This window comes from Amphiura filiformis, chromosome 5 (assembly GCF_039555335.1).
Source record: "Amphiura filiformis chromosome 5, Afil_fr2py, whole genome shotgun sequence".
NCBI lineage: Eukaryota > Metazoa > Echinodermata > Ophiuroidea > Amphilepidida > Amphiuridae > Amphiura > Amphiura filiformis.
This window is the reverse complement of record NC_092632.1, coordinates 18881853-19458568: the sequence shown is the minus strand read 5'-3', so window position 1 is coordinate 19458568 and position 576716 is coordinate 18881853. Positions and strand designations below refer to the sequence as shown.

General features: G+C 36.8%; 19 protein-coding genes, 1 long non-coding RNA gene and 1 other non-coding gene across 28 annotated transcripts in view; 10 read left to right on the top strand and 11 right to left on the bottom strand.

Moving 5' to 3' along the window:
• LOC140152769 (ribokinase-like) overlaps positions 1-41360 on the bottom strand; it is a 45998-nt gene extending 4638 nt beyond the window's left edge. The window contains exons 1-4 of the mRNA XM_072175261.1: positions 41126-41360; positions 39728-39860; positions 1592-1655; positions 845-907 (exon numbers count right to left, since the gene is read on the bottom strand). Of these exons, the coding sequence (XP_072031362.1) occupies positions 845-907; positions 1592-1655; positions 39728-39860; positions 41126-41250 (385 nt within the window). The 5' untranslated portion in view covers positions 41251-41360. The remainder of the gene's footprint in view (positions 1-844; positions 908-1591; positions 1656-39727; positions 39861-41125) is intronic.
• LOC140152770 (cyclin-dependent kinase 2-interacting protein-like) overlaps positions 1-47289 on the top strand; it is a 50685-nt gene extending 3396 nt beyond the window's left edge. The window contains exons 2-6 of the mRNA XM_072175262.1: positions 41689-41816; positions 43207-43414; positions 44358-44496; positions 45110-45239; positions 46075-47289. Coding sequence (XP_072031363.1) covers positions 41693-41816; positions 43207-43414; positions 44358-44496; positions 45110-45239; positions 46075-46271 — 798 coding nt within the window. The 5' untranslated portion in view covers positions 41689-41692 and the 3' untranslated portion in view covers positions 46272-47289. The remainder of the gene's footprint in view (positions 1-41688; positions 41817-43206; positions 43415-44357; positions 44497-45109; positions 45240-46074) is intronic.
• On the bottom strand, positions 13740-14928 carry LOC140152771 (uncharacterized). The gene is made up of 4 exons (XR_011859045.1): positions 14905-14928; positions 14342-14380; positions 14039-14131; positions 13740-13818 (listed from the first exon to the last, which is right to left on the bottom strand). It is a non-coding gene; the product is annotated as an uncharacterized lncRNA (long non-coding RNA).
• LOC140151665 (uncharacterized) lies at positions 29316-31311 on the top strand. Its single transcript, XM_072174000.1, is given in 3 exon segments — positions 29316-29826; positions 29829-30006; positions 30078-31311. Coding segments are annotated over 3 exon segments (1923 nt in total).
• Positions 47290-51930: 4641 nt separating the features above from the next.
• On the bottom strand, positions 51931-61763 carry LOC140152768 (uncharacterized). Its single transcript, XM_072175259.1, has 5 exons — positions 60083-61763; positions 59032-59224; positions 54983-56293; positions 53950-54228; positions 51931-53507 (listed from the first exon to the last, which is right to left on the bottom strand). The coding sequence occupies exons 1-5, from the start codon at positions 61750-61752 to the stop codon at positions 53268-53270; spliced, it is 3693 nt and encodes a 1230-aa protein (XP_072031360.1). The 5' UTR covers positions 61753-61763; the 3' UTR covers positions 51931-53267.
• A 531-nt stretch (positions 61764-62294) lies between these two features.
• Trnay-gua (transfer RNA tyrosine (anticodon GUA)) lies at positions 62295-62383 on the top strand. The gene is given in 2 exon segments: positions 62295-62331; positions 62348-62383. It is a non-coding gene; the product is annotated as a tRNA-Tyr (tRNA).
• A 6040-nt stretch (positions 62384-68423) lies between these two features.
• Positions 68424-138240, top strand: LOC140152765 (protein Smaug homolog 1-like). 4 transcript variants are annotated; one of them, XM_072175257.1, is made up of 11 exons: positions 68424-68535; positions 77252-77607; positions 107088-107453; positions 110511-110828; positions 112284-112393; positions 113439-113525; positions 119757-119994; positions 120484-120688; positions 121861-122083; positions 122902-123097; positions 124007-138240. In XM_072175257.1, the coding sequence occupies exons 2-11, from the start codon at positions 77397-77399 to the stop codon at positions 124039-124041; spliced, it is 1989 nt and encodes a 662-aa protein (XP_072031358.1). In that variant the 5' UTR covers positions 68424-68535; positions 77252-77396; the 3' UTR covers positions 124042-138240. The 4 variants fall into 4 exon arrangements, with proteins under 4 accessions (XP_072031358.1, XP_072031355.1, XP_072031356.1 ...); XM_072175254.1 differs by having other exon boundaries at positions 107088-107630; XM_072175255.1 differs by having other exon boundaries at positions 68442-68548; positions 107088-107630.
• A 2248-nt stretch (positions 138241-140488) lies between these two features.
• On the bottom strand, positions 140489-153914 carry LOC140152767 (cell growth regulator with RING finger domain protein 1-like). The gene is made up of 6 exons (XM_072175258.1): positions 153572-153914; positions 145734-145855; positions 144638-144806; positions 142922-143072; positions 142566-142673; positions 140489-141891 (listed from the first exon to the last, which is right to left on the bottom strand). The coding sequence occupies exons 1-6, from the start codon at positions 153661-153663 to the stop codon at positions 141520-141522; spliced, it is 1014 nt and encodes a 337-aa protein (XP_072031359.1). The 5' UTR covers positions 153664-153914; the 3' UTR covers positions 140489-141519.
• A 1775-nt stretch (positions 153915-155689) lies between these two features.
• LOC140152764 (uncharacterized) lies at positions 155690-178648 on the top strand. Of its 2 annotated transcripts, none has more exons than XM_072175252.1 (9): positions 155690-156139; positions 157048-157323; positions 164084-164162; positions 164798-164962; positions 165768-165882; positions 167319-167500; positions 168787-168969; positions 170885-170958; positions 172392-178648. In XM_072175252.1, the coding sequence occupies exons 1-9, from the start codon at positions 155774-155776 to the stop codon at positions 172461-172463; spliced, it is 1512 nt and encodes a 503-aa protein (XP_072031353.1). In that variant the 5' UTR covers positions 155690-155773; the 3' UTR covers positions 172464-178648. The 2 variants fall into 2 exon arrangements, with proteins under 2 accessions (XP_072031353.1, XP_072031354.1); XM_072175253.1 differs by having other exon boundaries at positions 155691-156139; positions 168787-168885; positions 172392-178647.
• A 3701-nt stretch (positions 178649-182349) lies between these two features.
• LOC140152046 (glutaminyl-peptide cyclotransferase-like) lies at positions 182350-194166 on the bottom strand. Its single transcript, XM_072174346.1, is given in 8 exon segments — positions 182350-183304; positions 186411-186524; positions 187083-187182; positions 189597-189764; positions 191316-191510; positions 191512-191607; positions 192596-192742; positions 193634-194166. Coding segments are annotated over 8 exon segments (1209 nt in total). The 5' UTR covers positions 193859-194166; the 3' UTR covers positions 182350-183140.
• A 7254-nt stretch (positions 194167-201420) lies between these two features.
• Positions 201421-237136, bottom strand: LOC140152763 (glutaminyl-peptide cyclotransferase-like). Its single transcript, XM_072175251.1, is given in 7 exon segments — positions 201421-205285; positions 215530-215643; positions 216163-216265; positions 218508-218672; positions 219287-219571; positions 223445-223591; positions 236540-237136. Coding segments are annotated over 7 exon segments (1317 nt in total). The 5' UTR covers positions 236870-237136; the 3' UTR covers positions 201421-205112.
• Positions 237137-273010: 35874 nt separating this feature from the next.
• Positions 273011-546607, bottom strand: LOC140152762 (cartilage intermediate layer protein 2-like). 2 transcript variants are annotated; one of them, XR_011859044.1, is made up of 7 exons: positions 546235-546607; positions 545845-545949; positions 545203-545493; positions 542871-542979; positions 542112-542266; positions 538592-541935; positions 273011-273028 (listed from the first exon to the last, which is right to left on the bottom strand). XR_011859044.1 is itself a non-coding variant. In XM_072175250.1 (6 exons), the coding sequence occupies exons 1-6, from the start codon at positions 546503-546505 to the stop codon at positions 539738-539740; spliced, it is 3129 nt and encodes a 1042-aa protein (XP_072031351.1). In that variant the 5' UTR covers positions 546506-546607; the 3' UTR covers positions 537137-539737. The 2 variants fall into 2 exon arrangements, 1 of the variants encoding a protein (XP_072031351.1); XM_072175250.1 differs by lacking the exon at positions 273011-273028 and having other exon boundaries at positions 537137-541935.
• Positions 281806-282918, top strand: LOC140152045 (uncharacterized). Its single transcript, XM_072174345.1, has one exon. The coding sequence runs from the start codon at positions 281806-281808 to the stop codon at positions 282916-282918; it is 1113 nt and encodes a 370-aa protein (XP_072030446.1).
• On the top strand, positions 314650-325673 carry LOC140152044 (uncharacterized). Its single transcript, XM_072174344.1, is given in 8 exon segments — positions 314650-314757; positions 315486-315557; positions 316576-316627; positions 322269-322322; positions 322833-323006; positions 323078-325137; positions 325140-325307; positions 325310-325673. Coding segments are annotated over 8 exon segments (2823 nt in total). The 3' UTR covers positions 325445-325673.
• On the bottom strand, positions 331129-343615 carry LOC140152761 (nuclear exosome regulator NRDE2-like). The gene is made up of 10 exons (XM_072175249.1): positions 343314-343615; positions 341403-341841; positions 339525-340537; positions 338658-338794; positions 338048-338177; positions 336542-336747; positions 334400-335726; positions 333599-333732; positions 333047-333118; positions 331129-332559 (listed from the first exon to the last, which is right to left on the bottom strand). The coding sequence occupies exons 1-10, from the start codon at positions 343459-343461 to the stop codon at positions 332434-332436; spliced, it is 3732 nt and encodes a 1243-aa protein (XP_072031350.1). The 5' UTR covers positions 343462-343615; the 3' UTR covers positions 331129-332433.
• LOC140152760 (uncharacterized) lies at positions 344021-360698 on the top strand. Of its 3 annotated transcripts, none has more exons than XM_072175246.1 (11): positions 344021-344223; positions 348276-348379; positions 348844-348940; positions 349732-350332; positions 350757-350876; positions 351807-351888; positions 352716-352763; positions 353286-353419; positions 354373-354559; positions 355293-355398; positions 355712-360698. In XM_072175246.1, the coding sequence occupies exons 1-11, from the start codon at positions 344104-344106 to the stop codon at positions 357995-357997; spliced, it is 3885 nt and encodes a 1294-aa protein (XP_072031347.1). In that variant the 5' UTR covers positions 344021-344103; the 3' UTR covers positions 357998-360698. The 3 variants fall into 3 exon arrangements, with proteins under 3 accessions (XP_072031347.1, XP_072031346.1, XP_072031348.1); XM_072175245.1 differs by having other exon boundaries at positions 354367-354559; XM_072175247.1 differs by lacking the exon at positions 352716-352763 and having other exon boundaries at positions 354367-354559.
• LOC140152759 (AP-2 complex subunit sigma-like) lies at positions 367662-373486 on the bottom strand. The gene is given in 5 exon segments (XM_072175244.1): positions 367662-369167; positions 369169-369266; positions 369487-369600; positions 370573-370722; positions 373388-373486. Coding segments are annotated over 5 exon segments (426 nt in total). The 5' UTR covers positions 373391-373486; the 3' UTR covers positions 367662-369106.
• Positions 373689-394742, top strand: LOC140152758 (DNA-directed RNA polymerases I and III subunit RPAC1-like). Its single transcript, XM_072175243.1, has 11 exons — positions 373689-373806; positions 380739-380810; positions 382269-382376; positions 383196-383328; positions 384199-384318; positions 385543-385592; positions 386746-386878; positions 387829-387948; positions 388443-388510; positions 388987-389035; positions 393404-394742. Exons 1-11 carry the CDS (start codon positions 373690-373692, stop codon positions 393526-393528), a joined length of 1095 nt encoding a protein of 364 aa, XP_072031344.1. The 5' UTR covers position 373689; the 3' UTR covers positions 393529-394742.
• On the bottom strand, positions 407574-509295 carry LOC140152757 (inactive tyrosine-protein kinase 7-like). The gene is made up of 13 exons (XM_072175242.1): positions 509088-509295; positions 495458-495751; positions 446018-446305; positions 434609-434777; positions 432324-432460; positions 423183-423473; positions 420871-421001; positions 416053-416188; positions 415295-415570; positions 412554-412820; positions 412015-412365; positions 411074-411306; positions 407574-410920 (listed from the first exon to the last, which is right to left on the bottom strand). Exons 1-13 carry the CDS (start codon positions 509152-509154, stop codon positions 410345-410347), a joined length of 3216 nt encoding a protein of 1071 aa, XP_072031343.1. The 5' UTR covers positions 509155-509295; the 3' UTR covers positions 407574-410344.
• Positions 517228-532675, top strand: LOC140152042 (monocarboxylate transporter 12-like). The gene is made up of 4 exons (XM_072174343.1): positions 517228-517420; positions 527453-528355; positions 529652-529767; positions 532518-532675. Exons 1-4 carry the CDS (start codon positions 517228-517230, stop codon positions 532644-532646), a joined length of 1341 nt encoding a protein of 446 aa, XP_072030444.1. The 3' UTR covers positions 532647-532675.
• A 2518-nt stretch (positions 546608-549125) lies between the features above and the next one.
• Positions 549126-560208, bottom strand: LOC140152756 (cartilage intermediate layer protein 1-like). Its single transcript, XM_072175241.1, has 8 exons — positions 560001-560208; positions 559213-559371; positions 557494-557553; positions 557074-557247; positions 556344-556655; positions 555397-555505; positions 554995-555149; positions 549126-554598 (listed from the first exon to the last, which is right to left on the bottom strand). Exons 1-8 carry the CDS (start codon positions 560116-560118, stop codon positions 552413-552415), a joined length of 3273 nt encoding a protein of 1090 aa, XP_072031342.1. The 5' UTR covers positions 560119-560208; the 3' UTR covers positions 549126-552412.
• Positions 560209-576716: the final 16508 nt, after the last annotated feature.

Genomic DNA, 576716 nt, shown 5'->3' with positions numbered 1-576716 from the left:
ATTTTTCATACACTTGTTCGCAAAATTGAAAAAAAGGGTGCTCTTTATTCACCAATCACATGTATAAATCATCGTAGTTTCATTATTCAATTCATTTACGAATTTCAGTTTCATTATTCCGTTTGGTACACATTACATTAGGTCACATAAATTATACGATGCATAGGCATATACAACCGCGGGTGCCGTACATTAATTAATGCGTTTCCATCAAAAAGGGGGTAGAGCCTATATTAGAAATATTATTCGCGTTTTACCAAAAAAAGTGGCATTGTAGTTAAGGGCAAAAAATTTGTGAAATTGCTAGAAAAAGGGGTGTTTTTATCCTGAAAAGTTCGCGAAATGAGATTCAAAAGGGGGTGTCAAAGTTCGCCTACGAGCATGAGTGATCCGCGGTATGCACGGAGTGCTGGAACCGGGACCCGCCTTCAAGCAATGCCTAAAATAATTGCAGGCCTATATATCATAAGACCTACTTAGGCATGTGCCTACTATCACGACTATACGCGCAATTTAACTTATTTCTCTCCTCCTTTTCTCTCTTTTTCTTCTCCTTTTCCCCTTTCTTTTTCTCTTCTCTTCTTTTCTTTGCAAATGGGCGCCCGCTTGCGACGCGCCTGGTTTTGAGAAGAGTAGGGTATTAACCCCTGACTGTTCCCAATGCCTCCCAGTGTTCAAAAGGACCCAAATGGATATAAGATTCATAAGAGCCTTCCTTGGTTTAACCAGGGTTGTCAAACCTGAACAAATCAAATCAAGTTCTATGTCCCAACTATACATGTATGTTCTGTATCTTATCAAAATGTGACTTACAAAAACCCATCATATAAGCTGTCTTTCTCACCTTGCTCATTAACAGCAATAGGAGCAACACCTGTAGAAGCACCTTTACTTATACTTACAAATTCTGTAAAGAAAACCAAGCAAAAAATATGTTAGCCACTGAGTACTGACCGTACATGTATTACACGGTTGCAAGGTGTGATATGATGCTTGTTGTGCAGTTGAAATCCACACACCGCCTGTGGAAGACATTCATGAGCTAAATCTTTCACAGAGGGGTGTAGATTTCAAATGGTATCACCCATTCAGGTAACCCCATTTGAAATTCAACTGGCATATAGCCCAAATTCATAGGTACCTCACCATATTACACAGTTGCAATGTGTGATGTGATGCTTATTAGTTATTACATTTAAATTAATCACCTTTTGCATATAATTAATGTCTTATTGTCTTATTTGAACAGAACTGAACAATGAGGAAAAAAAATATTTATTTATTTATTTTATTCATATTTATCCAGGGTAGCCCAATCCAGCTAATAGCTGGTCTAACATGGGGCCCTGCAATACATTTACATAACATTAAAAGGCAACAATTATCAACATGCAATTTACATAAAATATACACCTATTAGATACAAAAACCTAGTTATGGTCATTCCATGCAGGTATGCCAAAGAGAGGGAGAGAGAGAGAGAGAGGGGAGGGGGGAGCAGGGCAAGATAATTAAAATTATACACTTTTCCTAAGGTAGGCCCCTACACGTATCATATTTCAATAACCCATATTTTAGACTTGATCCATACCTGTTATTACACCATTCTCTTTAAAGTTTTTGATAGTTTCATTTCCAAATGCATCATCTCCAACCTAGGAAAAAAGAACACAAACTATAATGTATCTTGTTTTGGGTGGTGTTTGATATAATACATGAAATGAATACAAACACAAGGAAACTGGTTCAAAGATCTGTCTTTGCTTCAATCAGGTTTTAAACTTATTCTTTTGCATTAAACACCGAGATTTATACATTTAACATCTCAAGCATACAAAAGTTTGCTTTACATCTCACATTTGGGTTTTTGTCATTTTAAATCTTTCTTGATTTTTTTCAGAGATGTTTCATCAACTCCATAATATCTCATTCTGCGTGTTTCTACTGGGGAACGGTTGGCGGGTAATGTGGTTTAGTTTAGAGTGTTACCGGTTAATGTGCCCAGTGGAAACAGATCGGTTCAGAGAGATGCGGTGTGGACACCCGGCAACCGTGATCCACCTCATGAGGTAGACCATGTGGTGTGACACCCGGTATTTCTGTCAGTGGAAACACACTGGTTAACGGTTGCTGGGTGTTGAACATCTTTTATGTACATTTTATGTATCACATCGTGACTTTAAAAGCAGCTTGAGGGTCAGGAAAATATTTTCAGTACTTCCGGTACACACCACAACCCTTATTTTAAGCATCAGTAGAAACGTGGTGGTTGTTGCCTGAATCGGATTGTGGGTTACCAGGTAATACCGGGTAAAAATACAGAGTGCTCAGTGTAAACACGCAGATTGAGTCAATTCACCACACCTTGTTATGGGTTATAACTTATAATTTTGCTTTCTTTCACACCTTGGTAGTTTGGGTTCCCACTTCCCCAAAGATACTAAGTTTGGTGTTCCGACTTGGACGGCTTTTGTCTAACACACGCGTCGCGTCACGTCGCGTCGCGTCACGTCACGTCACGTTGATATCTTCTTAAAAGTTACAAACAAGTCATACGGATTCAGTTCACGATTTCGTTTAGTTTTTCCCCGGGTGTTTCCGCATCGAACCCGTCATTATCCCAGGCCCACAGTGAAATGGTTATCGGCGTGGCGATTGCTGACGGCCGCACACCACCAAATAAGCCCCATCGAAATGCACGTAAAAGGGCAAACAGATTCGCGATTTTACCTTCCATGAATTTCCAGACACGATCATTTATTTAAAAATGACTTTTTTCTATGGCAAAATATTTACTTGTATTTGTATGAAAAAATATTCACTGTAAAACGGGGTGAATCGGGACAGTTTGGGCATGGCTTTAATTGTATTTTTTTCTATGTAACTTCAATTGCCACAGTCATTGGTGCATTTTATGTCCACACATGAGATCTACATACTGGTAATGTTAGATTGAGTGGATTTCAAGTGCTTTACCTCTTTTTTTTTTAAAAGAGTGACTGTCCCGATTCACCCCGAGTTTGGGGTGAATCGGGACAGCAGAGTAAATAGTATTTGATGAAGGTTTGAATTAGTTTTTGTACCCTTTATCCCCACAAATGAGGTGAATTGGGACATTAAACAAGTATTTAAATACTTCTCTAATAATTTAGAACAATTTAACAACAATTGATGTCATGTTTACTGCCATAACTTGGATGTTCTTTGGTACCCTCAACTGGACTGTACTTGTTACGGTAAAAAGTAATAAAACTTTTGACCTTCACATTTCATGTTAAAACTTAAGTTTTCATTGTTCTTTTCTTATCACTACTTACATAAGGTAATACTACAGTGTTTCTTACCAAATAAATACTGCATTTCTCCTAAACATTTTAAAAAATACCGATAATCATGTGTCATTTTTAAAGGAAAAAATAACTAGCTTGAGCTAGTGACTTTCAGTCAAAATGGACAACTCGCACATATTGCAGACAACTGTTAAATGTTCTTGCTACTTGCATGTGATTTTCCATCAATAACAATTATCATGTACATACAGCCTAAAGCAAAACAACCTTTGGCTAAACACATTATGGGCAATTTAGCAATACCATGATACTGGTACCAACTTGCAACCAGTGCCATTAAAAACAACTCACAAATGATTTCTATCAGTCCAACAAATTGAACATTGGCAAACATTTTCCAACTCTAACAGCAATATTCAAAGCATAATTAACTCAATAATTACTGGAACTTCAGGATAAGACTAACAACATTATAGTTCAAATGGTTGTCCTCCAAAACTTTTTTGGGTTAAGGGTGGGTGGCTTTCAAATTTGTTTTTCTAATTTTCTAATTCTAAGTCAAATTATAGAGCTACCCAATGACCTGTGCCCAATGAAGGTGCAAATAGGTCTGTTTTACCAATACATATCTTAATACAAGTTATACCATTAAAGATACAAACAAATTAATAACAATATTTTAAAAACAAAGTAAGTATTTATTTAAAACCTGAAAATCCTTTCAAAAAATTATTTCTGGAATTCTGAAAATTAGGTGTGGTAAAATTTTGTACCGGGACAGTAAAAACTCACTTCCTGTTTTTAAAATTAGTGGTGGGTGGTACCGGGTAGAGGACAACTAACTATTACAGGCTTAAGGTGATGCCACATAGAGAATAATCCAAACTTAATACCATTAAAGCTACAGTACATTGTGTCCCAATTCACCCCATTCTCAAAAGTTCAAATCTGAAAAGTACAAAAATCAACAAAATTAAAAATTTCTTTGGACTAACCAAATTTTCACTTTTACAGCACATGTATGACACTTTTGTGAGGTCCCTGTGCATTTCCAGCTCATTTCCTCCAATGGTTCCACTGGGAGGGATAAAGTTCTGACCACATCATTTTTTGGAGCAATTGGAGGAAATTTTCATTTTAGTGTCCTGGGCTCCATATTTCCTGTATCACATGTGCAAAGCCACCATTCTGATACTGACAGTCCATTTTTTAACATGGGAAGAGAAACACACAAAACAATCAATTAGGTTTGAAAAATTTGGTGTCAAAAAACTTTTTTGTGTTTTGTCCCGATTCACCCCGGTGTCCCGATTCACCCCGTTTTACGGTATTAATTTTACTTGGCCTATACAAATGTAGGTCCTACCAGCTTTAAACCACGATGACGATTCGCACCACAATAGCCACGACAAACGCGGAGTGATTTTATTGTTGTGCGGTCGTAAATGGGCGACAAGCTGTCATTTACGCAATGAAGTTCAACATTTCGCGCCAACTTCACACCGCCGTCCACACCACTTAACACACGAGGAGATGTCTGAAAGCCGAGAGAACTTAGAAAAGCAGTTCAAGAAGATGTTGACGAGATGGATGTTTATGAAACAAGCTCATAGTAAGTTTTTTCCCCGGGTTTGTAAATTAAATTTCCGTCCGCGTTAAGGTCAAATGCCCATAAGCTTATCTGATGTCACGATGTGTGGACAACTTGACATAGGCCCATGTGTCATGTCATTGTCAACACAGTCTGGGCTCGCAGTGAGGTGCATAGTTTTCAAAGCTGTGTAAAGATCGTCATAGTAAGCACCATTTTGCTCTCAAATTTACACCGTCATGGTACAGACTATGGGCATTCAGCTTTCCAAATAGTCCCAAACAAAAATGTTTGGTAGACTCATAACCGTGCGATCTTACCTTTCCGATGTTGATTAAGATACTTCTTGCATCGATCCCGAGATGCGGAAAACCAATAGTCATTTTGTCCCACATAAATGAATAAATAACAAAACCCCCGATCCCCGGTGGACTCACCCAAAAGGTGACGCCACACCATATGATAAATCCCTTATCCGACTTGGGATCCCCTACCGGACCAAACTTGTAGGGGTGGCGGGTCGGGATAATCAACATCGGAAAGGTAAGATCGACCGGTTATGAGTCTACCAAACATTTTGTTTGGGACTAGACTCAGTACACCGGTCGATCTTACCGCTTCCGATGTTGATTAAGATACTTCTTGCATCAACATCTGAAAGATCGATCTAGCAAGTAACCGACGGATGGAGGTACAAGATTGGTCAGCATCTGATCAGGGATCGGGAGCGGTAACGATGGTTTTCGCGAGGTCAGAAATATTTTCCCCAACGGTCGGGAAAACAAAAAGACCACGCGATCACAGACATAAACCTCCTTACTTAATAAGTTTGGTGGTTAAGAATAGCGACACTGGTTCTTACCATGCTGAGTATTCTGTATAGTCTGAAAACCTGGTACCCGTACACCACCGTATTATGATCGCCCGAACAATGTCCCGGTAAACCTCCCGCCCCGTCTCTGATTACTAACGTAAACGGAAGTATCGTAGAGAAGGGCGAAGGTGGCTTCCGCCTTCCGGGACACCGCCTGCTAGATCTCCTCAAGGGACAACCGAACGGTATACCCAAGATGATGAGATAGCTCGTGTCGAGTGGGTCGTGGGACGCGAAACCTTCGCGATCCCCCGGACCCCACTAACACCTGGACCAGCCATTGCGACAGCGGCTGGACCGAAAGGCTCTGTAAGGGTGATGAATGCGGTCGTGAGTCCCTCGCAAGGCTTGTGTTCGGAAGAAATAGTGCTGCAGCGCCTTATCGGACACCCCAGCCTATCTTTGGCTTCAGTCGAACCTTGCCCAACCCTGGGGATTGGAGAGGGACGAATGTCGGTATGCACCGCGCCCGTTCGTAGTCACGAGAACAGAGCGCCGAAACAGTGTCGCTCCAATGTTTGTGAACACGGAAGCTAACCTCGAGACCGTGTGCAACTCAGCACCGCCGTCCCGAAGCCAACGCCAAACCGGAAAGCCATCTTGAGAGTTACGTATTTAAGCGTCGCTTTTGTCGGAAGGTCAAAAGGGTGACCCTTAAAGTAATCTAAGACTGTGTTGGGATCCCTTAGGAGGATCACTTTCCTTTTGGTAGACACTCGTTGAACATACCGCCGAGGCGAGACTAATAAGGTAACCATCGGTTATGATAGTCGACCCGCCTCGAAACCTCGGTGAATGGAGAGGACAGCTGACTTATAGCTGGCCCCAGTGGCCCGCTGAAGTCTTGCTTGGAACTTTTCTGTCAGAAACTCCGGAACTAGCAGCACAGAGGCTCTAGCGGGAGAGCTATTTGTCTCATTGCACCAAGCGTAGTATGGAGCCAGACTCTGGCTATATGTACGGAGGGTAGACTTCCGTCTAGCCCCGGCGATGAGAAAAACAGCTTCTGATGAAAAGTATCCCTCCGCTGCGCGTTCCCTGGTAAGGGCCATGCAGCTAACTGCAGGTGCTCTAGTGATAGACTGGTACCTCCGCTCCGGGCATCCGGAGTAGATCTGGTACTGGGAGTGCCAGCGGCCTTGCCGCTAGCAGAATGACAATGCAGTCTTCCCACCCGATCTTGGTCACCACCCTCATGAGTAGTGAGATCGGAGGGACTGCATAAGCTGTCATCCCTCCCCAGTCTATGGACAGAGCGTCCACGGTGAATCGTCGCCCAGTATTCCATAGTGGCGTATGGTGATACTGAAAGAGAAAGAGACGTTTTGAGAAAAACAGCTTTGAGTGATACACCGACTTTGAATGGACAGTACCGAAAAAAACTTAAGATTCTTTTTTATAATTAATTGAAGGAAAATCATTACAACACATTAAAATTATCTCCCAATAATATTTTACTTCAAAATTTGAGCCACATGATGTGTAAAATGACTCTAAAGTTATACGTCACTATGGAAAGCGTGAAATTCCTGTTATGAGACATTTATAACCATACGCCACCCGACACGCCACTATGACATACGAGTACTTGCACATCAGCGTGTACTGGCTGACCGTACGCCACCCTATACGCCACTATGACATACGAATACTTGCACATCAGCGTGTGTTGACTGACCTTACGCCACCCGATACGTCACTAATGACATGCACATGGGCGTGTGCTTTGAGTATTTCATTAACGTGCTGATAATTATGCGCTATGAAAAACAATAATATTTATTGCATTTTATTATCAGTGTATGTTTAATATTTTGATATATTGGAAAGAGAGCAAACATTATATTTCCGGGGCTTGGGATTCCCGGAGATCTAATATAATTAGAGGTTAATAACTGCCCGGGATAACTCAAGATCGGTTATTTTGAGAGCATTGCAGAAAAACATTCATTAATTTGCCCCCATTAATTTGCCCTCATTAATTTAACCTCATTTATTTAACCTCATTTATTTAACCTCATTCATAACTGCTACCACTACCAGTTTAATCTTTGGCTATTTTGGTCATGTAACAATCCGTATAAACACACATACAATGCACTTTAAATAAATTCAGTCTCAACTTGTGTTTTATTTTAAAATCCAATACTCATATAATTATTATAAGCTAGTCTACAGATAAAAGTGTCATTATATAAATCTTATATTAACAATTTAAAATATGATCATAAATAATTATATATATACCAATCTGCTAAATCATACAAATTAAGCCTAATTTCAGGTAAAATCAGGCACTTCAAGTTAATTTTGATCTCCTGTGTATTGCACTTTAATGTTTATTTTTTCTTTCTGTTTTGATTAAGGAACATGCAGAAACTCCTGTTTACACCCCTATCAGATATTCTGCATTCTTATTAAATTTGATTGGTAGTCATCTATCAGGCTATTTCGTTTTAGTGAACACCGGCTACACCGGAATACATAATCTCAAAATAATAGAACTGTCTGCCCATCTTCTATCACGCCATAGATGACCACCAAAATTCCTACGTTTTATTTCATTAATATTTAGCAGATATTGATGAAAGCATCATATTTTAATGGATCTTTAAATGATCAAAAAGTTAACACTATTATAATAATACCAACAAAAGAGTATAAAGTGGTCACTGATTAATCTTAATTTAACAACATCAAGGAATCGCCATATAATTCAAACGATTGTGTTTGTCTCTTAATATTTTTCTTTAAATTATCAATCTAACATTTCAGCTAACTTTAAGTAAGAAAAAGCAGCATCCAATACATTCATCCATATTTTAGAACACATTAATCAAAACACAGTGGCTGACTTTTTAATGAGTTTATAGAATAATGGGGCCTGCATATATGTCTGTGTCACAAAATTATACTCTAGAATTTGCTTACAGTATAGAAAGATTTAATTCAGTTTCCCACCTACTGCAAATTTGCAATCACTACAGGGATTTTGTAGTAAGAGGTATACCCACTTACACCAGTTTTGGAACATTTTAATTGCTGGGTCGAAAGTAAGTACTTTCAAAAGTAGACTACCGTCCGTCTAAACACACCTACTATAACACCTTTGTAAATATATTGTATCATATTTTTTGGTAAGACATGTTAGATGTGGCAGACTGGTCGCCTGTGATCTGTGCACATGAGTCATGTTGAAAACGGGTTAATCCTGTGTAATCTGATCTGACAGGATACAGACTTGCCATGTTGATTTCATCAGTAGAATTTTATTTATGAAGGCGGCGCCCATTATGATCCAACCGACTGTGCGTTCACAAAATAACAACAGAAAATACATAAACAAGTTAAAATGAACATATTTACAAGAAATAACAAAACATTATCTTTTAGATACATGCACGAAAGTTATATACAATTTACAATGATATAAGCAAGTGAAAATAAGAATAACAAACACATCTTTTACGTATACATGGTATACCTGCATGCATGAGTTATAACTATATTACATCTGATATTACAATATCAATATAAATGATTATGCAGTACCACTAGTAGGCCTATACTATAGGCCTACCGATTCGCATTTTATTGAACTTAATAGTAACTGTCCAAGGTTTTGGCAAATATTTGCCGTGCACAAACTGGAAGCATATTCGTGATCCACGTTGTGCCAGTAAGCCCGGCCTGTAAGCTAACTGTCTTCAGTTGCTTATATAGCAATCACAAGACTTGTACATATACAAGTAAAACGTTCAATAAAACGTTAACAACCGCCACTGAATAAAAACATATTTTAAACAACAATCCATATTGGTTGCTATTATACGGCTATCTATCTGTATCCGAATATAAAATGCAATATTTAATACTTCTTTCTTTTAATTTGCATATCAAATACATTTTTACATAGCACGGAAGTGCAATTTCACCACACATAGCGTACGCTTTCCAGTGCCTGCACTACCAATCTCTTTACTTTACTCAGTAAGTTAATTTATGATTTCTACAACACTTTTTCAGGATAAAAACGAATCGCCACCACATTTATCAAATTATCTACCGTATATACTCAAAATCTGGATATTTCTCACTTTTGTCATCAGCTAGCTCTGTCTTTTCGACAATACTTCTTTTGACAAAATGACTTCTTTTAATATACTACTCTGCACTGTATCTCAACTTGGAACCACCTCAATACATCTTTTAATCATTTGCAATTCATCCTACTCAATATATGGATCAATTCTCCATTTGTAATTTTTTTACTGTCACTTTTATATTGGAATGTTTCTACATTCATGTTTCTAGGTAACCATTTTAACTTTGTAAGCAACATTGGCCAACTACTGAATAGACACGTGACTTGTGACTTAACTTGTGACTTAACCTATGATTTTAAAGATTGGAAGGATCTCTCGTCCAACTTATGATTTCATGACTAAAATGTCTTGTGTGTGACTTGATTAGACTTGTCTTGCAACTTTTACAATAAGACCTGACTTATATGGGACTTGGACAAGAGCGACGACTGACTGGGACTGGACTTGACTTGATGACTTGCACAAAATGACTTGGTTACCATCTCTATTAATTATGTGCTAACAGTGTAGTTGTTTATTCATGTGGTAAATTCATGTAGTACATAATGTGCTCATCACGCCCGATGACAGGGTGATCGCCCTGGGTGAGCCCGACAATGTCATCCCATTTTCCTTTGGATAGCTTCGGCTTGACTCTCGATGGTCCATAAGCAGGCTTTGGTAGTTCATGACCTTCCTTGTCATTGGTACGTCGACCAGCTCCCACAGTAATAGGGGCAAAACGCTCTTGCAAGTGAGACATCTTAATGTACACTTTACTAGGCTCTTCCTTCCTTAGTTGCACCGCCATATACTCCTTCCAATTTACTTTCATCCCGTCGTCTGCTTCCCTAACTCTGTACACCCCAGCTCGAATATCTTTGACGATAGGTCCTTCCAATCTTTGATATCGTGTTGTTGCACTTCGTTGACGACATACGGGAAGGGGTTGCGACGCACGCTAAAGTAATGGTTGTTGCCAGCTGTGCAGGCAAGAAAATTTCTTCCTGACAGTTAAGACTTCTTTGGATAGTGCTGTGCATGCTGTCGCCCTCTGACTGCCCATGTGCCGTTACAAAGAAGTACAGTGTGATTCTTTTATTTTCTTGGAGTTTTGTAGAAAATACTTCAACATTGCTGGTACAATGGTGTTCTTGTTTTGCCCAGTGCATCCATCTGCAAACATTACCACTTCCACCGCTCCTTCTGACTCTTTTTCTTGTAGGAATGTGTATAGGTAACTGGCTATCTCGTTAGCCCCTCTTCCCACTATTCCCTCATGTGACAAGAAGCAAACCCCTTTCCTGGATGATAATTCGTATATGGTGAAGTTGTAGTTTGATAACCTCCGTTTGTAAAATATCTCAGATCTGTTCGATTTAGGCAAAAAAATAACTTGCTGGAGGTCAAAGACAGCGGCCACTACTTTCTTTTTTTATTCGGCACGTGCCTTTTCCTCATCTTTTATTTCATGAACTCTCTCCTTTTCTTCAATATGTCTCTTATAAGAATGCTCCAACCTTCTCTTCTGTTCTTCCGATGATTTGAGATATGCGTCGATAGCCCGCACTTGTCTTTTTTTTTGGTTTATGGAATTTCAGCCTTTTAGTTTGGAAGATTTTCATGTACAAACTTTCAGATGCTCTCATGCCAGGATTTTCCTCCTTGAAGAGGCGATGCATCTTAGCCACATTCAGCTCTGGGGCTAGATACATATAAGTGGAACTTGCTCGGCAGTAATGAGATTCAACTCGCGGAAACCGGTCGATGTGGTCAAGAATAGCTTGCCTTACAGGTTTCCTTTCATCTTCCATCTTGTCATTCCTTCCCCCGCGTCCTTCATTCTGTAGTATACCAGTTTTGGGGTTGGTTTTTTTAAGCGTAGTTCTAACCTGTCTCTCCGAGATACCGACGGTTGTCAGGAACATCTTTTTGCATACAAGAATGACCTCCTTGTCTTTACCATCACTAGTTGGATTTGGTAAGTAATAATTCATCATCCGACCTTTTGGTTTACGTTTTCCTGTTTTCTTACTTGGAGAAGTGACCTGCACGTGTCTCTTTATCCATGCTCTCTGAAGATGAAGATCAGCAAGTCCAAAATATGAATCTTGGATATTCTTTCTTTGTACTTGTGTGTAGTTGGTACACTCAAAAGCCTTTGTATTAGAAGCGTCGTGACCCTTACATCCCACTTTAAGGTCCCTTCTGGCTGGCAAAGACTTACCGTTGTAGTTACTCACATATGGCATGCCGCTATTCCTTCGTTTTTTGTTATCAAGGCGTCTGTTGACCCTTATTTTTTTAATATAGGGGCTAACCCGCTCTTCACTTTGACCATCTACTTTGAAATCTTCTGGTTTGTGGTGTGCAGATTGGGAACTAACTGGTGTTTCCTGATGATTCTCTTCCAGTTCACCGACCTCTGCATTTTCCGAGATAGTTGATAAGGTTTCTTGTTGTCTGTTGACCCTTATTTTTTGAACATAGGGGCTAACCCGCTCTTCACTTTGACCATCTACTTTGAAATCTTCTGGTTTGTGGTTTGCAGATTGGGAACTATCTGGTGTTTCCTGATGATTCTCTTCCAGTTCACCGACCTCTGCATTTTCCGAGATAGTTGTTAAGGTTTCTTGTTTTATGCCCGAGTGGAGTTGAATACTTTTATTCTGAATGGGTATGTTTTGCACGTTATTCATGATATCACTTGTTGCATCATTACCACTAGTATAGACAGTAAACTGAATAATTTGTGTACCACTATCATTACTACTACTAGTACTACAGTCATTAAAAGTTATACCTTGTATATTACTTCCAGTAGTAACTTCATCCGCAATATCAACTTGGAAAAAAAGTTGTGCTCAGAGCAATCACCTTTCTCACAATGTTGGCTGCAAACCAGCGACAAACACCTGTTACATGCTGTCGCGTTGCTTCGTCTCTGCACTCTATGTTTGTACATATTATCGGTGTATCGTCCTGACTGTCTGTGTTGTCCTGGCTGTCTGTTTCTTTGCTTTCCTCTTCTGTAAAATTAGAAAGATAATACCTTCATTTTGTATAGGCATATTCTTAGTTATTCTGTCGTTTTAGCAATACTATGATATATGAAAAAAAAATGTTTGCGTGCACTCCAGTGCCGGGATTTTTGGGGTGGGTGGGTCGGTCAGAAAAATATAGGTAACTATATAGTCTTGTCCCCTCGGTTGACACACTATTTTGATAGTGGTGGCGGTGCTTATCCGTGTATACGTCTAGCTATTTTGAAAAAAAAAATATCTTGGCATACTCAGAGATAACAAAACAAACTACAAATGTAGATAGGATTTAACAGCACCACAACCAAGTAAACATTTACTATTTTAATACAGAGCAATATTGTACTGAGTGACTGAAGAAAATGTAAACATTTACCCGCTTGCGTGGCATCGAAAGTGGCAAAAGTATTATGTAGGACAACCCCATCTATATACCAAAATAGTGATACGACTTAACTTTGCTACAAAGTAAATCTTACCAGTAGACAAACTCATGTTCCATAAGTCTTCATCTGTGTCCATATCCGTCACCTCATCGCCATCCTTGCTATCAGTATTGTCCATGTGACCTTAAATTTAAAATCAAAAGTACAGCATTGACCTTTATTGAGTGGCAAGCAAAGACAAAAAGAAAAAAAAACTGTATGGAGCGGCTCTGTCATAAACATATCTTGACTCACCTATTGTTCCTTCCCTGTCTTTCTTCCTTTATTATTATTTAAAGCATTGGTTCCTTCATTCTTTTACTTAAAATTATGTTTTCATAATACATCTCCCACTTCTTCATCATAAACATCTCCACGTAGCATATTCTTTTCCAATATATTACATCGTAAGTAGCTTACCTTCATTTTCTTGCCCTTTTGGTTTTGGTTTGAGGATGTCGCTGAATCTGTAGTCTCCTCATAGTGTGGACGACCTGCAGCTGCTTCAAAGTCTAAAACAAAGAATCATGTACAAACTTTAAAACAAAAACAAAAATATGTCAACAAATAATTAGTTGCAAATTTGATATACATAAATTGTATCGACCATGCTGTTCTAAAATAAGTATTATTGTGCTAGTTTTCAGCATTAACTTTCTTTCTCTTGCCCTTCATTTTTCATCATTATTATTTTGTTTTTGAATATAGGCCTATCAAATTTTAGTAGCTTACCTTCATTTTCTTGCCGCTTTTGGTTTTGGTTTGAGGATGTCGCTGAATCTGTAGTCTCCTCATAGTGTGGACGACCTGCAGCTGCTTCAAAGTCTAAAACAAAGAACCATGTAGACAATAAATTTTTTTTTTAAAAACTCCATTTCAACAAATCTAGTTGCACATTTAGTATGCTGTTATAATATTATTATACATGGTGCTACTTTTCAGCATTAACTTCTTCCTCTTGCGCTTCGGTATTCGTCATTTTACTCTGCTTCTTATATTTTGTTTTTGAATATATTAATTTTTTTAATAGCTTACCTTCATTTTCCTGTGACTCTTGAGCTTGGGTACATTCTCCTAATTAAAGATAGAATTATATATTACTTTTAGTCTCTGTAATCATGGTAGTTGCTGTCATTATAATTGTACTAATTTTCAGACTTAATCTTCTGATTTGATTACGTATTAGTATATAGTAGATTGTTGAGTCATTTTTAAAATCTTCTTTTCATGGTTTTACTGTTATCAAAAAAGAAAGTTAACTGTTATTATTTCTTGTTTGTTTTGTTTTGCTTTGTTTATACAATCACCGACTCACAAGCTTCATAAGCGACACTTGCTTATTTTATCTTATCTAAGTGATCTTCAGCAACAGCAATCTCAGTCTGCTTCACAACTCATCACTGTAAATCCCTAGCTGTAACACTTTTTAAACACTTTAGGCGTTTATACAAATTGTTATTATACATGTACCTTTTTCAGAAAAAGGTTTCATATTTTGAAAATTATTCTCTTATACGTACATCACAAATCCAAAATAAAATCAACACCGTCCCTTAGATCAAGAGTATCATCTTTGGATCGAAGGCAATAATGCATACCTTTATTGTCTGTATAACACAGCTAGAGGGATTTCGTCTTCATCACTCCACTCTAGGCCTGCTATCTGTTTAAGTGGCACGTTATCTTCCTCACTCCACTCAAGGCTTGCCACCTGTTTAAGCGGCTTGGTATCGTCCTCACTCCACTCCTCCTCATCACTGTCACGCTGTATTTCCATGTCTACAGTGTTCTAGGTAAAGCGTAAATCTACATGAAGCAGCTGAAATCAAATAAATCCACACATTGTACTAATGGGAAACTTTATAACAGTAGCTACTTGTAAATTGAAGTAGTGTTATGTAACATGTGCAATGCTTTTAACGTAAAGTCTGCAATCCATTAAACGTTTACAAACAAACACATTGCAACATTCACCTAGCTTTCAGTATTCTTCAAACGGAAAAGGCATACGTACATGACATTTTGAGCATAGTATTTCTTGTACCATATAGGCCTATGTCACTGAAACCAACATGCTTATTTTAAGTTTTTACACAAATGTACCGCATAATTCTGATTAAAATTACATACATTTAAAAAATAAAAAAACGTAAATATTCATGTATTTCGTCTGGTTCTGTAGGCCTACTCACTTTATACTCTGCGTTACAAACCTAATGCAGCAGTACACATATTAAACTAGTAGGTATTATGTGTTTACAGGGTCAGTGGTAGGCCTACACATAGTATTTGCGTCAATATAATTTTACTTCATAAAAGTATGATAATAACCCAGCAAACACAAAACGTTTTCGACATCATTCGCAAAAGGTTATAAAAGGTTGTAAAAAAATGTTTAAATGTCGGGTTGTATAAAGGGTATATTAAGAGTATAAAACGTTTTCATAACCTTAAAAAACATTTTTGATAATCTACTGCTCAGCAAACAAAAATGTTTTACAGAAAACGTTTAAATGTCGGGTTATATAAAGGGTATAAAAACGCTTTTAATAACATTCCAAAAAACATTCTTGAAAACTTGGTACAAAACATTCTAAACAGAATGTTATTTTAGTTAAAAAAATATTTTGCGAAAAATGTTTGCCCAAAATATTTTCAATAACGTTTTAAAACGTTTTCATGACCTTTTATAACCCGACATTTAAATGTTATTAAAAGGTTTTGAAAAAAACATTTTAAGAACATTTCTGTGTTTGCTGGGTTCAAACATTTTAACATAATGTTATTTAAGTATTGACACAATATTTGGCAAAAATGTTTGTAAAAATAGTTTACAATAACATTTTTGAAAACATTTAAAAATATTGTTGTAGTGTGTTTTCATACAAAACGTTTTAAAATGTTATCATGACCTTTATATAACCCGACATTTTAATGTTATTAAAACGTTTTTACCTACACCAAAACCCAAAAGATAACTTATTTAAAACGTTTTAAAACGCTTTTGTGTTTGCTGGGAACATAGACCATCAGACTACATGCTTTTTATTGAAGCTTAACAACTGTAAGAACATGTCTAGCTATCAGTAACATTTATAGTGGCGTAACTATTAACTCAGATACATACATGTACCAAATCTATAACTAATCATGTATTTCGCCGTCTATATGGGCATACTGTAGGCCTACTCGCTTTATACTAAATTGCACACCTAATGCAGCGAGTGCACACGTATTAAGCTAGTAGGCCTATATGTTTTAGAGGGTTGGTGGTACACTTAATTTTATCCGTCAATATTGCCTAAGAATAATAATAAGTTTGCGTCAATATCACTTAGGCCCTAATATAAGGGACCGTTCACAAACACTTATAAAGGGGGCCTGATGCAAAAAAGGGGCCCTGAAATTTTTTCACCCTCCTAAGGGGGGTCCCTGAAAAAAATGACCACAATTTTTCCTGGGAAAATGGGAGTTTATATGCTTTTCTATGGGGTTGACCGATAATTTTTATGTCGAAAAAGGGGGGCCCTGAAATTTTCATGGTCTGTAAAGGGGGGCCCCGAAAAATTTTCGCGATAATTTTTTTTTGCATCAGCCCCCCCCCCCCCTTACAAGTGTTTATGAACGGTCCCTTAGTATAATAATAACATAGACCATCAGACTAATTGCTTTTCATTAAAGCTTTACAACTGTAATAACATGTCTATAGCTATCAGTAACATTTGAGTGCATGACATACATGAACCAAGTCTTTAAATAATCATGTATTTCGCCTAGGGGCATACTGTAAGCCAACTGGCTTTTATACTAAATTGTACGCCTATTATGCAGCGTAGTACACGCTAATTAAACTAGTACTTATTATGTCTTTACAGGGTCAGTGGTACACATATTGTTTGCGTCAATATGATTAAGTATGATAATAACATAGACCATCAGACTACTTGCTTTTCATTTAAAGCTTAACAACTGTAAGAACATATCTAGCTATCAGTAACATTTAGTGGCGTAAATTAACTGAGTGACATAAATGTACCAAGTCTTTAAATAATCATGTATTTAGCCCGATAGGGGCATACTGTAAGCCAACTGGCTTTATACTAAATTGCACACCTAATGCAGCAAGTACACGCAGTATTAAACTAGTAGGTATTATGTGTTTACAGGGTCAGTGGTACACATAGTGTTTGCGTCAATATTTCTTAATAAGTATATAGTAATCACGTAGACCATCAGATTACATGCCTTTCATTAACTATTAGTCTATATCATATCAGTAACATCAGTGACGTTACGATGTTATTATCATACTTATATTAGGGCCTAGGTGATATTGACTAACGGTATGATGTAAGTAAGCTTAAGATTTTTATACAAACATGTCAGTCTGGAGAACGACCATAATGTAAAAATAATGCTACACTACGGCTCCTGCTTCATGATTGTGCTTTAATATTATTATTATTATTATTATTATTTTCTAAATTCATGAAAATGCTATTTATTTAACTTTACTTACCATCAGAATAGGGGTTGTACAGCCAGTGGCGTCTAGTTACTATGCAATCTGCTATGCATAGCTTGTAGGCCCAGTAACAAAATCAAAATAATTATTATTAATGTATCTGTACTAGAATAGTGTTGATAAAGGCGTTACTACTTATTTCTGACGTTTCTATTGAATAATAATTTTGATTTAAAAAAAAACTTTGAACTGACATCACAATAAAATTAAAATCATGATATAGATAACCTGTATGCCAGTTGCTTTTATCTCATTGTTGGGCACGGTATTGAAATAATCATGAAAGATGAAAAATCGTTTTCCATACTGACGTACAGTGCGCACGCCACATGAAAATAACAGAAGGTGAAAAAGACGTTTTCCATACTGTCGCACGGTTGCTTTTACCTCATTGTTGGCGTCACGGTCGGTGCGACGGTGTTGAAATAATCATGAAAAATGAAAAGATAGGTTTTCCATACTGACGTACAGTGCGTACGCCACTTGAACATAACGAAATGTGAAAAAAAATGTTTTCCATACTGTCGTACGGTCCATACGTCACTATGACATACACGAAATACCATTTTCCTTACTATACACCAAATTAATTAATTAATTATTAATTAATTAGCTAATTTTGACTGCTGAGATTTAGCAGAATTAAAGAGAACGTCATTAAAAACATATGTGCCAATTTTCGCAAAAATGACCAAAAATCACCATACGCCACTATGGAATACGGGCGACGGAATGCTTGGGGGTCCGCGACCCTTGAGCAGTACACGGCAGTGGATGATTGCGATGAGATGCGAACAGATCTTTCGAGGGGTGGTACATCCCTTGAAGATCGTCTGAGCGACTCTGCGAGCAAGGGACCATTCTGCTGGTCCCGACACCCTTCCTCGTGACAGATTGTGCGCGAGGATGCTGGTGACGCCCGCGATGTGTATCGCTCTCATCGTAATCTGCCTGAACTTGCACCACCCTATCAGGTGTCGTGCATGCAGGCTCAATCGTGGTGGCCCGGAGTCCCCTTGTCTGTTGGGGTAGGCTACCACGGTTGTGTTATCCGTCAGGACAACGGTATGTGATTCCACGATCACCTCCTCGTGAGCGAGGGAGGTTGATGTGAAACTCTGTCTCTATGGCCCCCAGAGGCCCGAGACGGAGTCTCCGTGGATGTGGACCCCCAGCCCCGCTTTTGACGCTATGGTCGCGTCACTACGTGACATACCGGGGTGCAGGAAACCTGACACCCTGGGTCAAATTGGGCTGATGGGTCCACCACCAGAGTTCCTCTCGCGCGATCTCCGACAACGGAACCGCGAGGGATATTGGTGACGACTGGGCCTGCAAGCAGGCTAGAAGGTGTAGTTGGGTAAGCCTAACGTAGAAAGCGGCAGTACAGTACGAGGTCTACCATACTGGCCATTAGGCCTACCACCTTCATCCATGCCACAGCGGTTTTGCCGAGACTCGGCCAAGAGTCAGGCACACCGCACCATGTTAAATCACCCGCTCGGGTGAGAGCACATGAACCCCTCCGTGAGGGTGATCTGGGCCCCTACAAATAGTGGTGTCTGCGTCGGGACCACGCTGGACTTTTTGAGCTGATCAAAAATCCAGGGTCCCGCACCCTACGGACTATCAACCCCATGAGACCCGTAGTCTTCAGTGGAGTGCGTCCGTATATGAGCCAAGCGTCCAGGTAGCAACTGATGTTGACACCCCTGTGCTTCAGGTACGCTGCGACCGCTCTGACCAAGAGTGTTAAACACCCTGGGAGAGATGGACAGGCCGGATGGCCGGTATCAAAACTGGTAATTTTGATCCTGTACCTAGAAGCGCAGATGCCTCCGATCTTGAGAGGCGATTGGCATATGCAGATAGGCGTCCGAGAGATCTAGCGATGCTGTTCCCATGCCCCTGATGGGGCAGGCTAGCACCGAGGCGAGAGTCCCCATTCTGGACCTCTTGGGCCTGAAGAACGTGTTCAACAGCCTGCGGTTCCGGATGGGGCTCCCGTCGCCGGTCTTCCTTGGAGCCAATGGCTCCAAGATCACCGTAGAACGGGGGTAGACCGGGACAATCGCCCGCCGTGAGAAGCTGTGTGATCCCTGTCAGTAGTGCCCGACGCTGGGGGCCGTCTGACGGCACGACTGTGGACCTATGAAATGTGCAGACGAACGTGGGGAGACTGGGTTGACAGTCTGTAACCCCCACTCACCACTGACCATACCCAGGCGCTCAAAGAGATGGTTTCCCACCTCTGGGTGAAAGCCATAAGCGGTCGAATCCACTGGGAGCTCCCCTGTGGAAAAACCGCTGAGCCCCCAGGAATGCTCTGCCTAGCTTCCCTTGGAAGAGCGCTTGCTCTTCTTCGGGCTTGCCAGCTGTTCCTGTGCTACCCTTGCGCCTCCCAGAAATGGGTGCTACAGAGGTAGTGGGCTCGGGTACTGTTGGTGGTGCACGGCCTGCTGAAGTCGGCGCTCCTGCCCATGGCAAGGGCAGCTTCCGACCGCTGCAGAGTGCTGCCGTTGGTAGCTTCTTTGCACGGTCCTCCACCGTAGCGCAGAAGCATCCAAAGAGAAAAAGGACCCTGCCTTTCCATCGCGTTGAGCGATTGGAGTGGCAGGCCCCACCCCCCGGCGCTGAGTGGACACCCTATGGGCTAGGCCAATGGAGCTCTCGTTGAGGCTAGCTGTTAGCACCGCTAATAGGCTCACCTCGCGGAAGAGCTCAGATGTTGTCTGAGCGTGCTACGCTTGAGGACATCTGGGCCCCTCTCGGATCCCCTCAGGTAGGTCCCGTGGTCCTCCCGCCTTACACGCAGAGGAAGCGTGCAAGCACGCGGCGCCATAGCTCTACTGAGCTCGACAGCCCCACGATATCTACCCGTGAGGTTTGCGGGAATGAGAGTGCAGGCGTCCCCTGTGAGGAAGCAGCAGCTGAGCATCCTACTGAAAGGATCCCTGGTCCTCCTCCATGGACTCCCCTCACGGGGTGTCCGGAGGAAGATCAGTGTGCTGTTGCTCCCCTCGCGGGCAGCGGGGAAGGAGATTGTAGTGATGTCACTACGGACTCAGCTTCCGACTCCTTTCCCTCGCCCACAGTATCCGTATCATGCTCCGATGATGACGGTAACTGAGGACGGGCATCTGAAAGCGGGTAAGAAGGCATAACCACTGTGTGGCTCGCCGACTACCTGCCAGCAGAAGAGGGAGTACTCCCGCAAGACCCTGAGGTATCCGCCATGGCACCACTGGGTCCGCATGCTCTCGCAGCCGTCGTCCTAGCGCTTAGCAGCACGGGCCTACCCTGATCAAGATCTGGGTTAGCCCCATGCCGGCTGGCCTGGTCAACAGCTGATGTTGGTACTGCGTGGCCATCGCTGGCGACACTTGCCACGGTGCTAGGTCGTGGAAGAAACACCCTGCGGCGGGTACCACGGGGCATACCCAGCCGGCAGCTGACCCTGAAAGGATCCGCCGCCAGGGTAACCCCATGGTACTGCAGTACCAGCACCGCCTCCCCCCCTTGTTGCCACAGAGACTGTGGCGACTAAGGCGGGTGCTGCGGTACCGGTGCGGTATCAGCGTGGGTACCCTTGAGGGTTCCCAACTGTGGACCGCTGTACCCTCGCCACACTGCGTTCCCTGTTTGGGGATCAAGCTGTGTGCTGGCGTGGTACCGGCGCCGTTACCCGTGAGGGTTCCCGGCTGTATGCCGCTGTATGCGTGGTTCCAGCGTAGGTGCCCGTGAGGGCTCCCGGCTGTGGACCACTGTACCCATGCCTCACTGCGTTCCCCGCAAGGGATCAAGCGTGTGTATGGGTACCCGCTATACCGGCTGTCCCTTGGCTAGAGGGAGCTTGCCTAGTACCACGGGTAGCTGAGCGTGCATACCCCCGATCAATCACCCGCCACCTGAATAGGCAGCGTCAATCAATGGAGCTATGCCCTGTTGATTTGACAGTGATCGATCAAGAGAGGGTAATTGACCCATTGACGATAATGGATCACCCATGCTCCGCTGGCTCTCGAGGACATAAGTGGGTTGTTGATCAGCTAGGCTGTTCAAGCTACTTACTGTACCCTCTAGAGCTTCGCCCAAGGTCGCTGTGTGTGGCGGACCACTCACGGCAGCTATGGGCGGGTGCATAGCGGCTACCACTGAAGTCAAGCCGTAGCTCGCCTTTGTAGCTGCCACCGAATGCACCTGGGTCGCTGTCGCGCGAGAGACTGCGAGCCCAACCCTGAATAATCGCCAGCCAGTCCCTGTGGACAGCCAGCAGCTATTCTAGGGCCCAGGGTATCACTCGGCGGTCCCGCCATGGAACGCTGCCGTGTGACAACCCCAGTTGGTTCTGCTAAGACTACACCCACAGCGTTAGCCGCGGTATCGTCTCTGCTGAACCCATGCATGCTAGGGTTCAACCCAGGCAAGCCCGGGTACCCTTGCATGCTGCCCGTCGCTGGCTACTACTGTGGCTGTTTGAGCCCGTAGATATGCCTGCAACAGGCGGGTGTCCTCCTGCTAAAAACCCGTGAGGATTTTTGGCTAGAGGACTGGTATCCTCCTGCTACAAAACCCGCTAGGGTTTTCGCTGGTGGTTACCGCTCTGCTGCCTGCTACTTTGCTCCGACGTATAGTCAGTGCTTTCGCTGGCTGCTGAGCCTTTGGGACGCGCTTAGCAGTCCCGAAGGAACCGCCTGCTTGTCCGGGGACGGAGCCCCTTAAGCAGACCTGCCATGACCCATAGGGGCTGTCACAGCAGAATCTACCGTGATCGACTGGTATCCTCCTGCTGCAAAACCCGCTAGGGTTTTCGCTGGTGGTTACCGCTCTGCTGCCTGCTACTTTGCTCCGACGTATAGTCAGTGCTTTCGCTGGCTGCTGAGCCTTTGGACGCGCTTAGCAGTCCCGAAGGAACCGCCTGCTTGTCCGGGGACGGAGCCCCCTTAAGCAGACCTGCCATGACCCATAGGGGCTGTCACAGCAGAATCCACCGTGTCGACCTTACCAGTGCCCTTGGTAGATTTCTTCTTCGTCTTATGGCGATGGACGGAGCCTATCCCAATCGTCAAGCTGGAACTCGGAGAGTCCTAAGCAAAAGAAAGACATCTAGAAGATCGTGAGCACTCCTGTGGGTGAAACAGAGCGGTGTGGGTCCCGCTCCGTCACCAGGGAAGGGCAAGCCCGACAGGGCCGAGGCGAAGCGAGGAGAAAGGGAGGGGCACTACCCCCCCAACACGCGACTCAAGCCCAGTAAGCAAACCTGAGCACGGAGGCTGGTCGCTAACGTTAGTGGTAAAGTAAGGACTGGCTAACTTTATTACTAAAATGTCAGACGGGTCCCTACCAATCCCCACCGTATGAATATCTGATTAACTCGTCTTATCGGACGGTAATGAAGACATAACGATAGAGTAATCACCCTAACATAGCAACAATAACCTACCGTACATGAAATACAATGTGTATGTACAAACATCTATTGTAACTTACAGGCTGCAATGGTTGTTTTACGTGGGAAACAAAATGAATGGCGCCAACGAAGCGGCCATTTTGAATTGCTCGTGTGTCCCGTATACAAACGGAGGCACGATATGTAGCTAAGTTTTGGATCGTTTTTGTCACTTTTTTCGCCAGAAAATGCCGTCAAAACTATCCTCAGCCGAACAATACCGGTTTGGTTTTACCTAAGGTGTGAAACTACAACCGTATATCTCGCATTGGTCGAGAAATTGATACACAGTGCTATGAACAATCGATAGGCACGTCTGTGTCAGTCGGAGACCAAGGAGGATAAGGGGCGATCATATGGTGTGACGTCACCTTTTGGGTGAGTCCACCGGGGGATCGGGGTTTTTTTGTTATTTATTCATTTATGTGGGACAAAATGACTATTGGTTTTTTCCGCATCTCGGGATCGATGCAAGAAGTATCTTAATCAACATCGGAAGCGGTAAGATCGACCGGTGTACTGAGTCTGTTCATTTTACTATTTGTTATAACATTTCAATAATCATGTCATGATAATATGACATATCAATTTTGTACAGAAATCAACACACTACTATCCTTTGAAAAGTTAAAGATTGATCACAGAATATTGTCGGGAAAATGTGGCGAATTTTTTTCATAAACATTCTTAGTCTTGTACCAAGTCTCAGATCTCGACACTTTCGACAGATATTACATTGCAACAACACAGAAGCAGTGTTCGAAATACCACATGCACATATGCATGTAACTTTGGCTCTGTGCATGTAAAAATTGGCCTGTGCATACAGTGCATGTAAAATTTTGGGTAAATCAGCCAATTTTTGGCTAAAATTCAGAGTTGTGCATGTAAGTTATATTTTGTATTTCGACCCCTGCACAGAAGGTACTCACAGATCTGCGAGCCCAGTTATGTGTGATACACAGTACTGGGCTCGCAGCAAGCTGAATAGTTTTCAAAGCTGTTTAAGATTCGACACGGTAAGCACCATATATGTGATGTGATCAAGCTGCATCAGTCGTTTGTCGGCAATATTGATTTTGAGATATAGGCCGTAAACGTTAATAACTCCTTTTGTTTCCTATTGTTTTTCAAAACCTTCATTTACTCATATCTTTGGAACTAAATGTCCGATTTTGATGAGGTTTTCAGCAAAATGTAAATTATTTGATGCTTGTTAATATTACGTAGGAAACTAGAAATTGAGTGTCACCGACTTTAGACTGATTTTGCTTGATCATATCACATTTTGCTCTCTAATTTACAATGTCATGGAATAGACTATGGGCATTCAGCTTTCCAAATGTTCATAACAAAGATTTCAATAATGCTATGACATATTTTGTAAAGAAATCAAGATATTATCCTTCGAAATATCACACATTGATCACAAAATATCGTCGGAAAAAGGTGGCGATTTTTTCGTAAACATTCGTAGTCTTGTACCAAGTCTCAGATCTCGGGAGATATTACATTGCAACAAACATGCAAGTCTTGGAAAAGACTATTTTCTTAGACACGCATCGAAATTTATCGGAGGAGGTTCGTGTACACAGAAGGTCACTCAAGGTGACAAACGGCAAGAAAGGTGAATGGTCTCGAAATTTATCCCCAGATAAGGATCATTATCCATAGATAAGGTGGAAAAACACCAATATTTAAGGATGCACGGTTAGGTACCTTATCCCTAGATAAGGATCGTCATCCTTATCCTGGGTGTCTGACCTTATCCTAAGATAAGGAGCGTAAACCCAGGATAATGGTCCTTATCTTGTGTTTACAAATCAAAGCCCAGATAAGGGACGTAAACCTATGATAACATGGCCCTTATTCCCAGTTAACAATCCTTATCTAGGGTTAAGGCGAAAATGACACACTTACACTTGCAAAACCCAGTTTAAAGGATGTAAACCTATGTGGCCCTTATCCCCAGATAAGATCCTTATCCATAGATAAGGTAGAAAAAACTCCATAAAGGCATCTTGTACCTAAATAATGGAACGTTATCCTAGGTTTACGGCCTTATGCACAGATAAGGAACGTAAACCCATAATAATGTCCTTAAAACTCCAATAAGGCGCCTTATCAATAGATAAGGGTCTTATCAATAGATAAGGATCGTAAACCTAGGATAATGTGCCCTTATCCTGAATTTACAGCTTTATCCCCTGATAATGGACGTAAACCTAGGATAAGAAGCCTTAGCCCCTTGTAAGTGACGTAAACCTAGGATAACGCGGTCCTTATCCCCAGTTAAAGATCCTTATCCATAGATAAGGCAGAAAAACTCCAATAAGGTACCTTATCCCTATAAGGATTGTTATCCAGGGTTTACGGCTTTATCATAAGATAAGGAAGGTAAACCCAGGATAACGGTCCTTCATATCTTGGGTTTACAAACCAAAACCCAGATATGGCCTATGGGACGTACACCTACATGATAACGCGGCCCATATCCCCAGTTAACGATCCTTATCCATATAGGGCAGAAAAACTCCAATAAGTCGCTTTATCCATAGATAAGGATCGTAAACCTAGGGTAATGTGTGTGTATCTTGGGTTTTACCACCTCATCCCTAGATAATGGATGTAAACCTAGGATAAGGAGGAGCCTTATCCCCATATATATTAAGGGACGTCAACGTAGAATAATGTTGTCCTTATCCCCAGTTAACAATCCTCATCCATAAATAAGGCATGATAACTTGGATAAGGCGACATAACCTAAGATAAGGCCCTTATCCTGGGTTTACGGTTTTATCCCTAGATAAGGGATCTAAACCTAACTCCATTATGGGGATTTAACTGTAGGGTGGGCTATAAAATGGTGATGTTTCTTTTTTTTTGTCCTGCATCTTGATTCTTTTTGCAGGATTGTGACTATTTTGCAACCAATTTCATAAAAACTGCCCCCCCCCCCCAAAAATGGTGCTGCCCCCAAACCAAATTTAGGCAGGGTAGAATAAGATGCAAGAAAAAAATGAAATATGTGTTCAAAACACCCATTTCAGGTACTGGAAGACTAACTGTCATATGTACAATGTCTAACTAAATGTAAAATAATCAGTTTCGCAAGTTAAAATACAATCAGACAAAGTGTTTATCCACAAATGGTCTTTTTTGGTCAAAATTCAGCATGAGTTTTAGGGTGCTTTTTAAGGATTGTCACAAATTGTTCGAGTGTCATTATTTTCACGTGTGTAGGTGTAGAGATAATCACAATACAAACCTGCTCAAGAAATCTGATCATTCTATGAGTTGTAGTTTATCCACAGTGCCAATTACAAAGTTCATTTGGATACTCCTATTCAAATGTACATGAAAAAAGTTTTTACTCTTTGGCCGATTTTCCTAAAACTGGTGTCAAAATGATCAGGAGACCAACCTGCATAAAATCAAATGCAGGACAAAATTATTTGAAACATCACCATTTTATAAGCCCACCCCACAATTTAATAATTCAAAACTAATTTCTCTAGAAGTCAACATAGTAAATTGTTTTCTCTAGTATATTGTGTAATAATTTTTGATCAAAGGTCATTAAAGGATGAAACAGACAAATTTGTTTTTTAGCTCTCCAACTCTGTCTGTAGTTGCTCATTTTTTCTTGATTTAATTGGGTGGGGGTATGAGAGGGGGGCAGAGCTACTGTCAGTGGGACAGTTGCCCCTCCCTCTCTCGCTATGCCACTGATGACTGAAATGAATAACTTTGATAGGATTTGTTAACTTGAATACTTTCCTTTCTTTCATATCCATTAGTGAAACAGGAAGTGAGAAGGATGAAGGCAGTGATGGCAATTTGTCAGATGGTGATAGCGTAAGACGTGCCGAGAATGTGGTATGTGCAACTCTTGGTCTACTGACTCTATACGCTTTTATGCTAACCCAACTAGGGTTCACTATCTCACCATATCTCACTATAGGCGATGTCAAAATCAGACTAAATCCATTCCAAACATTAATGGGAGGACAGGGAGGTCATACATAAATGACCCTATTGCGCACCATAACCCTCTAGATCTTAAGTCAAACCTTAGTGCCATAATGTAAATGTGGCAGCGTCATTTACCGCTGGTGGATGAGTAATTCCGGTGAGTTGAGACCAGCAGCTTTGATTTCACGTAGAATGAACATCCCATTTAATTACCTTCTTCAGAATGTTATCAACTATTTAACAACCCCATTTGAAGTAATTTTGGATGGTAACTCCGAGAAGTCCAACCTTGTTGACAGCATACAAGTGCAAGGTAATGATCGCAATATGCAAATCAGCGGTTCGGGATCTTTCCTACCTAGATTACATGACACTTGGTGGTACGTTATACATTTTTTTCACCAAAGGGAGGTTATCAACATAATTCCAGATCTTTGTTTGACTATCCTGACACTTAGAGACTGCACACATAGTTTATTGGTAGCGGGAGTCTGCTTAAAAACTGGTATCTTTCCATTGAGCTGGTCCTTTACCTTCTAGTAATGATGCATTAATTATGTCAATAACAGTCTGCGTAAACTTTATGCAAATTCCCTCAATAATTTGGGAGAGGGTGATACATTTACAGGTACCATTCCACAAGTCAAGAAATTAAGGCTTGTGTATACTATGCTATTTGTTTTGTTTATTATTGTCATCTTCTTTCCTTTTTATTTACCGTACACAGGTTGCTGGTGATGCCAAATCCAATGACAATGAGTGTGAATCTGATGTTCTAACATCGCAGTATCAGCAAAGTCGGTCATCATCCACTTCCAAGCATGTGGTTAATGCTGGTGTTGATATTCAATCACCTGGTAAAAGTTCAGATAATGATGATGTGGATGATGTTGCTTCTTCTATTGGAAGTTTAAGGTATGATATTGTCACAATCCCCACCATGTAACTCGGGCCCCTACTCAATACAACCGCATTCATTTAATGGGATGCAAGAATTGTCAATAAAATTAAAAATGAGATGCTCATGTGTGAACTACTTATCTCTGTCAAGCGGAAGGGGGCATCAGCATTCCAATTCTTTGTGTCGTCTGTGAAGCAATATGGCCCATAGGGACTAGGCTGTGAGTGATGTGAGTGTATGTGGGTGGCTGGCAGAAAATGTTAACCATAGTCATTGGCCTGCATCTTTGTACACACTGCAAAATTGGGTAACAGACAATTATGAGAGCACTCGCATGAAAAAGTAAGTACTGAGGAACAAAACAAACTCAAACATCAAAAACTAATTGCGAATCATCTATGCAGAAATTCCAACTAAGAGGGCTAGATGTAAGTAATTCCGGACCAGGAGCAATTTTGTGTTTTTCCTCTGCAAATGCGCCTGGCAGTTTTGTGACTGAACCAGGTGCTTTGGCCACGCGTACTTGATGGTTTATTTGAGGATTGCCAACAGACTCATGTACTTTTTAAGTTGAATGATGTACATGTGTATTATTATATTTTTTCATTGTTTTTCTTATTTTGCAGATCTGTACACCTGATGTCAGAAGATGAACAAGTGGATACTGCTATGAGACTATCCTTGGGTGAAGATATTCCCATTACAAGGAAATTGTCCACCAGCAGTAGCAATGATGAAGGGAGCGATGGAAGTATCAAAGTTGTAAGGGAAAGTTTCTGGTGCCAGCATTGTGATGCTTCTTTCAGTTCCAAAATGGTACTGCAAAAGCACATGGAAGCAGTCATGTTAGCCAAAAAAGGTACAGGCCAAAATCAGTAGGCACAGATGTTACAGGTGCTTGGTTATCAAAGATTCATGGATAACACCCATTTATAATAGTCCCAAGAAGAGGAGAGGAAAGTTCCCCAGCCCGTGCCAAAGTATCGAGAAAGAAAAGAAAAGTACAAAAGCAAACCAAACGAGATAGCCGAGATAGCCCCTCTGATTGGGACTGTCTGAATAGTGTCCAAATGTACAGTAATACGGACAGTGATAGCACATGTAGTGAAACTGACGCTAGTGACAGCAAACCAGTTTACTTCAAAAATGGAAAGTAATGATGAACAGCAAGGCAACATTCTTTAAGGACTCGAATGAAGTCGCAATGTCCTTACTTAACGCTAAAGATGCGGTCAATACAACAGTCCCGCTTCGATGTGATCAAAATTATGCATTCTTAGTGGACACACGTTCACTTCGACATGGTGGTGATCTTACTTGCGATGAGACTGGAAAGTACAAGAAACCGTCATATACCAAAACAAACGTTTTGGTGGGGAATGAAGAGTACACCCTGGTACGCAAGTATATGAGACACAAGGACTCGCCAGGGTTCACGAGAGGATTCTTTGAACTACACAAAGATGGCAAAAGAGCGCACCACATGGTGATTGTTCGCTACGAGTGGAAAGGGAGAAAAGGGAAGCTGGTTATAACACCACATGGTAGGAGCAAAGACCAGAAGAATGCTGAACCCTTTATCAGATCCAAAAAATTGCTTATAGCAGAGCTTAAAACAACACAGAAAAAAGGATCAGCACAAGCAGTAGTCAACAGCATGTTTGACAAGGAAGGGGATCAGAAAATATACAATCCTTTTCTTCTGTTCCTCGGGACAGTTGGCAAATATATAGGCATAGCTCTAGTGAGCATAGAGTTTCCAACTTTCAGAGGGTCCTTGAGCTTAACATGAAGGGTGACTTTGTAAAGGGGTTGAATTCCTTCACGATGGAGGAGGCCCGAAGCCAAGGGTATTCCTTTGCACAGACATGCAGGCCAATGATGTGAAGATGTTTTGCTGCACTGATAAAACAATACTAAGTATTGACCCTACATATGACTTGGGTGATTTTCTCCTCACTGCTTCTTCATTTCGGCACCCAATGTATGTAAACAAAGAAAATGGGAAGCAGGTATTAATGCCAGGGCCCATGATGATCCATGTGAAGAGGGATGCTGAGACATATGGATATTTTTCCCAACGGCTCTCCACATTCATAGAAGACAAAACAATACATTTTTATGGGACAGATGGAGAGAAGGCGCTAGTGAAGGGTCTTGAAAGTGGTAAGAGTTTCGCAAACTCTACCCACTTGATGTGCATGCTGCACCATAAACAGAATTGCGCAAAGAAGCTGCAGACACTAGGGGTGAGGAAGAATAAGCGCCGTATTTTACGATCAATCTACGGTGAACAAGTTCTAGATGTCCATCACCAAGGACTCGTAGACAGTCAGTCTGCAGAAGACTTTGATTCCAATTTGTCCAACTTGCAGAAGACTATCTGGGACCAGTTGGAGACAGAGGAGACCGACAAACCCCCTCAATTTTCTGAGTGGTTTCTTAAGTACAAGGCAAGTGAGGTGAGAGAAACAATGCTAAAAGCCCTTCGCCTTGAAGCAGGTATGGGTGATGCTACAAAGTACACAACCAATGACTGTGAGTCTTTGAATGCCATGATCAAGCGCTGGACAGATAAGAAGAAGATGACCTGGGAAAACATCTGCACTTCACTACAAGACTTTGTAGATTCCAAGTACAAGGAACTTGAATTGGCTCTCCATGGAAGTGGTGATCGCAGACTTGCCAAGCAATATGCTCACCTGCAACTCAATAAAGTGGAGTGGGCCGCCATGAGCAAGGAGGAAAGGCAACAGCATGCAAAGAAAGCCAAAGTGTCGCCACCTTCTGTAGAAGATGATGTAGAAGTGCTGTCGATAGGCCCAGATGAGAGTGGGATAGGGGGATTCACAATACATGAACTCAATGAAGTGTGGTATCAGGCTGGTGTCTTACTTGGAACCAAGGGTTCCATCATCCCTATCCCACTCAAGAAGGACTCATACATGTGCTTTGGTGGGAAAGTGCCAATAGGGGTGACAGAGCGAAAGAAAAATGAGTTTGCATGTGAAATATTAAAGTGCAATTCATTTGTCTTTCACGACAAGCTATTCTGCCACCATACAATTGCGGTGGCAGAAAAATGTGGAAGACTAGCGGATTTCATCGCTTCCATCAATGCAAAAAAAAAAGATCGTCCACTGTCAATCTTGTAAACAACCTCCTCCACCAGCAATGTACAGGAGCAGGTAAAAAGGGCAATGCATCAAAAAGAAAAGGACCCAACAATGTTCTTAGTAAAAAGGTTCAACGCACCGTTCCACCCCTTCAGGTGTCTGATACTCAAAGTAGTAGCAGCAGCCAGCCAGTGGCATCACCCCAGCCTTTTTCAGTATGCTTCAAGGCTGGGGTTATCAGGATGTGTTACGGGTGCGGAAATCGTTTTGCAGACAGACTGAACACACCACCAAATGATCTTATACTTCGGAGATTCGACCACCGTGAATGGTACGACAAGGACAGAGGTGAGAAGAGGAGGAGCAACCAACTAAACCACACATACTACCATCTGGGCATGGATTGCGTTCGACGCAGGTATCCCTACACCCAAATTAAAGATATAATAGTCTATGACGAGGTTAAGAAATCACTCACAGAAGATCATGTGAAGAAACTTAGACAATTTGGCATTGAGGTTTAAAGTACCTAATGTATGATAAAACAGGTGGATAAATCAACTTCTTCATTTTTGTAAGAGGGTCAGAAAGTTGCAGGTCCCGGTGCCAATTGAATTGGAAAAAAAAAATGCAATTATTTTTGTCTCGATTTGAACTTACAGAAGCAATATCTCCACTATGGTATGAGTTATCAGGATGATTCAAGTGTCATTATGTTCAGAATATCAATAGCTAAATAGTGATAAAGACATGAAGTAAATTTGGTTTAAAGAATAAATAATAACCTCCAATTAGTTACCCTCCCCTAAGCAGGGCTGGAAAAATGCACATTTCCACTAATCTCTCTTCAGTTTTGAGAAATTTCCCACCGTTTTTAATGCATTTCTTTATTATTAAGGCAGATTTTTCCCTCCAAATAGCAAAGTTTCCCACGAATCTGATTTCCAAATTACCCATTTTTTCTACCCATGCCCCTAAGAATTTTGAGGGCGTGCAAAAATTCATGGATTTCGCACAAAAATAAGTCTGTCAAAACTGTGAGCTTTAAGGCCCAACAAACATAAACTTGTTCTAGCCAATACCTCCTTCAAGAGCAAGTTTAGGTTTGTTGGGCCATAAACCTCCAAGTTTTGACAGACCTTTTTTTTTTGACAAATTTTTGGGCAAAAATGAGCCTGTACATAGCTATTGGGGGAAAATTTCAAGTTGGTAATCATGCACTTTTTATTTTAGATTCAGATTCTACACAAAATTTCACTCAAGAAAAAGTGTTTGAATGATCTAAAATGGTTTGTCATTTAAGAGTTGGGGTACTGATAACATGTAGAGGTGGTATAGGAATGGGCAGCAAGTAGACCATCCTTTTCAAGCTCTGCAGCTGTCCTTAAGCACCACGTTGTCAGCTTTTCCAGTTTCAAGCCCCACATTTTCAGCATTTTCCATTTTTCAACACCCAAATTTCACAAATTCAGTTAGATTCAGTTTACAATATGCTGTTCTACGTAGTCTCTAATTTTGCTCAACCAGTTCAAAGTGCAATTTTTAGATTTCATTGTCTTTTGCTCCCAATGTGTTGAATAAGATAAGACACAAAAGTTAGTTTCTTTTTTGTAATGGTAATGGAAGTGTGGTCCATATTTGGAGTAGTAGATGGAGGACTTGACTTTTCCACCATGTATTTCCAAGTATGGTGATAGGCTGAAAGCCAAAGTGGACAACACTAGCAGTTTGTGAACCACCACCTTGTTCATGAATATTATATGTTACTAAAATCACATAATTTGTAACAAACGTTCAATAAGTATCCCAAGATCATGATTGAAGTATTGAACTAGATGTCAAATTAGCACAGCAATTCAAGTTTGATAGACAAAAATTGCACCAAGTGATTTTGCATTTTTTGATGTCAAAATCAAGCATGAAGGCGCTTTTCTAGATTCGTCGCAAATCATGCAAGTGCCCTGTTTTCTAGCTTACAGATATTGAAAAGGATAAGACACAGACAGGCACAATAAATTATAACCTTTCAACATACTTACTTTTCCTGCAGCACGCAGCATCTGACATGATTGAAGCATAACCAACTGTCAGTGCCTCTATTCAGATGTACAGGGTCCACTCCTACAATCTTTTTTCGTGTACTTTGAAATGGGAGTACCCGCATGAATCTTGTAACAAGTGCTGCAGACAGAATTCTCACATTTTTGGAGCAGGTCTAGATTGTGATTATCTCTTATTATACTATTTAACATTTGTGATATATCTTGTAGAAAGGCCTTACATATAATTTTGACCAACAAAAACTTTTTTATGGATTTGGTGTTGAATTGCTGCAGTCATTTTGCAATGTACAACCAGTTAGACATTTTGATAATAAAGTAGTTCCCCAAGTGTAGTTTTGTCCAATGATTGTATTTTATACACGCCCTGCCTAATCAATGGTGTGGTTTTTTTTTTGGTTGGGACACCTCTTTTTTTTTCTCAAACTTAAATTTGTGTCAAACTGGTAAAATAAAATTTAACCCATAAATTGCTTTGAAACATTGCCATTTTATAGCCTAACCCTACTACAGATATCAATGCTGCATAATTAGTACACGGATGTGTAATATTTTGTACAGTTAAGGTTTGGTTTTTATTTGTATTACCGGTATTTCACTTAAAGTATTTAGTTTGTTTTAATTATCAAGTATTAATAAAGTTGAGCAATGTATCCGTATCATACACAGACCTGCCAACCGGCCTGCTTTTGGCAGGACAGTCCTGCATTTGAGACCTAGAAAAACCAAAATGCAGGACATGTCCTGCTTTTTGGGTTTCTGGAGGACAGTTTTTCAGCCTGTTTCAGGGCATTTTGAGGGAAGTGTCCTGCATTTTGGACTTTTGTCCTGCTTTTTTGACTTTGTGTCCTGCTTTCTGACTCTGAGGGGTTGGCAGGTCTGCATACATAGAAATAGATATAGAAATAGATGTAGTATTGGAAGTTTTAAACAAGTATTCTTGTTATTATTATTGTATCCGTAATGAGTGTACAATGTATTTTAAGACAACAATATTAACTTTTTAACTCAAAATGTTTATACTAACTTTGTGGTGTGTAAATTGTTCTAATTTCTTCACTTTTCCAATTATCTCAAATTAAACATTGGCTTTAAAGTTGTTAATGATCATTGTATTCCACTCAGTAAAACTAATACTCTTAATTCTGAAAGGAAATTTGAAGACGCAGTGACATTACCGGAGAGTTGGCTGAGGACGGCTGTGCTCACTTTTTTATACAGCAAGAATATATGATATGATCAAATCAACATATAGCTTATGCTTAGAACATATTTTACACTAGTTTTGTTTTCTTGCTTAAGGTTTTACATTTGTGCCACTATCTACTTAACTTGCCAAAATTATTTCTGGTAGGCCTAGTATATGCTAACAAATGGATGCACCTACACCTACTGTTTTTCACTACCCGCAGGTTGGAAACACTGCAATTGCATTCATACCTTAATTCCCTGTTAAAATGTGTTGATATTATACTGATAATGTTGTCAGACTTGCAGTGCATCCTTATTTGGCGTCAAAATAAGAGCTAGGGGCTAAAATGTTAACGAATAGGGGATAACTCTGGCTCATTATGCACACAACCCCAATCAAAGGTACCATGATCCCAATCCAGATGTTTTTCAGGTTGTGGGTTAATTTGAAAAGAAGTATACATGTACATGGAAGTAGAAGTGATATACACATTTAATGGGTATCTTCAAATACTAGTAGTTCACTAAATCATTTTGTAAGCAAATAGCATTTTTTTAATTTAACACATTGGACATTCATGAATTGTTTAGTCTTGTTGTTGAACGTCTGATATGTAAAATGTAAGAAAATTCTAATGTTGTATTTTGTGCATTTCCGGAAACAATTCAAATGAGTCTGGATGGCAGAGTCAATATGTCATACTGATTCAACTCTTAAAACGTAGATGATGCAGTATTAACACCAGTGTGCTAAAACTGGCTTTCCTTCATGGGTGAGGATGCCAATCATTTTCAATGCAATATTTAATCATGTAATTACATAACATGTTGGTAATTTACTTTTATATCACTATTTTACTCTAATCTACACATTTTTAATTTTATTTTTGTACGTCTTTGAGAAGTAAATAGTTTTCTATACATACTACGTAACAACGCCACTTGTACATATATAAGGAGCATAGAGCTATTCATATATGGTATGTGCAGGTAATACCAGACTACAGATACTTTTGGACCCTTATCTAAAACCACGTGTACACCTCACCCTTTCTAAGAACGGTCCGAGTGTGGTGACTGTCTTGTGTAAAATGTACTAAATTTCTTGTACTATCTACCCTACATATGGTAATGGGGGCTCCAGACTCCTATCAGCAGATCACATCTAAAATGTACATAGTCAGTGGAGCGGATTTGTGCATCACACACAGCGCCAAAATACTTCCATTTGGTATACACTCTTCAAATTTTGCATATAGGTCACTAATTTGATGTAGAACCAAAATGGATAAGGGTCCATTTTCAAGAACCAATCGATATTGCATAATGGGCTTCCTAAAATCAATGAAAATGAGCCCATTGGGATCTACAGTGGCCACCAAAAATTCAAAATAGCCAAAAATTCACTTTCTAACATCTCAAATTACTTGTCTTTACTCACAGGTTTCAAAAATATAGTTGATTTAACAGTTTTACCCATAGTTCTCAAGCTACCGTCCCTTTAACTTCAGGTCAAGTTACATTTGACCGTTCAATGGCCCATTTTTATTTTTGTATATCCGATCCCCCCTCCCCCTTTCAGGATTTGCCCTTGACCGTCAAATGTTAGGAACTTCAGAACTACATGTCATATTAATAACTTAACTATATTTTATATTTTTGTAATTCTTGAGTAAAGACGAGAACTTGTCCCTGTGTCAATTTGGGGGCTCATTATGTCAAATCTATTGATGTGCGAAATTGCCTCATCTATTTTTTTTTTCTACATTGTTTCAGTACATGTGAAAAATTTAAAGAATGTATACCAAATGGAAGTATTTTTCACAAATCTCTCTAGGTAATGTAGATTTGATTATTTATCTTTGCTAACCTACTTAAAGTGTATGTTAATAACTTGTTACTTTACATAATTATGTTAATAACTACCATATATTTTGTTACTTTACATATGTTAATAACTACCATATATTTTGTTACTTTACATTATGTTAACAACTACGATATAATTTTGTCACTGTGCTTAAAGAAAAAAAGAAAGAAAACAACTCCATGTGTTCATTGTGTCTTGTTACAGAGTGCATAATAGTGTTCGCTCCTGTTTGTGCGTAATGTATCCACTCCTCATCGGAAACCCCTGTCTTGGATGGTGTGCATTAGTATTAAGAAAACCCTCAAACAAGGAAACAATTGAAAATCACTTTCCCAAAATGCTTTCCATAAGACCCACTCATTGAATAGGGGCCTACTGAAGTAAACTTAACCAATGTAAAAACTAGCCACTACTTTGGTCCACCCGCAATTAAAAGTTCATCACCATTATTGATTTTTGTCAGTACAATATGTTTAATCGCGGCTCGATCAAAATAGTAGCTAGTTTCTTTAATCGGTTTATTTTGGCACCTCAAAAATGAGCTTAGGCCTACTTCAGTGAAAGCCTGAAAATCTTAAATGTTGTATTAGACCATGGATACTTTATGATTAGACATATTCAGTGGTGGCGCTACAGGCGGCATTTGCCACCGCCCCTCTAGGCCTACCCCAAATTTTTCTTCCCTCCGCCCCCAGAAGAAAATAACAAACTCCAAAAAATCCAAAAATGAGAAAAAAATTACGATTTTTTTTTCAATTTGCTAGACAAATAGGTCAAATCCGAGGATTTTTTGAGAGGGTCACCTCCCTGAACCCCAAAATTTCCCCCCTTAAAACTTTGCTCCCCTCCCCCCCCCACTTCCCCCTAAAATTTTGGTGCTGGGCGCCGCCACTGGACATAGGCCTATTGGCTACCCTAAGTTTATGAATGGGTGAGTTCTTGGTGACAGCTCCATACAGTTCGCTAGTCAGAACACGTAGGGCCTATTCCATTCGCTAGTCCGATAGCTATAAAAGTTTGCTAATCCAAATCTGAAATAGGCTAATCTGTCATCTCGCTCTAAACACTATGACTAAGCTATAGAGCCTAATCACTAGTCTGATATTTAAAAAAAATATTAAATAAGCTTCGCTAGTTTGAATCTGTATTGTAGCCGTAAACACTTAGCTCTAACCTAACATAAGTCACCCTTTGGCGTAACACTAAAATTCTAACCAGGAAGAGCATCCCAAACCATAACCAAAGGGCCTACTATCCTAAACCTAAGAACCACGGACCCGCCTCCTTTTTTCCAACTTCAAGTAGCAAACCTTATTTATTATTCGGACTAGCAAGCTTTGATATTTAAATTCGGACTTGCGAAACGGAATAGAAAGAAGAAAAGAACTAGGGTTCATTGTGCTCACAAGTGAGCACAAGTGCATTTGGCAACGAATTGGCCTTGACCTTTATTTGACCTTTGGCCCCTCAACGGTAGATTGCACATCGGGTCACTGTGGAAACGTTTTTGGTAACATTTATTGTTGACCTCTGTTTTCAGGTCAAAAGTCATACGTGGGTCAAGGTCATTCAACATGTCAGGTCAAGGTCAAGGTTAATTAATTCGGACTAGGTTTGGATCAAATCCATTGAGTCTGGAGTGAGATCAAACTTTTAACACAAATGACCCCTCAATGACCTTTGACCTTGAAGCCATATAGGAAACTTAGTAGCCACTTACCCACTTGTGCTTCCCACAAGGTTTGTGGCATGTGAAAAAAATGTCGTGAAATCACATTTTGGCCATATCAAGTAGGTCAAAGGTCAAATTAGGGTCATGGTCACACAACATTAATGGGGGTGGTCAGTGATTATTGTGACCAAGCCTGGTCAAAATCCGATGTAGTATATGGGTGCTAGACTCATTTTGAAATGTTGCCAGAAAGAAGAAAAATGACCTTTGACCCCTTATTTGTGTACATCCTATATGAAGCATGGGTAGGGGATTCTTCTAAAATATTTTGGTGGAAATCGGCTTAATCGTCTAGAAGCCTTAGTATTTTTGTGTGAAAAAAATCACATTTTCAACTATATAATCAAGGTCAAAGGTCAAATTGGGGTACAAACCATCAATGGGAGTGGTCAGTGGTCATTCTGACCAAGTTTGGTTAAAATCCAACTTAGTATGTGGATGTTATAGCGATTTGAAATGTTGCCAGAAGAAAGAAATGCGGTGAAAGAAAGCATTTGCAAAAGGAGCAAAAGACAACCGAGACGAGAGCAAATATCCCCTACTGCGAATTATATGACCAGCTATTTACACCGCCATCAAAGAAGACCAAATAATACCGCATCATATACCTCACAGATTCTGCAAAATGGCTAACGTGTTTTATAAGTCTGAAACACGCGAATGAGGTAGCTTATTTTGTTTTGATAGGCCATTTTCGCGTGTGTTTCAGTGGGAGCATTATTTAGTGGTGTGCGCACTGTACGTAGCCTCCGTCGCAGGCTACTCGTGTTTTTATCACACTCATAGTTTGAGAAAAGCGAAAACGCACCGCCTGCAAAAAGAGGCTACACTAAACTAGGATACGGGCTGTGGTTTAAAAGTAGTTCCAGCAATCCCGATTATTTTATTCATTGAAGCTTTGCTGTGCTTTGCGGCATTGATGAAAAGCTGGAATTCCATGGACTATTTCACGGACTATTTAGGGGTGGTGCAATAATTATGTGTACCCGGGGTGAATTATAGGGGGCAAAGATTTTTGGCACGTCAAAGGGGGGCAAAGGTTTTTGGCACGTCGAAAAGGGGGGCAAAGGTTTTTTGGCACGCCAAAGGGGGGCAAAGGTTTTTGGCACGTCGAAAGGGGGGCAAAGGTTTTTGGCACGGCCAAAGGGGGGACAAGCGATTTTTGGCAGACCATTTTGAGAATTCACCCCGGGTACACATAATTATTGCACCACCCCTTATCACGTAGGGAGATAAGGGTAATTGTGGAGTTAATAATTTATTATGAACTTTTGATAACATTTCAACGTGTGCGACGTGACGTGACGTGGACGTGACGTGACGTGGACGTGTGCTTGACGCGTGTGTTAGATAAAAGCCACTTGGACATCCCCAATTAATGTCGGACCCAAAGCAAATTTCTCTCAAAGCCCTAAAAAAATAATTTTTTTTTATCAGATTAAATATTGGTGCAAAACTTTCCACATAAATAATGGTGGTTTTTGGTTTTCAGTTTTGGAAACTTCTGCCCCCGGATATTGTTCTTAGCTAATTTTAGTTTTATTTTATGTTTCATGAAATATACTGTAGTGTGGTTGTGTGAATCTTGGATAAGACAATTACCTTTGATACCATTGCAGTCTTGGCTTCAAGTCTTGCTGCCATAACACACTGGTTGGCACCTTTACCACCAAACCCTATGCTGAACTTTGTCCCATGAATGGTTTCTCCTGGTTTGGGCAAACGAGGAGCATAGCTGAAATCAGAAAAGAAAAGTGTAATAAGTCAATTAACAAGCCTTTGGGTTGGTTTTACACTGATCTTATTTGCTATCTATACACATCACACATCCGTAGACTTTGGCAGTTCATGGTCGGCTTCATGGTGTTCTATTTGAGCACATAATTTTATGCCTATATCAAAATGTATATTTTCATTTTGTACAATTGAATACCTGAGTGGAAGAAGGGCCCAACTCCATCAAAACTGTTTTTGAGATATTAAGAAAAAACTTAATATTTGGAAAAGTTTTATAGACATAATGTTTTCATCTTCAGGGGACCTTTAATACATGAACATACACTACTACATACATTCGAAATTACATATGATGTTTCCATGGCAACGGTACAGGTCTTAATACGAGCTGGAGTTGGGCCCTTCTTCCACTAATATACTGCAAGTTCCAGTTCCGTGAGCAGATGTGTCACAGAAATTTGATAATTATCCATTAATTGCACAAGTAGAAGCATGTAATATGTTAGCAAGAAAGTTTATTGTAGTGAAAAGCAGATTTCATGGGTGAACAAAATTTCTCTTATATTCCAATATTTGTGGAAGAAGGGCCCATCTCCATGGAGTTGGGCCTTTCTTCCATAAAAACCATGATTAAGTGTACATGGAAGACTATTTGGAGAGTGGATTTTGACTCATCTTTCACACACAAGGAAGAACAGTCTGTTGGCAATAAAATGCTGGGTCAAACTCATTTTTGTAAAAAATTGGAGTTGTGCCCTTCTTCCACTCAGGTATTCAATTGTATTCTACCCTATGACGTTCAGACATACCTGTAAATCAAAAACTGGTCATCGCTAGTGTCTGTTACATGTTTAATGAAGAAAAATTACAATATTCATGCTGGAACATGTTGAAAACAGGACCTCACAAGTCACATGTACAATCCACCCAATGCTTGCCACTCCGAAAACAGAAGTAAATACTGAGCATTGTGTGAGAATTGATTTTCTGCAAAATCGATTGAGTAAACAATTATTCAGCTTGTTGAGCAATGCACTCATCGCCCCACGGGCATTGCCCACCTGTGTGACGTGAACTCATGAACTGTATCTGAAAGATGTTTGTGATATTTTCCATTCTCAGCAGCATTCTCAGTTGTTCGGCTCAAAATTATGGGACATTCCTGACAGTAAAAGCTGAAATTTTATGGAAAAGAAATACTAATCTTATTTTATGGAAATGTTACAATATGGCTTTAGACTTGATTCTAAATTTTAAGCTTACCTAATTAGGTCTGTGTTGCATGATCCAACAACCACCACCTCTGCTTCTTCCGTTTTGAATTTGTTACCAGCAATTTGCCGGCGTCTTTCGGAGTTCAGTTTATATACAAGGCTATGATCACCCATTTTGAGAATTCTCCACGATACAGAGCTTGAGACTTTTCCAAGACAACAAAACCAAAATTCCAAAAAGTTTATGTACCATACCAGAACTTGCCCCAGCAGAGGTCCCAGGGGCCAGGTGGTTGTTTCCATATATTCCCATAGCCTTTTCGAGATTAAAATAGCTTATTTCTCCATATATACACAAATTTTTTGTTTAAAGTACGTAGAAATGGTATTTAAATTAGCACTGAATTTAAAATAAAATGTGCAACTTTTATATAAATACATAAATATTAATTAAATTTAGGATTTTTTACAATAAATAAGCCCAAGTCACATGTTTAGTCACATGACTTGGAAGTCCAAAACAACACAGTCGGTGCGATCATCATGTGTTTTCTGTGTTGCTTGTACTTGTAGCTAAGCTGCTATTCATTCCATTCTTTCATTATTTTTTAGAAACATGGAAAACAAAAACCAAAGAAAGGGAAGGTCCTCGAAAAAGAAAAGTGGCAAACAGAACCCTGCTAGAGATAAAGGGGACCCAACTGCTGAGCCATGCACTGAACGGGCAACTGAATTAGAAGGTAAGCTTAATATTTTGTTAACTATAAAATGATATGCTCATGGCTAGTAAGTTTGTTTAGCTTATTTTTATAATAAAGGTGAAAATTATTCTGTTTTTGTTACTGTGCGCATCAATAAAGTCCCAACTCACGCTCGCGTAAATTCACATTTAAGCGTGCGCCAGTCACGTATTATGCTACACACAACTTGATCAAGAAATCTATCTACTATCCACGATGACACAATAGTTATTGTGTGTATTTTGAGATAGAGCCTGGAACTTTAACTACTTCAATCACTCAATCGTCACCAATTAGCAAATGTATTAAAACAATTCTTGGAGTGATTGCCGAATAGGGTGCAACTCTACTAGTCTTATTACAAGACTGCCCTATCCAACCATAAACCCTATTTAAAAACCCTAAAGTTGCACCCTATTCGGTAATTGTACCCAATTCTTGGTTGTTGCTTCATATAGAAGTTCCGAATATGCTAATGAGGATTATGAATACAATGTCACGCTCTAACACACATATAACACTGGTACTCAACAACGGAATGAATCTATATTCCTCATTAGCATATTTGGGACTTCTATTATGAAGCACCTACCCAATTCTTTGTGAAGTTTTAATAATGTTACCAAAATTTATTTTGCTAATTCTATAGAGATTAACCATGCTAACTATTCGCCGATGTGTCATTTGAACTTTTTCGGGCGCTATATACCCATCGTGATCGGCGTTGTTTACTTCCGAATTTCCATTGCTTTACATGGTGTCATGGTTCACTGATTCTGACATGTTTTTAGATAGATCCAAGTTCTATCCTCACATCCATCGTCGCTTATCAGTGGCCTTGATTGAGTATAGGGCACTTGCATGTGGTGGAGGACAAACAAACTATTATCATCCTCTGTGAATCTTTGGCACATTATTCAAACCCATGCTTTGTAAGGAATATTAGCACTCTGTAGGTGATATTTCATTTTCACGTGCTCCAATATCGTTGTGCTTCCAGGGCTAGTGACCTGTGGCATACATGAAACCTCACTAGACTTTAATTTCTAAAGCAACAAGTCATACACATTTATTGACCTACTGCATACACAAGAAAAAAAAATCCCATGATTTTTGCATTTTTGTATATAAATGCATCCACCCACAAGTAAAATAAACCTCCTTGTGTTTGTCCGGCGAACAGGTATTTTCAAGAGAACTAATTTTGTTTACTTGAATGCACCTCAAATGGTTGATAATACAGCTAGAAAGTAAAGGTAACTCCAAAATCACTGTATAATAATAATGATGTACATCTATGTATTGAAACACAAATTGGGCACTGAAAGTAAAGCCCTGGGAGTAAAGCATTTGATTTTGTTTTAAAATGGGATATTTGTTTAATTCACAGGTGATGATGACTTGCCATCAAGGACTCCAGTGCACATCCCACCAAGCCCAGGCAGTAGTACTCATGTAACTGGTCCATTGCAAGGGAGTGCCAGAGTAGTGAAAGATCACTGTGCAGATTGGCATAATTACATGCAGAAATGGGATACACTAAATGACAAAGGATTTGTTGTTGCTAACAAAATCAGTAACCTTATTTTACAGTCAAGGTGAGATATGATGGATAGGTATAATATCCTTGGGTAATTAGTGTTTTTTAGCGGGTTTGCCGTTGGACAAGTTTATAACTGTCAAGCTTTTGTCAGGAGTAGCTCTGACTTCTTCAGGACAAAGTACCTAAGCATGAGACATGTAGGCCGCCCCTTGCCTACTGATGGCTCTGAAAAGAGCCGTTCACTGAAGACTGTCCCTTGTCAACAGAACAAGCAGATCTTGCCTATCTGCTAAATTTGAGTAGTTATATGGGGTGCATATAGTGATATTTTTGATATTGATATTATTGATAATGATATGTATATTTCCATTTTACTTTTTCTTCTCAGTTGGAAGAACTAAATAGTATTCTATTACCTCCATGACCCATTCTTCAAAATCGCGCAGTGTGATTTGTTGAAAAGTATCACATGAAAGACTTTTAATTAACAATAAAGTGGCCAGGGCAACAAACTTTATGTTCTTCTTGCATAACAGTGCACAGCGAAACGCGATGCAGTACATTAGCACCGTTACACATTCTACGCAAAGCATTACGCTTGGTTACGCGTTCAATAATTTCGCAATACTGACTTTCACTTCCACTTTGGCTACGCATACGCACTCCACCTTGAAGTAAACAACTTCAAATATTTGGGCAAAAAAGCGATATTTTCTCTTTAAATTGTAGTAATTTGTGGTAATACATGTAGAATAGAAATAAATGGTGCAGCATTATCCTTTAATGGTTAAGTTTACTAATCAAAGATCATTGAGAACTTTATACTTGATGCCAAGACAAGAGCAGTGCCAGTTTATTTATTACCCACAAAAGGGCTGTAATTAATAAAATATAAAATTTTGGAATACTGGATTCAAGTCTGATACAGATGGTACAATGTAATAACTTTGTTTAATTGCAATTGATTTTCTATGCATTGTCTCATTGCATTTATTCAGGGAGACGGAAGAAGCTGAGAAGGCAACCATGAAAACCACAGGATTAGATGGGTCATCAGAGGGAGGAGGAACGATGGGAGGAATGCCTGATGGTCTTGAACAACTTTGTAATGAATTCACCGAGATTCATAATGGAATGGTAAGTACACTGGCAACCACAACTTATAAAACCTTTTTAGAGATTTACAAAAATTTCATTTAAATTTGTAGAATGTAAATAGGGATCAGAATGCGTTCAACAAAAAACTAACTCAGATAACTTGTAAATGTTGATAATAACGAGCAGGCACATAACCAGCTGGGTAATTCAAAGGGACAAAAACCCATCCTTTTTGAAAATATTGTCCCAATTGGAAGGGAAATGGGGATTCAATTTTAAATACAAGCACCTCTTCACATTTTAATTAGACTATTGCATGCAACGATACCAATCTTATTTATAACAATCTTTTTGTTGAATTTTGATAACTTTTTCAAACTCATAACAAATTGTATATTCTAAAATTCTTTTCATACAGAAAATTATGTTATTACTGTAAAAGATCCTCCCGGGCTTCATTCTGTAAATAATGAATAAGTGTCCACACTTGCATGTTTGTAAAGGACCGCCACTTCTCAAAAAGTTTTTACACTTTGCAATGTAAATGTATGAATATCAAAATGATAAATGATTGGAGTGCCTATTCACTGCACATATTGCATTTCAATTGTATGATTTTAAAATGTGACATCATTTTGTTTTATTCTTCCAGGTTAAACTTGTGGCCAAAATGTCCAATATAACTGAACACTTCAAAGGCATTTGTAATTTAGAAATGCAGACGTCATCTAGTACTGAGAACAACACACCACTATTTAAAACTTGGCCTGTGGAGTACTTCTGTAAGTCATTTTGAATAATATAAACATCAATCGATAAGTTTCTTTTGAAGACAAAAATAAGACTTTGGTGTTTACTGGTCTAAAATTGTTACAAAAATGGATGGATATAGATGAGTTGACTTCTGACGCCCGGTTCCCATTGTTTTTTGCCTGGCAGTATGCGCGCGCATCATATTTTGTTCAGGGCTCTTGTTTTTAAAACTCCCGCCACATCACAATAAGGCTGTTGAACAGTGGTTGAATGGGGTTCAATCAAGTATATCGATATACCAGTCCCTTGCCTTTGTTGATAAACATTGAGGTCAACTCATCTATATTTTGTCCTTTTTTATACTCCATGAATTAAACACATCAGATAATGTGACTTTTAACTTGAGAATTTTTTCCCCCAAGGATATTTATAAAATAAAAATAAGGAAAGTGGTTCCATGTGGGTGATCTGATCTTGGAAGGTAGTCTTACAGGAGTCGGGGTTGTCACCTCACCGGCCAGTGCCGGTCCAACACACAAGGGAATACAACAACTTGCCAAATAGCATTTAAATAGAGAAATGTGTGTACATTTTGCCCTTTAAAACAGCTGGAAAATGATCAATGAGAGTATTTTAGACATGTATGCAAATAAAATAAATATGAAAATTTAGCCAGCAAACCTGGTTGGAGTAAGCTAAATCAACTGGGACTGAAAATGACATTACACTTGCATCAGATGGAGATGTTTGGTGCTTGCCATGTATTTTTGTTTTCTTGTTAACTGTCTTCGAAAATCAGCAGCTACGATATTGCACTCCCATGTTTTTCACTTACACATTTGATATTTTTTGTTGTCAAAACAGATGAAAATTCCATGGAGCTGGAGGACATGTATTGCAAAGAACTAAAAGTGAAAAGGACAGTTGTACAGGACATAGCACACCAAACAAACAGGGATGTATTAATGACTTATATGTCAACATGGCAACACCAACCCTACATAGAGGACAAGGCAACAACTTTATTAGAAAGCATGCTGCATGAATCAGGGCATAGGTAGCATCAGAAGTGTGGGGTTGCACTTGCTAATCGATCATTATTCTGCATTGTCTGTACATAAGTTGCCAACCTTATGCATTTTGAAATAAATGGAAGTCCAAAGGAGTCAACTTTCCTAAACAAACACATGAATAGACCTGACCTACTGGATTGTTTGAGAGTAGTCTCCTACGGACACAGATGCAACTTTTAAATCTTGCACATAATTATAATTTAATTTAATTAAGTGGGTGGCTTGCAATCAACAGGATTTTACTATTTCAAAATTGTTGACATTACAGTAGACAGGATAGATTATATATACCAGGTAAATATTAGTAAAAATATGAAGAAATGCAATTGAAAACAAAACTTAGTTTGACAACCTTGTGTCTTCATGTTTATTTTTGACTAGAAATCAAATGACATGCAATTCTACAAGAGAATAAAAAATATCTTGCTACTGCTGCCAGTTCTATGCTTGTTATTATTATACAATATCTCGAAATCAAACTCTAGATATTTTATTTTAATATAGAGTCTCATTCTTACAAAGTTGGAAATTAATCATACTTGAGACCAGTGAAGGACATTTGTCAGTCCAATATTTTGCATGTTTTGCCATTGCAACAGTGTTTCCACAGGGAGTAGATCAAAAGCAGAACAAGCTACACTATTTTTGCAAGGGTCCTTCTCACTGCCCTGATTTGGTGCTGTTTACAGTGCAAACAGGAAGTGCGGTTCTGATTGGCTCATTAAATCATGTCATCATCACCTCATCGGCGTAACACAGATGTAATCTATTTCTTTTTAAACAATGATCAGGACAAGTGGTCAGCCAGTACAAAAGGTCTTTGCAAAATACTGTAATCACTTGAGTAGAAAATGGCTGGGGAGAATTGAAAATCCAGTCACAATATACAGGCAAGAAAATTGGACTATAATATTATAACTGGCAGTAAGATGACCAGTGAACTAAGAACATGTATAATCATTATTGCTTAGCAGGCATAAGATTAAAGCACACTGCAATATTACAACTCTCCTGTGTAATGAATCAATGAAATGGGCAAATGGCTCCCTAGCAAACACAAAATGTTTTATAGAACATGTTTAAATTAAATGTTGGGTTATATAAAGGGTATCATTATTGCTTAAGATGAATGGTGTCCTCAAACTACACCAGCATGCAATATGCTTCTGGCCATTCACAAATCCATAACATCCAGTCCACTGCAATGTCCTGTTTCAATACATCCATGTATGTTACAGGGGTCTACCAGGTTTTGAGGGTATAATGGTATAAAATGTTTTTTAATAACATTCAAAAGCATTTTCGAAAACTTGTTGCAAAACATTCTAATGTGTTATTTTTGCTAAAGTGTTTTCCACAAAATATTTTACATTCATGACCTTAAATATAACCCGACAATTAAATGTTATTAAAATGTTTTGACCAAAACCAAAACACCTTTATTACATTAAAAAAACCATTTTTGTGTTTGTTGGGTCACTTGTCTGATAATTTAAATACCAATATATCTGGTAACAATATTATTGTAATTTATCATCCATTGCACAAAATATGAGGAACTTAATTTTCCTAAGTTTGCTCTTTTGTACATGTAGCTACATAATATTGACCAATATCAACGACTAACATATAACATCATTGCAGGTTGCGTTATCAGTAGTCCTTATTGTTGTTGAATAAATATACTGTTAAAGTGGAAATTTTGAACAATTGTTCATGCTTTGCCAATTTTGATGTTTTATTTGTTTTTAAATTTGTGATTATACACTTCCTAACATTGACCTACACACAAAAGGAATATAATTGTGTGTTGTTAACTTTGTGTTAGCTACTTGGAATGCGAAAAGTGTAGAACCTAAATGTAGCAAAATATTCCACTCTTACAGTAGCCAATGTGTTTTCTCAAAGTGCTCCAATTGAACAATCTAACAAGTCATCCGTCCCATTGTGTATTGTCACCATACCAATTTTACAGCAGACAGTGGCTCACTTTAAATGAGCAAATACAACTCTACAATAGAAAGCTCTCAATGAAATTCAACAAGACATAATATATTCAGTTTTTAGCAGTCGAAGTGTTTCATACACATCTGAGCAGTTCCATACTCCCTATCCAGCAAGTCTGCAACCTCCCAATCGGTTACAAATAACTGCTACATTCCAGTGGAAATCCACACACCCCTATGGAAGACATAACCTTAATCTTCAACACAGGGAGTGTGAATTTCAAATGGGGTTACCCGATTGTGCGACTCCATTTAAAATCTACCCATGTGGGACATGAAGGTCATGTCTTCTTGGGGTGTATGGATTTCAACTGAAATAGCCCAATACAATAAGATTTGAACTGATGAGGCAGTGTCTCATTATAAAATGGCCTTGATTGACAACTTATACATCAAGGGCTCAGTGCAACAGGCTTTACCATTTGAAATTTGCAGCCCTGGGAGCTTTTAATCGCTCTCCTTGAGGGCTACAGGAGATCATTTTTACTGTACATTCTGTATATATGTGGTTATTATTACTACATCTAAGGTAGGCGAGCAATAAAAAGCTCTCCATCTTTATTTGAGGGGAGTGATGGGGAGCAATCACTCTAGCTCTCCTCAAACGGGAATGCCTGATGCAACAAAACTTCACTTTCATCAGCTCCCTGTGCAATGTTATTCATAAGAAAGATTGCATTTATACACAACATTACCCAGGGGAGCACATTGACCTTTTTGGTAATCCCCATAATTCACTGATATCTTCATTTGACATCGTTACTGCGCATTGCGGGCTTTGCGGCGCGACGTCAAATGACGACATCTCGGGTCTAACTGCAATGAATTATGGGATATCTAAACAGGTCAATGGAGATGAGGCTTTGTTGCACTGAGCTCTTAATAATGTACAATGTAGGTTCTAGTGTTTGAAAAAAAAAAAAAGGCAAACTCTTGTTCCAATAAAAATGCAATCCTTTGTTGTTCAATAAGTTTGAGTGAAATATTTCTGCCCTCATTCTTTGTTTGTAATGCACACAGTACTCGACTCCATAAAATTTATTCTATGATAGGTGCTTTATAAATGTTGTATATACATTGTATGTGTCCACCTGAGAAAAGTTCTTTCAACTATGTGTAATAACAAACCTTTGGTATATACATGTATACAAATTCTCTTTCAGGGCATAATTTAGCTGACATAACCAGGGCTGGAGCTTAACACTTGCCAACCCAGTGAACCCACCCCTATTTATATCCACCAACAAATGAGGATATAATACACACAATTACTATCCAACCGTGGACACACATTTTTTTGTGTCTTACCAGAGACGTGGTTAAGTTTTTACTATCCAACGGGGGACCTTGCACAGACAACTGGGGTCCTTAGCTACAATGCTTTCTTATGGCATTTTACAGAACAATGTCTATAGTCTTTATCTAATTCCAGTCAGCGGCACTAGCTTTGAAGTTCAGTGTCGTTAGCTTAGCATTACTTGCACATGATGTACATTTATGCACACGATCAAAGTGACGCATATGTACATGCAAGAAGCAACGCTAAGACAATGCAGCACACGCGGAACTTCAAAGTTAGTGCCACTGACTGGAGGTAGTGATATAGACTATAGGGGTCCTGCACATCCACAGTCCCTGTGCATCCACTATTGTACAGAGATTTCTCATGTGTATGCAGGTGTATATATAAGCACACAGTGACAGTTATGTATTATCTTTGTTGGCGGGTGGTAAAATCTCAAAAAGAACCGCCACAATTTTGACATCAGTATTTGTAGTAATCCAAACATCTGGGGTAATTTTATAGTAGAGGCAGTTCTTAGAATTACTGACTCACTGAGCCAATGACTGATGTAAGAAAATGTTAATATACAGATCTGACAGACACGTAGCTTAGCATAACAAAAGTGATACACTTTTGAAGCAAAATGCTGCACACATTTGATGTTGCATAGCAACTAAGTTTGCTATTTAACATTTCCTGGATAACTTTAATCATCACTGCCATCAACCCGAGAGATTAGGATTAGGGTAATGGGTCAATCCGTCATGTAATTATTTTGTGCAAGCTAATCCTAATCATGTGTATAATTACATGAAGTAATGACCGGATAATGGTTGCAGCAGTGATAATAAAGTTGTCTCACTTTCCTAGCACTACATGTACACATTTGTTTTGCAGTATGTACTTTAAACTTCATTATGCCCTGTTCTCTCTTTACACTGCTCAAAGAAAACTTTGAATAATTTCTTTATACATTATATGTAAATGCCACACAAAATTCATCAAATATGTAAAAAAGTTCAATCAGGAAAGAAAGGATAATCTGTTTGTGTTATGATACATCAATACATGAGTAAATATATACAGTCACTGGAAAATGTCTCAAAAAATATATAATACAAACTTTGCTTCAAATCACCGGTTCATTCCATTCATCTGAAACTAGATTATATTATAACTACATCCGGGTATTTAATTACCCAAATCTAAGTATTACAAATTAATTTGATTTGCAAATCTACATGCAAATAATCATACATGTAATATGTCTGATGTACATATATACACACACAAGTGGTTCATATTTCCCAAGTAAGCTTATCAGTATAAGAAGTATCTCTGTGTTGGGGTTAGAATTCTTGTCAATTGTGGCAAGCATGGCTTACATGTATCTCTAGTTTTCATGTAATTCAGTAAACTGTAAAGTGATGCCACTATTTTGAGACATTTGCAGTCTATGCGTATGGAAGATTTGGATGTGCAAAAGAGCTTACATCTAAATAGGATACCTACAAGTTTCTTGCACTTACAATCAGGCATTGAGTTTTTAAGGCGTGCGAGTGCGATTCGCACGCGCCGCACGCCTGAAAATGCGCCGAGGAGTGCGATTTTTCGCACGCCTAAAAAAAAAAAAAAAAAAAAAATTTTTTTTTTTTTTTTTTTTTTTTTTTTTAAGTTTTCTTTTTGGATTTAGAATGTCCCTGGAACTTAAGAATGTCTCTGAAAACATTTTTAGAAATAAAAAAAAAATTTACAAAAAGATTAAAAAAAATTATTAATTCATGTTCAAAATAGGCAAATTTATAATTGATGTTCACATTGCAACCTATTTATGATGTAAAGAAGCATACAAAACAAATGCATTTGAAAATCATTCATAGATTATTATGTGAACATAAGTTACTTAATTTGCCTATTTTAAACAAGAATTTATAATTTTTTAAATCTTTTGTAATTTTTTGTATTTTTATTAAATTAATTACAAATGACACTAGCAATTAGTCCAAGGTCCAGGGACATTCTAAATCCAGGGGGAATATAAAAATGTAAAAAAACAAAATTAAAAAAATTACGGTAGATTGTGATATGAATACAATATACAACTTTGCCCTTTGTGCATACCAACTTGTAAAATAATTTTTTCTTGTTATTGTATTTTTTCAATTAACCACAAATGATACAAGCAAAGTTATCACCAAAGCAAATTTACAGCTAAAAGACATCTTTGCAGAATGTACCGTTCATTACCCCAGAGCTTAACCGTGGCCAATTAAAAAAAGTACATGTAGTCACAATATTGCTAAGTTTTAACTGAAAATGAAATCATAGTCATACACCAGTTTTGAAAAAGCACACCTTGATTTATTTAGGTGTGCGATTTGCAGCACACCTAAGAGCACACCTCGGGTTATCCAGGCGTGCGATTTACAGCACACCTGTCACTTTGCAAAACTCAATGCCTGTACAATAGTCCTATTTTGAAATAGAGAATATGTAAGTGTGTTGTCAGCTCAGTCCAGTCCATTCAATAACATAGATCTGCTCTTTAACATACCTGTGACAAACATGTAATAAATATCGCCCTTTGCGGGCAAGCATAAATAAGTTGACACATATCATTCATTACATTGACTGTAAGAAAACATGCTTTCAATACTGGATCCAAAAAGCACAGACTTGTATTGGCCTGAATATATTTTCATGGTTTGCGTACATGTTTTTTTTCTGAAATAGCTGCCACACGTACAATATATATTTGATTTCACTTTAAGTTTGGTAGTGACATAGGTAGGTATTCCACTGGTTGCAGTATCAAATTGTGCATTACTAACCTAATCCTGCAGAGTTTATACATATGCATACAAGGACAGATAGTCGGCATGCTTGCAGCATAAAGAGCACTGATGTTACCATCAAATCAAAGTGAAATAAAAATTGTAAATGTCTATAGTAGGGCAGCTATTCCAGATAGGGCCTTTTGCATGTACCCATAGTTGAAATAAAGACTGCACAAAAAGTAATGCAGCTGTTATAAATACGCATATATAGCTTCGGAACTAATAATTGTTTTCGCAATATTTCAACATATAAAGAAGGACGATTTATTTACGCGCATTTTGATACCCCATCCGTCCATTTGCATTCAATATTAACACCACAGCAGCGTTTTTAAAGACAAATACTCAAATTTAAAAGTTGCAGCTATTTGTATTGATTTGAAGTAAGCGTGGAAGATAATGGTGGGTTTTACATGCCACAATGCTTGCGTAATAACCATTGATTGCTGTAAATTGCAACTTTTAAATTCGGACATTTTTCTTTAAAAGCACTGCTGTGTTGTTAATATTGAATGACAATGGACAAATGGGGTATCAAAATGTGTAAATAAAGCATCCTTCTTTTTATGTTGAAATACTGTGAAAACAGTTACTAGTTCTGAAACCGTATTTGTAACAGATGTGTTACTTTTTGTGCAGACTTTACATCAATTTCCATTCTCTGCTGCAAAGAATACCTTTGATCTTCTATCAAGCATCTATTACAATGTATGTCAGGTGGGAGAAATGGCAAAGCTATGGTAAAGCTAATGGCAAATTGCAACAGGGAACAGAAACTCTGTGTTTGTGATAACGGAAAAAGGGCACACAAAACCTTGGAATATATAAATTCCACTTAACCATAACCTGTCAAGATCTACTCAGCTGCTTGCAGTATATTGCCAGCATCCATTGATAACAAAGCTTGGATAGTTTCAATAGTCATCCCATCAGGGCAATGGATCTGCATGGCTGTACCGTCTGGTTTCTGTACCAGGAATGTACCATCTTCCATCTGCATAATGGTGCTCCCTTCTGGCACGATAGAATGGCCTTGTTCATCAGTTTGGTATGTCACTTCTTCAGTCTCTTCTACTGTTTGTTCTGATTCAGTAACCTGATGATTTAATGGAAACAATTACAATTTTGTTAATTATGTGGTGTATAAAATTTTTGACAAAACTAAAATTAAATGTCATACTTTCATGTTCCAACTTTGTGGAATGACCCACATGCAACTTCCTCCTGTACATGTATATCAATTAGAAATCTTCTTTCTGAAATGGACCTGTCCCATCATAACTTTAATTGCACTGTAGCCTTTGGCAAGTCCTGCAGTTGTAACTCCACTCTAACTGTGCATCATCTATTTTGAGGTCATTGTGTGAAATTGTCGGGTTTTGCTATCACCGTGTTCCAGGAGTTCCATTGTAAGTTATTAATTAATGACTGCGCAATAAGTGCGCGGTCAGGCAATCAATTTGTTTTGATTGGATCACACTTGCTGCGTATATTAATGAGGTTATGAATATATAATAATACATGTATGATGCAAATACCTCATTGACTTCCTCTGTTACTTCCATTGGTTGTGGCTCTTGCTCCACCTCTTGTTGTACAGGTTGAGGACTGGTCACCACTTGCTGCTGTTGCTGTTTAGCTGCTGTTGATGTAGCATCTCCATTGCCACCTGGTGACACAGACTTCAAGGATATTGGAACAGTTGCAGGTTTGTAATAATGGCTACTAGTTTGCTGTTGAACAACCATTTGAGGAGCAGGTGCAAGAGGTGGAGTGGGTTTGATGGCATCCTCTCTTGGCAGTTGGATCTGTGTAACCTGTATTGCAAGGAAAAACTTATATAAGCACTGATATATTTGTTGCTTGCTGTACACTTGCATTATTTCATTACTTATACCGTACGGTACCGTAAAAGTGGAAATTTTTGAAATTTTTCCTCTTTTTTCATGCTCAACACATCTGAGAAAATGGCATGTTATGTTTATGTACAAAAATGCAAATTTAAGAACATGCAAAGTAGTTCAAAATTAGTAAATCACAAACAATTGCAAGCGCAAAAATTGACAGTAGAGGAACCTGATGTAGAGGAACCATTATTGTTAGGATTGTATGTTCCATGTGTAATATGCTGTAAACAATTAGCACACACATGCAATACTTCATCTGACATGTGATGCAACTCCAGTTGCGATGCACCAATTGATGGCATTAGCTTGACCACATAGAGCTACATGTACAAACACACTACAGTGCTGTATGTACAGGGTTCGATTTAACTGGTGTCGTGGAGCAAAATGCTCCTCATTTTGGACAATCTGTTACACAAATTTCAGCTTGTACATGTATAGCAATTTTTTACAATGTAAACAGATGCTAATATCATAAGAACATCGCCTAAATAAGGTTTTCGCTAAAAATTGCTACACAGATTTTTCAAAGTAAATCGAACCCTGTGTATGTACATGTACAGCACTGGGTAGTGGGTACATGCATGTAACAGTTACACTGACATACATGTATAATACATTTTTTTGTAAACCAAATTTTCTTGAATAGAGGATACAAGCTTACCTGTTTTGCTATCCGAGGTGCTGTAGAACTGGAATCTGCTTGTGTTGTTGCTGATGCTTCGTCATCATCGTCAACTCTCTGTCTCTTAGCAGATGGCCCATCATCTTCTTCATTGATTTCCTCCTCCGAAAGGCTATCGTCCCCAGTAACATTTTTTGAAAACCTATAGAAAGCTGGCAACTTATTAGTGGCTGTCCATTCCCTGACACTGTACTTTCCAGCTTCCATGCCCAAAGCTTTGGCCATTTCTTCATCTAACTCTAACAAATCTTGACAGATTTCTTTATCTGACATTGCAGCAGTGTCTTTTGCATCAGCTGGCGGCGATTCACTACTTGAATTTTCAGAAGCTTTTTGAGTAATGTCTTTGACATCAGCTGGCGGCGATTCACTACTCGAGTTTTCAGATGCTTTTTGAGTAGTGTCTTTGGCATCAGCTGGCGGCGATTCACTACTCGAGTTTTCAGATGCTTTTTGAGTAGTGTCTTTGGCATCAGCTGGCGGCGATTCACTACTGGAGTTTTCAGATGCTTTTTGAGCAGTATCTTTTGCATCAGCTGACAGCGATTCACTACTTGAATTTTCAGATGGTTTTTGAGCAGTGTCTTTGACATCAGCAGGTGGTGATTCACTTCTTGTGATTTCGGATGATTTGTCAGTTTGCTTGTCATTTTCTTCAACATTTGATACATCATTTGTATCTTTATCAGTTGCACAGGTAGATTCTTCAACTTTACTATCTGAGGATTGTTGTGAATCAGAAACTGTTTCACTGATTTCACCATTTTCTGTTGTTCTTAACTTTGATTCAGAAGTTGAAGGTGTTGTATCTACAGCACTTGCATCTGAAGATGTCCTCTTTATTTCAGACGATATCCCATCTTCAGATGGTGGCAGTACACCCTCTTTCTTGTTTTGTTCATCAGCTGTTTGAGTCTCCTGAGTATTATCTTGTGTCAGTTTCTGTTGTTTATCATCACACTTGTCATTATCAGTTTGAACCTCATCAGAATTGCTTGGTTCACTATTGTTTCTTTCAGTGCTTTGGTTTTCCTGTGTATTATTATCAGATTCAACACTGGCATCTCCTTGTTTATCGGATTTGGCGGATACCCTCTCAAGGCACTCATCAGCAAACAGTCTTACATGTTTCCTAACACTTTCAAAGTGTTGTAAGATTTCTTGGAATGGCAGTTTCTGTGAATGGGCTTCTTCCACCTTCATGAGTAGGAACTCCCATACAGTGATAGCTTTGGAGAGTCGTGGCAGAGCAAGTTCCATAAGGTCTTCATCTCCAATGGTCTTGATCAGCTGAAACAAAAGTAAATAAGGGAGATACAGGTAAATATCTTCATTTATGAATTGCCACGATGCCAAATCATAAATCCTCACACTACTTTTTAAGCAAAAGATCATTGCTATCTAAGCATAACATCCACGCAAATAACTACCTTCAAATGTAAACAAGTATGGTGGTTATGGACAACAAAATCTAATATAAAAGTGTGGTGGTACAAATCTGCTCAGTCCATGGAAACAACTTGTCATGACACTCTTGATGCTGAAGTTTGTTCGACTTAAGGCGGAAGACTCATAACACTGTATTGATATATAGAATGACATGCAGGCAGTTGGGCATAATGCTTACGCTAGTTGTGCAATGAGTTGTGTAATGTGTGACTGGCGCACGCTTAAATGTAAATTTACGCGAGCGTTAGTTGGGACTTACATAAGCCAAGTTTAACCCATTCTGGGATGTGTAGGTGATTGGGACATTAGCCGTTGGGTTTGTTTGGGCCTGGGAATTAAAACAGTACTCCCGCTCACAATTTTTTATACTGGTTGCAACTTTTTGGGAGCTTTCAGGCATTTTCAATTCATGACTCTAAAAATCCCTAAAAGTTAAGAAATAAATTATGGTAACAACGTTAACAAACCATAGACAAACTGAGTCTGTATATTCCAAGTACGGTACTTGATTACATAATTTAAATTATTTGTAATTTTAGGCTGCGGGCACTGCATCTCACGCTCAGCATGTAGCAAGTGCCCTCACCTCATCCATCATCTCTTCATAAACAATCATACATATTTTCCTCAATATTATTGAATGATTGTATACTCTTGAACAATGTACCTTCCATTATTGTATTATGATGAATTGATGATTGTTTATTTTAATGATTTTTTGATGATTGGACAAAATAAACTGAACTGAACACAATGTGTAACAAGGTCAAATTTCAAGTGTAAGACTAATTAGTTTGATCATACTCAGAGTGATAAAGGTTGTGAGGCCTTCAAATTTCCATTGATTTCTTTAAACCAACTGAGGATGGCCCAAACCTAATTTGATCTTGTATTTGATGTTGTTAGAAAAAATGATTTTTCAACCATTTACTGTGATAGGAATGATGTACGATGTTGAACTTGGTTTCACAAATGTTCAGCTCAACTTTGATACTTCCCTGTCTCTCAATGTGCCTCATTTACTATTCACATAACCATGATTACATAAGCTGAGAGCAGACCCATCTATAGACCAAATCAATGTAGGTAAAAACACTTGAGAATGAGACCTGGATCAAATTAAGTAAAACCATTGCATTCTTCACATAAGAATCATGTTATTAACTAAATCCAATTTTCAAGTGTAAGTCGATATTTGAGTGCAGTAGTGCTTATTGTTAGTCAAGGTTAATGAATTAGTAATTCTAAGTTCAACTTCTTGGAAGTCAGTGTTGCAAAAAAATCATGAAATGGATGAAAATGTCTTGAAAAATGCTGTGGCAAATTTTTTTTTCCCCTCAAATATCTTAATTTTTCTGAAGCCTTGCATCTGTTGGGATTGTGCAGGCATGCATATTGTTTACTTGCACAGTTGCACACAAGGTCCAAGGCAGGATATGAAGGTTTGGGTGTGTAAATTCAAAAACCTGTGTGTGTAAATTTAATGATTTGTGTACCGGTACAAAGTATAGGTCATGTTGGTAAAAAGTGGGTGTGTAACTTACACATTTGGGTGTAACTTACACATTTGGGTGTGAAAAACACTCCCTACACGGCTGGCTGCCTAAGCCCTTGCTTGCACAATATTTATAGTTTGAAAAGCGGGAAGCCCTCTGCTTGAGAAGAGATATAAATGTACTTGCAAATTCTTACACATGCCATACTCGGCAGTGGGGTTTGACTCCCACCCTTTTTATTTTACCCCCACCCTTTTTATTGAGGCACCCTTTATACTGAAAATTCCTGACCCCCACGCTTTTTACTGAGGCACCCTTTATACTGAAAATTCTTGACCCCCACCACTTTTTGATTTTTCCGCTATTTGTAAACATTGACGAAGTCACACGCAATTTGGTTTGAAGTAAATCAAGTACGCTGAATTCTGCACCTATTTCGCACGTGCGAGTCCAATGTTTTCTCTCCATTAAGTTGATACATTACGTGAACAATGCAAATTATATGGGAAAAACTACTACTGTACTGTAAAATAAGCATTTTAATGAATAACTGTACTTTTATGGCGTTCAAATGTTGTTCTTGTCATGAAACTTGACGACGCTATGTTCAGCGACTATATCCTACTTCTTCCGTGTTGCTTCGCTCAATCAATTATGCATGATAATGACGTCACTCATATACGATCAATGTAAAGAAAAATAACACGTCATGGAAAATCGGACATTTGCATATGACGTAGGTGTTTTGGCAGGGCTTCCGGGGGAGGATATTGTGTACATTGAACTGGATTCACGTAAACAAGCGCGCCTGCATCAAATGGAATTTTATCTTGCGACATAGTGTGCAAGTTTTGGTGATTTTTCTTGGAACTATGATTATTTTATCATTCAATAAAAAATATACTGTAAGTTCGGAGAAGCGCCACGCTTTTTATTTCAATCCCACGCTTTATATCAGTCCACGCTTTTTACCCAAAAAGTTTAAACCCCCACGCTTTCACCAATTTTCAGAATTTCGAACCGGCACGCATTATAAAGCGTGGACTGCCGAGTGTGCATGCACACACAAACAAATGTGCTTACTTCCTGAATTCTCTGCTTGCGTCTGTATAAAGCTTGAGTCCCTAGGTTTCCTGCTGTGGTTGTCTTTGATGGTGTACGCTTATTAGGGATGAAGTCTGGATCACCATTTGGTGGCCGTGGTGCAGGTGGACGTCCTCTACGTTTCTTTCTGAAGGATGGTGTTTGAACAGTATGTACTGGTGTTACTTGTTCACTGAAAGACAAAATTTATAATGAACAATAGATAGATAGTTAAAAATCAAATTACAATTTACATGTGAAGTTGTTACATTGTAGCTCTCACTGCCTATGCTAACATTTAAGGGGGTACTACACCCCTGCCCAATTTTGTGCCTATTTTTGCATTTTTCTCAAAAATTATAGCGCATTGGTGACAGGTAAGATACATTGTATACGTATATTATAGGCAAGGACTACAAATACTGCACTGGAAATTTTATTTCAGCACAGACAACAGTTATGGAGTTAGTCAAAAATGAGGGAAAACCAATATTTGATCAATAAATCAATAACTACTTGCCTTGAGTTGCTGAATTTTTAGTGCAGTAGTTGTAGTCCTTGCCCCTATAATATATACATATCTTACTTTTCACCAATGCGCTATAATAACTATGTAGTACCCCCTTAAGGCCATGTGCCATGAAGTACATACATTGTAGAGTTTACATTTCATCAGTAAATTGAATTTACTAACTAGACTACATGTACCGGTACCGGTATTTCATTATTTTCAAGGTTTCATTATTTATATTGATAAATAAGCGATATTTTAATGTTACCAACACTTATTCCATTTGGACATCTTCAGTAGTTTAATAACCCAATACCGTATTGTCTATAATAAACACTCCAGGGCGTTGCATTTTTCCAAAAGGGGGCGTTTATTGCATGTGAATTGTCAGTGAAAAAAAATTTAAAATCGGGTTCAATTTCATGATGGTACTTACTCCTGGAGCATTTATTACAGACAATACGGTACCAGTATATTAAAATATGCAAAATAATGAATTACTTCCAAATTTTTAGCTCATATGCATCACAGTACATGTACCTTAGAGGACTTGTTTGAGTTGATTCCTCCTCCTCATCATATGTTACACCAAGTTCAGCTGGATCACCATGATCTGGATTGTTTTTGAAATGTCTTGCAAGTCCAGCCTTGCCAATATACGCTTTATCACATTTGTCACACTTAAAAGCACGAGGCCTTCCTCCATAGGTTGAAAACTCAGGCGGTGTATTTTTCAGTAGTTCCCCATCATAATCTGTAAAGTCATCTTTTTCATAATCAGGCTCTCCCATTTCTTGAATATGAATTGTCTTATAGTCTCTGACACGATGTATAGGTGGTCTTGACACACGTCCTGATCGAGTTTTCTTTGATTTGACAACAACAGGTTCTGGAGGGGGTTCTCTCACTTTAGGTGGTCTCCCTGGACGTCGTTTTGGATTACTGTTATTGGGAGCAGTAGGTTGGAACTTGACTGTTGTTGGGCTAGGTTTATTTGCTGGTGTAGTTATTCTCATGTATGTTTTTGCTGCTTGAGAAGGTTGAAACACTGGCTTCTTTGCTGCAGGTGCACCTGTGGTAACTGTAATTTTATTAACATTTTTTCCACCAGGAGAGTCTTCGGGAACACGCACAATGGTAATGGGTTGCCCTGGATTTCTTTTCAGAAGTGATTGTACATCAGAATTGTTCAATATACTATTGAGAAGTGATTGACTAACTGAATTTGAACCTGGGGGTGTTTTGATTGTGATGGTAGATGGCAGCGATGATGATTGTGTTGGACCAGTAAGAATACTGTTCAAGCCAATTGAGGTTGCACCTGTTGTTACCACCGAATCATTGACGTTTGCAACAGAGATGGCATTATTAGTAATAGCTACTGGGGTCGCCGTCATGGGGGTAGCAGCTACTTCAACCGATGCATTAACAAAATTAACATTATTAGCTGGTACCGTTCTAGTAACTATGTTACTGACTGTTGGTGCATTTGTGGTTGTGTTTATATTCATACCAGCTAGTGTCAATGATGGAGCTGCACTTGCATGTATTGAGGATTCTGTTGAATCAATCATTGTGGCTATTGACCCCAAAAGAGAACTGGCTGAAATATCTTGAGTGCCACCACCGAAATGGACTATTCCTTGATTGGAAGCTTCAACAACAGGAACAGATGATGTTGTTAGAGTCATTGGAACAGCTGAAACAACTGTTGATCCTTCAACCTGGACAGTTTGAGTTTCTGTTGACTGTTCAATTTGATCATGTTCAAGATGTTGATGGATAACTGGTTGTGAAAGAACAGTTTGTTGAAGGGCTCCACCCACTAGAGTTTCCACAGCACTTAATTCAGCCGGTGTGGAATTAGCCGGTAATATGATCTGCCCTTCTGATGTAGTGATTACCATACCTTCACTGCCAATAGGAATTTCTTGAACGACTTGCTGTTCGACAACTTCAACCTGCTCAAACTGTTGCACCTCTTCTTCAGTCACAACATTCATTGCATTCGAGTCACAGTCTACAACCATCAAATCGGCAGTTTCCGTCACATTTGAGAGAGCCATGGACACAATGTCCATTGTGTTGTTCTCATTACCCTGCGATATTTCAGAAACTGGCAAACTTTCCATTATTTCTGTTGTTTCGACAACAGTATTTGTTTCTGAATTTGGCGGTACAGCCGTCGCATTTTCTCCATTCTCCGCCATGTTTCGTTTATTACAACAAACTGAAATTAAAATAGATCCATGTAAATGATTAGGTCCTGTGCGTGTGCAGAATTTCCTTTGCGAAAATGATCTCCGTAATGTGTGTACTTTTTAATTTTATGTAGTTTCTAGTAATAATACTACGAATATTTCCCTACAAGAAATTTACATTCTTTAATATTATTTTTTGTCAAGTATAAGCTACAAAAATGCTATATAAATAAATATATATGTTCATTGAAACTATTATGACAGCACAGATATGGTTTTATGGACGCCAAATTATGATGTTTTTATTTCCTCTGTGTTTTCCTAAAAATAAAAAGCTTCAAAGGTCAACTTGCGTTTGATTGATTTTTAAAAGGGTTTTTCCAACATTTTGGTCAAAATACTGTGTTTTACAGAAACGTTTTAAAGTTACTAGTTATTTATACTTGTTCTCATATCATTTTAATAATTGATTTCTATTTCTATTTATTTTTCTGTTATACGAGCCAAATTCTTGATATATAGTTTATATTTTGTTCCCGGTATCTCAGCGCCCTTCGATAGCTCAGTTGGTAGAGCGGTGGACTGTAGTGGAAAACTCATTGTCATCCATAGGTCACTGGTTCGAATCCGGTTCGAAGGAGAGGCTTCATCTTTTTGTTTTGTTTTTCTTCTTCTTCAAAAGAACAGAGACACAGCACTTCTATTTGAAAATCTTTCAGGAACATTTTTATTTACATCGGCATATTTTTATTTTTTTTTCCACCGGGAATGATAACATGTCATTGGCTGACGTGGGGAATCGACTCTACACTCAAGAACTGCTCAAATTGTTGGTCTAAATGAGTAGGCCCCCTATGTAGACCTATATTCATGTATATAAGGAAAGACTTGATAAATTCATCTGTGATGTCAATTTGGGCAAAAACTCTCATCATTGAGAAAATTCCCCCGGGGGTTTTGGCCCAATTTTTTTTTGACCACGAAAAAAATTCTTGAGTCAATTTTTTTAATTCTAGATATCTTGGGACCCGTTTAAAAAAATATTTTTATGAATTTTGATCAACTTCACCAAAGATATTTTAAATTTGGGCGAAAATCTGACTTTTTATGTTGTAGGCCTAATAATATTATTATTGTAAGTCTATTTGATGTATTTTTTTTATAACTATGATAGGCCTAAATAATTGTTGCAGGGCCATCATGGAAGAACAGGGGTTCTAAAATTTCCCTTAAAGGCTTAATGTACGATTTCCTTCCAATTTTAAATTTGTCATTATATACTCAAAATGCTGAAATAATACTAGTAATAATTATCGGGAATGGTTTCTGTTAATTTTGAGCTGAAATAACGAGGTAAAGTGAAAGAAACACTGCTTGTTATTTTGGCCGTTTATCACGCAGTTCTATGGGAGGACATAAAGTCATAATTCTTTGAATTATGACTTTATGTCGAACTTTGCTCTGTTTACCTACAAACACAAGAAATTTGGCTGATTCCATTTAGGCGCAAGTTGTGACATGTGTAAACACTACAAATATGCCAAAAAATCAGGTTTGAAAAAAATTAACCAAATTCATATTATAAGATCGTACATTATGACTTTAAGGGAGGATTTCGTGATCATAGCATCCTGAAATGGTATCAGCCTATAAGAGTGTATGTTACTAGCTTACTTACTAGCTTACTTACTAGCTTACTTACTAGCTTACTAGCTTACTGACTAACCATTTGGTCTGAAATGGACATATCTCTAAATGCCACGAAGGTATGACCCCATGAGTGGTGTCATATGAAAGAGGAAAACATAAAGAATGTGATAAAAATATTTCCAAACGTCGGAGGTCATCCAGGGGTCACAGGGGTCAAAAAAGGTCATTTTAACTGAAAATGCTCCGATTGAGCTTAAATTTAAATGCAATGATCCTTGTGACATTCTAAACATGTTTAAAACATTAAAAAATTTATTAAAGGTCATTAAGGGGGTCATAAAGGGGTCAAAGGTCAAGGTTTTCAAAATGCTCCAATTGAGCTGCAATTTTAATGCAATGATCCTTATGACATTCTAAACAAAAAAAAATATTTTAAGATTCATTTAAGGTCCTTAAGAGGTCATAAAGGGGTCAAAGGTCACGTTTTTCAAAATACTCCGATTGAGCTGAAATTTAAACGCAATGATCCGTATGACATTCTAAACATGTTGAAAATATTTTAAAATTCATTTAAGGTCATTAAGGGGCAATAAAGGGGTCAAAGGTCATGTTTTCAAAATGCTTCAATTGAGCTGGAATTTAAATGCAATGATCCTTATGACATTCTTAACATGTTTTAAATATTTTAAAATTCATTAAGTCATACAGGGTCAAAAGTCAAGTTTTCAAAATGCCAGCTTCTCACGATCAAGGTAGGCCTATATTAAAACGGCAATTAATGAAACAGTCTGATTAAAATTAATACTAGGCCTATCCTGCACAGTATTGCTGCTTGATCAGATCGTCACAGTCATCCGCCTAACTTACGGTACCTCGTGCCCTTGCAAAGGCACAGTTCCTCTAGTTCATTTTATATTCTTTACTTCTCCTCTTTCATTAACACCACTCGGGCGGTCATACCTCCGGGTGACAGTGGTATAGGCCTACCACAATATACTGCCGAAGCCACATGGTTCAGCTATGGTGCGGTTATCGCTCTAGTTCAGTAGATATCCACGAAAAAAGCTTAGGGCCTATTCCCAAAATTTGAGTTGATTCCGATTTTGCGTTTGTGAGTTAGGGCCTATGCATGATTAGGCATATGTGTAACTAAATACTAAATAGGCCTACCCTGCTCCATAGACAAATTTTTTCTCTTTTCCACTGAGCACATACTTTGTGCCAGTGCTTTTATTTTTGCTGAACCATGAAATGGTATCAGCCTATATGAGTGAATGTTACTAGCTTACTTACTTACTAGCTTACTTACTTACTAGCTTACTAACTGACTAACCATTTGGTCTGAAATGGACATATCTCTAAATGCCACGAAGGTATGACCCCATGAGTGGTGTCATATGAAAGAGGAAAACATAAAGAATATAATAAAAATATTTCCAAACGTCAGAGGTCATCCTGGGGTCACAGGGGTCAAAAAGGTCAGTTTAACCGAAAATGCTCCGATTGAGCTCAAATTTAAATGCAATGATCCTTATGACATTCTAAGCATGTTTAAAACATTTAAACATTTATTTAAGGTCATTAAGGGGTCATAAAGGGGTCAAAGGTCAAGGTTTTCAAAATGCTCCAATTGAGCTGAAATTTAAATGCAATGATCCTTATGACATTGTAAACATTTAAAAATATTCAAAGCTTCATTTAAGGTCAGTAAGGGGTCATAAAGGGGTCAAAGGTCAAGTTTTCAAAATGCTTCAATTGAGCTGAAATTTAAATGCAATGATCCTTATGACATTCTTAACATGTTTTAAATATTTTAAAATTCATTTAAGGTCATTAAGGGGTCATACAGAGGTCAAAATTCAAGTTTTCAAAATGCCAGCTTTCCACGACCAAGGTATATTAAAACGGCGGCAATGAATCGGCCAGTCATACCTTCGTAGCATTTCGAGATTATGTCCATTACAGACTCCGGGTGACAGTGGTATAGGCCTACCACAATATACTGCCGAAGCCACATGGTTCAGCTATGGGGCGGTTATCGCTCTAGTTTGTTTTTATATACAAAAGAACAATTAAGAAAAATCACAAAAAATCATTAAAAATCACAAAGAATATTTCGTTCTGGTATACGAAATTCAAATTTCACGATAGGCCTATATTTGCTAAACGAATTAATCTGCAAGATTTTTTTTTACATAAACATATAGCCAGAGGTTTTCAGTGATATAACTAGAGCGATAACCGCACCATAGCTGAACCATGTGGCTTCGGCAGTATTGTGGTAGGCCTATAATACCACTGTCACCCGGAGTCTGTAATGGACATAATCTCGAAATGCTACGAAGGTATGACTGGCCGATGCATTGCCGTTTTAATATAGGCCTAGGCCCTACCTTGGTCGTGGAAAGCTGGCATTTTGAAAACTTAAATTTTGACCTCTGTATGACCCCCTTAATGACCTTAAATGAATTTTAAAATATTTAAAACATGCTAAGAATGTCATAAGGATCATTGCATTTAAATTTCAGCTCAATTGAAGCATTTTGAAAACTTGACCTTTGACCCCTTTATTGCCCCTTAATGACCTTAAATGAATTTAAAAATATTTTCAACATGTTTAGAATGTTATAAGGATCATTGCGTTTAAATATCGGCTCAATCGGAGCATTTTGGAAAACTTGACCTTTGACCCCTTTATGACCCCTTAATGACCTTAAATGAATCTTTAAATGTTTTTAAAATGTTTAGAATGTCATTAAGGATCATTGCATATAAATTGCAGCTCAATTGGAGCATTTTCGGTTAAAATGACCTTTTTTGACCCCTGTGACCCTGGATGACCTCTGACGTTTGGAAATATTTTTATTATATTCTTTATGTTTTCCTCTTTCATATGACACCACTCATGGGGTCATACCTTCGTGGCATTTAGAGATATGTCCATTTCAGACCAAAAGGTTGGCGAGTAAGGGAGTAAGGAAGGAAGTAACAAAGACTTCTATAGGCTGACCATTTCATGGTTCAGCAAAAATCTCAACTTTTTTTGAGAAAAGTGAGGAGGTGATGCTGTGGATCACGAAATTCCCAGTTTTAATCCAGGGTTTCAGTGATTTGCAGGAAAATGAGTCGTTTTTGTTAAGGAATGCATGGGGTATGAGCGTTTGGAGAGTATTTTTTGTGGGACATGAGAGCACACCAGAGTGATCAGACCCCGGGGATCAGACATATCGAATTGCATTCTGAATACGAAGAATGTCCTTCTGATATCAAATTCCAATTTTTTTTTAAATTCGCAATACCGTATACGGTAATACACATTTTTATGGTTAAAAATTTATATTCGAAGTAAACTTTATAAACTGATCTGATAGGCCTACTTAAAGTGTATACATGTAGCTGGGATGAAAAGCCGACGATCGTTTGCATTTTCCTTTCTTTGAAGGAAACGGACTGTAAGCAAATCTAGCTAGCCCACGACAACATTCAACTGATGTCTTGAATCGTGTAAACATTTTCTTATATTCCAAGCATGTAAAGCGCTTTGGTACATGTTCACATGTGAAAGGCGCTGTAAATACCAACATTTTTTTTAATTGAAAAATTACCTTAGTTAGATGTATTCTGGGGAATTCCCAAGAATAATTATAACATCAACCTTTCACATTACATCACTTCATGAGGGGATTCCAATATAAAGTCATATCCATTTCACAATCTATAGGGAATTCCCCCAATGATGCAATTAGGCCCTATATATATTCTAGAGAGGGGATTCCCAAACAATCCAAAATTAGATACGATTCAATAATTTGTTTTGGTCAACTTGTGTATCAGGTGATTCCCCAAAATGATCATTATTAAACAATTATAACTCTAAATTGTAAACAAAATATTATAATTAAATTAAATTACACAAGGCACATCGCATAATCATCTATTGAAAGTTATATAAGCAACCTGATCTTTGTTGTTGATTGGCTCAATTAGTGATTAATATTGTGTGACAAATTGACAATCAATAATTTAATCAATCAATCAATCAAGCAAGCAAGCAAGCAAGCAAGCAAGCAAACAAGCAAGCAAGCAAGCAAGCAAGCAAGCAAGCAATCAAACAAGCAAGCAAGCAAGCAAGCAAGCAAGCAAGCAAAAGGCGGGGCAAAAGTTTAACTTTTTGCACTATCATTTAGAGCACATCAAAGTCTACACATGACCCTAAAGTAGGCCCTAGTCGTTTTTGACCCCATGGCAGGGTCAACTATGCACCGAACTCATTGAAGTCATTTGTGACCCGGAGATGAAGTCAAATGATTTGACCCAAATTGTAGTTAAAATGGCTACATTTAGGGTCAAAAAATTATTTGATCCCTAACAGAGTCAGTTGAAAAATAACCCTATGTGTCAAGTGAAAAATGACTATATATTCTTTCTAAAGTTCTTTCTAAAGTTCTTTCTAAAGTTCTTTCTAAAGTTCTTTCTTTCTAAAGTTCTTTCTTTCTAAAGTTCTTTCTTTCTAAAGTTCTTTCTTTCTAAAGTTCTTTCTTTCTAAAGTTCTTTCTTTCTTACTTTCTAAAGTTCTTTCTTTCTCTCTTTCTAAAGTTCTTTCTTTCTTTCTTTCTAAAGTTCTTTCTTTCTCTCTAAAGTTCTTTCTTTCTTTCTAAAGTTCTTTCTAAAAGTTCTTTCTTTCTAAAGTTCTTTCTTAAAAAGCTTTAAAAGTAGGCGTAGGCCTAATGCTGGTTTTTTTTTACCCCGGCTTTTCTTGTGTTTTGCTCTTGCTTTCAAGTTGGTTTCTTTCTTTGGAGTTGATTTCTTTCTTTTTTTAAATTAAATTTAATTTTTTCTATCTTTTTTTTTCTCATTAAAAAATCTTTCTTTTCTCTCAGCTTTCTATGATTCTATCATATATTCACAGTTTATATGCTGCATGATTACACTACAGGTACAGGTTGATTCAGGTTGATTTCCCTGGATTTATTTCCACAAAATTGAAAGTACCCCATCAACGATCAAATTGGGTTCAGGCCAATATCGAGAAATTATTTATCAACGTGGTGATTTATAAACACGGAGAAATGGTCATGGCTTGAAGCGAAATTTCCCGTTTTACTGACAGTGTCTGGTGTGAAATAACTTCTAAACATTATGGTATGATAATAATGTAAGCCTAAGCTCTGTTTAAAGTATTGCACGTCGTTTATTTCAGGTGTTAAAGAGGTGAAATGTTACACTATTTTGACGAGTGCACGAACATGACCGTCGATATTTTTTTTATTGCTACGAACATGTCTGTCCTTGCTGCGCTGTGCTTGTTGTTGTGAAGCTTGAAGTGTCATTTTGTCAATTTACGCTGCAATGCAAATTATTATACTCTGCTGGATGAAAACGGATACATTTAACTTATAGTACTTCTTCTAAGACACAGTACTAGAGAATAAGAAATTTGACTGAAAATCTACATGTAATTGTAAAAACAACAGTACACTTTATTACTTCATACTTGACTCGCACAGAAGTCAAGTCTTGGACTGGTCAGTCAGCTGACACTCAGTCACTGAGCTGAATGACCTCAGTTAATAATTTTCTATTTCATGATGATTGTAAAAGCAGGAAGTATATGATACATGATGACATGTTTACACCATGGACTATCCATGATGTAGCTAGCAGTTCTTCTTCTACATTTAAAATAACAGTAAGCTTAATAAAAATAATAATAACATTTTTCTAACATTGACTTGTCAATGTTTTCAATCTTGAGTTTGCTCGAGAAGTCTAGCCAAGAATTTGCTCACCGATAGCTTCACAGTCTAGGCTAGAGACCATTGCATTCAAAATCTAGTCGGATTGGCTGAAGCATGAAACCGTGTAAAGCAATAAGCCCTTTCGCAATTTCAGAACAGAGTGCATTGTGCTTGTGGGTAATATCCATGAAAAGAATTGGGAGATAAACACGGTGACTCATGCAGTATATTTCAATGGGAGTGAACTTCGCACTTTAAAAAAAATGCTACCTACTTGTGTTTTGCACATTCTCTGGTCCAGATGTCTTCTCAATACTTGCATACTAACAAAGTACCTATTGATTGTGATTGTTTCAAATGGCAAATCTTGTAAAAGACAAGAAAAATCACAGGGGATTCCTTTGAGTCGCAGTTCATTCACACGGCCGTCAATGGGGGAGATTGGTTCTGTTTATCTCTTGTCGAAGAACTGTGTGACAATGTCTGAGCATGCGCAGTTGCAATTTTCTGAAATTGCGAAAGGGCTTATGGAACAAGGGAAAACAGTAGCATGATCGACGGCGACGGGAATTATATAAATAAACATTATTTTATATTATATTTATATAATTCCCGTCGATCATGCTACTGTTTTTCCGTGTTATATTTCCTCACAGGGAGGATGGCAATTTATTTCTCGCATTTTACGGACCTAGCTACTATGCTATGGTCTATTTGCGGGAGGAGATAAGTTTAAGTGACCGCGTATGGGTTCGAATTTCAACCAGCCTAATCATTACATGGATCGAATCCATGGGTTCCTACAGTCACCTGAGGGCCGATCTGAGGGCTGATGACACACATTCGATGGGTGTACCTAATCATGAAGCTCCCGTGGTTAAGGCATAGGTCTCGTAAACCTGAGGTCCTGGGTTCGATTCCCAGGCGGGATCACTTTTTCTACTTGTCTCCTTTATTATTTGCGACGGCAAACTTGGGCTGGGCAATTCCATGTTAAAATGACATTTTTTCAAAAATATGAACTTTGCAATTGGCAATTATTGATGATATATTTTGATTATACACCCTTTAAAGTTAACAAAAAAGAAATTTTCAAATGAATATCAGCTGCAGTATTTTTTTTTTCATTGATTTGAAGGATTTAATGTATTTTCCTACATTTTGTTAATAGCAGATAGTCAAAAGTAATTAATTTTTTTTCTCATTAATATATGGAACAAAAACAATTCTTTTTTTGTGATAGTGTTGTTTGATACATAATTTGTCAAAATAAAAAATAAAAAATTAGGAAGCTGTGTTGGTAATGGTCAGAATGGCACGGCAAGTTGTATAATATTAAGCATGTAACGCGAGTCACAAAAAGAACAACTTTTGAATGCAGTAAAAAATCTAAAGGGTTATAAATGTTCCCTTTCATTTTCCTCCTGGTTTGGGTCATAACTTATAATTATTTCATAAGGTTTTTGGTTTGCTACAATTGTACCACCAGAGACAGACTATTCAAAATGGTAACGCGAGTCACAATGTAACGCGAGTCACGATATTGTAACGCGAGTCACACATATTATACAGCCCTCTATACAGTAGGACTAGAAAATAATCCATAAATAATCACTAAAACTTCTCCCTCCCAATTTTACCCTCCCCAGGACTCATAATTATTGTAAATCACTTAATAAATTGCAGGACTGGAAACCGTTTTTGTCCCTATCTGTGAATTCAAATTCACAATTTGACTTTCCATTATAAACACCCATTATAAACACCCACTACCACCATTCCACCCCAGTTTCTCCACCTAACCCCAGAACAGAAGGTCATGTTTAAAGTTGAATTCCACAATATAAATTAAATAGAGCATGTTTAGAACTTTCAAATTGGGCTGTGTTATCAAATAGTGAGTGTAACAGTCACGTAACGCGAGTCACGCACTAAGTTGGCCATTTTAAAAATACCAAACTCAAATGTACTTAATGTTTGCTTCTGTAGTATAGCTGCAGTAAAAGGTAATTACTTAGTGGTATCAACTGTTGTGTGCAGCTTCTTGTTTGAGGAGAAATATTGAAAAAGTAAAAGCTCAATTTGGAAGGGGTAATTTTAGTAACAAAAGTCACAACCACATTTTTGCCAATAAATGTTACATCGTTACATAGAGTTATTCACAAATTACAAGTTTACGTGATTTGATACATGTAAAGAGAAGATGAATAAATGAAGTCTGAGGAATGTGTTCCACATAGATCAGCGGCAGCCTTTTATATTTTGCTACTAGGGGCTCTGCAATAAGCAGACCTCCCCTCTCAGCCTGCCATAAATTGCTTGATCCTCTTCTCGGCCTGCCAAAAAATCCTTACCCCTCTTTGCACATATGGAAAATGTTTAGGAACCCATTTTGCAAAGCTTAAATGGTCTATATCAGTTTTGCATACACCAGGCACAAAAAGAAACTCATCAGTTATAGTCACCCTTGCTGTTCAACAACATGATAATTTTGCATTATTCTGAAATATACATTTTTTTAGTTGGATTTTGCTTTCTCGTTTGACATCCTGTTCATGAAAATCGAGCAAGAATTGACCAAGATATGTGCCTCAAACCCCAAAATCGAAAGTTGCAATTTTAACGATTCAATTGTGCCTGTTACACTGTGTGCTTTATTGATCGGCCCGTGGTGCTTGTGTACAACACAACGATGCATCCCATTGAAAATCGTTGAAATTGCAACTTTTAATTTTGGGGTTTGAGAGTTTGGAGGCGCATGTCGTGGTAAATTCTTGTTCATTTTTTTATGAACAGGGTGTCAAGTGAGAAAGCAAAGTCCAATTAACAAAATGTATATTTCAGAATAATCAAAAATTATTAGGTTGTTGAACAGCAAGGATGACTATAACTGACAAGTTTTTTTGTGCCTGGTGTATATGAATGTTTCCATACAGTTTTTCAATGCATTTTATGTAATAAATATATATGAAAATTGTATTCTTATTCAAATTGCCAGTTTTTTTTAAATTTCCATCATTAGCCCCCATTACCACCCCACCCCACCACCACCCCACCCCAGAGGAGAGGGTCCTTTTTAATGCTGAATTACAGTATTTTTATAGTGCTAAAGTAAAACTGACCACAATGGAAATGAAATTGAGCGTGTTTAAAGCTTTCAAAGTGGGACCATGTAATCAAAATAGTGAGCGAACGCGAGTCACGTAACGCGATGCACCACAAATTAGCTAAAGTTGGCCATTTTAAAAATACCAATCTCAAATATACTTGGTGTTTGTTTCTGTAATACAGCTGAGATATAAGGTAATTACTTAGTGGTATAAACTTTTGTCTGCAGCTGTTTGTTTGAGGAGAAATATTGAACAAGTAAAAGCCTAATTTTGAAGGTGTAATTTTTCGTAACGCGAGTCACGATCACAATTTTTGCTATAAATGTTTCACCAAGTTATTCACAAATTACAAATGTATGTGATTTGAAGCATTGGGTCTGTAAGTACATGTGAAGGGAAGATGAATAAATGATCTCCTCGTTCAATTGTATTTATATGACATTGAATGTGCTGATTTTATCAAAAATGTAACGCGAGTAACATGGAATTGCCCGGCTTATAAATGGAAGTTCAGAAGTAAACAGCCGATCACGACTGACAACTACATCCGGCTTCCTGTTTTAAGCTTGGAGTGCCGTGTGTTCAAGTGGTGGCATGGTGCTTCACAACTTACAGGTACGCAGTATGCACAAAATTATGCGTCCGGGTAACAATTCATGCGTTTATTAACGGCAGTTGACTCGTAGTTGACGCATGGTGGAGTACCAATGTAGGTTCTCGGCTACTCGTGTATCTACAGTATGGAGGCCGACGCTGGTACTTTATGTAGTACCAACATCAGCCACCACTGGCTAGGCCCTAGGGTTGGTATTATCATTCAGTAGACATGACATTTCATTGGTTACCGTACTAGTAAATAGCCAAATAATATAATTTCGTATTGTTCAGCGTTCATAAATTACCGTACAATATAGCTGTTATTATTCAGCTCTTCATCAGTACCGGCAATGCATACCCGTGTTGTATTGTAAGCTGGGGTGATCGCGTATACATGCGGTAGAGTCTGCAATTACGCGCTACCTCGCGTCGCGCGCTAAGTGTGTGTCTCGCATTGGCGCGCTGTATTACATGGCTTGGTGGACAGTGGTATTGCATGATGGAAAACTGTAAAGCATGCATGGAGCTTTGGAGTAGGCCTATAATAGCTTGATCATTTTAGGATTGCGGTGTTATTTGTTTGTTTGTTTGTTTGTTTGTTTGTTTGTTTGTTTGTTTATTTATTTATTTATTTATTTATTTATTTATTTATTTATTTATTTATTTATTTATTTATTTATTTATTTATTTATGTTAAATTCATGTCTACTGAATGATAAATTCTTTACCCCCTGTCTGTTCATGCAATTGGAAAAATATCACTGGTTTGGTGTGATACGACCTCAAAACCAGTGATATTTTTCGTATTGCATGAACGAAAACTCAGAAAGTTTTCTGTAAGATAGCTCTTCTAAGGCGTCTTAGCACATTTCTTGATGCCAAGTGCTGTTTGGTTTGGTAGATACAACGAGGATGTCCATAAACTCAAAAACGTTGTGCCAGAATTATATTAAGTGTTAATTATCTAACTTCATCTAATATTATGTTTCCAATGGTAGGATGGAAGTCACTTCAAGACCGTTGTAACTATTTTAAGGCTTTATTGATGTATAAATCTCTAAATGGTTTGGCTCCATCATATCTCTCTTCAAAATTCAATTATATTTCAGATAGACATTGTGTTAATCTGAGACAAGCCGCAGCTGATCTGCTGGCGCTACCACCATGTTCAAATGGCAATGATACTAAATATTTCAAGTCTTCATTTTCCTATAGTGGTGTTCAAGTATGGAACAAAATTAATCTTGACATCAGAAAGTCACCAAGTATTCAATGTTTTAAGCGCATGTACAATTTATGATGAACATAACGTTTGTTGCTTTAGGACCAATATTGGTCTATTTTGCATTAAGAGTGTTAATGTTGATGAATTTGGTTGTTATTTGTATCTTATTTTATGTTATTGTTAATTATTTCATCATGGTTGATGCGCACAAAACATCATGATAAACAGTTTCTTCATTTTATGTTTGTATATTAATTATGTGGGGGTGCGTATGTGGGGGGTGAGTGTATAAGGTGTGAGTTTTTTTTTACGTGAGGGGCGAAGTAGTGTATGTTTGTGCGGTAGTGGAGATATGAGGATGATAATGTTGTGTGGGGAGTAGTGCAGTGGTGGATATTTGAGGGTGATAGGAGAATATGAGTTCAATATGAGTTTGATTTTGATTCGGATCTGTGCAATATATTTGATTATAATTTTGTGCCATGTTGAGTTACCAATATTAGTAGTACCGTACTTTGTAATGATTTGTTCTTAACATTGTATTAGTTTAAGTACTTGTAAATTGGTATACTCTATTTAAATTGTGATTTATATGTTTATGCTTTATTATAATACTCATGTGTATGTTTTTTAATGTTATGCAGGGCCCCGTGTAAGAACAGCATTTTAGCATTTTAGCTGATCGGGCCACCCTGGGTAAATATGATGCAATAAATAAATAAATAAAACAAACAGGGGATAACTAATAGTATCAGCAGTAGTAGGTGCAAAATACCAGTGAAAATTTAATTTTTTTTTTCAATTTGGTACCCGGTTACCCGCCGAAAAATGCGCTGGGTACCCGGGCACAAAATTACCCGAAAATCACACCCCTAGCCCCTATATACATAACTTTTGTTAGCAGTGTGTGTGTGTAGTTTGTGAGAAAAATGTAAAATTAGTCACAAAATTTATCAGGGGTTGTAGTACCACTTTAAATGCATGAATGTGTTAATAGTGTTTTAATTACTTTATTTTGCCTCATTTCATCAAAATTGTTGTTTTATTGCTAGCAAAATAAAAGAGAAACCTTTTGCATAATTTTGAAAAATATAAAGGGTGGGACAAACTTAAAAGGGCATTTCGTGATCCACAGCCTCATCTAAGGCTGGCATTTTCGATCAGATAAACGGGTACCCGCCGAGATTACATTACCCGGTAGGAAATACCTCCCGGGTACCGAAATTCAAATTCAACCAATTTTTTTTTTTTAAGTTTGTTATTTTTTCGGTTTTGTAGTGTCCCTGGACCTAGACCTAAATGCTAGGATCATTCATGGTTGACCTAAAAAATAAAAAAAAATTCAAGATATTTTGTTATTTTTAATATGAAAATTGATAATTTGTATTCATGTCATAGTCTATTAATGATTTCAAAATGCATTCAAATTCAATACATTTTGAAATCATTAATTTAATAGACTATAACATGAATACAAATTATCAATTTTCATATAAAAAATAACAAAATATCTTGAAATTTATTTATTTATTTTTTTTTTTAGGTCAACCATGAATGATCCTGGCATTTAGGTCTAGGTCCAGAGACACTACAAAACCGAAAAAATAAAAAACTTCAAAAAAAGTTGAGATTTTTATATCACTGGAATACTCTGGCTACATAATGTACAAAATATTTCTTGCAGATTAATTCGTTTAGCAAAGATATCGCTGAAATTTGAATTTCGTTCTGGTGCACCAGAACGAAATTGCAACGTATTGTCTATGGAGCAGTGTAATACACATAATCATGCATAATTATAACTCGCAAACGCAAAATCGGAATCAACTGAAATTTTGGGAATGTGCTTTTTTCGTGGATATGTACTGAAAAATGTCATAAAAAGAGGATGCTAGGATCACGAAATACTCCTTTAGAGGGGGCATTAGAGTAAATTGGTGTATGTGTCTTATCAATGGGAAACTCCCTTTTTTTTGGCATTTCACTGCATGAGCATTTTAGTACATTTTAGTTGTCCCAACTTCATGATTTTAGGGTGTGGTCTGTTACACAAAAGTGGTCAGCTGGTGAACCACATAATGTCCATTTGTGACATTTATGGTTACATTCTACATATTATCCAATACATTTTTAAGCATTTGTATTCATTACATTGTAGACACTGTATTTTATGTGAGAGTGCCTTACTGTCAGTTATGTGTATTTCTGTCATGTCTGGTGATATTGAGAGCCAGACTGTCAGCCCAACTTCCTGATGAGCTAGTTCCTGTAACTAACTCACAGCGCTCTTTGTTGCCGTCACGTGCACACCAGTTCTTGCACACTATTCAGAAGTCATCCTATAGTCTGTTCAAGATTGAACTTATGTATGTAAATGTAAGGTGACAGAAAAAAACACACACCTTGTTTTAGGGAGGACGAACCTTTCAAGTAAGACCAGTTGGTTAGTCGGGTATTTTTTGTGGGCAAATGATATGAACAGTTCAAATGCTATTGCAACCAAACTTGGGTGCTAACAGCACTATGGGATCCTCCATGTATATGCAGTGTTCAAGGTCATATACAGAGGTCAAAGGTCAATATATGTGATGTGTTAGCTAATTGCAGTAATGATTTTTTAAATTTCAAGCATAAATACTGATGTGATGTTGCATGAAAATAATTAATCTGTTCATTACATGTACATCGATAAATGAAGAGATTTCCTGATTCAATCAGATTAAGGCCCAAATGAGCTAAATTATGAAATGGCTGATTTGAGCATCCCTTTTCTACACGTAGTCATGTTTTTTGTGTGACTTGTGTTGGCCAACTACATATTCACCGAATGTAACATACATGTACTACGAACTGTCGCCTACAAAAATAGTGTGAATGCACTATGTAGGAAGTTATTGCATGCACACACTGGCAGGTTGTCAAGTGATATGACTGTGTACATATATAGGCCTAGAACTGAAATATGTTCCAAACCACTTGTTAAAAACAGGAGATTACACAAGGATTCACTCTTTTTTCCTATTGCAAAATTGCCATGTTTATTGAGATTGCCAGGTGAGTAAATAGTATTTGCTTTGCCCAAACCTCAATAACATTGGATTTGATATACTCCCACAAGGATGTCATTGTGTGCCTATTTCTTCTGATTCTCGATTCACTGTGACATATTAATTTTGATTGTATTACAGGAAGTTTTCCAAACCACACCATAGACACTTGACTTATTCTGGGATAACTACTCACGGACATAGCAGTATGGATGACTGTGGTTAAACTGTTACTCTAGTCTTAGGGAATATAAACCTACCTGTACATAGCGTGACTGGACAAATCATGATGAAGCCTACATACCGATTCCGGGATCAAGTGAATTACCTATCTGCTTGGTTCAAAGAGTGGAATGACTGCGAGCAAACGGTTGCGTTATATTCACTCTTAAAGCGAGTGTCTGGTCCGCAGGCGAAATTTCTTACTTTGGTGCTTGAGCAGACTCTGAGTGACTCTGAGGAGTGGAGTAGACTGGAGCTTGAAGCAAATGATCCAGGTATGTTATTCAGTAATTTAAGGTAAAGCCACGATTTCTCTGTGATACGGAAAAACGGAAAAATTCACAGAATTCGGGGTTTGCTCACGGAAATTTGAAAATGCCACAAAATGGTGAAAAAATGTGTAAAATGTCTAACTTTTGTGAAATTTGAAAATGCCACAAAATAGTGAAAAAAATGTGTAAAATGTCTAACTTTTGTGTGATCTACAAAATAAAACAAAGAAAAGTGATTATTTAGCAGTAATCAACCATTAGACAATCCATTATTTAGTTCTAGGTTTATGATGCAAGATTCTGGCCATATACTACAGTAAAAGGTAGGACAAAATGCACTTTTAAAACATGTTTGTTTTAACTTTTCAGTGCTTTATAGTGTAAAATGGAAAATCACGGAATCGTCCAATTTGTAACACGGATTTTAAATTTTGTAACACGGAGAAATCGTGGCTTTAATTTAAGGCAAATTTTGATATACATGTAACCTTTGTTTTTATTTCAGCAGGTAGATGATCACGTTGAAGTGTGTGCAAAAATTGGGATTCATGAGGTATCAATTGCAATGTCTAAGTTATTTATAAGAGGTATGATTGCACACCAATTCATCCTCTTTTAGTCCTTGATAAACTGGGCCTTACATGTAGGTGATGCAAAAAATATGTTCTATTCTGTTTTGGGGATTTTTTGGGGCTGGAATTAAAAATTGCAATTTTTTGGCTGAAGGGAATTTATTTTGACAGAAATTAAACAATTTTCAAAATATGTTAACCAGATATTTTTCAGATATATTTAAAGCTTTCTGTGACTTTTTTAGGCTCAATAGTCGTTAAGCCTCTTCCAGAAAAAAAAATCCCAACCAACCGATCCTAATTGGCAAGTTCATCCACCCGTTGAACAGATTTTTTGTCTCTTTATTTTTGCTCATGAAAATTAGTGTTCTTGTTTCGCTTTGTTTATTTGGATAATTCAGTTCAGATTGTTTTTATGTGTTAACTATGATTGTAATTATGGACAGGTTTTTTCCCTTTTTCACCCTGAATCCAATTCGAAAGGTTATTTCTTTCTGTGGGGTCTTTATTCTACATATATAAAAGGTAAATAATTCCTACATGGTGCATTGTTACTTCTAGATGAAGATCATTTAATTTGAAAGGTCATTTGTCCAAAAAGATCATTACTCCAAAAAATGCCATTTCTTTGCCGGGAAAAATAAGGTCCTTTATCCTGAATTCTTGATGTGTTGGCTGTTCATGCATCACATTCATATTCTTTTATGTCGCATAAATTGACAAGTATGTGCCTGTACCGTACATTGCATATAGTGGTATACTTTCACTATATACAATGTACTTCATGTATATATGGTACCTTGGACAGGAAGTTGAAACTGAACTTGATTTCACCATATGGTACACCAATATGTCATGGTAGAGTTACAGTTACAGATCAGATGTGTGTACTGTGCAAATGTTGTGCCTTTTCATACAAAGCTGTATATAAGACAACAGAAGCATAAATTGTGATCTTGAAAGTGTTTCTTTTTTAGTGTAAACTTTAATGACATTTTGAAGTTAAAATTTATCAGCAAATTTTTGATTGGAAATGTCTTGTAAAAAGGAATTTAAGGATGCATGTATACATGTGTGTGGGTACATTCACCCCTACATAGACTGACACAAACGTGGGATGTGTTGATCTGTACAATCATGCAAATCTGCAGAGCCAAGGTTCAGCATTGGTACAATCATGGTACAATGTACATTAACTAGCTAGTAGAGGGTGATACAAATATTGTGCTTCAAATGCTTTACATGTATTATTACCACTGATATCAATTTCATGAAAATTTGCCAATGATCAAGTCTTGCTTGCTTTCAAAACAACATACATTGTAGTGTGCATAAATATTTTGATCTCAAATAATAGGTGTGGGTGATGTGTGAATGACTATGTTGGACAAAGGAGAAAGAATTTTTTTTAAAGAGGCTCAGAGTCCATGTTTATGATATGAATGTTAATGGTTGTATAGGGATGGATGGAACTTTGATCAAAAGCAATACTTGGATTAGTCAGTGGATATTGCACAGTTTTCATAATACTCACTTGTAATGGCCCAGTACATGACTGTGATTATAGGGGTCAATGGAAGTGGATTGTAAAGATATATTTAGTTTTAAGGTGTAAAGATAGATTGTGACATGACATTGACTGACTGGCTAGTGGCTAGTTGGCTGTCACTAATGGGTTCTGATATATACCTACATGTATAGACACCCATGCACAAGTACCTGTCACCCCCCCACACACACACACACCCTCCCCACCCCTCCCACCATGTATGGTATAGAGTCACTGGATATCACTCATGACAGTCTCATTGAGTCTCATTCCAGGTGAATCAACATTCTTGCCTAAATATTATGACAGTGTCATCAATATAAATTCCATCAAAATTAGAATACTGTAAGCCTATAGCAGACATTTTCTCAAGGTTTTATTTCTGCGACATTTTCGCAAGATTTTATTTTCACTGACATTATTTTCAATTTGCTGAATAACAAAATAGTAAAGAATTTGACTACTTGTTACATTGTTCATGATATCTGATCTAAATGTGGGTGCAAAACATACATGACTAACTAGTGGGTTTTGAACATGAAAAAACAACAACAAGTAGGCCCTATTTTATTACCTTAGTGATGAATCAGGGCATTAGCAAGGTTGAAAAACGTGGGACGGCCAAAATACAAATATTTGCCAAAATTGAAATATTAAAACTTTAAAAGAAAAACATAACAAATTTCTCAATAAGTGGGGTGGCCATGGCCTCTCTGGCTGCCCCGCTTGCTACAACCAATGTTAATTTAAGTATAATTATAAAAGTGACATAAAGTTGAGTGGTCTATAGAGTCAATGCAATTTTAAACATTTGAAAAGATTTACCCAGAGATTGTCAAATCGGGCAAAGATTGATCATTGTGTTCCCAGTTACTGTGGTATCACAATTGTTGTAAATTGTGTATTTTTAAAGTCTCCAGGATTTGACCTATGTAGCTGTCAAATTCCTGGGAATTTAACTATAACATAGCTGGAATATTTGGCACTGCAGTTCACACTCCCTATGTTACATGTGGGTACTGTACAGGTGTATTTTTAATTTATTCATTGTTGTGTGTATGTCCTTTCAAGTACTAGTTCTTAGGGACGCACCATTAGATATTATCGGGGGGGCTAGGGAGTTTGGGTCAGGCAGAATTTTTTTTTTTTGCCGCCGAAGGTGGCGAAATTTATTTTTTTTCGATGATTTTGGAAGCAAAATTTTTTTTTTTTGCCGCCTTCGGCGGCGAAGTTGTCTTTTTTCAATTTCAATGTATACCTTAATACAGAGCTGGGTAGGGGAAAATTTTTTTTTTTTGCTCATCAGTGAGGCAAAATTTTTTTTTTACTCATCAGTGAGGCAAATTTTTTTTTTACTCATCAGTGAGGCAAAACTTTTTTTTTCAAAAAACTCCCTAGCCCCCCCGATGATATCTAATGGTGCGTCCCTTAAATTTCCTCAGGTTCAACTACTTGGATTAGGTGAAGCATAAACAAGTATCCAAAGTAACTGACCTTTATGTCTGTCCTGCACCATTGTTATCTTGTGCAATACAGTGCCTCCTGTATAATACAAAAGATTTTATTCTGAGCTAGAAAAAATTGACCCAATAATGTAAAGGTAGCAGCAGTGCTGTACTCTAGTATCTAGCATGATCCAACATATGGAATGGATTGTGTTGGCGTATGTGCATGTATGTACAAAGCTTGAGCATTGACCTGAATAAGAAAAGCTCACAGCTGCTAGCAGCTAGTCTTGACAAATTATTCAAGAATAAATACTTATATTATTTTCCCCACCAAATATGCTGCTCATAAACCATTGTGATTCATCCCATCCTTCTAAATGTACTTCATGAAAACAACTGGATCTTTATTAGATTTGTAATTTCCTAATTTTATGAGTTGCCTCCATTTGTAAAATTGAATTTATATTTTGCTCTTTCTCACCATGTAGATGAACTTTATCTTGTTGAACAGGGATCCATGTATACACAATGTATTGGCCCATTTTAATATATGGTTCTGCCATTATAGTGCCAATGAGATTCAAACTGGCATAAGAGGGTATGCAACACCACCTTAACTCATTAAATTAAATACAATTCTGGCCTCCGTAAGGTCACAGGGCAATTTGCATGATAATACAATAAAACAGGTGATAGGTATGACTGGTTGTGGAATCGAACTAGAGACCAGTCCTGTCCCTCTGGCTGCAATTTTAATTTTAAGAGACAATAGTTATGCCACTGGTTCAACCCCATTCATTCCTGCTGCCAGATCAAGGTTGATGATGGACCTGTGCAATGGGCAAATTGCAGATGTAATTTTAGTTGTTCACATGTATTACTGATTGGGCTAACATAGCCTAACAGTGTACATGTACATATGAACAAGAATGTTGAACATTATTTAAAAAAAACTTCTTGAAACAATAACACACATATTACATAGCATTACCTGTATTATTGTGTATTTTTTAGACAAGTCAGTCATACAGTGCTCAGTATGTAAATACGGTACATGATTTCATGCATGTGGCGTCATTTCTGTGGGCCTGGTAATAAGCCCGGTAATAAGCTGTCTCCAGCATATTGTTGGGCGGCGAATGACGTAACTTTGCTTTTATAGTAGTCATTATTATGATTAGCAGCATGGATACTGATATTGGACTCGGTCACTTTTGACATTGGCTTAAAATGTTATGGCTTAAAAAGTTACCTTTTTTAGAGTCTTGATTAGCAGCGACATACTGTAAAACCTCGCTCGTCTACAAGCATATAGAGTGTTTTTGATGAAAGTTAATTTAAATACAAAGCAGCCCTAAATATGCCAATACATAAGATCGGTCTTTCAATAGTATTTGTTTGCATACGGTTGTATCGGTAATTTATTTGCTCAAGTTCCATAATGGTATAATTCTGTGGATGGAGGGTGTCTGGATTAATTTAGCTTTCATCCAAATCACTCTATATGTTTGTAGACGAGGTTTTACGGTAGCTTGCGACACCATCACAGCAACTTCATTCAGCGTAGTGATGTTTACAATCATCCGGTCACAACAGGGACGCCGCATGACCTGCCCGCCATCTGCAATGATCATGTGACCGGAGGACGCTGTGAAATCATTCATTGTAAAAATTACAACAAAGATTTTTGATAACAATATTTTGATAGGGAAAGGCTGATTCATATTTTGTTTGGAAAATTGAAGTACACTTGTAATTTGTATTCATTGAACAAATTAAAAATCTTGCAATTTTTCCAGATAGATTTTCACTCTTGTAAGTGATAAGTGATAGTCATAGTGATAAGTGTTTTTTTTAAAACTGATACTTCTTGTTTTAAAACATGACAAATAGTATTAGTCATTTCAGAAAAGTCCAGTAAGTTTTTCCCTAGGCACAAGTGTTTCGCTTCCGTTTATTAAATTGGGATTAAATTGAGTGCATTAATTAGTTCCTAATCTGTGGTCTGCTACCTGCTAATGTTGTAATCAGGAAAAACATAAGCCACAATTTGTCTGTGATAAAACAGAAATGAGGAGCTCATCCAAAGGGTGCTACTTTAACAACAATTATTAGTGTCCAGACTTCAGAGAGAGCCGAAGGTAAAAATTTGCATAAGAATCTATTTTAGCACATTGAGCTCCCGATTTAGCATTGCTTTTTAAAAAATAAAAAAAAAAAGCGCAGTGATTTATAGTGCGCTACGCACAGGCACAACGCCTAGACGTTGATCCACAAGCCTCAGCACACTTGACAGGTTGTCGCTGACCACTACGGCCCCACCAGCTGCCCCACATCATTCCATAAACCATTAAACAACAAATCAGGGATTTTGCTGCTTCAAGAGCGCACACCCTAGACTCTTTTAAAGAGTTGATGCAATGTCAGGCATTTTCCGGCTACATTTATGACCAAATAAGATTAGGTTTTAATTGATAGACCCACGTCGGCGACTCATGGTCCTTAATTCATAAGCCAGAATAGAGTTAGAAATAAGTGGATTGCATAACAGTAAGTTACTGTTATCTGTATTGCCCGATGACAATTGCTGACATTTTAGATTATCAGTCTAGATACAGCTGCCTGTACAGTAGGCCTATAGGCCTACATATTAAGGCTATTTTATGACTAAACACTGTGGAAAAGTGATTAGTGACAGGTCTTTTACAATTTCGAGGAGTGAGCTACAAATCACACTTCTAAGGGCATTTTAGAGTGCAGTAAGGGTGTGATTTGAATCGCACTCCTGTAGATGTTAGAAGTGCTAAATAGGCATTTATAACCGCTTTATTTTAAAAACTATAAAGCAATAAACTGGGTGAAATGCATATTATTATTATTATTATTATTATTAATTACGATACTCAAAAAAATGCTACAATTCTTAAAATTAAGAAAAAAATCCTTGAGTGCGCAAGTTTTTTTCTGCCAGGTTCAAATTTGCCCTTTACAAGTATTGCTTGTATTATTATTATTAATTACGATACTCAAAAAAATGTAAAAAAATAATGTATTCCTAGCAGCCCTAGCCTAAAGCCATCTTACCCATGTTTATCTTATGTTTGTCACAGTCAATACATAAAATTTTACATTACAATTCACTTATCCGGACAATGTTTGGTCCCATCATGGCTGGATAAAAGAGATTGGACTGTATTTTAAAAATCTACAAAAGTTATTTTACCACTGGGGATATTTTGTTGAGAATCTGTGCTTTATTAATGCTAAGTAGACATGGTCTAGTGTGGAAAATAACCAGGCATTACAAAACCGCATTTAAATGATTTCTCAAGAAGAATGACCTGGGAGTTGTGTAAGAAATAGAGCTACATTTATGAGTACATGTATTTACGGGGCTAGGGTGAATTTGAGGAGGGGAAGGATTCTTTGGCAAAGTCCAGGTGGGTGGGAGAAGGTGGAAGAGGGGGAAATTAAGCATTGAGCAATTTGATAAAACACACAATAGTTTTACTCTGATCTCAGTGATCTGAGAAGGCACTTCTAGAAAAACTGTGCATTTTATGATTTCAAGTTCATGCACAGTTTCATGCCCCCAGATGTGCAAAGCCAAGATTGGGTCCACAAAATTGTGCAGGCCTGACTGTGTGAAAAATCGAGGGTGAAAGGGGTGGGGTCAAAGATGTTTGATTTTTGGCGTACCATTTTTGGAATTCACATTAAGATACATGTACATGTATGCAATTGCATGCAAGATTCAATGAGACCAAATCAAGACACTACCAAAGAAAGCCATTTGATGATATAAATGTCATTGCACATGGTTGGATCAAAGCATGGATTGTGATATGGCCAAAATAGAAACACAGATAGAAGATACAGCTGTAAGACTAATCAATCAAAGGTCAGAGTTAAAGGAATACTTTAAGCTACAAAATGGTACATTTTTGTGTTTCCATGCAGGGACTGTGGAACATTTTGTAGTTTGTAGTGTGGTTGCTGATGTTTATTGACAAATCAAGCATATGGGCAGCATAGTATATGAGGAGGGTGGGTATTAAAGCACTGTAGAGGGATGTTGGAAGATTCTCTTAAAATGAATTTAATAACATTTTACTGACTCTGCAACATGTAATACCTGCAATATCCTTCTTTTGAATTTATGCATTTTTGATGTATAATATTATTATGACTGTTTAAATTTGATAATTTGTACAAAGACATGCCGGGAGGACCCTTTCCAGGGCCTTCTAGAAAGCTAGCAACCAAGAGCATCCAGGGGATCTGCCCAGGACCCCACCGGGGGATTATACATGTACCCAGCGTTCGAAATAAGCCCTATCGCAGTGCAATTTGCACCCCAAAATTTGCCTGTTGCATTACAACATCGCATTATTTGAGGATACAGGAATGTTGAGGAAACAGGAATTTTGATATTATTTTATGCCTTAGTGCATTGTGCATAGCAAAATATGCTGTAGAATCTTTACTAATAAAATAATAAGCGGGCTGTATCTGTCTATCTATCTATCTGTCTATCTGTCTGTCCGGCTATGCGTTTCGCCGTGCTTCGACGCATCGCGCTGAAATTTCGCATATAGGTAGGTATCGGGAAAAGCATGTTGGCCATGTGGTTTTGAGGGTCATCGGAGGTCAAGGTCAAAGGTCAAAATTTCAAACTTTGTCCGATCGGGCCCAAATTTGGTGGGTGGAATCCTTGATAGGAGGGGAATATAATGCGCGAAATAAAATCGAGGTCGACCGAGGTCAAAGGTCATTACGGAGGGGTCAAATTTCAAACGTTGTCCGATCGGGTTCAAACTTGGTGGGTGAAACCTTCGTATGAGGGGAGCATGAAAAACATTATATGGAGGTCATCCGAGGTCAAAGGTCAAAGGTCATGGATTTCAAACTTTGTCCTATCGGGTTCAAACTTGGTGGGTGCAATCCTTCATGCGAGGGGAATATATGCGCAAAACAAAATTGAGGTCAACCGAGGTCAAAGGTCATGTAGGGGCTAAATTTAAACTTTGCCATATTGGGCTTAAACTTGATAGGTGGAATCCTTCATTATGACTGAGGGAGCATGAAAAAATTGCACCAAGGTCATCCAAGTTCAAAGGTCATCTGGGGTCAAATAGTATCGCTATCATGGCAGTGCTCTCACAGCATCTGGGCTCTCATAGCCGCAGGTGCACTAGTTAATATAAAAACCTCCACTAAGGGACCGTTCATAAATACTTTGGTGGGGGGGCTGGGCACTTGAAATTTTGGAGTCAAACTTTTTGACCCCCTTCCAGAGAACCTAAAACTTTTTGACCCCCTCTTTAGACATACAAAACCTTTTTGACCCCCCCCCCTTTCCAAGAGGTTAAAAAACAGTCTGGGGAGGGGGCCTACTCCGTTTGTGCAAACTCAGTCACAAATTACATGTTTGTTCATATTTATTCATAATAGGCCTGTTTCCTAAAAACATGAAAGTTGAAGGTGTTTTTCACATGCTGTGACTTGTATGAAGTTTAATTTCAATTTATGCATTCTAATTTTTTGAAAATACGTATATGTTTTATTCTCTTTAATATAACCAATAATTAAATAAATAAGGCCAAATAAAAAATAAAACATGTTTCACGTCCCCTCCCGCTTCCTTTTTTGAGGTTTCTTCAATTTTATTTTTATTTTTTGAAATTCAGTTAAATAACTTTTCAAAAAATATGTCTAGGAAGTAGAGATGCTTTCTATAGCCTTGCTAATATACAAGAAACACTTTTATAAGGTTTTGTGATAGTTAGAGGGGCCTATCTCTCAGAACAACAAATAAAAAAGAGGCCTCCTCCTTTTTCCAGGCATTATTGTATGTACGCTAAAACAGCTCTAATTATGGGTATTTACACCGATTTTGCGATAAAAAATAAAAATAAAAAGCCCCTCTTCCTCCTTTTTTTCAAAAACCGGACGTGAAACATGTTTTTTATTTTACTTGGCCTAAAAGTAAAGTAACACAAAAAAGGGAAATTGACAGTGGCGTAGCTAGGGCTTGTGGCTAAGGAAAGGTGTCGCTCCTGATTCTTGAAAGAATTCAAATGACTGCCCTGAAATGCGCGCGAAGCGCGCGAAAATTATAACTTTCATCGCTTAGATGGGTGAAGAATCGATGCTGAATTGGTCAATTCGGCGCCCCCTGAGAGTGGCGCCCAGGGCACATGCCCCCACCTGCTCCCCGACGCTATGCCACTGCTAATTGAGAGCAACATCTTGGCACATACTAAAGATTTTTAATACTTAAGACTTGTTTATTAGGGGTGTATATACAGTCCCAGCTCTGCCCCTTCATTTATAAAATCATCTATCTATGTTTGTGTGTGTTTTCTTCACTTTTGAGAAATTGCCTTGGTGCCCTTCTCAAATTTTCAACAGTTGCCATGATGCCCTCTTGAAATATTACAAACTGCCGTGCCCCTTCAGATCCTTAATTCGAGGGCTGCGTATATAGCCAGCTTTCTTGGTCAGGGGAAAAATATAAATTTCGGGGCAAAGACAAAAAAAAATTGCTGGTTGCATCATTTTGACCCGGTATTATCAGTGGGCTACATACATACATACCCAGCGCGCGTAGCACACCAAAAAATGTATTTTACACTATTTTTGGCCATAAGCGGGGTAAAAAAAAGGGCTGTATTGGTACATATACGCGCGTAGCGCGCAAAAAAATTTGTATGCTCTTGTTCTTTTGGTATTTTCTTGTTTAAAACTTTTTGCCCCCCCTCCTTTTAGTAACCAAAACTTTTTTGTCCCCCCCTTTGTGCAACTCAAAACTTTTTGTGTCCCCCCCACACTTTGCCCAGTCCCCCCCACCAAAGTATTTATGAACGGTCCCTAAAATGTTTTACATTTTACAAACGACTGGAATTTCATGAAACAGTCTGCATGTATGTTACTTTTGTTTTTAAAGCATCTCAAGTAATATAATGTGGAAAACATGTTTTGCAGTAAATTTACAAGACTTGCAATAGAAACTGTGTACATAGGTGACATACGAGTATGTGCAAGTACATGTATTTATCCAGGGTATTTATTTATATGGCAACTAAGCATAGTTGTCAGGGTGGTCAAATCATCATGGCATGCATGATTTCTGTAATTTGTACAAGGTGAAGTGCTTGATTGTGATGGAATCTTGCAAGATCATCTGTGTCATTGTTTGTTTTGGTACTCCATTAATTATGGATACACAGATATACACAAAGTATGGTTAATTGAGTATGCCTAGATAAGCAGGATACTGCTTGCCATGTAAATCTTGCTTACTGGCTGTCATTATGTAATTTTCATCTTCAAGTTCTACTACCGTAAAACCTCGTCTACAAGCATATAGTGTGTTTTTGATGAAATGAGACAGCCGTAAATATGCCAATACAATAGATTGGTCTTACAATAGTACTTGTTTGTATATGTTTGTATCAGTTATTAATTTGCTCAAACTCCATAATATTACATGTATAATTTAGTTGATGGATGGCGTGTGAATTAATTTAGCTTTCATCAAAAGCACTCTATATGCTTATAGACGAGGTTTTACGGTACTTCATGTACATTATTATAAATGATTTGAATTCACATTGTAAGGCCAAGTTAAAAAAAATCTTTCGCATCCCTGCCCGCTTCCTTTTTGAAGCCCGTCTGGATTTTTTTCAACAATCTTTTGTAACAAAGGCAAGACCCTTTTTGAAATTGTTAGAAATTATTATTATTATTTAGAAAAGTGGACATAAAATTTGAAAAGTGGCCATCGCATTATCACTGGACTGTCCTTACTTGATGTAAAATGTTAGTGAATGGAGATGCTCAATATGCATTTAATTTACCTTTGTCCTTAGGATATGAACGTCACCATTCATTAAAATTAAAAACAAAAACTTTTCAAGTAGGCCTACAGACAGTTGGGTGAAAATATGGTGTCTACTTTTCAAAATGTGTCCACTTTTCTTTAATAATTTCAAATTGTTTTAAAGGGGTCCAGGATTTGTTATCAATCACTGTAGACTTGTTTTTGAACTCTAATAGTTTGTTGTTTTTGCCACCAAGTGATTTTTTAAAAACTTAATTTTGTTTAATGTTTAGCTACAATTTCTAAACGTGTAAACTGCTCCGGAACAGCCTTACTGCTTAGATTGATCGAAGCCACCGTGCATACAAACATTTTAATTTTCTATTAATAATAGGTGGTAACATGGTGTTACATGTACAAATATGTACATTATATTAAAATGCTGTATGGTATTGGTAAATATCTTCAGTTCTCTTGCCCAGCATTATCTCTTGCATGTTATTGTCTTTGAACAGTGGAAACACCTTGATGGTTGTTAGCATAGATGAATAATTAAACAGATAGGAACTTTCCATGCCTGTGCCCACTAAGCGTACTTGAATTCAGCTGACGCCAGTACAGCGTTCAGACCTGGTGACATCGCTCATCTTACGCACAAAGTTTCTTTTGTGTACGCTCATAGCGCTACCTGACTTAGCATCGATCCCCATGGCATGGACAACATGCCATGTTTCCGCGGTATGGTTGTCAGAATTTTTTTTTTTAATGGTGGCCATCTTTTTTTTTTTGAAAACGCGGACGTGAAACTTTTTTTTTTACTTGGCCTGAAATATTTCACAAAATTTTCAGATTCATTCATTGACAGTTACAGTGTACGTAGTTTTGTCCCACAGATATGGTGTCAATATCAAATAAAGATAATGTCACAGGTTTTACTTATTGATATGCAATATGTGCATCTGATCATTCTACCATATGGATGATCTGAAGATTACATTGATCAGCATCACCTGTTTGTTAGCCTTGGCCACACACTTGCTATTAATAGTACATACTTGATATCTCTGACCTTGGCCTTATAAGAGATAAACCCTTCATTATACATGTATCTTTGTAGTACGGTATTCAAGTATCTCACACTTCAAAGGTACATTTTGTGTGTGAATATTTCCTATCTTTTGTAAATTTTGTTGTAGCGCAGTCTTTTGACATTGTCAGTGGTGGCTGTTAAAGGAAGTCTCCGGCAATCACAACATTTTGATCTCTACAGTGTATGTTAGAAAAATAATTATCAGGCACGATTAACATGATTTTTTTTTTTTAAACAAACTCATATTGGCCATAAAAATGAATAAAAACATTGGTCTCTCAACGCGCGATATTTCAAATACCCGGCACTGAAATTGTCTAGTGCATTATTTTAAAAATAAATGTCTCAGTAATATTTATTTAAATAACCTCTAAATAGGCCTAATGATTACGCTAGTTGTGCGTTGCCTAATGCGTGACTTGCATACGCTTGTGTAACTTTACGCGAGCATGAGCACTGAGTTGGGACTTTATTGACGCGCGCAGTAACAAAAGCCGAATAATTTCCGCCTTATAAGCCGAACAAACTTTAGAATAGTACATGTAGAAATAGAATATTCCCATATGGTCATTTTCACGGTAAAGGGTGTAACTTTGGATTTTTAACATTTTGATCCGTAGTTTTCTAATAAAGCCACAGAATTCCTTGATTTTTGGCCACATAAGTCATCTAGTTAGCAGCTAACTTGGGTAGCATAATCATCTTCGGAGTTACTATGCTCAGTTTTAGCAGGCTTAAATGTACCTAATATTGCCATTTTGAAAAACTGTAAAAAACAGTAACATTTTGTAAAACCCTGTGTTTTCTTCAGTTAGTTCATGGATAATTTTTCTTATCCTGAAAGTACGGTCATATGTTCAGTAAACACTGCCACATTAGATTTAATTGTGAACAGCCCTGTATTTTTGAGAACCGGACTTCGATATTTGTCGCTTCGAGGCTTCATTTTCCGTTAACAATTGTTAACAAACTTTGTGGGTATAGCTTTGGTTCATAATTCTTGGTTATTTCTTCACTTCTTCTTGATTCATAACAGTTGATATCTTAACTTGAAATGGGTAACAAAAATTAGTTGATTTGCAAGCTTTTAAAATTTTTATAAAATCTTGACTTCAAAGAGCCGATTTTCCGTTAACTTTTTGAAGCCTCCAAACAAACTGTTCAGCAAGCTTGGGCAAATATAAATAAAAGAGCTCATCCAATCTATTTATCAAAATGTAGCAAAGTAGATCCTCAAGTCACTTGTTTTTAAATCATGGAGATATATATCACCGCTTGAAAATGGGACCCAATACAAACTTTCCGTTAACAATTGAAGCCTCCGAAACAAATGAAGCCTCCAAACAACAGTAAACTTAATTATCATCTATGCATATCTAAATTGGTATGTTCCATATTGATATCTGCATTGTAATTGTTGCATGATATGTGCAGAATGTCATAAATTTAAAAAAAAATTGATATTATGGTTAATGCTTGAAAAATATACTGATATCCAAGAAAGCCCGTTTCGGAGGCTTCACATGCAAATAACACCATACTTGACAAATGGGTGAAAAAATTATCATGTTATAAATCTGCAATATCTGCCGCATAGAATCATTGATTCAATACACACAAGAAAATAACAGCTTAGATGATCCCAACAGTGTTGTTTTCAAAAAACTACTTCTGCCATGTTTAACCATTGTAAACATGAAGCCTCCAAACAAAAAAAATGACTTGCTGTGATAATTTAATTTTTGTCACAACTGAAATTCAATACTTAGAAGCAAAGCATGAAAATTGGTAATTGTGATATTTTTTACCTATTTTTCATGTCAACTTGTAGTAGTTAGCCAAATATTTTACTTTTATGATCACCTGTGTTGTTAACTGAAGCCTCCGAAACACAAATCGCTTGAATTGCCAATTCTAAAAATAACTCCAATTTCTGTGAAACTTGGCTGGGAGGTTCCTTTCATCAAGTAGTATTTGTACATGAAGTTAGACATTTAAATTATTTTAGGAACCCAATTAAAACTTAAAAAATATGTTTAAGGTTGGGAAATTTCCATTGCAAATGACCCTTGATGTTAAAAATTTTCAAAATTGCAATTACAAACATAGCAAAACATGGTATAAAATTTAACTTATATCTGTTGACTTACTTTGGAATGGGATTTCACATGTATTCCAGCTTTCATGTCATAATTTTCTGAGCTTATGTAAAATACATTTTTCTTAGATTTTAACCAAAATGTTATGGAAATGTCAAATTTTTATCAGAAATCAAAAGGTTTAAGCCTTGAAACACTATTTTACTGGAATTTAAGTTGCTTCTATGCATGATTACAGTAAACAGAAACATATTTAAGTGGTTTGAAATTTTGACCCTAAAAATCAAAAGTTACACCCTTTACCGTGAAAATGACCATATACGATGAACTTGTGAAAACATGATGGACAAAATTTAAATGTAATTGTCATCCTCACAAGCTATGTGATAATCATCTAAGTGAACAGCCAACAGCTCTTGAACAATGAAGCATAAAAATCAGGTGCTTTTAAAGTGGTTATATTTTCATTGGTTGATTTTTCATGCTTGAATCATTTGGTTTGTATCTAATGTGACATTATTTTTTTCTAATACAGACTTGGGCATAATATTTTCAGAAATAAGTTTTGCAACATTTTTAATTTCACACTTAAGCTTAGCAGAAAGGTCTAAAAATGTATGTACATGTAGCTTGAAAAATATCCATTTATTTTGTTGAAAAATATAAAGTATACATCTAGATAGGTCCTACATGTGTATGCACAAGTTATCTCTATCTTCAAATGGAGCTTGAGGCAAACAAGTTTCCTGGAAATGTTGGCTGTATTTCAAGCTTGAAGGATGAAAGGCTTGACTGATATAAGTAAGGACATTTAATAAAAGAATTGTACCTAGGACATTAAAGGGAATTTTCCCAGTTTAAAAAAGTAATAAAAAAATCTTTTAATTGGTGGGCAAAGCACCCTTCGCCAACTTGTGCTGGTCAGGTTTTGTTGAAACCTATAGGCCTAGTGTTTGAATATTGCAATGTTATTGTTTACACATGGTCGGTCCAACTTGACAACCAGGACAACCCCAACTCATCATATTGTAGAACAGGATAATATTTCTTCACGGAGCCCTTCGCCCTGGTTTTAATATCATAGACTTGGTTTCCACACGAGTGTGTTTTTCCCTGTCGATTACGATCATGTCATCGTATTATGATATTAGTACAGTGTGTCCGCTCAATGTCGTCAGCATAATACAATCGATCGTGTCATCATTTGCAAATGATGAAAATTTCCATCATTGGGTCGATTTCTAGCATGATTGTGTCGTAATTGTGGATGAAAATTACTTGTGTGTATGCATTTTGTCATTGTATTTATGTTTACTCAATGGACTTTAATCTTTAAAACCTTAATTTATTATGACCCGACGACGAGGTGCTGACTTGTGTGGACCCTCTCATCATTCATTTATCATAATCATGTCATAATCGGGTAATTACGACACGATGTCGAAAATATTCTACATTCACATGATGAGTTGAAATGATACAGTAGGTACCTGTAGGATGAGAGAGTCAGTGTGGCATACATGTATTCATTGACACACTGTTGAGCAACATCAAGTTCTGTGCAAAACAAATTAAATCCTAATTATTCTGTACTTATATTTTAAAGTACATTTTGAATAGGTCTAATTACACACACATTGTACATCAGCATAATTAAGTGTATGTGATTCAAGCATATGTTTGTAAGTATATGTGATTTAATATGGATATTAAATCTAAGTATCGTCCACGTCAGTACTTTATGCAGTGATGTTGATTCCTCTAGACTTTATTGTGTGACCCTTAAGGGTATCCGTAGGGAGAACACTTTGTTTTACGGCCAGGTCTGGCCAGGTGCATGTTTGTTCGCAGTCTACAGGTGTAACTAGGTTGTTGTATATTCTATAATTTTCCTGGTGTGTTAACTGTGATTACATCTAGACACCAGTTTATTTTTTATTTGAACGGGACCCTAATTTAATGAGAAAAACGCCGAAAAAAGAGAGGCCCGGCAAAAGCCGATTTGCAGACAATTTTGTAGCTACAGACAGCTCAGTATTCCATATAACAACCACGGAAACCAATCAGTGCCAGAAGTGTTGATTTATATTTCATCCACTTAGGTTTGGCTTAACCCACTAAAAGGTAAAACTTTAAGGCTGATCATTTTAATTATAAATGTAGTGTGTGTGTAAAAGTATATTTCTCAAAATGGAGGAGAGCGCCTATGACTATTGTCCGTTCTGTCTACATGGTCTATGATAATTATTTTCTTACCGAAATATATTCACTTAACACAGACCACGGTTGCCAAACAAATGAGGGCAAACCGCTGGTCAAATCATTGAAAAGTCGCCCAATATTTTTTTTATCAACCGTTGGTTTCTATGAGATAAAAACTACCAGAAGTCGCAGTAAGCCAATGTTGAGAAGTCATGCAATATTTTTCTTAACCATCAACTGGTGTCTATAGGACAGGAAATTGTCGCGAGGAAAATCTTCAAAACTCATCCTATTGACCTAGGCCTATTACATCGCGGGTTTGGCAACCCTGCAATATATACAGTTATATAACATCGCCGCATTGTGAGGTGAACGAACTGAATGTTGACAATGTATTCAGGATTTAAAACAAGAACTGTCTTTAACCAGACAATGCGGTTGGTATAAAACATAGCGTGTGATATCATGATATCAACTTCAAAATCTAAAAACAAAAGTAAAGAAATAATTTAGGGCTAAATAAATAAACAGCGACAGCAGGTGCTATCTTGTCAATAATGATAAGAGGAACATGAAAAAAACCAGCAGAGAGCATGCACCCCAGTAAAGAGTTAAATAAAAAAAAAAAAAATCATAATGTGCAGAAGGCCTACTTTTCGGATGATATTCACAGAAACAAAAATAAAGAACTAAAGATCTAAAAACAAAATGAAAAAAAATGAGTGCGAAATAAATAAACAGCGTACAGCATGTGATGATAATTATACACTTCGACCAAAAATTAAAAAAATACTTAACACGCGACATATATAAACAGCCATCTATCAAGAATGACAAGAGGAACATGAAAAAAAAACCACCTAATATATGAGAGCATGCACCCCAATAAAGAATTGCTTTAAAATAAAACAATGAAAAATCATGACATGTGAAATGTATGTTGATACACTTATAAATAATACTCAAGGGTGAAATAAAAACACCTTATCTACCGATAATTCCACAGTTAAACATACTCAGTGATCACTTGTACTAAAACAAAAATAAAGAAATACTTCACAAATGATAAGAGGAACACATAAAAAATAAATAAGCTTAGCATGTCCCAAAAAAATTAGTAAAAGATAAAATAATGATAAAACGTACAAGAAGGGGCAAAATATTTGTCGTAAAAACTTATTAAATGCTCATTTGCTCTAAGATATTTAATGTTTGCAATTTACTCCTAGTTTATCATTTATTTATTATTTATCTAGGCTTATATATCTTTTATTTATTTATCTATTAATTTATCTATTTATCAATTTATTTCAATATCATTATTATTAAGTGCCTATTTATAATGATATTTAAATCTATCAACATTATGCTTACGTCATCCAGGAGTTATTATCCCACTTGAAATCGCCATATAAACACAAATTAATAAAGAAATACCCAATGGGTGAAATAAAAGCATGATCTATCTTTTCAAGAATGAAAAGAGGATATAAAAATATAACAGAGCATGTCCTATAAACATGATAAAGAATTATTTAAAATCGCATAAATGTGAAACATGTAATATGACATATACTTAAGGGATCTGAATGAGCGTTTTGAAGCGTTTCGACAGTATTTTTGTGGGAAATGAGAGCACATCAGACATATCGAATTGCATTCTGAATACTGAAGAATGTCTTTTCATATCAAATAATTTTCATTTTTGAAATTCACGATATAATGCAAATTTTATGACAAATTATTAAAATTTGATATTTTTCAAATTTTGATATATAACAGTCCTCGAAGTAAATTTTATAAATCTAATGACATATTCTTAAAGTATGTAGCTTGAGGAAAAGCCGACGATCAATTGAAAATTTTGACCTTTCATATTGAAGATATGGATTTATTTCCCAAAAAGACCTATTTTTTGGGGGGAATCCATATCTTCAATAACGAAAAGGTCAAAATTTTCAATTGATCGTCGGCCTTTCCTCCCAGCTACATATACTTAGGCCTAAAGAATGTATCATTAAATTTATAAAATTTACTTCGAGGACTGTTATATATCAAAATATCAATTTTAATGATTTGTCATAAAATGTGTATTACATTGCTAATTTCAAAAATCAAAATTATTTGATATCAGGACATTCTTAGTATTCAGAATGCAATTCGATATGTCTGATGTGCTCTAATGTCCCACAATAAATACTGTCCAAACGTTCATACCCCAGCCCTTAACATAAAACAAAATAAAACGGTCATGATAATATGACATTAAGGGCTTAACACCACTAATGAAGCGCCTTGGTTGAAATGCACGTGAAAATTAATGTCTTTCTTTGCTCAATTTGAGGCCTTTTTGGCTCTCATAGTTGCCTGATGTACCCGTTACATTTTATTAAGAAACAAGGTAGTATAGTTTCTCTCCATTGATTTTGCAATAGCGCTCCAGGAGGGGGGGCTCAGAGGGCTTTCAGATTTATGCGGTGGGGGGGGCTTAATGGCTAAAATCGCCAAAAACCGCCTGATTTTACATATCCTCTAGCGTTGGTTGTCAGTAGATTGCAGTCACTCCTCATCAAGTGTTGACAAAGACAACAGTGGTTGTTGAAACGCATACACAGTAAGTGCATTTTCTTGGATCAGATACTACGAACTCTGGTTTACTAGTTTACTCTACCGATCCTGATGAATTTGTTCAATCAATAACGATATCTGGGGACCAATCACAAGCCAGATTCATTTAAAGATGCATTACATCATGACCAATTTTAGTTAGGCCAGAAATTGGCCTAACTCTCCATAGAATCCCGTGTTAAAAAGTTATCCGCAATCCAAAGTCAGTAGTCCACTTGGGAAGCTAACAAACAGAGGGCGTACGGTGACTGAAAAGATTAGATGTGAAAATCTATCAATTGTGCACAAATAGTAATCAGAGTTTTAAGCTTAAATGCAATAGCCAGAAGCACAATTGGCAAGTGGAGTACGGAGAAGTCTAGCTACACCCTGGAAGGGAAAAAACAGTATTTGAAACGAGGAAATGTGCAATATGACTTAATGTAATACATTAGAAAAGGCTTAAAAGGCAACTATTAGGCCCTGATTCATATTTAATCATCATTTAGGCCTGTAAATTAGATTGTCTGTGTAAATTTAGCAGGATCCGACTTTTTATGACGACTTTCAAAATGTGTTACATTTCAGAAACACCAAGCTGTTTGTGAGGTGGCGTTAGCTGTATGGGTTATAGGTTGAACTTTTTACAATATTTCTGGAAAAAAATCCTGAAATCCATATATTAATTTTTACAATGGATGTAGTCATCTGACCTTCTGCTTGCAGAAAGGGAAGTTTTGAAGAACTGAGTTGTTTTCCGGCCCCTGTCTGTACAGAAAGTCAGTGGGGTTATTTACTGGTGTGCACCCTAAAAGGCCCTTGTCATAACCAATGGTGGTATGCATGATTTTTCCGTGCATGAGGGTTTAGGGAAAATTAAATTATATGTCTAAACTTGAGCTTGCATGTGTAAAACATGGTCTTTTTTTAACGCATGTTTGGGGTATTGAAATGATATTTTTTTGGCTTGCACAATCATGGTAAAGATCCATGTCATACATAAGAGATTATAGGACATACAATACTTGGTAGGCCTAATGATAATGCGTAAACTTTGTACCTGTTAGGGAACTGAAATCAGACTGAAAACACAAACGTCATTCGAGGCTCTGTCTCACCAGTTGCATTTACAAGGCCCTTGTTATAACCAGTGGTGGCGGATGATTTTTTTCTGGGGGAAGGGTCACACAAGGTTCTGAACAGAAACGTCACATACGGACCAACCCACACTACCGAGAACCGCGAATGCCGAGAACCGCGAAAGCCGAGAACCGCTCTAGTTTATTAATTGAATTAGTTTTGTATTTTCTTATATTTTTTTTCATTTCTTCTGGAATTTGTAATCTATATAATTTATTATTAATTTTATTGTTATTACCGAAACCATGTGGGTATAAGCCCACCTTCGTCTATAAGCCCAACCTCTATTTTTCAAAACATTCTGGGAACAAGGGTGTACTCGGGTATAAGCCCAGTTGTAATTTTGATTAAGTTATTAAAATGAAATCAATGCTTTTCTCTCACACAAAGAATAAATAGAAGAATGTACTTATAATTAAAAAACATTGACAAATATGATAGAAATGACTGGTATATCAGGCATACAAATGAGGATGATTGTTCTTATTTTAAAATTCCAAGTACTAACTAGCCCCTCTCCGGTTACAAGCACACCCCCATTTTTGAAGTGAAATCTGCCATCTAGGGGGGTGGGTTTCTACCAGAGCGGTTACGGTATTATTATTCTGTGTTTGTTATGCACTATTCTGATCTGAAATAACTGAACCAAAAAAGTGAAAGCCCTTTCAAGGCTGAACATAAAAGACAATACCTTGTCAAACAATAGCTTTTGGGTGTGAGTAGTGAACAATCATGTCAAGTTCACCTGGCAGGCTATACCAAATAGACCAGACAGACCTGAATCCGGGTTCACTCATTTGGTGTAAACACAGGCATTTTAAAAACAAGCTTACAACTGTCATGCCAAGGAAGACAAAGTGTGTATGACAGCGTTCAAGCTTTGACTTACGTTTGGCGGACAAAATGGAGGAAACTTAAAGTGAAAGATATCCTACTTTAAAGAACTTTTTCTAGGGTGAAATTTTGTGTAGAAACTGAATCTGACATAAAAAATGCATAATTATCAACTTGAAAATGTTCTCCATAGCACTGTACAGGCATATTTCTGCCCAAAATCGTCAAATTTGAGCAAAAATTTATATTAAAAAAATAAGTCCTTCAAAATGGAGATGCTTAGGGCTAAAAAAAACATGTTGCTCTAGAGAAAGGTATTGGTAAGAGCAACATGTTCTTTGTTTAGCCTTACACCTCCCAGTTTTGAAGGACTTATTTTTTAACAAAATCCATTACTTTTTCACGCCTCAAAATTTTAGGGGTGGGGGTAGCATATTGCAAGTTATTTTCATTTCTGAAAATCTAGCTTACTTATTTGTTATATCACCATTTAGCTATTGAAATACTGAGCAAAAAGACACTTAAAACATCCCTATAGCTCATACCATTGTGGAGATATGGCATTTTCAAATCGAAAAATAGGCAAATAGTATACTTTTTTCCAAATCAATTGTCACCCGAACCTTTGAGTTTCTACCCCTGCTACGAAAATAAAGAAATATATGGATCCCATTCAATGCTTTTAATATCACAATTGTACCCTTGTTACACAATTAGCATAGAAAATTAGGCACTATTTGATAGATTTCATGTTCATACAATCACAGGAAATTAGCAAGTCAAAATTTTTGTCACCCCAAAACGACCATTTTCGGCCAAAATTGGTCCAAAAAATAATTTTTCTCAAAATCAGTGAAAAATAAGGGGTTTTAAGTGCCAAAATCTGAAAATATGTGACATTTTACCCCTAATAACATTTAAGTAATCAAGAATTTTGACTGTTTTCACGCCTAAATACTTTTTTCACGGTTTGTCCGCCAAACGTAAGTCAAAGCTTGAACGCTGTCGTATGAATGTACCCCAGGCTTCCCGTTAGTGTGCGTCATTGCGTCCAGACGCGTATTTTACAAATTTGGACGCAAGTTCACATGGCTAATCAAGTATTTTGCGTCCATGTCACATGCATGTGGACGCAGGCAAAACTTCGAAATTTTATCATTAATTGATGATAAAAATAAGAAATTTTTATTCTTTTATATTTTTATGATAATAAAAGCCCCAAAATTTTGACCCACCTGCTAAGAATTGAAGTAAATTCTGCAATATTTGTAAATGCAACGTCAGGAAATCGTGCACTTTTTGAACGCTTTCCGAACGATCGCCGTTTGATGGCCTGGGGAAGTCCCGATTGATTTGTTTACAACTGAACACGTGCCGCTAACGTGCGGTTAATGTTTATTTAATTATTTATCACAACCTGACAATATTCAATTTGTAATATTTTAAGTTTATTTTCTCATAAATAATCTAGGTTTCCTTTAGTATTATTGTTACGATGAATAAAAATGAAAAGACAAAATTCAAATGATAACCCTTTTTCGTATTATTTGTGACAGCGCGCTAGTTTTAGGTTTGTAGCATCAACAGCACGTTAATTTAAAAAAAAGAAATGCGGAAGTAAAATTTGAACGAAAATTTGTTCCAGATTGACAGACTTTGCTCATGTTTTTGCACCTGTTTTTGACCACGTTTCGGACCAAAACTGACACAGAAATGAGAAAAATTACCATAGCGATGGAGATGGAATATCACGGCGAAAATGCACTTTCATTTTTTTTTAACAATCAACATTTGATGAGGTGTAGACCCGGGTTACGTGTGTATCATCATAATCGTGAATTTCAGATGGACGCACAAAAATCTGTCTGGACGCAAGTTTTTGCAACCTCGTCAGCAAACTTGCGTCATTACGGACGCACATTTTTAAAACCTTAACGGGAACCCTGATGTACCCTCAATGTCAGAAAAATAAAGCATTATTTAAATATTATTTTAATGACAATTTTTCTGTTATGCCAGCTGAATAACAGCTTATTTATTCCTTATGAATATGACATAACTGGGAATTAAAGTTCTAATTTGGGCAAAGGGAATTGATGATCTATAGTATGTCTTTTTGCACCATTACAATTTAGACAAGACTAGAACTAGCTCTAGTTCCTCGGCTGGGATCGAGGCGCGTAGCGCCGAGACGTGCAGCGACGCGCCAAGAAGCGAGGCGCGTCAGATAGGGGTTGTCATGGTCCCATACAGGCACTGAACAAGTGCTAGACAAGACCAGTCTATGAGTTTTGGTAAACATGTTACCCTAATAATTATATTGAATTCTTCAACTTCTACCAAATCTTTGCTGTTAGTGTTATTGTCATGCAAATTAAGGGGTTTTCCCTTTTTATCCCAAACATTGGACAAGTATTGAAATAATCTTGTGGAGATTGGTGTGGAAATTGCCAGTGATGTACATGTATTTTGACTCACCCTCCCTATACCATGTATACTATCTATATCTTGGAGGCTGTTCTACATTATAAAATGGATTCATTTTGATCATTGCAAATTCACAATTGAACATGTTGCTAAATTTTAGTATTGTTTTGTTTTTGAGCTAGTGCATGTTTATATCAGCATCAGCAAGTTTGATATGCATGGGTATATGATACATATCCGCATGCTGGGGACTGAACTTGGGATGAGGGTGACTCATCCTATGTGTGTGTGTCTGTCTGTCAGTTGGCTAAAATGTGTGTAAGTAAGGATCCTGTTTCATGCGTAATTTCTCATTTGGTAGTACAAGAGATAACAATTATGTTACTTCATTTATAATAAGGTATCTATTGGTCAACAAGGGTGCTATCTTTATATTGCCTATAGTTCAGGTGCACATCTATTTTGATAAGAATGTTATCTTTCATGCAGTTTTACCCTTTTAGGCCTATGGGAGGATCTGCCACACAGTGTTCAAATTCCAGATAAAAAGGTTAATTTCTTCAGGATCAGTCAATATGTGATGTCATCTCAGGAGATCAAGAAATGAGAAAGAAGGGTTGTGTCATTCATCAGAAAATATATATGGTTATTGAAAAAGAATTAATTCTAACAGTTTTATATAGTACCTTTCCTGGAACATGATGCCCACATATAAGTTGGGTGTCAATTTCCCCTTGATATGGATGCACATGATTAGGATCATTTCCATGTTTCCAAGCTTGCCAAGGACCACTAGGCATATAGTGCCAAACTGTGACAGCATTTCCACCTAACCTATTCATCATTCCAAACCATCAACGTGAGCATCCGCTATATACTGTATCGTATCAATTTTATCTGGCTTGGTCTGACATGGTTGGGAGAGTAACAAAGTATAAGTGATAGTCTAGAAGAACCAAAGAATTTAGCATAAGTCATATGGTTTAGGATTAGCATTAATAAGAAGATTAGGGGTTAGGATTGAGGTTAGGATGAGGGGTTAGGATTGAGGTTAGGATGAGAAACTTGTGATTTTGGTGTTCCGCGGTTTGAATGTAAAGTGTGAGTGTGTGTCCTTGTTTGCTGGAAAACACCTACATGTATAATGCACACTCACTCAAAAGACATTTGATTTGTTTAAATTTGTTTGAGCATATTAGCATATAGTTCTTGTTATTTTGTAATTGTTAGTCACTACTTTCAGGAAGAGTGACTTCTACAATTAGAAAAGGAACTTAGGGAAGTTAAAAAGGACATTATTGACTGAATCTAGGTCCACAGAATTATCACAGCTCAAAATTGGCGGATTCTGTGCCTAAAAACGATTTCTTTGTACATCTGTTGCAGGAATATGGTATTTATAAAGTAGAGATGTAAATTGCTATCTGCAGGCATCTACTGCGAGCGCTGTACTATGCCAAATTCGACAGCCTTGTCATACAATAAAAAAATGGGGACTAATTATGATAATTATATGAAGTAGATATTATAGATTCAAGTAAATTGTCTTATTTTGTCTTAAAAACACTGCATAAACAGCTTCACCACTATAATCAAATAAAGTAATTCTTGGCCAAACTGGAACATGCGCGTTGCGTCCATGTAGTGTACTAAGCGTGTACGCAGTGTAAGGCGTGTGAATACTTTCTTCTGTACCGCGCTATATTTGTGTGTGTTTATCGCGGAGCCACTAGCGTTCACAGTGTTCCAGTTTGGCCAAGAATTACTTAATTTGATTATAGCAGGCCATATCAGCACTTCTGTGATACTAACAAAGGTGCAAAAATATGAATTTTGATATTTACGATCCTTCGAAGGATGGGTCTTAAACCTAAGCTGTTAAGTATGATTGATGTTTGTTGGTAGAAGATTAGATGAAGTATCTTCATATTGTAACCATCTGAAGTAAAATAAAGAAAACATGTTTTGCCCAATTTGAAAAAGCACTAAATTGGGTGAAAAATTCCCAAACTTGGTTATCATCTGGTGGAAGGTCTTCTACAAGCTTTCATTTGATGTAAGTCTCTTTCTCATATTGTATTTTATGTGTATTTTGTGCTATTGCTATAATGCTATTCATTGTCATTTAATGTAAAATACTTTGACAATGATTTTGATGATGATGACAATGATGATGGAGGAGAAAACATTTATCAAAAATACTTACTAGGACATTGTTGAAGAATCATAATCTCAGCTTTGACTTTGCATAATATTCCCCTGACTGCAAATAAGCATGTGTAGAAATAACTCTCACTAGGTTGCATACACATGTATGGGAAACTAAATAGCATAGTATCACACATATTTATCTCCGTCTGATTGCAGCCAGGTTGACACTACCCTAGTAGCTAATAAGAACTAATTATTTTCATTTGCATGCAGGTCACTCGTAGCTTCAAGTGAATAAGTCCATGATCTGCATACTTACCCCCAAATGCAAATGTGTCCACAGTTAATCAAGCATATTTTTAGAGTGGTGCCAATATATGAAATTCAGTACAGTATTATTGTTATCTACACTTGGGTTATTCATATGGTAATTTAACACCATTGGGAAGGGGGGAAAGGCTGCCATGAAAAAAGTTATTTTTAAAAATTATGTGGTATGGCTGGCCATGGAAAATGTTTTAAAATAGCCATCATAGATTGTGGGCATTGGATGATAATTATCGCTAGTTGGTTGAGAAAGATACATGTGTATCACAGCATCTCGTAATCTAAAGTATATTAATATGAATAAATTGAACACAGTTATAATAAAGCTGTAACATCCTCGCTAGTATTACTGTACTAATATTCACTACATGCGCAACTTGGTGCCAGGGTGTGATCAGGGCTGCTGATGCATATACGCAGGCAGGCTATATTTAGAATGACATTGAACACAATACATCTTCCTATGGTGCTATTTATAGAACTAGTCCATGATGAGGATGAGCTTGTGCTAACTGCAAGGCATGGTGTAAAGGTTGAAATTTTCATAAATATGAACATACTGGAGTGAAGAAGGTATTTGGGAAGGAAATGGTTCTGTATTTACAAACAGGTGCGTGATGGTGGTATTTTTTTGAAAAAAATATACCGGAACTCTTTAGGTTTACGATTTATGCGCATTTATTATTATTGTGATCAATGTGATGTCATCAAGTCTTTTACTAGGGGAAAAATTGAATGAAATGAATAAATAAATAAACATATAGTCCAAATACATATTAAAATTTATTCAAAAATACTATGCTTTTGTCTTCTGTCTTTTTTATGCCTCCACCTGAGATATTATGTTTCCTGATTTTTTGTCCATCCGCCATTCCGAGGTTGCAAGTTTAATTTCTCGAAACTGGTAAGGGGTATAGTGATGTAACTTGGTGCGGGGGGCAATTGGTGGTCTTCAAATTCCACGATGTTTTTGTTGCAATTTATGCCAATTTGGTAGCTCATTTGCAGAGAACCGCAAAAATTCTAGTTTTCTTCTTTGATTACATATTGAATACAGATCAGGCTTGATAATGTAAAATGAATAAAAGTTGAAAATGTAATTACAAAGAAACACATTATGGTGATAGAAAGTCAACAAAATAATTATAAACATAAAACTCAAAATTATTGTTTGTAATTAATTAACAGCTGACTTCACAAAGGAAACATTGTGCTACTTGAAATGATCTTTTTAAAGCTTTTCAAATTATTCCGTTTACCATTGTTGACCTGCAGTATGACAGCATAATAATAGGATGTAAGGGCATGTATGTACGTAGTCATGGCAATCATACAAATGTTATTATTCAGATCTGAATAGTCAAAATACTTCCCTGGTCAAAGTGTGTTGACCTATCATGGATGTAAACAAAAATATATGGCAGCCTGGCTGCCCTTCCCATTACACTCAAAATGCTGTGTTTTTTTCTAGCCTGGGGATTGTAGATTCTGTTCAGTCTTGTGTTCATAAGATTTTGTAACTGCTGGATTTATATAGTTCCGGCAAGTTTCAATTCAATTTAGTATGTGTTTGTGTCAGGAATGTTGCCATGGCATAAGTGTTGATAACCTGAGAGAGAGAGAGAGGAAAACAACCTTTAGGTGCAGTTTCTGTTGGGTGTTATGTTTCCTGGGTTATGTTTGTATTATGGGATAGAGAATTGAGTACTCATTTTCAGGAATCATTCTGGAAAAGATACTTATAAATGATTTGTGAGAATTACTGATTCAGATTTTAAAAGCTCTGGCACCTTGTGAAGAGGCTAGCCCTGAATAATATATAGGCCCTATATGGCTATATAGTTTTATTTTAGTGATTTTATTAAATAGCAATGCCTGATAAATAATTAAGAAATTTTATCTGCATACAATGTTAGACAAACTAAGAAGAAAGTTGACCATTTTGGATCTTAAAAATAAAATGAAAAATAAAACTGAAATTTATCAAACCTGTTCATTCTGTGATAGTTTGATGATTTAGGTACCGTACTATGACTCTGCAATTTCAAGAGGTGACAGGGAGTGCAAATATGATTTCTGAGGGACTGACATTGGGATTTTCTCCACAGTTTACAAACTGTCAATTCAATTATGGAGATAGAGTAGCTTGTGAAGCAAACAGAGGTCTCATTCCTTCCCCCTTATAGTTGTGCCACTGTTATGATGATGGTGAAGATGATGATGACAAATGTGTGATGGATACTAGAATATTTTCCAGATGTTAAATTTCCCTCCCCAACAGCATCATCAAGACATCCCTGTGAGGAATTTTGGGAAGAGGATATATTTCAAATGTTATTTCCCCATCAGGCCGACAAACATTTAATTACAGAGAATCAGGGGTGTGATTTTTTTTTTTTTTTTTTTTTTTTAATTTTAATTTAATTTAGATTTTTTTCCCCCCGCTTTTGGAGTGGCCCTGGACCAAGAGCTAAATGCTTAAAAGAGATGTCACATTTCCGGAATTTTCAGTTCCGGATATGAGAAAATCTCCAATTTTAAAATGAAAATTCCTTAGAACCCTGACTGGATGATTTATAGACACACTGTACTGTGCAAAAATGGTGATGCAATTTCTCATGTGTATGTGAATGATATGATACTGGAAGTATCTATTCACAGATAATAAATGTTTTGATACTATAAAGTGAAGTATTTTAACAGTTTCTCATTTTTGCATTTTACCCCATGAAATTGCATCTCCAGTGGTGCTCAAGTGTGTAAAACCCCTCTGGCTTTGGGGGCTTCGCCCCCTCAACCCCCACCGGGGCGTTGACCCTGGACCCCACCAGGGGCCCTTATTAAGGGCCCTGGACCCCCCGCCGGAACAGGCGAGAGCTATGCTCGCTCCGCTTCGCAATTTCATTGCTTTGGGTTTTTTTTCAGAAAGCACCAATCACACCCCTGAGAGAATGCAAACAAAATTTCCCACAAATATAGCAAGCAATGTTAATATTTTTACAGTTGGAAAAACTCAATTTCCATCTATATGCTAAAATGTCATCCTGGGGAGGAGATGCCTGGGTTCCCTACCTTCTCCAGCCATGCCCAAATCCATGTACATACATTGTATGTCTTGATTTTAGGATAGAGTTAAAAGAAATTATTACCATAAAGTTATAGTAATTAATTTAAATTTCTAACAATGTTATTTCTTGTCTGTTTTGTTACAGCGTACCTGAGCAGTCTGTGCAATGAGAGTATTGAGTCTGCCGTATCACAACTCCTGAATCACCTGCCATTCTTAACACCTGGTAGCAATGATGCCAAGGCAGAATACCTCAGTCTAATTCCAAAAATTCTAACCCACTCTGTGGAGAAAGGACTACATCTAGAGGACAGTAGACAATTATTGTCATATCTGCTCATTCATCCTGCCTTGACCAATGAGGAACGCTCCTCCCTTGCCTGGTGGCTGGGACGTTTAGAAGAGCAGACCAATGCAATTGGGCCTTATGGGACAAAACCATTATTGGATCCATCTCCGATGCCCTCACCGTTTCCAGGTGATGGGTTGCCATCTCGAAATGGACTTGGGAGTAAGCCGAATGGATGGCGAAATGCTCATCATAAGTCGAGGGATTCATATAATGAATCGACCAGTAGCATGTTAAACCAGCTGAGCACAGGTCCACCTTTGCCCCATCAGCCCTTAACCTACACCCTCTCTGCTCCCCCTGCTGTCAATGTTACTGGTCCCTCTAATGACCCAATAGGTAAAGTAGTTTGTGTGTGCAGCCTTGCTATGATTAAAGTGTGTATCATGCATAATTGTATTATCCTCATCGTGTACATACTTGGACATTAAAGAACATACTATTCCAGAATTGAGAGAGAGAGAGAGAGATGCTGGTTTATCCATACTCAAATTCAAGTTTGTACATGCTGGATATAGGGTATCCCAAAGAGATGATATGGAAGCTTTGGCACTATGGCCTATCATAATAGCGCCATTCCCATTATATCTTGCACATTGATCAATTCAAATTCAGTTTAATTTCATTTGTTGTATTGCTGAGTCAATTTTGGAGTATTTATTCATAATTTTTTATTCTTATGTAAACTTCAGCAGATTGAGTCAATAAATAATGTGTGTAAAAATGTATGCATTATTTGCTATCACACATTGTGGTATTTCATAATTTTACACAAAAATGGAACAGGATTGGAAAACAAAACTATTTCCTGTTTAGTTTCTTTCATTTGTGAAATTGTTTCAAAATTTGGCCAGTATTGTACTGAACACTTACTTTACTTTGTGAAAAAATGGTATACAATATATCACCCGCAAAGCTAAAATGTAGTGCAAGATACACATTTGATCATATTTGGGCTCTGTAGTTGTTCTTTTAATAATAGCATGTATATTTTCATTTTCAATTCATTATTTTGATAATTTCTACCTTTCCCATGTTTCCATGTTATCTATACCTCTGTTTCCAATACGAGCCTGTCGTATGTGCCTGTCAAGTGTGCACTGTGTTTTGGTTGAATTGGTGTTTAATACAACTTGCACCCGATGTCAGAAAAATACAGTCAGGACTAAATGTTTTTTTGCCCACAGCATTATGATAGGAATTTACACTTAATTTTGGTGTACTGTATCTTACTTGTAAGGTCACATTTCTATTTGCCCACATTTTTTTATAAATATGAGGATTGTCTTTAATACTAGAATTGTGTTTTTTATGTCCCATATTTGTTTGGATTAAAAAACCAAACAAATTTACCTGTTTTGCCAGAAGAAACATTGCTAAAAAGCAGGCAAAAAAGAAGAAGGAAAAAAACAAACAAACAATATAAACAGGTTTATTAAATCAATAAAATGAAATTGGGAATTTACTATACCAGTATCTAAAGTCAAGTTCACCCTAATCCTATGCCGGAAGGTTAAAATAATTTAATTAGATATTTGATAGAATGTAGTTTTAAAGGTTCATTAAAATAGGGTACTTAGACATTTGTCACCTTACAAAGTTTTTTTATGGAATTTTGATTTTCATTCCCCGGTAGGTAAAATTATTTACATTATGATTGAGCTGTTTCATCTGACAAAACTCAAATTAGATGTTTATAAATGCACATCGGTTATTTGGAGGGCATTGTGAAAAGTCTCAACATTTTGCTATTGGAACCGAGGAATATCCCTTTCCGAGGTCCAAAGCAAAATGTTTACCTTTTTCACACTGCCCAACATATTACTGATGCAAAGTTATTAACCTCATTCTTAACCGTCATTTTCATCTCTTCACTTTATAAAATAACACTAAATTGTCCTTAAAAGTTTGTAAAAATAAACAATTTATACATTTTGCCTTTCCAAAATCGAACAGACTAAAACAGGACGACCAATATCAAAAGTGTGAATCACAATCTGTCCAAATACGGTAGCGCGCAATCCAAAAGACGGCGGCCAGCGCTCGCGCAGTTTGCTTGACACACGATACAACATGCACGGATGTTACTAATGTTTACAATTTGAACAATTTCGCACTTTGCGGTCAATTGGGAAATATTAATGACCTCTATTTGCGTTCACGTTTTTACAAATAATGAAATATGATTGGATCGCATGAGGTTATGAAAAATTATTAAAACAATTGCTGTTTTTTCTGACATCAGGAGAAGATACTACTGCAGTTTTGTACTCAAATAAGTTATTTATTTTCAAAAGGCATTTCTGTAACTTTAACTTGCATGCTCAGAAAAGTCTACCCTAAAAGAACTTAGGTGTAATAATATTTGAAATATGCATGCCTGTATTTGTTCCTTTTGTTTCAAGCATTAAGTATTGCTTTGTTTTGAAAAATCGTGGTTAGCATTTTCATAATGCATACTTGCCGGAGTGAAGAAATAAAAATCCCTTTTTTTTTTACTTCAGGAAGTATGATACCAAAAGTGAAATCCATAAGTATTGCTATATTTCTACTTTGTCAAAGTTCATCATTTATGTACAGATGACCTCATGTTCTTTTAAGGATGTCCTTTGGAAACTTTCACATACATGCTTGTTTTATTTTGGCTGTTTTTGTAGAAAGAACTTTTTTAAAATCTTAAAAGGCACTAGCAGTGATTCATTAAATCAGAAAATCGAAAATATTCGTAAAAAAAGCAACAGATTTTTACATCTTTGTAAAGAGAATGGACTTGCTAAAATATTGTGCAAGTGGTAAGACCGAAAACGATTTCATAAGGGTAAATTGGCAAATTTGGGTTATTCTTGGGCGGGGGAGGGGTGGAGGGGTTGTTTGTCCATAGGGACACTTATAGCCACACGTATTTGAATGGAGCTTCTTATTTACCAGCACCAGTTTTCCTCCCTTTTACAACATTTTTTATACTTATCCTCGGCTTTTATAGCGATTCCTACAAATTAAAAAATTTTATACGCTATTTCTGAGATCACTGATAGTGAGTGCCTTTGAAGAAAAATGCAAATTTTGCCTGTTTTCTCAAAACAGCACTTTTCACTGTATTTTAGAAGCTTTTCATTCACCCACATCTAAAGATATATATCGATATTAAATATAAGAGCACCTTTTTAACATACACATCTGAAGGAGCGCCTTTCTAAAGATCATTGTTGTATTTCTCAGGCAGTACAGCTGGACTGAATCTGCCGCCACACCACCGAAGCCGCCGTAGCAACTCACTCACCCCGCCTGACAGCAGCAGCGCCCTCTCATTCTCACCACAGCCATATGGATTAGATTGGCCGTCATCACCGGAAGACCTAGAGATCCGCGGAAATCGGTCATTATCGTTACCCAATGAACATGCCCCTTTATCACCCCAGAGCAGTACAGCATCTTCTAATAGTAGCACAGAAACACATCCAGAAGATGGAATGCCATATGGTCATCCTCCTTTACAAAAGAGAAATAGTTTCTTAGAGGAAAATAGTGGAATGAGAGGTAAGGTTATGTAAACAGGTTGTTTTTTCCTCATTTGAACTCAAAATAATTTAAGTGTTAGTTTAGATACTTGTGAGAAGTAGGATTGTTGTTGAAACTTAATTCTTATGTTACAATTAATGAAGATATGGGATATTTGTGGTTTGATATTCTCTTAGACTAGTGCACTCAATCAAAGCCGGGGTAAAATCTCAAATGGTGTAAATAAGTAGTTCATAATCTTGCATGATATTGACTATGGTTAGATTAGAATTCAGAATTAGGGTTAGGATTATGATTTAGGTTAGGGTTAGATTAGGGTGAATCTAAAGATGGCTAGAAATGTTGTGAGTGTAAAAGACTGATTTTGGTCTCTTACATTATACTATTGCTACTATTTCGCTAGTGCACTGCTATACTTACGTATTGGAAGAACTTTGGTTCTTACCTGAACAGGTAAACGGGAGCTCATGTTTGAGCACAAGTTGTTGGTTTGTATTTACTAAATAGATTAAGTTACTTGCATATACATTACTGAATAAATTCATCAGGTTTGTAGATCAACAGATTGAATAAATTTCTTAGCAAAAAAAACCCCAGAATTAAACTCGCGATTGACAGTTTCGTCTACCATGGTCGATAGACATCTTCAACAGAGTGATGATGGTAGATCCTCACCACTTCCAGTTTGCCGGATCCCAACTGTATATGGTGTATCAGTCAGGAGAGGATCGTATGTGACTTAAGTAGTGGGCCCTCTCATCCCTATTCATGACATTGGGTCCTCTTTTCCTGATCCAGATGGATTCTCTGATGTGTCAAGAGTTTGAATCACACTCCTTACAAAGGATTTTTCATTGTCCCAGTTAATGATGTGATTTTGTTGAACAGCAATTCCTATGTGGGTGAAACTGGTCGCAAATTCGAGACTTGACTTAATGAACACCAGAAAGAAACAAGTGAACGGTCAAAATCGGCCATAGCAGATCATGCTGTTCAACAAAATCACATAACTAACTGGGACAATGTGAAAATCTAGACACATCAGATCAGGAAAAGAGGACCCAATGTCATGAATAGGGATGAGGGGGCCCACTACATGTACTTAAGTCACATATATACGATCCTCTCCTGACTGATACACCTTCTACAGTCAGGATCCGGCAAATCGGAAGTGGTGAGGATCTACCATCATCATTCTGAAGATGTCTATCGATCATGATAGACGAAACCGTCAAATGTGAGAAAAATTCTGGTTTTGTGCAAAGAAATTTATTCAATTTACATATACATAGCTATTTCAAACTCAATCATGTTGATGATGATAATTTTGTTGCTGCTGTTTAATAATTAGCAAACATAAATGCAAATTATTCCTAAATCTGTTTGTAGGGATCTGTATTATTGTTGTAAGAATAAAATCTTTGAATTTGTTTGATAGATTGCCAAATGAATTTGTTGCTGATTCTTTTACAGATGTGCCAACATGGTTAAAAAGTTTAAGACTTCACAAATACCAAGGGTTGTTCCAGCAGATGTCCTATGATGAAATGATGACCCTCACTGAGCAAGATCTGGAACGAATGGTAAGTCCTTTGTATTAATTAGTCTTTGTTGAGAAATCATTTCATGGGCTCTATTTTGTCTTTGATCCATCTTTAGGTGCAAGTTATTTTTTCTGTGATGAGAAATACATTATATGGTCATAATATGAAATTTCTGTGACTAACATGCACTTTTGTGAATTTACATATGTGTAAGTTGGGACTTAATTAATAATTATGTGCAGAATAATTTTTGTCTATTAAGAGCTGATCATATATTGCTTTCCTCGGGAAAACAAGTCATGGGTACCAGTGTTCACTCTGAGGCTGTCAGTATGTCACAATTTTGGTGCAGTAGAAAATTAAATGGTGCAAAAATGTTAATTTTTGCCAAATAGTTGGACCTTTTGTAAGAAAGAGTAGTTCATTTGCCACATAAAATTCTAGGTGATTGGTGGGAAATAAATAGACCGGTGCAAAAGGTCATCTTTTAGCATTTTTTATGCACAAAAATGCCAGAATTACTTAGTATAATCTTTCTAACACATTTTGTTTCTATAAATCAAATTTACAGTTACCAATGTCAACTTGATTTATGAATGTTAAGCCAAATATATAAGAGCAGGCTATAACAAACATGAAATTCTATACTACAATATAAAAATGTTTGCCCTGACTTGTTCATACAAAATTGGGTGAAATATTGGTAGATATGTGAGATGACATATGGACTTCATGGAATATGCTGCAGGCTAGAATTCATCCCATTTTGTGAACAAGCATGAGGCACTAGTACTATTTATATGCAGTTGCTGTGTAAATAAAATTCACTCATTTTCCTGTTTTCCACGAAGCATACACTCAATGTCCATTACTGCATACAAACATGCATTGTTTTGTGCAGCAATAGCAAGTATATTATACAGCTTTGCTCTTGTGAACAGTATAGCAATTAAAAATTAAAGAAATCCATATGGAACTGCATGCAAATGGCTATAAATAAAAAGGCAAGTGCACTGGCCTGGCAATAGCACTCTTCATTTGTTATTTAACCAAATTATTTTTCTTATATTCTTTAATTAAATAGAATGTAACAAAGGGAGCCAGACACAAGATTGTGCTTAGTGTGCAGAAATTGAGGGAAAGACAGATACTCCTTCAGAATTTAGAAAAGGTAAGGTTTAATAGATTGATTGTTGAAACCTAATGAGTCCCTTGTAAGACAAAATTGCATTTAGTTTTCTTTAAGTTGAGATGCAAACAAGCCTAATGAGTTCTTTGTGGCTAAAATTCTTTTAGAGTTAACAGCCTACAGATATGGTCCATTTCTTACATATTCTTTTATATTGCGATGGATTGTTTATCATATTGTTGCCTATTCACAGATTTTGGATGGGTTTCCCTAAGGGAAGTTAATTTGTGCCAAATTTCCTTCCCATGATGCAACATGCATATTGTAATAACAAAGAAGATGGATTAACACATAAGCTGTATCTATTGTTATGCAGTATGTCTTGTCGTAAGGAATTTTGGTACAAATTGACTTCCGGTAGAGAAACACAAAATGCATGTATTGGGCAATAACATTAAATGAATAAGCATTGATTCTGGATCCTTATAACACGAGGAATAATTTGGTGACATTTTCAACAATACCTGAGCAGATTTGAATTTTGACCTCTGTGTGAACTTTGCCACTCTGTATCTCAAAATACCCAATGCTGACAGGGTGCCAGTAAAATTATCTTTCAAATATGGCTTTGAGAAGCATTATTCATCAAGAACACAACTTAAGATGTCAAAACAAAGTACATTATGTCTGACAGCCGGACTATTAAATGTTCTTCTATACAAAACTAGCAAACATATTGACAAATAAAGCTAAAAATAACAATAGTGTTACCAGACAAAGTGTGAAGCATCTTTACTGGATGCCAGCCTTTCCCAATTATTTTGAAAACATGTTGACAAGTAAAGCTAAAAATAACACTGGTTACACAAGACAAGTGTGTTGCATCTTTCTTGGATGCTAATTCTCCCACAATGTTAATCGATTATGATGCAAGTGTGGGGGAAGAAATGAGGACTATTTTTAGTCATCCGTCTTGTACTAGAGAGGAATATGTTATGAGTGTACCAAATATTAGAACGCCTACATTATCTTTTATTTACAGCATGGTAGCTTTACCTGTCAAGTCTATTTTGGATTTTCAGTTGTAGTTTTTTTTTAATGGGAGCTGATTATGAGAATATCAAAATCAACTCCAGGGAGGTGGGAGGATAGATAGTTGAATGAAATTAGATTAATGCTCTGCCTGCAGGCCATAGGCTTCAACATAAAAAGTCCTACGTTTTGAGATGGTTTTTCAAAAGATCACAAGCTATCTAAGAACCACTGACCCAACACTAGGCTTGTTTGTACTCATTTTAATGGATTTTTCATGCTGATTTCAATTATGGTCATGCAAATTTCCAATTCTGAAATTTTGAATTAAAAAATAATTTTGTCTTTTGCAATCGACAACGCTTGGAGAGAGTTAATTAACCTGCTTCAGAAACTAATTTCTAAAGTAGCTGACACTTTATGTATGCAACACAAATGTTGTGACATATATTTATAGGTTGCAGTACATTTCCTGACACTGGATAATTTAATTGTGGGGGGGGGGGAGGATCATGGAAACAAGTTGTGGTCCCCATATCGGGACACTGTCAGTTGTGGAGAAGGCACAAACAAATTGCCTGTTGAGGTTAAAATGGACCTGAATTGAAAATGTTTACTCATTTACAGTGCTCCATGCATGCAATTTAGGTTACACTATGCAGCAACAACAAAACACAATTTAGGGGACAAATTACGGATGGAGGGACATATTTTGTGAGTCACAAAACTGTCACATATTCTGAGAGTTAAATCAATAATAAATGTGTACATCCATATCAAAATGATGCACTTGTCGGCTGCTACATGTGTCTCTTTTTACATAATAGCTAAGAATAAATACCTGACTCATCTCAAGTGTAGGTCACTCCAAGTCATTTCAAGTCACATGGTTTAGGAATGTTAAAAGAGACACATGTAGCAGTTGACAAGTGCATCATTTTGATATGGATGTACATCAATGGGATGTCAAGAGTTAGTGGTAAGATCAAAATAGTCGGTCAAATCCACTATCAGTAGCATGTTGTAATGGGTTATTGCATTTGATATCTATACACCCCATATCGTCAGCCTGCTACGCTAAATGCCTAAGTCATTCTTACATGTTTCTCATTTGGAATTTGGATTTTCTGAGTAATAATTTTCATTAACTTGTGGAATACATCTCTTTTGATGTATTCCACAAGTTAATGAAGAATGCAGCTGGAAATTTGATGAATTACGGGTTTATTACTCAGAAAATCAAAATTCCAAATGAGAAACATGTAAAAATGACTTAGGCATTTAGCGTAGCAGGCTGACGATATGGAAGATGTAACCTTAATCTTCCACACAGGGAGTGTAGACTCCAAATGGTATCACCCATTCAGGTAATTCAATTTGAAATACATCTCCATGTGTGACAGATTAAGGTCAAGTCTTCCATAGGTGTATGGATTTCAATTGCCCAATGACATGCCTTATTATAATAATATATGCTGAAACTGTTTTATCAAGTTTGCCATAGATTCTAGCTTCTCATCATTAGCCAGTGATCATTTATTTTGTGTCAACATCTCTAACTTTAATACGCTGATGTGCTTAAATTGTATGCCTGGCAGAAATAACCTTCATTACTGTGACATTTCCAAGTATCATTATTTCAAGCCTGCTGCCCTGGCTTGTCTGCATACAGGTGTTGTTCTGATCGTTTATTTTCTTGTAGTTACGAAACGGCCATGGTTTATGATAAGCTAAAAAAAACATGACCATAAAATTAGTGGCTGCATAGGCAGCAAAAAGCTTTGAGCAATTACCGATATTCACAGCGACATAAATTCTGCTTTATGTTAGCAGCATTTATGGTACCCAGAAAAGGTGTTGATGAATATGGATGATGATACATTCAAAAATGGACAGCTTTTCAATTATTTACCGTCTTGACAAAGCCGATGTTAAAGTGAAGTTCTTGCATATGAAGAATTTTTGGTCATCATAGTCAGTGTTCGAAATAAGCACTTATCCTCTTGTCCTCTTGTCCAAAAATCACTGGGGACAACCAAATTGAGCTATGTACTTATCCCCTGGACAATCACTATATTTTACCTCCAAAAATATGACACATTTTGGGGACAACCAAAATGCTTTGAGGACAAGCAGAATTTATGCTTTAGTTGTCCTCAGGACAACCTCCATATTTTCCTTATTTCGGACACTGATCATAGTCAACTTGATGCATCTGATAGAAAATGCAGTTGCTATGAAGAGTAAAATGTGTCTATAATTCCTATGGCAACGGTTCTATATAATTAAGGCTGAAAGTGACCAAATTAATATGTATTCATCAGTTGGATTAGAAGAAAATGTCAATGAAATATAATGTGCATCTTAAAAGCCTCCCATAAAATTATTAATACCATTGAACCTCTTTCAGGCTGCGGGAAGCCTCAATATTTTCAAGTAAAATAAGGAATCAACATGATCAAATTATGCATTATTCATATGTGCTAATTGATCAGTAACATGCAGGAAAACTGTAGCGCAGCTGTAACATTATACAAGTAACGGAACAATGCAAAGCTAATAATGCATAAAGGATATCATGCAAAGTTGCTATATTATGTTGCCAATGACACACGTGATAGGCACAGGAAAAGCCAATTTCTTCTGAGTTTGACAATTTACATCTTAGGGGCTGTCCTTGTGTGGAGGGATAAAATTCCATAAATTGCTTGCCGTACCTAAATGCTTGCTCTACCTAAATGCTTGCCCTCTCTCATAATCCAGGAATTTTAGATTTAGAGGGAAAATTGCATTATGTTACTTCCCTGTGTAAGAAATTATGGGAAATGTTGCTATTTTGGAGTGAAATTAGACTTATCTTCCTTGGAAACAAACTTTTTTCCAGCCCTGCCTATGCATACAAGTCCACAACCAGGGGTTACTTTATGAAATACAGTCACCCAAACCCAATTTAGACTAAAGTTAGGAATGTCAGGCTGAGGTGTGTAAATTTAGGTAGTTTCCAGTAAGTTTTGTGCACTTTGTGTAACCCTTCAAATCCAAAGTCTAAAGTCCAATGCATACAAAATCTTGAAAACGTACACATTTAAATATAGCATGATATTTATAGAAATTAAGACATACATTGTTAATAAATCCTTCCAAAATACAAATACCCCTTGGGCAATGTTTGTTATCCCTTCAGAGGAAAAATTCACAATTAAAAGGGTACAAAAAATTGAATATACCCCTTCAAGAGAACCCTGAAGAGGCTTGCAAGAAAAGTTAAAATCATGGCTATGCATGTCTATGTAGCTGATGCTGGATATCTTTCCAAGTATCAAAGGATCACTTGAAGTCTTTCTTCTTCGTGTGTGTGTAGTAAACCAACAATTCTCATTTTCAGTTTCATGTACACTTGAAAAAAAACCCCAAAACTACAATATACATAGTATTTTAAAATGGTTTTCCCATTGGTTCATGTTGTAAACACAAGTTTGCAGCAATTTGATGTACCCAAGGTACCATATGGTACAGTTTCTACCCAATATGAAACTATCTTGCATTATTTCCTCCCACATGCATACAAAACAGAAATAAGTAGTCAAACATATTTCTATCGTCATCTTACAAAATATAAACAGAAATTGAAACGTTTTAGTTGCAATTCATACAAAACCATTGGATATTCCCTTATATGAAACAAGTAAATATTGTATACAGAAGATATGTTGTTAAGTAATGAATGTGAAGAAGTAGTGATTGAGTAACTTCCGTTATTTGAGAGAAGTAAAGCCATATTTATCCCTGCCTAGTGTATTTATAGATGGTGATCCATTCTAACCTGAAATCACCTCTTCTACTAGCTCATTTTTGAATTGTCACAAATTGACACTTGAATCAAACGTAAATATCTCATTTTCTCCTACATTTCTGTCTCTGTCTTGAGAGATGTGACTTTTACGGGAACTCTGGAATTGACAGATATAAATGATTTGCTACATTTTGCTTTCAATATAATTTGGAAATGTCAAGTTGCCAAAACATAAATAATGATACTAATTTATAGAAATAATTAATAAGAAAGTAGAATAGTGAGAATAATTAATAATTACTGTATAAAGATAATAAGCTCAATGTGGGAAACTTGTCGATATTATTTCTCAGGAATTCTTTCTTAAGAATCAATGTTTATTTTAAAAACCCTCTGTACTTTTGCAATATCGTGCATATTTTATAAAAGCTTGAAACCAGTCGTCCTTTACACATCAAAATGGCTATAAATAGATTAAAATTCCAAACATTATGTAAGTACTCATTATTATTCACAATATATTTCCTATTTGAGTTGCCTGATGAAGACATAGTCGAAAGCTAGCAATTATCAATATCAATAAAGTTACTGCTATGTCCGTCATATCACATTTCTCCCGTGCATTTATTATTTCCGGTATGACAACCTCAGCATGTATACACATCATCAATTTTCTCACAATACACAATATTTTTGTAAAATTTAAAACTAATATATGCCCTAATCATAATGCCAGTGTAACAAAATGGCAGCTAATTTGTTGTAATACTATATTGTTGTATCAGCAATGATGATCTATTTTGATAAACTGTCATTTCCCTGTAAACAGGTGCACCATTCCAAAGTTGACACCTAATGACAAGTGTGTCCCTTCTGTTATTGACAATAAAGAGGCACTGGATTGGGGGACTATTGGTAATACAGGGTATTTAGTAAGGGACACTGTAGTATAAACTCTTGGGAAAGAAGTATCATAGGGATTAGAATTTGACTTGAGGATGATATGTTAAATTAATGAATGGTAATAAGTTTTGATCTAATGTGATTGAGTCATTATTACAATCATGATTGATGGGGTTGATGACAGTCGCATCGTGATCAAATTCTGTGGCCAAATAATAATTTTTTTTACGTAATCTCTTCCTTTCTGATTATTTAGTTCACATTCTTTATGCATGCAACTTAAATATCGTTTACATCTTTACAATTAATAGCTTGCAATTTTCCCTGAGAACTGATTGTTCTATTTGTTAGAGTTACGGTGTGACTTGTTGAAATTGGGGTGTGAAGCAATTATAGAGAGCATGTCAAGGGATGCTCTTTGGATCAGTGTAATGAATCTTGTTGACCACAGGTAGTGACAACGCTATAGATAAGAGATATTCCCTCTGTGTTGTTTCATGTAAATAATTGATCATATTCGCTGTTATCTTTTGTCATCCCTGCAGGATATAATGTCCGACGGCAGCCCAGGAGTCCTACGTAATGCCTTGAATCATATTAAGAACATTATAATAACTCCCATTAAACCATATGGGTCAACCGGGATTCCAGACAGCTCTTCAATGGCGACAGCAGGGTTTGGACAAGGATTACCTCCAGAGTCCACAACAGAATCTGATCAGGGTAGTGGAGCTATCCAGGAGGGGGATCTGCCTGCACAGATTACAAGATTTATGGGAAAGAGTAAGTATAGTGACAGGTTAGAAGCTAATATTTGATGTTGTATGGCTTGAGCTATTTTCAGGTAATATCAGGAACCACCTAGTAAATAATACAAAGTTAAAAAATCAGAAATGAAATAACATGACTTACTTTATTTATTTATTTATTTATTTATTTATTTATTTATTTATTTATTTATTTATTTATTTATTTATTTATTTATTTATTTATTTATTTATTTATTTATTTATTTATTTATTTATTTATTTATTTAATATGGCTAAATGAAGTTTTAATTAGTTTGAAATAAATTCAAAACTTATTTATATTTTTTTTTTCACATTGAACTTGAAAAACACAAAATACTCACTTAAAAGGTTCACATTTTCTGATTCAACAAATTCCTAACGATTGTGATGAATCTTTTCAACCACAAAAGAGAAAATTTTGTAATTCTGGCACTAACACAGACAATTGTACAACCTTTTATATTTGTCCTGTGTTTTTCAGTGTGTACACAATTGTTGGTTTCAAGACGACCAGATGAGGACAACATTAGTCTGTATCTCCAACTCCTAGACAAGAGTCTCAATCATGAGTCTTTCACCGCTACTCAAAAGAAAAGATTGTATTCGTGGCGGCAGAGTTGTCAAAAGTTTAGTCGAAATCCGTTCCCGAGAAAGTTATCATTGCAGGAGACCAAGCAAACTAGACCGTAAGTACATGGATGATAACAAAGATTGAAATTGTGTCAAGCTGTTGGAACAAAAATTACAATGCCTGTTTTGGGATGCAAATTTAAATTTTTGTGTGACGTTTTTTAACAGAAATGATCAAATTTATACATAAACCACTTCTGGAGTTGCATGACATTTGAAATTGACTTTCAGCAAGAGTACGATAAAAGTATCAATGAAGGCTCGCTTGCTGAATAATATGTTTGGTATTCTCCTAAATTATGTTGCTATAAATGGTGCTCAGGAAGAAAAATCAAGACATGATTTTGCTCTTTAAAATTGAGATTTGTCCCAGTTTAAATGGTAAGGCTTACTTTGTGACTAAAGCTTTTGATCATAGGAGAAGTTTTATGAGCAAAATTAGCTATTGAAAAAAACTTGTTCACAAGAAAGCCTGCTCATAAACCATTGGCCTATACTGCTTATTCACAACAAAAGCCTACAAGTTTGAAGAAGGTATTTGAGCTTTTGATCCAGTAGATTGACAACTCAGACTACTAATCAAACTGCTATTTTCTGATAAGACAGGCTAGTCTACCTGTCTGATGGAAAAATGTTTTATGCAAACTATTTAATGTAGACTTAGCCAGGCTCAGTGGTCTTTCAAGTGCTTGACACGTGTGAAACCAAACCAAACAAAGATTTATGTTGATTAGAAATGGGAAAATAGTCACAATAAATGTGAAACGTCTATTGCTTTTCCTGTGCATGCAGACTTGAAATTTATTCATGTGATACTATCTCTTTTGTCCTTCAACTTCCACTTTTATTTTAGAATAGGGATATCTTTATTACCTCTGGTATGTGGATTCAGATTTGGGGTATTGCAGTGAGTAACTCATAAAGAAGGACTATAGATGATGGAAGCGATTTGTTTGTAGTTCATGCTACCCGATCATGCCTCATTTCTGAATCTCCATAATTGTCATTATCTGTAATTTTGCCAATTAATCAAGACATTTTGAAGGAGTTCAAAAATGTTCAAGATGTATAAATGACTAAGTGATATTGCCACCCTATAAAGCAAAGTATAGCAGGATTCTTGAGGCAATTGTGTAATCTTGTTCAATTTCATGGGAAGACTTGATTGGAGTTAATTATTTCATTGCACAAACCCAAGTATACATTCTTACTACTTGTTATTCTGTAGATGGGGTCATTATGGCACCAACTTTCCACCAGAGTATGCTATGTTTCCTGCCAGTAGTGTAGCAGCAGTAGCAGCAGCAGGTGGAGCCAGAAGGCTAGCCAGACCAAGCTTTAGCACATTAACTCAATCACGTATTAATCCATTGCTTGTCGGGGCAACTACCAACCAACCAGGTGTATTCAGACCCACACAATCCAGCAGCATGTATGTCAAACCAAGACCGGTACGTTCATTTTCCTTTGGAATTGTTTGTGTGTCAATGTTTGTGTCATTTTGTTATTTTTGGTGTTTTTTTTTTCAATCAGCTATTATGAGCTGTTGAAGCCTTTCCAAAGTTATTACAAATTGCTTGCATTTTTGCACCAGGCTTATAAAAACTTTCACAAACAAAAGACTTTAATAAAACAAAAATATATATTTGAAGTTGATCAAATAATATTTTGATCATATGGCAAGTACTAATCAAAACATTTCAAACCCTGAAAGGTAGAAAGCTGGATTGGATACAATCCTAGGCGATGTCTCCCAAAAAAAATTCTAAGAAGAAAAAAATAAAGCAATAATTGACCTCTCCATCTTCCTTTTTAGCCGGAAAAATACAGCTGTTTGGGCCAAAATAGTTCAAAATTGCAAACTTTTGCGTGCTTCGAAAAAAAATCCAAGAAGAAAAAAACAAAGCAATAGCTGACCTCTACATTTTCCTTTTTAGCCGGAAAACAAAGTGTTTTGGATCAAAATAGGAAAATATTGCGAACTTTTGCGTGCTTCGAACAAAATTCTAAGAAGAATCCAATGGATCCAATACCGAGAGAAAAGATGGCAACGCTCGCCTAGCATACTGGAGAGGGATTCGACCACTCACGTAGCATCATGCCAGCGAGTGATTAACCACTTGCCCTTAAAATCTAGACGGGTGATGGGCCTCCATGTAAGCTCAAAAGTGTTGTGTGAGAAAATCAAACGACTCACTCTTCAATACAAATTGTTATGTTTGAAATGATGTTGTTATTTGACTTTCTTTGTATGTTATTTTTTCCACAGCTTCAAGGCAATGCTCACGCGACAGTGACTCGGACCAAGTCTGCCCCTATTCGGAGGACCAGTCATCCAGCTGGCAATCCTTCACCATTTGGTGTACAGCCGCCTAGCCAATTGGATTCACAGTTTGTAGGAGAGCCAGAGATCATGAACAGAACAGAATCACTCTGTCTCAGTGTCACAGAACTTGCACTTGGAGGTAGGTTGTCAGAATGAGCTGTTTCATTTGACCCACCCCCACCCCACGCCTGGAAGATTTTGGAATTCCAACCAAATTTCATCTTCATCAGTTTTGGACATTAGAAATCAAACAGTTGCCATCCATAAAAATTATAATAGATGCAGAAGATTTTGGATGACTAAACAAAATTTTCTCATTGGAAGTCAAATTGTAACTGGATTTGATAAATTTCAATCATTTTAAAACTGGAATTTAACATAAGTATCATACTTTGGTACCATGCAATAAAATATTATTATGAAGGTCATTGATGAATACCAATAAACTTACCTTGCCATAAAATAATCAAAGAAGCCACCTGATTGGCTTATGTAACACAGGATAAAAATATTATTATTAATAATTAAGGTTCAGAATAAGTGTAAATATACCATATTTAAATTATCATCTGATAGGCAAAATTGATGTTTTCCTACACAAAAGAAGGCTGTACAGTAGAAATAGGAACTGTAACTGACTAAATGTGAACAACATTGCCACTCAATGCCCAGATGGTTTTCCTATGGGTGCTGAAAGGTGCTAATATGGCACTGTAATTGGGTCACATAAGGCCGACTCTAGATACTGCTGATACTAATACACTTGCTTACTGAGACATACAACACTTGCTTGCCTTTGTAGCACATACCCAGCGTAAATACACAAGTGGGTTACAAATTGGCTGTTGTAATCACCCCACAATCATGGCAGACCAGTAATCTGATTGGCTGATTATATATTGAAGCAGATCAAAGCTTTTCACAAATGGAACACAGACTATGTCGCTCGTCAGGGTGCATGACTGACACTGTCGATCAGAGCATGCGAGGGCTGTTCTTCTCTGGAAGCAACTGTAATACTAAATCTTTGTTTTCTTACCACTTACAGATATGGATCAGATGACTGAAACACAGAGACACTGATGATAAATGAGCCATGACCAATGGTTGGTTCAATTGAAATTATTGGTCAGCAACACATCTTGGTAGCATTTACACTACAATTTGTTTCACTTCAAGTTTGGTAGTGATGTTGGAGCTTTCACATGGTTGCACTGCATGTATGCCGACAAACCGCCCTTGTATGCATGTGAATATGCTTTGCGGGAGTAGGTTTAGCATGCATGATTTGATACTTTGACCAGCGAAATATGTTCCTACTTCACTACCAAACTTGAGGTGAAAGTATATTAGCATTATGATATTTAACTTATGGTAGCACAAAGCTTACTTGAGTACAAATCAACATTGTGCAGTAGTATAGCAGTTACCACTTGGTGATCAGCTCGGGTCTGAAAACCTGAAGATCATCGGTGCAAGAGCAGTGGATTAAAGAAACCACAAAGATGTATGTCACCAGGAAATGGAACTAAATTTGACCAGATCATCAATTAGGAATGGAGAGGATCATGTGGGCAAGTAGGCTGGTGCCCTGCAGACAATGGATAATCATCTGGTGCTGTCAAACAACATGGACAAGTGTGCAAGTAATAACAGAACATGAAAGCAATGCATTGTGGGTATACTCATCAGTTCTTACAGACACAGTAATGCCTGCATTGTCGATACAGCTTAGTTTGCATTGGTTTCCCATAGTTCATTGGGGTGTAGTTAATTCTTGCCATGTAATCAGGTGCTGGTGTTTTTTTGCATTCACCCACATGTCCCTAATTCAGGGGTGTTCTGTGGTTTGCTGTCGAAAATGATATTTATACAATTCAAAAATTTAAAATTGACATGTAGATTATTAACCAAAAGATTGCACTTGCCGTTGTACAAATCACTTCTTTGTGAAATTCTATTGAAATGTTGTCAAATCCAGTATCATTGTAGTCAAATGCTGATAGGGGTTATTTCATGTGGATAACACACAATATGGCTGCATACAATACAAGTTGGCTGCTAGTCGGCCAATTTAAACATTATGCCTAAATCATCCTGAATTGTTTCTATTTCGCATCTTTCGAATGCTTTCACCATTACAAATGAACACCTTTAGTCTTCAGTTTATAGTTTTTGATGAGCTTATTATACTACATGTAAATCAGTATATTGCTGTAGTCAGAGTATTTGTTGTACATCCAATTGTATTTGCAATATATTGCTATGGTCTTACATGCACCCTAAAGCAAAGCTTGACTTATGTAACATACTTTATATACTTCTTCTTTGTGTGTGTCATTTGTGATACCCAGCAGGTCAAGGGTCACTACACATGATTACACTTCTACAAAGGAAAGAGAACTTCCTCATTAGAGATGAGGCTGTAGCAAATGATTTGAATCAAACTCGTTATTTTCTTATTTAGTGACAAATTTTGTGTCGGAGAAGAAAGATAGTATAAGAATTACCACTGGCGTGTAAATTGATAGAAAATCACCGGTCTCAGGAAAATAACCTTATTACAGTAATACGAAGTAGAATAAGCTTAACTACGACACATATCCCTGGGTTAAGTGAGTATATATATAATGCATGATCCTTACAATTGTATTATAAACACTGTCCTTCCTATCCAATCAAGTGCCATTGCAATTAGATGTTAAAAACTAATCAATTGAGAAACGAATCAAAGACAGAAAATTATCAGCAGGTCCTGAAGTTGTCGTAAGAGATTTTTTCTCTCTGCATTTTGACGTTCTCGTCGCTCAACTATTTTTTATGAATTGCATATGAAATGGTTTCCTTGATGTCAGGGCACACGGGATGTGATCCTGCAGGAATTTTTTTACACAAGGATATTAAGAGTCAAACAAATTCTTCCGCGTAAAATGTTTTGAAAAAGAAAACTTGAAATTTGAACATTTTGTTACTGATTTTGACACAAAGATTATATGTGTTGTAACTTCTTGTGTGCGGACAAGTAAATATGGAGTTAAGTGTATGTAATTATTAAACATCTTAATGAAGTGAATGAACAAAACAAGTGTTGGATATATTGTATAGTATGTCAATATGTCGTGTAATTATTACTCTGTAACAGGTGTACCCAATTTAGGGCATATCTTATTCACACCTACAACATTTTTGATAACATTTTATGTTCATCTTGTTCATCATTATATTATATTCTTGTAAAAGTAGAAAGCGTGCTATACAGTCGGTTACAAAACTGGAAGCAAACATAAGACAACTTTGAAATTCGTTTTAGAAATTGCGGAAACTGTAATGAAATGCTGTATCATGGGATTGCTTATTGCTTATGTGAGTGACAGAGTTGGTAATTCTCCCTTTTTAGACTTGGCAATAAATTATTTGAACAATTATGGAAAATGTTCTGAAGTCTGTGACTTGATCTCACAAACAGTTTAATTAAATGATTTAATTGATAGTTTATTTTTTAGAAAAAGAAATTACATGGTATTTTGTGATTTACTGACTGAACATCAGCAAGAGATACAATGCCTCCAACTGATGCATTGTAATTGAGTGATTTTAGTTATTTTATCAACAAAATGTTATTATTAATCTATAAATCATTTGTAACATGTCTGAAATTGGCCAAAGTTGATTGAAGCTATCATTATGTTTATGAGTACATAAGAGGACTGTATTTGCTTTATTTCATTTCAAAAGTAATGTTAACAAACCGTAAATATAAATTTACAAGTATACTATTATAAGAAAAATCAAAGGAATCATTATTTTCATTAATTTATTTGGGTGTCTAATAAAATTTCTTTAAGATTTGAGTTACCAATATAAATTCCAAAAAGCTCTGTTGAAGCATGTAAGCGATAACACTCAAATATGGCATTTTTACCATAAGTAGTATATAGTGTAAGTGATAGATTTTGTTTTCAAAAAGAGTTGGTCTTAAACCTTGACAAATGTCTCTGTTTTTTGTGTTGGTATAGTTGGTTATGGATGCTAAGTTAATCTCTTCTCTGACAAAAAAAAGACATGTATATGAAGTCAACAAATTTGTATGCAAGTTTGAATATTCTGACTTCGGTCTTTAGAAGTTTATTGGCTGTCGTAGTGCGGCACGTTAGTAACCATTGGTTGCTGCTCCAAGCCTGGGCTCATACACCTGTTCCAAATTTTGATATGCCTTAGGCTTTGTTTTGTGATCATTTCGATCAGTGGTTCGTAACAAAGAAAGCGTGATCCAGTTGACCTAGCAACGGCCATATTCTAACGTGGACTATGACAGCGAATACCCCACATGAAACATTGTACTGAACAATATACCTAGCTTTGAATGCAAGCATGGTGATGTTTAAGTAAACTCCCATATGTATCCAAAGAGGTACAGGTACATGTCCTGACAAATTTTTGTTTGTATCCTATTTGAACAGGAAAGACTAGAGGCTGCTGGATTTGTATCATCATTAATTAGTTGGCATGGCAATTAGTTTCTATGCCTACGGTAGACCCATGTCTAGTTAGGTTTACTACCAGCAATGTTGATTGATGACACAGTATATCAGTTGTCAGATAAAAATTTGTTGGTTACATAACAGAGTTGATGTTGTAGTATGGTGTGGTGCAGTGAGGGGCACAAGTCTTCCATTATAACATGTAGAGGAAATCAATGGATTTTATCTTGAGATACAGACAGTCTAGTATTATATAGATCCGTGCACAGGTGGCTATTTGATGGCAAAAGGTTACATGCAATGTTGTATCAACTACAATTATACTCTCTCTTACTAAGATTACTTTCATTGGATGTAGTTCAATTGGTCTGAGTTTCTGTAATTCATGAATTGATATATGAGGGTGGGTTTAGGATGCCAAACTATAAGTAATGTTGCTATCGGTTTGTGCACTCTATCAATCATATATAGTATGGTAAGAGAGAGTATTTTGAAAGGGATATAGGACTTGTAAACATTATCCATTCAACTTCTGTGAAGAGATATTTTAACATAGGCAGATGTGGCAGGGACCACAATGAAAGAAAGTATAATGTTTGGATTCTACATATGACATGCATCCTTTTGACATAAAATGGTCATATTTTACATAAACCACCTTCAGCACAAGTTGTGCTCTTATGTTTGTATAAAATGTGATCAACCATGAGAAAGTCCAGTGAAATTGAAATATTATATTTTGCAGATGTAGCTACCAGTGAGGGATTGGCCAATGAGAATAGTAAAGTAAACCCTCAAATATGTATATGCTTAGATAGCAGGACCACAGGAGCAGGACTTCCTATGGTCAAATGCATTTATGTAAAATATAAACTATATATATATATTCTTTCCTTATGTATTGTATTATTGTTGATACACAGCGCTAGTGATGCTATTCAAATTTGAAGGAATTTTGTTGTTTTGATACGTTCTGAGTTGTACCATATTGCAACACCTGAATTCTAAGATATATGCAGGGCATAATAAATGGTGGTATACTTCTATTATTATATAGAAATCATATGTTAATGTTTTAGTAGCAGTAACACACAATTAGAGTTATTATGACTTCAATGCTGCATTGATAGGTGGTATACATTGTTGTTGACAAATTTATGTTAGGATTAGCTTTTTGTTTTTTTTGTTAAAATAGTTGTACATGTATATTTTGAGGTAATATCTTCAAATAGATCAGTGAGCAAAATTACAATGGTGTATTGTTTGCCTACAGGTGATTACTGTGTAGATGGTTGTGACGGCTCAATGGTTTTATCTCCTGATCACAAGAGGTGGTGGGCTTGAACCTATGGGGTACCATCTTGTTGTACACTTCAGCAAGACTGCATCTTTTTGCCTCGGGGTACTGGCTTATGCAGGGAAGGTAACCAGACACCCTCTGCAGAAGGTGTAGTGACCTCACAATGAGAAGGAGTCTGATCCGAGTATTTCAAAATAGAAATGGGCGCTCTAATTTCAATTTTTCCATTTTCATGAGACATCTGCTTGGAAATTTTGTTCTTGGTCTTCATGATAAAAAGAGCAAACATTTTTTGTGTAATTTGAATCTCCTTTTGGCAGTATTTAGTGGGTGAGAAGTAATCTGTTTTGACTGACCAATTTGAGGATCTTCCTGTTTGTTATGTTGCTTTATCTTGCCACCTATACCATAAAGAGGAGAATGGATCCATGAGACTTCTCAGGCTTGAGTTTTGTGCTTATGTCCTCATGCTGACCTGTTCTCTTTGTACATGTATGTATACAGAACTACATTAATAGTTTGGTGTACAGTTGAGTACTGCAATAATTTACACATCTATAATAAGTTAACAGTATTTCAATGAGTATGCCGTCGGTTATCACACTACTGGGGCAGCCGGTCCCTGTGTGAGTGGTCGTGCTTACATCAGATGTGTCTTTGACTTCATCAGGACAGCCTGATGAAGTCAAAGACACATCTGACAAATGAAGTTGAAGACACATTTCATGAAAGTACTACTACTCAGTACTCACCCAGACTGGCTTCACTGACTGTGATAATCGACAGGACAGTCATAGAAATGGTACAACTTATTATGATCTCCCATCGAGAAAGCCTATCTACTTGAACAGCTATACTTTGATCGGCTTATAATTGGCAAAAAAAACAATGTGCAACTAGTGTTGGTGCTGTGCGTAACTGCTTGCATGCCATTCCAATAATTCTATATCAGTCTACAGTGGTATGAGTCTTGGCCAATTATAAGCCAAACAAAGTTTTATAATGTGTCCCAGATTAATGTTACCAATGCATTTTGTTTCTGACCAGTGGTCATGACTTTGACAAGAATATTTCATTTGTATTTACTTCTGTAATATCTCCTCTATTTTGCAAGAGCTATAGATACATGTAAGTCTTTATGCAGTTGATGATATGACTGTATTGTATCCAGTGTCTGTAATATATTGCATCCAACTAGCTTTTATCCTCGGCTGACTCACTGTATTGTACATATGGTTAGTCTTATCCTAGCAGATAATCTACTGATTTATTTGATATATAATAATAAGAGTTTGTGTATTACTAAGAGGGTGCTGTTATCTGTGTTATGAAGTGGAGCCATGTTTAAGTAATGAGGTTGAGGGCGAGTATGTCTAGAGTTACTCCTAGAATTCATAACAAGTCTCTTCATTTATTGACACATTGGTAATAAGACCCCTTGATAGCAGACGTTAATGCACATCTTTGATTGTAACTTTTGTAATTGTTGACAAAATGTCCAATAATTTTACTGCTTACGTATTGATGCACCCCTGGTGGGTCCAGGCCTAGAAATTCCATCCATGATTAGAATGTTTACATCCATGCCAGACAGTTGTTTAATACCAAAAAATGAATTGATTCTACATGTATTGCTCATAATTCATGCATTATATGTATAATACTTTGTACACAACTTATCATTCAGCTGGTCTTGAAATCCTACCTGTACAGTTGCTGGCAGCACAGTTAGTATGTACACCTTGTATATGTTTGTAATGTGCTGTGCACTTACATCAACTAATACCATGTTGCTGGTGTACATTTATACATTGTTAACTTCTGTATAATGCACAATTGTATACTCACTAGGTTTGTTAGGTGCAAGTAGTGATCACTATGTTTTGTTTCACAAAGGTCATTATCATGTGCTGTGCACAATATCAAAACAATGCACTTCTGCCCCAAATACAAATTAGGCCAATCAATGTAATTGTATAGACATTTTTGTTAGAGCTATAAGGCAAGTAGGATGTTAATCAGTAGTATTATAACGAAAGCATACAATGTAACAGTATAAGCATGTAAGTGACTAATGCTCCGCTCTTTTGATATGTTTAAGTTCACTGGCAAAATCATAAAACAATACATGCACATATGTGTTGGGCAGTTGTTTTATTGCAATTCATACCGGCAACAAAAAAGAATTTGTCCTCATCTTTACAATATTCAAATACATATTAATGCTCTATAGGTGACAATTGGATTGCCCAATTTTGAGAGCAGCATTATAACTTCCTGAGGTTTAGCATGCTATTGCTATGTCAAAGAAGCTAAATTATGTGATAAGGCATTTGTGTCAATGTGGTCAACAGCTAAAAATATAACTGTTTTGAGCTCTAAAACAGTTCCAACTTGTGATGTATTAGTGTATTTTTAGTTTACAAACATATTATTACAATGAAATAATATTGGTGTTAGATACCGTTTGTGGATGTATATAAACACACCAGTGCTTCTCTTATTTTTTGTTTTCAAGCTAGGGGTAGGGAGGGGCATAGCTTATAAGCTGTGATTCCTGTGTATTTTTTGCAAATCGTAAGAGCACTTTGTGACTGATCATCTTGTAACTTTTACGACACCCTTGATAGGCATTGGTCAAGTATGGCAAACATTACCTGTATATGTGCATGCCTGCTGGTTTTAGGGCAGTTCACTCAATTTTGCTGGCTTGACTTAAACAAAAAAAACAAGTGATACATTTTTATAATCCTCTGAGAGGAGCTAGTTAATTCATGGCATTAAAAAAAAGAACACCCTGGAGGTTATCTGAGTTATCTTTTACTGTTTGAATTATATTTTGATGACATCATATTGTAGTATTGTAAAACATGTTTTTTGATTAAGTCAAATATGTGTATATCAATGGTATTACAACAAAATTTTTACCCATATTTGACATTTTTCTTTGTGTCGCAGTCAAGAGTAACCTGACAATACATAATATATCCAAGTAGGGCATGTATTATGTAAAGCTTTACATAGCTACTGCCATTGGAAATGATACTTTATTTTGATCCTGACATGGGTTGCCAGTTAGTATACTTGTAGCGTTTGTGATTTTTTTTTCTCCTTCAAATTGAACACTTTCATTGATTGAAAGTTATTTCTGACATTTTCATTGTTATTTTATTTTAAAATGAACAGTGCAACCATGTTTAGGACAAATTTGAGTAAAGGCATGCATTCTTGTGCTTATGTTTGATGCAGTTTTGTACCAAACTATATGTATTGGCAAGAAAAAAAAAGAAGAAAAAGATATATGTTTAGATTTTATTCCTCACTGTTTTAAATTGCTGCCTGTATTATTTTTTCATCAGTGTTGAATTAGGATAGTTATTTTTGGAAAGAGCCATAATTGGCTAATCTGGTTTTAAAAGTAATTTATGTTGCATCATTGAAGGAGAAAATGCTGTGCATATTTTCTGCAGTGATCATCATTTCCTTTTGGTTTTTGTGTGTTTTTATGACAATTATATTTTGATTTTTGCTAGCAGTAGCAATACTTGTCAAATAATTTGTTTTAATCAACACAAGTAGTTGTTAGAGAATAAAAAGTCGTTTAAATTACAAAAATAAGATAAAGCACAAATAAGGTGCTGTGAATTACTTAGTGGCATCACAGGAATGCTGATGAGCCAGAGCAGACTTTTACAGAACATTTGTTATTTTAAGGGGTACCATATTCAACCTAATTAGCGCCCAGATGGACATTTTACTCATTTCAGAGGGAAACCTTATTTTGTTCTTCAGTATTTAAAGGAGTATTTTGTGATCCTTATATCCTCTTCTTATGACATTTTTTAGTAGCTATCCAAAAATAAGCTTATTCCTAAAATTTCAATTGATTTTGATTTTATGAGTTATGCATGATTATGGGTATTACACTGCTCCATAGGCCACTGTTGTAATATCGTTCAAATTTGATGATAATGTCAAATGAATTAATCTGCAAGTAATTTTTTGTTCATAAACATCATGTAACCAGAGGTTTCCAGCGGTATAAAAATTTAACTTTTTCTGAAAAAAGTGGGGGATGAGGCTGTGGATCACGAAACGCCCTTTTAAGTTGAAGGTAGTTGAGTTTAAGCTAAAAGTTTAGTTTAGAAGTTGAAAGTAGGAACTACAGAACAAATATATTACATCCAGTGCAACTCAATGCCAGATTTTTATTTGTCTGTGATTGAACTATTTATCTGTTAAAAGTGCATTTTAAGGGCCACTTAAGCAGGTGCACTGAAAGGGGCACTTGATCAAGTTGCATAATCCATAGACACTAATAGGAAAGGGGCATTAATTAGGTTGAATATGTGATTTTATCTTACAAACATTGAGATATATTCTTAAGGCGATGAAAAAAAATCTGTATTACGGGCAGACAGACTTTTCAAGTAGGGTCGGTCAGACTGGATTTTTTTTCATTCTTTTATAAGATTCTTTTCTGGGGGCTAAAATAGCACCGAAAGCTTGAAAACTATGACAAATATTGAATAATTTTTTGCAAACCTATTTGATTTTAGCAAAATTAAACAAAATAATAAATTCTCCCCAAATGCAGAATATGGGACGGGCAGGCCTGTAAAAGTGTTCATTTTTTCCTTCACCTAATCTGATAGTTTTACTAAAAGACATAAAACATTGGCTGATCATAAGACAAGTAGACTGTGTCTTGCAAAATAGATATTCATTCATAGCCGACCCCATAATAACAAGTGTAAGGCAGAAGAACTGTCTTTTTGAATCTCATTTTTGGTTTGCATATATCTGTGACTGCTGTAATATGAAAAAAGCTGGGATCATGATCACTATATTAAATGTTCATTGATGCATGGTCATCAAAGTTTTAAGATTTTTAGTTTACTAGAGACCATACATGTGTAACAAAGTCTATAAATTATTAAGTGCCCAGCAGGTACTGGTGTTTCGTTATATTTTAGTTAAATCCATAATATAAAGGCAAGTTCTGTTGTTAAGATTTAGGCCAGTTCAATTAAGTAAGATTTAATTAATTGACACAAGTTGGCATGTTTTTGTTTTCTAGAATCTTAAAAAAGAATAATTTCATAATTTTATGACTGGTGCCATTGTGGTTTGTGGAAATTATGATCATTTTTCTTGTTTTTATATTGAGTTATTGACAAATGCAAGAATTCATGTATCAAAGATGGGGTGATGTATTTTGTCTTCACCCAGTCCTTGGTAAGAAAAATCAGCAAAACCATTTTAAAACTACAATCCAGAGGGGAAAATGTTGGCACACTTTTGATTGTTTTGAATCATTTCTGATGACAGAGCCTTTTCATCACTTGGAAACCTGGTTCATGTTAACTTCATCTGGGAACAACAATCAAAATGATCACAACACACATGTAATGGCCTGCACACTGGTGTGCAGGTCCATGCATGAACCAGTAACTAAATCATTGCATAATCATGACGACATCAAATTCGATGTTGGACAATATTATATTATCAGCAGGTTTGTGATTCCTTCAACATTGAAAGATGGGGACAGGGAAGAGTTGTGTATAGGACAAAATCTGTACTTTAAATACATGGCAGGCTTCACTTGCCACCATACTTCTGATACAGCACATCATATTGTTTAATTGTTTTGAGCAAGTGTGCAAACTATATTTTTTTCCTGGATTGAAGAAATACAAGGTAACACTTATTTGATGAAAGTGTTTTGTATTAGTTACTGAGTGTACACCCAGATCATGGTCATACCTGCATTTGCCCTGTTTGGCTTGTATCCAGGACTCCTAAAAACACAGCACTATTTGTTTCTATAATTGGCATAAATTTTGGTATAGACGAATCCAAGTAGCCAAGTCATGGTCAGGATTTGGTCGGACATCTTTGGGTAGCCGCTAGCACCAACCTGGTGCTTTGAGCGTCAATTGTGCAAATAAAAGCCGCCTAACACCTAGAGAAGATGCAAGGACGAGGAGGGTTAATAGAATAATAGCTAATAATATATATAATGGAGATAATTCCGCAGGTAATCCCGTCGCATCTATTCATGCATATAGTCCTTTTGTTCGCAAGTACATCAATGCATAGATACCGCGTGTAGTTAATCCGATTATTATGTCACTTCAACAGCGAATAGACCATGCTGTGTGTTTGTTATTCTTTTGTCTGCCTGTGTTTTCATGGAAGGTGTAAAGCGGGTGATGGAATGCAGTTTAAAATTTCCGCCAAGGCGAATCATTTCACATTTTGAGTGCATTGTAGCCGACGGCTACCCAACTAAAGGCTGCTAGTCAGGTGTAGGAATGCGTGTATTTGGATTCGTCTATAGTCCAAGCAATGAAGTTTTATTTTGCAATATGGGCAAAAGTTTGCAATATTGGTTGTTTTGACATGGTGACATGGATGGTTACAAACTGTAGGAGTGTCATAATTCAATTGTTGAATCCAATCCAAAAGTGTTTCCATATCGTACTACAAAACTATTCTTTTACACAGACTGATTGCCTTTGTGGGGAAAATACACATGAAAACAAGATTTTGGTTATTTTTTAATATTTTTTACAGGCTTTAATTTCAGGGGGGTGGGCACTCAAATATGAAAGTGACATATATGTACAACTGGGGACTTTTTTGTGGGGGATGCCAAAAAAAGTTGACAATTGGCTAATTACAAGATTTCTTTGGCAAAATCCACAGTATAATCTTATAGTAACAAGAATATTGAACAGGGCAGTCTTTCAGCAAAGACTTTGCACAAAAAGGATCTTGGGGCAAACAAGGAAAAATGGGGTCTTTGGAACTGTACATAATGCACATTATAATATTGAGTGAAGCTCTGGGCTTAAAATCAGAAGTTGACTTCAAGGATGTTGATATGAAACCATTTCCAATACATATCGATTATATTTGCTTTAAAGAAAAGAATATTGCTGTTTGAAATGAGGAGTAACCATGATAACTTGTGGGAATGCAGGTCATGTAGGCTACAGGATAAAATACTCAAATACATTGCATTGTATCATCTTATCGTATCATAATCAAGACTTATCTTTTGTTATGCTTGTTGTATATTTTAATTCTCTCATCTTTGCAACTTTAAAGATACTTCTGTGAAGATTAAGTTGCAAACATGTATTTTGTGTATTATGAAGAGATGTCAGTTACCATGTATAGACAATATGGTAACAATTTTCTATGCGTATTTTGAACAATGTTCATTTTCCTTTTCAGCCATGGTGCTGGTTATTCATAAGAAATGGGCTATTCCAGTTGAAATCCATCCACTCCATATGGAAGACATAACCTTAATCTTCCACTCAGTGAGTGTGAATTTCAAATGGGGTTATCTGAATGGGTGACTCCATTTGATACACCCTTTTTTAAGGTCATGTCTTCCATTGGGGGTGTAAGGGTTTCAACTTGAACAGCCAGTGTATATAAATGTTTTGTCAAGGATCTCATTGAATCATCAGTAGGATTTCAGTTCCTATATTGATAGAGAATTCAAATTTCCTACTTGCATTCTTTAACTTGCCCCTCCAATCCTGGGAATGATGGTTTTGTTGTAGTGGTTTCAAATGTACCGGTACAACAAGATGTTCATTTGTGATGAACATCTCATGTACATTACCACTCCTTAGCCACTGCCCTATTAGCAGTTACCAAACACACTTGTAAAGAAAACTATATGCAGGGGCATAGCAAGCGGGTGGACAAAGTCCATGGCCCGAGCAAAAGCGAAAAGGAAGTGGTTAGGCATAGGGCTGATAAACCAGATATTAGAAGGGCCCCACACTGCTCTTGCTACGCCACTGACCATATGGCAGGGTTCTCAACCTTGTATGTGAATGACTCCATTTTAAGTCAGACTCCTTGCATTGCAATCCCGTATCAAAATTGTTTCACATGTCCCACCTATTCCTAGGTTGTCTAACGACTTGTGCTCATAACCCAAAATGAGGTCAATGTCCATCAGTTGTGAACTTGTTGCATGGTGAAGGAATGCAAGTAGATAAATGGAATTTATTGTGAAATTTCAATTCTCCAATCAATATTGATAATATGTTTTACTACTTGAGGCATGAAGCAAAATATCATTGCTTTGGAATTTTTGTAAAAACTTCCATGTCATTTTGTTTGAATGTAAAACTGCATTTTGACTTGAACTTGAGTTTTATGTTTATAGTTTGAATAATGCATGGGTAAAATGAAAATGGGTCAAGTGATTCCTTTGGTGATGAAAAGAGTGGATGCTAGTATGATTTCAAACATTTTGTTAAAATGAATATTGTATTTTGTGATGTACAGGAGTATTACAGCTTCAAAGTTGGTTTTAATTTGTATGTTGTATTCTCCTGACATGAAAATTATAGTCATGGTGCCCTCTTCAAAACTGTCAATTTCAAAGCATTGTTCTGTGGCACTTGTTGTAATCTTTTGTTGTAAACCTTTGATGAGTGCGTACTACCATGATGTTGCAAAGTCGGAGTTAACAATGTGTATGAAGTTCATTTATAAATTTCCACTCGGCAACAGCAGATCGGAGGCAAGTGTGTTTTAACGCAATGAATACCTGATGTACGCTTTAAATATGCTCTCGTCAAAAGTTTTACAGGGAAAGATTATAGCCTTGGTGTTCTGTTGTTGAATGAAATGTTTTGCCCAATGGCCTTAAGAAGTTCCCCTAAAAATTATGTATTATACTTGTATGGATGGGCCAATGTCATAAGACTTCCAGACATAGGCTACAGGAATATAGATCTACCCTGATACAGGCTTCAAATTGTTGTTTTTTTCCTGCAAATAGCTGAACTTACAAAAACAAAATCATACATGTTCATATTGGGCTAGTTTCCAACATGAATATCCTGGATGAAAATTAACCTGGGCTAGTTCCCAATATGAAAATTACAACTTGTATAGAAGAAAAGTCTAGAAGGCAGTGCATTTGCAGAGTGGTGTGTTGTAAAGGCTCACTGCTATCAACCTCACTTGGAATTGTTTATTTCATCAGCCGTGTGGCTGTGTAATGTAGAAGGCATGGCAATTGTTGTTGTACAACAATTGCATGACCTTAAAGTTTTAAGATGTAGATGAGATATTTATGGATATAGTGGAGGTTTATCTGTTGGAGAATAATGCATAAGGGTTGCCCTTTGGGTAGGATCAAATTCAAAGTCCTTTACATCATATAATACAAATGTACACAAAAGAAACTTACAAACATATTGTGGTTTTCTGTTCATTTATATAATCAGGGTTTTCCCAACAGTTTGATAAATAACCAGTCATTTTGGTTTCATTAATGTTCATCCCATTTCTGTTATTATTAGCATTGGACATTTACTATGATTACGATGATTATGTTTCTCACAAAACATGGTGTATACATTGTATTATTATTATGTACATGTATAGCAATTTAAAATCCAATCAACTGTGTTGAGTTCAGTGTTGCTATTAAAACACAAATATTGCACAAGATTACTATGTGTGTCTGTTTCCGTTATTCTTAAGTGTGAATTACAGAAGATATCGCCACAATAAGTTTTATTTTCGTAAAAAAAATATATTCCCATATTGGAAAAGTTTTGTTATAAATGTGATAAAAACTTCATCATAGATGTAGCCGCAAATGAAAACTAAAGCTTATCATAGATGTAGTCGCAAATGAAAGTTAAAGATTAGAGGTTTATGTACCACACTCTTACTTTTAAGGGGGTACCACACCCTTGCCCAATTTTGTGCCTATTTTTGCATTTTTCTCCAAAATTGAAGCGCATTGGGGACAAGTAAGATATGTATATTATAGGGGCAAGGACTACAACTACTGCACTGGACATTTTATTTCAGCACAGACAAAAGTTGTGGAGTTACAGTCAAAAATGAGGGAAAACCAATATCAATAAATCAATAACTACTTGCTTTGAGTTGCTGAATTTTCAGTACAGTAGTTGTAGTCCTTGCCCTGTAATATACATATCTTACTTGTCACCAATGTGCTATATTTTTGAGAAAAATGCAAAAATAGGCAAAAAATTGGCCAGGGGTGTAGTACCCCCTTAAAGTAACAAGTTTCTTCGAAAGAGTGAAAATTCATGATTACATTGTTTCATCATGCTGAAGTGGTCTGATCAGGTGATCTGAAATGGTTCGCTCTTTTTTAATTTGATGATTTACCTGTCAAGACCAGAGACGAAAATACTTACAGGGATTGGCAGCGCCGCCCGAATTATGCGTTGGCAATGTGCCAGGTCTGTTACAGCTTAATGCGCACACTCGGATTAACCAATTTGTTTAATTTCTAGTAGAATTTAAGCCAACAAAATTAGACCAGTTCTATTTTTGGGAAAAGTCGTGTTCCAACCGGTAAGTTTGCTGAACTTGAATTTGTTGTCTGCTAAGAAATATTTTGAGGCTGTGACCCTCAAAGAGACGTCCAAATGAACCCATAGGATCGTATAGAGGTTAAAAATGTATTTGTTTCCAATAACACTTTCAAACATCAAATTATTTGTCTGGCCCCCTCGGATCCCAGAAAATTTGTGCGCATATGACCTATAGTTAAGACGTTATGGGGTGCAAAAGGTCCAAGGTCGATAAGCTTGTTGTGCATTGATCAAAAGTCAGTTGCTCCAATTTTTGTAAAAATTGAGGCAAATTTTTAGCCTAACTTAGAGGTTTCAGATAAAGAATAGTTTGCACTATCTGCAGTGTCTAGTTAGTATGTTACACAGCAAAGATATATAGGATTCAATGGTATTTGTATTTCTTTATCACCTACCTTCTCAACTTCACATCACAGATAGTAAAAACCATTCTTTTCCTGAATCCCTTGTTAGGAACAGTTTGACTCCATTTTTACTTAAAATTGGAGCAACTTTAATTTTCAACCCCTGTACAACATGCAAATTGACCTTGTAGCTGTTGAGCCTCATAACTTGGGCACTATTATGTCCTATGCGCATTATATGTTACATTTTTGTGATCATTAGTCCCAGACAAATAATTTGATGTTTTTAGTGAATTTGGAGCATGTTTAATTTTTGCCCCTTTATGATCCTGTATGGGGGTTTGGGTGTCTTTTTTTAAAGTTATAGGATTCAAATACAGCTTGGCAGACAGATTATTTGAATTCAGCATACACAGATTAACAAAAATAATTTGGTTTTCAGCTTTTACACTAACTTGCTGCTTGATAGATAGATTTGTTATTATCTTTTCACTCATTACATGATACAAGAATAATACATAAGAATAATACATAATAAAGATATAAAGAATAATACATATATAATAAACTATGAAAATGCATAATACAATGATGAGTGAAGGCCTGAGCTCTGTAACCCCTTGATACAGGTATAGAGGCCGTCAGCGTGACGTCATATGCCGCCATCTTGTGGGTACATGCTGTGATGGTCGTTCGATCTCCATGCGTGAGCAGCAAAATCACCGCGTTGATGCGCGATAACAGCTGCGTGGCAAGCTGCGCCCTGCGCGTGGTGTCCGACGCGTGAACACACAGATCATTTGTACCCACAAGATGGCGAAAGACTGACGGCCTCATATATTTGACATGGCAACTTTATGCCTAAATAAGCATATATTTCCAAGAGTCTATACTGACATAACCTAAAATTAGTTCAAAAGAAAGAAAAGTTATATAACAAGTCACTTGTGAATTGAAACACAAATTTGTCTTACTCATAGATTCCTTAGATTTTTCCCCCAAAAAAATAATATTTAGAGGTTTATCAGTTGTTTTGAAGGTATTGTGAAATACCTAAACATTGTACTTTGGACCTCGGAATATCCCTTGGGGCACACCCAAAAAACAACTGATGCAAAGTCATTAACCTCATTCATAACCGTCACTTACACTTATTCTATGTTCGTCACATTTACTTCTTTTAAATTTGAAAACAACACAACAACTGCATCTTTAGTTTAAAAAATAGCCTATTATGGAAAAACTGCTAGCACCCAACCACACTAGCGAGCAATCATGTGATGTCCAAATACGGCGACCAGCATCTGCATAAATTTGAATGCATTACATGTCACGCGGCACGATCATTATAAAGTGTACTTTTATCTACATCACGAGATGCTGTTATTCTTTTTCAATAACCTGCATTTGCGTCCGTGTATGTAAAAGTTATTATCTGATTGGATTAAACATGTCACATTTATTCATGAGGTTATGAATTAGGTTTAATTTAGCTTATTTATATTCTATGAATTTGAATGTGTCTTATGCTTGATATTACAATACAATTATTCACAGTCTAGAAAGAAACGTTTCTAAAATAAGCACTATTTCAGAGTCACAATTATAACCAAATTGGTGTGAATTGATGCAAATTAACTGCATCCATAACAGACCTGGAATGATACCCATTGGTAAATAACACGGGAAAGAGGTATTTTCATCTCAGGTCAAGACAAAGTCTTACTTGATAACAAAGGTCAAATTCTTGCTGGACTTAGCTGCTGAATGTCCAAACTACTTCTACATGTTGAAAAGGTGCAAGCATGATGAAAACACTCCGTAACCAAAAACAAAATATTAAAATTGAACTTTCATTTCCATCCTAATAAAATTAAATTAAAGTCATATATTGCAAAGTCATATCTTCATTTGTATTTTTACCCTATTGTGGACTACGGAATAAGTTTACCATTCATAACTGTACCACTGACAGTTGGTCACACAGTAAAACAGATAATGTGAAATGCAATTTGCTCCCAACCTATTGATTATATCCCCAACCACTGATTTAATCTCTCACAGCTATCTTCAATCTTGCCCATCCAGCCTTTTTCTTCATCATCAGTTCTATTTAACGAGCCATGTTGATATAATGAATCGGTGCTCAAAGAAAAGAAGGAATGTATCACTCCACGACACATTGGGCATCTAGTGACAAGTGGGAAACAAGAAGTACATATACAAGCGTGTCTGCATGGTAATATCACTCTAGATATAGGAGCATTTTGACAAACAGTACAATCTCTAGGCACTTCTTCAGCATCTGATGAAAACCTATTGGTCAGGTTAGCTGGTGTAGATTCTTCAGCAGATGGTGTTTCTGGGGATGGATCATTTGAATCAGCTGCCATGTACATAGTCTGTAAACAAATAAAATATATGATACGAATACATAAAAGAGGAAGCATATGCTATATCAGAGTACTTGGTCACTTCTTTGTTAGCGTAGTGTGGGCACTACAAATATTTTAAAGTGGAGTGGGCTTGATTGAGTTGTGTCATGAAATATTGAAATTTATTTGCTGACAAATAAAAAGGATGAGTGTATGGCAAGTGCTGAACTTCTCATGCAGACAAAATAATACTGACAAATTCCAGTTTTGCATATCAAACATAAATATCGGAACTTAATTACAATCGTTTACATTCTTGTAGCATGATGTGGACTTCATGGGCCTCTCAATTGACAATATCTCTAAAAATAAAGGTGAATCCAAAATTGAGTGAAATTAATTTACAGCTTTTTCAGTAATTGGATTCACTCAATTTCAAATTTAAAAACACATACAGACCATGTTTGTTTGTATATATTATATAAGCGCTCAATACCAACTGGAAACTTGGCTTTTTTTGTCTTTTCAAAGTAGGGAATGTATGGATGGAAAGTATGGATTACAGCCAGAGCAATAGAGCATACTTCAAAGAAAAGTTATAAATCTTTTTGGATACTTGTGTTAAATTACAAACAACTTGCAAAACAAAAATGGAATTGCATTGCTCTCTATTGTTCAAAACGATTCCTTATGTAACCTACCTGTAAGTCATGTGCATGTCCTTTGTTTGTAACAAGAATGTGTGAAATAATGTGACATTTTTCTCTTAAAATTGTATCTGGAATGTGGATTATCATGATGCTACCAATCTGAAAGAGAAAATTGGCATTGGAATGAAAAAAGAAGAATCTTTTAACAAATCAATATATATGAAGAGCTTTGTTGTAAAACCCCTTACATCCACTTGGGCAATTTTGAGCACACATGAAAAAATCATCACCGATATATTAGGGGTTTTCAAAAGCAGTTTTTGGCAAGATGCTCATCCTATCCAAGCATCCCGTACATGATGTAAAATGTTTTTACATTTCAATTTCACATTATGTTAGCAACTTACCACAGCAGGTTGATTCTGTGTCAGTAGTGATTCTCTAGATTTGATGATAAGACACAATGGGTATTGTGTGCGTGGAGGTGGACCAAGATTTAACTGATCAGCATCCACTGGTGGTCTAACAAGTAACTCCTCATCACTGCCTTCCTCAAACCTGAAATAGCATAATGTGACACAATCTGAACCAACCAAGTCAATTGATAGGACATTTTGAAATTATCATCATTATCAACTTGCACAGTAACCAAATCTGTTGGATACTCAAATTTGGTTTGGGTAGGGGTATGCCACTGTGAATTTGAACATGGACCCATCAATATACCAATTTTTCAAATATTTGGACCCATTCATATACCAAAAGTTAAATTTTTGGCCAAATTCAATAATTTTCCCCAAATTTTTGGAAATTTTTCATAATTTTTGGCTACAGTGAAATACAAAATTTTGAAAAAATAACCCATTCATAAAAAATGGTTATTGATATACCAAAAGGCTGAAAATGTGACCCATTCACTCGGTCGGACATCCAGGAACATTGTCCCCTTCGTCCCCTTTGCCCAAGAGCGCGCATAGCAACCAGCTCGAGAAAGGGGAACTGCACATGCGCTACACATGCGCACACTAGTTTTACTAGGCTATTTCCCCTTTGTGACGTCACCCGACCAAGAGAATGTCTGTGGCACATCCCCCAGGGCACATCCCCATATGATATTGCTGAAATTTGTACATCCCTATAATACTAATTGTGATCCAATTGGAGCACATTGTGTTTTCTACTTCACATTGATTACCATCACCCAAACATTCTTACTCCAGGTTTTGCATCAAATTGCTACAACAAATTGGATTATAGAAGTACAAAATGTGTATCCTCATGCTCCATATAGAACAGTACATAACTACCAGGGGTGGGGGAGGGGGCTGGGGGGGGGGGTAACCACCAAATACCATGTTTTTGTTCATACAATTGACCTTTTCGGTAAATCCCATAAGCCTTTGCGAGTACACCTAAGAACTCGTCATTCTGCGTCACGCCGCTCTGCGCCGATGCGTACATTGTTTATTGAACATCGTTACTGCGCATTGCAAGTCGGCGTGACGTAAAATGACGAGTTCTCAGGTGTACTCGCAAAGGGTTATGGGATTTACCGAAAAGGTGAATTGAACAAAACAGATTCCAGGCCTAAAATTATGTGGGCACGAGGCTGACAATCTGGTCAAGCAGTGACAAGCACCTTCAATTGTTTTTTATCCATATTTTTGGCTGTTTCTCAATTTAACAATTGCCACCAGAGCGCATCACATATCAAGGGCTAACAGAACTAAAACTGACATTGATGTTTGGGAAAAACGATGACCTTCCAATTATGAATTATAAAACTGAAGACATACATGTACCAGACTTGTAGTATTGGGACCCGCCATGAGTATGGGTACGGGTACTACAAGTCTGACCTGTACCAATGCCCCTATTCTCCCTGATATCATTTTCAAACATAAGAAATAGAAAGCTCTGGCAGACACCATAACAAAGTTCAGGTAACATCATGCACATTTGTAGGGAGGGGGGTTTGGGTTTTACTACAGTACAATTTTGAACTGTAGAAACATAAACATGAAGATATTTTTCGTAAACAGTGTCCTCCTTGACTAATTGAATAGACATTAAATACCTCTAATAGTTCCAAAAAGTAAGTTTTAAATAAGTTTGTAAATTACCACAAACTATCATTTTCAGCTATGCATTTCCCCTGTAGCAGCACATTGGCCTGCTGGACCAGTTGTAATGGGTTTCCTTGTAGAGCCTGTTGTAACGTAGCACAATGCACTCCCCAAAAGACTTGCAGCATGCATGTGTGTTCTGTCTTCAGTTGTATTCTCATTCCACCTGTAAAAGTATGGGATAAAAGTAAATATGTGTAGTCAATTGAATAGAGATGAAATATTACCAGCTGAAGGGACATAGATTGGACTTTAATTGATAAGGTTCTATTTTAGAGCCTATTAATGCTTGTCGTTAACTCAAGTTCAATTTAACTTTATTTCATTCAATTAAAAAACATGCAAAGATCAACAGCAGCGAACAACTGAATGAGAAGGTACCCAAAAGGTTGAGAGACTTGAATGTAGGCACCCCAGGCCTAAGGAAAATGTTTCAAACAAACAGTAAAACAAAAATATAAAGACATTAATACACAACAAGCCATGTCAAACCAGAAATAAAAGTAAGAAGGATATGCTTTAATGAGATCTATGAGATCATAAACAACTAGCAATTTATAACGTCGCATAAACTGTAAGTAACGCTGGACATTTTGCTAGAATCCCATTTCTACCTCTTCAAATGCAGATCATTTAATTCAAAGTAACGTTATCTTTCATTTTAACTATAAAACTTTGAGTTTTTGAGGAAAATTCCACTAATAATCAAACCCAGGGTTGTAGCTACAGTGGGTGTTGGTGGGCGGCAGAGCCCACCACTCAGTTTTGGAGCCCACCACTCAGCTGCAATTTTGGCATTTGGAGCCCACCACTCCGAGTCCAAAATTGCACAATTTTGTTGAATTAGTCAAGAATTTGATCAATTTTGACAACAAATGGCCAAATATGCATGATTTTCATGGAATGCCACCCAGCACTAAAAATGTCCTAGCTACCACCCTGATCAAACCCATTGTTTTTGATAGTCCTACAGCAATGTTTGGTCACAATCCGACTATTAACCACAAATTTAACCCTCATTTAATTTGTGTATTCATTTCTCTTGTATTTGACAAACCTTTCCACCTACTCCTGATTTGTTGTTCAAACTTACTTGTAAATGATGCATTTTCAGCTTCTTTGATTTGTAAGGTAAAAGGGAGTTGTATTCCCATCATTGGGACTTCTGGAACATCATCTACAGATGTCTTGTAGGGAGAGAACACTGGTTCCCATCTGAAAAGGAGGTAAACAATGGCATAGTTAAGAACTCTTTTTACGCTGCACACAGAATGCAAGTTGCAATCATACTATTGAATACATCTTAAAGCTTACAATTTATGTAATACATGTACAAGATGACATTTCCAGAGCGTATGTTAACTGAGCTGGTAAACTCATAGCAATGATGTCAGACATTTTGATTGATGCATAAATGATGATTTAAAAAAAAAGATTTACATAACTTAATAGTTGATTCTTGTATACTTTCCAAATATAAAAGTAGAGGTGATTTACTTCTAACCCTAAAGCTGAGTTAAGTAAAGCCCTACGTCTGGATTAACATTAGATGATACCCCACACTGAAATCATCAACAGCTTTTAAAATAAACCATTTTCATACCATTTCTGAATGGGATCAAAATAAGGAATTTCTTGTCAGGCACAGGGAATTGACTTTTATCTGAAATCCTTCCTAGTATTGCATATCTTTTTCAAATATTTGAAACAAGTTGAAAAGACATAACAATGTTCAGTCAGCTTTGTTTGTTTGAATGATCGCTCCCTGTGGAGACACGCTTGGGTCTCAATGGGTTCAAGCTCAAACAAAATGCTCAAACCAGGCTAAAAAGCCTCAATATTACAGACAAGACACTTGCTAAAGATAGATCTGTCATCAATATTTTGCTAGAGTGAACTTTTAGCAGCCTATACTAATTGGAGCATACATAGTGTACATACTGTGGACCAATGAACTCTTTCATTGAGTATAACAGCCAGATGCTCAGTTCATCATACAAGGCATGGTACATTGTATACCTGGTACTAATGGCAGTCTACTCTATTATGCCTTCCAAACAAAGTTGATGAGAGGTAATAAGAAATCCCACTTTGCATGCCTTTTTTTAATGTGACATTTATGTTTGCCCCGACACAAAATGTCATGCAAAATCAAAGGCAAAATAGGACGTCGACACGTAGTCACCCATAATAAGACTAGCCATGCCATTATTGCTTTATATCAAAATGGCACAAGGACACAGTCAGGGACTGTCTTTTGAAAATATAAGCAGAGGGAGCACTAGAATACATATTTTGTTGTTGTTGTTTGTTTTTGTGTGGGTGGGTGCGTATGGGGGGTATTTTAGCTCTCAAAGAGATGTTAAAAAGATAGTAAACAATTTAACAAACTCCTCTGGAGGGGAGTGGTTCTTCATTCATGGTATAAGGAATACAAGAAAATGTAAATTTCAATCTAAGTTAAATAGCTATTTTAAAGTGTAAAATGGTACAGTGTACATTGTATGACTGCACTTTACCATTTTTATGGGGTAAGACAGAATGCTGCAGCTTTCTTCTTGCACACCTCAGATTAGTAATAGTATTGTCACACTGGCACATGCGCATAACATTTTAGTTAACTATGCATGATCCTGGAACCTAAGATTGGGGGAAAGGGAGGGTTGTGCTGATAACAAACTCAGGATGCTCCCATACACCCATACTCTGTTTAAAAAAGTCTGTGACCTGTATTGCTCTTCTGCTGCATGTATCTATAAAATCAGATGGAATTACATGTATGCAGGAAATAGTTCTGGAGTTCCCTTAATGCTCTGTGTGCTAGTCATGCACTTTAACTGAAAAAGTTCAAGTGTTGAAATATTTTCTCAAAATATCAAGAGCTATCTTAAGAACTACTGAACCAATACTAAGCTTGTTTGTACTCATTTTAATGCATTTTTCACGCTGATTCCAAATATGGTCATGAAAATTTACATTTCTGAAATTTGTGAATTAAATTTTTTTTTTTAACTTGTCGTCTGCAGTCGACACCCGCATGAAGAGAGTTAAAAATGTCCCTATAAGTTGGGAAACTGAAATATATGTGTTTGACCATGCTGATTGAAGTAGGTTATGGTTTGATTCAGCCCACTCTCCTTTACACTGGGATTATTATGAAGGGTGTGATTTCTCCTACTAAAGTGACAACAGAAATGTCATCGCTTACTTTCTCTAAGTCAAGTACTTATACAGATCAAATCAAGTGTGGAATGATGGTGATGAGAGAGACTTGTAGGCCAAGGCAAGCCCACATACAATGTACATGTAAAAGCTATTTTATGAATCACAGTGTAAAAATTACACCCCCCCAAAAAAAACACCCTGTATCTTTATTTGGAAATTTGGCTAATGAGCAAAAAAGTTGTAAACTCAAGAACTCTAGCTTCAAATTTACACACAATTGAATAGTTAGACATTTTTTATATTCGAGGCTTGAGTCCTTTTTGGTTAATCAGCGATCTTTGCGATCCTGTACATCATCAGTTGAAACAAACATCTAAGTTTCCAAAAACAACTTTGTCATTCCTCAACACTACATGTAACTTCATTAATAAAAAATTGAAATTCTTCTATTACCTGTTATTGAAAATTTTGTTTGATTTATGTCAACCAAAAGAACGCACAAGTCGAGTTCGGTTGACCAAAATGGTAGCTCCTGCTCACCTTAGATTCATATCACGCATGGCGTAATGACTTCAGTATCAAGCTGCTCATTAAATATTCATGAAACCGACCACATGGTCACAATCGGTGGACCGGAGTGGTTTGAATTAACGTGACGTGCTTGACCTTACAGGGGGTCAGAGATATGCATATTCATGTAAGAATGGCTGCTGGCTAAACAGCGATGCGGATATAGTATTCATCACCGTGACTGAGAAATGCGACATTTTCAATGTTTGTACCGGGGAATTTCAGACACGGAGACTTCTACAAATTCGTCCAAAGGTAACCATGCCAAAGGGTTGGGGATCGCATTTTTAACTATTACTATATGTTTTGGAATTGAGGTCGACTAAAAAGTAGACCATTTCGGGGACTGTGTAATTGGTGTAGATGTCACATTTTGAACAGTGATAAGTGACCAACTTCGCTTTCAGCACAAGTATTGGGCCTTGCTCAGAGTGACACATTCATGACATTCGAAGGGTGTACACTGCATGTAAAGTCTTATTCAGATTTCATTTGACAGCTTAACCATCGCATATACGCGCGACGTCAAGCGTGTGCATTGGACCTTGTGCAAATAATATGTGCTGGACGCGTGGACGGTTAGCAGTACGCTTAATTTGTAAAAGGGAATCTGAATAAGACTTTACATGATGTACATACATATACATTACATACATTACAGGCATTTATATAGCGAATCTACATCAAGAACGATGCGCTAATTGGAAACACAATAAACAACAGGAACATCAACAATGAAATAAAAAGACAATTAATGCATAAATAACTGAGTTTTGAGAGACCTCTTAAAAGATGATATGGAATCAGAGTTTCTGACGGACTTGGTAGAGCATTCCATGATTTGGGAGGAGAAAGTGCGATTTGAAGCAAAATGAAGATGGCGTCTGGTATTTGGTACACTTAGCCGAGTGGCATCAGATGCTGAACGGAGACTTGGTCGTGCTGGATGGTACAAATGCAAGCAAGATGACAAAAAGCCTGGAGCGAGTCCGTGTAAACACTTAAAGATGTAAACCATGATCTTGAAGGTGATGCGTTCACGAATTGGTAGCCAGTGAAGTTCTTGAAGGTAAGGTGTGGCATGATCTCGCTTCTGTGCACGGTGGATAAGCTTGGCCGCCCAGTTCTGTATGCGTTGTAGACGTTGTAAATCTGAGCTGGTAGAACCAAATAAAAGTGCATTGCCATAATCCAATCTAGAAAGCACAAGTGCACATACAACAAGATGGCATGTGTTGTGATCGAGGTATTTGCGGATGCGAATAATGTTGCGCAGTTGCAGATTGAGACCAGAACATAGAGAAGTAATATGAGGTTTCATACACATGGCCGAGTCAAAAACAACACAGAGGTTGCGAACCTTGTCTGCAGGAGGGATAAACTTATCACCAACACGAAGCCTCACTGGTGGCAGGTGGCATTTGAGATGCTCAGCAATGGCAATGAAAAATTCTGTCTTGTCTTCATTGAACTTAAGAAAGTTTGTTGTCATCCAGAACCTAATTTCATCTATACACAGCGACATGAGTGAGAGAGCAGATGTGATGGAAGCTTGGTCTCGTGGGTCAAACGCCGTGTACAGCTGTATGTCATCAGCATAGAAATGAAACAATATGTCATACTTTCTCAAGATCTTACCAATTGGTGTTGTGTAGAGGAGGAACTGCTGTGGTCCCATTATGGAACCTTGTGGAAGGCCGTATCTAAGTTCAAACTTTTCAGAACTGACACCATCAACACAAACACTGGTAGTTCTTCCTGACAGGTAAGAGCGAATCCATTTCAGAACACTTCCGTGTATGCCAAAGTCAGAGAGTAATCTGGAGAGCAGGAGTTCATGGTTCACGGTATCAAAAGCGGCGCTCAGATCCAATAAGGCCAGAAAAACACCTTTCCGCTCTGAGACGCATTCCATAATATCGTTCTTAACCTTCAATAAGGCTGTTTCGGTAGTATGGGCATGTTTATACGCCGATTGTAGTGTCTCATCAAGTTCATTTTGAGCGATATATCTGGAGATGTTGTCCACAGCATGTCTCTCAATGACCTTCGACAGATAGGGAATGTTGGATACTGGCCTGTAGTTCTTCAAATCACAGGCATCAAGATTCTGCTTCTTTATGACAGGTGTGATGACGGCATGTTTTAGCTGAGAAGGAAAAACACCTGTACTGAAGGAAAGGTTAACAATGTCAGATATCATGGGAACAAACATATGGGGATTCTGTTTTATGAACCAAGTTGGGACTTGATCCAAAGAGCAAGTCTTAGCAGGGCTTTTCATAATATACTTCATTATGTCATCATTACTGACAACATCAAATTCAACAAGATTACATTGAGTATCATGAACAATTTCAGACATATCATTATTAGCAGCAGGTAAGCAACTAAGTTCAGATTCAATACTCTGATATATCTTGGACACCTTGGTGGAAAAGAATTCACCAAATTCATTGGCCAGTTTACCAGCATCATTATGAATAGGTAGCTCCTTGTTTGTCCTATTTAACAGTGTGTTTACGGTCTTAAATACAGTCTTTGTATCAGCACCTTCAAGCTGTTCCTTGTAGTACCTTTGCTTGGCTTGGTCAAGCAGGTTATTAACCAGAATTCTTTGAACATACAACTCCCTATGAGCATCTGACTTTGACTTTCTCCAGGCACGCTCATATTTACGACGCAACCGTCGTGCCTCGTGAATCTGGTCATTGTACCACGGCTGCCGGAGCCTACACATGCACTCGACAGTCTTAACAGGTGCGTGCTCTTCAAGAACACCGGTGATTGTGTGTTGAGACGCAACTTATCGAGGCAGTTCATGACTGGGCAGAATGCTTGAATAGAAGTGGGCAAATAGATGTTCTGTTGCTGGACTTTAGTAAGGCCTTTGATAAGGTCCCTCATCATAGATTGGCCACAAAGTTAGACCATTATGGCATCAGGGGAAGAACACTCAGATGGATACAAGGCTTCTTGTCAGATCGCAAACAGTCTGTTAACATCAATGGTCAGTGCTCAGCTTGGGCCCCAGTACAATCAGGGGTCCCACAAGGATCTGTCCTTGGTCCTACACTCTTCTTGATATATATTAATGATATTGCAAGTGGGATAAAGTCCAACATCAGATTATTCGCCGATGATAGCATCCTATACCGAGAAATCCGGGGACCTGAAGATCATCAGATATTACAGCAAGATCTGCAAGCTGTCTTTGCATGGGCTGACAGTTGGCAAATGGCCTTCAATGCATCAAAATGTCAACATCTCACCATCACCCGTAAAAAGCAGCAGTCTGTCTTCAATTACTCTGTAGCTGAACAAGTCATCCAAAAAGTTGCTAGTCACAAATATCTCGGAGTCACCATTTCCAGTGATTTGACTTTCAAAGAGCACATTGCTAACATTCGATCTAAGGCAGTGAGTACCCTTGGCATCATCCGAAGAAATCTTGGACCATGCTCACAGAAGGTGAAACTAAAGGCTTACCAAAGTTTAGTAAGACCTCAGCTTGAATATGCTGCATCAGCATGGAGCCCATATATACATCTAGGGACATCAAGTCATTGGAAACAGTCCAGCGCCAAGCAGCCCGATTTATTTGTGGAAACTTTGATAGGCGGGCTAGCGTCACACCACTACTTCACCAGTTAGATCTGGACCTTCTTAAAACAAGGAGACTGTTCATTCAGTGTTCAATGTTCCACAAAATACATCATGGACTCATAAATGTCAACTTTCCACCCATCATCAAACTGCATCCAACCGTTGGGAGATTAACCCACCATCTCCGGTATCAGCCCATCCGAGCATCTCGGGACACTTACAAGTATTCTTTCTTCATTCGCACGATAACAATTTGGAACTGCCTGCCTGTGGAAGCTGTAACATCAACATCAGTCCAAGCCTTCCAGTCAGCAGCACTCCCTGCAGTTAGAGCTTTACAGCCTTCTGCAGTCCACCAGGTTCTCTAAGCATCTAGAGTTCATTTTACTCGCACATCTTGTACATATCCTGCACTATTGGCACATCTGCACCTGTGTTTTGAGCAGCACATTTCTCCTTGGACAAGCTATCTGCTTTATTTAGGAGCATAAAGACTGAAGACTGATACAAATCAACAAGCTGATCGGCAGTAGTACAGCAACGAGATTCAAACTGAGAAGATAAGTCAGACTCAAAAGATTCTAAGTCAATGTTTCTTAATTTACGAAAGGTGATAAGAGTTTTCTTTGGATCTGGTTTGATAATTTCAATACTGCAATGAATGACATGGTGATCTGAAAGCCTAGGACCAGTGATACAGTTAGTGATAAGATGTTCAGTTTCACGAGATATCACCAAGTCTAGGGTATGGCCATCTCTATCGTAGGGACCAACAACATGTTGGACAAAACCAGATCCTGCCAGGGTGGTAAGGACATGAGATGAATCGTACTTGGTGGGGATGTCAGCATGTACATTGAAATGCTACACCCATCGAATGTGTGTCATCAGCCCTCAGACACACACATACAGGCATAGAGTTCTGCAGTAGCATAGCATGTTTTGTTGACATTTTGTGTAATGTTTACATCCACCATGACAGTTCTAATACCATCATCAGACAACTCAAATACAAAGGACATCAGTTGGCAATCTTAATGTTATGCAATCAAGTTTACAACACTATCACTCTTACAATGAGCAGAAGTCACTGAGTCATGCAATTCAAGTACCAATATTGATTACCTGAAGTGGCCTACTGCAAATGACCAGGTATAACCTTTCTGATTTCCATGATATTTTGCAATAACAAAACCATGTTTTCCTTGATTTTGGTATGAAATTGAGCAAATAGAATTAATTGTCATGTCAATTTGGAGTTATTAGGGGCAACTAAAACTGATGATATGAGGTATTAGTTTTATATGTTTGGAATCTGACTGTATTGCCTATTCTGAAGGAATTATTGCCATGTAAACAAACCATCCCTTGGCCCATATGGACATGGTGTACTGCTTTTCAGTACCCTGTTTTCCATGGGTGACTGTAGGAACCCATGGATTCGATCCATGTAATGTAATGCATGCAGCATGATCATGATGATGTAATTTGTAAATTGTGTAAAAAATTGTAAGCTTACTTTAAAATTCAGTTCTCAAACTTCAGTTCAACAAAGACATCATACGTTTTCCATATTTTTAGGTAACTTACTGTGTAACAAAAATCACCAATGCAAGGATTAAAAGTAGCGCGATTACCAGTCCTATTCCGATGTCAAACTCTGGTGCTGCATCTGCAGTCATCTTGATTTAGGAGTCCAACAAGCTGCAGAATTTTGATCAACCCCTATAGCGAAATTGGTAACCTCGACATTTTTACGGACTTTATAAACAACATCCATTGTTAGTGCAGCTTTAGAACCGCGCCTTTGTGCATGATGGTGTACCGTCTGTTGACTTGTGTAGGGAATTCCCTATTTACTCCAGTAATGGAATTCAGCTGGCCTGGGAGGTTTTGCGTCATCTCACTGATCAGTTGCGAGCCAGAGCGAGTGAATCATCCTCTACTTCGCGAAATTTCTTTAACATCTCAAACCAGTAATGTAATTTACTTCCAGAAATTGCTTTTTCTAAAGTAGTCCTGTCAAAACGATATTTCCTAAATGGGAGTCATTCTATAAGCATGAGAAGATGCATTCTTACAACTCAGGTCAATTAGTGATAACTTTTAACTTTTAAAGGACTGTAATAAAGCTCCTATATAAACTAACTTGAACAAAGAACATGTCACTCACTGATGTCAGTAAAATTAAAGGAGTATTTCATAATCCTAGCATCCTCTTTTTTATGACAATAAGTTCAGTAGATATCCACGAAAACTTGAGCCTCCTAACTTCAGTTGATTCCGATTTTGCGTTTGCTAGTTATGTATGATATAAATGTGTACACTGCTCCATAGACAATGTGTTGAATTTCGTTCTGGTAGTAGACTGGTAGTATACCAGAACGAAATTCAAATTATGTAGCCAGAGGTATCCAGTAATATAAGAATCTCAACTTTTTTTGAGAAATCACGAAATGCCCTTTTTAGGCTTTTAATCTTATTAATATATAAATAATAATTAATGGTGCATTGCATGTTAGCTCATGTTTACTCAAAGCCTCTTCCTTTTTGTTTTGTTTTCCTTTCTTGTGCACACATGAGATTTGCATTATTCTGTTTTGAAGGTTATGACAATAATGCCTTTGTTTAAAGTTTCCGTTTAAAGCCATGATAATTAAAATGAATTTGGTTAATGCTTGTTTCAAACCTAATGTTATATGGCATATCATGTCTCCAACGAACACTATATGCCTAATTGTAGGGCAACATAGCCATTTTAAATTAATATCTTAATTATCATGATTATAAGTTTAAGCTGAGCGGCCACTGGAGATGGGTTTCCTTTCATTTTGCTCATTCATTTTCAGCTTTTATAAATGAACAGAATTGAACCCTTCCTCTGACCGCGAGTTGTTGCCAATAATTTTTGGCAAAGAATAACAAATTAAAAATTCAGTTCATTTATTTATTTATTTATTTATTTATTTATTTATTTATTTATTTATTTATTTATTTATTTATTTATTTATTTATTTATTTATTTATTTATTTATTTATTTATTTATTTATTTATTTATTTATTTATTTATTTATTTATTTATTTTTATTTATTTTTTATTTTTTTTTTTAATTTTTAATTTTTTTTTTTTTTCATTTATTCATTCATTTATTCATTCATTCCCGTTTTTTGTTGGTTTACACTTCGCATTATGTAACATACCGGTAAATCCGGAATAAATCCAATGTAGGCCTATCATAAATCAAATGTAACATAATAATTTATAAATCCAATGTAATCTTCAGAATACAAAAAGTGTATCATTAAAATTCGTAAACAAGGTATTGTGCTGTACATAACATGTACCATGTGCACAGAAAACTAAACAGTGGATTTTTCACCTGATCAGGTGCACATCATAACAAAAGCTCTTCCACCCTACGTAGAAAATGAAATACCCAAATGTGTGGCAACCATTTTTGGTCATGTCACTTCCTTTTACCTCTCTATGGAGCCGTATTACAATGTATAGCTATAATTATTATTACACGCCAATTAACCAAACAGCTAGAAGTAAAAACAAATAGAATAATTCCTTTTAGTTATCTTTAAATTTTACGAAATTAGCGTTATGTTAATTTCATTGCATATATTTGATGAAATACGGAGTATTTGCAACGACGATATTGGAACTATATACGTGCATGAGGAAGGATTTACACAATAGTGATTCGGTCATTCCTTATAGAGAAACAGGAAATCTGCATTTGGCAAAGTTGAATCATCCCGGGAAAATAAAAACATTTTAGGGCATGCTAGACGAAACTTCAAAAGTTTCTCAAGAGCAAACAATGAATACAGTAAGTTACGTTCAACAGACTGGGATAGGAAATAATGGCGGAGATATACGTTTGACAAGAGGGGACGACAACAACGGGAAGGATGTGAGGTCAGGTCTACCTATTTCATTGGAGCAAGTAGTTGACAACGATGATGACGATCATGATGATGAGGACGAGGAAGTGGAACTTACAGATCCTGACACACCAGCAGGGCCACCCTCTGCAAAGAAGACCAAAAAGACCAAAGGAAGGGTCAAGATTAAAATGGAATTTATTGACAACAAACTGAGGAGGTATACTACATTCAGCAAACGAAAGACAGGCATTATGAAAAAGGTAACATAAACATGATAAAATGGAACTCCTACCTAAATAAATAATAAAATATGCATGCATGCATGAATCATGAATGATTGATGAACAACATGAATTTTTGACATCATATTGTCATTTATAGTCACCAATCAAAGGCAGCTTTAGGCCTCTGATTTGGGTCCATCATACATGCCCATTGCATTTTCACTGACACAGGGTAATAGTCAAAGCAAAGGACACAAAAGTCAAGATCAAGTTCAAAAAAACATGAAAGAGAAGTGTCGGAATCCACAATGTTGACCGAATGTAGTATTTTCCAACATTTTTTACTCTTTCTCGTAAAATTCTCGAAATGGGGCCAGTGTCAAATAAAAATGCATCAAAGGTAATTGGGTGACCCAGGTTGGTGGCCCATGCCTAGTTCCAGTAACTGTAACCATACTCTCTAGGTCCGTATCATCGTATATGTCATTATGTTTATGATAAAGACTGAAGTCTGGCAAGACTAGGCCCATGCCATGATATGATGCCTTTGCCTTTTATACCTTTAGTGCTTCCCCCCCCCCAAAAAAAAAATCCCATACTTTTGGACACTTTGCCCAAAACAAAAATCAAAATGGACACTACATTTCCTTGTCTAATTACGGTAATTGACTTGATGAAGTCGGTGAAATTGCTGATATATTTGATGTTTTACACTTACGGTACCGGTATTTAGAAAACGTAAGTGTTTGTTATGAAATGATTGACAATTGTACTGTTGTAGATTATCAACAAATTATATTAATTTGGCAACATTGTGAGCTTTTTTTGCACAAAATCTTGGTTTGAATTGGCACAAACCAATTAAGGATAAGGTCTAGTATAGTATTAAGAGTATTAAGACTATAATTTATAAACTAAAAATGATTTTGAATATATATCCTCAGGCTTACGAATTGTCTACACTAACCGGCACCCAGGTGATGTTACTTGTAGCCAGTGAAACTGGACATGTTTACACTTTTGCAACAAGAAAACTTCAGCCAATGATCACCAGTGAAAGTGGTAAAGCATTAATACAGACATGCTTGAATTCACCTGATCCACCTGCTGAACACCAGAACCATCATCGTCACCCAACGGACCAAAGAATGAGTGCTACCGGTTTTGAGGAGACAGAATTAAGTTATGCCATTGGGGATGAAGATGGAAAAATTACTATGGTGAGTTAAGAAATTACATACACATGTAGACCTACCAGTTTTGTTGGTGAGAAAAAAAAAAATTATGTCTCTTATGTGAATTAGTAGGTTTTTTTATTTGATTTTATGTTTTGCGTTTAGTTTTGTTTTTATTTCTTTGTTTGGTTGATTGGTTTTGACACACATGTGCTGCGGAAACATCCACACACATTGCTTTCTGCCCTACATTTGCAGGACACATACATACATACATATGTACATTGTATGCAGCTATAATCTATTGAACCATCTCATATTTTATTGGATTGAAAAATAATTTTCCTGTATCTGCTTTAATATTTGATAAGTGCCAAAAAAGTTAGAACCATTTTGTGAAAAGCCAAGTGTGCTGTAACAAGTAATAATGTCAAACAACAAGCAGTATTATATTATGAGTTTGTGGAACAATTAAATTTGTTGATATGCATGGAAAGTAATTGTCATTGTCGGAGCAGAGAAGATGAGATTCTCTTCTCTGGTTGGAGTGAACTCACACTTGGCGGATGTTATGTTACATTAATTTGACATTCTGGGGAACCTGCATGTATTAGAAATAAAATGGTGTTTTTAAATTCACTGGGCACATTTTCAGGTCTTTGTTCACTTTCTGATAATCTGAAACTGAGGGAAAATGAATTTGTGGGACCGGACTGTAGAAGTTGTATTAGAACCCAAAAACGTGCACCTGTTTATAAGTAAGCCTATATGCAAAAAACATCCAATGTCAGCTTCCTATCCAGGCACCCAAACTAGAACTCTTCAATCACTATTTAAAGTTGGAAGCTCTTTGACCTGGTTACCTTAGAACCAGTAAATCATCTGGTGAGGGATTCCCCCATAGAAAACCATACCAGCATTGAGATACTATTGGCTGCAGAGCACTGTGTTATGATTCTGGCATACATGCATCCACACAATAATACTACACCAGTTTCATTGAGAAAGTTAGCAGCCAAGCCCCCTGGCCATATCAGGGCCATGTCAACTCAGTTGACCTGCCATGTTTAGAACTAGGCATTCCTTATAGGCAAGCCTGCCACAGGCCTGGCACGCGAGACAATTTCCATTCGGTAAAGGCATTTCCTTATATGGAAAGCCTGATCATGCTCTGTGTCTAGAAGCTTCTGTGAGTGGCTGGTTCTGATAAATGGCTGGATGATGTTGGCATCCCATTTAATACATGAGGTTGGTTTATCAATCAATCAGTGTCCCACCAGGGGATTCCTGCCCTTGATGTAAACTTGGAGGTGTTGTTGCTGGAGCACTTTATAATTTATTGATTGATATGCAAAGGGTCATCTGAGGTGATGTAAAAGAATATTTCCAAACAAATGATATGTGGGGGGGGGGGGGGCTGTGTATAAACTCCAGAATTTTGTATCCCAATAAAATACAATTATAGAGGAAAAATACTTTAGATTAGAACCTGATTCCTGACTGGTGAAATGTTTTCATTTTTTTAAATTATTACAAATCTAATAAACATATGACTGAATGTCTGTGTACTGTCATCCTCGATTAGCAATCAATTGACAAAATAAAAATGTGCCTGTACCTACATGTACTAGGATCATCTAAATTCAAGCCAGGGGATGTGCCCAGGGATGTGTTAAGTCTCAAAAAAGGGGGTCATGAATGTACTGAAAATAAATAAATTGGGGTCAAAATGTCATTTTTGTGGGTCATACTCTTGGGCCCCATGTTTGCATCTCAGAAGAGGTGTCTAGATAGATGGCGCATTGTAATGCATCATCATCATCATCATCATCATCATCATTAGGCAAAAAAAAAAGGTTTGTCTCAAAGCTCACGAGAAATTTAAAACGGATTTTTTTTTTAAATTTTTTTTTATTCTATTCCTGACTTTTTTTCATGGTATTTTGAGAAAAAAGTCTGATTTTTTTCTGGAAAAACTAAAAAATTAATTTTTTGAAATAAAAAATTTTCTGCATTTGTTTTTGTCAAATCGTGGGATTTTTAAACGCAGCATAAGCTTTGAGACGAACCTTTTTTTTTTGGCCTTATTATTATTATTTTTTTTTATTTATTTTTTTTTTCATTTTTTTTCATTATTTTTTTAATTATTATAATAATAATAATAATAATAATACAATTTTCCCCTGATTCAGGCCCTATGTTGTATCAGAAATTCAGAATCATGATTTTAATTATTCCTTATGACCAATTTCCATACAATGTGGGCTCAAGGAAAATGCTAGAATTGACTGCTTGCCCATGGGAGAATTGTAAACACATCAGGTGTAATAACTAATTAATAAGTATGGTAATAATATGGCTGATTACCTGTAGTTTATTTGATTAGGTGCCCAGTTGTAAATTCAAGGGTTATTAACTTGTAAAGTAGATATAATATTTTGCAGATTTACTACAAATTAATTAAGCATAGCGTACCGGTACTGCTAAAACAGTCCAGCACACATCATTTTGCACAAAGCAAGATGTAAACCATAGCAACTGGTCCAATCTGAGAACAGCTTGCAAATTGATCAAAAAAGTTTAGCATGTTCCCTGCTCAAGAATTGCCATATTTTTTTTCACAAATTCAGCTAAAATGCATCAAAAAGCAAAGTAAAATTACACAATATATACTAAAGGAAACAAAGAAAATAGACCCAATGGGTTATCTGCAAGGGCTTAGGCAGCCAGCTGTGTAGGGAGTGTTTTACACACCCAAATTTGTAAATACACACCCAGTTTTTGCCCACATGGCCTATACTTTGTACACAAATCTTAAATTTAAAAACTTTTTTGAATTTACACACCCAAACCTTCAAATCCTGCCGAAGACCCTGGTTATCTGGTAGAGTCGGAAGCATCAAGACACTGTCACCAAGAGGTGTGACTCCTGCAACCCATTAATGGTCATGAATGTATTACCAATTTATAATATTGTAAATTTGATGCAACGTTCAGTCCATGCACATTTTACATAATATAGGTCAATAATAATGAGATTTCAACTGCTTTTGAGAACCAATGTGTACTCTTTGTTTGAAGGAACAAAAGTTTTAAGGAATGAGAATTTTTTTATTGAAAGAGCATAACTTTGACATTTGAAAAACAAAACCTCCTTAGTGAATCAAATCATCACTGACATCATAGATTTAGTCAAGATTTGACAAACTTGACATACATGCAGGAAACAGTCAAAGATCAAAAGGAAATGACTGTCAATATATGTGGTAGAACTACTATATTGTCTGCCCATTTCTGACTGAGTCAGCTTTAGGATACAAATTACATTACAAATTTGAGCAAGCAAAGTTAAACAAACTTTTCCTTATTTTATTCTATTTTATTTTATTTTATTTTATTCTTATCTTATTACAAGTTTAACTATTGATTCGTTAGATTTGGATTTGAATTGCTCAGGTTAAATTGCTATTTATAATTGCTAATAACTGCTCCAAACAAACTATTGTTACACACTGTTACTAAATTTCCCAAAATGTATACAAAGGTTGCTATAAGGCCAAAAAAAAAAGGTTTGTCTCAAAGCTCACGAGAAATTTAAAAACAAATGCGAAATGCGATTTTTTTATAAATTTTTATTCGATTTTTTCATGGTATTTTGAGAAAAAGTCTGATTTTCGCCGATTTTTATGGAAAAACTATATAAAAAAAAAAGCACAATAAGATGAGGAAATGTTAATGTGGAATTGCTCAGTTTTAGTTTGTTAAATTCTCAAGCCTCTGTAAAGCAATAAAATATGAGAACAGAATATGTTGTTTTATAATCTTTTCTCTTCAAATGAATATGCTCTCTCTTGTGGAGTACATGAAGGACTGAATGTCACCTAAAGACCCTATGCTTTACCTCTTGCTATAATTCTAATCTGCTTTTCTGTTTAAAATGTTATAACACCCAGTCGTTGACCGGGGACAATTAGTGAACCAGGGACAAAAACACAATTCAAGTTTTGCACTGCCTAAACAGGGACTTTTTGCCAATTTTTCGGTATGAAAAAAATTAAAGTCTTCAATATACCTGAAAAATGCACCCCAACACATTGGGGTTTTTCTCACTCTCTTTCCTCATTCTCTATCTAGGCCTTCTTGTAGGTGTATTAGTAAAAGAAATTTTACAAACAAACATCAAATTTTCAAACAAAAAGATGTTTGGTACAGTGAACTTTCCTCTGAACTTAGATGTGTACTTGAATTCGTTTATTGTCGCTACTGGCAAGGTTATGTAGTTTATGAAATCAAATCAGGTGTGAAATCAAATCAGGTGTTATTTATCTATCCCAAGTCTCGAAAACGAACCAAGTGCCAAGTACTAAGTATAGCGTCCTTTGTAAGATGCTAAAAATACATCACTATGTAATGATGGGGTTGATGGCAGGATTTAGCGGGCGGCACGTGCGGGCTGTGTTGGAGTTTGCTCTACCAGCATGTTGTCCTGGTGTCATCTTGACGTCAAACCGATCCAAGCTGTCAGCCAATGGTGTGGATGAGCATTGTCTACATTACTTGCATGATATGCCCTCTCTCCACATAAGAATATGAAGCTTCCAAATATGCAATGACCATTCCAAATATGCAATGTACTCCCAGGGTTCCCACATGCCCATATATGGTAAGGCTTTGCTTGTAAATGGCCTGGTGTCATATTCTCTTTCATCACTGTTCAACTTGATCTTGAAGAAGTGTGGCAGTCTTTTGCTGATGCCCTGGGGATGATTACTTGCCCATTCAATAACATTGAGACATATGGAGCTTTGTGTACCAAGTGGTACCACATGGGTTATTTGCAGTTGGCAGTCAATTCTCAATCAGCTGTTTATCTGAATCTGTGAATTGAAGCTTGTTGTAAACTGTATACTACCAGTGCCCTGATGATCATTTATGCAGATTTGCCCATGTATGAAGAAATGAAGAAATTGTACTTCTGCCAATCAGGGGATTTTGTTTTAAAATCATGAGGTGCTGAACTACATGTAGAATTTTTTTTACAGATTTAAAGGCATGGGCCTACATGTAAGGCCAAACACAAACACAAAAACAAGTTTGTTTCTCATTTCATTTTTTGGAGCAATTGTACTGCATGCTTTTTTAATTTGAAAAATCCAATTGTTAAAATGCAAAAAGAAAAAAACAAACAAAAAAAAACACCAAAAAACAAAAAAAAAAACCTACAATATTGAACTATATTATTTAAAAATAAATATGAAGTCAATAAAAAATAACCATCAATGCTGCACAAACTTATAATTTTTGCATTAAACCAATTTTTTTATTTGACTTGACCATCAAAATGGGGAATTTAAGGTGGTACTACACCCCTTGATCAAAAAATAATAACACACTGGGACAGGGTTTGAAGGCAGGATTTGAAGGTTTGGGTGTGTAAATTCAAAAAACTGGGTGTGTAAGATTTGTGTACAAACAAAGTATAGACCATGTGGGCAAAAACTGGGTGTGTATATATTTACAAATTTGGTTGTGTAAAACCAGGGATATGGTAAAACACTCCCTTACACGGCTGGCTGGCTGCCTAAGCCCTTGCAGTGCACTGGTAACAAAAGATATTATAGGGGCAAGGAATCCAGTTTACTACACTGGAATTTCAGTGACTCAAGACAAGCGGTATGTTATTTATGACAAGAAAAGAGGTACCGCTAGAATGTTCTCATTTCTCAACATATGTACACGTCTACATGTACAATGAACCACTTGTTCCCTGCCCCCATAATATACAATATAACTTTTGTTACCAGTGTGTGGTTATTTTTTGCGAAAAAGGTAAAATTAGTCACAAAATTTATCAATACATGATACAATGAGTTTCTTTGTTTCTTGGGTATGATTCAGCCAATGTTCACTGGAAGGACGCCAACCACTACAAACTAGCACTACAGCCCTGTTGTATCGATCTTTATGCTTCCACAGGAGCAGGCCCGTATGCAGGATTATTTTGCGAGTGCTGATTTTGAAAAAAGTGGACTTTTTTCAAGAAAGGACAATTTTGTGAAAAGTGGACTTTCTCCCCAAAATTTGGACCCAAAAAGCGTACAAAACTGATTTTTTTTTTGCTTGCTACGCTCGCAGATTGTTATATTTTGGGACTTTTTATATACTCTTGCAAATTGGGGGGGGGGGGAAGGGGTGCAGGAGCCCCCCTTGCACCGGAGGTATCATGTTTCCTGGTTGTCCGTCTGTCACTGAGTCATTCCGTCTGTCGGAACTGGTAAGGCGTACATGTAGAATGATGTGATTTGGTGGAGGCGTGGCAATTAGCAGTCTTCTCATTATAGTCTAATTATAGTAGGATTTTGTCGCAAAATATGCTAATTTGGTAGCTTATTTCCTTGTCAAAAGGATGCACTTGTCGATTGCTACATGTGTCTCATTTCACATAATAGCTAGGAATACATACCAGACTCATCTGAAGTGGAGGTCACTTCAAATCATCCCCAAGTCATATGGTTCAGGAAAACAGAGAACTATCCTGAAACCATATGATTTTTTGATGATTTGAAGTGACCTCCACTTCAGATGAGTCTGGTATGTATTCCTAGCTATTATGTAAAATGAGACACATGTAGCAGCCGACAAGTGCATCGTTTTGATATGGATGTACACATATGGAGTCTCACAAAATAGAAATAGAAAATCAGGAAGTTGTATGATATTTGACATTATCAAGCAACAGGCACTATAACAATGCCACATTATACCATGATTGATGTTCTTATTTCCTTGTTCTCATATCCTTTAGGATGGCAAGCCTATGTTCACAGTTACCAATGTTCCCGGAGCAGGAGCTGATGTTAGTAGTGCAGGTGCTGCACAAGCTGGTAAGAACATGTTTGCAGGTGGATAAATATTTATTTTACTTGAAATAACCTACTATAACTAGGCTTTTTCCAACTAGATTGGAAACAAAATTTGAACCTTCCCAGTTTTACATATGTATTTATACAATTTGAAACGGGGGAAAATTGAGAAAAATGTCCCATGCATAAGTTTATTTTTCTAAAAGCTGGAGCTGGTCGGCTGACCCTCACTGTGTTTCAAACTTCATATTCTGTTCAGGCAATAGGAATGATAAGAAAGCAATTGCATCAATTGTAGACCAGGAAACCAGTATGTTGCAAAAATCAATCTTGCAATGAATAAGTAACAGGTTTCAGATCATAAGTCCATACAAAATGGTCTTGTATAAATGTATGCACCATTCAAAATGTTGTATAACCATTTATAACTAAGTTGTATGTTTAGATGTAGAGAGACTTGTTCATAAGAAATTTTTTATTAACAGTTTATTAACATACACAATCAATGCATGGTTCGCATTATTCTCTGATTGATTTCTCCCGTTTTACTCTGATTGGTTCTCTCTATCTAAGAGAATATGAAAGGTAAATATTTCAACAGCACTTAGTATTACTATTATGATACATAAAATTTGAATGCATTTTGTTCATTTTAGGTCTAGCTGGAACAGGTCACACATTTCCAATGACTACCTACTTGCCTACTACATCAGGTACTGGTGGTAATGGGAATGCCAGTAATGGGAACAAAGCTAGTGGTGCTTCAAGTAATTTCACAATGGCACTTCAACAAGGGGGATTCACAACAATACTGCCACCAGGTAAAATTCATTACAAAAACATTTCCCTTTTATTTAAATTTGTTGATGTTGTGATTGATTGAATAAAGTTTGCCCATCATAAGCCCCGTCATAAGCAAGCTGAGGTTACTTTGCATGTAGCGTTTCAAATTTTTATCTGATGTCTTGATCAATCCTCATACTAATACTTTTGTGTAACTGTGTCCTTTACTGAATTGATTGGAGACCCCATATTTAATAAACCAAGCTTTGTCACCCAAAGACCCCTTAGTTTACCTTTCTCCAAGATACTTGATAGTTTCGAATAGCAAAGCCATTTGAAGTCAGTTAGAACTAGCTATTGACAATTCAACACTTTTATGGGACTTTTTGACTGTTAAACCAGGGACTTGCTCAAATTCTTGTTTCATGTTTTCACCATTGCCCCCCCACATCAAGCCAAAAATTGGGAACATCAATGCTACATAACAGAGCTGCACATTTCTGTTCCAGATTTGTCATCTGCACTCAATTAATACACTGTACACAGCATTAAAGTATTTTATTTTGAAACATTTCAAGGAATAGTGTTTAAGTTGACCTCTGCATGAACTTTGAAAACCTGTCTCTGTTCTCAACTTGTCCAATGCTGGCTGAAATACATTTTGAAATATCTTGAGAAGCAAAATCTATCAAAATCAAAACTCGAGATGACAAAATGGCGTAAATTGGCTGTTGGGTTGGAATATATTGCCCCCCTTGCATCCTACTTGGATCCTAAACTTGTATTGTTGAGATTCACCTGATTTTGTATAGTTTATTATCATTGCTTTGCTTATTGTTGCAGGCACTGCCATCCCTGCTGGAGCCACAGCATTTCCTACAGGTCTAGTGCAATTACAAGGTGGTCAACTGCAACCTGTCACACAGAGTCAGACACCAACCACACCGACAATATACAGGTTAGTTAACCACAATTATATGATAGTCAATTGCAAGCTGTCACACAGAGTCAAACCCCAACAACACTCACAATATAGGTATAGTCCGTATACCTTCCTCGAGTTGGTAAAATAAAATCAGCTTTCAAGATCTTGTCCAAAACTTTTAATTTTTGCAGGAATCTGTTATGCTAGTTAGATTCCCTGCATCATTTCCTTTCTTAAAATGTATACTTTTGTATACTTATCATTACATTTAGATATACAATAAAAACAGTAATCTAAATTACTCACTCAAATATATACAGACTATAGGTGGTCTGTCACACAGTGTCAGACACCAACCTGTCACACAGAGTCAGACACCAACCACACCAACAATATACAGGTTAGTTACCTCACAATTATATGATATAGTCAGTTGCAAGCTGTCACACAGAGTCAGACCCCAACGACACCCACAATATATAGGTAGGTGGTCAACTACAACCTGTCACACAGAGTTATAATTTGGTAGGGACGTATGTGCGTATTTCCCGTGCTGCAGTATCAAATTGCGCGCGTAAAGTTAAACGCCCTAAGTTTCCACGCATACGCAGTACATTTGTGTTTTGTTGTTGCACGCTTGCAGCGCAACCCAAGAAGCATTGACGTCACTACCAAACTTGAGGTGAACCAAATTATAGACACCAACCACACCCACAATATACAGGTTAGTTACCTCACAATTATATGATAGTCAATTGTAAGCTCTCACACAGAGTCAGACCCCAACAACACCCATAATAATAGGTAGGTGGTCAACCGCAAAGCTGTCACACAGAGTCGGACCCCAATGACACAGATGATAATGTAAAGATTTGCCAACTCCCTTGGTATAACTGGAATTTTAAGCACAAACTAAAAGTACCCTTTTGTAAAAAATCCTACCAGCAAATAAGGACACAGACCTTTAATTCTTTTTGGGATAATTCCTCTTCAAGCAGAGGTTACTTTTGGATATCATAACCCATGTATGTTTGTGCGCATATCAATTAACATGTGCAACACATGTCGCACATAAAAGATTATAAATCTAGAATCAGAACCTGCTTTCAATTTGTAACTTTATCATTGATAACTACATGCATTTTTGTGGAAGTGAAAATACTTTTGGATAGCTGTAGCTTGAAATTGAATGTTGGCATGACCTAGTTTCCTTTCAGATTTGTCTTAGCACTGTTAATAAAGTTTTTTTTATTACGGAGAACCTTGAAATCATCTCTCAGGGTATGAAGTGTTTCAGCAATTGACTTTCTACATTGTAATTTGGAGAAAAGACACATTTTCTTTTCCAAACTCTGTACCTATGAACCTGATTTTACTTCAGCTGAATTTGCTACATAATAGCCATGTGAATGTTTTTCTTCACCTCTCAATAAAAGTCAGTTTGTTATTTTTTCATTCTACTTTTACAGATTAGCACAACCCCCTGCAGCAGCAGCAGGAAACAGTACTGGCAATCAAATCCTGACGGCAGCATTATACCCCTCATCTATATCAAGCCCTGTCTCAGTAGCCTCTACAACAAGTCAATCTACATCTGGGTCATCGTTAACTATGCTCAGTAATGTCAGCACACAACCTCCAAATGCCATCTGTAAGTTTAAAGTCCATGTAAAATCAACACTACCTATGAGGAAAATTTTGCAAATATCGTGGGGATTTCAAATGGAATAAACACATTAAGCAACTCTGAATTTCACCCTGAATCTTTAACTGAGGGAGGCCAAGGGTGAGTTTCAAATGGAGCTGCTAATGTGTTCATTACATTTGAAATTCATACTATGGAAGATATTTCCAAAATCTTCCATAGAGTAGAATACATTTCAAGAAAACTGTTTTTTGGTAGTATCTTTGAAGTAATTGAAACAATAATTGAAGGACTGTCAGGAGCAAGAATGATTGCTCCTCTACAGCTCCTCTTATGTTGCATTTGCAAGAGTAATTTATAGCTCATCTTAATGACTCATAAACTCTGTACACTTAAAAGTCCATTGGTGGAAACAGCTCTTCCTAAGCTCTTCTTGGGGAGACCAGAAGAGCTGTAGTGTTTCTAGACCACTTTTTTTTTTTTATTGTTCAAGGATAAAAAAGTACTATGTGAAACTTCTCACTATAGAAATCATTTCTCATAGTCAATTCATTGTAAGAAATTAGCCTTGCAGTGAGAATACTTTGAGAGACTAGCATTTGGGCATCAAGGAGATGTTTGTACAACAAAAACATGTTGTCCAGTTCCCAAGCTCATACTTATTAATATTTTTAATACACTAATGTTGTGATTTACTTATCTGAAAAAGTACCGTTGGGAGTGCCAAAATATGTGCATTGCTTTTATACAGAGGTGTAAGTCTTCCGGAAAATTCCGGAAATGTGGCCAAATAAAGAAATTTCCGGAAATGTAAAAAAAAAAAAAAAAAAAAAAATGAACAATTTTTTGTCATAAAAAGACAAAAATTTTTTTTTTTAGGGGTGATACCCTGCAGCCTATTCCCGGACAAGCCCCCTTGCACTTCCGGAAATTTGGCGAGGTGCTCGCCTTTGGCTTGCATGTTTTTCAGGGAGTGGATCGTTACCTCACTTACACCTCTGTTTATATGCTGGAAAAACTTGCTCTTAGAAAACATACTGTAAGAATCTAATGTGATGCACAAAACTTGGCATGTCCCAATCATTGCCTCTGCCACTGTATTTAAGTTTACACAAAGATCAAGATTTTGAAGGTTCACATATTGTTGGAAATATTTCACTCTATTTCAGGATGGAAAACAAGCAGTTTTCCACTTTTAAGCCTTGCAGGTAGTTCACTAATATAAGCAAACATTATGGATTGTCAAGCTTACAACGTCTTTACTGTTACTTTCAACCATTGTATCTTTGCAGCAACTCCTAGTACTAGCACACCACCACCATCAGCCGCAACCCCAGCCACACCTGTCATGTACCAGACACCCCAGGGTGTAGTCTACGCCACATCTCCCGGTACGGTTAGTGCCTTATCAGAAGGCATCTTCCTAAATTATCATCCCTCATCGTCCAACTCACTCTCATTCCCTGCTGAACAGGGTATGTTCCGTAAGATTTCTTGGTACTCTTGCATGAGTGTGATTTGGATGGACCCTTACATCATAAACATCTCAAAATATCAGCGGTTTTCATAGCACCTACACGAAATGATTTATTCAATTAACCGGGTTGCTGCTTTGTCGTTGAGAACACAAGGTGTTGATTCATTTGTTTTGGTGTTAATTGCAAAATGTTGATACTTTGAGATGTATCTTGTATGGTATGTACAACAGATTGCTGTGGAATTTATTTTAACTGCACATTCGGTGATATCTTAACATCGTTATAACAGGTTACAGGGATGGGGTCTACAATATGATTGGCCGAAACATTTGATCAGGAAAAACATTTAAAATTGGCTACACCTATGAGACCACATATTTGACCTGCTCTGACAAAACCAGGAACAAGTTGCATTTTCGACATTTCATGATTTGAATAAAAAAGCACTAGAAAATAAGCTTTAAAATTATACCAAAATTATATAAATAGCATCAATACTTTTCAAGATAGGGATAATTTTGTAAATGATACCTTGATATTTTTGCCAAATTGCTATTCTGAGTAATGGGCCAATTAGTTTCCTGCCTTACTCAGGATTGAATAGGGATTATCATAGTTCAAATGTTATTGATTGAATAAATCTCTTTTTAATAAGTACTTTCAAGAATTTAAAAGTCCACTCAGTCCAACAGTCAAATACCATGAAATTGAGAATTCCAAAATTCAATTATTTTCATGGGAATGTCAACTTTAAAGGCCTATAATGCAAAAACATGTCTGGTGACTTGTTGCGGGTTTTGTTGGAGCTGGTCACATATGTGGGGATTGACAAGTCTCCAAGCCCTACTTACAGTTATTTCACTACTAACAAACAAATGTATTTAATGGCGTTAGGTTTCATAAGTACTGTAAAAAGTTGTAATTGAAGGTAGTGGAAGGATTGTTTCAGTTGAATGGCCTGATCTTATGGCCAAATATAATAAATTAATATCAAGAGTCTTATCAAAAGAAACCTAGGGATTTAGAGAATTTTGTGGCTTGACTTGCCTTCATTGTCAACAAGCTTTGAAAACCTAGAATGAATTACTGTTTTGATTAACAACAATTAAATTAGATAAACAATGCAATTTTACTGTGTTGCTATTGCCAAATTGGTTCTATGTTGTAATTGTATTTGCCAGAAGGTGTTTTCAAAACTTGACAGCAACTTTGACAAAGATTTTTGAAATTTTACTAATTACCAAGTATTTTAAGATTATAGCGACTCTTCGCTCACCAAATTTCCATTAACCCAACGACACATATCCGGTGGTTTCTGTTGATTGATTTTTTAGCATTACAAATGACAATTTAAGCATGTAATGAGTGACACAGTGTGATGCATGGAATAATGTTTTGTTCATTATTCATCATGATTCAAAAGTACATGGAATAGCAACATGAGCAAGGTTTGAGGTAGCAATATTATAGTGTAACACTAAATATTTTGATGTGATCGTGTTTTTTAAAGAACTGCAGTTTGCTAACAGAAAATCCTGCCATATGAAGCAATTCAAGCAAAAGCACCTACATTTTGTAAGCAATTAAGGGATTTGGGGCAGACCATAGACAAATTGCTAAAACATCATTGTTTATTTAGAAAGATGGATTATAGTGGTATAATTGGTTAGGGTAGGGGTGCAAAATGTTGGTGCAATATGTTGATATCTCAACACGGGCAGATCCAGGATTAGAAAAATGCTAAAATTGACTGTTTTTACCTAGACATTTGTTGATTTTGTATGATTTGATGGGCTGGTGGAGGGTTTTCAACCTACCTGGATCTGCCCCTGCTCAACACTGCAGATTAAGACAAGCAATAATGCATTGAATTTGATGTGAATATTGTTGCACCTGTTCATTGATTTCACAGGTAGCTTCACTGCAGCTCAGCCAGGTAATCAACCCATACATATAACAGTGCCAATGATATCAAGATTTGCATCCGTAAGTAATTCACATCCACTCTTTTTAAATGAAGTGCAAACCTGTTTGACAATAAGGTATAGACCCTGTACAATACACCACCCAGGCCAGAACAGTATAACAATTCAGTTCTAAGATGACAGAGGGACAGGTCTCTAGATTGATTCCACAACCATTCATAACTACCTACAGATTCATTGTATTATCATAGGAAATTTCCAGTGAAGGCCTCTTGGAGGACATAATTTTATTTAAATGAAGATGAATATCCTCTATAGTTAAAACTTCTAAGGGCACATCTTTAAGGTAGAAACATCGGCTACGGTGTCATGCACAGATTTAGTTTAAAATGATACAGGATGTGTAGTTGGGTGAGAAAAACTTGCCTGCCAAATTTTAATTTTCGCCAACAAAGAGTTTTTGAGTTATGCCATTTTTTATCATTAGGAAACCCCATTGACTTTGCACATAAAGTGGTTTTGACACTAAGCCTCGTTCACTAAAATTGGTAAAAGTTTGAAAATAGATACTATGTTTAAATATTATTTTTTCTCCTTTCTATCCCCTTTATAGAACTGCCTTTTGGATCTTTTTATTACAAAAATGTTACCAAATAATATTAGTGACTTTTTTCCTATATATTGGCCAGTAATAAAGGGGATATTTGAAGGTAATGTTAGTACTTGCTCAAATTTTCTTGATTTGATCTAGAAACACTGAATGACCCAATTTCATAATTATTGTCTGAGGTAACCATAGGGCCAATTTTAACAAATAAGGTGTCATATGAAAGGTTATTAAATTTAGAAACTTTTCTCGCCAGCTTTTTTTAATCAAGTGTTTCTATTTTAAGTTATGGATGTTTCTAGATTTCCCTAATTTAAAAATAGAAAAAATGATTTTTCTCAAAAAATAAACACTTTATCAAAAAAATCTGGCGAGAGAATTTAGATATTAGGCTTATTAACCACCCCACGAACTTTGGAAACCATATCATATTCCCTCTAGGCTAGCAATAATTATTTGTAGAAAAAAATAGGGAATTTTCAAAAATAAAGAAAAACATAAGAAATGTTTAAATTTCCATGAAACATTAAAAATAAGTGGAGTAAAGACTTATCTTAAATTGGTTATATATTTGATATGGATACAGAATTCTGATTTGATATAGTGGCTATTTTCCTGCATGTGCCTCTTATCCGATGATCCTACCTTAACAATATATAGACAACCCTGATTGGGTAGTGGCTACCAGCTGAGATAGATGAGGAAAACTGGAGTACATGAAGCAAGACTTGCGATTACGGTCATGAAGTTACTTGAAGCTCACTTACGGCACTTGGTAAGAGTGGTGGCCGTGGTGGTAAGAGGATAGTGCTTTGACTACAGCACCAACCCGTCATCCTCAAATTACTCAATGGTTATAAATATTGTCTTTTTGTTTTATTTTGCAGGGACTTGGTCAAGGAAGTCCATCTAAAGAGGGCAACAACAATACAGACCACCACCTGTCAGGCAAAACTTGATATTTACCAGGGAAATGAAGAAAACCTGATATCATGATGTGAAATGAACAAAACCTAACTTGTGAACCTACCACAACATTCCTTTTGTCTGTATGTGCTCATAGCAAGAGGTAACTCTCAGATACATGTATGAGAGAAGATGATACAGTTGCTATAATAGTTGCAATCATTGGACAGATGGATACCAAGGAGCACCGGATGAAGGCCAACACTCTTTGCCAGCCTCAAGAAATATTTTGTTTTTGTCAAACCAGAAAGAACCAGCATACTGCAACATATTTTTCATATGCATTATTAATTTTGTGAATTTCATGAGGCCGCAAGAATGATGTTTTCCCCTAAGGCCTGTGATAAATATGTGCAAACATGGTGTGCCACTATTAGAGGTTCTACAAAGTTGCAAAAATATGCTTTGAAAATAGTGTTTTGCAGTATGGGCACATGTGGGTCAGGTTTGTGCATTTGTTCTGCAGCTTTTGTGTAGCAGTGCCTTTTCTTAAGATAAAACAATGAATTTTTATATTTGCAAAGCTCAGTTCAATGTCAATTTAGTACTAATTTGAGTCTTTTTGGTAACTTTTGACTAGGACATCTATTCTGTGCATGTGGAAAAAAATGAACATAATTATGTGATAGCTTCTATCATCACTTGACTTACTGGAGGATGAAAAGCTGGAGAAAAATTAATGAACTGAGCCTAGTGAATGTAGAAATTTACTTGTCTTTTTAAAAATTTACTTGTATAAAGTGAACGTAAATTATATTGTATGTATTAATATATGAGGAGGGGATTTTCAGCATGTAAGTGTTGCTTCATTGTGTGCAATCAATACTGAACCATAATTATTACTTTCAATTTTGAAACTTGATTGGGCAATCTGGACCTGTTTGGTCTCAATATTGAAATGGCTACATAGTGTACCCAGTACAATGTAGGTGTTGGGAAGTGCTTTTAAAATTCATCCTTAGCTCCATGGGTATCTGATGGAAGGCTATGGGTAGAATTAGAAAAAAAAATCTACATGTATCAAGATTCTTCCTATAGACAAACGGCTGAAAATACATGTACAAATGAAATACACACCAATAAAATGTGTGATGCTCATTTGTTCTAGTGTACAGCAAGGTCTGCTATATTCCTAATATGTGGAACAGATTGGAATCAAATTAAAAACAAAACATTGATGATGTCACATGAGCGCTGTTCGCCAGCTAATTCATTAGCATAATTTGTAGCAAATAGGTGTCTTAAGATGACACTGACCCTTGCACCCATTTTGGGTCAAAGCAGACATGCATAGTGTGCTCAACTTTTTAATATTGCAATATCAGCACTGATACCCTTTCAATATGTTGAATATCTAATTTTCCATTCATTATTGCATTATTTTGTTTAAGGCCAATTACATTGGACATGGTGCCACATGAAAAGTTACTTGAAGTACCACTTAAATACAAATGTCAAATGTTTTGACACTTAACACTATTTTGTATGTGTTTCAATTAGAATTAGTAAACAAAATTGAATTGATTAGAACAATTTTGTTGTATTTACAATTAACTTGATAAATTTGAACAATAAATGATAGAAATTTAAGATAACTATGCAATGTTTTTGTAAGGAATTTTGAAGAGAATTACCTCAGAAGTATTTTTGTTAACTAGACAGGTTATAAAATATGTCAAGGAGTTAAGATCATGTACAAGTTGTGTGTTGTCAGTGCATGTGACAAGCATGGGATGTCTTAAGATGTAAATAAATGTACATTATAGAGATGTGTAATATTTTGATATAAAGAAGGGTAAAGTTTCAAGATGAATTGTGCAAATTGATTTCAAAGTATAGAATCTTTTTTCACGAGTTGGGTTAAAGCAGTTTGTACCATCGAAAATGTCATTTTTGGTCACAGGATTAAGTTAAATTAAACAGTCTTTGAATGTTTAGGATGGTTTAAACTTAAGGGCTTGGATAGCGACATTTTCACATATTTTTTGTGGGACCTGAGAGCACATCAGACATATCGAATTGCATTTTGAATACGAGGAATGTCCTTCTGATATCAAATAATTTTGATTTTTTTTAAATTTGCGATATAATACACATTTTATGGCAAATGATTGTAAATTGATATTTTTGAAATTTAACAGTCCTCGAAGTAAATTGTATAAATCTAATGATATGTACTTAAAGTGTATGTAGCTGGGATGAAAAGCTGTTCATCATATAAAAATTTTGACATTTCGTATTAAAGATATAGATTTTTTTCCCAAAAGACACCCAAAAAAAATGTAGGTCTTTTGGGGAAAAAATGTATATCTTTAATATGAAAGGTCAGAATTTTCAATTAGTGGTCAGCTTTTCATCCCAGCTACATACACTTTAAAGTTGGTCTGAACCCTGGAATTATGGAAACTTTCGGGCCTCATAACTGCTTAATTGTTGGTATATAAAAGTATACATATTTAGAATGGCAAAGACTTGATAAGTTCATCTGTGAGGTCCAATTTGGGCCAAAATATTCATTTTTGGCCCAAAATCCCAAAAAACGTTTTTTTGGCCCACTTTTTTTTCGTGCAACGTAAAACAAATTCTTGGGCCAAAAATGTTTTTAAATTAATTTTTAAAAACTAGATACAAATATATAGGAGCCGTTTTTTCATTTTTTTGAATTTTGACCAACTTCACCAAAAATATTTGGGCGAAAATCTGGCTTTTTTATGATTTGTTTGAAAATTCAGCATTTTTGACCATTTTTGGTGCAAATTTCTCGAAGTTGGTCGAAATTCAAAAAAATTAAAAAACGGCTCCTAAATATTTTTATCTAGTTTTCAAAAATTAATAAAAAAAAAACGTTTTTGGGGATTTTGGGCCAAAAATGAGCATTTTGGCCTAAATTGGACCTCACAGATGAACTTATCAAGTCTTTGCCATTATGTATACTTTTATATACTTTAGACCAACAATTGAGCAGTTATGAGGCCCGAAAGTTTCCATAATTCCAGGGTTCAGACCAACCTTAAGTGAATATCATTAGATTTTTAAAGTTTAAAAATTATTTGATATCAGAAGGACATACCTCGTATTCAGAATGCAATTTGATGTCTGATGTGCTCTCAGGTCCCAATACTGTGCAAACGTTGCTATCCCAATCCTTAACCAGTAGACTGTAAAACAAAATTATAATACGATCTGATCCAATTGGACCAAAGGTAGCCAAAATGTGGTGAAAATTAAGACAGGTGAAAATGTTGATAACTTTACAACCAAGCATGAAAGATGCAAAGGATTTCAACAACAAAAATTATAGCAATAATGAAACTGAAATATAGGCAAAAAGTGAGGAGGGGAAAAAACCAAAAAAACATAAGAAAATGGACACATAAAATTTTCATAACTTTGCAACTAGGGATTAACATCAGTAAATGTAGGTACTGAGCAAGTTTGTAATGGTAGCAACTCAATTTTCAAAATTTCCAACTTTGTGGTCACATTTTCTCCTTGGCCTGATTGGATTAGATCGTAACAATTTCAAGGCATTTGAAGGACAACACTTGCCCAGACATAATAGGGACAGAATCTTGTATTTCTACCAATTGTACATATTTGTATATATATAATTTTTGTATATATTTTGTACATACCATAGTGAGAGGGTATAAAATATTGGAGTATTATTAAAATGGCTGAAGTTCACCCTTAGTAATAAATAAAGACACCTTCAGAACATTTATATGTATGTAGTCCAGCAACCTGAGATACCAGTAGTTTTTTGCTGGATACAAATCACTCCTAAGCAAGTTTCTAATGTAAATTTTGCATGTTTTTTTTTTGTGATAGATAAATCCATCCATTCCATTTATGTTAAATTATTATTTGTTATTAGTAATAAATATTCTGTTTTTACATCTTTAAGTTATACTTATAAGTAACAGTCATCATTAAAATTAAGACTTACAGTATTTGAAGACCAGTTGTGTTTGAGTAACTGTAATTATTATTTATATTAGGCTTCTACATGTTACAAATGAAACTATACTGCACTCAAAAAGTATTTTTATTCTTCAAACAAAAATGATCTCTTAAAAAATACACTTAAATAGATATCAATAGATGGAGAATTTTGTTCTGCATATGTGACCCGTTACAGCGAAAGGTACCTTATGTCGGCTGCTACAAGTGTCTCTTTTTCCCCAATGTTGGCAGAAAATATCAAACAATAATGACAATCTGAAGTGGCGATCATTTCAAATCATCTACAAGTCAACGAGGTTCAGGAATGTCCTCTCATTGTTAGTGGGTGGCTAATACATACCTATACAAATACAATACAATGCTTTTGTAACCCACCACTCATGCCACTTGAACAGGGATTAGCCATATCAAATAAAGACTAGAGCTGTATAACAAACAGTTCTATAGACAGGTACAAGCTTATTATCCTCTACAACAATAGGATTAATGATTGGTTTAGAATGCATTTGTTACTAGCAAAATAAGGCATATGTAGCTCCCGACTTAAGGTACCTTTTGCTGTAACGGGTCACATATTTGCAACACCGGTACTTTATTCCTCCAAGCTATATGTATTTGAATGACAAAAGCTGTAAAAGTGACATGTAATATTTCCTCCCTCATTACAGCATGACAGACTAATGTGTAATTGCCCTGTGAATATCATTATCTGTGTGCTTCAAGGAAAAATCTATGCAAGTTTTGTCACCTTTGAAATTCTCTCTTTTTTCATTTAAAGTTGTAAGTTGGGGGATGCTTCATGCTGAATGAAGTATCAAAATATGCAGAACACATTTGTGACATGATCAAGGGGAATGAGTCACATGTCGACCCTGGTCAAAAATGAGTTTTTACATATATTTGTAAAGAGGACATTTAGCAGAGATGCCAGTTTTCCTAATTTATAAGGAATGAATGAGTGTCTACACTTTGCAACTTGCTGATTATTTTCAACAAGCAAGTGGCATCTCTGATTTAGAGCTTTCAGAAACTGAAAACCACACGTTGATACGACTTTTCTTTGTGAACTTACATCAATTTATCAATTGCTGAAAACAACATTGAACAAAAGAATTTTCTCTACCGATATCTCAAAATCATTATTAGCGACATCCGACTCATTTCCCTTGATCATGTCACATTTCTCCATCTTTTGACTACTCTTGTTGGTAATTTAGTTTTAGTGTCTTAAAAAAATTGCTTGTATTTTAAGTATAAAGATATTTTTTGTGTGTAGTTAATATTGATACTTATCCTTAATGTTTGTATTTTGTTGCATAGAGAAAGACTGATATAATAATATTTAATTATTATTTATTGTTATGTACCTCATTTGATAAATGCTTTTAATGTTACAAACAACTCAATGAGCCACTGCTTATAGCAGAAATCAGGATGGTTTTCATGTGATGCAAGAATATATTGCACATATCAAATCATTGAAGTTGTATATTATTTAAGTTCTTGTGATATATTCTTGTATCACCCTCAAAGCTGTTTAATTTGATTTAAATAGTTTCACTCCTCATAGTTATCTATGTAGTCATGAAATTTTAAAATGAAAAGGATTTCATAAAACTGTCTGCATATCATGAATTACACAGGGATAAAAAACCCAAATGTCACACCAGAAAGAGATTGGTCATCAAAATTTTAAACTTTGTGGAAAAAATTTAAAAAAGGGGAAAGTAAAGTGGTAAAACAAATATGGTCGGTGTGGACATGAAACTTTTGGTTGTAACCTTATCAAGCATTGTGTGAAACAATCCTGAGGTATGCCCTATTTTCCACCATATATCATGTTTGTCTAAATGTGCCATTTAAATGCTTACAAAGTTTGATGATCATTTCTATTAGAAACTATGTTAAAATCTATTTTCATTTAGTGGCTGTGGACATCCACCCATTGCATGCATTTAGTTGTTAGGTTTGTTTGGGTGAAACTATGTTTGGTTGAAGTCCAAATACAGTAATTCCCTAAGCCAGAGGAGTTATTAATCCCAAATTAAAGTTACTGCACTTGGATTATCAAAGTAACAAACCTTTGTTCACAATTTGAAAGTAACTAATGTTGTAATGTATCTTACGATATACATTAACTTTTGTTTCTGCACAGAGCCAGCAAAATAAACATAATATATCTATTGAAGAAAAAAACCCACTGTTTTGTGTGTATACTTCATGAAATTGTTCTTTCGTGTTTACAATGTGTTGATCTAGGGCAGAGTTCTTAACAATATTTGCTTGTGGGCCAAGGAAGCCCAAAATCATTTCAAAGATTTGTGTTTGACGGCTAAATACACCTTGGTTTGCTATGGTTACTGTACATTTCACTGGTCGGCAGGGTAGATCTGGCCCACAGGTCACCATTTGAGAACCCCTGGTCTAGCAGTTTAGAAGTACTGGTCGGCAAGGTAGATCTGGCCCACAGGTCGCCATTTGAGAACCCCTGGTCTAGCAGTTTAGAAGTACTGGTCGGCAGGGTAGATCTGGCCCACAGGTCGCCATTTGAGAACCCCTGGTCTAGCAGTTCAGAAGTAGAGTAATTCGATAGTCTAACACAGATGGTTTAAGAATGAACTGTCACAAAAATTGTCAGAAACAGTAGCTTATGGGGCTCATACAAGTTCAATTTTATCAATGGAAATAGTAGATTTTATTGATCAATATTGTGATGCAGGAGTGGATACAAAACCTACCATTGTGCACTGTTAATGTTCGTGTGTACAGTGCACAATGGTAGATTCAGTATCCAGTCTTGTATCTAGGTCTTTGATATTGAGCAATAAAATTGAATGTGTACATGTATGAGGCGCAAGAGTGGAGTAAGGACATTAAAAAATAAACATTTTGACCACGTTTGAGTCTTTTTAACATGCTAAACTGAAGTTAATGGTCAGGTAAATTAATTCTGTATCAAGATGAATGAAGCTGAATTGGCTGCTTAGAGAAATTGGTCATAGCATTTTTGGCAATATATGAATATTCATTTACTTGTTTCAATTGAAACCCCTTTCGATGTAGAAGTGATGGGCGCTCTACAAGCAGGTTGCACTCATCACCTGTGTATGTCTGCAATCATAGATTGAATACAACACTGCTCTTTTCAGAAATACTAATCTTACAGGTGCGAGTGATCAGCATGATATGAATATTTTTAACATTACAATTCAGGTCTTTATCCCTGTTCTTTGACATCTATGATTCAATGCATTGGTACAGCGTGAATGTTGTTGTGCAGGGCGATATAATCAATAATTGTATTCATCTAATTGCTATGGTAGTTATTCTGTTACATCATCACTTCTAAGCAAATTCACATGCTGATGAAAATTTTTGATGGCAAGGAGGATTAGGAATCATTGCCATTATTGTAATCACGATATACATTTTCATTTCATTAAGCCAAAAAAGGGGGACAACTTGTTTTTGCTGTATTAAGGTTACACAAAGAAACGTATAAAAAACGTACAAAAAATGTATAAAGTTGTTCTCTAAAACCGCGTTTTCTCAGCAATCAAATATCGCAGTGAGTCAAATGTTGGTGAATGGATGTATCTTTACATTATTTTTGTGTGTTTATACAAATTTTTAGAATCCGTTTGAAAATCCTTTGTTTAAATCATTTTTACGCACCGTGTTCACAAGATCAAAAACGCGTTCCATGCAGTTTTTTTCAAATGTTCGCTCCGTATAAAACCACGCCAAGTGATTGTTTTCTCCTTTTTTGTATTGTACTACAAATCGACCAAAGAAATAATGTTGCCATGGGGAAGAACCAAATACAGTACCGATTAAATTTTATTAGCCCGTTTTTGGGAAAATTTTTCGAGAATCTTGTACCACAAAACACTGTTATGTTACATTATCAATATCTGGATTGTGGAACGTTAATTTTGATTTCTAACTGCCTACATTATTTCTCAAATGTCTGTCGCTTACTTTACCATTTGAATTTCACTCCAAATTTAAGCTACTTTTGCAAAAAACAAGGTTTTTCGCCATCAATACCTCCGACATTTACAGCGGTGATGAGCTTGTTTATCATAAGAGCCTGTTATTCACTATTCCATAATAGTCAGTTTGAGATTAATCAATTTTATACGTCCCTCAGTGGCTCAATCGGTTAGCGCGTCGGATTCACGTTTGACTTCACAATACAATAGTTTTGACCTGGAAAACTTTGGTACGTGTTCTAGTCCCTATGTGGTCCATTCCATTTATTTTATTTTATTTTTCTCTCACTTTTTTTTTCTTCTTTCTAGTTCGTTTTTTTTTTCTGACTGCAGCGATTGATTGTTTTTGCCCGTTTTTATTTTTCATTATATAATTCAGGAATTTTTAGGCTATAGGCCTACTAGTCTAATAGGCGCGGCCTATGAATATATTTTTACAAATTAGATTAACAAAATATTGTTTGTTGGTTTTGTTATTGTTGTTGTAGTTATTGTTGTAGGCCTATATATTGCATGATCAGGGTATAAATAGGCCTACTAGGCATATTACAGCCTATCGAAGCATTGATTTATTTCACAACATATATCATCCAGGATAATTTTAAAAATTGAAAATTTAGAAAATCGAAAGGAAAATTGCCGAAAACGGCTGCCCACAATCAACCCCCATCAGCCCATATGGTCGTGTCACCCCCTCCCTATCCCTGCCAGGGATCCCTGCAACATATAGGATGACTCACGAGCAGCGGTTTGTCCGTGGCCCTAGTTCAGATTGATACACTATTGTACGTGTGAGTTCATTCTTTTCTGCATGGCTGTTTCCATTATTAACTTGCGCCCCTCTGGAATCAAGCCTTGAAAATCAATTGTATTTAACCTTAAGTGTACCAAATCCAATGTGCAAAGGGATGATTTTTTTAAAATTTTGTTATTATTTTTGTGTCAGGAATTATAAATGTTTCAAATCTCAAATATACATGGTCAAATCTATTGCTAATTGCTAAAAACTTTTTTGAAAACTAGAGATAGGTTTTTCATACGTATTTCAACAACTCTGCCTATTCACCCATTGCACGGTTCGGCCATATGCGAGTAGAGTCTGAATATGGCAGTATGCATGAATAGGAATTGAACCAGTCATATAACATTTGTGTAAAGTTACGTAATACGTCCTTTCATGTCTATTACCAGTTCGAGGCTCTCCCTGCATATGGCGAAACCGTGCAATACGCGAATACCTTTGTATAGGAGCCAAGCATTGTTAATCGGTGATGAATCCACAGTCCAGTAGCATATACACGACGCAAGGTTACGCATGAGCACGTAAAATTCGACATGCCTGGAACTTATGCGTAAATACCACAGAATTCTATGGTAAACACTGTCTTATGTGGGAAGTAGCAGCTAATAAACATAACAGCTTTATTCTTTAGTTCTTAAAAGTGCTGATATCAACAGAGAAATCACTGATCTTCTTGTAAGGTTGAGTGGCAATGACGAATGGACATTCCGAATGAAAGAATCATGTGAATTGGAGGATCTTTAGCTTGTTTTCGTTGTTGAAAAGGATTCAATCATGTTTCACTCTGCGTTCATCTGCCTGGTTTACTTCGCTCGCTGCCCTCGCGAAGTAAACTACACAGAACTGGCAGCATACATGAATGGAAATTGAACCAGTCATAACATTCTGGGTTACGTAATTCTTCCTTTCATGTATGCTGCCAGTTCGAGGCTCTCCCCACACATAGTGCATTTATGGCGCGATGGCGAAACCATGCAAGTAGTGAATAGAGGAGCAAATCAGGAGCAGTTTGAGTTGTCACCATGACAGTGGTGGACTGAATGAGTTTTGCAATGGAGCTCTTTAACTAGGGATGCTTGCACTCATTGAAATAACTATACGACACACAACAATATATTTAAGCTCACAAAAAATTTATTTCTCTTGGGTAAACTAGGCAATAACACAGGTCACATGCATATTCTCCTATAACAATTAATTTAGTTTACTCCATACAGTCTGTATTGTCTTGTGGTCATTGACAGACATGGCATAACTTTTGGGAACAAAATAGCTGGTTCTAGTAACCATAGGCATATAGTTTAAACAACCCCATTTGAGGCCACAAGGTGGACCCCTAGACCCCATGGCATATTGCTCATTGGAACATTAATTTTGTCTTTAATAAATGTATCGTGTTTCTCCAATGCCTCCCACCTAAGCTATGCCTTGCATTGGGATCTGTTCAAATCTTTGGTAATTTGTCTCATTAAATAACAAAGATTTCCATAATATATTCAGTATTTCACAAAATGGCTATCAAGCAATCAAAATCTACAATCAAATTTGGAAATTATCAAAATGAGTAACAAAAATACAAATATGTTACTCCTATGAATTTTCTGTTTTTAATAATTGAGATGTTTCACATATCCGAAGCACTTCAATGGGTAGTGTCTAGTAAGCCTGGATACTAACTGTATTGGCTACCCTTCATAACTGCCTTTTAAGCTTTTAAGACAAAGAAATTTATTATTTACATATGCTACAGGTAAATTAAGTATTTCTTGGCCAAACTGGAACACTGTGAACGCTAGTGGCTCCGCGAATGCATACACACGCCTTACATTGCGTACATGCTTAGTACGCTACATGGACGCAACGCGAATGTTACAGTTTGGCCAAGAAACACTTAATTTTCCTGTAGATCATTCTATTGCTGGTATCTTCAGATGTAAGTACTCTGCAGTAAAAACTTGGAACACTTTGTTGAGGTTATCAATGGTTTCCATGTCCAGAGCTTCTTTGGTGTCTTCCACCATGTGCCAAGTGGCTGGGAATGGATACGCAATGACGTGTAAACATGCAACACCTGTAATTGAACATGCAAGAACAAAAACATGGTCAGTAGTTGTTAGTAATATATATGTGCATTCTTTGCAGAGCTGACTGATACTATAATTTATTTTTTGAGCAGCTTGCCTGCTTGTTGAGATTGGATCAGTTGTGAGTGTGGCTCACAACTGGCTTCCCAGCATTCAAGAACATACTTTAATGTTTGAGTGTCTTTAAGTTAGCTTTTTACAAGCTACAAATTTACAACTGGACACCAGAATAGCCATTTTAACTTGCCCATCCAGTGTTGCCAAAACTTTTCAGTGCCAAAGCCCCTGTCCTGGCCAAGGTATACTTTAACGCACAAATCATGCATATTTAAGCGTTTACCTATACTTTGGGGACCCCTTCAAATCCAAAGTCAAAAGTTCAACGCGTGCAAAATCTTGAAAACGTACGCGTTCAAATATTGCATGATTTGAATATAGAAACACCTGATATTGTGCATTTATTTTCTTAAGGGCTGGGGTATGAACGTTTGGACAGTATTTATTTTGGGACATTAGAGCACATCAGACATATCGAATTGCATTCTGAATATGAAGAATGTCATTCTGATATCAAATAATTTTGATTTTTGAAATTCGCAATTTAATACACATTTTATGGCAAATCATTAAAATTGATATTTTTGATATTTAACAGTACTTGAAGTAAACTTTATAAATCTGATGATTAAGTGTATGTAGGTGGGATGAAAAGCCGACGATCAATTGAAAATTTTGACCTTTCGTATTGAAGATATGGATTTTTTTTTCCCAAAACACCAAAAAAAATTAGGTCTTTTGGGGAAAAAATCCATATCTTCAATATGAAAGGTCAAAATTTTCAAATGACCGTCGGCTTTTCCTCCCTGCTACATACACTTTAAGAATATATCATTAGATTTATATAATTTACTTCGAGGACTGTTATATATCAAAATTTGAAAAAATATCAAATTTTTATAATTTGTCATAAAATCTGTATTATATTGTGATTTTAAAAATGAAAATTATTTGATATCAGAAAGACATGCTTCAGTATTCAGAATGCAATTCGATAGGTCTGAGGTGCTCTCATGTCCCACAAAAATACTGTCGAAAGCATAAGAAACGCTCATTTTGGATCCCTTAATTTTTTTGGAAAATAGCCCAATTTTGCCTCACTGTAGTCAATGTTTATGAAATTTCCCCAAAATGTGTAAAAATTAAGACTGTTTGTCAGTGTTAAATTTTGCTGAAAAGTTTGAATTTTGGTATATCGATGGGTACAAATTTCTTGAAAAAATATTGATGGTCCACTTTCGATTTCACAGTGGCAAACTCCTACCAACCAAACTTGAGAGCCCCTGGCCAAATTACTCATCAACTTGTAAGTGCATGGTTCCATTTTCATTTGAGGTGATGGCATGGGGTCTACATCTATAAGCATTGAATCATTTGAATATTGTCAAAAAGATGAAGAAAATTACCCTTAGTTTTATTATGATAATAGTATCATTATATGCACCTTATTCAGTGAAATTACTTACATAAACTGTAAAAAATACCCCTTAATTGGGCAATGTTTTGGACCCCTTCAGAGGAAAAATTTACAATTGAAAGGGTGAAAAAAAATTGAAAATACCCCTTCAGCAAAATGCTTAAAGAAAACCCTGGTTCCGGCACTCCGTGTATCCACGGGTACTCATGCTCATCGAAAATATCACAAAATTAGGGGTCTTTTGACTCTTTTCAGATAAAGAAACATGCTTCCCGAAACAAATAAAAAGGGGGAAAGGGGTAATTTGTCATACCACATGCGTATCACATGTAAATCATTGTAGTTTCATTATTCTTCATTTACGAATCCTACGCACAATTTATCTCAGTTTCATTGTTCCATGTGGCGCATATTACATCACATCAATATATGATGCATACAACAGCGGGTGCACAATGCACGTCGTTTGCATTTTAGCAAAAAAAGGGGCATTATTGAAGGGCAAAATTTTTTGGAAATCGCGGAACTGAATAGGTATGTTTTTATCCTGAAAACTTCATGAAATTAGATGCAAAAGGGGGTGTTTTCAAAGTTCACCGCCAAGCATAAGTACCTGCGGATATACGGAGTGCCGGAACCAGGGACAATTAAAGCTTGCGAAATTGGCTTGCCAGGTCACAGTGAATGACTCTCGACGCAATTGTTCATACCATATACCATATTTACTCTATTAAACACCCCAGGGTGTTGCATTTTGTAAAAGGGGGTGTTTATTAGAGGTAATTTTTACAATGATAAATCATGAAAAAATTGTTAGGTAAGCTTAAAAATCACAGCGAAATGTCTAACCATGACCTTAGGATTAATGACTTCTGATTGAACCGGTTCACTTCCAGGTTTATCATTTTTGACCACTGATCGGTGTGGACCATGGTAAGCTTACTTACACAAGTATGTATATACTTTTCACAAAAAGTATTTTTACACTTTTCTTCAAGCGATTTCTTAAAAGACACTTTAACTAAATTATATATCCAATTACCATAATTAGTGGTCAATAGATTGAGAATTGTGTACTCTGTACTGTGCACATTCAGCATGATGCTACTTTGTTTCTTATTTAATATATCAATGTGAATGAAAAAGAGAGCATTTCAAAAATGACAAAATGACATGGACATTTCCATAGAAACATACAGATTATGAACGCAGCTCAGTGATTATTAAAATATAATATCAGATATAAAAGGCAGCGGGAATTATACTCTGGATGAAATATCCAAATTTGTCATTTATACTCTACCTTATGTGAATCATGCTGATTGCAGAATATGAGTTATCAAACAAAATACAATTTCTCCATCTATAGACCACTTTATTTTGCAATTTAGTTTATTGTCTCTAAGTGTGAAGGTAGTTTATTTATGTGCATAGTATATACTTAAGTATTAGATACTGTGTTTAGTTATCAATTCCAATATGATACACACACACAAAAAGTCATTTAATCGAACAAACTAAGATCCATCTTTCAAAAAGTTTTAACTTTGAGAGGCTATTATGGCTAAATAATTTGATGGTAGCTCCAACAATATTTTTAAACACATCAGTCTTCTTACCTTGGTCTAAAAATGGAGTGTGATCATCCTCAATGCCTCCGGATCCTGATAAACTATTACCTGTGAAATAGTTTCTATGACTTTCTAATAAATTATTTGTGTTCAGGCGCCTCTCTGAAAGATCAAATGAAAAATTAATTTGTAACAGATTTTTTAATGTTCAGATATTTATCTGAAAATATTGAAATGTCATTCAAATCTTGATGCATGATACTCTATCAATGCCATTGAAAGATTTGACTCGAATAGAAATCAGAATCATAATTTGATATTTGTTTATATCCCATCCAACAACAAACAACTAGAAAGTAGGTAAATAAAACAAGATGGAGGAAGTGCAACTAAAAAGTTATAAAAAAGCTATTGGACTCCCTACATAAAATTCAATATAATAGTAAAAGATGATACAATGTAATGCATTGAAGTGCAAGGCAATGCAGTACAATGCACTGCAGTGCATTGTAAAAAAAGTGCAGTGAAAAATTAATTTGTAACAAGTTGAATTTGAAATTCAATGCGGCACAGTGGCAGTGCAGTGCAATGCAATGATATTATTAAAACATACGGCTTGGCATTTTTCACTGTAAACCACATCAATAACTTTCTATGAATTTTAATCAAGATGAATTTTTCATTGTTCAGAAAACATTTCACCTCATCATTTTTACTTACCAACATTTTGCATATGTTGAAACCATTTTCCAGTCTTTGGGAAAAAATCACGAAATTGTGGACTTTTCTCACCAATTAGACTCAATAACACCAACATATCCTGTTACAAAGAATGAGAGAAAATGTTTGTATATGATATTTTGCACATTTCTTTTTATAAAATGCTAGAGTGAACAATATAGCCAATGAGGACTGACACAGGTCATGAACTTACATTATGTACCACATGGGTCAAGTAGTGGTTCACAGCAGCTTAAGGACAACAAGAGTGATGGGGTATAAAGCATCAGACTCAAGAAATAAGATGCTTTATGCACTCTGCTCTTGAAGGATGGTGTGCCGTTGTCAAACGTCAACTTATTTTATGAACTTTACATACACCCAGTATGGATCATATGATACCAACTTGTTTAAATACATTGCCTGCAGGGAAAGCCTAGCTTGCAATATCAATGCACTATCTTGTAACATTAAGGTATGGCACAAAGATAAACAAATCATGTTAAAATGTTGTTCAACTTGACAGAAATGTTTGTATGGCCACAAGAAACCTTTTCCCCAGGGGTGGGTGGGGTTGGAGGAGGTACGATGCATCTTCCCATGACAAAATGTCCACTTTTCAAAAATATTTTTTAAATGTACCAAAGTATTTTGGTATTTTTGGAATAAATTAGTGCCAATGGGCAGTCTTATTTGTTTGTATCAGCATGCACGTATACGGCGTCCTGGTATGGACACACTAAATGTTGACTTACCGCACATACCCGCATACATCTGTGTACGTAATTCTCTGAGATCATGATGAATGCAGCTCCAAAATTGGAAAACTAAGGCCTACTCATCTTGATATGAACGCAGCAAAATAATGTGAAAATGTTTTTAAAAATATCTAATTATTTTTTAAGTCATGAAAAAGTTTTGTATGAAAAACAAGAACAACGTTTTCTAAATGTTATTGTTTTACAAATGTTTGAATATACATTTTGTCAAAACAACAACAGTATTTTTCAAAATACTACATTACTCAAAATACTATATTGTAAACTATGAAAATTAATTTAAATGTTTGCATGCTTGCTTAGGTCTATAATCCTTGGACCAAATCTATGCTTATGAATTTTGAAACTTTGGTGACTGTGGAGGAAGTAATTCCATATTTTTTTATCATCATCACTATATCTAATAGTCCTATATACCTGTAATGAACTTAATGTTACCTATGCAGAATTCACAGGTCATTGCAAAAATATAAAGGAAATTATTCAAGTTTCTTCTCATGAATCAAGTACCATGGAAACCTTTGAAAAATTAAGGTATACATAAATCCCGGGGATATGGAATCATTCCCTGTCAACAATTGACATATCAATAATTATTGCAGTGAAATTCAGATGTTTGCCTGTTCTGGGCCATTAATTTTCTATAGAAGTCAATTGTGGAATGTCAAGAGTGTGTGCTTCCTAGTTGCAAGTCCCTGTGATGCTGTTTAATGGTTTGTGGAATGATATGGGGCCGTAGTAGTCAGCAACAATCGGTACAAACGTTGTGCCTGTGCGTAGCGCACTATAAATCACTGCACATTTTCCGACATACTAGTGGCCCCATGCTTCTGATACAAATACCACAAAGAAGAACATGTTATATTTGAAGACTATCATTTTGGCGTATAATTTTTCTTTCTTTCGTTCTTCCTTTCCTTCCTTCCTGCTCTTTCTTTCTCTCCTTCTTTCCTCCTTCCTTCCTTCCTGCTCAGGGCCCCTGAACCCTCAGGTCAGACCCATGGACTTCGTCCACCCTGTCCACCCACTTGCTACACCCCTGTATGCAGGGTACAATAAGTATGAAAACAAATATGTGACACGATCAATGGAAATGAGTCGGATGTCGCTAATATTGATTTTGAGATATTGGCAAAGAAAGTGTTAAAATTCTTTTGTTTTTTATTGTTTCATCAGCGACCGATCAATTGATGTAACCCAAAGAAAAGTCATTATAAAGACAGGGTTTTCAGTTTCTGAAAGCTCTGAATGTCCTCTTTAGAAAAATATGTAAAACTCATTTTCGTCCAGGGTCGACATGTGACTCATTCACCTTGATCATGTCACATATATTCTGATTTGGTCATCATATCTGTATTTTCTTGTTTTGTATATAGTTTGCTTGTTTTGTTTTCAAATACAACAATCCAGATCTAGCTATCTATTTGCATTGCGTTGTCGGTGACATCATCACACCAAGGTACCTGTTTTGCACACACATCTTTCATATTGGACTACCCCAGTTGCAATCCATACATCCCTATGGAAGTCATGACCTTAGTAACAGGAAAAAGGGAAGGAATAAAGAAAAAAGATGAAAATATAGTACTTTGTTTTGGTGGGGATTCTGGCCCAACCCATCATGTGCCAAGCCATGGTAGTCACAGGTGTTTCAATGATGTTTGCACTTCAAATTTAATGACATTTGAAAAGTATACTCATGGAGTTTGGAGACTATCATTGGGGTAAAACTTACGATTCTGTCCAGTTCTGTTTTCTCTTCTGTGGTAGTTCCTCTGATGAGGTAATACTTGGAGTTTGCCCAAAGGTTTGCTAGATGGCGTGACCCATACAAAGAATCTGTGCCCATCCATCTTATTTAAAGCTTCTTCACCATCAAAAATACCAGCTGAAGAGTGACCATCTGGATCAAAAGAAAACATGAAAATTGAAATTGTATTTTTCTTTCCATCTCTTGGATCACCATCTTGTACTACTTCCTTCTAGGGGTTTGCAGATCAGTGCACAGCTTTGAGTCTGTCAGTTTTGACTTTTATTCTTAATCACAAACTCACTCACTGACTCATCTCATTGACTCATCTCACTTACCGACTCATCTTACCCGCTGACTCATCTCACTGACTCATCACACTTGCTGACTCAACACACTTGCTGACTATCTCACTGACTCACTGACTTACTCACCTCACGACTCATCTCACCCGCAGACTCATCTCACTGACTCATCACACTTGCTGACTCGATGCCAGGGGTAGCGCTAGGTTGCTTTTTGGGGTCCCGGACCCACCAAAATAGAGTTCGGACCCCCTGTTTTTAAATATTCTGCAAGTTCAGGGGTCCCTGCAGACCACCAGTTTTTCAATCTAGCGCTATATTGCAGACATACTATTTATGCTGCATTTTGCAACTCGGACTCACCAAACGCTACTCCGGACCCCCTACTTTTTAATTTTCTGCAAGTTCGGGGGTCCCTGCGGACACTGGAGTGTTTAGTTCTAGCGCTACCCCTGCTCGATGCACTTGTTGACTATCTCACTGACTCACTGACTTACTCACCTCACGACTCATCTCACCCGCTGACGCATCTCACTGACTCATCACACTTGCTGATTCAATGCACTTGCTGACTCATCTCACTGACTCACCTCACTCACTCATCTTTCCCTGACTCATCTCACTCACTCACTCACTCACTCACTCACTCACTCACTCACTCACTCACTCACTCACTCACTCACTCACTCACTCACTCACTCACTCACTCACTCTCCCACTCACTCACTCACTCACTCACTCACTCACTCACTCACTCACTCAACACCCCCACTCACTCACTCACTCACTCACTCACTCACCTACCTCACTAACTCATCTCACTCACTGACTCATCTCACTCACCGACTCATCTCATTCACTCACTGATCTCATCTCTGTTACTCATCTTACTCACTCACTCACCAACTCATCTCACTCGCTAGCTTGCCCACCTAACCACCAAAACACCCACTCACCCACTCAACTCACTAACTTATATATATCATCAGAGTCAACCACAGAAACAACACCCTGTTGATTATGGCCATTACGTTGCACTTTAATCAAAAGAACATTTTTATCTTGATAGTTTTGCAAATTAGTACAATCTTGCTAAATTTGAGTTCTCTGTTATCCCCCAACAAAAATTTGTCACAGTTTGACTGTTTGAAAATAAAAGAGGAGGAAGTCCCCTCAATGTATCAATGATGTCCCTAATCTATCCTCCAATCAATTAGGCCAAAGTTGTTTCTTCACAGTCCATACTCAAGCTGGTTCTATCTTGAAAATCAAATCTTTTCTGTACAAAAGAATACCAACCCTAATTTTGAAAATTACAGGTTTTTTTCTTTCAGAATTTTGACATCTTGAACCAATCGACCCTGACAAACAAACAACTTTTTGGCCATATTAGGCTTACCTCAAGAGGAGATGCTTTCAATATATCATTTAAAGAATACGCCAAATCCAGCAGCATTGCACAGGGTACAGCCGAATCAGTAGCACCAATGAATTGCCTTTGATCTCTTCTGGGAGCAAAGTACTTAGAGTCATAATGGCAGGCTAGTACAAGACGCCTTTCTGCAGAGGTGTTTAATGTGGCTATGATGTTGGCCGAAGTCTATGTTTCCAAATGGGGCTGGGGCTGGGGCCGAGAAGGCATCTTTAACTATTGTCCATCCACCAAGTGATTCCAATCTCTGAATTATATGCTGCAAGAATAAAAATCAAAAAGTATAATGAACAAAAAAGTCACATATACATAAAAGTAACAAAATGTTTGGAGTGATCAGTGGCGTAGTGCCCCGGGCGACACCCTTAGGGGGGAATGTGTCCCGGGCACCACCCTAAGGGAGGCGCCAAATTGACCAATTCAGCATCGATTCTGCGCCCCTCCAAGCGATGAAAATCAAAATTTAGCACATTCAGCACAAAATCAATTGAAGGAACATTTTAAGACCGATATCAGGTGGAGGGATAGGGGCGAAAATTTTATTTTATTTCTTGCCTCGGGCGCTACCAACGCTAGCTACGCCACTGGGAGTGATATATCATTATAACCAGCCTCCTCTTATATTACAAATATACCAAAAAAATCAGGTTTCATATCAAGCTTTAAAATAGGCGATGACCCTCATTTCTAATTGTTTTCAAGCAAAAATAGAGTGCAATTTAAAGGAGTATTTTGTGATCCTAGCATCCTCTTTTTATGACATTTTTCAGTAGATATCCACAAAAAAAGCTTATTCCCAAAATTTCAGTTGATTCCGATTTTTGCGTTTGCGAGTTATGCATGATTATGTGTATTACACTGCTCCATAGACAATGTGTTGTAATTTCGTTCTGGTATACCAGAGCGAAATTCAAATTTCACGATATCTTTGCTAAACGAATTAATCTGCAAGAATTTTTTGTACATAAACATAATGTAGCCTGAGGTTTCCAGTGATATCAAAAATCTCAACTTTTTTTGAGAAAAGTGGGGGGATGATGCTGTGGATCACGAAATGCCCTTATACAATGAAATTTAAACAAAAATTGTTGTTACTGTAGAAATTGTGAAAATATTTTAGGTCCTCTAGGATGTGTAACAATTTGCTTTCATGACAGATATTTTCTTAACAGCAATTCAGTTTTCAATGTTTTTGTTGAATGCATAATAAATCACTAAATCATTCCTATTGGTAGTGTTGTACTCACCCTCCTTGCTTGTACACTACCAGGTGTTCCTGATACTCTGGGTATAAGAAGTGGATCCAATTCAACACTAAACATGCGTTCTATGTTGGTTAAGCCGGCAACTTGCAATAATTCCCATGTTGATAACAGCTTAGGTTTGTGAGTAGCCTGCAAAATGACAAAAAAAACCAAGAAGCATAATAGTATTAACAATTTCTAGAATCATCTCAAACTGGAGAATGTTTATATGGGAACAAGGGTGCTTGTTTGGTTTTAATAAAAACAAATGCATGCATCAAATCATATAGTGTCAATAACTTCTGGAAGAGGACATTGTTATATGGGATCATTAGAGTTGTTTAAATTGTTTATTCACTTGTTTCACTGTATGTTGGTAATTTGTTTGTACTTTTGTAAAACATGTCAAATTTCACACATGCACTTTAAGCCATTAATACCGCAAAAACTTGATAGTTAGCATATATATGTGCTTTATACTATTGAGCGCTTTCAAAACATGCAAACATGAAGAGCCCCATCGGCCCATCCACAAAAGTGTATGTCCCAAATACAACATGTACCTCAGTGCATTTGCACTGTTTTGAACATTTTTGCAGCTTCATGCAATTTTGGGCGCACCACTTTTTGTCACTTTGCTACACGCCTGATGTACCTATGGGTTTGATACGTTATCTGATTGAAGTTTAAAGCCATAATGTATGATCTTATAATATGAAATTGATTAATATTTTTGAAACCTGCTTTTTTGGCATATTTGCAATGTTTACACATGTCCCAACTTGCACCAAGATGAAAATGAGGGGTCAAAATGTGTAGAAACAAATTCTGCTTCCAACGCATTTGACAGATTTGTAATACCATCACACGTTTTTGAATAATGGTCATTATTTAAGGGGGGTTAGTTACTTTTTTTGAGATGTTTACAATAAGCTATGGGACTCGTACTAAACAAATAATACACAAAATTTAATATATCAGGAAATATAATTATTTCATTGATTTATCTTAATTATATTCATTTTCTTCAAATCATCATACCTTAGGTGGCCTCTGATGTTGGTAGTCCACTGGTCCAAAATCAACACCAAGTGCACACGTAAAGTTACCATCCCACCATTCAGCTATACACTTTGGTGTGCATGACAATGGGGTACAAGTATCATCAACTCCAGCATTAGTAACAAGTCCTGTCACTATAGCCAGCAATACCAAACAAACGGTGAAGATCCACACATAATGTTTTTGACCCGATGATTTTGACATGGTGGTTATATGTATAGCACCAATGAAATAGGAAGACAAAGTTGATATATCACAAGTATGGCAGCATGTAGAAGACAGCTATAGAGTTCTTGACAAAGTCAAGAATGCACCACAAAATATGATTATTTCAGTACTTTGGTAGGTACAATATTGTGATGTACGTAGGCCTATAAATTATAGTAAATTCAGGCACTAGCAGATGGCTGATGATATCATATCCCGCAATACTCATACACATAACATAGTGTGGTATAGCTACAGCACAGTCACGTGTCAACATACAGTGCAAGGCTTACTTTCAATGGCACTGTATTTTGTGAACTCTCTGTCATGCTTCACAGAACTCACTCCCACAATCCATGGGTGATTAAAGCCATACTGTAACATTTACTAAGGAGGATGCCCTCAATATTTTTCAAATTTCTGTTTTTTACACAATTGTAATGTACTTTATTAAACTAACATATGGCGTCTGGAGCCAAGTATAAGGATATGGAATTTGCATGACGAGTTCCTGACAACACCTTTCCAGAAACCTTATGGACACTGAGGCCTTACTAGGGAAGAGCGCATATCAACTATAGACTGTCCCAAGCCAAAAGGATCTTAGAAAATGCCTTTGGCATTCTGGCCAATAGATTCCAGGTAAATATTTAAAAAAATCATTTCATATTTTTATCATAACAAGTCCTCTGAAATATCATATTCAATGGCTATATTGCAATATAACATTTGATTAACTTCTTATTAATGATTATGTACATTTTCTGTCTTTGCAGATTTTTCTCTCAACCATGGGGCATTCCCCATCTACTGTCCGGTTGATAGTGAAGACATGCTGCGTCCTCCACAACCTGATGAGGATCAGATACCCCACCATGCAGAACACCCTGGTCGATAAGGAGGAACGCCATGGAAACTTGTTAGAAGGAGAATGGAGGCTTGACAGAAACATGGAAGACACACAGAATGTGCAGGCCCACAACATTGCCAACCGAGAGGGAAAGAAGGTTCGGAACACAATCAAGTACTGGTGCAGCAGTCATGCTGGCAGTGTCCCCTGGCAAGACTGGATGGTCTGTAAAATTCTGTACTGAAGTGATCAAATGTTATTTGGAGGACTTTTGGACTCCCCATTTTAAACTAGCCACAATAAAGACAAAGTATAAAGTATGGGGTGCATCTTTATTATTACAACACAACAAAAATATACAGTTGTCAGGTGGCAGGAGTCACCTTTACCTGCCTCCATATGCTTACATGTACCAATGTGAAAAGTCATGTCATTTCGGGTCAAATTCTGCGTTTGTTTCACATGCTCGTCAGTAATTAATAATAAAGCTAAAACAATGTTGTTCTATAATATCATTATGGTGAACACTAGAGCATATTGTACCAATAGGCCTATATGAAATGATAAATTGTTCTTCCTACTTTATAATGTGTTTGCGTATCACTGAAAAGTTGCAAGTTGTAAGTAAGTGTAACCTCCGTAATGATGGAATTGACCTTATATAAATACTAGAGTCCAGAAGTTTTCATGCCCATTCAAGCTTAAAGTTATATATTAAAATATAATAATATATAATATAAGTTCCTGATGTTAATCTCTGGTCTGTGAAGACAGACAGAGAAACAACTCAAGTCCTTTTAACCAGATATGCAGGTAGCCAAATTGAGTGCATCAAAGCAACCATCAAAATCAGACTGCATTACTGGGTGGGTGGTAGGTGTATCATTTTTCTCATGAACGAAGGATGATAGGGTGAAATCTGAAGCAGATAATTGGGGTAAAGTTACAGCTGGAAATTGACCAGTGTTGTGTGTGATGTTGGCAGCTGCAGCAGCCTCACAGATATAATAAATGCCAATGTTGACATATATAATACATTTTTGTAACATTTTTTAACACATTTTTACTCACATACTTACAAGGTTGATTGTGTCTGCTTAGATACCATCTCATGTACTCCGGATTGGCGCTGTTGTATACTGAGGCCTGTGGAGGATTTTGAAACCAGCAGTTTGGGTCTGGCTGCCAGAAGCCACCATAAGAAGAGGTCTGTTTAGATGCTGTGTCCATCTGGTTGAAATGGGGCATGTTCACACCAGAGTGTGAAAAAGTAGAAGCCATGGAAGAAGAAGACATGCACATACCCACCTGAGACCCGCTGCAAAGACAAAAAAGATACAAAAGAATCAGAATTGAATAATCTCAAAGCATTATTAAATTCTCAAATTCAATAATAAATACATTTAAAACATAACAATAAATAACAAAAATATTATACTTACTAGGACAGGGGGCAGCAGTGTTTGATGACAGAGTCTTCCTCGGAGAAGAAATAGTATCATCCTCGGAGGTGGTGGGGCTGTATTTATGGAGACGATCATTCATATCCTTCCGGAAAGCCCTCTCCCTCTTCTTCGACATAATCCACATCTAAGCCACCACAGTTCTTCCTCAGAAGTGGATGATGACTTCATCATGCCCGTGATGGTTCCTCGGCTCTCGACAAGGTTCCTAAGAAGTGCTTCCTGGAAGTCAGCCTCCTCCGATCTGGACTTGGCTTTACACCTGTATGATGAGGCTGTCTGAGATTTGCCCTCCTCAGCAGCGGTCATTTCAACGGCTTCAAGATCACCAGGGTATTGCTGTATAAGGGCAGCAATCTGAAAAATGTAGAAACATAAATTAAAATGCTGACCATTAATAAAAAGGAGCATGCTGCATATCAGAAAATAATCACAATTGAAATTTTATTTTATTGTAAAGTTTGTCCGCATATAAAAAGGCATGCAATGCAAACACAGATAATAAACATTATTTTAAATGTTAATTAGTTTCAAAACAATTTTAAAACCCTGGTAGAAAATGAAAGTTAAAAACTTACCAGTGACCCCCAACTCCTTGCCCTTGTCCTCAAGGGCATTGTTCTTCTTGGTGTGGTTCATATAATCCTTGTCTGTGATGAGCTAGAGGTATTTGTTGTTTTTGTACCACTCTATCAGGTGTAGTTCAGCCTTGGGATCTTTGATAGACCAATCATTCTTCACAGAGGACTTCTTGGCCTTCTTCAGTAGCGTATTTAGCCCTTTTTGAGCAGTAGCGCCCCGGTACCAAAAAAAAAAAAAAAAGCAGAGAGAGAGAGAGGAGAGAGAGAGAGAAAGAGGAGAGATCGAACTAGGGGAACGGGACATTATTTTGCAGGCTTCAAAATAGAAGTCAATTTGGGCCTTACAAGCTTATATTTTGTGATAGGGGGTTTTACTTTCCGAGCACGCTGGCAATTTGAGAGCTTGTAGGCCTATGCAAATGGCATAAATTGTTTGGGCCAGGGGGGCGGGCAAGTATAATATTTTGAGCATTTTTGAGCAGTTACTAGTTGTAACTAATGATACCGTTCAGGCGCGGATTCAGGGGGGCCGGCGGGCCCAGCCCCGGCCCCTCCTCCCAAAAAAGCGGAAAGGAGAAAAATTGCACGTATGCCTAAACCGCAATCGGGTCAATCTATATATAATATAGGCTTATACCCCGGCTTAGGCCTATACATAAAGTTGTGTTTCTTCTTTCATTAAAAACAGTGCTCGATCCTGTGAAGGAGAGCGTGTAGGCCTACATAACATTAAAAGAAACAAATTTATTCCATGTTCACTACGGTCCGTTTCGCCCGAAGGCTATATAGGCTTATATAGGTCTGTGATTATTTTAGGCATTGCTTGAAGGCGGGTCCTCTGCCCAAAAGCATGTGAAAATTACGGCGGGCCCGCCGATAGGGCCCGTCACATTTTGACGGTCACCAAAGTCAGTAAGCCTAAGGCGGACTCCACGATGACTTCAATTCAACATCGATCCATGCATGCTTTAATTGCGAATCTCAAGTCTTAGGCCTAAAATGTAACATTTAAAATTTTACAATTTGAGTTCGGGCCCTTTTTTGTTTTTGATAAAAGTGTAAAAATGATGGACCAAATGGTTTCAATTGGACCTTCATTTTCCAAATTTCAAAACTTCTCAGGGGGAACATCCCCTCAAGACACTCCTGCGTAGGCTATATAAACAACTGCCCGTTTTCGCTTCTGTATTTAAAAGGGCACTTCGTGATCCACAGCCTCATCCCCCCACTTTTCTCAAAAAAAAGTTGAGATTTTTATATCACTGGATACCTCTGGCTCCATAATGTTTATGTACAAAATATTTCTTGCAGATTAATTCGTTTAGCAAAGATATCGTGAAATTTGAATTTCGTTTTGGTGCACCAGAACGAAATTACACCGCATTGTCTATGGAGCAGTGTAATACACATAATCATGCATAACTCGCGAACGCAAAATCGGAATCAACTGAAATTTTGGGAATAGGTTTTTTTCGTGGATATCTAATGAAAAATGACATAAATAGAGGATGCTAGAATCACGAAATACTCCTTTAATACCCAGCACATGTTTAAACCAAATACAATAACATAAAAAAAAGTGACTTCAATTGGCCTGTCATTTCGCAAATTTGATATTTTCGGCTTTATCAAACTAAAATTTCTCACTTCTCAGGGGGCACATCCTCCTCAGACACCCCCTGCGTCGCGCAAGAAGCTCCGGGATAAGCGCTTGGCGCCATATGATATTTTAAAAGATCTATTTTGCGCCCCGGTCTCACGAATTCCTGGATACGCGCCTGTTCTTGGTGGGCACAAGTGGCATGTCATCTTCATGGTCAGTTGAGAAATGCATTTTTTGTACTTGTTGAGATCCTTGTTGAGTGGGCTCCTCATCTGATACAGCATTATTGTGATGAGGGGGACTTGGAATTCTGGGCCTGAGAATAGGAAGAATAAATTTTCCATTTTCAATCATACGTGACATGAGGCAAAGTTTGCAGGAAATATTGAAGACAGTTTTTGTCTACACACAACATTTAAATCAGGTCATTTTTACAGGAAACCAGCAAAACTTTCTCAGGACATTTGACCTTTCTCAGGACTGACTGACTGGCAGCACAACTTATCATAAAATACAGGGCAGCAGGCAATATTTTACAAGCAAGAACAACACCAAACTTACCAAGCATCTCTGTCTGAGTTCAGGCTAGAAACAGGGCTGGGTAGCTGTCTGTCAGGGCTGGTACTGGCTGGCCTGGATCCCTTAAAACTGGCTCTGGAACTGGCCTTGGAACCTCTCCTCTACAGGAGTCTACAGTAGTTTCCTTGGCTTTTCTTGTGGATATGTTTGCCTTGTGTTTGTGTTGCCACCTCTCTTCCCTCTGCTTCCCCTTCCCCTTCCAGGCATAGTAAAGCTCGATGAGATGGTAAATTGCAAAGTAAATATGTAAAAGTTAGCAGATTCTTCTCAAGCACAGCATAGTTTATGTTTGAGTGGATGACCAGAATGTTGTGAAGAGTGGGAACGCCAAAGTGGACTATACAACCTGCACACACACACAGGCTTTGATGTTGGCCGTGAGTCACGTCATCGTCACCGCAATCCACCGTCAGCCGGCGTTCCTTGCCGCCAGCCAATCCGCTGCCAGCTGTCTGACCTCCTTGCTTGTTGTCGGGCTCTGTCGAGACATCGTCACTCGCCGCCCAGACGTCCGATTTTGGTCGCTACATTCCGTTTCCTGCCGCAGCCATTCGATGTGTTGTCACTGAAGGTCCTTCTCACAGTCAACGAATCTTGCTTTTCCCTTCATGCCGTCGCTTTGCCGCCAACAAATTTGTGATTTTCATGTCCATCGCCTTTCGCAGGTTATCTGCCGCTACTATGTGAGCCAGCCTTTAGCAGTTTTATTTTAACCATGTTCAAGAGCACAAGTACATTTAAGCCTTTTTACCTGTCCAACAACGCCAGATTTATTGTTTGTGATTTTAAAACTAGAACCAATCACACTTGGACTTGTGATGTGGTGGACTGAATGAGTTTTGCAATGGAGCTCTTTAACTAGGGATGCTTGCACTCATTGAAATAACTACACAACACACAAACAATATATTTAGCTCACAAAAAATATATTTCTCTTGGGTAAACTAGGCAATAACACAAGTCACATGCATATTCTCCTATAACAATTAATTAAGTTTACTCCATACAGTCTGTATACTATATACAACTTAAAATAGTAATTAACAATGGAGACAATGGCATGTTGCACTTATAAAATGAATACATTCAAGAGTTTTTTTCTGTAAAATCTTGGAATGTTTAGTGAGCCTTGTTTATCCCCCTTGCAATTTATAAAATGTCACCCAAATAGGAAGACATCTATTCTCAATAAGGCCAGTATAGAGTCCAATGGGCTGTTCCCGTTCAAATCCATACACCCTATATGGAAGACATGACCTCCCAACAGAGGGGGTTCAAATGGGAGTCACCCATTCCAGGTAATCCCATTTGAAATTCACACCCCCTGTGTGGGTGATTTAAGGTCATATCTTCCACAGGGGTGTATGGATTTCAACTGGAACAGCCCAATAGTTGTGTGCAGCAATGTCTGGTTCTCTGCTACCAAGTTCAGTTGTCATCTGTGATTTTCCACTAAAATGAAAAGTATTGTTTGGCATTTGCTCTCCTTATCAATATTGAAATATACTGGCCTTATTTTATATACTGCTTTTATACTCAAACTCTGCTGTTGTATTAGTCAAGCTGTTTTTTCCTAGCTGTGATAGGCAAAGGTCTTCTAAATTTGAAGACAGATTTTGGAGTCAAATTATTACTTTAGATACATTCAATGTAGTCTACAAATCATCTTAGATCAACTTGAAATGTGCATATCCTCATAATGGGTTGCACTTTTATATTTGAGTGACCCCACCAAGCATATATGTATCTGTTGCAATGGCATTGTGTAAATTGGCCACAAGACAACCCAGTAGGTATTCAGCAAAGTATAATTATTATTTGTACATCCCATCCCCCATAATGGGATATATTTTCTCATGTCTTATGCATTGGCCTTATATTCACAGCATTTCTGTAAAAGTAACTTATTTTATGAAACAAAATAAACAATATTTTATGTTATAAATTTAAGCATGGACATCTTGTCCATAACTGAACAATAAAGCCATTTGTACTTATATTTAAAAACAAGTCTTACATACAGATATGAATAAATAATGAATACTTCTCTGTTCGTTATCATATCCAAGCAAATGAAAGCCAGAAGCAAATAATAAATAACAGATATACATTTTAAATTCATAGTGGCAACAAGAAAGCACAAAAATATGCACTTTTTTGATAAACTGCTGTTCACTCATTCCTTCTTTATCACTGTCTAAGGCCTCGTATCCATAGGCTGTTCCCTTGTGGCGTGTGCCCATGTTCCGTGTTTACTTTTTCCCATGTGACCTGCCACACAGACAACCTATGGATCGGCCACTAAGCAAAACAAAGGTTCGTTGTCTGTGTGGCAGGTCACATGGGAAAAAAGTAAACACGGAACAAGGGCACACGCCACAAGGGAACAGCCTATGGATACGAGGCCTTAGTGAATGCACAAATGCACAACTTTGCAAATGTTGTGTGACATTTCAAATAACAACATTTGGTAGAATTTTTTTCTTTTTCATTATAATAGTCTTTGATATAGCAAAATTCATATGGACATTTGACAGTTGCAATGTAAACATTAACCATCTTTAGTGGCTTGACATTTTCACTTACTAAAAGAAAGATAATAATTTCTTAATTTGGTGCTATGGAAATCCACAAAACAGGTTTTCTTACATTTCTTCTGCCTCTTCTGGTAAGAGATATCTTCAAAATGCCTTTGGAGGTCAGAAAATTCCAGCTCAAAATCATAATCAAAATTTAATTGTGGCCGAGTATGAAGCTGCTATCACATACATCTTCTCTGCTAAATCACATTACAGTTTTTCATTGTTAATGTTAAAATGTATGGTTTATTCTACAACTTGACAACTCGCTTTGATAATCTCATAACCTCATTTATTAGATATCGATGACAAAAAATAGCAGTATAATTATGTAAATTATGAATTCTTTATTTAACCTTGCTATTTAATGGCATATTTTGTGTGTAAACTCAACAATACATCATTTTCAATAGAATTGCTTGGAATTCCGCATAAAATATGGGCAAAATAATAAATTCATAGGTCAAGTTTCCTCTTGGCTCACTAGATTTGTTTTTATAGTATAATGAGAATCAGCACTTACTAAAAACCATTTCAAGCTCATAATAATACATTAAGTCAGCTCTAGCTTATGATGACTCATCCATATTTACTTGTCAGTGCTATAATACCAAAACACATTAAAATATTTGAGACAAATGTGGGATCAAGATGAACATTAGAAATTAATCGGCCTAATTTGTACACAAAATTAATCACCCATTCTTTTAAAAAGCATATTCCACTCCCCCACAAGGTGGCGAGAACAGCTTACATTTTCAGATTCTACTGTTGAATACTATAATATGGAAACCCTTGGACCTAAATTGGAAACCTTAGGACCTTGTTTACACAGAGCCTGAAGTTGGCGAACATGCGCGAAACACTGCACATAGTACGCGGAGTGCACAATATACACAATCAATGCATGTTTTGGATTTTTCTAATGCTTGCTCTGATTGGTTCTTGCTATCAAAGAGTGTATGAATAATTATTAAAGCATAAGCAAGTGAGGCTGTAAAAGTCAAATTCATTTCGGCAACCATTCTCAGCTTGGTGCACATGGTGTAAACACACCGTCAATAAAATGTCAAACATTAGTCGCAATTTGAATTTGAAGTCCCAATTGAAGTTGACTTCTATCTGTGGAAACAGGTTCTAGGACTATGATTATCGTGCTCACTCATACATGGAATGTTTTCAACAAGAAATCTTACTTATGCAAACATTGTGTACAATTGATACTTTACAAATATTGAAATTTCAACTCACTGTAATTTAAATTACCTTAACATATTTTGAGACCATAAATAGAACAATACAGTGTACAATCAATCTAATTTCTCCCATACATTTACTTTTAGAGAGTTGAAACTTCAAAAACAAGGATTTCTATTTAGGACTGTTGGAGAATAATGGAACATTTGGCAGAGGTGCTCCCTATTTAATGCTAGCTTTGGATAGTTTATTTATTTCTTTTAATTGCTCAGGTGAAACTAAAAATTAATTTAACTTGCTGTGCATGCAATGCAAGGACGGTCATGTGCATACCAGGATCTTTGATAATTATACTATAACCAAAACATGTAATTATAGGCATGCCTTCCCATTAAAGGTACTTAGAAGAACACAAGCCAAAACTATCACTAAATAGGATGCTTTCGCCCAATGAGGAGGTATATTTTCCTGTGTGCATAGAGAGGTTTACCTCTTCCCACATTAAAAAGATAATACTAGTATAGATAGATGTAGCAAGATGTAGCAAGATCTTAGAAGTTTTACAGGTCGGCCTATGAACAGCACCATCCTTTATATTTAAACCTGCACAAATGCTTCCTTACCATTGCTGATCACAGATTAGTTTTGTGGCCCAACTTTTGATGACTAGAATAAGATTCACAAGTGATATTCTGAACACTGATCAATTGCAGATGTTTTAATTTAATTAAAACAAATGCATCAAAACAACTTGTCCCCAAATGACACAAACTTGTTTACAGTATGGACCCATGATTTATTACCGGAACTATTGCGGGTTACACCAAAATGCTGTCATTCTTTGACCACAATTTGAACTGGATTCTTCCCAACATTTATCAATACCCATTTTTGTTTTTTTTCATACTCCTGCTCTAATACAGGATCAACCCTGCAATAAAACACATTGACTTGGACATACAACAATACCTTATACAAACCTCAAGAATTTTGTATCACCAATTTACATTATTTATCCCACACAGATATAGTCCCACAAAGAAACAGCAATAATTGCACAAAATAATCTATATACTTTACTGTTGTAAATAATTAGTGACATTTAATGTAATAAATGAAATTAAAGGGGCATTTCATGATCCATAGCCTCATCCCCAACTTTTCTTTTAAAAAAGTTGACATTTGTATACCACTGGAAACCTTTGGCTACATAATGTTTTGTTTGCAAAACAATTCTTGCAGATTCATTTCCTCAGCAAAAATATTGTCTTATTTGTATTGTGTTCTGTTAACAGAACAGCACAGTGGCCTACAGAACAATACAATATACATAATCATGCATAACTTGCAAATATAAAATCAGAATCAACATGGAATTTTGGGAATGAACTTTTTTTCATGGACATCTACTCAAACATACCATAAAAAGAGGATGCTAGAATCACAAAATACTCCTTTAATTCTCTAGGATGGATTCCTGGTCATATTTTCACACAATATGTAACTCATAACAACAAATTGTACTCTGCAATCTTAAAAGGAGGACATTATGTGATCCAATCAGGCTAAAAAAGGCAGTTTTGAAAATAGTTGAGTTATTACCTTCATCATCATCTTTCACAACAACAAGGTGTGTTTCTACTGAAATCCAAGCATCCTTATAGCGTGTCTCGTCATAGGGAAACCATATTACATTTTGCAGTGGCAGATTCAAATTGTGCATCCCGTGGAGCATATAATATAAACATGTGTATAAGATGTGTGTGACAGATTCAAATCTGCCACTGCAAATTCCAACATGACGTTACTCTCAACTTGAGACAAGACACAATATAGCACTAAGATACAAGGTTTTACCAAGCTAATTTGCCTATAGCCTGTATCTCTATATCACAATTACCACCTTTAGCCTGATTGGTTCACATTGTGTCACATATAACTGTGATGCAATCAAGCAAAATGAGTCTGAATTTTAGGAAAATGAATTTCTAGATGTTTGATTTCTACCATTATACCTCGGAAACAAACAATTCAATTTTGATGGCAGTTACTCCAATACTGTGAACTGTGCAAAACTACTTTATTTGCAAGGTATTTAAATTGTGAATTTTGCTAGAAGCCAAGATTGGCAAATCTAAACACCAGCAAATTAATCCCTTTGAGTTTTGACCATCTATTAGTATGTGAATTCTGGATATGCAAAATTAAATCCCTTCAAAAATGCTAGTCACTAGATAAGCATGATTGACAACAGACTCATTTGGCTTTGATTTCATCACATCTTGAAAGCATAAAAAGAACTAATCGTAAATCCTTTAAAAGAGAAGAAAAAAACTTAAAATGCACCATGACAAAACTGTCTGAAGATTATATGTTGTGTTGTTGTCTGCGTTTACGCTTTAGATGCGTTTACGCTTTAGATTCTTTCGTAGATGGAGATATTCAATGACAAATGTCTGGAACACCTTGTTGAGATTGTTGATAGTTGGTTTGCTTAATGATTGTCTGTTGTCTGACATCCGATGCCATACAGTCGGGAATGGGACATCAATGATATGGAGGCAAGGAACACCTGAAATATCAACAAAATGATAAAATAAGTTACTCACACTAATTTTAGTACATAAAGGCAGTCTTATTGCTTCATCTTAGCAGGGTATAAATAGAGTGATGCAAGACACAAATAAAATCAGCAAAGGTCAGCTCAAATACTAGCTCTTTAAATTTCCAGCCGCATTTTAAATTAACTTGTGGAATTCATCTCTTTTGATGCATTCCACACGTTAATGAAGTTAATGAAGAATGGGTTTATTACTCAGAAAATCAAAATTGCAAATGAGAAACATGTAAGAATGACTTAGGCATTTAGCGTAGCAGGCTGACGATATATGTTATCAAAATGGCATTGCAAGCTACTTTTTTTGGCAAACATTTTGTAACAATGTTTTACAGCAATTTTCAAACATGTTTTGAATACTACCGGTATTATAAAAAACAGTTTATACAACCCATTCAACATTTTCTGAAAGGATTGTTTTTGCTGGAAAAGGCATAGTATTGACGTATTTAGAATTTAAGTTTTCAGAAAAACAATAATCTTTCAGTTCTTTTTGAGTCTATTTGTAGATACTAATACAGACACTTCTGGCAAAGAAACATATCCAATAGTTGACTCAACTCACAAATACCATTAAGCCATGTGTAATGACATAGCTAGTGCTGGCTCTAAGCCCTAGATACCTTCCTTTTGATCCTTGCATATATTATGTGTGTCTCGCTAGGGTGCAATGTTTAGATTGCCCACATTGGAAATAGCTGGCTATTACATGTATCACTTGAGAGGGCAGGACTAAACAAACTAACAACAGACTAGTATAAAACAGTGAAATACCAAAAATCAAGAGAGTGCTGGCTCAATCCCACCAAATCCTATTTTATCACTCAAATTTATCTTTCATTTCAATTCACTTAAAAGTATGAAAGGACATTGTAAACTGCTGATTTTAAAAACTAATTGGCTGGCATTATTTAAGTTCAGGGGTGATATTTTATGTTTGTCCAATGAACTATGAGTGTCATCATATGATCTCTAAAGTCTAGAATTTTTTTTAAGGAAGCTAGAAATATCTTAAAGCTGACTGTATATTTTTTGAAAAGCAATGGGCAATAAAGCAATACAATAAGCCAAAAAATTAAGGTACCAGAATTTAACTAGTGGCAAATGGTGGTCATAGACCACAAACCTAGCTGGGGCATGTTGGTGTTGTGGAGGTACATGTATCTGACCCCTACAAAATGTTCCAAAAATGCTCCCCTGGTCATGGGGTTTGTTTTCACCGAGTTTGAGTCCTGTACTCCTAACAGATGTCCAAAAAATTCAATTCTAAGATTTGACCCCAGATGACCTTTGACCTGACTTATGCATGATGTTCCATAATGTTCCCCTGGTCTTGAGGTTTGTTGTCACCATGTTTGAGCCCCGTACCTCTTACAGATATCCAGAAAATGAAATTCTACGATTTGACCCCAGATGACCTTTGACATGACCCTTGCACAGTGTTCCAAAATGTTCCCCAGGTCAGTAAGTTTGTTGTTGTGGAGTTTGAGCCCCGTACCCATAACAGATGTCCAGAAAATGCATTTAGAAAATTTGACCTCTACATGACCTTTGATCTGACCCCTGCAAAATGTTCCCCTGGTCATGAGATTTGTTGTCACTGAGTTTGAGCCCCATACCCCTTGCAGATATCCAGAAAATGAAGTTATAAAGATTTGACCCCAGATAACCTTTGACCTGACCCCTGCAAAGTGTTCAAACATGTTCCCCTGATCATTAAGTTTGTTGTCACCAAGTTTGAGCCCGTACCCCTTACAGATGTCCAGGAAATGCGTTTCTAAAATTTGACCTCTGCATGACCTTTGACCTGACCCCATAAAATGTTCCCCTGGTCATGAGATTTATTGTATCGAGTTTGAGCCCCATACTCCTTACAGGTGTCCAGATAATGCAATTGTAAGATTTTACCCCCTTAATGACCTTTGACCCCAATTCTGTGTGCAAGGTATGGGCACTGGGTAAAGCCGATGCACATTTGTAAGTGACGTCATTGTGCTATGTAATATGTGGCAGAAGAAGCATTTTGAAGATATTTGGTTATATACCGAAAATGCCCCTTTAATGACCTTTGATCCCAATTCTCTTTGCACCATATGGGCACTGGATATAGGCGGTACATATGTGCAAGTTACGTAATTGTAGGGTGTAACATGTAGGAGGAGAAGCAATTTGAAGTTATTGCCAGAAAGAAGAAGAAGAAGAACTAGTGGCAAATGGTGGTCATAGACCACAAACCTAGCTGGGGCATGTTGGTGTTGTGGAAGTACATGTATCTGACCCCTACAAAATGTTCCAAAAATGCTCCCCTGGTCATGGGGTTTGTTTTCACCGAGTTTGAGTCCCGTACTCTAACAGATGTCCAAAAATTCAATTCTAAGATTTGACCCCAGATGACCTTTGACCTGACCTATGCATGATGTCTATAATGTTCCCCTGGTCTTCAGGTTTGTTGTCACCATGTTTGAGCCCTGTACCTCTTACAGATATCCAGAAAATGAAATTCTCTGATTTGACCTTTGACATGACCCTTGCACAGTGTTCCAAAATGTTCCCCAGGTCAGTAAGTTTGTTGTTGTGGAGTTTGAGCCCCGTACCCCTAACAGATGTCCAGAAAATGCATTTAGAAAAATTGACCTCTACATGTCCTTTGACCTGACCCCTGCAAAATGTTCCCCTGGTCATGAGATTTGTTGTCACTGAGTTTGAGCCCCATACCCCTTGCAGATATCCAGAAAATGAAGTTATAAAGATTTGACCCCAGATAACCTTTGACCTGACCCCTGCAAAGTGTTCCAACATGTTCCCCTGATCATTAAGTTTGTTGTCACCAAGTTTGAGCCCGTACCCTTACAGATGTCCAGGAAATGCGTTTCTAAAATTTGACCTCTGCATGACCTTTGACCTGACCCCATAAAATGTTCCCCTGGTCATGAGATTTATTGTATCGAGTTTGAGCCCCATACTCCTTACAGATGTCCAGATAATGCAATTGTAAGATTTTACCCCTTAATGACCTTTGACCCCAATTCTGTGTGCAAGGTATGGGCACTGGGTAAAGCCGATGCACATGTGTAAGTGGCGTCATTGTGCTATGTAATATGTGGCAGAAGAAGCATTTTGAAGATATTTGGTTATATACCGAAAATGCCCCTTTAATGACCTTTGATCCCAATTCTGTTTGCACCATATGGGCACTGGATATAGGCGGTATATATGTGCAAGTTACGTAATTGTAGGGTGTAACATGTAGGAGGAGAAGCAATTTGAAGTTATTGCCAGAAAGAAGCAGAAAGATCCGATAGCAAAACAGTACCTAGCTCGGGGGGTTGAAAACCCCCCAGCTAGGTAATGAAACGGTGGTCTAAAACCTAATAAAGAAACGAAATCAAAAATTGCACTTTTTGTGTTCTAATCAATGAAAGCACAATGCTAATTTTAATGTGTTAATCAATGGAAGCACGGTGCTGGTTCTCTTGTTTGTCAACGCATTGTGTGCAAATCAATAGGCCACGCAATGGAGCAAACTGCAACTTTTACATTGGCATCTTCCTTGGGTTTTTGGATCGTCATATCTTTAATCTCTTGAACAATTTCAACAAATGAGGTCTTAAATTTGAGCTAAAAGATGCAGCTATTGGCTGCTGGTTCCAATTATGACATATCTTTCTTTGTTTAGGATATACAAGGGGTGGACATAACTGGTACCTTAATTTTTTGGCTTACTGTATATCACTTGTGACTTTTGCATTTACACTAATTAGGCCAACACTAATTGTGGCAATGACAAATTTCATTACACAAGGTACATTTTTAGGACATCCATTTGACATTGTTTTTGCAAAAGCAATGATTACTAGTATCTATCAATCAACTTGACACTTTGAAAAAGACAGTAAATAAAGAGCATGTGTGCCATTTGTTTTCCAAGTATAAATTCAGCTTTATAGATACCATTGGTTGCTTTCTGTGGAGACAACTTCTCATTTTTCATGACAATAAATTATATACCATGCTATAGATTAAACTGGAAAGCATCACCTGCTGATCAATGATCTCTAACTTAAGTCTATATTATGGTGTTTTTCGTAATCGTATATCATTGCCCACCATGAGTTTTATTTCAATTCAAGGCTTACATTACTGTACAAAATTAACTTCAGATTGGTTTGCTTTGGCCATGTTTACAGCCTAAGCCTATGTTCCTTGATTTGTTGAATTTCATTGTTTATTAAGCATAATATTAATAATAATTTTCTGTATATGATATATATTTTGTTTTTTATCAGGGTCTCATGGGAGACCAGTATGTACTGAATTCAGTCAATATCTGTGATTCAGTTATCTCTGAATAAATTAAGTACTACTAGTGCATATGACGTCATTGGTTTATTGATGATCTTATCAATTGACATTGAGATACAAGATCCACATCAATATCAGTAAATGCATTTAGTAATCTACAATGTTATTAATCACTTAGAAAACATCTGCACCTTAAAATTTGTTTTGAGGGAGTCTGCTGGTTACGTCAATGTCATATGTCTGTCTGTACCACTACCTGTGATAGGAAGTATCCATCTCACTAAATCTATGAAATTTCATGTTTGGAAATGCCGACCAGTATATCAGGAAGCTACGACTCGAGTTATGCAAATGCATCCCATCACTTGAGGTCTCCCCAACTCAAGAATACATAACATAACAATATAAGAAGATCTAACTATTAGAATTCACTCCACATAATTTGCAACTGCTAATTTTGTTTTCCTTAGCCATTTTCACACCTGTGTCCTAATACGTAGGCATCTCCAGCAAAGTTATATGACAAGTTGAAATATTTGTTGACCAAATTTTCACTAAAAGTTTGACCAAAAAATTAAAATCTGGGCATAAGGCCAATCAAAGTCGATTTTGAGTTTCCTGTCACCCGCCCTCACTTCATTTTCCGACCCTCACTTGAATTCATTATTGTGATTTCCCAAAAAAACCCGATAAAAACTGGTTATATTTGCAAAAAAATTATGAATATCCTTTATTTTTTGTGGAAAAATCTAAATCAAAACATACATTTTGCTGTCAACCTTGCAGACTCTTTTTAATATACTTTTGAATCTCATTTGGGCTAAACATCCATCTTCAAGTGAGTGAGCTGCAAATAACAACACATTTTACATGCGTGCTGGTCATATAATGAAAGGCAGAAAAATAATGAATAATGAATAATGAAAATGTTACCTCACTTGTTTTCAGAAATTATGTGATGGAAAACTTAAAATTGACTGTTAGTGGCCTAAAATTGAATTGAAATGAATACTGCAAAACATAAAATACTTGTGTGCATCTCACAAATATTGCGAGTGACATGGATTAGCGAAATTTTCATGTTGGCAAATATTTCTTTTTCTTATAGGTATTTAAAAAAATGTACCAATTGGGCAAAAATTACATGCGGCAAAATGATGGTTCTTTCCAATACAGTAAACAGATATGTCAGAGAATATATCTTACATTTCCCACAATGCATTTAATCCCTGTACTGATTTGACCCAGAGGATGATTTAAGGAAGCCCCATCATGCACTGCAAAAGTGTTATCACTAGCGTTTCAACTGCCACATTACTTTTCAAATCCCATTGAATTTTGTGCAAAAGTTGTTGTTTTAGAATTGTGTTTGTGGCATTATTACTTGGCCGACTTCAGAATAAAAGTAATGTGTGTTTAAAAGATAATTCACACCTTCTGTAGATAACATAAAATGTGAAATCGACCAGCATGTTCACAGCGTTTTTAATGCAAATATAACTGTACAAATTCAAATTTAACCATGCACTTCTATGCAGCATAGCAGAGTAGTGGTGTCATGTTACTCACACTGCTCACCTACTGCACAGTTAACCCAGTGGGGTGTTGGGTAGTACTTAAATCATCCTCTGGATTTGACCCATGTTGCACTGAATAGCAAATCAGTACAAGGAAGAAATGCATTGTGGGAAGTATAAGATATATACTTTGGGCTCTTATAAGTCTAATGATTGTGAGGTAGTTTATTGTCAGAAGTGTTTTAAAATCATTAATCTTTTGAAAGATGATGCCCATGTGCCAAGTAAAAAAGTGAGGGGGAGGGATGACATTGTTGTGATGAATGGAGGGCATCAATTGTTGGCAAGGGAAACACCTGGACAGTGAATTCCACATAAAACATCATTCTTCTCTAATAACATTCTACTCTAAATTATTGTCTTGTGGTCACTGACAGACATGGCATAACTTTTGGGTATGAAACATCTGGTTCTAGTAACCATTGGGCCATTAATTTTGTTTTTAATAAATGTATCTTGTACCTCCATTGCCTCCCACCTAAGCTATGCCTTGCCTTGGGATCTGTTCAAATCTTTGGTAACTTGTCTCATTAATTAACAACACTTTTCATAATATATTTAGTAGTTCACAAAAGGGCTATTGAGCAATCAAAATCCACAATCAAATTTGGAAATTAACAAAATGAGTAACAAAAATACAAATAATGTTACTCCTATGAATTTTCTGTTGTAGCAATTGAGATGTTTCACACATCTTCAATGGTCAGTGTCTAGTAAGCCTGGATACTAACTGTATGGGCTATACCCTTCATCATTGCCCTTTAAGCTTTTAAAGACAAAGAAATTTATTATTTACATGCATACATGCTAGATCATTCTATTGCTGGTATCTTCAGATGTAAGTACTCTGTAGTAAAAACTTGGAACATTTTGTTGAGGTTATCAATGGTTTCCATGTCCAGGGCTTCTTTGGTGTCTTCCATCTTGTGCCAAGTGGCTGGGAACGGAGTCGCAATGACGTGGAAACATGCAACATCTGTTATTGAACATGCAAGAACAAAAACATGGTTAGTAGTTGTTAGTAATTAGGCCTATATAATGTGCATTCTTTGCAGAGCTGATACTATAATTTATTTTCTAGCAGCTTGCCTGCTTGTTGAGATTGGACCAGTTGCTGTGAATGTGGCTCACAACTGGCTTGCCAGCATTCAAGTACATAATGTTTATTAAGTGCCTTTAGGTTAACTTTTATTTACAACTGGACACCAGAATAGCCATGTTACAACTTGCCCAACCAGTGAAGTGGGAGTTAGAATTCAAAGTGGGTAATCAATGCTCACAATAATTCCTATAGATTTGTGGGAAATATCATACTTGTAAAATATTGAGAAATCTCTCTAAATTTGCTCTAGAGAATCAATTAACCTATGAAAAACAACCTACCCGGGCAACATACATAGATTATGTGCTTTGCTGATCATATGTAATTATACATGATATGATTACATATGATTATAGTACAGTAATCAAGCTTAAAATAGGAAGTTGATGATGAATGGCTTAATCAGCTTGCTCAATTAGTTGAAATTTGATGAAAGATGGAAAATAATTGTTTTAAAAATTAGGTTTGCAAGAATCTACATAGCTATATCTTTGCCTACATAAATTTATTAATTTTTCACATACTTCTCACTTGTCTGACTACACTTCTATTTGGTGATTTTATTATTGGAAGGGAATTCTGATTTTAGAGATCATCATATCTAGTTGAAAATAGGTATGTTTAATTGTTCTTACATCAAGCCAAGTAAAAAACTTCAGGGTTACATGTACATAATATTCATTTACAAGCCATATACTTAGAAGTGACTGACCCAGAAGTTGCAGTCTACAGAGACCTTCTTCAGAAGTATTTTTGCCCCTTAAATCTAAATTACTTCCTCACTTCACTAATCAAAAATTGTACCAACCCCAACATGAAGCAAAAGCCCCTGAACTAGCTCAGACCTGCAAATTTACCCACACAATGTTCAAGTATGAGCTAGTCAAGGAAAAGCAGGCAAATTAAATTGATCTGCATATATTCCAATATTCCATATCACATTCACACATTTCCATGGTTGTGACATTGCACATGAAAAGTTCATATGTGATGCACACCAACTTTTTGAGGCCAACAACACCTGCCCTATATAATACCGGCTTTAAATTGACAACCACTTAAAAAAAACAAGCTAACTTGTGAAAATATCAAAAGTAGCACATATTTTCTTATAATATTATTTGTAATTGACCAGTTATATTTGCCTATATCTCAAATTAATAAAAATGCATATTCACAATTTTCATCTTAACTTTTCAGTCTTCATATGTAAATATTTGATTCAGATTCATATACAGTGTGAAACTAATCAGCAGTCACCTTGTCAAAATGATCTAAACATGCTTACTATGCATTGTAATTAGGACTTATTATTAGGAAGCTGTCTTAATTAGTGCATTAGTGACAGGCTAGTATTGGTGATGATGTCACTATTGCCATGGCAATCTATATTATTAAATTAATCTGGAACAGCATCAAAGTTTGTATTATTGTTGAACTTATAAACACAACAACAGCAAACATCTAGTAAACAACTGGACACATCAAAGCTTTTTATTATTTACCTAGAAAACCAAAAAATTGGTATTTGTAAATAATGAAATGTATTCTTTCTTTTAATTTGTGGGCTTTTAAAAAATCTATGAATTTTCGAAGATTGAAATTGAAAAATAATTTTTTCAGTTGTTTTGCTATAAGTTTAGGTTTGGGAATTTGAATTTGAATTTGGGGTATAGGTGTCTAAAACATACAGTTATTATTATGCTGGTAAATATAAATATTTTAGATTTTTTAAATGTAAAAAGGAGACCAAGGTCTAAGGACTTTTTTACTAAGGATTTCTTAGAAAAAAGAAAAAATGACAAAAATTCATTGGAGCAGCACATCCCATACACTCATAAATGTGACTGTTAGGGCAGAATAATGTCTTCAATTTGAAGGCAAATAAACCCATGATGGTGGTAGGGTGGAGGTTTGACTATGATGTAAAATGCAGTATTTTAAATCAATTCAGTCCGCAAATTTTCAATAAAGCAGTACACTACTTAAAGCCATCTTTTAATGGTACACCCTATATTAGTTTGCAGCCTCAGGCATATCTAGGAGTACATTATCTAAAGTAAGACACAGTTAGTTAATTATTCTCTTGACAAAATATATTTCCTTTCCAACATTATCTTGTCATCCATTTTTGACATCTTGTTTGTATAAGTCCATCATTTCATGCCTGTAGGGATGTGTAAATGTTACATGACACGTATAGGAACATGGCTTTTTAATATCTAATGGAAAAAGCAAATCTAAATGTCATTCAAAGGAACTGAATTTGGATATAAAACAAAAAACACCACTTTAGAGTGACACTATCATGATTTATAAAAAATGTGTATTTTTCTTAATGATTTTATGGTTTTTTGTTTATGAGAAACCATAACTGTAATAAGATACTGCTACATTTCATCCTCAAGACTTACATAAAAATAGAAATGTATATACTGTGCACAAAAAGATCTTTACACTTTTCCTTAAAGTGATTTCTTAAAAGACACTTTAACTAAATTACCAAATTAAGTGGTCTATAGATTGAGAATTTTGTACTGCATATATATATACCACATTCAGTATGATATGACTTTATTTCTTATTATATCAATGTGAATGAAAAAAGAGAGCATTTCAAAAATGACAAAATGACATGGGCATTTTCCTAGAAACATACAGATCATGAACACAGCACAGTGATCATTAAACTGTAATGAGCCAGTTACAAAAGGCAGCGGGAATTATACTCTGGATGAAATATCCAAATTTGTCATTTTTGATACTCTACCTTTTGTGAATCATGCCAATTGCCGAATGAGTTATCAAACAAAATATGCAGAGCAAAATTCTCCATCTATAGACCACTTTTATATTTGTACATAGTATAATATTCAGCGGTGGAATTAGTGGCTTGGTGTAGCAAAATGTTACACAATTTTGGAATTAAATAGCATTTTTATGTCATAGACTAACACACTGAAATGTGTGAAATATACCAATTAGATATTTTGACAGCAGATTTGGCTACGCATATAAAAATTCTTAAATCCAACACTGTATATATTAGATGTATTTAGTAATCAATTCCATTATGATACACAGAAAAAAACCCAGTCATTTAACTGCACAAACTAAGATCCATCTTTCAAAAATTTTAAACTTTAAGAGGCTATATTATGGCAAAATAATTTTATGGTAGCTACAAGAAGCATTTTTAAACACATCAGTTTTCTTACCTCTTCTTATAAATGGAATGTGATCATCTTCAATGCCTCCGTATCGTGATCCACTACGTGTGAAATAGTTTCTACTGTGACTTTCTAATAAATTATTTGTGTGCAGACGTTGCTCTGAAAGATTAAATGAAAAATTAATTTGTAACAGGTTTTTGAACAGATCTTTATCTGAAAATATTGAAATGTCATTCAAATCTTGAATTCTTGATGCAAGATATTACACTCTATCAATGCCATTGAAAGATTTGATTCTATCTTTATTTGAGAAAATTACTCTGGGCATAACATTTTGGGCTTCAAATTAATACTACATTATGGAAACATTAAATCATAAACAATTTTGGATAAGTTGAATTTGCACAAACAACTAGAAAATATGTGAATAAAACAAGATGGAGGACATAGTGCAACTAAAAGTTTAAGGCCTGATAACTGTTGGACTTCCTACACAAAATACAATATAATAGTAAATATGATGCAATACAATGAAATGCAGTGCATTGCAGTGCAACGCAATGATATTATTAAAACAGAGCATGGCATTTTACACTGTAATAACCTCAATAACTTTCTATGAATTTTAATCAAGATGAAGTAATTTCAGGAAACATTTCGGCTCATCTTTTTACTTACCAACTTTTTGCATATGTTGAAACCATTTTCCAGTTTGTGATGGGAAATGATCATGAAATTGTGGATTTCTCTCACCAATTAAATCCAATAACACCAACATGTCCTGTTTCAAAGAATGAGAGAAATGTTTGTATAATTATGATATTGTGCACATGCATGACCAATTCACTTTTTGACACCAACTTTTATCTCAAATCATATTTTTGGATTCAATTGATCAACTTTTGAAAAAAAAATAACCTAAATAAGTTATGCAATACCAGAAAAACTACCTTTTTTAAAAATCAGTGTTTTTAACCTCTGAACTCAAAACACATGTCACTTGCTTTGTTGCAAAAAACATCAATTTTACCCTGATTTAAGCCATGCATATGTGTACAGTGTATCGGGCTATTCATGACGTTAATCTGGAATAAACTTAGATTAGATGTAAACCAGTTTAAAATAACCATGAAGTGACTTTCTAGCAACATGTATCTACCAGGGTCGATATTCTAATTTCATTTCCATATTCATTAACAATTTAATGAATTTCACATACACCCAGTACATATCAAGGTGGAATAATAGCAACTTGACTAAACCATAACATTGCTTCCAGGAAAAGCCTTAGAATATGAATACACTTGTCTTCTTGTATGCATTAAACATAAGCTCTGGCAATTATGGGGAAAGTATGGCACAAAAATACAGAAATCATGTTAAAATGTTTGCATCGCCACAAGAAATTGAACTCTTTCCCCAGGGTGAGGTGGGGTTGGCTGCAGGAGGTATGATGCATCCTCCATTGACATAATGTGTACTTTTCAAGAATTTTTTTTTTTAAGTCTTAAAGTAGGTCAAAATTATAAAGAAAAATTTACCAATTAAACAATTCAATTTTGCCTGGAAGGGTAGTTAAGTTACATGTAAACATTTATTTTGGAAAAGGTCCACATTTTGGAAATTCTGCACTCCACTCCCATCTTGGCTATGGGCCTACTCCTACCTGTTCAGAATTGAAAATGAATGCAAGCTGAGAGCAGTACAAGCATTTCGTTTGCATGCATTAAGACACAAGCTTACATGATTCAGGGACTAGAGGAAGCCAAGGCGACACACCCCTTAGTCGTCAAGGGTCCTCTTGGAGATATACAATAACATCTTGATTTGAAGGTGGGAGCGCTATAAGTGACTTGCAATTTCAATCATACTTAGCCTTGAAATACAGCCTGATGTTCACAAATTAAATCATGTGACGCCATCATTAAACAAGTCACTTGTCGCTAATATTGATTTTTACGTACGACCAAACAAAGTGTAAAATCTCTTTTGTATTGTATTGGATTCTGCAACATGAAAAGTATTTCATGTCTCAGACATTTTGAGTCCAATTGTAATAAAATTTTCAATATATTGTAAACTGTTGAAAGGACACAAATATTAAATAAAAACTTTAATATTGCTTTTGTTGACAAGGACTGCTTTCCTTGCTGACATCACCTATTTGCTATTATGCATATATTTAATGGGATTTAGACAGGGGCTGGTAACATCTTCTTTCATACCTTCCTCAAGAATTGAAAGGTTTCATGAAAATTTACGTAAACAACTGATAGAAAATAGATAAATGAGCCGCATGAAAAAGCAAGTAGAGTAAAATTAATTATTTTATTAAAATATTAATGCAGGGTAAAATACGTATAAAAACAAATATAAAATATAATTTGGTCATCTTATTTGTTGTGTTGTATTGTTTGTTTGTTTTGTTTTTAAATACAACAATCCAGACCTGGAAAGTTGGTGCCTAATCCTACAGATATCGATTTGCTTTTTGCATTGTGTTGTCAGTAAAATCATCACATCAAGGTACCCATTTTGCACACACATCTTTGATATAAAATTGGATCGATTGAGCCCATATTTATTGGCCGAGCTATGAGTTTATTGGACGAGACGTAGTCGAGTCCAATATTTTAAAACTCATAGCAAGACCAATAAATATTGGGCGTAAAGCATCCAATTTGATCATTATTATGTTTTGGATCCAATATTTTTACACACTTGGATTCATCAGAACATAATAATGAATAATATATCGGACTACTCCAGTTGAAATCCATACGTCCCTGTGGAAGCCATGACCTTAACCCTAACTTGCTGTGCTTTGGGGGAAAATGGAAGGGAAAGGGGAAGGAATAAAGAGAAAAGATGAAAATATAAGTGCTTTGTTTTGGTGGGGATCCTGGCCCAAGACCGCTCAAATCGAGCACTAGGTCAGCAACTGATGTTACATGTAGCACTGACTCAATGACATTTTTAAAGTACTAATGGAGTTTGGAGACTATTATTGGGGTAAAACTTACGATTCTGTCCAATTCTGTAGTACCAGCCTTGGTGGTTCCTCTGGGGTTATGGTTGGGGTCTGCCCAAAGAGCTGCTAGATGACGTGACCCATACAAAGAATCTGTGTCCGTCCATGTTCGGAAAGCTTAATCACCAAAAAAAAATACAAGCTGAAGAGTGACCATCTGGATCAAAAGAATAAAAATTGAAATTGTATTTTTCTTTCCATTTAATGGACCACCATCTTGTACTTCTTCCTTCTAGGGGTTTGCAGATTCAGTGCACAGCTTTGAGTCCCTGCCAATTTTGACTTTTATTCTCAATCACAAACTCACTCACTGGCTCATCTGACTGACTCATCTTACCCGCTGACTCATCTCACTAACTGACTCATCACACTTGCTGACTCAATGCACTTGCTGGCTCATCTCACTGAATCACTGACTCATCGACTCTTCTCTCTGCAACTCATCTCACTCACTCACTGACTCATTATGCCGAGTGATGTCAATCACTCACTCATCTCATCTCTACTACTCATCTTACTCACTCACCAACTCATCTCACTCACTTGTCTCACTTGCTCACCCACCCAACCACCAAAACACCCACCCACCCACTCACTCACTCACTAACCTACTCACTTACTGTAACTATCAACATCACATACTCTTTCTCTCAACATAGAGATATCATCATCTCATCTATCTCATTTTTTTTTCTTTTAGAATTTTCACATCCTGAACCATCTGATCCTATGTCTTAAAACAAACAACTTTTTTGGCCATATTTGACTTACCTCAAGAGGAGATGCTTTCAAAATATCATTTAAAGAATATGCCAAATCCAGCAGCATTGCACAGGGTACAGCAGAATCAGTAGCACCAATGAATTGCCTATTATCTTGCCTGGGAGCAAAGTACTTAGAGTCATAATGGCAGGCTAGTACAAGACGCCTTTCTGCAGAGGGATTTAATGTGGCGACGATGTTGACAAAGTCCTTGTCCCCAAATGGGGTTGGGGCTGAGAAGGCATCTTGATCTATTGCCCACCCACCAAGTGTTTCCAATCTCTGAATTATATGCTGCAAGGAAAAAATCAAAAGTATAATGAACAAGAAAGTCACATATATACATAAAACAAAAGGTTTGGAGTGATATATTATTATTATAAGCTTTCTCTTAATTGTGTCATCTTTTGTATGGCAAAACTTGGAAAGGCAGTCAAGATGAGCAAATGAAACATAAGGAATTGCAATTCAAGGCTTGTTATATGTACACCTGTATTTTAGGCACCCTTAAAGGCAACTACTATTGTATACAATAGAGTAGTAAAGTGTAGTAAATGCTGTCGACTCAAAGTGTCCATTTCAATTGATCAATAATGCACTGGGATGCGATGCTCTTTGAAACCTAAGCTCACTCACCAAGTCAAATAGGTTGGAAAGATTACTGGCCAAGTCTGTCAGGAATACTCTCACTCAGTTTCTTTTCATTTGCTCACAGTTATTTATCTACTTTTGTTTGTGATATAGGGGGTCTCAATAAAAACATTTCCCAACATTGACTCCCCTTTTTATCAGGTTGATTAATATTCCATGGTTAGGGTGTACATGTAGGCCTATATATGCTTATTCATAATGTGTATTGCCTTAGAAAGTTTTTGTTGCATTTTTGAGATATATGGTATGGCAAAATATGAGACAAAATCAATCTTGTTCATTTGAAAATGTTGACAATTGAATAAAAGTAAATTTTTTGTAATATTGCTTCTGAATAAAAGTAATTTTTTTGTAATATTGCTTCTGAATAAAAGTAATTTTTTGTAATATTGCTTCTGAATAAAAGTAAATTTTTTGTAATATTGCTTCTGAATAAAAGTAATTTTTTGTAATATTGCTTCTGAATAAAAGTAAATTTTTTGTAATATTGCTTCTGAATAAAAGTAAATTTTTTGTAATATTGCTTCTGAATAAAAGTAAATTTTTTGTAATATTGCTTCTGAATAAAAGTAAATTTTTTGTAATATTGCTTCTGAATAAAAGTAAATTTTTTGTAATATTGCTTCTGAATAAAAGTAAATTTTTTGTAATATTGCTTCTGAATAAAAGTAAATTTTGTGTAATATTGCTTCTGAATAAAAGTAAATTTTTTGTAATATTGCTTACTGAATAAAAGTAAATTTTTTGTAATATTGCTTCTGAATAAAAGTAATTTTTTGTAATATTGCTTCTGAATAAAAGTAAATTTTTTGTAATATTGCTTCTGAATAAAAGTAATTTTTTGTAATATTGCTTCTGAATAAAAGTAATTTTTTGTAATATTGCTTCTGATAAAGAAGTTTCTGTAGCATATCAATGATGATAATGGTAATTTTAAATGCTCTCCTTCATATGTTTTACTGTTTATTGTTTGATGTTTGTTTCTCCTTTACTGTCAATTTTAACAGTTAACTTTTACTTTTTCTCAATTTTTACTGTTAATTTTAATTTTAATATTATTACTTTAAAGTGATTAATTTAAATTGTTTTAATTGTTTTGTGTATCTTCTCTCCAATACACCTATACACAAATGGAATATTTGCATGTTGTTAGAATGGTGATAGCTAGCAATTTATAGGGGTACTACACCCTGCCAAAATTGGCCAGGGGTGTAGTACCCCTTTAAAAGCATGATACAAATGTAGCGCAAAAAATGTCCATTTTGTACAGTAGCTCTTTGACATTTCCAACTGCAATCCACTAGTTTTAATTACCCCTACATCAACAGGTGTTATTTGTACATTCTAAAAAAAGTAAACAAGACTGTTTACATGTATAGCAGCCGATACCAGCAGTTTCAAATGTGATGTGATGCAATGAAGCAAACTGAACCATTTGTTATGACAATAATACCAACAGTGGTCATTTTTGCAATTGCCATTTATTCGTGATTTGTCATTTTAAACTATTTCGCTTGTGTTTAAATTTTGTGTTTTTGCACATATACCTGTGTGCATAAAATAAAATATTTGCATATTTTTATTTTTGCAGTAGCTGTGTTGAGTTTGAAAAGCGTGAAAAGTAATGTGTTACAAAATGCCCATCTTTATAGTATTGATTTTCATATAAAGCTTAAAAGGCAAAAAGAAGAGTGTGACCCCACCTGGCTAAATGAGGACAGTGTCCACAATGTTGTTTATATATTACTTAATGTTCTTTATTGTTTATGTGCTGCAATGTCTCCAAAATAAGGCAGCCAGGCTGGTGTTTGCATGTGGATGGGAGATATACTCTTCCAGCATGCTAAAATCTCCACCATGTCCACATGGGCTTCCAGTAAAACAAAGAATCGTTTTACAAAATCCCTCTTCATGTTTATTGCTTTTCTGGTAGAGCTCCATATTTGAGCAATCTTTATTATTTAGTCTGAAAGCAGACACACACCCTATTCCTCATCTGACAAGACGAGGCTCACTGCTGTTCATTCATACATAACAAGCTGGGGATTGTTCTCTCATCGCTGTAGGCCCAGCCCCAAAATGAGCTCCAGGGCTATTAAGTCTTTATTAACATGATGCAAAACTCTTTAGTTGACTTTTCACAACATCGTCCTCATTTTGCTTGGATGCATCACATATTCAAGACTTTCAATTGTATTTTTGATGGGAATTCATCAGCATATTGAACAGTGCTTGATTGATTGTTCAAAGGGCAAAAATTGGAAAAAAAACCAAAATTCATTGTACAGGTATAAATTAAAATATTACTTTTTATGCTTGATTGTGTTACAAATATGGTGTGGGATTAAGTGGGATCATCACTTAGCAAACCAGCTGAATATTAAATATTAATTGCGATACCATAATCAAAGGCAAATTGCATTTATTGAAATTGTATCTGTATGATGTCAACCACAAGCACGTAAGCTGTAAAGTGACACTTGTTACTTCCCCAATAGTTTTCGTGCCTATGCATCTATCTGGCTTATCTACAAAAATCTTTGCAAAGAATATTTTGAGTATACATTTTTTTCCTAAAATGTAACACGAGAAAGCATATAAATACAATGTCAGCTTAATTTTAGTAGACTGTTGGATTTGAGAACTAGTTCATGTGTGATGATTTATCTAAATTTTGCTATAAATGTAGATCTGTGACGCAGGTATGATTCTCATTAGTTATTTAGGATGGTTATCATGTCTGGAAAATAAGTTCATTTCTACCTTCCTTGAAATGTAGTTTGTGGGCTGCCTACTTTTTCCAAGCATGATGGTTATTGATACAGTTCTTGTATTCTATGGGAAATACAAATGGGGTTACTTCCTTTTATGATAAATCAAAATGTCCTTTAATCTCCAGCAAATGATGAAAATATCTGCAAATAATGGGTCCTCTGTCAAATTTCACTTCATAATACTTAATGGTCTGAATCTCTGAAACATAGCTAAGGTCCTCTGCACAAACAGATCAAAGCTTTATTTTTTTTGGGTTGGAAGTTTTCCATGATTCTGTGCTTTCCGTACTATGAGGAAATCATATCCCACAATTCTCTCTATACATTTTATGTAAGTTGTTTACTCTGGACAAGTATTAATGAATTTGTATAATGCATTTATGTTGGTTATCCCTTAAGTTACATTGCAGCATGTGGGCAAGACAGAAATTCAAATTTTTCTTCCTATTCAAAAAATAGGATTAACTTTTTAATTTTTAAATATTTTTTAATTCTTTATTTTCAAAAAATCTCAGACTTGGGGCCATACACTGTTCAATGGGAAAAATGGGATTGCTATAAATACTAATGTGTTTGATGTAGGATCCTGCGTGGGCAACTTTGAATTGAAGGTTTGCAATAATTCCATTTATAAATGTAGTAAGTAGCACTGGTGCTCAGCATGCTAAGACATATGAATTGTCATAGCTGGCATTAAATTATTTGAAACCATCATCTATTCTATTGGTAGTGTTGTACTCACCCTCCTTGCTTGTTCACTGCCAGGTGTTCCTGATACTCTGGGTATAAGAAGTGGATCCAATTCAACACTAAACATGCGTTCTATGTTGGTTAAGCCAGCAACTTTCAATAATTTCCTTGATGATAACAGCTTTGGTTTATGATTACCCTGCAAAATGACAAAATACAAACAAAAGCATAAGTATTACTAATTTCTAGAATCATCTGAAACTGAAAAATGTTTATATATAGCAAAAGTAGTGCTTGTTTGGTTAAAAAAAAACAAACACATATGCATCAAATTATTTTTAGTGTCAACTGTCAATAACTTCTAGAATTTGTTTATTCATTTGTTTCACTGTATGTTGGTAGTTTTTTTGTACATCAAACAAGTCTTCATTTCATTCATGTATCATTGATAAATAAATCCTTTTAAGTGTAAATAATATGTTGTTATTCCATCTAATTGTCTGTCCTCACCGACGTGTCCAGGATCTGTTCCTGGGGGGGGGGGGGCTCAGAGGGGCTTTCAGAGTTATGCAGGGGGCTTAATGGCTTAGGTCGATATAATGCCCCGATTTTCATCAGTACCCCTCTTCTTTTTTTTTCTTGCAAATTTATTAAGTACATATATATGTTTATCACCTCATGTCCTGAACTTATAAAATATATCTACATATAAAGTGAATTTCAACAATTTTAGTAAGTCATTTTAGCCCTATATATTTTTTGTTTACTGTAACCTAGTAACTCAGATCTGTGTTTCATAACAAACCATAATTTATTCTTTTGAAAATGTTCAAGTAGGGTACATGAATAGAATACATTAAATCCTTTGTTATACTCTCTATAGAAAATCTATAGTGGTGCATGCAAAATACCTACCATGATATAACACTGAATAAATTAAATAAACACTTATACAATGGATGCATAGTCATTAGTTGTTAGGAGAAGAAAAGGCTATTAGGTCACCGTATGTCAGGTTATAGGTCAATTGGTTCAGGTCAAATTTAAGCATCAATTTTGAATACACATGTGAGAGTCTGTGATATCATATGAGGCATAATTTTGATATTCTGTCTTTAACTGGATATATATCGAGAAGTGCATGGTGGATATACTAATATACCTTGGGATGTAAATGGTGAGTACAATTTAGAATGCCTAGTTGAGACGGATTTCACAAATAAATATAAAATAGTTACCAAAATCACAAAACTTAAGCTTACGGAAAACTACCCAATATGGTTGTATAGGTGACAAGAAATACAATTTTTTCATCATTGCTGTAGTATGGTTGTTGTAACCTGTTACCTATGGCTTAATTAAGTTTCAGTGCAATAATGTCGCAAGTTAAAAATGCAAAATATAGCTCAACATTGAAAATAGAAGCATTTTAACCAGTTCCTTTTTGATAGTTGTGGAGCACCAAGTTCATGAAGTCATAAAAGAAATCAGGAACCACTTATTCCCATTTTACATATCAACTTTATTTCCCTAATGTGTTAGCAACACATATCCAAAATTTTAACGAAATCCGTTGATAGTAAGCTTTCCAAAATGAAGTGAATTTAAATCATCAGTGATGTACCTCCTTTTGGCTTCTATCTGTAAAAGCATGTAAGCTACATTGATACCGATACCACCAATAAAGCGAGAAGATTTGCCCTTCATTTTGCATACCACTTTGTCCAATTTTTTTTTGTAATTTCTTCACAAAATGCAAAAAATGCAAAAAAAAAAATCAATGGGTGTAGTACCCCTTAATGGCTGGTATTGATGTATATTTATCTATCATTTAATTCATTTCAATTTATTGTTATCTTTTGCAAGTAAAAGCGGGCAACAGAGTACCACAATATGGCATACAATCAGGTGTTCAAGTTTAATTAGTTTAATATGCATCACTTCTGCAGAAATAAAGAATGTGAAGGAACCTAGTTTACACTGAAAAAAATAATTTGTCACAAAATGTGGTCGAATTTTACAAAATTAAAATGAGTAATTGTAAAAAAAAATAATGTAAATGACAAAAGACAAAAAATAAACGCTGAAATGCTCTTGGGATGTTGAGGAAACATTTGATAGCATTTCAAATTGTCATCATTACAATTTTTCACGACTTGATTTGTTATGTACTAAAAAAATATCCCAATGAATAGGGTTTGGCTATGATCTTTAAAAAAATCTCACTGACTGAACTGTTTCTTAACCCTATCTTACAAAGTAAACCTCTGTGGCTGTGCATGCATGCATGCCACATCATTTGCATAATGCCATTGCGCAATCACCCCAAGTCATATACCGTATTTAGTCAAATAGTCGCCCCCCCCCTCAAATAAACGCCCCACCACTTTTTTCATTCTTGATGTTTCAAAAATTCCGATATTTCCATGCTATCTTGTGTAGTAAGCTTTCCAAGTTCCCCACATGGTCAATAATAGCGTCAATAATTGGCGAAAATCTGCATCGGAACACCGGAAGTGAACCAAAAGTCAGTGTCAAAAGTTCATAGTTCGTCATTTTAGCGTGACTTTTAAGCTTACCTAATGATTTTAACGGGAATTGTCGTGCTACAAATGACCTCTAATAAACGCCCCCCCCCCTTGGGAAAATGTAACGCCCCCGGGGGCGGTTATTCGACGAAATACGGTAGATGAATCTAACGAGCCAAGTCATGGTCAGAATTTGGTAGGCCATCTTTGGGTCCCCGCAACACCAAAAAGCCGCTTAAAAATCGATGTTAGATCCTTTTGTGTTGTAAACTGTCATCAATCTTTTGTTTACGTGTAACACGGGTGATAGAATGCAGTTTAAAATACCCTCCAAGGCCGCATTATTTCACATTTTAGGTGAGATTGAGCCGACGGGGACCCAACTTTGGCAGCCATTGAGAAAAAGGAAATTGGATTCGTCTATACGCACTGAATCGCTGGCCAGGCCAAGGGAAACAACTGTGGCATATAAAGTTGGTGATTGTGTGAGTGGGATTCCCCGAGTCCATTCGCGGGGAAAATCTTTGTTCATTTTCTCTCCTTTTTTGTTCCTTCATTGCCTAACGATAGCAAAAACCATGGTCCACGTTAGGGTTAAGAGGGGTGGAGGACAACAAAATGGGGGTTGTTGGCCTAAGGCCAGAAAACGTGAAGTGCAGTGAAGGAATGAGATGTGGATCACAAAACTATATTAGTTTCAAAGCCCTTCCCAAGTTCAAAACCTAATGTGGAATGTGGCTTTTTAGGGTTTTTTTTTTTATTAATTTTTTTTAAATCTGTGGGATGAGCTTTTTTACAAGAATAGACTGTCACCTTTTCATCTCTCAAGGTTTCACTGTGGTCATGATGAAGAATTTTATTAGGATTTACAATTTAGGCTATTTTGACATCCGACGATGTCAAATGTGAGTTTTTTGTGTGGTGGATTTGGAAAAAAACCTGAAATTTACTCGACCCAGCGTGTTAACGCACAAAATGCATGCGGTGGCTTTGAGACGAACTATTAAATCAAGATGGCCTTATTTATCAAGCTTACAATAATTAACAGGTAAAATTAATATACCGAATGTTTAGATTGTAACGCCGATAGCAGCTTTAATTCAATTCTATTTTATCTTTAATACAGCTTTATCATATTTTATTACACAGATATGAGATATCACTATAAACTGACTCGCTCACTAAAATGCCTACAGGAGAGCAGTAATACTTGGTCTGCATGTACACCAATATTAAGCATCAGCAAAACATCACTTTTTTATTACGACATTATGAAATGCACAGCTGCAAGCTAACTAGGCTGTACATTTGAAATTAGCAACTATTACTACATATAATATTAATATAGAAAACTATATTTGTTCATTAATTTCTTTATTGATTTTTGTCTATGTACATGCATATGAGGGGGGGTGCAGGGGTGTGTGTGTGGTTGGTGAACATGTGATATAGGATTAAGTGTACATGTACATGTATATAGTACATCTACATCATAATTTTATTTTATTCATGATTGACACCTAATTGCCCTAAAAGTTTTTTATATTAATTAACAAAAAAACAAACTTGTGATTTCAAAAGCAAAATTACACAAGATCAGACGTGCTTCACAGAAAGTCATTGATCACCAAGTCTCTTAAAATAAATGTAGCTCTAGTATACAGGGCCAATACCCCAAATCAGTGAAATTATGATGAGTGAAATAATGATAATATTCTTCCAGTTGAAATGAGATCACTAATGGTTGGCTCAATGTACTATGAACATCAAATATGTTCACGCTCGCATCAAGACATTTTAGCTGTATGCAAGTTGGTTAAATATTTTGATCTCGGAATCCAAAGATTTTAATTCAGAATTTGTCCCAAATACAACACCTATGGTTTGATATGTTACATGTATCTGCTCGAAGTACTAGTATCTTTAACAATCACGTACAAATCAAAATGTTTAAGAAAAAAATGAGGGTATCATACATATACATGTATAGTGTAAACAAGCTACAATAGCTACATTGTGTTCACACGGCTGGACATAAGGCCCCCAAAAAATAATTGTTTGTTTGTCCTCCACAGCTTTGAATGAGGAGGTGCGGGCGGGCGGATTTTTGTTTTGTTTTGATTTAGCGTATTCCTGGACCTACATTGTAGCTAGAGCTAAAAAGCTACAATCATTCATGGTGACTTAAAAAAACAACATTTTGTTTCTTTATGCAAAGTTATAATTTGTGTTAATGTCATAGTCTTTTAAATTAAAATGATTTAAAAATGGATATAAATCCAATGTATTTTGAAGTCATTAATAATAGATTATGACTTTTTTTTTTTGGGGGGGGGGGTTATTTTCAACCATGAATGATCCTACCATTTAGCTCTAACTATGTCCAGAAATACTCCAAATCTGAAAAAGAAAATTGAATTTTTTATTTATTCAAAAAAAAAATTGAAAAAAAAAATATTGGTCAGGCCTTAAACTGAGGAGCGGGCGGTGGAGGACAAACAAACAACTTTGTTTTTGGCCTAAGTGAGTTATTACCTGTAATAAGTGACTTATAACTGGAGTAGGGACTTATTACCGGTAATAAGTCTGACAGTGTGAACACGGCTATTGTATGGGACTCCTACATGTACTATACGCAATGTACACAATTATTATCATAAAATACAATTATTATTTCATTGATTTATATTATTCATTTATTCAAACCATCACACCTTAGTTGGGCTCTGATGTCGGTAGTCCACCGGTCCAATATTAACACCAAGTTCACACGTAAAGTTGCCATCCCACCATTCAGTTATACACTCTGGCTTGCATGACAATGGGGTACAATGGATAGCATCATCAACTCCAGCATCAGTAACAAGTTCCTCATCCTCTACGTAATCATTTATATCTTGAGTATCGGTACCTGAGAGTGCATTGAGTAAGGACTTGTCTATGAGGTAAACCATTAAGCAACTGATGGCTGTCACTATGGCCAGCAATGCAAAACAAACGGTGAAGATCCACACATAACGTTTTTGACCCGACGATTTTGACATGGTAGTTATATAGCACCAATAAAATAGGAAGACAAAGTTGATATATCACAAGTAAGGCAGCGTGTAGAAGTTCCTGACAAAGTTAATTCAAGAAGATCTGAATGCACCACAAAATATGATTTTCTTCAGCACTTTGGTATGTACAATTGTGTGATGTACGTAGGCCTATAAATTATATACTCGAGTCCTGTGGCCACACTATGGTATATTGCTTTCAGAAACTGCTAGCAACAAGGCCCAAGGGCAGCAACCCGGGGGCAGCAATAGCCATATACCGCATTAATTCTGGTATGACATAGATGTATATTAAAACATGAGGCAACTACAATATACAAACAACTCTATGCCAACTAATAACACCGTTTCCGCTCTTTCATAGTTCTACTAAAAATATATGAATTCTGGCACAAGCGGATGGCTGATGATATCATATCCTGTCATACACATACACATACACATAGCACAGTGTACAGCTATAGCACAGTGTGGTATACAACTATAGCACAGTCATGACAGTGCAAGGCAAAGTTTCAATGGCATGGTATTTTGTGAACTCTCTGTCATGCTTCACAGAACTCGCTCCCACAATCCATGGGTCATTAACTGTGGTAGTATTTTGTTTATGGTAATCCATGTCTGTATAGTATAAATGGGTACCAGGTCATAATCATGATAATGCAGCCGGTGTTGCTGTGTTTACATACGTGGTACTAATAGGAGTAGGCTTGGGCTAACAGATGTAACAAAAGTTGCAATCACATGTGGGTTAGGGATGGGCACAATCAGATGATGTATCCCCAAAGGGCTGAAGTAAATGCACTGTCATGGCAAAGTGGTTGCCAGTGCTGGAGCCATGGTGGTAGGCCTACTGCATATTAAAGCTGTACATCTGAAGTCTTGGGTACATGCAACATGAAAAAGTCTGAGGTACGGTATTCATGGTTTGCTGATGCTATGATTAAATTAGAAAAACAATAATTCTAGGCCTGTAAAACCTATCCCCGGAGGGGGCACTCAACTGAAATGTTGGTAGGGGTGTGCGGCACGGAGTACCGAACTTTAGGAGCTAAGAACTGATTTTGGGCAAAATAGGGGCTTGATTAACTAAAATTTCAACATTTTTGATGGGTTGTGTGAACTAAAATTGGGCCCAATTTCCAAATTCCAAAATTTTCCAAATTTGAGCTAAAGAACTACAATTGTCAGAGTGTGTGGCTCAAATAACTGGAGTATGATCCAAGTGTGGGTCTCAAGGAACTGCTGGAGAGCCTGAAAAAGGGACCCTTGACCACCGCACATACCCATACCACCTTTACATGTGAGTACCCCCTCCGGGGGCCTTATCATCTGCATCAAAACTACTAGTACCACAACCTAAAAGCTTGTGCCTTGTGAGACAGATTATTTAGGTCTTCTGAATACAATTTATATCTTATCTCAAGGTGTGGTGTACTTGTCGGGCCAAATTTTGCCCCGTTTCAACCAAAAATCAATCCAAGTTTCGCTTAGCATTAAAATTTGCTAATTTCTGTGTACCTTGGACACATGTTTCAATATGATAACTTTGCATTAATTGTTGCCATCTTCGAAATTTACAATGGTATGCCACTGAACTCCAGGGTAGTATAATAAAATTATAATATCTACTAGTAGTTATTTTGTACATAAGTTCTTAAATTCTACCTTGCTTCATTCATCATCATTTATTCCTTTGTTCATTTTGTTTGTTTGTACGTTTGTTCGTTCATTCATTCTTTTATTCATTCACTTGTTCATTCATTCATTCATTCATTCATTCATTCATTTACTGAACACCTCAACCAACCAATTAAGGGAAGGGTATTTACAATAAGATCTGTTGATTAGATTTTGTTCAGATTTAAAAGGGCATTTCGTGATCAGCACCATCCCCCACTTTTCTGAGATTGAGTTGAGATTTTTATATCACCGGAAACCTCTGGCTAGTACATAATGTTTATGTACAAAAAATTTCTTGCAGATTGATTCGTTTAGCAAAGATATTGTGAAATTTGAATTTCGTTCTGGTATACCAGGACGAAATTACAACACATTGTCTATGGAGCAGTGTAATACACATAATCATGCACAACTCGCAAACGCAAAATCGGAATCCACTGAAATTTTGGGAAAAACCTTTTTTGTGGATATCTACTGAAAAATGTCATAAAAAGAGGATGCTAGGATCACAAAATCCTCCTTTAAGTTGGAATGTTTTTTTTACTTACGTATGCAATTATCATGATTATACAAAAGTACAGATTGTTTAAATATCATTTGATACTGCTCCAGGCCAAGTAGAAAACTGTTCAAACATAAAATAGCATGCTCATTTCCATGCCAATGAAAATTTGATAATTACCTGTACTTAGTAGTCTCCCATTACATGCCTATGTTTATAATCAATTGATGTTGTGTTATATATTTATGATAAAAGCTTTTAAGTATTCATTGCCTAATGTACCATGCTTGCAACATCCATTACATCATTTAGATCTTTGTTACAAACTTGCATCTATTACACTGTATGTAAGAAGCACTATGTGCCGGATCAGGAGTAGCTCCATTCGAGGACAGCAATGCTCAATTCACGAGCAGACCGAGGTGCTAGCTGTAGCCTTGCAGTTTTGTGCCATGCAAGTTTTTGTGTACAGGTAGAGGGTATTTGACGGCAGACATGTTTGGGGACTGAGGTTGCTATCAAGTTAAAATATTCAATAAATAATTAAGTTTTATTTTGCTTATTTGTGGAATTTTGGCTAAAGGAAAGATTTTAAAAAGTAAAACATTCTGCTATTTTCAAAACATGTTGGTTTACTCATCTTTTACCATTGTCAATTCCAGAGAATTTAATTAAAATTGCTTCAAATTGCTTTGTTAAGACACCCAAAGACACATTTCCTCCAAAAACACACTTGCCTGAATTTTCAACAAAGTCAATATTTTGAGCAAAGAAAATTGTCACCAAGAAAATAATTTGAAAATATTACTTCACAGAATTATTACATGTTGCTATTAAAAATAAAAGACATAATTTTTCATCCAAAGACACTTTTTTTCCAAAAAATTTGGTTGTGCAATTAATATAGCACGCATATAGGTGGAAAAGCTTTTATTAATGACTAAATTGATTAATTATCAATACCTTGAGGGTATGATTGATTGTATCTATTTAATAACTCAGTTATCATTTGAAAACCAACATGAAAACTAAATGAAGTGTAAAAAGGACAGCCTGCAGAGGAAGCAATTATGCACCATCCGCTGTTGATCTCGTTCATCAATTCTGTATGATTTATAATCAGATTTTGTTATGTGGCTGTGTCTACTTTTAAAATTGCAGTCTCAATCATGGGAAACAAAAATAACATCCAATAAAAGGGACCAAACAAAAACATCAATGACATCAAATAATTGAAGCTAGTCTCATTAGAAGGCTGACCCCTACCTCTCTGCCTAAATGTATTCATGAAATGACAAAAATTCACAATTTTCTGCACCGATATTTTCCCCTTCTTTTTACAAACATAAATCTAACTTAAGGGATCTAAAATGAGCGTTTATTGCGTTTCGATAGTATTTTTGTGGCACATGGGAGCACCTCAGACCTATCGAATTGTATTCTGAATCTGAAGCATGTCTTTCTGATATCAAATAATTTTCATTTTTGAAAATCACAATATAATACAAATTTTATGACAAATTATAAAAATTTGATATTTTTGAATTTTTGATATATAACAGTCCTCGAAGTAAATTATATAAATCTAATTATATATTCTTAAAGTGTATGTAGCAGGAGGAAAAGCCGACGGTCAATTGAAAATTTTGACCTTTCATATTGAAGATATGGATTTTTTCCCAAAAAGACCTAATTTTTTTGGTGTTTTGGGAAAAAAAATCCATATCTTCAATACTGAAAAGGTCAAAATTTTCAATTGATCGTCGGGTTTTCAACCCACCTACATACACTTTAAGTATAAATCATCAGATTTATAAAGTTTACTTCAAGTACTGTTAAATATCAAAAATATCAATTTTAATGATTTGCCATAAAATGTGTATTAAATTGCGAATTTCAAAATTCAAAATTATTTGATATCAGAATGACATTCTTCGTATTCAGAATGCAATCGATATGTCTGATGTGCTCTAATGTCCCAAAATAAATACTGTCCAAACGTTCATACCCCAGCCCTTAATAAATCTAAAATTTTTCTAAACTTTCTAAATCTAATGATGTGTACTTAAAGTGTATGTAGGTGGGATGAAAAGCCGACGATCAATTGAAAATTTGGACCTTTCGTATTGAAGATATGGATTTTCCCCAAAACACAAAAAATAGATATTTTTGGGAAAAAATGTATATCTTCAATATGAAAGGTCAAAATTTTCAATTGAGCATCGGCTTTTCATCCTAGCTACATACACTTTAAGTACATATCATTAGATTTAGAAAGTTTACTTTAAGGACTGTTAAATATCAAAAAAATTTTAAATATCAAATTTTAATAATTTGTCATAAAATTTGTATTATGTCGTGAAAAAAATCAAAATTATTTGATATCAGAAGGCCATTCCTCGTATTCAGAATTCAATTCGATATATCTGATGTGCTCTCATGTCCCACAAAAATACTGTCGAAATGTTCATACCAGAGCCCTTAAACACTTTCTTTTCCCAACTCTGTATTTAGCTTGCAAATCCCTTAAGACCCTTGTGTACTAACTAGCCACTCTAGCTATTATACTTCTTTCAAGGAGTTCTGTAATGGAAAACAAATACACTTCGGCCACTTAAAACTTGCATCTGAAGAGAAGTGTCACAACATCACAATATGTTTGTTTTATATATAAATATAACCCTTTTTGTTCTTTTTTAACATAATTTACAGTTTTTATTATCATATCATTAGCATTAGCAAATGAGAAATATTTCATCACATCCGTGTGAAAATTGTCAATCTGCCTTGCCTTTTCAAGATCCCCATGTTCATACATTTAATTTGATAGCAAAAATGATGTTGAAAGTTATCAATAAATCAACCCATTTCACACTCTGACAATCAGTTACACTGCCATTTACTTCTTTAACTGTTTACATCCTTCTTCTATTCAAGATTTTATAGAACATAAACAGATGAATATTACCAGAGCAAAGGAAATCAAGAACTTAAACATTACATATCACATACATCCAAATGCTATAAAAAGACCTTTGTGTTTAATTTAATTAGCGTAAAGGTGAGGAGCTACTGGTGAGAGCATGCACAACTGCATACAAATGAAGTGAGACCAACTATCTATATTGCATATTGCAGTCCTTGGAGACAGACAATGCAAGGTGCGTATCAAACACTTTATCACAAACTTCAAGTACATCAACTATCACGGCTGACATGACAAGTAGATTGCTATCTATCAATAAAACGCCTGAATTTGGGAAAGAGTCTCTCTTCTGAAATGAGGAGTAGGGCAGGAATTCTGCTTTACAAATCATGATAGATATTGTCCACCAAAAACCAACAAAACTAAAAAACAACAAATTAAAAGCAATTTATCCTACCATATGGAACAAGCAACATATTTTAACTTAACTATAAAGTAACAATACACAATGGAAGTAGTAAACTACAATTCAGCATGTAAATCGATTCCATAAAACGATTCTTAACCCACGTGCCTCTCACTTCCTTCTGACGTGTAAACCAAGATGCTGATGCATAAATTTTTCACCCGACTTGATTTCCTTTCATCATTAAATCAATAATTATCCTCCCGAAAGAGATACTCCTCCTCTCCACCAGAAACAAAAAACTCTTCATTTTGAAGCCCTAACAATATCAATTCCCCCTATTCTCTTGAGAAGATATGAAAGAAATTTACAGTAACAAGAGAATTCGTCAGCGTATGATGTAAGTGAAATTGGGAGCAATTTAATCGGTTGGCGGCTTTGCCATGCTTCTTTGGTTGGCCTGTGAAAGATTGAGGTGATATTCTCAAGAAGTTGTGTGTCCCATGGTAATATCATGTCCGCTGGTCAATTACTTGCTCAGTCCTAGCACGAAGCAATGTTTGCGCTACTGGACCCAGGTGGTATGAAACTATCACTATTTCAACTTGAACGTGTTTAAACACTTACGGCTGCTATGTGCAATATGAACCCTGCACACACATTATTGATTGTTGTTACACAATTTGAGAGAACTTGCTGGTTTTGTATAGGCTATGTAGTCAAATGTGTGCTTGCCTAATTATTTTGAGGGCACAGTATGCATCCAATTAAGGGAGCTTTTACACTCATGATTGAAATAAAGTTTGGGTTAGGGACAGGGAAGGCAACCCCGGAGGGCAACTAACTCCTCATATCAGGACAATACGGGAGGAAGAGCCATACTTTATTAGCATGGGTTCCTATTCATATTGAAGTGGTTCTGAACTTCTGGGAGAAAGTAAAGGGACCCTTTATGAGACCAAAACAATTAAATGACCCTTTGCTTAACTAGTGGGCACTTCAATATTGGAGGTGATGTGCAGGGGCATAACCCGACCTGACCTTCGGGGGGGGGGGGGGGGGAAGATTGAAAAATTTCCCAATTTTTGACCAAAAGTTGTATTATTTATGTGCGCATCTCGAGCGGCTTGCCGCGAAGTGATAAACGGGTGGGGTCCAGGGGCCCGTCTTCCCCTGTTGGGGTCCAGGGGCAAAGCCCGGCGGGGGTCAAGGGGGCATAGCCCCCTGAAGCTCATGGTTTTTGGCATATTAGAAGCTAAAAATCCAGTGTTCAGAGTACAAAATTTCACAATGAAAGTAGTATAGATCTTCTTCCCTCTTTCTTTCCCTTTTCTCTTCTCCCTTCCCCTTTTCTCTTCTCCCTTCCCTTTTTTCTTCCCTCTTTTTTCTTTTCTTCTTTCCCCTTTCTTTTCTTCCCTCTTTTTCCCTTTTTTTTTTTCTCTTTCCCCTTTTTTCTTCCCTCTTTTCTCTCCTTCCCCCTTTTCCCTTCCCAATTTTTTGCTCTTCTTCCCAGTTTTTTGTGTCCGGGGCAGCTTGCCCCCCCACTGGTTATGTGTCTTGATGTATATAAGACAAGCAGGTATTGGAGGTGATGCATATGTTGGGCTGTTAAGAGCCCCTTAGTTCAGCATTTTTGTGTTACCCAAAGCTCCCATATTTTTTGATAAACCCAATCTCTGTCACCTAAAGACCTCTTATTTTTTGCTTGGATCTGTAACCCAAAAGCCCCTTAATTTGTCTGACTCCTGGAGTTTCATTTTCAGAAGAAAACCAGGACAATCCCATAAAATCCTTTGCCTCTAGGCTGACATTTTTTCCTTTCTTACAGCTAAATCTTAAATAATTAAGAGTTTTGCTAAATGTTATCTATAATGTAAGCAAGCTTAGGCAAAAAAAATATTAGTAATGTGAAATGCGCTATTTCAAATCTAAACTTGCAATTTTTTGGTCCACTTTTTCTGGTTACAATATCAACAAATATACTAACATCATTAGTTGATTTATTTTAAATAATAATAATTAATATTAATCAAACCATCACACCTCAGTTGGTCCCTTTTGCTGTTTAAAGACTGGTCCAAAAGTATCACCAAATTCACATATGAGGTTCCCTTCATACCATTCAGCTAAACACTCTGGTTCACATGACAATGGGGTACAATGCAGAGTCCCATCAGCAATGTCATCAACAAGTTCCTCTTCTATTTGTTTATCATTAGAAGGCTTATTCAAACCTTTTTGAGTACCCGGAAGTGCATTGAGTACAGACTTGTCTGTGTCCATAAGGCAACTGATGACTGTCACTTTGACCAGCAAAGCAAAACTAATGGTGAAGATCCACACATAATATTTATTACCGGAAGATTTTGACATGGTGGTTAAATGTATAGCACCAACAGAATATGAAGACAAAGTTGAGATATATTCATAAGTAAGGCAGCATCATGCAGAAGATTGCTAGCGATGGCAAAGTTATATGGGTGAAATCAAGACCAGAATACACCACAAAAAATGATTTCTTTTCAGTACATTATGTTGGTACAACTGTGTAGAATACAGGAGGCCTTCACCATGTACGTTGTCACTGCAATACAACTCTATGCCAAATATTTCAGTTTCCTCCTTTCATACAATGTAATTCTACCAAAAATATAAATGTGTACACGAATTCTGGTGCATGAATGGCCAGGCTTTCAACAACAAGGTGCATTGTGAACTGTTTTGTATGGTAAGTGCCATGCTTCACAGAACTTCCATGATTAATAATAGGTCACATAGGGTGAGAGTTCATAACTTGAAAACAATGAAACAATAAGAGACTTACAGCATTAATACAGATTTTGGTCAAATTCTAATTTGGGCATTCTTTGCCAAATATTATAAAATATTATTAGTAACAACAGTCAGCAAACTTTTATCATTTAAGCCAAATTATAAATGAGATAAAATGAAAGAAAACACACTTACTACTTAATTCAAACTTGCTCTGATGTCCTAAAAACACAATGAATTTGGCTGAATCCAATAAATTGGGACATGTGTAAACATTACAAATATGCCCCAAAAAATCAAGTTTGAAAAAAAAAGACCAATTTCATAATTATAAAATTGTACATTAAGTCTTTAAACAAAAAGGTTTCAACTGGTGCACTATATGGAATGAAAATGTTGTCAAGCTTTTGCCAGGTGCAGCTCTTGACTTCTTCAAGACTGAAGTAGGAATATGAAGCAGCAATATATACTCTATGGCCCTGATATGGCAAAACAGTGTACGGTAACTTTTTCAGTTAAGGTCCTGACTTATTTATATCTCAGCCTTTCTTTGCAACTTCTTACCAATATTTAAATGGAAAAACAATGAATCTCAAGTTGCGTGGTGCAAGGCCTAAAAAAAATTGTTTGATTGGCGTAACCCGACCTATCCTAAAATTAGGCTCGACCCTAACTTTTTTTTTTTTTTTTTGCAAAAAAATAAAAATTAAATTAAAAAAAATAAAGTAAAATAAATAAATTTTAAAAAAAAGAAGAAAAAAAGTTTCAAAGCCTTTATCAAACGAAATTTACAGCTTAAAAAGTAAAAAAAAAAAGAATCCCGACCTACCTACCCTAAAAATTTTTATGTTACGCCAATCAAACAAATTTTTTTAGGTATTAGCATTGAGTTGAGCTCTGATTGTCTGTTTCTGAGTGGCTCTTTTCATAACCATCAAGATGTCTAGACTGGCTGTCTAAATAGCTCTTTTCAGAGTAACTTTTAAATTAAAATATTTTAAACTATTTTAGGTGGTAGATACTTTCTTCTTCTGGATACATAATTTTCTAAATCTGGAAGCTCCACATCTTTTGTATGAATATTTATGACAATCATGCTTTTGAACAAGTGCAGTCAGTGACATCATTGTAAATATGATTAGGCACAGCTTCAAATTGGAAGTATTCACTCACACACATTGTAACATTTTTAAGACACTCCAAAGATGCCAGCGTGAAGCTGATGCCTCAATGGCACCACTGCATGTACCAGGCCAATTATGTGATAGAACTAAAGGGAGCTATTGCATTAATTAGTTACTGTATTGAAGGCAATTAAAGTATCAGGATTCACACATCCAGTATGGAGGTAAACATATGTTACCTAGCCAGTTTCTAAAATGATGAATTTACCATCATCACATTACACATACGTTATTATATGGGGCTAATCTGTTTGGTAGAATCTCAAACATGGCTCTTGTATATTAGTATAATATGAGAGACTTCTAAAAATCATTCCTGATGATGAAATCATATAGGCCATTGCTTGCTTTCCTTTGCATTTCAAAAGAAAATCAAATTTGATCTTTGCAGGCTAGTCAATTTTACTACAACAAACACTGGAGCTTTGATGAGACAAGTAAATTAATTAATGTGGCCTGACACATCATAAAAAACACTTTTTTTTCTTGATTTTTGGCCTGACTTATCATTATTTAGTTACTCATTTACAAAGCACTAAAGATGCTAAAGAGTAAATTCCAGGAGCTAAGTTTTAATCAGATAACTAAATTTTACATTTTATGCTAAACTTTGAATTGTGGAATTGCCTCTTAAAATATCATGATGTATGCTACTTTCCCCCAAATTGAGCAGCATACTTGACTCTGATACTACAGCATGTGTGTGGGAGGTAAATGAATATAAAGTATACTTGTAGGCCTATCAATCATTATCTTTTTCTTTGTCTTCAACTTCTGTTTTAAGTGGAAAATTTCATACTACATTTATTTTTGTGATCTTTGTTCTCTAAAAAGTTACAGAAAACAACAATGTGGGGTGTGCATGAATATTCCTTTTTGAGGTTAGGTCTATGCAAGGAAGCTTAAAAATGCAAATTTATATTAACGATTGATGAAGTTCAAAATCAACAAGGCACAAACAATTCAAACATTCCCGCTTATGTAGTTGCATCAAGTGTGGAATATGTATAAGAACATGCCAGGAAGGTGCTCACAAACTAAAGTGGCTATCGTTTTCTTTAGCATACAGACCAGTCTCCTTGTAGAGATTCAAGTGTTCATGTAAGCCAAATATACTTCCTCAAACATCTAAATTTAAGGTGATACTGATTGCTTCTACCATTTATTTAAAGGATTTACATTTGAAAAGAAATGATTCTTAAACCTGACTTTGTTAGTCCATGAGACCACTTCTGGTAACCTATGGTAAATTTCATTCATTTGCTTTTATGTTTTCTACTCATATAGCCCACTGTGGCTAAGGCCCATGATTAGCTACATGTACTAGAGGCTACATAGAAGGACACTTCTCAGAATATTTGCAAAGAATGGTCATGGGCCTGCCTTCATCCCATAAGCACACCATGTACTGTACAGCTTCAGGGGTGTGAGTAACCACAGACCAAACAAGAGGAAGATTACTAAAAAAGCTGAAAAACAGCGTAAAATCAGGGTAAAAATGCCAAATATGAGCGGAAAATATAAGAAAACACATAAATTTTGGCAACAACAAAAAAAGAGGAAATCAGCTGAAAAGAGGAACTCTCACACCCCTGCAGCTTACATGTCACAAGCGATAGGGTATTCTCATAATGCCAAGATTAGGGCCAGCTATGATCAACTGGCTTTGGTTTCTTGCAGTGATACATACTGTACATTGTTGAAAGCATAGAACTGATGTATACCGGGACTGTATATGCAATTTCACGATGTAAAATGAATTGGCCTGTTATGGACTTACAAGAATATGATTTCTGATGAATTGGAAATACAAATTATATGGGTTAAAGGACATGCCTGAGGAGTTGAAGTAAGTCTATAACTTTTAAAAACCTTTTATTATACCAGACTCACAAGGTAATCAGGAGAGTATACAAGACTGAGCCCCTCTGTCAGCAATGGTCAGGATGTAAGGCTACCCCAACTTGGGCCACCAATAAACTGGTACTTTTAGGTGTTTCTGAGAAGGGGACAAATTTAATCCTTATAAAACTATCATTTCCCCTTACAGCTTCCTCATTTATGGATGTCTAGTTATGATACTGGACACAGTTACAAGAAAGTATATACAATGTGATTTTATACTACAGTCCAACCTCTCTTATCCGGACCTCTTTTATATGGATATCTCTGTTATCCGGCTGTGAAATCTTCACAGGAAAACATGTTTTTGATGATTTAACACCTTAATTCTATGCTCCGAATGCTTAGAATGACATATCTATGTTGCATAAAGCACTTTAAAGCAATCTTATAGTGTTATTACCCCATGTTAAAACAATCTTTTGTTGTCCCAGTACTTGGGACAGTTAATACAGAATTACATGTAATTCACTTATCCGAATTTTTCACTTATCCGGACAATGCTTGGTCCCATCATGACCGGATAAAAGAGGTTGGACGGTATGTGTAAAAAAATGATTCTAACTTGCTTTTTATTCCAAATAAAGGTTGATGAATATCGTAAGGAATTACCAATTTGTCGTTTAATTGAAGGAAATTTATAAGGACAGATAAAGCAAAGAGCTTGTGTAGGCTGGTAAGACAAGAGTAAACATTAATCTATGTTAACAGCCTGAAAAACAGGAAACCACAATGAATACCAACTACAGTCTTTAAAGGGAAAATATGCAATCAGGGAAAATGTTTAAAATGTATTTATTCTGAAGCTTGATTTTGATTAACCACAACACAAACATAAAGCATAAGGCACCATGCATTTCTTATAATAAAGGGTTCAAAAGAAATAACTCCCCCCTAAAATTACAAAACATTTCTTTGCATAACTTGACATACATTTAGTTGATTTGAAAAATTTAAAAACCTGTAAATAGAGGAATCTTTTTGCTACCCTCCCAATTTACAATCTATCACATTTTCCAAAAATGATGCTTTCAGAAAAAGTTGCACTTTTCAACATCCTATACATGTAATGTACAAAAATGTTCTCGATATCAACGTGATCAATGTTTTGATTGATTTAATTGTTAGTTAATTTTCTTAAATTTTGTGTATCCGATTACTCAGTCACCCATGCAATCATCTTTCAGTATAAAACAATGATTCATTGACATGGATTTTGACATGAATGGGGTTTTCAGTCGGTGCTTCAAAAATGGTAAAATCACTATAGGAGTATTTAATAAGGTTTGTAGTGTGATGCTTATGTCTTTCGATGGTTAGCAGAGATGAAAAATTTACTTGCAAATGGTCGGTTGCAAAGACCTATAGCAACGGCTCTTTTGAATAAAGGCGTACATGACAATGAAGAAATGGCCAACAAAGATTGGAGGTTGGAAGTCAGCATCCAGCCAATTAACTGCATGCAGCCAATCGCTTGTGGCCACATCATGAGTGATACACCTTATCCAAGAAAGCCATCATTTTAAATCAAAATGCAAGATGCTTCAACTGACCCAATACAGGTAAATGTTCACCCTTTTGGTCAAATTTATGCGTGGAGAGCTCATTTCTCCTTCCTAGTGATTTTATCATTTTGAAACAACTGCTGAATAAAAACATCAAAGAAAATCTCATTTTACGCCAAAGTTAAATTCAACAAATCTTTGTTTTGCACTGAATGGTGGTTGCATGGGTGCCTGAAGGATCAGAGACAGAAAAGTGAAGGACAAAAACAAGAATTAAATCAACCTTAACATTAATATCGAGAACGATTTGTACAAAATGTGGTAAAGTGCAACTTTTTCTGAAAGCATCATTTTTGGGAAATGTGATTACTTTTGACCAAAATATTGCTTTTTTTGCAAATGAAACAACTTTGTGAGGGTTGAAAACGATTCCTCTATTTACACCTTTTTAAATTTTTCAAATCAACAAAATAAATGTCAAGTTATGCAAAGAAATGTTTTGTAATTTTAGGGGGGGGAGTTATTTCTTTTGAACCCTGTATAAGCAACAAAGAAAGCACACAAGACTTGTTATCTACAGAAGATAGCATTTTCACAAGTTGTAGTGAAGCAAAACTATTAGCATGTCCATTTATACCATCTTTTCGTTTTCTTATTAAAGTGAATTTAAGTGAATCATTAACATTGTTTTAAATGATATGATTCATTTATAAACATTTTCTAGAATTTGTCCATATTGAAAGATTGAATATTTGTATGATCCTGTCAATCTGAAAAGGTTTTTGAAGACACATTCTTAAACTTGACACACAATTGCACATGTTCCTGGCTGTGTCGTCTGAGGGGATATTGAAAAGTGCTGCTGTAAAAAAACTTGGCCTTGTTGTTCTTCTGAAAGAAAAAAACTTGATTTGACTCCCTGTGTTAAATGAGAGGATCCACTGCAAAAATGTTGCATAATTTCTATGACTTTTACCCAACATTGAGTAACTATGCAACAGTAAGTTTTTCTTACATTGTAAGTAAATGTTTCCTACCAAAGTTGACCAAAGTTGGTCCAAATGTAGCCTAATAGTATTGCTCAATGTTGGTTAAACTGTCAATAAAGTTAACTGTTGCACAGTTACTGAACATGTTACTCATATTTTTGGATGTGTAGAAGGATGCAAGAGGTTAAAAACAGTACATCTATCCTTTTCAACCTTATCAACTGACACTAGGTCATAAATCCCTCATTACTGGTTCAAATATTTCTTATAAAAACAATGACAAAATGGTCCACTTTTAATGACACTTTGCTCTATGGTGACAAGATAGAAACTTTTTAATCAAAAATGAAAGCAAAGCATATCTATATCAGATAGGATTATTTCATTTCCCTATCCTATCATGTCTTTTTCAAATTTTTATTATGCATCTCTAATTTTAGTTGTACTTTCAGCCTAGTCTGTATAATATTATACCAGTAGTCATGAAACTTTAGTATGCTCAATGAATTATTTATCACATCATACATCTTACTTACAAAAAGTATATGCAATGTCAAAAGAAAAAATAGAGTCAATCTATCATTTTTGACAACAGATAAAATATAAATGAAAAATACACTATAGTAGTAGATAATATCATGATAGAAAACATACAAGATATACCTTATAAATTTTTTTTTAAATGATGAAGGGTTTAAATCCGAAAAGCCAGGGCAGTAGAGAGTATCATGATATAAAGCCCTAAGACAAGATATAACCTTTTGACATAAAAGTACAGAAAGCTCCTCAAGAAGTTATTAGTCCATCAAGTGACACCCGTGATTACATCAAGCAAACACAGCGAGTCACAAAGGCGTGAATTTATCACTATACCTAGCCTCTCCAGCCGGCCAGCCAATGTAGGGGAGATATTTTATCAGGGCATCTTTAATCAATATTAGGTACGGTAAAAGTCATCATTTTTGCATGCATTATTTTTCGCGATTTGTACATTTTGGGAAATTACAGGAGTTGCTTTTGTTGGGAAATCTTGATAAGTACCTCTGCAGCATTAATACATATTTGAGTGTCTTTTCTATGTCGACATGTGAAATTGTGCAAAATTGTACAAGATCAGTGAAAATAAAAACACCATGAAAATGACAGCTTATAAACTCTGCTGTAGCATACTTCATGATTGACTGACTTGTCAGTTTAATTTCTTTTGCTTTAAAAAAAGTATCAAATCAAAACAGCAGAATCTTTATTGCAATAGTGCTGATATTAATCACAATTATCAAAGCTTCTGATATACAGATGTAAAATGTCAAAAAGAATGGAAGCAGAATTTACAGTTAAATAAGGAGTACATGTGATGCGATCAAGTGATCAGTCTGAACTCGTAAATATTAAATTGTCAGTTTTTTATAGGATAGTAAAAACATTTACAAATCTGGATTTTACAGAAAACACCATTGAAATTGAACAACCAGTTCCAAAGATATGTGACCGTATACGCGAATGAGCGTAAATGTCCTCAATTGTATTCGAGTTACAGTGTAAAATAGGCATGAAGGTCGTATTCATTGGTACCTCAATTTGGTGCTACGTGTACCTCATTTAATGAGATACACGTAGCACCAAATTGAAATACCTATGAATATGACCTTCATACCCATTTTACACTGTAACTCGGAATACAATTGAGGACATTTACGGCTCATTCGTGCTGTACGGTCACATATGAGCAATCAAAGAGTTTCCAAAACAATAGGAATTAACAAAAAAAATACTCCCTATGTTTGGTTATATCTCAAAATCAATATTTCCGAGTTCAGACTGATTTTGCTTGATCGCATCACATCTACGGTTTTGAAAAAGACAGGCAAATATTGTATTTTTTTAAAGTTTCTATTAAAGCCATAATGTATGATCTTTTAAATCAATTTAGTTATTTTTTTTTTAAAGCTGATTTTTTTTGGCACTTGTATTTTGTTTACACATGTCTACACTTAAATGTGTTGTGTTTGTAGGACAATAGAACAATTTCGACATAATGTCTTAAAAATCCAAAATAGAATTCCATATTAAACAGCCAAAATAGCCAGTGGGGTTTCTTTCCCTTTGTTATTTCGGCTGAAAATGGACAGAAACCATTCCTGACAGTTATTAATAATATTATTTCAGCATTTTGGGTGAAGAATAACGAAATTAAAATTTGATGGAAACTTTACATTACTTATTCACAAAAACTTCATAAAAACCAATGTGACCAATATTTAATGATATAAATGTTTTCAATAATTATGTTTAGTATGCTTTTCTAAAAATATGAGTTAAGTATTTTTGTTAAAACACAAGTACACAAATAGAATTGTATTTAAATTGACTTACCAATCTCAAAGCAATTCACAAATTTTATATCTAACCCAACATTTAAATGTAATTAAAACATTTTGACCAAAACCAAAAATATGTTTACACCATTTAAAAAAATATGTTTGTGTTTGCTAGGAATTCATATACATTTGAGATGAAAATACTCATCCATTTCTTCATGTTCTTGGACTCTTCTCTTTAAATATTTTTCAATAAATATTTTAATATCACACTAAATATGCACTCTTGTTTGCACAGAATAGATGCAATTGTTTACACACAGATAATGAATATCTAAATAAATAATCGGCTTTTACTTTCCCATGTTGCCATGTGCCTTGCCTAAACCACACAAATGGGTGAAATTTGAATAGTCTGCTACTGTGTTACACACTCGAAAAATTACATGAGGGAGGGAGACATTTTATCAATCTCACTTTTCTTCATTACATCATAATTAGAACTTTATTCCTGTTTTAAATTGGTATACCTATTTTTTTTAATAGTGATGTTAGTAAGAATAAAGTCAGCTGCATATCAGATTATGCTATTTTCAGTAGATAGCATTTAATTCAGTGGATGTTATATTCAGTAATGGAATTAAAATTAGTGACTGCTATCTAAACAACATTAAAAACAGTGAATTCTTTTACAATCAGTTGGGACCAAACTTGATGCAGCATAGCCGCTGGCTAAAGCATTAAAGTGCCATGGAACATTGAAACATTCAGCGTTCATGCTACATGCAGATAATTGTTCACATGTGCATAGTACGTTTTGGTGTTGATCAATTTTATAAATCTATCGCTATACCATTTGTCACCCTGATGTGACTGGCAGTGATGTCAGAGTGTATTTCATTGGGCCCAGCTTCCAATCCCTAGCATTCGCTCAAAGGGCTGGCGTACACATGCTGTATAGATCTATGCGCACATGAAACTACTGTCTCAATGTGTTGATGTCACTCCCACATCAGGCCGAAAATGGTATATATTCAGTCTTTCACAAAGACAGAAGTCTCAGAAAAAGTTTGATGGATTACAAAAGCTTGGAAGAAACTGCCCCTTCACCTTAGAATCATGCATGGATGAATATTGCAGAACCACTGGGCAGTCTGTCTAAGCAACATCACATCACTAGGGTGTTGTTATGTTTTCCCAACATGGTGCTCTACACAAATAATGTTATCGGAAAATAATACCATGACTTTGTTGGTCAATTTATGTATGTCCAAGTGTGACTTTTCAAAACCCATAAATATATGGAAAAAAACATTGAAATATGAACCATATCCTACAGTTTAAAGAAACTTGATGGGGTAATTTTATGCTGAAATCAAGTTCAATCAATCCAGCATGCATACTGCATTTAGCGTGGGCCCAGGTATGCTGCATCAAACATTTGGTCTCGACTGGCAGCATTTAATCAGTGAATGCCACTGTCAGTAGGCAGCATTTAAATGAGTAAATGCTAATAATTCAGTAGACATCATTTAAATCAGTGAATGCTATCTTCAGTAGACATCATTTAATAATCAGTGAATGCTATCTTCAGTAGACAGCATTTAATAATCAGTGAATGCTATCTTCAGTAGATAGCATTTTTAATCAGTGAATGCTATCTTCAGTAGATAGCATTTAATAATCAGTGAATGCTATCTTCAGTAAACAGCATTTAATAATAAGTGAATGCTATCTTCAGTAGACAGCATTTAATAATCAGTGAATGCTATCTTCAGTAGACAGCATTTAATAATCAATGAATGCTATCTTCAGTAGACAGCATTTAATAATCAGTGAATGCTATCTTCAGTAGACAGCATTTAATAATCAGTGAATGCTATCTTCAGTAGACAGCATTTAATAATCAGTGAATGCTATCTTCAGTAGACAGCATTTAATAATCAGTGAATGCTATCTTCAGTAGACAGCATTTAATAATCAGTGAATGCTATCTTCAGTAGACAGCATTTAATAATCAGTGAATGCTATCTTCAGTAAACAGCATTTAATAATAAGTGAATGCTATCTTCAGTAGACAGCATTTAATAATCAGTGAATGCTATCTTCAGTAGATAGCATTTAATAATCAGTGAATGCTATCTTCAGTAAACAGAATTTAATAATAAGTGAATGCTATCTTCAGTAGACAGCATTTAATAATCAGTGAATGCTATCTTCAGTAGACAGCATTTAATAATCAATGAATACTATCTTCAGTAGACAGCATTTAATAATCAGTGAATGCTATCTTCAGTAGACAGCATTTAATAATCAGTGAATGTTATCTTCAGTAGACAGCATTTAATAATCAGTGAATGCTATCTTCAGTAGACAGCATTTAATAATCAGTGAATGCTATCTTCAGTAGACAGCATTTAATAATCAGTGAATGCTATCTTCAGTAGACAGCATTTAATAATAAGTGAATGCTATCTTCAGTAGACAGCATTTAATAATAAGTGAATGCTATCTTCAGTAGACAGCATTTAATAATAAGTGAATGCTATCTTCAGTAGACAGCATTTAATAATCAGTGAATGCTATCTTCAGTAGATAGCATTTTTAATCAGTGAATGCTATCTTCAGTAGACAGCATTTAATAATAAGTGAATGCTATCTTCAGTAGACAGCATTTAATAATCAGTGAATGCTATCTTCAGTAGACAGCATTTTAATAATCAGTGAATGCTATCTTCAGTAGACAGCATTTAATAATAAGTGAATGCTATCTTCAGTAGATAGCATGTTTAATCAGTGAATTGTTTTTTCAGTGGGCAGCATTTCAATCAGTGAATGATATCTTCAGTAGATAGCATTTAAAGCAGTACATAGAACAAATACTATCATTTAAAGCAGTGGATGCTATCTACAGTAGACGGCATTTAAATCAATGAATATTATCTTCAGTAGAAAGCATTTAAAGCAGTGAATGCTATCTTCAGTAGCCAACATTTAGATCAGTGAATGCTATCTTCAGTAGAATTCATCTAAATCAGTGACTGCTAATTTCAGTAAACATCTGAATCAGAGACTGCTATCTTCGGTAGACATTTTAAGTCAGTGAATGCTATATTCAGTAGACAGCATCCAAATCAGTGACTGCAATCTCCAGTAGCCAGCATTTATATCAGTGAATGCCATCTTCAGTAGACAACATTTATCAGTGAATGCTATCTTCAGTAGCCAGCATTTATATCAGTGAATGCTATCTTTAGTAGACAGCATTTAAAGCAGTGGATGCTATCTTCAGTAGACCACATTTACATCAGTGAATACTATCTTCAGTAGATAGCATTTAAAGCAGTGAATGCTATCTTCAGTAGACCGCATTTAAATCAACATATACTATCTTCAGTAGACAGTATTTAAAGCATTTAAAGTATTTTCTGTGAAAGTAACCATTGAACTTATCAAATGCTATCTGCTATCACCATGGTGAGGTGTTTGCTAAGCCCTTGAAAAATGTGAAAAGCCTATTCACTCAGGCCATGTGAGAATAGTACAATATGTCACACATCAGATAATATTATGAAACCTTAGATGAATGCACCATATGGAACAAGACTACAAGAACATTATTTTACACCAGAGCAGTTAGCATAGAGTACAGGGTGTATCAAAATGATTGGTACCCATCAATGTTAATATTTTTGAAAAGCCTGTATCTTCCTAATACAATATTGGATACGCTTGAAATGTCCAGAATGTATAGTTTATGACTTGTTTTACAATTAATCTACAAATTATCTGGATCTTGTGTTGAATTTTGATGTGTCAGGCCCATCCATTATTGATGAAAACTGGTGGGTACCAATCATTTTGATACAGCTTAGCTGGGTGTGCTTAGTTGGCATTTAAGAAATTACCACTTGAACCTGAATCACCTTCAGAAATTGGTATTTGCTTTAAGTAATGAGAAATTACTCTATGGCAGCGTGGCTCATCATACCATTCAATGCAAATAGTTTTCCATTTCATTGCTGGCAATAATGTATATTTTTAATATCTGGCTTTACTTGAAATTAATTGTTTTCAAAGTCCATTTTATGCTTGATAATAAACACACAATACACAACTGCTATGGTAGGTATCATGAGCTGTACAAACACACAGCTGGTACATCAAATGCAATGTTTAATCATCTGTTGTATATCAACTTATTAGTTATCAGTATCATTACAATTACTGACTAAAACAATATTGAACTCCTTTCTTTTTCAGAAAATTGCATGATTTTTTTCTGAAAAGCATACGGTGACAGACAAAACTCTGTTCTGTGGACCCGATCAACCTAAATTTTGCATTTGGAAGATTTTGTTTGCAGTGTAGTGTGTATGCATATAAAATTAGCCATTTTGTTGGCAAAAAAGGGATTGAAATAAAAAAACGAAAAAAAGAATCGGGTCATTTTGCAATAAAAAACCACATCTGATCGTGCAACTCAAAACGTCTGTCCACCCATAGCAGGGGGTTTCTTGATGCCTAATCTACAATTTTAGTTACAAAAGAATGAAGCCCTATCAGTATCATGTTTATTCTCTAGAATTTCCCTATGCTGAACAGAGTGATGAATCACACATACCAAAGAGGTTTTGTCTACATTAGCATACCAATCAGAGGTCAGACAAGACAAATTATATAAAAGATAGAGCCAGCATAATGTGATATAGAAAAACAGCCTAAATCATCCTTTAAAATGGGGTCACATCTTGACAAATCTATTTCAATTACCATAATGCATTGGTAAGTGGACTTTCCAAATGTAGTTGTCTTTAACACTTGCTGACGTATTTCATTCAGCCATTTACATCATAAGTAACTTAAGTAACTTGCCCACTGAAAGTACAGCCTAAGTGATGGGGAAAAACATAGCACTACTTAGTGCTCTCTTGCTTTTTTAAGTATCTACCCAAAGAAGTTGTACCAGTAACTGACCTCTAGATCTAGCAGCCAGACCCTTGGAGTAGAGTCAGTCAGTTGGATGTAGTTGTTGTTTTGTTTTTTGTTTTTGTTTTTTTGTTTTTTCTATTCATATTTTTCTGAATGAACCTAAATAATCACAAAAATCTTTTTGAAAATACACATTTTGCTCGCTTTGCTCATTATTTTTTCAGTCAAAATCAATCCACTTTTGTAAAAAAAAACATGTCAGTGCAGCGGAAGATTTTATATACAAAAAAAATCCCCCCAGGCCCGTAGATCAGTGTGTTTTTTTCACCCAATTAAAGACTTGTGAAACAATATTTCATTTTATAGAACACATATGGTGATCATACAGATGAGGTAAATATTTTGCTTCTAACAAATTACCATATTATAAGGTAAATGATAAGCATCTATATCCAATAAAAACAAACAAACGGAAGTAGAAGAAGCTTTAATACAAGGATACTATTTACATAAAAAAGTAATATACATGGTAATAAGGTTTAGTGTAAACATCAGCAGCTGAAAATATGTTTTTATGAGAAGAACTATTGATGCAAAATAACAAAGATATTGAAGTTAGAGATTCAGGAACAAATATCTTGATTTGTACTTTTATCATACAAACACAATGATGTATTTAGCCAATTACATGCACACAGGAGACTGTATAGCAACAATCAGACAGACATACACACTGACAGACACCCCCCCCCCCACACACACACATGCAATTATATAAACTGTTCAATTATGGATTCCTGTTTTGGTATCTTTAATAAAATCTCCAAATGTACATGAATAAAGGAAAGATACCAAAGGTAGATAAAAATTGCAATTTATAACCACAGAGAATATATGCAATCACATACACAAAATTAAAAACGTGTCACAAATCAGATACTGCATACACTGTTAAAGTTTTTCTGCTAATCTTTTCAGAACTCATGTTTTTCAAGACAATTAAAGGTAAAACAAATGCAATCCTTTGCTATACATCATCAATAGAAATGTTTCAAATCAGCTTTCGGCAGATTAGTCACATGTTTTATCTCATTTGTATATCAATTGTGTCCCAATATGTAAATCAAACAGCAAAAGCAACAACTTGGGAGCAAGCAACCACCTCAACTCTGAATAGTTGACATTTTGCTGACAAAAAGGTCAGCATTCCTATGGCACGAAATGCTTCACAAAAACTATATATTTTTGTTCTTATTTCAGTACATGTTACGGTAAATTCTTAATTATGTCAAAATTCTTTCAATTTGTTTAAATTTCAGACAAGAAAAGAAGCCACTGGCATGCAGCATGACAAGACCTACATCCTTGGATTAACAGCATCGTTCCCTAATCCCATGAGAAACATACAAACTGACGCATCTTATCATGCTTATTGATAGTATGTTAGTTCATCACAGCCATTTGGAATGAAATGTCAAGATAAAACTTGTAGAGCAAAATTTAATATAGGTGCAGATTATGCTTTAAAATGTCAGGGGGTAAGTTTGAATAAGAACTTACAGGTAAGCTTCAGGGATGAGCTACAGACATGATACTCATGATAGATAACTAATTAATGGGTGATATAATTTCAAGTAAGTTGATAAGAAAACATGATGACTGTGCATTATAGTATGCATAGCTAAACTATGGTTGCCAAGTGTATTACTCATCAGTCCTGAATTTTAATTCAAAAGTTTTAAACATATCCAATGATGGCTCAACTTTTCCTACAATTGACTGATTTGATCTCCTTCAATTGGCCAATTCACCATTCTGGTGGTATTCAATGGTGCAACTTCTTCCATCATCCTGTTTCTGTTTCTTTTCCCCTTGAGATCATGCGAGTTTTTGCTGAAATCCTCGGATGGAAAATATTTATGCTATAAGAATTAAGATACAACTTTTTTCCCCATAATTTGAGAAAAAATCCATATCTTAACCGCTTTTCATCACAAGACCACATTTGTTAGTGAAAGATCTCCCCTAATTGAAGATACTGTATGCCCAGTATCGGTCTGCACATTAATTTGACAATATATACATACTGGTGAGTGGTTATATTTAAAGCCGTGATTTCTCTGTGTTACAAAATTAAAAATCTGTGTTACAAATTGGACGATTTCTGTGATTTTCCATTTTCCACAATAAAGCACTGAGAAGTTAAAACAAACAGGTTTTAAAAGTGTATTTTTTCTTACCTTTTTATTGTAGTATAGCCAAAGTCTTGCATCAAAGGCTTAGAATTAATGCTAGAATGGATTGTTTAATGGTTGATTACTGCTAAAAATGATCACTTTTCTTTCTTTTATTTTGCAAATCAACACAAAAGTTAGACATTTTACACAGTTTTTCACTATTTTGTGGCATTTCCAAATTTCCGTGAGCAAACCTGAATTTCCGTATAACAAAGACATCATGGCTTTAGTTATATTGGATTTAAAATAATGCTGTTAAGTTTCAAGTTAATTTTGTTGTTGTTGTTGAAAGCCTACTACAATCCAAATTCATTCAAAAAAATCTAAAATTAATTTCATGGGATATTAAACACTGACACAGAATTTAATGTTATTTGATATGTTCACATTAAGGATATTGTACTTAAAATTTAAAATAGTGGAAAAAAAATAGAAAAACATGACTGTGTGCATTATATTGGTATAGATTTGAATTTAACTCAATTTTCTGCAAAAATGCCTGCAGTGTTTGTATTTGGTCATCAAATTTGCATGTGATGTGACCAAAATTCCCTCAAGTGATTTCCTAATCATTAATAATTTAGCAATCCACGTCTTCTATTTTGATAGTTATGATACTATCTTAAAACAGACATAGTCCAATGGGAAGGGAAACATCTTTCTTGGAATCAATTTGGCTGGGAGGGCACTTGTATTTCAAGGTAGATATTATGCTTGTGAAAAAAGAAAACAAGTAAAAAGTGTATTTTCATATGTACATGTACGTCCGTATATCGTTTAGGGTGTCACAAATGTGAAATCAGAAAGAAGGGTACATGTTTGAAAGGACATCAAACATGAAACATCAAAAAGGCAAACTAATAACCATTTCTGTTGCACAACTCTAAATATAAAAAAATGGCAAAAACCATATTTTTGTGCTATTTCGGCCATTTTTGAGCTAAAAATGTAATTTTTGCATGGGAAAAAAATAAATATATATTTTCTTGATTTAAAAAATATGTCATTATATCAACCTAGTTATTCTGAACAAAAAAGTTAATGATGGTGAATGTCTGTGACCTATAGTTTTTGATCTATGGCCCTTTCAAATTCACATATGGACTAAAATAGCATGTTTTTGTCAATTTTTCCAATATTAGGCTGAAAATGGTACTTTTTTGTAAATTTAACAAAATTTTCAGTGTTTGGAAAGTGGGAACTTCACATATATTATGGATATATTACAGTACTTTCATTTTAAGCTAGTTGTAGATCCACTGGTAGCTCGGTTTCCATGGCAGAAGCAATTATATCGTCAATTTTACTACTTTCAATGCACCAAAATCATTTTAGTCATCATTTTACTGCATTGAAAGTAGATAAAATTGCTGCTACCACGGTAGTGGGCATACTAGTGGATCTTGAAATAGCTTAACATTAAAGTACAATTACATGTTCATATTATTAAGTGAAGTTCCCACTTTCCAAAAACTAACAAGTTGGTTAAAATGGCCATATAAGAAAAGGACCATTTTTGGCGTAATATTGGAAATATTGAACAAAAACATGCTATTTTAGTCCATATATGAATTTGAAAGGGCCATAGATCAAAAACTATAGGTCACAGACATTCACCATCATTAACTTTTTTGTTCAGAATAACTAGGTTGACATAATGACATATTTTTTAAATCAATAAAATTTATATTTATTTTTTCCCCATGCAAAATTACATTTTAGCTCAAAATGGTCAAATAGCACAAAAATATGGTTTTTTTTTTTTTTTTTTATATTTTAGAGTTGTGCTGTGACATTTTTTATTCACCAGTGTTAGACATCCATGTAATATGTAACATCTACAATAGAAATGAAATTTCTACTCAATTTATTTTGAAAGTTACAGCTATTTTAATATTTGACATTTTTGGGCAAAAATGGAAAAAATCATGAAAAAACACATTTTTAACCCCAAATAACTCCTAAATTACACAGTAACGCAACTTTTGAAAGTGGGAAATGTTATATTATTGATCAGTGATATAATAGCTATATTTTCATGTATAAACCATCCTCTACCCAGAAAGGGAGAACGAAAACTACTTTCTGAAGCACTTAGCAAGCCTTGTCCCATGGTCTATTTGCAGAGAATTTCATTTTGCTAACCTTTCTGGGATTTCACCCAGGTTTTGATACCAAAATACCCTTACTGCAAATTCTTATCGTATTTTACACATTTTCATGGACTTCTATGTGATAAGCTGTGAATTTCATACCCTTTCCAGTAGTTCCATGTTTATGACAAGATTCACATTATTTTTGGTTAGAGCATGGAACTGACCTATAGTCCAAGAACACCCTTTCCACTTCCAGGCACATCTATCAATTTTGTTGAAGACAATTTATTTGCTCAGGTTCTTATTCTAGTTGGACTCACACAAACGTGTCATGCTAATTTCACAGAACTTGTTATGTCTCATCACAGTAGGAAAACAAAACGCCCTTGTCCAGAGTAATGGGAATTGAGACATGGCTCATCACGTAGAGTGTAGTACGTGGTAGTGCCGTTCACTATGGGATACCATGGTACTTGTTAAGAGTATACAGAGTGGAAACTAAAAGCAAGAAGGGTTATTATAAAATGCACATGGTTATTATATAATTTTTCATTTTTTTAACAGAAGTGTATTCCTCTATTCCACCTTTAAATTTACTTCTCAGCTTTTACATCTATAAATAAACCCATATAAATCAAGTACAAAATCATAAGTAGAGGAGGGGTAAAATGGGGTAGGAGTAAAATAGTGGGTAACTAGTGGAAATTCAACCTTAAGATGAATGGGATGGCAGAGCCCGAGTGGGATGGCACTCATGGCAGGAGCCATTTATTTCAGTTTTAGCATTTAATTAAAATTTCAAAGTACTTCTTAATATCAATGCATTGCTATATAGAAAATGAGTCAATAATTGCATTTATATGTTTTGCAGTTCTTGAGTTAAGCCCTATAATATATATAAAAAGACAAAAGGTTTGGACGTTTTCTCCCTCCAGAGAAAAATCATACAAATTTAAAGGCAACATATAAATATTAATAAAATCCCCTTTTGGGATGGTGCAATATGCGGTGTCTGATGTAAAGAGTAAAAAAGAACAAAGTCTTGGGATATGAACATTTGAAAAAAGAGTGGGGAAATTGTTGGGAATTCAAGTCATGGTGGGAATTAAAAACAAATATCAAAAATAACAAAATAACAATTTTAAAAATCTTCTGCTGGCATGGCAAAATATGTGCTATCTAAATGTAGAAAGTGAATGGGTATAACACTGGCTTGAGATATAGATATTTGTTATTGGCTCATATGTATGTAGAAATTATCCATATTTATATACAGTGCCGCCAAGAGCCATTACGGGCCCTGGGGTAAAATGATCGCACATGCCCCCTTTTTTACGGGCCCCCTGAGGTGTATTTTCTTTGCTTTTATGGGCCCATTAAGGTATGCTTTCTTTATTTTTATGGAACCCCTAGGACCCCGGGCCCAAGGGTAATGCACCCCTTAAACCCACCTTGTCCGCGGCACTGTTTATATACAAAACAATATCTTTCTCCACATATATTTTTAATACCTTTAATAAAGAAGACTAAAACACAAATTTTGCATGTTAAAAGCATACACGCACTGAGCCAAAGTTGTCAACGTTTGCCAATAATACATGGTAGCACTAATGACCAACAGCCTATCTGTCTAGCTGGTGATTTTATGATAACATGTAAGTACCTCAGAACTTCGCTTTTACCATTACGCTTAATCAATAGTGACATGATGATCAGTGTTCTTGATGGTTCTTGCCTACTTTACCCTTTGCTTTTGGTGAGGCTACTATTAATGTCAAAGATGACAAAATACTGTAAAAACAGCATTGAAATAGATTTGAAACCTGTTGTTACACCATTGCAAATAGGTTTGTAGCTAGATGTAGCTCATTAACTACCCTCAGAATCGATCAAAAATTGCCAAAATTTCCATTACCTTCTTTTTCTTAGGCCTATCACACTTCACTGGTGATTGCCCACAGTGATTGGTTCAACCCTGGGTTCATCCCTGTTAGGAAGTTTCTTCAAAGAAGAAGATGATTTTTTATACTTTTTGTGACATTGAAAAACACATGTTATATGTATTTTATGAATATTAGGGGACACTTCGATATAGATAAACCCGAATATATTATTTTAGATAAAACGGGAAAACAACTGATTTCAAATAAATGTTAACAATCAGAATGTAAGCAGATGACTATACACTGTACAGACCATTAGCCCATAATTTCACACGTTCACCCAACCTCAAAGAACTGATTAAAAATCTTCATATCACGATCTGATCAATATTACATGTCACTGTCACTATAAATATGATTTCTGTCTGCATGAGTTCTTCCTGGTTAATTAAAGTCGTTACTTTGCTGTCAACTTGATAACTAACCATGCCAATGTAATAGGAAATAGGTGAAAACATTCAAACGTAGGTTGGCTGATGTTTTTCTTCTATTTGGTGGCTTCTTGATTTATTGATGGGACACTGGCAATAGTTACTAATTGACTGTTTCAGTGACGTGACTTCCTTACCAATATTTTAGCTTTGAATAAATAGGATTTTTGTTTCTAAAAATAAAGTTGATGCTTTGACAAAATCATTATAACATCTTGATGGACTACGCAAATTTGTTATGAAGAAGAAAAAAGGTCAGAAAATCAAGTTTTCATATGGGAATTGAGATGTCTAATGGTGATATGGCTTGTTTACTGCACATGAAGTACAATTTATGGCAATCATCAGTGGGGAAATTACACTGTGTGTAATAAAGCATTAGTACTTTTGAAGAAATGTTGCAAGGAAGTCTAAAATTATTACACCAAAATGATAAACTACATGGGATATTATTTTGGAAGTCCTGAACACTGAGTGGAATGTTATAATAACTCTCCAGAGCCTCAGGATGGGAACAAATATAATTGATAAACTGATTTAGTACAAAGCTTAATGAATTTTGAAAGTGGTATTGTGGTATCTTCTGAAGATAGCTCTGAAACAAATCAATTCATGATACATCATATCAAATAAAATGGAAAAAGGCACAACCTAATTTTATACTAAGCAAACTTCACTGAACCAACATGAGATATGAGACACTGTGCTATCTTCTGAAGATAGTCAAATTGCTCTCCACAAACACTATCAAATTCAACCATTTTATGAATATTTGCTTAACACAGAATAGATTAAGAAACACTGCTCTTCACAGCCAGGCTCTGTGTGAGGCAAGCTTAGATAACTGTTTTGGCTTAACTGTAATTCTTTTACCAAGAAGGATGTTCTTGGGATTTAAGCAGGTGTTCCATGCCATGCGAGTACCAGAAAGTGCTCCTTATTAGACCAAACATTGTGAAAATTGTTCCTCTGTGGGATTTCCACCATAATTATCATGGCAAAAATGTTAATTTTATAACATCACAAGTATTTGTTACAGCAAATTTGGCATCTTGCCCTACCCTTTCCTAAATTCCCCTTATTCTATATAGGGGCATGGTCTGATATTTTTATACATGCATAATATTATGGCACCAAAAATAAATTTAGCAAAAAAGGTAATTTTGATAATAATGCTGGTACTTGTTAATAATTTCAGCAAATATGATACCCTTCCGTGGATTTCAGTGACAACTTGCAAATTTGATTTATACCTTTTCCCACATTTCCCTCCCTGCCATCACATAATTTGTGTGCCAGCATGGGTACAGTATCTGATTTCATATTCCAGCCAACTCCTCAGCTTTTTCAAATGAAAAGACCGCAAATTGACAATTTCTCATGTTTGAATCTCTGCTTAGGCCTCTTTGGTTGCTATGCACTTATATGCAGCCTAGTAGACTTGACCATGTAAATTATAAACTGCCATTAATATGATTTGTATAAAATACATAGTATGTACACTGCACACAACAGCTAGTATTACATTCAGCAAATCAGATGCTACCAGATTTGTGTTTATGTGTGAAACTCCAGTAGAAATAAGATCCCTATTAGATTTGTGCAACTCAGTCAAAGTAAACTGTACAGAAATTGATCACTCTTCTCCTGTCTATTATAGTAAAGCTTATTATGTGTATACAATTTCAAGCTCAACCCTATTACCGGGTAAATGAGTTATGCTGTTGAGAAGCACAATGTATGCTTCAAAGTTCTTATCAAACCATCACATGTAGATAGTTAATGATACTGATAACTAATAAGTTGATATACAACAGATGATTAAAACCCTTATTATTACAAAGACATTAAAAGCACAATTTTGCAATGCTAGGTGACTAAACAAAGTTCAGTGTTATCATAGTTACGGGGAGGGTTCTTGACCTGGGTTCTTGAATAGAAATAATAACTCACAGGTGCCTTCTAATTTGGTTTAAAAAATGAAAATAATCTGACTAAACCTTGCCATGAAATTTGATGTGATTAAAATCTGACTACTTTGTTCAACTGCACATGTAATTTGAGACACTGATTACGCATCCTACATTTTGTGTTATTTGAGACATTGATTACGCATCCTACATTATGTGTTATTTGACCTAAAAACTACTTCATTTGGAGCTTTCTTTTTGTGTCAAGCATGTGGGCGAGATCTATATGAGATCATGTAATTCACTTATTCTTGTGCAGCTCGATGAACAAAAATGAAAAGTACCAGGTGAAGCGTAATGTCTGCAAGCTTCAAAAGAGGATGGTATTTCTTCACATATAATTTCACCTATTTAGACTATAGAAAGCAGAGTAAAGTAAAACATTTCCACCCACTGTTTTACCATCTAAACTTTACAATAAAATAAACCTATCATTAACATTTGAAAATTTCTAGTTATCTAAATTACAAAATAAAATGGGTTCCAAATATTCCCTGGGAAAGGGAAGAAAGAAGCTTTAAAAGAAGAAAATGAGCAAAGCAGTAGTTTGTTTCCTCTGGATTTGAACCCAAGACCCATCAGGCCTGGCCAATGATACAGTGAAATATGACTTATAGTGATTGCATCATCGCATCATGTGGGATGCATGCATGGGCAGTGGCTTCGCTTTGTAAGAATTGTCAGGTTTAACAATCAACATTCATTAAAATGAAGCCTTTTCAATCCCTATACCTGGAATTCTTTGCACAAATTTTGCTATGAATTGTTTGAAATGCTTGGTCATTGATAGTAATAGTAGAGCCATGATATTTAAAGAGTCATATGGAGGTTGTGGAAGCAGGTTAAGCGGTCAGCCCCCCTCAGTATAAATTGAAAATCCCATTGAATAATGGCTGGAAAGTCAGGTCCATTTTCCCCATGTTCATGTCCAGTGGGTGGCTTTGGGGGACATTTCAGCCATTCATACCCCGATAGGCTCCCAACCCTCTGAGCATCCCTCCCTCAATTACAAGTGCTATGCTTCTTATTATAAGGCAAAAAAAAAAAAAAAGGTTTGTCTCAAAGCTCACAAGAAATTTAAAAACAAATGCGAAATGCGGTTGTTTTTTTTGGGTTTTTTTTATGTCCGACTTTTTTCATGGCATTTTGATAAAAAAGTCTGATTTTCGCGGATTTTTTATGGAAAAAACTATAAAAATTTTTTTTTGAAATAAAAAAAATTTCTGCATTTCTTTTTTGTCAAATCGTGCGATTTTACAAACGCGCGCAAGCTTTGAGACAAACCTTTTTTTTTGACCTAACCTATTCTAACTTAACCAAGATGCATCTACATGTACACATGTACATGTAGGCTACATAACATGACACAAAGATTCTGTAAGTAATAAAGCAAGCAAGCAAGCGAGCAGTCATAACATGTTTTACTCAATTATGTTTATAATGGCACAAAAACTTTGTCTATTCATCTATTGAGTCTAGTGCATGATATCAAGTATTAGTCCCAAACAAAAATGTTTGGTAGACTCATAACCGGTGCGATCTTACCTTTCCGATGTTGATTAAGATACTTCTTGCATCGATCCCGAGATGCGGAAAAAACCAATAGTCATTTTGTCCCACATAAATGAATAAATAACAAAAAACCCCCGATCCCCCGGTGGACTCACCCAAAAGGTGACGTCACACCATATGATCGCCCCTTATCCGACTTGGGATCCCCTACTCGGACCAAACTTGTAGGGGTGGCGGGGTCGGGATAATCAACATCGGAAAGGTAAGATCGCACCGGTTATGAGTCTACCAAACATTTTGTTTGGGACTAGACTCAGTACACCGGTCGATCTTACCGCTTCGATGTTGATTAAGATACTTCTTGCATCAACATCTGAAAGATCGATCTAGCAAGTAACCGACGGATGGAGGTACAAGATTGGTCAGCATCTGATCAGGGATCGGGAGCGGGTAACGATGGTTTTCGCGAGGTCAGAAAATATTTCCCCCAACGGTCGGGAAACAAAAAAGACCACGCGATCACAGACATAAACCTCCTTACTTAATAAGTTTGGTGGTTAAGAATAGCGGCACTGGTTCTTACCATGCTGAGTATTCTGTATAGTCTGAAAACCTGGTACCCGTACACCACCGTATTATGATCGCCCGATCAATGTCCCGGTAAACATCCCGCCCCGTCTCTGATTACTAACGTAAACGGAAGTATCGTAGAGAAGGGCGAAGGTGGCTTCGGGACACCGCCTGCTAGATCTCCTCAAGGGACAACCGAACGGTATACCCAAGATGATGAGATAGCTCGTGTCGAGTGGGTCGTGGGGACGCGAAACCTTCGCGATCCCCGGACCCCACTAACACCTGGACCAGCCATTGCGACAGCGGCTGGACCGAAAGGCTCTGTAAGGGTGATGAATGCGGTCGTGAGTCCTCGCAAGGCTTGTGTTCGGAAGAAATAGTGCTGCAGCGCCTTATCGGACACCCCAGCCTATCTTTGGCTTCAGCCGAACCTTGCCCAACCCTGGGGATTGGAGAGGGACGAATGTCGGTATGCACCGCGCCGTTCAGTAGTCACGAGAACAGAGCGCCGAAACAGTGTCGCTCCAGTGTTTGTGAACACGGAAGCTAACCTCGAGACCGTGTGCAACTCAGCACCGCCGTCCGAAGCCAACGCCAAACGGAAAGCCATCTTGAGAGTTACGTATTTAAGCGCCGCTTTTGGACGGAAGGTCAAAAGGGTGACCCTTAAAGTAATCTAAGACTGTGTTGGGATCCCTTAGGAGGATCACTTTCCTTTTTGGTAGACACTCGTTGAACATACCGTCGAGGCGTAGACTAATAAGGTAACCATCGGCTATGATAGTCAACCCGTCTCGAAACCTCGGTGAATGGAGAGGACAGCTGACTTATAGCTGGCCCCAGTGGCCCGCTGAAGTCTTGCTTGGAACTTTTCTGTCAGAAACTCCGGAACTAGCAGCACAGAGGCTCTAGCGGGAGAGCTATTTGTCTCATTGCACCAAGCGTAGTATGGAGCCAGACTCTGGCTATACGTACGGAGGGTAGACTTCAATCTAGCCCCGGCGATGAGAAAAAAACAGCTTCTGATGAAAAGTATCCCTCCGCTGCGTGTTCCCTGGTAAGGGCCATGCAGCTAACTGCAGGTGCTCTAGTGATAGACTGGTACCTCCGCTCCGGGCATCCGGAGTAGATCTGGTACTCGGGGAGTGCCAGCGGCCTTGCCGCTAGCAGAATGACAATGCAGTCTTCCACCCGATCTTGGCCACCACCCTCATGAGTAGTGAGATCGGAGGGACTGCATAAGCTGTCATCCTCCCCAGTCTATGGACAGAGCGCCCACGGTGAATGCTTGGGGTCCGCGACCCTTGAGCAGTACACCGGCAGTGGATGATTGCGATGAGATGCGAACAGATCTTTCGAGGGGTGGTACACCCCCTTGAAGATCGTCTGAGCGACCTGCGGAGCAAGGGACCATTCTGCTGGTCCCGACACCCTTCCTCGTGACAGATTGTGCGCGAGGATGCTGGTGACGCCCGCGATGTGTATCGCTCTCATCGTAATCTGCCTGAACTTGCACCACCCTATCAGGTGTCGTGCATGCAGGCTCAATCGTGGTGGCCCGGAGTCCCTTGTCTGTTGGGGTAGGCTACCACGGTTGTGTTATCCGTCAGGACAACGGTATGTGATTCCACGATCACCTCCTCGTAAGCGAGGGAGGTTGATGTGAAACTCTGTCTCTATGGCCCCCATAGGCCCGAGACGGAGTCTCCGTGGATGTGGACCCCCAGCCCGCTTTTGGCGCTATGGTCGTCACTACGTGACATACCGGGGTGCAGGAAACCTGACACCCTGGGTCAAATTGGGCTGATGGGTCCACCACCAGAGTTCTCTCTCGCGATCTCCGACAACGGAACCGCGAGGGATATTGGTGACGACTGGGCCTGCAAGCAGGCTAGAAGGTGTAGTTGGGTAAGCCTAACGTAGAAACGGCAGTACAGTACGAGGTCTACCATACTGGCCATTAGGCCTACCACCTTCATCCATGCCACAGCGGGTTTTGCCCGAGACTCGGCCAAGAGTCAGGCACACCGCACCATGTTCGTCACCCGCTCGGGTGAGAGCACCGCGAACCCCTCCGTGAGGGTGATCTGGGCCCCTACAAATAGTGGTGTCTGCGCCGGGACCACGCTGGACTTTTTTGAGCTGATCAAAAATCCAGGGTCCCGCACCCCACGGACTATCAACCCCATGAGACCCGTAGTCTTCAGTGGAGTGCGTCCGTATATGAGCCAAACGTCCAGGTAGCAACTGATGTTGACACCCCTGTGCTTCAGGTACGCTGCCACCGCTCTGACCAAGAGTGTTAAACACCCTGGGAGAGATGGACAGGCGGATGGCGGTATCAAAACTGGTAATTTTGATCCTGTACCTAGAAGCGCAGATGCCTCCGATCTTGAGAGGCGATTGGCATATGCAGATAGGCGTCCGAGAGATCTAGCGATGCGATGTTGTTCCCATGCCCCTGATGGGGCAGGTTAGCACCGAGGCGAGAGTCCCCATTCTGAACCTCTTGGGCCTGAAGAACGTGTTCAACAGCCTGCGGTTCCGGATGGGGCTCCCGTCGCCGGTCTTCCTTGGAGCCAATGGCTCCAAGATCACCCGTAGAACGGGGGGTAGACCGGGACAATCGTCCGCTTCGTGAGAAGCTGTGTGATCCCTGTCAGTAGTGCCCGACGCTGGGGGCCGTCTGACGGCACTACTGTGGACCTCTGAAATGTGCAGACGAATGTGGGGAGACTGGGTTGCCAGTCTGTAACCCCCACTCACCACTGACCATACCCAGGCGCTCAAAGAGATGGTTTCCCACCTCTGGGTGAAAGCCATAAGCGGTCGATCCACTGGGAGATCCCCTGTGGAAAAACCGCTGAGCCCCCAGGAATGCTCTGCCTAGCTTCCCTTGGAAGAGCGCTTGCTCTTCTTCGGGCTTGCCAGCTGTTCCTGTGCTACCCTTGCGCCTCCCAGAAATGGGTGCTGCAGAGGTAGTGGGCTCGGGTACTGTTGGTGGTGCACGGCCTGCTGAAGTCGGAGCTCCTACCCATGGTAAGGGCAGTTTCCGACCTCTTCAGAGTGCTCCCGTTGGTAGCTTCTTTGCACGGTCCTCCACCGTAGCGCAGAAGCATCCAAAGAGAAAAAGGACCCTGCCTTTCCATCGCGTTGAGCGATTGGAGTGGCAGGCCCCTCCCCGGCGCTGAGTGGACACCCTATGGGCTAGGCCCATGGAGCTCTCGTTGAGGCTAGCTGTTAGCACCGCTAATAGGCTCACCTCGCGGAAGAGCTCAGATGTTGTCTGAGCGTGATACGCTTGACGACATCTGGGTCCCTCTCGGATCCCCTCAGGTAGGTCCCGTGGTCCTCCGCGTTACATCGCAGAGGAAGCGTGCAAGCACGCGGCGCCATAGCTCTACTGAGCTCGACAGCCCCACGATATCTACCCGTGAGGTTTGCCGGGAATGAGAGTGCAGGCGCCCCTGTGAGGAAGCAGCAGCTGAGCATCCTACTGAAAAGGATCCTGGTCCTCCTCCATGGACTCCCCTTAGGGGGTGTCCGGAGGAAGATCAGTGCTGTTGCTCCCCTCGCGGGCAGCGGGGAAGGAGACTGTAGTGATGTCACTACCGGACTCAGCTTCCGACTCCTTTCCTCGCCCACAGTATCCGTGATCATGCTCCGATGATGACGGTAACTGAGGACGGGCATCTGAAAGCGGGTAAGAAGGCATCACCACTGTGTGGCTCGCCGACTACCTGCCAGCAGAAGAGGGAGTACGCCCGCAAGACCCTGAGGTATCCGCCATGGCACCACTGGGTCCGCATGCTCTCGCAGCCGCCGTCCTAGCGCTCGCAGCACGGGGCCTACCCTGATCAAGATCTGGGTTAGCCCCATGCCGGCTGGCCTGGTCAACAGCTGATGTTGGTACTGCGTGGCCATCGCTAGGCGACACTTGCCACGGTGCTAGGCCGTGGAAGAAACACCCTGCGGCGGGTACCACGGGCATACCCGCCGGCAGCTGACCCTGAAAGGATCCGCCACCAGGGTAACCCCATGGTACTGCAGTACCAGCACCGCCCCCCCCTTGTTGCCACAGAGACTGTGGCGACTAAGGCGGGTGCTGCGGTACCGGTGCGGTATCAGTGTGGGTACCGTGAGGGTTCCCAACTGTGGACCGCTGTACCTCGCCACACCGCGTTCCCTGTTTGGGGATCAAGCTGTGTGCTGGCGTGGTACCTGGCGCGGTACTAGCGTAGGTGCCCGTGAGGGCTCCCGGCTGTGTACCACTGTACCCATGCCTCACTGCGTTCCCCGCAAGGGGATCAAGCCGTGTGTATGGGTACCCCGCCATACCGGCTGTCCCTTGGCTAGAGGGAGCTTGCCTAGTACCACGGGTAGCTGAGCGTGCATACCCCCGATCAATCACCTCGCCACCTGAATAGGCAGCGTCAATCAATGGAGCTATGCCCTGTTGATTTGACAGTGATCGAGCAAGAGAGGGTAATTGACCCATTGACGGTAATGGATCACCCACGCTCCGCTGGCTCTCGAGGACATAAGTGGGTTGTTGATCAGCTAGGCTGTTCAAGCTACTTACTGTACCCTCTAGAGCTTCGCCCAAGGTCGCTGTGTGTGGCGGACCACTCACGGCAGCTATGGGCGGGTGCATAGCGGCTACCACTGAAGTCAAGCCGTAGCTCGCCTTTGTAGCTGCCACCGAATGCACCTGGGTCGCTGTCCCGTGAGAGACTGCGAGCCCAACCCCTGAATAATCGCCAGCCAGTCCCTGTGGACAGCCAGCAGCTATTCTAGGGCCCAGGGTATCACTCGGCGGTCCCGCCATGGAACGCTGCCGTGACAACCCCAGTTGGTTCTGCTAAGACTACACCCACAGCGTTAGCCGCGGTATCATCTCTGCTGAACCCATGCATGCTAGGGTTCAACCCAGGCAAGCCCGGGTACCCTTGCATGCTGCCCGTCGCTGGCTACTACTGTGGCTGTTTGAGCCCGTAGACATGCCTGCAACAGACGGGTGTCCTCCTGCTAAAAACCCGTGAGGATTTTCGCTAGAGGGCTGGTATCCTCCTGCTACAAAACCCGCTAGGGTTTTTGCTGGTGGTTACCGCTCTGCTGCCTGCTACTTTGCTCCGGACGTATAGTCAGTGCTTTCGCTGGCTGCTGAGCCTTTGGACGCGCTTAGCAGTCCCGAAGGAACCGCCTGCTTGTCCGGGGACGGAGCCCCTTAAGCAGACCTGCCATGACCCATAGGGGCTGTCACAGCAGAATCTACCGTGATCGACTGGTATCCTCCTGCTGCAAAACCCGCTAGGGTTTTCGCTGGTGGTTACCGCTCTGCTGCCTGCTACTTTGCTCCGACGTATAGTCAGTGCTTTCGCTGGCTGCTGAGCCTTTGGACGCGCTTAGCAGTCCCTCGAAGGAACCGCCTGCTTGTCCGGGGACCGGAGCCCCTTAAGCAGACCTGCCATGACCCATAGGGGCTGTCACAGCAGAATCCACCGTATCGACCTTACCAGTGCCCTTGGTAGATTTCTTCTTCGTCTTATGGCGATGACGGAGCCTATCCCAATCGTCAAGCTGGAACTCGGAGAGGCCTAAGCAAAAGAAAGACATCTAGAAGATCGTGAGCACTCCTGTGGGTGAAACAGAGCGGGTGTGGGTCCCGCCCCGTCACCAGGGAAGGGCAAGCCCGACAGGGCCGAGGCGAAGCGAGGAGAAAAGGGAGGGGGCACTACCCCCCAACACGCCGACTCAAGCCCAGTAAGCAAACCTGAGCACGGAGGCTGGTCGCTAACGTTAGTGGTAAAGTAAGGACTGGCTAACTTTATTACTAAAATGTCAGACGGGTCCCTACCAATCCCCACCGTATGAATATCTGATTAACTCGCCTTTATTGGACGGTAATGAAGACATAACGATAGAGTAATCACCCTAACATAGCAACAATAACCTACCGTACATGAAATACAATGTGTATGTACAAACATCTATTGTAACTTACAGGCTGCAATGGTTGTTTTACGTGGGAAACAAAATGAATGGCGTCAACGAGCGGCCATTTTGAATTGCTCGTGTGTCCCGTATACAAACGGAGGCACGATATGTAGCTAAGTTTTGGATCGTTTTTTGTCACTTTTTCGCCAGAAAATGCCGTCAAAACTATCCTCAGCCGAACAATACCGGTTTGGTTTTACCTAAGGTGTGAAACTACAACCGTATATCTCGCCTTGGTCGAGAAATTGATACACAGTGCTATGAACAATCGATAGGCACGTCTGTGTCAGTCGGAGACCAAGGAGGATAAGGGGCGATCATATGGTGTGACGTCACCTTTTGGGTGAGTCCACCGGGATCGGGGGGTTTTGTTATTTATTCATTTATGTGGGACAAAATGACTATTGGTTTTTTCCGCATCTCGGGATCGATGCAAGAAGTATCTTAATCAACATCGGAAACGGTAAGATCGACCGGTGTACTGAGTCCAACTGTTGTCAATAACAATGCCAAAAATAGCTGAAATATCAATATTAGCTACACTAAAATGGAAACAGCATGACTTCAATCACAGCACACATTTCATTTTTATTTCCAATATGTAGGTAAATGAGAGAGAGAGTAAAGAAAAGACAATGTTTTATGCCTCATCATAATATATAATCAAATATAATATAATATATATTCAGGCATTTACTTCAAATCAAACAAAAAGTCAACTTAACTAGGATACCAGCAAACAAAACATAACATTTGGTGCTATTCATGATGCACCTTGTAGCATCATCACTTCATCATATCTGTTGTTTAGGCCTAATTGCTATTTATTACAGGGAAAATACATTTTTGTATGCATATGTATACAAAGTTATAACCAATCACTTTCTGGCAATTTGCATGCATCTTTGAGCTTGCAGCACGGACACCACATTCTATGTAAGTAAGAAAAAAAGGAACATGATTGATGTGAACAATCATACTACACCTGGTGTGTTTTAAGTGAATGTACTATAGTGACGCCAGTGTGTGATTGGTTGTGGTGTTTTTGTTTACAGCACTAATTTTCAAAGATTTCCGATCCGATGCTGAAAAGGTCTATTCAACTAACAGATATATCTGTAAAAAGTAGTTTTGAAATGAGCCGTAAATTCCTCCCCTGGTCAATTTTGTTTTATTTTGTGTTTAGAAAATATACATCATAAGCTTTAAAATGGTATATTATTTGACTTCAAACGATATCCAGAAGCTGGGTTATGGTTTGTTGAACTTTGCTCCTTCAACAAAATGGTAGCTTTTTTTGTTTCTACATGCGTCTCTTTTTCCACATTGCTGGCAATAAATATCAAACAGTCATAATTGGCGGTCATTTCAAATCATCCCCAAGTCAACGAGGTTCAAGAAAGTTTTCATTGTTAATTGTTGGTTTATACATACCTATACAAAATACAATGCCTGGTAACCCACTACTTGAACAGGATTTAGCCAAAGCAAACAAAGACCAGAGCTATTAAAAATTCTATAGCCATCTAAGGTAGAAGCTTATTATCCTCTTCAACAATAGGATTATTGATTGGTGTTTGACTATCAAAATGAGATAGATGTCGCGCCAGCTAGAGGTACCGATGAATACGACCTTCGTGCACATTTTACACTGTAACTCAGAATACAATTTAGGACATTTACGGCTCATTCAAGCTGTACGGTCACATATGTGTTAGATTCTTATATGTTTTCAACACATTTTGAGTCCAATAAATGAGGTAAAACAAACAAACAAACAAAAATGCAATTTCATTCCAGCATTTAAAATGCTCCAATTTCAACAAAAATTGTCTCAAATTGCCTGCAGTGTAAAAACAAGTCATATAAGGAATAGTTGTAACCATGTAGGATGTTTTGTTACCTAGGAAACATCACAAAATAGATTGTGGTCAATATACATATAGGCTGTAATGGGTGTTGACCTTTATTGCCCAATTTTGTCAATTAGGAAGACAGTGCAAATGATTCCTTCTTTGACTTGTTTTTACATAACGAGCAATTTGAGACCATTTGCATTTTATATATCGGAGCATTTTTAATTTTTGGCCCCTGTATGGCCAAATAAAAACTGACCACAAGATTGGACCTTTTTGCTTATAACTCAAGAACGGTATGTCAGAGGTAGGTCAAACTATACTTTTTCTGAATTCTTGAAATGAGAGGAATAACTGTGTGTGCCTTTTTGTAAAACCAAATTTGAGCAAAAATGTTACCACTGTGTTGACCTTTTTTTAGTTAACATCTTGAATATGTTGTAGGACCATAAAAGAAAGCAAAAAAGTTGGTTTGGTAGAATGCTGGGGGGGATGAACATTAAACCCTAGTATATACCAGACTAAATAAAGCCCATGTTATCCAGGTTTTAATGAAAACTCTTAATTACATTTTTACTGTAATTAAAGCACTTCACTTCAGGCTAAATTTTCATTGTATTTTAGTACATCATTGGGCATTATAATTGTGCAAAATGTAGAAATTCAAGAACAATTGAGGGCATTGCTGTGAGCAAATCAGAAATCACACATTATGAATTGGGATTGGTGTCCTTTGATTAATACTAAAACTTGCTTAAAGGTAGGTGATCAGATCTTTTCATATTGTGTTTTGTACCTCACATTGAGGGCTGTATCAAAATAATCCAGTTCCCAAGTTTCAGGTAAATTGCACAAGCCGTTTTGATATTGCAAGTAAAAACATGTTTCACAACTTCACAACGGAGAATGGTATACACAATTGGGGATGACGCTATCACTTTTTCATTCACAACATCTAAAATGAATATATTTTACACTAACACAGGCTTCTTTGCTGTATTAAACTCTGATACCTGTATGATGATCTAAAGATGTTACTGCGCTCGCTGCTTGCTTCTCTCGCTGTTAGAGAGGCATTGCGGTTTGAGAACAGGGCTAGTTCTAATTTTAGGCCTGAAAGTTCACCGGGATAATGAGAAAAATAGGAGCTTTCTTCTGATGCCAAAATCTTCAATTTGATAGGAAAGTGTGTGTGTGTGTGGGGGGGGGGGAGGGGATGAGACTGTAGATTGGGTCACATCTCACATCTTCAAGTACAGCAACTTTTGTTTCCTACTCATGTTTAAACTACACTGATGTCATGTATTGATGGTGACACTGACGTCATCTTGGCTGCTGACTTAATCCAGCTATGATCTTGTATGTTCAATGTAAGAAGGATGTAAGTATATAATAGCAACAAAACACTTACAACCTTCTTGAATTCAAGTGTAGATTGTTATGTTCAAAACCTAGACTGGTTATTATAGCAGACTGATAAAGCACAACGTGAAACTATATATCCTAGCAGAAAGCATTGGTCGATTACTTTTATAGCATACTAATGCATGGGGAGTGTAAATTCCTGGAAATGAATTGATTCAATCTGTGTATAAAGTGTTCAAGATTTCAGTTTTGAAGCAAGATTGCTCATTTTCAAAGTGATAGTGTGATTAAGTTTAAGTTACATTCACATACAAGTGCAGTAAACAACTTGCATGTTTTTGTCGCAGTGAAATTTGGGAGTCATTTTGGTCTGCATGAAATCAAATCAATTTATGATGGACCTACCTTTAATAATTGCAGACAGTTCTTAAATCATGGATCATTTTAAAGCTAGAGGTGGATGCTTGTTGAAAAAAGTTATGATAATGTGCTGCAATCTACTACTGTTTAATGATATAGATGAAAATGCATACAGTTCTATCCATAAGCATGTCAAAAATAAACACATAGTATTTGGTATTTGGGATGTGCAACAATGATACCAGGGGGACATGGAGCATTCCCCTCAATCTTGGGCTCCCCTTTACCCCAGTCAAAATAAACTTGTCATGGGCACAATTTTGTGTGACATCTGCAATTTTTGTAATGAAATTGACAAAAACAAACAAAAATGCCAGTATATGTCCATAAATTTGGTTTGATTTTCAAGAACTGTATGTTGCAGAAAGGTATCCTAACATGCTATAATTAGCAAATATGTAAATTAGGTTCACTTACCTACTGCAGTTACAAAATATGCAGTCATCCATGTACATATGTAGGACTGACACTTTGGCTTAGTTTCAGACACAAATTCTATAATGTGATTAATCAAGTGCTATGAATTGATGGTTTATTCTTAAAATATTGGAAAATTGTGGGGAAAAAAATGTTCTTAAATATGTATTATAAATCTAATGGTGCAAGTGATTGGTTGAGAGCCGGGTATAAGTAACATTCATGCTTGCCTGCTTAGCGTAACAATTTTGATATTGAAAAAATACAGGAAATCACATTTTTAAGACTGTTTCATCTTATTTTTTGTTATTATTTGATGAAATACTATCACTAAATGTTGGGGATGTACGATCATTCCCTCAATTCCCCTTATATTCATTTATACTATTACAACACTTTCATTTAATTTTCAACATTTTTAAATACACTGACCTATTGGTATACATACAAATATACAAAGACACCTTGAGATACTGTTTATCAAACATCTGATTTAGCCCAAATTTGAGGAGGATTATAAAGAAAACAATATAATTAGGCTATTCAAAGCTAGTTAAAGGAGTACCATGTGATGCACAGCCTCATCCCCCAACTTACTCAAAAGACTTTTATACATTAGAAACATAGGACTAACCATGTTTGTGTACACAAACTTTCTTGCAGATTTAGTCATTTGACAAAGATATCATCCATATGTATTTTTGGGCTGTCTACATGGTATCTATATCTATTATCTAGTATCTACCCATATGGCCTAGTTCTCACTGTAAATATGATGGGGTAAAATGACTTCTCAATGTATTCTTTCCTACATTTTTAAATTACACAATGAAATTAGAATCAAACTGTATTGTCAAATTATTTCTGAGATGTTTATACACATTTTAAAGTGACGCTCAATACATTATGGAAACCAAAGGAAAAGGTTTGATGGTTGAAATCAATATTGCCCAATGGGATTCATTGTGCTTGATTATGTATGTAAGTGATTAAAACGACATGTAGTCCTGATTCTCAAGAAAAATACTGCATTAATTTTTCTGAATTAAAAAAATATTATCCTGTTTTTCTAAATGAAATATAGAGTTATCCTAATCCTTTCAACTGGCAATCAAACTCAAATTTTATGAATTTGGCCAATTTTTGGAAATAAGAGGAAAAATGTGTTTTTAGGGTGTTTTAAATATGCTGTGACAATCAAGCCCAAAGACTTATATTAAGACTATGCATTCTAATTTTTTTTTAATGCATTTCTAATCCCTTTTATAACCAATTATAAAAATTAACATAAAATATTAAACTTATGAGCAAACTATATCCTATACTTGCGAGAGTCTTCAAATTTGTCAGAAAACATGCAAAATTGCATATTTTTGGCCAATTGCCCCACAAATTGTAAAAATATTAAAATTTAGTCAAATTATTGCCAGTTAGTACTAACTACTAACTATTGAAGTATTGGGATAATCAGACAAAACAGGATAATATTTTTAAAAATATTTTCTAAAAACATTATTGCTGTATTTTTCTGGAATCGGGAGTAAAACACTTTTGCTGATGACTTAGTCTATGTGACATGATATATCCAACCACGTCAATGTGGAAATTACTGTTTCCTACATTTCATAATTAATTCCCTTTCAAGTTACATGTGTTTCCTTTCAACATTTGCAAAACTCACCCACCAAACTGTAGGCCTATTTTTCAACATTCTGTTATTTAAAATTTAAACAGAAAAAACATTTTTTAAATTCATTTATAACCATTCTATACACCAGGATAAAAATACAATTTGCAAGTACATGTGCAGAAGGGGATCGCAAATAGATCAGGTAATTTAAAGAGATCCTGAAAATACTTTAAAATATAAGGTGTAATATATATCTATATAATAATACTGGTAGTCTGTGACTCTGTGCTTCTGTGACTCTGTGCATCTGTGACTCTGTCTGTCTGTCTGTCCGCCTATTTTCTCGGAGACTAGGGGTCGCACGTTCCTCAAACTTGGTGGGTGGGTGCAGCTAATATATATCTATATAATAATACTGGTAGTCTGTGACTCTGTGCTTCTGTGACTCTGTGCATCTGTGACTCTGTCTGTCTGTCTGTCCGCCTATTTTCTCGGAGACTAGGGGTCGCACGTTCCTCAAACTTGGTGGGTGGGTGCAGCTTGACCCCAGACAGAACAAGTTTGTATTGGTTAGTGGGTCAAGGTCACCAGAGGTCATCTAGGGGTCAAATTAGTAAAAACTGTCATATGGGCATGCAACTTGGTGGGTAGGTGCATCTTGACCTAAGACGGAACAAGTTTGTATTGGTTAGTGGTTCAAGGTCACCCAGGGGTCATCTGAGGTCAAATTAGTAAAAACTGTTTTCCGCCTATTTTCTCTGAGACTAGGGGTCGCACGTTCCTCAAACTTGGTGGGTGGGTGCATCTGGACCTCAGACAGAACAAGTTTGTTTTGGTAAGTGGGCCAAGATCACCTGAGGTCATCCAGGGGTCATCTGAGGTCAAATTAGTAAAAACTGTCGTATGGGCATGAAACTTGGTGGGTACAGTCAACTTTTAGAGTCAAATTTTTGGACGGTCATTTTGGGGTCATCCGGGATCACCCAAGGGTCATCTGAGGTCAAAATAGTAAAAAATGTTGTATGGGCATGAAACTTGGTGGGTACAGTCAACTTTAAGAGTCAAATTTTTGGACGGTCATTTTGGGGTCATCCAAGGTCAAATTACTAAAAACTGTTGTATGGGCATGAAACGTGGTGGGTACAGTCAACATTTAGAGCCAAATTTTAGAAGGTCATTTCGAGGTCACAAGGGGTCATCTGAGGTCAAATTAGTAAAAACTGTCCTATGGGCATAAACTTGGTGGGTACAGTCACCATCAGCCAGGTAATCGCGACAGCCTAGAACCGCCAAATACGGGTAACCGCCTAGTAATATATAATATGTGTCATGAATTAGTATAACAAATAAGTGCACAGTTATTTATTTATTGCTTATTGCATGAAGTAAGGTATCATTTTATTGCTAATATTAAATTATGTCTTCTTTTAAGTTATACAAAAATGCAGTTCATTTGGATGACAAATAAAACAGATCTATACCTTTTCCGGGGGTGGGGGAGCAGCCATAGAGTTAACACACAAATTGGTGAGAACAATGCCTTTTTTAAAGACTAGTGTCATATCTGGAAAAAGTTTAACTTTTGGGGGTCTCAAAATTCACAGATATTGCAATCAATAACACATTTAACTAATGATATATAATTTGTAACCAAAGATCTCATTATTAATTGTTTAAGGGCTGGGGTATGAACGTTTGGACAGTATTTATTTTGGGACATTAGAGCGCATCAGACATATCGAATTGCATTCTGAATACGAAGAATGACCTTCTGATATCAAATAATTTTGATTATTTGAAATTCGCAATTTAATACACATTTTATGGCAAATCATTAAAAATTGATATTTTTGATATTTAACAGTACTTAAACTTTATAAATCTGATGATTTATATTTAAAGTGTATGTAGGTGGGATGAAAAGCCCGACGATCAATTGAAAATTTTGACCTTTCGTATTGAAGATATGGATTTTTTTCCCAAAACACCAAAAAAATTAGGTCTTTTTGAGAAAAAATTCATATCTTCAATATGAAAGGTCAAAATTTCAATTGACCGTCGACTTTTCCTCCTGCTACATACACTTTAAGAATATATCATTAGATTTATATAATTTACTTCGAGGACTGTTATATATCAAAATTTGAAAAATATCAAATATTTATAATTTGTCATAAAATTTGTATTATATTGTGATTTTCAAAAATGAAAATTATTTGATATCAGAAAGACATGCTTCAGTATTCAGCATGCAATTCGATAGGTCTGAGGTGCTCTCATGTCGAAAAACGCATAATAAACGCTCATTTTAGATCCCTTAATTCAAGTGTTAATTAGTGCTAATCCATTAGAGTCATACAGTAGCAGTGACCAGCAAGTTTTAAAAATAAACGACTGATAAACAATGCTAAGAGATGTTCCGACAGACTACTAGTACATTAAAGCACTTTTTAAAGTTCTATTATCGTATGATATTTTTGCTGGGTACCATTAATTCCAAAAGTGACACTGACAACAATGTACAGTCAATCTTTCTTTGCCAATAAACAAACATTCTCATTTCATGCCACCAGGTATTTCATAGCCAAAATTAGTGGAAAATAATTACTATATCCAGAATTTTTGAAGACGTGAGCAGTCCTAGCTAAGAATCCAGATTCAGACTATTTTTTCAGTTTCCCTTTTAAATATACCCTAGCATATTCTGAGATACCCAGTACCGTATTTATATCAATTTTACTAGAATTATGCGGTTCATAATTAAGTTGGCCCCCACACAAAGGTGTGTAAATAACAAAGGTTTGTAAATACAAGTAATATGCAATATGCAAATATGCATATCACAATACCAAGTTTGATATAAAATTGGACGGATTGAGCATGATGAATTTATCGGTCAAGCTAGAGTTTTCAAATATCACGTGAGACAAAGTCGAGCGTGATATTTGAAAACTCTAGCGTGATCAATAAATTCAGGTATCATGCAAAAGTATCCGTCCAATTTTATCATTATTATGTCTTCAGAATCTTTTTGGGTTAAAAACAAGATTTTTAGTAAAAAAACATGATTTTTAGTAGAAAACATTTTTGGGTAAAAAACATGACTTTGCTTAAAATTGTGATGCGCAAAATGTGATTTCAAAATGTGATTTTTGGTCAAAAATTTAATTTTTGGTCATAGTATGGCAAAAAAATCACACCAAAAGAGACATACAGTGTGACGTTTGTAATGAACTATGCACTCTATGAAGAGGTTACAGACCGATACACACATTTATCGGACAGCCGATACTGATATGAAATTGATCGGTTATTCATACACATATCAAAGCAGCCAATCAGAAAAGCTGTTACAAAAGTACGAAACATGCATTGATTGTGTATATTGTGCACTCCGCGTACTACGCGCAGTGTTTCGAGCATGTTCGCGTCGCGTAGGATTGATTCATTTTTCGGGCGGGTTGATGCATTTATATTTGCTTCTGTTTTCCAACATTTTTAATGATAATTTGTTATATAAAAAAAGCAAAAATCATGTGTTTTTTCTTCTCGTGTATGAAATAGATTAATAAACTTGTATTACTTATTGGGAGAGAAATTAGACAAAATAATGCACTTGCGCTGATGTTGATGCGTCTAATGCACTCCCCCCCTCGGGGATCGTGCATTAGACGCATCAACATCAGTGTGCGTGCATTATTTTGTCTAATTTCTCTCCCAATAAGTAATACGCGTTCATTAACCTATAATCGTATTTGACCTGTACAGTGGATTTAATAATGAATTTTCTTCCACCCGGACAGCCAGCCAAACAACCAGCAAAACAAACAACCAGCCAAACAAAGAACCATTTGGATGATAACATTATAAGTCCTTATACACAAATTCGACTTGACACATTCCTACACCTTGTTGGCGGCCATAGCTGGAGGCCTTCCATCCATTGCACGTGATGCCAGTATCACAGGCATCCAGCGTTTACCATTCAAATGACACAGCGCAAGTGCAACATGCTCTGATGCGCACGCAATAGTAGGCATCTTGGATCACAAACGAACTAAGCTAGTTTGGCGCAGATGGCCCCCAGCTATGGCCGACTTAATCCTGACCATCACTTGGCTCGTCGGATTCGTCCATATGTGGGGCCAACAATTCTGAACCCCATTAGCCCAAAAATCAGGGTTTTCATAATTCTTTTATTTTTTCCAGACGACAGCAGTCACAGCACCCTGTATGTGATCTAACCAAATAACCATGATTGTATTTCAAAATACAATGTGAACGCAAGGCCTTGCTATTTGATATAAAATCCTAACCAATAACAAGTGAGATGGATTCACATCTGCGTTATACACTGTACGCATTCTAAACGCACCCACGGGCGTTCATCAGTGTACCCCGGTATGCTGACAATCATTATGCTGTTGGCAGCTGTGTTCATTCAAATGAAATTTTACATGTAAACACAGAAGTGATAAACAATCAACGGTTATGACAACAAGAGAGTTCACCCATTGGTTCGTCGGACGTCAGGTCATAGAAATGAAGAGTCCTCGCTACTTTTATGCGATCGCTGATCGCCAGCATCTACCTAGACCACGGAAGTAATGAAAAATTAACTTTATGACCAGCAAAATATACAACAAATGAACAAACTTAAGATGAAACAAAGTGAGCTTATAGTTCTAACTGTACAAAACGACTGTTTTTTGACAAGCGTGCACAACCGTGATGTTACAAAGTCGGAGCACATTCGCAAAGTTCATTCGTAATTTGTCACTCGGCAACAGTAGATCACCTCATCAGCCAATCAGAGACAAGTGCATTTCAAAGATGTGACATGATGTATCCTTAAAAATGTTCTTGTCAAAGGTTTACTGGAAAAGGTGGCTTTCACTTGATCGAGATGTCTATCCTCAATCCAGGTCATTAATAACCGACGATGGATATGAGGTTAGAGCTTGAAGCTATCTCAAATCGCGTCAGAATCAGCAAAGCACAGGGGTCGATTTAGAATATAAAAGTTACATCATTTACATGCACCACTGGCACTGCAGTTTTTCCTTGAATATGGGCTGAATATCACCAAATTTTTACATGCATGGGCCAAATTCTCCGGGCAAATTCTACATTCACACATTACCAATGTTACTCACATGCATTTCTGCATGTAAAACCCGTCTAAATCGAGCCCTGCCCTGGCAAAGCACGGCACAGTGTACTGTATGTAAAGTAATGGAAATTTGGAGGTAAACAGCAACGATCAGTGATCACTATAGGTAAAGTTGCTCAAATGGCACGTCTGCTAATTTTTAGCATAATCAATCTCTTAAATATTAATAAACATTGCTCTGAACATCTCTGAAGATACAGATAAATCATCAAAAATAACATTTGAAAATTGCAGATGAAGTGACTGAAGTAGTACCGTACGTAGTTATAGTTCCATGCTCTATCTCTATCCACACAGTAACTATCATGTTGTCATGGATAGTAGATTACTATAACTAAATGCAGTAAACCTTTGACGAGCGCGTATTTTAAGTATAGATCGCGTATTTACTGCGTTGGACGCACTTTCTCTGATTGGCTGCTGAGGCAATCTGCTGTTGCCAAGTGGAAATTTATGAATGAACTGTGCACCGTACGCGCGCGTTGTTAGCTCAGAATTTGCAACATCACGACAGTCGCGCTTGTCAAAGGTTTGCTGCATTTGATTATAGTTAGACGTCTTGATCAAAGTTTCACTTGGCACAGATTCAATCTGTGCAGTAAGTTCTAACCTCTCTTTGACTTTGAAAGTTGAATTGAAAAAGTTCAATAGTAGACTTACTTGTTTCTTTTTCCAATCTGCTGCATCTTTTCCATGTCCTTCAATAATGAAACAGGCTAACACCAACCCTATGGCTAATACTACTCCATGCCACGCCACCATGGTGAACCGTATCTCTGCCAGATGAATGATCAATCAAGCGGGACGATAAGAAATACTCGGCCGCAAGAAGCCCACGAAGTTATCTACACTAAGACGCCTCCAAATGCAGAGTTGATGCCGATTGTTCCACACTCACCACTTATTATATTATAGTTATTTAACTCTGAGTCAAGGAAATTGTTCATGGGTAGGAGAGAACTGTTATGAGTTGCTTCTAGCAGTATTTTATAATTTGAAGATAAATTTGATACACAAAATATGATGCAAACTTATTACGTATACTTCCAAAATATTGAGCTACTTTGATGATTTCGAGTCGATCGCGCAGTGGATGATAATGACAGCTCGGAGTATTGCGATTTACAGCCTGTATGAAATTTGAAATGACAGAAAAACGTTATTCCGCCCTCATTTCCAATAAGAAGAGGAATTGTTTTTCAATTTTTCACATTTTTACTGAGGGATTCAACAATACCATTATGATATCATTTCGAGTTCAGTAGGTTTTGTATTTCTCAGACCCTCGTATTTCTTGGTGGTTTTTTTAGACGTGTGATAAAAAGTAAACTGAAACACCCCCACCCCATTTCCCTTCCTCGAATTCGTTAGTTTCTCTTGTATAGGCCTATAGGCCCGCCTACTCCATCGCCTTTTGGGAGTTCTCGGCTCTTTGTCCTTTTCAGTTCTCCCTCCCCATTGTTCTTTAAAGTCCCATAATTCAGCATGTTCAGTGATTCCAGCGCAAGTGTAAAAAATAAGCAAATCAGTCGGTGGCATATTAATGGGGGCGGGGAAATTAGCTGCCCTGGGCTGCCCGGAAAAAAAAACTGGGAAGAAGAGCAACAAAGTGGGAAGGGGAAAAGGGAAAAGGGAGAAGAGAAAAAGGGGAAAGAAGAGAAAAAGAGGGAAGAAAAAAGGGGAAGGAGAAGAGAAAAAAGGGAAAAAAGAGGGAAGAAGAGAAAGGAGAAGGAAAATTTGTAAAATGAATTTTTAGCTTCTAATATGCCCAAAACCAAGAGCTTCCGGGGTTCCGCCCCCTGGACCCCCGCCGGCACTTTGCCCCGACCCCAACCCTAAATTAAAGGCGGCCCATAGACCCCACCCATTTAACGTTTCGCAGCAATGCTCGCTTTACTACAATTGATCAGACATTGGGACATTTTTAAATCTTACCGCCCCACAACACCCCCACCCCCTGAAGGTCAGGTCTGGTCACGTCACTGAAATCACTGAATTGGCCTCATACTCCTCTTCCTCTCCTTTCAATTCCTTTAATTCGTCGCCTTCTCATCTTCCCCCTCTTCTTCACCATGTTCACTCATTATTCTTTCACTTCTCCCTAGATGTAATGATTGATGACCTCTTCTTCTCCTTCACTTCTTCTACTCCTTCCCAGTGCTTGATACCGGTACACATTAGCTCACATTGCCCTAGCTTATCCTGCCTACTGCCCTGCTATCTATACCATGATGCAGTCGGATCGATAAACTCACACATCACGGTCATCTACCCCTGATGGGAGGTCATGGGAGGATACAATCCATTTTTCCTAAATTGTCAACTTGATGGGGGGGCTACACATCACAACCATTCATTCACCCTATAGACCCTTATTGCTGTGATTGATAAACTATACGCACATCACTCAGTCATCTACCCCTGATGCAGTGATTGATAAACAATAAGTACACATCATCCAGTCTTCTACCCTGATGCAGTGATTAATAAACTACGTACACATCATCCAGTCAGCTACCTCTGATGCAGTGATTGATAAACTACGTACACATCACCCAGTCATCTATACCCCTGATGTAGTGATTGATAAACTACGCACATTACCCAGTCATCTACCCCGATGACGTGATTGATAAACTATATACGTACACTTCACCCAGTCAACTACCCTGATGCAGTGATTGATAGTGATTGATAAATTACGTACACATCATCCAGTCAGCTATACCTCTGATGCAGTAATTGATCAACTACGTAAAGATCACCCATTCATCTACCCCTGATGCAGTGATTGATAAACTACGTACACATCATCCAGTCATCTATACCTGATGCAGTAATTGATAAACTACGTAAAGATCACCCAGTCATCTACCCCTGATGCAGTGATTGATAAACTACGTACACATCATCCAGTCAGCTACCTCTGATGTATGTGATCAATAAACTATACGTACACATCAATGATCACCCAGTCACCTACCCCTGATGCAGTAATAAACTACGTAGGCCTACACATCACCCAGTCATCTACCCTGATGCAGTAATTGATCAACTACGTAGGCCTACACATCACCCAGTCATCTACCGCTGATGCAGTAATTGATAAACTACGTACACATCATCCAGTCAGCTACCTCTGATGCAGTGATTGATAAACTATACGTACACATCACCCAGTCATCTACCCCTGATGCAGTGATTGATAAACTACGCACATTACCCAGTCATCTACCCCTGATGAAGTGATTGATAAACTACGTACACTTCACCCAGTCAACTACCCTGATGCAGTGATTGATATAGTGATTGATAAATTACATACACATCATGCAGTGAATGAGTGATTGATAAACTACGTACACATCATCCAGTCAGCTACCTCTGATGCAGTGATTGATAAACTACATACACATCACCCAGTCATCTACCCCTGATGTAGTGATTGATAAACTACGCACAATACCCAGTCATCTACCCCTGATGCAGTAATTGATAAACTATATACGTAAAGATCACCCAGTCACCTACCCCTGATGCAGTGATTGATAAACTACGTACACATCACCCAGTCATCTACCGCTGATGCAGTGATTGATAAACTACCGTACGTACACATCACCCTGGCATCTACCCCTGATGCAGTGATTGATAAACCACGTACACATCACCCAGTCATCATCTACCCCTGATGCAGTGATTGATAAACTACGTAGGCCTACACATCACCCAGTCATCTATCCCTGATGCAGTGATTGATAAACTACGTACACATCATCTAGTCATCTACCAATCCAGGTATTGAAAAATGTTACATGATCCCAATACGAAAATATCACCGAGCACCACTAATAATAGTTTAATACATCATTGATGCGCTGTCACTACCATAGATGTTCTCGTTTGTCTGGGGTCACTATGCGTGTAACGCGCTTGCTTTTATGTGATGTCATAATAAAGCGCGCCGATTACACGGGCGCATCTATTATTACATTATCATTGCCCTGGACACATAAACATGCGATACATGATGAAATAATGGCAGAAGTGAACACATCATACTGATTTGTGATACAGGGTTTTAACGATGCTGAAACGTAATCCAACTGAATCACCACAACGTTATAGCCAAATTGGTTCCAATTCCTCATATTTTGACAGCAAAAACTTTCAAACTCTTGACTCCATTGTACGACGAAATGAAGAAAAGCAGAAAATAATATCGTCATCGGCACAAGAGCATGAAGAGCAACCAAAGGTAAAGAGAAACATTGTTGAACATGTAGAAACGGAAATATTGGCAAAGCCTCGGGTAAAGCAGAAAACCTTTTATGGTTTACGACGGCCATTAGAAGATGGGACAACAATTGAAATAGAATCTGGAGATATAGACCTTGAACAATGGGCTGACAAACCTTACAGCACTGTTGGATGTGCACTAATTGGATACAAAGATATATTTCCTTTACATATGAAAAAAGTCACGAAGGCAGAAGAGAAAGATGGCAAACAGGTCCAAACCGAAACAAGACGACAGTCTGTTGTAACAGCCGATTATCTTCACGGCCGAATTACAGTTAAGAATTCTAAAGATGGAAGCCATGCTCACTTTGGTGTCTTCCCCATGCTGCATGCCATATTATCGAGTCCATCCGATTCATCAGATGATGATGATGAATATTTGCCCGTTACAAAGTCTACTCAATCATCTGCGATGAGTTCTTCTATAAGTGTGCCACTCACTAAGAGACTTGCCGTCCAATCCCCATCATCTGGATACAACATTCAACGAAGACGCATATCAATGGCAGCGGGAAGACACATTGATCACCCACAACAACGAGTTGTTCGCAGAAGATCCCTAGATTATGGTGGAGTGTCTTTAGCGTTTGTTCGTGCTTTAGAAGCTGCATCGCAAGCTATGAAATCAATTCAGGAAAATAGGGAGGAAGTGGAGGATGACGAAGACGATGAGACAAAATCACATCCAAAATCGACAATCTTCGCAGATGCTGCCAGAGCTGTATTTGATTCCAAATATGCCGAAGAAACAATGGATCATCTGGACGGCAACCTCCGTACTTTAGAGACGTTTCTGGAAGCATCGAAGTCAAGCGAATCGAGTGCAACATTTTCTGACGAGGAAAGTGACAACCAGGAATCAACGCTGTATAAACGCCATTCGAGTCCCGCATTTTAATTATAATTTGTTGCGAACATTTTTAGGCAGCAGTTTTTAATACAAAAAAGCAGAACAAGAAGAACATATATAGGGCCTATGTGATCAATTTGGGTTTCAGTTTAGTGCAAGAACGATAAGATAGTATCAATATTTCTTGAATCTTGCCCGCGTTCATTCAAATATGTGAAAAGCGAATAGATAATTATCATCAAAAAATAATTAAACAACCTACTATTTTGACAATTTGCTGTGTATGCAAAATATGAACTGTTCTTTAGAAGGAACCTTTTGTGATGGAATTAGTACCGGTACGCTTCATCACGTCCTCCAGATACTTGTGTTTTTTCGCTATCTACTGAACATGCTGAATTAGCGGTTGGCCTATACAGAAGATAAATATTATCAGGAACGCGAAGGAAAAAAAAACCCAAAGAAAGAAAACTGCAAAACATGACTGATATTTTAAAGAGAGAATGATGATTCAGTACGCTTTGCGGCTACACCAATTGGCCGTATCATTTCCGCTGGAGGTATTTGTAGGCCCTAATGCTTTCTTCAAAAGATAGCAAGCAAAGCAAAAAACTTGACATGAATAATTATAATATTAGTAGGCTTGATTTATTTTTCGGGCGGGTTGATGCATTTATATTTGGTTCTATTTTCCAGCATTTTTAGTGATAATTTTGTTTTTCGGGGCTCGTGCATTAGACGCATCGACATTAACCTATATAGGGAGTTTTTGATTTCCACGACAGATGGTTCTGCGACGGTAAAACACCAAACGTGGTAGATTCTTCGCGTGTTGTAGAATGACGTATTACAAAGTCGAGCTATAACTTTGAAAGTAAATTAAGTATGAACTTCATAATTATTTGTTGTGGAGAATTATATACATGTCACATGTATTTTCAATTATTCTTTAACCAAAAAATTGCATCTTTATATTTGGCAAAATATTTGAGGGAAAATGCATTATTTTGGAGTTTTTGTTCAAAAAAAAAGGGTGAATTTTACATGGTAAACCATGGAAAAAATAATAAAATGTAAGATATTTAAAATAAAAAGTATACCTATGTATTGATAAGAATGTGGAAATCAAAAAATAAGTAAATAAATTTTTTTTACCTATGACCTTTTGAATATCAAAGGTCAGCATAAAATGCTTGATTTAGGATAAAAATGTTTTTGTTGTTTACTTGCTATACGCAAGTTTTTATGCTCGTATTATTTATATGAACTAGTTCTACAATTTCATGATAATTGCAGGAGTATCAGGTTGTTCATTTACCATAGCAACCACATTTCCCGCCATTTTCAGTTGATTATGGCGGCAAAATTGCCCAAAATAATCATTTTATGTTGACCTTTGATTTTCAAAAGGTCATGGGTCAAAAGTTGTCATAATTGACTTTTTTGATGTACACATTCATATCAATGCATTGGTATACTTTTTATTTCAAATATTTTAAATTTTTGAAAAATTCCATATTTTACCATGTAAAATTAAAAATTTTTGGCCAAAATTGAACAAAATGGTGAAAATAATGCTTTTTCCCGAAAAATGCATCAAGATATAGAGACGAATTTTTTGTTGTTAACTGTTGCTAACACTATTGAATACACATGTAACATGTATTCTTCTCAGCAAATATGAAGTTCATACTATATTTACTTTCAAAGTTATATCTGTTTTAATAATTGGCATTTTGGTAAAAAAGGGAAAAACCACAAAAACTGCATTTTCAAACCAAATATCTCAGATCACGTCATTTTTCCAGAGATGCCAGCCGGGTTAATCGTCTTCAGTAGATAAATAAAAACTCATCAAACATAAAAAAGTATACGAAAAGAGGTTTTTAACAGATTTCGCTGGAGCTATTTATTATTTTCTTCGTAAGCCCTAATTGCTATCTTCAGAAGATAGCAAGCAATGCAATAAACATGGAAAATAATTATTTAAAAAAAAATGCACACCTATAAAAGAATGCTATGACTAAGCTGATCAAAATTGAAAACGGCACTTTAATAATAGCAAAGATTACTAGGAACGTAAAGGAAAAAAAGAAAATAAACAAAAATGCAAAACATGACTGATATTTTAAAAGGAGATGATGATTCATTAGGCTTCGCTGCTATTCTAATTGACCGATCAAAATGATATATGTAGAAATTATCTTTTGTCTTATATAAACCCGCCGTAATTGCTATCTTCAGTAGATAGAAAACATTTTAAAAAAATCATCGAACATAAAAAATATACGAAATTATTGTCTTCGTAGGCCCTAAATGCTATCTTCATAGCAAGCAAAGCCAAAAAAAAAAAACATTCCCTAACACGCGTTCTTAGAACAAAAAAGTCAATTAGCCGAAATACAAAGCTATAAAGAAATGACGGCACTTATGATTGTACATTAGTATTAGTATTTAACCCCAGACAAAATAATGAAATTGGAAGCAATGATTTGCGTCTTTGTCAGACGTTCAACAGACATATATGATTTATTTGCAATAAGTATGTAACACAAATATATAGCATGCATATAAGGAATCAGCACCCAAAACCTGGACTTATTAGCAAAACGATATTTAGATTTACAAAGGACCCTGATGAACTATCAAAAGTCACCACCCCAGTGACCTACACAGTAAGGGCTTATAAATATCTTAAAATAAACAAGAATATTTTAGAGGACCTAGATGAAACCTATCTTAAGTCACCACCCTCGTGACCCCTACAGAGGAGCTGAATAATATCTTGTTAATAGAAAATATAAATATAAAATAAGGAATATTTAATATAGCACCCCAGATGACCTATCTGAAATCACATCCCCAGTGAACTACAAAAAGGGGAGATTATAAATATCCAAAACAAAGAGCACAGCCAGTAATATAAAATGATATGTGCTGAAACCTTTAACAATATTTGTGCATGCAAAATATATAATATATATTCCTGTAAGATGGTTTCCAGGAATCGTACATTCATATATATAGGGAAATCCCTGACAGGTTAAATTGGATACTTGATCCATACTAAAATGTCTACATACTTTAATTTGTGTGCATTTCTTATCCATACTTAAATAGATATATGTTTCAAATTAGAAAATCTCTGCCAGCGGATTTTAAATTTGTTTAAATTGATGCTAATGCTTTAGCATTGCTCACTTCAAATGACATGGTTAGACATGTGTGTATTTTTAATCAACTACAGCTATCTCGTCCTTTTCTTTTAAATTTTTGTTTGAAAAGCTATAACATAAGAGATAACATTTAAATATATGCTTATTAGCCCAAGGAGAGAGATTCCGCCGAGATGTACATTTTACACGATGAAGTTCAACTATCCGCAGGAAGTTCTTGATTGATATAGCAAAGGAAGGCACCTATCAAGAGTTTCATGATTTGAGCAATTTACCGCTCTCAAAGGAATTAGACGACTGCACCAAACCAATCATCAAATCACGAATATCGTGACCCAATCTTTGCTCTATCAATTACGTTAGAATTGCTTCTTTAACTTTAACATAGAAACTTAAAATTGTCTTTATAAATTTTTCCGCACCACCACTACCATACTCTCAATATGAAAAATTGCAAAGGGAGTGGTGGGTGGGAAAGAAAATTTTTTAAACACAACCTAGTCTTGTTGAATCTGACAAAATAATGACGAAACAAGAAATGATCGGAATGCAAAACATCGCCTGTGTACCACGTGACTTGGCAACAGTACACAAATTCACACAATAGGCCTTACCAACGGGGACCACAGCATTTATTCTGCAGGGGTTAAATTGGTTTTCAATTGATGGGATTGAAAACGTTATTAACCCCAGACAAAATAATGAAATTGGAAGCAATGATTTGCGTCTTTGTCAGACGTTCAACAGACATATATGATTTATTTGCAATAAGTATGTAACACAAATATATAGCATGCATATAAGGAATCAGCACCCAAAACCTGGACTTATTAGCAAAACGATATTTAGATTTACAAAGGACCCTGATGAACTATCAAAAGTCACCACCCCAGTGACCTACACAGTAAGGGCTTATAAATATCTTAAAATAAACAAGAATATTTTAGAGGACCTAGATGAAACCTATCTTAAGTCACCACCCTCGTGACCCCTACAGAGGGAGCTGAATAATATCTTGTTAATAGAAAATATAAATATAAAATAAGGAATATTTAATATAGCACCCCAGATGACCTATCTGAAATCACATCCCCAGTGAACTACAAAAAGGGAGATTATAAATATCCAAAACAAAGAGCACAGCCAGTAATATAAAATGATATGTGCTGAAACCTTTAACAATATTTGTGCATGCAAAATATATAATATATATTCCTGTAAGATGGTTTCCAGGAATCGTACATTCATATATATAGGGAAATCCCTGACAGGTTAAATTGGATACTTGATCCATACTAAAATGTCTACATACTTTAATTTGTGTGCATTTCTTATCCATACTTAAATAGATATATGTTTCAAATTAGAAAATCTCTGCCAAAGAAGTTAATGGATCATGCAAGAACTGAATGAGAAATAAACTTCCCAATCCCCCCCCCCCCAGATTTTTAAACATATTCTATTTATTCTTTAATTTTCATCAGTTAAGCCTGGGGGATATGGGAAGCTCTCTGGATGTTCTTTTGCCTGATATATAGGGGACCAAACGGTGACTGCGAGTGCAGCCGCCTACCATAGTGGTTTTGTCAATATTACGCATATCTGGATGAACTATATCTGTGGGTAATGACACGATAACTCTGCTCTACTAATTTTGTGTGCCACTTGTTTATATTTCTGGTACATCTAAGCCCCGCACCATGTTTGTTATCATCAAACGAGAAGTGTGCCATGCTATAAAAGTGTACAGAGAACTAGGATAACATGCCTATTCTATAATACAATAGGTCAACACACTTCTTGAATCAACGTGATAACTAGGCGGCTGCGCAACCTCACGAAAAAACTTGAACACAATTTTTGATTTTGAATTTTGTTGAACAAGAAAAATTTGAGGGCATAGTACTTGGCCCCTGCCTAGGCTATCCCATGCCAACCTGGAGTTGATTCCTTCCTTAGTATTAACAAACTTAATCGATCAAATCCCACATGCTAGACCGGCTTTCAATAAATATTTATTAAATAAAATACAATAGGGCAATTCATGGTTCTGAACAAGATGATCGTTTAAAACAATACAAAACAAAACAAAAACAAACATTCATGCTTCTCGAAGCAGCAACTTGACACATTCCTTGCTTATTAACTTATACCAATCTGACAACCTAACAACTGAAAGTATAATTGATGACGCTGTACAAGTGTACATACCTGTCAAATGTTCAGAATGTCAGAAGATTGATTGCAGCAACTGCAGGACTTTGGGGACAGAGGTCTATTGGTCAGATGACATTCAAAAACCAAATAGACTGTCCCTTGTGAATGCTCAACATGCAACATCTTGGATTGGACAGGCAGAGTTGAAACATCACTCTTACAATCACAATACCAGGTCAGTCATACTACTTATGACCCACAAGACAACGACGACGTACAATTGTACGTGATCTGTGATTCTTACCATTGTACACCATTTTATGTTTTTTAAAAGCACTTGACATGATTCTTCCATTTTACGTAGTTTGTAGGTAAAGCAACGTGCAGCATTCAGTGTTAATTCAAAATGTGCAAATATAAGTCATTGATTGCTGCAATGTTGCTGCGGCTACGTGGCTCCATGTCTAACTGAAGTAAACCCATTATCATGATTATAGGTAAATGCTTGATGAAGAGATCACCGTCAAATATTATTGTGGTCATAAACAAATCTCCAGTCTCACGACAAGCAAGTTGAAACAACACGTATTCCCTCCTGTTACCCAGGATATAATCTGCAATGAAGAAAACAGAAAAAGGGAAGCAAATTGTGCAAGCAAAGGCTTTTGCATATATACAAGCCTGATTATTAATAAAACTTCCTTACTATATACTAAGGAGTTGAAAATTGAATTGATCTTGAACATGATTATTTTTCCATTTATTTTGTTTATTTATTTACCTCTTTATTTACTTTTCAACTTTTTAAATATGCCAGAAGGTCCAAGTGGAAAGGCAGTGTGCTCTGTTCCCACTATCTAGGCGAGCTTCACAAAGATGCTGCCAAGTAGAGTAAAACCAAATCTAGTAAAAACTATGCCGAGTTAATTTGGGCAAGTAAAAAGGAATCGTACCAAGATCTACCAAACTTGTTTTACATCAGATGACTCTACAATTTTGCTTTCCTGATGATACATCTTCTATGAATTCCTTAAATGCCAACACCTATGCATATGTCAGAAAACCCATAAAACGATCTTCCAATTGTTAAATTATAGGGCTGCTACTCACTGTTTTAAATTACAGAAAATATTAAAATATTTTCTGTAATTTACGTACGAAGGACTCTTAACTTTGACCTTCACCGATTGCCTTGAATGACCAAAATCCAACAACCTTTGCATATGTCCGAAAAACGACCTCCAAAATTGTTAAATTATAATGCTGCCCTTCGATGTTAGTATTTTATGCCAGAAAGGAAATCTGTTCACATATCCTAACCCTTACCGATTGCTTAAACAATTTTCCAGGAATTTTCATGAAAATCCAACCAAAATTTGACTTCCAGTAATTGAAGCTTTTCCAAGAGCCACTAACATTCTTTAATCAGACTAAATGATTCACGAATATCCCACTTGTAATATCAGGATATCATATACCGCGCATCACTAATGCACCGCAAGCGATGTTACTATATTGCATATCGCCCAACACTTGTTTACGATCTCTTGGCCATATCTTGGCTAGATTTTATGTTATTTTATTATTATTTTCCACTTCGGATGGGAATACAAACTGCTTGTAAATTTTCCCAACACTAATTACCGAAAATACGCCAACGCCCCAAAAGCACGGCCTGTGAATGACTCCTGTCCCACGATTGGACAAAGCAGGGGCATATTATGCAAAGCAGGAGTCACAGCACATCTCGCATGATGTGATAAACATTTTAATCATAACTGCTCCTTATTGGCACTCAAATTTCGTTCCCTTTCGTTTCGGACACAACTTGATATCGCAATTTCAACAATGTAAATATCTTTGTTTATGTGATACATGTTCGAATGACGTCATATCATTAATAAATAGCTTATGTAATTTCTCGTAAATGGGTTGATCAATAATCTGTTGATAGCACGCCACAGAAATTGGCTATTTGCAAAATCCCCAGGACTGATTGACGGTAAACAATTTACGCAATCATCGAGACCGCCATTTAGTATTGCCAAACCCGCGATTTGGTAGCCCAAATGGGCGAATTTCGATTTTTATTTATTTATTATTATTTTATTTTTTTGCGACTTTTGACAATTTCCTGGCCTCAAAAAACCAATGATTAGGCCTAAGGAAAATTTTTGCGACTTTTTAACATTTGGCTCCCATAAAGTTAAACCAAATTAAAACATTTTTGGAGACTTTTTGATTATTTGGCCAGCACTTCAAGCATAAATTTTTTGGCAACCTGGTTTTGCGTTCTGCTTGTGTGAATATCACAGTTTGAAAAACTTAAAAACCGTGTCAAGTGAATAAAATAAATCGCACTCGACCCAATGTTATTTATACTTCCAATGCCCATTTTTTACAAATGTGTTCTACCTTTAGGCTTTAGGCCTAGGCCTGCTACTAAAACCCGGGATTGATTATAAAAGCAAATTTCTCACCGAATCAACTCATCATCTTGACTGCTCTCAACACCGCTGCCGGATAACGCCCGACGCTGGGTGACCCGTTCACGTAAAATTGCCACATTCCGCATTTAAAATACCAGCAACTTCGCCTCTCTATCATCACTCGGGTTAGTTTTGTCCAACTATTTGTATTATTAGGCCCTATATAAAAATATTTAAGAGAATCCCAGACAATGTCACAATTTCCACTTGCCGCAGTACCATCACTATGATAATATTGACGACTTTACTTGATTGCTGCAGCTAGTTGTTTCGTGCGTAAATTCAACAACGATTTTCCGTTCATGTAAAAAAGACTTTGGAATCGTAAGGGAACCAAACTGGAATTATATCATTAGCCTATGATCGCACTTGTACTTTCATAACTGATGAATTATCAGCCATGCACCTGGCGAGATGCTCTCGGTGATAGCGCAAATAGACATAAAATTCAATCCAGCTGGTGGTATAGGCCTTTTCTCCCAATGTTCCACTCAAAGTTCTTGAAATTCCAAACCGCCGCACATATTTTGTTGTATTTTTCCGACGAAAACCATCAATGAAAACACGGTCCACGCCACGAAATATTGTTGTAAATACACTTCCAAATTAATATATAAAGCTACTGGGATTACTACTTATGAACGATAAATTGTAAAATATGCAAACTAAAAACTTCCGAAAGAAAATTTTTAAACACAACCTAGTCTTGTTGAATCTGACAAAATAATGACGAAACAAGAAATGATCGGAATGCAAAACATCGCCTGTGTACCACGTGACTTGGCAACAGTACACAAATTCACACAATAGGCCTTACCAACGGGGACCACAGCATTTATTCTGCAGGGGTTAAATTGGTTTTCAATTGATGGGATTGAAAACGTTATTCGCATCATTAATCGTCCATTATTATAGCCCCGTCGCGTCCTGTCTTATCTCTTTCTACTATAGTCATGTTTTACATTTTGATCTCTATATTTTAATCCCACCACGCTAATGCAGGGCTTAAATTTCAAATGGGTGAATGGATAAACATATTCACAAAATAAATAAATGTTAACATGATTCAATGGGTTTTGCATTTTCTGCCTTGTTACCCAGGTAATGAAACAACTGAGACATGGCAAACTATTCTTTGGTAAAAATGTTTTTCCAAGTGGAACAATTTCAGACCATTTAAAAATCAGGGCATTTTTGATTTTTTTTTGCCCCTTTTGATATTTGAACGTTATACCTATATAACTCAAGAACCGTAGATCGGAGACGAAACCTATTCGTCTCAGGGTCAAACTGTACTTTTTTCATAAATCCAAATAATGAGAGGAATGCAATTTGATGGGTTTTTTTTATCCATATTCACCCAATTTTGAAATTTGAAATTTTTTCCCCCAGTTCCTTTTTGCTCATTTTTTGGATATGTTGTTCTGGTTGGTGTTTAATTTCACTAGCAAGCAAAAATATTGGTGCACCCACTTAAATTGACTATAGTCTATTCTTAAATTGACCACACAGGAAAGTCTTAGGTATATTTTGGCGTTCGCTATCTAGTGAAGATAGCATTTATAAATGGAAAATAATTCCCTGATATTCAGGCCTTGTCATTTAAATTTTAAAGGCGAGTGATCAATCACTCGCTGCCATGATGCTGGGCGAGTAGTCGAATCACTCCCAGAGCTGAATCACTCTAGAGTATGTAGTGGTTGTATCGCTCTGTAGGTATAATTCATACCAATTTGTAACGCTTACACACTGTTGACACCTAGTTTTGTTTTCAGGGATTAAGGCGAAATTATTACAATAAATCAAGTACATTGAAAGTGCTGAAACTTCAATGTAGTTCAATTTGAATGATTCGCTGCAAGCGATATTTAGTGTCTATGGTGAGTGGATAATCGCTCACTAGAAATTGAGTTTGGCCGAGCGAGAGTGATTGTTCGCCTCATATGGCAAGGCCTGGATACTTGGATACCGAAGCAGGTTTGGACCACCTTACACTTAGGAAGGGTGCTAAAACAGCCATTGGCTAAAAACCCGGCACCTCTTTAAAATAATGCAAATAGATATCAGTGTGTGATTATATTTGATTTTATTATAATACTTTGTACAGAGAAGATCCAAGCAAAATTTCCGAAAGATTTACATCCCTGCTATGCTGTATACATTTCTGAAAACGCACCCAAAATTTGCCGCACATCCCCTGAGAACCACCCTCCCCGGAATACAAAACGGCACACAACACACTGAACGCATCATTACTGGTTTAATCCCTTGTGTTTTGCCATTTTGTTATGGGGGCAGTCTGGTTGACTAGGATTTGACTTTCAAGATGCTCTATTTGTCCAATATGCCACATAGACACTTCTACGTTAGGTCAACACACAAATACGAGGGGGTATCAAAAAGTTTTAGAAATCGCCCAGAAGTGAAAGAGCTATATCAATGAAATTTTGTCAGTGCAATCACTGGTCCTTACGTACATTATGGTCCAAAAATGGTCTCATAGGTATGTTTACTTTTTTTACAGGTGGCACTAGATGCCAATAACCTGCTGCCCCAGTTACTGCGCATAAACTGCAAGATTGAGAAAATTGAGGCAAGCAGCATTATTAAGATCCTGCGTTTGACGGGTTGCAGTGCCTAGAAAATTGATGATGAAATGAAAGTTATCTTCGGTGGTGATTGTGATATGTCACTCTCTTTTGGAAAAGGAATTTTATTTCATCACAGATTTTCTGGGCACTGTAACCCTTAAAATGGTGCATGCCTCAATTTTCTCCATTTCGCTGGTTATGTGGTTACATATGCAGGTAGCGACATCTAGCTCCTGTAAAAAAAGTAAACATTCTTATGAGACCATTTTTGCACCATAGTGTACATAAGGACCAGTGATTGCACTGACAAAATTTCATTGATATAGCTCTTTCACTTCTGGGCGATTTCTAAAACTTTTTGATACCCCCTCGTATAGACTGTGACAGGTGACACACACACACACATTATAAATGAATAAGATGCAATTTATTTTTCATATAATTATATTTTATTACTTGAAACTAGAAATAATTTTTGCATTACAAAATAATAGAATTTGTGTTTAATTATATATATTTTACACCAGTACAAAACCAACTTATGCCAAAGTATGCATTTAATTACACCAGTACAAGTCAACTTGGAGTTCAAGAACAGGTTCACAAAATAGTATGCTCATAATTTCTGTACAGTATTTTGATCAAATCACAATTTTATGAACGGGATACATGTAGACATTGTAGAGAAATATATTGCAAAAAGTACATCATAATCATTCTCATCAACTCACACATATACATACCCTGGCACACTAACTAATTTTAACCTTGGCTCAGGTAATTTCATAGATGTTCACTGAATTTTGGTCATCAGTGACTGTTAAATTTGATCAGGTTTGCACAGTATTTTTTGGGAAACGAGAGCACAACGGTAACACCAAATTACATTCTGAATATATTTTCCCCCAAAAGCCCTAAAATTGTTAGGTCTTTTGGGGAAAAATGTATGTATCTTTATACAACAGGTTAAAATTGTCAAATGTCGTCTTTTTGTCCCAGCTACATGCGCTATAAATACATATCATTAGATTTCTACTGTTTATTTCTGTTAAATGTCAAAAATATCAATTTGTAATAATTTGCCATGATATTTGTATTATAACGTGAATTAAAATAAAATTATTATTTGATATCAGATGGACATTCCTTGTATTCAGAATGCAATTTGGTGTCTGATGTGCTCTCAGGTTCCACAAAAAATACTGTGCAAACATCGCTATCAGATCCCTTAACTATGTTTGTGAACTTAACATTATTGTCATGTAATCTCGCGTTTTGTTGCGCAATTTTTCGCCTTTTAAATTTAGTATCGCACGTTTTTTGAAGCAGCGCCCGCAGGCGATGCTTCCGTATTTAATTTCACTGAAATGGCTTGCATACGATTAAGTGATATTCCTCAACTTTCGTTGATACACCATTCAAAATACATTACGATAATCGAGCTCAAATGAGCCTAGAATATTACAGGTTAGGCGCATGCACATGCTCTATTTTGTTATGAGTTTGATTTGCATGGCAGTACATGACTGAGAATAAGCATAGTTTGTCTTTTTAGCATGATTATGGAGGACACACTGTTGAAATATATTAGTCCTCCCGCTATGAAGAAATCTTTCATTCTGGAAAGAAATAGATACAACACTGTGATGACATATATAAAACTATAAATCTGCAAACTCATCACGCCCCTAAAATAACACTTCGTTGCCTTGATGTTTAACTGCACACAAAGTTACAAAGACGTTATTTTTAAACCATAGCTTGAACTATTACTCTTATTTAAAATGTAGTATGTTAAAAGGAGATAAATTAAGCGCATTCTCAATTGTCTAATGTCGTTGTACATGTTCTATATTATCAACAGTCAACACAGTAATTGTACAGAACACAAAATTAGAGGTTGCACTTTGCAGCTATCGAATATTTACAACGGAAGCATGGTGCCAAGTTGAGGCCGCTATTATCTTCTTACTGACTACAAATCGATACGAACAGTAGCAACTTTTAAACCTGAGACAATTTTAGACTAATTTTAAACCCAGGTATTAAACTTAACGTACACAAGCGTGTTGTTGACATATAGAAACTTTAGAAAGCAATTGACAAGAGTATTAACATGCGCATTGTAGCGACACTACGATCTATTTTATTTCAGGAAGGCGAAAGAGGAATGCAAAATCAACCAATTTTGGCGCTGATTTGTTTAAACAATGAAGTTTATAACTTATGACGTCTGCTAGTTACGACTGGTATGGGACATTTCTGGCGTCCCTTGTTGTCTTACTTGTTTTCTGAAACTTGGGTTACCTTCGCAAGGACGTGGGCATGCAGATATACGTTGCAGCATAACCTTCCTACTTTCCAAGTTACAAATAACGTGGAATTAGTTATCATTGGTGAGGCTATAACTATATGTGTATTCAGTAGCCGCCTTACTTTATGGATACCTATGAATTCAACTGTATTCTGTAATCAATGTTGTGCACAGTGTTCAAGGGTACTTACCGGTATAAAAGCAACCCTCTACATTTAAGGTGCGACACAGTATCACAGAAATTATTCACACTTTCTGGACATACTGCATTTCTACATGCCATGAACATCATAAACATCATATCGCCATATTACACCCAAATCATTATTGTAACTTAATGCTTGTAACTTAGATTAGTTTAACTTTTAACTTATGTATAATATGCGTTCTTTGAAATATTACAAATGTACTTCTCCACATCTAACTTTAAATACGTTTATAATGTCCACATTTACCAGTACAAACTGTACAACTCATCTGCCAAACCAGATTTCATGTAATCTTTCAACAGAGCCTTACTTTTGTTTGCCAGTAACTAATATTTTTATAATTATATGTACATCTGAACGTTATATTTTTCCACCAAATAAACTTACACGAAGTACAATTTCTGTGTTCAAGTGCTTTACTCCAAAGTGTTCTCACAGTATATAGCTTAACTCCTTTGCTTCCACTTCAAACAGTGTGCATAAAACACAAACCTATTAAATGCCAAACATTTCGTTGAGCATACACGTTATCAAAGTGTTTAGAGTTTTGTAACACTTTTTAACACTGAAAAGTGTTTATTTAGGCCTGTCCAATTCACACTAAGTGTAAAAGACACCTAAACACCAAAGCAAACATGAAGTTAACACATAAACACAAAGAATAATCATATGACAGTATTAAGATCCTAAACATCGGACATGTTGAGTTCCAAAATTGTTTAAAAAGTAATAAAATACAACAGTAAAACATCTACCCCCCTTACAAAAAAGTTCATCACAGACTCCAAAATTTCAAAGATTTCCTTTGACGCTGCTTAACCCTTTTAAAGGTTTTTTTAAATTAAATTTAGTGATGCGACGCGCGCCATATTTTTTATTTGGAACGGCAGATCAAAAAGATGAATCGAGAGTCAACGCACAGTTTTAGCGGTAGGCCTATTCCGATATGCAAATTGCCTTTTTTATATATTTCTGAGAAACAAGGTATGTTGAAACTTATATTTAATGATTACATATTTATATAGACTTTGTAGATTCTTTTCCTAATTGTGTACTATAGTTAAAATCATTGAAATCGTATATTTAGATCATCTCCTGACGTGACTCGTATTTTATATTTAGCATGTTTAGCATTGGTTTTTGCATTGCAAGCTTAAATTCATTGTAGCAATACCAATTCCACTTTTAGTCAATTAATAGTTATTTTATGAATATCTTAGGAAGATTTAATTTATTATTTCATTCAGTTCGTGCAAGAAATTGAAAACATTGTATTATAAGTCATTCTCTTGTGCATAATTTAAGTGAAGGTTTCTTTTTATATTATTGTTTCAGACCTAAATCACAGTTGTTTTAATAAATCATAACAAGGAAGTAATAAACACATATGCTCATGCTTCAAAGTTAAATTAATCAATGTGAAACAGTTAATCAACGTGCCACCGCTATCATCTCACGACAATTATCATTGAATAGAGTTTGAATTCTGGTCTTGGACTTCTTACAGCTTTATGAAAAATGTATGTGGACTTCTTCAATTATTGTGGAGTTTATTCAGCTTGCTTAGGCTATTTTATAAAAAGGCACTTTATTTAATGCACACATGACCCAAGGGGTGCTTCCATACCCAGACCATGTTGAAGTGATTAGTTGATGAACCATGTTGTCATGATATTAATAGGTTTTCCAAGGGTGTAACGCGTAGCGCAACAGCGGGAGCGACGGTGAGCATTTGCGCTTGATTTAGAGGAAGAGCTGCGTGAGGGGGAAGGAAGAAAATAATAATAACAAGGGAATTCGGGAAGAGGAGAGAAAGGATGGAGACATGAATAAAGGACTGTAAGAATTATTGTAAAATCTTCGCTTGATTGTGTGATTTTTGATGTCTAAGAGAAAAACATTTCAGAGTTTTACTAAGAGAAAAGCCGGCACGCACGTAACATGGTGGCAGCGGAAAATGATGAGAACAACTCTCAAGTTTATAGTACAAACGACACAGGTACTGATGATAAACCAACTCAGGTTAGTGTACCATGTGTACAGTCATATGTAGATGAGCAAGTAAAAGTGATGTGCAAACACTAATAAAAATGCAAAATAAGGATGACACGCTAGGAGTACGAGATAGGCCTACAAAGCAGGTATCAAAAACCGTAACGCTAGTTATCATAACCATGATAACCAACGACAAAGAGGGCAAAATAGACCTCCAAACAGGAACAGTTGGCCTAAGAGTAAAAAAGTTTCACGTAAAAGGCACAGGGCCTATAGAACAGAGAAATGTAGCGAAGGGGTGAAACAGTATAAATTTGTCCCGTACAGCAGATTGAACAAGGTCCAGGATGTGTATTACAATTTCTGCAGGTGGGGAGAATGTGAAAGAATACATTGCAGGTTCAGACGCAGTTTTTATGCTCAGCAATTTTGGCCACACCATGAATTACAGTACATAACTATGGCAGTACTAATAACATGGGAAGTAACTCACCTAACTGGAGAGATATGGGTAGCAATTAGAGACAGCCAGAATATTTATTTCATATCAAAACTAGAAACATAATTTACATGTACACCCCTACACAAACATAATTATGAAATGTACTAAAGCAACTTGCAGTATCAAAAATACAGCAATTTAAGTTGTCTTTTAAATGACCATCTCATTAATCTGTTCGAAGGACATCTCAAAGAGATGGTCTTTAATCCTGCAGCAGTTCACTTTCAGCATAGAGTATAGAAAAGGTGTAGCCAATGCAAATTCAGATGGCTTAAGCAGGAGATAAACAGTTAAATAACTGATGCTAAAAATGTACAATTCAAAACAGCATAAAACCAGTAGAATTGTATAAGGGTCCATATACATTGTATAAGGCATATTTTAATAATTAGCGTTAAAATGCATCTGTGAAATTTGTGTAAATGTACATATATGTTAAAAGAACTTTTGGAGTCATGAAATGAAGATACAATCACAACATAAAATATGTTGTATGTATATATGTTAAACTAATTTAATTTTAATGATAATTGTGTTATAGTTCATGCGAACCAAAAGTCTTATCATTGATAAAAGTACTATAGGTTGGTCATGTTTAATACAACCTCAGTATTTTATTTTAATAGCAAGTGGTAGAGAAAAGAGTTACCATAATGAGGAACAAAACCATTTTCCTCATAAAAAGTGATAATACAAAAGTACAAAAAAATTGCACAAAATGTCAGAAAAAGCTCTGGCTTATTATAATTTCAGCATGTTTATGCATGCACAAGTTGTGAAGATCAAATTTCATTTGATGAAAAATGATGCATATAGTTTAATCAATTTGGATAAAAAGTCATAGTGACAATTTCAGTTAAATATAATTTTGCTGGAAATTTCTGTACAAATTTTGATAAGTTGTGTGCACGAACAAAAAGACAAAACTGCTCACTAAAATTTTCAGATGATTGACACAATCATATAGGAGTTTGGGGAGTGTCATGATATTAATAGGTTTTCCGCGGTGTAACACGACGCGTTGTGCGGGGAGCGACGCGGTGAGCATTTGCGTTTGATTTAGAGGAAGAGCTGCGCGAGGGGGAAGGAAGAAAATAATAATAACGAGGGAATACGGGAAGAGGAGAGGGAGGATGGAGACATGAATAAAGGACTGTAAGAATTATTGTAAAATCTTTGCTTGATTGTGTGATTTTTGATGTCTAAGAGAAATACATTTCAGAGTTTTAATAAGAGAAAAGCCGGCACGCACGTAACACATGTCATGATCAATCCAACTGATCATTAGATCTTAAATTTTAATTATCAAGCTCCGCTTATCTAGCATTTTTAATTAAAAGGAGCATTCTTTGATTTGGGTTTAAAGAGAGCAGTCACATATTTATAAGCAGCTATTAGATGAAGTGAACATTGAAGATTCACATATACTCACATCGAATATTAAGATGTTTATGCATTGATATTATTTTATGAACTAATGAAAATAATTATGGAAATCTACACGATGCATCTCGACTCTTTTATTATCTAAGTAATTGGATGATGACACCTCATCGAATCCCTCTCCAAGCCTAAACCTCGAACCAAACCTATATTGACGACATCTGTATATTTTCGGACACTTGGGATAAACATGTCAAACATGTTGATGAAATCCTTACCAAAATCCAAAATGCAGGTCTCACAGTCAAGCCAAAAAATTGCAACTTTGCTAAACAAGAGATTTCATCAACGCAATTCCGGCATATCAGCATGCGTGCAATTTAAAACACGCGTTGGGCCAAAAACGCATGGTCCACTCAACAGTTATTTAACATTGTTTAACACAATTCTCTGTGTCGCACACAAAACTAATGCAGGACGAAGAAACAATTGAAGATAAAGAAGAGCCAGAGGAAGACGAAGATGGTGAAGAAGAGGAGTAAGAAGAAGAGGAGGAAGAAGAAGTACAATCTTGCAAAAAAAGAAGAAGAAGAAGCATTCTGTATTAGATATAATAAATAAAAAAACCAAATTAGAACTTTTAACCCTTTATGCTCATATTAGTGTTTATTTTCGACGTGACTGAGTATATTCTCCTTGGACTTAATCACGTTTATCTTGGTATAGAGGGTCAGGTTCACATACATTAAATATATCTTTCCAATGATTCTACCTGTTCAGTTATTTCTCCTGTTTTAGTGAACGCTCCATTCTACTACCCGCTAGTGTAAATAAAGAATGTACAAATTTATTTAAAATTCTTTAGAAGTATTTGCAAACCAGCAAATATTGTTTTTATTATTAAAATAATTTAACTTTAATTATACTATTATATAAATTAAGTTTATTCAAAAGAAGCCAATGGTACATTAATCCATTATTGTAAGTAAGTTTTAAAAATAATGCTTAGGAAAGGAATCCACCAAAAAGTATTAGAAGCATCAATAAATAGCTTCAATAAAGTTATGCCGTGTTCAAACAAAAAGGGTTTTTTTAAGCGAAAATACCACCTGGGTTTTGGAACACAAGGATTCTACAGGAAAGGGCATTTTCATGATTTGCAACTGTAATCTTCATGGATTCTACAGGTAAAGACAATTTCATGATGTGCAACTGTAATCTTTATGCAGAAATGATAAAAACTGTGGTGGGTCACTGTAATCACAAAAACGTACTTAGTGCATTCTTAAAGCACAAAAGGAAGAAAAGGACTTCCAAATATGTACATAGATGTAGTGACATGCTATTTAAAGGGGCATTTCGTGATCCACAGCCTCATCCCCCACTTTTCTCAAAAAAAGTTGAGATTTTTATATCACTGGAAACCTCTGGCTACATAATGTTTATGTACAAAATATTTCTTGCAGATTAATTCGTTTTGCAAAGATATCGTGAATTTGAATTTCGTTCTGGTATACCAGAACGAAATAACAATGCATTGTCTATGGAGCAGTGTAATACACATAATCATGCATAACTCGCAAACGCAAAATCAAAATCAACTGAAATTTTGGGAATAGGCTTTTTTCGTGGATATGTACTGAAAAATGTCATAAAAAGAGGATGCTAGGATCACGAAATCCTCCTTTAATTTTTATATATGCTAGACCCTGGCTAGTGTTTAAAATACACAGTATTTTCTCTCAACTGGGGGAATGTCATGATCAATCCAATTGATCATTAGATCTTAAATTTTAATTATCAAGCTCTGCTTATCTAGCGTTTTTAATCGCGCCATTTGTTGCATGGTCTTTCAGCGTCCAGCATGTCTAAGCTTACGCGAGTCTAACAAGCGAGACGCGACTGGAATAAATATTAATTGTTTTGAGGGAAAGAAAAAGGAGCATTCTTTGATTCGGGTTTAAAGAGAGCAGTCATATATTTATATGAAAAATATCATTGAGTCTTCATACATGCTCTCGGGCCATGTGCTTGAATCAGCGAAGAGCCACAAGTATATTAGCATCCACCTATCTACAGACATGAAATGGAATACTCATATTGATGCAACTGCTGCTAAAACTAACAGTATGCTTGGTTTTCTCAGGCGCAACCTAGGATCTGCACGAAAGAGAGTTAAGCCCCAGGCTTACCAGTGCTTGGTTCGACCCCACCTTGACTACTGTGGATCAGTGTGGGATCCTTCCACTGCCACCAACAAACACAAGATTGAAATGGTCCAGCGAAGAACAGCACGCTTCATTACTAACACCTATAGCTGGAACAATACAATCTCTGTCACCGCCCTTCAACAACTTAGCCTACCAACCCTGGAGGAAAGTAGATATATCCAATGCCTCATCAACTTTCATAACATTATCAAAGCAGTTACCATATTCAGTTGTTTATGCCAATGCAGTTATCTTTTTTTTATAAAGCCTTTGTTAATTTGATTTTAATTTAAATGTACAACGATAATAATTTCTCAATTTATGACTAAAAGATATCGTATATTTATACATTGTTGATAAATATTACTGCATTTGAACAATAAGTATATTTAATTTAACAATTATTTCTTAAATTTGTATCTTTGTATGATTTAGCTTGATAAGCAGAAGCACAATACCTACTGTTTCTTATTATCATATCTGCAGCACACCAGTTCAATGTTATAGCAAATGTAGTACCGGTAGCAAGCCAGGCGGCAAAATCAGCAGGCTTTGCTGACATTATTGGTAAGTTACAATTGTGTTTATTGGGTATAGCCAGGGCCGGATTGACCTTTTTGGGGGCCCTGGGTCAGGCCGAAATTTGGAGGCCCCCAAATGCACCGTGAGGAAGGCATGTGCACTAAGTGGCCAAGTTTTTAGAAAAATGTCAATCTTAGCCCAAATTGAATGGTCCATTAGTGTCGCATTTGAGTAATTCAGAGGCACTTGTTTGTGGATTTGGCATGGTCTGGATCCGGCTCTTCATTTAATCAATTGTTGATGTTATTACTTATTGATTGTGATACTCACATCTGTAATGGAAACTAATTATTTCTTAATATTTTTATGATACCCATATGATTTTTATAAAATCATTATTGTATATATAAATTTAAACACTATCATTGTGGTATTACTACATTTATTATTCCTACATGTACAACCTCCATTGCCATTGCTATTATTATCAGTATTTATTATAATTAAATCTGTACGTTTGGTGGAGTAGGGTGCATCGTTGAGATTGACGAGTGTATGCTGAAGGGGAAGAGAAAGTACAACAGAGGACGTCCGATTCCTCTGGGTCAGTGGGTGTTTGGTGTCTGGGATAGGTGCTCTAGCAGGGGAATGTTGTGGATAGTACCCGACAGGAGACGTGACACATTACTTCTCTTGATCATCAAGAGGCACATCCTTCCGGGCACCATCATCTATTCACACAGAGCACCGATGTATGCTACCTTGGACCAGGAAGGCTACCACCATGACGTTGTGATTCATGACGTGGAGTTTGTCACTGTGAACGTGGAGGGTCTGACAGTCCACACCAACTCCATTGAGGCATGGTGGGGCAATATAAAAGCTGACCTTACGGATGCGGGTGACCAGCCGTGCCTTGCTTCCAACGCACTTGGATGAGGTGATCTGCTAATGGTTAGCAGATAAAATTGACCACTTAAAATTGTGTAAATATGTTTTTTTTTACTTTATATTGTTTGCTTTTGTAGAAAAATATTGTTATTAAATATTTATTATTAGTTATTTTCTTGTCTTGCTTGTTAAAATAATAGCTTTTAGCCCTAAATAGTTTGGGTGGTTTAAAAGTCAGGATTGCCAATATTTCCATATTATTAAATTAATTAATTCTGTAGAACTGGCAAAAGAGGATCCAATTCCAGATGTCTGTGAGATAAACAAGAAAGAACAGAAAGGAAAAAGTAGAAAATCTGCATCCTACGCAATGTAATAATTATATGATACTCAATTCATTTGTTTTCCAATTCTTGAACATTGAGTACATAAAGTGGAGCTATATCGAAAAGCTGCAACACCTGCAAGAAGAAGAAGGCTTACATACGGCAAATAAGTTACGGAAGAAGCACATAGAGTTTCAGAAACAATATTAGCGATACGCTATGAAGAATGATTACAATATTGGTTAATAATCATATGATACTCAATTCATTTGTTTTCCAATTCTTGAACATTGAGTACATAAAGTGGAGCTATATAGAAAAGCTGCAACACCTGCAAGAAGAAGAAGGCTTACATGCGGCAAATAAGTTACGGAAGAAGCACATGGAGTTTCAGAAACAATATTAGCGATACGCTATGAAGAATGATTACAATATTGGTTAATAATTATATGATACTCAATTCATTTGTTTTCCAATTCTTGAACATTGAGTACATAAAGTGGAGCTATATAGAAAAGCTGCAACACCTGCAAGAAGAAGAAGGCTTACATGCGGCAAATAAGTTACGGAAGAAGCACATGGAGTTTCAGAAACAATATTAGCGATATGCTATATACAGCAACCACCCGCCATGCATAATAAAGAAGCATTACAACAAGTAAATGGACATCCTTCAATGCAAAACACATTGTCAATAACACGCCGTATTTCATGCATAGCTTGGTATGGGCTAAATGCATGTACCCTGCTTTTGAGAATCTCCTGTTCCCAACAGAAACAAATTTTGATAAAGTAACTGTTTCCTATGTAAATTCAATATTTCCTCTAACCATCAATACCAAACATGTATTCTTTTGTGAAAAAAATATGCATGTACCCATTGCTTCGAAACCTATAACTTTTACAACTCGCCACCCTCTGTTCCGGTCAAGTTCCATTGAAAACACATGCTATGAGAACTGCCCATCGATGAAGCAAGACCTCAGCGGCCAGAGTCGATTTAGGGACGCACCATTAGATTCTCAGGGTGGGGTAGGAAGATTTTCAAAAAAAAAAAAACTTCACCCACTACATGAGCAAAAAAAAAAAAACTTTCCCCACCAACACTAAAAAAAAAAAAACCTACCCCACCTAACTGTGTATAATGCATGAAATTAAAAAAAAAAAACTTCCGCCTCAGTGGTGAAAAAAAAAAACTTCTTCCCCGACCCTAACTTCCTACCCCCCCCCTGAGTATCAAATGGTGCGTCCCTTATGTGTCACTCATGTACTCCTAAGTCATAGTAACACGCCCAATAGTTCCTGTCGACCCTAAAGCACATTCGAGCCAAATATCAAGGCATTCGACATATTTTTACCATAGGTACCTGTCCAATATTCATAGGCATCTTTCGATCTCAAACATTCCATCAAATAACATGCTAATGACCCACCGTGCAGGGCGTGATAGTTACGTTATGAATGGCATGACGTCATTATATACACAATGGGATCTGGGTGAACGATTTTCAATTGGGGTTTCTTTTATATCGCGCCAGTGCAATTTTTAATGGTACTATAATATTCACTGATAGTTTAAAGCAATTTGTTCCTGGTTTTTATTCTCTTTTTCCGTGCATCGTGACTTACTTTAGGACTTATGAATTATTATCAGTATTCCAAAATTAGGGTTTAAAATTTGGGAAATATTACGTTGAAATAAAATCTGTGAATATAAACTAAATAAAATATTCATTTACTATAATACACATACAATGTATTGGCCGGACTTGATGTTTTATACCGGGGTTTTATAGGCCTAGTTTTTGTATTTTGGAAATGCTGTTTATTGGTTTTCTTTTCCGTAGGCCTTTACAATTTACAAACAGATATTAAAGAAGAAAAATATTCCATTTATTTATGCGTTTTTTGCAATAACATGCGGGCCTGGATCTGGACGAGGGCATCACGTAATTACGCCACCCCTCCCCAAATAATGATTGTAGTTTCTGCTCATTTGCTTGTGCGTTGCCACAGCAGTCTGATAGATGTGCATGCGCTGTGCGATTCTCTCTATCTCATTTACATACGATATTGATTACTCGCATGGGGTCACATCAGGTCAATGCGTGATAGCTGAACGAACAACTGTTGTTTATTCATTACTACTGAAACAGCAGTGCACTGTGATTGGCTATATGTAAATTAAGCATTGGGGTATCAGCTAATTATAGTTTGTCCTCTTGCCCATGTTAACTTGTTGTAATGGAAGAAGGCTTACATGCTGCAAACAAGTTACGGAAGAAGCACATCGAGTTTCAGAAACAATATTAGCAATACGCTATATACAGCAACTACCCGCCATGCATAATAAAGAAGAAGAAGGTTTACATGCGGCAAATAAGTTACGGAAGAAGCATATCGAGTTTCAGAAACAATATTAGCGATACGCTATATACAGCAACCACCCGCCATGCATAATAAAGAAAAAGAAGGCTTACATGCTGCAAACAAGTTACGGAAGAAGCACATCGAGTTTCAGAAACAATATTAGCAATACGCTATATACAGCAACTACCCGCCATGCATAATAAAGAAGAAGAAGGTTTACATGCGGCAAATAAGTTACGGAAGAAGCATATCGAGTTTCAGAAACAATATTAGCGATACGCTATATACAGCAACTACCCGCCATGCATAATAAAGAAGAAGGCTTACATGCGGCAAATAAGTTACGGAAGAAGCACATCGAGTTTCAGAAACAATATTAGCGATACGATATATACAGCAACTACCCGCCATGCATAATAAAGAAGAAGAAGGCTTACATGAGGCAAATAAGTTACGGAAGAAGCACATCGAGTTTCAGAAACAATATTAGCGATACGCTATATACAGCAACCACCCGGCATGCATAATAAAGAAGAAGAAGGCTTACATGCGGCAAATAAGTTACGGAAGAAGCATATCGAGTTTCAGAAACAATATTAGCAATACGCTATATACAGCAACTACCCGCCATGCATAATAAAGAAGAAGAAGGCTTACATGAGGCAAATAAGTTACGGAAGAAGCACATCGAGTTTCAGAAACAATATTAGCGATACGCTATATACATTTGCTATATATACATTTGCTAATTTTACAATACCAAACATCAGTAACAATCCTAACTGTTGTTTTCTAAATGTTTCTAATCAGTATTGAAATGATTTATTCATTCAAAAGTGTCACAGGAAGTGGTTCATTATGTCGGCAAACATAAAGTTAGTATAACAACTAACTAGCGAGTTATGGTTTACTCTGTGATCATCAGGGTATGTCTAGGATGATGATCTAAGTTTGTTGTATGTGTACAACACAGTGGTGCAGGCAACACTGGTTCAGAAATGTGTTTTAGGGTACTCAAACAGAGAAGAATGGTCGGAATGCTTGCAAAATTGTCTCAAATTATAGTGTCACCTGCTCTCAATAAAGAATAAAAACATTCACTTGATTCATGATACGTGGAAAAATACCTCTAAGTAAAAAGTAACTGAGTGAAACTGTGCACATGATGAAAGCTGATTCGTACCAAATACTGATGATGATGAGAGAATAAATTTAATCTATTCAACCAGATTAACGTACCTTGGAGCAACCAACATTGCGGCCAGTACCACTGACCTTCAGCTGGGTTGTGATGTTATACACCTTGAGACCCGATAACGTTACACGCCTGGGACAGAACCATCAGAACTCTACCTCGCCAAATGACGTCACAGGGTGACGTCATCGGGTCTCAAGGTGTATAAAATCACAACCCAGCTGAAGGTCAGTGGTACTGGCTGCAACGTTGATTGCTCCAAGGTACGTTAATCTGGTTGAATAGATTGAATTTATTCTCTCATTGTATGATTCCCAGATGATTGAGAGTATTCACAATACTGATGATGTGCCAGAATTTCCTTGATGGATATTCGTAAACATTAGCACTGTATAAACATACATTGAGTTGAACAGATGGAAAACTATCAAACAGGAAGATGAAAACCTGAGGATGAAATCTCATCTGAGTGAAAGTGTTGGGGAGACCATGGCAAAGGTTCACACAAAGTAGCATTACTGCATGCAGGCATACATTTATTTGAAACAAAACAAAACTTCTTTCCTTTCCAGATCTTTCCGACTGTTTGTGTAGCTCTACTGATTTTGATACAGATCAGATACAGTTTGGCAGAACCATTCCCAAGGTCTGAACAAGTAACTGACTAACTGAACAATATTAACCATTTGAAGATAGAAGAAAAGAAAAGAAAACTGAAAAAAATCAATGAGTACCATCCACAATTATTAGAGTTTATTGTATAATAGTGTGTTCATTATATTACAAGAAAATGTTGTCTTACGAAACAAATAATCAAGTACAGAGATCAAGTTCAGTAGCACAAGGAATGAGGATCAAAATTAAATTCCTGAAGGGGTTGCTATTATATTACCCAAAGAAATGTGGCTTGAATAAATAAAGAAGAATAAATTACAAAATTTGGCCCGATTACACTTAGGAAATTACTTTGCAAAGTTGAAAAAAAAAATCACAGTTAAATCCAAGTTTTTTATTTCACTTGCGACAAAAAACCTGCAAACCCTGGTATAGCAAGAATTTACATGAAACATACACAGCAACCACCACTCTCCATCCATTCCCAAGACATAGCTCAAACTTTCAGAATATAAGACATGTTAGTTTATGTTACACCTGGAGGGATTTGGGATTCTGGGAAAGAGTAAGTTTTCAAAATATGAATCAAATGGCTTTATAGCTACGATTACATAGGCCTAACTAGGGGTTTTGAAATTACAATCAGCTAGCAATGCATACTGTAACAGCGACCCCTGCATTTTTTTAAAATTAATTATTTAGAGCAAAAGCAATTATTGTCAAATCCAATGACGTCATCTACTGGGTCAGATGTATAGAATTGTGAATTGATTTGTCATTTTGTGAGGCAATGATAACAAACCTGCTTCTTGTTGGGGATGTAGCTGTCTTACAATTTAAGTTGTCACCCATTCACTCATTATTTTGATGGGCATTGTGGACCCACCAGCCATCAAGAAGAAACTGCTGACTTGGCACCCAGAAATTTTCGATCAACGACTATAGTCAAATGCAGCAAACCTTTGACGAGCGCGACTACCGTGATGTTGCAAATTTGGCGCTAACAACGTGTACGGCGCACAGTTCATTCATAAATTTCCATTCAGCAACAACATATCGCCTTAGCAGCCAATCAAGAGACAAGTGCGTGCAACACAGTAAATATGCGATGTATCCTTACAATACGCGCTCGTCAAAGGTTTACTGCATTTTAGTATAGTTGCCCAATGGATGGCAAAAACAATACAGAATACAAGTCACTGATGTGGAATGGGGAACATTTTATGAACACTGGAGATGCATTCTCATTTGTCAGTGATGAAGAGAAACTACACGATTACCTCTATGATAATGATAAAGATTTATGAAGAGGTGGAGTGCCAAAACAAGAGGCTGATCCAGAGCCAGTCATATAGATGCAGGTAGCTTAAACAAAAAATAACTGGGAACTTTACAATGTGTAACATTTTAGTCACTCTTGATAATCCCTACCGAGTAAAAGGCGTAATGCTAAGTATGGCAAACTATGTCAGTGACATCTTTGAAGACATAAACTGAGAAGGTGTCCAAGAAATTACCAACCGATAAAAATGATTAATTTTACATTATTTATTTATATGATTTAAAATTTCTTTATCAAATTATTCATTATTCATTAATCTATTCGGCAGCGCCGTTCAGCATATTTTTCATATATTTCCTTACATTTTTTACAAACATTATTTCGATCTTTATTTTATTCGGCGGCAGTAACACATGTGTATGTGCAGCTATCACCGTAAATCGCACAAACCAAACTTGTTTGCGCAATTTTGAAAGAAAAAGCAGATTTTTTTGGAATTTTTGGAATGTGGCAGTTGCAGCCCTGACTTGGTGACTGGCAGTCATGCTTTTACATCTGGCTGTATACTCACAACCCGACTAATATTTGCTGGCGATTAATTTGGCAGAACCAACATAGGTATGTATTTAAATAGGACCTACTTGAAGACTTTGAGCGTTCTTTTATTAGAGTAAAAAGCCGGCTTATATCCGCTTTAGGGATTAGGCCTAAAGATTGCCAGTATAGTAGAAAATGCTGTCCTCCGTAATTTGGCCATGAATACGCTACATTTCCCCAGCCCGGAATATTATAAAATTGTTAGTATTCCAAAATGTAATGCACATAACTCTATGCACCCCCGCCTGGGACAGGGAGATGTACACGTAGCGACACTCAATAATAGGAATAAGCCAAATTGATATGATGGAATAGCGCATGTGGTGGAACTATGTCATGGTATTGACTTCATATCAGGAATGACCAATCGTAGAATATACAAACAACGGGTTAGCCGACAACAGTAAGAAACAGGTGTCACAAATCATAACTATAATAATATTTTGGACCTACTGTTTCTTATTCTCATATCTGCAGCACGCAAGTTCAATGCTCATGTAGTACCGGTACCGGTAGCAAGCCCGGCGGCAAAATTGGCAGGCTTTGCCGACATTGTTGGTAAGTTATAAATGTGTTTATGAGTACATGTATAGCCAGAGCCGGATTCACCTTTTCGGGGGCCCTGGGCCTGGCCGAAATTTGGAGGCCCCCCCAAACGCACCGTGCGAAGGCATGTGCACTCAAGTGCCCAAGTTTTTAGAAAAATGTCATCAATCGTAGCACAAATTGAAGCTGAATTTTGCTACATAATGGGCCAGTGCGCGCGAAGCGCGCAAAATTTTGCAATTTTGGTACATGTACTCAGTATAATTATTTTGGCCCAAAACATGGTGTTTTGGGGGGCCCTGGGTACGGGCCCATCTGGCCCTATAGTAAATCCAACCCTGAGTAGGCCTATAGCCCAACTTCGTCATGTTGATGTGTCGTTCACCAAGAGGCTTAATTTCTTTCTCCCTGGTTGAAAAGATAAGAGGATGTGTCACAATTTTGGGTGACCCTTTGAGGGCCTTCTGTGCGACATGCTTGAACTTGAAGATGATAGCAAAAACAATGACAAGTACCTTCACTTTGAGTAAAAGACGCAGGCCATTCTCATACGTTCTTAATATATTAATATCAAACTTTCTCTATAAAAATTCATTTTTTAAATAAGCTTCATAATGATCGTTTCAAATTACTGTACTTTTGATGGCAATTGGCGGTGTGAGCAAATGCTACTGCCTTAGTTGAATTAACGACATTAATACCCCCGGAAGGCCTCTAATGTGAAATCGGCGTACCTTTGCCCACCAGCCGCACAAAACTAGGGGTCTATCGGTGTAGAAATTTCAGAAAAAGGGCGGGTCATTCGGTGTTGACAATGTCAAAAATGTGGTGATTTTGTATGGCATATGGGAACGCACAAAATTTCACATCCTTAACAATACATAATAGCTTTTAAGTTTAACCTAATTTTACAGTACCAAATACACAACTCATTCATTTTGCTAAAAATGCGCCGATATTTCAATTTTAAGCCCTAAGTGTAGGCTACTGAAATAAACGGGGTCATTGGGTTTAGGATTTGCCAAAAATACCAAGTTCTTTCATGCGCACATGATGTATGTCAATATATGGGAGTGCCCCCGGGAAAATACCACAATTGCAATTCCGGCATATCAGTATGCGTGCTATTTAAAACACGCGTTGGGCCAAAAACGCATGGTCCACTCAACAGTTATTTAACACTGTTTAACACAATTCTCTCTGTCGCACACAGAACTAATGCAGGACGAAGCCCGGGACGAAGAAACAACAGAAGAGTCAGAGGAAAACGAAGATGGTGAAGAAGAGGAGGAAGAAGAAGAGGAGGAAGAAGAGGAAGAAGAAGAGGAAGAAGATGAGGAAGAAGAAGAGGAAGAAGAAGAAGAAGAAGATGAGGAAGAAGAAGAGGAAGAAGAAGAGGAAGAACGGGAGGAAGAAGAAGAGGAAGAAGAAGAAGAAAAAGTACAATCATGCAAAAAAAGAAGAAGAATAAGCATTCTGTATTAGATTATAATAAATAAAAAACAAATTAGAACTTTTAATCCTTTATGCTCATAATAGTGTTTATTTCCGACTTGACTGAGTATATTCTCCTTGGACTTAATCACGTTTATCTTGGTAAAGAGGGTCAGGTTCACATACATTAAATTTTATCTTTCCAATGATTCTACCTGTTCAGTTATTTCTCCTGTTTTAGTGAACGCTCCCTTCTACTCATCTGGCGGGGACCCGCGCGAAGTGCGGGTATCCCGCTAGTCACAACTAACTAGCGAGTTATGGTTTACTCTGTGATCATCAGGGTATGTCTAGGATGATGATCTAAGTTTGTTGTATGTTGTCATGATATTAATAGGGTTTCCGCGGTGTAACGCGGTGCGTTGTGCGGTGAGCGACGCGGTGAGCATTTGCGTTTGATTTGGAGGAAGAGCTGCGCGAGGGGGGAGGAAGAAAATAATAATAAGAAGGGCATTCAGAAAGAGGAGAGGGAGGATGGAGAGAGGAATAAAGGACTCTAAGTCTAAGAAGTATTGTAAAACTTTGCTTGATGGTGTGATAATTGTGTGATTTCATAGTTTTACTAAGAGAAGCCGGCAAGCACGTAACATGGTGGCAGCGGTGGGAGTGTCATGATATTAATAGGGTTTCAGCGGTGTAACGCGTGCATGCGTTGTCTGCAGGAGCGCACGCGGTGAGCATTTGCGCTTGATTTGGAGGAAGAGCTGCGCGAGGGGGAAGGAAGAAAATAATAATAAGAAGGGCATTCAGAAAGAGGAGAGGGAGGATGGAGAGAGGAATAAAGGACTCTAAGTCTAAGAAGTATTGTAAAACTTTGCTTGATGGTGTGATAATTGTGTGATTTCATAGTTTTACTAAGAAGAGAAGCCGGCAAGCACGTAACATGGTGGCAGCGGTGGGAGTGTCATGATATTAATAGGGTTTCAGCTGGTGTAACGCGATGCTACAGCGACGCGGTGAGCATTTATGTTTGATTTGGAGGAAGAGCTGCGAGGGGGAAGGAAGAAAATAATAATAAGAAGGGCATTCAGAAAGAGGAGAGGGAGGATGGAGAGAGGAATAAAGGACTCTAAGTCTAAGAAGTATTGTAAAACTTTGCTTGATGGTGTGATAATTGTGTGATTTCATAGTTTTACTAAGAGAAGCCGGCAAGCACGTAACATATGTGTACAACACAGTGGTGCAGGCAAAACTGGTTCAGAAATGTGTTTTATGGTACTCAAACAGAGAAGAATGGTCAGAATGCTTGCAAAATTGTCTCAAATTATAGTGTCACCTGCTCTCAATAACGAATAAAAACATTCACTTGATTCATGATATATGGAAAATACCTCTAAGTAAAAAGTAACTGTGTGAAACTGTGCACATGATGAAAGCTGATGATGATGTGCCAGAATTTCCTTGATGGATATTTGTAAACATTAGCACTGCATTAACATACATTGAGTTGAACAGATGGCAAACTATCAAACAGGAAGATGAAAACCAGAGGATGAAAGAAAATTTCATCTAAGTGAAAGTGGGGGGGGGGGACCATGGCAAAGGTTCACACAAAGTAGCATTACTATTGGAAACTTAAACATACATGCCAGGCATACATGTATTTGAAATAAAACAAAACTTCTTTCCTTTCCAGATCTTTCCGACTGTTTGTGTACCTCTACTGATTTTGATAAAGATCAGATACAGTTTGGCAGAACCATTCCCAAGGTCGGAACAAATAACTGACTAACTGAACAATATTAACCATTTGAAGATAGAAGAAAAGAAAAGAAAACTGAAAGAAATCAATTGATGAGAACCATTGTGTAGAGAGTACAGGCGCAATTATTAGAGTTTATTGTATAATAGTGTGTTCATTATATTACAAGAAAAATGAGATTTAAAAATCAAGTTCAGTAGCACAAGGAAAGAGGAGCAAAATCAAATTCCTGAAGGGGTTGCTATTAGATTACCCAAAGAAATTTGGCTTGAATAAATAAAATGTGGCTTGAATAAATAATGAAGAATAAATTACAAAATTTGGCCCGATTACACTTAAGGGATCTAAAATGAGCGTTTATTGTGTTTCGACAGTATTTTTTAGGACATGAGAGCACCTCAGACCTATCGAATTGCATTCTGAATACTGAAGCATGTCTTTCTGATATCAAATAATTTTCATTTTTGAAAATCACAATATAATACAAATTTTATGACAAATTATAAAAAATTGATATTTTTCAAATTTTTGATATATAACAGTCCTCGAAGTAAATTATTTAAATCTAATGATATATTCTTAAAGTGTATGTAGCAGTGAGGAAATGCCGACGGTCAATTGAAAATTTTGACCTTTCATATTGAAGTTATGGATTTGTTTCCCAAAAAGACCTAATTTTTTTTTGGTGTTTTAGGAAAAAAAAATCCATGTCTTCAATATTTAAAGGTCAAAATTTTCAATTGATCGTCGGCTTTTCATCCCACCTACATATTACATTAAGTATAAATCATCAGATTTATAAAATTTACTTCAAGTACTGTTAGATATCAAAAATATCAATTTTTAATGATTTGCCATAAAATGTGTATTAAATTGCGAATTTCAAAAAATCAAAATTATTTGATATCAGAATGACGTTCTTCGTATTCAGAATGCAATTCGATATGTCTGATGTGCTCTAATGTCCCAAAATAAATTCTGTCCAAACGTTCATACCCCAGCCCTTAAGAAATTACTTTGCAAAGTGGAAAAATCAAGCAGTTAAATGCAGGTGTTTTTTTGTCACTTATGACAAAAAACCTGCAAACCCTGGTATAGCAAGAATTTACATGCAGCAAATTAAGTAATTGAGGTTTACCAATTAAATGATTTTAGACGAACAGTAAAATAATGATAGTGAAAAGTTAAATCTTATTTATTTCAGATGTGAAAGATGGAATGGTACTGTGAGATCAAGAAACATACACAGCAACCACCACTCTCCATCCCAAGACATAGCTCAAACTTTTACACTTGGAGGGATTTGGGATTCTGGGAGAGAGTAAGTTTTCAAAATATGAATCAAATGGCTTTAAAGCTACGATTACATAGGCCTAACTAGGGCTTTTGAAATTACAATCAGCTAGCATCGCATAATGTAATGGCGAACCCTGTATTGTTTTGTATTTAAAATAAAAAAATCAGAAAAGAAAAGACCCATAAATAATAGTATTTCATCAAGGTTAATATTTTAACAAGCTTAAACTAAAAGTTTCATCTAAGGAGTCAAGCTTTAAACTAATTAAATAAAATATCCAACAAGCTAAACTTTTTACGGGTGTAATTGACAATCGCGCAGCCTAATAGATGTTACGCGGGCGTAAACAGTAAGTTAATTAGCGTTTTATTATGTATATGCATAATTTAATACATTAAAAAGTTGGAAAGTTTCCAAAACTTTGTTTTGGTGCCTGTTTGATTTTTATTATTGGTGTTTTGGTGTAATTCAACCGGTAAATAATGGATTTGTTTGGCCTAATGGCAATCATCCAAACTTTGGAAAGTGTCAAGACATGGTGTAAGGATAGGTTGCTCTTAGCCACAGATCTGGGACTATGGTGCAACAACTGTTGTGGACACACTTGGTCCGAACAGAATTGGTCAGGGGGATTGACGGGAGCAAGTTTTGGTGTCTTGGTTGCAGAAAGGAGCGGACTGTCCGGATAGGTACTTTTTTCCCCTTATACAGTGTCTTTCATTTGTATTTCTCTTTTCCATTTCTTTTCACAGTCAGGCAATGCCAACAACAGCACCTTCTGCAGCCGGTATGCCACCTGTAGGCTCGTCAGCAGGGATAAGACAGTAAGTTAAATCATAAATCATACGAATGCCATTGTAATATATTATAACCTGTGGCTTTCATTTTGATTTCTCTTTTGCATTTACATTCGGGCAATGCCAATAACAGCTGTACCCGCTGCAGCAAGTATGCCACCTGGATCAGTAACACCACCAAGCTCAGCAGCTGGGATAAGACAGTAAGTTAATTCATAATTTTGAGCAAAAGCAAGTGGCTCTTTCATGACCTTTCGTGACCTCGAGGTCACGAAGGAGCATAGCAACATCACTGGAATGACATCATCGCAATTCCCAACACAACAGACGTCAGCTGTGAGCATTTGAGTGTCAGTACGGGGCAGGCCGCCAGCTTTTGTTTAGTTGTTATTTTATATTTATTATTCACAATGCTCGGTTGTTGTGCAGTGCATGGATGCACAAACACCACATTAAAAGTACATCATCCATCTTTTCATTGGTTATCTGCATTTGCCTGGTCAAGAAGACCGGCGGAAAAGATGGGTGAATGCAGTAGTAACCAATGGTGGATGTGTCACATCATGGTGGCCTGCCCCAATGAGTAGGATCTGTGGGGATCATTTTATCAGCGGTAAGTCTTGGTTTGTTTTACAATTATGTTATCAAATTCAAAAGTACAACAAAAAGTCATAAAGTCGAGAATAGACATTGACAGAAGGGACACTATCTATCAGTATCACAGTGATCATGTGAATTGTGATGTATGTATCCAATTCAGTGAATTAAAATTTCATTTGATTACACTTACAGTTTATGTCTAGTTGTGTATAATGTTGATGTTGAACATTTGACATTGATAAGCTTACAGTTCACATGCTGGATAAACTAGTACAATATAATACTGTTTTATATATTTGATCTATCTGGTCACGACTTGCATTTATTTTGTGTGATTGCTTGCATTAATTTAGTTATTTAAATCAGTTCTTTGTCAAATAATTCAATGCACCATACAATCAAACCTACACTTAATTAACGATGTTTTTGTGCGATTCTGATCCAGACATTTATATCTCCAACGATCCTAAGTTTGGGGACTAGCACGCTACCCCTTGGTTAGTCCATATAATTTGTAGGCCAAGCACTTGCGTTTCAATATGATGAAATAAATAGATACTGAATGTAGCATTAGCAATTACATAAGACAGAAGAGAAACTATGTGATTTAAAACTCTATGATAATGATGAAGATTTATGAAGATTTATAAATAACTGGGAACTTGACAATGTGTAACATTTTAGTCACTCTTGATAATCCCTGCCGAGTAAAAGGCGAATGCAAAGTATGGCAAACTATGTCAGTGACATATTTGAAGACATAAACTGAGAAGTTGTCAAGAAATTACCAACCGATAAAAATGATTCATTTTACATTATTTATTTATTTGATTTTAAATTTCTTTATCAAATTATTCATTAATCTATTCGGCAGCTTTCAGCATATTTTTCATATATTTCCTTACATTTTTTAAAAACATTATTTCGATCTTTATTTGGACATTCCGCCTCCATCAGAGAGTGGAATGCAGCAGATGGCCAATAAAGTCAGTGCGGCTTTTAAACCAATTAATCACGAAAAACTGGCTGAAAAAGGAAACTGATTCAAACCATCACGAAGATTAGAAATGAAGGCAAAAGCATTCCGATAGCTGTGGCAGCAGATGGGGGGTACAATAATCCACCAAAAGGGAGGAGTTTTCACCAACCTGGGACACAGTCCTGGTGTCCCATGTTTTGCCTAGAGGATGGATTGGAAGTACCAGTAGCCTTTGCAACTCGTAGGAAACTTTGCAGCTGTCCTGGTGCGAAACTAGGTAGACACCTTGAACAGTGCACAAAATATTTGCCACACGCAGCGTAGCAATGGGTAATTCTGAAATGGACATGGGAAAGGATTGTTGCCAACAAATTATCAGTGATGCCTCCATCATAGTCGGTACTGTGGTTAGGGACGGAGATGGTCATATTGCGAAGGGGTTCCAAGAAGCCATGTCGGACAAAATTGACCGACAACATTGCTCCCGCCATTTAACCAAATCCATCCATTACAAAGGGAACATTACAATGTTTGCCAGGGCCTACCCAAGATTTAATTAAGAAACAGAAAAGTAAGATGGCAAAGTTCATCGAAAAGAGATGTGCATGGGAGTTTCGCGAAGCTCACAAAAGATATGGAAAGGACTTATCTAAACTTGTAACCAAATGCGAGACGATCAAGGGGGGTATTTTGGCATACTTACAGGGGGACGTGGAAACATTGACGAGGGATGGGCAAATTGTGGATCGGGTAGGTTATCTGCATGCATGCACGCGACATGATACCTACATCAAATCGCGCGTTATGATTGCTATCTACTGAAGATAGCAATTTACGCAGTATTCGTGCCCTTGACATTTGTTCTCTTTCTCTTTCTATCTTGGCAGGTTCCATTTGGACTCCCAAATAAGCAGTACGTAAATCTAACGGAACCCGACAAAAGGCTTATAATGAAATGGTTTAAGCTTAGCATAGACCGTTTGGCCTATGCAGTGTGCGTGCATGAAACCGGTTAAGCTTTTACCTCAGCCATTGTAGGTAACCATATCTCTGTCATAGAACCGAGCCATGTAGTTTTAAGCCAAATAAAATCCCCTCTCATTATAAATCAAAATCTTCCTGTATCAATATTTGAACATCTAAAATAATAAACAACCCGCATGAACGTAAACATTAAATGGAGTCTTGCCAAATTATCATATTTCAATATTGTATGCACGTATGTTTAAGGTATAAGCTGCGTGAGTATTACTGCGTGTTTTAGTGGTAGGTGTTTGATGCTTGTGGCCGGTTTACCTGGTGCTCATAATGTGGTGTTAAAAATAACACACTCGCTTTTAGAGACTCCTTTTCTGTGTCTTGCTAGGTTGCACTAAACTTTAGGCCTAATTAACAGAGAGGCATTTAGTGCTGTCCTTTGTAAGCTTATTTTATAAATGCCTTGTCATTTCTATATCACATTACAGCACGTAAATCCACACAAAAGCATTGCATTGACTTACTGTATTGACTACGACTATGTGTAGACAGTGATTGCTGATTATAAAAGCTTCTGAACTATAAATGAAAAGAAACATAATAATAAGAACTATGAACATTCTACATCTTGTGTTTCGTCTGCTTTACTATTTAGGCCGTTCATTTACAATTTATGACTCCAGCACTGGTTTGATAGGTTTCGGCCCGTCCGTAATTGGTCTACCGCCCTCAAAAATTCTCATAATCCCCTCCTGGTTTTTCTGTTACAATAAGGAGCCCCACACAAGTGCACTTCAGTCCCATTAACATGTAGTGTCCCTCCTGTCCCTAGCCCCAGACGGACATCCACCCCCTGCCCTTCTCCCATACCTCAGCCAGTTGGCGAAGATATGTCCTTTGAAGTGAATGACAAGGAAATGGAGAACTGGTTATTAGAAGAGCAAGAAATCTACACTGAAAATGACTCATCACCGGCTACGTCAATTTCCACTGAAGCGACCTCACCAGTTCACTCCCTATGCCCAGATCGTCAGGCCCCCTCCCCCTTACACTCGTCTGGCCGTCCCCTACATCATGTCCATCCCGGCCCTGCCCAGAGAAACCACCACCTCCAGGCAGGTGATGTCCGCGGAAGAATGAGGCTAATGTGAAGATTAACCGAGGATGCCAATATAAGTTACAACGAGGGACTCCCATCCCGGATCGGAAGAAATTTGTACCGGCTGATTACAGAACACGCCCAGCTACCAGACGGCACTCTTCTGGAGGTAGTCACTGAAGAAATAGAACCCATATAGCCCAATAACTACCGTGATTACAGTCACTTCTTCAATTAGTCACCAAAGTAGATAGTCGCGAGTTTTAGACAGTCCGAAGTGACACAACTTTACTTGAAGTCCGAAGACTGAGTTTGATTCAGCCAAATTAGGTATGGTTGGTTAATTCTAAATTAACCTAAACCTCTTGATGGGAAGTATGTATGCTTGCCTGGATTATCAATAAATCAAATCAAATCAAATCAATTGTGTCAAGATTGTGATGATTTGTTAATTTATCTGACTGATATTGTCTTTATTAATTTTGTATGATTCTTATATACTTTTGATCACAGAAAGACTCTGTTTTGACATTCAAATAAGCTTGAGATGCTTGAAACTTTCAGAATTAACATTCTCATTATAGAAAGATTCGAGCCAGGTATACCAACTTGGTGTGGGGAACAAAGACAAAGACAAGATAAAAACTAATGCAGTATGTAAACCAGAATGGTGTACATGCACTGTTACGTCTGCATTAGAAAAAATCCAAAACCACAGGGATGGTAGACAAAGTTAACAAAAATACAACCGACGTTTCGAGCAGATAAACTGCTCTTCTTCAGGGACAGACAACAAAATATAAAAGCATTATAATGAAATATTTTCACTAACTTATAAAAATCACACTATTCTTTCAACAAATGCAGTTTAATGAAATCAAATTGGGAAAAAAACTTTTGATTCACCTCTTCTGATAAACATAGTTATCTAATTAACTTGATAACCTACATGAAAACTAGATGACATCTGCAACAATATGCATGCAACCAATATGTGATGCGATCAAGCAAAATCAGTCGGAGCTCGGCAATAATAAATTTTCAGTTTCCTATAGGATTGTAAAAAGTATTTATAAATGTGGATTTTGCAGAAAATCCCATTGAAATTGAATAACCAGTTCCAAAGATATGAGCAATTAAAGAGTTTCCAAAACAATAGGAAACAAAAGGAAAAATTTCCTTTGTTTGGCTATATCTCAAAATCAATATTTCCGAGTTCCGATTGATTTGGCTTGATCGCATCACATATGTCAATATTTAGGGTGAGTGTTTAAAGTACATCAAGTATTACCAAAAAGAAATACAAGCGAAGAAGTAGTAACAGTGGAATAATGGATGCGATTGACCATGATGATACAACCAATGCAGGAAGTAAAATTATCAGTACAGTACCAACCTCAAATGACGCGACGTCAAGAAATGACACGACGTCGTAATAGGCCGCGATTTTTGGTCGTGTTATTTTACGATCGTCTGGATATGTTACGACTTGTTTTCTTTCAATTTCTTTTCAATTTACTTGCGCACGTTACGAAAGGTCGGCACACTTTCTTACACTGTTTTTCGAAATCTACTGCTTGAGACCCCCTAGGTGACCAAGGAAAAAAAAATCGACCGCGGACATTTGATATCATCGCCTTATCTTACTTTTCACGTGTGAACTCTCTGGTACTTTTAGGCCACAGAAATGCACGATTTGAAATGATTTATTATTTTTTTAGTGAATATGGAAAATGTTTTAAATTATATTTATTTTGATATTCTAAAAACACCAAATAAATTTTCACCAAATCGTCACATTTCGCGCTGCTGGTTTTTGTGTCTCCACGTGGCTGTGTGTTTTGGCATGTCAAAGCACTGACCTTGCTGAAATGTCTGGTGGGTATATTTACTTTTTGTTGTTGATGTTGTTTAAATAAATGAAGTGGTGGGACTTGTTACTGTATCGACTTAAAATATTTCCCATGAATATTTAATAATAACTTAATATTGTAACCGCAAGTCAGGGAAGCTTAAGCTCAATCAAGTCAAGGCTATTAAAATTCATGGTGGACATCTTGTCATTGTGCATTGGTAAGGGCCTGCTTTTATAAGTTTTAATCATGTTGATGACGGTGAGCTACGGTGATGATAATGATGAAAGAGTATGATCATGATGATGTATGGGCCTATTATTAGGGGGCTGTCATGTAATTTTCTTCGGAAGGGGGGGTCATGTATATTACTGGGGTGGGTGAATTTTGAGACCAAAAATTTCGCTGGTAGGGGGGGGTTATAATTTTGTAACAACCAAAATAGGGGGTTATAGAATTATTAAGGGCTGGTGACTCAAAATTTTTTTGCGTGCAATGCGCGCATTTGAAATTTTTTTACACTGTTTTAACAAAATGTACGCACAATCTTTTGCGCGCTCCGCGCCTTTGCACTTATAATCAAAATTTTTAATGCGTTTCGCACACTGCGCTCTAAAATGTTGGCGCGCTGCGCGCCTTCCGGCAATAAATAATAATTATCTTGGGAGTCTGTATAGAGGTGGGGGGGGGTCATAAAAATTTTGACCAGGTCGTCAAGAATTTTAGCCCGCGATAGGGGGTCGTAAAAACATTTACTCCGGTCACCGACATATTCATGACCCCCCAAGAAAATGACATCCCCCTTTGTGTTTATTATTATTAATTATTATTATTATAACATGTATTATTATTAGGCAAAAAAAAAGGTTTGTCTCAAAAGCTCACGAATGGTTTGAAACAAGTGCGAAATCCATTTTTTTTAATTCTTGACTTTGAGGCAAACCTTTTTTTTTTTGCCGTACAGCGAAGTGGTTTGATGTAGGCCTAAGGAGCATTGTTCATAATTTTTCTATTTGCTTATGATGCAGTGAATGATTGATGATGATGAAAAATTATATCATGCGTATTGTTATTTATTGTTATTATTAGGCCTATTGTTATTATTATCATTATGATTAGTGTTATTATTATTATTATTGTTATTAAAATTTTTAATATATCTAGAAGCCTATTAGTACCGTACCATTTTCATGTTATTGTTATTGACAAGTTTTGTATTATTGTTTCAGAGACAACCTTGGTACACAACACAGAACAAGAACATGAAGGTGCAGTATTAAACGGTTAGTGACGTTTGTATGATCATAAAATCAAAGTCAAGTCTAATATGTCCAGAAGACTATTACCATTTTCATGTTATTGTTATTGACAAGCTTCTAAATGTATTATTGTTTCAGAGACGAACTTGGTACACAACACAAAATCAAACATCATGAACATGGAAGAACAGGAACAGGAACATACCAGTGCAGTATTAAACGGTTAGTGACGTTTGTATGATCATAAAATCAAAGTCAAGTCTAATATGTCTAGAAGCCTATTACCATTTTCATGTTATTGTTATTGACAAGCTTCTAAATGTATTATTGTTTCAGAGACGAACTTGGTACACAACACAAAATCAAACATCATGAACATGGAAGAACAGGAACAGGAACATACCAGTGCAGTATTAAACGGTTAGTGACGTTTGTATGATCATAAAATCAAAGTCAAGTCTAATATGTCTAGAAGCCTATTACCATTTTCATGTTATTGTTATTGACAAGCTTCTAAATGTATTATTGTTTCAGAGGCAAATTTTGTACATGACAACGGTGGCTTGGTACAAGTTTATATGGACGGCAACCCTATGATGCCTATTGGACTCGTACCCATGATTCCTGAAGAAGGGGAATCACTCATGGAGGTAGAAAAGGTCCAGCAATCGACGGTGGTTGTAGGGGCAAATGAGACCAGCATAAATGGTAAGAATTATTTTGCATGGAGCTGCAACTTTAACAATGCAAGCGTATGGCGTCAACAAAATAAATAATAATTCTTGAAGACGAAGTCATACATACCTTTGAAGGAGGGAAGTATGTTAACGAATTACGGGAAACTGTAATGGTACTGTTAACTGAATGTAATGTGAGTATGTCGAAAGTAAAACATGTGATAAACACAGTGTGTAAAAATTTGCTGGGAAAGTTACCGCAACGACTGCCATCACTAGGCACATTGGACAGAATTCTTGCAGAAGCTAAATTTGTAGCTCAAACCCATATATACCAATGCATGGAAGAAGGTGGTGATCCTACAAGCCTTACCGGAAATACACTCCATTCAGACGCCACAACAAAGCATCACCATCATTATCAAAGTTTCCAGATAACATTGAAGAATGGAAAACAGATGTCCATAGGTCTAACAGAGGTAGGCACAGGTGATTCAGCCACATACGTAGATGCATTCAAAACAACCATGAAGGATATAGCAGAGGCCGTCACCACAAAAGATAAAGATGAAGTAGTAGCCAAACTTGTGACGTCCATCAAAAATACCATGGGTGACCAAGGACCGACAAACCCCCAGTTCAATCAGCAGTTGAAGGATCTCCGTGAACAGTTGTTGCCACAAGTTGTTGAAAATTGGGAAAGCTTAAGTCCATCATCAAAGGAATCAATGACTGATATGGGATTTTTCTTTTGCAAAATGCACATATTAGTCAATTTCGCCACAGAGGCGGACAAAGTCCTGAAAATTAACGAAGGAGATATCATTTCAGAAGGCCGGAATCCATTTGCACTGGGTACTGAAAGTGGAGCTGCAAGACTTGTCAGAACTGCTGCAAAATCTCTTACTGAGCATGGGTGTGACAAATCAGGTGTTGCATCGACCTGGAATACTTTTCTACACAACAGTGGCCTTCAGAATCAAATTGTGTCATACAGAGGTAACAGATTTAATATTCTTTTTTATGATGCAGCAGCCACTTTTTACCACAGACACCATATATTCAACTTTCTTTCTTCATTACCCAAACTAAATAATCTTTTGAGGTCAGTTCTTTTTGACGTTCAACAGAAAGTGTACTTGGCACAAATCAGAGCGCTGGGGATCATTGATAAGATTATAACTGGACCATTTTGGCGACTAGTGGAGGCATGCGGAAGTATTCTGGAGTTGAATGCACCCCTGAACCACATGCTAACTAAACTGCGACAGTGGGCAGAAGATGCCTCTTCCCTTCTTGAGGGTGAAACTCTGTTTGAAACTGTAGAGATACACAGAGATATTTTGTATGATGAAATGTTTGCAGCCACAGATGCTGCTGATTTTGACACCCTCACACAAGTTGCCTTGGAAATGTCAATGACAGCTATGATACTAATCTTACAAAGACAAGCCACGGACCAGTTAGAAGGGGGCAAATATTTCAACCCTACCGAGCAGCAGATACGATCATCACACAATGTGCCTGCAACAAATACGGTGTCAGAGAGGGATTTTGCTGTACTCGACATACTCACAAGAATCAAGCCTGCAGCCAGTTGTAACGCCTATGAGACATATGTAATGTGGTTGAATAACAAGCCCAGTCAATGGCTCGATACTATGGACATAGAAGAGAAAAAGGATCTCCTTAACATGGCTAGGCACCGCTATCCAAACATTCAAGCGCAGTATGAGAGCCGTAAAGACACACTCAAAAGACAGCATATTGCTGCTTTGAGAGAGAAGTAAGCAAAACAAGAGAAGAAAGATGAAAGGAATAGAATAAATAAAGAGACAGCTACTGATGGAATTGTACAATATGGAGGTGTGTGGCTTTTAGAATCACTTGAAGACAGACTCCAAGAACTTGCTCCAAACAAACGCAAACCTGCATTGATAGCACAGTTACAGTACCACAAGAAGGTTTTGAATTCCAAAGGTAGCCCTCAGCTGTTCTACAAGTCCAGTAATGGTGTTCAATTTTCTGAAGAAACACTTCAGTCGAACTTGGCCAAGGTTTTGGAGTTGAACAAGATAACAACTAACAATGTTCAATGTACAACTTTGCAATACAATGCTCCAGATAAAATAATGAACAATGTACAAGCAAGCAAAGCAACTATGAAAAAAAGAAAATAAACACACAAAGAAATCAAATCATTGCAAAACAGCAAACAAAACTACTGCCCAAGCTCATAGAAGAACCAAATTCATTGGTTGGTCAACGGATAAAGCATAAATGCAAAGAGGATGGTGTAACAGAGTGGTTTGGTGCTGACGTAACAGGTATCTACAGAGAAAAAAGAGAACCTTTATACAAACAGAGTATGAAGTAGTGTATGATGATTATTCTGAAGATGTGTGGCACTTTCCTCTTTTATCTGACCTAAAAAATGGTGATCTAATTGTGATGGAAATGGAAATGTGAAAAGTTCGTTGACCTATACATGGTTTCCATGGTAACGGATGAATAATACTTTACATAGTGACATTGAAACTATCATATTTAAGGTTATCATTACAATATCATATCCTGAAAGTTTGGTTGTGATACGTCAAGTAATTATGGATTTATGCCGTATAGTTGGTGTTTTTTGGCAAAATTAGGGCAATGTAAGTTCGTTGACCTATACATGGTTTCCATGGTAACGGGTGAATAATACTTTACATAGTGACATTGAAACTATCATATTTTAAAGGTTATCATTACAATATCATATCCTGAAAGTTTGGTTGTGATACGTCAAGTAATTATGGATTTATGCCGTAAAGTTGGTGTTTTTTGGCAAAATTAGGGCAATGTAAGTTTGTTGACCTATACATGGTTTCCATGGTAACAAGCGAATAATACATAACAAACTGTATCATATGAAAGGTAAACAATAAATAATTATATCCTGAAAGTTTGGTGGTGATATCTCAAGTCATTATTGAGTTGTGAATAAAAGTGTGCATATTTTATCCAATTTTAGACCCATTTTGGGGTCATATTAGGCCATGACCTTGTGTATTCAATATGTCCTCAGGGAATAGGCACTTTTTCGGCATAAAAATGGCCGTATCTCGAAAAATATTTGTCCATTTCACTTCATTCAAAAAATATTTTGATGTGCTCATCAAGCCCTTTCATATGACACCACATTTAATGCATTTAGACATGGGGATAATTTTCACCTGAAAACCCTAATATGTGTACATCCATATCAAAACGATGCACTTGACGGCTGCTACATGTGTCTCATTTCACATAATACCTGGGAATAAATACCAGACTCATTTCAAGTGGAGGTCACCTCAAATCATACTGAAGTCACTTGATTTAGGAATACAGAGAACATATTCCTAAATCATGTGACTTGGGGATGATTTGAAGTGACCTCCACTTGAGATGAGTCTGGTATTTATTCCTAGCTTTTGTGTGAAATGAGACACATGTAGCAGCCGACAAGTGCATCGTTTTGATATGGATGTACACATGTATATAAGGAGAGAAGTAGTAATAGTGGACTAATGGATGCGATTGACCATGATGATACAACCAATGCAGGAAGAAAAATTATCTTGCCACCAACTGTGTATGATAGTCCTCACTTCTATGCAGAAGCCTTCTAAGATGCAATGGCAATCATTTGACATAATGGTAACAGGTATGATACAAGCAGAGAAGAAGTAACAGTGGACTAATGGATGCAATTGACCATGATGATACAACCAATGTAGGAAGTAAAATTATCTTGCCACCAACTGTGTATGGTAGTCCTCACTTCTATGCAGAAGCCTTCTAAGATGCAATGGCAATCATTTGACATAATGGTAACAGGTATGATACAAGCAGAGAAGAAGTAACAGTGGACTAATGGATGCAATTGACCATGATGATACAACCAATGCAGGAAGTAAAATTATCTTGCCACCAACTGTGTATGGTAGTCCTCACTTCTATGCAGAAGCCTTCTAAGATGCAATGGCAATCATTTGACATAATGGTAACAGGTATGATACAAGGAGAGAAGTAGTAACAGTGGACTAATGGATGCGATTGATCATGATGATACAACCAATGCAGGAAGTAAAATTATCTTGCCCCCAACTGTGTATGCCTGGTAGTCCTCGCTTCTATGCAAAAGCGATGGCAGCACTTCACCAAAAAAAACTGGACCAAAGCAAAAAAAGGCACAAGATAGCGTTGATGCATTTGACAGATGTGCAATTCGTCGATTAATTCAAGATATGTACTGTGACAAACCTGGCCAACACTTGCTAGAATCCATGAAAAGGTTAGGTCTGAGCTGGGCTTTACAGGTTCTATTTCTACACTAAGACGTATCCTGCTAAATATGGGCTACAAAATATAAGTCCTGTAGTGAAGCTTCAAGAAACGTTTTAAAAGAGCGAGCAGATGTAATTGCGAAGAGGCAAACATTTCTGTTAAAAATGAAAGACTTAAGACTTACCGGGGAAAAACTGGTATATCTTGACGAGACCTGGCTTAATTCCAATCACACCCTTGGTAAATGCTGGTTGGACAAAGACAGGTCCGGTGGAATCAATGTTCCTAGTGGTACAGGAAATCGTCTCATCATACTTCATGCTGGATGTGAGGATGGATTTATTCCAGGTGCACTGCTGTGCTTCCAAAGCAAGAAGGGCAAGGCCGATTATCATGATAAAATGGATGGCAACAGGATTTTAACTTGGTTTAACAATCAATTTCTCCCCAACTTTCCAAACAATAGTATTATTTTGATGGACAATGCGTCGTATCATTCCATGATAACGAATAAAATACCAACATTAAACTCCAAGAAGGCTATAATGCAGCAATGACTCCTGTAAGTGCAGTACTTGCCCCTATAATATACATATATTTCTTGTCACCAATGCGCTATAATTTTTGAGAAAAATGCAAAAATAGGCACAATATTGGGCAGGGGTGTAGTACCCCCTTAAGTCACACAATCAACATATACTAAATATGGACAAAGAAAATAAGTTCCGGAAATAATTTTGAAGCTGATGACCGATTCGGTACAGACCTTTTCCGAGTCTGAAGTTCAAAGCTCACATCAATGTTGAAGTAGTTCACAGTGTAAAAGCTGTGATAACCCTAGATACAAATATATCACCAAGGGATGCGACTGGATAGATATTACCAATGACTAGATAGCACACCAGATATGCCAGCGGGTCACAAGCATTATGGAGGATATACAAGGTGAGACTCCACCTAAGGTAACCTGCTATTATGAAGCTACCTTGCCATCTAGAAAATGAAGAGCTGGTTGTATTAACAAGGGACAGGCTGATCAGGCTGTATATATAACCACCAAGCACAAACTTGACTGAATGGTTTCAACTAAATCAAGAAGATCCCAATAGAACAACCATACTGCATACAGACACCTGCCCCCTACTTGGAAACTGTCTTGCCAACAACATAGTTAAGGTTACCACTGGTCAAAAAAACTGCCGCTTATATTGGGCTACCAAGTGGCAGCTTTAAAACTAGGTACAATAATCATACCATATCATTCCATCACAAGCACTATGAAAAGGAAATATTTGGGCCTGTAAAAGAAACAAGGCGGTTCTCGAACCACGAGTCTCGCCTGCTTTTGTGACCGCCTGCTTTTGCGATAACTGTTGGTAGAGAGGTAAATGAATTTGGCGGTTAGCGGCTGGGCACGATTATCTGGCCGATGGTAACTGTACCCACCAAGTTTCATGACCATACGACAGTTCTTACTAATTTGACCTCAGATGACCCCGAAATGACCTTCCAAAAATTTGGCTTTAAATGTTGACTGTACCCACCAAGTTTCATGCCCATCCGACAGTTTTTACTAATTTGACCTCAGATGACCCCTGGTAACCTCAAAATGACCTTCCAAAATTTGGCTTTAAATGTTGACTGTACCCACCAAGTTTCATGTCCATCCAACAGTTTTTACTAATTTGACCTCAGATGACCCGAAATGACCTTCCAAAAATTTGGCTTTAAATGTTGACTGTACCCACCAAGTTTCATGTCCATACGACAGTTTTTACTAATTTGACCTCAGATGACCCCTGGTGACCCCAAAATGACCTTCCAAAAATTTGGCTTTAAATGATGACTGTACCCGCCAAGTTTCATGCCCATACGACAGTTTTTACTAATTTGACCTCAGATGACCCCTAGTGACCCCAAAATGAACTTCCAAAAATTTGCCTTGAAATGTTGACTGTACCCATCAAGTTTCATGCCCATACGAAGTTTTTAATAACTTGACCTCAGATGACCCTGAGTGACCTCGGATGACCCCGTAATGACCTTCCAAAATTTGGCAAAACCAAAGAACTATTTCATCAAAGTAATAAATCAAAACAGAAAGATGCTTCCTTTACGAGTTATCACTCATTGAAAGTGCTACTTTGCTATACTTTACATGGAAAGCGACTATCTTAAAGTCGTCATATTTCCTTAATTACATGACCGATCAAGCTGTTATTGGGATATGTGATGCACAGTTGAAGATTAATTATTAAAAGATTTGGTGACCTCAGTTGACCTTTGACCTTGTATGTGACCTTTGACCTCACGAAATTGGATAAAGTATGTTGCGCTGAAAAATCAAATTTGGCAATACCAAAGAACTATTTCATCAAATAAATCAAAACAGAAAGATGCTTCCTTTACGAGTTATCACTCATTGAAAGTGCTACTTTGCTATATTTTACAAAGAAAGCGACTATCTTAAAGTCGTCATATTTCCTTAATTACATGACCGATCAAGCTGTTATTGGGATATGTGATGCACAGTTAAAATTAATTATTAAAAGATTTGGTGACCTCAGTTGACCTTTGACCTTGTATGTGACCTTTGACCTCATGAAAATCTAATCAGGTCGAAAGTACCTCTGGCCACGCATAACTCCCCACCAAGTTACGTCACTGTACCCCATACGGATCTCCAGATAATCTGTTCACAAGGTATTTTGCTTATTACGCATATATTATGCAAATTAGGTACTTAATTACCATATTTTACGCTCAAAATCTAATCAGGTCGAGAACCTCTGGCCCCGCTACTCCTCACCAAGTGACGTCACTGTACCCCATACGGATCTCCAGATAAGCTGTTCACAAGGGTTTTTTGCTTGATACGCATCAAATACGCATAAATTATGCAAATTAGGTACTTAATTAGCATATTTTGCGCTGAAAATCTAATCAGGTCGGGAACATCTGGCCACGCTACTACCCACCAAGTTACGTCACTGTACCCAATACGGATCTCCAGATAAGCTGTTCACAAGGGTTTTTTGCTTGATACGCATCAAATACGCATAAATTATGCAAATTAGGTACTTAATTAGCATATTTTGCGCTGAAAATCTAATCAGGTCGAGAACATCTGGCCACGCTTACTCCCCACCAAGTTACGTCACTGTACCCCATACGGATCTCCAGATAATCTGTTCACAAGGTATTTTGCTTATTACGCATAAATTATGCAAATTAGGTACTTAATTACCATATTTTGCGCTCAAAATCTAATCAGGTCGACACCCTTTGGTCATGCTACCCCTATAAAGTTTCATCATCATAGCACTTACGGTTCTCAAGATAACGCGTTCACAAGCTTTTTCCGAACACACGCACACACGCACCCCCACCCCCACACACCCCCACGGACACACACACACCATAGTGATTACTAAGTCTCTCCCTGAACATTCAGGCGAGACAAAAAAACTAAACTACTTAATTTCATGGGGAATCCTGAACCATTCTACCAACAACAGACGTAGTTCTGTACAACGCAATCTTTGTATGGAGGAAAAACTCCACATTTTGTACAGTAGTAGAGACGATTCAGAATGCATTCCAATTAATAAGTGTAATGAGCTTGTGTCTAAATGCCGTCATGGTAACCATCGACACAAAGCGCCCAACCGAACCAAAAAAAGGTAAAAATGAACGTTGTTTGTTGCCTGACGATCGCCTTACATAACTTAAGTATGTGAAACTCTAGTAGTGTCATGTAATGTCGCGTTTTGTTGCGACATTTTTCGCGTTTTAAATTTAGTATCGCGGGTTTTTAATTAAGTGACGCGACACGCGCCATATTTTCTATTTGGAACAGGAGATCAAAAAGATGAATCGAGAGTCAGCGCACGGTATAGCGGTAGGCCTATTCCGATAAGCAAATAGCCTTTTTGTATATATTTCTGAGAAACAAGGTATGTTGAAACTTATATTTAATGATTACATGATTTATATAGACTTTGTAAATTCTTTTCCTAATTGTGTACTATAGTTAAAATCATTGAAATGCATATATTTCAGACCTCATAATCACAGTTGTTTTAATAAACTATAACAAAGAAGTAAACACATGCTCATGCTTCGATGTTATCATATTAATCAACGTGAAACAGTTTGCCACCGCTACGATCATCTCACGACAAGTAGCATAACATGCTTAAAATAGCACTATACAGGTTCCTATGGAGCAAAGTGAAGGGTCTGAGGAAATGTCAGATCAAACAAGTCACAAACAAAGTGATCATGAGCAAATTCACCAAGGTGCATGTCCACAGACACAAATAGTTTACAAAGTAGTTCACAAGAGGTATTAAACAAGGAAGATAGTATCAGAAGAGGCTGCAAATGCAAGTAGAAAATCATTATCAGGTGATAGAAATTAACAAATAACACAGATGCTGATGCCTACTTCATAGCATTTGAACGTTATGCTTATCGTGAGGCATTTTTTGTCTCGCTAGGGTGGTCGTTGCCACCAAATTTCATGAACCTGCAACAATCTATAGTCTCATCACTGTAACCCATACGGATCTCTAGATAATCTGTGCACAAAGTTATTTTGCATGATATGCATAAATTATACAAATTAGCTACTTAATTACTATATTTTGGAAGTTGGGGACCACTAATTACACTCCCACTTACTCATCTAGCGGGGACCTACGCAAAGTGCTGGTGTCCCGCTAGTTGATATAAAGTCCATATTCTCCCAGTTTAATTTTGTGTTACGTACTAACATTATTTTGATTTAGGGTAGCAATATTTGACAGAAAAGAAGCATTTATACTAGTGTACTGAATTAATTTTCAACACATATTTTTTCAAACATAATTAATATCGAAGATTATGATAATTTGTCAACCTTTTAAACACTTGAACTCAGTCAAAATCAGAGGTTACCAAGCAGGAAAAAGCAAACTAAAATTAAACAGTGCAATTAAGTTTCCACTTTAGAAAGTAATCAGGGCAATCAATATTTTGTCTGAGTTCTGTGAAAGATGTCGTCTTGAAGTACTCAGTACTATATGGCATCTGAACTGGAGGTTTACACATCAAACACATACATATGCAGGCAATATCAGTAAGACTCTATGTCATTGGAAACCTCATCCTTGCACAAGAAGTTCAATCTCTTCTATGGGTGCCCTTATCCGCAGCTCTTTCTCCATCAGCAGGTCATGGAAGTCCTGTAACTTCTCAGGGAAGAACCTCACAGCATCTACATACAGCACCTATGAACAGATGAGAAATATTCAAAACAAAATGTTAAATTCTTCTATTCTTATATCGAGAAAGTAAAATTTTAACAAAATTCTCACAACTTTACATTGTGGATGTGCAAACACTGGATATTTCTTGAAGATGCTATTCCTGTACATTTTCATGTAGCGAGTAAATGTGTTCATGCAAGTTGAACAAGAGAGACTGACATACTATAAGTATAAGATTGTCTGTACACTTGTTAAGCACGATGATGTGGTCTGACAGAATTCTTGACCTGCTATACCATTATATCAAACAGCATCTGGATTGATTAGGGCAAGTCACAGGGAAGGAAACGGCATCAGAGTGTAAATATGGAACTTAAATATAGAAGTGTGACATACTCTGTCTGGCATTTAAAATATGATGTGTTGATGTCACAAGTTTGTTACACACAAGATGACATGTTTGTTCAGAAACATGTGTTCAGTTTAATTCTTAAATGTTGTACTGTACCTTAGCCCATGGGCAGTGTTGAAGGGCTTGATAGAAGATTGCTTGTGCTCTCTTGATGTTGCCCTGATGAACCTACAAAACAAATGAAATTCTTGGTCAGCCAATACGGTATTTTAAAACAACATGTTTTAAGTAAAACTTTCTAATTCACACATTTTCAGACAGTGTTGGATGTAAGACATTTTTTATGCGTAGCATTATCAGCTTGCACTACTTGATTTTTGTTACATTTGCACACTTCACTGTATGACATAAAATTGCTACACATTTCCAAAATTGTGTAGCAAAGTGACCAAAATTGAGTAGCATTTTGCTCTGCGATACCTACCGCCTACGTCCAAGGCCGTTTTCAGAATCTCATTTTATAGGGTGACCATGCCCAAGAGCTCACAGCCTGTAATAGGGATTATGTAAATGACACCTGCATGTCAAAACCATTACTTTACCTTTCTTTAATATGCTAGATTGGATAAGAATTCAAACCTCAACAACTACATGTAGGCCTATACATTGCAAATGTTAAGCTCAATCAGTACAGCACTATGCACTTGCCTCAAATTGTATGTAGAGTCTCCAGAGAAGAATACAATGCCTGGATGCCTTGTGAGATACTGCTCTGTCAAACAGGGATCGGATACGATTACTGACACCAGTCTCGGGTAGGCTTGTTATCTCACCAGGAATATCTGGAATATAACAACAAGATATCACCAAACCATAGATTGGAACAATGTGGGATTGTTGATCCGCTGTCATTTTGAATTACAATGACAAATATTCTACAAATCCTGACATTGGTTATATATTCACAGATATGTGTGAGCATGAATTAGCTTAAAAAGTTAAAACATATTATATTTGGATACAAACAAGTTTTAAATTCAGTTTTCCGCGAACATAAATGAAGGATTACATTGAACATTCCAATAATATAAAACAGAGCCACATGTAAAATACTCTATTTTGTGGATTTCCATAGCACCAGTATTGAGAAGAAACAAATACAAGATTTAACTATGAGGTGGATGAGGAGTGCAGCATATAGGTGTCATGCAGTTGCCTTATTCAGCCAATGTGAGCAAGCATGTTTGGTCGATCTATTCAAACCACTTTGTGCAAAATAGTCCCTCTTGCACTCCACATCCTTCTCGCAGCAAGCCCTCTAATCATCTCAAAGTACATTAATGTGGATACTTTCCATCAATACAATATGCCAAGTTCTGCTTATTCCCTGAGCTATTTAAATTGTAAGCTGATACTATCTTACATTGATGACAAGCAAACAAAGCAAATCAGAGTTGTGAATACTAATAAGATTCAACATAAAATCTAAAGTCTATGAATGTTACTCACCTGCCTGCTTGGAGATCACCAGCTGTCTTTGCTTCTCAGCATGTATAGCACACAACCATGGTATTGGAGACTTGGCTTCCTGGGTAGCATGATCAAAGTACCTCCTGACCGTCCCAGCAATATGCGACTTTGCCTCCACTGAGATAAATAGTTGCAAGAAAGTGGGATTGTCTGGGAATTCCTTCAGTGCTCTTCTGAGTAGATTGCGCAAGGTGTTGAGTGGCACTGGATTGCTGAGGACATATTGTGCAACTAGTATGGTGTAACTTGTCATGACTAATTCATAATCCAAATTTTGTTGCATGTGAGGTAGGGTAGACATGCAAGTTTGATAAACAGGCTTCAGGCAGTTAAGTGTTTCTTCCATGACAACACTAGCAGCTTGGATCCCAACAGTTAAATACTGAAATCTTGCATAGCATCTTGCAAGGTGGACTATGTAACTGCCACATGACTCGACCAACTCAAGTGGAGTAATGCTTGCTTTGAATCCTTTCATTGCATCTTCCAACAATTCCTGGTAGATCTTTCTCGCTCTGATAATTGCAACCGATGGTATGACAGGATTTGATGACTTGTATGGAACATACTTATTGCTCTCTACAAAATTTGTTAGTATGTAGAGTGAACCAGAATTGGTTGAGTTATGTTTGCTTGAGTCACTATTGTCATCTTCTTTACTACACAACAGCTCTGTGTAAGTGGAAACCACCTGTGCTACAGTTCTCTTATGATGGGTTTCTGTTAATTGCTTTGCAAAGGATAAGCCCATATCAAGCATTTTACATGCATCCTCCTTGTTGCCAAGGGACCATTCCCATTTTGCAAAAACTTCCCATAGAAGCAAGTTGTTCCTATTTCCCTCTTCACTTAACAGCTTCTTAGCAAACTTCCTAGCAGCTTTGACCTGCTTTTTCTGTTGCTTTTCTGTTCTTTGCTGTACTGATACAGAACCCAATTCATGTTGTAACCAAAGTACCAGCAGATTAGTTCTTACAGGTTCTTTAAACAATGCTATTGATTGTGTGAAAACATTGGTGATAATGTCCTGTAAATCTTGACACACTGTCTCAGATCTAGAGTCCAATGATGTACAGTTGAAGGCCAATCCATTGCAATGTAATGTAGATCCACTACCAGGATTATGTATTGGATGGCACATGCCAGAGGTCCTATCATCCAATGAAACCTGCCTTGGATGTTCTAAAGTGAGGTGAAAACTTGTGGGTGTTGTTTGACTTGATGAGGATGGATTCAATGCTGTGTTCACACCAAGAAACTCCAGAAATCGAAGAATGAGTGTGTACTTTTCTTGTTGACTCTGAATCTAGAATGAACAAAGCATAACATTTTTACTACATATAACAGATAATGAAGTTTAATATTTGGCCAATGTTTGGAAATAAGGGCCCAAAACATGCACTTTAGGGGTGCTTTTTGTATGCTGTGACAATCCAGCCTAAAGACTTTTATACTCATTTTCTTTGCCTTATCACAGTTGAGGTTTGATCCAGAGTAATGCATGGTCTCATCTTAGATGCAGAAAGACCAAAGTAAAATTACTACAAAGCTTTCACATGAACATTTTTATGCAATGTATAAATCCTTGAATTTTGGAATGTTACTGAAACATGTTTTACAGATGAGTAATGTAACACTGAGCTCAGGAAGAACCTCAAATTTCAGGTTATTAGTTTGGCATACGTAAACCCAAAAATATTTGCTGTGAGTATGATCAATAAAAATAAGGGAAGAGGCTTACACATCATACACTTGGACATATAGAAACATTCAAACATTACAAACTAGCGCACAAGATCAAATTAATGATGCTTAATCGTTATTCAATACACAGTATGATCAACACACTACTGATAATTGAAACAAGGGAAACCATTCAATAAAATATAGCTACTCATCATCTTGGATGCAAAAGCACACATGTCAAACTACTGCAAAGCTTTCATAGGAATATCAATTGGACTTTTGGTATGTAAACTGATATACATTCAGAAAGAACCACAAATTTCATATTTATTTGTTTGTTTAGCATGCATAGTATCATAGATAGAAGTTTTTTAGAGTATTTACGGTGAATATGTGTAGTTTCTAAAATGGCAGCAACCTATTTGTATCCTTTACCTTAAATAGAATGCTACTGATATCATCAAAGAGTACCATTCTTTCTGGGTCCTCACAATCCTCTTCAGTTTCCCCTTTACTTGTATCTGGTCTCCATGGTAACAGATGACTTTGTTCTCGACTGATTTCTTCCTGCAACCACACTTGCCACAATGGTTTTGAGCTGTCTAATGTCTGGGATGTTTCATCATCATCTTCTGTGTTTGCTGAATGGAAGCAAAATAATCAAACTGCAACACTTGTTTTATTTTTTTAAATTTCAAACTCTAATCGTGACCCGCAGGTCAAATTGCTAGAATTGTACATTAAACACACCTAAACAGACACAATGCAATTTGCAGGCAGCAGCTTAATCAGCGCCAATATTGCAACATTGAAACAAACAACTATACAAACATCCAATCCAACCCAACCACATCCCCCAAGTAGGCAATGAGGATAAAGTGCCTTGCCCAAGGACACAACACGTTGGCACGAGCGGGGCTCGAACTCACAACCCATGTATTATGAGTCGGGCGCCTTATCCATTCGGCCACACATGCTCCCACAAAGTTTACATGTCAAACAATGTATGGTGTTTTTAGCTCAGTCAAATAATGATTTCCATGATTTTAATGCACTTGTGATGGATGTCTAAAAATATACTACCTCACTCCAGACCACTGGGATACACCACAAAAATACTATTATAATAGCTCCACCTAAAATAAATCTTTGCTGCAGTTGGATCATATTATATTCAATATTCATCACCAGAATGAAATACACCTTGTAATTGTAAATTAAAATCATTCACAAATAAGAAAGCAATCAAAGTATAGGATTAAATTCAACAAATTTACATAAATTATATTAGCTGAATTCATGAAAGATACTCTTGTACTTAAAGCTGTTGTTGTAAAAAACAATTATAAATTATACAGCTTGTTCTTTAGTGCACTCGGTGCGAATTTCACTGGGCTCTGTTTTAAAATTGGAGGGTTCGCTCAACAATTGAGTGTTTAGAGATGCCAATTAAGAGTGCACGGTAAAAAGCTACCTCAACGCGTTTACATCATTGACTGCACTCGAGAAAAGGAAATATAGTATACGGTATAGAAAGTTGATCAAAATTCCTTTCCCTAGACATTTATTTTAAGGCTGAGGTGCATAATCATGCAGTGTAACTGATTGGCTTCTCACATTATTAGCCATTTGTCTGCAAGTCTGGGAGTGTCCGATAAGACACAGTCAAGATGACTCGCAGGTACCACCTGGTAATAGAGGTAGTCATTGTGACGTCAACACCGCCATCTTGTGGGTACGGAGTTCCTTGTTGCTAAGATCACCACGTTGATGCTTGACTGAAGAGGTGCGTTGCACGCTGCAACTTCCGCGTAATCAGGGGCGTAATCTAACGCATGACATGCATTACGGCAGTACCAACAAGATGGTGGATCCCGCGGAAAAGGCTGACGGCCTCTATAGGAATTATGATAAACACTACATATCACTGAAATCAATTACCTGTATTCTGAGGTGGTACTTCCTCCCATCCTCCTTTCTCTTTCTTCATCATCCATGTCTTCCATCCCTTGGCATCTTTCTCTCCAAACCGAGGCTCATCACTATCCCAAAATGTTTCAAGAAATGCAACCTGGCAAAGTATAAAATTCCAAAATGAATGTTTATCAACTGTATGTTCTGTATCTGACACACTTTGAAGAGAATTTGCGTGACCAAGCAATGAAGTGATATATCTTATTATAATATTTTGCAGTAATCCTTTGACAACTGTAATGTTACAAAGTCAGAGCTAACAACATGTACGGCACATAGTTCATTCATAAATTTCGACTCGGCAACAGCAGATCGCCTCAGCAGCCAATTGCGCTCAGTTTCAACGCAAATAAATGCGATGTATGCTTAGAATACGATCTCGTCAAAGGTTTACTGCAAAAATATTATAAAGCAAATGTTTTCTTGCATAACACTACAATACTCACACATTGCAACAGTAAGTGGCTTCATCTTTGCTAAATGGAGTTTTACGTTAAGTTCAGCCTAAAGATCTCGCAAAACAATTACTGATATTATATGGACACTAAGCAAGCAAAGTAACTGAAAGAGAACATACCTGTCCTTTAAGTTTGGTATTTCCTTCTAGGTTATCAGGGCAAAAGCAGTTGAGTTCCACCATAGCTTGGAATGCTGCTACAGCTTTCTCTGTATGACCAGTTTGCCTCCATAGTTGACACTGTTGCACAAACATATCTAAAATGAAAAGGAATTAATCATTTAAATTACATGATTACCAATAAGTTGTAAACAAAATATCTCCCTGTAAGGTAATGTTACACAAGAACTTTACACAAGATGGTACCCTCTGGATGCTCTCTTGGGTCAAATTTGACTGCATCACATATTTCATCAGTGTTGCAAGTGATAAACTGTTCTCTTACAGTATGAACCAGAGATAGAGCTGTAAAAAGTCCCCCTTCATCAATAGATGTTTAAGACATGTGTGGACTACACTCTACCAGAGAAGTATGGCAGTCTTCTGCTCTGATTGACGCGACATACACAGTGCTTTGTGTTCCCTTCAAGAGCACTCAGTTGGTTGTTACAATTGTCAGATGATTGAATCAGTCAGCAAATAAGAACCACTTCTGTGTTTAGGCTTTGCATGCTCTAAATATATGTGAACACGTTCCATACATGTACATCTGTGCCAGAGACTGTAATGACTAAGACAAAACAACCAACTAATTCACAAAGTGGAGCTAAAAGTCACATTGAGCATAAAGGGTGCTGTACATAAAGCTGTATAGTAACAGCTCGATGGTGCTGTATGACAGTAATCACTCTTCATCTCAAGGTTTTCAATTACAATGTCCCAGCATTCAGGAATTAAATGTATAGTTTGTTTAAAACTATATAACCTCTTGTCCATAACCTTCTTCCATCAATACTCAATAATAAAACAACAATATTACTAACTTACCCATTGTTTCATCAGTCAATGCTGAACTGCCATCACTCTGCTGATTTTGATCTGCTGCTGACTGTAGAGCTTCAAAACATTTCTCATATAATGACACTGCCTTGGACATTGAAAATGTGGAGAACACTGACTGATTGAATAGGATATACTCCCTCCATAGTGAAATATCATCAGGATGAGATTTTAAAACTTTCTCCCACTGTTTTATTAACTCAGGTTCACTCCATAACTCCCTGTTCAGTTCTAATTCAGCAAGTTGTAGTTTAATATTATTTGGATTGACTTTTAATGCTTTCTCCAGAATGGCTTGTTTCTTTTCCAATACAAAATATTTCTTCTTCTTTTTCCTCTCCATCTCACTATCCTCACCTACGGATGCTGCATGTAGAGCTTCACCTGTATCTTGGAATTTCACAAACTCTAACCACTTCTGGATGTCATGTGGGTTCTCATGAAGATACTTGTTGAATTCAGTAACTTGTTTTGATTTAAATGATCTTTCCTCATTCTGAAGAGCTTCCGCAGAACTTTGCTTGCTATCCCATGTATTGGAGGACTGTTGTTGACCACTAATGTATTGGTTAGTTAATGCATCATACACTCCAAGTGGATCAACTTCTGATGGGTTTGATTTTGTTGATTCTGATTCTAAAGAGATGAAACTTTGCACAGGTTTGACGGAAGATGCATTTACAGGGTCGGATGCCTGTGGTAAAACAACATGTACACCCTCCTCCCTAAATGATACTCTTCCTTTTCCAAAATATCTATCAGCATCAGATTTGCTGCTGTGTTTCTTTGATTGCTTCTCTTTGCTGGTCCACCAAGATATTTTCTGTGTCTTTGTGGCCAGACCAAGGCATGATTTACCAAGTCGTCGATAAAATGCTGTGTCGGTGAAATGGAGAGAGTCAAAGCAGAGGTTGTTTTTATCTGGCTTGTTATCTAGATAATAAGCTCCTGCTGTACCAGACACCAATTCATCTAACCAGGTAGCCTTAGGTTGAATGTATCTACATACAGTGTATAAATGAAACATAATAACATTATTGAAAAATACTGTTGATGGAAATGATTACGGTAGTAAAAGTAATTACCGCTTTTCTGGTATTTGAAATTTTTAAACTAAGTTTGAGAGAAACGCCATGTTGGATTTTGTAGTGGCAGATTTGACTCAGTGTGTTTACCAACAAATTGCCTTTTCAAGAGTGTGTATATCCCGTGGGATTAGGTTGGTGCGTGATTCAAACTGCCACCGCAAAATCCAACATGATATTATTACTCACAACTTGTAACACACTTTAACAATGTTTAAATACATGACAATAGAGATATCCTCTGTGATAAATTTCATGTAAAGTCAATCAATGAGATCATACAATACATAAAATTCAAGTCCCTCATATAACTTTTCATTTCAGTAAAACGTAACCAAATTGTCTTCATGTCTTTAGCACCTTTTAAAAGTAAAAGTACAAATGTGGAGCCATTAATTTTTAGGTCATTTATTGTTGAAAATTACTAAATGCTGCAAACTATGTATGACCTGTGATTGTTCCGAACAAAGTGTTGTGGAAAACAATTGAGGAATATCCCAAGAGATGCAGCCCCAAGGGATATTCCAAGGTCCAAAGCATGATCTTTGTTGTATAAGTAAATTGTCCAGGTCCTACATTCAGTTAGGGAAGGGAGGGAACAAGAAGCAATAAGGAAAAGTATGGTACACATAGATAGCAACAGCATAAATGTTCCCTTTTGGGTACATTCCTGTGGGATTCAGGTTTGGGAAGAGTCTGGGGAAGGTTGCGGCCACAGTGCTGTAACGCGAGGGAATAATTCAGATTTTCTGGACCAATAGACACCCCCATAACATCTTACCTGTCTTCATGCATTTCCCCTTTCCTCTGACTTGAAGACATATCATTAGATCCATCAGAACTTGTAGAAGATCGCTGATGGGACCTTTTTGAGTCATGTTTATGTTTTCTGTGCTTCTTTTTCTTCTTGCTATGGTGTCTTCTTTGGCTGTCTTCAGAACCAGAACCATATTTTGTTGAGTGTTTGTGATAACTCTTGTGCTTTTTGTGTGACTTTGTTTTTCCTTCAAAGTGATGACTATGTTTATGGGAATCCTTTCGCCGTTTTCTTGATATGTGTTCCTCTTCAGAAAAACCTTGAGGTTGTTCTTCATGTGTACCAGCATATTCTTCTTTCTCTGGATGTGTCTTTTGCTCTCCACTACCAGTATGAAACTTGGCTATAGCAACAGCATCTTCAGTATTAAAGCTTTTATTTTCTAACCAATCAAGTGTTTGTCCTGCATTTTTGTGAGAAAATACAAAATGAAATAAATAAATTAAAGCAATTTAATGTGTTATTTATAATCAAATTAAGTAATTCTTGGCCAAACTGAAACATGCGTGTTGCGTGACTTGCGTCCATGTACATACTAAGCGTGTACGCAGTGTAAGGCACGTGTATACTTTCTTCTGTACCGCGCTATATTCGTGTGTTTTTATCGCGGAGCCACTAGCGTTCACAGTGTTCCAATTTGGCCAAGAATTACTTTTAATTTGATTATAGTTCACAGTGATAACCTTTTTGTAAGCAGATCAATAAACTATATGCTATTTTGTTTATATTTTTCATCCCATGCACCAGTGGATCACACATGATAATTAACTCCGACTGTCATTGTTATTATTCCTTGTCAGTGTCTTGATTAGGCTAAAAATAAAGGTTTGTCTCAAAGTTCGCGTAAAATCACACAATTTGAAAAAAAAAAGAAATACAGAATTTTCTTAAGAAAAGCTTTATATTCTCAAAATGTCTGAAGAAACCCTCTTAAAAACAAAAGTTCCGAACTTATTTCAAAATGTCGCCACACAAGAAAAAAGAAGTAGGCTCAATTAACGGTGTTTTGATTTTTGTTTTGTGGTACGGTAGGCCTACCATTATAAATTTCAGCGTGAAATTCCCATCTATTTATGCGTGAGACCTATTCATGTGGGTCTATTTTATGTATGTTTCATATCCACGCATCTATTTATGCGTAGAGGCCTATCGCGTCGTCGGCCTACTTTGCTCATATTTTTTCGGTTCCGTAATCAAGGATCACAACAACAACAGCGCAATAGTCTGACGATCGCTGTGAGGCGTGAAAATACTAGTTACTATGCTGAATAACATTTAGCCAAAATTGTTTTTTTTACATACATACTGCATATCCATGTACATATTGAGTATTTATAAAGCGCTGCTACATTAATGTGGCTGTACTCAGACATTGTTTCTCTCACTAAATTGAGCTTTTTTGAAATATATTTACTTTATTATGTTTTTTATAAATACAACTTACAAGGAAAGAAAATCCGGATTTGTTAACTTGTGGATTTTATTTCACTACAGGGGCGGAATTTCGGACAGAATAAGCAAAATATTAAATTCTCGATCATGAGAGCAAACTTGGGTACGCACAAATATTTGCGTCGAGTGTACTACGCAAAGACCTGCACTTACGGCGCAAACACAGCTTTTGAGAATTGACCAATCACACAATCGTTGCTAGGCAAGGTCAAGGTCAAGGCGCGATCGTGTTTTTCTATGAAAAGTACGCTGACGCAGAAGGTTCATTCTCTCATGATCGAGAATTGGTGTTTTGCCTATACAACTTACAAGAAGTTACACATGACATTGTACAATAAAAAACAATAACACAGCCATGCCCATGTCATGAAAACAATTAATAATAATTTTATACACATGAATCCCCATGATGATGATACAAACCAAAGGCTGCTGGGAATTCTGTTAAACTTTGCACCGTTGTGTCTTGCGTAGCACTGCCACTGGCGCTGGGAAAAAGTTGTTTGGGGAATTCTGTAATGTCTGTCGAATTTGGCACCGTATTTTTAGGAAAAAGTTGTTTTCCCGACATATTCGTCTCTACGGAATCAGTAAAGCCACTCTTCCTATACAATTTACGCCTGAAAATTTAAGATGATGTAATTAATAGATTCCGATTTCGTAATACGTATTTGGAGCTGTATTTTGTTGAAAATATACGCAGCTACGCGAAGGAAATACGTCTTCATCGCATCGTCTGCTAAGTTGTTTTTCAGCCTAAGTAATTTCGAATTCCGGCAGACTACGCGGCATGAAGCCGTAGAAGAGATCACTGCGTAAGTACAAATAAATATACAAACTGAATCTAGTTTAGTGTTTCTGTATTGAAGCGCAATAAAGTTTCAAGCAAATTTGTTTATACACCGTGAAAATAGTAAACTTTAATGCTTTGTTGGTTATGTTAATACAATATAATAATATTCCTGTAATCTTTTATTGTAAAAGAGGTCTCTGAATTGCAAATAAAGCGTTAGAAGATCGAAAATATCTAAGTTAAAATTAATTTTTACGCCACCAACGACAATTTTATGAAATTCCACCTTTGACCTCACAATTTTTTTCAACCAATCACCGACGAGTACCATGGGCGATTGGTTTGAAAACAACAAAATAAATAAATACATGAATAAGACAAAAAAATTGCACTGAAGTGTAGGATTGCTCGCTGTTAAAAATGAGAGACATTGCGGAAATTCAGGACAGGCAGTCACTGAAATATGTGATTCGACATGAGCTCAAAGATCTTGGCATTAAGGTGCCGAAATCGAAGGAGAAAAACGCAGGTGGCAAACAGGTAAGCTTACACATTTTTTTGCAATAATAATGTGAATAAGCCCCATCTGCCCATCATGCCCATTGATTGAGCCATTCCTATTGTAACTGCGAAGTACAGGTCACGGTAAAAAATTAATAAATGAAAGACAGAGATAAAAAGATTTTATATCGTGTCTGATGCTGGGGGTCTGGTGTCACTGCCAATTACGATCATCACATGACGATCCTTGATTGGTTTTACACACAGGTTAATAATTATTATAATAAGCCGGTTCGCAATTTCAGATTTTGGCATACTTGCAATGCATTATGGGAAAAAAATTGGAGATAAATACGAGGAGGCTACTGTACATTTCCAATGGAATGCGGTGAACTGTGCCGTTTGCAAAAAAAATCTTGTACTGGAATTTTGCCAATTATTTTGTCTTTGTATTTAAGTATGCCAGGTGAATTTAAATTTGCCATCAAACTGCATCTTTTTCTATATTCAAATTAAAGCCCTTGAGTAAAGAAAGCCAAAACTGAAAACCTTTTTGTAGGTATGCTAGGTGAATTCAAATTTGCCATCAAACTGCATCATTTTACATATCTAATTAAAGCCCTTGAGTAAAGAAAGCCAAAACTGAAAACATTTTTGTCATAGCACTTTCCGTAACAAAGTTACATCTTGTCAAAGATTGACTTTCATCAAAAAGATTCTGCTAACAAAATTCCCAAAACGGCATTTAGGGGTGTTTCTAGATCTTAGTCTCATGGCGATAGCAGCTTTTTTAATGGAACTGCTATCAAAATCCTCTAAAATTCCATGTGCGACTTGATTATCACCATAAAAATCATATATTTGGGTCAAGTGAAGTATAGAAAACATATTTATGTAGGTTTCCTTCACCGACCTATTTTCGAAAAAATTCAAATTTCTATGTAAATATGCATTGTGTTTGGGCCGGTCTCGTAATTTCGCTGACTAGCAAATGTGTTAACTAAGGTTTGCCTGGGATACCTACTTTTTGTCATCATAGCACTTTCTGTGGCAAAGTTACATCTTTTCAAAGATCGACTTTCATCAAAAAGATTCTGCTAGCAAAATTCCCCAAAACAGCATTATTTACGTGTTATCTATCTTAGTCTCATAATGATAAAGTATTATTCAGATTCCCTTTTACAAATTAACCATCGCGTAGGTATGCTAGGTGAATTCAAATTTGCCATCAAACTGCATCATTTTACATATCAAATTAAAGCCATTGAGTAAAAAAGCCAAAACTGAAAACATTTTGTCATAGCACTTTCGTAACAAAGTTACCTCTTGTCAAAGATTGACTTTCATCAAAAAGATTCTGCTAGCAAAATTCCCAAAAACGGCATTTAGGGGTGTTTCTAGATCTTAGTCTCATGGCGATAGCAGCTTTTTTTAATGGAACTGCTATCAAAATCCCTCTAAAATTCCATGTGCGACTTGATTATCACCATAAAAAATTATATATTTGGGTCAAGTGAAGTATAGAAAACATATTTATGTAGGTTTCCTTCACCGGCCTATTCTCGAAAAAAATTCAAATTTCTATGTAAATATGCATTGTGTTTGGGCCCCGGTCTCGGCGAATTTCTCTGACTAGCAAATGTGTTAACTAAGGTTTGCCTGGGATACCTACATCGCGTATAATAAGCGAATTCCAATCAGCTGTCTACACTTCGCATGCTTCATAGTGACGACTGATTATCTTCCAGTCCGTATCATGACGGACTGAAAAATATACAATGCGACTTTGGTTGTGCACGCGCCGTAATGCGACTGACTAGCGGCGCCCGTGTACCGCGTTGCTGTACCGCGCCACTGTGACAAGATCGCACTCTAAACTTTTAAAAACAACAAACTCAAATAGAAATTTAAAAGAACAGCTAGCTCAAGGAAACCTACATAAATATGTTGTCTATACTTCACTTGACCCAAATATATGATTTTTTTTGTGATGAGACAATCGCACATGTAATTTTAGAGCGATTTTGATAGCAGTTCCACATAGAAAAGCTGCTATCATCATGAGACCACATGTATCACTGTTTTAAGATCTAGAAACGCCACCGAAATGCTGTTTTGCTGAATCTTTTTGATGAAAGTCAATCTTTGACAAGATGTAACTTTGCTGCGGAAAGTGCTATGACAAACGGTTTTCAGTTTTGGCTTTCTTTACTCAATTTGATATATAAAATGATGTGGTTTGATGATGGCAAATTTGAATTTAACTTTCATACCTATAAAGACATAACTTTTGAGATGGTTTGTAAGGTGCAAAATTAACAATAAGGTGTCCGGTTATACCGCCACGTTCAGCAAGTCGTCATCACGACACTTGTAAACAAACCGTGATTGAGTTTGATTGACAGATGACGTCAAATCTTTTGATCTCAGTCTTCTTTATCAGTGCCTCCCTCATATGTATGAGTATTATCGCACTGCGTACAAACAAGCTGTACTTATTTTTACTCTGGAGCCTAGAGTAGATTAGTGTATTTTTGAAGTACAGTCAACAGTACCGGGATGATCCCCTGCCACCCCTGCTCTTTTCGTATAGCCTGTGACGTTCTCTAAAGTGCACACTGCATTAATGTCAGATGTGCACGGGACCGACAGCTTAAAGTGCCCTCCGACGCACTAAGCAAGTAGAGTGAAGTGCTTTGCTCAAGGACACAAAGAGCCAGCCGAGCTCAGGCGGACCTGGGATTCAAGCCCTCGACCCTTGGATTCACAGTCCAACGCCTTAACCGCTAGGCCATGCTCCCCTCATTCATTCATTTTAATAAATCTAATGACATGTACCGTACGGTACTTTAAAAGTGTATGTAGCTGGGAGGAAAAGCTGATGATCAATTGAAAATGTTGACTTTTCATATTGAAGATATATACATTTTTCCCCCAAAAGACCTAATTTTTTTGGTGCTGGGGGGGGGGGATCCATAGTATCTTCAATACGAAATGTCAAAATTTTCAGTTGATCTTCGACTTTTAATCCCAGCTACATACACTTTAAGTACCGTATGGGTGGCTGCCATCTTTCAGTAGAATTCGGACAAAAGGGAAAATCGGGGGACTGAATATTCAGCATGTTTGCCCGTTTTGTATTATGAAGTGATTGCCTTGGTCATAAATAACTACGGTCAGTGTCCGAAATAAGGAAAATATGGAGGTTGTCCCGAGGACAACTGAAGCATAAATTCTGCTTGTCCTCAAAACATTTTGGTTGTCCCCAAAATGTGTCATATTTTTAAGAGGTAAAATATAGTGGTTGTCCAGAGGATAAGTACATATCTCAATATGGTTGTCCCCAGTGATTTTTGGACAAGAGGACAAGAGGATAAGCGCTTATTTCGAACACTGACTACGGTACTACTAGTTAGTCTTTGTCTTGTCTTGTATCTAGAGTTGGGCAGCTAAGTTGCCAATAGTCGTTAGTCGCCAGGGGCGGATTTAGAGGGGGCGCACCCGGCACGAGCACCCTCTATTTTTTGCAGAGCGGCGCCTGACTTAATGTATTTTTGCAGAGCGGCGCCTGACTTTGTGTGGGTGCCGAGCCGTTGGTGGCTCGGCGCCCCCTCTATTGAAAATTCCTGGATCCGCCCCTGGTCGCGACTATTACTGGTACGTAGTCGTGACTCGTGATTAAGACTATTGAAAACCAAACGTCGACTAATGCAGCTATGTTTTTGTGTTAAAAAATCACTTTAAAAGTGCCAGATATCCGCACAAAAACCAACCAAATACTAACTACAAAAAATGTGATAGAAACATTAGTCATTGTCTTACCAATAGTAACACTAACCATTCATCAAGTAATAATTAAGTCCATAAATCATCATTAAGTTGGTGTTGTTGACTTGTTGTTGTCACGAAATAAAAGCCGTCAAGAAACTCAAATTACTTAGAACTGTCAAACATCTCATTATAATTATGCAGCAATAACAGGTGTAGCAGAGGGGTAGGATACTTTAACTTTCTTTTAAATGTTCTCTCCTAAATCTATCACAATCTATCACAAACATTTGTTTGACCAATTTTAAATTATTGTGTTATAGCTTTCACAGAAATCCGGATTGTCTGCAGTACCAGTATTTGGAGTATCTCTCAATGATGTCTCAACTGTTATTACCAATGAAGAATATGGCCATACAGTACCAAGGTAAAGGCAGCATAACAAAAAAAAAATTAGGTTCTTTTATTTTTTATACAGGCTCTTCTGATTCATATAAACCACAATTATGATCCTTTTGTGAAAAAAGTTTTAAAATTACAATACAGTTGACTCAAGTTGTTTGTGTACATTGTAAATTTAAGAACATTACTTCTGAATTTGCACTTATGTAGTATGTATTTAGCAGAACTTTTCAAGTAAGTTTTCCAAAGACAGCTGTTATATGAAGGCCACTGGTATTGGGTGCAGCACCTACATTGTATGCTACTTTGCACTAAGTTGTGTACGTTAATTAATGCATGTTACTGGCAAGCGCTTTACAAGTGAATTTACGCAAGCGTAAGGATGCTTGCGTACACACATGGTGCACAGGCATGGTTTTCAAATTGTTTCTGATGTTGATTGAAAACCTTATGCTCACTCAAATTGAAGTATTTTGTTTTTTTCAACAGTTTTGTTGTTGAGTGTGTGGAGTTCCTTGGAAAGCACCTTAAAGCTGAAGGGCTGTTTCGCAAATCTGGCTCTCAAGCAAGACAGAAAGAGCTTCAGGTATGTTATACAGAGCATGACCAAAATTATACAAGGCACCTAATTGCTGTGGGTGCCTAATGCCTTTGCCGTGGTGCCCCTTCAAATTTTGGGACTGGTCATTTTGTACATACTTATAATTACTGATAGAAACTGCATTTATCTCTGAAACCGTACAATAATACAATGAACGAAAGGCAATTCACCTTTTCTGTAAATTCTCATAAGCCTTTGCGGGTAGACATCTGATGTCGTAAATTGTTACTGCACACTTCACGGCTTTCAAATGATGTGCACATCAGCGTGACGTCAAATAACAACATCTCCCATATACCCGCTAAAGCCGCCAAGGCTTACCCAAAAGGTGAATCACAGGAAGCAGAGCACTGTCACTAGGGTTGGAAGTTTGTGAATCAAGTTTTGAGCTTTTGATGAGAATTTCTGGATATTGATTCCTGCAAATTTGTGTGTATCTGACAAATTTGAGAGAATCAGCTTTAATATTATTTATGCAAATTGTATGAAAATCATACAAATCTGTCAACTACTTTGTTTTATCATGTAATACTCGGTACACAATACACATGCACACTCCCGTCTTTTCAAATATGTCCCCCCAAAATACAAAAAAGTTTCCCATTAAGGTTGAGATCAAATCACTTCAGAAATCAGTATAAGTTCTATATGCAAAAAGTATTGAATTATGTCCTGTTGAGTAGTTGTAAAGTTCACTAGCATTGTTGTTGCCTGTCTCCTCATTCTTATTGTTTTAAACTTGATATTGACATTGATTTTAACTGTGTATTTACCAGCGACACATTGAAAGTAGGAAACCCATCCCTTCAGATGCTCATCTTGCAGACGTAGCCAGTCTCTTCAAGCAGTTTTTCCGTCAGTTATCCGATCCTCTACTCACCAATCGTCTCCTCAACATCTTCATCAAATGCCAGCAAATTGGTAATGAGCTAGACAGAGAGTATGCTACACTGCTATTGACAGCCACCATGCCTCAGATCCATGTCAACACCCTGTCCTACGTCATGCGATTCCTTAATAAGGTTGCCTCCCATGCTGCAGATAACAAAATGGACAGTGCCAATCTTGCGGTGGTTCTAGCTCCTAATTTTATGAGTAAACCGCACGCTGATAATCTCAGCGAAAAGAGCATGGTAGCTGCAGACAAACTATTGAAATTGCAGACAGGAGTTGTTCAGCTGCTCATAAAGAATGCAGATAAGATTGGGACCGTTCCAGAAAATGTTGTAGAAAGAGTTTATATTGTGAGCAACAAAGGTAGTGATATCACAGATAGATACACATCTGAGGATGAGCTGGAGAAGAGCACTGATCTTATGGATCCAAAGTGGCGTAGGCAGGGCAGAAGGAAAAGAAGTAAAAGTGCCACCATACAAGGTAATGTATATAGATCCCCATACTACCATTACCGTAATTTAAATTCATTCAAGCTACTGTACTAATTGTCTCCTCATTAATTGCTTTTGATGAATTGTAATTTTTAAGTTAAAGATTTTACTTCAAAAAAGTTATTTAACTCTTTAATTAAAATCAACACATGTCCCTCTTCAACTACCCACTAGTAGTACCCAGGATAATGCATGGGTTGCCACTGTAGCTGTTCAACATGTAATATCAATTATCATATTAACTCAGGTGAACATGCTTGAATTTTGCAAGCAAATATTGCAATGTCAGTTGCTGGAATCCTCTCAGTATTTTACAACATTATGAATTTAAAATAAAAAATTTAAATTTAAACATGGCATTACTGTCCATATTTACATGGTACAGCTTAAATGTTTTATAAATTGGTTTATAGGTCTCATGAATGGAATAGGGAATCGAGTGAGAAATCGAAAAAACAGCTGTGAAAATATACTACAGACACCTGGCAGGGAGGACGTATTCGCATCACCACGTGTGGAGGTACCATTAGGAGGTAAGCATAAACTAGGACCATTATAATAGACCATTCCTATAATTGGAACCTTCCTGCCATTGATGAGGTAAACACTTACATTGATATCACATAATACATATATAAAATGTCACTAAAGGGAGGTGAAAGAAGGGTATCGCATGATTATTTTGTTATTATTTCATAATCATATGATTCCCTTATTGACCTCTCTTTTGTTGTTTTGTAGTATGTGATATGAATGTGATATCGATGTTCACTCCATCAATGGTAGGAAAGTGCCAATTATAGGAGTTGCCTATACCAAGAGATTTGAGTGGCTCCTGGGATCAGACACCTCCATTTCAGGAAGTCCTCCACCAATTGATATATCTGCAGAGAATGGGTACCAGTCAAACAAAACGTAGACTAAATGTGGTACATACATGTCATAGTTCAGTATATGAACACTTCCTCAGTATTAAAGTGTAACTTTAGTACTTGTCAATCGGTACACTATCATGTTTGTGTGACTTACAAATCAGTGGACACAGCTTAAACATGAATACTCAGTAGTCAGTCAACAATCAGTCTCACTTTAATAGAATGCATCCATAATATTTGTATCATGGACAGCATCTAAATATGAGTGAAGACTTGCACCCACAATAATATCAACTCATAATTTGCGTGCTGAAAATTTATGGCAATTTTTATATAAGCTACAGGACAATGCTTAAAGTACCAAATTAAAATGACTCCATATTAATATTCACCGAGGCACCTTCAGTGGGAAAATTTAATTTGAAACCCATATGATAGCTGTGTCTTTTTATGCTAAATATGAGGTAGTTTTGCAAATTCAAACTACAGTATTGCAAATAAATTTGTGTTAGTGAAGTCGGTAGTCACTTGGAGATTGATGCAAGTTTATTATTTATAATATTTTTGGTTTTGTATTTGTTTTTACAGCAGAGACACCCAGAATACTGAGATCAAGTAAGCGCAAAGCAAGTGACGAGTCACCAGCAGGGGCATTTTCTGCAGCTAAAAGGTAAAGGTAGATGCACAAAGAGGGACAAACTCTAATGATGCTAAACCTTTTACACAAGTAGTGTATTGTGTTATGATGTTTTACAAACATTAAAAGCTCTCTTAGTGCAACTCCGTCTGAACTACGTAGTAATCAATAGATAACTGCTGTCAATGCCTTGATTAGCATTGACATAAAAAAATATTAAACTTGATTGTGTTATCAAATCAATCTGTATCAAAAGATGAACAATAATATCAGCCATGGAATGGAAACAGGTAATCTGGTTATAAAGGTTTTAACTTTGGAAACTAATAAATTTATATTAAAGCTGATTAAAAACACTAACGTCATCCACTTTAATAATTACCATTTTATACTCAAAATCACAGTTCCCAATCATGAACATTGATAATTTATTTCACCATTTATCACCATTGCATTCTCATCACATCAACCCTATCCAAAATACTGGCATCAAATATATTTATGATGCCATTTGAAATACTGCCAAAATTGCTGTTGCCAGACCTGCATGGCCCCACTGATGCTGAATCCAAGCCAAAAGGAGTGTGGTATTGGAAATCTGTACATGCAGCGAAGTAATTGCTTCAAATGGATCATTTGTAGTTTGTGTTGCCATGGAAGTCAGATGAAAGTGATTCCATGGCACCACAAAATTCATCATATCCTTCAACCAATTAAAATGTGACCAATCCATCATCAAACTTCAGCCATGTCCTCCCCTCCATTCTTGCATGGACTCCATTTCAATTATGCTTATTTTGGTTGCATGCGTATCCATAATATATCCTGTTCATGTTTTTCTTGAATATTATTTTCTATAGGGCCCGGTCTCTATATAATTCCAGCAATGAAACTGACCAACCACAATGGTGAGCGGTGAAATAAAAAATCAATGTTGATATTTGGAAAACAAGAGCCAACAACCATGTATTTTTGTTACAAAACTGTATTAAAATTTGATCGATTTGAGTAAAACAATGTATACTATACACAGCACTTTTGTTTGATGGTAGACTTTTTTTACGTAAATCTGTAATTTGTAGTACCTTATTCGTTCCATTAACCGCCCATGCCCCTAAAAGCGCCCACCCAGTGACTTTAACAACAAGCAAACTGTGATATTATTAACTGCACATGCAAATATGGATCATGATCGGAAACATACAGATGATGATGGGTGAATATTTTGGGTCAGTTTTACACAATTATGTAAACAATGTAAAAAATAAGCGCTCACCCAAAATGACTTTGTTTAGCACCCTGTGTGGTTAATGGAATGAATCCTTTAAATTTTGAATGAGAACGTCTTTATTCTCCATTCTTTTCATTTTGATTGAGAAATTTATTATTTTGATTGATTTTCATAATTGCCCCAATTATGCCCGATGCAGGAAAGCAATGTTGCATAAGATGGTGATTGATCCCAGATACAGTAAACCTGGTTTGACCTTACACCGTACTCCAGGAGAATTCTGCTCCCCAATCACTCCACTCAGACCGCCTCAACCACCACTTGGGGAAGTAGGTAAGTTGGTTCTGTCCTTTATTTGTTTTGCTTTTAAATTCAGAACAATTCTGGTATACCATGCACACAAGTATAACCCTAACCTTAAACCTAACCTTAAACCTAACCTTAACCCCAACCTCAACCCTAACCCTAAAAATAGGGTGCACAGGGGAAACGAGAATTGTATTGAACACACAGTGTGTGTAGGGTAAACCAGAATTGTACTCTTATTGGTGATATATTGGACAGATTATTTGGCATCTATGAAGCTTGCCCAATGAGGTGATATCATCATCCAGTTAATCACTTCTTTTTGGTTGATGCAATCATCTTATTTCAGATTGGGGACTTTACTACTCACCAGATGTTCATACATATATTATAATTATAATGGGAGAATGGCTTATGTAATGAAATTGAGAACTGGAATTTTTATTTGATTGACATCAGACTCTCATTGAGCTTGATCGTATCACAATTGCAGAAAAATGGTATTATTAGGTACATTTATATATACAAAGCCTTTTGTACCTTCTGCGCTTGCCTTTGTATCACAGGACATCTATATCTTTGACAAAGTGTAATTTAGGCAATAAAATAAACACTCAAGTAGAGTTGGTTGCTGGTTGGTCAGGATTTGTTTTATTATTTGTTTTTTCTGTAGGTTAAAAGACCCTAAAATACTTGACAAATCTTGAAAAATATTTTTTCCAATAAGTTTCAGTCAAAATCAATCAATTTTTGCCAAAAAAACACTGATTTTACATGATTTTAGCAAAAACAAAAACAAAATTCTCCCAGAATTCAGCATCTGGGTCGGTTGGGCCGTAAAACATGTTTAAAAAAAAAAAAAAATTTTTGTTGCCTTATATTTAAATCTAACCAGAGTTTTTATACCTAATGTGAAGTGAAGAGTATTTGGAAGTTTTGAACAATCATTTTTTAAACTTTGTTTATATAACAAGATGCAGTGACACAGCAAGGAGAGACACTAAATTTCCAGAGTCCGTCCATCAAGTTTGCTGATGAGTCCTTCACAAGTTTTTCTGCTACACCTGCTCATGAGTTTGCAACTAAGTCTCATCTCTCACAGTCTTATACCACACCGGGAAGAAAGAAAACTAAGAAACTTAATCCTCTTAGCAGTATAAAGAAAAGGTAAAGTTATTATCTATTCTTGGGTGTGGCTTGTAAAGAATACACATAATCTGATTGGTTTTCAAGTGTATAATATCACGCAATAGTGGATAGTCATTTAAGACAGAGCACGCATCGCTACGCAAAGTTGATCATCAATGATCACAGGATAATGCGTTCACGTAATACACATGCGCGAACAAAGAATGCGGTTAGGCAGCTTAAATGTTCATGATGGTTTTGTTCATTTAAAACAACGAGGATGTCCTCACAAAAGTAACTTTATTTTTTTTGGAAAAAAGCAATGTTTCATATTATACCGTAACCACTCGGGTATAAGCCCACCTTCAACTATAAGCCTACCCCCTATTTTTCAAGGCATAAGTATTAAGTCCAGTAGTAATTTTGGCTAAGTTCTTAAATCTTTTCAATGCTTTTTTTTTTTTCACATTATTTTAAGAACAAAATATTTAAAAAAATCAGTTAAAAATTAGCATTCCAATATTTTTATCGTCCACTGCTCAAAATATTGGCCAGCCTATCTATTATAACACGATATTGGATAGGCAAAAGACAAAATCTATCTTTTATTCTCTAATTTGATTTCCCTGTGCTATGCTAATACTTTGCTTTGATAGTTTCCTCCCTTTTGAGCTACAGAATGTTTGATATCAATTAACATGAACATAACCTCTGAATACATGGTCTTCAATAGAGGTGCTTATAACACTGAATGATGTTGTTTTGATTTCAGACGTTCATTTGGTCTTGGTGATGTTACACCATCAGCACAACATACACCTAGAGGAATGTACCGGTCTATTAAACGAAAGCTGGGACACAAGCCTACACATAGTCAGGTAAGTTGAATCAAACTTGTTATTCAATAATCATTTTCAAAGTTTACCTATTTTTCATTTGAAACCCATTTTGTGGAAAATTCTATGTCTTTATTCTGCTTTTAAATTAAAGAATATGTAGAGTATACAACTTTTCATGTTTCCTTAGAATGGTTTCAATTGCATAAATCATATGTATGTGATGTGTGTTCATCCTAGCAGATGTTTCAACAATTTCAGATTGTGAGCATGAGTAGTGTAACTTTGCCTGCATTTGTAAGAAATTATTTGTGTGTTGTTGAGCTAACATCTTTTGCATTCTTTTATCTTCTAGTCCTTACATTGTCCGATGTCACCAGAAAAAGTCGGCTATCGTCTTGCAAACGAACCACTACCAGATGGCCTTGACACCTTGAAATTTGACATCTCAAATTCAGATAACACCTTGAAATTTGACGACCTAAATTCAGACCAGGCGATACAGCTAAGAAGGACGCCAGCATTCCGACAGAAACACAGAAAGGCCCCCAGCTCACCTGCGATGCTTCTGACCAAATCTTTCACAACTTGTGAAATTGCGATTGAAGACTCGCCCCATGATGTCAGTTTGTTAAATGAAGGGTTAACTAGCGTTAGCCTTTTGAATACTAGTTCTCCTAAAGTTGTTGTTGTTGATATGAAGTTGGATCCACAGGCTCAAATGTATAATGTAAAACAAAGTGGAGAAACCACTCCTGGTGTTCAGACCGGGTTACCGTCTGGTAACTCGGATCGTAAAGCCCCTAGTAAGCCTAAAAGATCAGGAAATCTTACTCCTGTACACACCCCACAGGATACACCAAAAGAAATGTCAGGTAAAAAGGCACCTAATAAACCAAGAAGATCGAGTACCAATCTTACCCCTGTAAAGAAGAATTTGTGTGTTACGGATATGGAACAGAATAAAGAACTTGAGGACTCTCCTGATATGCCGCCTCCTAAATTGCCACCAAAAATCAGTATAACAAGTGTGGATTGTGAGACGAAACCATACGAAATGGTACCATCCATAAGTCAACAAAGCATCTCTAGTATACTGTCACAAGCAAGTGTTGATAGTGTCAAGTCTACATTTAGCATTGAAGACTGTGATTATCCCACTGTGGTATATGATGACATACAAGTTACCAACACCATGCCTTGTGTAGTCAAAGAGCAGCATACCAACTCAATACCAGCTGCTTTGGGTGCCATGCCAAGTGATGAAGAAGATGAAGAGAATATGGGTGCCATGCCAAGTGATGATGAAGATGAAGAGAACATGGATCCATCTAAGGCAGCTCCTGGAAGATCACTCAGCTTAGAAAGTGTGGATTCTGCTCTTGGTGCTGAAAGTGACATGCAACAAAATCATCAGAGGCTGACAAAGTCTGTATCAATAGACAGTGGACGTGGGGGCTCTATTGATGATCTGATGGCAATGGGAGTTCTTGTCTATAAGAAAGCAGATGGTTCCACAATAGAGATAGAATCAGGTCCTGCTCCTGGAAGTCCACTGGTGAAGAGTATGTCAGCATCCAATATGAACACTAAACCATTTGGCTCAATACCGGCTAGATTGACACGCTCCCAGACTAGCTTACCGGCACAGCAGCAGCTGGACCCCAGTGACACATTCAATGCCAGTGTTGTAAGAGCCAACATTCAAATGTTTAATGCCATGTCGCATACTGATCTAAGTACAAGTTGCTCAGTTCCTGTCAGCAAAGTAATGAAGAAGATATCAAAGAAAGGCTCTGCCATTGGTAGGTCAAAGTCAAATGCTGTTACAAGAAGGTATTCCCTTTCCAATGATGAACATTATAGAAGAGTGTCAAATTCTGACGAGAACCTTCATCCAGCTACCTTGGTAAGATCAACTGGTGGTGAGATTGGGTTATATCAACCACTGGAGGAAAACCTATCAGAATACATGGAAACATATCCAGAGGATACAGTATCAGTACCTCCTATGAAAACATTAGATGTGACGTCAGAATACCGAGATCATAACGACTCGTACGAAACAGCCATATCTTATCAAATTAAGCGGAAGAATGGCTCTTTAAAAGTCAGCATCCCTGACATTGGCTCGCCGCGACGTCTACGCCAAGCACTCGGAGACCACAATGTGTCCATCTCTCCTCATGAGCTGGAAAAAGTTGCAAAAGGTGTGCCTCCACTTGATTACCATCCACACCGAAAGGACCCGCTTACGCCATTACGACTCGCAAAGTCTACCAGAGTGAGGACAGCTGCTGGAAAGCAAGTCACCATCATCAGGTACTCACCATCAGGAAGATCTTCACCAGGTAAAGCTATCAAAAGATTACAGTCATCATCAGCATCAGGGTTGCACAGATCTCATCAGCACCATCAACATCCTCATTATCACTATGACCATGCTGATGGAGCTGGTACATCATCATCAAAACACAGTCAGAGGACTCCTAGCAGAAAGGGTTCCAGATCACCTAAGTATCCCCAATCACCTGTGAATCCCTTAGCATCACACCAACAAAACTCTCCTTGTAGGAGATCATCCTCTAGGCTTTCTTCTATACAGGTACATATAGAGGAAGACACAGAATGGAAGATTTGATGTGTCTGAATCTGATAAACACTTTATTAGTTGCTAGGACAAAACATGGATGCTTATATATTTTTCTCCTAGATATATTCTAGCATAGTTGCTTACTGCCTTAGGTTACTGAAATGAAGCAAATATATCTGTGTTACAGTGACTATATTACACTCACAAAATGTTGTGGGGGGACCATGTGGTTGCATTTATTTACACATTTGTGATGCGATCAAGCAAAATTAGTCGGGACTCGGAAATATTAAATTTTCAGTTTGTTATAGGATAGTAAAAAACATTTACAAAGCTGCATGTTGCAGAAAACCGCATTGAAATTGAAGAACCAGTTGCAAAGATAGGAGCAATTAGAGAGTTTCCAAAACAACAGGAAACAAAAGGAGATATCTCCTTTGTACATGGCTATATCTCAAAATCAATATTTCCGAGTTCCGACTGATTTTGCTTGATCGCATCACATTTGACCAACCTTGCAACAGGTGACTAATTGAAAAGGAAGAACAGTGCATAAAGTACACACGCTATTTAAAAGCTGGTATTTCATTAAAGTAACCAACAGAGAATTAAAAGAGTTTCAAATCATGCAAGGGGGTTGTCAGTACTATTGTATGTAGAAGTGAGATTATTGAATGTAAAGTGATCATTTGAAAATGTTTTTTTCATGATCACACCATGTTAAATATATAGTTTGATTCGGTTCAACTACATATATGTTGCTGCAGAAAATTATTAAGATTTTATATAAATTAACTATATTCTTCCCTATAATGCCCTTACCAGAAATCATGGCATCCAATTCCAAGAGCAATAAGCTATATAACTATATGGTGTCTTGAAATGAAATTAAGGTTTTCTGTATTTCGTTGTGATTTTATGTTCATATCTAGTTAAATACCATAAAGCTTCACCTCATGGCGCACATGGGTTCCTTCCTTTACCTTACAGTATTGTTTACACAACATGAATTGTGGGTCTGCTGGTGTGATTTTTATGGGAGCTAGTGCACTTTTAGTTTCTGCCTAATATTCCAGTTATATCAAGGTAACCCATAATGTGTCATTAGGTGTATGCACATAAATATAGCTATAAAAGTAATGGGCATTAATGCACAACCACATTCATCCCTTCACTATCAATTGTAATTAATTAATTGTTTGAATTATTTTGCAAATAAATATTGTACTTTGCTCAATATAAGAATGGTATGTCTGAGATCAGCAAATTGGAAATTAACATAAATTCATAACCTCATTAATATACGCAGCAACTGCGATCCAATTACATTTAGTTATTTGTGAAAACGTGAACGCAAATCGAGGTCATTAATATCTCACAATTGACCGCAAAATGTGTAATTTTTCGAAAGTATTTGGATTGCGCGCTACCATATTTGAACAGATTGTGATACGCACTTTTGTTATTGGTCGTCCTGTTTTAGCCTGATCGATTTTTGGAAACGGAAGATGTAAAAATCATCTATTTTGCCAAACTTTTGAGCAAAATTTTTGTGTTATTTTGTAAAGTGAAGAGATCAAAGTGATGCTTATGAATGAGGTAAATAACTTTGCATCGGTAATATGTCGGGCATTGTGAAAAATCTAAGCATTTTGCTTTGGACCTTGGAATATCCATCGGTTCCAAAGGCATAATGTTTAGATTTTTCACAATGCCCTCCAAATAACTGATGCGCAGTTATTAACCTCTGTCTATAGATATAAACAGAAATTCTTGTGCTCAACAGTTTGCCATTTAGAATTTACAACATTTTATTCATAACAAACACAACTTGTGGATGACAATCAACCAATCAGCAAATGTAAAGGAATATTTGAAATGTATCTTGGATTATGATAGAAACACTTTTGTTTTTTGTTTTTGTTTATTTTATAATTTGTGCATACATGTACATGTACTATAAGTTGATGAGACCAGCTATATTGTATTCATTTTATCTTTGAAGAAAGTAGTTCATTATAGCCATGTCTTTAGTTGGGTACCCATCCTGTCCAAACGAGTCCAAATGCAACCAGAAAGGGTGAAAATATAATTATGATGATGGACATGTTATTATATCATAATATAGGTGCAAAGACAATTGCAGGTTTAAAATACATAAATGTAAAAACCAAAATCATGATTTATATTAAAATTTGTGATAATGAACCTCTATTTTGACATCTTTGTGTTTCCTGGAATGGACAGGCAACTCTGAATCCCAAGCTATGGCTATGGTTCTAGCTAATGTATCTGACAGTGACAGTGTGATTACACGTAGTACACCATTGTATGTGAGTGCACATGTTGCATTCAACAATTGCATCAACTTTTTGTTACAATTATTGGATGTCTACATGTGTTTTATGTTGGAATGATGTCAAAGTATCTTGTGAAAATACTGTAGTGGGCATGTCCACTTATATCTTGTATTATAATGATTTATAAAATATATGCTCTAATTGGTCCTGAAATATTAAAATCACAAAGTGCTAAATGTACAGCTTGATAACAGAAATACACCACAGCATTGATGGTCAATGATGGAGCATTATTTCTCTTATTTTTTCATACTCAATGTCTTTATCAAAGATGTGGGTTTCAAGCAACTGCCATGTTTCAATGTGATGATAAGTCTCTTATAAGTTATATTATAAGCTATTACTTGTCTCGTACATTTAGGCTCAATTGGGTTATTTCGAGTGGATTTTTTAAAAGTTTTCGCCTACTGATAAGTTAATGTGCCTTAAAAAGTTGTGTGTTATCTTGAATTCACCTCAGACAAGCTTTTTCTTTAGACTAAAGTTATTTTTTATTACTTCCGTGGTCCGGGTACGCGCTGGTGAATTGCGATCGCGTAGAAGTGACAAGGTTGCCTAGTACGCGCCGCGTCGACGACCAATGGGTCAACCAGCTTGTTGTCAAGTGCGTTGATCAGCCAATCAGTGTGATTGTTTATTTATTTTGTGTGTACGCTCGTTTACACTTGGTGCACAGCTCGGACCACAGAAGTAATACAAAATTAACTTTACCAATAAGCCACATAGATAATTCAGTGCATTGTGGTCAATATCCGTCTGGGACTCGCTGCATGTTTCAATGGACAAAGTCAATATCTTGTCATGATAAAAATGTATTTTACTTGCATTTTGCCTGTCTTGTTTATAAATATATCTACTGTTGTTATTTTTAGTTGTCAGACAAATGTGTATGTGCCATTCCATGTGTGCATAGTGACTGCCTTGTGCACACTTTGCAGAAGCTCCAACGTTAGCGTCAGGCTGTTTAGTAACAAAATTGCGTGGCATGATTGGTTTAATTTTTTTCTTGCGTAGTTTACAACATGGGATGCACTCGGTGCATTCAAATGTACATGTCATATCTGAGAATTAAATGTAGCTGCAGTAGTAGAATTGGCAATGTTTCAACTGAAACAGGTGAGAATTCCAGGCAATGGCATCAAATTCACACAGCTATGTTTTATATAAATCATAATTGATGTCTCTGTTATTGGTTATCAAATAGGCTTATAGAATACCACTAGATTTCAAAATGAGGCTCTACACCCGAAGTATATGTTGTGTGTGTACGCCTTTCATATGCATGCGTAATTACTGTGAACGCTTTGAAAAAGCCTTCTCGCACATTGCTAGAAAAGTGTGTAGATGAAAAATGCACTTTGCAGGTAGAACCTCGTTTTGGGAATAAAATGGCGGATTCGTGAAAAGGGTCGATTGTACGTGCATATCCCGTGGGCCCTGGTATTTGATTGCTTTTTGAAAGGTACAATAATCCCTGGCAATTGTTATAATTATTAGCAATTGTGTTGTGAGATCTTGAGCCAGTGCTCAAGACCAATGAATTATGTGTAAATATTAGATTGCTAGGCAATAAATGCAGTTGTCAACCACATGTATAGCAGCTTTATGTACTATCATATATACATGTATAAATTATGTACTAAAGTATATTTTAAATAGGGGAAATACTGCATGATTGGTCAATAAAATGTAATGAAATATAATACAAATGATCTACTTTGGTTGCATTCTGTCTCTTGTGTTTGAAATTTATTATTATTTTCTTGAGGTAGGTTTTCCCCACCTAACAATTGTAATTTTAGCATGCCATGAAAGTTTTTTTAAATTATACATACTTTGATCAGCATGTAGCCGACGGGCCTTATAACATCGCGAATTAATATCAGTATAGACGAATCCAAGGAGCCAAGTCATGGTCAGGATTTGGTCGGACATCTTTGGGTAGCCGCTAGCACCAACCTGGTGTTTTGAGCATCCAATTGTGCAAATAAAAGCCGCCTAACACCTAGAGAAGATGCAAGGACGAGGAAGGGTTAATAGAATAATAGCTAATAATATATATAATGGAGATAATTCCGCAGGTAATCCCATCGCATCTATTCATACATAGTCCTTTTGTTCGCAAGTACATCAATGCATAGATACCGCGTGTAGTTAATCCGATTATTATGTCACTTCAACAGCGAATAGACCATGCTGTGTGTTTTGTCGAAGGAACTGTATTGTGTTATTCTTTTGTCTGCCTGTGTTTTCGCGGAAGGTGTAAAACGGGTGATGGAATGCAGTTTAAAATTTCCGCCAAGGCGAATCATTTCACATTTTGAGTGCATTGTAGCTGGCGGCTACCCAACTAAAGGCTGCTAGTCAGGTGTAGGAATGCGTGTATTTGGATTCGTCTACATCTTATTTGGGGAATTGTCTTGTGACCTCTCACCAGGAGCACCATGAATCTTTTGCCTACTTTTGTCTATATATAGACCAGACAGGTCAACTAAATCACTCTTAATGTCAGTCTACTTTTAGGCAGTGGTAAAAGCCTAATAAGTCCTGCCGATTACGAGTTGATCAACCTATATTAAAAGCAAATACCTAAAATAAAAATGATGAACACCTTTGAAAAATAGGTCCACACTACTTTGACTTTTAATAGCTTTTTTTGTTAAAGCAACAAAATATAAATTGAGAAGACATTTATTAACTGCAAATGAATTTGGTCAGTGAGAAAAATATGGCCTTTCTATCGATACCAAAATCTCCACATAGTGAGAAAGTGGGGATGAGGCTGTAGATGGGAACATGGACCTTCAATAACTTTTTTAAAATCAAATTGCAGTTGCCTAATCGTAAATATTTTCTAAGCTTTAAAATCAAAATGCTGCTGCAGATGCTTTACTGAGCTAGCAGCAGTCGGGTACATTCTTACTTTTTGTTGGGGTGGGACAGCTGTTGAAACATTTTTTTCTCTGATTTTTTCACCACATATTCTTAAAAAGATAAATATTTAAAATATGTAACAATATTGGGAATAGCTGCTTTTAAGCTTTCAAATTGGGTGAAGTTCTTTTTGGGTCACCCTGTACTACCAACCAGATATGCTCCCAAAGATGCTTTAATTACTGTACTAGCAGCAGTAAGGTACATTCTTACTTTTTGTTGAGGGACAGGCAGCAGTTGAAATATTTAACCTTGATACACATCTTGAATTATAAAGGGATTAGAAGGCACCATTTGAAGGCAAAATAGGTTACCTATAAGGATTATTTCACCATGCACCTAGCAAACTTTGATTTCAAGTGTGCTCATCAATCCCTTCAGCATGTGTTGTGGCCATAATTGAGTGTAAAAAATCCCCTTGTAATGCTAAAGATTACAGATACATGCTATCATTTGATATCAGGGGTTTTGCCAATAAATCTTGCTGCCTCGCAGGTACACTATTTTAGTCTACAAATGTGACAATTCAATAGAGGCCTTGCATGTGACGTATCCCGTAAATATGGCGGACTACTCAAATGCATTCAACAAAAGCATGATTGCAATCTACCGTGACAGTTCGTCTCACAAACATAACCCTGCACTACCATGACTACGATCAAATAGGTTGATGACAACATTTGATTGAATGGACTGCACTCCGCCATAACTACGGTGAAGGACACCGGCTCAAATCCTTTGTTTGGAGCCAATCGATAATTTCATGCAGGGCCTCTATATGGTTGGGGGGATTTACGAAAAGTATTATGCATGAGACTATCCTTTAATTCTATCTAATCTCTTTGGTCACAAGGTACGGCTTCCCAAACTCTGGCTCACGACCCAAATGTGGGTCGCAAGCACTTCTTCAGGGACTTGTGAACCTAGACTGAAAAAAGCAAAACAATTAAAATAAAAGGACATAAAATTATGTGATTAAAAAAAGAAGAGGTTCAAATCCTTCAGAGGAATTTGAATAATGCTGCTTTTGTTTCTCATCACCGTGCATTTGAATCCCATAAATAACAGTGAAACCACCACAATAATATTTAGATTTTATACAGATTTATTACATTTACCACATAAAACGATATACACATGATTATTATAAACTGATACAATTCATTTAAATTGCCTTTCATTTAGGCATACTAGAGTAGCCAATTTATGCAGTAATGTAATTACCATAAAAACATCTGCATTCAGCACTATGAAAAAACATTGTTTTTAATTTCCAAATTCCTTTAACCAGGTAAGCTGTAGTCATTGGGTTATCATGAGTGCAGTTGAATAGCTGCTCACATGATTGGCCAATAGTGTGTAAAAATCCTGCTTTTGTATGATGGTAATGGTGTTATACACATGTGCCATATATGCCCTATCAAAATGTAACTCCCGCCAGCAATTCTGAAATGTATGTATATACATGAAGAAATGAGAAAATTCTTGTTTTATCATTATCTTCAAAACCATAACAATACATATGATATGAAGTAAAATCCATATATCCAAGATGGTTGAAATTATCCAAAGGTAAAGTGCTTGGCCATTATGGGAGCGAAATAATTAATTTGGGACTTGGGTTGATGCAGCTACGTTTATACTTTACAGATCTGTTTAGTAAGGCCACAGATCTGTAAAATAATGTAGCTGTATCAACCCAAGTCCAAATTAATTATGATATGAAGTATAATTTTCACTCAAACATGTCTGTTTAAGGTGTGGTTTAATTCTTTCTTACTTTGAATCTAAATCTTCCACAAAATGAACGTGAAGTACCTTTTGACACGACTCACCAGTCAACACATGTAATAAAATAACAATTGTGAGTATTGATGGGACAGGATGGGTGAAATGTTTACAATGAGTTCAAGGAAAGTTCTTACTTCCCTTGAAAAGCCATTCCAATCCACATCAATAGGACACTATTAGAATACACACTATATGCTGCCATGATTTCTGCATGGAAAGAAAGTTACTGTTTTCTGTAACTATTGTTTTTATTAGAGCTTTCTTATTTTTATAAGAGCATTATTTGCTATGTGGGTCTCTAAAATTATTTACTTGTAATTATCTGTCAAAATGCTATTATTTTGTCCAAATTCTGTTACTTCATTTTTCTTACTGCAGAAATCATGTTGTAAAAAAACTACCAATTATGCCAATAATGCCCATGACCAAAACTATTTTTCTCAGAAAATATAACCTTGTGTGTGTAGTAGAATGATGCTACCTTTTCAACTGGGCACCTCTTTAACCATTGGTCAATTTCAAGACAATGAATACAAGACCATTTTTAAAAAGAGATTTTCTTACCCCTGTAAAAGTATGGCAGCATTTTCACACATGCAAAGGCCAAATGTTAGCTCACTTGCCTTCTCAGAGAAACAACAGGATGAAAGTTTTTCCATTTGTTACTGAAAGCACCCTGAATTTTCATCTATCCCCGGCCACGGATTGGCAGCCCAGAGTAGACACAATTAGCATAAAATGTAATATTGTTACAATCTGACTGGCGATGGATAATAGAGAATAAGATAATATTCTAATCTTGACCACTCACAAACTACATTGTACTGCACACATTAAACTTTAAAGTGATGATTTCAGAGGTCAATGCTTGAACCAAACTCAATAGGTGTATTCTGTATACAATCTCCTTCCATAAAAAAAGACAATTAATTAACCATCCAACATGATGCCCAAACCCAACATCAATATTGGTATTGGATTTGGAGTCATAGTGAACTGTTACAAAAATGTGCCTCTGCAGAATGTAATTCCAATTCTCTAAATATTATCTTACAATTATTACTCCACCACATGACATTACCTGAAATTTTAAAATATCAAATTATAGTAAACTGTAAAGCTACATACAATGGATGGTGAAATAACATACAACATATAAACAGTATAAAATAATTACCCACATTTCCATGGGTACTACACACCATGTTTGATATCATCTTGTTATACCTCATGAAAAAAGTTCATCATTACTTGTTTAAATGAATAGGATGTATTGTGACAAATCAAATTGAGGCATCTTAGGGATGAAATCAAAACTTGGCCGACCGTCAACTGGTTCCTGGCAGATCAGTCCGATTGGAGCCGGTTTCTATTGTTCTAAACAATGGAACACTGTTCAACCGGTGGTCAAGTTTTAATTTCATCCCTTAACCATCTCATCATATTTATATTTTGAGATAGAGTCGTAAATTTCAAATTAATTTTTCAATGAGCCCTTACGCAATTTCAGGAATCTCGGACTGTGCATCAACATCCAGGTGTTTTTGAGAGATGAAAACCATATGACAACCGAATCTCCTCCATGAACCGTGCCTGAAAGGGATTCCCCATGATTTTGCATTCCAGTTTTCACTCTAGCAATTTCTAGCTAGCTCGTCAATATATCAAGACCCAAAAATATGAAAAACACATGTAGGAAGTGTTTCTTACAAAGTGTTAAGTTCACCTGCTGCATTGAAATACTGCAGTAAGTCCCCAATGTTATCTCCCAAGCAAGAAATTTAGTACATGTGCAGTCTGAGATTTCTGAAAGGGCTTATTGGTTATGGTGAAAATGAAATTCTCAAGAAAATGAAATCTGGCCATACAGCCAAGTCATCTTCTTGATTTGTTATTTTCTACCTACTTACTGTACTGTTTTCGACCTTCCTATTCTGAATTGCTACCACCATTGGACAAAATAAATGTACCTTCTTAATAAATCTTCTAAAACTATTTGCTTAACTTCTGGAGAATATTTGACCGGTCTACTTTACATTTGAGTGAGGAATATAGAGGGGAGTCCATACATGACATGGTTTGTCCATTACAATCATAAACCAATATCAATACATCCATTATACAATTATAATATGTGACTTAACTGTTTAGGAGGGGTTTGGTCCTTTAATTTGATTACAAGAAACATATATGACCTACTGGCTACATCCTACTTTGGGGGTAGGTTTTACTGGGTTATATAGCACCTCAGGTTTGGAATATGTTTTCTGTTTTCAACCTATGCTACATAATAGAAAATGGAAAGCAATTTAAAGCCACTATTTGAAAATTCCTATTTCCCATGACAATGGAGTGACAGCATCAGATGTAAGCAGTAAGCAGGGCTAAGCACAGAGCTGCATAGTCAAATAACAGTGCAACAGTTGTGTTCACATTGTCGGATGTAAGCCCGAATTGTCGGATGTAAGCCCGAAGGCGCAGCCAGAAGTACTGGCAGCATGAACAATGATCAATGACCAGCATAAGTTCCACCAGGCATAAATCCGACAATTTACTCCTGACAAAAGTCAGGAATAGCGAGCTAGGGAAACACTGCTATGCCTGGCACACGGTGTAAGTTTTGTTCATGGTCATAAGCTAAGAATTTACATTGCGTGCTTGAAAAAGGTCACAGAAACACAGGAAGTGGTAGCTGGTGTTTACACCGACCAGAAGTGGAATTGGTTGGTGTAGTGCTAGGTGTGGACACATGGTAAGAGTATGAAAAATATTTTTATTGCTGTTAGCGTAAGTTTACGCCAGGTGCATGAGTAACTCAAAATGGGAACATGACTAATGACTCAACAAGACTACAATGTTCACATCTGGAGTTTCAATTAGTGGTTTTAAAGATTTTTGTGCGACTGCAAGGTCACAGATATTTTTTGAAGAACACAATCAAACACAAAAATACATTTTCTTCAGTACAAAAATACCAGTCACTGACACAAAGATACATCTCAAGTTTAACAAATCCATTAACTATGACTGATTGCTAAAGCTCAAATCGCTTCTCTGCATGGACATAATCCTAGGTCACATGACTTTTTCTTTGTTTTTAAGATTTGTCTACATGATGTAACAAGTGCTGTCATTTGTTTATATCAGTGTTTTTCCCTGGCAGGCATAAAGCAGAGTAACATATAATATGCATTAATATAAAAATGTTGAATTTAGTTTATTTGGAAAACAAGTTTTTTTCTATCTTCTGTAGTATGATGAAATTTACAGTACCGAAAAGAAAGTTCCAAGTAAATTGTTGTTTGCTGATAAGGCAAAGTCATGTTACATACTTACATTTGTGTAAGAATATGCCATTTCCCATTCTCACAATCACACTCACAGCATATTTTGCTTGCCTCCTCATTGGAAAACAATAGAGGGCCATCCCAATGTAAACAGATGTTACATCATATATACTCATAAATTCAAAAATCCACACAAATCTGTCAAGGGTTTACCATCTCATTAATATCCACTGTGATACATTCAAAATATGGTGGGAAAATATCATATGAGGACCATCCACCACAAAAAGTCATAATGTCAGCAGATCTATTTCTGAGATACGGTGCACTACACCTTTTAAGAAGCAATAAAAAACAAAATATTTTTCAAGCTACTAAATGATTTTTTTACTGCCTTCCTAACAAGCAATATGGACATGCAATATGTCATTGTACAGCTTATTGTGAAGAGAATTTGAGTGTCCAATATCTCAAAAAGTGAAAAATGTTGACTTTACAGCCCATTTGTGGTGGCTGGTCAATATTAGGAATGGATTGGTTGATGGTATTATACTGAAGTAGAATATAATATATATCTACAATAACCAGGGATTGGGTTTTGAAACTTGCAGAAGAGCTCACAATTGCTCACCTCAGGATGCATAGGAGAGCTCAAAATTGCAGTCCTTTAACCATGACAATGAAAACTTTGCAAGACGTGCTATTGCATGTAATAATACAACTGCATCTCCTTAAAACCCAATCCCTGCATGTCTATCATATTTACAATGAAATCATAATGGGTTTTATTCTAATTGTTGAAGTGCCAAGAGCTGTTTGAGAACTTTGGTTTGGCTTGTTTCCTTATCTCCCGGCTAAGAACATCTCATCGACTACTGAGTAGACTTTGTAGAAATTGAACACGAGATCTAATTCACAGACATTATGGAAGTATTCATTCAGTACCTGTATCAAAGAATATAGGAAAGACATATTGGAATGATTAATATTTTAGTGTAGGTTCAACTTTTTGTCAGAGGAGTATACAGTTACAATTGTGTTGAACTTGATAGTTAGTATGTGCTTACTATCAAGCGCTTTTAAAACATGAAAACAAGAAGAGCCCAATCTACAATCATCGATACTCATAGTTATATATGAACAAGTAAACCTGTATTGAGCTTACCTCTACAAAATTGTGTATTGCTTCTAAATAGGCCAAGTTGTTATCATTAACATCTACACATATACAGAAATACAACCCAGCATATCTTCTGTATACTATCTTGAAATTTCGAAACTGGAAAAAATTAGAAAAGAAAGGAACAGAATGATTTTAGTGTGTAAGATTTAATATTATTACAAATAATTTTTTCCAGTATCCAGATAAAATGCCCATGTTAAATAACATTTAAAGGTGTCAAACAAACTGTTTACAACCCCCTCTTGTTAATGTCCATTGTTCCCCTGTTTGATTTTGAGGCCTTTTTGACCATTTTAGTCAAATTTTATCCCCTGAAAGTCACCTTGCCCCCCTCTGCTTACTACAAACCAATTCATTCTGCTGAAAATGACTTTGTCCTATAATAGATTCCATAATACATTGGAGTGTTGGGATAAGGTTAAAGGGCATTGGACCTTGGCTATTGTCCAAAATAGGTAATCTTCTCCTAACTGTGTGTAATTAGTAAGCATGTCAAATAATAATAATAATAAGGGCTCATATACCCTACCACCAGTGTTCGATTTAGAGGGGTTTTACATGCACAAATGCATGTAACTTTAGCTCTGTGCATGTAGAATTTTGCCTGTGCATGAAAAATTTTGTGTTATTCAGCCCATTTTGAGGAAAAAATCAGAGTTGTGCATGTAAATTTTATTTTCTAAATCGAACCCTGCCTACCACGTTTTCACACAGAAAGAAGGCAGGATTCCCCTCGCTAAGCACGCGCCTCAGGAAAGCTCGGTCATAAAACGGATGGATTATATGCAATTATGCATCAGTGATACACCCTGCCCAGGATTTTAACAAAAGAAGGCTAGCACAGGAAAGCTGCAGGATGGCGCACACCTTCCTGTGTAAGGGAATTTCAATATGAGCCCTAATACCTATACAAAAATAAAGACTCCAAACAGTTATGGAACATACAATAGTATAACTCATACTTTGCAGGACAAAGGCCAACACCAGTCATGAATGTGCAACAAATATATGCAGTAAACTTTAATTAAGACAGGGAAGGCATTTTTTTATCATAAAACTAATACTTACTTCTACAAAGTTTGTATGTTTAGCATCTCTTACAGTAACAAGTGCATGTACTTCTTCAATCAACTTTTGCTTTTCATCATCATCAAAAGACATGTACCACTTAGCTAATCTGGTTTTACCAGCTCGGTTCTGAATTAGGATAAAGCGAATCTGTAAAAAATAAAAACAAAAATTAAATCTAGTTATAAGTGGGTGGTCTACTTGTAATGTTCATACATATCTATCTCACACTGAGGCCTATCACCCAAATATTCTTATTCCAAGTTTTGAGTTAAATTGTTCTAGTGGCAACAGTTTTGATTTTACATTAGGTACAAGAAAAATTGTGTACCATAGCCATTGGGGTTATTATTAATTTCTGGGTGGCATCACAACACTTGAGTCAACTCACTACCAGAAGAAATCACCAACATCATAATAATCAGCACAAAACTTAATACTCAGAATGCTACTGACCAGCCTCTATTGTTATACATACAAATGTAGTCATGCTAAAAGTAGATCGATACAAATTGAAATAACACAATTCAGAGATCCCCTTTTTGCTATGAAATTAATTTTCTCAGTCAAATAAAACACTATAATAATCTTATATTTTTTTCTGTAATGTCAGATAAAAACACATACTGCTTGGATATACCTTTATATTGTAACCTTTAATTGTATCCTTTAGAGTAAGATTTTTGATTTTTACAAACCTGAACTTTGCCTATGAGCTTTTTGTGGGTAAACTTTTTAGCGTTTCAAACTATCGTATTTATTCCATTAACCACAGGATGGTATAATGTAGCTTGTTCGGCAAACGAGGTGCTGATGTGAAGATGACATGATTCAATAAGTCAATCAAAACCCTACTTGTGTTTATGCTATAAACAGTGCCAAAGTACTAAATAATTGAAGCACATTTTTAACAACTTTTTCAGATTCAGTGCAATCACGGTCACCTGCCAACCAAGTGCCATGCCTGTGCTGTGCAGTACAGGGAACCCATACCGTAGTAGCTCTGCACAACGGTATGGGACGAAGTGTATACAAAAGCTTAAGTTACCGGTAATTCTTTATTACTTCCGCGGTCCGAGCTGTGCGCCAAGCGTAGACGAGCATACACACAGAAGAAATAAACAATCACGCTGATTGGCTGATCAACGGACTTGACAACAAGCCGGTTGACCTTGTCACTTCTACGCGATTGCAATTCACCAGTGCGTACCCGGACCACGGAAGTAATAAAAAATTAACTTTAGCGCAATGCAATTGCTTGATTTCAATTAGAGTTTGTACAAAAAAATACAAGGCTCCTGTAGCTTAAATAGTTGCATGTTTGTCATAAAATTAATTACACAGCTTCTTGTACTTCTTGTAACTCCTAAGCTTGAAATTGTAATAAATACTCCATTACTTTAATATCCAGAATAAGTACAAATTCATTAGCACATGATCCAAGTCGGCGCACCAAAACTGAGATGGCACTTCAGTGCAAACTTAGATAGGGCATCACCAATAACGAAAATGTCATACCGATAAAATTAATGATGTGTCTGTTTGCCTGTTTTTTTTAAGTTTGCCTTGCGAACTATGTGCTGCATGGCTGTGATCGGCCGTTTACATAACTTCGATTGCTTAAAAGTATACCTTTACAGTGTCACGCTTCACATATTTATATTTTCTACTTGATTATGGTCGCTTTGTACTCTAGGTCTAGCTTCAAATGTGTTTTTCAAGCTTGCCTTTACATGTTGCAAGCTGCATTTATACTGTAGGTATGCTAGGTGAATTCAAATTTGCCATCAAACTGCATCATTTTACATATCAAATTAAAGCCCTTGAGTAAAGAAAGCCAAAACTGAAAACATTTTTGTCATAGCACTTTCCATAACAAAGTTACATCTTGTCAAAGATTGACTTTCAAAGTTTCATCAAAAAGATTCTGCTAGCAAAATTCCCCAAAACGGCATTTAGGGGTGTTTCTAGATCTTAGTCTCATGGCGATAGCAGCTTTTTTTTTAATGGAACTGCTATCAAAATCCGTCTAAAATTCCATGTGCGACTTGATTATCACCATAAAAAATCATATTTGCCATGGGTCAAGTGAAGTATAGAAAACATATTTATGTAGGTTTCCTTCACCGACCTGCTCTCGAAAAAAATTCAAATTTCTATGTAAATATGCATTGTGTTTGGGCCCCGGTCTCGGCGAATTTCGCTGACTAGCAAATGTGTTAACTAAATAAGATCCACCAAGACTTAGTCGACATTGATTGGACCAACTACCTTACCCAATCCACATCTCGGACAAGAGGACACTAGTCTCGCTTCGTGTACCCTCAGACCAGCTCATCAGTCTATGCCAATTCCTTCTTCCCACGTACCATCAGGGATTGGAACATCTTGAAGAAGGATCCAGCTGAGTACTCATCCCTCGACGCCTTCAAGATTGCGCTGAGGAGGGATCGTCTCCTGATGTAGCTCCGCACCACCCAGTTTTTAACCTGCACTGTATATTTTGCACCTGTCTACAATTTTATGTTCAAGTTGCTCCCACCCATGCACACAAGCAGTGCGTTTTTCCTCATAATTGAGGCTGCACTTTAAAGGAAGGAAGGAAGGAAGGATACCTATATAATACTGTACATGTACAATTTATGCATAAATTTAAGCTTACTTAAAAAATCCAACGCCCCTTATTTAACATTCTGTAATGTTTTTTCTTCGAAAAAAATAACACTCTTCATTGCCTTTTCAATTTAAGCATATCTTTAACTACTAAAATAATGAATCACGCAACAAAAAGACATAATATTCGATCAAATCTTACCATTTTTGGAACCTCCTCCTCAGCTCGGCAAAGATTTTATTTTAGCTGAAATTATCAATCCACTTCCTAGTCAGGCTATTTCATTTTGTAGTAGGGGTGGTAGTATAATCGAAATTATCTTTTTTCTCAAAAATAAATTTTCTTCAACAACTTTATTGAATAGATAATACTGATAATATGATGTATTTATTTTCTATAAATTTCTTATTGATTTGATATCGAACAAAATATATTATAATGCATCTGAATGTTTTATATTTTTTTACACACCTTCTTATATGATTAGAAGGTTCCAATTGCTAATGACTGAAAGGTCAAAGGTTACAACTAATAAAATGGCAGCCACCAGCAAGAGCAACACAAACATTATTGAAGAGAAACGAACACGTGTGTTACTGAAAGAACATGGATTGGAAAACGTAAGATGTATATTAGATTAGATTCTGGATCTGGTTCAATATTCTCAACGCTCTTAAAGAGCCAGGCGAGAAGAAATGTGATGTGCGCTGGGGTATTTTTTATTTTAGTCAACTCTATATATATGTACCGGTACCTTAAATTAAGCCGGCTTAAAGTCTGTATCTACTATGGTTGCTGATTTGAATTGCTTATCGTGGATGGTTACTATGCATTGTGGTAGGTTGTTCCAGTCTTTTATTGTTTGCGGAAAGAATGAAAACTTGTGACAGTCCTTGTTGGATGTCTTCAGCTTGTAGGATTCCCCGGGGCACAGTGTCTTCGACCCTATATCTTCATGGCAGGAATCGCCATGGTAGGTTAAATCCACAGCCACGATTAGCCATTTGGTTGAAACCTTTAAAGCTCTTTTAAACTAATAATTAGTCGAGGGACTAACTAAGGCTACTCACAATAGCCGGGTAATCGATCTTGGTTGTGCGTGATTAAGCTTGTATACCCCATTGAGGTCAATGGTCATCGACTTTTATACTGCCTACAGTGAGTGCAGCTGTACTACACGCTGCACGCTGTAGATCCATAACAGGACCAACGCAATATAAAATGGTCAAATTTTGAGTTCAAAGCGCACTGCCAATTTTCAAAGCGCATTCTAGCGACTATCATATCTGTTCAACACGTATTTCCAAGTTTATGAGACCAAATCTGGTTTCTTGAGAAAAAAATCATGACGGGAGATATTCATCATTTTCTAACCCGGTATCAGAAGATTTTCGTCTGATATCAAAATCGTGCATAGCAATTCACGTGTATCGATCCCGTGTATTCATTTTAGTGTCCCTTCTGCGCCAAATAATTATTAGCCAGGCGGTGTCGGTGTGCGGGGGGGCCACTCAAATATGAGAGTGTCGCATGCGTGACCAAATTTTTTGAACACCCCTAAACAAGTTTTCCTCTGTGAGCAAAATGACCCCTAAACAAGTTTTTAGCGGCGCTTTCCCCAAAAATTTGACCCCTAAACAGGTTTTGTCTAATTTTGACCCCCTAAACAAGTTTTTGTCTAATTTTGACCCCCTAAACAAGTTTTTGTCTAAATTTGACCCACGTTACAAGTTTTGATGGATTTTGACAAATTGAACACATTTGTAGGCCTACTAAATAAAGTTAGTAACTTACCGGGGTAACTTGTCATTGAACACTAAAACTGAGTCCACCTACCGGATATAGCCCCCCTCCGCCATACCGTACCACTTTAAAATATAAATAATTCAGATTAAGTAGCTTGTTACATGAATCTGATTGGATTCTCGTAAAAGTAGTTTTGTGAGAATATAATATTCAGCGTAATTTATCATCATAGTTTATCCAGGCATAGCGTTAAAGCAGTATTCACATCGTATTTGGTTCGAATTCGGCACCTAAAGTTGATTATCGTGTCCTGATATCAGCGGCCCTTTTCATGCTTTCTACTGCATATATAATTTCCTAAAGTAATCCAGAGAAGGGGAAACTCGCAAATCTACCAGCAGGAGTAGTAAATAATGTGAGGAATCTATTAAGGTCCTAAAAATCTTTTTGAAATTCATGATATTTTCATTTCGGATTTTCGTCTCCCCGTTTTGTCCACTGAACTATATACCCATCATCATAATCATGACGTCATTAATTAATATGCACGTTTTTTAATCTAAGCGGTATTTTACATAGAATACGAGTCCATGGTTAAATCACATGTAACACGTCATGAAATATATTTGCATAACATAGTGCTTTAAACATTTATACGACACTGGAATAAACTTTTTGAATCGGAGTTTCAGCAGCCCGTTCAGCAGATTTGAAAAGCGGATTAAAATGGTACCCTAAATGCGTTACAAAAGATTTTAAAACAACCCCTTTTCATGAAAATCACCGTTTTTGCCCCTTAACGCGTCATGCGGCATGCGTGCTTAACCGAAAAAAACACCCCTTTTCACGCGTTTTTTTGGTCACGCATGCTTACATCATTATATTTGAGTGGCCCCCCCGGGTAGGATTCGCTGTGATTGTGTCTGGAGAGGCGTGTGACCGGTTGTAAGAATTTTCCTGCCGGTATGGCAGTCTGACCGTGATGGATTTTATCAGGCATGAGAATTTTCAGTTTAAAAACTGAATTCAGTTTTTTTTATAGTCAAAATTTCCGCAACTTTATTTAATTTCAGCCTGTTTTTGGTACTTTTTGCCCAATTTCACGCGCATTTTCAGGTTTTTTTAGGAAAGTGCAGTCTCATGCCTGATTTTATGGAACATGCAATGCATGGACAGTTGGGCTGCTTTCCGTCTGGTTTCCAGTGTATCCCATTGAAGGGCATTCAACATTGCTGTAACGCTGCTTGTGCGGCGGAAATCATTGCAGACAAATCTTACCGCTCTTCTTTGGATCTTTTCTAGCTGGTCTTTCAAATCTTGGGTGTGTGGGTCCCAGATGGTAGATGAAGATGAATATTCTAAGTGGGGTCGTACTAAAGTCTGGTAAGCCGTAGCTTTCAGGTCCTTTGGACATGAATATAGATTACGCCTAATAAATCCCAGGGCCCTATTGGCCTTAGCCACTTTAGATTGGATGTGATTCCCCCACTTGAGATCAGATGTTATTTCGACACCAAGATATGAGTGAGATGATGTGTTTTGTAAGATTTTGTTTCCTAATGTGTATTGATGTTGTTTGGGAGTTTTTGCATGTGTGAGCCTAAGAACAAAACACTTGTCGGCATTGAAGCTCATTTGCCACAGATCCTGCCACGTGGACAATGTGTTCAAATCGTCTTGCAGTTGTTGTGCATCCGATTGATTCTTTATGGTGTTGTACATCACACAATCATCCATGAACAGTCTCACGTTGGATTTGATGTTGTTCGACAAATCGTTCAGATACAAGAGAAATAGCAGCGGACCTAAGACAGTGCCCTGGGGCACTCCTGACTTAACCGGTACCCAAGAGGATGTATCTCCATCAACAACAACTCTCTGATTCCGCTTTGTCAGAAAATTAGAGATCCAGTTAAAGGTATTGCCTGATATGCCATAATCATTGATCTTATACAAAAGGGTACACAGTCGAATGCCTTAGAAAAGTCCATAATCACTAGGCCTGGCATTTTCGGGTAATTTTGTACCCGGGTATCCTTCGCAATTTTCTGTTTGGTAACCGTTTACCTTAAATTTCAAAAAAAAAAAAAAAAAAAAATATTTTTTAATTTTTTTTTAATTTTTTATTTTTCGGTTTTGTAGTGTCCCTGGACCTAGACCTAAATGCAAGGATCATTCATGGTTGACCTAAAAAAAAAGATATTTTGTATTTTTAATATGAAAATCAATACTTTGTATTCATGTCATACTCTATTAATGATTTCAAAATGCATTCAAATTCAATGCATTTGAAATCATTAATAGACTATGACATGAATACAAATTATCAATTTTCATATTAAAAATACAAAACATCTTGAAATTTTTTTTTTTGAATTTCGGGTACCGGGAGGGTATTTCCTACCGGGTAATGTAATCTCGGCGGGTACCCGTTTACCCGACCGAAAATGCCAGCCTTAATAATCACTAGGTCAACTTGAGATCGCTTATCTAAGGATTCTGCAAGATCGTCAACTGTCTGGATCAACTGTGTTTCGCAGGAGTGGTGTTGTCGAAAACCGTGCTGCTTGTCCGTTAAGATGTTATATCGTTCCAAGTGTGTCATGATATTACTGTGCACGATATGTTCAAGAGTTTTACAGCATATTGGCGTGAGAGATACTGGACGGTAATTACTCGCAACAGACCTGTCACCCTTTTTGTAAGCGGGGAGATGTTGGCGGTTCGCCAGTCGTCCGTAATTCACCCGATTCAAGTGATTTGGAGAAAATCAAGCAGAGTGCAGGTGCAATCTCCTCGGCAGTGAGCTTCAATATTTTAGAAGGAATTCCATCGGGTCCTGAAGCCTTGTGCTCATTTAGCTCTTTCAAAAGCTTTTGGACTCCATCCACATTAATGTCAATTGGTGGCATAGATGGGAAGTCTTGTTTCATTGGAGTGTTAAGTGGCTTCTCGTTGGTGAACACCGACTGAAATTGGTTGTTTAATATTTCAGCCTTTTTACTACTGTCAGCGTAGAGAAGCCCTTCACTCTTTAGGGCCGGTATCCCAGTTGAATCTTTCTTCATCCTCTTGATAAAGCTCCAAAACTCCTTTGAAGAAGATAAGCATGTTGATCTCACATAGTTCCAATAGGATATCCTTGTTTCTCTCTGCCCTATTTTCCTCAACTCTCTGAATTTTTGCCAGTCCTCTTTTCTACCAGTTGATTTAGCACGGTTGAAGGCTCTTTGTTTCTGTCTAAGTCTGCGCTTGACTGAGTGATTTATCCATGGCGTATGTTGTTTGCCTGTGCTCATTCTAGTTGGAATATTGTCATCCATTGCTTTTGTAATGTCACATTTAAATTCTGTCCACAATTCATTCGCAGTCTTGGATGAGTAACTTGGTGAAGTTAATTTATCACTCATCTTTTTCATATCTGCTTTCATTCCATCACTATCCATTTTATTCCACTTGTAAACTTTCCTAGGTTTCTTTTTGTTGATCTTTGGTTTAGTGGAGAAGTCTATCAACGGTATACCGTCGTGATCACTGATGCCGGGGACCACCATGGATTGATCAACTAATGTCAGATGCTCTAAATAGACGTTTACTTAAAAAAAATGGCACTCTGTTTGTTTGGCCAGTAAGCTTAAAATTAAAGCCCAAGTGCCCCAACCTGTGACTAGCTGTCTAGCAGTAGTACATGTATGATGTAGTAGTCCTGCCAGCAAGACTTCAGTCTTTATCATAAATACATAATGACATCTACGGACGAGTTACAGTTACTGGAACTAGCAGTAGTAGTTGAGTAGTATGACTAGTCCATGAGTCTAGCATGCTATTGCTACACTCACAGTCATGACAGTATAATCATGATAATAAATCAAATTCAGTAAACCTTTGACGAGCACATTCAAATATACATCGCGTATTTACTGCGTTGGACACACACTTGTCTCTGATTGGCTACTGAGGCAATCTGCTGTTGCCGAGTGGAAATGTATGAATGAACTGTGCGCCTACATACATCGAATGTATGGAGCCGGCGGTATATAAACCATCTAAGGCCTTGTCCAATTGGTAAAAGCCGTAACTCAAACATACGATGGGTGTAGGCCTACTGTGCGCCGTACGCGTTGTTAGCTCCGAATTTACAACATTGCGGTAGTTGCTCTCGTCAAAGGTTTGCTGCATTTGATTGTAGTACAGTACATTGCTAGGCCACAACATGGATGTAGGTATCAAAAGGTGAATTCAAATTTGCAATCACACTGCATCATTTATTATCAAATTATTATTATTAAAAGCCCTTGACTGAGTAAAGAAAGCCAAAACTAAAAAGCGTTTCACTTTCCATAGCGTAGCAAAGTTACATCTTGTCAAAGTCTAAGATTGACTTTCATCAAAAAGATTCAGCTAACAAAACAGCATTTCGGTGTAGACAGCAGAACTCAGTCTTCAATGATAGTCAGTCAGTCATTTATCTATTGGTCGTTATATGACTGTCATTTCAGGACTGAGTTCTTATGATACATCTTCCGAGGAGCAGTTTCAGACAATAGCTTGGGATTATTGGGGCAGAGGTTATCTTTTGAATTCTTTCATGACCACTGAAGCACAGTCATGCCTGTCAAGGACACTCGGCCAAGGACACTCGGCCATTGCCAAAGACCATGTCACTTGCCACAAAAGAATGTCAAAGGCAGGGCTGTCAACCTTTTGAATTGCTTGGCGTGAGACAGAGGCGTACCGGGATTCGCGGACTACTATGTTCATTTTGACCCATGATTATTTGAGCCACGATGCTAGAGAATGTGAAAAGCGAAAGCGGGGGGGACAACAAAAATCTTGATGATACATGAGATTTTACTCATTTTCCAGCTTTTTGCGTGAGATTTAATACCTTACCGTGATATTATAATACCTTGGCGTGAGACCATGAGAAAGTGACCTAATGCGTGAGACTCATGCCCAATGCGTGAAAGTTGACAGCCCTGGTCAAAGAAATCATAAAAATTCAGATTTTGGTATCTTTATCATTGTCATACCATAGCCTGCTAGTGGTTCAGCTGAAAGTTACATGAAACTGTAATTTATATACTTTACTGACAGTACAAATTAGCTGTATTTGAATGGGGCTTCAACTTTGTCAATACTGCTGTTTTCTTCATTTTTTGCCAAAGTTTTTATTTCAAAATTATCATTTAACAATTTGAATGACTTATCCTTCACTTTTAAGCAATTTATAAACAATATTATTTTTTTACACTTTCGCTGGGATCACTGAATGGGTCTTTAATTTCAGTTGTGATGTGCATGCAGTTATTCAATTCTCTCTCACTTCAATGGACATGGTGGTGAATAGAAATGATGGCCATGGAGGTTGCGTCACTTAAGTCATGAATAGATCATTATGTATTTGTATTGTTTAAAAAAATATCCAGGTTTTGTACCTATGGCACCCCAGCTGAAATACAGCAAGATAATGTAAGATTCATTGTGTAGTAAATGTAAACCCGTATTTTAGATATGGTATCTCGAGCTAGGTGCTGATGATGTGAAGTGATGATGACGTGAATCAATTATTAATCAAAAATGATAACCCAAGATAGGAGGACCTGATTTACAAACACAATTGATGGGAGTAACATTATTGCATGGGTCCAAGCAAGCAAGAATTGATGTCAAAGTGATTATAATAAGTCATTAGAAACAAAAGGAAAAGGTCAAAGCCTTGAGTCAATGGTATTCTTCAATCTTCACCTTCAAAAGGTACAAAAGAAGTTGATACTGATGTTTATTTGATATTATTTTTGTACAGGTTAACAGCACAGACTTCCCAGGAAACTATGCTGGCTATGATGACAGTTGGAGTCAAGAAAAATTTGAAAAGGTCAGTAATTTTAAATGTTAGATCAGAAATACTAAGGGATAAAATTAAAGGGATAAGATTATAATGTCAATATGTCAAAATTGCTCTATTAACCTGATAAGTGACAAATAGAACAAATTCGGCGGATTCCATTTAGGTATAAGTTAGGACATTAAATTATGCTAAAAAAATCAGGTTTGAAAAAAAAATCAACTAATTTCAATCATATTATAAGCATGTTATAGCTTTAAGGGGGTACTACACCCGTTGCATTTTTTTTGCATTTTTTTTGCATTTTGTGAAGAAATGAGAAAAAGAAATTGGACAAAGTGGTATGCAAAATGAAGGGGCAAATCTTCTCGTTCAATTGGTGGCATCAGTATAAATGACGCGTACATACTTCTAATGGTATAAGCCAAAAAGTGGTACATCATTGATGTTTTAAATTCACTTCATTTTGAAAAGCTTACTATCAACGGATTTTGTTAAAATTTTGGATATGTGTTGCTAACACATTAGGGAAATAATGTTGATATGTAAAATGGGAATAAGTGGTCCCTGATTTCTTTTATGACTTCATGAACTTGGTGCTCCACAACTATCAAAAAAAACGAACCGGTTAAAATGCTTATATTTTCAATGTTGAGCTATATTTTGTATTTTGAACTTCATTTTTGTGATTTTGGTAACTATTTTATATTTATTTGCCCAATCCATCTCAACTAGGCAATCTAAATTGTACTCACCATTTACATCCCAAGGTATTTTAGTATATCCACCTCACACATAAATATATCCAGTAACAGACAAAATATCAAAATTGATGCCTCATTATGACATGTATGATATCACAAACTATCACATGTATTCAAAATTGATGCCTGAATTTGACCTGGACCAATTGACCTATAACCTGACCTTTGATGACCTTATAGCCTTTTTTAATCTCTTTTCCTAACAACACATTATAGAAGATACATACATGGTGTAGTATTAAATTGTCTATGTGGAAGAGATTAGGCGTATTTAATTTATTCAGTGTTATAATCAGTGAGTACATTTCTATAGATAGTATAACAAAGGATTTAATGTATTCTATTCATTTATTCTACTTAGACATGTTCAATAGAATAAATTATGGTTTGTTATGAAACACACATCTCAGTTACTAGGATACAGTAAACAAAAAATATATAGGGCTAAAATGACTTACTAAAATGGTTTAAAAACACTTTGTATGTAGATATATTTTTATAAGTTCATGACATGAGGTGATGAACATATTTATGTACTTTATAAATTTGCAAGAAAAAAAGGAAGAGGGGTACCGATGAAAATCAGGGTATGATTCCCCCTTAAAGAAATATGATGAATGAATCAATGAGAAGAATGTTATAATTTATCTGGACTCCCTAAATCCTAACCATGCTAACTGCTTCAGTGATTGCTCAACAGCTATGTTTTGATTTTGAATTACAGAATTTTCGTATTGATATTGTGAGGATAACAGAATCTGAAATGGAGTTTGATATGGTTGGTATTGATGCTGCACTGGCGAATGCATTTAGGAGAATTCTCCTTGCTGAGGTAAGATATTATGATTATACTATAGTTTATTACAATTTTATTACCACATTGAAGAGCATCAGTTGCCTGATGTAGTTCACATACAGGGTTGTAGCTAGCTAAATTTTAGTGCCGGCTAAAATGAAAGAGAAAATCAAATCAGAATGCCAATTTCTTGACAGCAATGCATTTGACAGCTGTTTTAAGGACAATTTATCATTTTAGTACTGGTCGGCAAGACCGTAAGATGGTCAGGCTGAGTACTGGTTACCGGTACTGCAGACCAGCGCCAACCACCATGGGCAGGTTGGTATTAGTGACAGATTTCTTGGGAAAAGTGGTTATGAATTATCTCAAAGAGGGTGTATTTTAACATTTTAATATGGAAATGTTGATGCAATTTTGTGAATTTGAACAAAAGTCAATTTGCTGCAATGAGAAAAGGCATAAGTTTATAGAACAACTTGGAGTGAGCAGGAGGAGGTAGAAGATTTTAAACAATGGTCTTTTGGAGACAAACATCTTTAAATGAAGAAGGTCTTTAGGTGACTACATCCTTAGAGAGTATTGGGTGTGAGATTTGACCAAAATGTATTTTTGATGTCTAAGTCAATATGAAGGTGTCCAATATAGGGAGTCATTACATGAAATGTCCTAAAAACCTAAAAAAGGGTGATCAGTAGGTGTGTGATTACTAGAGATGTGTGTATGATGCTTGTAATTATGGTGTCTACCTTTTATCAATGCTATTACTAACAAATGATCCAATAAAGACTAAGCCAGAACTAAACGGTATAGTACAGTCCTAAAATGTAACCGAGGAGACTAATTTGTTTGCAGGTACCAACCATGGCGATAGAGAAGGTATATATATTCAACAACACATCTATCATACAGGATGAAGTATTAGCTCACAGGTTAGGCCTAATACCTATCAAAGCTGATCCAAGGATGTTTGAATACAAGCAGGAAGGTCAGTTATAGTGTGTTCATTGTTTATCCGTGTGTTTTATGCATGTGAATGGGGGTGGTGGCACTATTATCAACAGCCCTCGAATTAACCCACGGCACCCATGGCATTTTGCCGTGGGTGCCCATCCCCACTGCCGGATGACTTACCGTGCCCTCTAATGAAGTTGCCATTGGTACCCTAGCCCTGCCCCTTCATTATAAAATCATCTATCAGATTGTTTGTGTGTGTTTTCTTCACTTTTGAGAAATTGCCTTGGTGCCCTTCTCAAATTTTCAACAGTTGCCATGATGCCCTCTTGAAATATTACAAACTGCTGTGCTGCCTTGCCTTTTCAGTGAAAATCCAAGGCAATTATCAACTTGCCCTAAAAAAGTTGCTGTGCCCCTTCAGATCCTTAATTCGAGTGCTGATTATCAATAAATGTTTTTATTGTGTTAGGCGTTCACCATTTTAAACGGTTGGTCAACATGCAATCTGTTTGTCTCAAATGCAGCTGAGACTAATTGTGACACGATCTGGTCCATGGGGGCCGAAGGTGGCAAATTTGAAATTTAGAAAATACACATCACAAAACTTAAGAACTTTAGAACCAAGTATGCTAGACCTTTGGTGTTTTCAGTATATGATAGCCTAATGTTTGTATAAGGTAATAATTATAGTAACTCAGTTTTCAAAAATGTCTCCTTTGGCCCCCATGGAGCAGATCGTGTCACAATTTGACCCTCATAGATACTGAAGTGTAAATGTAGATACTATTGGACGCTTGCATACATGTGTTAATGATGTAGATCAACAACAACAATCACCCATTCATCAGATTTGAGTTGATTTACCAAATTTGTCTTTTCATGTTTATTAAAATTACAATAGGAGATGAAAATGGATCACCTGAAGATACAGTAGAATTCCAGTTGAAAATCAAATGTACCAAAAACCCTAATGCACCCAAAGATGCTACAGATCCTGATGAACTATATAGACACACTAAGGGTAAGATTGTAATACAAGAAATATAAGAACTAAAAAAATGATTATGGCTATATCAAAGTGATATATTAACATGACTTAGTGGCATGCAATGTGGAATTATTATGATATCAGTTGGAATGCTAATGTAGACATATTGTTTCCTGCACACATACATGTATGGTCTTTTCAGTGGTGACCCATTCCATGTCAACTCCAGGGATGTGCACCGCAGCACCTCTTCATTTTTTTCTTTTTCTGTGTGGTGGTAGATATTGATGAGAAAGTAAAATTCTGTAAATTTGAGCTTTATACTTTATTTTGTTTTCCCGTGGCATCAATTTGAAATTTAGGGGTCAGCGTAAAAATGTGTGCATACGCGAAGACAACGTTGGAGGTCCATAAATGTATAAAGGGAACCATTTACAACTTTGAAAAGTATGTATTCTGGGGTACTTATTTGTGTAGAATTCAAATCTGGCATCAGAAAACTTGTAACTCCTTTACTTTAAAAGATATAGGGCCCTCAAAATGCAACCGTCCATCCAGGACCAACTTTGGGGGGTCAAAACTCCAAAAGTAAAAATAATTTTATTGTCCATTTTTTTGCCAGTCAGAGCACTTTGGTAGGACATTACTCTTATCCAATATTGAGCCTATTAGAATACTTTTAGCTGAGATATTACCCATGCAAAACCCCAATTGTACATTTTTTTACATTTTGACCCCCCTGAAAACCAATGTCAGACATTTTGCCCCACCCTCAACTTCAGGTATGTTGAAGATATGTCCTTGGACAACATTTCTGAGAGATATTGGCTTTGGGACTCGATGGCTTCAACACATCAGTAAGGTTTGCATTCTCCATAGAGTTGTACACATTTTTGATTTCGCATGTATAATGACTTATGTACAACTCTTGAATAGGTGCTGCGGTGCACATCCCTGGAGTTGACATGGAATGGGCCTGGTAAGATACTAAGAAAGCTGTTGGCTGGTTGAAAAACTATTAACTGCTGTGATCAAAATGACCATGCTCATATAATGCTAAGTTGTTTCAGAACAAGTCTAAAGGAAGATCTGTATACATGGCCTGGTACTTGTTGTTTTGTGTGAAGTCTTTATTTATAGTGTACATGTAGCAAAGGAGTAAAAGTTGTATAGGTCTGGAAACATGACAACTTGTTTGCATATCTGAGATAGATTTGACAACCTTCATAACATTCATTTCTGTTTTATTGTTGACAGTGACAACAGAGCACTTGAAGTGGATTCCAACTGGTAATCAATCTGACTTGGTAAGGACAAATGGGATAATGGGGATTACTCTCTCACCTCCAAGGCTGATGCTAGACTGCTGCCCTCATTCGTCAACCTTCTGGATTGACGACTAAGAAAACTATTTCGAAAAAAAGTGACAGATTTTGCAACAGAATTCCTGTAGCATAGAGCATGCGCAGTTGTGTTCAAATTTACCTTTTGACCGAGTTTGTTGTTTTTAGAACTTCAGAGCGCGATCTTGTCACAACTGTTCAGTACAGCGATGCTGTACACAGGCACCGCTAGTCAGTCGCGCTATGGTGCACAACCAAAGTCGCATTGAATATTTTCAGAATTCTGTCACAATATGGACTGTAAGTTAATCAGTTGTCACTACGAAGCATAACACAGAACATTTGCAGTGTAGACGGCTGATTGGAATTAGTCTAGGCTGATACCTCATGGAGGAGTGATGGTAGTGATGTTAGAAATGTGTGCCCTGTCGCTATCAGTGGTTATTCAAAGTAGAAATTATTTTCATCTGTTCTCTTAATGACAGAAACTTCAAAAAAGTTGTAACTCCTAAGTAGTAGAATTACAAGGTTTTGTTTTGCTATTCTAACTAGCAATGAGATAATATCAGAAAATTTCACTGTAATAATATTCCAACAAGATGTATAGACCATTTGGCTTCCTTGAGACGGTTAATACATGCACAAACAAAGGTGGTGTAGCTAGCTGTAGGCCACAGTCACTTTGAACTGCATTATGTGCTACAGCTGCATTGCCTTTGATGGTATGTGTATCACACATGAACACTACTATCTTGAGAAAGCCAAATGGACTATAATTGGTTAGAGTTTTTTTTTGCCATTGTCATGATGCAATGTCCTGATCTGACCTTTATAATAATACCGTAAAAAATTCGCCCACTGGAGCAAATGGGCTCCTTTGCCTTTGGGTAAATTTCACATACACATAGAGTACTCCAGCCTCTGAAAATCCCAACAAGAATTAAGGGTCCATGCCCTTATTTGCTGGTGGGATTTTCACAGGAGGGCACTTTCTGTTTGTGCCAAAAATTCCAGTTATGTCAAGGTAGCTCATATATGTCATTAGGCAAGTCTTTACGTTATGCTTTTGTGATATTTGTAATTGAAGTGTGATAATTCTTGCCTTTTATTTGTACAGTTTGGTACTGACGGTATTGGTCCAGTAGAACGAGATATTCTAATTGCTAAGTTAAGACCTGGTCAAGAAATAGATCTGAAATGTCTCTGTGTTAAAGGATTAGGCAAAGACCATGCTAAATTTTCTCCTGTTGGTAAGTTTATTTCAATTTTAATAGACACATATTGAAAAATTATGGATAAGTTGTATTAAGAGTTAAAACCATAGCAATGTATGTTAAATTTGCATGTACTGTCTGGCTTTATTTGTGATGATACTCTCCTTACATGCTTGATAGAAATGTGAGATATAACTAAAAACCACACAATTTCACTTCTTTGTGTAAAAACCCATAAATATCTGCATAACTGAAGCATGTAATGGAACTTGTTTCATGAATATATCATTATGAGTTTGGCAGACGGAAACATATTGATTTGTCTCTGTTAAATTCATGTTATGCATTAATTATCTTGAATTAGTGAACAGGGGATCGACCATGGTGCACTGTGCAATTAACTAACTATGCATTCTGTTGGTCAGGCTGATGTCACAAAGGGGAAATAGCCTTGTAAAACCAGTGTTCACATGTGCAGTTCCCCTTTCTTGAGCTGGTTGCTATGCGTGCGCTTGTGCAAGGGGGACGAAGGGGACAATTTTCGCGGATGTCCGACCGAGTGAATGCTGCCTTTTTTCCCCAAATTATCACACTGGGCACTAATACAAGAGAATTTATGCTAATATGAATTCAACAAAGAGGCAATATTTGGCCATTCTATCAAACTCATAAGGATATGCTTTGGACAATTCTTAGTTGTAGGGATTTCCTAATCCCACCCTAACACTGACCCTGTGTAACCCTAACTGTAAATTTAAACCATAACCCTAACCGTAACCAAACCTGAACTGTAACCCTAACCGTAATACTAAAAAAATATCATATTCTATTTCTATAAAACGACATTTTACAGTTTACAAGTTAGTCCCTATTCTTTTTCAGCTGTGTCAATAACATTACAATTTATAACTTGGTTCCTCAGTAATTTAAAGTTTCTTTGGTTATTTATATGTAACATATTTGTGTACCTTTTTAATCTGTTTTAGCTACAGCATCATATCGTCTCTTACCAGAGCTCACACTAACCAAACCCGTAGAAGGTGAATTAGCAGAGAGATTAGCCAAATGCTTCCCACAAGGGGTCATAGAGGTCAAAGAGGTCAATGGTTAGTATACAAATCATGATTCAAATTCAGCTTCAACTTGAGGCTGGGTTGAAATAAACTTTCTCATTTCCCTAATGCCCATATCAATACTAAGCAATCGCAAGAGTGTAGCTTTTTTTGTGACTTAACTTCTGTCACTATCAGAAGTTAAAGGAGAAACGAAAAAAGGAGAGAAGATAAAGAAAGAAGTCACCCAGAACCCCAGGGGTTCGAACCTTAGACCCCTGCATGCTAAGCACACGATCACGGACTGGTAGCTACATGGGTTACGCTGCCCTGGGCAGCGATTCTGTGAGCACATAGCACTTGGGGTGATTGCGTCATCGCAGACCCTGGGATTCACGCATGCGCAGTGGTTTTCATTGTGGTATTTTGTGATATCTATGACTGTTAGGGTTAATTACGTGATTAACATCGATTAACAGAAATTGCTTCATTATTTCAAGATCACTTTGAATCATTCACATATTTCTGAATATTCTTGTTAATGACAGGTACTAAGACAGCTGTAGTTGCCCATCCCAGAAGAGACACATGCAGTAGGGAAATTCTTAGACATGAGGTAGGCGTATGTTTTGGACATCAACAAATTTTGGAGGATAAGATTGGTTTTTTGTGTGTTTTTTTTTGCAATTAATTTTTTAAGGTCTATTTTCGTGGATTTGGAGTATCATGCTCTTACTGGATACAATTTTATAATGTTTTGGTTTTTATTTTGTCAAATCGCCACCAATTGATCACTCGTCTTTGGGTCCAGGGACTCTCCAAATCCATGAAAAAATGTCATATTGATGGTATACCTTGCAGTCACCAATAAGTTGCACTTCCATTTGTATAAAATTGATCAGCACAAAGGCAAAATGGTCAAGTTGGAATTGTACGTTATTGAAGTTAATTTGATCACTGTTGGATCCTTACAAAAATTTATTATGAGACACTTGCATTGATTGATATTTTTTACCATTTAAAATTTAAAAATGTCACACCCATCTTTTTTGTTTTGCTAAAAGTAGGTTTCATCTGTGATTTTCCTTGCAGGACTTAAAAGATTTAGTGAAGATGTCCCGTGTTCGGGATCACTTTATATGTAAGTATATGTTACATTTTGTCGCTTAACGCTAAGGATTCATGATATCCTATGAACAACAAAACTAAAACTAGTTTTGGGTGGGGGTACAATTATAAATACTTGATTACATTTGTCAAGAAACATTGGTCTGAAGAAGGTCTCACATAATAAATTGGTAAGCTTTTCTTCTTCAAATATTTTGGAAGTCTTAATAGGAACATTACATAACTTTTCCAAGCGAGGTACTCTGAAGTCTCTAATACTGATTGTACAAATTTATTATGTTAAGTCTGCTTGGAAAAATGTGTTTAGAATACTAAATACTCAATGGCTGTGTGTGTCATAGTAGTAGTAGTATTGACGTAAGTCCCTCCTGTTTACAGGAGCACCATCCAAATTATGGATGTATGAAGTCTCTATAAAAGTGTGAATAAAGTCACAAATTAGTCTCATGGTCATAGATAAGCAGTTTTTTAGTCATAGATTGGGGAAAAACTAATTTCACACAAGGAAGCCGTGCACCCAGAGCACGCAATGCAGTGATGATGAAGTTTCATGCCGATGGTATATGCATATACATACACACATGCTACAGGCAGTCGATGCAGGTGGGAATATGGTGGGTGGGTAGCAGTTTCCTATTTTTATGAAAAGGAAACAGGAGGTACATGCAAAGTCCAGGTTATGCATGTAACCAAACACACACATGTGTGTTCAGTAGATCAGATCAATTGCGCAGATGTTGAATGCTGGCAAATTTGGTATCTGCATTATACTTACTTTACTTTACTTTTGTCCTCCGCTTATTCCTCTCAGAGTCGCGGGGAAATGATGGGACGTCTGTCTTGGGCTGCATGGGTAGCATCTGTCAGGTTGGTATTGTGCCTTGTCAGGATTTTCTTGCCCCCCTCAATCCATCTTCTTCTTGGCCTTCCGACAGGTTTGGTACCGGACAGTTTGCTGTTGTAGGACCGCAGGGCTGGTTGATTTGTGGGCATGCGCATAAGATGACCAAACCATTTGATGCGATGGCTTTCAATCTGGTCTAGCATAGGCTTGGTGCCAACCATGTCTCTGATGACTTCATTCCTAATTTTGTCCCGTCGTGTCTTGTTTACAGCTTCTCGTAGGCATTTCATTTCACAGGTGGTGATCTTCTGTTCAGTCTTTTTGTTCATAGCCCATGTTTGTGCCTGGTAGCAGAGAGTCGGGGTATAGATTGCGTTGATGATTGTTCTTTTTGCATCCATTGGCACAGCTGGGTGGGAAAGTATAGGCCCAAGCATGAAGGTGATGTTGTTTGCTTTCTGGCATCTGGTTTCAATTTCTCGGTCTATCTTCCGTCTTCAGTAAAGATGCTGCCCAGATACTTAAACTCCTTTGATTGCTGGAGGGTTGTGTTGTCAATCTTGATGTCCAAGGTCTTTTGGGATCGGCTGATCAGCATGGTTTCTGTATTGAAGAGTTGATTATAATCTGGGTGAGATACGAGAATTACCATTCAGGTTTGACCATACTGATTCTCCATGATCTTCTGTGATGACCCTTTTCAGTTGATCAATATATGGTGCTTTTTGGGCATCTAGTGCAGTACACATGGTCAGAAAGTGCTCCCTGTTTTCAACACCATTGTCAAACAGTCTGCATGTGCAGTCCACCTCAAATTGATTAAATTTGACTTTATTACTTGGAGTGTGTAGGTACCGCTGAAGATTCTGGCTTTGATGTTGGCTTTCTTTGTGTCCCAGGTACTTGGCTCCACAGTGTACCATACTGGATGGGTACAGCTAGGACTGATAGTTAAAGATGTTTTGCTGACAGCATCATTATGAAGCTTTTCATTCCTGTGGGTCTCAACAGCAGTTTTGACAGTGTTGTTCCACTTCTCTTTCGTCATTGGATTCCTCAGCAATAAGGCAGCATCAGAAAGTTTGTATTTCTGCAGACATTTCTTGATCTGATTGAATCAGCTTTTGGATTTTTGGTTCTTCACTGCAATTTGTCTTAAAGTGATGTCTTTTTCCACGCCTTGCTCTCTGAAGACTGAGCCGAACATATTGAGCTTTTTTGTGTCTATGATGGCTTCTAGAGGGAGAGCTCCAAGGAGAAGGTAAATGGCAGGATTAGCTGTACGATCTGGGAGACTTTGAATCTGCTTGAGCATTTTCTTGTGTAGTTTCTTGTTTCTTGAGTACCTGGAAGTCTTTTTATATAGGTCAGCTATCTCTAGTGCATGTGTATACCGACGACTGACGCATATGTGTTGATCAGTTTCCACAATGTAACAGGATGTACACCATTGACACCATGTAACCCTGCTCCCATGAGTGCATAGGTGGTACCTCTTGCTGTTACCACTCTTGCAGTGATGTTGGTGGATATGTTCTGAAGCTCAATATAATGTTTGGGTGTGATTGGCATGGGTACATACAGTACACCCGAGATGAGATACACTTTGTTACCTGGATACCAGTCTGGTAGCAAATCATAGTGCAGAACGAAACTAGAAGTACTAGGCTTGGTTCTGGCTGCGAAGCTCCAGATATCTGATGCAGCCAATGTCATGTGGGTCTAGCAGTAGCATGCAGGCGAAGTTCCTACAAAGCTTATGCAACAAATATATACAACAGTAAAAGCTTTCACAGCGAATATTAAAAAGCCGCAATGTTTAAAAATGAATAAGGTCCAAGGAGGCGGGGGAGGGGAGGGAATTTGCACTGTACACTTAGCATTATCAAAGATCTTCAGCTGGTCGCAGATGAGTTCTTAAAGATGGTGCCTGATAATGATCCAACACACACAGCGGCAATCCAATGGTCCTACTTCCACAGTGATGTATTCCACTCCTCAGGGAAGTAATCCGTGTGGCGCCAACACAAAGATATGGTAAAGTCACCAAAATACAGCAAATATGAGCTACTATTTTATAGAGACTATTCACAAATCTGACACACTTCAAATAAACAAGACTTGATTAAAATTGTTCATAAAAAGTTAAAATCTTGGAGGAGAGATTGCTAGACACAGGAGAGATTGCTAGACACGTCTACATAATTCTGGTTTTAAATTAGAAAAAATCTGTGGTTATTATTTTGTGATCAAGTTAAGGGCTGGGTATGAGCGTTTGGACAGTATTTATTTTGGGACATCAGAGCACATCAGACATATCGAATTGCATTCTGAATCGAAGAATGTCATTCTGATATCAAATAATTTTGATTTTTTAAATTAGCAATTTAATACACATTTTATGGCAAATCATTAAAATTGATATTTTGATATTTAACAGTACTTGAAGTAAACTTTATAAATCTGATGATTTATACTTAAAGTGTATGTAGGTGGGATGAAAAGCCGACGATCAATTGAAAATTTTGACCTTTCGTATTGAAGATATGGATTTTTTCCCCAAAACACCAAAAAAAATAGGTCTTTTGGGAAAAAATCCATATCTTCAATATGAAAGGTCAAAATTTTCAATTGACCGTCGGGCTTTTCCTCCCTGCTACATACACTTTAAGAATATATCATTAGATTTATATAATTTACTTTCGAGGACTGTTATATATCAAAAATTTGAAAAATATCAAATTTTTATAATTTGTCATAAAATTTGTATTATATTGTGATTTTCAAAAATGAAAATTATTTGATATCAGAAAGACATGCTTCGTATTCAGAATGCAATTCGATAGGTCTGAGGTGCTCTCATGTCCTACAAAAAATACTGTCGAAACGCAATAAACGCTCATGTTAGATCCCTTAATAGAAGCTATCTTTGCAGCTGTAGTTAAAACAGTTGTCATGTTCTTATTTGACACAATGCTTTTTTATATATTTTTGTTTACATGTTATATTATAGGGTCATCAACTTTGAATGTAAGAAAAGTCAGTGGCTTTCATGGAAATGTGTCTTTACTTACCTGTCCTGAGCCATAAGATAGGGATAACACTATGTCCATATTAAAATACCCTCTAATTATATGGATACAGCTTCACATTTTCAATATTTCGGGATTCATTCTTGCAGGAGGGGTGTCAACCAAGACTTTGTCAATCTTTTGATTTATTCCCTCAAGCATGAGAAATATAGGGTACCTTAAGCACAACTAGTTCTTAGATATCAATAGTGAGTTTTTTAAATACCATAAGAAGAGAGTAAAAGAGAATATATTTTTTCTTTGTATCGCTGCAACAGAAGTTTAGGAATTATTATCTTTACAGGTATAAGATATTTCCAAGAAATTGCATGCAAGGTACCACCCTTCAAGGTAATGTTTGAAATACTGATTTTAAGTGAAGACTACTAAAGTGTTCCTGATGGGACTTGTGCCCACTGTAAAGGATGAAGTTGTGATTATTTTTTGTGTATTCTTTTTCCTGTAGTTTCTGTTGAATCAACTGGAGTGCTTCCCCCTGAGACATTGGTATCAGAAGCCATCAAGATCCTGATGAGTAAATGCAAACAATTTAGCTCAGAACTTGGTCAAATTGATGCACAACAGACATAATATGAGATCAATACACTGGACATGAGAGCTGAAAGTTGCTGGAATAGCTGAATATCTATGATTTCAAGATATATACAAATTGATTCATTGCAGTATGCAGCTGATGAAATTGGATTATACTCGGATCAGCTCATAACAGGCAGGACTCATAATATCGTGAATTGATATAGAATGGCGTACACAGAACTGGGTGCAGCACCTACACAAACTGCGCTTTGCATAGTGTGTGACTGATGTGCGTTTTTGTTAATTTACACAGGCCTAAGTTTTGACTTGATTGACAGAATGATTCTTGCCTATTACAAGCTGATCATAGTATAGTTCAAAATCAATCCAGTGAACTTGCTATGATGTGACAATTCCACTTGCAACCAAGATTGGAGCAGAGACACACAATTGTTTGAGTCTCCCCATAAAAAAAAAAAAAAAAAAGGAAAAAAGCCATTGACTGTATACAATCTGATTTGGGTCTAGGCGCTCAAGTAAGTTATTTTCATGGGATACCTACAATTATATAAGTAAAGTCAAACAAGATGGTTTCCATGCACACTGTTCTAACCCAGGAGCTGTTGCACAAAGGTTAAAGCTATTGCAACTCCATCCCCAGATGTTTTGTCTTCAACTTTATTCAGATATATGATGCAATCTTATGCTACTTGCATCATTTATAGGGCTGGCGACATGTCGGGAAAAAGTCAATCCCGACGTTGATACGTTGTTGACAAAGACAACAAATCAGATCAACCAAATTGACCAATGATCCTGACTGTCAAAACACTGTAATCGTCACAAAAGTAAAATCAAAGTATGAAAAAACTCCGAAAAAGTAGGGATTACCATTGAATACGCGTTATGCTTGCTCATTAACATAAAATGTGCTCTCGAATAGGGGCAATTTTGGAAAAGAAGGTCGGGGAGATGGTGCAGTATTCCATTTTTGTTCTCTTATTAAACTTTTGCAGCGCTAGCCATCGCAATCATTGTGTTTTTTTTTTCCTTCTTGCTTGTCGACAATTTGACTAGTATTGTTGACTGTCGGGAAAATGTGCCTTGTCGACAACATTGTCGACAAAGGCCTTGTCGATGACAGCCCTAATCATTTATAAATTGTTTCATAACTTAGTGATTTCTGCATCATTTGTCATCACTTATATTTCTAATTAAAGATAACATCCTTGAACACATTGTGGTTATCTGAATTTTTGAAACTCTACTCTCACTTAATTCTTTAGTTATAATTAACTGGCAAAGTCGCTAAGTCAAATTTTAATGTTTGGTCAATTTTTGGAAATAAGGACCACAAACATGTTATGCATTCTAATTTTTGGACATAAAATATGAAACTTCTTGATATGAGCAAACTCATAGCCTGTACATTGTTAGTCTCCTATGCAGCCAGTTTGGTTATGCTCTCTCCACACAAACAGTCTGCCAATGACCACGTATACGGCATTTCTGAATAGCTAAGATGGCGACAATGCAAAGTCTATGAGAACCCGATCAGCAGCGCTGCATCCGGGAACTTGATTGCCCGTGGGTTGAACTCCTGGCTGAATAATCAGATATGGGAAACAGCTAGCCAATCAAAAAGACCTCGTACGTTGTCATTGGCAGACTGTTTGTGTGGAGGGGGCGGAACCAAACTGGCTGCTGTGGAGACTAGTACATTGTACTCACAATTTTTATTAATGCTTAGACTTGTCCCAAGTCTTTGAATTTTGAGTTTTGTGACTGAAGTTGTAAGAAAACATGCAAAATTGCATGTTTTTGGCCTATTTCCCCTCAAATTGCTAAAACTGCTGACTCAACCTTAACCAGATCCATAACTTAATTGGGATTCCAGGTAAAAACCACATGTGCCTGCTCACGGTCAAAATTTTTTTTATTGCATGACGCGAAGGGGCTTTGGTAGTAGGTTACAAAAAGTCACATCAAAAATTCCTCCGGAGCTTGTTGCCATAGCAACGGCAGATTTTATGATTTTAGCGGTTTTTGCTTATTTTGGGGTGAAAATAAGAGAAAATATACACTTTTCTGAATTGCTCTTGACTTAAAATTTGAGGTCAAATTAAAAAGCAACCTTATCACCATAAAGTACCATCTTTGCACTATTCACAGGTGTAAAAAATATTTCAATAATATTTCCCCATGTGCAATTTTAGGGATGGGCAACATTGACATTTTAGCACTTTTGAAAAAATGACATTTTTACCCTATCTTTGAAGTCAAAAAACCAATTTTGCTTGAGCACCCAGAATTATTTTCTCTTTGGTGGTACTTGAGCAGACATTGCCCCTTCCAAATCTGGTAAAAAAACTCTGGGGCTATTTGTCCTGTAAAGCCAGTGTTGCCAGAAAGTTTGCCAACTTTCAAAAAAATGCATTTTTCGAAATAATGCATTTTCTACATATTTTCTCATATAACTTTTTATAGGACCAACTTAATTGAAATATTGACCCTTTCCGTACAAGATTTGACACACAACTGCTTCCGGAAGCAACACTTAGAGGCTGCAGAAGAGTCGTGTTCTGCAAAAACCGGTATTGCCAGAAAATCCGACTTTTTAAATCTATAGATATTTCCAATAAGCGCATTTACTACAGGCTCTAGGGAGGAGTTCGTGTACATGACTCTTTTACATGAGCATTTTCATGTTATATAAATTATGCAAAGACCTTCAAAAATTTTGAGTACAAAAATCAGATCAAGTGCAATCAAAAATGGCATCCAAAATGGCCGCCAAATAGGGATTTTCCATTAAAACACACTATAGCAACATACAAATGATCTAATGATGAAAAAATATTGATACAATATGCTTCTAATCAACGGAAATACATATATGCCCATTTTGTTTCATTCCGATTTAAAAAATTCAAAATGGCGTCCAAAATGGCCGCCGGAATAGCCTATTTCCATTGAAATACACTAGAGCAACATGAAGTTGATATAATAATAAACTATTCTCAGTGGAATTAATTTTTATAACCAAAGGAAATAAATATGCACACAATTTGTTTCACACTATAGCAACATACAAATGATCTAATGATGAAAAAATATTGATACAATATGCTTCTAATCAACGGAAATACATATATGCCCATTTTGTTTCATTCCGATTAAAAAAATTCAAAATGGCGTCCAAAATGGCCGCCGGAATAGCCTATTTCCATTGAAATACACTAGAGCAACATGAAGTTGATATAATAATAAAGTATTCTCAGTGGAATTAATTTTTATAACCAAAGGAAATAAATATGCACACAATTTGTTTCATTGGTATCTCTCAAATTCCAGTGTTGCCAGAAAGTTTCCAAATTTTTTAAACTGCATTTTTCAAAATAATGCATTTTCTACATATTTACTCATATAACTTTTTACACGACCGACTTAATTGGAATATTTACCCTTTGCATACAAGATTTGACACACAACTGCATCCGGAAGCAACACTTAAAGGCTGCAGAAGAGTCATATTCTGCAAAAACCGGTATTGCCAGAAAAGCTGACTTTTAAAATCTATATTTCCAATAAGTGCATTTTACATAATTAAATTTATTTAATTATTTTAACTGTTACCGTTATTTTATCTAGCTTTATCTGTACATATGCTAGCACGATCTCATACAGATTTTGAAACTTGGGCTTGGTGTTGCCAGATAGTATGAAAAACTGCTGTCACCCAAAGACCCCTTAATTTTCCTTTCAATTTGTCACCCAAATACCCTTATATATATCCATTTGAACAGCTAGCAACCAGTCACCTATCACTGATTTTGTTACTTCTTTTGAAATAACAAAGCCATCAAAAACATTTGAAGCCATTTAGAACTAGTTTTTTTACATTTAATTTGACTTTTTTCTTTTGTCTTTTCAGTTCGGTGAAAAGTATGGAGAGTGCAGAGATGTAGCCTAGTCAACTCCCGTAGCATAGCTGTATAGTCTAGTCAAATTTCCTATATAGCCTTTCCCTAGTTAACTTTATAGCTATAGCCAAGTTAACTTTTTCAACATAGCTGTAGCCTATATTAAACTTTTGTAACGTAACTGTAGCCGAGTCCACTTTCCTATCATAATTAGTACTAGTAGTACTTACAATCGTTTTGCAAGGATGGATTATGTATTACTAATAAAGCCATGACCATGCATGTTACCAAGAAGCTGGTTGATGAAGACACATTTATCATGTGACCAGTCAATGTCATAAGAAGTATACCATGAAATCCATTCTAGAAATAATATCAAAACGGAATCCTAAGACTCAAGACCAAAAAGCATCTCAGTAGAACTACATAGGTGTTACAAAACCCAGTTATCCGACATCCGCCTAAAACAGTTTAATTGTCTCTAGACATTGCTAGAATGGATTTTAGGCTATTATTTCTGATAACATTGATTAGTCACATGATAAAATAAATGTGTCTCAATCAACTAGCATTGGCTTCTTGGTAACATGGTCATTATGTATATATTTCACCGACTCTCGCATTCTTTTACCATTGTTGGTACTTGTACCATTGCTGGTGCTTAGTGTTATCACCATTACCCAAAAAAAAACCCTGTATTTGGACATAGACCCTATAAACTCATATCTAGGGTCTATGGTGTGCAGCATTTTACGAAAGTAGAGTTCTGAAAGACTCCTGATTTTTATAATTTCAGCTGTAAAAGACCCTAAATTGGTCATTCCTTACATTATATAGGTTATTCCAGACGATTTTCAACCAGAAAGTTAAGAAAGACCCTTGATTCTAACCGTTTGCAGGTCCGAAAGGCCCCCTTTTACCGGTTCGCCGTCAGCTCCCAAAGACCCACCATCTCCAAATTTCAGTGGAGCATCAAGCAAAACATCATGGGAAGTGGGATTGCTTTATTAGCCAGAATCCATCCTTGCAAACAGATTTTAGGTACTAGCACTCAGAAGTTAGAAAAATTGACTCTGCTACATACCAGCTACGTTACGAAAGTTGAATAGGCTACAGCTATGTTGAGAAAAGTTAACTGGGCTATAGCTATATTAAGATAGTTAACTATATAATAGGCTACAGCTATAATAGGAACGTTGACTAGACTACAACTACTAAAGTTCACTATGCTACAGCTTTGTACTCTCCAAATAAGTAATCATGGCATCACACTGCTTATTCCATTTGGCTCACGAATCGGAAATATGAATTCTATTTGTATTTTTGGCGGCCATTTTGGATTCCATCTTGAATTGCAGAGATTCAAATGAAACAAATTGTGTGCATATTTATTGCTTTTAGTTATAAAAATTAACTCCATTGAAAATACTTTATTATTATATCAATGTCATGTTGCTCTAGTGTATTTCAATGGAAATATGCTATTCCGGCGGCCATTTTGGACGCCATTTTGAATTTTAAAAATCCGAATGAAACAAAATGGGCACATATTTATTTCCGTTGATTAGAAACATCAATTGCATCGATATTTTTTCATCATTAGATCATTTGCATGTTGCTATAGTGTGTTTTAATGGAAACCCCTATTTGGCGGCCATTTTGGACACCATCTTTAATTGCACTTGATCTGATCTTCTTACCCAAACTTTTTTTGAAGGTCTTTGCATATATAACATGAAAATGCAAGGTAAATTTCTGAAAGAGTCATGTACACAAACTCCCCCTAGAGCCTGTAGTATGCGCTTATTGGAAATATAGATGTAAAAAGTCAGATTTTCTGGCAATACCGGTTTTTGCAGAACACGACTCTTCTGCAGCCTTTCAGTGTTGCTTCCGGAAGCAGTTGTGTGTCAAATCTTTGCATAAAGGGTCAATATTTCAATTAAGTTGGCCGTATAAAAAGTTATATGAGTAAATATGTAGAAAATGCATTATTTGAAAAATGCATTTTTTGAAAATTGGCAAACTTTCTGGCAACACTGGCTTTACAGGACAAATAGCCCCAGAGTTTTTTCACCAGATTTGGAAGGGGCAATGTCTGCTCAAGTACCATCAAAGAGAAAATAATTCTGAGTGCTCAAGCAAAATTAGTTTTTTGACTTCAAAGATAGGGTAAAAATGTAATTTTTTTCAAAAGTGCTAAATTGTCAATGTTGCCCATCCCTAAAATTGCACATAGGGAAATATTATTGAAATATTTTTTACACCTGGGAAAAGTGCAAAGTTGGTACTTCATGGTGATAAGGTTGCTTTTTTGATGTGACCTCAAATTTTAAGTCAAGAGCAATTCAGAAAAGTGTATATTTTCTCTTATTTTCACCCCAAAATAAGCAAAAACCACTAAAATCATAAAATCTGCCGTTGCTATGGCAACAAGCTCGGAGGAATTGTTGATGTGACTTTTGTAACCTACTACCAAAGCCCTTTCGCCTCATGCAATAAAAATTTTTGACCGTGAGCAGACACATGTGGTTTTTACCTGGAATCCCAATTAACTCCTGATTGGTATGTCACATAGTAAGAATTTATTACGAGGTTTGATTTTGATGGATGTGGCATTCGGAAATAACATTATGGACAGTTGCTACTTGGCTGGATGATGGGATCCTACTTGACAAACATTCTCAGTATGAACATGTGAATAGCCACAGGATTATTAACTACCAAGTACCACCTTTTATTTATTTATTTATTTATTTTTTTATTTATAACATTCGGCCGAAGCCAGGCTAATCCCAATAGTGCTCAGAGGCTACTAAATTTAAGGGACGCCATCCGGATATGACGGGACAGGGATATGGGAAGAGGTCCGATTTTAGATGCAGGAGGAAAACCGGAGCACCCGGAGAAAAACCTGCGAGGGCGAGCATGGATCGGCAACCAAACTCACATGTGGCGCCGCGGGGAATTGAACCCGGGCCACAGTGGTGACCCCGTTTACGATGTTTTCAGAGGACCGACGATCGGAGAATCTCAGATCATGTCTAGGTCCTCGTTATCATACATTGAGGTCCTTGTTATGTCATCATGCTCAAAGTCCTCGAAAGTAATAGCAATACATACACAAACGTCCAACTCCATACGCCCCACAAAAACTTAATACTAGGCCCTACTTACCCTGTTTTTGTTTTGTTTATTCCCCCTGTTTTTGGTTCGTTTATTCACCCTGTTTTTGTTCTTTAAATTACTTTACCTAACTTTTTTTTTAAATGAATTATCTTTATAATATATCAATAAAGAGCAAATTATAAAGCCAGTTCGTCTACAACCAATGCGTGATGATAGGCCTAGCTCGTGTTAATTCGGGTGAACTGACCATGGCGTGACGCGTGCGAAACAAGAACCTTCAAACCATTAACAGTTAGGAAAATAATTTGGGAGACACTAATTAGGTTGGACATGCTTGCTTACATGTTCTTTTTCAAACAGGTCTGCAGCTCCCATTTCTCTTGAAAATTTTTATCATGTTTTCCAATAAAGTACTTTCCACACGATTGGAGAAATGAAATGTTTGTTAGTTTCTTTTCATTGTGTTTTTGATGGTAGATAATTAATTTCTTTCACTTCAATATTTAAAAAAAAAATTTCCTTAAAAGGAAGGTGAAGAGTTTTAGATGTAACGATTTTCTCAATAAATTTAGGATTGAAATTGGAAGATATTAAAATCCAAGGCAAATTTGGAAAAATAAAAATTGATTTCCAAGTTGTGCTGAACCTCTTGGGATTTGGTTATTAAAATCTATGCCAAAACCAAATCCCAAGAGGTTCAGCACAACATGGAAATCAATTTTTGTTTTTCCAAATTTGCTTTGGATTTTAATATCTTCCAATTTCAATCCTAAATTACCAAAACCAAAGGAAAACTTTGGATTTTATGCTGACAGTTTCACTAGAAGACTTCTGGCTTTTTCAAGTGTTGTTGAAGTCGGCAGAAAAATGTTGTTTTAGACAAATAATGCAAAGCTTCTATATCTCAAGATCATTTGTGACATCTCCATATCATGTTGCATATCAATAAACAGCAAATTTCTTCCGCTTTACAATGACACCACTTTTGAAACAATCACATTTTCATGGCTGAGTACACGTCTTGTGAATGTGCCAAATTGACCATTATTCTGTGCAACAAGCTGCAATCCCATATCTTTGCAATATGGGACCTCAACCCGATTGAACACTTGTGGGACCAGCTTGGTCGTGCTGCGTGTGCCAGAATAGCCAGTGCAACCATGTTGAATGACTTACGATGAATCCTGGTTGAAGAATGAAATGCCATCCCACAGCAATGTGTGACTAGGCTGGTGAGCAGTATATGAGGTGCCAGACTGTTGTGGCTGCGTATGTTTTTTTCCACCCACTATTGAGGATAGTGACTAGTATTGTTTGAGCACAGAATGGCCAATTTCGCACATTCTGTTTGAGACCCAACTACATTCACAAGATGTGTACTCAGCCGTAAAAAAGGTGATTGTTTCAAATATGGTGTCATTGTAAAGGGGAATAAATTGCTGTCCATTGATATGCAACATGATATGAACATGCCACAAATAATCTGAGATATGCTTTTAAAAACTTTTGTTGGGTGTTTTTAGGGTACTTCCTCCTAACGTAAGGTTTCAGCAATATCAGGCATTTTAATATACACCCCCAACATCCCTGCAATAAATTTTTGGGAACTGGAATCTCAAAGTAACTGAATGCTATAAAATTCTTTAAGGGGGAAATTATATGGATCAGAAAATACACAGTAACAAGAACATAGTTTAAATTGATCTCAAACAAACAAGATTTGCTACATTGTGTACCCATCATCTCTCGCACCACCATCAATCGGATGCCTAATGAAGTCTTATGGTTTCAGATGCAACGTAGCAAAGTGAATCTAGATCCAGAATTAGATTAATTTAATAAATGTTTCGAACTTACTGAATGAACAATCGACACCAAGAAACACAAGGACCATATCAAGTACTTTCAAATAATTTATTACAAAAGCTTCTTCACTACATTTTTTTACTTTGACAATAGTAACCATGACAACGAGATGATTATAGAGTATAACTAGCATCTATCTACCCATGATTTGTTGCACCGATGTGAAAGCTAAGTATACAGACTGACAGACGGACGGACAAATGACCTGTCCATCAGCAGTTTGTTGTAGTAGCCATGGATTCCTTGCATTTAGTTAATCAGAAGTACAGCAAAAGCAGCCAAAATGTCTACACTCTTGTAAAAATGAGCTATGTCAAGAATGAAATGGGCTATTCCATTTGAAATCCATACACCCCTATGGAAGATATGAACTTAATCTTCTTATACAGGGGGTGTAGATTTCAAATGGTGTCATCCATTCAGGTAATCCCATTTGAAATTCACACTCCATGTGTGGAAGATTAAGGTTATGTCTTCCATAAGGGGTGTATGGATTTAAACTGGAATACCTCAATAACTCCTCCCTCTCAGGGAAGTGCAGTGCAAAGATGCACCTTTCTGATTTGACAGCAACCCACCTTTACCTAAAGGCTGCCCCACATAAGTACAATGCAGATGTAAGAATTTGTAGGCCATGTGAAATTAAGTCAAATCTATGCCTCATTAGGGATCACCATGAAATTCTAAAATGGCTCAATGGTGAAATTCACATTGGGGTCATCATATTGGATAATTTTGCGAGCATAAATTGTATAAATACATCTGACCTATTCAATCCAATTTGAATTTGGCTCCATTAAATCACAGTTGCTACAGGTAAGATGTATTGTACGTGACACAGTTACTGCATAGACGGTAATTTTCACAAAGGTTTTATTTTCGAGTTAAAATTTTTAACAACACACAAATATGAAATTTTGTTATGATAACATTGATAATGCAAGATTTTACGAACATATCAACACACAAAAAAGCCTTGTGTGTTGGAAATAGCGAAAAATGTCTGCACATGAAAATAACCACTTGCCGGTATACAGTATTTCAAACACCTGTATCCTACAGCTATTTACAACATTATGTCATCAATTGTGGAGGAAGATTGCCAAATCAAGTCAAAGGTGGTAATCTGCATGCAAAAGCACAACGCATGCTTATCATCTGGCCAAGATTTACTAGCAATCCAGGTTAACGCTAATTGAAAAGCACTCTCAATTACTGTCATTACTAATGGTGTGGGGGAGGGGGTACAGTTACAGTGACTGCTTCTGCGGATGATTCTTCAACAGATTTTGAATATCATCATCTGCCTTCCCATGGAAATAATTACACTGCTTTGGGCAATTTTCTTGACAATTGTGACACAGACATGTTGAGGATCAATACAGCATCCAATCTGCCCTCAAGCAATTATATATTGCATTATAGTAGGGGTACTTAACTGTGCAGCACATTTCATTCCACATTTCCAACAAAATATGGTGAAAAAGAACTTGATAAAGCAGTTCAGGTAAGACATTTTTTTGACATAGGCTACATAAAGTTTTTAGGCTATTAGCTACTCCCCCAGTGTAGAAAGTAAATGACTGATCGTAAATGTGCATGGGCACGTGGCGCTTGTGATTCATTTTCCTTTAGAATTTGGAGGCCGATTTGCTTTTTAGAGTCAAAGGAACGCAGTTTGCTATCCATAGGATCATAATGATTAATAATAAAAAAGCACACTATATAAACAAATTTAAAATACTCAGTACTTGAAACACAATGCAAGGAAACCATAGCTTAAAATTCAATAAGAATCAATTTACATGGCACTATTTGTAAGGTAATACTTCAAACAATTGCTGCCTAAACACTCTTGAAAATTGTCAACAATAAAACATCCATTTTTTTAAATAATTTATAATTTTTATTTGACCTACAACACATTTTTGATATAGTTATGTGATATAGCAAAATGAGCCATTTCCTAAGAAAAACCAATTTTCATCTTTTTTCATCAAATACCTCAGCCCACTTAAACAGCTACGATACACTGAAAATCGAACATTTATTTTTCAGCAAATGATTCAAAGAAGAAAATGAAACAGGACTTATCTCGGAATCAGTTTTAGTAACTACCGACTCATTTTGCTTTATCACGGGTTGATTTCACTAATAGTTATGATGTGTCGTAAGTCCTTGAACCCATCATAAGTACAAACACATAACTCTTAATATATTAAAGCAATGCTGTAACATTTCTATAAGAAATAGAATTGTATTTCTTTTCCATAAATAAGACCTTCCTGCATGCCATGTATGTACATTTGTACAGTATTATTAACATAGCGTGTGCGTTTGACTAAACATTTCGATTGTAATAATTAAAGGATATACTCCACCGTTTAATCAAAATCTGAGATTCTGTCACAACTGCAGCACAGAAAGCCTTGATTTTTGCAGGGTATGTAAGTTTACTAAAGTACATTACAATCTTGAAAAATCACAATTTTGAAAAAACATTGAGGGGGTCCGCAGCAAATGTTACCATATACTTTAATTCTATAGAAGAGTTATGATGGGTGTGGGTTCTAGACTTACGAGGCATCATAAATCATTGTGAGTTCAATCCCACATCACATTTGGTCTGTACAAACCATCTAGAAAAAAGAATAAAAAATGCCATCACACAGATTAGTTTACTTACAAAAATCCTGCATATGGCACATCCATTTTAAAAATGACATACTGTTAGTGGCATTTTTTCTGCAAGTTTGTTGTCCAAGAATTTCAAACATAGTGCTGGAGGGGTCCATGAAAGTGCAATGATGGCACAAACCACTAATTAATTTCTAAACCTTTATAATTATCTTTTTGTTTTAAGTTTACTATGGACCCACACCTTAACATTTAAATGTATATTTCTTTCTGTTTGCACTAGTTTAAACATTTTAAAACCTCAAAAAGGAAAAGCAGCACAATTTTTATGTCTGTATTAATTTGATATGAATTGAATAAATAATTTAAGCCTTCACAAGGTAAACAATTATTATTAATTAGAGTTGTGTACAATACTTTAAGTAAACAATTATAAGAAATTTACAGGCTATAACAACTGACCAATATATTAAAGTATAAAACATTGCCATCATTATTTTCTCAACATATTACATCATATGTTTCATAAAACAATACTGAATTTCAATATGACATAATAACCACTGAGAAATATTTACTGTAAGATATTTCTGAAATGTCAGTCCCTCATCAAAACCAAAAATGTCATTCCAAGGGAATGAACAAATATGACGAAGACACTTGCTACTTTGTGAACAATTCACTTGGATACCTCACCCCTACCAAGTGCATTTTTCATGCACATTAAAATTTTGGCCAAGTCATAGTTTGTAACATTCCACATTCATTTTCATACAATCATATCCCTGTAAACCACCTTGAACTTTTGTAGCAACATTAGGCTGAACCTTAGAATTTTGCAGTCCCAATTGGATTAGATTTTAAGTCTTGAATAGTGTGTACATGTATTCAATGTGACTTATAATAGTCTAATGCCAAGTCGCTAGAAGTCTCATCATGGTCTATTATAGTCTGATTAAGTAGTTCTTTGTGACCAGCTGTAGAAATATTAACTCCATGGGTACTACTGTCTTTCTTAGAGAGCCCCTGATTTGTTTATTCAAATATAATTATCCAAATAACCAATCAAAATAGAGCTTTAAGATCACTCAGCAATTGTAAGCTTAATCCCCAAGATCTAGCATCTATTCTTACCATATCTTTGATTGGCTCCATACAAAATAGCTCTCAGAGTGACAATTTGGGGATTAATGCTGAAATTGTTGTAAAGCAATGCTTAATAAGTACGTAGATAAATAAATGTAGTAAATATTTCTCAGTGAGTTCATACATCAAACCTGCAGCCAACAAAACTGAGAGAGAAAAATCAGCATCTGTTTTGGATGCTACAACATCCTATTTCATACATAAATTTTCACATTTTCATTTGCATAATACTTCTGATTTTTATTCATTTTTTTGTGTAACACATATGCCAATTTGGCACACATACAGAAATACAAATGAGATGTAATGCGGGAACAGGATTAAGTGCGACGGAATAAAATCATAACTTTGGAAGGAATATTAATCAATAATACATTTATGATGAACATGGGAAAAAACACCTTTTCTTACAATCAAATACTGTCTAGTGATATACCCATACACACCCACCCATGGTTTGTACTGTCACATAATAATTCCGACAATTGCATCCGCTCCTGGCCTATATTAAAGTGAAAGCACTAAATCAGCATCCTACTATCAACAGCAATTATCCATATACAACATTCTTTACATCATTTAAGCTCTTTTAAAAGCAGCAACTGATTTCACAGTATAAATCAGACAGTTCCACCACCACATGTAAATAACTCTGAATTCGTAATGCTGAGGATTAACCCTTATCCTACAAGATTTTCATCTGGCATAGTAAAACATTTGTATTTACACCAACATGACTTTGGCTAACCACAGAGCCATCCTTTGCACTGATTTTAGTTATACCACCACCTTACCATGGGTCCTCATATAAAAGAACAAAACTGGAAAATTGCCAGACTTATTTTTAAGTCACCACATATGCAGCAGGCTGTCCGATTCATACTTAAGCTGCAACATCACCACATTACTCTCCCCAGTCTCCAAACTAATCATCATCTAACTTCAATTCTAAAACAAATATAACAGGGAATTACACAACCGATCTCTTTCAGTTATGGGTGATCCATGGGTACACTTCAAATGCTCACATATATAGTACCAAATCCTTAGTGTACATGCCTATGCGGTCTTCCAGTTACCATGTGTTCACCTAGTGGGTAGTTATAGGCCAATAGAAATATCAAGATACTCTACAGGAAACAGTGTAATCATAGACCCTATAAGGGATGGGTCTATGGTGTAATTGTGAAGTTGCAGCCTTATGTTTAAACATAAAGATGGGATTATAGCTGTAATTTTTGGATGGTTTTATCAGTTTAAAAAATAAGGCAGCAGAGCAACTGACAAAAATGGTCAGTAGCATTTATTCTGTCACACTCATATAATATGTATAAAAGTTGCATAAAAATGATGAGGTCATCTAGAAAATTCTAGGGATAGATCTGTCTATTTTTAAAAAAAATACATGTTGAATTAAGGTGGCAGACTTTTGTGAGATCTTTGGGATGCAAATATCACATAGCCATACCTACCTCAGTATCCAATACCAGAAGCTATCATAATTTTGGTGTTGGATTTAGATACTTGAGATAGGTATGGACACCAACTCAAGATATACTGCAAGTCTTTCAGAAATTAAACCCCTTTTGTCATAAGATTCACTTCCAAATAAGATCACAGTTAAAATGCACTTTGCCCTACTCTCTCCATTGATATCAATATTACAGTGGATCTCTAGCTTTGGGTCAGAGCATAAAGGCCAATATATAGTTTGACATTTTGTCATTGCAGCAGTGTTTTCCGCTGCGGGACAAATTTGCCACAGTGATAACTGTTGGAATGAAAAAGAAAGCCCACAACAAAATTGGCAGCGGAGAGCAAAAAATGTTATGTTTCTCGCAGCGGAAAAATATACTCAAAAACATGTGACTACATACTGGCCTTGAAAGCTTTATGACACTTACAATCAGGCAAAAGTACCGCTGAATAAGATCATTTCAATAGATGAAAGTCTTCAATGAATGCCAATTCTTATTTATAAATTCACAAATTGACACAATTTATTTGATTTTGTTCTTCATGTAGCAGCCAATTACTTCTACATACAATATTTATCTAGTAGACTATCATAGTCAAGTATAACTTAATACTGATGTCACCAGATCAGCAAACTTTTCTTGCGATTCATAGTTTTGGGTAAATATCACATTTCAGTATTCTATATTTATTTTGCACAAATATTTTAACACTTTTTACAGATTCCATTTAGAGGTCTATCCTAAGCTCTAATTCTGCTCTTGATAGTCCTATCACTAGGCTCTCAAATAACCTCATCTGCCAGGCACAGTTATTTGACCCCAATATGCTTGCACATTCATAAAATGAACTCTGCATGTGTTTGGTACAAACTCATACTCCACGTCTTGAGGTCAACTTCTGATATGATAGCTGAATTGGAGGTCGTTGATCTATGCCATTGCAGATGAGATCATTTAGAGCTCATAATGTACTAATCTGCACCATTTTATTGGGGTCACAAGTAGAAAAGTTTCCTTTAGATTCACAAAATAACTGACTGACTGAACAACAACCTATTTAAAAATCTACTAGACTTTCTATGACATGTATAATACAACATTTATAATCATAATCTGTACAAGGCAGGCCTATGGCCCATCAATTATTATAGGTACATATACAACATTTCACAAATATTCACACACACTTACACTTCGCATACTCTCTTGATCATTTGGTTTCACTGAACCCTGATATTATTTTGGTGATTTTGTAGCTATGTGCAGCTTATATAACAAGCAGCTAGTACTCTCAAAATTACAGTACTCCATTTTTACAAATAAATTTAATTGATGTAAAATTATTCCCTCACATTTTAATCTTAATTTTCACATACACACCCTCATACTGGTGATGCAACTTCATAAGCTTCACACCGAACAACAAATTTTGATAAATTACACAGCACATGCCTTTATACAATATTCAAATCATGTTTAAAAACTTTGGTTTCTCTCTTGCATAATAAATAGTCAAGCGTGTGGGTGTACATAGTAAAATTAAACTGACTAAACAAGTACTACAATTTGTATTAATTTGTGCTCAAAATCATGTGAACCTTGCCGATTTGCTTTATAAACAAATTTGAATGCAACAGATGACTGCAAATGTATAATACAAAGTCACTTTGCAGCAACCTCAATACAAAACATGTCAAGATTAAACAAAAAAGAAGAGGTCTATTCAATTTTTGGCATAGCATATTTTGATTGATTTGAGTGTTTATAAAGTTACTGTTATTAAAAGAAAAGTAAATAACATTTGATGTGAGGCTCCAAAACATTCTGTGAATAATATTGATCTTACCTCATGAGAATATATCCCATCCCCAAAAGGAACATAAAATAAGTACTAAAATACATCTCATCTTCTTTGAAACAATATAAGATTTGGTTCAATTGCAAACACTGTGACACATACACTATCATATGCTATACCGCTTGTTTTGACAAGGGACAACTGGGGATTAAAGCAAAGCAATACATTTTCTTTCACAAATTCAGTTTGGACCACAGAAAGTTCTAAGTAGTAGAACACAATGTTCTACTAACTCCATAGCACAAAATATCATACATAAACAATAATATCAGACCAAACTCCAACAAGTTCATGGAATACAAAAGATCTGCGAAAAAAATTCTGGAAGACATGATCCTCCATAAGATTGATATGACTGTCGTGTTCATATATAGATAAAGAACACTCAAGACACATGCTAGTATATTATGATAGTTTTCCATGGTTTACCATTGTCAAGTGAACAAAGGGAAACACCATAATCTGCATTCTAACACAGGGTTAAACATATCCATTCAAAGTCATAAAGTCAGTCCACAATTCACAACCGACTCACACAATGCAGGCCTGCTGAGTAATGTTTCAGTTTTGGCATAACATATTCTGCAGCATCTTTAATTGAGTGTGTTCACAAATTCATGGCTGGTATCCTTCAGCACAGAACATTTTGCACCAGAATAGTGCTTTATGTCGAATCCTTTGTTTTAGTGCAATCTTTTCTAATGTTGTCACATTATTGGTAATGTCACATTTTGCGTAGCTTGCAGCTACATCCCACATGTCCGCGACGTAAAAAGATGACACGTTAAGTTGCTGCAAATAAGATGAGTTGGTCATTGTTCTTTATACTGGCGTTAAACACTACTGTCTGCGGATACATCAGCCATAGCTAAAACCACATCGGAGAAAGAACATCGGTCCTTGGGACTAAACTCCCAGCAACGTGCCAGAACGACTTCAATTTCTTTTGGCATGCCTTCAGGTGCTTCCAAGGAAGCCTCTCCATCGGTCATGGCTTTCATGAAGGCGTCGTTATCCAGACTGCTATAGGGCAACTCACCCTGAGAGAAGACTTCCCAAACCAACACCCCAAATGCCCACACATCACTCTTGGTGGACAGATCATCATCAAACAAAGCCTCAGAAGGCATCCATCTTACCGGCATGAGGCATTGGTGATAGTCATGATACTCGGCACGATAAAGGTCCTTGCTGGTCCCCATTAAGGAAATTTTCACCTCCATGGAAGGGCTTAGGAGGCAATTACGAGCGGCAAGATCAGCATGAATAAAGCGGTTGTTGGAGAGATGTTCCATTCCTTGTGCTATTTGGTTGACGATGTCAATCTTCTGGGATTGGGTCAGAGGTGGTGGGTTGCTAGTGGTGCCATTCTCTCCACGAGTGGCACGCAAGTACTGTTTTAAATCTCCCTGCAATATCAAATATATAAGAAAATATATTAATATAATGGGTATTGACAGAGATCCAATGCAAAATATACAAAATAGTATGAAACATTGATTATTGTAATAGGAAGCCGATTTCTTTAACACTTTAAATTTGTTACTCTTCATGTAACTTACCCAATCTAGATACTCAGTGATCATAAGCTGAGGTTCAGCTTCTCTACACAATCCCAGCAGCTTTACTATATTGGCATGGTTCAATTTGGTGAGCATGTCTATCTCACGACGGAATTCCAGCTGCTGGTGTTCATCTCGTGTCTGGAGAGCTTTCACCATCACTGTGGTAGCTTCTTCACCATCTCGAATGCCAACAGCTCTGGCTAAAAACACTTCACCAAAGGCACCATGACCTGCATGGGTAAGAAAGTATAATATAATTATGAGATTAGACAAAATTTTAAACTTGGCTGATGTTACATATTGTCTAACAGTACTGTTTTGTAAGGCCCATAGGACCTCACTTATCAGAGAATATTTGCAGACAAAAAGCTACCCAAAGGTGAGCTATTTTAGCTGTTTTGAGAAACAAGATTCGTTCAATATGTGAATGAGCTGAGTTAAAGCTTATGAATGTAATACTCTAGCTTATTATACAATATGGACTACAATGCCAAGTACATATGGGACACCAAAACAAATAGTCGTGTAGCTGGCTGTGTGTATTAGTATTCTAAAAAATACCTCTACACTAGCTTCCAGGCATCTTGATACAGGCACGGAGCAAATATTGGGGGTATTCGGTTTCCCTCGGAATGCACTTGAGGCATTCATTGTCATGCAAGTGCGACATGGATGAAGGGCGCATTTGAGAGACGCACTTGATACGACCTGCACGCGAGTACCAAGATGCTTCAAATGAGACACAGAATTGTTTTCATTCGTCTCTGCGCAACGTCGGCAAGGACCCAAATACCCCCAAATTTCTCCCCACAGCTGACGCCCCGATAGTGTGTGGCGGTATAGGGAGTCCCGGTTCTCCTTCTCTAATTCTGTGGTACGCTCTAAAAATGTTAACAAGTGCCATTCTTCTCTGCCAGCAAGTGTAATATGTGACTTACCTATAACAGCTAAAGACTGTAGGTCATGCCTAGGGAACTGCATCTTGTCATAACTAGCTCGTCTAGCTGCCTTGTAATTAGGATTCACAGCCGCTGTATTATTTGCCACACTTGGGTTGCTACCATGATACTCATTTAGAGGCATGCCTTCTCCATTCGGAAGAGTCCCATTGGCTTTCTCCATGTTCTCTTCTTCTTTCATAAGACGTCTCTGTTTACGACGTCGGTGACGACACCACCACATGAGACCAATGACAAGGATGATGTAGGCTGCAGCACAACCGACAGCGATGGCGATTGTGCGGGTCATGAGCTCATTTGAGAAGGCACTAGCCGTAGGTGGACTTCCCTCTGAAATAACAAGCATCAAATGAAGCCATATTATTCCCACTTTAGTGACCGGATATCATTGGTCTGTGAAAGATTTATTCAATTTTATAAAAAATTGTAAGATTTATGGAAAGAGATAATTTTGCACTTCATCCTCATGTACATAGGCAAATATAGAGACAAACATAGAAAAACTATAATTTACTCACTTTTGATAGTTATAACTATTTCTGTGGTGTTAAGACCACCATTATTACCAGCCACACACTGATACCGTCCTCCATCTGTTGACAAAACTTGGTCCACTATTAGAGTACCATTTTTGTGTGATATAAAGTGTGATGGAAGCTTGGTAGGAGTAATAGCAGTCCATGTGATAGCAGGTGGAGGGTCTCCTCTGGCTTGGCAATCTATGTACAGTGAATATCCTTCATAACCAGTAGAATTCTTGGGGACTATGGTGAACTTGGGTTTCACTGAAATATTACAGACACAGGAAATTGGGGGTTAGAAATGTGTATAGACAAAATGCAATTAACATATTCATGAGACATAATAATAATGAAATTCGGTTGACCCCTTGATCCTTCCCCTCTTTCTGTATATCAAAGGTGATGGTGAGCTTTTATCAGTTGTCTAAAAGAAATTACCAAGGATTCTTAGTCAGTGGGAGTGGTCTAGTTCATAGACACATAATCTGACTGGACAATCGCATGATTTCGGGTGCCGTCTATCAGGCAGTAGACGACCCCCACATCATTATGAGTGTTGAAAACGCGTAACACGCGTGTAGAGGTACACATATGTATCGCGTTGTATGCGTAGATTAGTGCGGGATACACGCCGGCGCTAGCAGTACGTGCAACAAAATATGTGAAGTTGTAAACAAGTTTCGCTCATTTTATAATAAGGGGTATTTTTATGAAGGTAACTTAGTTTTTGCTTTAAAATAATAGTTTACAGTTATAAAAATAATATTGAACTGACTAAGAATGAGAATAAACGATAGGAATGTTTGTTCTTACTATCCTCTACCATGTGATAGACGACAGGCAGGTCCAATTTTTTTATCGTAGTGAAAATATTGGACCTGCCTGTCGTCTATCACACGGTAGAGGATAGTAAGAACAAAAATTCCTATCGTTTATTCTCTAAAAGAACTCCTTGTCCAGTTGTATTGACCTTTTTTCCCTATCTACTTTTAGAGTAATACTCTTTCACAGTTAGCTACTTATAGAATGTACCACTTTCTTCTATTTTTTAAGCCACTTTATAGTAAATGGGTTTATAACAGTCAAATACAAACTTTGTTTTTGATACAAGAACCAAAACTTTATAGAAATATGACAATTCTTTAATTAATGGGTTATGCCTCATCAAGTTTCTTTGAAATAAATGACGGGATTAAAAATGACTGTTTTGCTCCTGCTGTCAACACAACAACACAATGTGTTTGAACTTTGTATTTCACTCATAATGTTAGAGCACTTGTTTTGGTTGTTTGTGTTATGGGTCATCATTCCAAGTGAAAACACGCTTGAACCAGAACAGAACCCTGGATGCTTGTTGTGTCTGTTAGACAACAATTCCTATACATATATTTAAGTGACATTTAGTAAGCGCATAGTATGTAGGCCTAATGATTGGTTGGTAAGGCAACCAGACCGACAGTCGGCAACATCATTAAGCCCTGCCTTCTTACCAGTTAGCATGTGTTGATGGCGTACATACCCATAAATTACAGTTATTTTGATAAACCTTAAGTATCAAATTCTTTCCAAAATTGAATGACTTTATCTTTTAATCAAATCAGCCCCAATAGGAACATGCGAAATCTTTAGAAAATCAAAGATTTATGCACATTCTTATTGGCGATGGTGACATATCTGTAAATCTACATTGTCTACACTATGATTTATTCTACATCTACTAACATTATCAATTTGTCTTCATCAAGATGATTCACACATCACATCAATTGCCCAATAAAAATGCAATTTTCCGGGCATTAAAGAAGTTCTATATAGTATCAGCATGAGTCCACTGACAAATTGAAATGGATCTCACCAGTACCATTGTGAAGTATAGTAAATATACACTTGAAAGACAAACATTGAATGTTGAGGCTCAACTATATGTGAACTCTCACCACATGAACTGTACTATCAAATCTTGCCTTCTTTTTCCACAGAGCACAAGTTGTTATTTTGGATTGCTTAATTTTTCATACTTCAATGGCCTCAAGCAAAGTAACAGTTTTTGAAAGTTAATCAATCTTGAAGTAATTTGTGTACAGACTGACATGCAGATCACATCTAATAATGTCACATTCTGTGGTGTTTTTTCAGTTTACGAAGAAGTGAAAATAAACAGAGTGTGAAAATTTGTTGTGTTACATTAATAAACATAGGCTGTATGCTGGAATTTAGGTTGCTGCCAAGCATGTTTGTAGCATCACATTTCACTGTGTGGACCCCATGCTAGTACCAAGATCTACTCCTACACAACATACAAAACCTCTTTGGATCCCTAATAACTGATAATTAAAAAAGTTGAGACATAATATCTGTCTAATTCTCCATCTAAAATGACTCAAGTTTACAGGGTTGGAAATGGTACCTAGATACCATATCCTTTATCGTGTCCTTGTCTAGATAAGGCTATTAAAAGAAGGGGAAACATCTTTATCAAATACCTCCAATTCTTCATCTAAATGGCTCAAGTTCAAGGGTTTGATGGTTCAAAGGAGTAAGGGGCTATCATTTTCTTAGGAAGGGGGAGCCAAAATTGTCCAAAAGTCGGCATCAATAAAATTGCGATCCCCTCCCACCACCGATACACCTTACCCCCTAAACAGGCTGAAAATGTTGGGAATATTTGATTTTATGGAGTAGTATGGATTTTAAATGGAAAAGCCTACTTTAGCTGACCATCACAATTCACTTCTTACCAAACACATCCACTTTGACAGTTGCATTGATAATCTCTGTCCCAGCAGTTGCCACACAAGTATAATAGCCTGCATCACTCTTCATGGCTGGTTTGAAGATTATTGATCCATTCGCCATCTCGATATGTGATTGTGTGATAGCTGTGAAAGAGTCCCCATTTCTTTTGAACCACTGCACTTTGGGAGTAGTTGAGGCCTGGGCATTACATGTAAGCTTTTCTTCAACATCTTTTTCGAAGGTCTTACCGATTGGGTCTGGCGTGAATTTCAGAACAACTACATAAGGGAAAAGAAACAATAAATACTTAAGTACTGAAAACAAGAATGAAAAGTTTCAAATAACAAACAAAGGTGACAGACTACAACATTCATTAATTTCATATTCTTTGGTATGAGTTTTTGGGGAGCTTGGGTAGCACACTTTCTGTGAGGAGCTAGCATGCAAATTGAGAGCTACATGAAAAAACAACATACATATTATCTTTCATCATAAACCCTCACCCATTTGACTCTCAGATTATGCAATTGTTTTTGCAAAATCCTATGCCAAAAAAGATTAATTGTAGTAGTGTGAATTTATTTTGTCAATTCTCCTCAACAAGTCCCTTCATTTTGTCAAAATTGTACCTCATCTTGAAATGTACCTTTGCATTCCCCATCATTATAACTTGTATATAATTCCATCATACTTTAAACAAATTCACAATATCAAGGCCTCCAGAATGATTTCACAGGCAACAAGACCTATTTCAACCTACCATCAACAAGAAATGTAGCATGTGCCATCTTGTCGCCGGCTATGTTGGATGCTTTACAAACATACACCCCACCATCCTTCACCTGAACATTGTGTATTATCAATGAGCCATTCTCTGCAGTCTCAAATCGTTGGCTCTGTAACATCAATATGGAAAATATCATAGTAATATAAAAAAAATAGTAATAGCTACAATTGAGGAGAAGAATCATCGATACTGTCTACTCTGCCCACTTATTCTCTGCTCACTCTTAGTTCTTATGAAAAGAAATATATATTATCACTATTCACTCTGTATTATAATAGTAAGCACTTTGAGCACCTATCCAAAACTTCACATACTTTAGGACTTTTTATTTTGAGCACCTATCCAAAACTTCACATACTTTATGACTTTTTTTTTTTATTATTTTTCATGACCTGCACTTTTGAAAATGTTACATATAACTTTTATTGTAAATCAATTGGGTGATTTGACCTGCACTTTTTGACATTTTATTTTTCATGCTTATATTTTGTTGGCTAGAGTCTCTGGCCAGTGTGGGCAGAGAACAAACTTGCTTTCCATCTTTCTGTGTGTACTTTTCTGTGCTGTTGAGTGCTTTAAGTTGAGCCACTAAGGAAATGTCTACAAGTAACTATTTGTCTGTCCCCATTTGTGTTTGCGTCTATTTTATCAAATTTTTGACCGAAATATCATGCAATAATATAATGCTATTATTTTAATCTCTATAATTGTGTGAACATTTTTTGAGAGCAACCTTTTTGACAGAATTTTAGGAAAAATAAAATCTCAAGTTATGCAATGCAAGTGTCAACCCAATCAACCAATGCTGACATTTTTTGATAAACAATTCATAATTGCTCCTTTTATGATACATTATATATATGTCTTTATTTTCTATGTTTTTTTTTTCAATTAGTTGAATAAAATTCAAAATAAAATCCCAACTTTTTTGTTTTGTAAAATGAGACTAAACAACATAACTTGTGATACTGTGTGTCTTCTTTGGCAATGGCAGTGGAAATTTGGCTAGTAGAAAACTCTTGCTAGTGCTACTGCCTTAATGTGCCTTCAAAGCACCTGCATAAGTGTCAACCCTACAACAATTATACATGGACAGATGAAATTACCTAACAGGCCTCTGAAATGAGAGATCTCAATCTATTTATGAAGCAACATACTCTGGCCTATTTCGTTATCATTTGACACATCGCTGGGAAACTTAGAGCTAATACAGTCAGATCGCAAGTTTGCTTTATCAGTGTATTTGACAAGATATGATATATCATGATAAGAATACCTCTATAGCTAATATTACTTGTGCATGTGACAATGCCCTTGTCTGAGAAAACATTGTAATATCATTTATAACACCCAATATAATGTGCCAAGAAGATGTTGTGAATTTTTCATACCGAATACACTGAAATATTATCCCATGGGAGGGGAGCCACTTACATTGTAAGGTGAATAACATGGTGAAGTGCAAAAGCAAGAAAATTTTTTTTTTTTTTATCAGCATAAAGGAGAAGTGTATATGTGACCTGCTCCCACAAAATGACATTATAGAAGACATAGTCCATTAAATATGGCAGCAAAATTCAATAAAAAACAAGGAATTTCTGGAGGAAATGTTCACCTTTGAAGATGAAGCAAGGAGCAACCCTAATATATTTGGTTTGATTTTAAAGCCTACAAAGTAATTAATTCAAATCTGGAACATCTCAGCAAGTATTTCGTTGAAGGTAGGGAAAATGTTGGAGGATTTTGTATGTACAGACACTGTTGTTTTTCCCTTTATTGTAACGTTTGCATATGAAAAAAAATACCAAACAAGAATTTCAGACATATACGTCACTCCATGCTATTCCTTCAAATTTCCAATATTTTTACACTCTTGTGCATTTGGATGCAAAAGCCAAGATATGTAAGTTTGAAACTTGTTACATTAAGGTCACCAAAATTTGCCCTATCAAGCTAGCTCTAAATTAACACCATACTTTAAAATATTTTCTCAAACTATGATTAAATGTAGCATAGTCATATTTTTGTCGGTATTCTGCTTATATTTGACCTGTTATATTTGCATATATCTCAAATGGATAAATAGAGATATACTGCTTTTTGCATCTAGTACCTTTAATTCAAGAAAGAAACATAATAGCCTGCATAGTCACTTTGTTAAGCAATGGGGTCGGTCGGCAGACAATTTTTATTGCTGTTGACTTGGGGACTCCTTTCATTTTGTGAAGGAATTTCGTCATGAAAATATTCTACAAAACACTCCACTCAGTCATATCATGGTTGAATTGAGGAGGCAGGCAAAGCAGGATGCCGCTGGTATGTTTTGTATGTGTTCAATAAATTGCCTGTGTACATTCCCGCATAGCAGCTGTCATAAGGAAAGATGCATGATGTAACGTTAACGTAGCAAGCCAAGACTTTGATCCACTTGTTATTCTTGTCGAGATGATAATGTTAGGAATAAAAAAGTTGGCATATATAACCGATTCTATCATTCGAATATAAAATTGGACTAATAATTCAAAGTCTTAATTTGGTATAAAACTTAATTCCAAGATACAAATGTAGCAATAAATCCTGTTTATAATTTCATTGTTTTTGAACGATAAGGGATCATTGGCATGTCACAAATTCAGCTTTCAGTTTTGATGGAATTTACAGCATGTGATTTGAAACTGACAACTTAATGGCATAGAAAAGCTTAAAATAATTGATTTTGCCTCCCATTTAAGCTGATCCCCATCACATATTGAGACATCTTAGCCAAAGGCATATTCTTCTGAGTAGAGCAAACAATAAATGCTAAAATGGGGAGATGCAACTGTCATCTGTATACACCAATTTCATAATCCTTTCTGTTTACCTATGAAAACAGGGCATTGACTCATGCTAATAAGTGATACATTCTTGTACTTTGATGTCTCCAGCTGATGACACTATGCAAGCCTTAATCATCAGTAAGAGCAGTTTCTTCACCTATTTGTTTTTCATTTTTTCCCTTTCAAACAAATAATGCAAGGATTTTAAATTTTCATTAACCATGTGATAAAAATGGTTAAACTAAGCAATAATGTATGCAATTTCTAAAGATTCTTGAAGGATTTCCATGTTAAAAAAACCCCATTGTGCACCCCTCATTTGTTGACTTTTTAAAGAAAAATATATAAATATATGTATCTAGAACTTCATTTAGCTTTTTACCATCTCAGTTTAGCCTATTAAAAGTATCCTAGATCAGTATTATTTTGAAATAATGCCACAGCTATCTATTTTGGAATCGCTTTTACAATTTTTATGGAATCAATATGACAAATTTACTTTGCCTCCAGACCTCTGCAGCATTTTAATGCAACATAGAGAATTGTCTATAAATAAACGGGAGTTAGTTGAAGTGATGTAGTTCATTTGACTGCCATTGCAATCTTTATGAGGATAGATAGAGGAGCAGGAGGATGGCAGTGAAGCACACACAGTCAGCCAAGCAATAAATATATATCAGTCTGACTTCTTGGGTTCAATCTCATCTATAAATCATCCCTGTTTACATCTAAAGGTTAGCTGCTCAATCACGTTGACAGTTTTACATGTGAAGTCCATGATGATGATGATGATGACCCTAGCTCCACTGGCTGGGATTAATTCCAAGTCACGCAACCGACCAATACCACTGTTTTGCTGTTTATGTTTGATATGTATCAATAAATCATCTGCGCTTCTGTTATTAGATTGAATTTATTTGTTTTCATTACAAATAAATGATCTCTTTAAAAAAAAAGCACGCATAATCTTAAAAACATGTGGCTATGAAAAAAGAAGAAGAAGAGTATCATCAAACTGCTTGATTTGAACTAGTTCACTAATGCATAAGTGTTATAGATTGTAATTGATTATATTACAAAGTACACATTACCTTTTTGCTATTAAATTCTCATTTGACTTGTGCATATGACTTAATGTAATTTCATCCACACAGCACTTTGGCAATATTCACATTACCTTTTCCCACTTAGGAATCATTTCAGCATGTTCTGGCAATGAGCACTAATATGATCAATTACTTTATCAACACTTTCTAGTTTGATTGCACTTTGTTTCACACACATATTGGGAAGCATAATGTTTATAAACTAAATAAGGTACTTGCTATAAAATGCATTTTTTTTAAATGTGGTATAAATGAGTCATCTGTTGACTACACTCAATTTGCATTTGTTTTCATCATTGCTCACTGAATATGCTACAATATAATGGAAATCTAACAAAAGCTGGGTTTCCATTACAGTTTCTATTCGCCCTTTGCACAGATCTGCCATCTTGCTAACAAAACGAGGTTCTCCCTGCAAACGCATGTGCACAATGTGCATTTTTGTTTCTCACGCTTTTCTAGCAACGCGCTGGAAAGCTTTTGCAATGCGCACTTGTCAATTAAAGCATGCGTTTGTCAGGCGTATTTACTCACAGCACACATTTTGCGGGTCTGTGAATATGATTATTTTGAGGGATAGTGCATGAAGGCCCTATCTGCAATAGCTGCCAGGTGTCTTATTGTAGATTGTGTACAATATAGAATGCAGAAGTTGTCAATTGCCTATAGGGCAGCTATTGCAGATAGGTCATTCTTGCATAACCCCACAATTTACATGACACTAAATCAATAGGATAGAAAATATCAAAACTTTGAGCCACATCTCTCAAAATCAATTTTAGTAAACAAATAACTTATTTTGCTTGGTCATGTAACAAATAGAAATGCTCACACCAATGGCGAACATAGTGTCACATAATACCTACCTCAATAAGATTGGAGGTTTTTGACCATCCAATAGTTGGTCTAGGGTTACCAGTGGCTTGACAGTGGAGCATGGATGTGGTCAACTCACGCACTGTCTTGTCCTGAGGCTTCATGATGATTTCTGGCTCAACTGAGTTGGGGAAAAGAAAAACAGAATAAAAGTTACATTTAAAGTCTGACAAAGAGAAACACCTGCCGGGGGAGGATATATCTTGAAACTGTCCCACAACTAAAACCTTTGTGTTGTCTGTAAGTGTGTTAGTTAAATAGAACGTCATCCACACACCTTCAATCTTGTCTTGATGTGTTTCTTTCAATAGCACATTCATACATACATTCAGGATGGTGTGAGCATGTATACATCAAACTTGTTTGTTACAGGCAGGTGTGAATAAAGACGCTGTACTTCTTTATAGCAAACAAACAAAACAATTCCCACTATGTATGTTATAGGAATATAAGTTGGTTGTACCATGGCTGTACACTGAAACCTTAAAAAATATGTAATTTAATTAACAAGAATAATGAGGGTTGGTTGGTTGACTAGTATCATTATATAACAATGAACTTGGTAAATTGTAGTAGTACACTCTTCTTTAATTTCTATAAATTTGCACTACAGTGGGACTGATAATTGTGTGTTTCACACTTGTTTGCATATGACTGGATTTCCTAGAATATCTTGTATGTATAATGACTACATCCTCAAACAGCTTCATACCCATATCAACAAGCAAGAACTGCTACAAATTTACATTCATTCCCTGTGCAAACCATCAGTCCACAACAACCAGCGCACCGATTTCTGCCCAGTTTGTCCCTTTCAGGAGCATTGAGCAGTATCTCAACAAGAGAGGACAAGACATGACTAAAGCCTTGATGTATCCAATGATATGATTATCTCTAGTCATGTAGGAAAAATTGGAAGGCAAATGCAGATGTGGATTTGTAACTATTCTTTGAAATATACATGACAAAGTGACAACCGTATTACAAATTTAATAATCATGACCACAAACTGTCATCATCAACAAAAACTGGCTTTCCAACTGACCTACATTTGCTGTCAAGTCTTTGGTACAGAATTATACATACAACTTAATTTAAGCAGCACATTGGATACATGATAGTGCATTCCAGTTTCCTCACTGATGATGAGCAAGGTCTGTGAGGTTAATGGTACTCAGCATAAAACCATCCTAAAACAGATTTGAGATGTCTGAAAGCAATCAAAATATTTCCAGAATTGCTGCTCCAAAATGATTTTTGTTGTTACGATAATATCTACAAATATGTTAATAATCCAGGTTGAATATATGTGACATGATCAAGGGGAATGAGTCACATGTCGGCAATTTTCAATTTGAAGTTTTTTACACCATTTTCTGGCAGTTTACAAATGCTACATTTTGATGCAAACCCCATCAAAACCGAACATCTGGTTACCGAGTTATGAGCAATTATCAATGGCTGAAAAAAATATAAAACAAAAGAATATGAACACTGTTTTTGCCAATATCTCAGAAACAATATTAGTGACATCCGACTCATTCCCCTTGATCATGTCACATATACAAATGAAATCCAAATTTGTCTGGTCTCGCTATTGGAGTCAGTAAAACAACAAAAGTCCAGTTCATTAATTAAAATACTACCTACAATCAACTCAAAACTACTTCAAAGGATTGCTCTGATGATGAGCAGGTATGAGCATGAACATTTGCGGAAAAACTGAAAGTGCTGGAAAAAACAAACTAACTGGAAAAGCATATGAATTTGGGCAAAAATGCCACAAAATGGCCTGAAAATAAATAAATATTTGTAACTTTTGTCCAAAAAAGGTTATGTCTAGAGTAGGCCACGTTTTGTGAGATCGTTAAGATACTTAATCACTCCAGTACATCTTAAGACCCACTAAGCCTAATTAATGACTTTATACTTGGTGCATGCGATTAGAAAGTTAAATTAAAGAGGCAGCTTTTACTCAACTACATATCAAATAACTCTACCTCATCAATATCTTGTCAACTTCTTGGTATAAATACATCCTGAAATGCTTAAAATGTCAGAATATTGCAAAGAAAAAAACGGATTCCAACTGAAAGCATATGGGAAAGCAGCTGTTGTAAATTTGAGTGTGAACATTCTCAGTCAGCCACAACGATTTCTACAAGTAATGAACCAGATATGCTTACTATGTAAATTTAAGGATGCTAACAGAAAGGATAATGTATCAAACTATACCATACTGTATACCCAACGGTACTGCAATTTACAGCATATTTCATTTCAATCATAACAAATTACTCACCAGCAATTTCAATTGTCAGCTGACTCTGTTTTTCTCCGGCAAGATTGTTAGCTTTGCAAGTGAACTCTCCTGCAGTATCACTTCCACGTACGGCTTTGAAGACTAGGAAGGAGCCCTCATGGTGGACGCGATTCGAGGTATCGTCTGTCACCGGAGTTCCGCTAGAATCATACCAAGTGATCTCCGGTAACGGTACACCACCTGGTGCATTGTTAGGGAAGGTACAATTGACGCGATATGGGTCATCCTCGACGACTAGTTGCGGGCCCAGAGGTAGTAGGTCATCAACCTCTGAATTTTGAGAGAAGGGAAAAAAGAATAACAAGTGTCAAATTACGATCCACATTGCATCACATTACAAGACGTATTGCAATTGATATATGAGATACTTTATACTTATCCTTACTGTTCCAGTTACAACAGAAATGCTTCAATATTTCAAAATAAAATTTATAAAACAAATCGTGTGCTTTTTGCAAATTGTGGTAAATATTTTTTTATATAATTACACAAAAGAGTGCAATTAGCTTTCAGTTTATTGAAAATAGCTTTGATCTATTCCTGTTATATCTCAAATTTATGAGTACTGGTGATAAAGGAGATTTACTTATCATCACACACACCAATCGCAATTTCATTTCTTTTCATCATATAACTTTTCCTTTGGTACGCAATGGTTCATGATAAATTTAAATAAATAAATTTTGGATTTATAAAGCGCCTTTCTCCAGATCTTAGAGGCCTCAAAGCGCTGTAATTTTGCTGCAATGGTGAATCATCACAATCAGATCGCATCAACTAGGTTGCTGCCGAACGGCGCACACCTATCCGCATTTAGATTGTAACATCCACCAATTATCTGTGCAGTTCCCCAAATTCCATTGGGTGAAGGAAGTTTTTGATAACCAAACAACTAATAGTCCCAAACAGAAATGTTTGGTAGACTCATAACCGGTGCGATCTTACCTTTCCGATGTTGATTAAGATACTTCTTGCATCGATCCCGAGATGCGGAAAAACCAATAGTCATTTTGTCCCACATAAATGAATAAATAACAAAACCCCGATCCCCGGTGGACTCACCCAAAAGGTGACGTCACACCATATGATCGTCCCTTATCCGACTTGGGATCCCCTACCGGACCAAACTTGTAGGGGTGGCGGGGTCCGGGATAATCAACATCGGAAAGGTAAGATCGCACGGTTATGAGTCTACCAAACATTTCTGTTTGGGACTAGACTCAGTACACGGTCGATCTTACCGTTCCGATGTTGATTAAGATACTTCTTGCATCAACATCTGAAAGATCGATCTAGCAAGTAACCGACGGATGGAGGTACAAGATTGGTCAGCATCTGATCAGGGATCGGGAGCGGGTAACGATGGTTTTCGCGAGGTCAGAAAATATTTTCCCCCAACGGTCGGAAAACATAAACCTCCTTACTTAATAAGTTTGGTGGTTAAGAATAGCGACACTGGTTCTTACCATGCTGAGTATTCTGTATAGTCTGAAAACCTGGTACCCGTACACCACCGTATTATGATCGCCCGAACAATGTCCCGGTAAACCTCCCGCCCGTCTCTGATTACTAACGTAAAGCGGAAGTATCGTAGAGAAGGGCGAAGGTGGCTTCCGGGACACCGCCTACTAGATCTCCTCAAGGGACAACCGAACGGTATACCCAAGATGATGAGATAGCTCGTGTCGAGTGGGTCGTGGGACGCGAAACCTTCGCGATCCCCCGGACCCCACCAACACCTGGACCAGCCATTGCGACAGCGGCTGGACCGAAAGGCTCTGTAAGGGTGATGAATGCGGTCGTGAGTCCTCGCAAGGCTTGTGTTGGAAGAAATAGTGCTGCAGCGCCTTATCGGACACCCCAGCCTATCTTTGGCTTCAGCCGAACCTTGCCCAACCCTGGGGATTGGAGAGGGACGAATGTCGGTATGCACCGCGCCCGTTCAGAGTCACGAGAACAGAGCGCCGAAACAGTGTCGCTCCAGTGTTTGTGAACACGGAAGCTAACCTCGAGACCGTGTGCAACTCAGCACCGCCGTCCGAAGCCAACGCCAAACCGGAAAGCCATCTTGAGAGTTACGATTTAAGCGCCGCTTTTGACGGAAGGTCAAAAGGGTGACCCTTAAAGTAATCTAAGACTGTGTTGGGATCCCTTAGGAGGATCACTTTCCTTTTTGGTAGACACTCGTTGAACATACCGTCGAGGCGTAGACTAATAAGGTAACCATCGGCTATGATAGTCGACCCGCCTCGAAACCTCGGTGAATGGAGAGGACAGCTGACTTATAGCTGGCCCCAGTGGCCCGCTGAAGTCTTGCTTGGAACTTTTCTGTCAGAAACTCCGGAACTAGCAGCACAGAGGCTCTAGCGGGAGAGCTATTTGTCTCATTGCACCAAGCGTAGTATGGAGCCAGACTCTGGCTATACGCACGGAGGGTAGACTTCCGTCTAGCCCGGCGATGAGAAAAACAGCTTCTGATGAAAAGTATCCTCCTCCGCTGCGTGTTCCCTGGTAAGGGCCATGCAGCTAACTGCAGGTGCTCTAGTGATAGACTGGGTACCTCCGCTCCGGGCATCCGGAGTAGATCTGGTACCTCGGGGAGTGCCAGCGGCCTTGCCGCTAGCAGAATGACAATGCGGTCTTCCCACCCGATCTTGGCCACCACCCTCATGAGTAGTGAGATCGGAGGGACTGCATAAGCTGTCATCCCTGCCCAGTCTATGGACCGAGCGTCCACGGTGCATGCTTGGCGGTCCGCGACCCTTGAGCAGTACACCGGCAGTGGATGATTGCGATGAGATGCGAACAGATCTTTCGAGGGGTGGTACATCCCCTTGAAGATCGTCTGAGCGCCCTGCGGAGCAAGGGACCATTCTGCTGGTCCCGACACCCTTCCTCGTGACAGATTGTGCGCGAGGATGCTGGTGACGCCCGCGATGTGTATCGCTCTCATCGTAATCTGCCTGAACTTGCACCACCCTATCAGGTGTCGTGCATGCAGGCTCAATCGTGGTGGCCCGGAGTCCCCTTGTCTGTTGGGGTAGGCTACCACGGTTGTGTTATCCGTCAGGACAACGGTATGTGATTCCACGATCACCTCCTCGTAAGCGAGGAGGTTGATGTGAAACCCTGTCTCTATGGCCCCCATAGGCCCGAGACGGAGTCTCCGTGGATGTGGACCCCCAGCCCCGTTTTGGCGCTTATGGTCGTCACTACGTGACATACCGGGGTGCAGGAAACCTGACACCCTGGGTCAAATTGGGCTGATGGGTCCACCACCAGAGTTCCTCTCGCGCGATCTCCGACAACGGAACCGCGAGGGATATTGGGTGACGACTGGGCCTGCAAGCAGGCTAGAAGGTGTAGTTGGGTAAGCCTAACGTAGAAACGGCAGTACAGCACGAGGTCTACCATACTGGCCATTAGGCCTACCACCTTCATCCATGCCACAGCGGGTTTTGCCCGAGACTCGGCCAAGAGTCAGGCACCCCGCACCATGTTCGTCACCCGATCGGGTGAGAGCACCGCGAACCCCTCCGTGAGGGTGATCTGGGCCCCTACAAATAGTGGTGTCTGCGTCGGGACCACGCTGGACTTTTTGAGCTGATCAAAAATCCAGGGTCCGCACCCACGGACTATCAACCCCATGAGACCCGTAGTCTTCAGTGGAGTGCGTCCGTATATGAGCCAAACGTCCAGGTAGCAACTGATGTTGACACCCCTGTGCTTCAGGTACGCTGCCACCGCTCTGACCAAGAGTGTTAAACACCCTGGGAGAGATGGACAGGCGGATGGCGGTATCAAAACTGGTAATTTTGATCCTGTACCTAGAAGCGCAGATGCCTCCGATCTTGAGAGGCGATTGGCATATGCAGATAGGCGTCCGAGAGATCTAGCGATGCTGTTCCCATGCCCCTGATGGGGCAGGCTAGCACCGAGGCGAGAGTCCCCATTCTGAACCTCTTGGGCCTGAAGAACGTGTTCAACAGCCTGCGGTTCGGATGGGGCTCCCGTCGCTGTCTTCCTTGGAGCCAATGGCTCCAAGATCACCTGCATAACGGGGGTAGACCGGGACAATCGCCCGCTTCGTGAGAAGCTGTGTGATCCCTGTCAGTAGTGCCCGGACGCTGGGGGCCGTCTGACGGCACTACTGTGGACCTCTGAAATGTGCAGACGAATGTGGGGAGACTGGGTTGCCAGTCTGTAACCCCCACTCACCACTGACCATACCCAGGCGCTCAAAGAGATGGTTTCCCACCTCTGGGTGAAAGCCATAAGCGGTCGTCCACTGGGAGATCCCCTGTGGAAAAACGCTGAGCCCCCAGGAATGCTCTGCCTAGCTTCCCTTGGAAGAGCGCTTGCTCTTCTTCGGGGCTTGCCAGCTGTTCCTGTGCTACCCTTGCGCCTCCCAGAAATGGGTGCTGCAGAGGTAGTGGGCTCGGGTACTGTTGGTGGTGCACAGCCTGCTGAAGTCGGAGCTCCTACCCATGGTAAGGGCAGTTTCCGACCTCTTCAGCGTGCTCCCGTTGGTAGCTTCTTTGCACGGTCCTCCCCCGTAGCGCAGAAGCATCCAAAGAGAAAAAGGACCCTGCCTTTCCATCGCGTTGAGCGATTGGAGTGGCAGGCCCCCCCGGGCGCTGAGTGGACACCCTATGGGCTAGGCCCATGGAGCTCTCGTTGAGGCTAGCTGTTAGCACCGCTAATAGGCTCACCTCATGGAAGAGCTCAGATGTTGTCTGAGCGTGATACGCTTGCCGACATCTGGGTCCCTCTCGGATCCCCTCAGGTAGGTCCCGTGGTCCTCCCGCGTTACGCGCAGAGGAAGCGTGCAAGCACGCGGCTTCATAGCTCTACTGAGCGCGACCGCCCTACGATATCTACCCGTGAGTTTTGCCGGGAATGAGAGTGCAGGCGTCCCCTGTGAGGAAGCAGCAGCTGAGCATCCTACTGAAAGGATCCCCTGGTCCTCCTCCATGGACTCCCCCTTAGGGGTGTCCGGAGGAAGATCAGTGCTGTTGCTCCCCTCGCGGGGCAGCGGGGGAAGGAGATTGTAGTGATGTCACTACCGGACTCAGCTTCCGACTCCTTTCCCTCGCCCACAGTATCCGTATCATGCTCCGATGATGACGGTAACTGAGGACGGGCATCTGAAAGCGGGTAAGAAGGCATAACCACTGTGTGGCTCGCCGACTACCTGCCAGCAGAAGAGGGAGTACTCCCGCAAGACCCTGAGGTATCCGCCATGGCACCACTGGGTCCGCATGCTCTCGCAGCCGTCGTCCTAGCGCTAGCAGCACGGGGCCTACCCTGATCAAGATCTGGGTTAGCCCCATGCCGGCTGGCCTGGTCAACAGCTGATGTTGGTACTGCGTGGCCATCGCTAGGCGACACTTGCCACGGTGCTAGGCCGTGGAAGAAACACCCTGCGGCGGGTACCCCGGGGCATACCCAGCCGGCAGCTGACCCTGAAAGGATCCGCCACCAGGGTAACCCCATGGTACTGCAGTACCAGCACCGCCTCTCCCCTTGTTGCCACAGAGACTGTGGCGACTAAGGCGGGCGCTGCGGTACCGGTGCGGTATCAGCGTGGGTACCCGTGAGGGTTCCCAACTGGGGACCGCTGTACCCTCGCCACACGGCGTTCCATGTTTGGGGGATCAAGCTGTGGGCTGGCGTGGTACCGGCGCGGTACTAGCATGGGTGCCCGGGAGGGTTCCCGGTTGTGTACCGTTGTCTGCGTGGTTCCAGCGTAGGTGCCCGTGAGGGCTCCCGGCTGTGTACCACTGTACCCATGCCTCACTGCGTTCCCCGCAAGGGATCAAGCCGTGTGTATGGGTACCCGCTATACCGGCTGTCCCTTGGCTAGAGGGAGCTTGCCTAGTACCACGGGTAGCTGAGCGTGCATCCCCCCGATCAATCACCTCGCCACCTGAATAGGCAGCGTCAATCAATGGAGCTATGCCCTGTTGATTTGACAGTGATCGATCAAGAGAGGGTAATTGACCCATTGACGGTAATGGATCACCCACGCTCCGCTGGCTCTCGAGGACATAAGTGGGTTGTTGATCAGCTAGGCTGTTCAAGCTACTTACTGTACCCTCTAGAGCTTCGCTCAAGGTCGCTGTGTGTGGCGGACCACTCACGGCAGCTATGGGCGGGTGCATAGCGGCTACCACTGAAGTCAAGCCGTAGCTCGTCTTTGTAGCTGCCACGAATGCACCTGGGTCGCTGTCCCGTGAGAGACTGCGAGCCCAACCCCTGAATAATCGCCAGCCAGTCCCTGTGGACAGCCAGCAGCTATTCTAGGGCCCAGGGTATCACTCGGCGGTCCCGCCATGGAACGCTGCCGTGTGACAACCCCAGTTGGTTCTGCTAAGACTACACCCACAGCGTTAGCAGCGGTATCGTCTCTGCTGAACCCATGCATGCTAGGGTTCAACCCAGGCAAGCCCGGGTACCCTTGCATGCTGCCCGTCGCTGGCTACTACTGTGGCTGTTTGAGCCCGTAGATATGCCTGCAACAGGCGGGTGTCCTCCTGCTAAAAACCCGTGAGGATTTTCGCTAGAGGACTGGTATCCTCCTGCTACAAAACCCGCTAGGGTTTTCGCTGGTGGTTACCGCTCTGCTGCCTGCTACTTTGCTCCGACGTATAGTCAGTGCTTTCGCTGGCTGCTGAGCCTTTGGACGCGCTTAGCAGTCCCGAAGGAACCGCCTGCTTGTCCGGGGACGGAGCCCCTTAAGCAGACCTGCCATGACCCATAGGGGCTGTCACAGCAGAATCTACCGATCGACTGGTATCCTCCTGCTGCAAAACCCGCTAGGGTTTTCGCTGGTGGTTACCGCTCTGCTGCCTGCTACTTTGCTCCGACGTATAGTCAGTGCTTTCGCTGGCTGCTGAGCCTTTGGACGCGCTTAGCAGTCCCGAAGGAACCGCCTGCTTGTCCGGGGACCGGAGCCCCTTAAGCAGACCTGCCATGACCCATAGGGGCTGTCACAGCAGAATCCACGGTATGGACCTTACCAGTGCCCTTGGTAGATTTCTTCTTCGTCTTATGGCGATGACGGAGCCTATCCCAATCGTCAAGCTGGAACTCGGAGAGTCCTAAGCAAAAGAAAGACATCTAGAAGATCGTGAGCACTCCCTGTGGGTGAAACAGAGCGGGTGTGGGTCCCGCTCCGTCACCAGGGAAGGGCAAGCCCGACAGGGCGAGGCGAGGCGAGCGAGGAGAAAAGGGGGGGCACTACCCCCAACACGCGACTCAAGCCCAGTAAGCAAACCTGAGCACGGAGGCTGGTCGCTAACGTTAGTGGTAAAGTAAGGACTGGCTAACTTTATTACTAAAATGTCAGACGGGTCCCTACCAATCCCCACCGTATGAATATCTGATTAACTCGTCTTTATTGGACGGTAATGAAGACATAACGATAGAGTAATCACCCTAACATAGCAACAATAACCTACCGTACATGAAATACAATGTGTATGTACAAACATCTATTGTAACTTACAGGCTGCAATGGTTGTTTTACGTGGGAAACAAAAAGAATGGCGTCAACGAGCGGCCATTTTGAATTGCTCGTGTGTCCCGTATACAAACGGAGGCACGATATGTAGCTAAGTTTTGGATCGTTTCTTGTCACTTTTTCGCCAGAAAATGCCGTCAAAACTATCCTCAGCCGAACAATACCGGTTTGGTTTTACCTAAGGTGTGAAACTACAACCGTATATCTCGCCTTGGTCAAGAAATTGATACACAGTGCTATGAACAATCGATAGGCACGTCTGTGTCAGTCGGAGACCAAGGAGGATAAGGGACGATCATATGGTGTGGCGTCACCTTTTGGGTGAGTCCACCGGGGATCGGGGTTTTTGTTATTTATTCATTTATGTGGGACAAAATGACTATTGGTTTTTCCGCATCTCGGGATCGATGCAAGAAGTATCTTAATCAACATCGGAAAGCGGTAAGATCGACCGGTGTACTGAGTCTCACAGATTTTTGCGATACAGGAGGAAACTGGAGATCCCGGAGAAAACCTGAGAGAGCGAGCATGGAATCGGGATAAATCAAGTGCACATGAGTCCTTGGGCGTGCGGGCTTGAACCGGGACCTCAGTGGTGCAAAGCGAGGAACTACCGCTGCGCTTAACTCGCCCTCCCAGCAGACAGATCATAGACAAAATTTAAATGTCTTTAAACCCTTTGCACTTGATTCTGAGTTTTTAGTAACATATTACTACAAGAAAGGAGACAGGGTTTAGCAAGTGCACAGCATACACAAATGGGGGGGGGGGTAAATATTTTGATTTTAATTTACAAAGAAGTGAAGCTCAAGCAAACTAGCACTATAATAAAGGAGGGAGAAAATCAGAACCATTTGGATTTGAACCAGCGCACACTCACAATTAGATGTTTGTTCAGTTCACCACCATACGCCACAACAGCTCATGGCGGATCTGCCGGAGAATTAAACATGTAATAAATTTATTCTCTCGAAAATGTCTCATGGCCAACTAAATGAATTATAAAGAGAGGGGCGGTCTATCTGCTGTGTCCTAGCAGGCAGGACATCAGTGAATGTGAGACAATAAATAATAAATGTGAGGATCACAGAGGATACATGCCTGAGAAAATATATAATAAATAAAGAAGTGAGGCTCAGGCAAACTAACACTATGAGAGAAATCACAAAATTTTAATAAAACTCAGAATGAAGTTCAAAGGGCTTTAATTAACTTGTATTCTGTCGGTCCGTGCCACGTCACTTCCGGTTGATGATGCGACTCACGGTCGAGTGAAAACATTCGATTTTTGTTGATGATTTCTGTCATTGGTGTTATGTAAATTTCGATCACAAATAGTCAGTGGAATCAAACAACCGTTTCTAAGTCTTCAGAGTGGAAGAAACTTACTTGATTTACCGTTTATATACTGACAAACTTAAAATTAAATTCCATGGTCGAGTGTCGTTTTTTCCGAAATTGAATGTCACTCCAACAACATCGCTATGTAGTCTCCTTCACAGCCGGTTTCTGTTGATCATAACAAACCGTGAGCCACATGCAGTTTGGGCCAGAGACTAGAGATAGCCCGGATGTTGGACCGAGTCAATACTTACTTGCAATAACTAGGTTGGCTTCTAAGACCAGGTTATCTATTTGTCTTCCATCTCTTCTGGGCATGCACATGTATGTCCCTGCTTCACCTGTTTTCACTGATTCCAATACCAGACTACCATTATTCAAGATGGACATTCTGTAAAAGACAAAATTAGCATGGATTCAAACAATTTTAATCTCATGAATTTAATATTTAATTATTCAACAGTTGTCATGATTTGTGGTGTCAGATTCATGACACCAGGTATTGACATTGAATGCTGCATTTGAAATCCCATTCAGTAGCATGGCAGGTGCTCTGGGTAGCATGTACACTTGGTCATTGGTTCACAAATCAAATGGATGTCTTCTTCTTTAATGCTAGACCTCTTTGAGATAAGTCTCTGCAAGTTTATGAATGATATTTACTCAATTTTGACAATTCTATATGCCACACACATCACAAAATAATGTTGCATTTTAAATATTGTTTTTCGAGTCACTATCTTAAGAACTATTGTAGAGATTTAAATCATCTGTGTAACAAACAACAAACAGGAGCTTAATAGCCTGCCATTTGACACATCCGTATCCTGCAGTTCATGAAATCAAATCGTACAAATTGGTAAATCTAGACTCTAAGCCTCCTGGCCTGGATTATCCATTACAAATAAGCTTATTGCCATGGTGTAATAGCAGCTTGACCAGAACACAAAAACATCACTGTCACAAAACAACATGATACCACAACAAATTGCTCAGATACGTTGTGTGCTTGGATGTGAGGCATGGGTGTGTGTATGGAGGTCTTGGAGGGGGGGGGTGAATGCAGGCCTAGAAATTCAGCAAGAATCATATATCCATTCTCACAGAAATAGTAACTAATAGATAATAGAAACAAAATAGCACACTGGTCTGCTGATTGCACATTATAATACCAGCATTTACATCACAGATTCACATTTAAAACTAAGACCCATGAAATACAATCACTGCAATGTCCAAATCTTGGATGTTGAAAGGAAATAGTCAAAAGATGAAAGAAAGGCGATACCACATTGGATCTACATTGAGTCAAGTACAGATGAAGGAGGATTCAGAGTCTAGCTCTAGGTCATAGGTAGGGACTTACATACTGCTTGATTTTTAAGCCAGTAAATCCGTAACATCCGGCACACATCAGGTCATACCAGATACCAATGACTTCAAACATATTCACTGATATTAACCATGTTCACCACACTGGTTTTGTGCAGCAGTGAAATAATTAGAAGTTAATGAAGATATCAAATTGTTATAGTACAGTGCACAATATATTAATTCTTAGCCATGGCAATATTAAACTTGCATGTACTGTAATTACCAAATGTTCCATGATTTTTGATGCACACCAAACCAAACACATTTCTAAACTTAACATACAATGTATTATTACTAGTTTTGATGAACTAGTCAAACAAGTCCAGAATATGAATTCAATGTTCGCTTCTACTCAAACACACAAATATCATAATTTGTGTGTTAATTAATAACCCAGTCCTGAGCTACTGAAGATATTTTAAGAGCAAAATGACACGTATTTAATTAAAACCGGGTCTCTAGATAACAAGCAAATCAAGTTAGTGGGTTAAGTGGGGCTTAATTGGTCATCTAGCGCTGCTAAATATCACACCATTGAAAGCAGGTGTTTTCTATATCATGACCCACTTACTCATCACAGAGCTCTTGATAGGTAGATAGCAGTATACATTCAATATTAGTCTTTTAAATTTACACTTTACTGAACTTGCATATTGGACTCAGTGGACAGTTCATCTTTTCTTTTATATCTAAGCAGAATTTTGACATGAATGAGTAAGCAGTAGAAGGTCTAATTTTCCCTGGCTGAAGCAGCTTGTTTTCATTCTCCCTTATTTCAATATTTGTATGGGTCTACATTGTATGTACAGATAAATTGGTGAGAAGAAATTGTTTTCTGCTTGATCCTTCCTCTTTTTACCACATTGATGTGTTTTATAAATGACCTGGGAAAAAGGGTGTGGGTGTGTCAGAATCTTCTTGTTGGACCAAACATGTCTGGAGCCAAATCTAGTAGTGTATGATCTCCATTTCAGCTTACTTTCTTTTGGTCAGCCATTATAAAATCCAATCAGGTTCACTTTTCCGAAAAATCCAGTGAGGTCCAGTCTAGCTGGCATTTGGAATAACAATAGAACATTTCAAACAGGAGATCCAGACATGGGGAATTGGTGTTGGAAATACCCTTCAGAATTTTGCCAGTAGGTAGGTTAACATAGTGACTTACCCTTGCCCACTGGTGAGAGGTCCTAATGGTGAAGCATCATCGTCTACTCTGTAGTACCATACTGCCGATGGCGTTGGGTCTCCAGAAAAGCTACAATCAAATTGAACTGTATCCCCTGCAAGAACTAAGACATCCTCTGGAGTTACTAGTGCTGCTGGTGCATTGGGATCTGAAATAGAAAGAACAGATACGGCAAATTGTAAATAGTTTCAACTGAAGCTATGAGGCCAAAAATTAATTGAATCTAGTGTTTCACCTAAACACTGACAATGACATTTGCCTGTATGCAAATGATGTATAAGATGTATCAAGAATTGGTATACATACTTTTTCACATGATCAGTAATATATTGGTGGTTCTATGCAGATGAACCGTTTTTACATCACAAGTAACATTTCTGACCCATACAAAAATGTGTAAGCTGCCTAGATTGTAAAAGGAAATGCATGAATCCATATTTCCATACAACACAAATGAAACATTAATAAACACCATACTAGTTTCATGATCAATTTCCTATCATAGCTGGGCCGAGAAAACCTCATATAAATGTGCATTTCACTGTTAACTATTTGCAGTGACAAATCAACCCATTTAACAATATTGTTAGTGTTTTTCATTTGTTAAGTTGTATTTTATGCCCCTGGACATAAAAGATAAATGAAATTCTGTCAAATCTGACATTTTGTTGGTTACTGTTCATTATTTGCCATAAATATTAGTGAAAATGTGAAGAGTTTTTTTGCCCAGGGATGCTTTTGAGTAACACAAGTCACAAATTTGAAATAAAATGTTTTAATATGCATATGTAATAAATGTAAGGAAAAGATGTGTTTTGTAACCACCTGCTACCTGTTGGTTACATTATGCTCCATGAGAATCACACATATTGATTTCAATAAATATGATTCATGTACCAGCAAGGCTGCATTATCAATTACATGGAGACAAAGCAGATTTTAGTACAATTCAGTCATTATTAATATCAAATTGGTAATTGGTTCATTTACATTTTTAAAGCCTTGATATTACTCATGGTTCTTGATGACGACTGGGAAAAGTACAAAGGGAATTTGATGGCAGTGGGACACAAAGACCAAGAGACTGAAAAAAATAGGTCACTGCAATGAACTTGTTGGGTGATTCCAGGGTTGCCACAAGGTGCTCTATCACAATGGTTGGGATGTTTTTATATGATCTGCCTGAATGTATTGGCAAAAATTCATGTTTTCGCTAAAAATTGGGATATTTAAATAGCATATAAAGGCGTGGCAGTTTTGTATGGTAATTTTCTTTTATTTCGCTGAATTTCTCATTAAAAGCGAATCTCATCCCCTCCTTTGTAAATGTTTTTGGGTCACTCTCTTCTGCCGCCTTGATGTGGCATTTGCTGCACCTTTAGCCTGATAAATTGCGGCAACCCTGGTGATCCCCAAGGCACAGTTCATTCATTGAGATATGAGATGAGACTTGCTACACCTTCATCCTCACTTGGGACTGCACACATAATACACTAGTAAACAGCTACTAAATAGCCTAGCTTCTGTGGTTCTCATGATGTAGATCCATTTATGATTGACAGGGTTTTGTTGGGTAGAATCTAAATGCCAACACATATTGCAACTTCTAGAATACAACTGTCTAAATACTTCAGGTTCTTGAAAATCAAAGTTGAATCATATGCCCATAAAACAGATATTATGTGCAAGTGGGACAATATAATCATTATGGGAAGTTCACCATTGTTTCCACTCAACAATAATTATTTGTTCACCCCTCCAAGTAATATGTTGTTACCCATAAATACTAGTAGAGAGGGACAATGAATGTGATGTAACTTGTCTTGGTATTTACAACTTAACAGGATTCAAACCAATGACTATAATTTGCATAAACCTTCTCTTTCTCAAACCTTTCCCAATACAGCTGAACTGCCGTGTTCTCTTATTCAAAGACAAAGACATAATTTAAGTAGCAATTCAGTTCTAAAATTTATATAAGAGATGATACTATGTGACACAGCTGTGATGACAGTGATTGGCGGCAAGGTTTGATGCAGACCTCATCTTGATGATGATAGGCTACCATGGAAACAACCTTTGATACCTGATACATGGATGATGAGTCATTACAGAAATCAAAGTTGAAAGACATGAATTGAAGCCCAGATACTTATGTTGCTATCATTAACACAAGGACATCATAATTGCACATTCACACCATAATTGCACATTCAATAATTGGCATATTGAAGGGAATATATGCTGATATACTGATAGAAAATAAGGTCACACACAGCAACATTTATACAAAGTAACAATTACATTTTTCAATTTGAATTTTATTTGCAAAACATGTGGGATTACCCATTAAAAGATGTTAAAAATAAAATTGTCAAAACTGATCATGAGTGACACAAATTTGCAAAATTCGTAATAACACATTCTCCCAGTAGACACCGTCTATCAATTTCACAACTCCACTTACATTTCCAATCTAAGCACTCTAAATGATGAAAATCATAACAAAGGTATATATCAAATGGAAAATGTTTTATATACATGTATAGTCAGTGTTGAACACAAATAATGAAAGCATCCATTCCAATACAATCTCCTTGTAAATGAGCTTCATATTAATATATATACTTATATTAACACGTGTTTATAAAACCTACTTTTTCCCTGCAACAAGTCTCTTCTTGTAGGCTATACAGTTGTGAAATGTTGAAAGAAATGTGGGGGAAAATATGTAACTTTTTTGTTTCATCATCTTTGGATTGTCAAAGTTGCAAAAAAAAATATAGAGTAAAAGTCATTCCTACCTTCTCCTCACTCGCCCTACTATTCAAAAATAAAGACATTCTTTGAGACATTTGTACCTAATTCCATTTATCATTTATTCTTATCAATTGCATAAATAATAGAATAAATTAATATTTAATAATAATGGGCCCCTTATGATATAGGCCTACAGATTTGAAACATCTATTGTTTGAATATCAGTGATTTTATGCAAGAGTTACTTTTAGTCTATGTATTCCTAGCAATCTTAAACATAATGAATATGTTACTTTTCACAAAGCTGTAGGGAATTTATTGAAATTCATACTGCTATGATGACGATACCTATGACCTGTCCAACATGTCCTTTTCCAAGTGGTGTACACACATGATTCATCCTCTTCATCACAGCTCACTATCCACCCACACACACTGAAGACTCACTTCTGTACTCTTTAAATTCAGGCATGTCTGTTGTGTATGCACCAGGCACAAACCACTCCTAAAATATATTGCCCTAAATCAGCACTTGCAAATAAAACTTGTGCAATATAGCACATGCACATTTTTATAGTTTAAATATTAGTGCATCTTATGATATGGCAAAAAATAGAAACATAAATCTTGAAGTCATCATTGTTATTCCACATGATTGATGAAACACACTTGAAAAACAGCTATCATCATAAGATAGCAAAATGTGCCTACTGCACAATATGGCATAAATACTACATTCAGCGGACCCATTCCATGTCAACTCCAGGGATGTGCACCGCAGCACCTCTTCTCCTTCTCCATAGAGTTGTACACATTTTTGATTTCACATGTATAATGACTTTATGTACAAGTCTATGGAGAATGCAAACCTAACTAATGTGTTGAAGCCATCGAGACCCCAAGCCAATATCTCTCAGAAATGTTGTCCAAGGACATATTTTCAACATACCTGAAGTTGATGGTGGATCAAATTGTCTGACATTGATTTTCAGGGGGTCAAAATGTACAAAAATGTACAATTGGGGTTTTGCATGGGTAATATCTCAGCTAAAAGTATTCTAATGGGCTCAATATTGGATAAGAGTAATGTCCTACCAAAGGGCTCTGACTGGCAAAAAAATGGACAATAAAATTATTTTTACTTTTGGAGTTCTGACCCCCCAAAGTTGGTCCTGGATGGACGAAGTTGCATTTTGAGGGCCCTATATAAAGGAGTTACAAGTTTTCTGATGCCAGATTTGAATTCTACACAAATAAGTATCCCAGGATACATACTTTTCAAAGTTGTAAAGGGTTCCTTTATACATTTATGGACCTCCAAGCGTCGTCTTTCGTATTACGCATATACGACACATTTTTTATGCTGACCCCCTAAATTTCAAATTGATGCCACGGGAAAGCGAAATGGAGTATGAAGCTCAAATTTTGGGATTTTACTTTCTCATCAATATCTACCACCACACAGAAAAAGAAAAAAATTGAAGAGGTGCTGCGGTGCACATCCCTGGAGTTGACATGGAATGGGTCAGCGATCTTTTAAAATAAAATATTCTACAGGTCAAATTCTTGTTTACTTTTGATCTACGACAACAGCTCTACATGTTAATTCATCTTTACTTTTGCAATGATACAATACTATAACAAATATTTGTTTATGTATATATCTGGTGTTTACAATTATAATTTAAAGTCCTTGTTGTTAACACACTTGCCATCAATATTTTAGCCACAAGCTTTACCTCTTGCTGACTTCTATCTATTATACCTGGTAATTTTAATAGAAAAGACAGTAATTGATGTTGAAATAAGATCCTTCTCTTTGCATAAAACCTTTTAGGGACATGGACTTCTCTTGTAAGCATGATTTATTGCACTTTAGTAGTAACCCAATCATGTCAATACTGAAAAGAGTCAACACAGTGAGGACAATATTACTTTGGCTTCAATACCGTGATTAATGAGCCAGATCAACGTTTCCACCTTAACTTTCAGCCTTTCATCTATCATTTGGAGTTTAACAGGAAAGAAAGTAAAATTTGTCAATGTTTGTTTCTTTCAATGTACAAATCTACCAGTATACTCTACATGTAGTGTATACTATCTGGGCCCAAGAACTAAATAGGCCTACCAAAATAATCTATCTATAGATGTAATTTAGTTATATTCAGGGCTCGATTTCATGGGGTTTTACCATGGTTTTACACACATATTTTGAGGGAAAAGTTGTAAGAAATGCCTGACATGGACAAAAAAAAGTGCTGTCTTTGACCAAATTAGAAAATAGCAATTACAAAATGACCATATTTTGAATGGTTGGTTGAGTGAGAACCACTAAACAATTTGAGCCTAAATCACATAAATAAAATAATTAAATTCAAATATGAAACAAAAAAGGATCAAGTTTATGGGCTGAAATGGTTACTTGACCCTGAGCAGCTGGTCACAAACACACCTTTAGCTTTCATATAAGAGACAGCTGGTTGTCTGTCTCTCACCATCTTGACATTGAAATACCTTACACATAATACACATGGCATTGAGCAAGCATCATTAAACCTGCACTATGCACATGCCTGAGCTTTAATACATAGCAATTTAATAAATTATCATAAAATGTTTTGAAGAGTTGCAGTCACATTAATGTTACAATATTTAATTATTAACAGTACTAACTTCCACAATTATAAATGGGGCAACATTAATTTTTCAATAATTCAATTTGTAAAGAAAAAACAGGAAAAAAGTTAATGTGATACCCCAACTAGCATGTAAGTGAGAGAAACATTATCTTACATGTCTGTATGCCTACAAGGCTGTCTATTCATGTGCAGGGTGACAGATGCATAGAATAAAGGACCTTTCTTTTATTATATACAAGGAAAGGCCTTCAGAGTGTAATTTAAGCTTCTTTTTTTTTTTTTATAAAACAGTGATAAACTGTTGCAGGCTCAAGTGATTTAGGTACTGTGTGCTGCAGAAGACAAAGAGACTAAGCAAAATGATATTCAAAATAAAAGTATACCAAGATCTCTATATATCCCTCCCTTCTGGAGCACTTCCCTGGTCTATTTACAGGCCACATATGACAAAAAACAGCAACAACAATACAATATTCATTTTTGCATTCCCTCTTCCACCTTAGAATCCCCGTTGAGATTTCATATCGTAATAGTACAGCATTTCTATAATTTTTTCTTTAAAATGGTCCAATTGTTCAAATTTTGGTCGAAATGTAACCACAGGCTCCACTTTTTGATAGAGGATAACAATTCCCTTTCACAAATGCTCATTTTCATTGCACCAAAATAATGACATAGGCCTATATGGGCTCAGAGTGAACATGCAAACACAGGCTTCTACAAAGAGAGAAAGACTGGCCAACTCCCTTGGATTGGAAATCAGAGTCTCCCTTGGACTGGAAATCAGAGTCGACAATAGTTTTAAAGGCAAACACTAAAACAGTCACCTTATTTTTAACTACCGGTTACTATGGGGAAAAGATTTAGTAAATGGTCCAAAATTGTGGTAACAATTTGAAAACTCACCTAATTTTAACCATTGGCTTCTATGGGACAGGAACTGGTCAAAATGTCAGCAAATATTATATTACAAAAACCCCTTTGATTTAATTTTTGGCACTAAATCATAGGGTTGGTACCTCTATGTGGTACTATGGAAATACCTGTACATGTACATGGCCAGTTTAAAATCAAATTACTACCAACTAGGGAGCACAGGGCAGGAAGCTTGTTTCTTCATTAGGGACGCACCATTAGATATCATCGGGGGGGGCTAGGGAGTTTTTTGAGTTTTTTGAAAAAAAAAGTTTTGCCTCACTGAATGAAAAAAAAAAAAATTTTGCCTCACTGATGAGCAAAAAAAAAATTTTTTTCCCCTACCCAGCTCTGTATTAAGGTATACATTGAAATTGAAAAAGACAACTTACGCTTGAAGGCTTTGCTAAAAAAAAAATTTTGCTTCCAAAGGCAGTGAAAAAAAAATTTTGCCGCCTTTGCGGTAAAAAAAAAAAAATTCTGCCTGACCCAAACTCCCTAGCCCCCGATAATATCTAATGGTGCGTCCCTTATTGCACCATGGATGCAGTTCATCACTCACAGTGCCCCGCAGCTGTCAGCGGAAAATAATTTTAACACATTATCTTATTTCTTCCTTTATCATTCCTTCACTATTAACAAATTTGTTAACTGTGTGATGGAAAAGACAGAAAATTTCCTCCAGAACCGAATAATCATGATAATTATTTATCCATACCATGTATGGGTTTACCATGCTAGTTTTGGTCATAAGTGGTTAAGGTCTATGATCCAGTTTGAATCCATTTGATGTTAACAGCAGTCTTACGGTTTAACAGTGATCCTTTAAGTTCATTTTCATTAATTGAGGTGATTGGGTATTACATGAATTAAGTAATTTCACAATGTACTAGAGACTGCCGACTACCGTTAAACATAGTTGTACACTCAGAACATAGCCAATCAGAAAAGCAGCATAGTGCATAAAATTATTGGCACTCGAGCACAGTTTCGCATACCATGCGCTATGATTTACATCTTGCAGGATTGAATCATGATAGGGGGGGGGGGGAAGGGGAGGCTCAAAGTCAGTTCAGTGTCTTGCCACCAACATAAATGAGTTGTCGTTGTGTTTTTTAAAGCATTTTTTAAACAAATTAGCCTGTGTAATTGTTTCTTCCAAATTTGCATCGAGATCACATTTTATTACATTTGTACCCAAAAGATTTGAATAGTTCTCTACGGATCGGGGCTGTATCGTGGTTATGGGATCTGGTTGTGTCAGTCTATTTAGGCCTACATATCTTGTGTATTGTTGAAAAACAGCAGTAATTGTAAGAAATTTTAAACCAACACATCTAATGGAAGCTTACATTGTATGCACAATTTTCACATTTTGACATAACAACGAGGCTAAAGACTAATTGGTTGAAGTTGGTTGCCATTTCATTTTTTTTTATATCTGGGACGAGGTGACAATTTCATTTAGTATTCATTATTTTCTTGAATTTCATTATTGTAAATAGGGTGGGAGTCGGCAAATGAAACATATGTTAATAAACACATGGGAAATATTTGACAGTAACATACTTCATCTTTGGCAATTTATTTAAAATTTGTTAGCAACATAGCTCTAGTTTAAAACCATGGCATAATCCCAACCAATGAAGCATCAATAGTCAATTTAGTAATCAGTCTGAGCTGATGCGTAGGTTTAGCGCTGACGCGCTCAATGCTTGCGCTATATACTCGCAAATAATTTGGACATTGAGATCGGAGGGAACTGGGCCAGTGCTAGTTATTAGACCATGTGTTATACCCCCTCTGACATGAAACTCTGTTTAAATGATTAGGAGGAGAAGTGTGACATTTTTGCTGACAAGTACAATCATGTATGGGACATTTTCTTTCAGGAATAATGAAATCATGAAAAATATTGAAAATGTTGGTTGAAATGATAAACTGATACATGTGGGAAACATGGATGTTGGAACCAATGGACTTAGAGTATGATTGGTCCAATGCACTTTCAGTATCTGAAATCAATGGTACGAGGGAAGTTGTTGAATATTATTAGTTTCCTTTGTTTGTGCAGAGAACTGGACTTGAGCAACACCAATCCAATGGTAACAAGGGCTATGGCTGCTAAATTATTTCCCATTCACACAGATAATGATGTCAAATAGATAGTCAAGAGCATGGGCATCAAAGTACAACCTTATCAGCCACTTTATTTCGGCCAATGTCCCACTACTACATCTTTAATTTCCTTTTATCTTTCACTGGGACTGTTGGCATGAGGCTTTGCATCTCCACATCCACTCAAACATGACAATCTTTAGTACACAGTTCCTTAAACCCCATGCCTCTACACTCAAAGAATGACCTTTACATGTGTTGGGTACAAAAACTCATATTCCACAACTTGGAAGTCAAAAATTTGAGTTTGCTTGTTGAATGGGGGTTATTGAGCTATGCCATGGGGATGATATGATTCAGGCTCACTGCAATACATGAGAATCCAGCGCTACGCTATTATTTCTCATCAGTGGCTGCTAAGTCTGCACAAATAATGATGAAGACAACCCCAAAGATGACTACCGCCGTGTATTCTCCACTGAGTGAGTGGCATACTGTGTTTGCACAAAGGGAAACCTAATATCGTCCACAACTGTGTTTTTCACTTATTTTGCTCAAGTCCACAAAACCACCACAAGCGCTTGTTTGAAGCTCCAATAACTCAGCAAGACCAAAATAATTAGGTCTCCCAAAATCAAAAATATGATTCTGTCATATTTTCATATACATTAGTACCAAATTATAAAACCTTCAAAATAAAGTTACCTTGAAAATAAACCCTGCTAAAGCCTCACCATTTTTTATTCATTCACAAGAGATGAGTTTCATTGAAAGCTGTTGCTTGATAGATGTCTAGCTGAGAAGCAGATCTAATGACTTCCAAGTCTCATTCATAGAAACAAAGCACTCCCTTGCTGCAATTATTTGCTGTCTCTCTAATTACACTCAGATTTAAGGCTGATGAATGACGATGGAACTCCTGTACTGAACATTAATGGCAATTCTGGTTCCTGTCTTTATATCAAGTAAAACTTGTTTCAAGTGCTAGGTAATGGCACATGATTATAAATTTAAACTGACTTAATTTATACGAAAAGAAGAACATACTGTAGCAATTTTCTTTGGATTAAGATGTACTCTTGTTCTGTTTCAACATTTTGAATGCTGTGGTATAGTTCAGTAAAATCCAAGAAATGAAACACTTCAAATCATCTTTGCCCTTTACCCTTACCTGCATGGCGAACATCCTCCAGTGTTGCAGCTGGCATTCAGTTATACATTTTAGCATTATTTTTTCAGAATTGTAATTTTGCACTGTTACAGGTTAGAATTGCAGTGAGTATATCTGCAAATCAATTCCTGCAAAGATTGTGTGAATCAAATTTGATTCTTGTCACAATTTTCCAAAATCTAAATACCATACCATATTATCTTTAATTTTAAACCCCTCTGATAAATGCCCCTCCATTTTTGTCAACCAAACTGTTCCATAAATATATCAAAATACCATACAGCACCCATATTTTTGAACATCGATCACAGATTTCACAATATCCATGTGTGTATGTGTGTAGCAATTTGTTACTGACAGTATATATTTACAGAAATTTTTCAAATTTAATACCCATAGTTTGTGGAGTGCCTCCAGACAGTACTAGCAATGTTTTTAATGGGAATTAAGGCCCCTTTTGGAAAATGCAACACCATGTGTGCATTAATTTGATAGAATTTAGTAGTAGATTTTTGTTGCAATTTGTTAACTGCTTTCAAACTTTTTAATTATTTGATTACTAATTAATTGCTTCAAAGACTTTAAAATGAAGTTTCACACTTTGAAAATTTAAAATGTGTGCATTTACCTACATTTTCTTAATCTATAATAACTCAATCTCGCCCAAAAATGTATCTTACAATGTTCTTGCACTGACCCGATGAAATGTTTCCTATAAAAATTTTCTTTGAAAGAATTATGTCCTGACTAACTATGTAATGAAATTCAAGGTATGTGTGTTACATGCATGTTGATAACCTAGTTTTCTGACAATTGTTTACTTTGATGTTTAGCTGTTTCAAATCATTCATGAGCAATAAATTCTGAGAAAACAACTGCCACTTTTGACATAAGCAGTCCACAAATTAAGCAGAAAATCAAAATCTACACATTGAACCCATTAAGTCAGTTCTCATCTTCTAAAATAATGTGGCACAAAAATTGATTTGAAGCAGTGCATTAAATCCTCTGACATACAAACCTGATATAGTGGCCTATCTTTTAGACAACCCTAGTAACTTGACCTCTCTTTAGCCTCCTTTCATAGACAAATACTTCCAGAGTTTCGTATTCAAAGACATGATTTGTTTATGCGGTAACAATGCTAAGAAGTAACTTGAATTTTACCGCAGGATACATTTACACATGTGAATAAAGAAATAACGTAAGGTGAAAATCAATCATATCTTTACTGTATTCTGCAACCTCAAGATTACACTTCAAGTTTGTCAATTTTTCCCAGACAACTTGAGAACAGATGAATAAACTACCATCAGTTTATTCAAGATTGGAGTGGTCAGATAAAACATAAAATCCTTGCATAACTATAAGAAATGCACAATCTGTAACACGTCAATTTTGTTGGTGGGTTTGCAAATGTCTTTTTATTCATTTTTGAAGAGTATACATGCTAAATAGACCTTACACTTAGCCAGCAAATGATTCTTTCGCAACTGATGCATCTCTCCAGCAAACTATTTACAAACATTTACTGGCCAGTTATTTTTGGGGGAGGGGGCAAAAAGGATGTGACCCTTTCTCCTTCCTCACTCAACTGTGAATCACATCAAAACAATCACACCTCAGCATCATTATTCACCTACCTAGTTTTTGTCAAAGACTACTCGCGATTGAGGGAGGAAGAATGGCGAAGCCCCGAATCGAGCTGCACGGCGAGTACTACTCACGATGGAGGGGGGACGAGTGGCAAAGCCACATGTTTCTCTCCCTATGGATACTACCTACCTTCAAGAATGATGGTGACATTTCCTGCAGTGCTCCACCTTGAACCGGCTCTATTTTCAGCTTTACATGAATATGTCCCAGAATCGTCTATTGTAAATGCCTTGACCTTAAGGCGATTTCCAATTTCCAAATTGTCAGATGGCTGCAACTGTGTGTCATCTTTATACCAGGAAAACTCTGGTTGTGGGTTACCATCGCCTTTACATTGTAACGTTACTCTGGTACCATCCACAATTTCTTCTTCTGTTGCAGGAACTTTGAGATTGACTTTGGCAGCAGATGATATCCCTGAAAGATAAAAATAATTGTTTGTATCTGTAAGTTATAATGTTGAAATATGTACAAACATTGACATGAATGAAGATAAAGAAATGCTACATATTTTGTACAAAATCCTTGACAGTCCAAATTTTTATATGTACTATCTACTGAAGATAGCAAGTTATATATTAATATGTCACAATCTCGTAATTACAAGAATAAGGCTCAACGAACAGCAACATGAAAAGGATATCACATCTCTTGCGGGAGAAAAAGGTAGGTGTTCATTAGTGATGTTTAAAAGACTCTACAGAAAACTGACAAAATTAGATTTACTTGTGTATGGCAATATCAAAAGGGTGCACAATGTAAAAAGTTTATAAACGAAAAACCGTAACTATAAATTGACATTAAAATTGTAATAGCATGGGCCTGGGGTGTTTTATTATGTTGGTTTTGGAAGTTCAGTTACTATTTCTGATTTGCGACTTATGCATTTTTGATACGGTCAAATTTGTACATCGTTGTTCACCAACTCAATTTTATAGAGTGTTTTCTGCTACGCTACTCTCTATTCAACATAGTTATTTATAAATTATTAAGGTTTTTTTTTCATTTCATTGCATCTACCATTCTGAATATCTTTTTTATATACACATGTTGTACTTTATTTTGATTAGTAATCTTCCTCTTTTACACTTTATTTTATTATGCTTCATCTCTTTTCTCTGTAGGTGCAATTCTCTATGGAATAAACCAATATCACCTCCACACATCGCATAGATGTGATTATCTTTCAATAGTTGCAAGATGCTATATATCACATATAACTTCTTTGTATTAAATTTCCACACCATATTCCCCAGTCCTGGATGTGTAAAATAAGTGTTGCATACGCTTGTGTTTGCAATAAATATTTTGACATTTCAAGCGTATTCTGAAAATGTCAAGTCACAAGTGGATTCGAGATGGATGTTTCTGGGTTGAATGTCCAAAAATAGACAGATTTTACCCAACCTGTTCCTTTATCACATGTGACACGATTTGATCCTATCAGGACAAAGTCGGCAACAATGAAGTTAAGATACAGGTAAAACTAGTGGCAAATGGTGGTCATAGGCCACAAACCGAGCTGGGGCATGTTGGTGTTGTGGAGGTATCTGACCTCTACAAAATGTTCCAAAAATGCTCCCCTGGTCATGGGGTTTGTTTTCACCAAGTTTGAGTCCCGTACTCTAACAGATGTCCAAAAATTCAATTCTAAGATTTGACCCCAGATGACCTTTGACCTGACCTATGCATGATGTTCCATAATGTTCCCCTGGTCTTGAGGTTTGTTGTCACCATGTTTAAGCCCTGTACCTCTTACAGATATCCAGAAAATGAAATTCTACGATTTGACCCCAGATGACCTTTGACATGACCCTTGCACAGTGTTCCAAAATGTTCCCCAGGTCAGTAAGTTTGTTGTTGTGGAGTTTGAGCCCGTACCCCTAACAGATGTCCAGAAAATGCATTTAGAAAATTTGACCTCTACATGACCTTTGACCATGATCTTTGACCTGACCCCTGCAAAATGTTCCCCTGGTCATGAGATTTGTTGTCACTGAGTTTGAGCCCCATACCCCTTGCAGATATCCAGAAAATGAAGCTATAAAGATTTTACCCCAGATAACCTTTGACCTGACCCCTGCAAAGTGTTCCAACATGTTCCCCTGATCATTAAGTTTGTTGTCACCAAGTTTGAGCCCCGTACCCCTTACAGATGTCCAGGAAATGCGTTTCTAAAATTTGACCTCTGCATGACCTTTGACCTGACCCCATAAAATGTTCCCTTGGTCATGAGATTTATTGTATTGAGTTTGAGCCCCATACCCCTTACAGATGTCCAGATAATGCAATTGTAAGATTTTACCCCCTTAATGACCTTTGACCCCAATTCTGTGTGCAAGGTATGGGCACTGGGTAAAGCCGATGCACATGTGTAAGTGACGACATTGTGCTATGTAATATGTGGCAGAAGAAGCATTTTGAAGATATTTGGTTATATACCGAAAATGCCCCTTTAATGACATTTGATCCCAATTCTGTTTGCACCCTATGGGCACTGGATATAGCCGATACATGTGTGCAAGTTACGTAATTGTAGGGTGTAATATGTAGGAGGAGAAGCATTTTGAAGTTTTGTTGCCAGAAGAAGAAAGAAACTAGAGTCAACAGACGCTGAATACAAGCCGCAATTTGACCCCTATAACTTGACCCCTGGGTTACGGATGGGGTCAACTGCTCTTACATTATTGTGCTTAGGATGTCATAAGAAATATTCCTGGTGAATTTCAGCTTAAGCAGCGGCTGTGTACTCAAGACGTTGTTTCTTTCATAAAATTGAGATTTTTTGATATTTGTTACTTTGTTATGTTTTTTATAAATACAAGGAAAGAAAATCCAGATTTATAAACTCCAACTGCGCTATTTTATGGATTTTATTTCACTATTTCATTCGTGTTTGCAATTTTAAAAAGAGAAAATCTTTGTTGTATCAGCGAGGTACACGCACGCATAACAACGCATCGCGCTGCGTGTCGCGCAATTTGTTAACGCACAGATACGCTACGCATACGCGACGCTTATCTGCATGCGTGGCGCATCCTTTGGAAACACTAATTTCAAGTGGTCAAATGGCTCCGTTTTAGCTGATAAAATGTGGGTTTTTTCAAGTTCTCTCCCCGATTTGAATATCAAGTTATGAATAGATTTCGCTCAAACTTCTCAACGGGCTGTGGATTTACCCAATGTTCACGTAATATAAGGCAGAAAAACGAAAACTGGCGCATTCTCCTGTGAGATTCGATGAAAGGGCAAAATGTGACCACTTTAAACTTCCACGGCCGTTATTTCAATGTTCATTTTCTCGGTAAAATGACGATTTAGGTACTACGATAACTCAATAAATACAGCATCTATAGGTAAGCAAATATGATCATCGTAAAAAGCATGATCGACTCAAGAAACGGTTTTCTCATTTTTTTTATTTTTTGGTCTATTTCCGATTTTAGGCATCATTTTGTGCAAATAGGCGTTTGTGAATTTTAAAAGTTCAATTTGATGCCTTATATGGTCAATATCTCAAAAACTAAGGCCAATATCAAAAAAAAAATAAAAAACCGTTTTTGGAATGGAGCCTCAAGATTGAGCTAAAACAAAATAAAATATTTTGGAAAGAGTGTTTTTTGTTATGATGTACCTAACAAATATTGCCAAAAACTCACTTTTTGTGATTTTCTTCATAATTGTTGTTTTTACCCCAAATCTGTATTTATATTAAGATTTATTGATGTCTTGCCTTTATAAAATGTATACTTTTATATGTCTTGTGAATAATTACAAAGTTATTGCACTTTTACTACATGCATGTCTGAGAGTACACAGCCACCTTAATCGGAACTTAAACATGCATTTTGATTTTTTTAAAATTTTTGATTGACCTTTTGACCCCCTTAATGACCTTTGACCTCAATGGAAAAAAAACCTTATGTACACCGACAAAATGCATTGTTTCAGTTTTAAATAAAAAATTCTACTATGTTCAGTTGTTGAGATAAAAATTCTTGAAGTTATCTAGCTAAAAACAGGAAGTGACCCCTTAATGACCTTTGACCCCCAAAATGAGAATACCGTGCATACATCAGGTAACACTAATTCATGTATGATGGTTATATTACTCTGGTCTGTTTACATTTTGAGATACAATTTTTTTGAACATTTTTGATAATTTTGGTTTTTGACCGGAAGTAACCCCTTAATGACCTTTGACCCCAAAACTGTAGGCATCCTAAATACCCTGGCTAGTAGCGATGCATGTGTGCTAATCGCGACTCTCTGCTATGTAATTTGTAAAGACAGTGATTTTTTGAATATTTTTTAGACTTTGACCGGAAATGACCCCTTAATGACCTTTGACCTCTTATCTGAGCACACCCTATAGACACCGACTAAAGTCGAGTCACATGATATAACCATGTCCCCATCGCATGAAATTTGTGGAAGGAGTAGCATTTTTTGTGAAATCACATTTTTGACCATTATAGCTAGGTCAAAGGTCACAGCGAGGTCAAAGTCAAATGGAAGGTTTGGCCTAGCCCAGTGGTCATTTGGGTCAACTTTGGTTGAAATCTGTCAATCCTTTGCGAGCTACATGCAGTTGATTGCGGTTGCCAGAAGAAAGAAGAAAGAAGAAGAAGAATTGAGAAGAGACAGAACAAGCCGACATTCGTCGTCGGCTTGTAAGAAGAATCGGAGAGCATTACAGTACCTAGCTGGGGGGTGTAAACCCCCCAGCTAGGTAAATAAGGAGCAAAAAAACAATAAAGCATAAGAAAATATGTCATTGAAAGAGCTCATAACATTGCGACCAAGAAAGCTATGGATGTAAGGATTTCAGAAATATCACACTTCAGTTAATTGGGTACACTTCAGTTAATTGGGTACACTTCAGTTAAGTTGATGATCATAATAAATTTTCAAAATGACCTACTTTGACCTGATTGGATCAGATCATGTCAAAAATGATACTAAACCTACTTTATTGAAATTCCGCAAAATATGCCATAAATGTTCACTTGCATTTGGATCAATTTTTGATGAGTAAACTCTATACATTTTCCTCTACTCAAATAGTGAAGTGCAAATCTCAAGGAATCTTGCAATTACGTAGGGGCCTATGCCAATTTTATCTCTGCATCTGTCCAACAGCAAAAGATACACTCGCATGATCACATCTATTCAGTAATACAGCGATCCGCTGACAAGTATATACATGTACAAAAATAAACCTGTTTTAGTGCTTCCACACAACACAACTTTTTCTACAACTAAATATAGAGCAATTTATGAAACAAGAGAATATAAAGACACCAAAGGAGTGGGAAAACAATCATGGACAAAATGATAATGTCAAATCCAGATGTAGACATCAGTTCTGAATTGTAAGATGATCATCAATGATTCCCTTTATACTTCTGACTGCATACAAATAACTAGTAGTATCTATGAAAGGCTCCAACTGTCTTGCAAATTATAGTCCTACTAGTTCAAGCAGTTGAAAGTCTTCATTTTTTTCTAACTGATTTGACCAACTTCAAACAAATTTGACAGTTTCCAAATACTTCAATGTTGATCTATAATACAAAAGTAAATATACCTAATGCAGATATGATCATTATTTTAATATTAATGTTGAATTAATCACCATACTAAATTACTATATCCGCCGGAAGAAAAAAGTAGACGCACTTGTGTACATCCACCTCAACATCCGCATGGCACATCTAGTATTACATGCAAAATTCCAATTTTTCTGTCATTTTTTTGGGCAAAATGATAATGCAGTAATTACAAATTCTCACATGAATTAGTTTTTGCTGCAACAAATGTGACCATCCAGCACAACTGAGCCCTGAAGTCGCCAATCCTCATTTTTGAGATATTCAACCAAAATATTCTGCTTGAAATTAGCTTTAAATTTGATGTATATCATGTCTATAGACTTGACATTTAAGTAGTGAAAAATCAATCAAACAGTCAATAAATCCTTTGTTTCCTATTGTTTATTGCTAAGTTCAATGGAGCATATCTGACATCCGGGCTCAGTTGTGGTGGATGGTCACAAATGTCCTCATTTGCAACATATGCCAGTTACGTATGTCTTTAAACATAAACTGGTCATTTTCAGGTCAGCTGGACATCTACCTTTGCATGGATTTGTCTGTGGTAAGACCCTTATAACTAGAGCGGTTCTCGACTTGCGCGGTTTTCGACGCAAAGCGTCGGCCCCAATGCCTCCACCTTGACGCGTATCATTTTAACTGGTGCAATTTCACTAGGAACTGGCCAACTCTAGAAAAAGTGTAACAAATGAAAGATCCTTGACCCATTTTGTCTTCATCAAAATGGTTTGATTTTGGTACCAGAAGCAAGGAAGTATTTTGATACTATCCGAGTGGAATGTAAGACCAAAAATGACCTTCCAAAAAATTTAACTTTATATGTTGACTGTACCCACCAAGTTTCATGCCCATACGACAGTTTTAAGTTATTTGACCTCAGATGACCCCGGATGACCCCAAAATGACCGTCCAAAAATTTGACTATAAATGTTGACTGTATCCACCCAGTTTCATGCCCATACGACAGTTTTAAGTTATTTGACCTCAGATGACCCCTGGGTGACCCCGGATGACCCAAAATGACCCTCAATAAATTTGGTTCTAAATGTTTAGAGTACCCACCAAGGTTCATGCCCATACGACAGTTTTAAGTTATTTGACCTCAGATGACCCCTGGGTGACCCCGGATGACCCCAAAATGACCCTAAAAAAATTTGGTTCCAAATGTTTACAGTACCCACCAAGGTTCATGCCCATACGATGTTTTTTGCTAATTTGACCTCAGATGACCCCTAGATGACCTTAGGTGACCTTGACCCACTAACCAAACCTACTGGAATTTGAAGACCGCCAATGACCATCCCTCCACCAAATTGCATCACTGTACATCTTATCAGTTCCGAGATATTGCACCCGCAAGCTCGGACGGACGGACGGACAGAGGGACGGATGGATGGATGGATGGATGGACGGACGGACAACCAGGAAACATAATACCTCCGGTGGAGGCATAAAAATGCTGAGCTCAAGTATGTTCATGAAATCCTCTCTGTATTAAAATGCAGATGGTAACAGTGTGAACGGCCTCCTTGTTGTCCAAGTTATAAATAGGTAATCATTTCTGATTGTGCTTTTAAATCTTTGATCTTACCATTTTTCTACAGGATAGGAGTGAGAGTGGTCAGCATAAAACAAATTTATATTGGATATCATGTTTTGCTCAGGGGTAAGCTGTGTAAGATTTAAAATGAAATACATGAATAAATCAAGTAAAAATCACGTTGACAAAACATACTGTTGAATAGAAGCTAACAAAACATGCATACATGATATGTATGAAATCTTGCATGTCGATATGGCACTACAACATAAATCTTTAATAGTGTTAATATTAAGATTTTCTCAATTCGTATGTTCTAGTTTCCATCTAGACAGTAGTGTGCACACATCATCCCCTAGGAACATCAACGCAAGTAAACCCATGAATAACAAAGTATGTTCATAATCGAATTACATTTTTTTTACTCCTGTGAGTCTCATCTTTAAGGTGAGTTAGAGGGGAGCATGATGTACCAGTGTTTTGCACTCAACTGTTGACACAAATAAAGCTGACACACAAGAGGAATGATAAGGGTTGATATAAGTGGTGTCATTTCTGCCCCATGTGCGTGTTTTTCTCAGGAGGGGGAAAATGCCCAAAACTTTTGTTTTGATATATTATTGGTCTATTACTAACCACAAGATCTATAGAAATATTAATGTGATTATTGGCTTTCTTGACTTATTTCATGTAAGAATAAGATCCAAGGTATTAATATTAATGAGTACATGGCAGGTTTATAGTTTTAACTATAAACCTGCCATGTACTCGTTAATACATTTAAAAATTTAACCATTTAAAAATGGTTAAAACTGGAAAAATATGCCTCCTGCCATCCTACTCACCCTAAGCTTTATTTTCTGTAAAACCATAAGGGAGGGTTCTATTATTTAATATTGACAATAATGGATGACAACAAATATTATCAATCATGGTGCGATGACCATTTTTAAAAAACAAACAAACATGCACATCCTAAATAAGTTAATAATAGAATTAAATAATATCTTACTACCTATCAGTCCTAGAAATCAATGTCCTTCATTTTTACATGCTGACTCTTATTTTCCAAGGTATTAGCTATGCGGTTTTTGACATAAATCCTGTACTTTCTTTGGGCAAAATACCACACTGGTATGTCAAAACAACATCATCTGCAAGTACACAATTCATCAACTGAACATTCATGTACACTCATAAAATAACCTCTGAATGTATCGGGTACACTTACTCAATACTCCCGCAACATAAATTATGTTAACTTTTGAGCTCTCAATTGTTGTATGGAGGTCATTGAACCAATAAGAAATTGGACTATTTTGGTGCATAATGCATTGTGGTTAATTTTGCATGAAACACACACATCATCCATTTGATATTTAGATATTGCATAAAAGGAAAAGGCACTGGGTAAACAGTAGCAAATGAAGCTGAAAATTGAGTCTAGACAATGTGAACAATCACAATGTGTACTACTGGTTTATTGGATTACACACTAAAATTATATGATGTGATCAAATATCTACTCCAATAATATTTGGATATTATTATCAAAATGGAAGATTCACACTGATACATTGTAAGCTTATTTATCTGGTGCTTTGGCAAAATCAGGATGAGAAGTTTCTCTCAATTGGCAAAAAAAACACCACCCTTAAGTTTACACTAATAAACAGTGCCTTGAAGTACAGTAAAACTGTAAGTGGAACTTTTCATGCTATATAGGCCCCTATACTATAGGTTACCATTTAAAAAATTTTAATTTCAATTTCGCTACATATAGATGGCCAGCAAAATCTTCTCTTTTACAGGTTTTAAATATTAATGTGGTCCTCTATGTTGATACACATGACTATAATATTTGGTAAGGACTTCTCTATGGAAAGATTGAATTAATTCTACTCAAATGTACACTTTTTTATGTTTGTGTTTGACCTCTCCTTAAATATTTCATTATCATGTTGATGAAACAATGAAGTATGAAAAGGCAATGTAGAACTTGCTGGATTGACATCTAATGTTCCAAAACCTGTCCATTTTATGAAGAAAAGAGTAGTCTACTTCATGAAAAGTTGTTTTCAATTTGCCTGCTTTATTTCCATGGTTACGCGCAGGAAAATCACATCAAAGTATTCCATTTAGCCTATCCATCACTCCAATTGCTACCAAATCCCCAATATCCTACATGTGTAAACAACAAAAGATGATTCCTTGACAGCGATTAGGTAGAAAACCTTATGCTGCTTGTAAAACACACCCGCATCATTAACAATAACAGCGACCTAAATTGGAACATCATTCTATTTTTAGAACATGTGTTTTGTAGGAGTCAATAGAATTTAATTTAAACACAAAATGTTACACTTGAAAGTGCATTGGAAAGTTGAAAACTAGATTTAATCAAAGGATCAATAAGATGTCTTCCACTCTTGTATTAGCTCTTGTCAGGTCTGCTGTGAAATCAAGCAACGTGCAAACAAAGGCGGTTTGTGTGTCTTTTTAGCTTGCAGCCAAAAATCTGTTCCACACAGAGCACTGCTTTTTACTCATTCATATGTTACTTACATTATGTGATCTTACATGTAGCCTTTTAAAAGCAACCCAACGTGTAAATGTTCACTATTTTCATGCATTGCATAATATTACGCATGCATAGATACATCACTTTTGTAGAGTAAATTTAGGTCAATTTGATTTAACACACAAGGAAAACAAAGTGTGCAAGTAAGAGTGACTAGTATAAACATTCACAGGAAATGTGGTTGTATAAAGTCCATAATATGGTAAGAAAATAATTCAATTTTATATTTGAAATCTGAAAATTTTCATCCACAACTGTCATAACACAGATGTGAGATTGAAACGATTTCCCAAGTGAATTTGAATAGTTTAATGTTCTTATCACCATATATGGTAAGGATGTTCTAACCATCAATTTTTCCTCTTTGCTCAGTCATGTTTTGGTTCATCTGTGGGTAAGCGTTGCTCTATAAAACCACACAGCACATGTGCATCTGGAAAGCACATACAGATTAATGTCTAGCTAGATTTCGGGACGTATTAATCAACAAATATTCTAAATCTCTTCAAATTAGATCTCGTCATATTAAAGGTGATGCTTATCTGTTGACTGGTATATTTTTTTAGAAACACCCCAGCCTCCAGGCTCCATGTTAAAATGTTGGCAAGATATTTTTCATGTTTTATTTAGATAATTTACAGCATTGGCTAAACCCGACTTTTTCAGAAGATTTCAACAGTTTTCCCAATTGTAACATATATATTAATGAGGGAAATATGAAAAGTAATCCTGCCCAAAATTGAACCCAGGACCTCAGGTTTGCAAGACTTGTACAAACTTGGACACAGGAGCTTCAAGATTTAGGCAACTGAAAATTAACGAAAGTTTTACATACTAAGCAGGGCTTGAACAATTGATACTAGTACTTGACTTGTGGCAATCCTCACTGTAGAGGAAAATAACAAAGCCTCTGTTTTTTCCTGTTTTTATAAACCTACATGTACGTTACCAAATATTTCTTTGTGCCCCATCTAATCTAGTTAACACCAACACTTCTCCCCACGTTCTTCACCTAACAAGTTAGTTTCCATCACATCCATTTTATTTTCCATCAATTTCTTTCTCTCTTATTATCCTGATTCCATCTGATAGATTCGGTAAGAATAGGAATCTGGCAACTGTTAACATCACCTTAGACATGTTAGCAACAACTCCTTTGAAGTGAAAAGATGAGGTCAATGAAAGCAGGTAAGATTTCACACCATTCTTGTCATTTACCTCATGGCATTGCATGCCTTCTTTAGTTACCTTGCCTTTGTATGAAATCATGCCCTTGGCTACTATTGGAGATTGGTCAAATGTCCACCTTTTTCAATAAGGTAGATACGCAAGTGAGCTAACCTGGAGTGACATAAAGGATACATCTACCCTTCAGTTCTAAGGTGTAATGGGACTTGGGGAGAAATCGTATTCATAGATATGGTAGTAACAAGTCCCCCCCCATATGGTTTCTTTTATATTAGCAGTATAAACTTCCATATCTCGCCAAATAAGTAATTCAATTTTGAATTATTTAAGCATTTATTTAGTGCAATATAATAATGTAGCAATGTCAACATTTACAATGTCTAGCTTAAAATGTACTTGTTACCCCCTGCCTCCAATACAATACCTCTACATTTGTGACTTATGCACTATGCAGTTGCAGCAAAATGTATTAGAATTTACTAGCATGGCATAGCATTATTTTGCCTGCTATATTGAGCGTCATGAGCGAGTATAATAAACAGCACCAACATTCAAACTATTAATTGAATCTTGAGCAAAATTGCATGGTTTGCTTTATTTACACTTCCTGACCCTTTCCATCCTATTGCTTATAACCTTTTGTTTTTATTTTACAGTTGAAACCTCGGAACTGATGGGACAGAATTTCTTTCAATCCATCTGTCCACAGAGTGTGTTCCAATATCTGTGGCCAGGCCAACCTAGCTGTGAACCGAGTTTTCTACACACTGTGAGTAGGTACTCACTATTAGTATATCTCTAGATCAGGGACTCAAAAAATACCTTTGACGAGGGCTATTTTGAACAAATTCTACAACAGTAGCCCTCATGTGTGATGTGCTCAAGTACAATCTGTCAAAAAAAGTCGGAAATTCTAGTTTGAAGATATGGGGAATGTGTCCATATTTCTTATGCAATTCCTTTGTTTTTGTGATGACAAAATGTACCGTTGATATTGGGCTGTGACCACTTGTAAAAAAAGAAGGAAAATAATAAGTAACATAATTAATTATTAAAAGTTACCTTGTGCCTTTTTAAAAATCTTATACAGTAAACCAAGAATTAATTGTGAAGGGCCTTAGGAACACTGTATTTTAATGTTCTTAATTTGATTTGCATTTTGTTGTTTTAATAAATGCCCCTGAAAGTGACTTAAGCGCCCTGGGTGCTAATTAGATCCAATTATATAAATATACATATAAGTCTCAAGATATACGCCCTATAGATATCTTTAGAAATTCTAAATACATGAAATATACAACACATTAACACTGCTTTGCTTGGTAACAACAATTATCCGTATATTAAAACTGCAGTGGATTTGGATTTGTCAATGTCAATCGTTTTCAAAACTATTATTAATTGGTGCTCAAATGGGCTATTCCAGAAAATAAGCGCACACCCCCTATAGAGGAGTTCGGATATCCGAACTTTTTCTATCCATCAAGCTCCGGATATCCGGACTTTTCATATAGAGGAGTTCGGATATCCAGACTTTTCTATCCATCCAAGCTCCGGAAATCCGGACTTTTCAAACATTTTCCCTACATAGTACGCGCTCGACCTATAGAGGAGTTCGGATATCCAGACTTTTTTTATGCATACAAGCTCCGAAATCCGGACTTTTCAGACATTTTCCCCTCATAGCCACACGCTCGACCTATAGAGGAGTTCGGATATCCAGACTTTTTCTATGCATACAAGCTCCGGAAATCCGGACTTTTCAGACATAGCCATACGCTTGACCTATAGAGGAGTTTGGATATCCAGACTTTTTCTATTCATCCAAGCTCCGGAAATCCAGATTTTCATCTTTTGAGTCTGGACTCTGACTTTTTTTGTCGGATTCGGACTCCGACACAAACAGACTTGGCTATACTCACACTCGGACACAAGGGGCAGTCGTTTTCTTGGAAAGGGAGGGGTCAGTGGGTCACTGTTTTTACTACCATCAAGAAGACAATTTTTAATCAATGTACATGTACAAAATAATACAGATATCTGGGTATTTGTGTCTGTGAATTGAAAGGGTCGTACAAATGTCCGGTATCTGCAGGGGGTGGGTCTCAAAACGGAAGATTATAAAAATAGTGGCCATGATCTTCTAGTGGCCAGAAGATCATAAATATATATCCCTTTTTTTATGAAATAGGAGATGACCACCTCCCCTCCCCCACCACCACCCAAAAATATGACTCAAACTTGGAGCCGAGTCATTTGATCATTTGATCCTAAATTGGTTGGCTTCACTTATTTGCCAAGGGGTCTAAATTTAGATTTATCTGTCACAATAGTTGAATCGTAATAATATTATCAATTAATAACAGAATATTTATTTATAATCATAATACATATTTTGCCTAGATATATCCCACTTCAACATTCAACTTCTCACAAAGTTTAGGGACCGTTCATTATTTCTACTGGAGGGGGAGCAGACAGAAAGTCACTGCGAAAACTATATGACCCCCTCTCCGATAATAAAACCATATGACCCCCCCCCTCCGAGCTACATGAAAATCATATGGCCCCCCCCCCCACACACACACACATTAACACCAACCAAACAAGAAAAGGCATTCCCGCAGAGGAGGGGGGTGTAATTTTGATAACAGGGATGTGCCACGCATTTCTCTAAACCATTTTTCACCCTGATATAGCAGTGATGTCAGTGTGCATTTCATTACACAGCTTCATGTGCTTCACAGCTACACAGCTTTATTTATTTATTTATGTAGCTGGTGGACGCTTAAAGTGCTGGCATACGCACACACGTGATTAAAGACGCGTAATAGATGCGCGCATGGATCAGCTGCCTCAACGCATTACGTCACTGACACACAGGCCCGTACGCAGGATTTTTTTTTGGGGGTGCTGATTTTGAAAAAGTGGACTTTTTTTTCAAGGGGGGGGGCCATTTTGTGAAAAGTGGACTTGCTTCCCCAAATTTGGACCTTTTGACCAAAAAAGCGTAATAAACCTGATTTTTGCTCGCAGAGATTCTGAAATTTTGGGACTTTTTGTATACCCCCCATGCGACGGGCCTGCTGACACATCATGCTGAAAAATTGTGCCTACTTCTTGCTGCTTTCGCCACTCGGCTATGAGTATTCCAAGTTTTCACAAAAAGCACCCAAATTTACCCTAATTTGGCACTCCCCCCCCCCAAATATTGGTCTCCACTGAATACCAAAATCGTTGAAAAGGACCCCAAAATCATGGCATATCCCCACATACCTTCAACCAGGTAGAACCCCACACGGGGTATTTTACTTGTTTTAATACAATATTATTTGTTTCACATGCAGTGTACACAGATTTTGGTTCAAACTGCCACCCTGTGCTCCAGCCCAGCAGCTCTGATGCTCCAGCTTTAGTATGTGTACTTCAATACCACAGGTCCCTGAACAAACCACATGTGATATTGATTAAAGTTACAATTTTTGCATCAAGTTGGCAGGTTTGGAAACTTGGGGTCAAAATTATTAATTCAATTTTTTTTATATAATTAGGCTAAAACGGCTGTAAATTGATTGACAATTTAGGGTTGGATGAAATGCTACTTTTAATGAATTTAAATCATTGAGTTCAAAATTTCTTTTGTAAAGAGGTTGTAATTTAAACAAATCATACAGAATATAAAAAAATCAAATAAGTTTAATTTCTTCATTTATCAAGCTATCAAGCGGCTGATTTATTAATTTTCAGTCTCTTAAATTGTAAATATGCATCAACTTCTCAATATACCTGTTGATACTGGGTGAAGCACAGCCCGGGTAAGCAGTGAAGTAAAAAAAAAAAAAATTGTTGTGTTGAGTTTTTTTTTTTTTAATTCCCTCAAATATTAAATAATGCTTCTTCAATTAGGGGACATTTGTCAATTTTGACTTCTGGATACCTGTTAGACATCAAGTAAAGACTAGTCTTTCAATAAAATATTAATTTTAAGTGAAAAACATTGGGTCGGGCGGGTTGAGGGCAACACAACAATTTTTTTTTTGCCTTATGCCAGTCCTTTCTCAACATAATGTAGCTTGCATATTGAATAGTGTAAAATGAATGAGTTGCGAAATCTACTTCTAAGTCCGGACTCGAGTCCACTTTTTGTTGGACTCGGACAAAAACAGACTCGGCTCGGCTCAAACTTGTTCCATGTAAAATGTGAAATGATTATCTAAAAATGTCAAAATAGATCTCAAATTTGATTCAAAATTGTTGACTTCACTTTTGCCCATTTTCCTAATTAATTGGGGCTGTCAAATCTGTGATCTGTCATAATATCCTACATATCCACCAAATTATTTAGATTTATCTGTCACTTCCCAGAATCAATACTGTTATCTTTAATGAAATAATTGATAATTATACAGAATTTAATAAACATTTTGACTGTATAAATATATCTAAAACTTCTTTCATGGAGCTAAACTCTTGAAAGAGAGAAAACATGCACACAGACATGTACACCCCATCCATAGGGCTAGTGTTTGTGTTCACTACTTACGGGCAGTCACTGAACATTTGTCTGGGATATTTATCCAATTTAAGAATTTTAAAAAGATGTTTAGAATAATTGATTAATATCACACAAAACATATTTCTGAAACGGTGAATTTCTATAAGTATTAATATTATTATGAAGATGATGATGATGATGACAATGTATGCTGCACATGCAACCTAGTGACACTTCTCTAGTACCTGGCCACTTACATATAGTGTGTGTCACACTAGAATACTTTGGTCACACACACAAATACCCCTGCAGCGGACTGTTGACATGTGATACATGTAGTTTTTACCTTCGGAGTTACCTAGGGTATGGAAATGACTGACACTTGTGTGGGGTGGGGTTTGACAGTGGGTGTGTATAGGGGAAGTGGTGTGGGGGTGGTATAGTTGTCTCATTGTAAAAGAACAGAGAAGAGTCTGACCACAGCATTACTGTGCAGCAGCTTGATTAATCTTAATTCTCTATTGTTTACAGTGACAGTGTACATGTATATTTATGGAATTGGTTCAATATTCTCTATTGGAATCTTTGCTATAAAATTATAACATTATAACTTAATATTCGACATGGATTTGGCAGGGGGCACTCAACTTTACAAGTGACAGGTAGGGGAGACCGGGCGTGTCTGCCCTATTTTCTTCAATCTCGCCTAGAGAGGGCAATTCTCATGTTAGAAGGCTATAGTTTTTACATTTTTAAGCTGTATAATATAGCTAAATACTACCACATTTGTAAGAACATTCAGCTTTCAGTAACGGCAGGAGAAGGGTAAATAAAAATCATGATGACAGGGCGGACTTGCCCCGTGCTGGGGCAAGTCCGCCCCTATGGTGGGGTAAGTTCGCCCTGATAAAAAGAAATAATATTGCAAAACAATTATAAATTTAATGCAAACGTTTAGTAAAGGGTATATTAGGCGCTCACTCTCTTCCAAAGAGTCTACTAAATTTAATGGAGGGGTATAATGTAAGCTAATAAATGTAGGCGACCAAAATGAACAAACCTTTATTTACAACTTCGACATTTATGGTTTTAGAGCATAAACGGTGGTATGAGTAATACTGATACCACTTAACTTTAAAAATATGCTTGCATGTAGTTTTACCATTCTTAAAGGTATTATTATCAATATTTTGCATAATACGCCGATGGGGCGAATCCGCCCCGGGAGTCCGCCTGGGGCGGATTCTTTTCTTTTTTTTCTTTACCTTGTGTTTATATGCCTACTAACATGACTAAACACAATATGTTGATCTTTTAATTGCATAATATGTTGGCAAAACGTTCACCTTCCAACTAAATTTAAGAACCAAAACCGTCTCTGTAAGGTCTTGAGATTATTGCAATATTACTAATTTTTAAAATGTAAACTTCCTCGACTCAAAAATGTTTTTTGACGATAATAATAATATTACTCTGGCGAAATGTGTCGGACTGTCTTGTTTTCTTGGGTACTTAGCTATGACGTGTGCCAGCTTATTAAATCATCATTGTACTTTTCCAGCAGTCACGAGATCAGAAACATGGGGTGGGCGGACTTGCCCCGAGGGCGGACTTGCCCCGGTCTCCCCTACTATGAGTCTGTCACTATAGGCTCCATTTGAGCTGGGCATTTGAGGTTGGCTATCTTTCTATAATTTTCAAAATGCCATAAAATATAAAGAGGAAACTTTCAAATTCTCTTATTTCAGCAAAATCTAGAATTTTTCTCCATTTTTTGGAAATGTTCTACCAAATGATCCATTTTTTCAAGATGTTATACCAAATTACTCCTTTTCATTTTGTTATACCCTGTGACCCCTTTTTAGAGCATCATTTTATACAAATAGGCCCCTACTAAGCAATGCCAGTAGACAGATACCTGTCACATAAAGTTAAATGACTCCCAACACCAAACCCAGGCATGGACTCTGACTGAGTCCACCGGACTCGGGTCTTATTTTTGTTGGACTCGGACTTGGCTCGGACTCGGCACCCCGGATCGAGTTGGACTCGAGTCTAGACTCGGACTCAAAAGGACTCGGCTCGGACTCGGACAAGCTGGACACTTTATTTCATTTGCCGTGTAACTTACTGCATGTAGGCCTAGTATTGAAATGTACTACAGCTTGGTCAAATTTTGTAATTGAATTTCAATAGGACCTACCGTATTCATTCCAATAAGCGTGGCGCTTAACAAAGTCATTTTGGGTGGGCGCTATTATTTTTACCTAGTTTACATAATTTTTTCGTAAGGGGTGCTGAATAGAGACAAATTTACATATGTTTTAAAAGAGTCCTGAGACGTTCTAGTAGCTTTTCTGATGTAGAAAATGTATTGCAAGTTTACACAGGACTTGTAGTCCTCCAGCCATGTCACCGTATCGACGTCTATTTGTCACTTCAACATTGATGGTACCCAATAGCAAATTGGAAATTTCCTGGGTGGGCGCTTATTAGGGCACGGGCGCTTATTGGAACGAATACGGTATATGTATTGGTAAAAATTGACATTATAATAATTAGTTACAATTACAGAATTTAGTCCCTTGGTGGTGCCAAGTGGGTGTAATTGTGAACTTAATAACACAGAAATGCATCCAAATCATGTAGTTTTGGTGCAAATGTATGTGAATTCACACCATGGCAGGTGAAAAACAAGCAGATTCCTCCAAGGCCAGACATAAGTCCTGACTAGGAGTGTCAGTGTTGGGTGGGGAGTAACACATGGATCCAGATAGAAAGCTATAGCAAGTGCCCTTAATAATTTTATTTAAGCTTGGTCCATGGCCCTGAAAAAGATAAACCCAGCCCTGGCTCCACAAAATGATCATGAATGCTGCTACACTGTAACAGCCTGTGCACATTGCCACCCATCGGGCCACCCATATTCATGTATCGTATGCTACATGTCTCATTCACACAATGACTGATCAATTAATACAAAAAAACCAGCAAAAAGATTTGTTCTTTTGTGGGGAATTTCAAATTATCATGTTAAAATATCATTATTATATAGCTTTTATGTTTATTAATCATTTTGATATTCCCCATCCAAATACACTCCACTACTTGTATGCTGCACACATGTGGAACTACATGATAATGTGACTGGTGTGAGATTTTCTGCCAGCCACATCACATTGTGCCCAGGCTTGGACTAGTGCATCTGAGCACAGACCCTAGAAGGAGGGTCTGTGATCTGAGTCAATGAATACAGAGGTCCTTACCATATACAGAAATTTGGGATTAATAGGAGATTTATAGGGGGTTTTAAATACCGGTATTAATAAAACACGGATATAATAAACTGGATGTGCATAATTAATGATAATAATTATATGATTAAGCTAATGGATAATCTGGAGGATGTAGATGTGCATGTCAACTGCATGAATGATTCCACTTACTTGGAAAATTGTGGACAATTAATGTAATTCCAATTGATGTTTTGTGATAAATAATTTTTCCACATTGTACATGGATTGATTGGACTGAATCGGACTCGGGGTCGACTTGAACCCAAGTACTTTTTGCAGAATCCGACCAAGTCCAGCAAAAGTGAACTTGAGTCCGAGTCCACACTCAAAGCTACATCACCTGTACCCATGGCCTGCACCCGTACCCATATTGGGAGCCGTACCCATACTCAAGTCCCAATTTCTGTACCCGTACTCGTACCCAAGGCTTCGGGCACGTACCCGTACTCATGCCCTATTTTGACTTTGGACCAGTATCTGTACTCATGAACTGGCACCCATACCCGTACCCATGGCCTGGGACCCGTACCCGTACTCATCGTCCAAAACCCGTACCTGTACTTATGGCGAGTCCCAATACTATATAAGTCCGTTTATATTCATTTAAATTTGCATTTTTTGCCCAAGTAATTCTCAGAACGTCTTGTGGCTTTAATTGTCATACACTAGACCTTTTTCGCAGTCCATGTTAAATTTTTGCATCTAAAATCCCAATAATACCGATGCTCACTGCTCCGGCTCCAGAAAAAAATACAATACTAATTTTTTGTAATAAAATAAACATTATCCTGTTTTGGCAAATGAAATATAGGTTTGGCTAACTCCTGGCCGTGACAATCAAGACCAGCCTTGTACTAAAACCAATTTCAGGTTATGGATTCTAATTTTCAGAAAGCACAATTTCTAAATAAAAATTATATCTTTTATTCTCAATTTTCAAAAATAACATAAAATATTAAATTTATGAACAAACTCATAGCCTATACTCAAAATTTTGAATACATGAATATTGTGACTGCAATTGTAAGAAATCATGCAAAATTGCATGTTTTAGCTAATTTTCCCTCAAATTGCAAAACTATTGAAATTTGACTAGGATTTAGCCGGGGGGACTCGAATATGAAAGTGACCTGTGCCTTACAACACTAGGGGTCTATGGCAGTTTTTGTCGAAAAAAAGGGCACCAAGAAAATTGGGTTCATTATGCACATGTACAAAAAATTGGCTGTCAGTGACCCTGAAAAATAACTTTAAGCTAAAAATATGAAAATAGTCCAAAATGCGCGCAAAGCATGCAAAAAGTCATCTCAAAAGTCAGAGTGCCCCCTCTCCCCGGAACACCCGGGGTAGACAATGGAACTTTTCTCTGTGGTTGGTTCATATTCAACTAATCAACTTTTAAAATAAAATGTTCATTTTATACCAGTCAGTACCGGTATAAGGCCAAGTAAAAAAAACATGTTTCTCATCCCCTACCGCTTCCTTTTTTGAGGTAACTTCAATTTCAAAGTTTTTGAAATTGAGTTATAACATTTTTGAAAGATGTCTAGGAAGTTGAAATGCTTTATATAAGAAACACTTTTGGAAGGTTTTGTGATCATTAGAGGGGGCCTACCTACCACAAATGAACAATTTTTACTTGGCCTAAGGTTACAAAACTTAATCATCATCATCATCATCATAATTACAATGTATTATTAATATTATTATTTTGGGTCATTTTGGACCTATTTCCATTATTGGTAAATAGTTGGACCCATTTCCATTACGTTCCATTTCGACTCATTACAAAATATTATTTTCAAACCCCATTTCTGAACACTCCTTTGCATATGTGACCAGCTCCAACAAAACCCGGAACAAGTCGCCAGACATGTTTTTTTGAGTTATAGGCCTTTAAAGATTACATTCCCATAAAGAAATTAAATTGTGGAATTCTTAATTTCATGGTATAAACCTGTGGGACTAAGTGGACTTTCAAATCATTGAAAGTACTTATTAAAAAGAGGTTTATTTAATCAATAAATATCAGTTGAAATAAACACCTCAAAAGAAATAAGTCCCCCTCTGAACATGTCGTCATAACATCGTTAGGTTTCGTTTTGTACCAACAAAACTAACTTTGAAATAATTATATGACTGTTTACTAAGTGCTGTGTGAAAATGAGAGATTTCCATGACTTCAGGGCTGAATGAGCCTAAATTGAAGACAAAAAGTGCCCTTTCCAAAAGTCACAAAGTAGGCCTTATGCTTGTTAATATTATTAACAATGTTAACTGCAAGGCGTATTGGGACAAGGAATGGAACTGACCATCTTACAACTCACTGTGCTGAACTCTGCACCAAGGGGATTTGCATGGCTGAATGATCAAGAATCGATACACATTACAGTAAATGTTCACTTGGTGAGGATTTTAAACTGCACTCAAACACATGGGGTTTTCCATTAGTAACAAGCCATGAATCAACTTTTGTGACAAGCATAGGCCTACTTTGTGACTTTTGAAAAGGGCAGTTTTTGCCTTCAATTTAGGCTCATTCAGCCCTGAAGTCATGGAAATCTCTCATTTTCACACAGCACTTAGTAAACAGTCATATAATTATTTCAAAGTTAGTTTTGTTGGTACAAAATGAAACCTTACGATGTTATGACGACATGTTCAGAGGGGGACTTATTTCTTTTGAGGTGTTTATGATAATCCCTATTCAATAGGCAGAAAGCTAATTAGCCCATTACCCAGAATTGCAATTTGGCAAAAATATCAAGGTATCATTTACAAAATTATCCATATCTTGAAAAGTATTGATGCTATGAAACTAATTGGCCCATTACTCAGAATAGCAATTTGACAAAAATATCAAGGTATCATTTACAAAATTATTCATCTTGAAAAGTATTGATGCTATTTATATAATTTTGGTATCATTTTAAAGCTTATTGTCTTGTGTTTACATTTTTATTCAAATTATGAAATGTCAAAAATGCGACTTGTTCCTGGTTTTGTCAGTGCTGGTCACATATTGATATCATGATTCATGATAGACTGGTATTTACTGAATATGTACAATTTACTATAGGGTTGATTGTCACAGCATACAAAAACACCCTATAAAACATGTTTTTGGTATATAGACCTATAACCAATAAAACATTAAATTATTTAAATATGACTTTTCAGTATAATAGTTTGTGTTACTAGCAAGTTGGCAAAACAGGATAATATGATCCCAAATTCTGGAATTGGAAGTAGTCCTATGACTCCTATCCTTCAAGCAATGAACTTCCTCGAACTTCCATAAACCCCTTTGGAAATTGTTACAAACAAATTTGTGTATTTAATTATATGATATATTCAATAGGTGTAAATAAGTATATATATATGAAAAATGCCAAAAGCATAATGCCAATGCCATAGAAAGTACATGTACTAGTATACTTAATATACATGCAATTTGTATGTCAGTGCAAATACTCCACCTTAAAAAATCAAATTTCCCCGCTACATACAGTATCAAAGAGCTAGAGGTTAAATAGTGGTTGGCTCAAGGTTAAAGATCAGATATACAACCCTGCTCTGCCTGTGTCTGTGATAAAGCATAGTTTAATACACGCATATCAGATTACTATCAGAAGTGTGATTCAAAAATCATGCAGTTGGTTTCTATGTCTTGAAAAGAAAGGAATTTCAAAAGTTTTCAATAGTACTTTAATAGTAGCCCATTAACTTCAATAATAAACAACATACACATTTGTACAGCTTATATGAAATTCACAATCATGTTAAAAATAAAAATGACATTTATTTAATATGTAAAAATATAAAAGAGAAATTATAAGTCCTAAACTTTTAAACCAGTAAAAAATCAACCATGTAGGCTGTGGCTAAAAAATACAAATACTGTATTCAAATTGTTCCTCCATACACTCACAGTCAAAATTTTTTAATTTTTTAATTTTTGTTGCTTTTATCATAATTAATGTCTATCACCTCAAAATATTTTTTTCCTAATAGACTATTGATCAAATTGAATGCCACTCCTCTACAACCCTTGGAAATCTGAACATTTCCTACTTGTCGCTAAAAATCAGGACATTTCATCGTATCTAAGGCCATCCATTATACTCCTTGGAAATCCGGAATTTTTGACATTTGTCATTAAAAAATCCGGACTTTTTCAACATATTTAATGTCATTCCTCTATACCCCTTGGAAATCCGGACTTTTTGACATTTGCACTAAAAATCCGGATTTTTTTCAACATATTTGATGTCACTCCTCTATACCCCTTGGAAACCGGATTTTTTCAACATTATTTGATGTCACTCCTCTATACCCCTTGGAAATCCGGACTTTTACCCACTTGTCACTAAAAAATCCGGATTTTTCCTCATATTTAATGCCACTCCTCTATACCCTTCTGTACAATATGAAGTTGGAATTCAAACTTCAACATGAAAGTGGTTAAAATTTCCGGTTATTTTCACTTTTTAATGAAGAATATGGAACCGGTTTTTTCTTTGATTATTTGTGACCGAAATCCAGACTTTTGTAGAGTGATAAGCTTGGAAATCCGAGTTTTTCTCTCATTTCAAATTCACTCCTCTATAGGGGGTGTGCACTTATTTTCTGGAATAGCCCAATATTTCACTATTTTCTCAATACAGGCAGTGTATATTCTCAATTGAAGAAATGAAACTGAAGGTATGCATGCATTACATTTAAGGACATTGCACTCTATAGCAGCACCATGGATAATCAACATCAAATCCGATTAGTAAATCTGACAATCACAAACCTACCCTCTGGCCCAAAACAATGAAATAATGATCATTTTACTAAATTACCCTGGATTTTAATTACAAAAAGTACATTGTCATGTTTTCCATTAAATATCATCACATTCATGTTTTTGGAATTAAAAGGGTGAAAATATGATGGCGGCAGAACAGTGGAGTATGCGTAACCACAGTGACGTATGTATGGGATGTGGGCACATGTTTGCCTGCCAGTTACGACACCTTTATCGTGTTTATAGCCAAATGATTCAGCGGCATAGCGTCACAGACAAGAGCATTAACAAATTCCTTTTGGCCATTTCTTACTGCATTCCATCCCCCATGGGAGCACTCTCTTAAAGCTATATAGGAATTACATGATGGCTCTTCATCTAAAATACCACCATGGGATTCACATCTACGCCCTAAACACCTCTTACAGACAATATCATCTACCATACAGCTGCTTCAAATTAGTTGCTTGTATTTTATCTTTGACACAGACATTTGGATGCTCAAATTCTAAAACTGAAAAAGTCGACCAATATGCAAATCCTCAAACAGAAAACAATGGTATAAATGTGTTCGAGGATATTTTTAAATTGACGTAAAATGCAATCTCCACCAGTCACTGACCTTTTTGATGTTAATTACTGTCTCGTTGACCAATCAATACTGATCAATAAACTCCTTTGATGGATAGATGGATATAATATTATTGCAAAATTACGAAGCCAAATAAATTTAATTGCTGAAAAAATCAATTCAATTATACTTCAAGCTACAAAAGCTGTTTCTTTTTTTCCAAACAAACTAGACCCCTATATACCTATCAAAACAATGCAAGCTATCAAGAGTTTAATCAGGGACTGGTTTAATTGCCAGTTTGAAAATGGCAGTAGATTGTGAAAAATGTTACAAAGGTTACACTATTAAGAATTTATTATGAGTCAATTTTGCTCTTTTGAGACATTTTCAAAGACATTACTTGCATACTTAAAAGGTAGAAATAGGAGGATGCTCATTAGTTTCAGTGTCCTCATGCCGTGAACGACTACCTTCATTATCACTGATGCAAGCTACATGCCTGATCAAGTCTTATTTGTTTTGTGCTCGCGCTGAAATACCCAAGATTTGGTTAAGAAACGATGTAATTTGATGCTTTGCTTCCCGTAAATTGTGTGACCCCGGTGTGCCCTACTTGTTACACCTAAGGAGATGCGAGCTGTGCAAATCAATGGCGTGTGATGGGATTGCAGAAATGCTTAAGAGTTTTATCATAGTGAGTTGCCAACTTGGGGATTCAACATTGAGTTAAAAAATGCTAAATACTTTAAGTAAAAGTAGTAATAAAAATATGGAAATTGCTTTTGACAAGGTAAACTTTTGACATGTAAGATTGTATTTTTTACCTTTTTAAAGAATGAAATAAAACAATGGATACAAAAGGTAGATAGACTAGATTATTCCATATCAGCAGGTGTTGTTTCACACAATATCACAAGTCATGCTCTAGTATTGTAAAATTACATATCGCATAGATTTGGACAAGGTCAGCATTTCTAAGGCAAGATTTTTTCACTTAAAAACTGCCATGAATAAAATACTGAATAACAATGCCACTTTGTACAGAAAGGATATTACAGGATTGATTATAGGTTATTCAGACTAAATATACATGCATGTATACACTATACCAGCAAGTCTGCGTTTGTTTCAGCATTTTTTGAGAAATCAATTAAAAATTGTAAAATGAACATAGTGCTCAAATGAGTAATACAATGTAACTAGCCTGTAACTGATTTAGAAACTCTTGTGATTGCTCTTCATTTTTGAACAAAATATGTCACTACTGCTAGCCTGATTTGCACTTAGGCAATATAAACAAATTAGTTCGATCTTTTGATCAACCATCGATGCTTGGTCGATCCTTATTATATATGAATCAATTAATTGACCATTGTTAATTGTGATAACACACAAATCTTAATAGTATGTATTGATATTGACCAATATAAATTGAGAATTAATTAATTAGTTGTTAGTTCATTAATAACAAGCATCGAAGCAGCATCAACGGTGGATCCAAAGATCGAATAAATTTGGTTCTGTGCCTTAACATGCTGAAAAATAAAGGAAAATAAAAGAACACATTTCTGGATTAAACAAAACTCTGTGACTTACTCCTCTATCACCCTATTACCTCATATTGAACCAGAAGCCACATTATACACACTAGTTCATATCTCTCCAATGATTTCAATATTTTTCTTCAATAATCCTCACTCCTGCTGATATTGACCCATCTGAAGATGTATCCCTACCGCGATATACAAATAATTCCATTTATTCTTCTTTACTCATTAGAATTTTATCCATCTAAGATATCAAACTCTAGCCCTCCAACTATTTGCTTTACAATTTGGACTACTTCTGGATGAGCTAACACATCCACCTAGTTGTTACAGTTTTAGATCAAAATGAGTCAAGAAGCAGATAAGAACATGGTTTCTTGCACAATGAATTATGCATGCTTGGCACGCGCTCTCTCATTCCATCGCCCTCGTTTGATCACTCAGTATGAGGTGCTACAAAGGCAGAGGCATGCGAAACAACTTTATTATGTTATGTAATTTATTTTGTGAGGAACCAACAAGGTGAAATTAAATACTTGCAAATATCAGCTTTGTTTCAACTTGACAATTTCGAAAGTTACACTGAATTTAGGAAGTCAGTTCTTACAAAAATCAACCATTGTCAGTGAAAATTTGCCAAATGAAATTTTGACCAAATTAAATTGTTTTACTGTATTGAGTGAGACAGCTAGGTATCATAGATGCCAATCTTAATCCGATATTCTATTTCAAAAACTGATGATAAAGATATAGAATTTCACCCTGTCATACCTTTATCTCTTGATCACAAGTTGTTACAATCAGGTGAATTGCTTCTGATGCAATTTGACTATGAACCAGCCAGCATAAATATTTTACTGGTGGGTACAAGCAAAGTTGCCAATCAATTTTTGAAAAGATTGTAATCAAAGTTTTATCTGAAAATTTTAATAAACGCATTCACATTACTATTCCACTATTGTTGATTTAGGGTTGATCAAATCTTTCGGTGCATTCATTTGACATTTAAAGAAACCACAAGTAAACACTGCATGTAGAATATTTCATTTTTCTGGCACTTTTGAGCAGCAAAGATTTTTAAGACATATTCAAAATTGTTCAGAATAAACAATAAATAATTCATCACATGATAAATGCATTAATTAAGTTCAACTATTTAAGAAAAATTGCATTGAACATTATTGAAAAACACTATCATTCATCTCAAGGTTCTCTGTAGGGTTGAAAACAAATCAGCAAATCTGTAGAATGTGGTAAGAACTGCTCAAGTGTGCATAAATAAAGTTATCAATTCAGAATTTACTAGTAGAAAAAATGTTGATCGGAACAAGATTGCTGCTATAAAATATTTCCTGTCTCTACTCATAGATACTAAACATTCTCAAGATCTATACACTACATCACTATTTACTTATCATTTTCACTGTCACTATTCAACATATATAAATTATGTTAAATTATGTACTTCACACCCTGAAAGAAAATGCCATCTCCTTTGGGCTTAATTGGGTCAATTGCATGGATCCAACGGACTACGCATGACATTTTGTAGTCCGATGCAAGACACAGTCATACATGCACTCACCTGCACAGTATTTTGTTTTCATTTTAAAATCCATACAGTACTTTTAAAGTTAGCATATCATATGAATCACTATTCTTGTTTCTATTTGTAGAGTAATTAATTTTATTCAATGTCTACTTTGTTATCCTAAGTTAGCTGTAATATCAATAATTGATACAATCCACTCATCTAGGCTTTTACAACTTTTTCTCTAAAATTTCCTTCACCTTGAATTCAATTATCAACTTTCTTTTCACCCTGCAATATTTAACAAATGGTTAATATTTAATCATTTTTCACTTTAAAATGTCAGATATTCATATTCCAAGATGGATCGTAAATGGAATTGAATCAGCTGCAAAATGTTTTTAAATGTTTCCCATTAGCCTATCAAGTTCACTGAAGCTTAACATTTTCAGTAGAATGATAATTAAACCTAGGGATAAGCTGTAGAGCATTATGCACATATTTTGGGCAGTTTTCAAAAAAGCAAAAACAAATCTCTCTTCCAGTTCCACCAAATCTATTTTGATTAGTCATCAACTTAAGTTGTCAGATTTTTTTTCACACTATCTTAATTCAATTTGATAAATTGCTTCCTCTCATACCCAATGCTACAATAAATATATCCTCCTGTCAATTGATTTAATAAGACACAATTCAAATCAACTAATTCATTTGTCAAACACAGCTCTTAAGGGAATTTTTTTAACAAAACACTATGATCTTGGTATTAAATGCCTGATATTTTGTAAGTGTGTAGTGAATTTTAAAATATTCCAAACATGTAGGAATTTCAATATAAAAACACAAGATCTTGCCTTTGAATTAATTCAACAGTGTGAATTTGATATTATTGCAATGTCTCAAGTGAGTCTCCAGTATTTAACTGAATAAAAACCAATTACAAGTGATAAGGTATATGCTGTACAAATGTATTAAATTTGATTGTTTTGGCACAAATGATCAATTCATTATACATTTGGCATTATACCTTTGAAGCAAATTAAGTGACCCGTTCCAGCAAAATAGTCAGCCTGGCAAGTTCTGAAAACTATAAGCATGACAAATATAAAGAAAAATATTAGCTGAACCACAAAACCAAAACCTTAAGTTTTCAAAAGCACAGTACCATTAACAAATTAGTAAATCTCCCTTTTTTTGAAAATTAAGATAGAGATCTAAACAATTTAGATTGGGCATATACGAGCTAGTTTCATAGATAAGTATATTTGGCTGGACCAGGTCACATACATTGCAGCATTTTGATATCTTTCATTTAAGCACATTGATACTGGTACTGGGATGTCTAATATCAAGATTAGGGTGTGTCATATAGATACATGCACTAAACCTATGATCTGCATAAATCAGTTAAAAAATTGCACAAAATATCTCATATAGGTTGTGCTCCGATTCATACTGCATTGTTTTGGTTTACTTGTTGTTGTTATTTATACTTTTTCAAATAACAAATGGCATTTGACTGTATGTTGTATGATCTAGCACTTCTTTCTGGGGTCTAGTTGAAAGTTCATTAAATTCAAATTGGTGAAAAAACTCTATAAACTAAAGTGAAATAACCTGCAGCAAGTATTTATTCTTCTGTATCCAATTTGTCCCAACTGTTATTCTTTTTACACAATCTTCTTTGTAAAATTTAAAAACAATAACACCCTAGGTGTTGATGAATATGCCCATCGGGTCCAAATGTGTTGGTTTTACCAGGCCTTGCTATTGTTCCATTCTTATTGTTTGTTTATGGGAGCCTTCCGTCATTCAGGTTTGACCGACTCTGACATCACTGATAAAGAACTTGACTACAGGCTATGAGTCTGACTTGACCCGACCAGCTTTGTATGGATGGTATGAAGTGTAAAGCATTCCATTGGTAAACTTGCATCAAATGATGCCGTTCTTCAACGGGTCTGGCCCGCATACTTGTCACACAAAAGTAGAAATAATATTGACATAATGCCATTTAATGTGACTCAAAAGCTGAACAATTCCTAATATAAAATTTGTCTTGAATCAACTTCAATCAGCATTTACTGGCTTTGTGAACTGAACTGCATACAGAATATTACCATTTCATATATTTAAATATATTCCATTGCAGCAAATGTTAACTACCATATTTGTATTGCCTCCTCCCCATATTGCTAATGTTATGCTACATACGAGTTTTGCTTTTGTCATATCTTAAATTGATAGTTTGTCTCAAAGCCTTTCCCAAGATAAAACCTACAATGAGGAATGTATTTTTTGAATGCATTTTTTTTTACTTTAATTTTTTTTTATCAAACTGGACTGGGATGAACTTTCTTTTTTTTTTTTTTTATCAATCTGTGGGGTGAGCTTTTTGACAAGAATATGTGGGGAATACGTAGGTATAGTTTCACTGTATTTAAGATGAAGAGTATTGAGATTTATGACAAGCTTGGGCTATTTTTTTAATGTCTGACGATATCAGAAGTGAGATTTTTGTGGAAAAAATGAAATTTACTCAATCCAGGAGGAATAACACACAAAAAGCGGGTGATTTTACTAATGCAAGCGCAGTCTTTTGAGACAAACAATTAAATTAAGCTGGCCTTATAAGTTTGTCTTATCAGAATTTAAGTCTGTATCCATAGAATCAAACAAAACATCTGACGGGCATAATAAACATTGGGACTCAATTAAGACTTACATATGGCTAAAGATGGATTCTATTTTCAAATGGTTGAGACATAATTCAACTGTAAGTAAAACCAACCCTCCCTTCACACAACTCATAATGTGACAATACACTATAGAGCTAATTACTGACTTCTGCTCAGACATATTTGATTTCATATCTGTCTGCCAGCCAATTTATCCTATTGGATTTCTATAGCCAGCTAATTATCGTCTGGGTACACAAATAATCTATATGAATGATAATAATTATTTTGAGGAATCTTGCATGGTGATAAATGATCACACTCTCAATTTGCGCACGTAAGTGACATGATAGTGCAAAACTGTGCAATCACTAGCATATGAATATAACATAATACTGATGATTTTGACCAAAGAACTGGATTATACTATTTGATGCAAGATATAAAATAATCCATGTTATTGGTACTATGGTCCATACGATAGCTTGTGATTAACTGATAAATTAATGATTTATTTTGGAAATTAATAAATAAAATTTATTTTGATCCTTGTTTCAATCAACCTTTTTGGGAGGGGGACTGCACATTGTGGACCCTGTCACCCGTACACTGTCCAAGAAAGAGGTCAGTTTGGGCACCAGAATGCACCAGAAATTGCACGATAAGGCTAAAGATAGCCCACAGAGGCCCCCTATAACAAGTGCAAGTGTAAGGTACAAAAGCTTCTAAAGTATCTAATCGCTATAAGCAGGGGTTCAATGTTGGATGAAAGCAATTTTATAAAATCATTTAAACTGCAGGCAAAATTATTAATATTCATCTTTTCTGGATTCCTGTTCCATATTCTCTGCCTGAACTAGAAATAACAAGATGAATAATACATTAAATTAACTTAAAACAAAGATATGATGACAAATTCTACCACATCCTTTAGGATATGATGTTCAGTCGTAATTACAAATTCTCTTTTACAATAAAAAGATGTGCATGAGATGCATTATGTATGAAAGCAATCATTGCTCCATCCATTATTGGAATGAGACAAAATTGGAAGTTTTCATGGAATATCTTGGATTCTGTTGAAAATTAACAAGAGGACCTGCAGCTTATGAATTCATGAAGTATTTAAAGCAGTAAGACTACTCATATGCACCTTTATGAAATAGCACGTTTAACTGCGATCACTCATTGAACATATTTTAGCCAGCTAAATGAATTAGGTCAGTCAAATCCTAGCACTTAGCAGGGGCAAATCTGATTGGGATAATCACGATAATTGCAATCTTCCCGCTTGCTTGCTTGCTCTCAGGTGTGAAGCTAAATGTGAAGTGGGTGTCGCTGACAGAATGATTTTGGTAACGATTTTGGGCATTATAGCTAAGCTGAATTAAAATAGGGCAACTAATATATATATTAATACGTCTTCCAAAAATACCTGCCTATCTACTACAGAGAGTAACGTATATCTCATGTGTAGCTTTTCTCCTTTTTAAGCACAAAAATGCAAAATGCAATAAATTATAATAATAATAAAAAAAAAAAGGATTAGCATATTTTGCACAGCATTTTCCAACTAAAAACCAAAAACATTAACATAGGTTCTATAGACAGTAGACACTAGAAGCATAACAAAAATCTTTTGCTATTTCATTATTTACATGAAAGCCATTAAAAAGTACATTTAAGAGTAAATATGTGAATAATTGAAATGACATGTTCAAAACATTATAAGAACACTTTCTTTTGAGTACGCTTGGCATGATAAAACATGAATATTGTACATCGATTTTCTGTAAGGCTTTGCATTTTAATGTAGACTAGTAATGAAGGATATCATGAACAGGGGAATAGAGCTTAAACAAGCCATGTGTGCTATTGGCTTTGATCACACCGACTCAAATGGGCTTACGATGCTCCCGACAATAGGATGATCAATAAATATTATTGGTCAGCTTTGCTGTTCAATTAATCATACACTCAGCCTTAATGAAGTAAATGCTATGAATAATATGCAAATGTGACCCAGGTGACATCATCATTGCCAATTCACAGTTATAAACTTGAGACACTCACTCAATGCTTTTTTTATTGCATTTTTAATGGATTTTAAAACTAATAATTCTTTGCAGCATTCATTAATCATTAAAACTCAAAACTGATGATTTTAACTAAAAAAAAGCCTTCAATTTAGCAAAGTTAATCATTGTTTGCCTGACGTAGAAGAAATTAAAGATTAACATGATGGGAAGTATGTAGTATAGAAAATAAAATACTGGGGAATAAAATCATTTTCAGCAAATAACATTTTAGGAGATAGGAATGCCTAACAATCCATAGAAAATCAAATTATTCAATTTACTCATTATATGTACACTGAAAGGAGCCAAAATGTATTTCTGGAAGATAACATTATTACCTTAGGTTTAAACTTACTTACTCATGTTCACTTACAACTGAACTGGCAAGGCGGTGTCCTTTGTGTGTAACATAATATTATTTAATACCTTAAATTTTTGTACAACTGATCCATGACCCAGAAAATTCATAATCTTGTATTACCCATAGCGCTCCTTTAATCTCTGTCGTCATCGGTAACATGAAGCAATTTATGATCAACACTTTGAAGTTTATCTGAGAGGTCTAGACTACATTTCGTAAAAAATGTAATAAAAGTAAGATTTCTGAAGCATTTTGAACAATTTCGCAAAGATTGTGTAACTTTTTTGGTTTACGGGTTATCAATTTCATTGAAAATGGTGTCAAACTGCTCAGGAGAACAAGCTGCATCAAATAAGCTTAAGTTCCCTAAAGCATTTTTACCCCTTTATATGTATACTCTACCTCTATTTTTCTGCTAAAAAATACAAATTGTTTGTCTATATATATACAAAAGAAAAGCAGATGAGCTTGAAATAGAAATAATGTGCATCACTGAAGTTACCATGTAATCATGGTAATATAAAATGTCAAAGTTATTAAATATTCAAAGTAGAGAGCTATAATACTTTGATAAGGATCTCCTTCAAATGTTCACAATTTCTTTACTGTTCCATCAAGATTGTATCTAAACACTGCTGTCTAGTCTTGTGAATGACTATTTCTAGCATGTTAATCCGAGTGTACAATGTTTTAATGACATCAACAATATCAAATACGCATCCACAAGAATTATTTATTACTAATTACAATTCAAATTGCTTGTTTGAAACTGAAGTTGTTTGTGCATGTGGCATACTGTATAACTTTAATATACAAAGAATACAATGTTTGATTTTTTGTATTTGATTGTTTACAAAAAGTGATTGAGCAAGTCCAATTTTTGAGCAAATTTCAATCCACGCACTGAAATTGTTAAAATTTCGCCAAGTGCTAATATACCCAGGCAAAAATATCCATTTTATAAACTGATGAGATGAAAGAATCATAGGAGAAAGGGAGAGAGGTTGTGTGGTTACAAGGCTTGATGACTCAGGAATGGTAATCGGTTATAATCTCTGCGTGGCTAGGCTGGTCTGGGCTATCCTCCGAGTCTGCTGGTAACACTTGGATACTTGCGATACCATGGGTCACTGGCACCATTTTCTAAACGTTTTGTTACTATGCATGTGTTATTTAATTTATAGACGGATGGTTGCATCCAACAGTAATAAAATTTTGATAAAAGTTGACTGACTTTACAAGAAATGTATTCTTTGAGACTTAAAATTTTAGGTTTATTTCACCATTGCATTAGCTTAGCTTGAAAAACAAACAAATGTGTTAATTGAATGAATCAAATAATACTTTAAGTAAGATGTCATAGGATCATCCAACTGGAGCAGATACCAATATTAGGTTGCCCCTTCCCTTGTAAGCATGGAAGATGATAATTTTTAGTACATAAAACATTTTGACATAAAGCATGTAACTTGATACTGTACAGACATGAATAGTAATGTTCACATGCATGAAAATTTTGAGCGCGAGTGACATGGATTCACAAAATGTTCATTCTCACAAATATTCCTTTTTTCTAATTTTTATGCTTTTAAGTTCAAGAATGGGCCTATTATTAATTTTGTGAAAATTCCGTGCAACAGAAATGATGGTTCGTTTAAAAATCGCAAAACTTTTGTGCCTCAAAAATACAGTTCTTTAGTCTAGAGTACATTTTTAATATGCAAATTATGCACTTTTCCCCCCATATGTATAATAAAATAATATGACTGGGCTACATGCGGGTACATGAAACATCCAGTACACCAATAAAAAATTGAAAAGAAAGAAAAATATTCACAAACAGTACGCTCCTAAGTCTATACATATCACACTTTTACACAGCTTTGCGTGTCTAAAGTACAAAAAAACTGTATAATTATCCTGAAAATCAGTCTAAATGGCTCATAGAATCACAGACAAAAGCAACACAAAGGCTTGGCAAGTGATTGTTGTCTCAGCACCATGCACCATGAATGGGCAAAAAAGTCGCTATGAACTGCTTAATATTCAATATAGCAGACCAGGACAAAACAAAGGCTTTATTTATGTACTGAGCAGGACCAGGTTTTTGTACTTTTTAAATATATTTTAAATTATACAGTATGTAGTCAATAATTGTACAAAATTGAATTAAAATTATAATGGGTCCACTGACATTAAGAAATTCTAACTGACTGGCACAACTAATGTTCTACTTGTTACATTTGGTATTTTAATTTTATTTTGTTAATTTTGTCCCCCTTTAAAGTAATAAAAAATCAGTTAATGATGGAAAGTTTGCCTTGATCAGGCCAAGAAATAATCTTAACTTTCCATTGAAGAGTACATAAAATTGTTTACAATACATCAAAATAGCCCACAATTCCCAAATAGTAAATAATATTCTTACAAGTTACAACTTGAAAAGGAAAGGATCATTTAAAATATTCTCCATTAGGGGGAAAATGCCAACCCATATCTACACAAATAACTTCTAAGCTTGTCATACAACTTTGTATTCCATAAAACCTACCACAAATTGCAATAAAAAACAGTACATCTATTTATTATTACTACCACTACCACTATCTTGTCTATTTACACTAAGCATGAGGTCATCAATGTACACACATATAACCAAACATGTGCCAAGATAACGTAATAATGACCTTATACTTTAACAGCTTCTAATTTTATCATTGATATACATGTGCTCTTTGCCCATTACTTCACTCACTGTTGCTGTACTCGGTAATCATTGAAGCCATCTAACATCCAAATATTACCACTGTCCTAGCTTCCAACAATTAAATTGTTATCAAATAGGCCTCCTGTCTAAGACCCCCGGGTATAAGAGTTCAGCCTACAGTATATAGCATGTCCAAAACCTAACTTCAAGTTGTAAAATAAACTACAGGTCTTTGATGTCCATCATGGAACACTTGGTAAGAGCAAGTGCAGCTTTGCAATCTGGAACCATTGAAGAAAATAATGCGTCTTACATTGTGCGTACATGTACGCAATTGGTACCTTTCATAATGGCCACAAATTATTGAAAGACATGTAGTATACACTAACTGTAACATGAAGTTGTAACAATTTCATGCAGACCTTGAAGTTAACAAACTCATGTTGCTGTCACTTTCTGTGAATTTAATTTAGTCTTTATCTTAACTGAAGACTGTATGACATTTGACTAGATGCGCTATCTACTGTAGATAGCATAATTTAGCTACAAGCCTGTTTACCATCTCTTTATCACACACATTTGAAATGCGAGGCTAGGGTTGCACAACATGATTGCTCAGATAACATGGTGCACTCTTGACCCAATATCTTAACCAAATTTAGATCTCTGTACAACTTATATGTCTTAGTTCAGGCTCTAATTTTAGTGGTACTTGAGAAATTACCATCCATATTCAAGCGGTCACCAAATGCAATAAAAATACCATAAAAAATAAGCAAACTTTGTGTTTTCATTTATTACACTAAATGCTTCATTACTTTCCTACCTAGAGGCAGTTAATCACATTTTTAAAAGAATTCCGAGTAAATAAACTGCTCAATTTCCTCCCAAATCTAATAAATGCAAATCTACTATATACTCAAAATGGGTGGTTGCGAAATGGTAGAATATATGCCAGTCCATCACATTCATAATTTAGTTACCAGTAAATTATGATTTCTTGTTTTTACGCCTTAGGTGTGGCTCTTAATATCAATTCAGTGAGTGAGAGATACGTGACGGGGCAAATCGGGAGGAGACTGGGCAGAAGAAAAATGATTACTGAAGAGTAACTAAATGACTTTTTTTTTGAGAGTGTGTTTTATGTGATGGTATTTCTCCCTTTGGCTGCCTTCATATCACTATTGGAAGCCTACAGCTTATCCAAACTATGCTGGATGGGAAATATTTGTCATACCTATAGTCCCTGTGCCCTCGGCAACTTTCCCCTGTTATTTTTTGCCACAGTAATATTGTCGCATAGTCCACTGTATGCCAGTAAGAGTTACATCCGTAAAGCTTCCATGTGCTGTTTTATCAAATAAATGTCAAGATGGAATTTTACACTGTCAATTTTTATATCTCAAAAAGGTGGAGCAGGGTTCTTCTTATGGTGATAGTAATGATTCAATGAATCATCAACTAACAATTTGTGTATGATTATTTTAAAAATTTACTAAAATTTAATTGAACAAGTTATTCACTAAGTAGCAGCTATGGAGCTTGCCCATTTCTCATTTCTCTGCCGAGTCATTTCACTGCTAAGAAGCTGCAATTTGCTTCTGTATCATCTTGCCTTCAATAGGCCATAGTACTCTGTTGATATTCATAATATTGCAATATACTTCAATAAATAATGGGACTGGCTGCCTAATTTAGTCTAAACAGTTGCCGTTTAATTGTATTATGTTTCTGTTATTGTGACACTGCCTTACTCAGAGTGACCTGGTTTAATGAATAATCATTATTGGTCTTCAATCAAGTTTCAAAATAAAACAAATGATTTAAAAAGTTGCTGATGCCATGTCATAATTGAATAGAGAAAAAGTTTTGCATCAAGTAAGGCTGCATAAAATAAAGGTGTTAGTCTTCGTTCGGAGGATTTTTATGAAATGACAAGGGTGGAAAATTGGCATTTCTAGCAGCTGTGATCCTTTTATAATGCATTCAAGATGCGGGTGGGAACAAGAACTGCCCCCCCCCCCCAAACCACAACATTTACACAGGCTTATGAAAGTTTACTTTTGTTCCTGCCTTTTGTTTATAAAATTTTAGCGTTGAAATCATGAAATAAAAATGCATGCAAAACATGTTGGGACAGTAAACTAAGATCCTAAATTGAGGAAACCCATACTGGTTAGTGATTGTTTTCAAATGCATGGAAGAGTCAATTGAATATGAAATAGTAAATCAATTTTAACAGTCAATTCAAAATGTTAATCCTAAATCCCTATTTTATTACTGTTCTTAGTAGACAACAAAATGATCAATTTACCAGAAGTAGATACCTTTTACAAAATTCTTCATATCATGACCATTATTATTATGCTATAATAATGTTCATATAATTTTAAAACTTTGTGTTTTTTCCTGTCAAAAAACTGCAAAATGTCAAAATGTGTCTTTTCCCTGTTTTGTGGGACTGGGTCAACAATTGAGATGGAGACCTGTTCACAAAAAAAAAAAAAAATTAGTTCCCATGGTTCCCACAAAATGAGCTGAAAGTGACCAACAAGGTAAAGGAGATATGGTCCCTTGAACATGCCACAAATCAATAGGAAACAAAGGACAATTTCAAGGAGTATATTGACTGATGTAACATCATTATGTCTTAGTATTATTACAGTAGTAAAGCTTACTATCAGGAGAACATAAATTTGGCTAGATCTTAGAAAGGAATGAAATTGTCTGACTTTCCTTTCATTATAGGGTAAAGTTCTCAAATGCACTTCTTCCGAACATCTTATTCAAAGCAAATTTTCTGCTTCTCCTCTGCTTACCTCCTGGACATACCTCAGAAATGACATTTTGTGACTTTCCACTCATTTTGTGGTTAGAGATCTTTTAAAATGCAAAGCACATCCACAGTCCACCAATCATCTTATGCGTGGTATTTTTCTGACTTCTTCTCTGCTTTACCTCCCAATTGGTGTTCAAACTCCAATTTTACTTGATGTTCAACCTCCTAATTAATCAAATCTTCTCATTCCACTCATCACACAAATTAAAATAAATGATATTCCTTTATCATAATGTTACATCACCTACAAGTTTTGACAACAACTTGATCCCAAATCTTCATCATTAAAATTTCAGACAATAAAAATATGAACAACAACAACCCAAAAATACGATCTCCTATAAAAGAGGGAATGTCCTCGGGCTATGTGATATTGATCACTGCTCTATCTTCAATGACTAGCAGGAATATATCGCAATGATTACGTCAAATGAAAAGCTATGAAGTATGAATGCTGCTAAACCGTAACTGGTAAAGCAGGGGATGGCTGCCATGTGAAGAAACCAATCATTCTGTCATTTTGCAAGGGATCATCACATTGATTAGACCCTGTTTACACTTTGAACCTGACGTCATTTGTGTGTAAACAGGGTTGTCAACTTCAATGACGACCCAGAGCAACATTTGTCAAATTCAAAGTCGACTTCAAACTCGACTTTTGCAGTGCAAACGAACACATAAAATTTTAGAAGTCAACTTCATAATGGTTATTTGAAGCATGAGCAAGTGATGACATAAAAGTTGAATTCACAATTTGTTTTGAAGTCGACTACCGTGTAAACACCCCGTCATGAAATAATTTATGCCAATCCATAGTCGCAATCTGAATTCAATTTTGCAAATTAAGTTGACTTCTCTCTTCGTAAACGGGGTCTTAGAAATTGGTGCACCTGCCACCTGTACAAAGAGAAACATGCAAGTGGCTGCTGATATCAGGGGGAGGGGTTAATGGCTAACACTCAGCCTTGGACACAATGTAGATATTGCACAGGGAAAGGTTCATCAGTTTAGTTCAGCTGCAAGAAGTTTCCCTCAATTAAGCACACCTTGACTAAACCAAAAAGAAGATAGGTCTGTGTCATCATTTGAATACAGCAATCATCTTTAGGCAGCTATTACATTATCCTGCACGTACACCTTTGTTTCACTTGCAGCTATTCTTGCAATGAAATACCATCATGTACACAACATTTATATTCATATCTTTATATTGCTCACTCAGTGAGATGAAACAGAATATTTATTTGCATTATGCACTCAGCTTGAATAGCTCCATGATGTATAAAAATAATATCATGTTTCCTGAAGATGTAAATATCAAATTGCTATATCTTTCAATAGACAGACAATGGCATGTCACAACCACTTTATATCAAGCTGAAAACAAAATAGCAGATTTTTATCTATCATTTCAGAATAATTTATCTACAAATGTAATATTGACATGTTCTGTTCATATGAGATTATTATTGTTCAGTTCAAAGGTATCAATGTAGGGAAAACATAAAACCTACACATTGCAAGTTCATTGCAGCACACATTTCTTTATAATTAACAAAGTATACAATTTTCAGAATGAACTTTGAAGTAGTTAACAAACTTACATACATGTATGTACTTAAAAACCTATGCTTAAAATGGGAATTGTATTCTAATGAAGGATTGCACAAATCAATCAACCCACGTTTCTATGAACTTCATGCTGGGGTTGATACCCTCCTTTGATGATTGGCCTTTATGGTTAGAATAAAATACACAAAATGATCAGTGCAACCACAATGCTTTTGTACAATTGTAGGATTCCATCTTCTGCATTATATAATATGTATTCTACTTACAAACAAGTGCCCATTCCAATAAAGACAGAAAACAGCTTGTATAAATCTGAATCTATTGGGTAATGGTTAGGGAAATCCAATCCTTGTACTTTAGTTCATTTTCATGAAAAAATGCAGTCAATTCATGACAAGATGCATGTTTATTCCAGTTTGTTTCAATACAAGCCACAAGGTGAATAGTTCATTCTTACCATCCAAATTTATCACTATCAGACCAAAGAATTCTATAAACCAGACTGAAATTTAACAACTTTAATAATGAATTAAAGTTTAAACCACATTCAGAGGGTTCACCCCAGGTCATATGCCTATATAAATTCTTAAGGTGGTATTTGAGGCATTTTGGAAGTGCTCCATGCATGTTTTAAGGTTACACGAAGAAACGTATAAAAAGCATTATAAAAGGCGTATAAAGTTGTTCTCTAAAACCGCGTTTTCTCAGCAATCAAATATCGCAGTGAGTCAAATGTTGGTGCATGGATGTATCTTAACATTATTTTTGTGTGTTTATACAAATATTTAGAATCCGTTTGAAAATCCTTCGTTTAAATCATTTTTACGCACCATGTTCACAAGATCAAAAACACGTTCCATGCAGTTTTTTCAAATATTTGCTCGTATAAAAATCGCCGAGTGATTGTTTTCTCCTTTTTTGTATTGTACTACAAATCGACCAAAGAAATAATGTTGCCATGGGGAAGAACCAAAAACGGTACCGATTAAATTTTATTAGCCCGTTTTTGGGAACAATTTTCGAGAATCTTGTACCACAAAACACTGTTATGTTACATTATCGATATCTGGATTGTGGAGCGTTAATTTTGATTTCTAACTGCCTACATTATTTCTCAAAAGTATGTCAATTCCTATACCATTTGAATTTCACTCCAAATTTAAGCTACTTTTGCAAAAATCGAGGTTTTTCGCCATCGATACCTCCGACATTTACAGCGGTGATGAGATTGTTTACCATAAGAGCCTGGTATGCACTATTCCATAATAGTCAGTTTGAGATCAATCGATTTCACAGGTCGCTCAGTAGCTCAATCGGTTAGCGCGTCGAGCTCACGTTCTACTATATAATACTATAGTTTTGAGCTGGAAAACTTTGGTACGTGTTCGAGTCCCTATGTGGTCCATTCCATCTATTTTATTTTATTTTTCTCTCACTTTTTTCTTTTTTTTCTTGTTCGTTTCTTTCTTTCTTACTGCAGCGATTGATTGTTTTTGCCCGTTTATTTTTCATTATATAATTCAGGAATTTTTAGGCTATACTAGTCTAAATAGGCACGGCCTATGAATATATTTTTACAAATTAGATTAACAAAATATTGGTTGTTGGTTTTGTTACTGTTGTAGTTATTGTTGTAGGCCTATATATTGCATAATCAGGGTATAAATAGGCATACTAGGCCTATTATAACCTAGAAGCATTGATGTATTTCACGACAGATATCATCCAGGATAATTTTAAAAATTGAAAATTTAGAAAATCCAAAGGAAAATTGCCGAAAACGGCTGCCCACAATCACCCCCCCATCAGCCCATATGGTCCTATCATGGTCGCCCCTTCCCTATCCCTGCAACATATAGGATGATTCACGAGCAGCGGTTTGTCCGTGGCCCTAGTTCAGATTGATACACTATTGTACGAGTGAGTTCATTCTTTTCTGCATGGCTGTTTCCATTATTAACTTACGCCCCTCTGGAATCAAGCCTTGAAAATCAATTGTGTTTAACCTTAAACAGACTAATTGACACTTATTAATATGACTTTTGTTTGAAGCAAATTGGACATACAGTTTTCAAACATATATCATTTTTTGCATCTTATTGTTTTTATCAATAATCAATAAGTTAATAAGCTAAAATGACTGAAAAGGCTTATTATGTAATTTTTGCCAATATTTTGCCAAAATCCATGCATGTGAATGTTAAAAAAATATTCTATTCTATTCCTTGTTTTGGATTTAACCCTTATGTTCCACTACCATTTATCCAGACCCTAAAGACCTGTTTGATTTAGGCCTACCAATTTGCTGAATGTCCCATTCACACAATGCTCTCTTTCATTTGGGCATGTTTTCAACATTTGTGCCATTTCAAATTGACAAATAATTCCTAGATGATGAAAAAAAAGGAAAACATCAGCATTTTCCAAAGAGCAGTAATTCATCCCAGGAGTGGTGTATGACAAAATTCTGAAACTGAACTACTAGAAGGTCAAAGTTATTCATGTACTATGTGCCAGCATTATAATTCTAAATAAAACATTGCTCATGACTCTGGCCTTTTATCATGTTCTCTTTCAAAGTTGATACATGAAAGCTAAGAACCTATCAAAGTGCATTATAAGATCTGGCATGTACTATGATGTAGGCATAGGCCCTACATCATAACCTGTGATTGTTCACTCTCACCAAGACATGGTCCTAGAGTAAGAGGGACTGGGTCTATGATCTCACCAACACTTCAATTACTAAAGCCCTTGTAAAAAACTCATGACATCAGTTTCCGACCCCTTCCTCAAGTCAATGAGGCATATCATGACACAGCAAAGAGATGGGGAACTCACATCTTATGTTCAACTTCCAGTTGCCATCTACTGACAATGGGTTGTCAGTGTATTACTAGAGGGACTAAAATCATAATAATGTATGCAGTTCACACCTTGGTAAAATCAGAAAAAATGTGTGCTTGGGTATAACAAGAGAGCTTGACTTGAGTAAGGGCAGGTCTGAATGTGTAGCCCAAGGTGTTAGCTCTAATTGCTTACCTGCTTTGAAGCTGTTAGGTATGCAGGTAATGGAAGGTGGATGGAGTGGTTGGGCAATAGCCAGCCTGTAATATCATATCCACATTAAGATGATGCATTTGTAAGTAGTATGAGCTCATGGCAAAGTCATACTAGCAGTGAGCCTCCTAAGTTTGATTATTATTTGCGAGTTTTACAAATCAAGTTTGGCAATTGATCACAATAAGTGAATAAATATCCAGATTAAAGCATGATATAAGAATGTCAATGAATTATAAAGAATGGATAAAACCAAAACAATTTTGTTTAAAATCAAACAAGCATAACATTGAAAACAAGCAATTTATCATCTAAAAGGAAATGTTTTTTTTTAAACGGGTTAACTTTGAGCTCTTTCATTCTTGGGTCTATGATTCAAGCCCTTATAAATCAAGCCATAGGGGAATTTTTCCCCCCCCCCCCCCACACACACAATCCAAGTGCAGGGTGCAAACATGATGTGTGTCTATATGGAACTCATTGTGGAAGTGAGTTGATCCTGCAATCTACTATAGATAGCGGCACTTTGAGATGTTTGTACCGTTCAAAATGCTTTTAAACAAGTGAGGTAAATAAATCATCCCCTGTTGGCCAGACTGGGTTATCATATTTCTGTCATAACCTATATGCGGTGTCATTGCGGTGTCATTTGGGACAAATTGTAATTTGAATTCATATCACAGTTAAATAAAATATGGATAACACCTGCGATGATTCAATCTTGTTGATGCATAATTGAAATCTGTGCTAGGTATTGTGTCAATTTCATCCATATTTCCCCCTCCTAATAATGAAAACCATACCACTATGAGCTACACTCTGACTCAACCCATCGATCTAATGGTGTTCATATAGTAACTATAAGATTAAGATTTTTGATACCTTAACTATGGGTGGATTGGTGGGGTGCCCTATATTAAGCAGCCTCTCCCTGTCCTAGGAAAGGCACCAGTGTGTGGGGTTTGCTACAGATATGGAAAGGTACCACCAACCAAACCACCCTGGCATGGTTATGGTTATTTAGCAATAAAAGTCACACACCAAGTCACTACCCTCCCCCAACACACACAACTTGTACTCTGTGGATTGCCAGGCAGCCATCAATACACCCTAAAATTGAAGAGGATGGACCTTTGCAGAAAAATCTAGAAGTTAGCAAGTTGCTGCTGATAGTGATAAGCTATTAATGTATAGGTATTTGTTGCTTAATCAGTGCTTATACAGAGTTTTGTTACATTATCACAATTGTACCATGTTGTTGAATTACATATAATCTTAAGATATTTTGCATATCTGAACATCAACCTGACTTGCAATGTATTAAGGGCACTCTATTATTCAGGAATCTTCTTTTGGTTAACTCAGTGTTAACCTATGTTTTTAACTCCTCTTTGATCCTTCAAAGGCAAGTATCATCATTGCATGTTTCAATTACATCTCATGTCTAGGCATTTACTTTGTAAGCTTAACCTGCTAGTCCTAACATGGGTAGGCAAATATGTCAATACATGTAGCAATCAAGATCAAAGGATATGTTCATTGTTTTCTTTTCCTCCTTTTATGAAAATGCAGTTCCTATCATTTTTAAATATCACCGTTTTACATAAAATTTGCATGAATTCAATATGAAAATCATTTTCTATTCAATCTATTTGTCCCATCAATAATGATTTTTTTTTTTTTTTTATAGAATTTATAAACCATGGCTGTAACCACAACATTCTGGCCATGCTTCCATTACACTGTCATACTGATAACCATGATAAGAACACAATCTCTTGGTTGCTTGTCTTTATAATTCTGATGTCAGTTATGATTTGTCTGCCTAAATATAATATTTTTATCATTCCAAGTGCTCAATATTGCAGCAATAATACTTGCTGATATTTCAATAAAAAATGAAAGTTTTGGGTCAGGACATTTATAGACCAACAGTAGGATACTGTATGTATCTATCAGGTTGAATGTTTGCTTTTCGTTTTTCATGTCATTTTATAATCAAGCAATTAATGGATCCGGGGAGATCTGTTAATTATCTATTTCCTGATCACATTCACAGGAAATCAACAAACCGGAAGCAGAAAATAACTTTATTGTTCTACCTGTATATTTTAAGATAGACACTGAAATCCTCACCAAAACTGTCAACCGGCCATGTTATGAAGGCCTGGACACTGCTTTTTGCTATCGGAAGTTAAAGAAGAAACAAAAAAGGAGAGAAGATTAGCAAATAAGTCACTTGGTACCTCTGAGATTCGAACCTTAGTGCGAGGCGAAGCACACAATTACCGATTGGTAGCCACAAGGGTTGCGCTGGACCGGCCAGTGATTCTGTGAGCTTATAGCATGATTGCATCATGGTATCACATGGGATTTATGCATGCACAGTGGTTATCCTCATTTTGTGGTCTTTAGCTGTGTTAGGGCATAAAATCTATGGTTAGGGTTAAAGAGTTAAAACAGTCACTTTGTTTTAATCCTTTACCTTTAAATAACCTTTAATCTTTTAATTTGAAATTACTTTCTAAATGTAGTTCCCCCAGAAGTTCACATTTTCATGTCATGTACATCACTCTCCCTTTCTAAGCTAGGGCTTACAAATTTTATAAGAGGCCGGTCGAGTGCAGATCCGTCGGAACACGCTTTTCAATACGATTACGGAATAAATGTTAACCTCATCGTGACATCATCCAAGCAGCGAAGTTCATTTCCCATTGAAAAGCGTTATCCCGACGGATCTACAGTCGACCATTCTGATAACATACAGGGATATGTTATTGTGTACAGCAATTTCCCTATATTACAATGTAGTATTAATTTCACAAATTAGATCCAGACACACAACTTAAGAGAAACTCCCAGAATAGATGCAATGATAAGTTATGTTTAATGATCCCTATTTATACCCCTTCCAAGTTCACACACTTGGGTGTTAATTAATACTTTGTAGTACAGATCTATTGATAGCCGCTCAATACTGACAGAGTTCTGATGACACTTAATTACTGGTTATCTCCTCGCTTGCCCATCTTCTGCTCATCTTGCCTGGAGGTCCTGATGCTATTTTCTCCTGGGTCAGCTGGTCGGCTCACTGGCTGGCTGGTTGGATAGGTGGCTGACCGCTGAGATTTGACCCTCTCTCGGATGGTTTTCCTCCTCCAGAGTTCTGTTCAACCTTGATTAAATCAATGTCTCTTGGTATCAATACTCAAATTATTATCAATTGTGCAATACTTTATAACAAATCTTTGTTTCTGAATGCGAGTTGTACAAAATTCTGTGTGTGTGTGTGTGTGTGGGGGGGGTGGTGGATGTGGTTGCACATTTTGTGTCTTTCTATGTGTACTCTACTAGCGTAAGCTAAATTTCAATTTCATGCACAATTATTCAGTCACCATGTGCACTGTATTTGGATAGCCATACATGTACTGTAAGACATCTTGGCATAAGCCATTTTACACTACCTGATGCTGTCAATAATTCAAGGCATTTATAGCTCTCCATACATCATTGATGTTGTTTAATGCTCCTCTTCCAGATGGTATTTAAGCCTGAAATCATAACATCAAAGCTCATCCTTTTGTTAGTGTAACCCAAATGAGTTCTAGAGCATGGAAGCATTGTGAATCTACCTATGATATGAATAAAAGATACATAATGGCGATAGCAAAATTCCATGTAGGCTTGCAGCTCATGCCCTTGGCTTAGTCCTACAAGGCAGTACATGATTTTCCCTATCTTTTACACCTACAATGTATAACCAGGAGAATCATGGAACGATGGACGGATAGCATAAACACTGGGCATAAACAGGAGTTTCACAATTCCCCTTTGTGGTGTACAGTCATCATGGTCATTTCAGGGTTAGTACGCTGGCCAAAATCCAGTGAAACTTAACAAGGGCCCACAGATTTTAAGACCCAAGTACCCAAATGACACTTGAAAATTAATTTCCAACCCTGCCGGTTAATAACCATATAATAATTATGCTAAATTTATAACTTTAAATTTGGACCTGTAAAATTAACAAGGGCCAGAAGATTTTCAGACTAACGGGCCCAAATAGCCCTTGACATTTTTGTGTTCATTTCCAACAATGGTGGAGTGCAATAATGAAGTTATGGTGGAAACTACATTGCAGGAGAATAATCAGGTCCTACCTGTCAGACTTCCTTGCCTTGCATCTTGGGACTTGATACAAGCTGCTGTTTCATCATCATCAGCAAAGATTGAGGAGAATAAAAGAACCATCCTCCCTCCTCCTGCAGGCATGGATGTTGCAAGCATGCTGCTTTTATCTTATGCTTGAGCAAATAAACATGAACCCTTGGGACTAAAGACACACTTATAAACATACATTATTGGACAAAACACTCTCTTGCCTTAAAGGGAGGATATAGTAACAGAAATTGCTTGCAATTTCTAGCAAATTTTTCAACACCTGATGTACAGAAGGCACCTATATACATGTAAGAAAAAAATATTGTGTTTCTTAACCTTGTATCAGAGGCCTTCTCGATGCCTGGGGTGAGTTAAACTAATGGGGTAATGAGGCTTGCATAATTTGTATTTTTTAGAGATATCTGTATTTTGTTAAACCATGGAAGTAAGAGAGCAACCAGGATAGGCTAGATTGGTTAGGCAATTCCAAATGCAAGGATCTTTTGCAATATAAAATACCTACTTGCTGCCTGTTATTTTAGTTAATTATACTAGTATCATAGATAGTGAATTTCACAAACTGCACTTGTTTCTTGTTTACGTTTCAAACATTATTTCCCAATCAATACTGTAGCCTCATCCTTCCAGTCCCTGCAGCCAGGCCCGACGCGGGGGGTAGTCTTGAGGTGCGACCGCACCTCCCCAAATTTGCAAAAGTATTTTTACGGTTTTTTGATCAAAAAAAGTCCAAATTTGGGGGGAAAAGTCCACTTTTTACAAAATCGCCCCCCCTTTGGAAAAAAAGTCCACTTTTTCAAAATCAGCACCCCCAAAAAAAAATCCTGCGTGCAGGCCTGCCTGCAGCCTTGTATAAATATAAATGTTTCTCTCCGTCCTACCATTAAGGGATCTAGAATGAGCGTTTATTGCGTTTCGACAGTATTTTTTGAGGGACATGAGAGCACCTCAGACCTATCAATTGCATTCTGAATCTGAAGCATGTCTTTCTGATATCAAATAATTTTCATTTTTGAAAATCACAATATAATACAAATTTTATGACAAATTATAAAAATTTAATATTTTTCAAATTTTTGATATATAACAGTCCTCGAAGTAAATTATATAAATCTACTGATATATTCTTAAAGTGCATGTAGCTGGGAGGAAAAGCCGACAGTCAATTGAAAATTTTGACCTTTCATATTGAAGATATGGATTTTTTTCCCACAAAGACCTATTTTTGTGTTTTGGGAAAAAAAATTCAATATCTCCAATACGAAAGGTCAAAATTTTCAATTGATCGTCGGCTTTTCATCCCACCTACATACACTTTAAGTATAAATCATCAGATTTGTAAAGTTTACTTCAAGTACTGTTAAATATCAAAAATATCAATTTTTAATGATTTGCCATAAAATGTGTATTAAATTGCTAATTTCAAAAATCAAAATTATTTCATATCAGAAGGACATTCTTCGTATTCAGAATGCAATTCGATATGTCTGATGTGCTCTAATGTCCCAAAATAAATACTGTCCAAACGTTCATACCCCAGCCCTTAAGGTAATACAGTTCTGTCAAATCTAGATATGATGTGTTTTGTCTTAAAACTTTAATGCCACTGACACCTAATTCAAGACATGACTTGCAATCATATTTGAAACTGTCACAAACACAAGACGATGGTGTAAAAACTGTTTAGCACCCTTTTGTCTGTCTCATAGAAATTTTACCACATCAAAGGTTTATTTAAAGTTCAGTGACATTACCGATCATGACTGCTATGAAGGCAAGCATGACAAGTCAACTTCTACTTGAACAGGATGTCCTCTCATCATGTGTGTAAAGAGAAGTTGAACAGTGCTTTTTCAATGAAAAGTAACCCAAATGCATAAATTTCCATGTCATATTATAATGTAAGCTTAAAACTAGCATTTGCTGGCCATTTTGGTTGCAAAATTGTATGGACAAAACCTATTCTAACTTAAACTTCAATCCAATTCATTGCCAGAACTTCACTAATTTTATCACATTATTGCATAAAAATGCCATTTGAGATCATAGATCTAATTTTGTGGTATTTACCGATTTAATATGCTATGTGCTTGTACTGCCATCTTGGATTAGAACCCGAAAACCAATTTGAAGCGAGTCATACTTTGTGATTTTTGCCTCAATTTATCACCTTTTTAGATTGAAATTTGCTTCCAATAAACATTCCCCTTTCAAAAAGAATCCATGCCACAGGGTGCTTATTAGAAACAATACGGTAGATAGAATTTAAGGGTCCTTAGTTGTCTATATTACTGCTCACAAAGACCATCCAGAAAAAGGCAAACTGGTAGAGAGTCGGTTTATTGTGTGAGATGCGTTCAACTTATATTTCTAGGTATTTAAATTCCCTCAAAAGATGATCAGAAAAGAGTAAGACTAGCCTACATTTCTTGTGACTAGGAACCACAAGAATAAGTTGTAAAGATGAATATTAGCTGTAAACTGAATATATTTACATGTAAGGTGATTCTACTCCCTACAAAATGTTCCACCAATAACGAGGGTACGTTTCATTTATAAGTCTTGGCTTGTATATAAGCGGGGTCATATAACAGATCAATGTTACACTCTGACATAGAATCAGGGCAAGGAGGAGACTTAGCTGTGGTGCTTAGGTGAGTCTAAATGAATAGTTAGCCTGAGGATGGTATTCTTATGATGTTTCACCTGTACCACTGAACTTATATTTAGACAGGTGCTCGTGTGCGGTTGAAACCGAGGTTGGATTTCATTCTAAACAAGTTGCCCTCGATATCAACCAATAAATATCCGCTGATTTACAAGTGTAATATAAGGTTTCAAATTCAAATTATCTGCATTGATGGCACACGATCATATGAATGCCCTAACCTACTTGTTGAATGGAGTAACTCTGAAAACAAGACCAATATACTTACATATAATATTAAGCTCTGCTGGATCACTAGTGATCGTCTCTGCACCCATGGTGGCAATGCATTGAAACTCTCCAGCATCATTGTTTTTGTCCACTGCAGATATTCTCAAATTATTGTCTTCTAATGACCGTCTATCATCGTTATCTAGATCTAATAGTTGGCCATCTAAGGTCCATTGTATTTGTACATTAGATTCATCTACAGCACATTGTAGATTGATAGGAGTTCCTTCTATAGCATCCACACTGATTGGTTCCACAGTAAACTGAAGAGATTGCACTCCTTCACTACAACCTACAGCAGGAGAAATGACAAAGAATGTTCATTGTTATTTAACATAGCTTCATAAATTAAATTGAAATCAAAAGGTTTGGGTACATGGCATTAGTTCTAAAATCTCTGGGAACAAACCCAAAGTTTGATGACATCCTACAAATGAAAGTCTGTTTATTAGGAAGCTGACCTCCTCCCTCCCTAAAATGTAAACTGTGTAATGCTGACAATTCCAACCGAAAGGTCAACTTTACAAAATATCTGACATTTTGACAACCTCCCCTTTAAAGGAGTATTTCGTGATCCTAGCATCCTCTTTTTATGATATTTTTCAGTACATAACCACGAAAAAAGCATATTCCCAAAATTTCAGTTGATTCCGATATTGCGCTTTGCGAGTTATGCATGATTATGTGTATTACACTGCTCCATAGACAATACGTTGTAATTTCATTCTGGTGCACCAGAACGAAATTCAAATTTCACGATATCTTTGCTAAACAAATTAATCTGCAAGAAATATTTTGTACATAAACATTATGTAGCCAGAGGGGTCATTATTTCTCAATTCACCCAATGGGAAACACCTCACCCCCTTCAAATTTGTTCAAAATTGGTATACAGGGTGATTTTGGCTGCAAAGCTCAAATTTCAAATTTTAGCTTAATCGGACGTCACGGTTTTAAGCGCTATGCCCTGCCCATTTTATGCGATTTCGGCGAAAAAATGGCGCGCCCATCAATATTGTCGCGACCATATCTCCGTAACCGTATGTCCTACTGAGCTGAAATTGGTGTCATTATTTAGCTAATCTCTCAAAGAATCCAAATTCGCTATCATTTAGTATGTAGGAGTAAGAGAAAATTTGTGACCTTTGTTTCTGTACTTTGACCTTGAATTTGACCTTGTTGCCCATGTGACCGCGAGGCGAATTTGCGTTGGAATCATACCCCCATATGTTGTCTACAAAATATCAAAACATTGGAGGGGTAATATTTTTTGTTTTTTTGCTAAGCTTTCACAAAGCAAGCATGCAGGTGAAAACATGTGTATTTAATGCATGTACATATGTTTATATACAATTGGCCTATATTATAATAGTATCATGTGTACAATATACTGAGCCTACATATAAAATTACAGTTTTTCAACCACATGCTTGCTTTATGAAAGCCTAGCAAGAAAACAAAAATATTACCCCTCCAATTTTTTGATATTATGTAGACAACATGTGGAGGTATAATTCTAACGCAAATTCGCTCACGGTCACGTGAAGCAACAAGGTCAAGTTCAAGGTCAAAGTACAGAAAAAAAAAGGTCATATTTTTTTCCTCCTACACACTAAATGATAGTAGATTTGGATTCTTTGAGAGATTAGCTAAAAATGACACCAATTTCAGCTCAGTAGGACCCACTTGTTACGGAGATATAGTCGCATAATATTGATGGGCGCCATTTTTCGCCGAAATCACAAAAAATGGGCGGGGCATAGCGCGAAAACCGTACGTCCGATTAAGCTAAAATTTGAAATTTGAGCTTTACAGCCAAAATCACCCTGTATACCAATTTTGAACAAATTTGAAGGGGGTGAGGTTTAAAATCATATTTTTTTTTTTTTGATTTGAGAAATAATGACCCAGAGGTTTCCAGTGATATAAAAATCTCAACTTTTTTTTGAAAAAAGTGGGGGATGAGGCTGTGGATCACGAAATGCCCCTTTAACTAATGAAAGGACTTTCGATTACAGGATATCATCAAATTTTTGGTTTGTTCCCTGAAAAAGACAAAACTTTTGAAACTACAATCAATGTATGTGTATATTATTTCCCTGAGATACATGTATGGCCTTTTCCATAATATGCATCTTCCCTTTAGTATAAGTCTATTTAGAAGTACTTTATTAAACAATTAATTAATTGCTTTCCCAATGTAACCAAATTCAGGAGCAAAGCACCTGCTTGCTAGTCTTTGTCTACAGTAGTAGTTGAGCAGTAGGATTTTATACAGGCACTTTTTGACAATGTTTCTGAGAGGTTTACAACAACTACATTGAAGCATGATTTTCTGAGATGCACGCCCCCCTGTTTTTTGCCAGACAATAGGATGGATGGGGCAAAAGTAAGAATTACACACACACATAACTGGTCAGTTTCAAAACGTGGATAGTGTGATCTGCTCTTGACAATGCATAAAGGAAGATGCAAGTGCTTTTCTTGGGCACTCTGGAAAACCATCCTCTCTCCTCACTGATTATTTAATGATCCCTAGATACAAAAACAGCACACAATCTTGAAATTCAAAATATTTAGTTACACCTATTTGCAAAGAGCTTTTGCATTGCCCAAGTTGCTGCAGTTTAAAGCAAGAACATGAAGTTGGGATCTGATTGGGTAACAGAATCATGTCATCATAACATCAGTATTAAGTTCCACGACGCAGGCATGACTTGATGCAATCGGTCAGCCAGTGCAATAGAGCCAAATTGTTTGATTTTTAATAAAATTTTTTTTTTTTTACCATGAAAGATAAGATGTTTTAGTTTTACATTATTCATTTGTTTGCTTGAGCAAGGATTCTGTGAATGGGTTTATTTCAAATGTCAAGTTTGTAAAGCAATTGAGCTTTATGAATATATGTAAATGATCTAAAATGTTGGAGGATTAATGATAAAGAAAAATTGCTGAACTTGTAGTGTCAACATTGACATTTCTATGTTGACATTTTCAGTTATTACCGACAGCAAATTATACAAATTTGAGGAAAGAAAATGCACACATGCACGTACGTACACATAGGCATACCGACATTTGTTTCCAAAATGCATGGTTTTCAAAAGTTCAGTGTATTATCATGAAAAGAAAAGAAAACATCCCTTGGGCTGTCTACATTTTCTTTACATCTGTCACTCTCAACATAAACTCCCATAAAATAGTGAGCAGCACAAGTAATGAAATTATCATTCAAATGAAGGGTAAACTTGTGGCACCCTGAGTCATAGCCTTCACCAAGTCAAACAACTTATACTATGAGCTGTAGTGATCTCTCTCTCAAACGGCACAGTTCACTAAACCTCATGTACAAACACTGCTCACAATTTGACCTCAAGTTGTGTACAATGAGGTTTTGTACCCACCGCACAGAAATGTCTTTTTATGAATAAACATGCTAGTGAGGCAACGGAACTGTGCCCTGAAGGATGAGTATGTTTGTGACCCTAGCGTTACATTCCGATGCATACACACTATGTTCAATCAGTCAATGGGGCTGACTGCCAACCTATTTGCCCAATATGAAATGAGGCAGAATGCTCCATACAAAAATCCTAGCAAATGTCAATATAGTGTGGTGATAGGCAGGCCCAAAATCAACCTTATTTTCAGCATCATTTCATACCAATTCATGGACAACCAAGCTTGCACACATCAATAATTTACTTCTATCTCTATGTTGACATTTTCAGAATACATCTTGGATTTTATTTATGAATTTTTAATAATCCCTTATAAGGCCAAGTAAAAATAAAACATGTTTCACGTCCGGGTTTTTGAAAAAAAGGAGGAGGAGGGGCTTTTTATTTTCTATTTTTTATCACAAAATTGGTGTAAATACCCATACTTAGAGCTGTTTTATCGTAAACAATAATGCCTGGAAAAAGGAGGAGGCCCTTTTTTATTTGTTGTTCTGAGAGTTACACCCCCTCCAATGATCACAAAACCTATCTAAAATGTTTCTTGTATCTTAACAAGGCTATAGAAAGCATTTCAACTTCCTAGACATATTTTTTGAAAAGTTGTAACTGAATTTCAAAAAATACAAATATATTTGAGGAAACCTCAAAAAAGGAAGCGGGAGGGGACGTGAAACATGTTTATTTTTTTATTTTGCCTAATGTCAACATTTATTTTCAATTACAAGGTAGTCTGCGTTTCCCTCATATAGATCTCCCCATTGGTGTGGATGTATTCAACTTTCTATAATGACAATCACACATTTTTTATCCAAGTTTTCCCCCCTTGGAGGATTTCTCAAAGAGGATTCAGAGAAAGTACTGTGATCATAATTACATCATCTAGTTTAGAAAGTACACCATGGTTTCCAATTACCTGTAGTAATTGGTTCTTATTGATTGAAATTGATTATCAATCACAACTCTCCCTCTTGTGCTTTCTGCTGCCCTGATCTCTCACTTTGAGATTTTTTTTAAAGTTGGGTTTTAGCTGAACCATTCATGACTTAACCAGCACTGTATTTTGACAAATTTACAGTTTTGAAGGCACTTTCAGTAATATGGCAACATTTAACATTGTTTTAAACATGTTGTCTTACCATTGGAAATCAGGTTTTCTGTTTCAAGTAAAGATTTTTATCCTAAAATAATACAACTGGGTTGAGTACTTATCTGTACAAGACATGCAAGATTGCATAGCATTTTGAATGGTATGTCAGTATCTGTCCTTACAGCTTCACTGATATGCAAAGTCACAAAAAAGGGTTTGTCTGGAATACAAACCACAGGCTTCAATCCAATTTGGGTTTGCTTTTGTTCAATATTTGACATACATGTGTGTCCATGAAAGTGACTTCATTAAAGCAAAATTTTTGTCAAAAACTCAAAAAACAACTGTCCATTCAGCAATTTTGCCCTACACTTAACCTTGTGGTTTAGAAATCGTCAGTAATTGAAACTTGAGGTAAATGAGTGAATGCTGAGGTATAAAAATTATGAGTAAATTAAACTTGACTATCAAATGCAAATGGTACACTGAATTTTCAAATTAAACTGATTTTTTTAATTTGATAAAAGTTACTTTAGGTTACATAAATTTTCCAGCACCAAGCTCCTTTTCATATTTTATGTTATAGACTAAACAGACGACCAAACATTACTATGCAAAATGTGAAACTGAAGAGCGCAAGCCCCAGCGCTGATCTGAAAATGGAGTCAAGTATATAGTGTATTTGGTAGTAGCATCATGTTTCTCCTCCTAGACACTCAGAGTAAACCTCTGAATTCAGCTCTGACCTGCGCCTCATGATTGTTTTGCCTTGGGCAATGATTGAATACGAAGTAGAAACTATGTCATTCATTGGTGATTACTGGGATCTTCTTTACTAATCTAAGGAAGTACTGAATGCAAGACAATAGGTCTGATTACCAATAAATTATTTTGTAAGTTCGTTTCACAATTTTAAGCCAAAAATCACACTTTGTATTATCATATGGCACACATTTTGTACATTGTAGGTAGGACTGATCCCTTGATTCTACGATCTTGCGCAGGCAGCAGATTAACTCCAATTCTACTTGTTTGGCTTTGTCTTTTTTGTAATAATGATGACAACATGGCAAAATGACAACGTGCATAATATCTTGATTTCAATTTGTACTTTTGTAGTAATATGAGAAATAGAATCCTCTCAAAACTGTATACCAGTGCACAGAGAAACATCTATACATCACTTTCCCCACTACCTAAATTGTGTATATAGGCCTACACTGTAAGTAAAAGAGTCCAAGAGCAGAAATATTTGGTGTCAAACCACATTTGTATAAATTTATTTGCATAGCAAAATTAAACACAAATTTTTGGTCATAGACCTTTGTCAAGTGATGTATGGCCATGTGTTCCAACCTCACTGACTTTGCATCACAGCCAGACTTGTCCAATTGGATTGAGTACCATTCTGCTTCTGTTCAAGATATCCGAATGAAATTTTCTATAATTTTAAAAACATATGATGTCGCCTTATTTTTTGGGCATCAAATTCAAACACATGGTATACTGCATAAGTCTGACCATACTTGGTACCATAATGGCAAAATTGAATAATACTTCTAATGTAGTAATGAAAACAATGTTACCAATTTTCATTCAAAGGACATTTATGTAATTATAACCTCAATTTCAAGTAAAAAAATAAAAAAGACTTGACACGATTTGTATCAGTCTCCCTAACAGTAAAATTAGTCAACGAGCTAAATTTAGTAACCCACACAAGTTCTGTGGAAGAGTATAAAAGCAAGTCCTCCTCACCTTTCTATTAGATATGATTAGCTTAGGGCTGAGTAAGCTGGCTAGCTGGCTGAGAATCACACTCAACTCTTACCTTACCATTCCAATGATACCTTGAACAACGCCCATGTTCTTTATTATAATAATGAGCTGGAGATTCCCTGGCCGTGCATGCCTATCGCTTGTGGCGACTATTTCGCAGTATGGAATTTCACATCAGAAAATGGAAAAGTCTGAATGAAGCTCAATATAATTTGTGAATATTAATACGATTGTGCCAGGTCTATCCTGAGGACTTTTTTTATGATAAATTGTCTTCCCCATTTTTAAATAAATTCACCAATAATACAAAATGAGGATCTTAGGCTAAACCTTTGATTCTTTGCCATTGATTACAGGCAAATTTAAGACAGTAATTCCAGCTTCTTTTATTATTATTATTTTAATCACTTAAAAAAAAAGGGTTGTCATCCTCATACGGATCTATATGGAGAATAGAGATGAAACAATTATTTTTAAATTAAATCTGCTAGACATGTCCTCAGCATGTATGTAAAACAATAATAGCAATGTATGCATCTCACTAACAACATTGATGATCATTCTTGCAAACACATACATTTTGTATCGTAGATCTGCACTAACTTGTAAGCATGGTATGCACTGTGCGTACGGTTATTTAAATTTAAGGAAAGTACACTACAGCATTACATCTCTTATTGGGCTAATGAAAGTCAATGGCAATGCCCAGTTTCCTCATTAATTTTTTTTGAAGATCTAGTAGGTGACTTTTTCATAATATTCAGTATTTTCAAACTTGCATTATTTGCGCCACCTACAATGTATGGTATTTTGTATTACATTTCCAAATCAAGTATTTTTACTGTCTTCCTACATTTGTATGTAACATGGTAAAAGATATCAATGTATCACACAAGAAATCAGGAATTGTATTGACTGTCCAAACCAGTATGTGGTAAAGGATTGCAGACCAAACTGGACATATTTTTATAGGAAACAATATGATTCAGGACAATTTTGAATGTAATAATTTACCAAAACAAATGTCACAGCCCTGCCAATTCAACTTCCATTTTTGCCCTACTTCATACAAAAAAGTACTGATAGGAGGGGAGGGTCATACTTAGGGGACAGGAGCTAATTAGGTTGAATTGATCAGGGATGTCATACAATGTTACGTATTCAGGTAAATCAAGTTGGTAAGCATCTCCTGTATAATTTCTGTCTCTAGTAACAGGTATGAAAGTTAACTTTTGACAAAAAGCCTGAATAAGCCTGAAAAAACAGTGTGAAAATGACCAGAATGGCCCTAAAACAGGCTGAATTTTTTTTAAAAATTGCGTAAATCTGGACTACAAAAAAGCCTGAAAACTTACATCCCTGTAGTAAAGTATTTCTTCAAACAAAAACAATATCTGTCTCTACTGATTCAACACATATCTCAAATACTTCACTGCTAGAAGCATATTATGCCTGGAATCACTGGTAGATCTATCAGTGGCTGAAAACAATGCAACCAATTGTGTGTCCAACAAGTTCCATCTGTCTGGTGGTGTTATCAAATAGGACCCTTTTCTTCCAGTACCACTCTCGTAATTCTAATGCGAGCATCACTAGTATGAGCCATAAATGACCTCATTCCCAATGGCATAGCTCAATGACCTCCATTAAACAAGTAGAGCTCAAAATTTGACCTCAAGTTGTAGAGAATGAGTTTTTGAACCCAACACATCCAAAGGTCATTCTATAAATGCACTTGCACATTGGAATAAAGAACTTTGTCCTTACAGGTGAGCATGGATGACATCCTATATGAAGTGTAGGTGGTGGGCATGGTCTTCCCCTTTGCCCTGTGCATGTATTAAAGGCCCAGATGTAGGGCCCTATGTATGCTATGTCTACTCAATACTCATAGATTTTAAATATTTAAAAAAAAATATTTTCACCAGATTAAGGGTTTCTATTTCAAGTTGGTAGAAGTGTTTTAAAATGTCCCTAAAAAATATATTTAAAAAAAGGGGGGTGGGGTCAATAAATAAACACTTTACACAATCTGGTAAGAGAATTTGGGTATAAATAAGCTAAATAAACTACAAATTAAAATTGTGGAAACCCTGGATTATTCAGATTTGCTACAACTTAGTGGCTACTACTAGTACTTTGCTGCAAGTATGCAGAATCTAAACCATGAGGTCTGGATAATTTATAAGACAGGTTGTACATAATTATTTTATTTAAAAATGTATTTAACTCCAGCCATCTACATGTAAACTAAGTTTGATTCCAGTACAAATGGTTTATTTTCTTGGCATCTGACTCATCCACCATCCATCAATAATACCCAAACTTGGCATATTTAGTATTTTTCCAATAAAACCAAATTTATCCATGTATAAATGGTAATCTGCCGGTAGCTATTGTATACTTAGCTGGCTAAGCTTATTTGGCTATCGATGTAATGGTCTTGTCTGACAGTCTGTCTCAGCAGTTTTAATTGCTTTTAGCAATTATTCCTAGTAATAACTAATTGTCTAATCACCCTATCAACAAGATCAAGGCACCTGTACAAGATTTGTCCCTTGATATTCTTTTCAGGAACACCGCCTGGCCGACACAATATTGTCTAATATGGACTCTAAAAGTGGAAACTTTTACGCAAAATTAATCTTCACACCATTTTAAGCAGGTACACCAAAGCACAGTGACCAAAGTAAGTCTAAAACCTAGCTATAGATGTACAATGAAGAAAACTACTGTCAAAATGGAAATTTTGATGCTGTATGTTTCAAGCAGCTACTGCAAAAATAAAACATGCAAATATATTTCTTTTAAATGTGTATCCCAATGTAGTTCAATGTCTGGAAGCTTATAAGAGTCACAACTTTTTTTTTGGCAAAGTAGAAAAAAAAATGCACACAAATTTTTGCTCACTAGGTACTTGTTTAACACTCCTGGCTACATATAGTACAGAGTGTAGATTGGGTCTATGTAAGAGGACATACATGTAATATTGCTGCTTGATCCATGACTCATTGCATCTTTTCTCTTTGAATTCACATTTCCTCACTTTATACAAAGCTGACATCAATATACCACTGTGGTGATTGTCAACTGTGAAAATCATTACCATTTAATTTCAGAAATGCAATTCTTTAAAATCATATGATACCATTCTCAGATCTACGCAATTCTTACAAGTTGTCAGGTACTCATGCTATTGCATACATTTGTATACATTTTACAGATAGTGGATAAAATTGATGCAGTCATGAATATTCATTTCAAAGAATTTAGTGTGAAATCCATGAAAGGAATAACAGTGACTGAGTGAATACATTGTACATTCAACAGTTGGCATCAAACCTCATGACAGGCTACTTGAATTGTGAACAATAAAAATTGATGATGCAAACAAATAATAATTATAACTATGCGTAATCAAACTACATGTAATTAGACATTTTCAAGCAAAAACTGCTGACAACTTTACCTCATAATACATTTTGTTTCAAAGAAATATATTGAAATGATATCACTAAATGTTCTATAAAAATCAGACATTCATGATTGTATACAATGTACATCCTGACTCTCAATATGAAAATAATTTTAAAAAATTGTGCAAGTTCACAATTAGGTTTTCAGGCCACAGGAAAAATAAACTTCTTTCTTAGAATTTGGTACACAGTGGCGGCGGAAGCATTAAAAATTTAGGAGGTACTTTTAGGGGCACATTTTTTAATTTCAGACTTTTGTGAATTTTGCAATTTTACCCTATTTATATCATAATTTTGCATGAATGTGTAGGTGACCATTTCATTATTAATTATTCATTATTTTATACCATTTCATTATTGCATCTGTTACAGGTGTAAACCAATAACTACCCATGTATACACATGATAAATCACATTTTGTAGTTTACAGATGTAGTTTACAACCACATGAAGGTGATTGTACAACTATTATCAAAAGTTTCACAATATTTTTTATGGGATGAGATCAGAGCAGATAAGCGCCCACCCAGCAGGGTATTTTCAATTTGCTAAAGCGTACCATTAGTGTTGAAGTTACGGATAGATGTCGAAACAGTAAAATAGCTGGGGGCTTAGAAGTCCTGTGTAAACTTGCAATACATTTTCTGCATCAGAAAAGCTACCGTACAAAAACGTTTCAGGACCCTATTATAACATACGTAAATTTGTCTGTAATAAATGTCTCTTAGGAAAAAATTAGGTAAACCATATAAAAATAAGCGCCCACCTAAAATGACTTTGTTTAAAGGGCCCTGGGCGCTTATTGGAATGAATACAGTACAAATTTGGGTGTGTAAAACGCTCCCTACACGGCTGGCTGCCCAAGCCCTTGCCTAAAATATAATATCTCGATCGAGGAAGTCCTACAATTGTTATGTTTATATCATTGTACATTGGTCGTTTTTGCAAAGCGCCATGAGCGTCTCTCAACGGATACCAGCGCTTTAATAAGTGTAGATTATTATTATTATAATTATTATTACAATAATCAATACACAGACTCATTTATATATCATCATAGTATGGTAATAAGCTGGCATAAAGTTAAACGTCCAGTGCATATTATTTGGCACAGGATCCCATACACGCGCTTGATGTCATGCACATACCTACGCTTATAATTTAGCTTAAAATTTAAATACGGTACCGGTAGTAATTTTACTGGTATTTGCAGAAACCAAACTATATCTAGGCAAAATACCGTATTCTTGATTATGAGAGGACATCTGCTGCATAGTTGAATTGTGTCAGGGTACCGTACTTTTTGCGGAATAGCATGATCGCACGATTTACATGATTTATCCTCGACCTTGCCTCGCGATGACTCTATAGATTCGAAGTGATGCTCAGCTCACCGATGAGCTTTACATTTGTGGCCAGAGACCATTACGTTCAAAATCTATTCGGATTGGCTATAAAAGCCTGACACTCAGTGTTCGATTTTCATCTATTTTTTTGTGTAGCAAAAATTGCTACTCACTTTCAGATTTGAGTAGCAATTCCAAAATTTTGAGTAGCAGTTTGTTTTCATCATATTTTATCGATTTTTTGTATTTTCTTATCTTCTCACAGATTACTCAATCCCAGTACTCAATGCTTAAAAAATGTTATGCAACTGCAGTGTTGCAGACCGAATGTGGTTCAAAATTCGGCACCTAAACTTCCTAAGCTGATTATCATGTGCCCTTTCTAAACGCAAATTTTCCTTCAGTATTCAAGAGAAGTCCTACATTTTTTAGTAGAGGAAACTCACTAATTTATTAGCTGAAGCATTAAAATAATGTGAGGAATCTATGAAATCCTAAAAATCTTGTATAATTTTGGAAGATTGTCACCAAGGACACACGATATTTCCATCTCACCACTGAACTATACACCATATAAACAGTGCTACTTCTATGACGTCATAAAATTAATATGCACGTTTTAGTTATCTGGTAATACATGGAAGTTTGTAACACAACACGTCATGGAAAAAAAATTTGCATACAAGGGAGGATACTGTATTTAGTTTAATGGCGTAAACATCACGATTTAGGGACTTTTGGGTCATATTTTTTGTGGATTATTTTCTTGGAAATAGAATTTATGGAAACATTTTTGACTTCGACAAATGGCAACTTGCAAATGATGGTATATCAGCGTGGTTCACGATCGCAAGTAGGCATTTTTCCCCAATTTTTGGGATCGCATTTTTGCTACTGGTCTGTGTAGTTGAGTAGCAGTTTGTAAAAAATGACTCGCATTTTGCGATGCGAATCCAGGTAAATCGAACACTGCTGACACTGTGTAAAGCTGCTGTACGTATATAGATAGCCTCGCAAATATGGACGCGTAGAGTAGCGTTGTACGCTTGTGTATTCATGTATTACTGTATTAGCATGATTATAGTTGCGGAGTAACAAGCGTAGTTGAATGTTCCACGGTCGATGTACACGAATTAAATTATTTTCTAGTACGGACGATGTACGGTTACTCACTACTGGTTTACTCAACAAACTCTACAATCTACATGTAGCTTCGAATAATTTGCACACGATAGCTACGCATTCAATGCTAGAGTATGTTGCTATTGTTTTTTGGTCAGTCAGCGTAGCAATTTTTTGCAACAGAGGTTATTTATTCTGTTCATGTTGAAATTTAGATGGAAGTTATTTTGATGAGCACATGTATCTTTAGAGTTGCCTATTGCCTAAATTTCGAACAGTTACAAAATTTTGTTGAAGAGCAACATTTTTGATGCTATCGCCTGTTGTGATCGTTTGTGTTTACTTCTGAACTTCCATAGCTTTCAAGTTATTTTTTTATTACTTCCATGGTCCGAGTTGTGCGCCAGGCATAGGCCTACACACAGAAGAGATTTATAAACAATCATTCATGCTGATTAGCTGATCAACACACTTGACAACAGCAAGTTGGTTGACCAATTGGTTGTTGGCGTGGCACGTAGTACTACTAAGTAGGCGACTTGTCCTTGTCACTTCTACGCGATTGCAATTCACCAGCACGTACTTGGACCACGGAAGTAATAAAAAATTAACTTTACACGGTATCAATGCTAAAGCTCATCTGTGAGCAAATTTGACTTTTTATATTCGTGGCTAGCCCGAAACATCATGGTCCTGTTCCTTCCTCACTAGGGCCATGAATGCCCTACGTACGTAAAAACTGGGCACCGTGAACTCACGTCGTGGTGATGACGTCACACTGACGGCATCTATTTATAGGAAGAATTCAAAACACGGCGACGATAACAGTCATAAGGCTGGTCTTTTACATCCTCAAATCATAAAAATGTGCTCAAAATTTACGAACATGCACCAAATATGTTTTGTTTTCTCATCTTCACATGAGGAATGGTAGGAAGTGGTATTTATGAGAAAGTGGTATTTATGTGTACCCTGGACCTGATATGCTCATGAGTCTCAGACCTTCGCACGGGAAGGACAGTGGAAATCGAGTGACGGAGGGCCAATTCGGGCTAGACTTGAAGTACCGTACCATGCCGGTACTGGTAATAAAATCTTATTTTAAATCTAATAATCTAATAAAAGCACAGCATTATGGTACATAAAACTGTCTTTGAACAATATTATTTAAGTGAAAGAAAGATCTCAGATGACGGAGTCCTGAGTCAGTGCACATGCACTGCATGTACATGCATCAGACTTGTCATCATTCGCATGTTCGGTCAGTCAGTCAGCTGTTGTGTACACAGTCACACACAGCGATCAATATTGTCTTTTGTGTTTGGCCGATATTCCCATTGTCGGCATGTATACTCACCCAACAAAACAACGACTATAAACAGGCCTCCACTACCAAAAATACGGCAAAAAGTCCTTAGCTGCATGGTTTTTCATTAAAGCATACGTATCCTAGAGTAAAATAAGTAAATAAATCCCTGATAGGATATTTTCATTCATTCCATTTATGGTACTAGCTCCTCACGTTAGCATACACACGGCTGCCATCTTCGAAGTGCAAAGAATGATGGGGCTGGCACTAATTGAATTCCGTGTAGATGAGCGAACACTTCACTTCTTCATCGGTGAAGCAGTAATTATTATTCATCCGCCCATTACAAAATAGATGGCGCTAAAGCGAAAACGAAAATAACCCAGCCTGAAAATGACCTGGAAAAGCCCTGTGGAAAAGGCAGGAAAGCGGGCACGCATTTTAGAGTAAGGAAATTTTAAGGGGCCCGTAAACAATTATTACAAAATTAAATAAGTTCTTCAAGCAAAGGATCTAGACTATGCCATAGCCGAAATTTGATTTAAATAAAAATATGTTATTATTCTGTCGGTCGGACATCCGGGCTATCTCTAGTCTCGGGCCCAAGCTGCATGTGGCTCACGGTTTGTTGTGAACAACAGAAACCGGCTGTGAAGGAGGCTACATAGCATCTGCATCTGCATCTGTTCGCTACTGCGTAAACACCTGGTAGGTTATCTCACACAGAATTTGGCGCGTCAAGGAGTCGGAGGGCTAATTTTTGCTACTCGGTCGTTTGTGCAGTTTGTCGACGTCGATGGTCTGAAGCTGGTCCTTGAAGTTTTGAAGTGTTGGGGCGCATCGTAGGTGGTCAGGTAACACATTCCAGGTGGGTATAGTTCTTGGGTAGAGTGATCTAAGGTAGCAGTTCTTGTTTGCAGAGACATGGGTGTAGATGAAGTTCCCAGCACTTTGTCGCGTCTTTGGTCTAGATGTCTGGTCTTGGGTTTTGAGGAGATGTCTAATGTTGTTGTACAAGTCCATGGGTTTCTTTGTAAACAAGCTGAAGTCGGGCTCTGGTGCGACGAGTTTCAAGGCTATCCCAGTCAAGTTGGCCAAGCATGTTGGAGACACTTGAGTGGCGACTGTAGTCATTAAACACGAACCTAGCTGCTCGTCGTTGAACTTTGTCAATGGTATCTTTATTTGTTTGTTGATAAGGGTCCCAGATGGTGTGGCAATACTCCAGTAATGGACGGACTAAAGCACCATAGGCAGTTGATTTTGTTGCCTTATCGCAACACGACAGGTTTCTTCTAAGAAGACCTAACGTTCTGTTTGCTTTAACAGCAACTTGAATAATATGCTTTCTCCATGACATATCAGATGTCAATTCCACACCCAAGTATGGATGATGATCAACCTGCTCCAAGGTATGGTCACCCATACAATATTGATGAATGATTGGTTTGATTTTGTGTGTAACTCTCATGCTGAAACATTTAGCTTTGTTAAAACCCATCTGCCAATTGGACTCCCATTTACAAAGGTTGTCAACATCTGCTTGGAGAATCCTACTGTCATCGGAGTTTTTCAACTCACGATAAATAATACAGTCGTCCGCGAACAACCTTATGCTTGACGAAAGATTTGCTGGCAGATCATTTATGTAGATGAGAAATAGCAAGGGGCCCAACACCGTCCCCTGGGGTACTCCGGAAGCCACAGATGATTTTTCCGAGGACTCACCGTTGACTACCACTCTCTGATGACGTTTAGTGAGGAAACAGTCAATCCAGTTCAAGATGTTTTTGCGGATACCGACATGGTGTAGCTTCGCTAAAAGACGTTGGTGGGGGACGGTGTCGAACGCCTTGCTAAAGTCCATAATTATAAGGTCTGCCTGGCTTCTTCTGTCTAAAATCTTCTGTAAGTCATCCACGAGAGCAGAAAGTTGAGTTTCGCACGATCTACCTTTGCGAAAGCCGTGTTGTTGTTCGGCAAGGATTTCAAACTTCTCAAAATGTTTCATGACATGTCCGTGAATGATATGTTCTAACAACTTACAGATGATCGACGTCAGAGATACAGGCCGGTAGTTTTCCGGCGCTGATCTATCACTTTTTTTATAGATAGGGGAAATATTGGCATTGAGCCAATCCCTTGGTAGTGATCCAGATGACACCGATTTTTGAAAAAGTTTTTGTAGAATAGGAGCAATACTACTGGAACATGCCTTTAGGACTCTGGCTGTAATTCCATCCGGTCCTGGGGCTTTGTTAACTTTGAGGTTATTGAGCAATTTGAGAACACCCTCAGTTGTAATCACAATGTCATCAATGTCAGGTATTTCGCTAGGTCCTAAATCAGGGATGTATTCTGTATCTTCTTTTGTAAATACAGAACAAAACTGGCGGTTAAGTGCTTCCGCTTTGTCTTTTGCACTGGAGAGAACTTTACCCGCAACTTGAAGCGGTGAAACACCAGACACTTCTTTGCGTTTGGACTTGATAAAATTCCAAAATGGTTTTGTATTGTCTGTTTGTAAACTACCACCAATGACGTCCCTGATGTAGTTTTTGTAGGACTTTTTGATCTTTCTGTCGATCTTACGACGTAGCTTTCTAAACTCCGCCTTATGAGCCGCTTTGCCCCATTTCTTAGTCTTGTTGTAAAGCCTCTGTTTTCTCCTAAGATCTCTTTTCACAGAGCTATTTACCCACGGGAAGGAGAAGCGGCTTGAGCTTAACTTTGATGGTATATTCCTATCAATGGAGTTGGAGAGAGCCTCCTTGAAAGCGTCATACAGATTGTCAATGGTGGAGCAGTTTATTTTGTCCGATGTCAACGTGCTGTCAAAATTTTCCATGTCAGAGTTTATTTTTTCAAAGTTAGATTTATGATAAAGGAAAACTTTCCTTTTTGGTGGTCTAGTCACTTTTGGCTTGAGCAATGCACTAACCACAACCACGTCGTGATCACTAATGCCACACTCTACGCGAACAGAATCAACAGATGCAGGACTGTTTGTAAACACAAGTCTAGGATGCTTAACCCCTTGTGGGTTCTTTTCACAATTTGGTGCAAGTTACGATCATTTGTTATGTCAACCATCAATTTACTTTCAGCTGGGTATTGCTGGAGTGGCATTCAATTTCGGAAAAAACGACACTCGACCAAGGAATTTAATTTTAAGTTTGTCAGTATATAAACGGTAAATCAAGTAAGTTTCTTTCACTCTGAAGACTTAGAAACGGTTGTTTGATTCCACTGACTATTTGCGATCGAAATTTACATAACACCAATGACAGAAATCATCAACAAAAATCGAATCAGGGACTTGTTTTCACTCGAACATCATCAACCGGAAGTGACGTGACACGGACCGACAGAATTAATTTAATCATGATGAACGCACTGGTCCAGGGATGTGCACCCGCAGCACATCTTCAATTTTTTTTTCTTTTTCTGTGTGGTTGTAGATATTGATGAGAAAGTAAAATCCTGAAAATTTGAGCTTCATACTCTATTTCGTTTTCCCGTGGCATCAATTTGAAATTTAGGGGGGTCAGCGTAAAAAATGTGTCGCAACGCGAAAGACGATGTTTGGAGGTCCATAAATGTGTAAAGGGAACCCTTGACTATGCCATAGTCGAATTTTATTAAAAATATGTTATTATTAGTCAATATGAACCCATTTCGTTGAACTCAAAATTATACTGATGTTTATTAAAATTAAAGTATTCAATAGTAAAATGCTCATAAAGAGTTAAAAATATCAGATGATTAGGCCTAGTGACAATAAAAGTAATTGAATGCAACACTATCTTTTATAATTATAATGGCTCACTTTAATACTGAACAATTCTGATTTTGGAATCTACCAGTTTATTGATAGCAAACCCCGAAAATCCGACTATGGACTTTGAATTTTAAGCAGAACTTTACCCTGGGACTTTGCTCTCTAAAAACACACTGTCAAGCATAGGCCTACTTGTTTATCAGTCCATTAACCACAAGTACTAAGCATGGTATAGTACAAGACCCGCTAGATGTTTGATGAGAGATTAACTTTCGCGTCAACACAACTTAGCGCCGCAAATACCACAGATAGTTGTGTTAATGGTAATGGCGCGGGCCCGGAAGATTTAAACCATAGCGAGATATTGGCGACCAATCACAAGGCAGATCCATTTAAAGATGCATTACATCATGGCCAATTTTAGTTAGGCCAGAAATTGGCCTAACTCTCCATAGAGTCCGTGTTAAAAATCTTAACCGCAAGGCAAAGTCAGTAGTCCACTTGGGAAGCTAACAAACAGAGGGAGTGCGGTGACTGAAAAGATCAGATACAGATGTGAAAATCTATCAGTTGCACACAAATCAATATAAATCAGAGTTTTACTCTCTAAATTCCTAAGATTTAAAAATAAGTCTAAGAGACTTGTTAGAATGACAAAACCTTTCAGAGACTTAAAATTCAAATCTTTATTAGAGTAAAATTTAAATCCATTAGATTTGAATTTAAGTCTTTTCAAGGTTTTGTCCTTCTAATAAGTCCCTGGAATTTAGAGAGTATGCTTAAATGTAATAGCCAGATTATGCAATGGGCAAGTGGACTACGGAGAAGTCTAAGGGAACCCCCAACAACTTTGAAAAGTATGTAGGCCTATCCTGGGGTACTTTTTTTGTGTAGAATTCAAATCTGGCATCAGAAAACTTGTGACTTAAAAGATATAGGGCCCTCAAAATGTAACTTCGTCCATCCAGGACCAATTTTGGGGGGGTCAGAACTCCAAAAGTAAAAATAATTTTACTGTCCATTTTTTTGCCAGTCAGCCTGAGCCCTTTGGTAGGACATTACTCTTAGTCCCATATTGATCCTATACTTTTAGCTGAGATATTACCCATGCAAAACTCCAATTGTACATTTTGTACATTTTGACCCCCTGAAAACCAATGTCAGACATTTTGCCCCACCATCAACTTCAGGTATGTTGAAAATATGTTCTTGTACAACATTTCTGAGAGATATTGGCTTTAGGACTCGATGACTTTGCTTTAAAAACATCAGTTAGGTTTGCCTACTCACATATATGTCATTCCAACCACATCAACAAAATGGGTTGGTTGGTCAGTGGTCATCCCCTCAAATTTTGCTGAAAATCATTTCTAGCATACCTCTATGACCATAATGAAACAAAAAAAAAAAAAATGAATGCTCAACTCTAAGCGGTTTTGGAGATAGGGCTTGTCAAAATTTGGCCCAGGCCCCCACTTTTTGCTCTCTCAAGTTGCGTCGTTGAATTAGTAGCGTTTTGGAACACTCATATTTTGACTTTATCGGCTCTTTCAAGTTTTCCAAATTTCCAACTATTCAAATTCGACTGTTTAAAACTTCTTGGGCTTCGTCGATCTTTTTCAACATCACATTTCAGCTTTTTCAAAATGTTCTCATAAATTGTGCAGTTTGATAGACCCGCTGCGCCATAGGCCTAAATGCTGTCTTGAGTAGATAGCAAAAATACAAGCAAACATCAAAAGTCGAAAATATATACCTGAAGTCTTTTCTTACCTGCGTCCTGTCCTGATATTATAAATTATTTACTGTATAATATGATTAGGACGCAAATGCTATCTTCAGTCGATAGTGAAAAAGCATGAAACATTAACGTGTATACCAAAACACTTGCCTAAAGAAAGCTAAAGAAGATGATGCAGCGCGCAGGTCGTATTATATAGTAACGGGGCTGTAAGTGCATGGCTGATAAAAATGCTGAATGCTGCATGAAATGCTATCTTCGGTCGAAAGCGAAAAAATCTTAGATGTATTTATCTTAGTGTCCAATTATAACGTATTAATTATTTTGGAAAGTCTTTTCATGTATCATGTTTTTCGCTAATTAGAGGTTAATAACTGCGCATCGGTTATTTGGAGGCATTGTGAAAAATCTAAACATTTTGCCTTTGGAACCGAGGAATATCCCGAGGGGCGTAGCCCCGAGGATATTCCGAGGTCCAAAGCAAAATGTTTAGATTTTTCACAATGCCCGACATATTACCGATGCAAAGTTATTAACCTCATTCATAATCGTCACTTTAATCTCTTCACCTTACAAAATAACACAAAATTTTGCTCAAAAGTTTATAAAAATAGATGATTTTTACATCTTCCCTTGCCAAAAATCGAAAATATCTATTCATAACCTCATTAATAAACGCGATGCGTGCGATCCAATCATATTTTATTATTTGCGAAAACGCGAACGCAAATCGAGGTCATTAATATCTCACAATTGACCGCAAAATGCGTAATTGTTCCAATGTCGCACACAATTGACTTCTGCGTGCGCGGTATTGTGCGTCCAACAAACTGCGCGCGCGCTGGCTGCCGTATTTGGATTGCGCGCTACCATATTTGCACAGATTGTGATACGCACTTTTGTTATTGGTCGTTCTGTTTTAGCCTGATCGATTTTTGGCAAGGGAAGATGTAAAAATCATCTATTTTTATAAACTTTTGAGCAAAATTTTGTGTTATTTTGTAAGGTGAAGAGATTAAAGTGACAGTTATGAATGAGGTTAATAACTTTGCATCGGTAATATGTCGGGCATTATGAAAAATCTAAACATTTTGCTTTGGACCTCGGAATATCCCTCGGGGCTACGCCCCTCGGGATATTCCTCGGTTCCAAAGGCAAAATGTTTAGATTTTTCACAATGCCCTCCAAATAACCGATGCGCAGTTATTAACCTCTAAATACATGTAGCATAAGAATATTTATCGAATATTTTATATTTTAACGTCCATTATTTCTTTTTTATAAACACCGTTTCACACTAACACTTTTCTCTCTATATTTTAATCTCATCAGGTCGCGGAACTTCATTTCTTTCTACTACATAAAGTATTGTTTTGAATTTTTATCAGCTGCCGTCATTTTAGCTTATACAAGGCAGCAAGAGGGACTATTTGCTGAAGGAGCCTGCGCACACAGAGCACTGTTTTAGGGAATAATTTTGATAACTTTATTAGCTTCATCTATCTTTTTCAACATCACAATTCGGATTTTCTCAAATTTGCTGTATTTTATAGACCGCCACGACATAAATGCTGTATTGAGTAGATAGCGAAAAAATAAGCAAACATCAAAAGTAAAATTTACCAAATGTCTTTCCTCACAGGCGTTCTGCTAACTGTATGAATTATTTTATTATTATGATGTCTTCAGTAGACTAGCGAAAAGGCATTTTCTGAAGGCACAAGCAGAACGCGTTTTAGAAAGTCTGTCGAAATAAATTTGATTTATTCCCCGCTATACTGAAGACAGCATGTAAGGATTATACCAGAGATTTAATATTTGACATTTTAGCGTCCAATTATTACATTATTATGTATTAACTATTTTAGAAAGTCTTTTGATGTATCACGTTTTTTCGCTATCTACTGAAGATAGCATTTAGCGACTATTTCGAAGAAGTCACCTTTTGCACTTTTCTTTCCATATTTTAATGTCACTAGGTCGCGGGACTTTATTTCTTTATACTGTATAAGTCTTATCGAGAAAGTACAAATTTAAACAAAGTTCTCACGACTTACATTGTGGAGGTTGGTGGCCTGCGACCAGCATCCACTGTTCTTCAATGCCGACTGATGTTGGTTTTGTTGGTAGCGAGACATAAGTCTTGTTCAGGAGTTTTATCTGCTGCCGTCATTGTTTTATAAAGGCAGCATGAATTACTATATATTCTGCAAGCGCAAGTAGATTGTGTTTTATGAAAGTATTTTGTAATAATTTGATATAGGCCTACCATGTTTTTTCGCTATCTACTGGAGATAGCATGTAGACCGGAGATTTAGCATTTAGCTAGCATTACCCATTGTTCAAGACCTTGTCAAACGAGAACAGAGTACTTTGAACCTTTATTGTTCAATATTTTTAGTTAAAATCCAAAATCAATTTACCAGTTAAATCAACTTTCCAGTTCATTGATTGTACTACTCCGAACTTTTGTCTTTCAATGTTGGAAAAGGTCAAAATTGACCAAAATATAAAACTTCACTGATTGTTATACAGTGGGGTCACCAGTCCGTAGTCTACTGCAATAACCATATATTCGCACCACATCATCCATTATGGTAGTTAACAATATCAACACCCGTATACCAATTGCTTGAACTTGACGCGTAGAATTTCGTACCATAAAAATGCGTCATCACCAAAAAGACATAGGTTACAGCTGGATCATCGCCTTATCAGCATTCACTGTGACCCTCTTCCAGATGGGTGTCATCAAAGTATTTGCGGTATTTATACCACACCTGGTGGAACAATTGAATATAAGCACATGGGTTGTAGGAATGGCGGCTAGCATTGGTATTGGCCTGCGGCATCTGTTGGGTAAGATTCAGATTTAGATTCAGATTCATTTATTTGATGAGATTAACACTCATAGAATTGAACCAAGTACTTCCACCTTTCTGTTATGTGTGACGTTAACTAGGCAATTGCCTATACTTCTAACCCAGCAAACACAAAACGTTTTCGACATCATTCGCAAAGGTTATAAAAGGTTGTCAGAAAACGTTTAAATGTCGGGTTATATAAAGGGTACATTAATGGTATAAAACGTTTTCATAACATTAAATAACATTTGTTGGTAATTTACTGCACAGCAAACACAAATGTATTACAGAAAACATTTAAATATCGGGTTATATAAAGGGTATAAAAACGTTTTAATAACATTCCAAAAACATTTTTGAAAACTTGGTACAAATCATTCTAAGCAGAATGTTATTTTGGGGTTGAAAAAATATTTTGCAAAAAATGTTTGCCCAAAATATTTACAATAACGTTTTTAAAATGTTTTCACTACCTTTATATAACCCGACATTTAAATGTTATTAAAACGTTTTGTAAAAAACATTTTAAGAACATTTCTGTGTTTGCTAGGTGCAAATATTTTAACATAATGTTATTTAAGTGTTGACAAAATATTTTGCCAAAAATGTTTGCAAAAATAGTTTACAATGACATTTCGAAAACATTTTAAAAATATTGTTGTAGTGTGTTTTCATACAAAACGTTTTAAAACGATTTCATGACCTTTATATAACCCGACATTTTAATGTTATTAAAACGTTTTTACCTAAACCCAAACCCCAAATATAACTTGTTTAAAACGTTTTTATAACGTTTTTGTGTTTGCTGGGAACATACACTATTTGCAGAGGTCACGCGACAATGGACAGTAAGTCAGTAACCGCAGTATGCAACAAATATTATAGCCCAGGAGTTTACCCACCATTAATTGCAACAGAATCCATTTAATCACCATTAATTTTGTAAAAGCATAGCAAATTACACATCACAAGTCCCCGAAAATCCAATTAGTTGCATCAATACAAAATGGCCGCTTATGAAGGAGTGAAATTTCAAAGTTAGTCAAATCTTTTTTATAAACCACGATACTAATGTATTGCTCTTATCATAAGGACTCAGAAAAAGTATAGTTTGACCTGTCTCCGACATACAGTTCTTAAGTAACAGGCAAAAAGGTCAAAGGTCAAATTTTGGAGTCTACAGGCGTCTACAATTGTTCCAAATTGTCCAATTTTAACCCAATTTCAAATTGTTCCTTTGGCAAAAATAAATCAAACTGAGAAAAGCTACATTGTTTGGATATTTTTGTTACATAGGCACCATTACAAAATACCGTAGGTCAATAGGGCTCAATGGATTTTGATGTTACTAAGGTAGCAAACCACCTGAGATATGGCAATCTGTTCTTTTTTTAAACATATTTTTGCAAGCGAAGCAATCTGAAAAAAAATTGTCAATTTTCGTCTACTGTGGAATCCAAATTATACTTTCTGAATCCTTATGACAATAGGAATACATTGGTATTGATTTTAACAATATTTGACTAGCTTTGAAATTTCACCCCTGTATAAGCGGCCATTTTGAATTTATCCAAATTGGCCACTTGTCCACTATACTTTGATCAGCTCGTAATCGGCGGAAATTGTTAGGTTTTTACCACTACGCCGAAAAGTAGACCGACGTTAAAAGTGATACATTTGACCTGTAATGGTCTATATTTTGAGTGTTAAAGAAAGTAGACAAAGTATAAGACTTAGTCTGTGATGCTTCTGGCGAGATGTCACAAGACAATTCTCTAAATAAAATATATTAATATTAAAGGAGTATTTCGTGATCCTAGCATCCTCTTTTTATGACATTTTTCAGTACATATCCACGAAAAAAGCATATTCCCAAAATTTCAGTTGATTCCGATTTTGCGTTTGCGAGTTAGGGAGTGTTCATAAATACTTTGGTGGGGGGGGCTGGAAAATATTTTTTTTTCATGTCGAAATTTTTTAACCCCCCTCTTTGCTAACCCAAAATTTTTGACCCCCTCTTAATGGACCTAAAACTTTTTGACCCCCCCTCATATAGGTTCAAAACTATTTTGACCCCCCCATAATGTACCATTCTACTAATTCAATTCTACTACCATTCAAATGGCACTAATGATACTAAAATTTGAACAATGAAATTGTACGCATGTCATTGATATAAAATATGTGGAATTGTGGAACTGTTTTAAAGTAACACGCTAAAATTTTTACCATTTGGAAGCTAAACATATGAAATTTGATGTAAAAGTGGATTACATACGTGCGAAGCGCGCAAAAATATGTACTTTGGGGGCTAAAATGGCCAAATATGAGCTTAATTTGGTCAGAAACACACATACAGGCGTCAACATTGGGGGGATGATTGAATGTGCCATCCCCCCCGGATCTACTGGGACTTTTTGTTGTGGTGAAGCGCGCAAAAACAAGACTATTTTAGCCCAAAATACAGGGGCGTAGCCAGTTTTCTTGGTCGAGGGGTGAATAAAATTTCTGGGGCACAGATGGGATAAATAAATTGCAGTTGCAATACCGGTTTTGTTTTTTAGAGAGACTGTACATGCATTTGAGCTTCAAAAAAGGCTTTATTGAGACAAAACGCGTGCAAAAATTGTATATTTCGCCCATGATGGGATGAAAATACCTTTACTGTGACAATGTGCGCACACAGGGTGCAAACATTTTGTATTTTACACTATTTTGGCCCATGATCGGGTTGAATTTATATGGAATAGGACCTCCTTGCTCCTTTTCTTTGCTCTCCAGATTTTCTCTTTCATTTTTTGTCAGAGGGGCACTTAGGGGCACTTTTCTCTTTCATTTTTTGTCAGGGGCCCTTCCGCCCACTGTCTACACTACTGCCGAAATGGTGTGTTTTCCTATTAAATTGATGGGCCAGTTTGTGTGATCGCGAAGCGCAAAATTTTGCAATTTTACCCTATTTGGGCCCAAAACATGGTGCTTTTCGATGTGCGAAAAAAAGTTGCACATGGCAATTATTGCCTTATTTTTTCTTCTTTAAGGATTTGTAGGGGATGTCCCCCATGGAAAATATTAGGGGGGGGGGGAGGACGTGTACCCCGGTTCTCCAAGCTTCCTCCGCCTATATTGTAATGCAACATGATTTAGTTGTAGGCATATATATCAGTGATAATAAATTAATAATCTGTACTACATGAAATATTATTGTAAAAATTTTCAACATTAAAGTAAAGAAGAGCAAATTTTTTTGCAGCTTTTAGTGATTTAAAGAGCTGACCAGAATAACGGACACAAACCTCAAAATTAAGTTATAGACGACAATTTTAACACTGGATCAAATGTACTGGTCTAACATGGGAACAATTGCGCGCGCAGCGCGCGAAATTTTTTACACCCCCTCTACGTGCCGAAAAACTTTTTAACCCCCTGTTCATACACCCAAAACATTTAAAACCCCCCTATTCAGAACTCCTAAAATTTTTGACCCCCTACATATTTTCCAGTCCCCCCCCACCAGAGTATTTCTGAACACTCCCTTATGCATGATTATGTGTATTACACTGCTCCATAGACAATACGTTGTAATTTCGTTCTGGTGCACCAGAACGAAATTCAAATTTCGCGATATCTTTGCTAAACGAATTAATCTGCAAGAAATATTTTGTACATAAACATTATGTAGCCAGAGTATTCCAGTGATATAAAAATCTCAACTTTTTTTGAGAAAAGTGGGGGATGAGGCTGTGGATCACGAAATGCCCCTTTAATCCGCGATGTTATAAGGCCCGTCGATTACGAGATGATCAAATCTACTTGAATTTTCCGGGACTTTTGAATTTGTGTGAGCTAGTTTTTGGAAGATGGACGCATGTGAAATGGATTGTATTGCAATTAGTTGTGGGTGATTTTATAATTTGACTGGGCTATTATGAAAGAAACAAAATACACACATAATTATGGAAAAGGCAACATGGCATGGAAAACAGCAGAGACGCAAAGGGCAGGTACCAACTCATTAGCTTATTCAACAGATCAATCTAGGGCTTTCGGTAAATATCTGCTCTTACGCAAAGGCAGTTGAGAGATGTGAGCTGCATTTCTCAGCTGACTTCCATGGAATTTATCTCTCATCTAACCACAACCCCGGACCGCAACATCTTATAATAATGACGAGTTTAACAAACAAGCTAACGAAAGAACACAAAAATACGGTGTCATTCTTATTTTTCTGTCTTCGTCCAAATTCAATAGGACCTGTGTGGGCCGCGCTTACCAATGTCATCTCGTACAGATGCTTAACTGTGGCAGGTGGATTGCTGTCAAGTATAGGGCTTGTTCTGATTGGTCTGTCAAAAAATGCAATACATCTTGGGGCTTCTATGGCAGTAGTTAGTAAGTACTTTTTTCACACGAAAATAATATGTAATGAGCATTATATAGTATGATGTCCCGCACATTTATTTCTACATAATTGAATATTTTTACGCTTACCGCTTCTAGCCTGCAAGAGCTTAAATAAAAGGCTAATGCGGAATGCTGTTTTTCATTTTTTGTACTTGGGTCATATTCCGATCCAAGTAAACACGACCTTTTTACTTCAAAACTGACTTTCTCTCTTTCTCTTACATACATTAAAAGGTTTTATTTATTCTTTTTGCTTCATTTTGAACTTTGACCAGAACCAGACAAATTTGTAATCAGATGTCTTAAAACGTGGCGCTATGGGTTTGGGATTTATTTTCCTACATTTTCCTAGAGGAACCAATGTGTGTTTAGTATCCTTAAACCTGAAATGATAAAAATGTGAAAAAGTGGGTGAAATAGATTATATTATCAAGAGTCCTGTCAAGTCAAATTGCCAATTTGATTTACAAATTTGACAATATATTTCCTGATACGCCAAGTACATGAAGTAGAACAAATGCTGCATTTCATGATGTAGATGTTGGTGATACAAAACCAATCAAGCAGCATCCTTACAGGGTCAATCCATTGAAAATGGAACATCTCAAAAATAAGATCAATTACATGCTAGACAATGATATCATAGAACCAAGTAGTAGTGAATGGAGTTCACTGTCCGTGTTCCCTAGCTGGATGGTTCATACAGATTAGTAGCAGATCTGAGAGCTGCAAACGTTCATTCAAAGACAGACTCGTATCCTATTCCAAGAATTGATAATTGCATAGAAAAATTTGGGAATGCAAAATTTGATCTTTTGAAAGGGTACTGGCAGGTTCCACTCACAGACCGTGCCAAAGAGATTTCTGCTTTTTGTACACCATTTGGTCTTTACCAGTACAAATGTATGCCATTCGATTTGAAAAACGCACCTCCAACATTACATAGAATGGTGAACCAAATTGTGGCAGACATACGGATGTGAAGCGTAAGTAGATGATTTGATTATTTGCAGTCAAACTTGGAAAGAGCACATGGAACAACTCCATCAATTGTAAAAGAAGTTGTCTGAAATACAACAGTCAATCTGGTAAAAAGTGAGTTTTGACATTCCATAGTCACATACTTGGGATATGTTGTAGGTGAAGGTCAGGTGAAACCCAAAGCCAAAGTTGAAGCAATAGAGCAATACCCCACACCTGTAAACAAGAAGGCACTCATGATATTTCTAGGAATGGTTGGCTCTTACAGAAAGTTCTGTCCAAACTAGATAGCAAGTCATTTGACTGATTTGTTGAAAAGGGATGCAAAATTCATTTGGCCAGAGCAGTGTGAAAACATTATGCAGTCATGTCTACAGCAGAATTCACCACGACCTTTGCAGGACTTATACCCCATTAAACCAAGATAAACCTCACTAAAACAGCTCAACTATGTTAAATCAGGGATGTGTCTCATATCCATGGTTAAATCCACAAGCACATGTTTCTGATTTACCTGTGCATTATTGCAATGGGCTGTGGTGAAATAGGTATCATGATTTCAGTTGGATGCACCATTACAAAGCAAACGCACAGTAACAATGGTGTGCGTCGCCTTTGTTTCCCAAATGAGAATAATAGTATGCATATTGTTAACCAGGCTTGTTGATGGTACAACTCATGTCAAATTTGTCAGAGTAATTGTGATTGTATCACACAAGTAAATGAGAAACATGTGGTTTTATACTTAACACGGTTTTGAAATAAGTTTCTCATTTTTTAGCTCTCTATCGGGCAGTCAGAACCTCATATTTCGGAGGGCTCGACAACAATCTTCCCAAAATCGCATTTTAATAATATTTAGCTGACCATAGAGGGAAAGAATTGAAGTTTATTTTCAGCTTCTATGGCAAAATTTGAGCAAACCGATCACCCGACGGTGCCCCTTCGAAGTTGGAGCTATCACAAGTTAGCTGTTGAGTACAATTTGCCATTGAAATTACACGTCCGACTGCTATGAAATTTTGGAATTCTCTCTTCGGAAAAATAGCTCGACAACAGCTTTCCCGTGACATTTTTTACTTCAAATTGTAGTATGGCAAGGATGAATATTATAATTCACATGTGAGCCTCTATGGCTAATATTGGGTGAAGAGTTTTCCCACCAGCTCACTAACTAGTCTATTGTCTATACCTACAGTACAGTGAGTGAGCTATTGGAGCGCTGTGTGTGCACTGAATAGGAAAACGGACAGTAACTGCATAATGATGCTTTTCACAAAGTCAAATCAATATACGCATAAGTTCACCAGTATTTACCATACTGCAGTTACTGTCCGTTTTCCTATACACAATACACAGTGCTCTCACCATTGACGCGCGACCTTTACAAATAGTGTACCGGTATGTTAGAAGTATAGGCATTTGCCTAGTTAACATCACTGTGTGAAAAATAACCGGCCAATATTTAAAGTATTCTCCAAACTTCTAGCAAATATATTTCTCTAACATGACCTAAAATTACAGCTGGGTTAGATGTTCAGAAATAGTCGCACTTTGGTAAAATATGAGTGAGGGCAAGGCATAGCTAGCCAACTCCCCGTGTTAATTGAATGGAGATTTGACCGAAAATATTGGTAACGGACCGCTCACTTCTGAAGGATGCCACACAAAAAAAAAACCAACGGTACAAGCTCATTTAAAGTATTCTCTGAAATTCTAGAAAATATAGTTTTGTAACAGGTCCTAAATTTTTAGCTAATTTAGGTGTTTGGAAGTAGTCGCACTTTTGTGTTTTAGGAAGGATATGTAAACGACAGATAACACCAAAAATATGAAGAAATTATTTCCAAACCGTGTTAAGTCAACAATCATTATGTTGCTCATTTTCAAGAATGCTGGTTAACAATAAGCAGACCATTGTCTCATTTCGTAAACAAAGGCCCACATACCATTGTTACCTTGTGTTTCCTTTATAATCGGTTACCCAACTGAAACTATAATACCAGCTCATTGCGATACCGCACAGGTAAAACAGAAACATGTGTACAACCAGAGAAGGTCTGATTTAATCTGTTGAGCTGTTTTCAATGAGTGTTATCTTGGTTTAATAGCTTTTAATGGGGTTTAAGTCCTGCAAAGGTCGTGGTGAATTCTACTGTAGACATGACTGCATCATGCTGCACCTGATTTTCAGAAGCAGTTCAAGTAGACTGTTGATGCCAGTGACATAGGGTGTGGAGGTGTTGTGATGCAAGAGGGTGAAGATCAAATTGATCACCCTGTATGTTATTTTTCAAGGAAGTTCAACAAGCATCAGAGAAATTACTCCACAATTGAAAAGGAGGCTGGCATTGCTATTAGCATTGCTACATTTCGATGTGTATTTGGGTACCACTACCACAGTATACCCTGTGCTTGTCTTCACCGATCACAATCCAGCACCTTCATCTACAGGATGAAGAACAAAAAACAAAAATTGGTGAGGTGGAGTTTGACCTTGCAAGAGTACAATCTGGACATCAAATATATTAAGGAAAAAGACAATGTAATGGCTGATGCCCTGTCCAGAATTGCATTAAAAACTGACAAACAAAAATAATTCCTTTAAAATAGGAACTTCTGTGTGACAAGTAGTCACTGTGTATGTTGTTGAGTTAAACACTCAAAGTTGATACTATATTGAAGTTGATATAAAAGAAGAAAACATTTAAGAAAGGTTTCATAACATTAAAACTTTCTTCTTTTAAGGGGGAGGGTGTGATGTGCCCTGAGTAATTTAATTTGAATATTTATCTCTGTTTACAAAATTAAGAGATATTTCATGAGTGATGACATGTGTGGGGAATCCCTTCTCATTCATCAAGTTGATAAAAAAAAAATGGAATCATATCTAATTTTGGATTGTTAGGGGAATCCTCGATATTGTAAAGTGGATATGGCATCATGTTGGGAAAACCCAAGGAAGTGAATTAATATTGGGAATTCCCAGATTGCTCATCTAAGTGCATTACTTAATGGTAGTTGGAAATTCCCATTTCTAAAATCAGCTGAATGTGACAGAGTGGTCTATTAATAGATTGTGAGTATAAAAGTGAAAGCAATTTATTTTGCTCTTGGCAGAATATGAAGAGAGATTGTACACTCTCTATATAATGTTGGTCGTCGTTGTGCTTCAAAAGGAGGTACATTTGAACCAGTGTGCATAGCCAATAATCATGATAATGTAGCAACGAAGGAGCTTTTGCGTGTATGAAAGACTTGCTGTAGTCTGGTTTATAAAACAACACATCTGTCAATAAAGTGGAGCAGTGCAGAAAGAAATCTGTTTCCTAGAGAAAGAGAGTGATTGGTGAAAGAAACACCATTTTTGGAGATTGTCATCTGCGCAAGGAGTTTTAAAACGTCTGGAGAACTGCGCAAGGAGTTAAGTGTTTGGAGAACGGCGCAATGAGTTAAGTGTTTGGAGAACTGCGGAAGGAGTTAAGTGTTTGGAGAACGTAGCACCATTTCTGTGCCAGGATTTTATATGCAAAGGATATATAAATGGACTTCGCTGAACAGTGATTTTCGCAGGATTAGCAAACAAGGATTAATACATCAGCCAGCCAGATCATTGTACCAGAGCACTATAATCATCAAGAAGAAGACTGATGGTTAAGTAGTGATAATTTAAAAGTGTGATTATATAATTTGCATGTGCATTTATTGTTCATGAACCAAACATATTTTACTTTAAATTAAAGACTTACATTTTGTTAACTTAATCAAACAGTGTATATTTGTTGTGCATTCGTGTGAATTCGGGTAAAAGGCGATTTTGGCCTTGAGTCATTACGGCTCGTAACAGGATGAACTTATTTTCTTAAATAAATTATTTTCCTATTTTGTTTGCCGTGAGTAATTTAAGACAAATTTCGATTGAATCGGTGCATTTTTAGCATTTGTTTTCTGTTCATGAGATATTTGACATTTGACCCTATTTAATCTATAAATCCTGAACTTAGCACCCTAATGCAATCTGTAAATTGACTTTGTTTTATTATTCCTAGCAATAAGAGGAACAATTTGAGGTATTACAACATGATAGAACAAATATTACATTTTGGCCCTATTATGACCTTCGACCCCTCGTGGGAAGCATAGTGGGCAGAACCAATTATAGTTTTATCTTTTGAGGTGTAAAGATGTCAAAAGGTGTAAGGATGCAAAACACATTGGTTCCACTAGCTACAATCATAGAATTTAGTCTAGGGACAGTTTAGGAACATGAACTAAAATCAATCCCCTTCCCCCCGTAACAATGTTGATCGGGGTCTTATCATCAGGCTCCGTGTTGGACTCTGTAACATTGATTGATGGGGGAAGGGGAGGGATATAGCTTACAGAAGGGTTGAAGGTACACGAAGAACATTATTTGAAAAACGTCCATCAAAATTAAAATATAAAATCAAGATGGTAGATGCTAACTCAAAAATCACCCCATAGTGCCATGTACTATTAGTTATTATTAACGTTTCTATTATTTCAAGACAAAACACGGGGCATTATGTTGAAAACAATAAACCTACCGATATTAGTGAGACAAACACGTATCGTAAGAGTGCATTAATATAGCTTTTTGTCGCACTTATTTTAACATGTTTAGGTCATGGATTACCAGGTGTTGCTAAAGTCCTGGCATTGAAGGATTTCTTCGAGACCAAGTTCAGCCAGGCAAATGGTATCGCATTTGCAGGCGGGGCAATAGGAATGATAATACTCGCCCCTTTGACGGAGTTTCTCATTGGTATCTATGGCTGGAGAGGAGCTATGATGATTATTGCTGCAATGAATATGAATATCTGTGTTGCTGGCGCTTTAATGGTACAGCCGTTGGAACAATCTCATATTGATGAGCTTAGACAAGATTCTACAAAATATACTAAGTACGAACGTTTGGTCAAAAATGTTGACTCACAAACTTCTAACAGCAACATTCTGACGGGTGAAAACAGTAAACAACAGTTACTCAACAAAGACAAGACAAGTGAATCAAAGGAATCTTCTACAAAAGTGTCAAAATTCTGTGACCTTTTTGGATTATTTATATTATCACAGTATCCAATTTTCACAATCAACTTAATTTTCATGTTAATATATGAAATGGTGCTCAGTGGATGGGTACTATTCATTGTATCTTACACGATAACACTGGGATACTCCAATCAAATAGCTTCCTTTCTATCAGCAGTTGGCGGAGGTGGATCACTAATGGGTCGACTTATTCTTGGACCATTCATTGATAATGGCATCATTACAGGACGGATGATGTTCTTCATGCTTGCCACGGGTGGGGCTATTTGTATGTGCTGTTATCCATTTACTGATTCGTACTGGTTGCTGATTATTTTATCGTTCATGACAGGTGTTTGCCTTGCTTCCGGTACACCCATTTTTATAGTAATGATTAATGAAATGGTTGAAAGTGATTCGTCTGCATTTGTCGGAGCTGTCGGGCTTCACTTTTTCTTTAGAGGAATTGGAAGGATAACCGGTGGTCCCATTACGGGTAGGTTTACGGTTTAGTTTGTATTTCTCTTGATTTCAGAACACAATCACCACACACCCCGATTTACCCTATATATATTCTACAACCCCCCTGCATACCCTATCCTAACTCTTCTACACCACACACTCACCCCTACATTACTCATCTCATCGTGAACGCCCGGGTGGCACTCAACTTTAGCGTTGTGAAGTAGGGGCCTATCGGGCACAAAACTTTATTTAAAAATAGAAAGGGGGGTCATTGGGTACAAGCAAAACGAAAAAGGGGGTCATTGGGTATAAGATTTCAAAAAAGGGGTCATCGGGTAGAAAATTTTGAATGGAGCAAAGTTATTGTTCTTGTTCTATATAATTTTTCCAAATTTTCAATACAAATTTGTTGAAATAAGAGAATTTGAAAATGTCGGTATTATTTTGTGGCATTTTGATGATGCTAATCTAGAAAAAAGGGGGTCATTGGGTAGCCACAACCAAAAAAGGGGGTCATTGGGTAGAAAATTTTGAATGGAGCAAAGTTATTGTTCTTGTTCTATATAATTTTTCCAAATTTTCAATACAAATTTGTTGAAATAAGAGAATTTGAAAATGTCGGTATTATTTTGTGGCATTTTGATGATGCTAATCTAGAAAAAAAGGGGTCATTGGGTAGCCACAACCATAAAAGGGGGTCATTGGGTAGCTGCAAACTAAAAAAAGGGGGGTCATTGGGTATGACTTTTAAAAAAGGGGGTCATCGGGTTTAGTTGACTTCAAAAGAAGGGGCCTATTGACCGGCACATACCGTCACTTCCAGTGGCGTAGATTTCTTTTTGACATGGGGGTGGGGGATGGGTTTGGAAAAAATTTCTTGAAGTACAGTGAATTCAGCACCTTTTGGCGACCTAATAAGTTTAAGTGCGCGAAAAATGTTGCCATTTGGAAGCTAAACTGTTGAAATATAGTACAATAATGGAATAATGGAAAATTTGCACTTTTGGGGCTAAAATGGCCTAATATGAAGTTTATTTGGTCAGAAACCCACATACAGGTGTCAAAATTGGCGGGATTGTATGGACCATCCACCAGGATCTACGCCTATGGTCACTTCCAAAGTTGAGTGACCCCCGGGCGTGAACGTTCGGCAGGATTTATATTACCGAATCATACCGTCGTTTAAACAAGTAACACCGATCGTCTTATGTTAGCGGTAATCAGTGGGTTGAATTTGCCGTTGGATTCACACCCACAGAGAGACGTCGAGCCAAATATTCATAAAGATTTATATTGGAAATGACATTTTTTTGTTTTTGTTTTTCAGGAAAGCTTTATGACACGACTGGCAGTTTTTATATGGCTTTTCTAACGCTAGGTACACTGGCAGGGGTAGCTGCTTTACTGGCACTGGTTAATCCAAGGTTTATATCAAAGACACTGGTAGGAGTAATTGCTTTACTGGCACTGGTTAATCCAAGGTTTATATCAAAGACTTCATGACATCGTAATAGTTCTTGCCTTTGATTCTTGTTCTTTCAAGGTGTCAGTGTCTTGTAGATTTCTTTTTGACATGGAAAGGGGGGGGGGTTGAAAAATTCTCGAAGTATAGTGAATCCCAGCACCTTTTGGCGACAGAAAAAGTTTATGGTACAAATTTTGCTAAAATGACCAAATATGAGGTTCATTTGGTCCGAAACTCACGTACCGGCGTCAACATGGGGGGTATTGTATGGACCATCTACCCTAGCTATATATTGGTTGAGATTTATCTCCCCCCCCCATCCCCCCGGATCTACGCTTATGCATGAACGGATGGTTCTGTCCGCAATGTTTAGAGACTGGTTAGCATACTTCCACTGATTTTCATGCATAGGTTTGACCAAATTTCGTCAAAATATAGCTTAATCCATTGATTATATACGCAGTATCCCATAAGAGACTTACTTCCGTCTTTAAATGGTATAAAATAATTTATCTTGTATATAATGCATATTATAATATACAAAAAAGGAACAATTGGATAATGTTTTTTTATTTTTAATTGGTTACATCTATATATAAACGCAAGGGTATTGTCTTTGCACAGTTCTTGAGTGAATTTTATGTTGTCATCCACGCTACTGATGTGCTCGAAGAACCCGTTGAGCTCGCTACGGTTGAGTACAACGAATGTGTCGTCTACAAAACGCAGCCAAACCCTCGGTTTTGTATCCGGGTACCGTATCAATTTGTAAGCGCTCTTTACGCAAATCATAATTCATTGAATTTACAACCGCGTGACAAAACAGGTAAAAATAGTAACTTTTTGTACAAGATTTGCAATTTAAAGAGAATTGGCCATTGCTCATTCTAATGACGCTAGTGTATGGACAATATAAGTGTGCTTTATCATTTAATGACATAAAATTTGACAAATATTGCAAGGAACACTTGAGGTTTTGATCTTTAAAACCTACATTACATTTTGGTTAAAAAATGTGCTTGGATAGGTAGCTTTCAACAGATTTACCACATTCGCCTTGCTATAACATTGAATTCGTCGGGTGTATTACATACTGACGTATGTTGATTTTTGTCATTTTTATGAAAATTGGCCAATGTATTATAGTGAGTAGTATAATATTACCAAGATTTGAAGCTCAAGTTTGCATAATTATTTAGATAATTAATTATGCAAATGACGGATGTTGATATATTACATTACCCGACGTTTTATATAGTGGCGTATCTAAACATCCGTCACTATGTAAAACGCCGTTTACTCGGAAAAACAAATAAATTGTACGGCGTATCTGTCACATCCGTCACTATGTAAAAACATTATTTTTCAATTTGAACGTACGTAATTCAATATTGTTCATTGAAACCTACATGATTTCTTGACGGATGTTGATAACTGGGTATAAACCGGGGTATAAACCAAAAACTTTTACGTAGAGCAGATATTCAATGGATCATTATTTTAGTAAAATATCACTTTTAATAAATTTTTAATGGTTCGAGTTGATTCGACAAATATTTAGAGACATTATTTTAAAGCTTTACAATATAAAAGGGATGATTAAGTAATGAAAAATGAAAATATGATCCTTTTTAATGAGTAGGTTATTGAAAGATGATCAAAATATGTTCACAGGCGTTTAGAGGCGGCTCCAAATTTACAGATAATACAGTGTAAATTGGTAAAAACGGAATACAATCATTGGCGTTTTGTAAAAAGAAGTTACAGCTTGTGTGATTAGCTATATCATGAGAGTGAGTACTACACTGCAAATGCTCCCGAACACGTGACGCCTCTCAGACGCGTCCGAGGTGTTCATAATTGTCTCTTTAGAACACTAGTGTATTTGAAAATATGATAAGCCTTGCACATTAGTGTTCTTTTAGTATAATGTAGAACACATAGTATTGATCAGACGTGTCACAAGTGTTCTGAATGATTATATTGAATACTGGTGTTCAAAAATGGAACGCATGTGCAGATAGAGGCGTTGGAGAGCTGCGACGTGTCAGCGAGAAATACACGGTGCTCCTTTGAAGGAGGGTTATAAGTAACAACAGCAACAACAATGGCGATGAGTGCAACGTGGAAACGCTTCCGGGAAACGCTATAACAAACTGTCTTTTCCAAGACAAATGGGATGATAGTGAGAGTAAATTCAAAGGATTTAGAGAAGAATGAAATTCAGGGCAACTTTGGGAGCGACTCGGAGCCCGTATATCTGTTGACAGCGATGAACAAGCATAGGAGAGACACAAGAGGGTGACTATGGCCGAGCGATTTTAGTCGCATTAAAATGCGTTGCGCTGTCAGCTAGCCGGGAGATACGATCGGCGAAGTTTGGGCTTAGGTGAAAACTCTCTAATTTCATCGGAATTCTTCGGAACACCGCCATTATCTTGTTTATACTACCATGCATTTGTTTATTGTCGAGTAATGAGATTTTGAAAATGTATAAATAAAGGTTGAACACCAGCATTCTGAAAATCAATGTTTGAACACGTGTCATGTGTTAAAAACCGTTACATTTCTTTCATGTGTCCGAGGTGTTCATAGATAGTAATTTTGAACACCAGAGTTTAAAGGATTAGAACATGTTACACTAGTGTTCTGAGGTAATAACACCTGTGTTCTCTACATTAACACTAGTGTTCTCTAAATAAGTTGAACACGTGTCATGTGTTAAAAAACCGTTACATTAATGAACGCGTTCCATGTGTTCTGGTCAATTTACAGTGTAGTAAGATCAGGAGTAAATACTCAAATACAATATGCCATGTATGTCGTGGGCACTCGTGACGAGTCGGTTTTATCATGAAAAAAGCGTTTAATAATAAGCGTAAAGAACCGACGGATGCTTCGAACTCCTTCCTTGATCCGACTTTTATACGCAAAACATGTGACGGATGTGTGACGGATGTCCATAGATCAACACGAGAGACCAGATTAGCGTGCGCGATATAAGCTGATATTGGCGCAAGACATAGTGACGGATGTGTGACGGATGTTAGGGTGCAACGTTTTCACGTTTTTACATACTGACGTATAACTTTGTAATCATTTTACTGATTTAATAGCGAATAATTCTTCATGTGATAGATGTTTCAAGATACTTTAGATACTAGTTTTTAAAATACAGCAACTTTTGGAGGATTTTACTTGACAGTGTTCTGCTATGGTTGATCACAAATCGGCGTACTCTTTGATCGCGTCTAACTCAAAAACTTTTTTTTCTGGCGAAGTTTAACATCCGTCACTATGTAATACACCCGACGAATTGTGTCATCTGTTGACGTAGAGTTTTTAGGGGGAAGTGTTAGCTTTTGTTTGATATAAAAAAGTTCTGATTGGATGAAGGGAACACTTGAGGCTTCGACAAAAACCAATTACAGAGACCCATTTTCCAGCTAGAAGCTCCACAGCTCATACGATGCTATGCACTCAACCGTGTAGTGTAGTCAAAGACTGTGATGTAGACAATTCACTGCTTGCTGTTCTCTGCTTGGAAGCTCTTGGACGAAAATGTGTGCTTAGGTGTATCGAGGTGGAAACTGTGCGTAGATGGTTTATAAGAGAATCGTTTTTTATAGAAACCTTTCCATATGGACTACAAGGCCTGTTATTCGTGTCCATACACAAATTCACCACTATTTGTGAAACAAGGGAGCCCATTGCACAGCCATGTTGTATTTCCCCTTGTAAGAAAAATAGGTTGTGTTCAAACAAATTTCAACCAATTCTACGACTTGTTCAACCTTCAAGTTTGTCCTTTCACTCAGTGTATAATCACTCTCCAAACACTCTTTCACAACTTTGAGGGCAAAGTCATGTGGTTTCCTTATGACATCGTAGGATGTTATAATGATGATAATAATAATAATAATAATAATAATAATAATAATAATAATAATAATAATAATAATACATATACACACTCTACATTTCTTACACATGACAAAAGCAAGTAATTAGGGCGAGTGAATGGGCTGAAAGGCCAAACACAGAAGTGCCCACTCATCACCTTCGCATATAAACATGAGATCTTAAATTTGGTTGACAAAATCTTGCGTGTTATTATTATGATGAGATGACCGACCAACTAAAGGGCCAAGAAGTATTTTGACAGCGTGTTTGGAGAGGTTGTTAGTTACTATGGGCCTGACAAGAATTGGGTTAGGTTTTTGGATTTTTGGAAGCCCGTAAAACGCCGGTACCACAGGCTCAGAGGAGGGGGGGGGGGTCTAACTGTCTCTTGAGCACAATGTCTATGGACCCATCAGTAGTGATTGTATTGGTGAAATCAGTCACTCGCTTTCTGTAGCCACTGATTGGGTTGTAGCTTATCACGTGACCAGCCCAGTCTAACACGTGACCAGCCCAGCGGGTCAGTGCCTGATGAAGTTTGGTGGTTCCAGACGCAACGTCACAATATTAAGTAAGTTCTTGCATTAGATTTAATTCCAAAACTCCGAACCATGAAAGTGTTCGTCTTGCGGAGTTAAGTCATTTATCCCATGTACCGGGACCACACGTTCTTATAAAGCTCTACTGAGGTACTGTTTGGATATTTATTCAATCCGCGGTGCTGTTTGGACATTTATTCCATGCAACGCAATGTTGGATTTTGCAATGGCAGATTCGAATCAGTGCGTTTACGTGGTTGTCGCCCTTCTACGTGTGTGTACACATCCCTGCGCGGGATTGTGTTAGTGCACGTGATTCAAATGTGCTACTGTGAAATCCAACATACTCTCAGCCTAAGACGAGGCAGACTAATAGTGACAGTCAAAGTAAAGTATATGTATGTTATTGAATACCACAGAACGTTTTTAGTGTCATGCGACATTTATCTTGCCATGTCGACTTAGTATCTATATCAGAGGATTTTAGGATAACTATATTGACGCTTTCTGTCCATCAACGTATACATTAAGGTTACTCTTGCTTTCTGGACCTGCGGGGCTATTATATACTGGAACTCCATTAGTTGCAAGTCCTCACTATAGAAACTTCCGGCCTGCCGGGTTTGTGGCCTTGATGTTTTCTCTTGACACCGGGCTTCAAAACATCAAAGCCGCAAGTCCGGCAGGGCATCCAGAGTGGAGACTTCCAGAGTGAGGACTTGCAACTAATGGAGTTCCAATATATAATAAGCTTGCAGGGCAAGAAGGCAAGGTGAGTGCTTAACCTTGACGTTATAGTCATACTTATAGACAGCCCGCCACCCATTTTATTTTTATCCCCGTCTTCATCACTTGGCTTTATTAAAAGGAACCTCTACTCTTGCAACAAATCCATCAAAGAAAATGTATATTTCACCTTAGTTCGTCCACTCTTGGAGTACTCATCTTCAGTTTGGGACCCCCATACACAGGATCTTATTAACAAATTAGAAAAAATTCAACGCAGAGCCGCAAGGTTTGTCGTCAATGACTACTCCAGACACAGCAGTGTTACTGAAATTCTCACCAACCTTCAATGGAACTCACTCAAGAACAGAAGGACAGTAAGCAGATTATCAGTTCTCCAGAAGTCAAGACAAAACCTCCTCGCCCTGCCGGTGAATGACCTCCTTCTGCCGGTCAGACGTCTGTCACGGCACCAACATCCCAACTGCTATCATATCATCACATCAAACAAGAACTGTCACAAATACAGTTTTTCCCCCAAACAGTCAAAGATTGGAACTCACTTCCCTACTCAGTAACCACCATAGAAGACACCAAGCAATTTAAAACAGCCGTCATAAGCCACCTCAACCAACAAGACTAGTTAATTTCATGCGCACACCTCATCCTGCGTGTATGACTCCACCAGGAGTGTTATGCAGTATACATTTAGATTCATTCTTCAGGCCCTACCCTTTATCGGGGGCAAATTTATAGCTTAAGCTTGATTGCTATTGTTCTTGAGCCTAATTGTGTCTTTGTTGCCCAAGCTGCGGGGCAACCTTTTTGAGCGCTTTTTTACGGCCTTGTCATCATTCCTTATGTTCAAAAATTGTCAGAAAGCATAACATTGCCACCGCGATACGTCCTCATACTACCCTGAGGAAATTGTTAGTTCACCCCAAGGACAAAAGAGATCCCCTCTGATCCCCTGAAGGGGTTCTGACTGAGTACGTGCCACTTTAAAGAGCCACATTTTAAAGCTCCTTCCATTTTACTATACTTTTTCTTATACTACATAATAGTGTATTCAGTTCTGACGAACACCTATTGGTGTGGATAGATCAGATATTCAGGGGCTGTCCCCTCTCGGCCCGCCACAAATCGCTTGCCCCCCTCTCAGCCTGCCAAAAATCTCCCCCCCTTGCACATGCCAAATTTTTTGGGATCCCAAATTTCAAACCTTAAATGGTCTATAGCATGTTGTGTATAATTTCCATATTTAAGCATTTCCGTACGGTTTTCCTAAGCCTTTTTAGAGCGTTTTATTTAGAAGGCGCCCCAAGAATGTGTGCCAAAAATCACTTGCCCCCCTCTCAGCTTGCCAAAAATTGCTTGCCCCCCCCCCCTTTCGGCTCGCCAAAAATTACTAGCCGCCAATTTTACTCTCCCCCGGGATGTGTCTGATGTACTTTCATGTCGCACAAAAATGCTGTGTAAACGTTGCTATCCGATCCCTTAATACGTCATTATTGAACTTTATTGCTTGGAAATCAAAGCTATAATACAACGGGTATTTCCAAAACCACATAATATTGTTCCCGAACAATGACAGAATCTAATTGCGAAACTCTTTAGAAAAATGCTTAAAATTTCAAACTCGGTCAAAACAGCAATTCAGCAACCAATTTAAAAATGTACTTGTTCAAAAATATGTTGGTATTTCCGAAACCACGCATAATTGTTCATGCATTATTAAAACTTCAAACTCGGTTAACAATTCAACAACCAATTTAATACGTAGTTGTTTAAAAATATGTGGGTGATTTCCGAAACATACATGTAGTTGTTCATGCATTATCTGCATTATCAACCCGTTGGTTAAATGATAACCGAACCTAATTAATTGGAAATTTCTTTTCGAGCACAGTCTTTTCCTTGTTTCGCAAGTTGTTCCAATGCATTTGATGGTATTATTATGTTTTGTTATTATGTTATGCCACCAGGCCATATTGGCATACAGCAGGCCTTTCCTATAAATAACTATAAATGCAGTTTTTGGTTTTGACTAAAAGATTTATAATTATGGAAATAAAGTGGAATTGGATTGAATTATTGCTATATATCAACATGTACAATATAAGGCTTTGTTGTAAGACATATTTTACAACAGAATGTTGATTTGATAGGCGCAAGGATATTATTTTCAGCCATTGTGATTTATTGATTTATTTATTTTAATCATATTTATCCAGGGTAGCCCAATTCAGCCAAATAGCTGGTCTAACATGGGTCCCTGCTACAAATTTGCAAAACTTCAACAATTATCAATATGCAATTAATATACAACTATTAGATACAAATTAAGATACAAAAATACATACAATTTTCAAATAAGTAAAAACACTTTAATTACAAGTACATACTCCAAATTTTAAGACTTGAATATATTTGGTCTCTCTAAAAAACAAAACCGGTTGTTTGTATGACGCAACTGTATTTTTTTCGTCTGTGCCCTAAAATTTTATTTTGCCCCACCCCCACCCCGATCAAGACAGCAGGCTACGCTCCTGACTCTACTCATACATGTCATAATATGTTTGAAACATGCTTAGAGCATCTCCTACTTTCAAGAAAATCCCTCATAAACAATATATTTATACTATATATATACATTTTTTGGGCAGGCCTAGCCCTGTTTTGCTGCCAGCAGCCTTTTAGGACTCGCCACATAATAAATTATAACGCAACAAATGGAGGTGCGATGCACACCCACATACGTACTCACCCCATCTACAATCGAGGGTTATAACATGGCATAATACAAAAGGGTAATGATTATAAAATTTTTGGTCATATTGACAATTCATTTGGTTAAAGACCCATTCAGTGATCTCAGCGCAAGTGTAAAAAATTAAAATTGTTTATAAATTGCTTAAAAGTGAAGGATAAGTCATTCAAATTGTCATTTGGTATTTTTGAAATGACAAATTTGGCAAAACCAATGAAAACAGCAGTACTGACGAAGTTGAAGTCCCAAAGTTCCAATACATGTAGCTAATTTAGATACTGTCAGTATCTAAATTACAGATTCGTGTAAAATATCTTATTTTGTCTTAAATAAGCCTACACGGCTTTCGGCTGAACCACTCGCAGGCTATGTTAGTACATCTATGACAATGACAAAGGTACCAAGATCTGAATTTTGATGATTTTTACAATCGTCCGGATGAGCAAATCACTGAATGGGCCTTTAATATTGAAATACATGAAAAGATAAAGTCAATGCTTACATGTCGAAGTGCCCATCTCCTTTTCGTTGGCGTTTGGGCCAGAACCCTGAATGTAATTACTGGGGGTCACCACTCATCCCGCACAACATATCTAGCTGGTTTAACATTCCAACGTTATGTATGTCGGTACCCATTTATAAACATGGTTCACAAATACGATGGCACCGCCGGGGCTCGAACCCACAACCCTCCTATTATGAATCAGAACCCTTACCGCTACGCCACCGTGCCCACACATATGCTTTCTGATTATCTACTATACTAAAATAACCAGCGAAGTGTGTGTGTGTGTGTGTGTGGGGGGGGTGTCCGTGTGTCTGTCTGTCTGTCTGTCTGTCTGTCTGTCCGGCTATGCGTTTCACCGTACTGCGACGCATCGATCCGATATTTCAGATATGGATAGGTATCGGGAAAAGCATGTTGACCGGGTGGTTTTGAAGGTTATCGGAGGTCAATGTCAAAGGTCAAAAATTCAAACTTTTTCCGATCGGGCCCAAACTTGGTAGGTGGAATCCTTTATACGAGGGGATTGGGAATAATATGCGCGAAATAAAATCGAGGTCAACCGAGGTCAAAGGTCATTACGAAGGGGGTCAAATTTCAAGCTTTGTCCGATCGGGCTCAAACTTGGTGGGTGGAATCCTTGATATGAGGGGAATATATGTGCGAAATAAAAGCGCGGTCAACCAAGGTCAAAGGTCATCACGGAGGATTCGGATTTCAATTTTTGTCCGATCGGGCTCAAACTTGGTGGGTGGAATCCTGGATATGAGGGAACATGTAAAAATATAATTGAGGTCATCCGAGATCAAAGGTCATCCAGGGGCTACATTTTAAACTTTGTCTGATTTGGCTTGAACTTGGTGAAAGTAATTCTCCATATCATGGGAGCATGAACAAAATCAAACAGGAGGTCACTCGAGGGCGAAGGTCATATGGGGTCAGTATATGCCCAATTGGGCTTAAGAGTGGAAAAAAGGAATCCTCGATATGACGGGAACATGTCAAAAAGTCAAGAGGGGTCATTAGGGGTCAAATAGCATTGCTATCAGTTACTCCCACAGCTACGGGTGAACTAGTTTGATACAAAATAGAAGAATAAGACATACAACTTTTTATATTTAGTTTACCCGGGTATCTAAAGATAGAATGATTGTTTTTGTATCATTATACCATTCACATACACATTTAACAGACAATGATTCAACAAATTTCAACTGAAACAATCTAAACTTAAGCCTCATCCCTACTTTTTCAGATCAGTGAAAAGCCCACATAATATGCTACAGCAGAAATATGTTTTGTTTGGATTTTGTAAGGTAAAATGTGCCTAAAATATATATTTTCCATATAGTATTCTATAGCTATAGGCCGTCCAATACACACTCTTGGTTCCAAGGGATAACTTATAAGCATGGGTGAGGAGACGGAGTCAAGGTCATTCAACCAAAGTGAGTTCCTCGTTTGATGAAATCAGACCATCCGCCTTTAATTGAAAGTTCAAATGGTTACGAGCACGTAACGAGAGCCGCATAAACAAATTTGTTATCAATCTGGCAATGTTCAGTGTTAGTTGTCTGTGGGGACTCCTCATCATTCAGACAAACGGACTCAGTTCGAATTAAGGTATCCCTGTGTATCCCTGTTTGTTTTCCATATGTTTGTGGGTCATCAAATGTAAATGGCACTTGCGTTTCGCCGAGTGAAAAATCTTGAGCTGCTGCCTGCACTGAGCATGTTGTCGATTCCTTGTCGTTTATATCTACAAAAACTTTTGTAACATCGTGAGGCTCTGAACTCAAACCATCAAAGACTACCCCACTACATTTGAATTCCATACAGGCGTTAACAAATTCGTCATCGGCGTTTGATTTTCGTAGTGTTAATTCTCGTCGGCCGTAAAACAATCCTTCCGATGAATTACTTGTAATAGCAACTCGTAAGGATAACGAACCAGTCCTGATTTGTACCCCGATAAAACAATACGCCTGTTTGTCAAAATACCTGTTGGGGTAAAATGTTTGTAATTGACGATCTAACGGAGACTTGGCAACCGAATGAAAGGTATTACAAATGGCATCATTACAATTAGGACAATGAAACTGAAAGTGTTTATTTTGTATTCCCGCTAAAGAGCAAGCGCCATCTACTTCTCCCGCTTCACTACCAGGGTAAACAGGACCCATGGAATCTGCTACAGGATGACGCATCAATATTTGAGGTTGTGTATCCAGGTCGTCGTGATTAGCTATAAAATATTGCACTCTATCTCGATCTTCTTTCGTAAGGGAAACGTATGCTCCACTATCTGAAGGTCTGGCAGGTTTCATATATTCACCATCAACCGTTGCGGAGAGGTAGGCTTCCATTTGTGTGTCAGATGGATCTTTTGGACACGCAAGTGGAACACACACTCCTACTTGGCCGTTCTCGGTGACTGAAGAAGGCTTGCTAATGCGGTAAATTGAGATAGAAGCAACAGTACCTTGCTGGTCCTTTTGTTTTTCTACTAATACCGATGTTAGTTGGTATATAAAGGGAAGAACGAAGTTCGGGTTGAAGTATTGATCTGAGTAACCTATTACTTTGCCCCAACAACGGTCTTTGTTGTCGACATCAGCGATACTGTACCATTCATATTCTCGCAACAACAGGTTTCCAACTACCACCACAGAATCTTGACGTTTTTTCCTTCGTGAGAGACTTCCAACATTGGTGACTTCTAATAGACTTGTCTTTTCCCAAATACCGCTTTTAATATTAAGAACCCACAACATGATGTTGCAAGTATCACCAACCTGGTTCTCGCAATGCTGTAAAAGAGCTGGATGGGTCAAGCGAAGTTGTGATTGGCCTGCTACATACAATGGTTGTCCAAATGGATCAGTAAACCGCAAAGAGAACACGCCAAATAACCTCAAATATACCTTATATCCATTGCTATCCAAAGCTGTAGAGTCCCCTGGAGCCAACGTTGCCTTTTCCCGATTCCTCATATCAATGTTGTTGACTATGACACGTACCGTACCATTGTAGATCTCACCGTTTTCGATGCGGAATACAGTATGTGCAGCAACTGTTATTTCTCCTAAGGACCCATCACTGTGGCTATTCAATATTGGTAACACATTGTCAACCTGGCTGTCGAAGTCCAAAGCCGTACGTTCATTCACTGGTATCATTTTGATGACATCATAACGAGCAGAATCTGCGCTAATTTGGAATACAACAGTTGTATCTAAAACACGTTTGTAGATAATATCTCGGAATGTAAGAGATACCTTGCTGACAGCGTCTTCAGTAGAAAATAGAAATCGCCCTGTGCTATCCGTTTCAGTAACATTTTGACTTTGACTTTTGTAATACACAGCAATAGAATCAAGGTTATCTAAAGTGTCTGCTGACACCACACGACCAAATATCTGGCTTGCTTTTGGCTCGCATTTTGAACACCCACACGATGTGACTTTCAGCACTGGTAATGTATAGCCTTGGCAATTGACATTAACTGTCTTTCTCTCCTGTTCTCGGCAACAAAATGATTCCAAATCTCCACACAGCGTTTGGTCCTTAATTTTGCCGGTACATGGTTTATTTTCACATGTTCCTACGTCAAATTCGGCTCTGTTGGTATCTGGCTGGATGCAATCTTCTGGAAGCTGAATGGTATGGGCAATAGGATCAGGGTCACAACCTACTGGGGTAGCTATATGAAAAAGAAAAAAAGAAATACCGCAGTTAGACATTGATTGGAAATTGGATCAATATAATATTACAAAATAGTAGAAAGAGAAACAATAATTTATTATTACTTGTACCGAGGAAGTGGAATGTTTTATCGCAACTGAGGAACTGAAACTAGAATTCAAGGCAATAGCTTACCAGTCACAGTTAACTTTGCAGAATCAGAAAGGACATTTCCAGCCACGTTTTGTACTCGACAGGCATAGATTCCTGAATCAGCTTCTGTCAGTTTTTTCAGTATCAGTTTATCTCCATTAGTAGGGGCGTTATCGATAAGGTCACCATCTTTCAGCCTGCAATAAGGGAATGGATTTCATGAAGGATTTAATCAAATACCGGAACTTACTTATTGCAACTTTGCGACGTTGCGTCTGGAACTACTTCATCAGGCAAGTGACCCGAAGGGCTGGTCACATGATAGATGGACTCCGCTTTAACTTTTTTCATGCACGGGACCTGGCCATTGGGACAGATACCTAGCCGTCTATCATGTGACCAGCCCGGCGAGTAAGTTTCAGACGCAACGTTGCAAAGTTGCAAAAAGCAAGTTCCAATATTTGATTAAATTACAAAACTCTGATATTGATAAATGTATACGCGCGTTGAAACATTTTTAGAAAATTTTGATCTGCACCACATTCCCCCTACCCACTTTTTAGATTGATCGCACTGGGCAAATAAAATACTATGGTCAACATCCGTCTGTAAAAAATATTTCCGTAAGTACAATTACAAGATCCCCGATTCCGAAAACCTGGCTACGCTGCCGCAAAGGAAAATCCCGCAAAAACATCGAATTATTAAACATATCTGAGCCTGCAGATATTTAAAACGTATTAGCCGTCGATTAATATATTTTTCTAGAGTACAAGTGCATTCTTTAATTACGAATCTTACCATTCGTAGTTGGTGGGTGAGGGGACACCTTCAGCAGAACAACAGAATGCGACATCTTGACCTTCAATGCGTAATTTACTCCTTGGGTTTTCCGTAATAAATGGTTGTTCTGTGAATGAATTAAAAAGTAAAATAGAATTCAAGCACGAGATTATAATTATACAGGTTATTAGCGATAAAGCCATACTTTCAAAGATCAAATATTAGCATGTGAATCACAAATAAACCAACAATCAAGATATTATACTGACACTATTGTTGAATTTCCTTTCCTATGTGTCTATGAAAGAATAAATCTGACCAAATTCTATTAACACATAATTACACATCACCTAAACAAACACACACCCCTCACCACACACACACACCCCCACCACCCAACCTCAAACACACTACAAGCATACCCCCTTTCAAAGGTTACATTTAATCAGCATGTGAATCACCGTAACAAATTAATCGTCATAAAAACAAGCCAACGATCACAAATTGCAATATCGATACTAATGTAGATTTGTCTATTTTCGGATCTCTAATTTACATAATAAACAAACATATCTAAACACACACTACATATCCAAAAGACCTACCCACACACACCGCCACACCCCAACTCACTTCCATGGTTCATATACTACTGTGTGAATCACCACAACATATGAATCGCCATAACAAATAAGCCTCACAATAATTATGATATTGTAATATTATTACGTACTACAGCCTGTCTCAAAAAAAAAAATGTGCAAGTGAAAAGCGCCCTCTGTGGCAATTAGAAAATACAGTTGTGACATAATGCTTACATCAACGCCAAGGGCATAGTCTTAGCTCTCAAATGCCGTTTAGTCTGTTCAATTTGCTTGTTTCAATCTCGAGATATGCTTACTTAACAACGAAAGGGTAAAATCACAATTGTGCCACTTTTACAAAGGAAGAGGGCTGTACATGTAAATCAATGATAGCATCAAGTTTATCAAGAGTTCCTTCGTGAAATCAAAAAAAATGCATCAATATTACACAACAATACAAAATTGCTTTTAATGTTTTATCGTTTTATCGTGATAAAGGTATAATGATTCTCTTTTTCCACTTACGACAAATTAAACGATAAATAAATATGTCACATTCTGCTGTAAAATTAAATACATGTCAATGATTTTACCATGGTAAATACTGTTCTCTTTGTCAGTCAAGACATGTTAAAAGACAAACAAATATTGCACACTTAATGACCTTGAAATTTGAAAAATTAATTAAATTAGACAAAATAATGCACGCGCGCTGGTGTTGATGCGTCTAATGCACGAGCCCCGAAGGGGAGTCCATTAGACGCATCAACATTAGCTATCATTGATTTACATGTACAGCCCTATTCCCTAGTAAAAGTGGCACAATTGTGATTTTACCCTTTCGTTGTTAAATAAGCATATCTCGAGATTAAAACAAGCAAATTGAACAGACTAAACAGCATTTGAGAGCTAAGACTATTCCCTTGACGTTTATATAAGCATTATGTCACAACTGTATTTTCTAATTGACACAGAGGGCGCTTTTCACTTGCACAATTTTTTTTGAGACAGGCTGTATACTAGACTAGACTTGACATTTAGTATGGAATATTTTTTTCGCAAAATTCCAAGACTGGTCTGGAAGCGGTCTGTATAAACCTCACAGGTTAAATATTAATTGGGGTGTGTCGGGAGATGGTGTAAAATAATTTTTTGACAGAAAATGTGCTTTCCATTATACAGGGGAAAGAAGAATTACGCATCGCACACTAGCACATTTAAACATGAATTTACAAATGGAAACATAACGTGCATAGGTTGAACAGTACAAACAACACATTACACACCAGTGTACGAGATCAATTAATGATGCTTACCCGCCAGCCTAATATAATCATACAAACAGAGGAAGAGGCTTACGCATACACTGGAACATGGAAACATTCAAACATTACAACTAGCGCACAAGATCAAATTAATGATGCGTAATCGTTATTCTTAATATATCAATATACAGGGGAAAGAAGAATTACGCATCGCACACTAGCACATTTAAACATGAATTTACATATGGAAACATAACATGCACAGGCAGATATACCAGAGAAAAAACTCCGGACATACCTGCCTGTGCGGGGACTTGAACCCCAGACCTCTCGCTTGTCGGGCGAGCGCTCTAACCACTGAGCTACACAGACTGTCCCTGATAAACAGGACTCAAGTCTGGTACTTATGGATATGAGCAGTCAAGGGTGAACAGTACAAACCTCACAAAGAAGTTTTACCCCAAAAATATCACAACAACAAAAGTAGAATCAGTTACCTACCCATTCGCCTTATTTGAGCTTTGAAATAAGAGGTACAGTTTTTTTCTTTGTAAGCACTGCATGTGGTCATTTGTTCTTCTGCAGCAAAACATTCATTGTTGACAACAAGTTTTTGCGGTGTAGCGCAAACACCAATGACACGGAACCGGCCTGTCATGTCAGAAATGGCCAGGGTTGTATTCGGTTGATCGGCATAGCTGATAGTTGCACCGCTCATTGGGATATCATAATTATCTGTTATTTGACCCAGCAAAATGCTTGTGTCACAGTCACAGGCTGAACATGGATGGTCTGAAATAGAACATGTAAGGTTTCTCATTTAAAATTCGGATGTATTTCTTAAATGCCTTTACTAGCTAATGAATTCATTAAGCCAAACATATAAAGTGGATCTTGTACCACAACCAAAATATGCCCATTTTGCTCTGCAGGTCAAATTGTTTCTCCACACAGAAGTCCACACACTTTTCACTTTCCAATTAATGATGTCACACGAAACTGATTTTTTTTTAAATTTTGGAAAAAGAAGAAGTAATGATTGGCACCAACGTGTTATATTAGTTTGGGACTACATAAGTTGCTTTCTTAAAACAAAATATAAGAAAAAAACTTGGCCCCTGCAACCTTCATAATTTGGCCTACCTGATGTTGACAGAATCACTCCTAGAGCCACTGCGACTGCGACGAGAATTAGCAGTGTAACAACAACCGCGATGATTAGGTAAAGGCGCCTCCTACCTACGAGACCTGGATTGGGGGAATAATAAACATACGGAATAAAAATACATACAAATTACACATTCAAATCTCAAATCTAAGATAAGAAGCGACATACGAGGTTGTAAATTAAAATTGTTTGAGATTGTGAGTGCAATAGTTACAGAACGTGAGAAAAACCTACACGTTCGACTCTGCTCAACATGCACAAAAATGGAACCATGAAACATTTATTTTTACAGACGTACCGCAGTATAATTTCTGACTTAACTTAAAAATAATACATAATTATTGTCTAATCGAGATCGTAAGTACCTTTGCTTTCGGAAGTATTCCAGATGGCAGTTTCACTCGTTACTGAGTCTCTTGGATTGGGATGATACCCATCATCAACTTCCTGATCGTTTCCCCATCCCATCGAAGCATCATTATCATGGTTATAGGCAGGTTGTACGTCTGTTTCTCGACCTACTTCCCAATTAGTGTACAGGCCTCCATCAGAAGTACTCGGCCCACCAAAACGTTCTTCGGTATACACATTGGATGGTGCTCGTAACGGCGATGTACGTCGCTCAGGTTTCGCCATATTAGACTTGATATATCTCAAAAAGAAGCATTAAACAATATTTCATTGCTTCAGTAACGAGCAATTTTGAAAAGCATGGAGTGTGGTTAGTAGTATGATATACGAAAGTACCATAAATAGAACCGTAGGAAGTAAAGAACAATTGTTTTCATCGTCTGGTTGACCGAACATTTCAAATACAATGTGTACAATAAAAAACAACCTACACAAACACTTGTTGTTTTATTTTATATTATGTGTTTGATAGCAGTGTAATATGTTAGTCATAGCATGGGTAAGCACCTCTGTAAATATGCATGGTAAAGGGTCCTTTATATTGTTTTAACTAAATTCACATGCATGTCAATAGGATTACTTTGTTTGTACTTCCATGTAGAAATATGTGAGAAGGTTGCTGATTAATATTATATTTATTGCAAACTTTTAAACTTAAAAATTATGTGTTGCTTACCATGCTTACATTGCACACATCTCTGTTACTTACAAGTTACATTGCACATAGCTTACACAGTTGTGTTAGATTACACACATCTATGTTATTTATATTGCACACACCTTTGTTACTTACAGTACACACACCCTCTTACTTACATTGCTCATTATCTTTGTTATACGTACATTGCACAAATCAATAAGGTATATTGCTGATCGAGATCGACGGGCAAACGTGATGCATGCCGGTAATGAAAAGGGCCCAATCGCAAATTTGAGCACTTTTCCTTCCCAGCATGCATCACTTTTGCCTATCGATCGCTATCAGCAATATACCTTATTGCACAAATGTTTTTGCAGAAGCATAACCGTGATCTTCAAGGAACCAACTATTTTGGGACACTCTGTAGTTTGCTAATTACAGCGTAAACATCAATATTTTGGGTGCTACCCTAGCTGACCTAGATGCCCATCAACTACATGCACTTATTAGTTATCATTGGCTTCCACTGTCGTTATTTACAGGTTCAATAATCACCCAGGTCAGGTGTTATTTTGTCTTTTCAAATTTCCAGATATGGCATATCACGTATATGGACTGGCATTCATCCAGATCAGCAAATTAAAGATACAAAAGTGACTCATATTCAATTGTCCATGCTTTTGACAGAGGGTTCAAATATTTGAGGACATAAATTGCTGTCACGTATGCGAAACTAATAAATTGGTTCAACGAAACATAATGAAAAGTTTGGCTAATTGTTCCTATTGAATGATGTAAAGTTGGAAGTTTTAAACACGCAACGTGTGCATGTTTCATTGTACTTTTCACTATACGTGATTTAACGTACCCTGTATCACATTTATATTTAGAAACAATTATTATAGCAAGGTCGTCCTATCATGATATATCCTCGTACAAAAACATGTCATGTATGGAATATTTTTAACAAAGTGCCAAAACCAATCTAAAAGGGGTTTGCATAAACCGCACAGGCTAATATTTATTGGGGTGTGTCGGGAGATGGTGTCAAATAATTTTTGAAAGAAAATGTGCTTTCCATTTCTGAGTGTACATTATGGTGCCCATAACGAAGTGAATTAGTCTGAAATGGCGGATTTAAGGGGGTACTACACCCCTCGATAAATTTGAGTCTATTTTTGTGTTTTTCTCAAAAACTAATAACACAGTGGTAACAAAAGTTATGTATATTATAGGGGTAAGAAATCCAATTACTTCACTGCAATTTCAGTGACTCAAGACAAGCGGTTTGTAATTTATGATGAGAAATAAGGTACCGCTAGGATGTACCGCGTTTCCTATCATAATCATATATACTGAACCGCTTGTCTTGAGTCACTGAAATTTCAGTGTAGTAATTGGATTCCTTGCCCCAATAATATACATAACTTTTGTTACCAGTGTGTACTTATTTTTGAGAAAAATGCAAAAATAGTCACAAATTTACCACATGGGTGTAGTACCCCCTTAAGGAGACTGAATTAGATTTTGGGGGGGGGGGAATTTCTGAATTTGGGCAACATTATTTTGATGATATTATGAAATTTATTGATGATTGAGGTGATATTTACTGAACCTAAATACCAATAAGTGTTGGTCAAATTTGAAATGCACTTGTAATGTATCAGTTTTGAAAGTTTGAAAGTGGGGAGGAGCTTTAAAACATATGGCCATTAAAAGTGGTACGCACTCAGAAAGTTTGAATGGCCTCTAGGGTCAAATGTTATAAACTTACTGTATACAAAGAAACAGCGTGAATTCATTGGACAACCAGGAATCTTCGCAATTGTTTTTGTACCGTTATTTTATAACATATGTCCACAGGGGGCTATTCAAACTTGCTGAGTATACGTTAAGAGGCATATTTGAAGCTTCTTCCATTTTTAAAAAAGGGTACATTGGGCTACTCCAGAAATTGATGCACACTCCTAAAGAAGACATGGGATTCCCAAACTATTTTTTGCTCTGGGAATCCCCCCCCCAAATGGTCATTATTTTCAAAACCCTTAAAAAGACACCTTTTTATTTTAGGCTTGGGAATTCCCAAAAATTTTGGCCAAAATTTGCCTGTCTTCTTTAGGGACACTCAACGCATGCTATTTTGTAAGAACGTTGTAAAATACTCAGAAAAACAACATATACAAGCTCCAAAAATTCACACAAATGTATCAATCAAAATCACATTGGTTTTATTATAAATCACACTGCCTGTGTACAATATCCATCTTGATATAGTTAACTTATGTACCATGTCTATATGGATGTATTTTGCGATCCTCACAAGGGGGATGGAGTTGGTAAAAATTCTTGAAGTATAGTGAATTGGCGACAGAATAAAATGTTGGTATTTTGAAGCTAAACTGATTAAATAAGATGGAATTAAAAAAGTGGAATAAATGCACTTTTGGACTAAAATGGGCAAATCTGAGGTTAATTTGGTCAGAAATCCATATATTCAGGCGTCAACATGGGGGGGGTGATTGTATGACCATCCCCCTGGCAAAATAGGGGGGAGGGGTATCCCCCATCCTCCCAGGGATCTACGCCTATGGAAAACAAAGCAACAAATATTTTAAGTTGAACATCATGTCGTGTTATTACGATATGTGTATTCCTAATAAGCATGATAACCCGCATGAATACAAACATAGCTATACGAGAATCCACTCGAAAATGGAATTGTCGTCAGCAAAATACATAATATAGGTGGTTTGTGATAATGTATGCTTACATACATAAACATTACTACATATTCAGAGGTAAGTGGAAATAAGAGTGACTGTTCAGAATTTAGACCTGGTTTAACTTTGGAGATTAATTCTATGGAGAAGGCACTTTTTGGTATTTAAATACCTGTTTCTATAATATTGTGGATCCTGTTAAGGGCAAATACATGCAGCTTATAAATGGCTGCAGTTAAATATTTGGCTTTTTACTATGACTAAAAGAATAAAAGAAAAGATTAAATGGCCCAACTCTAACCTCCGTAGATAGATCAGGTCTAACAAGAATTATTTATATGTACATATTTACACATTTGTAGATGAACCCTTACAATTCCTTTTATAAAAGAAATAAAGCAATCAATGTTGCAACATATATTCCTATTTCTGTTACATAAACGCATTATACTAGCATGTCCATTTTGCAATTCACACCCATTTATGGATTGCATGAGTTCAGATGCAGAAAGGGAGATATTAATTTTTCTCGATATGAAATACAGGCAATATTATAACTCGTGAAACATACAGAACATGATATTATGTGGTGGTTTTGATCATAGTTTGAAAAATATAAATTTTGATTTTAAGTATGGTATCAATTTAAAGCTAGCGTAGGGCAAATGTTAGTGGCCTTTACCAGTGTTAACGAAAAAGGTTTGAAAATGGCATATATCGCGTTTTGCATCTGTACTCTTCATTTGGAGTCTTAAACAAAATGCTTTTGACCCCTTTCCAATCCAGATTCAATAACCCTCTATACAAACAACGGGTGAAATATTTTGGGCTGTAATGTCGGTATAGCTTGTTTTGACGTATGGGCCATTGAACTGTACGTTATTTCAAGCATTTTAGTTGGTGCATTTGTGTAGATATAAAATGGCTCTTCTTGTTAATACTCCCTCGTGAATTGTCCAGATGATCTACATTCGTCCCAACCTATACCATATCTCGGCTTACACATACAAACACCTACACATTTGCCATATTTACGAGATATTACAGAGATTATCAGCAACTTGAAAAACAAACCATCACGCATTGACTGGGTAAATATATTACATAACTTTGCGCTGCGTGAAATGTTAAACTGCAAGTCTTTTTGGGTGGGTGCGGCGTGCCGCACCCACCCTGTATGCTCTGACTATTGACCTACTTTTTCACATGCCGCAGTGTTGAGAAAATATTCGTGCCGGTTATATCCCAAACACCCACAGAGGTGATAGTTTACGGCGAGTTTTGTAATTATTACTTGATTTTGATATGTAAGTAATACGATAAAGTCGTCATAGGCAGTAATGTGTTTGTATTAAAAGAAATAACAAAAATAATTATTTCAGTAATAGAAATACTATTTGGAAATTGCAGCAAGATTTGCAGATGTTTTTATTTGAACAGTACCAGTTCACCAGTTTTGCTAGTTTTCCTAATCTTTGGGCTAAATTAATAGCATCGTGAAGGTCATATATATCATTTTATACTGACAGCTTCGGCATGTAGAAATACAGCTTGTATGTGCATTGTGTTCAGTATCGATAAAGTCGTCATAGGCAGTAATGTGTTTGTATTAAAAGAAATAACAAAAATAATTATTTCAGTAATAGAAATACTATTTGGAAATTGCAGCAAGATTTGCAGATGTTTTTATTTGAACAGTACCAGTTCACCAGTTTTGCTAGTTTTCCTAATCTTTGGGCTAAATTAATAGCATCGTGAAGGTCATATATATCATTTTATACTGACAGCTTCGGCATGTAGAAATACAGCTTGTATGTGCATTGTGTGCAGTGTGTACAAAGGCTATTTACTTTTCAAATCTTTGATGCTTGTATAAGGTATTATAGACAAATTATTAAAATGCATGTGTACCAGTAGAAATGGCCCAGGTTGAATAAAATAAATAAACATATGAATGAATATTTTATTCCCTGGATTATTTTTGTTGGGACAATATAATGATATAGTTTGACGCTTTGAAATACAGTTATGTTAATCATAATAAAGTTACAAAGTTAAAAAATAATATCGAAATATTGTAAAATCAAACATTTCCCCTCATAAGTTGCAATACAACATTGAGGAAATTGATATGACAGATTTTTAAACTTTGATATGGAAAGCCCTGTTGTCTCACCAGAGAAGATGAGCAGAAGTCTTTCTATCTGATGATAAAAAAACCCTCTAGGTATGATTACGAAAATGTTTTAAATAACTATTATCTACAAAAGTTTTATAACCATGTTTTATATAAAATGTTAACATAAAACGTCTTGTGTTATGATGTGAAGGGTTAATATAAAAACAGGGAAAATCTGTTCCAACTGACCAGCAGAGAACAAAGGATAAGCAATAGATCAGATTAAAATCAGGGAAAATATGACACAACCTCCAATGGGGGAATAACAAACGTATAAACGTATAAAGTTAAAAACTCTTTTAACTTTGTTTATACGTTTTGTGTTATTCCCCTATTGGAAATCGATGTTGTGTCATATTTTCCCTGTTTTTAATTGTGAACTTGACTTACTCATTCTTTCATTTCTCTTGACAATTTTTCATTTGCCCACCCTATTCCTTTTAAAGGAATTTTTATTATCTTTAGAAACAAAAGGCATGTGCAGAAAAATACTATTCTGTGTTGATTTTAAGTACGGGGCTTGTTGAAAATCCAGTATGGTTGTTGCATTTTAAGATAACTGATCCTACTTTGAAGTATTTGTACAAGTAATTTCAATTGCAGGGGACAAAATTTTCGTTTACAACGCAATATTTTGTATTTGATGTTTGGGGTGAATTAGGGTCATTTACACATTCCTGTAAATTCATGACGTTGTTTGTTGTGTGTAGACCTTGGTTCAGACCATGGGTTTGTGAATCTGGAAAAGTAAACGGTAGTGCTGCAGGAACGCTGATCCCTTCTTCATCCAAGTGAGTCTCAAAGCCAGACTGCAATGCGTTAGTCACCATGCAAGATCCAGTATCTACCTTGATATCAATTATAATTTTTGTGGTATCGGAGGTTGTGGGTAGCGGATTGAAAAGTTGTCCACTGCATTTATACTCCATACAGGCATCGATGTAAGCACTGTTCGGGTTGTCTTTTCTTGCTCGTAGCTCCCTTGTGCCATACACTGTACTGCTTTTCTCAAAAGTGTTCTCAGAGCCAGGTATCAAACCACCAACCTCACTTGTAACAATAATTCGTGCAATTGAAGAGCTGGTAATAACTCGTATACCTATAAAACAATAGTCTTGATCATCGCTGCCTGAACTTAAAGCAGGGTAGAATGTTTGGTAAGTCAGTCTACTTGGATTTGGGGCGACAGAATTAACGGTAATACACTTGACATCATCTCCATCACAAGTCGGGCAATAGAACTGGAAATGTATATCATCGGCTGTAGCAGCTACACATGCACCTCCAGAGAAACCTGAATATTTCCCGTCAAAAACAGGACCATCGTTACTTGTGTACGGTTTCATGCTAAGCTGGTTTCCCATAGTTTCGTATTGCAATTTGCTGAAATCCGATGGATTCAGCTTGTTCAGAGAGAAAAATGGTGATGAATTTGGATAGGCAGCTGGTGTAAGAGTGTTCTCAAGGTAAGAAGCCGTCAGATGAGTTGTGAATCTCGAGTCATTAGGATTGGTGCTATCACACCCTTGTGCAACACACACGCCAAATCCGTTGGTTGTGATCGCAGCTGGTGAATTCCTACGTAAGAAACTATTACCTCTTTCTTCTATGATAGACGTGACCATGTAATTGTTCGGTAGTAGTCCGTCAGTTGGATTCAATTCATTTGTTGTGTATGCAGCCACCTTAGCCCAACATCGCTCACTTGCAACAAATGCATCGATATTGTACCACGTAAATGGTACAACATCTATCTCACCGTTCACATCGTTCTGATTCTGTCGACGTTTTCGTCCACTTGTAGTGTCTCGTAGTGGACTTGCCATTTCCCAAGTACCAGATCTTTCATTAAACACCCATAGACTTGTATCGCACGTACCATTTTGACAAGATGGTATCATATCTTGATTAACTCTGACAACTGAAGATCCACCGACTGATAGAGGGTTGTCAGACATATCCGTGAAACTAAAAGCGAACATTCCATATGATTTGAGCTCAGCAAGATTGCCTTCTGCGTCAGCTGCTGCAAAATCACCAGGTGCGATCTCTGCATCTGTGACGTTTCGCATATCGATATTCATTACATTGACATTAAATGACCCTTGGTACATTTCACCATCACTATCATACATAGAATTAGGTGCTAGGACAAGTTCTGCTACCTGTTCTGACCCATCACTTACCAACGGAAGACAGCTTTCTACTGAAGAATCCTCTACCATAATAGGGACGGGAACCCTTTTCATTCTAAATACATGGTAAGTTACCAAAGAATCGCCAATCTCAAATACTACAGTAGTGTCAATAACACGTTTGAAGAATTCATCTTTCAATGTTAAGGCCACTCTGCGTACTTGAGACGGAACTACGAAACTAAATAAGCCTTCACTTGGAGATGTTCTAGTATCCTCTGTAGAATTGTAGTACACAGGAACAGTACCTAAAGGTTCACCAGAATCAGCAGCAACAACCCGTCCAATAATCTTACGATTCTGTTTTATACATTCTCCACAACCACAAGATATTACCTTTGATACAGGGAGCGTGTAACCATTACATGTGAGATCTATTATTTTAGATACTGGCTGGCAACAGAAAAACTCTTGTTCAGAGTCAAGGCAACTTGTTTGATCAGTCTTGGAGGCGTTTAGACATTCTTGTTGACCACAGGTTCCGACATTATACTCAGCTCTGTTTGTATCAGGCTGGACACAATCGCTCGGAAGACTTATCATTTGACGTCCTGGCTCAGAATTGCAACTGGTTGTTGTTGAATCTAAAAAAACATTGATAGAAAACATTTAATTGAAAACAATTGAGGTACAAAGCAAAAAGACCAATGCTAGACTATAGAGGTTATAGAAGTATATAGAAGTACATGTTGTGTTGTAATTTGACGATCCACGATTTCTATATTTATAGAAGAAATTACATTTCAACGAAAGGATTTGTAACAAATGAATAACAGTCTAATCATCAAAAAGTTCCATCAGTGTAATTATAAAAAACATTGAAAACAATTAAAAGAAATGCAACATTTCAAAGCCAAGTCATAACCATTACCAATTGAAAACATGAAGCTTTCTTGGTTATCTAACAACATTTCCCTAATAAATATCAGTATTTCAAATCGTCGTGTATTTCTATGAAACCAGTTTCAAAACTCACTTACCGATGACAGTAAGTATTGCAGGCTCCGAGTACACTGCACCCATTTCATTTTCTACTCGGCAGGTATAAGTTCCCGCGTGTCCAGTATCCAACTTGTCTATGATCAACGAATCTCCGTTGGACAATGCTGTTTCGATGATATCACCATTTTGGAACCTATAAGTGTCACAAAGTAATAGAATCATTATAGTTAGATGCGGAATGACCTGGTCATTTTATATATAGGGAAATAGTCTGCTGAACTATGAATATCTTTTGAAAACCAAAGAACTAAAACGTGCCACAACAGACATAGAGATTAAACCAAAGTAAAACCAAATGTGACGCATGTCCAACGGAATATGTCCTTATTAATTTAACCATCTTTATAGGAGGTAATGTTCAAAATAAAAGTTATACCAACCATTCAAATTTCTTGATTGGAGACACGCTATCGCCCAAACAACAAAATCCAACACTGTCTCCGATGTGTCTTATTTTGTTCTCTGGTTGTACACTAATATAAGGGAGTTCTGAAAAGAGAACAAGAACATACGATGTGTATGTAATGTATTTAATGAGCCATTTTTACTGGAATTTTGTTTATTCTATCAAGCTTGTTGGTTTAACAAAGCTGTAAGACAAAGGTCATACACTTTTATCCGGTTATCTATGTAATGAGACATTTTAGATGGTGTAAACAATTCTTTATTTGAATTGGTATCAAAAATCAAATGGAGGAACACAAACAATTAAAAATTGGTTGTTAACATAATTCAGTGACTTGGAAAAAAAAAGTCTGAAATTAATTGGCAACTTCTGTAGATTGAATTCAGACTTCCGCTCTCCCCATGGTTAATTTAGAATTGGGTAAATGAATCATGAAAGTACTCCGTCCTTCGGAGGGGACGTTAAGCCGTCGGTCCCGTGTACAGAGAGCCATACCTGTACATGTATCTCGCAGCCAGTTTCGAAAAGAGTAGGGTGTTAACCCCTGACTGTTCCTAACCCGTCCCGGTGTTCAAATGGACCCCAATGGAAATAAGCTTCAATAGAGGCTTTCTTGGGTTATCCAGGGTTGTCAAAACCCGAACAAATCAAATCAAATCAAATTCAAATTACATCTTGATTCATTAAATTGAAAACAGTGTTGCAGCAGACACAAGCCAGACATGATGCCAACTGATTTAAATGTACATGAATGAAATTTTGTGTTTTCCTTCAAATGCCAGACAGCGAATAGAGACGATTACATCAAATACCATTGAAATGTAAAACATTGACATAATGTCCTATTTCAACAAAAATGCATCCATTGAAAAAAATCATCGAACTCAAAAGAAACTAATGTTATAGATATTTGTGGCCTACCTATTCTCTGTAGAGTTACATAAAGTGAAGACGTGGTGGGACTTATAAACGTGCTCTGCTTTTCCATAGAAGTGAACATTTGTTTGGAGACGAGGAACATTTGGGGCGTAGAGCAAACACCAATTATTTCGAACAAGCCGGTAGAATTCGTGGTGACGAGCTCCTTGTAGGGTCTGGAGGAGTAATAGATCTTTGCATCACTCAACGGACGGTTGTTTTCATCCATGACACGGCCATTCAGAATACTGCTTGTACATTCACATGCATCACAATCAGTATTTAACACTCCATATTGACAGACAAATTCACAATCTAAATAAAATGGGAAATAGAATTCATATTAGTAATAACATAAAACTATTCCAAATTACAAACAATTATACTGATGTACAAAAAAAGTAGTATTGATAAGAATATTCTATGAGGAAAGATGGGTCCTACTCTCTTATCCGTTTTGTAGAGATATGTCTTAACATTTCTAGAATTCATTTCACATTAAAATTTTCGGCTGGCATGAGTAATTTGAAGCAGGGAGACAGGCCTGAATAGTTCATTTTCAATGACAGTTTTCAAAAGTTTCCACATTATGACGCCATGCCACTATACCAATTATGAAAGGGAATAGGCAGAAATCAGATAATCTTAAACCTATAGGTTACTATTAAAGAAACTCGTCATTTGTAGCCTACCATATACCAACAAAGGCAAGAAAAACAAAAATAAAACATACCTGGGCATTTCCAATCTTTACATTGTTGTTGCTCAGTAGGCTTCCCGGCACAGCTGATATCACCACTCTGTAATGGGCATGTACGGCTACGATTTTGCACACCACCGCCGCATTCAACATCGCAATCAGACCAAGATCCCCAAGTTGTCCAAACTGGTTTGCTCAAAGGAGCGGCTGAATAAATTAGCCAAAAAGAAAACAATATCACATCTCCCAAAATGACGAATGAAATTAATACAAAACATAAAAATACATGAATACACGAAAGCAAAGTAACAAGAAAACAGGCCAAATCAACAACAATCAAAGTAACAACAGTATTGCAGTGACAAGCCAGCCATTTCTATTTGGCAACAATAAGTATTTAACAAAATGTGTTTTTCATGTCCTATTTATATTGGTAATTTGTATGAGACTCACATGTGGGTTGACTTGGTTGAAGAGTTGATTCAGTAGAAACTACGGGATCTGTGGAGCTCTCTGTGGATTAAAACAAATAATAATGGTGAATGACGTACGCCTATATTCGTCAAAATTACAAAATCTTTTTATCATGACATATGCTTTGATTATGACATTTTTTACAAATTAATCCAACATTAATTCCAGCCCACTCCTAATTTCTATTCTGTTGGGTATTAGAGACAAAAGTGTGCTTTTAAAGTCTTGACACATTTTATTTGAATACTAAATAAGTTGGGCCATCCCATAGGTCACCCTTTTCAACCATTGAAATGGTTATTAACCATGCAGATTTTTCGCTGGTACAATTAACAACCTCTATTTAGAAGGGTGTCCAACTTTCCATTTTGTTGGACTATTACCAGATATACTTGTTTCTTTTGTTATAGATTTGAGATATTTTCGAAAAATTTGGCAAACAAAACTTTTTTTTTACTTCGTTGATATCTTATCACAGATAGGGTGTGGATATCAGTATCAGTATCAGTATCGGTTTTGTCGGCAGGACAGGATCACTCTCTGCATTTCACCAACTTCCGCACATAACTAATAAAATGGCTAACTCGTGCAAACAAGACGTAAATTTCTGAAGACGAAAATTTCTGAAGGGGTGCTAAACTAATGATGAAGACTTCCACTGTTGGTGAATTCACAACTTCATCTGGAAGCTCATTCCAATCAGCTACAGTGTTGACAAAAAAGAATCCCTAGTGAACATCAAGTCTTGTGTACAGTCTCTGGAACTTGAGAGAGTTACTTCCTCTTGTCCTTGTGTCATTTGCTGGCATCAGATAGTGTTTTCCCTCGATACCAACCAGTCCTTTGGTGATCTTGTACAACATTGTGAGTCTTTTTCTCCTCCTCCTTTGTTCTAGTGTATCCCAACCCAGACGTGCAAGCATTGTTGTTACACTGCTGTATCTCTTGAAATCACTGCAGCAAAACCTCGCTGCTCTTCTTTGGATCATTTCAATCCTCTGCTTCTGGATGTTTGAGTGGGGATCCCACACCTCACCAGCATATTCGAGTATGGGGCGAACAAGCATGTTATATGTACAGGTCTTCACTTCCTCTTTACAAAACCATAGGTTTCTTCGCAGGAATCCTAGAGTTCTGTTGGCTTTCTTGATTGTATTCTTGATGTGCACACTCCGTGTCAATTTGCTGTCAATCTCAACACCAAGATATGGATGGGAGTCTACTTGCTGGAGCTCTTGACCACAAAATGTAAATGTTGAACTTGGAGGGTCCTTCTTGTACGATATCTGCATTGTGGAGCACTTCGATGGATTAAAAGCCATTTTCCACGTGTCCTGCCATTTCTCTAGTTTGTTGAGATCTTTCTGAAGAACTCTATTATGGTTGTCATCTTTGCCAGCCGCATACACTAGGCAGTCGTCTGCAAATAGACGGACTCTGCTATAAATAGACGGACGGACTCGGATATAGACGGACTCGGATATAATTACAAATAGACGGACTCGGATATAATTACAATGTGAGTGCTGAGAGGAGCTGCGCCACCGGTTTTGCGCAAATGTTGAAGTAAAATGATTCTGCTGTATCTCAGTGGCAGGAGAATTGTTGTAAGTGTGCTGGTCCTACGGTAAAGTGCTTCCACAGTGAAAAATATGAAATACATTATGAAGCTGCTCAGTACACACCCACTATACTGACCTGATTTTGGAAGCACGATTCCAAATACAATCCCAAGAGTGATGCCAAGTACTAAAACAATGCAAACAATTATCACAATTATACATATCAGACGTTTGGATCTTCCCGGGCTTCTATCGTCATCATTTCTTGGAAACTCGACCGGAGAATAATCTTGTTCTGAAAAGGATCAAATAAGGTACGTTTGTTTAATTTTGACACAATCTTCCGTAATCGGTAACAATTTAATTAATTCTCAATCACGTCCATCCTACAGCATCAACAACAACAATAACAACCACAACAACAACATGAATTAGTAATAATAATAATAATAATAATAATAATAATAATAATAATAATAATAATAATAATAATAATAATAATAATAATAATAATAATAATAATAATATTACTACTACTGCGACGCGCCCCCTCATAAAAGGGCCTAAAAGTCCCATTTGCGAGCGTAGCTTGCGAAAAAAATAGAGGTTTTTTATGCCTTGTTGGTCCAAAAATGTCCAAATCCGCCCCCAAACCAAAAAGGTCCAAATTTGGAAAAAAAAAGGTCCACTTTTTCAAAATCAGCAGCCCCAAAATAAATCCTGGCTACGGACCTGAATATTATAATAATTTTGTCCAAAACAATTATGTTAACACCGATTAAAATACTACTCGAAGTATGTCGGATATTAAGAAGAAAAAAGCTTACAAAGTTCTGCAGAGTCAAATGTCTATTTAATTATTGTAATTACTAATATGCAAGTTTTATGTTTTACATCATACATGATGTAATAAATAATACCAACCTGGTGGGTTTGGTTTAATGGTCGTCTCGTAGTAAGGGTCCGATTGAAATGCTGGGTTTTGAAACTGGTTGAGATCATATTTATTTGGCGACGCTTTCGGATGAATATGTCCGTCCATTTGAGTGAGAATAATATTGCTGATTTTGGTCAAAAGTTGGCAATGCTATATGATGTGTATGTGTTGACACTACTGTCACGAATCGTAAATAACTGAGCGATGTATGCGACAGGTTATATATTACACTCACTTTATGCTCTGTTAGCTTCTGTTGACCGGCAATGGTATAAAAAGTATTTAAGGGGATTCCCCGCGCGCGATGAAATCGCTTAAAATAATAGAACACGTCATAACAAATTATGTATTGTCTAATTTCAATGCAAATGATGCAAACAATAGCAAATTTAGAAACTATGTATAGTAATTGTATATAAGTTGTACAGCGCTTTGTGATCTTTTGATGTAAAGCGCTGTATAAAAACAAAATTTATTATTATTATATTATTATTATTATTATTATTATTATTATTATTATTAGCGGGATACCCGCTTCGCGCGGGTCCCCGCTAGATGAGTAAATGGGAGCGTTCACTATATAAACAGGAAGAATTACTGAACATGTAGAATCATTGAAAAGGTACATTTTGATGCTTGTGATTTCCCGTTTTCCATCTTATTTATTTAATTCTGTTGTAATTATTTTAGCTTTTTTCCTTACATTTCGTGATTAGTTTCTTTCTTCCCTTCTTTCTTTTGTGCCCATTTTCATTTAGTTACTTTAACCCGTATACCGGTACTCGTACTCGTGTTCACCCGTTATCATAGCCCCTTAATCCGTCCATGTACCTTTTTGTCCTCTTTTCCTTCTTTCCGTATTATCATGTCCACTGGTCTCTGGCTTGCAAGTTGCGTGGCTCTGCGCCATTTACGCGCTTGATGGCGTAGTGCGCATTACGCACGCGACGCCGACGCGCTGCCTGCCAGCTACAGTGACGCAAAGGCTGCCAACCGATTTTCATAACAAAACCCCGTTTTTACCCATATTTTCACTGTTTTTGCAGCCAATTCTTGACCGTTTTCAACCAAATAAAGTGCAATGCATTCCCCGTATATTTCTTAATCTCCCGTGTGAATTTGGCGACATTTGAATCCAAACTGACGGAGCCTTTCAATCTTCATACTAACACACAAACATACAACATTCCCCTATTTATAGTAAGATTATTATTATTATTATCATTATTATTATTATTATTATTATTATTATTATTATTATTATTATTTAGACGCTATCAGTAATTGGTTAATTCAGGAAATCTAAAATGTCATCAAAATCAGATGTTTGCATTTTTGTTAAGAGAATAGAAGTACTAACAAAACGGCCAAATGTTTTGGTCGATGTTTGTAGTAGTAAGTTCGGATACTTGTGCTAGCATACATAATAATAATAATAATAATAATAATAATAATAATAATAATAATAATAATAATAATAATAATAATAATAATAATAATAATAATAATACACAGGCTTTTATAAAGCGCCATTTCAGGTGATCACAGCGCATGAAACAATATACATAAATAAAAAAAACACAACAACAATAAGAAAAATGAAGCAAAAAAAAAGCAACATGATACAATGCAAGAACTATTGTGGAAAAAGGTGGGATTTGAGACCCTTTTTGAAGACTGGAAGTGAGCCGGTGGATCTTACATCCATTGATTAGCAAGTTAAAAAAAGCGTCGTGCTTTCATTGATTAGAACACTTTTTATTTCGTTTCTTCCTTAGGTTTTTGATCACCGTTTCTTTAATTCTTAACCACTTTTTTTTAAAATTTTTTGACATATTTGTATTTATTTAGGATATACAGGGTGAACATAACTGGTACCTTAATTCTTTGGCTTACTGTATGTGACCATACACTACGAATGAGCCGTAAATGTCCTAAATTGTATTCATACGGTCGTAATCATAGGTAATCCTATTGTTGAAGAGGATAATAAGCTTCTACTTATGTCTATAGAATTCTAGCTCTAGTCTTTGTTTGCTTTGGCCAAATCATGTTTAAGTGGTGGGTTACAAAGCATTGTACTTTGTCTAGGTATGTATAACCAACAATTAACAATGAGAGGACATTCCTGAACCTGGTTGACTTGGGGATGATTTGAATTGACCGCCAATTATGACTGTTTGATATCTATTACCAGCAATGTGGGAAAAGAGACACACGTAGAACCGAAAAAAGGTATACCTTTTTGTTGAAGGAGCAAAGTTCAACAAACCATAACCCCGCTTGTGGATATCGTTTGAAGTCAAATGATATACCATTTTAAAGCTTATGATATATGTTTTCTAAACACGAAATAAAACAAAGAATTTACGGCTAATTCGTGGTGTACGGTCACATATATTCATATATATATATATTCATATATATTCGTCATTTTTGCTAATTCGTTTATATTTAGTCACACTTCGCTGGAACCAGTGACAGTCCCTTTAATCGTTTGAAATGCACTTTCATTAGTGTTTCATTATTAGGCCAAAAAATAGCCTACCGGTATTTCCCACTTCCGTCAAAATGTGGTAGTATTAATTTATTGGTAAATACCAACATTCATCACCCTCGTATTTACCGGTCGCAATATTTATTACAGGGGGTAACGATTTTATCTTTCATACATGAATTATATTCTTCCGACTTGTTCGTAAACTTTGCTGAAGGAATTAAGTTTGATAAATCTTGGTTTTTTCCTTTAGCAGACGTCCTAGGGCTACGCAGGTAATACGGAAAATATTACCGGGCTATATATTAATCAGGGCTACAGGTGCGAACTTTTATCTAGCTTTAGTTGATAAGAATTCTGCAATCTCATTGGTCAAACACCACTTGGATAAAAATTCGTATTTCCTGCGCACTACGTATTAATATACAGGCAGATAATATTTCCCGTATTACCTGCGTAGTCCTAAAACGCGAGCGTCTGCGTAACATGCCTCGCTCGCATATCTCGCGCGAGACATGGCTACACTGAAATAAAACACGTTTTATATGAGAAGAAAGCATCGAAGGGTTCAACAGACACATACATGTTAATAAAATTTGCCAGATTTCAACTAGACCACGTTTAAGGGTAATTCGTAAACGTCCTTATTTTAAGCAATGGATGCACCTTGACGTGAAAATAAGATGAACAATTTGTTAATAACCTGGTATATACTTACAAAATACAAAAATGAGCATACTACTTGTTTGATTTTAACGTTAAACCCATAAGCATGTCTTTAACCACTATCAGGTTCAATGTTAGCACATCTATGCTAATAAAATGGCGAACGAACATGATTTGGGATGATTTTTACGTATTAGAAAGCTTTTTAGTTCGGCTCTAAAAAAATTGAGATTTCTTTACAGTGCGCCACCAATCGACACGGAAAACTTTTAACGCGACCCGAGGTCAATGTATATGTATCAGGTCAACATTATACAGGTCATGACAGACAATGACCGTGCGCTTCAAGATACGTAACAGTGAAGATACATGTATTGGAAACAACCATAGTGCACTTATGTCCACGGCAAATTCACCGTGACCTTTCCAGCCATAAACCCGCTTGGTTAAGATTAAACCGAGATATGCAGTACTAAACCATTATAGTAATCGATTGTCCAACGCAAATTTATTACCACGTGATAATATTAATCCAATGAGCGATCGAATTGTCCGCTACGGTCGACTAATCCAATTGATAATGACGCTATTGACATGTACGGTCGGAGCTCCACTGACTGAATTTTGGGGTATTTTTCACTGGTTTGCTATCATTTACTCATCAAGGCGCTCCACCGTTATTATAAGGACTATGCTAATGATTTAAAGATTAACATGTAGAGAATGAACCATACTTGATTGAGAGAAAGTGCTAAATGTGTACCTATTACGGTTTCGTGACACGCCTCTTGCAAATGTGACCAAGCCAGGGCGGCCCGGTGAAGCAAAATGTGCATTGGAATAGCACGGGAGTTTGGATATAGATGGTATATTTCTTTCTCATAAAAATATATGCTCCCCCGTTATTAAAGCTTCTACCGGGTTGAAAATTCAGATATTTTGAAAAGAATAAGTAATTGAAACATAGAGAAAGTACTAAAATCATAGCTTTTATACTTTTTAATATATGACGCTAACTAGTTCATCTCGTATAGCTACAACACAGCGCTACCAGTAGAGTTCAACTGCCTATTGTGAGTGCCCCTGTGTTGTGTGCATACATGTAGTTAACAATAACTGCATGATGCCTGAGTGTTTCTTTCGATCTCGAGTTGTAATAAATTTATCTTTACTTAAAAATATTGTAAAATGTCTTATTTTCGGCTTAACCGCTATCATAGTAGCAGGCTATGTTAGTACAGCATGGTACTATTACAGGTAAAAAAAAACCCTAAATTGTGATGATCTTGACGATTTCCCAAATGCGCAAATCACTGAATGGGCCTTTAATGTTAAAAGAGGAATGACGAATAACTCAAGTTAAAAATTTCTTTTGTGTTTATGTGGAGTCGCGTGTAATCAATTATTAACATTGAATAACATTTAACTTTGACACAGTTGGAAGTAATAATTTTATAATTTTATTTACTTCCTTCAATCTATGCGCATGTATTGGATTTGGAACAACAATGGTGCGATATTTGTTTGTTGCCAATGTTCACTCTATCACCATGATCACGAAAAAGTACGCCACGAAGGTGATATTGAATGAAATTTGGATCTCTGTATTTGTACGCTTTCCATGCAAATACTTTTCTAGTGTTTGTGTCTTTTTCGAAACTCAGCTAGATCACGCATATAACTTTTTTTTATATTTATAAAATCGCCGGTTCAAACACTGAATTGATTTGTGAATAATAAAAAAAACACACATTAATTCAATACATACTAAAACTTACAAATATGAGTCAACTTTCACCAAATAAATAAGTGTTGCAAATGTTTACAAACATGAGTCAGCTTTCATGAAAATTACAGAAATGAGTAAGATTTCACCACATCAAGTACTGCACATAAACTATAACCAGACACCAGCATTGACCTTGTGCCATGTTAATCATGTATAAGGGACGCACCAATAGGCCAAAAAAGTCGATTACCTTCTTTTTTATTATTATTTTATTATGGTTAAAATACATGCAGTTCCCTAAATAGTGTTTAACTTGCAATATTATGCTATTGTGGTACTTAACATGTTAAAACAGGTTTTAAGTGATAAATTTTGTTTAAAGACATATACTCTGAACGACTTTGCAAATAGGCTAGTCAAATTAAGAAAAATAAGATGTTAAGGGGGTACTACACCCCTGCCCAATTTTGTGCCTATTTTTGCATTTTTCTCAAAAATTATGGCGCATTGGGGACAAGTAAGATATGTATATTATAGGGGCAAGGACTACAACTACTGCACTGGAAATTTTATTTCAGCACAGCCAACAGTTGTGGAGTTACAGTCAAAAATGAGGGAAAACCAATATTTGATCAATAAATCAATAACTACTTGCTTTGTGTTGCTGTATTTTCAGTACAGTAGTTGTAGTCCTTGCCCCTATAATATACATATCTTACTTGTCACCAATGTGCTATAATTTTTGAGAAAATTGCAAAAATAGGCGCAAAATTGGACAGGGGTGTAGTACCCCCTTAACCTACCACTAATTGCAACAGAATCCATTTAATTACCATTTATTTCAGAAAAGCATATTTAATCATAAGGATTCAGAAATAGTATAGTTTGACCAGTATCCGTCATAGTTCTTGAGTTACAGACAAAAAGGTCAAAGGTCAAAATTTGGATACCCAAGCATTTACGATTAAAATATGATCTAATTTTAATCCAACTGATATCAAATTGTTCCTTTGGCAAAAATAAATCAAACTGAGAAAAGTTGTTTTGGATGTTTTGTTACAAAGGTAACACCACAAAATAGATCAAGGTCAATACGGCTCAATGGGAATTGATCTTCTTTGCCATGTTGCCAAGGTAACAAACCACCTCAGATATGGCAAACTATTCTTTTTATTAAATGCTTTTGCAAACGGGATAACATGAGACCATTTATATAAAAATCGGATAATTATTTATTTTTTATCCCCTGTGGAGTCCAACTTTTGATAATTGACCTTTTCCCCTATAACTCAAGAAATATACAGCAGAGTTAGGTTTTGCTGGTATAGTTTCAGCAAGATTTGGCCAACTTTGAAATTTCACCCTTTCATAATTCATTTTAAGCCGTCATTTTGCATTATGCAAATAAGGCACTGTTCCACAACTTGGATTTTTGGGAACTTTTTTTGTGTGAGCTTTTGGGAGATGGACGCGTGTGAAAAGGATTCTGTTGCAATTAGTGTTGGGTAATTTTTAAATTTGACTAGCCTAAAAGTGATTGAACTCCGAAGTCCAAACAGCAGATTGAAGCAGTACTATTGGTCTTTTCCAAGACATTTGACAGAGTTCCTCACCAACACCTACTTTTGAAAGTTCTATATCCATATAGCATTTCTATATCCAATGTCTTGGAATATGACTGGACGTATATTGTTGGTAGGGGTTTGTGTCAGGGTTACTAGTCTGATGTTGATGGAGACTAAACAAACATATACGCCATTCAGGGCCTACTTCAGTACCTCTGTGGCCATACGTTGTCCCCCTTGCCTCATCTCTGTTTACTCGGCCACAAACCTAAGTAGGCCTACATCCAGGTACATGTAGTACGCGATTGATATGCACTAATTTTAATGTATGTCAGTCTACCTACAGTTCTATCTAGTATTTCAAAGATTTTAGAACGTGCTGTGCATGATCAATAATGTATATCTATCTCACATGTAAAAATATTTTGAATCCATGTCCATCAGGTTTTAGGGTAAATCAAACAGGGCCCCCTTGGAGATCAGTACCAGTTACTGAAGGGGCTACCCTGGTTAAAGAAAGAATAAATAAATAAAACAACTAACACTGCCCTTTTGGATGTAACAAATCAAATTTTAAATAAAATGCAATTTATTGGTCTCAATCTTACCTTAGTGGTAGAACTCAGGTAGTAAATATCAACTCAAACATTTCAGCTTTTAAGGGAATTAGTATCGGTGTTCAATCCTGTTCCCATTATTATTCAATGTATTTGTTAGATCTTAATGAGTCTGTAAATTCTGTCTGTAAGTGTGTGATGTATGCAGATGATACAACTCTTTTACTTTGTTCATCTGATCCCAATATTCTTGGTTGGTTGGTTCCTGGATAAAAAATTAAACACTTAACATTAAGAAAACTAAACTGATGTTTTTTGAAACACTGTAAGCTCTTCATAAGTTTAACAATGCTTCTCTTTTCTATGGAATTGAAAAAAAAGGTTCGAAATGTATAAATATTTAGGAGTTACCCTTGATTCACATCTATCATGGAATGATCATGTAAATTACTTATCTTGTAACACATCTAAACGCATTGGAGTTATTCGCAAAGTTAGGCAATACTGTCAAAATGTTTTCTTTAGAAATTGTCTTTCCTCATTTTGACAACTGCAGTAAATTTACTACCATGAAAAAGGGACCCTGGTTTAAATTAAGTTTCAAAAATAACAACAACAAAATGACATTATACAATCCACCTCCCCCTTTAAAAAGCCTTGTATGTTCAAGAATATGCAAGGAATTATTTTGCTAAATTAAATTCCAGATTAACTATGTTACAGATAATTCTTTACATGTTCCCCGGGTTCAACCAATCAGCCGTTGTCGCTCACAGCGTACTTATCGCTTTGTGAAAAAAGGTTTATCATAAAAAGTTTCGAAAATATTTTGAAATAGCACCACCATGATGACCACCGAAACCATAGGGTTGATCGCCAATAGCGTCCACAATGCGTCATGGGATATCGAAGGAGGGGCAATAGCGCTTGAATAGCGCCGCCATACATCAGCATCGGTGGCCCCATGCATAAAGTATAATTATGCTTTCAAAAAAATAATAATAAATAAATAAACAAATAAATAAGTAAATAAAAAACAAACAAACAAACAAATAAATAAATAAATAAATAAATAAATAAATAAATAAATAAATAAATAAGTAAATAAATAAATACATAAATAAATAAATAAATAAATAAATAAATAAAATACATTTCTCATTATCAAAAACTTTCAAACTGTCGGTTATAATCCATACCTTCCTCGAGTCAATAAAGTAGAATAAAATCAAATTTTGATATTTTCTCGAAAATTGTAAATTTTGCGCGAATCTGTTATGCTAGTTGGATTCCTTGCATCATTTCTTTTCTGAAAATGTATACTTATATATATATTTAAACAAAAATGCCATTATATATACTAATATATATACTTCTCATCATTATACATGTAGAGATGCAATAAACAAGAACTGTCTTTAAAACGACAACGCCATAGATGAGGATGTTTTGCATTTATAATTTCCTGGAATACTGGTAATGATATTAAATATGTTTTGTGTGTGGAATAATTGAGCGGGTGGGAAATACCTGTATTTTTTGGTCAATACCACCCTGGACATACTGGGAAATACCGGGAAATTAACTCAAGAGTGTGTCACAATGTATATTTAATTAATTCGTTAATAAATTCATAAGGGTTGTCCATAATTTATAATTTGAAAAGGTTATTGTACACAAATCCAAAAGTATTTCGGTATAAAGATGTCAAATATACCTCACTGGGTAGACCTCTGTTTAACATTTCTATACCGAAATACTTTTGGATTTGTATACAAGAACGTTTGCAAATTATAATTCACTAGGCGGTTACCCGTATTTGTCGGTTCTCGGCTGTCGCGATTACCTGGCTGATGGTGACTGTAGGCTACTCACCAAGTTGCATGCCCATATGACAGTTTTTCGTAATTTGACCTTGGATGACCCCAAAATGACCTTCCAAAAATTTGACTATAAAAGTTGACTGTACCCACCAAGTTTCATGCCCATACGATAGTTTTTACTAATTTGACCTCAGATGACCCCTGGATGACCTCAGGTGATCTTGGCCCACTAACTGAAACAAACTTGTTCTGTCTGAGGTCCAGATGCACCCATCCACCAAGTTTGAAGAACGTGCGACCCCTAGTCTCCGAGAAAATAGGCAGAAAACAGTTACTAATTTGACCTCAGATGACCCCTGGGTGACCTTGACCCACTAATCAATACAAACTTGTTCTGTCCTAGGTCAAGATGCACCTACCCACCAAGTTTCATGCCCATATGACAGTTTTTACTAATTTGACCCCTAGATGACCTCTGGTGACCTTGACCCACTAACCAATACAAACTTGTTCTGTCCCGGGTCAAGACGTACCCACCTGTCAAGTTTGAGGAACGTGCGACCCCCAGTCTCCGAGAAAACCAGTTTTTACTAATTTGACCCCTGGATGACCTTGGGTGACCTTGACCCACTAACCAATATAAACTCGTTCTTCCTCATACCAAGCTGCACCCACCCACCAAGTTTGAGGAACGCGCGACCCCCAGTCTCCGAGAAAAGAGGCGGACAGACAAACAGACACACAAAGACACAAACAAACAAACAGACAGATTCTGGTGAATTATAGTAAGATAATTGTAACAAAAAGCTCAATGGATATTACATCCAACAAGTTTCATGACAAACCAATAATCTATATTCAGTTGACCTTAAAATGACCTTGAAAATGTTTACTTCTTGAAGGTGATCACCTAAGTATCTACATTGTGACAATCAATAGTCAGTTGATCTTGGATGACCTTGAACTGACATTTTTCGTGCTTAGATCAATCACGTTTCATGGCAGGCCACCAGATCATCAATGATGAGAACATGCACCCATAACTATATCAAGCCAAACATTTATTTACCTATATAACTTCCGGTCAACTCTTTATTTCATTTTTCCAAATTGTTCTGTCCTTTTGTCCTTTTTGCCTTTTACCCATGTATAAGAAATACACCACCGTTTTTAGCTAAAACTGGAAAAAAACAAAAAAAAACCTAAATGCTGCTTGCTAGTGACTCTAGACACCCTCCTGAACAAAAATGTCAAAAAAGAACACATGGAAAAATGCAAATTTGCATATTACCAAAATTACAGCTAATGCAGGCCTGAAATTTCAAAATTGAGGGAATATGGATAAATACCATCTAATTGTATTCCTCTTATTATTATGATTCAGAAAAAGTATAGTTTGAGCTATCTCCTATGTATAGTTCATGAGTTATAGGCATAAAGGTCATATGTCAAATTTTGGTCTCCATCATTAAAAGTGCTCCGATTTCGTTCAAAGTTCTCAAATTGTTCCGCTTGGAAAAAAAAATTGACTGAAGAATAGTTTGCCATATCTCAGGTGTTTTGTTACCTGGGCAACAGGGATACAAATTCAAAGCCCATTGAATCATGTTAATCTTGCATTATCTTGACCTATTTTGTGACGATACCCAGGTAACAAAATACCTGAGATATAGCTAACTATTCTTCGTTTAAAATGTTAAACAATATAGGAGCATTTTTGAATTTTTTTTTACCCCTGTAAATGGTACTCTGTCTAGAGCCACTACGAAGCAAAAACACTAGTGTTCCATTTTTTTCTAGCTCATACGTAAATTAAGGGATCTAGAATGAGCGTTTATGGCGTTTCGACAGTATTTTTTGTGGGACATGAGAGCACCTCAGACGTATCAAATTGTATTCTGAATACGAAGCATGTCTTTCAAATTTTTGATATATAACAGTCCTCGAAATAAATTTTATAATTCTAATGATATATTCTTAAAGTGTATGTAGCTGGGAGGAAAAGCCGACGATCATTTGAAAATTTTGACCTTTTATATTGAAGATATGGATTTTTTTTCCCAAAAGACCTATTTTTTCATGGTGTTTTGGAAAAAAAAAACATATCTTCATTCCACCTACATACACTTTAAGTATAAATCATCAGATTTATAAAGTATACTTCAAGTACTGTTAAATATCAAAAATATCAATTTTTAATGATTTGCCATAAAATATGTATTACATTGTGAATTTCAAAAAAAATCAAAATTATTTGATTTCAGAAGGACATTCTTCGTATTCAGAATGCAATTCGATATGTCTGATGTGCTCTAATGTCCCACAATAAATACTGTCCAAACGTTCATACCCCTTCCCTTAACTCGTCTGTACCTGCAAATTGACAGGCATTTTAATGTTTGAATCGAGCAACGAAGCGAAGCGAAGCGTGAGGATCATTTCATATTTAATTTTGTCAGAATATGAGTTCATTATTAGGCTAGTATTTTTACGAGGTTGAGCAACTATATCGCATTTCTGGAATTCATGGGATTTAAATTGGAACCCGACATCGTAGTTGTTGACGAGAATAAAAACATCTTTCTATTAGAATTGGAAGCTTGAAAGGACAGTATCCCCTTCGAAGTTTTATCATTTTTGAATCCATCATTCGGTCAGCAGCAAATTGTCAACTACCAGTTGAAGATGGGATACATGACAACGGTAGTCTTTCTCGCCATTTTATTGGCAACAGGCTACATCAGCACTGTAATTTCGCTTCAGTGTGAACCATGCGAGCTCTCTGAATGTCCTAAGCTCAATTATTGCTCAGGTGGTATTGTTCATTCACCGTGTAGATGTTGTCAAATTTGTGCAAAACAAGCGGGAGAAGTATGTGGTGGTGGAATCTGGAATTTGCAAGGAACCTGCGATTATGGATTGTACTGTTCTGTTCTTGACCAAGAAAGTGTGGGCACTTGTCAATGTAAGATAAATATTATTAAAGTTACAAATTCAAAGTATAGACCTCTGGCAAGGCAACCGTTACTTAAAGTTTCACGGAATACCCTCACTTACGATCATTGGGTAATGGGTATACCGATCATCAGACGGATAATTTGTCATGATTTCAAATTTACAGAAATGTTTATACGAGTATATACATTCTGTGGTGTCAAAATCATGACAAACCAAGCCAACCAGAACAGTCTCTACTCCAAAAGTAGTCGAGAGTACTCAACCACTAAAAATAGTGGGGGTGTATTATAAAAATATAGAGGTCCCATTAAAATACTTTTGAATTTAGAGTGCTCAAACCCATTACAGGTGAGCTATAGAATACATTACAGGTAAGCTATAGAACGGTATACCCAATGATCGTAAGTGAGGGTATTCCGTGAAACTTTAAGTAACTGTTGCCTTGCCAGAGGTCTATACTTTGAATTTGTTTCTATAGCTCACCTGTATGGGTTTGAGCACTTCAATTCCAAAGTTAGTCACTTGTAAAGTAAACTTGTTATAATACGCCCCCACTATTTTTAGTGGTTGAGCACTCTCGACTACTTTTGGAGTAGAGACTGTTCTGGTTGGCTTGGTTTGTCATGATTTTGACACCACAGAATGTATATACTCGTATAAACATTTCTGTAAATTTGAAAAGGGCTAAAGTTATAGTTTCCTCAATTTACGTTATAATTAGAGTTAAAATTAGGGTCAGAGTTATGTTCATTGGCGGCACTACGGGGGGGATACTTATCTTGACTCCCAAATAAATAAATCCATGACCCCTTCCTTCCGAAGAAAATGACAGCTCCCTAAGTTCCCTACGTGCAAACATTATCAAATAACATCATCGGCAGCTACTCAGTTCTGACCTTAATGCCAGTAAGAATCATATTTCGTCATCAATATGGCCAATTGCCACGCCCATTTAGTACGGAAATAATGAAACATAAATTTTTAAATCAGCTATATCTAGCTTTTCCGTCATAATTTTGTTTTTTCCGTAATGGAAAATCCAAATAAAGAGTTTATGTTTCGGGTCAAATTATTTTGCCCTTTGCAATCAATGCCACTACTTTGCAAAGCCAATTTTCCTTGTAACCTGTCATTTTCGCCTATACTTTTGCGTGTGGAATTTGTGCACATCCGGGTACCTTATATCGTTGAACACGGTATGGCGACTTGTAGATGTCACGTGCGCATTTATATATGCGCATTTATATATATACCCGAAGTCCACTGTTTAACGCTAGAACATTTATATCTACTGAATTTGGAAACATGATTACCTTGTCATGAATGACACAGTCAGTCACTATGACTAAAGAATACCTACGAACTTGGTCATCAACTGCGTCCAAGTCTTGGAATCGGTATAATAATAAAACAGAATAATAGCGCATTGTGAATCTCAGATTCCTCAATGCGCTTTACACATTTAAAAACTACCCATTCAAGGCCCATCCAGTGATCCTGGCGCAAGTGTAAAACAATTGCAATTGTTTATAAAATACTTAAAAGTGAAGGATAAGTCATTCAAATTGTCATTTCGTATCATTTGTAATGAAAAATGTGGCAAACACGAAGAAAACAGCAGTATGAAGTTGAAGTTGAAGCCCCATTCAAATGTAGCTAATTTATATACATATGGAAAGGTTTGGCTACAAAACGATTCTCTTATAAACGCATCTATGCACAGTTTCCACCTCGATTAACTCTCAGAAGTGAGAAACCTTTGCACAGTATTTTTATGGGACCTCTGAGGGTACATCAGACATACCAAATTGCATTCTGCATACTAAGAATATCCTTCTGATATCAAATAATTTTAAAATTCGCGTTATAGTACAATTTTTATGTCAAATTATTAAAAAAATTGACTTGTCATTATTATTAATTACCTACAGCCCCATGAAAGTACACACTAGGATCATTAATGTCATTAAGTTTATGGTATTATGTTAATCAAAATGCAAAAACGAATACAGACTCTGCAAAAATACATAAAATGCACACAGGTGCTAACAATTGCAAGAAATCAATTTCTGTAAAATGTAATAAAATAATAATAAAAAAATCATGTTTGACAACTCGATGAAAGTACAGAGCTGGTTTTCTGATATCAAGTTAAAAAGTTAAATGTTTAGTAATGTTTAGTAAGTAAGTGAGGCAAAGGTCCACGAGGAGCATCTGGGTGTTTAGTTTAGCTCTAAAAGTGTTCATTTAGTATTTACCCCTGAACCTTGACCGTGTAAACACAAAGAAAGGTTTAAACCGACTGATTTCACATGCATATAGCAAATAACAAACAAACCAATTATCAAGACTAAGCAGTGCTTTTTTTCACTGATCTGGACTCCTCCCTACTTACGCAAATAAATAAATCGTATGGTTATAAAAGGTTTCCTTGAGCGTGTTGAGGCAAGCTGCGCTTTTAAGGGGGTACTACACCCCTCGATAAATTTGTGTCTATTTTTGCATTTATCTCAAAACTAATAACACAGTGGTAACAAAAGTTATGTATATTATAGGGGCAAGGAATCCAATTACTACACTGGAATTTCAGTGACCCAAGACAAGTGGTTTGTTATTTATGATAAAAAAAAAGGTACCGCTAGCATGTACCTCGTTTCCTATCATATAAACTGAACCGTTTGTCTTGAGTCACTGAAATTTCCGTGTAGTAATTGGATTCCTTGCCCCAATAATATACATAATTTTATTACCAGTGTATTATTATTTTTGAGAAAATGCAAAAATAGTCTAATTTACCACAGGGTGTAGTACCCCCTGTACACTAATTCATTGTATTGTAAATTTTGATCATAAATGGGTCTAAAGAAGAGGTCCAGATCAACTGCACCGAATTTGTTGACGAACTTGTCCCGATATTGAGCCAGAAGGATGATCAAGATGCCCCCATTACCAGGTCTGCATGCGATTACAAGCTGCGCCCTTGTTTTTTTACCGTTGTCCCCAGTGACACATCAGGGGTGAGCAGCGATGAGAATGTTCCTGGTGTCATAATTTTTGGCCTGTTTTACTAGGATGATTGCGCACTAGAGCGCGCAAAACTTTCCCATTTTACACTATTTTAATCCAAAACAAAGCATATCATGTTGTGGTAATTTGCAACTTTACAATATTTTTGCACCAAAATTAAGGTATTTAACTGTCTAAAAAAGAAGACGTACAGGACAATTCTGGTCAATTTCTGTCCGGTAGATGGAGCTGGCTAGTCCGGTAAAGTCGTCTGGGTCCCCTGTCCTCTACGCCTGTTGCGGATTTTCGCATCCAGAGGCTTTCCCCCATTAGTGACCGAAAGTTGGGCAAAAAGGGCGTTGCCAGAGGCGTTGTGAGGCAATATTTGCTTGTTTTTTTCCCAAAAAAATGTTTGATCGATTACCAGAACAAACTCTAGCCTTTTTGCATATAAGATTTTCCTTCTCGATCAGTCTTTTTGGGCTGAAACTAGTATAGCAATATTTTAAGCACAGATTTTTAATTCTCACTGCACGGATTTTTATTCTCACTGCACGAACGTGCCAGGAGGCACGTTAAAATAGCCGCTAATGGATACCCTTAAGTCTTTCCATGCAGATTTTAGCAGTGATGACGATTTCAATATGCGTGAGATGCATAAAATGTAGACTCAACTTCAATGTTCACTATGTTTACATACCCTAGTCGAACATTCGTCTGCTAAGTTCACTGACCATGGTATTATTGGTATACAGGCCAAACCATCCACATTCTTATACAAGTATGATCACAATATAAATGAAGGACACCGGGTTTCCACACATCTTTTCATACATAATATATCACAGCAATTTCCATGATGAATATCACAACCCAAAGATAATTGACCTTTCGGTAAATCCCATAATTCTTCGCGGCTAGATCTTAGATGTCGTCATACCGATACGCATATCGTTACTGCGCACTTCGCTGCTTTCAAATGTGCACTTCGATGTTACGTCAAATGACGACATCTTAGGTCTAACCGCAAAGAATTATGGGATTTACCGTAAAGGTCAATTATTATTAACATGACAAGATGAAAGTTCCAATATATTGAGATACATTTTGGATGTGGGCAATTCCACGCAAAAGTGTACATGGCCCAAAACATGAAAAATGCTTAGAACTTTAAAACTACAGGTGCTACAATGGTAAATTTGGTATCAAATGAAAGCGGTTAATATGCTCCTTCAATTAAGTTGAGTGAAAAAAGACCTACATTTTGTATCTCCTTTTCACATCTTCATTAAGGTTCAGGAATATCTAAACTTACATATTTTGTGATGTTTTTCATTTTTATTTTATCTTGATAATGTATTTCGTTTCCATCGTTTTGGCCGGACAAACTGTAGCACGAGTTACCGTAGCACGAATTACCGTGTTTTTTTGAAAGCAACTGTAAAACTATGAAGGGCAATTCCTAGATAAACCTTACCATAGTAGTTACTTAAAATAATCAATTAGGCTTTATAGTGTGTTTTGTTTTAGGACGCCATCAAAATAAAAGTGAGTGCTGATTATGATGATATTTTAGCATGTCCTCTGCGAGTTACCGTTCTTCACAGCTGTCCCAAACGCACAACAGTAGACTAACAATTGATATCTTCATGTAGCAATACCAAGAGGATCTAGCCTTGAATGTTGGTTATTAAAATACAAAAATAAAGGTTCCACTCACTCAAATGAGTTAAAAAGCTGGAGCATCATGTTTGTAAAAGGATGCCCAAAAGTGTAGTACGAGTTTTCATGGAATTGCCCATGTATATTATTTTGGTACATCGGAATGTCCTTGCAATATCCAGTCTTCTATTAATTTCAGTTGTGCTGTCTCCACTGTTGTTAATCATTGAACCCAGATAT

Bases quoted from the DNA above. Each gene is read 5' to 3' on its own strand.
- LOC140152768 (XM_072175259.1), bottom strand. From the start codon at position 61,752: ATGGCGGAGAATGGAGAAAATGCGACGGCTGTACCGCCAAATTCAGAA. The intron at 59,225-60,082 runs GTACATGTACTG...TTTGTCTTTCAG, and splicing joins ACTCAAACAAGTCCTCTAAG to TGAACAAGTAACACCAGTAC. The intron at 56,294-59,031 runs GTAAGCACATTT...CTTTTGTTTCAG, and splicing joins GCAAGCAGAGAATTCAGGAA to CTGATCAAGACCATTGGAGA.
- LOC140152765 (XM_072175254.1), top strand. From the start codon at position 77,397: ATGATGAAGCCTACATACCGATTCCGGGATCAAGTGAATTACCTATCT. The intron at 107,631-110,510 runs GTAAAGTAGTTT...TGTATTTCTCAG, and splicing joins TCCCTCTAATGACCCAATAG to GCAGTACAGCTGGACTGAAT. The intron at 123,098-124,006 runs GTAGGTTGTCAG...TACCACTTACAG, and splicing joins CACAGAACTTGCACTTGGAG to ATATGGATCAGATGACTGAA.
- LOC140152767 (XM_072175258.1), bottom strand. From the start codon at position 153,663: ATGACTGCAGATGCAGCACCAGAGTTTGACATCGGAATAGGACTGGTA. The intron at 143,073-144,637 runs GTAATTTACAAA...ATGCTATTTCAG, and splicing joins GCTGAAAATGATAGTTTGTG to GTTTGAGGAAGGCAGTGATG. The intron at 141,892-142,565 runs GTAGGTTACATA...ATTTGTTTACAG, and splicing joins GACATGCACATGACTTACAG to ACTATGTACATGGCAGCTGA.
- LOC140152764 (XM_072175252.1), top strand. From the start codon at position 155,774: ATGCTAGACGAAACTTCAAAAGTTTCTCAAGAGCAAACAATGAATACA. The intron at 164,963-165,767 runs GTAAAATTCATT...TTATTGTTGCAG, and splicing joins CACAACAATACTGCCACCAG to GCACTGCCATCCCTGCTGGA. The intron at 168,970-170,884 runs GTATGTTCCGTA...TTGATTTCACAG, and splicing joins CTCATTCCCTGCTGAACAGG to GTAGCTTCACTGCAGCTCAG.
- LOC140152045 (XM_072174345.1), top strand. From the start codon at position 281,806: ATGCTGAAACGTAATCCAACTGAATCACCACAACGTTATAGCCAAATT.
- LOC140152761 (XM_072175249.1), bottom strand. From the start codon at position 343,461: ATGTCGGGAAAACAACTTTTTCCTAAAAATACGGTGCCAAATTCGACA. The intron at 336,748-338,047 runs GTAATTGATTTC...GCTTCCATTCAG, and splicing joins AGTACCACCTCAGAATACAG to CAAACACAGAAGATGATGAT. The intron at 333,733-334,399 runs GTGAGTAACATT...GTTATATTCCAG, and splicing joins GGTGATCTCCAAGCAGGCAG to ATATTCCTGGTGAGATAACA.
- LOC140152760 (XM_072175245.1), top strand. From the start codon at position 344,104: ATGAGAGACATTGCGGAAATTCAGGACAGGCAGTCACTGAAATATGTG. The intron at 344,224-348,275 runs GTAAGCTTACAC...ATTGTGTTATAG, and splicing joins AAAACGCAGGTGGCAAACAG to CTTTCACAGAAATCCGGATT. The intron at 350,333-350,756 runs GTAATGTATATA...ATTGGTTTATAG, and splicing joins TAAAAGTGCCACCATACAAG to GTCTCATGAATGGAATAGGG.
- LOC140152758 (XM_072175243.1), top strand. From the start codon at position 373,690: ATGACTGAAAGGTCAAAGGTTACAACTAATAAAATGGCAGCCACCAGC. The intron at 383,329-384,198 runs GTCAGTTATAGT...AAATTACAATAG, and splicing joins GTTTGAATACAAGCAGGAAG to GAGATGAAAATGGATCACCT. The intron at 386,879-387,828 runs GTAAGTTTATTT...AATCTGTTTTAG, and splicing joins TGCTAAATTTTCTCCTGTTG to CTACAGCATCATATCGTCTC.
- LOC140152757 (XM_072175242.1), bottom strand. From the start codon at position 509,154: ATGCAGCTAAGGACTTTTTGCCGTATTTTTGGTAGTGGAGGCCTGTTT. The intron at 415,571-416,052 runs GTAGGTTGAAAT...TCCCTTATGTAG, and splicing joins TGCTACATTTCTTGTTGATG to TTGTTCTGAAATTCACGCCA. The intron at 412,366-412,553 runs GTGAGTAAATTA...TTGTTATTTCAG, and splicing joins AATAGTTATAACTATCAAAA to AGGGAAGTCCACCTACGGCT.
- LOC140152042 (XM_072174343.1), top strand. From the start codon at position 517,228: ATGCGTCATCACCAAAAAGACATAGGTTACAGCTGGATCATCGCCTTA. The intron at 528,356-529,651 runs GTAGGTTTACGG...TTTGTTTTTCAG, and splicing joins AACCGGTGGTCCCATTACGG to GAAAGCTTTATGACACGACT. The intron at 529,768-532,517 runs GTAGGAGTAATT...ATGTGTTAAAAA, and splicing joins GGTTTATATCAAAGACACTG to ACCGTTACATTAATGAACGC.
- LOC140152762 (XM_072175250.1), bottom strand. From the start codon at position 546,505: ATGGCGAAACCTGAGCGACGTACATCGCCGTTACGAGCACCATCCAAT. The intron at 545,494-545,844 runs GTAGGCCAAATT...GTTCTATTTCAG, and splicing joins AGTGATTCTGTCAACATCAG to ACCATCCATGTTCAGCCTGT. The intron at 542,267-542,870 runs GTAAGATTCGTA...CCCTTATTGCAG, and splicing joins TCACCCACCAACTACGAATG to GCTGAAAGATGGTGACCTTA.
- LOC140152756 (XM_072175241.1), bottom strand. From the start codon at position 560,118: ATGGACGGACATATTCATCCGAAAGCGTCGCCAAATAAATATGATCTC. The intron at 559,372-560,000 runs GTTGGTATTATT...GATCCTTTTCAG, and splicing joins CATTAAACCAAACCCACCAG to AACAAGATTATTCTCCGGTC. The intron at 555,150-555,396 runs GTTGGTATAACT...TGACACTTATAG, and splicing joins CCAATCAAGAAATTTGAATG to GTTCCAAAATGGTGATATCA.